The 576,716-nt window shown below is 38.7% G+C and overlaps 7 protein-coding genes and 3 long non-coding RNA genes across 25 annotated transcripts; 7 read left to right on the top strand and 3 right to left on the bottom strand.

The window, feature by feature from the left end:
• The first annotated feature begins 23,491 nt into the window (after positions 1–23,491).
• On the top strand, positions 23,492–39,649 carry LOC119154686. The gene is made up of 3 exons (XR_005106518.1): positions 23,492–23,592; positions 24,253–24,356; positions 39,534–39,649. It is a non-coding gene; the product is annotated as an uncharacterized LOC119154686 (long non-coding RNA).
• An 18,833-nt stretch (positions 39,650–58,482) lies between these two features.
• IRAG1 (inositol 1,4,5-triphosphate receptor associated 1) lies at positions 58,483–103,189 on the top strand. Its single transcript, XM_037402560.1, is given in 23 exon segments — positions 58,483–58,573; positions 62,343–62,392; positions 63,155–63,285; positions 69,720–69,820; positions 72,596–72,666; positions 74,730–74,903; positions 75,894–75,971; positions 76,404–76,453; positions 76,886–76,927; positions 78,071–78,664; positions 80,914–80,992; positions 83,648–83,768; positions 86,470–86,500; positions 87,589–87,729; positions 89,529–89,660; positions 90,412–90,553; positions 91,196–91,215; positions 91,217–91,246; positions 93,169–93,276; positions 94,335–94,402; positions 97,309–97,428; positions 98,333–98,464; positions 99,774–103,189. Coding segments are annotated over 21 exon segments (2,532 nt in total). The 5' UTR covers positions 58,483–58,573; positions 62,343–62,392; positions 63,155–63,231; the 3' UTR covers positions 100,018–103,189.
• Positions 103,190–106,175: 2,986 nt separating this feature from the next.
• LYVE1 (lymphatic vessel endothelial hyaluronan receptor 1) lies at positions 106,176–119,478 on the top strand. Of its 3 annotated transcripts, none has more exons than XM_037402153.1 (7): positions 106,176–106,460; positions 112,298–112,457; positions 112,564–112,703; positions 115,188–115,487; positions 116,279–116,357; positions 117,107–117,303; positions 118,541–119,478. In XM_037402153.1, exons 1-6 carry the CDS (start codon positions 106,379–106,381, stop codon positions 117,291–117,293), a joined length of 948 nt encoding a protein of 315 aa, XP_037258050.1. In that variant the 5' UTR covers positions 106,176–106,378; the 3' UTR covers positions 117,294–117,303; positions 118,541–119,478. The 3 variants fall into 3 exon arrangements, with proteins under 3 accessions (XP_037258050.1, XP_037258049.1, XP_037258048.1); XM_037402152.1 differs by having other exon boundaries at positions 118,536–119,478; XM_037402151.1 differs by lacking the exon at positions 118,541–119,478 and having other exon boundaries at positions 106,177–106,460; positions 117,107–118,341.
• Positions 119,479–119,581: 103 nt separating this feature from the next.
• Positions 119,582–135,355, top strand: RNF141 (ring finger protein 141). Of its 5 annotated transcripts, none has more exons than XM_037402149.1 (6): positions 120,544–120,646; positions 122,502–122,701; positions 124,243–124,351; positions 125,374–125,555; positions 130,505–130,612; positions 132,291–132,644. In XM_037402149.1, the coding sequence occupies exons 2-6, from the start codon at positions 122,517–122,519 to the stop codon at positions 132,439–132,441; spliced, it is 735 nt and encodes a 244-aa protein (XP_037258046.1). In that variant the 5' UTR covers positions 120,544–120,646; positions 122,502–122,516; the 3' UTR covers positions 132,442–132,644. The 5 variants fall into 5 exon arrangements, with proteins under 5 accessions (XP_037258044.1, XP_037258043.1, XP_037258046.1 ...); XM_037402148.1 differs by having other exon boundaries at positions 122,499–122,701; XM_037402150.1 differs by lacking the exon at positions 120,544–120,646 and adding an exon at positions 120,943–121,058 and having other exon boundaries at positions 122,499–122,701.
• A 2,420-nt stretch (positions 135,356–137,775) lies between these two features.
• On the bottom strand, positions 137,776–173,955 carry AMPD3 (adenosine monophosphate deaminase 3). Of its 4 annotated transcripts, none has more exons than XM_037402007.1 (15): positions 173,813–173,955; positions 170,294–170,519; positions 167,601–167,796; positions 166,966–167,131; positions 164,729–164,948; positions 162,102–162,231; positions 151,585–151,779; positions 151,208–151,339; positions 150,175–150,338; positions 148,888–149,014; positions 147,891–148,054; positions 145,725–145,845; positions 143,593–143,766; positions 142,362–142,472; positions 137,776–141,449 (listed from the first exon to the last, which is right to left on the bottom strand). In XM_037402007.1, exons 2-15 carry the CDS (start codon positions 170,512–170,514, stop codon positions 141,273–141,275), a joined length of 2,298 nt encoding a protein of 765 aa, XP_037257904.1. In that variant the 5' UTR covers positions 170,515–170,519; positions 173,813–173,955; the 3' UTR covers positions 137,776–141,272. The 4 variants fall into 4 exon arrangements, with proteins under 4 accessions (XP_037257904.1, XP_037257901.1, XP_037257902.1 ...); XM_037402004.1 differs by lacking the exon at positions 173,813–173,955 and adding an exon at positions 173,302–173,700; XM_037402005.1 differs by lacking the exon at positions 173,813–173,955 and adding an exon at positions 172,103–172,287.
• A 23-nt stretch (positions 173,956–173,978) lies between these two features.
• Positions 173,979–195,277, top strand: LOC119154467. Of its 2 annotated transcripts, none has more exons than XR_005106475.1 (4): positions 173,979–174,217; positions 175,092–175,168; positions 176,212–176,298; positions 193,449–195,277. It is a non-coding gene; the product is annotated as an uncharacterized LOC119154467 (long non-coding RNA). The 2 variants fall into 2 exon arrangements; XR_005106476.1 differs by lacking the exon at positions 193,449–195,277 and adding an exon at positions 184,169–184,491.
• A 14,560-nt stretch (positions 195,278–209,837) lies between these two features.
• On the bottom strand, positions 209,838–213,485 carry ADM (adrenomedullin). The gene is made up of 4 exons (XM_037403304.1): positions 212,836–213,485; positions 212,127–212,237; positions 211,662–211,802; positions 209,838–211,135 (listed from the first exon to the last, which is right to left on the bottom strand). The coding sequence occupies exons 1-4, from the start codon at positions 213,066–213,068 to the stop codon at positions 210,832–210,834; spliced, it is 789 nt and encodes a 262-aa protein (XP_037259201.1). The 5' UTR covers positions 213,069–213,485; the 3' UTR covers positions 209,838–210,831.
• Positions 213,486–219,705: 6,220 nt separating this feature from the next.
• Positions 219,706–474,853, top strand: SBF2 (SET binding factor 2). 5 transcript variants are annotated; one of them, XM_037402206.1, is made up of 42 exons: positions 219,706–219,888; positions 265,521–265,609; positions 320,840–320,977; positions 336,429–336,542; positions 338,184–338,294; positions 340,682–340,787; positions 361,389–361,521; positions 363,131–363,239; positions 363,979–364,092; positions 364,947–365,024; positions 367,354–367,467; positions 368,000–368,128; positions 370,383–370,481; positions 374,867–375,071; positions 377,382–377,491; positions 378,963–379,112; positions 404,449–404,517; positions 419,516–419,686; positions 421,278–421,540; positions 422,872–423,044; positions 423,308–423,381; positions 423,773–423,968; positions 425,140–425,267; positions 427,607–427,782; positions 428,571–428,716; positions 432,613–432,811; positions 434,864–435,060; positions 439,368–439,505; positions 440,660–440,755; positions 444,335–444,406; positions 447,084–447,268; positions 449,591–449,767; positions 452,713–452,814; positions 454,004–454,189; positions 459,959–460,085; positions 461,391–461,518; positions 462,454–462,687; positions 467,260–467,364; positions 468,781–468,974; positions 469,405–469,492; positions 471,830–471,961; positions 472,259–474,853. In XM_037402206.1, the coding sequence occupies exons 1-42, from the start codon at positions 219,834–219,836 to the stop codon at positions 472,355–472,357; spliced, it is 5,709 nt and encodes a 1,902-aa protein (XP_037258103.1). In that variant the 5' UTR covers positions 219,706–219,833; the 3' UTR covers positions 472,358–474,853. The 5 variants fall into 5 exon arrangements, with proteins under 5 accessions (XP_037258103.1, XP_037258104.1, XP_037258106.1 ...); XM_037402207.1 differs by having other exon boundaries at positions 265,524–265,609; positions 472,259–472,814; XM_037402209.1 differs by lacking the exon at positions 440,660–440,755 and having other exon boundaries at positions 472,259–472,814.
• A 54,315-nt stretch (positions 474,854–529,168) lies between these two features.
• LOC119154638 lies at positions 529,169–534,237 on the top strand. Of its 2 annotated transcripts, XR_005106509.1 has the most exons (4): positions 529,169–529,331; positions 530,436–530,540; positions 532,247–533,382; positions 533,811–534,237. It is a non-coding gene; the product is annotated as an uncharacterized LOC119154638 (long non-coding RNA). The 2 variants fall into 2 exon arrangements; XR_005106508.1 differs by having other exon boundaries at positions 532,247–534,237.
• A 128-nt stretch (positions 534,238–534,365) lies between these two features.
• SWAP70 (switching B cell complex subunit SWAP70) lies at positions 534,366–575,370 on the bottom strand. Its single transcript, XM_037402466.1, has 12 exons — positions 574,916–575,370; positions 567,025–567,165; positions 560,746–560,919; positions 550,826–551,053; positions 547,186–547,332; positions 546,820–546,928; positions 545,358–545,539; positions 541,504–541,611; positions 539,777–539,943; positions 538,826–539,024; positions 537,205–537,301; positions 534,366–536,475 (listed from the first exon to the last, which is right to left on the bottom strand). Exons 1-12 carry the CDS (start codon positions 575,012–575,014, stop codon positions 536,366–536,368), a joined length of 1,761 nt encoding a protein of 586 aa, XP_037258363.1. The 5' UTR covers positions 575,015–575,370; the 3' UTR covers positions 534,366–536,365.
• Positions 575,371–576,716: the final 1,346 nt, after the last annotated feature.

Here is a 576,716-nt window from a genome sequence, read left to right as displayed (position 1 = left end):
CAGTTCTCTAGTGTTGAATGTCTGGGCAGTTTATGCACAACTAGAGCAGCAGGCAATGGCTACCTTACCTTGCTGTGTGGCAGTACGCTTGATTTTTGTGGACTACTGATATAGCCGAATCTGTTACATTTTTTTCCTAGCATTTTCTCATGTCTGAGGACTCAGAAAGAACACCAATTCAGGGACCCTCCAGAAAGTCTTCTGTATCTTGACTTGAAAGTTCAAAACCATAAACCTTCAAAGGCCTATGCTAACCCTGCTTACTCGTGAGGAAGATAGTACCATGCTCAGGTAGCACTTAAGCCTGCTAACTCATTTATTATGGATTTTCTGCTAATGGACTTAATGTGTTTTATACAGTATGAGTTCTGTGTGGCATCAGAACAAACAAAACCTTATATGTAATGGAAAGGATCAATATTTTGGAGGCAAGATTAGGAATACAAGATGGTTTACAGTCTGAGTGAGAAAAGGGCTTACATGGGAGTTAAGCACTGTGGACTGCAGGGCAACTTACTGCAGCTCCTAAAAACTAAAAGCGTATGTGAACTAAGCTGGGTGCCCTGTGAGCAGCAATATCAGTGTTGTTTTGCTATGACTGCAAAAATAATAAGGTTTTTATTAACATATTCACAAACCTTTGTCAAATTTGTAGAGTTACTGCATACAATGTTATGTGTGGTGCTGAAAGCAGTGTATTTGTTTGAAAAACACAAACCTACTACTGAACAGATGAAGGGGGAAAGCAACTGGAAATGGGTGAAATTCTACGCTGAATGCTTAAATGTCGCATCTTCTTGTTACTGTTATGAAATGCTAACTAGTTTGTTAAATCTGTTCTCAAAATACACGACTTCATACCTGAAGATGACTTTAAGCCAATGCGCGTGCTGGTGGGTAGGAAGTGACATGCAGCTGCTTCTCCAGATAAAAAGCTGGAGCCAGCAACATGGAATATACGGAGTAGTAGCATCTGTTGTATTGTTTGTCTGGATCATGTTTTCTCCCTCATTAGGTCAGGTCCAAGGAATGAGGCTGACTGGTTTAAGAAATACAGGTTCTTAAAATGGTTTTGTTTCCCCGATGTGGAAAGCTTGGAATAAGGGGACAACAAAGCAGTAGCGTAGACAGATGGGAAGAGGGATGGGAGGGTGAGTCTGGTTTCTTGTGGACAGGCAAAAGATGAGAAGTCTGAATTCAGAAGGGATGGAGGTGGGAAGGAAAGATTTGTGCAGTGAGGTAGTGGAGCTGATTTTGTTGTTGTTGTGGGAGATTGGTTCCCTTTGTTTTATAGTGGTCAGATGTGTTCGGGAAGCTGAAGGCTTGAGTTTTAGAATCTTAGGCCTAGAAATTTAGGTTTGTTCTAAGATGGGATCTGGTATACCCAATTTGTTCCTGTAAGTGATCGTGTTTGCATGAAAATAATGAGATGTAAATATTATATGTATGCTTCTGGCAGACTATGGCTTGCCCCATGTTACATATTATGTTACATACATATGTTTGGGGGCTGTCTGGCTGTTGAGTGTTGCTTTTTGTGGTGTGGTCTTTTTCTTGGTTTGTTTTTTTTCTCAAATGAAACTTGGAAACTGAATTTGCAGTTCAGTTCTGAAGTGCCTGTAAAAGCATTAATGGTGTATCATGGCAGAGCCTCTCTTCTGACTCTGTTGTTTCTATTCATATGAATGTTAGACACTACTGCATAAATAGCTGCCAATGCATGTGCTGCCTCATTGTTTACGAAATACTGTGGAACATGCCTGCTAACCTTTGTGTCCGTGTTTTGATATTTTTTTATTTTTTTTTACTTGACTAAAGTTTCTGGGTAAGGCTCTAGCAAAAGAACAACAGAAATTATATATACTAGGAGCATTGCATGCCTGGAAAACTTTAAGGACTACATATTATGAGTATTCAATTCTCTGCCAACTAATGCAATTGAAATGAAAATTTATGCTTCCCAGTTTGGAGGCTGCCATCTTATTGACTTAAGTAGATCGCTACCCGCTGCTCTTTTTTTTTTTTTTTTTTCTTTTCCCTTTTTAAAAACTGTTACCTGTGCCTGCTTATCTCCTTAAGTCCTGTGGTTGAGCAGACAAGTGCTTAGCGCAAGCATAGAATTTTTCTTAAACTTAAAACTGACTAGATATTTGCTTTATGGTAAAAACCTATGTGAATGCATTGTTCTTAATACAGAATATTTAATAATACTTGCCCACATTTAGGAGGGGAAGTGTGCAGGTGGCTTTGAGTGTTGATCTGGTTCTTTCCCAACTCTTCTAAACTTTCTGTACATTCAATATAATGTAAGAAGGAAAAAAAAAGAGCTGGGATGTTGAATAGGTTTGCTTTTGACCTGTTATCCTCCAGAGAATTAACTGTTGCAGTTCTCGGCTTTCTGGAAGGGTAGAACATTGGAGTAGCTGTGGATTAAATTCTGATGGGGTGCTTGTATTGCATTACAGAATCATGAATTTGCAATCATTGGAGGTGGCACAGGACACTGAAGGCACCTCTAGGGTTCTGTGATTACCAGTTGAAATGTAAAAGAGCATCTTCAGGGCTTTTTGTCCCTTCTTGCTCTCATAACTTTCCACCAAAGGAGCTGATCCTCCTCCCTCGGACATATGTAGAAACTTGTGTAATTTTTTCTTATTCTGACTCATCAGTGTTTATCCTTTATATATCTCCTTTTTGTCATCTGCAGCCATGCCCACAAGTTTCTGTTGTAGAAAACTGATGAGACATGGACTTTCAAACTTGTAAATGCCTGTGAAGAACATGAAACAGATTTAATATTTTTTAAAAAAGACAGATCTTCAGAACTATGTTCTTGTTGTCTCTGTATATTAGTTCTGCTTAAAAAGCTGGGCATTGTAAATTTTTATTATTTTTGTACAGGATTTTTCTCATTTGTGAGCACAGTTGTCTACAGATAACATGATGGTCACAAAAGGTCACACCTGGAGGGGCTACAAGCCATTTTCTTTTTATTTAAAAAATAATTTTAATTGTCTTTGAAAACATCTGGGAACTTCAAATAGACATCAAAGGAGCGTTAGTCACAATAGAAGCTTTTCAACAATCTGATTTTTTTTTCCAATTAATATCAGGGTAGGCTGCTTACTTGAGTACTAAATGGTGATGGCTGAATGGAGGAAAGAGAAGTAGACTTATGAGATACAAAGTGCAAAGTTTTAAGACCTTGAAAGTGGTACAGGTAAACACATAGAGATGTGTGTGAAAACAGTGTTTGCACTGCTGTTTAATTTTATTAACAAAACAGAATGCATATTACATAAATTTTGTAGAAGCAGTCTCCTAGGAACAAAGACCTGGAAAAATACTGACAAGCTTCAGAAGCACTTACTGTTTAATAACTGTAGGTTTGTATCTTTTCTAAGACTGGAGAAAGAGGACCAAGCCTGGTGGGGATTGCTGTGGAGGGATTCAGTTATACCAGTAAGGTCTTTGAAGGTATATGGAAGACTTGAGGGTACAGGGATAGGAAATGGGGGAGGAAGGGAGAGAGATAATACAATAAACTCCATCCTGGTTTAGCTAGCATCTTTGAAAAAGAATAAGCAAGACAAAACCAGCTGTGGATAACAATACTTAAAGATGTTGACCACAGTTTATTATATGCAGTGAAAAGTAGTTAAAAGGTGTTTACATATAAATGAAATGATTGTGGGGTGACTTACAACACCAAAAAGTTATGATGACGACACAGTGAAAAATGGTAATACTTCTATGAAAGCTTAAGGCCAGGTAAACTTTCTCAAACTTTACAAAAAGAAGTTTATAGCAGATATCTTAGACGGACCCATGTAAAAAGAGAAGGCTTTTGGAGATCAAGAGAAGTGCTTGTATGCTTGAAGGTTCAGGTGCTCCTTTAACTTACGAGTTAATGTAATAAGTATCTCCTGTATAGGAAATGGAGTCGTAACTGAAGCAATTACAAGTCCAAAATACCAGCAGAACTAGTAAAGCTGACTGTACCTCTATAGGGTAAAAAAGTCCAGATTGTTCATTAAGAGTGATATTTGTCAGACACTGATTTTTAAGATGATGAGACTGAACACTCAAATACCTTGCAGCAAAGATATAACAATATCAGCAGGCAGTTGGTCTGGATTAAGAAACAGATGCTCAGATGGTAAACTGTTTATGACAATAGCAATTTACAATATAATTAAGTGAAATATGTACAGAAGTGAATACTATAACTGAGAAGTTCTGAAGATTTTTGCTTTCCAGGTATCACATGGCATGTGAAAGACATTGGTTTATCCAATTATAATCTTCTGTGACCTTCTCTTTACCTTATGACCCAGCCACTGTAATACTCAAATAAAATGCAGTAACTTATAAATCATAATTAAGATGCAAGTTTGGTCCTCTGATTGTTGTACTGATTGCCCTCTTCCTTTTGCTGTGTACTCATGAATAGCTTATTAATCAATATTATGAAAAAACAAAAAACATACATCTACCCAGAAAAAATACACCCTAAACCCCCTCCAAAAAACTCCAATGTGAAACACAAAAAAATTTGAAAACATATTGCAATAAAATTAAATTCTAATTTTTTGCCTTTTTTTTTTTTTTTTGTCAAGACAATTGTTAAAGCTTTCATGTGAAAGTCACTGGTTTAGAGTTATCGCTAAATTTCAATAAACTAAACATTTGTAAATGAAGCCCATCATGATGGGATAAGTAAACACATTTTAATAATGTAATGTTCTTCCCTGCCATCACTGCCTCCCCCCCACACCCTGTGAATAGTCTTCCTGACGTTACCACTTAGTAGGATACTAGTAAATGAGCCAAGAAAGCTTTGCCTTGGCACACTTGCAACTTCATTTGGGTTTCAGTGACGAAACCCAGAGATGAAATAGAACCACAAGAGTTCAACAGTCTATTAATAGCACAGTGTTGCGAAGCATCGGATGTATAAGGAATCCTGCTACAGTAATGTAACTTTTCCTGAGACAGTCCTTTTTTGAGAAGTTGTTTTTGTGGGGGTTTTTGTGTGGTTGGTTTTATTGGTTTGATTATTTATTTATTTATTTAAAACCTGAGGTTGAACTGCAAAATCTGTAGCACATTAAAACCTAAGCTCTTTTAACAGAAAGTGAAACAGCAGTATAAGGATTTGTCTGTGTATCAAACTAGTAGAGAAAGACAGAAATTATAATTAAGTGTGATTTTTAGAAATTGGGTACTGTTAGTTTATCGCAAAGAGCATTTTTTGGTGATGTTTGGGTTGTTTTTTGTTGTTGCATGTGTATTTTTGTTGGTTTTGTTTTCATAGGAGGAATTATACCTGTGTTTTCTTGCTTGTTTAGCAGACAATATTTCTCCTGCTCATAACTATCATGAGATGAATTTTTTATAGCAATACAGTCATGTTACAGCAAGTGTAACAAAACCCCAGAGCGATGACAATGCTAACTGGTGTTACAGCCAGTTTATTTGTAGCCAATAAAACACATTTTTACACTTATTTCAGTTGTCCTGTCACACACTCATTCACATGGCATATATGTGTTTGGTTTTTTTCCTAAAGGAAGCAGTCTGAGAGTAACTGTCTCAAGCAGCAAAGGGAGAAACTTAATCTGCTATTTAACTTTTTTTTTTTTTTATGAGAGGAGAAAATGAGTCATAACTAAAGCAGGGGAAGAATAAGATAAATAAAAGCTGCTCACAATAGCTAATAATAATTACAAAAAGTACCATGCTGGTCTCAAGATCTGGCTGTTGAGAATGATACGTTTAATAGCAACATTCCCTGGTAAATTTGTGAGAACGAGTGTCAAAATATTTAATTGGGAATGCAGGCATTTCTTCTTGTAATGGTATATTTAAAGGCCTCTTTTTCAGCAAACAGTGCATAAAGCTGTGAACAGGACAGTAATTTTCGTGTAGTCAGTCACTTGAGGCTCTAGCGAGCTCTCAGTAAAATCAATGGCAACATTTTTGCTGACTTCACTGAAGTGGATGGGACCTCAGATGTATGCATTCCCCTCCCTAATGAGGGATAATGCTTGCTTTCTTTTCCCCTGTAAAGACTGAGTAGTTTTACCTACATATGAGAATGAAAATTGTGAAATTTCTAAGTTCTAGCACCATCTTTATTTATTATTTTCAATTCCTCTTCTGCTTCAGCTGCAAAAGGCCTACATCCAGTTGGTATATCCATAAGTGCCTCTATATTCCTGTCTTGAATTTGCATCGATTTCACTTAAATGTAGAATTACCACCATAATGTGTAAGTACATATTATAAAATTTGAACCTCCACATAAGTTTCTTATTACCTTAATTTTGTAGAATGCGTAAGTTTAGTGTTTAGCAGTGAAAGCTGGTTATTTAATTTCAATGGGCAGTGTCAAAAGGGATAACTTTATTAACATATACTTATTCTCTTTTTTTTTTTTTTTTTTTACTCTTTTGGCATATAAGATAATCATGACTATGCTTTTGATTAAAGGCTCTTGTTAGGACAGCTAAACATAAATGATATGTGGTCTGAAATTTAATGGCAATGGCTTTTTGTTCTCGTCAGCTTTGCTTCTGTTTGAGGTGAAGGGAAGAAATGCAAGCTTGTTCTTTAGTAATTTTCAGGAAAAAAATATATTTAGAACTTTCTTATTGCTTTTTTGTAAACAAATCCAAACAACTTCAATAAATCGTGGAGGGAGAAGGAGGAACAGGCAGAGTGCTACCTTTTGATCATACTTCTCCATCTACCTTATCCAACCAAGTTCCTTATTTAATTAACAGTAGGGCACAAAGATCCTAATGTTGCTCCTGACATAGTAAAAATATATCCCTGTCCTGTAGAGCTTGTAGTCTAAACATGCTCCCTTCTTGATATATTTAGTCAATAAGAATAAGTTGAGAGAAAATGACTTAAATAATTTTACCAAGCAGATAGCTTTGCCAAGTAAATCTATTTAAAATGTTTACAAGTATGATGATGCATTATCAAAGAGAGGTATATGGCATTTATTTGCTTCAGTCTCCAGCAGACTTTTTATGCATGACTCAGTGGAGGTTGTACAAATACCTAACATTTATAAACATAAGGACTTCAATATTGTTGGGTTAAGTCTAACCAACTACAGTCTAACAAATAAGCCATTGGAAAAATGCTGTAAGCTAGCAAAGGTGTCATTCAAGATGTAAAACAAGCATCTGTCCTCAAGGGCTCAGTTCTATATTTTAAAGAGAAAAAATTAAGATAGTTTAATAAAAAACTCTTAACGAAAGTAAATAAAAGTAAATATTGATAAATAATATTGTTCTATTTATACAGCAGCAAAGGTCTTAAAATAAAGCCTCTGCTCTTGGAGGAAAAAATCAAATGAAACAAAGAATTTGTCAAACTATGTAGAAGAAAAGCACAAAATCCAACCATTACTGAGACTGTGATAAGTAAGAATAACTTATTTCTGCCATCTTCCCAGGCCATCTGAACTTAAGTTTTCAAACTAGAACCATAATCCAAGATCAAATGTCTCTATTTCATACCTCATAACAACATTTAGGAGAGGTATGTAAAGCAGTAAATCTAAAAGTCTAAAGCAGACTAGGGTGCGAATGCCTTAAGCAGCTCAGTTGCAGCTTTCTGATAGTGAAAAAACTTAAGAGGTTTCCACAATTCCTGATAAAGGTCAAAATCCTTTTCAGAACAATGAGGAAAGAGAGCAGGTGTTCAGCAGGTAGAAAGTAGTACTTGTCTTCCACAAAAGCATTACCAGATAAATACATAAATTTGTAGGACTTTAGCTATAGTAAATTAAAAATATACGTTCAGTGGAATAGACAATACATGTTTAACTGATCTCATTGAAGCTATAGTATCTTAAGAAAGCAAACAACTTCTTGAAAAATTTAGAAATGGCTAATGTGCTGAAATATTTCAAGTAGAATAGTCACCAAACAAAGTAATTTGAAATCTGTATGAAGACTTTATGCATAAACTTTGCAAACAGAGGAAAAGATTCTTTGAGTGGGAATACTTTTTTCATGTCTTAGCATGAATAAAAATATTGCTGCTTCTTAACTATATAATGACATGTGAGGCTTAAACTATTATGAAACCTGCTTTTTTTCAGGTGACAAATGCTACAACATTTTTTTTTCTTGGAGATGGTACCTTTAGCTGTAAGCATGCAAAAGGGTTGTCACAGATATTGCGTGCTATTAGTAAAAATTGTATCCCCCAAAAGCTTCAAACAAAATGTATTTTTAAAGAAGTCAAAGACTGTAAAATTAGGTCCTCAGTTAGGAAGTGATATGTAGAAGGCTTTTTGTGCTTAAAGCCTCTTAACAGACATCAACTACTGCAGTTGCAGACTTGTGTTTGTGGATGTGTTGTACGGTTTACATCAGTGCCCTGAATTTTATAAACAATTACATTTAAAAGCCATTCTTCTGGCGTCATACTGTCGCCCATTGTCAAACATACCTTTATTCTCAATGGTTTTGGATTAGTTAGTGTTATCTCTGTTTAAAAGGAAGGAGTGTTTAACTTGTATAAATCTTCAAAAATCTCTGTTAATGTCTCTTAATGGCACTTTCTGGACTTGTACCCATGCTGTTCCCAATGCTTGACAGCCCTGTCTGGCCTTAGGAACCTTCCTAAGTAATTGAATTTTTCAGTTTTGTAGGAAATAAATGGACCATGTGACTCCATGGGTTTGGTTTTGCTTAGGTTTTCTTGCATCATGCCAAAAGAGAAGCTCTGTTAATCTTATCTTTGTCTTCCAAAATATCTCAGCCTGATGTTTTTCTTCCCTCAGCTTTCAGCTGAAGAGGATTTACACAGCTGACCTTCACAACTCTTAAAAGAAAATTCAGTGGGGATCTGGCACAAAACCTATGTATTTAAATGCGCGTTTATATTACTTTTGGATTGTTGTCCTCTTAAACATGAATAATCCTGGAAAGTAAAATCAATAGAATGGAGTAACAGTCAAAAACAGAAACCAAAACAACAAAAACCCAAATCAAAACACAAAACAACTGATAGACAGGTCTCATAATTCTGTTCTGAGTAAATGAGTTTTCAGAAATCATGCTTGCAGTTATTAAAAACTTTGTTCATCATCTTTCAGTTTCATTTGAGTTAAAGGCAGTCTGTAATAGTTAAATGTGACCAGCTCTTGTTTTCATGCTGTAAAAAAAAAAAAGGCACGTTTATTAGCAGTTGCATATTTCAGTAAAACTCCGCCCATTTTGAAAGAAGAGATCTAGCATTAACTGATTATGTTGGTGGAGGCATAAATGTGGTGCAAAGTAAATTTCATGTGGCTTTCTTATTATTTTTCTTTTAGGTAAAATCAGTTTGCAACAAATGTGTATTAGTTTTATAATCTCGCTCTGCCTTCCATACGCAATTTTACTAATACGGTGCAGTTTTAATTTGCAAATAAATAAAATAAAGTGCTATTTAGCAAACACTTCAGATTTTGAGATAATCTTTTCATCTGATGCTCAGATATTCAGTTTCTCCCTAACTTGCAATGAAGCTTCCATGTGTCTTTCATAGTAAATATACCAAATTGACTACCTGGCCTTGTATCTTTGGGGAAAAAACAATATATTAGTAGTACTGTGTAAGAAACAGACAACCTATTTCAGATAGGTTCAGATTTGTTTCAGTAAGTACTACCTTTGTGGATAGCAAAGTTTTAGCCCCCTGGGGCTAGATTGCTAAGTGTCAAAACACTTTTTCGCATTTTCTGAGAGAAGTCACAGTTCTGAGTTTAACAGTGAGCTCTAGATTTTGAATTGGAAAAACAGTTATTTAATTGAAAGTTGAAAACCATGTTGGAAAGTGTAAAGAAGTTACTTATTCTGAGCAAAACAGTCAGAAAGCTGAGGAAGGGGAAATAAAGATAGATGAAATTGTGAAGAATACAAATGGCATACTGTTTGGGATGGCAAGCAATACTGGAGAAACAATTGAAGTCCAGAGTTTCTAATCATGTTTTTTTGAGTTAAACATGAGTGAGGTGCTCTTGTTGGGGAGAAAGGCATGTCTTTGAAGATACCTGAAGTAGGTTAATTAGTGCAGTGACATTGTAACAACCCCATTCCTTAGGGGGGTTTTATGTGCTGCTTATGTGTATATATGTTTTTATTGAAGGAATATATGATGTGGTATGGATAATGCAAGCCAAAAAGCCAGGTCAGTGAGATGGGATACTCGGTATTGGAGAATTTATGCTCTTTGTTTCTGGCTCCTGACCCACTAGGCTACATGTAGTCTTCTATGGTCAGAAAGGGTAGGAAGGATGAAAAGCGTGTGGCAACAACTGTCAATGCTCAACCACAGGGCAGTTGTTACATGTTAGCTGCTAGAAGTAATGAAGTATGTGCTCACCTGCAGCTAAACAGATATTGGAACAAATTTCTACTACCTAAGGTAAAAATGCTTTGCTTAAACCTCAGTGAGGTATGGGTGATATTTGATCATTAGTTAAACCATAATAAGACTCGTGTATAATCATTTCTTTGGTGAACTGAGACTTTAGGAGAGGTTTAAAGATCAATAAAACTTTTCCCTAAACATGTATCTGAATAATCTCATAAGAATAGGGCAGGCTAAATTTTGAATCAATTCTTAGATGACTTTCATCTACTACATTCATCTGATGTAATGGTTGTAATGGTAATGATGATGTAATTTCCTTTTTTAGTTGCTACTTCAAAGCATTTTATTGCTCTGTTCTAAAAAGCACATTAATTTATCTGCTGTTGCCTCTTACAGTCTCAAAAGAATGTGAGACTTGCAAGAAATGCAAGTACAAGGAGGTGATGAAGCAATGACTTCTTTCCTGAAGATTCAGCTGTATAGTCTCTTCTCAGGCTTGTTTTTGGAAATGCTATCTACAGAACATTTGGAAACCACAGGCAAATGGGCCTCTCTTTCAAGTGTACACAGAGGCAATAGCCGATTGCTGTTGTAGCTGTGTAGCTCGCATCAAAGTGAGGACTCTGTTTTACCCTCTGGGAACTACTGCTATTAGTTCATAAATGTTTGTGTTTTCTCCTTCTGAGAGCTTTTTTTTTTTTTTTTTTAAATATGAAGTAGAGACAAAATAGTATTTGCATCTTGAATTTACTATTCAGGTCAAATCTACTGAATACGCGCTCAGCTCTAATAATAACAGAAATTGGCCTTCTATAGCAATATGAATGTTACCTGCAATCTCTTGGCACCACTCTTGTGGTGATTCCTTTTTATCCATTGTTCTCTTATAAATAACAATACCACCAATATACTTATTCTGTATTACATATTTAAGAGAACCTTGATAAAAGTTCATTTTCAGTAAGTTTAAAATGTGATCATTTAGCCTTGTGACTTTGATCACTGAGTCTAACACCTGACACAGTTTTTGCTGGCTTTTTTCTGGTCTTTGAAATACTGAAGAAAAGTAACCTTTCCCAGACTGGAATTTTATCCTCCCCTCTTGAATTTTCAACAGCAGTTGAAAAGTTCATTAAGTAATGCTCATTCTTTTTGTGTGCTGCGGGGGCTGCCATGTAGATTCAGTTAAAGGTAGTTAAAGAATTGCAATACTTAGTGCATAATCAACATAACCCTGTCTAATACACTGATATTTAGTATGAGTTTATTAAATTTAATTTTTAACATTAATTTTAATGCATGCTCTATTACATATATTAGTAGTCTCGAAGAAGATAGGTTTATGACCCATCTTCTCCACTCATCTTTGCAAATGTGCTGCCAGTTTTTCTTTTCTTTCATTCTTTGATCTATGTGTGATGAATAGCTGCAGCCCATTTGTTGACAGTATGGTGCAGATAATTTTCCATGTGAAGAACTGCTTGTGCACTGCAGAACAACTGACAGAAACTTTCAAAACACAGGTTTCTGTAAATAAATGAGACCAATAAATCAATTTTTTAAAAATAATAAAATAATAAAATCATAAGGTACTTCAAAAGCTAAATTAAAAGTAGCCTTGTAAAAGTATAAAAGGAATCCTTCAACTCCCATTTTTGCTAGGCCATTGTAGTCTCTTCAGATGAGATACCCCAGCCATTTCAAGCAATCTTTGTAGTTAGAGAGATAAAATGAGGGAAGTGTGAGCTGTTTGTTCTGAATCTATAGCAAAAAGCTGCTCTGCTTCATAATTTGTAATGAAAATACTCTGCTCTTTTCAAATGCTGGAAGGGTGTCCTCTGTGCAGAAGCTGATAGGAATGCATCTTGTTTCTGTTGTGTTCTGTCCACTTTGGTGGCAGGTGGATGTTGTGTGTGTGTTTTCTTCTGCTGTAAGTTTGAAAAATGATATCAGGTTTTCCTGGTCTCCTGTCTTTAAGTTTCTGCGCAGTAATTGCGTAGTAGAATGTGAACTGGTAGTGATTGAACATGTAATCAAATGGGGGAAAATATTTTTGCTTTATTGGCAAGGTAAACTTGCACGGTAAATTTTGAGAAGAACAAGAGAGTAACTGTGTGGACAGATGCAGACAGACCTTTCCAAAGCTGTGTTTTGTCTGGAAATCCATAAGAAAAACTTCACTCTGCATCTATGTGTTTCTGCAGGGCTATGGTTTGTAAGTAATTCAAACCCAAATTTATTCATACCTAAGACCTGTTGTGTTAGGCTAGTTTCTTAACCAGGCAAAATGTAATGAAGGGAATACAATCTACTTCACATCGTGCATTTAAACCTATTTTAATGTGATAGTTAGGGCTGTGAAGGTAAGCTTGAAGAAGGGAATGATGAGTCAATGTTCTTGAAAGAGGGAGTTAGTTTCTTTCTTTTTGCCCCTTACTACCCCATGAGATTCTCCAGGGTATTTGACTTTGCTGAAGTGGGTCATTGTGGAATAGATATAGAGTGAGAGCAGAATTTTTCTCTCTATTAATGAAGTTCCGACTTTTTAGGAAAAGAATGAGGTAGTTTTAACAGGTTATACTATGGGAATTGGGAGTAAGCATGTGGTGATCTGGTGCAAGGAAACATAAAGTGTTTGTGTAGGTTACCAGCTCTGTTGTGCCTACTTACGAGGGTGCTGTCACCATAAGGCTTGTTTCTTAACAACTCTTCTAGTGTTTCTTTCTGGACAGTGAGGTCATTGTATGGTATCTAATGTTGAGAATTAATGAGTTTGAATGTAGATATCTAGATAAAATACATCCCTACAGTTATAAATTTATGTCTCAAAAACCCCCAAAAGCAAGATCGCTTTTCTACTTTGTGCAACACTGTCAGTTTGAGGGCTGTTTCAGTCTAGAGTGGTATGAACTAGATCAACAATCATGAATTTGTATTTTGCTGCAGATTTGCTTCTCATCTCATTTTCCTCTTCAGATGAACGGTGTGATGCTGAAGTCTCCAGATGTCAACACACAGGAGCTCATGTGACCATTGAAATAAAGTGAATCAAAAAGCTCTTCCTTATTGAACTCATGTTCCATAGCTGGACTTAGTAGAAGTTTGGCTTCCAAAGTGGGATTAAGCTGTGTAGTTGCAGAGGCGTGGAAGCCAAGGTTTTGACTAATGATATTAGGAATCTAGTAAAATGTTTTGAGTGAGTGGACATGCAGAATGTTAGCGCATCAAGTGGTTTATTGGTGTAGTTAACTTAATCCTTTATACATAAACTACAAATCTTGATAGGATGGTTAGGTACGTATTAATGAAAAACACCAAATTATGCATATGTCTAAAATGTATTACATGTATGAAACTGTAAAAGTTAATTTTTGAAGCTCTCAAAAAACGCTGTGAAGAGACGGGTAAATGGACAACTGCGAACAAAATTAAAGGCCCTGTAGCTCAGAGACAGATAATGTCTTATACTGTGTGTAGCAGATTCTTGACTGTCACTTCACAAGTAAGTAAATCTGGCCTATCAAGCGGGATGATAAAAAGATATGGATGCTAGATCTAGTGATTTTAATTACTTGGATTTGTTCCATTGAAATGTGGTTGCCAGGATATTGTTGCCTAAGCTATATAGAAGAAAAATGCAGATGCTATATTCTTGCTTGTAGAGAGTATAAGGATGACATTTTTTCAAAGTTTTCCTATTGAAGCATTTCTCATGCAGTTCAAAAATACTGTTTAATAGTCATAATTGTATACTTGAACTATTGCATTATCTCTGCTTCTTAATGTGGTCAGAGAAGTTAACTGACTGTGAAGAATCCATCTTAGATGAAGGAAACAAGAGAGACCTCAGTGAGGTAAGAGATTAAACTTGAAACGGATATTTTAATTTCATTCCTGGTTTTATACTTGCATAAATCAACGTGTTCAGATCATTAAAGAGCGTACTGTTCCACCAAATCTCAGCGTTTTATAGACTCTTACAGGATTATACAAGGGCTTAATGGAAGTAGGGTAGTTCAGGCTGCTTCTTCAGATGACTTGCCTTGCAAGAATTTATAAAACTGTGTCCCCTGTGCACTGAAGGCTGGAGTGTGACAGGCTGGTACTAACACAGCACAAGCAAGCTAGCTGAAGTACTAGCAGAGCAATGGCAGCACAAAGCTAATTAGGTTACTGCAATGCCCAAACTGCCTTCAGGCTGTATTTAGCCTAGAGCGTTAGGACTACAGCTTCAGAAAAGGATTTGATTTTTTAAAGTGAATTAATGACATTGAGATTGTAGGGAAAAGAATAATGTTACTTCTGCAGGACAAATGCGGTTATTCCATTGTAGATAAGACAGCACATGTGTTGGAAAGCTAATGGGCTTTAAAAAGACCATCTTTAGCTTATTTCTTCCTTCTCTTTCTTAAATTTACATATATAGATTATTTGAACATAGAGCATGGGTGGGTTTCTTTAATCATCTCTGCATGATTAAGAAGAGCATAAAGTGCATCTTCAGGACAGAAAATACTGAACTGTCTTTCAGCAGTTTGGTTTAGGGGCTAGGCTACACATTTGGATCTGTTTGCAGTGGGTTTAGATTTTTCCTTCTGGCTAATAACTAATTCTTGTTGCTGAAGGTTTTTGGAGTTGGGTGGTGGTGTTATTTTTCTTGCTTTCTTTAGATGATTCATCAGTAAAACTTTCCATAATCCTGTTTTTTAAATATGTTAATATGTGGTCAAGATTTCTAATAACTGAAAGTCCTTTCCTGGGAACAATGTCTGCTTAACATTCCTTCTTTGCAGTACTGTATCTTTATTTTTCCATGCATATGCAAACAACCCTTCTTCCCCACTCCTTGTTCCTGTTCCTTCTACAGGAAGTTGTTGTAGTTCCTTGAAATAGTTAAATTCTTCTAACAGTCAGAAGAATTGTCCTAAAGTTCCTGTGAGTTGGCTAAGCAGTAACATCTTATTAGCATGAGGCCTTTCTCATAGTCAGGTTAAAATAAGATTTAAAAAAATATTCTTCTAACAAATTTACGAAATTAAAGAGCTCGTTTTATAGTTAACGTGCTTGACATATGTTTGTATGTATACGTTTCAGCAGCACCAAAAATTCTTTGATGCAGTATCTAGAAGACAGAGGTGTTATTTTGGAGGGTTTCTGTAGATGTTTCTCCGTTTCAGTGGGAGATTTGGAGCTCCCTGTTGGAAGCCTGGGATTTCAAAGTAATGTCAGGGGTCTGTATAGTATAGCAATGAAGATTGCTCCATCTGTAGCACACCAAATAGTATTGGTCCGAGTCTGATGCTGTATGAAGATCAAAGAGGAATCCTGCAGTCTGGACCAGAGATAGTGTCAATAAGATGCATTAATACAAACTGAATTTTCATCCAGGCTTTCAACTGCTGTGTTGAACTCTATTAATCCACCTTTGAAAGAGAACAGGGTGGCAGACAATAGCAAAACGATGCCTTCTGAGTTAATGCTAATGATCAGAAAGTGTGCTTGATTATTACAAAGCATCAGAAAAAAGTAATTTACAATAGGCATCTACAATTCATCTACAGTTTTACAGCAAGTCACAAGGATTAATCTTGTCATCTGTGGTAGTCCTGTCCCATCCAGTGAGCACAAAGACTCAACTCAGCTGGCAGAAAACCATTTCTGAAAAGTGCTGTGGGAACTAAAGACTGGGGCAGAAGATGGATGCAGAATTTTTACTGAGCAAATAAAAAGGTTACTAAATGTAGCAGAGAAAATTAAATTTATTAAAAAAAAAAAAAAAAACCAAAAGAAAGAGGGAAAAGGAGGGAAATTTGCTTCAAAACAGTGAAACTTAAAAAACCCTCACAAAACTAAACAAAACCTCACCCCAAAATCAAACCAGTCAAACAAAAACCTATTGCTTCTGGACTTTGGGGACCAGCTATCTAACCTTATTTAAAATAATCTCAAGCTTAAAAATCAAACGTAAATGCAAAAATACATGCAAATTTTACTATTGGCTATGTGGAGGGGTTGCCATTCTCCTGCTGCAAAAACACACGAGCTTTGCATTCTCTGAAATTACTGCTTAACAGTTCTGATCCCTTATATAATTCAGTCTTTCCAAACTTAGCTTTCTCCCCCCCACCCCCCTCCATCTACAGTACTCTACATGCAGGTTAATTTTTATTGTGTATTTGTGTATATAGTATATCAGTATTTCATTTTTCTGTTTCTGCAATTTGTAAATGGGTAGTTTTTTCCTGTTTTATGTTGGCCTCTTACCAACAACACTGGGACATCTATGTACTGAAGAGTATGTTTTGTCATTCCCAGTAGCAGCAAGTTTGGAGGCTTTTCATAAAACCATATTACTGTGTGGGTAGTGAAGAAATGCCAACTATCCTTGTAGCCAGCTTGTGCCCTAGAGACAGCACTGGTGACAGCTCCCAGTTTCCTGATTAGTTTTGATTAAGTTTTGCTGAAGAAGGTTGTACGCACCTGCTTTTAAGAAGCTGTTCAGAAAAAAAATTTTTTAAAAAGTAGCTTTTGTACCACACGTCTTAATTTAGAAGAACAGTGTTGATGACAAAATGCTAGAAACTTACTCATTAAGTTAATCTAGCTAAGCAAAGGGACAGAACATGAGAACTATAAGTAAATTCTTACAATTTATTTCTCAGAAGGTGGTTAGAGACCTGGTCACCCATTACATAACAAAATTTAGCTGTCATACATGTTACCAAAACGTACAAGCAAATTAAGGTGTATAGAAAAGGCATGGCAATATCACCATATTAAAAAGGGACATGAGGTGGTCCCTGGTAACCAGACCTGATACAGATTTGTATTTTGTTCAAAGACATATTTAGACTTCTGAACAAAGTGTTTAAAAAGTAGACACTAAAATGGCAAAGAACTCTTAAGTTGCTCTTCGAAGGCAATAATTGTAAACCTTATATTTGAGGAAATCCAGGAACTTTTCAAATAACACTTTCATTTTATGAAGGTTTCTTCTATTTATGTGGCACTGTTCTGATAAGTGTATAATCTTGGTTTTCTATAGTGCAAGTGTAATTTGGTTTTAATCATGCTGGAACTTGCATCTCTTCCATTCTTGGAAAACTGGGGAAATAGTTATATCTAGCTCTATCTAATGTATCCTTACCAGAGGAAAAGGATGTAGTTATGCAGAGCATTGACTAAGCTATATCTATTTTCTGATTTCTGTAGCTTGTAAAATTGCATGGCATGTGTACATGCTCACTCAACATTTCATTTCTTTCTTTTTTTAAGATGGCAAGCTGATAATTACATAAGTTATATTTATATATATAATTATTTATAAATAAAGATACTTTACATCTTGCTTGATATCAAATAATTCTGCATATTCTTTTCTGTAGCTGAAATAGCTTGTCTGCACCTCATTGTCTTATTGACTGAATTGCTCCCAATTCATGCAGTTCTTGCTCAATTGTTTGCTTTTTAGTAAAGATTTTCAGAGCTCCATTTAAACTGTAAACTAGGCACTGTAAGAAACCATGTGTGAAAAGAGAAATCTGAGTTAATGGAATTTTTTTTATATCTATATTTTGGGCTACAAAGTTTTGTCAAAATAGAAATAAATTTGAAACAATTGGGAAAAACATTTTCAAGATACAGCATGCTGTTTTTAGTCTGCAAACAAATTAGGACAGCAAGAGATGTGTAAAAAAATACCAATATACATTTTGATGTGATCAGTCTTCAAAGAGTTGATAAGAAAATGTATAACCTAGCATAGATTCAAGAATACAAGGACTAACAGCCTTGCTAATTTTCCGAGACTAATTGGAAAAGAAACAAGTAAGTCTAAGAAATGTAAATGTAAAGAACATGTAAGTCCTCAAATAAAGCAGAATGAGTGTAGTAGGTTTTGTGGGGGTTTTTTTGAAGAGGCATGAAAGCGGGGTAGACAACAAGTTTTAAACAGTTTATCAGAAGGTATTAGCCAACTGCATATTTCCCCAAAGAGAGATCAAATACTGGAGTGGACAAACAGCACTTTGAAGCCCAGTATTTTAATGTGCTTGTTTAGCATGCTTTTTGTTGTCCTCTGGACCAAACTTTGCCTTCGAGAAATCAGTAGTTCATGTCTATAAAAGAAGCTGTCGTTATAGTCTAAAAAGCAGATGGGTAAAACACGATATTAGCATGCTTTTCTTTGCCCAAGCCCTGTTTTCGTGTGTGGTGTGTGTACTACTTTTGTGCTTAATCATACCCTTGATTTAATTGTTTTAATTTTTTAAAATGATATTGCTTCCTGTCGGAACTGCAATTGTGTCGTTTTCCAGGAGGATTAAGATTTAAAAAGAGGGACTGTTAACTTAGTGGTAGTTTTTAACAAAAATTGACAGGTTATATTTACCTCTGTGGATTAGTTATTTTCCCTGGTGCTTTTCTCAGTAAGAAATTAAGATTAATGTTTGTGAATCAGATAAAAAATGGGCTAGGGCCCCCCTTTATTTTCCTTTTTCTAATTTATTATTTACTACATGTCCTCACAAACATGTCTCAAAGTATTAAAGGATATGCTATACTTTCTTTATGGGCTACTACACTTAGTTGTTTAAAGTGACTTTAAGCAAAGTGAGCAGACAGGTGGATTGAGAATGGCAGAAATTGGCTGAATGGCAGAGCTCAGAGGGCTGTGATCAGCGGGCAGAGCCTGGCTGGAGGCCTGTAGCTCGCGGTGCCCCCCAGGGTCAGTGCTGGGTCCAGGCCTGTTCCACTTACTCATCATGACCTGGGTGAAGGGGCAGAGTGTGCCCGCAGCGAGTTTGCTGATGATACAGACCTGGGAGGAGCGGCTGGTTCCCCAGAGGCTGCGCTGCCATTCAGCGGGACCGGGACAGGCTGGAGAGCTGGGCGGAGAGGGACCTCATGAGGTTCAGCAAAGGCAGGGTAAGGGCCTGCACCGACGCAGGGACGACCCCGGGCACCAGCACGGGCCGGGGCTTGACCTGCTGGAGGCAGCTCTGCGGAGAGGGCCCTGGCAGTCCCGGTGGGCAGCAAGTTGCCCCGAGCCAGCGGCGTGCCCTCGCGGCCAGGAGGGCCAGCGGGACCCCGGGGTGCACGAGGAGGCGCGTGGCCGGCAGGTCGAGGGGGGTGATCCTGCCCCTCTGCTCTGCCCTGGTGAGGCCGCACCTGGGGTGCCGCGTCCAGTGCTGGGCTCCCCAGTTCAGGAGAGACGGGGAACTGCTGGAGAGGGGCCGGCGGAGGGCGGAGAAGATGATGAGGGCACTGGAGCATCTCCCTGATGAGGAAGGGCTGAGGGAGCTGGGCCTGTTCAGCCTGCAGAAGAGAAGGCTGAGGGGGATCTTATGGGTGTCTACAAATATCTCAGGGGCGAGAGTCAAGAGGACCGGGCCAGGCTCTTCTCAGAGGTGCCCCGCGACAGGTAAAAACTGAAACACAAGGAGTTCCACCTGAATATGAGGAAGAACTTACTTACCCTGAGGGTGACAGAGCCCTGGCACAGGCTGTCCCGGGATGCTGTGCAGTCTCCTTCTCTGGAGACATTTAAAACCCACCTGGACGTGACTGTGCAACCCGCTCTAGGTGAACCTGCTTTAGTTGGGGGTCTGAGCTAGATGATTTCCAGAGGTCCCTTCCAACACTGACCATTCTGTGACTTTTATAGAGAAACGTATTTCTAGGTAAATGCCTTTGCTATGTGGTATTTCATGCTTGTAACTGAGTGTAAGAAATATTTTTCATACTTTTTTTGAAGACATAGTTGTCTATGTAAGTATAATCATATGCAAATTGCAGTCTGTAGTTGCATAAATGTAGGTTGCATTGATTATTTAAATGGCATTAATTAAAAAGAAGATTGTGATACTAGGACAGTGACATCATACTGTTAAAGCAATTTTAAAAATACTGCAATGCAAAAACTTTGTGGCATATCTATTATCTGGCATAACAGATTCTGATATGAAAGACCACCATGAGGGTTCTGAGGATGAGGGCAAGAATGAGGGTTATTTTGTTGTATTTATATTGAGGAATCAACCAAGAAAAAAATATTATTCTTGGTGTCTTGACCAAGTTGCTTTGTCCCACACAGTTAAATACTTTCTAGTGTTATACAACTGTTCAAAAGAAATACAGGTTTCAGTGCACAGAGAGGGATGAAAGTTGTCGAGTATTCTCCTCAGAGAGTTAACTATTTTTCAAGCTATAATGTTTTGAAAGACAAATGTCATTTTACCTTACAACTGAGGTAAAAAATAGTGTATGCCAAGTAAGTGAAGTTAAGTACATTTGCGTGACTGGAGCAACAGCTCAGAGAAGGGTGAATTGTATTTAAATGTCAGGCTACCTGAAATGCTATAATTCTATAGCTATAAAATTTGTCTTTCATAATGTCATGCAACTCAGCACTTTTGCTGTGGAATTGTCTACTTTACACCTGATACCTTTCCTTGGTTTATTCCTCTGCCTGCAGCTGCCTTTTATTCTGCAGCTCTTCCCACAAAGAACATGTAATTGAACGGTATTGTACAGTAGCCAGACTGCAGAGGCAATCTTCAGTGGCAGACTTCAGAAAGGCTTTGCAGCTTACACTCAGGGAGGAAGGGGAGTCATAAGCCTTGACAGATAAGCTGCTTTTGAGCATGATACAGGCACCTAGGACAAGTACATGGATTTTCTAGAATATAGGGACAGCACCTAAAATGCTGTGAGGCAGTGTGATTAACTCAAAAAAGAGTGGGAGCATTTCCAGGGAAAAGCAATGCTGATAGTAATTTTTCCTGACTGAAGCAATCCTCTGCAAATACAGTGAATGCTGTCAAGGGAGAATGATACTGAATGGATTTCTTCCTTCCCCTGGTAAAAGCTATGGAGCTTGTTCTAGAGAAGGCATTAATCTGTCAAATCCTATGCCACCATCATCTCAACCACTGTGTGGAGGATTGAAGCATGGTTTTGTCCACACTGTGTTTACTTCCCTTAGACTCTAGTGCACTGTTCAGGGGATTTGAGCACGTGCTTGTGTTTGAATCCCATCCAAGGTAGAAGAAAAGAGGCTTAGATGCCAAGCTGCTGCCAGCTGTTCTCATCCTGGTAAAGGCCCAGATGTTCTGATGAACAACTGTGGGATAGGATATAACAAGTGTAGTGACTTTCAACCTGCCCTGTTTGGTCTCTCACAAAAATCAGAAATCTGTTTCCACTCTGTTCCAACCCCACTGGAGGAAGAAAGCGGTAATGTGGGCTTGCTACCAGCCTGGGACCTGCAGGAGGACTGTGTACCTATGAATATTGGTAGCTTATGCTCCAACATTCACTTCAAAACATGGTACTATGACACTCTCAGATGCAACACCCATTTTAATTTACATACTACATGAGTATACTTGTTGGTACAGTTATATATCATACTGAAAATGGTTTTTTTTCTTTACTATGATGACAGCATCAGAATATAAAATGGCTGGACTCAAGGCCAATTAATATGTTTTACACTTAGGATGATCCTGGAACAGAGACACAGTTAAACTATCTAATCCAACTTACTGGATTCTCACATATCCCCTGTTATTCATGTTCTCTTTCTCCAGGTAGCTATCTAAATAATATTGGAGTTGGTTTGGTTTTGTCTTGAATTTGTTTGGGGTTTTTTTCTGTTACGGGATAGCAGGTGAAAGGAAGGTCTGATGCAGTTGTGGGTGGGGATAGTATGCTTTAAATAAAGCAGATGCTATCTCAGAAAGCAGAATCACTTGCTCTGGTGATTAAAACACAACACTGATAAATGTTTCATTGCCTTATTGAAGCATGACATGATCCAGCTCTGAATATGCATTTCCACAAAACAAGAAACTGACATGCTTTTACTAGGAAGTTCGGTATATTGTAAGGTGATACTGATATTTTTTTTTAAATATATATATATATAATATAGGTTAAGTTATCTGCTAATCAGATTTTTTTGGTGTTGATTTTCTTTATACAAGACTGCTGTTAGAGGTTTAACGTTACTTTTAAAACAGATAAACATTTGATTTTCATAATTCTGTGTATGAACAGAAAGTCTTGCTCATAACTAAAACAAAAATTATTTTGCTGGTGTTTTTGAACAAAAACACCTTGTGTCTTTTAGAACTAGGACATTCACCTTGAAGAGAATCCTAGACAGATAATGTACAGAAAAATAGGCCACCGGGTTGCCCATTAGGAAACACTCACCAGGAAATTATGATGAGACTGGAATATGGGAATAACTGTAGGAAGGGCATATTAGGTTTTAGATTTGAGGTGAAAAAGATATAATCTTGGTCCAAAGGAAGGATGAAAAGGGGACTGTGGAAAGGGGCTGGCAGAGGAAAGATACTTTAGAGTCTCATGCTGATACTGGTAGATCTTTGCAACAAGTCATAAAACTGATACAGGCAGTTCTGGAGGCATGACAGAAATACAGTGTGCTTTAAAGGTGATCTGGCAAAAAATCTCACTGGAAATGCATCCTTTTAAATGTTGGCAACGTATGAGGCACCAATCCTATGCCTAACAGCTACTTCTCTGTGAAGCTAGGAAATAGCAAAATAAATTATTCTATTTATCAGCTTTCTCCTTGCAATGCTTCTTTGAGGCAGACAGACATTTAGCTATGTACATATACATATGGCGATACTGAATACGCACAATGAATCAATGCTGTATTCTGAAACGGCCAAACTCTTATCATGTACTTAGTAGAAGAGTGTTATTTGACACTTTAAAAAAAAAAAAATAAAGAATGGATAATTCCAAAGGACAAGCAAAAGTCATGGTCACATCTACAGATTGAATCCCCTTTCTGTAAAACATCAAGTAACTTCTTTAAAATTTTCCAAAAATGTTCTTACATATATTCAGCATATATAACAAATCTTAGATCTCTTCTTGGGGGAATCAGTTAAACCATGCTGGCTGAAAATCACTGTTTTGAAACCAGTCATGTTTATGCAAATGATCTCAATTTTGTCATATCTCAAATAACTGAAACTGCAAAACTGCAATGTTACAATGGAAAGTGACAGATAATTTTATCTATGGACATTCCTATTGATACTCTTTTGTTTGCTTTTAAGTGCACTATATTAAACTTCTCTAAGGAGAAATAAAAAGACACAAACAATTCCATGAACCCTGTAACAGTCCGGCAGCAGCAGTCATCCGATCAACAAAAATGTGAGTTAAAACTTTTCTCTAGGATTCTACTGGTAGAGGTGGAATAAGATTTCTATCCTTTTTTTTTTTTTTCCACAAGATACTTGGAAATTTTAGAAAAAATGACAAAGAGTAAAAATTCCAGCATTGAAAAGTATTAACCCAAATCAATCTCTGGTCGGGGTTTGTACTTATTTTTATTTTCTGCTGTAGGAATGGAGATCACTTACTGTGTCCCTGATAAAAGCTTCCCACATTACTTCCTGATAAGTTTATTTTTACCATGTGGTAAACGTACTCTTCACCCGCAACTAATTCTTAAAACCTAGGGCTGTTACTTGAGTCTGCAAGCATTCAATATGGGTACGATATATATTGATACCAAGTTTCAGATGTGATTAAGAATTGTTATTTACGATTAATTCAGGAAGGTAATGTCAGCTTAAAGCCTAAAAAATATGTCTTGCATCCTTTTCCTAAGAAAAAGCAAAGTCATCCTTTTCTTGCTATGAATTAAAGTATCTTCTTGCAATATTTTAATTTCCCTTTTCTTAGACTGGTATATGATAGGAAGTCCAAACCTCAATATGAACACTGAATTCAGAAAGAAGTATAACTTTACTATTTTGGCCTAGTTTAGTGTGTACTAATACTCTCTTTCCCTTGTATTTTTGAATACAGTAGTATGCTGCTATATGTGCGTATATCCATGTGGAAGAAGCCTGTCATCCTTTGGAATTTTTGTCTCCTAGTTCTTCACTTCTGCCTAACTTCTCACAGAGAAGGTAAGATGGAACTTGGTCACAGTGAGCACTAATCTCAACAGGTTTCTAAAAAGATCCCCAGAATCGTAATTGTAAAAGAGAGAGAGAACTCTGATGGGAGGTGTTGTCTATGGATAAATATAGGGTTCTCTATGGATAGATACTCGACCAGTGGCTGTGATTGTGTCCAGAATTCTGGAATGTTTTCTTTGATTGACAATGGAGTACTTTTACACTTCAAAAATATCAAAAGTGTGAGTGCAGTTTTTTCATTTGGATCACCTTCCCAAAAGGTTTCATTTAACAACGTATTAAACACATTACTTGTACGTATGCTAAGGTTTTGATTACTATTAGCAGAAATTAAAGCTGAACCTCACAAAGCAGTTCATTAGGCTAAGTGAAATGCATCAATGACCTTGGAAGACTGTGTGTGCTAAAAAGTATTTGATTATATTTAGCTTCTTGGCAGGCTAATTTTAAGGGCGTGGAAACACAATAACTTCCTTGCCCACAAAGGTTTAAATTTCTGATACTGTTTTGCTTTCCCTGTAAACTATTATAACAATCTTCATGTGGTGCTTTTATTGAAACTTCACTTTTAAAACCACTTTTTTAAGGCAGAAACAAGACAAAACAAACAAAAAACCCAAAAGACATAGGAAAGGAAAATATAGTGGTTTCTGTTAATGCTTTGTGTAACGTTTTTCCACAGATTTGGCCATTTAAATTGTGTTTGTCAGTTTGGATGATTTTATTGATTAGCTGACAATGAATGCTAGTAAACAGATTGACATTTTGGTTTTTGGACTCTTTGTCTGTGTCTCATATACAGATGATTAACTACCTGTTTTGAGACTGAGAAAAATGTTAGCTATATAAATAAAGAGTCTTTATAACTTAATTAGTAGTAGGTTTTTTGCAAGCACTTTAAGTACTACCAAATTCTGAAATTTTTCTGCATAACATGGACTAGTTTACAGGTTCCTCTGTATGACCTCAAAGCAAACTTTATTTACAATGTTGTCAATATAAATGTTTTATTTAAGATGAGTGGGCTCTAGCATATGTCTCCATATGTTGTTCTGCAGGCTCTTATTTTATTCTGCAATTGCATATACTTTTAACTTAAAATTTCTGATTGATATGAAGTGCTTCTCTTTTGCTGTAGAAATTTGGAAGCAAAATGTCTGCCTTCAGAAGAATCACCTATAAAAGTTGCTGTGTAAACATTAGAAGTATCATAAAGTTGTGTTACATTTTGCATAAATAATCTGGCATAGCTGCACGCTGAGTGACAGTGAATATTTACTAATACCACCCTGGTGAACCAATTTTAGTTCAAGTATTCTAGGTTCCGTTTGGGATTTAGTATTCAGCACAATGAGTGAGTCCCAGATGTAGGAGGCTTATTGCACGTTTTGCTTTCTGTATTTTTTTGTAAAGTACGTACTTACCAGACCTGTTCAGTTTTGTTGTTTGGGGTTTTTTTTCTCCTGTCTGGATGAAGCTGGCAGATAAGATTAATGAGATCTGCATAATGAATGCCAGCATGTAAGACAAGGTAACTTTCCACTTCTGTGTGCACTATAGCAGTAGCAACAAATAAGCCTGAAAGCCACAAAACCCAGAAATCTGAAGCAAGATTAAATATTTAAACTAGCAGGAAAATTCTGTGCAAGAAAACAAAGACACACAAGAAATCTTGGGCATAAACTCAGTTAATTAGTTTTTCCATAAAGTTGAGGAGAAATAAGATGTTGAGGATGGCTAATACAATTGATTCAATAAACAAAATTGACAGTGCTCTTTGGCATTTGTAAGGTAGACCTGAGATTGACAGAAATGCATTCTAGATGTGGTAGGACAAAAGTCTTAACTGATAAAAATATTGTGGGATGTTTTTAACATGAAATAGGAAAAATAATGTCATAGAACTCCATTTTTATATGCAAATAGTATCACTTTTGTTGCAAATTTTTAGCATGCCTGATTAATAATCTTTGTACTTCAGTCACTGAATAAAGAATAGAGCATGTAGTCATGTCTTACCACTTAGATTTTGTCAGATATAACATGCTTCTTTATCACATGGATGGCAATTATGTATGGGCATAACTGATAAGAAGCAATATTTTCCATGTAATTTATTTTAAAGTCCTGACGCATAAATTCTTCTAAATAATAGTGGAATACTCTTTATAGAATTCTTTTCTAGGCGTTACTCTATACATAGGTTGAGAATTTATGGCTTTATCCTGAGCCCCTCAAAAGTTCAAATGAAAACACCTACTGCTGTTTTTACCCAAATAAGCCAATTAAAGCCAAACCTAGGAGGAGCAGGGGAAAAAGTGTGGCAAGATCACTTATTTGCTCGAACAGAGTTTGCACTTGAAAATGGTTGTGCCCCAAATACGAAGCTCCTGCATGAATTCTTACCTATATTTCAGCCCTAGAGGCAGAAGTCGCAATTATTTCAGTATGACCAGGGTTTTAGTGCTTGTGTTCATCTTTTCAAAGGCACAAGTAAAAATCTTTAAACTTAGGGAGCCCAACTATGAAACTTGGCAATGATATGGACTGCACTCTTCTTTCATAAGTCACAGAGCTGTGAAAATCCAGAAAACAGGTGGGGGCACATACATTCCACTGCCAAGCCATATGTATTCCTCAGAAAACAGTATCTAGCTACTCTAAAATACTTCAAAATATGTATGAAAGAATATTTTCATGCTATTCCTGGGGAATACACCGACATAATACATCAAATATGTTGGGTTATGTGAGAAGGGGTGTGTGTGTGTGTGTGTGTGAGTTTCCTGCTGCTGTTTGTGGCCAGCCCTTTGTATTAGAATGTTTTAAAAGAAGATGGCATCACCAGATCTTAAAAAACAAAAACAGAGCAAGCAAACAAAAAAGCCCTATGAAAAAACATTTTTATATATTATATGTTACTATGTCACCTTATACAATTTTAACAATCTAGTTACAATAATTTATTTTAAGATGCTAAGGTTCCCTCATTCAAAAACTTAGATTTTTTTTAGCTAGCAGGTTTCACCTGCATTTGACCAGAGATCATTCACGTTAAAACAATCTATGGGCAAAGCACTTGCCAAAGCATTGAGCATGCTATAGGATACAAAAATGTACAGGCAGTTTCAGGAGCTCAAGAATGATGGAAGCATCATTTTCCCCTTCATGTAAGTACCTCCAGGGTCTTTATATGTCCCCTAAATACTACCTAAAAAGTAGGGGTCATGTTTGTGTGGTACAAGTGGATGGGCCAAACAAAATAGAACTGAAACTCTGTTGCTATAGGTTGCTTCCATAGCAGGGCTAGTGGCTTAAATCTCCTTTACAAGTTACTGGCTTCATGAAGTTTCTAGGAGGAACCTGAAAATATTTTGAGAACTCCGTTACTGTAACAAATTTAGCCTAAATTTTGCCAACAGTGTTTATAGGATGCTAGACCAATGGACAAGCAACTTAACTGAAAAGTTTTATTTCCCAGAGGATGGTAGCACTAAAAGGCAGTAATAAACTCGTTCTTGCCCAAACAGGGTTCAAAGCAGTTGTTGCTATGAAGGGGATGTGTGCAGATTTAAGAGAAACACAACTTCCATTGCAGACAAGTGAAACGTTCTATACTTGTGGCCTGAAAATTCCGGAAAAAATAAAATTGAAAAATGATGAATTACAGATGCTAGTAAGGCTTCTGTAGTTGCAGAGAACTAGATGGAAGACTAACCATGTTGAGCCACAACAGAATATTTCAGAACTTGAGTTTGTGGGTAATAAAATAGTAATTCAGCAAGATGAAAGGAGATATTTTAAAGCATCTTGTCAGAGAGCCAGTAATAGTGCAAAGTGGACCAAGGGCATCAAAACCTGAAATGGTTTTTAAAACGCCAAGCTGCTCCCATTATCTTGGGATTGAGCATAAATGCCTATATTAGGAATTTTTTTCAGAACTTTTTTTACTATGTTAATTTTGGGGGCAAAGAATGGTCTTAAGCATAGAATAATGGGCTTCCTAATGCAAGCTTAAGCCTGACAGGGCACAAATGAGGTGCCAAGCCTCTTATTTCCTTATGTTACAAGGACTGTGCTATGTTGCAATCAGCTCATCTTTGCCCACTTCTACAAATGTCCTCATGTTTCCATGCATCCCTCCCCTATCGAGTGTGCTTTCCAAGTTGAATCGTCAAATCTTTACTTTCCTTTGATCTGTTTATGCCTTGCTGGTCTTACTAGCCATTATCAAAAGGAAGCTAACATAGTTTTGTCATTTGCTCCATTCTCTTAAAGCAGCCCTAATATGCCCCCTCAAAAGTACTAGCTAATAATTTTACATAAGTTCTGGTGCAATGTTTTGACATTTCCCACCCTCAGCTCTCTTGTCTCTAATTGACTTGTAAAAGGTTTTTTGGACGGGGTTTGGCTTGCGTATATTTAATAACTTTACAGCACCTGGCATATAGTATCCATGGATGTAACTGTAATACTTATAAATCTTAATTGGCTGAAGGGCTGGAGTAAGATCTATGCCTGTTTGAGAGCTGAGAGCTCTGAATCACACGCATGTGATTCTCCTGCAGGTACCTGAATATAGCATGGTAAATGTTTTGGGTTTCTTTGCTGTCTTCATGCCCCATTTGTAGCTACGTTCTCTAATGGGATGCAGGCAACTTCTGTGGACTTCAATGGAAATTATTCATATTCTCCAAGTGGAGAGCAGAGCCCATGACTGGACCAAAGCCAATGTTCTTTAAAAGTTCACATGCCTTGTATTTGCTCTCTAATTTAGACTCCTTCTGACCAAACAAAGGGGGGAGGACGGGGGACTGAAAGATAGTAGCAACCGTTTCAGTAAAAAATTCTAAGGATTTACATACCATGATGTAAACTACTTCATCTGTTCTTCCTACTTGCCCATTTTAATCAGAAATGAGTAAGTAGAGCCTTATATGCAGTGAACTTGGGGAATGCTAATGGGATGTCTGCATCATGTTTACTCAGAGTACTTATGCCAGAATAGGAAAGCCTTTTATTCTGTAATTCTCTGAGGCAAGAAAGAGGCTTTCTGAAGAGTTACTTTAAATTTAAACTCTCATTCTAATGTTAGACAGCCTGTTGGGTCTCTGAGTTAAAAATTGCTTCAGCTTTAGTTACTAGAGCCAGATGTAACTTTGACCTTAAATGGAAAAAGCTCCCAAGAGTGAAAGAGAGGCTGGCCTAAGGGGAAAAAGAGGAATAACTGAAGTTTTAGGTAAGTCATCTCTATACCCGAGAATAAGCTCTCGTTCAGCTGTGAAACAGAACGGAACAGTATTTCCTCCTTAAAGGTACAGTACCTTGCTGTTGTGATACCGAGTAGTTGGTTCTTTCTACCTCTTACCCTCCACCCCCTTCAAATTCCACCTTTTCTTCAGTTTTTAGCTGCTTAAAAAGTGGGTGTAGTTAACGAAGCAGAGTTCTTCTTGTGTACTGTTTGGGGATATACAAGAATGAAAAAGAAAAAGCTGTGTTAATTATACTGAGACCTGATTAATAAAGGTATGTAGTCAGCAATTCAAGGCAGCCTGATTCACAGATACTGTTATATCTGTATTGTGCTAACCATTAGAGACTCTTAGCACAGCAGTACATGTTATAGGGAAACAGATACGGAACAGATTTTTTTTTTTTTTATTGTATGACTTTCCTTCCCACATGCTTGCTTTTAACGGTGCTGGAGTTGTTCATTTTGATGGATTACCTATTTATGTCTGAAACCTATGTTTTAAAAAGGCATTTCCAGAGCCATTTCTTTATATAGTATGTGGTTGGTTTTAATCCTATTAGATGTAAATTCATACCATGAAGTTGTGTCTAATAGGAATGCTGTACGGGGGGGGGGGGGGCGGGGAGCTACCTTCAAATGTTAAAGCATTTTTGCTTTAGTATGAAAAATCACAATATTTACATTTGATGATATTTCAGTCTTCAATTTTATCTGTGCTGTTTGGTAGGCACTATGCATTGAAGTATATTTTATTTTCTTGGCAAATAAAACCACTTTTTTATTTTACTGATGTGTATGTTAAGCTTTTCTTTTTCCGGACAGCAGTATGTAAACAACATGAAAGAATGAGGTCAGTAGAAGGAAATGATAGCTGAAACTGAAGACTCAGGTTTCGGTTACTAACTCATATTAGTAATAATTTGTGTTAGTGAGCTGATTTTTTTTCACCTTGTATATAGTATGGTGTCATTTGGTGAAAAATTCTCTACAATCATCAGAGAATTCCTGTCTTTGCAGAGTAATTAGACAGTGGGGTTTATGCTATGCAAAGATTGGGTGAATTTAGAGTTTTGAGCATAGGCAGTGTTCCTGCAAGTGCTAACAGTTACTGCATTTATATTTGATATGGTAGGTGTTGTGTTTACTTTAACAAAAGTTCACTTCGTCCAGCTTCCAGAGACCGTGATAAATTAATGTTACTTGTTAAAACATTTCAAATCTGGTTGCAAAACTTGTAATTAATTTTCCTTTTATTTTTTTTCTGGCACTAGTGAACAGCTTAGTACTTTTAGGTTAATCTCCTAGCTGACCTTCATGTTTCAAATCAACAATTATATCCCAAATCAACAATTATACCAAACTTGGATATTAATAAGCTAAGGATACAACTCATAGAATTCTAAGTTTATGAGAACTAACAGTGGAAATTAAGAAACAGTCAATATATTAAATGTTGGATACTAGAGAGTCCCTGCTCTTAAATTTCTTGTATTTTCTAGCCTTCAAAGGCACTCATTCTGATTTGCTGATGTTTAATGTGTTGCTTTACTTGTAATGCCCCTTCAACTTGTGCAAGGATGTGCAACTTTATATGGTATTTAGGTGTTTAATATTTAATGAGTTATGTTTAATTTGCATATGGACTAGAATAACTAATCTATGTCTAACTTCTCCATGTCTGAACTAAGTATATATTTCTAATATATGGTATCTTGTAGCATTTCAGCAACTGTTGTTCTTATTCAATACAAACCTTTTTTATTTTGTAACTTAGAATATGTTATATAGTGCCTATGTGTAAATTTATCTTCAGTAATGATGTTATGATGACAATAAGTGCAATTTAATTAAAAAGTACAGGTTGCTCATTTGTATGTAGTGAAAATTGTGTGTTAACATCAGCACTATGATAAAGTACCTAGGATTATCAATGTATTTAACTTATATAAACCCACCTACTTTACATCCCTCTGGATTAAGCTTTACGTTGGCTGTGGATGTGAAACCTACAGGCCTCCCTACCTCCTATCTTTTTGTATGTTTAAGTCAGTTTAAGTAACTATAGCCCTATTTATCTGGAACCAAAGCAGCGGAGTTAAGAATTATCTAGCAGCTAGATTCACAGTTCAGATCTTTAGCACCAGCTTCTTGCATCCTCCTTTGCATCAGTGTGCTTTCTGATCAGCTTTTAATGGTAGTATGGTGTCAAATCACCACACTGTGTCTTATCCAGCTTTTCAATAAGTAACTGAGGTGTAGGGAGCTGGTTCTGAGAAGAGACAGATGTGAAAGCTTCTCATTTCAAGGGTCATATGTGTATGTTCCTTACATGTCATGGAGTTACCTTGCCTCATCTATTTGCTGTTCTTAGAGAAGCATATAAGACCAGGAAAAAGAAGCATTAAATGGCATATGAGTGGAAGGGGAAAGAAAATCCTTGCTGTTTCAAGGTTTGTGGGTTATTTAAAGATCTGGGGGATTTGAGACAGATATCACTTTTCTGTGCTAACTTGCAGCCTTCCTGTAAACTAAGCAGAATAATATCCTTCTGATGTGTTCTCCGCTTGTACTTCCTTTTGAAAAGTGGGTCAAAGAGATGTTTTGGATCTCAGTATCACTGACAGAAAGGAAACTGAGTGGGTGATGGATCTCTGTAAGCTTATAAACTAGTGACTCAAGACATGAATTACTGCTTATGTACACGTGTAGTGGTATGTTACAGAGAACTAAGACTGTGACTTTTATTGTAGCACTTTGAAATAATAACTCAGTTTTTCCCCCTGAAGAGGAGGTCCTAATAATTCTGGAAAAGAGAGAGGGTTTTGATACTTGGAGCAAGTGGACTTGCAGCCTCAGATTTTGTTGTAGAGCTTGGGCTCTAACAGCATCCCTGGATTTAATCCTCTTCAGCAGGCAGATGTAATAGGTATTTTCTTTCTTATTCTTTACTTGTGTTTATTTCGATGTGTCTATCGTTAGTTTTACAGTCTGAAAAATAATTTGAGAAACTTGCTTTTAATTAGGAATTGCCAAATTTCTTAAGTATTAGACTTAAAAACAAAACAAACAATGACCACCTCTCCCCCCAACTAATAGCAGAAATCAAGAATACCTTACGGTCTGCTAGAATTTAGCAGATTGTACCTTAGAATGTACAAACTCCAAAGTCTTTAGGGATCAGAAGTCATCTGAGATCTGTAATATTGTAGATGTGATCACCTGTGGGTTTGGACAAGTAAGGCCTGTAAAACATTATTTTTTTAATGCTAATATGGATTGCTTGGCGAGGGGAGGATGACATGGGCAGGGAGGGGAACGTGAAAACCTGGCAGCAAACCTATGTCAAGGGTGTATGTAAAAACGAAATTTTCTTTCCCCAGCTAATGCTATTCTGTGGTGTTTTGTCATGATACAAAGTTATACTTAGAATCACTGTGCTGTCCCCTAATTTACATGTATATATATTTGGTGGTTGTCCAAACAGACCAGCAATCTCATGGCTGTAAAAGGGTGTCTGCTGGGCTAGCTACTGCAATTCCTGAACAAAGCAAAGAAGCTGAAAAGTTGATATAATAAAAAATGGGGGGGGGGGGAAGCATTTTATGTAGGAGTTGTACTTTTTTTTTATTACCAGTTGTAAGGTTTTTTTCATCCTGGAAATGAGTACATGGTAGAAATTCTGTGCTGCTGGGTCAAGTACAACAATTGCTTTGGGCTAGGGGCTTGCCTTCAGAGCAAAATTACTGCTTGTTTATATAATACTGCAGAATGTATTGTAACGCTGAAGTTATACATGGGGAATTTGGCTCTGAGCCTTTGCTCCATTGACTTCAGTAGTGCCAGATCAGGGTCTTAGTGAACATCACTAAGGTAAAGGCTGTGTTACTTAGCAGGAAATAAGAGTCTGAAATCTAGGAGAATTTGAGTAGGACCAGTGGGTCTAATTTTGTCCATCTTATTTTTGATTTAGAGGGATTCATTAACCAATGGTAAGATCTGTAGAATGAGATCTTTTTCTGTAATTTTGGAAAAGGAAAATCCACTATTTGTTTTTCAAATGTTCCCCCAGTTTCTCTGAACTGTCTCTAAAATGCCTTTTTGGGAGGTGGGGTGGGGTGTATGTGTGCAGGCAGTAGAACATAATAAAGCCTTATATGTTGATTAATGTTTCCTGCTAAAGCTTCCAAAATTGTGCTGAACTGTGATCTGACTGCTGAATAGAAAAATTGAAAATAAAGTGTCTAATCATAAGTTGAAGGAGAGCTTGTTGAGAGGAAGGGAAATAATTTAACGAGTATAAAAACACACACATGCTTCACAATTACTGCCACTGCATTTTTCATGTTTTTCTTTATAAATAGTGAATGAATCTGACTGATCTCTGGGCTCATGAAATTAGCATGATATAATTAGGAGCCTAGTCACAATGGAGGGTGGAGTTTGCCCCAGGAGGAGGTGCTGAGTCGAGTTGATGTTCTGCACATAATCTCAGACTGGAAAGATCTTGGAAGCAAATGTAAATATAGTGCATAGTTCTCTATTAAAGTATAGTTGTGCCTTTCATCTTGACTTTCCTGAGGGCTGTTGCACTTAATAAACTTATTATTCCTATTCTTTGATAGGTATAACTATCAGCATTGCTCTAAAAACTGTTTTTATTAAGTGCACTAGGCAGTGGAGCAGGCTGTAGAAAACGAAGCAGATGTCTAAGCTACTTGGGAATTCTGAAACACTTAATGCAGCGCGTAAACACAGAACAGTTTTCAAGTCTCCCAGTCTTGCTTTAAGTGAAAATTTCTGTGAGGGACAGGAAGAAAGAAATTGTGGGGTATCTTCTAAAACTTCAACGTGTAAAACTCAATTTTCATCTGTGTGTTGAGCTTTTGGGACCTGTTTGAAATCTCTCCTGCATAAAACACAGCATTAAAATGTGCTTTCCAAAACTCATATATTATGGGTTAATGGAATAGATTCACTGGAACATTAACAACCTTGCACCCTTTTAAGAAGCTCTTGACATTTCTTGTTGCATTTTTTTAAGTCTTTGACATTTCCTGTTTAACAGATTTAAAATGTTTTTTGTCGGTAATATGGCAAACATCAACCACCCCGTTCTATAAAAAAACCTGACATATAACCAAAACAGAAAGGTGAATAATACCTAAAGATTCCTCAGGAAATCTGTCCTGTTGCTGCTTGGTATTCCCAAGTCTAGGAATGTGTTCAGAAATTACATTAAACACCAAGTGGTGGTTGTCACTGATCAATTGCAGAAATGATGCAGAACTTAAGGGACCCAGGGAAGAATACTATACCAGAGAAAAGTAGCCTTTCTTGTTATGAAAATGATGAATTGTATTTCCTTAAACCTATAGCAGGTCAGACTCTCACTTCTAGTAAATCACTGTTGCTACATTTGGAATGTGCGGAGCTTTGTCCGTGTGTGTGTGAACTACGGGTCTGTCTCAGTGGATTTTGATCCCTCCTGAGAATTTGGCTCCACTTAATATGAAGATAATTTCTCTTTTTCTGTGCTTAACAGGTAAAGATCAGAGTTGATGGAAAGTTTTTTTCAAGCAGGACCTTATAAATGTCTTGCACATCTTCTTACAAAATGCACACAAATCGGTGAAGTTTTTTACCTGATCTTGTTCTTGGGTAGTAGTGAGTGATATGCTTCCTCAGAACAAAATCGTTGAAACTCACAATATGCCTTACACTTATCTGTCTGTTTGTGTGATTCAGAGGGTATGAAGTTGGGAGGGTTTTTTTCTTTCTTTTGAAGGTGGGTACTGCACAATCATCTTCTGTACTTATCTTCTGAGCATCTGCTTAGAAAATAAAACAACGTGCCATTTTGACATCCCAGAAAGTGCTATAAAAAGTCTGTTGCTATGTTTAAATGCCTACACTCAGTTGCTATAGCAATAAAAATATCAAAAATGATGTACGAATTGCCATAGTGCATTACCAGCCCTTTCTGGGACAGGGAGATTGTGGAACTGAGAACATGACAAAGATGCTCAGTGTGTTAGAGAGCAGAGCTGCCACATAGTTCCAGATGCCCTGTACTGTTCTCTGTGAGCAAAATGTTGCCTAACTGTATAAATCCCAAAGTGTCTCTGTCAAAATGGACAGTTGGATCCCTACTTAATTCAGTTGCTTCTTCATGACTTCTGTGACAGAGCTCAATATTTTGAGCAACGGCCCATTTCTCTGCAAGAGAAATTGCTGAAAATGTTGACTTTTCTCTGAATTCTTGCAGTCCCATGATGCCAAATGTGAAAATTAGCATACAGAGTGCTATGAACTGAGTAAATCTCCTCTCTGTAACATTACAATAGTCAGTCTGAAATGCCCTTCCTCCTGAGGCAGCTATGGGAGCCCTGCTATCAAAAAGAAAAGAAATGAAATAGTAGCTAATGGAATCCTTAGCATCTCTCTGGGGCTCAAAGTCTTGAATAGTTGCTTCTGGAAGAGACCAGGAAATTCAACTTCCTTCATAAAACATCACAAGTATAGGCAGGCATGTTATTTTGGCAGCTATAAGTTCAGTTATGGGAATTGAATGGCTACTCCAGCCATTTCTATGCCTTGTTCCCTCTTCTGCTAAGGAACAAGTTAGGCAATAAAAGACAGAAAAGTTAGAGTCTTGTTTGAAAGCAATATAACTGTTCTGTTCTCTTTATTCCTGGTTGCTTGAAGAATCCTCAAGGTTCAAGTGAGATTGGCTTGAACTGCCTAACAGTGTGCTGTTCAGTTTTAATATGCTAATCCACAACAGTCACACAATTATTTCAGGCATTTTCCTTAACATATGCTTTGAAGTTCAGTTGAAAGGTCTGTTACCAGAATGTATTAGTGGTGGAAATGTATATTTTTAGTTTTTCTTTCAGTTATTAGATAGTGATTAATGTTCTTGTTCAGGGGTCATTACGCTGATAAACATATAGAGGAAGTGATTCTTAGAGGCACTATGGTACTCTAGCTTGAGGGCACACCTAGGTCCTCTAATACCTCTAAGTACATTTGAGCTATTTAATTTTTGTAAGAGGTGTGAATAAATTGCTACCATGTACATGGCTTATAGTTTTTCTCAAAACAAGAGTTGCAATGTTAGGTAGTGGCACTCCTCTCATTTCCTTTACAAAGTAGCTTGTGTTTGCAACCTCATTGCAGTATTTTTCTGTAATGAATGTTGAACATTTTTTGGATTTAACTTCAATATTATAATTTTGGTTTTAACTGCTGAAAAATTTGACATTTTGTAGCTTTATAGCTGCACAAACTTCTGTGCACATGGAAGTGTGAGTCTTTCTCAAGCTCCATGCAGATTCTGTTTACTTTCCTTCTCAACTGCTCTGCACGGGGTACTGGACAATCACCTTCTGGATGGGTTTATTCTGAAACAAAAATGTCAACAGGACTGATTACGGGGGGGGGGGGGGGTGGGGCGGTGGGTGTTGTTTGGTTGTTGGGGTTTTTTAGCAGATCTCATAGAGGAGTCCAAGTGTTAAATCCATGAATATTTGTTGATACTAGTTTATTAACTTTTCCTTATAATTCCAATGATTATCTTTTATGTCAAGCTTGGGAGATGGTTCTGTGGTTACACATAGTGTGCCTGTAAAATCTGCAAATTTGTGCTTCATTTACAATTTTGTAACTTCTACTGTTGACAGTGTGTGGTTATGTGAATAACCTGATAGGGGAGGGGGAGAAGACAATGGGAGGAAGAGATGTGTAAAACTTAGAAAATGCAGCTTTTATGTTTCATGAAACTGTCAAGTGCCTGAAATGGAGAAACCTGATTTTCCTTATAACTGTGTCCTATACATATAGCACCCTCACCACAGTTGTTATGACATCAGTTTATTCAGTATTTCAAAGCTATTCTGTGTAGTCTTAGATGCTGTATCTCTGAACTTGCATCTGCCATGGAAATGCAGACTGCCTGGTACCTGCCATTCCCTGGGTTCAACCCACCTTTGGTTGAAACTGATTACCAGCTTCAAAAGTTTTTGCAGTGCAGGGGGCAAGAGGGAGGATTGAACAGACAACACGGCTACCGAATTTTTTTTCAAGGAAAAAAGACCTATATGGCTATTGGTTAGAGACACGTTTCTCAGTATATATAGTCCACTATGCTCCTTTAAGTGTTAGCTATGCATTTATTCTTTCCAAAATCTATTTTTGGTCTTGTTTTCCTTGGAATAAAAATGATGCTGTTATTCTGGTTGTTAGCTAACTATCCTTCCCCCTTCTTCCCTGCCCTCCCTTCCCTCCCAGTAGCCTTTGAACTTGTCCAACTTGTTGAATTTGGCAAGAGAGAATCTCAAAAGTATTATGTTCCTACAAGTGAAAATCAGTGGTGTGGTAAGAGAGGAGAGACCCAGCTTGGTGCTTCCAAGGGGAAAAGGCTCCGATGTGAGCTGAAATTATCACTGATTCTGTTGGAGCTGCCAGCTGGCAACCTGGCATGTGTGAAGCTTAAAACCAGGCTCAGCAAATGCTGTCTCTTGTCCCTCCCAACTTCCAGGAGACTAGGAGACAAGTGAGGCTATTATAGGGAGATAAGATGCAAAATCATTAAAATAAAATACCCAAAGAACAGGTTTTGTTAGCTCAGCTGCTTAGAAACAACTTGTTTCTTAATGTAGAGAGAGACATAGGTTATAAAACTGACTGCGCACTGGTATCTTAACTTTATTTTGGAAAACTTTTGTGAATGTTTGTGAAACAGATCACGAAAGCTACATGCTGATAACTCTCCTGTGATTTCACACTAAGTTCTAACAGTTGGTGACAATCCATATGTTTGTCTTCTTTCCCAAGTAGTGCAGAGGACTGTTAGATTGTAAAACAGACCCTCATCTATTTTGCAGATTTTTCCATCAAGGCTGCAATGCCTAGAAGGGAAAAGATCTGAAGTTTCAACAGTCACGGGGAACAGGCTCTAGACGCTACTCAGTCTGCCCTTCAGGCATGTCAGTCAGGCTCGTGGGAATGTTGTTAGTGGACAGGCTCTTCCCATGGTGAATAAATGTCAGCCATCCAGGTAGAGGCAGCCATTCTAATTAGACTTCCCTTATGCAACAGATCTTTTGAAGCCCAGCCAGGGAGAATAAAGTAATATCCAGAGACAGTGGCCGTCATGCTTTCTGACAATCTCAAGAAGGAAGCTGAGGCTCCAGAATCTGTTCCCTGAAAATTTCCTTGCATTTCAGGTGGTTTCTCCACTAATGATGCCCCTTTGTGCATATACAAGGTCAATATGCAAGCTCTAAGGCTGATGAAACTCCAGGTATTCCACATCACAGACACTGCTCGCTCGCACCTGCCCCTTTAGATATTCTTTTAATCACCTGTCATAAATTTATTTTTTTCTTGCAAATATACAGCGAAATACTGAAATACTGGACTTTCTTTCTGAAGATTAATCAGAGTATGCAAATATTGGTTTTATGGATCAGATCACCTTCTTGGGTTTTTCTTTTTCTATTTTTCCTCCTCTTGATTTCATGGGTTTTAAATAACATTGGGAAAACCAGGAACATTAAACAGATGCTCAGAAAACCAGAAAGAAGGTGATCTAGTTAAAGAACTCCCCCTCTGGCCTCCTTCAGCTCACTTTAGAAATTTCTAGGGGCCCTTTTTGTTGAAGTTAACTTGGATAAAAAATGGCAGAATAAGATCTCGTTTGTTCTTAAGCAAACTATGCACTTCATTTCTGTTAGCCACTGGTTAGTTATTCTGTGTTTATTTGAAAGAAATTAACCTGTGGTAACATCCTGTTTTCCTTCTTTGCTTGATCATCTGTTTGGGAGGAGTTGTTTTGCTTAAATAAATGAAAAAAAACCCCTACCGTTTTCTGTCTAGATAACATTAAATTTCTTTTATGTTTGAAACAGGAAGCTCCTGCTTACAGTATTCCAAGCATCAGCCTGCTGAATTTGCACTGTCCTTTCTTCACCTGTGTTACAGGGCACTATGCTGACTAGGACGGTTCCAGACCTTAAATTCCTCTGATAGGTAATATCTAGCTTTCTGGTTGCATTTTAAATTTTACTTCTGTTATTTGAAACAGTTGGGCTGATTTCTCATTGAGGAGTCTTGTGCATATAAGAGTTACGTAGGTCAACTACTTGTTATTCTGAGACTTTTTTAAACATAAAAGTGACAACTATTTTAATATGTGTGGTGACCATTTGCTAGTTTTTGAAGTGTGTGCTGCTTCACAAACCAGTTTTAGTTAAATTGTTCATAAAAAATAGTATGAAAGTTATAGATAAGAAGATATGGAACACTAAGAAAACATTTGTATAACACACGTTGCTGGTTTGGCCTTCTATTGAGGCCAACAGTGGTAGCTTACTGTCTGTGAGAACATTAATCCTTTGCAGTCCAGATCAAAAAGTGAAGTTAATGAACTACAAGATGCAAGTCATTGTTGGATTGCCTAACTACTGTCTAAAAGCTAGTTTTGTCTGTAACTGTCAAACTGTTCAATGCTCCGCCTACAGGGATATTCAAAGATGGAAGTTATGTCATAAAACTCAGTGTGTAACTCTGCATTCTTGCTAACTTAAAGTGCAGTATGGTTTGGGTATGTGACAAAAGTGAGATTTAGTTTAGAAGTGCAGAAGACCAGACAGCTACTGTTAGGTAACATGATGAGTTTTATTATAGTGAATTTAACAATTAAGACCTATCCTGAAACAGTATACACAATACCAGCATCTGATAAACAATGAAGGCAAAGAAGATACAATGGCCAGTTTCACTTAAGCACATTGGGGAATGATAATTTCTTCTTCACAGTGGTAAATCTTAGTTATATTAGTAAGTGTTTATTTGGAAAAGCTGAAGAATTCTGTTGCTAGTGTTTTGGATGTTCTGAGGTTCTTCAATAGGTATGTTGAAAAACAAACAAACCCCAGAAAACCTCAGCTTTCTCAAAATTTGCAGGATATAGTGAAAAATGTGCTGTTACACAGTGAAAATAACGCAAGAACCAGATCTCTTAAACAGTTCAGAACGGAACTGTTGCATCCCTTGCTTGCTTAAACACATGGTTGTAGTACTTTCTGCTGCTTTTGTGTTATGAAATGGTGATTTAAATTGGTGAAATGTCAATGTTCTCCTCAGATATGGAGGTGGAGTAATGTGCCAATGTAAAGCATATTCAGCATATTTTCAACATACAGACCTCCCTTAGGTATATTAACCCATCATAGTCAGGGTTACAACTATGTAGCTTTGTGAAAGTCAATTGAGCAAATAACTTCTGCATGCCTTTGCAGAGTAAATTGACTTAAAAAGTTAAGTGACTTACTAATGCCTGATTTTTGGCTTGGTATACTTGCAGAAATACAAATGAGGACAGAGTATGAACCTGATGAGTAAACTAAATAAAATTCCACCACTCTGCTGTAAAAATTGAAGAAGAAATGCAATTTTTAATACCAAAAGCTCCAATATTGTGTAATTGGTTACTCTGTCATTGAATTTTCATTAAGCTCTGCAGTACAGTGTTCAGTTAAGGTCTTGATTGTAATTAAAACAAGATATGTGACTGAAATTTGCTTTTTGATTCAGCTTAGTTCAAAAGCATGCTTTATATGCATTTAGAATTGAAGTGTGTTTTCTTTCATGTGTGTGATAGAAAAGTACGGTACCGTTCACTCAGGCTGGCAAATGAAGGGAAAAGTGTTGGAGTTGCCCTGTTCAGTTATCTTCTAGATTTTATTGTTTCTTCAGAAAATAATTTCTGAATTAACTGGATAATGAGAATTTCGGAAGACAATCATAGCTGGCTTTGACTTAAAATTTAAATGTTTCCTTTAATGAAAACACAAAAATGACGTGTTCAGTTAGTAACTTTTATCCTTTTCATTCTGTAAAAACATACTTTTTTCCTCCAAGAGGATTAAAACCAGAACACTAAGAGGGAACGCTTAGAAAATGAATTTGTGGGTTGCTGTTAAGCACCATGGAAATTAACATAAATATTTTTCTAACTGAGAAACATTAACAACAACAAAAAAGTTTGTGTTGGAAAAAATCCTTATATCCCTTAGAAACACGTTCAACACAATTTGACATCATCTTTCTTACACAGATCAAAGATATCATTGGTATTAATTTATCTTTAGATAGATATAAATTATTCTTTTCGCACAGATACAGACACTATATCTTGTTTGTTAAGCTAGCTTTGCAAGTGTTACTTGTTTGTAGTCAGTTATATATTATAAAGGAAGGATGTGAAAAAAGGTCAGTGGAACATACATTAAGTGTTTACAGTAACTCTAGTTCTAGCTTTCTCATTTCTTTAAATTTGTGAGGCAGAACTATTGGGAAGATGGTTTTGTAGTGACTGCAGCCTGGGATTTGGATAGAAGAGCAGACTAATGAAGAGAATTTAGATTTTAATTCTTAAGAATTCAATTTCTTGGATAATAAAATTAAGAATTAAAAGAAAGATAGAAGCTATCTCTTTTTAGCCCAGTATTCCTTCCCCTGTCCCAAGCAATTTTTTGGAAGGTAATCTGAAGCATGTGACTTCAGGAGAAGGGTATTATATAAAAAAAGGTTAATTTTAGTCTAATGAAGTTTGTCTCCCAAGGCTTCCCCTGTAGTCAGCTGAGAAGAGAGGGATTCCTCCTCCAGGATACAATTCAGAGAGCCTAATTAAATTCCTGTTGAGGGCAGGAACTTAAATTGACTTCAAAATAAACAAAACCCAAACAAACCAACCAAACAGGAAACGTAGGGAGACAAATGGCCTTAGGGTAAAGCGAGTCTCTATGAAAGGTCCCCTTTATACCTATCCTCGCGTCTCTCAGTGTGTTGAAGGCATGTGGTCTTATAATAACTCTTATTGAAGATGTACAGAATGGAATAGGTCTAAGCTCTTTTTCTTCTCTTGCTCCTTACCCCGCAGAGAACATCAAATTTGATGTCACTGGTTCTGGTAGAAGCATTTGAAAGAAATCTTAGATCAATATTTAACAACTGTATCAAGCTACATGCAAATTTGTGAATCTTTGAATTTAACAGCATTTTTCATTGACAAGTAAAAGCGAATATCTGCATTGTCCGTAAGGAAAAAAACCTCACCAAAACAAACAAGAATCACTTCCTCAGCTTATCAAGTTTTGCTTTCTTTATATCAACTCTAATAACTCTAATAAGACTAATGTAAAGCTAGTGTTCACTTCAGTATAACTGAATTAATAAAGAGATAGAAATAAACCACAAAAAGTTTCATCATGGGTACCAAAAGACAATTTCTAAGGCAAAACTGCAAACTTGAGAGCTTCAAGGGGAAGAGGGGTACTGAGATGAGAATTTAACTTTTGTAAGTTGGAAAAAAACTGTCTTTTAAAAATTTCTCTAACACTTTTTCATGTGCCAAAGCAATAAAATGTTACAAACCCCTTTTTTTTATTTTTTTTTTCCTTGAAGAAATCGTCATCATGGTGATAGAATGAGCAACTCACATTTTGTTCCTACTTTGTAGCAGATGTGTGTGGATATATTTGTATAGATAAAGTTCTCAATTCTGATAATTTTAAATTGGAAGAAAATATACTATTTTGAAAGTTTGATACTAAAAAGTGGCATTTGTAACATGGAAGCTTAGAACTTGGAATACATATGTGATAAAGATGATGACTAATATTTTGTAACAGTTCCTTCTGGGGCCAAAGGCAAGAGCTGGAATAAAATGTTTTAAAAAAGAAAAGGCATACCTGTAAAAGTGACTATGGAAGCAATCACACAAAGTAGACTGAAATGACATGTATTTCCCTTTTAATAAATCCGTTGTTTTAACCGTGTATAAAATTTTTGTAGTTTAATTAAATGGAGTTATTCTTAAGACAATTTCTCTTCACAGCCAAAAAGAGGGAATACAGCAAAACTCTAATGGAAGCAAATTTTTAATAAATTAGTGACATAACGCTATTTTCAGATGTTAATTTGCAATTTCTGTTTTGACAGTGCATGTGCAAAAAAGTTCAACAGGCCCAGTCTTAACTCATTTGTCAGTATTATGTTCAGAGTGCTGCAGTTTTGTGGGACAGATTGTCACTACTGAGAAATTTATACTTTGTATACCAGAAAGGTATAATTCAACCTGTGTTTGACCCACCTCAGTTGGAGACAGTGAACTGGAAGAGTGTATTCCTGTCCAAACCAATTTTGCATGAATACTTTGTTCCACATTTTTAAATCTTCCACGATAAATTTTAAAACCTCTATACCAGGATTGACAAGATTTGTTTGGTTACTTTCTCAACATAAAACTTCATTTAGTTTCATGAGCTGTTTCAGGTGTAGCTACCAGTATGCACTGTGATAGGTAGCTGAAGAAGATACTCTGCAAGATAACAAGGGCCATACTAGACAATAGAACCCAAGTATATGGTAAAAGCGTGGAAAACTATATAATTTTCTAGAAAATGTGGCGTTTCATGTAAAAATTATTAGGATGAAAAAGAGGCAGTATTGCAGCTCCTTAATAGTATGTTATCAAGAGATTATTTTTTCCCCCAAAATTTTCATAGTGGCCATGTCATGAGTAGTCAAGCAAAGCTCTTGTGATGTCAGTGCGGTAAGAATTTTGGCTTTTTTATTTTGGAAGTTATGAGTTACTTTAAGTCCTTTAATGCCCATTTATTCTGTTTGTATTAAGAGATACTCCCTTCCCCCCACCCTAAATGGCAGATGCTTGCTGCTTTCTGAGTAGCTGTGTTCTGAGTGAAGGTAATAGCAAAACAGGTATTCGGAGACCATGAATGAAGCATAACAGCTCTTCAAAAACGAGTCATTCCTTGCTTGTATCATGTTCCTTTGCTTGTCTGTGCTCCCAGGATTTGATATTAATAAGCTTTCCTTGGGTAGTCCTGTCCTGCAGCGCTTACAGCAGGAGGACAAGATGTGTTTAACCCTTAAGGTTAAAGGTGTAATATTTAACCTCGTGTTACAGAAATCCAGCACAGGGAAAATTTGGAAGATTAGAGGCAAATAAAATGTGCAGTCTGTCTCTTGCAAGCTTTTCTGTAGCGAGTGGAAGCTTTGATTGTGCTTTTCTTTACTGGAAAAGAAAGTAGGTTGCTTACAAAGTTTGGTAGATAGGAATTAAATATAGTTTGTCTGCTTTGATCTTGTGCAGGGACTGTTCGTTGTCTATGTACAGTTAGCCTATGATGTAGGATCTAGCAGTACTGCATGGAAAGTTATAATGGTATGTATTTATTTCTTTGTTGTTAAAGCAGTCTCATTGTGGAATTCCTCTTACAGATTCAGCTTACTAGGTATACAAGGGGCATATTACTTCAAGTGTGAAATCATGTGGCTGATATCTAGTATTTCTAAATTTTTTTCCCAAAAATTTGAATACTTCATCAAGAAAGGCCATGCATTGTATCCAAGACCAATTTTTTATTTATTTATTTATTTTTACATTTCCTTGCCTACTGAGACCTGATTTTTATTCTGGCTGAGATAGAAGGAAATATTAATTGGAGAAAGGGAAGAGATACTTCAAGCCTCTATCTCAGAAAGTTCAATTTATTCCTTTGCTCTCTACTGGTACACATTTTGCGGGAGAAAAACAGTGGGAGTTGCAAGAGCATCTTAAACATTCTGCCAGTTTGTACCGCTGATTTGAGAAGAAATTATTTTCATGTTTTTTTCTGACTCAGTTACATGTGAGGCATTGGGAGCAGGAGTGTAGGCAGCACTGTGCCATTGTAATGTATGTGATAGGTGCGGGGATGGCAAAGGAAGGAAATGGTAGACTAAGATAATAAGAAGGAAAGAAGGTCAAGAACGGCAATAATCCTTTGTAATCAAGGAATGTGTAAACCATGCCAGTCAGTTTGTTGATCTTTTGGGGAAAGGAGAGGAAGAAGATCCTATCCTGCTTCGCACCTGTGTCTTCTATTAAACAGTATTGCAGTCAAACAGGATTTTCTCCACACAGTTATGAAATTGGGAATGTTGTTTAGTGTACATGTGAGCAAATGTGGGTATGTATATGTAAGACTGCAAACTTTGAAAAGTGCTGGCTCACTGTCTTTTCCTCCGTGAAATCCAGTACATCTTGAATGATGACTCTTAAAGAACTGAAAGTACTTTCAGCAGCCTGCCACCCAAATAGCCTCTTAAAAACGTCTGATGTTTTTTCATATGCAAGAACATAAAATGTGGCAAAGAAGGGATATGCCAAACATTCTTCAGACTGAGATATGTTTACTTCTTCAAGGAGGCTACTTAGGAATCCTGCACAGTACCATCCTACAGCAGCACGATCTTAGTCCGGGCTGTGGTTTTAGCACGTACTATTGTTAGTCTTGTATTGACTAGAAAAACTTAAGAAAAAAAAATTGTCTTCTCCCATTGCTTGCTTCTTTCTGTTCTTCTATTCATCCCTTCCTTCAGCATTGCTACTCATAATGGGTGTAAAGGCAATTTTGCTTTGTTCACTTTCCCAAAATCAGTTTCTTTCTGAAACTGAACCTGCTTCCACCAGTGAAGATAAGAACTGCGTGTCCAGGTCATCCAAACCATTAACCTAATCCCTTTTACCTTACATCAAAAGTTTACCTTACATCAAAAGCAGGAACATTCTTTAACCCTCACTGTTTTCAGCCACGTGCAGGTTAGGGCTTTCCAGATCCAGAGACTGTAGAATGACCACTGTACCTTTCCTCTGAATGCATCTAATCCCTTTTTGAACTCACATTTATGCTACAATTCTTTTGCAACTTCCTGTGATAATAAATTCAATTAATTATATATTGTTATGAAAGAGCCTCTTTTACAATATTGCCTAATTGCTTTGGGCATCCTCATCATTGTGTACTGTGAGGAATTGTGAGCAAATATTTAATAGGCCACCCTCTCCGGTCTGTTCAGGGTTTTAAACATTTCTAACTTGTTTCTATCCAGCAGTGTCCCTTTCTCCAGTTGAAGTGTTCTAGTCTTTTTTGCATGAAAACCATTTGCAATTTCTGACCATTCTTTCTTGTTTGTACCCTTTGTATTTATATTGGGTTTTTTTTCTTTGAGATTTGCCTAGAACTGTTTTGAAGATTTGGGGTATAATGTGCTCATAACTGATGTTGATCTCGGTTCTTTCCTACTAATTCTTAACATTTTTGCCTTTTTGGCTGCTGCTGAATGCTATTTTCAGAGAACTATCCAAAGTGACTCAGATCTTTTTCCTGGCTGGTAAGACATAATAATGGGCTCTGATTTAGCTAAGTATATTTTATGTATATTTTTCCTCATATGCATTGATTTGCATTTTTCAGCAGCATATCCATTTCACCTGCCATTTTATCATCCAGATGCCTGGTATCCCATAAACTGCCTTGGCTCGCTTTAGATCTGGTTATTCCATCTCATCTCTTATCAGCTGTACACACCCTCTTTTCCAGATTCTTCATGACTATGTTGAACATCACAGTCCCTGTGGGAGTGTAATCTCTGCAGCAGAAAGGCAGACCTGTAACTCCTACCCTTTTATTTTCTTCCTTGAAGTACAAGAGCTCTTTCCCTCTTGTCCTGGGAGAGCTGTTTCCTTAAGACGTTTGGTAGAGAACTTTGTCAAAACCTCTCTTTGAAAATACACATTGCTTTAATTAAAATTCTGGTTAACTTCTGTAAAGCAATGTAATGAAATAGCTATGTTTGAAATGCTGTACAACCCTGTGTTAATTTATCATTCTCTTATCTGTGTCTAGTAATGAAATATTACATTGATTTCTTATGTAGGACAGTTATTATCTTGGGAACTAGGATGAAAGCCTTAAGTGATAATGAAATTATAAAGCAATCAGTCCTCAAACAAGAGATTTGTTTTGTTTTGGCAGAATAGCAAAGCACTTCAAGGTCAACATCAATATTTTGAAGGAGGTGTTTGGAAAGAATGTGCATAATTCAATGCTTATACTGTTTGCCTTTATCTCAGCCTCTTTGTGAGGTTTATTATTGGCCCTCCACTACCTCAAGTCGTTAATGTGCAGCTTTTTGTCTTAGCATTTGCCAGAATGTTGTTCAGAGGCATTCTAAAACCCCAAAACTTTGATTAATAATAAAACTTCTGACGCATTGGTATTTCAGTGTTTCTTCTATTTTAGATCAATCTTATCTGTGTAGTTCTATGGTATTACTAAAATTACAATGACTTGCTTTATCTTCTTTAAAGATATATTTTACCTGGGTTTGTGTGTTGGTTTTTTTTTCATAATGTATTAGAATCATTGAATTTTATTCATTCCATAACTTTCCACAACTGTTCTAAATTTAAAATAAAGGAGCCACGTTCCATTACTTTAATATAACTTTTAGTGTACTCAGTATAAGGAAAGAATAAAAAAATGCTAAGACAATAAATCTCAATTTATACATACTTAGTGTATACAAAATGTAATTAGGCAAATACAGAATAGTGTTTTGTCTGATTTATATAAAAAATTATAAAATGAGCATAGTTAGATACATATCACAATTGCTTAAGACAGTAATGACAATATATTATTGACATTATATATGTAATATATATGACAATAATATCAGCTATGCTAGAATTCAATGTTAAAGCACTATGAAACAGGGCTAAGAAAGACGAGTTCTAGTAGATTTGGCTCAATATCAAGGTTTGAATGCTGCTTGCCCCCTACGTTGTCACCTTGCTCCTCTGTCAGAAGTTATCAAACTTTGAGCAGCTACAGTGGAACAGGGCATGTTATACAACCTCAGTCACTAGCAGCTTGAGCTAAACTCCTGGTTGTAAACTGAGATGACTGAAAGGCAAGTATGTGCCTTAATCACTTGTTGATACTGTAGAAATGGTGTGCTTTGAAAGAGAGAGAGAGAACAACTGGAGTGGGTTCTTGTCTCTCTATTGCAAATTTTGACATATGATATGTCGTGTTTCTCTTTTAAAGTCTCTTCTATGAGTAACTGTGCTCTTTTTGCCCCCTCCTCACTGTCTTCATTTTCAATTTGGGTTTTGAGGCCAAAGTCGTAAACCCTAGTATACAAAAAGAAACCCCAAAGACTATAATTCTCGCTCCCTGCAGAAGTAATTCTCTGGTTTAAGCTCACCTCTTTTCTAGGCCTCCCTATGTGCAACACTGATAAAACCATAATAAACGAGTATGGGTTTTTTTAGATGTTGATGAGATGAGATTGTGCAGAAAGCTGGTACACTGGTTTTTGGACCAACTCCTGGATATAATCAGTGATGGAATGGTGTTGGCGAAATAATTTTATCAGGAAAAGATTTTGACAAATTGGACATGAGGAACGTTTTGCTACATTTGGCTTGTGCTATTTCCAGAAGAGCAGAGTTGTTTGCCTCAAAGCTTTGTTCTGAGCTCTCTAATTACCCAGAAAAATGTGGCTTTTTGGTACAGTGCATGCCAGTCAATCCATAGAAATTGGACAGCAAGTAAGTACACGCAGCTGCTTGCTTGTACCACTCACCCCCTCCACAGTGGGATGGGGAGAAGAATCAGAGAAAAAGCAAAACCTGTGGGCTGAGATAAGAACAGTTTAATAATTGAAATAATGATAATAATAGTAACAACAATAATAATAATAGTAACGAAGAGGAGAGGGAGAGAGAGGAATAAAACCCAAGGGAAAAACCTCCAACTCCTGCACAGTACAGTTGCTTACCACCTGCTGATTTATGCCCAGCTAGTCACTGAGCAGTGATCGGTGGCCTCTGGACAACTTCCCCCAGTTTATACCCTAAATATGATGTGTGGAAAATCCCTCTGGCTGGTTTAGGTCAGCTGTCCTGGCTCTGCTCCCTCCCAGCTTCTTGTGCACCTGCTCACTGGCAGAGCATGAGAAACTGATAAGTCCTTGACTTAGGATAAGCACTACTTAGCAACAACTAAAACAGCAGGGTGTTATCAACATTATTTTCATACTAAATCCAAAACACAGCACTGTACCAGCTACTAAGAAGAAAATTAATTGTATCCCAGCCAAAACCAAGACACTTGTTCTTGTGTATATGTATAAAAAATAAAGCTTTGATCTTTATTGTAACTTTCCTAGTTCTGGGGTTTGGAGATCAATCATTGAAAACTGCAAAAATAAGTTTAGCAAACAGTCTGTTCTTAAAGGTAGAGTTTTGTATTTGATAGCTTTCTAAAGAAAATGAAAAGTTACTGGTTTTCTTACCATGCTTTCTAGTAGATGCAAGCCAATGAGGATAGTTTCCAAATTAGAGTGAAAATTTTAAAGCTCCTGAACCTAGAACTCTAGCCAGTAACCAAAATGGGCCTCATTTTTTTCCATATGAATAGCTGTAAATCCTGCTGAGAAGGAATTAAAATTAAGAGGATATATATTTCATTCACTTAAATATGGTTTTAGGAGCTTAGCTTTGATGTTGCACATTTGAAAATGCTGACTTCAGTGTAGTCAATGTTCAGTATACATCTGTGTTTCTTCAAAGTGAGGACTTCTTTGCATCCGCAGTGTTAATATCCTGAAGGTCAAGTAGCATAGAATCATTGGCGGGAGCTATTGGAGTGGATGGTCTAAAAGAGCTCTTTACCTGCAAAATGAAATGTTGAATTGTCGGATTTTTGCATTACCATGTTTTGCCAGTCCTGGGATTCTATAGGTAGTGAGTTTGATAGATATAGTGGAGGGTTTTTTTTATTTTTTTTTGTACTACCAATAATCTCTGGTCCCTCATTTTGGATTCCGATGAAGCCAAAGGGCAGAGCTTTGAGAACACAGGAAATAAGAATTAGATTTGCTTTTCTCACAGACAACTGTTTGCTTTCATTTTCTGACCATCTTTTCTGCAAGTCGGCAAACCTCTTCTTTCTGAAGTGATAAGGCAGTATGCTTTCTCCCCTTTACCCCCATTAAAATAAAGAGCTCAGGTTTATTTTTCCTGAAGCTACGTCATCTGCATGTCAAATAAGGATAAAACGAGAGCAAATTATTTCTTCTCTGATTTTGGCTGTGGGTGCTAGACTGCAGACGCTGGGAAGTCTACTTCTGGTAGACTTTGTTTCTTGCCACATGTAGGTGAGTGTTGCATCTAAGAGCAGGAGACAATCATGACACTTAACTCAAGTTGAGATCCAGCTGGAGGTTGCTTGAGAGAGGCTTGCAAGTACTACCTGAGATTGTTGTCCTCCTGGGATACTGAATTTTTTGAAACTAGGGACAGTAGGCAGAACCTTACTTTTAAGTAATCAGTTGCAGTATCATTGTAGGTAAGTAATTAATTGTAATGGTAATGTGATGTACCACTCCATTAAAAGTTCCAGTCAGAACTCAGCTGCCCTCAATCTTTTTATTCCAAGGACTTGTTTACATTGGGAGTTTGGAACATGCACTGATTCAGACTGGAAACCTGAGCAAAGTATGAAAATCCATAATGTAGGCTGCTTGCGAAATGGTTCATGTCACAAAGCTTACCAAATATGACTGAGGTTTAGATCAGTGCTGTGGCTGCATTATGAGATACCTTTCTAAAGAATGCAAATTACCATTTTATTGTGTAAGATAGAACAGCTGTGTCACGAGCATGCCTTTCTGCATGACACGTTGAGTTTGGAATATTTGTTTTACCTCAGTCTTAATTACTACATTGTCCTGTCTGATAGAATATCTATGCAGCCCTCAAATTGTTAAATCAAATACTCTTTGTTGATTTCAACTTGAAATTTATGACTGTCTCAATTAGCACAGTTAGCAGAAGAGGAAGCACAACTCTGAGAAATCTATTGCTGTCTCAGCTACTATATGTACCTCACTGAAGAGTCATCCAATCCATTGCTAACTTGGCCTGTAAAATGCACATGGAATTTCTTTGCTAAATTCAGCAGTAACAGGATGGTCTTTCTGTCTCTAGATACGGTGGGTCTTTGTTTTCAGATCCTAGTACAAAAAAAAGTTTCCTCCAAACTACTGGGAAGCTGACTTCATATAGTGCATTAAGTTGAACTGTCTAGTAAATACACTCTCTCTTCCCATCACACCTTTTAAAAATTAAATTACAAACAAATCGGTTAGGGAGTGCTTTCTGTAAGAACTTCATAATGTGAAAATAATACTGTGTGACTACATCTGAAAGGTACTCTTCAGCATATTTTTAATACGGTCCCAGAAGCATACTTTCAATAGCAAGGAATAGCGCAGCCCACAGAAAACAGCAGATGATTCAGCAATACGGGCAAAAGATCTCCTGCAAAGTATGTTTGCAAAATTTTGCATTTCTTTAATAGATCTTTTGAGCAAGCACAGGGCTTTTGGCCCTGATTCTGCATTGACATCACAGCTGAATGAGACTGAGAACTTTCCCCTCTTTGGATCTTTGGCTAATACTGAAATGAAGGTAATCCTTTGTATTATTAATCTATTATTATTATTACCTGTTTCTGGAGTTAGATATTTTTAAGGGAAATTCTTGTAGCTGCTAGCTTTCAAATTGTTTCTGTTTCCAGCAAAAGAACCTAAAGGATGGCATTACAAAACTTTACTGCTTGTTCCCCTTTCTGTGTTATATGCTAGCAGGAGGGAAGAGGTTATATGTTATTTTTTGCTTCTTCACAGAGAGCTAGGCCCACAGAATCAATGTGTAATCTAGGGATGAAATTGGACTGTTTCTAGCAAAAGCAACGATTCTTTTAATCTAATACACAGCATCCTTGTACCCAAGTTGGGACATTGTGGTCTAGGTAAGTGAACTACCAGATCAGTGGAAAAAGCAGCTGAATAATTAGTGTGAAATAATGTAGTTAGTTCATACAAATGGCATTGCATGTCACCTGGCACTACACGTGAAAGTTCCTTGGGGGTCTATCCATTTATTAGATGTGAAGAATGAGTAGGAATACATTCTCATCAGATACGGCTTACCACATCTGGCTTTGGGGCCCCAGAATGTTGATAAACTTGAATAAATCCAGGGAGAGTCACTACAATAGTCAGGAGGCACACAGCCCATGAGGCTGATGGAACGGATTGGTACTGCTTAGTCTGGAGAAGAAATTAGTTGCAGTCTTGCAATACTTAAGATGTTACTAAAAAGATGGACTTGGGCACTTTACAGAGTTGCATAGCAGGAAAATGAGAGACAGTGGTAATAAAAGTACAACAAGTGATGTTCTGACTGAATGTAAAGGCGGGGGCAGGGGGCAGGGAAGAGGGGGGAAATTTCTGTGGGCATAATTAAACACTAGATCAGATCTACCAGGAGTTCTGCAATTTCTGTCCTTGGAAGCTTTCAAGTTTCAACGGGACAAAGTCCAAGCGACTTAGTCTAGTTGTTTCAGTGCTGACCCTACTTGAAGGAGGAGGTTGGTCCAAATGACCTTCCAACCTGAGGGATTCCTTGATTCTGGGAATTGATCTTCCAGTCTGACCATCATACAGTAACATATAAGTTAACTGTAGACAAACGAAAAGTCAGCAGTCAAAATCCACACAATGGCTGATTATTTGCATAAATTGATACTATAGTTATTCCTTTCCTTGTGTACAGCAATATTAAAAAACCTCAGTGGAAGTGGATTCATAATTTTTTTCTCATAAAAAGAAGTGAGATACAATCATGCTTTTTTGGTTGTGTTTATCTTTGTAATGCAAACAAAAACATGGACATGTGTCACGTTTGTAATCTGATTTTGTCCAGGAAGCCTAAAATGAGAATAAAATACTTGTTTTGCTGCTTTGCCATTTATCTAGGCAAGATGGAGAGCTGAGTATAATCTCCTGCTTGAAAGAATACAGCTGCATTTTAGGATCCCTAAGAAAGCCATTTATTGTTGGTTTGTTCAACAGAGTGTACCCTCTGGGATTGCTGTTTGTAATTGGGAAAGAAAGAATTTTGTTTAATTTCTTCATCTGGAAAATTTTTTGCTTGAATAGCAACAAGGCTCCTGGGTCACTAAGCAATAGTGTTCTGCCCTAATTGCCTTCAACTGATTTATGTTTTTAAGTTAGGCCTTTGGTAGTTGTTTTTTTCCAAATTATGTAAAGTTGATATCTAGCTGTCGTGGAAAACAAGAGTTTATAGAATGTTTATATGTAAAAATTGCATTTGAAAATATTACTTCATGTAACAGCCTACGGTTTTTCTTAAACAAGAATGAATCTGCACCAAAGGACACAAATTCTTTTTTTTCTCCCTGATCTTTTGTCTCCCTTCCACACAAGCAAGTTTGTTCTCTTTCTGTATTAACTAAGAATATAGTCAAGTGGCAATTTGAGAAAATATAGTCTCAAGCTCCCAACTCTGCCTACATCATAGACAAAAATAAATGTGTAACTAGAATGTGATGTATATATAATACATGCTGTCCAGACAGTAGAATCATATCCAGGTTTCTCCAAATCTGTGAGAAGAAAAAGAAGCCCAAATGTCTGTGTTACTGAGTACATGATGCTCATTTAGGCAAAAGCATGTTTGATGGTAATATTATCTCCTGGTGTTCTTACTACTCTTACCAGCAATTTCTGTTGGGCAATTTATGGTCCTGCATCAGACTGGTCTTTCAGGACAATGGAACAAAGATTGACGCTGCCTCCTAAACAAATTTGCATGTTTTTTGTTGGGTTTTTGGTTGGTTTTTTTTTTTAATGGTAAGCTATTTAGGAGGAGAAAGAGAGTGATTTTTCAATGGTTTTGGATTTTCTCCTATTTTAAGGTCACTGCTTTTATTTTGTAAGACAATGGGTTTTTCTCCAGATACTTCCTAGCACTGGATTCCTTTTGAACTAGTCTCCTGAATGACACTTAATGTACTCTTCTCCCACTCTTATCTCACACTTTCTAATATGCTGTTCCTTATGCTTAGAAATCCTTATTTTCCATGCCAAATATCCACCCACTCCATATTCGCATTCTTCCTTTAAACTGCATTTCCTTAAAGTCTATCAAAAATAATCTGCAAGTTAAGAAACATACCATCTCGGCCTTAAGATCTGACAGTCTTCTGATCATCAGAGTTGCTACTGCAGGCTGAATTCTTTAACTTGTGCATAATACTGAATAAATCAGGGCCTGATTTTCCTTGGTATTGCATTTACTATCTTTTTCACCAAATACAGATATGTATTTATATATCTAAATATATATATATTATTTTTTTTTTTAAAGTGTCCCAAAGTTCAGCCCAGCTGGTTTCCTTGAGGCCATCTGGCTGATCTCTACTGCTTGCTGTCTTGTTCTTGTGATTCTAGCTGAAAGGCTACTAATGGAAAAAAAAATTAGGTCAGTAAGAAGTAGAATGAGGTAAAATTTTTGCTTGCAAGTTAACAAAACTTAAGGAAACCACTATCTATGAATTGTAGGGTGGCGGGTGGGAGGGTTAGTCGTTTGTTGATTGTGGGTTTTTTTCATAAAACAAGGGAAAGAACTGTTCAAATGATAAAAGCAAGTTTGTTTAGGGATGATTAGTTGAATTTTAAAATGCAGGAGGCATATCTGAAAACTTCTGGATAATAAGGTGTGTTAGGCAGTTACGACTACTTCATGACCTAGTCTGGCATCTAGCATGCTTGCGGACTTTGTTCTTTGTGTAGCAAAGGTTTGTTATGTGGCTTTGGATGACAATTTCCTGCAATGTAAAGGATCTGCCATAATTAAAATTTTAAACCTGTAACTGGTTCAGTGTTGGAGAGCTTTCTGTAAGGATTTGAGCATAAACCATTAGTAAGCTCAGTGAAACATAAAGGTGGTTTTCACTATTATGTTTGGAAAAATTGAATGCCTGGCTTCATATTCACTTCAGTTTCTTCTACTTCCTGAAGAAGCTTCCTTGCTTTCAGCCAAGAAATATGCACAAGTACTTGGAGAGCAATAAAGGAACAAAACAGACCATGTAGACAGCCAAAAAAAAAAAGGGGGGGGGGGGGGGCGGGGGGAAGGAAGAAAAGGAGAGAGATACATCCATTGTTTTCAGGAAGGAAGAAAGAATAAAAGGAGAGAGATACATGCATTGTTTTCTCTTTTGCCACAGAGTCCTTGGCCATATTAGTTTCTGTTCTGGAGAGAATGTCTTAAAAGTGACCCTGGAAACAGCTGCCCGTTAAATTAACATAACTGCCGTTCATTCTGGATACAAGCCATTGAATGAGGGGGTGCAAACAAATGGGTAAAAGCTTTCAGATCTGGAATCCCTGAGGAAGTGCCACCTCCCTTTGTTTTGCCTGCCACAGCTGTCCCGTGGTCTCCAGCTCGGGCTGTGAGGACTGCCAGGTTCTTACAATGGCATGGCTGGGGAGAAGCCTCTGCTCTAAGAATCACACAGATCTGTCCTTTCCATACAAGAACTTGGTCTGGTATCTTGGGCACATACCTATTCAGATAAAATTATGTTATTGGAGTTTAGTTTTAGGCAGATTCATCCAAAGAAAACCCCAGAATGATTAAAACCTGCAAATGAACCAGAACATATTTTTTGTGAACTTGTAAACAATTCTTAAAACCTTTTGTTTTCATGAGGAGGTAATGCTACTTATACCCTCACTTCCTCAAATTCTTTTTAGTGCTAAATAAAAACAAAAAATGAAAACAAAGGCTTTGCATCCAAAACAGAGTAATTTATAATAGTTTCATTCATACAATATTAACTCCTAAGTGCCCCTAAAAACGTGGAATGAGTAATCTTTCAGGCTGTCTAAAATACACTTACCTTGAAAGAAAAACCCGTTTTTTTAATTATTATTATCTTAATCTGGGTCCAGTTGTCTAAAAAGTTAGTGAAACATTCTTCAGTTGCTTGCTGATTGTCTGTGGCATAAAATTCAGTCTAGAATTCTTGCAAAAAAAAAAAAGATTGTAAGCCTTGTAAGCCGCTCCTGAGATGGCTTTGCTGCAGGAGAAGTAAACCTAAACAATGACTGCTAATAAAACAAAAATTGCAACAATTGCTAAAACAAATGAAGGTGGCTGATAGAATTTCACAGCAAAAAATGGTATTTTCAGATACAGTTGCAATCTTTTAGTGAGTCTTGAATTTCCATTGAACTATATTAAAATAATTGTCTATGAGAGAAATAGAGTCCAACTGATTTTTCGCTCAATGTATCGGGGAAAAGCCTAAAGCTGGGACCAGAATGGACCCTATTGGAGTTAAGACATAACTCCTAGAAAACATTATCCATTAAACTGTGTGGGACTTATTTATCAGATTTCTTTAAATTCTGATGTAAAACTTTAGATACATAACAAAACCAAATGCCTTGTTTTAGGAGTTAGTCTTGTTGGTAATGGACCAGCATCACCTCTCAGCCCCAAACTTTGTTTTTCAGTCTCAGCAGTGTTGTAACTAGGCATTTCTAGAGATAGTCTCCTGAGTGCTCCCAGTCAGATCAGGTTGAACATGCATCAAAACAATATTTTACTTTCTGCCTTATCTAACATTTCCTTTCTCTCATCCAAGCTGATTACTGAAACCCATCAATTTTGATGTGTTCCTGAGCTATGAGGAAAACAGAAAGCAGAAAAGGAGATTCTTTCCTGTTGTGCTGCTCTGTAAAGCAAATCCTATATGGGTAGCTTGTAGTCCTGAGGAAGACTACCCACTGAGTTTGAGAGACTGAAGCTTTTTAGAACCTGAGGGACATTTGCTGTATTCTTCTTAAGCTTTTGTTAGTTTCTTCCTTTAAAATGTTTTTGTGACAGAATTATTCACATTTTTCGCTTGTCTTTGAGGTTGCAGCCTGGAAGTGTTCTGACTGTCAAGAAGTACTAAGTTGCTCAGGAATTAATCTCAATAATTCTCAGAATGAGAACAGATGCTTTGAATTCATTTAGTAGTTGCATATGCTTTGCATGCCCCAGTAGTATTGTTCGGTATCTCATAAACAGAAATGCCACTTTGTCTTCCAGATTTTACCTAGTTGTTAACGTCCATATGGTTGTATGGATGTTAATGTGAGTAGAACTTGGATCATTACAGTTACTACAGAGATGCCTTGTGTTAGTCCTGGGACTATGACTATGTGTTTTGGTGAACTGACTGACACGCTGTCTCAGTATCTTGCAAACTTAGGTATTTAATATGAGAATCCACTCTCCTGTCATGAAAATTAGATGCAGTAGGAAGCAGTCAAATTTTTTCATGTGTTGCAGACAATAAGGAAAGTATCTTCCAGTTTCCACGTAGTATCTCTTGTCACATAGAGTAAGAATGTAAATGATTCAGCTTTCTGGGGTTTTTTTTATCCTTTTCCAGTGAATGTGTCTATTAGACAAAAATCTTGAGGTCCTAGTGCAAAACATTAAAGGCTTTCTATTAAGATATTCTGGATCTGGTTTTATAGGTTTTGTTTGGTTTGTTTTGTTATGGTGGTGTTTTAAAAAAAAAAATTTGAGATAGCTAATGTATGCTGACTAGCTTTGTTTGAGTATCTTAAATACTATAACCATGCTTTGTGTTTCAAAACTTACCCTGTGGTACAAACATAAGAAAAACACCGTTTTGCTCACGCTTGGTTTGAATGAAGTAAGTTTAGTGGTTTTTAAGGACTTCAAACTGCAAAACCTAATTCAAAATGCTACATGACTTCCATATGCTTTTACAGCTATACAAAAGGAATGCAGAAAGATACCTTTCTAAGATGGTAATGTTTTACAACCACTTTGCAGGACAGCAAAGAAAAGAGCTACAAAATGCAGCTCAGAACTGTGCTGTTCAGCAGTGTTCATGGGTATGCAGCTCCCACTGTTGACAAATAAGAGTTGCTTGACTTGACCACAGGCAATATGAGGTCAAGAAATATTAATAAAATGCTTTCTTAATTGTTTATTTCTGCTTTTTTAATATATCCTTGTTGTGACATGACAGCATTTGAGGTCAACTGCCAAGCTATCAGTGGAGATGGAGTAAAGCACCTTTATTTAAGCCTTCGCTAAGTGGTGTTCAGCTGTGACTCAGAAAGGGTAAGTTAACTGATCGTACTTAGCTTTCTCTGCTATGGTAAAATGAGTTGCAGAAAGAACACGCTGAAAGCCAAGGGCCTCTGAATACTTTTCCCTTTTATGGAATAGAGCTCCCAGTTCACCATTTCCTGGGGATTGTACTCTAAGCCTGCACAGTGGTAAAAGAAAGTTCTCTGCATTCACAGATCTATATCTGACTACAAATTTGAGCTCAGGGGATCATTTTTTTCCTAACTATTTTAAGCTCTAAGTTTACAATAACAGACCAAAACATTAAAAATCACTCCATCCTCTCTCCTTTCGTTCTCCTTCTTCCTTTTTTTCTTTATGCTTTCTCAGTTTAGTGTGGGAATAAGCAGAATTTGGTGAATAGGATAGGTAATTATTTTTTTAAAATTAATTTTGTAGGTGCAAAAGGCTCATGCAGACTAAGATTGTAGACCTTTGCACACATCCACTCTTCTTGTGACGTATGAGTTAATTTCTACAAGTATTTAATCTTAAAAGGTAATTTTGAAGCTCTTGCGATTTCTAGACTGGACTTTTGGGAGGGATCATTTACTCTGATAAAACACAACAATCATCTCACTACATCCTTTGACAGGATAAAGGTAGGCCAGACAGAGTTTGATCAGTGCCTAACAAAAGATATGACAGAATCTTGAAGTTGTCTTAGAGACTAGGATGCTAACGTGTGCTTATGCACCTTGACTAGTTTTAAAGTGCAGATATGTTTTTAATCTATCTTTTCAGTATCTTTAGGGACAATAACTACAGTTGTTTCAGTTGATGTGTCACTGTGTTGTGTGTATTATTAACATATCATTTCCTCCTTTGACTGAAATGTGTTTATGCTTGTGGAAACAAGATAAAACTGGCAAAGCTAATGGCAACGTGATTCCAAAGGCTGTTCACATGGCAGATGAGCCAGGCTTAGAATCAGGATAGTCATGCTTTCTGCACTTTGGCTCAGAGTTCTGGTAAGGCTGTAAGCTGTTCTTGTAGATAGAGGTGCGAATTTCTATCGGTTCCATGGCTGTACTCCTCCCTAATGCTCTACTGAAGAAGAAAAAATGTACCTGCTAGAGCAATAAATTTTCCAAGGGCGTTTCTCTTTTTTCTTCCTACATTTGTGAGATGCAAATAAGCTTCTCTAATTCTTGTTAAGAGTTTTCTCATGAAGCCCCCTTTTTCTGAATGTTTTGACTCTCACTGACACTTACTGGGGCTGTTTCTCATTTCCCAATCAAATAGGCATAAGGTCACTTCAGCAGTGATAGTAAGAAGAACATTTATTCAGTAGCATCTTTGGTTCCATCATTTCTAAACTTTCACATTTCCTAGTAGTATCAGAATGTACTAATTGATCAGAAAATGGCAGAACTTCTTGCACAGCATGCAGCAAGAAGGTGATTATATCCATTTCCATTTACAAGATGTGATGTTTGTGCTGATTCAGCATCATAAAATCTGTAAAGGATCTGGACTACTGATTTTAAGAACACTGCACAGGTTAAAAATAAGCCTTTAAATTGAAAAAGGAATAATTTAGTAGCTCTAAGTCATGTAGCTTATGAATGTCCTTATATGTTTTGTTACAATACCAATAAGCAGTAACCCTTACTTCGGCACCTTAGAGGTGTGGACAAGGTGTGCAAAGACTGCATTTGTTTTAAGAAGCCTCAAAGTATAAATAGTTATATACAGGCTTTTGCTGCTCCAATACAGTCCTCGGCACTGGGGTTTTCTGGAGGGCTATTAGGAAAAAATGGAAAGTCTGAAGAGGAAATTCTCCTACTAATCAGAACCGCAAAGGCTTGGAGCTTTGTCCTGTTTGCAAGATAGCTCTGTAGGGAAGTCAGAGTAAAGTTCTGATTGTGTCAGAGACGAACTCAACTCAGTCCACTCCAAATCTGGGTGTTGTTAAGGTGGTGTAAATTCATCCTTTACCCTCCATTCTCCCTTGGCTGTACTTTCTGTGCTGCATCTCTAAGACAGCAGATCTTGGGATTTGTCCCTTTCTATTCTTAGACAAGCCTGCTGATTATTTTTTTTCTTTTAAAACTTCTTGGTTTTTAAATCTGAAAAATTAACTGAAACTTGATGTGCTTAATAGCTCTTTCTTATTTCAGTCTCACTTGCAATACTTTTAAAAGTTGAGTATGTACTAGGAACTCAGCTAAGACTGGCAATAAACCAATTTGATGCAGTAGCTTACACAACTCCACGCAGGACTGCAAATGGACTGTGGCCATGACTTCAAACATTTGTGATTTTTCAGACCCAGCATTCTGTTGAGTTGAGCCTATCAGAACCATTATAAATGCCTAAGCCAAACATCAAGAGGGATTAGATAAACAGCCAAATTTATATATTCTCTTCTTTTGGTTTTGTTTGAATTTGAGTTCTTGCAAACTAGAAATTGCGTAGGATGCCAGAATTTTGTTACAGAGATGAAAAGCAAGTCCATGACACTTTTTTTTAGTTACCTCACTTCTATCTCATTGTCATGTGTTGTTAATAGTTGGTGACTGTTGTTTGATATAAAAATACTTAACTGTTGAAACACACAGATGTTTAATGCTACTGCTATCTGCCTGATCTCTGTGGGTTTATTAAAATATATGTAATCATAGATGTCTGTTTTCTATCATATTAGGGACTTCAAAGATATTTTGCCTTAATAAACATTTTTAAATCTTCTTTTTATTCATAGAAAGCTTCATCTACTCTTATTTGAAGTCAGAGGTGGGTAAAATTGTGACACAAACATGAGCTTCTACTCCTTGCAGTAGAGCTAGAAATTCGCCCGTAACAGGTTCAATATGTCTACGAAAGCTTGAAACATGCTGTTCCTACAGCACGTACTGCTCTAAAAAATATTATGCTCGTCATTCAAAAGAAGTCTTTATCTTGGTCTTTATAATGATGTCATATATGCTGCATCTTCTCACAGTCTTTATTAAAGAGCTTTGATGGAATAACTTTTTTTTTCCTGAACACAGTAATACTTGCGTAGAGATGGCTTTTACAATATATTAGTTCTACATTGAATTTCTTGTGAAGGTGGCCTTGTGTTCCTCTTCTAGTAAAAGAGAAAATTATGTTTCCAATATAATATGAAATAAATCTAATAAAAGCATGGGTCATGGCTGCTTCTGTAGTCCAAAGTTTTCACACGTTCTGTTGGTTTTACAGCACTTGTTTTCTGTGAAAGCTGAGGTGAATACTTGTCACTACTGAGGCTGCTTCGGTATTTCCTGTGAATAGTTTTGCCTACTTTTATCCTTCTTTTTCTTTTCTTTTTTTTTTTTAAATCGGCGCAAGTATTTTGACAGTTTTAATTCTCAGCCTCAAACCAACATTTTCCTGAATACATTTCTTTGCCTTTTGCTGAAATGGAAGGGAAAACTGTAGAAGGCTAATCTTACAATGCTGCTAAGTGCCTTGAACTTCAAATCATCCATCTCCCCATCTCAACCTCTTTGTTCCATCTATCTAGATTTATGGAAGAGTAAAAGAATTGAGATGAGATGAGTAGTTTAGGTTTAGGAGAAGGTAACGTGTTTCTGAAGGCTGAACCTGTGCTTGTTGGGTATATTTATTTCCTTGGCACACTATTGAAGTTGTTGTAGTATGGTTTGAGTGTATAGCTCCATTCTGTACACAGCTGTGAATGAACTGTAAAGGGACTATAGTTAACTCTTACTAGTCCAGACAGAAACTGTGTACCAGATTGTCTCTGATAACAATGGTCTGTCATCTTTAGGCATCACCAAGGAGTCGGATGATTTATGAGGACTGTTCCTTAACTATCCAGTAGGTGTCATAGTAAGTCTTGTAATACGCTGTAGCTGCAAGGTTTATACTTAACATTTCTCATCTTTAGACCACTGTACAGGCTTTAATCCTAACAATATCCTTATGAAGGCAGTAGCTCCCTTTGACGCTAATAGCAAGAATTTTCTCCACTTAATAGGCAGTGATTTCCCCTCCCCCCCCCCCCCCCTCCCCCGCCCCATTTGGCCATTACTGCTATTTTGCTTCGGAAGTGTCATGCACAGTGTTGTCTTCTGCAGATGTACGCCAAGTCTGCACAATTCACCTAGGCCTTATCCTCGCTCAAAGAAAGAGTGCCACCGTCTGGGTTCCCAGTTTTACTTCTTTCTTTGAGACCTGAGATCATGCTCTGTAGCAAGAGATTTCTTAGCCAGTAAAAGGCATATTATGGATATTCAGGATGCTGCTTCCTTCTTAGAGGATTTTTAAAGAGGGTAGTTTGGTCACAGCCAAAACAGTCATAGTAACAAAAAAAACCCTGTAAAATGGAGGGAAGAGATGGAAATAGCAACAAGGATAGAAGATTGTCCATTTTGAATGTATTTACTAAGTTATATTTGACCTTGAAAGCTTTAGTTAATAAAACACAAGATAACATTTTTAATTTTAAACCTTAATACTGTTTGTTATTGTAAAGTGACCTGAATGTTGGAGCACAGAGTTTTAAATGGATTTGATTTGTGGTTTTGGCATGTAACACAGCCTGCAGATCACGAGGCCTGTCAACGCTTATGCCTTCAGGTTAACTTGAAACAGTCTCAGCAGTGCATGGTCCTGTTAGTCCACATTGCAGTTCCACGTCCTTCACAGTGTCCACCATGCCAATCTTACCTGAAGACAAGGGACAACACAACAATTCTCCTCCAGCCAAAGTAAGCACTCTTAAAAATATGGGGGTTTGACGCTTGTTGGAAACCTGTTTGCATATATTTAGGAGTTTATAAAATGAAATTTAATCATTGCTGTGGATTAGTATGTTTTGATTAACTGATGAAGTGATGAATGATCTTTCAATTGATAGAATTCTTCAAATACTTTATAGACTAAGGAATGAGAACTGAAGTTGCTCAAGCACTTGTTTATCAGTTTGAGCTGGAGGCTTATATATCTGCTTGTTCTGAACCATTTATATCAAAGCTGTGCAAAAATGTCCTTACTGGTGTTATTACAGAGAACTTGAACCTTTGAGAAAAGAACTTAGGCTTGTACTTCACAGTAGTCTTGAAACTTACAGTGTCACCTTTACAGATATAGAAGATTCTGTGCGATTCATGTGTGTGTGAAAGATGGAAAGTTGGTTTGTAGTCTTTCTCAGTGCTTTATTTGCCACAGCAGTAGCTGAACATATACTGGAACTATACAGAGAACAGGTAGGAAGTCCCCAGATATATTCGTCAATTTGCTACTCAATTTGTGGCATCTAAGTGGTTTTATATGTTTTATTTGCAGATAAATTTAAAAAATCAATATGAGATGATACTTGTCCCTTTTGATAAAAAGTAATTTATGTTCTAATAAAGTGGTGGTGGTGGTGGGCTGAATTCTTAGCTTAGCTGAGGTAAAGAACGTAACCTGTGACACAGGTTATCCAGATCATCCTGTTTCATGCAAACTGGTGTAAAGAAAGAGGATTTATTATCTGGCACATCCTCAGTTAAAAAAGTATCACTGTCATTGCATTTGAGGACACTGTATTCTACACTTTAGGTGAAAACATCCGCTACTTTAACACTGTTGGAAAATATTGTCAGCAGTGAGCCCTACACTGATTTGTCATGCATTCCATCTAAATTGCACATTGTGCTGAGTGTTAGTTTCCTGGCTTAAGATAAACACCCCAGATGGATGCAAGTTCATCAGACTATTAGCTGAGAAGATACATTAGGTCAAGAAGATTTTGTTGTTGGTTTGTTGTTTTTTTTTTTTAACTTGCCCATGTGAAGAGTATTTTAGTAAAAAAGGCTTGCTGGGTGAAACATATCCAAAGAGGGGAAAAAATTAAAAGCTACCAGATGTCAGTTAATCTAATCCTGAGCATGCTTGTCAAATGGAAGGAATTAAGAATTCCAACCACCTAATAAAAAAAAAATTGAAAACATAGATAGATGGGCCTTTTAGAGGTAGGTCTTCATTGAACTATGATAATGTGATAGTTCATGAATTGGTTACCTGTGCAAAACACTTAGGTTTAGGTAAATTGTTATTTTTAGGTTTAACCAACACACTGCTCATGAGCCTTCTTAAGTTAAGGATTGCAACTAGCCATTGTTATGAGAATTTGATCTTGTTCATAGCTGTTAGCACTTGGGTCTTGCTTCAGTCCAAGTTGTACAGCATGACTGTAATAAGTAATATAGCTCATCATTGTGAGGTAAGGACTTGCAAGCAAGGAGAGGGCATCAGAAGGAGCTAATAACTGGTGGACTTGTTTTCTGCCGTTGAATAAAACTTTCCAAGTCTGGATTCTCATTTTATCTAAAGTGCTGTCTGGAGTCTTAACAGTTTCTGCATTCTGTTTCAGAAGACACTTGCCCACCATTTCCCTGCTTGCACAAGTGCACACACATTCACGAAACAGTTCTGAGAAAAAGAAAATGAACCTTAGCATCACCTGTAGTTTCTTGTTTACTTCAAATAACTTTTATATGATGGGAAGACCTGGGTTATGTTTCTCAAATTCATTTTGAGAAAACAAGTGTGGTTTTCCATTTCATTATTTCTTACAGCGGCCTGTGTTAACGATTCTGACTAACTCTAAGCAACATTCATCAAAGTATTCATTAGCTCTGTGTTCCTGAGGGAAGTAGATGTGAAATTCCTGTTAACACAGGTGTGGGCAGTTAGCCTAAATCAAAGAACTTCAGCCCCTTGTTTGAAATGTCTGAACTGAGTGTGTAGTTGAACTCTTACTTTGTGTGCTGTCTTCTTACAGTAAGTATCAAAAATTTTAGGAGTGTTTTATACAGAATCATTTCTCCCACTATAAATCATAGAACTTCATAGTCAGATGTCCTTTTTACTTATTTCCATATTTTAATTAGATTTCACGTAGAATAATAGTGTAATATGCTTTCACTGTTACCCTTAAAAACTCATTTCAGGTTTTTAGTATTAAAAGTACAATTTCTGTACATATACTGCATACATGCAGCAAAGAAAATTAGATCCTTACCAGTTACGTTAAGATTTATAGTGGCCTATAAATCTCCCTACACTTTCAGCGTTGGTTGTGAGCTGCCATCTTTCCCTCTCTTTATATCAAAAGTCCCTATTTCTGTTCCCAGCTTTCTCCTCTCTTTGTATCCTAAACACTACTTTACTGGCTTTTCTGACTGCTGAGGAAAAGTCTGTCTTGGATGTTTCTTATACCCTGATTATTCCATCATTCAAGTTCTGCATTTCTTTGGGTTTTATTATTCCAATTTAAATTTGTATTGTACCTTTATCAAATCATTGCATGTGATCTGTTTTGTTCTGAAGGAGGTGTCCCATGTTTACTTTGTTCTCCTGTCTGTTTCAACTATATGCAGTTAGAATTTAATTTCATTACCTTACTTTCAAAGCTCAGCACTTCACTTAAACAGCTAAAATTAAGCTTACTTAAAACCCCATCTCACTCAAAAGACTGCTTTCTGAGATGCATAACTTTTCCGAGGCTTTTCACATAAGTGTCTGTTTCAGACCAGATTTGTTCTGAAATTCAGTTCAGGCTTTTAATTAATTTCTAAGAATACAGCCAGGTGGCAGAGGATTCCCACCCCCAATGCTTTGAAGAATTCAGTTGGTATACAGTAAAGCTTTATCATCTGACTGTCCTGGCAGGGTAGCTCTTTTAGCAGAGTGTTTTGTTTTTTTTTTTTTCTTCCCCATTACTGTTCAAATCCATCCAAATTTGGATGTTTTATAAAACTTCTAAAACCACATTTTTTGTATACTTAGTGAGGGCTTGCTAGAGCTTAACAGCCAGAACGCCTGCAGATGCTATCCACTGTGATATCCCTGAGCCTCTGGGATGTGCTGGTATGGACCAAATCACATGTGCCATCCTCCACAGCACAGTGCAAGCCTCCCTGCAAGACTAGATGACACATAATCATACCTGTAGAGCACATGGATCAGTTCCCACCTAAGCCATAGAGGTAGAGTCAGTTTTACCCTACATTTTTCTGGGAAGAGGGTTTGGGGCAAAAAGGAAGCAAAGACTTGGTAGCGGGTAGTCATTGGTGCTAGGGTATGAGGCAGCTGATGGGAATGAGTGAGGAGGAGCAGCCTTAGCTGGAAGCTATCGTGGAGGGGGCAGTAACAGGCAGGCCGTAGGAGGGTGATGGAAAACCGGTATTGTCTTTGTGCAGATGTACAGCTGTGACACAAATTAAGCTTCCTGTTAAAGCTGCTCTTCCAAGATTGCATATAGCAGCCCAAGTACTCTTCAGAGTACAAAGATTTCTTTGATTCGAGCCAGCTGGCCCTGCAAAGAGCTTCATGCTCTAGCTCTTCCTGCCCCACTCCTATACAGTAAGTTTGGACAACAGGAGGCATGAGTTTTCACTGGTATAGAAATTGAACTGCTGGTCATAGCCTTTTTCTTTTCTTTTCTTTTTTTCTTTTTCCTTTTCTTCTTTCCTTTTTTTCTTTTCTGTTATTTTTTCCTTTTTAATGAGCTGGTTTTAAAGTCCTAAAATGGGCTTGAGTGACTTTAAGGCTGGTACTACGTCATTCAAAAGCTTTTGCTCTTTGGCAGTCATAAGATTAGTGTAAACAATATACATGTGTACTCAGCTGCTTTGCCCTACAAGCAGAGCAGTCACCTGAATTTTTGTCATTGATTGTTGGACAAAATACATTGTTATTTAGTAACATTTTCAAGAATACTGCTAAAAATTGCTTTCAAATGTCAGTTTGAAAATTTACAATACAACGTCAGTTGTGCACTTTGAATAACATATGCTTTTACATTCTAACATTTCGAATACTACAAGGATATTTTTCTTAAACTTAAATCTTCATATTATTTTCTTGGCATGTTTCCCAGTCTGCTCTCATGCAACTGACAATGTGAACTTGCTGAGAAATGTCATATGAGTATTATGAGTACGGAAGTGTGGAGCTGCATGGAATGTTTTTATTTTATTTTAAAAACCCCATAACTGACAACAGAATCAAGAATCCTACATCACATGTCCAAGCCAAAACATATTTATTGCCTTTGAGAGGAAGAAGGGTTATTCTTTGTATGTTAAGATTATACTATTTTCAAAATGCTTTCAGATCTTTAAATTGATCAGAAAACACATTATTTCAACAAGAATAAGTTCAGCACTGGGAGAGATGTTGAGGGGATACATATTAGCAGTCATGTAACCATTGGCTTTCTGAATGTATGTAATTCCATTTCAATTTATACTCTTGGTTATTTATTTATTGTAATAAAACTTATGACTACACTAATTTCTCCACATGACAGTAGATGACTGAAACAGTTATTCATTAATGGCCTTTGTTTCAAATAATTGAAATTATTTAATTTTCTCTATTCTAAAATGTTGACTTGTTAAACTGTGACCTATTAGGTGCTTCATTCTGTAATTGCCTAAATTAGTGCTTTTATAACAGCTTTTTATTACCTGCCTATTTAATGAATATTACCAAAATAAATGTTGTTCTGAATTCATTACATTTGTGTCAAACTCAAGTAGGCAAACATTCTTAAAAAAGGAGTAAGCAAAATTGACAGCAAATGTTCTATCAGTAAAAGCAAAGTGATGTTTCTAGGAGTCAAATGTAATTGCCTTTTTGTCATGGATAGCAAACATGCTGTTTTTGAAGATTCAGAAGCATTGAGATGATGAGAGGTGGTCAATGCCCAAAACCTGTCAGTGTTTAAGAGGCGTTTGGACAATGCCCTTAATACCATGCTTTAACTTTTGGGCAGCCCTGAACTGGTCAGGCAGCTGGACTAGATGATGGCTGTAGGTCCCTTCCAACTGAAAACAATTCTGTTATCTAATCCAATGCCAACTGAAGTAAAAATTTCTTAGGAACCTTTGGGTTGTAGTTTCAAGAAAAATTTATATGGAAAATGGCTAAATAAAATAAAATACTTGTACATACTAGTGCCTAAAAGAAGCAATTAGGATATGAGAATTTACAAATTATTCTTTAAATTTTACAACTTGATTGATGGCAGTCCCCTGCCACTTTTGGGAAGTTTTCTCTCCAGCTATAAATACTCACACTGCTAAAATATGATCTACTTATCTCATGATTGTACTCTAAAATAAAAATTGCAGATTTTAGCAGGTGCCTACAATTTCTGGTAAACAACAGATTGCTTATGTAGCCTTTCAATATTACCGGGCTTGAATTTCTATTTATTTATTTATTTATTTTAATCTGAATGTAGTACATGGGGTAGAAGTAATCACTTTTTTTACTATATATGAGAGATACACAGTTCTTTCTTCCAACTTGATGTATCTCCATTTGGGATATCTCACAGGAAACTGATTCCTTCTCTTCAGCTGATTGGCATCACTGTACTAGACGGTGTGGGATTATGTTCTTGGGAAAAGTTCTCATATTTAGTAAGAAGGCAAGCATCCACTGATATTCAGTGCCAGTTTCTTTTGTCACTTAAATATTATATTTTATTAAATTTTGCATTTATGTTCTTTAAAATATTTTTCTAATTAATGGGAGGAAAACTCAAGTAGAAGACTAACAAGATAACTTGTTCTATAAATAAATAAATATAAATATTATAATATAAATGTATATATAATATAAAAATTATAAATAATTGTTTTCTGGTTTTGTGGATAACACGCATACAGTTAATACTGCATTTTTCAAGCTTTCATTGCACACTAGCGCTGTTTGGAGGTTTTGTGTGCCTAATTTAGCCCTGTTATACATAGCTGCTTTTCACTCTTGCATTCAGCTCATTAAGTTCACCAAGTGTTGTACAGGTACTTCAGTCAACGAATGGTTTGCTGTGTGAAAAATCAGTTTCTCCACCATTTTAAAGCTTTCGCATTAGTTCCATGCTTATTGAATTTAGCTTGTGTGCATTAAAAATTTATAAAGAAAACAGATATTGCAAGGCTCCATCAAATTTTTTCAGCAATTTAAGTATAGGTCTCTAAATCACATATGTTTTATCAAATAAGAGCTAATTCTCACTTAGTTCAGTCATTTTCTCTTTTAGCTAAATTGGACAATACACATTATTTTCCACAGAGCATCAGTATTGAGTTTTTTGGATTTCTGTTTAACTACATTTTTATATTTGTCACAAACCATTCAGGATACTACAGTTGAAGGGACAACACGCAGTACACCTTCTATTGTTCTTCCAGAGAATGCTGTTACGCCAGATGTAGAAATTGATAAAAATCTGGTTAACAGGTACTATATAATACATTACCAATCTATGCATAAATTGTACAGTAATTCCAGGAGCTGTGTTTCTAAAATATTGCTTTGAAATGTATATTATATTAAAATATTATTGCTGTATCTCTGTTTGTACTTTCATCATATTGTCTTTGCACTTTGATGATGATTTGTTTTGGAGGGGGGGCCGAGTGCAGGAATATAATTGACACTAAAAGAGCAGACATTCATATAATACTAAGCCTGCCAGCTTGACTTGATATACTTTAAATTTACATTGCACTTGCTTATCTTTCAGAATAGCATAATTATAAAGTAAAAAAAAAAAAAAAGTAAAATACAATTTTGCATAATTTGGACTAAAACCTGTAACTTTTTGAAGTTCATCCTTTTGCTAGCAAATAAAATAGAGCCTGGTGAGGAGAATATTGCTTAGTCAAATCCTTTTGTAGACATACAGTGGGGGGTGGGGGGTGTGCACACGCTACAGTCTTACACCTACTAAAGGGATGACTAACAGCTGGATTCCTCATGTTCTGTGCATGGCAATGCACAGTACAGTCCTTCTGACTCAGACCCAGTCAATGAGCAACTGAGGCCAAAAAAAGTACAATTGAGCATTTTTATGTTTCCTGAAGTATTCCCTCCCATGGAAATTTTTCAATTCAGTAGCTAAATCCCTAATTCTGGTTTACTGATTATATATGTAAACCAGTAATGCTGACTTTAATCATGTGAATATTTCCACTGAATCACTAAGAACTTTGTAGTGTGATGCAGAATTAGGAAATTAATCCTTGTAAGACTTAAAACAAAAATTACTGGTTTTTAAACATTAAAGTTCTAAGTTCCTCAATGTATGGTCAGCCATCGGTGTTGACTCTGGCAAATGGGTGTATCTTACGTACAAAGCCTGTGTTGTCTGTTCCCTTTTTGAATTAAAGAACTAGCTATATTACCATTTTAGTACAATATTCTTAGTATCATGCTGAAAAATAGACATTGTAGCAATGTTTCATATCTGTTGTAATTGCTTTGTCTATTGAAAGGAAAATGCAGCAGAAAACCATGTTGTTTGCATGATCCTTAAATTAATAAATTGTGTTTTAATGAAGAAGGAAAGTTTTTGGCAAAAGAGGGACTTCCAGTGTATGACAGTTTGTATAATAAGGCTTATTTGTGTGGGCAGAAGATTTTCAAGGAAGGCTTATGAACATAAAAACACTTTGCAGGTTTTACTAATAGCTTCTGCAAATATTTATTTTTTATACCTAGTATTTAATAGTTTTATGAAATGCTGAAAATGCTTGTCTTCTTCTGACAGGTTTAGCATATTACATGTATCTTTCAGAATAAATGTATTTTCTAACCTTGTACATATTATCTTGGTATTAACTTAAAACGCATACTGAGTTATGTAATTTAAGGTGATGCTGGTGAAGCTACTATTATTGTATATTGTTTGTTTCCTTAAAAAAATTGTTGGTAGTCTGGCATTGCTGGCTAACTGCTTCATAAGTTAATATTTTAAGACATTAGAATATCATTATATTATTAGCCAGCATCTTTAAAATTTCTTTCTAAAGCCAGTTAAGATGTGCTAAGTTCTTTTAAATTCCTGAGTTGAAAACATTGGGACTTGAGTTACTGGACTTTTTTTTCCTATCTAAAATCCAGATGCAACAAGTGTAAGCTGCTTTTCCAGCTCCCTTCTTTCCCTTCCTTCCTTTGTATCTGTTCAGTTCTCCTCATTGTTTCAGTGAAGCTTCAAAACAAACTTCTGTAGCACCTGGAAACTGTGACAGGATCGCATTCCTGATCTTGTGTAATAAAATAGGTATCAGTTAAAAATTCAAATAGATAATGTTTTTAAGTTGACAGCTGGACAACTTAAAGTCTAGCTTGAATACTATAGTACAGTGAATTTTGAAGCAGATATTTAAGGCTGTTCTGGTGAACAGGGCAGGAATACCACCTTGAGGTGGTAAGCATATGTAAAAGTAAGCTGTTCAATGGAAATAATAGTCCTGTTTGAAGTTGAAAACTTCAATTCAATCTTGAGTTGAATTAAGGTTATTTTCAGTCTTCTGATAAAGGATACTTATTGCCTTGGGATTTTTAATTTATTGACCTGCCATTAGGCTTAAAATATGGGAAAAAACTAATTAGAAACTATTGATCATAAATCTATACTATAATTGTTTGTATTTTTTAAGTGTACTCTCTAAACTTCAAGATTATTTAAGGGTCAGAATTACAATGCAGCCTTTAAAAGCAGCATTATTTGGTGGATCAGTATTTAATTTTCTGCAGTCATTGGAGACTTTCACCTGGTTTCCAATCTAGAAAGTTGTCGTATTACTATATGAGAGTGTTAATGTGAGAGCCTAAGACATTATTTCAATCATAAAACTTAGTTTAGGAAGCACTAACAATTTACAAAGACTAATTTTTTTTTCAATGTACCATATTTACAGAGTTTTAAGTCATAATAATGAAATAAACAAAATTTAGTTTTTCTGAGAAATTGAAAGTTCACAGTGTATGACATTAGCAGCAAATGTCAGAACTCCTTTGTGAAAGCAATTTTTGTCATTTTCCTTCTTTCTGCAATATTCCTCCATTTTCCAGTTGTTTGGAGATGAGAGGAATTACAATAAAACCTTTTTGGTTTTTTTCTTTTTAATCAAAGACAAGTGGTTTCTTTTTAACATTAAATTTTTGTGAAGTAGAACTTTTTTTGGTGCCACACTCCCATAATTTCTGTTTGTTCATTTTTCTCTCTAGGCCTAGAAGTCCTCATAGGAGACATTCTAACCGTGCCACTAGGAATCCAACAAGTTCATTGACTTCTGTTGGTAAGAAGTGATTATTCATTTAAGCTAGGATGTTTTCTCAGAAGGTATGACATGCAATAAAGACCTAAATAGGGTGTCTGACTATTGACTACAGCTTTTTTCTTCTGTATACTCTCTGTAATACCTGAACAGGCAATACTGCTAGCGTGCTGAATTGTGCCATGAGTTTATGACAAGTGCATTGCATGCAGGCAGATCTAGGGAAATGCATATTGTTAGTTTCATAAAGTTGTTAGATTAGTGTGTTAGCTTAACATTTTTAGAAGGCTGGAGATATACATGCTTAAAATTCTTGTTTTATGGAAAATACTGTTCAGTAATGCTTGTTTTGTTACTTTTGATCAACTGGAGGTTTTTTTAGCAAGGAGCTTGACAGATGAAAGACTGGTGTCTCAAGTTAATTAGTTTGGCTATTATATCAGATTAAACTTTAAATGAAAACAAGCAATCCAGGGGAAGATTTTCTTCATTTCTTCACTTTCTAATGAGTCTGTTTACTATATAATTAGTTCTGTTAGTTTTGTGGTAGGTATCTGTGGAGTAAATTGTTATTCAAGGGGACTAATGGTGTGGATGCAGATTTGTAAGTACTACAGACTGAGATAAATGCTCATGCTATAAGTCAGTGGCAAAGCTCCCATCAGTTCTTAGTCTTGGTATGTTTGCATTTGGATTGTTACTTGTCTCCATTTATGTATTTCCTGTGAGGTAAAAGTTGAGCAGAGTTGATAGAATGTTTATACTAATGCATGTAAAGTTGTTGTTAATACCAGACAGCTCTTCACACAATGCAGTCGCTTACTCACTCATAGTTAGCTCACTGACACAGTCACAATTTTTTTCATAGTTACCTGAGAATAAATGTCTGACTTGTAGTCTGTTGTTGATGCTAGTGTGGGCTGGTGGCCTTGTACAGATTGAGCAGACTTTTGGTGATGTATTTATCGATTCTTGCAGATCCAACAAGCTTACCAGCCTGTAGAGTTTATCAACGCATGAAAAACCTGCATGTGTTACCTTGTCAGCATATATGTTACCGTTCTTCGGCCTGTTGTTTTCAGTTAACTGTTTCTCCATTAAAGCCTAGATGCTTATAGAAGCCATTCATACCAGCTCACGCAGAAAGGGCCTTTCTGACAACAGGCTACATTCTTTGCTAAATCATAGCCTGGAGGACTGTAAAAATTAGTGCTCAAAGTTTAGTGTTTTCAACCAGTTTGGAAGTCGGGCATTAATGGGTTCCTTCTACAACTATTTAAAACTTGTTTAGAAAACAATGTATTAATGTAAATGTCTAAGTGTAAGGCAGTGGCTTTCAGTTTGTGGTCTATGCATTCTCCTGGGTCACATATCTTAACATATCAACATAAGTTGGCATAAGGAGAAGCAGTCTCTAGCAATGCCTTCTTTATTTGCAAGTCTTTTTGGAAAATCCTTGCGGGTCCACCACATGGTAGAGATTGATTTGCTTATTTGAAATAGCTTTATAATTCTCAGGCTTTAGCTATGCTTCTTCTGCCTGTGGCTTTGCCAGGTGCAGCTTTACTGTTTCTTCTGCGTTGTGGGAAAAGCTCTTCTATCTGCATAGAATAAAATAAAATCTTTATAGTTCCAAACTCTGCACTTTATTTTATAGATTATTTGATGGAATCACGTGTATGTTAAAATTAGTGTGTATAAATCTTTGCCTGGTGAATTTGTGGGACCTTAGCCTTGAAAAACTGGACATAAAAAATCCATGGGGAAACCGAGTCTACAACAGAAATGCCATGACTGCTGGTTGAGATGGATCAAATGCCACTTTCACTGATAAATTAGAAAACCTGTATTGGGTACACAGCTGAAAAAGCCAGTTTCACGTATCAGAGCATCTTTAATCATAGTAGCTTAATCTTTTTGAGGACTTGAGAATATAACAACATGAGAAATGAGCAGACATTAATGTTTCTTAAATGCAATCTCAAAGCTAAATTTGTAGACGTGTTTTGTACTTGTTACTCTGAAATGCCACAACATATATGGATATACGTGGTTTAGCTCTAATTCTGACGTTTTCTACGCAGACAACAGAGGTCATGTGATCGATCTGGTAAATGATAAGCTACCAGATGTCAAAATATCAGAGGAAGACAAAAAGAAGAACCTTGAATTACTAGAAGAAGCAAAGAAAGTGAGCGAGAGATTTCTGATGCGCAGAGGCAGAAAGTCAAGAAGCAGCCTTCCAGAGTCACCCACAGGTAGGTGCAGATTCTGAAAATAAAATTTTTGTATTCTACTTCAAAGATTTGCAAAGGCATAAACAAGCATCTACTGTAATGCATACATTTCTACTGTATACATGCACTTCGTTAATTCGAAGTTCAGAATCCCTCTGCCCCTCCTCACAATTGCATATAAACCAGAAATGACAAATCCGTATGACCAATTCAGATGTAACAGTGGGTGATGGTGTTTTTAAGTGCCTGAATGACGCACTGCAAACACTGTAACAGGAAAGCATGAAGTATTTCTATTGAAATCTAAAAAATGGTCACAAATTTCTGTTTGTGAAGATTTTCTTCCTAAAGTTCCTATCGTACATGAAACTTTAATGGCAAGATTCATACTGCTGAAAAACATTCCCCCCAGACGTAATTACACAGGCTTTTATTCAGAACATAGCAATAAGCTAAATGGACCAGATCCTCCTTTAAAAAAACAGCAGAATAAAATGTTTTGTTCTAGAATGCGAGTTAACATTATTTTTTCCCCGCATATGAAGTGTTTGAAAACTAGGACAGAATGCCATTTTATTGCAAAGTAGGGCTTTGATTTAGCTTTGAAATGCCACTTCAAAACAAAGTTCTATCTTAAAATTGGCTTGACAGTTTCTAGAGGAAAAAAACCCAGCTATACGTTTTTATTAACCTTGTGAGTCTGTCTCTTGGTGTCTAATTCTGTCATGCAGTGCTTACAGTATCAGAAAACTGAGGAGAATAAGGTGTTCTGTGCATCAACAGAATTATGTTAGTTTATGGCAGATATATGAGATAAAACCTACTCTGAGTTCCTAATTGCCAAGTACAACTGGGCAATTAAAATGACTTGTTGGGTTCTGGACAAACACATGGCTGATGACTATGAGATTCATGTTTTAATCTTGTCTGAATTTTAAAAATTAAGAAGCTACAAGCAGAGAAATTAAAATTACCTTTTTTTTGTTTGTTTTTGTCTTTGTTTTAATGAAGCAGTTTCCCCTACACTTAGTCCTAAAGTTTCACCAGTAGCATCTCGGAGCAACTCTCTTACTCTTCCAGTTCCATCAGGTAAAATGTTGTACGCAGGCTCAAACTTCAACCTATAAAAACTCACCAAAAATGTGGGGTTTAATATTTCTTGAGGAGATGTCAAAATATGTTGATTCAGGCATCTCATCCTGAATATGACAAAACTCATGAATGCCCACTATATATATAGTTTTAAAATGATATTTTTATTCCTTTGTGCTGCTAGGTTGCATGATCTATATTTTTATTCTTTTCAATAATGAAGTTTTGAGAAGCTTTAATGATCTTTCACTTACCCTATTTTAGGTAATTTCTTTTTCTCTTTTAAATTGTATTTTCCACATTTATATTTTGTCCTTAATACATTACATGGAACTGTGCATGTATGTGCTTGCTAATGCTGTAGTAGTATAAATTTTGAGCAAAACATCAGGATATGCATCTGGATGAATTATGTGTGTGTCTTTCTAGGGTCTGATGTGGGCACAACCACTAGTGTCGAGTCAGTATCTCCAGGGCAGGTAAGAAAGAGCTGAATAGTCTGCAGAGTAAAGCTGGTTGTTACAGTACTATATTACACTATGCTGTCCTGATAGTCCCTCAGGAAAATGGGATGTCTTGAATACCATTTTATATACCAAGATTAGATTTACTGATAGTTTTTTGTGCAGAGTGTGAGACTAATAAATCTTTACTCTGAAGACAAAAATCCATGAGGTAGCAAGCACTGAAGAATCACAGAGATCTGTTAAGTGTAGAAAATGGAAGAAGAACCAATATAATCCTAATCCATGGAAAAAACTAGTCCCTAAAATTACTTCATAAGTAAATGTGACAAGCAGTGTAAAAATTAATAGATTCAAAGTTCATCCATTAATATCTATATCTAACATTTGCAGCATAGATGTGAAAGATAACCTTATAAGGCAACTGTGTTCTTCCTTTTTTGCTAGAATAACAGAACTGTGAAAGAAGATGACAGGCAAACTGCAGAGGTGAGTGTTTCACATTGTGTTGAAAAAAATCTGCCTGTTTGTCTTAGCACACATATAATGTAATTATGTAACTGAAAAGGCTAAGACTGTTCACTGGGTGAAAAGAAAAACGATACTGCTCTAAGAGATTGGGAAGCACCTGCAAATGTAGTGGAGGACAATGGGTTTACAGCTGGCCTTTACATTCTGTCATGCACCCTGCTCCAGCTCAGTTAAAATCAATATACTAAATAACTTCATAAGTAAAACCACCTACTATAGCTACTTTGGCATGTACTGGTGTTTTAGACAGATGTCCTCTTCTAGACCCTTTCGGTTCAATGGAAGATGTTACTATACCTTGTGCTCCGCACCACTGATGGGATGTTACTCCGTACAGCTATTAGTGGAATAGCTTATACAAATGTTCCCTAATTTGTTTTAGGTGCTATCAGGTGGTCTTTTAAAGAGATTTTGCTGTGAGTGGATTAGGCAATACTTACAGAAAACAGTATGGCAGCAGAATTTTGGAGCAGTTACTATAACAGAGAGGAGTAGCAACATATCTTAAGACAGAGCCCACGATTAGATTGTATGTTGGTTGCCTTAAATTGCTGACACAGGTACCCCTAGACAAATTACAGATTTCTGTACCACAGTAGCAAAGGTACAGGCAAACATTCTTTTGCTAGTTCTCCTGTAGAGATGGCAGCCAAGTTATAATCTATGATACTGCACACAAAGAAAGAAGAGAGAAATTAAAATGTGTGTTTTAACTTAGTTTACAAGCCCATAGGTTTTTCCCTTGAGAGATAAGGGGCTAACAGGAAACAAAGGAAAGTAACAGTGCTGTAAGATACAGAGTTAAAGGCGTGTACTCGGACAAACCTTAAACTGAGATGATGAGAAACTTGGCTATATGAGGATTGCTCTAATGAGCTGTGGAATGGGAGGAGGTTATCTCAAAAGTTCAGAGAAGAGATTCCCAATTCAGTGTTATTTCAAGTGCCTTTTAAAAATTATTTTACTCCTCAACAGCACATGTTTAAAAGCAAATCTTAGTGGAAAGGACATGGCTTTTTACAGTGAAAATCTGTCCTTGGGTAGGGGAAAAGAGAAGTCTGCACTTGTTTCTCTGTTTTGTGTGTGTCCCTCTACTTTCAGAATGCTGCAAAAGGATTAATTGATCGGAGGCAGAATGATCAAAGAAAGATTTCTCAGGGAAGGTTGGTTCCTCGTTCTGCTGGGTTTGACAACTCCAAAGATAAGCTTTCAGAACAAAAAGAAAACTTTGATCCATGTAAACATATGGATACTTTACCTAAATGCTCCCCTTCAGGTGGTGATGGTGGCAGAATGTCTCTTAACACTTGCATGAATGTTCGTGAAAATGAACTTGGAAAATCATTTCTCAAGAAAGCAAAAGAAAATGATGTTCCTTTAAGAACCCATCTACCAGGACCAGGAATAGGAAATATAGACTCAAAGCTAAAAATTCCTGTTCCAGAAATGAGGGACCATAAAGTTTCATGTAAACCAGAATTTAAACTGTGTGGACTGCGTCCTCCTCTACTACGGGCTGTATCATGGGATAGTTTGGAGCCTGGACAGAAAGATAAAACACCTTTAAAATTACCATCTGAGGAAGATAAAAGCTTTGTTGTTGGTAATAAATCCAGCAATCAGTTGAAAGCATTCAAAGACCTTCAAATCCAAGTTCAACCAGTTCGAATGCAGAAACTGACAAAGCTCAGAGAGGTGAGTCCTAGTCATCAGTAAGTATCCTGGGTTTTATATCTTACTAAACTTCCAGCTTGCTTAGCATTAGTTTTATCATTGCCAGAAACATAGAGTGATATAATGGAAAACAGTGTCAGCAAAATCAATACAGAATTGTATCTTGTATTTCCTTTGCAACTTTAGTAAATTGTAACCTGTAACTAAATTCTGTGGAATTATTCTAATTCTCAGTTCTCTTCAAATACGCATCAACTGCACTGTGGTATCTTCAATATGCACATATGCATGTGCATATACTCTTGCACACATGCAGGTTTTGGCCCCCAGAAAAAAATTGTACTACTGGTGTCAAGAAAGTACTAATTGCTTACATTGTGACAGAAAGGTGAGTCTAAAACACAATGTATCTCATTTTTGCATCGTTTACATGACCTATAAACAGGAAGCAGTTGATTAACAATCATGGAATTTGTAAAACATACTTGGGACTAAAGTGATCTATTTTGATTTCTAAAGAGAATTTTAGATCTGAAGAATCTTTCCTTCCTCAGGATGTAGCAACATTCTCTTTAAAAGGGTCACTTACGCTCTTTTACATCCTTTGCTTCCCTATGATATTCTTTTTCTGCTCCTTTGGAATTGTCCTCGGATTCACAAGCTCTCACAGTATGTTAACTAACTGATTTCTGTATGAGTGGGCTGTGTATAAACAGAAACCTTTAGCTGAAGTTTGGAGACGGTTACTGTACTCTTGTTTAAGGGCTTAGAATCCTCTGCGTGTTGTATACTATTTGTAAACTTTCTTTGGATTTAAAAATCACTTTTACTTTGTTCAGCCTAGTGGTTTTGAGTTCCATATTGGTTGGTAATTCTCCATCCTAGGGGCATCCTGTCATTGAAGAATACTAGCCTTAGCAATAGCATTACATTTGCAGGGTCTCAGGGGACAGGGAATTGTTTTATTATGGTTTTTGGCTTATTGAACATTGTCAGAAAATGTCTCAGAGTGTCCAGGCTTGTAAAACTGGGTGTCTCTGAGAGCAAGGGCAGCTAGAGGGTGGCCAGAATTATAGTTCCTAATTCTAACATGGCACAAATGTGTCAGCTGCTTGAAGGATAGACTTGGACTGTGAAGCCTGCAATGATTTGTAAAAACTAAGAGCTAAACCCTAAGAATTAATGAGTGTATTAAAAAACATAGAAATGTCATGAAATGAGAAACCACCATCATAAAGCAACTACCATGTGGGTATAGCAAAAATGACCTTGGAAAGGAAAAACAAGGAAAAAAAAGTGGTGATTACTTTCCTTAACAGCCTAATAAGAATGTTTTCTTTAACCTCCAGTAGTTAGTATTTTAAAGTGAATACAGGGCTGACAGGCGAGAACCTCAGGTTATGCACTTTGGTTAATTCATTCCCATTGTATTGCTCGGGAATGGCAGCTTAGTTTTTCATCTTCTCCTGTTTATATAACACACATATTCTTTGCATTAATGTACTGGAATTTTTGATTATAGAGACACTTGAACCGTATAATCTTGAAAGTCCTAGATGTTAAGCACAAATAGTAGTTAGAATCAGAAGATTAATACATGATACATAATTCGAGTTAGGTGAGAATTGAACACTCTCAAGTAGGAATTATTTGCTTATAAACAAAAGCCTGTGTTTGTGAATTGTAAACATATCTGAGAATACAAAAGTAGAAAATGAGGATGTGTTAGGAGGAGAGATGAGGTAACAAGGTTTAATCCTTGAGGGTATATTCCTCCCTCCGTGTAAGGAATAGGGGCAGAGTACAGTAACAGTGAAGTATTAACTTGCAGCTGTAGCATACCAAGCTTCAGTCTGAGTGGCAAAGTCTCACGTATATATCTGATTTTCTGAATTTTCTCTCCTTTCTGGGATACTTACTACTGTGGCTATATCCAAAATTGTTTTTTTCATACTTATTTACTAAAACTCTCATTTACCAAAACTCAGTTTTTCTACTTGAGTAAGAGGCACATGTTGTAAATCTCTGTTTGCATGACCAGGAATTCTTCTAAATAATGCATGTATGAAATTTGAAATATGTAATATCTAAGAGCATGTGTGTGAATGTACATGTATCCATGCAATGTAGCATACGACTATAACAATATAAACATCTCCATTATGTTTATTGACTAAAGTAAATGTTATATTTAGTGTTCATGTGGCAGGGATATTTAAATTGAGATTTCTAGTTAAGTTACTTGGAAATGTTACTGTTTTTCTTAACAGGAGCATATTTTGATGAGAAATCAAAATTTAGTTGGACTTAAACTTCCTGAACTTAGTGAAGCAGCTGAACAGGAAAAAGGTGCAGTATCATAAAAGCTGGAAGGAGTGTTTGTTTTACAGTGATTTTTATAATTGACTAATAAGGAAGGGGGAAAAAGTCTTCAATTGCAATAGTAATTATAATGAAGCAGTCCTTGAGGAAGGTGCTTTCATCAAGGAATGATGAAAAAGAGAGATCACTTGAATTTCTTTATGATCTGGGCCAAGAAGATACTGTAGGTATTATTACAACCAAATGAAAAGATACATACCTGGAACAGAGTCTACCTTGTACTTAATAGGCGGAGCACTGCCACAAGTTTCAGTGACTTTCTGAAAAAAGTTTCAGCAGTGATGGACTGGATGGATGTGACCTTTGCAAGATATTGTAGCCATAAGTTTGAGTTTGATCCTTGAAAACATGAATAAGAGGTGGAATGCTTTATTCCTGCTTTTTTTTTTTTTTTTTTAGTATATGTGTGGCAAATATAGAAATGACATATTCACTTCTTGTGCACAGCTCTGCGTCATTGTGGATAGGTAAGAGTAAGGCCAGAGAAGAGGCATAAATGTAATTGAAGGACTGGGAAAATATACCTTGCAATAAGATGTGGAGAAGCTCAGTTTCTGTGATTTTTAATAAAGAAAAGGCTTAAAACACTACATAAATGAGGAAATGGAAATCTGGCACCAAATTGTTTTTCCAATGTAACACAAGCACATGAGATTTGATGCCTGTAGGCTGTATCTAAAAAAGATTCAGAACAGAAATAAAGAACAAAGATACAATCCTGAGGACAATTCAATACCTGGAAGAACTAAATAGCAGTGGTGCTGAGCAATCAGTTGAAAATATTTAAACCAAAACTGTGTCGTTTGGAAGAACTTAAGTCAGAACTTGTTCAGAGTGTTCTTAAGGCCACATTAACAGAAATGGAAAAGGTTAATACAAAAGGAGCTGAAACTCTTTGCCCAAGATTTGATCCAAGGACAGTTTCCATTTTTCCTAGTACTGTTCAATTTGCTAATTCATAGATTTGCTTTGGGACTGTTTCTAAGGCCTTAAAGTTTCTGTTACGCAGGGAGATGGATGAGATACTGTATCTCATATTATCTCTGGAAACAGGCTCATCTTCAGTCTGGGTGAAACAAGATTAAAAGAGACTTCTTGTCCTCTTTCTGTATTACTGATTATATCTTTGCATTCTTAGATATGTAGTAATATTCCTGTCACTCTGCTAACACATGATTTCCCAGAAATTATTTAGTAGGCTTTATTTGATAGTAACTTATCTGAATGATAGCCAGGACATTAAGGGTCAACTCCTTGTCCTCAGTGGGGAAAACAAGTGAGGGGTCAAATTCTGAGTTCATTTGTTAGGGAGACTTACTTCCTTACATTGTCATAAAAGCCACCTTGTGCTTTTCAAATGGAGTAGTAATTTTACTTAAATAATAGGAAATAGCCAGATACTTCATTATTACTATTATGAATCAAATATACTGGCTCCATCATGTTTTGCCTTCAATGCCAAGTTATTGTGATCATCTGAGTAAACACAACTTTACATCGACAGTTTAGATAAGCACAATATATTAGATCTGGAGACATTGTGGTGTCAGACTGGCTTTTTATGGGGACACACACGTCTGTTCTGAAGTAAGTAGTGCATTTTTTAAATACAAAGAAAGTGCACAGATCTATAATGTAGCTAGAAAGAATCTCCCATTCTTTTCTGTCTCACAGGTTAACGTTCTCCACATTTACAAAACTTCGTCTTTTTCACACTGTTTTGCAAGTGTAAGGATCATTCTGTTACACCAAATGAACAGGAGAGCTGTACAAAGATATCTTCCTACATCAGAGATTCAGACTGGAGAACCTGATTTTCCTATAGGAGAGTCCTTCATTAAATTCTGGCAAGACAGGAGGAGTTAAGGGAATTACTATACATGAAATTAAATAAAATGAAAATATAGTTCAGTAACATGAATTTTAAAAAGTTTAAGCCATGTCTTGGTCCTTATGCAAGTGACAGAAGTAGAGAATGTAATTATAACCTTATGTCCGGTTTAATGAACATGCAGTGCAAACAAGTACATGTTGTACATTTATCACCATAAATAGTGCACAAAGTCTGTAGTATAGTACATTATACTAGAGTTGATCTTGGCAGGTGGCATTTAAAACCTTAGAAAATGACAGTACACTATTACAAAATCTAAGCTAAAATATTGCAGAAATGATGTAACTGTACTGGTAAAGCACAAATGCACAATGTTAGGTTAGATGTTCCAGTAATTGAATTCTAGGAAAAATGCTAAATAATTATTTTTCAGTGCATTAGAGACTGTCATAGCACATATTACTTCAGCCTTTCTAAAGAAAGGATGGCAATTGTACTGATTAGTTTTGTTGTCACTGCTCAAAAAGACAACAGGAGATCTTTACTCAATAAAGAAGAGTGATGAATCACCATGTGCAGTAAAGGAAGTAACATTCTGCATGAAGCGATAGACCTTTTCTTGTTGTTCACTTTTTCTCCCAGTAGAGTTAGGGTGAAAGCTTCAGTGACTCAAAAAGGACACAGTTAGGCTAAAAGGTCTTACTTGGCTCTGAGATGCTGACTATTAATATATTAATGCATGACTTTAAAAATAACACATAAAATATTTTATCTGAAAATGTCTTTAGGCCCTTCGCCTCTCCCTTCCCCCACTGAAGAGGAAGAAACAAAAACCAGCTCTGATGTCATGCCCAGCATTCCGGATGTATTGCTGCGAAAATTACGAGTGCACAAATCACTTCCAGGAAGGTAAAAGCTCATTAGCCGTAGAAAGACATCATCTTGGGGAAGGCACAGTAATTGTTTCCAGTGAACTCCCTTTAAAATGGAGTTCCATTTATAGGGGATCCATATAAGTAGAGAAATGCTGCATCTTAAAATGTGCAACACAGATTTTCTGAAAAATTTTGAGGAGTGCACCAATTTCCAGTGACTGGCCAACTTTTAAAATTAGTTTGCGAGTTCTACATAAAAAAGTCTGAAACCAGACCAGCATGCTACAACTGCATTTTTATACAGATTTTCCCACCAGTCGTCCAGTCCTGGTTTTCAGGATTGCTGCTACAGATATAAATTGATGCTGAAAATGTTAGTATTGCTTTTCCCCAGAAAAATAATTGGTCCAGGTAGTGCTTTCCCGTGGTAAAATTTGGGAACGTAAGAATTCTGCAATTTTACTACAGGTGACAATTTTTCAGGGAAATGGAGTTTATTTTGCAAACATATTTGTAGGACCCACTCATGAATTCCCTGATCTTGGGCTGTGCAAGAAGGTGCTTATCGACAGATTGCTTAACACCTGCCGTGGTTCAGGAGTCTCTCCTTTCCCTCTTACACAATCTGAAACAGTATGTCTGCACGTTATAGATGTGTAGGCTAGCACCATAGGAGAGATCATTTGAAACTAGAGCTGTCATTGCATAATGCAATATAACTATAGGAAGGGAATGCTCTGGTCCATACTCTCTGAGGTAGAGTCATAATAGACTATACCTGCCAGGTGTTTGTCCAGATCTTTAGAATTACCCTTTTTTTTTTTTTCTGATTTGAGTTTACTGCTATTGAAACTTAACATTTTCTTGACAGAATTTAAGTGGAATTTTCCTTTTAAGGGGGGAGGTTTATGTTTAAAATGGCACAAAAGTCTGTATTTTGCTCAGGCCCAAGCAATATAGGGAAGAAAGCTCAAATGAAGCATTTATCACCACATTATTTGCATCCCTTGCATCACTGATAACTTTAGAGACTAAGCATATTTTATTTTGTATTGGTTAGAGTAAAACTAATAGTCTTCCATATTTCTGCATAAACCTTTTCTTTGAGAGAAATAAACCATAATAAAAAAATGCTTATTAGACATTTAAAGAATCCCAAACATATTTGGCCAGAGCTTCCGAAATTCATCTGTGTGTTTCTATACTATAAATACCAGAGCCCTTCAATCATTTGAGACAGTCAGTAAGTGCTCTCTGTGCAGATGAAATGAATATTTAACATTTTTTTGAAGGAACTATTACATACAAAATTTTATATAAATGAATGCATGGGGTGAAGAAGTTCTAAGAGACCATTGCTTGATTGTAATCAAATACAGAAAAGTAATTTCATAGCTAAGTACAGAATGGGTAAATGCTGAACTGGCTTTGAGAATCAGATAATACACAGATCTTCTGGTTTCAGGTAATATTCTTTAATCAGTTGGCTCAATCTGTTCAATAGACATACGTGTAACTTTTCATTCTTACAATAAGTTTCTCGGAAAGTTCACAGCCAAAAAGACACAAATTCCATCACTCTGTTCTGTGTTATATAACACACACAGATGCTTGAAATTCCTTCTAGAAGGACCACTTCTACTAGCTTCCTCCTAGAATAAGTGATAAATACTAATACTTCAGGCACAAAATGGTTTTCCAGCACAAGGGGACATGACGTACTGACCTCCCTTCTTCTAGTCACTACTCCTAAGTATCAGTGTTTTTCTACCCAAAGAGAAAAATTTGCTGCTTATGGACACCACATGCATTGATTTCTATATTTGGGATTAATGGTGCAGTGAAATTACAATAACCTTTGCATTTTATGAAAGTATGTCTGCACAGGGCATGATAGTTATGCCAACCACAACTCCTCTCACTGGCATCCACTAGAATTTGTATATGCAGCTCCTGTCCTTTCTTTCAGGTGTTTCTCATTTCTATACACTTGCACAAAAATGAATGGCTGTCTTGTGTTTTGGAACAATTAAAGGGAATAAGAACTTGTAAATTCAAACACACGGGATGACTGCCTCTTAAGTGAGATCTTGTGCTATAATGTTGTCTATCTCATTTCTTTTATAGTATTCTATGAAACTGTATTTTGGTAATTGTTTCTAGTTTTTGTATAGTCAGTAATCATTCTTGTAGTGGAAAACTCATAAAACTCAAACATTTGTTAGTGTCAGAGTCATTGTTAGCTAGCGTCTAACCAAGCAGCCAAAACAGGATAGTTCAGTATACAGTGAGCTGTGTTTTGTATTCTGCCCATCTGTGATCATCATCATGAGGTTTCAACTGTTAACAGAAGGAAAGTGGGTAAAGATAATAAACGAAAGTATAGTGTATAAAGCCAGCCACAGCTCCAGAACCGTAACTTCTGTCTTGCTTTTGTACTTGCAGTTTATCATAATGTAGTGCAGACAGCAGTATTTGCAGTTGCCAGAAACTTTGGCATGTTATTGCTAATACTCTGGTGATACTGTGCTATTGCTTTTAAAAAAAAAACCCACCCATGATGTTTAGTCATAACAAGTACAATTGCATTAATTAAATACTGTTTCACCAAAAGAAACCAAAAAATATTTAAGGGGAGGATGTCATTTGTTGTTCTATTTGATTAAATGTTACAGTAGCTTTATTTTCTGAGACAACAACTAATTAAAATATGAATTTTTTGCTTTTATTTCTAGCTCCCCTCCACTTACTGAAAAAGAAGTTGAGGTAAGTATGTTCTTAAACTCATTTTTTCAGAGGTATGGCTCAATTTTAAGTGGTTACTGTAAGTCTAAGGATGTTATGGGATATTTATTTTTTTTCAAAAGAATAATTTCTCAGAAAAAAGACATACTGAGCTCAGTCAAAATAACAATTTTGTGAAATGTGGGCAACTATTCCAGGCAATATAAACTGTAAAAAAACCTTAGAGATGGAATAAGCAAAATGCTTGTTTGTGCATTCTTCATAATAAAATACACATTCATTTTGGAAATTATTATAGTGTATTTAAAGTAGTAAAAAAATTGAGTTTAAATGAGCCCAGAAACTAAATGAGTAAAATTGCATTTTCGTATTGGCCAATAGGAGCTTTGGGGCAGTTTTTGATTATATCTTGCAGTTGGTTTACATAATTTTTACTTTTTCAGTTCAAGCCAATGATTTTTTTTGCAGGTTGCTCTTTAGTGGCTGGCTTGCTTTCTTCTTTTCTTTACACACCAGTCAAGGAAAAAAATCTTTATTTACATAGCTCCAATCTAATGGAACTGTTTGTGCCTTGTGCTTTGCAAAGTATTAATCCTAAGAAATAATGCATCTGGTAAAGAAAGAAAACAATCTTTAAAAGCAGGGTGTAAGAGAATAATAACGTTAGCACTTCATCTTTTGCTGGCTTCGGTGTTAGGTGTTTATCCCTTAGGTAAAACAATGCTAATGGTGAGCTCATCGCTGGACTTCCTCTGCACAGACTATCTGTTTAAAAACCTTGGGGACCCTTGGAGGAAGTCCAGCTAGAAAACAGATCCATTGTGATTCTACTTCTGGTAGGCTACTTCCTCCATTGTGTCTCTGCTCTACTGATCTCCCAGAAAAACATTCAGGAAGAGAGGCAGCAACACATTTATTAATTTTTTAGAGGAAGTAAACAGAAGTGATTTTTGAAATGACTGAATTTAAAAAATATTTTTTGAATTTTCTGTTTCAATATTTATTTAAGCACCAAAGTTTGTTAAACAAGTACCTTATTCTTAAGTTGTTCTTGGAAATTATATTACTGTGACGCTTATTTTAAAAGTGCCTTTTTTTAATCCAAACAGAATGTATTTGTACAACTTTCCTTGGCCTTTAGAAATGATAGTTACACCTTGGAATCTAGAATTAACCAAGCAGAGAGAGAGAGAAATCTTACTGAGGAGAATGCTGAGAAGGAACTGGAAAACTTTAAAGCAGCCATTACGGTAAGAAGACTGAACTTTAGTGTACATGAAAGTGTCCATACATTTGAAATAGGTGTGGCTATGCTTGCCTAGACCTACTGTAAATTCAGCTCCAAAACTTAATTTTCTGCTGCTCAAGCTCCTTGCTGTAAGCTGCCTACCGCTGTACACAAGGGAGCATTTTCTGCCAGAGTGAGCTGCCATTGCTGGAAATGTACAGAGGATGTTGCCCTACGTCTAGCAGATTTCAGGAATAAACACTATGAATTTGCTGTTCAGTTCTTGGAATAAACCTGTGACAGAGCTAAGAGCATTCAGCACTGCAATTTGAGTGCTGCTGATCCATGCTGTCTTGGGCAAGTCCTTTAGCAGTAAATATGAGGTGTCCAGTTAGGTGAGATACTGAAATGATCTGAAGCCCGGGTCCTGAGATTTGTGACTTGAAAGACCTGTTAACTGCAGGTTAATAGAAGGGGGTATAGAAAAGGAAACAGCGAGGATTACTTCAGGAATACATGCCATCTCAGGATCAGGTTATGGGCCTGAACACACTTTCGTTCCAGCTGTACCTCATATTCTTTTATCAGCAGTAGTTTTCAGTCCTTCTTGCCAGCTTTCTCTGGATTTTCTAACTAAAATGACACATTCTGAGATGTGTCAGCTTAGGTGCTGCACATGTTTTTCTACAAAAAAAGGAAGGTGTGCTTAGATACAATGCTGCTAAATGAAATACCTGTAGACCCCATTTGCATATTACAAGGAGGTGCTACCATACTTTTGAGAAATAGTTAGGAGGACATAATGATTCTCCCATTTACTTTATCAAGAACATAATCGGGTAAGAAAGGATACAATTAAAAAAAGATGGTTATGTTTATCTCTTTTCATCTGGATTTTCAAATCTGTATTTCCAGATCAGTTGTTGGTGGGGGGGAAAAAAAAGAAAAGACGTTTTTTAAATGTTTTGCTGCTCTTCCCTCTGCTCTCTGTTTAAAGAGCAAGCAGAAACAACCTAATGAATCTCAAGGTTTTCAGACTGAAAAAAGTATGTTAGATTTGACACTTACTTCTATTAAATCGTATCAGGTTTTCTCATTCAACTTTTCTGTGAACAGAAAACTCATTCAGTGAAAAGGTGTTCACTAGGCTTGGCTATAAGACATCTAAATTCACTCTTGCTTTTGGTAACTAAGTGCCAAGGAAATTACATGCTTTTATGCATTTCAGAATTAATCTGGGCTATCAAAGTGATGATATTAAACCAGTGCATAAATGTGTTTATTGATTGACAAAAATTGGTTAAGAAATTGTAATTGCCATTTGATTTACAGGCTGTATTATATTTTATTACTCTTTTACATTTGGAATTCTTGAGACTCTAATATCTTCTTTTCCAAATAAGTGAAGTGGCATGGAACTGAAAAGAACATAGTGGCCTCTCTTAATACCTCGTGCCTAGCAAAATTAAAATGTCCCTTTGTGTTCAGCAGTCATTTGTAAGTACTAGTTCAAATAAACATAATTTGTAAAGTTCACATGTAGGCAATGTATGATTCATCATTAATTTCAAAAGGAAATATTGCAAATGTGCTTAGACCTTTTTTAACTCCTTGAAAGGTATGCCTGCAGTATGGCAGTGAAGCACCATTCTGAAACAGAGCAGCAGCACTCTAGGTTATCTGTGGTGGCAGTGGTGGCACTCCTCTGGGGCTAATTTGTCCGTGTATAATTCTGCCTAGAACACTTCTGTGGCTCAGGCTATTTCATCTGAACTAAAAAGTGGCAAGACATGATGATAAGCTTGTGTGTTTTCACTTCAGTCTTCAGCTCACTTATGGCATCACTATGAACACAGAGAAGCTTACCAGAAGCTATTGGAAGATATTGCAGTTCTGCGCCGTTTAGCTGCTAGACTATCCAGTCGGGCTGAGATGGTTGGAGCCATTCGGCAGGTAAGAACATCCTTCTGTCTAACACGTATCCTGGCTGCACATGTTCACTCTTGCTCTTTTTTAGCCATAGCTGGAGGTTTATTAGCCCTATGAATTTTATTTGCCATTTTGACAGATTAAAATGTTTATTTTAATGTCAGATAAGACACCGTGTCACCCTGGAAGTAGAATTCAAACAGAAGAAGATTATCCATGAAGCTACACAATAGGACCATATATATTATTTAGAACTATAGCTGCTTTGCAAGAAACTTATTTATAATCAGTGCAGCACTAATAAGAAAACTTTTCTGGGTCAAAAAGCTCATCTAGTTTAGTCACCTGCCTTTGGCAATAGCTTTGTCAGACAACTATTAAGAGTATAAGAACAGAGCAACTATAAATGAGAACACAGCAATACTGCCCCAGATTCAAGACTGTTGCCTCTGCTCTCTAAAGTAACTAGACTGATGCCAGCAACTAAGACCTCCAAGGGTTTGAAAACAAATGTGCATATACCACATAACTAATAAGACGGGCACACAGACACTGTATAAACATATGACAAAATAAATTATGATATCCTGTGGGCATCTGAATGCATGTGCATTTGTGTTCTTATTAGCTTAGAAATTTTCAGTCAGGGAGGTACTAATATTTCTTGAAGAACAGCTATTCCAGATTTAGCCCTGACAGGGAACACAGACATAGAAGCAAATCATTTGTTTGAGAAGTGTAGAGATTACCTGCGTGTTCCCCTTCTCTTCTTTAGGAGAAGCGTATGTCAAAGGCAACAGAAGTAATGATGCAGTATGTGGAAAATCTGAAAAGAACATATGAAAAGGATCATGCTGAACTAATGGAGTTCAAGAAACTTGCCAATCAGAATTCTAGCAGAAGCTATGGTGCATCTGGTAAAAAGATTAACATTTAAGGGTTTGTCCTGCATTTATACAGAGAGGCGTGGTGCTAATATGTTAAAACTGAAGAAATCATGAAACTGTTCATGAAGTTCTGATCTCAGTAGATTTCAAAAAGTTATAGATACAATAAAATATTTCATATGAACCATACTTAATGCTATAGTACATTGATTTAAATCACTGTTGCCTATCACCAAATTCTGATGAATCCAATGACATTTTCATAGGCCTCTTTGCCATACGTGTAGCTTCCATAGGTTTTGACCCAAGTACCTCTTAGATGACAGATGATGGCAAATGTTGTTATTAAAAAGATTTTTTTCTTTTGCAACCTTTTCTTTCCTAGTTGCTGGAAACTGAATTACTATTTTCTTTTGCAAAAACTTGTAACGGAGGCTAGTGGACTTTGCATGATCTCAGTATGACCATAATGGTTCAATCTTTTGCAGTTATTTCAATTTCTTCTACAGGTTTAATTGACACCAGAACTGTATGACAGATAAATATGCAGTCACTACAGACCTTTATAAAGACACTATACCTGAGTTTGAAATACAGGCAAGGGCTCTATTAATATTGTTTACAGGTACTCATATAGTCTAACACTGGTTTCTTTCTACTGTTTTTATACAGAAGATGAGTCCACTCGTTCATTCTAGATCCATGTCTCTTACTGTTGGAAAGGTATTTCTACAATATAAAGGAAATTAAATTAATATATATGTAGTGAAATTTCTTGTCTGCATACACCACATATAGACTGTGTTCAAAATGTGGTGCTGGTAAATTCTCGATGTTTTCATGTAATTTAGTGCAAGTGCTTTGTAATTTTGGATACATGAAGTGTGACTTTGTGCAATAATTTTAATACTTGCTGTGAAGTATAAATAATAAAGGGACCTATTTATTTAAGAATAATTCTATTCCAAGCCACATACCTGTGCTCCAGAGAATGGCTTAGGTCCTGTGCTTTTTATAGTTCCTCAGTGAGGAAGGTGAGCATTGGATCAAAATTTACTGTGTAGTTCCATGATCATACCATTTTTGTTATGTTAAGAATTAGATCATGTTCAGAGTACTGTAGATGTAACAGTTATTTTTAAGCGGGGCTAATTTTTCAGTTAGCATCGAAGTATCTTGTTTGGTTTGACAAAGCATTCAGAGTGAGAGATTATTTCAGATTGTTTTGGCTCAACCATTTAATAACTTTAACGTGGCCAGTGTTCCATGTCTGCAGAACTTCCAAGTGTTGGAGATGAAGTTTATTACAAAGTTTCCTAAAACGACCAGTGATTTAAGAGAGCCAAGTGCCAATGTGACCATTATGAAATGTGGTGTTCAGAGGCATTATATTCAGTCTACTATTTCTTTTCATATTTTTATTTGCCTGGATTGTCATTCTTTAGTTTGTTCCTGCCACCTCTGAGTGCTGGATAGAAAGAATTAGAGCACAGAGCATGCTGAGGGCCAGACTGCATTTCAGAATGATAATCAGATAAGTTGAAACAGAAGTCCCCCCAAAAAGATTAAATTTAACGAAGACAAGTACAAGTCCAAATAATTAAGGGGGGGGGGGGGGGGGTGGGGGGTGGAACCCCAAACATTGGAATGGATTGCATAGTATGGCTGCTGACTCCCCAGTATAGCTTTTCAGGACCGTATTAGGTAAACCTCTGTCATTTATGTATATTTATAGTTGGTTTTGTCTAGAAGCAGGATCGTGGAGTAGGTAACTCCTATGTATTTACTAAATCTGTGTTTACCTCCTTTCCTGTAACGTTATCTAGAGCAGAATCTTAGAAGTGTTTGGATATGCAATGAAGCTATTAGATGCTATAAGTGCTTTTTTTTTTTACTCAGTTGAATGTGTAGATTTTACTACATGTATATCATGGGATGAACCATTTGGCTACTTACCTAATGACAGCAAAAACTTACATGATCTGTACTTGAGGTAGAATATATTGTGTACACTTACCATGTGTTATCATATAAAGAATTTCCATGGTCTTTGGGAAATGTAAGCAATGATGCATGATGCTAGATAGATATCATAACCACTCAAGGGTGCGGGAGAAGGCTCTGTTCTTTTGCGGAAGCAGCGGATGTTATTGTTTCTGTAAGCTATAGTTTGTAGGTTTAGAAATAATTAATATATCATAGTAGATGCAGTATATCATAATGAGTACATAACAAGATAAGTGTTTCATGTGTAACTTCATTTTTTTCCAGTCATTGTAACACTGGTGCTTTTCCCAGTATCATTATACATCTGGTTTAACCAAAGATAATAGCTTCTAATAAGAACTGACGATACCAACTCAGAACATATCTGTTGTGTGACTTCAACTACTGGGCTTTCAGTGCAGAAGGAAAAGAGTAGCCTCTCCATACAACACCTCATTTCACGCTAAGCACTTGCCATACCAGACAGTACTAGAGGAAGTTTTGGGGAAAACCACAGCCCTGACAGTCATTTATCTTAATTTTGCTCCCAAATCTCCTTTTTCCCAATGGACATTAACCTACATCTTTGCCACACCTATTAACTTGTTCTTCAGTCTGTTTTGTTGTATGGTGGAAAAAAAGTATGTTGTTTCTCACAGAACGTGCCTCGGAGGAGAGTCAGTGTTGCTGTTGTTCCTAAATTTAACTCCTTAAGCATTCCTGGTCAGTCACCAACAGCATCACCTATACCTTCAGTGCCGTCCCTGGTAAGTAAAACCAACATTTTAAAGATACTATTTTTGTTGAAACCACTTTTGCATGGGGCCAAGCCATATTTATTCAAAAATATAAGCCTTTTCATTGGTTTTACTTGTTTTGACTCCATCCTAGTGAAGGGAATGGGCAAATGTAATTCCTGTTGTGTAAGGGACATATGCCTTCAGAATCTTCCTCCATAAATGATAACTTTGGACACCCCTGAATGGGGCTAGCTGGTGATTCAGAGGCATTAGACACTAGGTGAGGCAATTTGCCTTTTCATCTGTAGTAACATACTGGAAAGAAGTAGCAAAAATAGTTGTCCACTGTGAGAGAGAAATTTTAACTAGAAACCATAGAAGATGATTGGACTGCTTCTCTTCATTGCCAAAGAAGTTGGCTAAACAGGAAAACATGCAATTAATGTACAGAAATGCATGTGGTACAAATTTAGAGATTCTGTGGTGATTTGGGATTAGTGGAGCTACCAGCCTTTGCCTTGACTTTTTGTTTATAAAATGTTAATAAGTGAAATGAGAATCTAATCTGAACCTAATCGATCTATATAAATGCTTTGGAGGAAAACAGCAAGGCATATCAACTGTTCAGAGATGAGATATGATGGCACGTAACCTGAAAATCATGCAGTTTCCTGTTAAAAATGTAGGACTATTTAAATGAGGAGTTTTGCTGAGAAACTAAATCCAAGTGTGTTTGTTTATTGTGATTTATTTATGTTTAAAATTTTCCATTGAAGACTCAGCTAACAGTGTTCCTAGGATAATATGGAGAGAAGCAAGAGAGTAATTTTCCTGTTCAGTGATCAATATATGAAGAAGAAAGACTTTCTTGGAAAAAGTAGGCAGGGTAGAAGGGAATGTCATAGAAAATTCTTCTTAGTGTGCAGGTCTGTTGTTTACTGTGGTTAGTGGAATTCGGAAGCTCCATATTGAAGATACCTTGTTCATGGGTGTGGGAAAAGCAGCACATTGACTTTGTCATTTTACTGAAGATTCATTTGAAATTAATTCATGGATGTAACATTTATTGTGATTTTCACTTACAGTCTGAATCACCTAGTAATGGAAGGAGCAACCTAACATCTACTCCTGTTCTGCCAGCACTTTTAGAAAAGTGAGTTTTGTCTAGGCCATCTCATTACCTATTAAATCTTGGTATGAAATGAAAATTATATAAATTTTATCTTTCCTAACAGATGTTATACCAAGGCATAAGGTATTGCAATCAGTGACACAACACTGGCTTAGGCTGATTCATGATCTGGTAACTGTGTTTTCTGTGTCACCATCATATTGTTCTTTTCGTGTTCAGAGGTTTACAAGCAATATTGCAGAACTAAATGGAGCCTGCTAAGATCATTAGAACTCATCAAGTAAAAAATTCAGCAGAAGATCATACATTTACACATTTGCGTAGGCCTGCCTTCAGAACTTGACAAAACTAAAACTATCACATACATTTTTTTAAATTTTTTTTAATCTATTTCCTGGAACAAAATAATGCTGTATCTGAAGTTGTCAGTGAGCAACCCCAGGTTCTTTAAGTTGACTATCCCAGTAATATAAGTTTGTGTTCTACCCTTGCCTTTTGAACATATGGCCAGCTGTAAGAATCATATTTTGAAATACTATGATATCCAGTGTCATGTAGGCTTTTAAATTTATATGAATAAACGTAAGTATACAAAACTCAAAAGTGTAATTTATCATAATAGTAGATCATCAGAATTTTGCAGAAGTCAAAACAATGTTTAAGTAGTGATTCTTTTTTAGTATGAAATGATTTGAGCATTGCACTAAATTAAAACATTAGGTTTGAAATTTTAGTTTTAACAACCTCATATTTTAGTTATAAGAGCGAGAGAAGTTTGCATTTTAAAATTAAAAAATACAGATATGAAAGAGATTTTTTTTAATAGCCCAGTAATAAGAAAATACCTCAATATCTGTATTGTTCTAGTACCTATAAATAGCAAAAATATTTTTCCATTAAAACATTTGCCTTTTTGACTCTGTATTACTTGCTGTTGATGTAGATGCCCTGGCTGGATTAAGGTATGCTATTGTTACCCATTTTCCATGGTAGTTCCATAAGTAACTCCAGGGGTTTAAATTGTACTACTTTCAGAGCAAGAATAATAGTTATATGAGCAAAGAAAGCGAAGAATTGCTCTGCTGGAAATCATGTGCATCTACATATTTCTGGAAAGAACTTCTAAGTTATTCCAGCTGAAATTCATGTAGACATGCTATTTAATTTTATACAAGTTATTGAAATGTAAAGCCCCTGCAGTAATAGAATACAGATATGAAAACATGTGGGACTGAGATGAGAACAGAAGGCAAGGCATACTCAAGCTGTTCTACAAGGTCTTTGTAAACAGTTACCATTATGGATACAGGTACTGTTGAATTTGCAAACCTGTGTGTGTAAATAATTTATTTGTACACATAATCAGCCTAAAAAGGAAAATAAAAAAAAAATCAGGCACTTTTTCAAATACTTATCTCTTTCAGGAAATGTTGCACATTCTAAGGAAGTTGCTTGCTGATGTTTCAGAAGTAAAACTTAGTAAAACATCACATTGATTTTTGTAGTCTTTACTGCTACTACTGCTACTTTGACCGTTTAGGCTGTTTACAATATTACAATAAAATATCTGCAATACTCATTTAAATTAAAGTTTGTTAGGGTGCTTTAAACATGCAAATTAAAAGCTTTAAATTATGTAGAAGTCAGTACCAAATACTGAACTCCAGGTCTTTTAGATTAGTGCTGAGGCAGGAAAAAAATTATCTAATATCTTTTGTTTTATCTCTGTGCTTTACTAAGAATGAAAATATGCAACAATTGGGAAAACAAAAATGGTGAACTATGGACTAGTTGTTACAATTGAACAGAATTCTGTAAGATTTAGACCATCTTTTGAAACTGTACAGAAATCCTAGAGGAAAAAAGAAAACCCAACAAAAAAACCCTCCCTTACCAATATTAGTTACTGGATCTTAAAAAAAGCAAATCACGTTATCAAGTAACAGAACTTGACATCCAAGTTTGAGCATAAGTACGTATGCATGGGCCAGCTGCTGTAATAGTGTAAAATTACATCGTTCAGCAGGGTTTGGTATATTTAAGCACTTCAGGCTTATATTCATGATTTCTTTAAAATCCAAGTGAAAATTATGTCTACTGTTAATACGACTTCTTGAGAGAAAATTCATTGCCCACAAATAGTGTCAGTCAGGATGAATTATTCTGCCATTTATTTTAGAGCCAGAAAAATAAAGCTTGCAAAAGGGTTTGGTTCTAGAAGTTGAACTGTTGAGCTAATTAAACCTTCAGTTTCATAGATTTGCTAAGTCATGTCTGAATCACTTAAACTCTTTGTCCCAGACTTAAATAAATAAGGACAGGTGAGCACTGCAGAGAGCAATATACAGTGGCTTATCCTTAGTCTAAATGCTCAAAGTTTTTACTGAAGTTTTAGTGACAAAAGCTGTGTATGTGTTTGTATTTTTTTCAATCTGTCCGTCAGTTCAGCATATAAAGTCAGCAGAGGGGATTAAAGACAAATAAGAAAAATGTTTTGTTAAATAAGTATGGTTTATTATTACTATTATTTTCCTCTGATGTTGCAGGTTACAATTTCTAAGGTGATTTTTAGAAAGTTAAGGAAATTTTTTCCAGAACAGCAAATAAATACCACGGATAAGCCATGAAACAGATGGGGGGGGGGGGGTTGGCTTTTTTTTTAAGAAGAAATAAAATGCAAGTTTTAATACCTTAGAAACATATCAAGTACTGTTCTTAAATTAGAACATTTTGAAACTAAAATTTTGCTTAGTGTTTATTTCTTCTCTTTTGAAAGACATTTCATTTCTTCAATGTACATTAAAGAAGAAAAATCAGGATTCACAAAATGGTGTGTGATTGTTCTTGTTTTCAGTAGTATACTCCAAATACAGTACATTTCAGTGGTGTTATTTTCTATTTGTCTGTTTCTTTTGTCTTCTTGGCAGTGGAAAGACTAATGGAGAGCCTGACTGTGACACCTCTACTTCTGTTCTGACACAGAGTGGGTTGGAAGAGATCAATCCTGAAACAAAAGCCAAGATAGAAGAGGAAGCATATAACAAAGGGTGGGAATATTTTGTGTGAACTAGATCTGTAAATTTGTGCTACCAGATGAGGACGTATGTTTTTATAATGTAATTTTAAATGAAAAATGAGTGACATAACTGGTATGAGCTCCTAGAAGATGGTCATAATGTAAGCAATGTGGGAAGCAATGTGCGTGAGCTTCACTTACTGTGTTTGCATTGTAGCTGTTCACTTTCATCCTTTATTAATGTTAGCTAAAATGTGGCAGAGCCGTTATACCAGAGATTCTGAGTTGGCTGGGGTGTATTTACGTCAATAGTGTTCAGCTTCATGATAGGATAATCCAAGACAACTTTCTAAAACGTTTATTTTTAAAAGTGTGTGTGGAAATGAGTAAAGAGTATCAACGCTTGCAGTAAACTCATTTGTTTGTGTCACAAAGCACTTTACCAGCATGTTTTGGGCAATTAACAGCTTTGGGATTTATTTCTTAATGTCAAGCAAAGAACTTTTTACAAAGTGGGACAAAAATTTTGATTCTCTCCTGCAGAATCCAACAAGCCATCTGTCTTTTGCATTGATTTGCATTTGTTCTCCGGGGGAAAAAAAAAAACTACAGGGTGTTCAAAATGTTTGAAAAATAATAGAGAAATACCTACCAACACTTTTAAAATAGATGACAGTTGTGCTGTGCTGAGGGCTATGACTTCTTTTTCAAGATTATAAGTTTGGTAACAGAGCTAATGTAATCCGCTGTTAAGGAAGAGTGGCTGTCTGTATGCCATACTCGTGGTCTTTAGTTAATTATTACTCTTGTCCAAGTGATGCAACACTACTACTTGTGTTTTATTGCATGTAACTAAACATAAAGCTAATTTTTCATTATATAAGAACAGGCTTATACAGCATACTAGACTAAGAAAAATGTTTTGTGTGTTAAAGCTATCAGGAAGGCTTGAAGAAAACCAAAGAACTTCAGGAACTGAAGGAAGAAGATGAAGAGACACCCAAAGAAAGTCATGATGAACATGAAGAAAGTGAAAATGAAGATGAGATAAAAAACCTGAAAAGCAGGTGAGACAGTGGTGTAATTTGTCTGTACAAGAGGAGGCACTTTTTTCTATTTGTAGTACCCAACCAAGTGTTTTATACTATTATCTTGATGTATTTTCTTCCAAATTAGGGAAGCATATTTGAAATTAACAGTATTTTCACAGAAAGACATATTCTGAGATAATATATTGCAAAATGCAAAACTTTTCATTTCAGTATTTCAACTAAAATTGTATGTTGACATCAAGATGCTTCATCTTGATGGGATTTGGTTTTGATCTGAGGTAAAAAATATCCACAAAAGTTCTTTAGATGCCAGAATATATCTCTCAGTAGGCATGCATTGTCTCATGAAAGCTGTAATTGAGGAATCTGATGCCCATAGTTGTGTCATATGTCATTCCCAAAGGGTCTTCACAGGTGAGTGTTTCCATACATCTGCAAAGTGAACGCACAGTAAGACAAGCTCCTCAGCTATGTTGGACTTGCTCTGACTTGGACAGGCAGGTTCTTGCTCCCTCTGGAAGCTTTGTAGATGCAGCAGAACAGCGCTGTGCTGGATGGAGTTCGTGCCTTTCAGCAGAGTGACAGATTTATTGCATTCATCTGTACCCAGTGCTCTTTGTCTATACTGGGGACTTCTGAACCATCTGCTTATTGTCTTACCTGAAGCATATGATGCCTAACTGGAAAACTTTTTTGACATTTTCAACTTTTCTTAGAGTTAATTATTGACTCTTCTTGGTGGTTCTACCACCCAAGTCAATGTACCTGCAGTTTTCTGCATTTTAAAGGCAAAGAGAATTTTGCATTAGAGAGAAATTGAACGCTGGCCAAAGCAAGTAATATGTTCCAATCCCAAGCTAAGGTAGGGTCCAAACCTGATCCAGAAGAATCTGTTTCCATACCATAACCATTATGGTTATAAACATCTGTTAATATGAGATTTCAGCCGTGTTCAGAAGGACAGTCAACTCACTAGTCATTAAACTCTTAGGAAGAAACGTTTACAACACATTCTAATGCTTAGTTCAGTTGAGCAACCTGTGAATAGTGCAGAATTTTACATCTTATCATGCTCTGAGATTTGCCAGTTGACAGGTGGGAGAAATAGAATTCAAGTTTAGAGTCTTCAGCCGTGCTGCGAACATCATCCATATCTGAATGTACAGCTCTTCTTGGGAGAAGAGTCTGATTCTTCTTTGACAGGGTGTTTGTATTTGGAAAAAAGATGGTGCACCATACATCTATGAAACTTCTCAAATTGAAAAGCTTAAGATAATAAATTTGCATACGATTAATATATAACAGTTTTCTTTTAATTTTACAGCAGACTTGAAGTCATCATTAATTATTTACATATACTGTACCCCAAGCTGTGTAAACACTGGAACGTGGTATGGCTTGTAGTGGCTGCGATAATAATTTTTGCTGTGGTGTTGGGAATCTACCATTCATACAACTCCTGTGATGAAAAATCAGAGGGACCTGAAGGGAAGGCCAGCTGTTCTACTGCCCATCAGTATTCCTGGTGGAACTCAGGATTTCAACATGAGCAACGCACTGAACAATAAAGGAACAGCCATGTATTTATGGTACCTGAGCAAGTATGCATATTAGACCACTGTTGTTCAAGGCAGTGCTTAGTCATCCTTACGGCTGTTAAGTGTGATCTGTTAGACAAATTAGTTACTCCACACCATCAGGTTTGGGGATACATTGTGAACATACCTTGCCAAAATGCCAAAATCTGATGAATAATGCTAAATGTCCTCTCATTGTAAATGACTGATACAAAGTAATACTGAATCATTATGAGGTTGTGGCAGTAATCAGCAACCAGCAAGACTTTGAAAAGAATGATTTGCACGGGACATTGACATCTCTGCTATGCTTTTGACAGAAATTATTAAAACTGCATTTGCAGTTACTGCTTTACTTAGCATTTCCTGAATTTATTGGTGGTTGTTGGAAGTACTAATGGCATTTAAGTCATTTCGGTTTTAAGTCTAATTAATTTCCTTATTCATGATTATTGGGTGGAAATAGAAGTTCTTCTATAGAAGGTTATAATTACATTATCAGACCAAATGACTTGCTGATAAAGTAATTTTATAAGAGGAATTATCCATATCATTATTTAAATGGAATACTAAGTACATGCATAAATGTGTTTTATGATATACTTTAAGAAGGGGACCACCACTTGTTTTTTTTAAATGGGATACACAACAAAACCTAAAATGAGGTCTAAGTGGCACAGCTGATATTGTCAAATATATCTGGAAACTTTGGGTATATCAAAGGGGCATACTTTGCAACAAATTTGTGTATGCCACTCCACTCAGAGCTAATACTGGTTACAGCAAAACATAGTTGCTGTCTGGAAAATTAGATGTGTTGCCTAAGCCCAAAATACAGCAGTCTTGGATGTGGAAAGCAATCTTCAATTTTTTATTTTTTATTTTTTTTAATTTAAATAAAGAAGTCCTCAAACCTCTGTATACAGTTGATCACACTAAGCGGACTCTGCTCTACTACTGCTAGTACTGGAAATAGATATACTTTGAGATCTGCAGGAGGAACACAGTTTTGCACACAGCCAAAACCCAGCCAATGCGTAGATGAATCAGGATGAAAGCAGGCTTTAAAGAGGTCACTGCATGTTTTTAGTAGTTCATTTTCAGAATCTGATGTCAAGTATATAACTACTCTGATATACTTCTAAAGCTAAACTATCAGGTCATGGTAGATTAATCTTTTGCCCAGAATTTTCAACAGTTCTGCCTGTTTGGGAGTTGTGAGTTCTTAGACATGTGAATTCTTAGAATGTGAAAGCCTGAAATTTTTAGGCAAGCAATTTCAAAATGGTTAAGCCATTACCTGTAAAAAACAGCACCACCTAGGGCTAAGACCAAAATGCTTGTCACTTAAGGTATACCACAGGTACCTGCTGAACATTACTTCTGATTGAAGATGAACTATGTTTGTCTTTCCATAGCTATATCCTTGAATCTAACCACAATATCAAAATCTGTGTGACACTTGATTGCACTTGTGTCTTGCATTCTTCTGGCATTTTCTGACTGATTAACAGGTCTGTTTACCATCTGAAGGATGAGTGTGTTATGAAGTACTGTAATTTCAGTTCAGATGCAGTTAGTATTGTCTTGTTTTCTTTTGGTGTAAACACTGAACCTCAAACTATCTATCAAAGCAAACAGATTTACTAACTCAGTCAGAAATTTAATTCACATACCTGGCACTAGTAACAAATATCCTGATGGTGAATTTTGTTTGTTACATCTTTAGCCACATGTTTCTTAAGAGACAATTATATGGAGGGGGGGAGGAAAAAAGCACTACCACTTTTTTTGGGTGGGATAGGGGTGGGGAAGTCTATAAGAAATTGGGAGATTTGGTTTTTTTATTTTAAAGTATGTATTGTTGAGGAATAGTGTGCTTAAGGATGTTCAAAAAGGATAATGGGGAAGTGTCATTCGGTCTAAAATTGTAATTGGTAAAGAATAAGACAGATGAAGGTTTCTTGCAAATTACTTGGTATCTGTTTGGCTCAGTTAGAATTTCTGACTATGAAGAACTCCTGTGACATTTCACATGCTTTCAGTATTTGAAGAAACTTGTCAGTTGCTCTTTGAATACTCCTTTATTAAAATCAGCTACTTTAACTTAATATTCTTTACAAATAGTGTTGGTAACTTAAAAAGGCAATAAAAATTGAAGGTAAATCAATCTGCAGATTCAGAATGCTCTATGCCAAAAAATATGGCACATATTTGATTATGTGATTGTGGAAATGTTGGGCTGCACTGAGGAAAAACAATTAACAGTGCCTATAATCAAACTAATTCACTCCTTACATCTGCTCTGATGTGGGTCCAACACCTTATTTTAAGTACATGTAGGAGGTTGTTGATATCAGTAGGACTCTTGAAATGCTTAACGTTAAGCATGTGCTAAGTTGGGGGTTTTTTTTGTCAGTGGATGAATGAGGCCTCCATCCTCTCTCAGAATTCAGCACACTGGCTTTTTGTGGACTTAGTGCACAAGGGCAAATTTCTGTAAGTAGTTGTACTGATTTGAACTGAACCACTTGCATGTCTAAGGCAAGTATAATTTAACCTCAAATACATTAATTGTTGTGAGGAATGGACTGAAAGAGGCAAGAGATTTTAATGGAGATGAAAAAATTAAGATAAAGTTTATTTTTTAAAAAACTGTTGTTCTTTTTATAACTACTTTGAGCAAACTATCCACTAAAAATAATGAACCACAATGACTAACAGCACGTTAAATATTTTTGCTTATATTTTTCAGTTAGTCAATGAAGACACCGTTTTTTAATAGGAAACTAGATTGAGCTCAAAAACTATTCTAAATGTAACTTTATCTGTTGGATATTAGTTTGCTTTATCTGGAAAAAAAACACAGCAACTTCTGTGTTCAAAGATCACATCAGCTAACAGGAAGTAGAACTATTATTTATGCAATTAACACTGAAATAGTTTTCTTGAGGTGCAATATTTTTTTTCTGCTTTAACAAGACACGTTTATTGTTTTTCCTGCACAGCACAGATGTTTCTAGTAAAAGGAATTTTAAAAGGTCACTATTTTTGTGTATCATATTTAATTTTGTAATATTGTAAGATTTTGCACAAGTGTGCTGGTATTGTACTGTATAGTATCACATACTTGAGTTTTGAAATAAAAGTATGGTTTCAAAGTCCTCAGTGTTGCTACCTTAAAGATTTGTTTTTTACATGCGCTCTGTCTGCATATTAATGGGTATGTTCTTATAAAATACATACTGCCTTGTCGTATAGATAATGGATAATGTAGTGCCATGTTACATATACCAAAGACCTTGTTCTTAGTCTTTCAGTTCCTCAGGAAAATTATGTAGAAGCCACAAGCAAAGTCCTGTTTCAATAGAGAAAGTGTTTGCAAGCAGGGTCATCCCTGTCATACCCTAGAAACAAGATGTGAGAGGAAACTGAAATATCCTGAAGAGAGTTTAACTTGTGCTTCAGAGGGAGGCTGCCTGTCACCGAGGAGGTTGAACATGGAAAGAGACAAGGGAAATCTGTAACCAAAGCAGACTGAGTGAAAGGTTAGGACTCTTTATTTGCTTTGTGTTCTTGTAGGCTTGGGAGGTCTGGGAAGCCTGGGCTTTGTGGAGAGCTGAACTTCTAGACCAGCGGGAGGGAGGCAATGCTCAGTTTTCATAAAGAACAGAAATGTCACTTCTGAATCTCTAGTGGTCTGTGTCAGGGAGAAAAACTTTGGGACAGCGACAACCTTGAAAGGAATTACTGTTACCAGGAAAAAAACCTGATATTTATATTTTCAACATAAACTTTTTTTTTCCCACTTGTTTCCTCTCCTGTTTTTCAGGCTTCAGGGTTCCTTTAGAAATGATTGTAGAGAACAGCTAAGTCTGTTCTCCCATATCGAAGGTTTTCTGTTCAGCAATCCTCACTAGCATTTAAAAATATGCTGGCATGAGATGCTGGAAACTTTCCTTATATGTTTCTATAAGAATTTAGTTCAAATGCTAATTAAACATTCAGTATAAAGCTGCTTTTTCTTCACCACCCAAATTATGATGAAGACCCACAAACAGGTTAAAGACCTTTTATACTGTTACAGCCCAGGTAAGTGATCTTCCACACAGTTTTATAACAGCTGAAATATAAAAAATAAGAAACTGACAAAAAAAAGGTTATTTCAGTCTCACATCATCATTCTAAAATTCTTTTCTCCCTCTCCTAATCTGTAGTTTGCTCTTACAGAACCATGTGAAGGAGCTTGTGTTTTTGTTTGGTGTTACAAAGGTGTTTATCTCATTTTTCCAGCTAAAAATCAATAACATGAACAGAGTTTGACTAAAGGAACTTCGCCACGGTGAGGATAATAATAAAAAAAAAAATGTTAAAACTTGGAAGGACAATTAGCATGCAATTTTAAAATGTAGAAACCCAGCTTTTTATTAGTTTGCATGCTAGGAAATACGTAGCAGTTCAAGGTAAGCATGGAGATGATAAGATTTTGTTTGACGTTCTCTGTTTTACAGCCATAGTCTACTAGTCCATGAGAGACCTACAGAATAACTTAGTAGTTTCTGCTCCTACATTGTAAATGCAAGTGAATCCATTTAGAACTTGCCTCAGTGACAGTAAGTCTGATTTCAGTATTTCAGATTGCCGTTAGTTTGTAGAGGCAGGTGAATACAACACAATGAAGAATTGAATAGAGATTGGAGCAAGAAATTTGGCTTAAGATATCAAGGAGCTCTAACAACATGCAGTTCCAAACCACAGCCCAAACACAACTCAGTTTTCATTTCTTCATTGCTAGTTGAGACATCATTTCATTAAGCCACAACATTCTCCACTCAGCCTTGTAGATGCCTGTGTTACAGTATACCCATAACCATGGTATATGCTGCTGTAAAAGATAGGGCCTGTGCCCAGATAAAAGTTAATACTATCTTAATATATTAAGTGGGCATTTTCTACAATCCAAACTGCAGTTAAAGCTTGTGTTTACAGGACCTTTAAAACAGCCTGGGGATGCAGGACATCTAAAAGTTTACTGAATCACAAAGTAAACATGATGTAACAAAATCATCCTGATGCAAAAAAAAAGGCTCATACCATTCTGAATCGTATAAGCAGGTAAAGTAATTTATTAATCAGCATTTGGCATTGGCAAGGCCCCAGCTAGACAGAAACAGTGAGCAAGCTGGGGTTTCTTAGCTGAAAGAAAAGTGGGAGCAGAGGCATGACTCTAAATACATCACTGCAAAATGTAAGGGAATGAACTATTTTCCATGTCCATTTCCAACAGGAGAAGAAGCAGTAAATTTACAGCACCATATGGGTAAGTCAGTTTAGACTAGGTAATACCTTTTAACAGTAAAGGACAGCAAAACTGGAATAGAGTGTTTGAGGAAATTGAGGAAACGTTAGGAATTTGTCCCTGGAAGTCTTTAAGAACAGGTTAGGCAAACATCTGTCAGGAATAACATAAATACAGCTGATCCTACAGACAGTAAAGGGAACTAGCTGATCTCTTGAACTCCATTCCTGCTCTCTGTGTGTTGGAATCGGGGTGGGGGGGGTGAGGTGGATTTCTTTGCTAAGACTTCCTGCAAGTTTTCTAAGTTACAGCCATGAGGATCCATCTGTGTTTTGAATCAGACTATTGGAATCACTGTTTGTTGGAACTTCATAAACAGCAGCAGTGAAGGGACTGGCTCCCACCTCTGTCCCTACAGTTTGACAAGAATTCCCATTTTACAGTAGTGTATCTACAAATCTGTTCAAAACTAGGTATCATATTATCTCTGTGTTATGGTACCTATTTTTGCATTGGAACTCTAAGGCAAAGGAAGGTTAAAGTGCTACATCAAGACAAATAGGATAGTGGAGAATGGATGCCCTTCCAATTAAAAAAAACCAAACAAACAAACGCCTGGTATGCTGTGATACAATAGAGAATTCATTTTATTTACCAGATGAATAGACAAAATGAGTGATGAGCTGTTAATCAGTAAAACAGGAAAAAATAGGAAAGGAAAAACTACTTTCAAAGTGCTTACTGACTTAGCAGTCTAAGTCTTATCTCCCTTCCTCAGCTGTGTTTTCTGAGTCAGCAGTAGTTAAATTTTCCAGCAAGCCCTACATGAAAGAAAGTGTAAAGGGTAATCAGGGATTTCCAGTCAGTGACCCCACCTTTGAGTGGGACAGTCCACACATTTGCTCTGACATTCTTTCTATGAAGCAGCAGTGACAGCTGCAATTGCTTTCAAGGAGTCATCTCAAAGGTGGTCTGACAGTATCCAATACCTTAACTGTTCTGAGCACAGGAGACAAAACACCTTGAATTTCTTAATTTTCCAAGTTGGTGACAATGGCAACTTATTTTGGAGTTACCTCAGCAGTTTTTTTCATCTGGGCTATGACATTCATGGCTCAAAATTACTTTATAGCAGGTATGTAACATTCCACTTTTTTGAGTCTCCTAGTTGAACAGTAAAGTACTTGAAAAAAGTAGCTAGATTTGCAAATAAAAATGGGGGGAAGGGAGCGTGTGTGTATGTGTTTCTGGCATCGGAAACCACAGGGTTTTCGAATACAGTGCAATGAAAACTACCGTAACATATAGAGAAATTTTAATTGGTAGGCTAATTTAATTACTGTCTAAATGCTGTAGCATTATTGTCTAAATGCTACAGAACTGCTTGCTTTAAAGATTTGGTATTGCATTTAGGATTAATTTCAGATCTATTGAAATGTGATTTTATTTTGTATTATTTAAAATACCACCGCAAAGAGTTTTGCACAATCCTCAGAGAGCAAAACATGCATGAAACCAGTTTTGTGTGTTTGTGAAAAAATGGTGTCTTTCATGCAAAGTGTTTTGCTCTGATTTGGCAATATCCTGACACTGTCTTGATTTGCAGCATTGAAGGAAATGTGTGGCAGGGATATCACAGTTCATCTCCAAGGCAATACAGTGCAAAATTTCCTATTTTGTGTAAACTCTCTGTTCAGTTGTCAACATAAACTTTATCACACAATTCTTCAATAACCCTCCTCCCTCAATCATTATTTTATTAACCTTTTTTCAATGAGTCTCATAATACCCCTTTCTTCTTCATGTTAGTGAAATTTGAATGTCTTCACCTTCACATTCCATAATTAACTTGACGCTATCTATTCTAACTGCAGTAGCCACTAGACTGCCTGCAGATACTCAGTGCATACCAGATGTTTCACTGTAATTTGCAACGAGTAATTGCTTGGTCTACCTATGTAAAATAATGTACACCATTGTTGTAGACAATTGATTTTCTTATCTACTGAAAAGCTTCTGGAGCAAACCAGGACTGAGTGAATTAGATACTCAATTCAAATTCCTATTAAATCCTATTAAATTCCTATTTAAGGAAATCCTATTTAAATTCCACAGGATTGGAGTACCTAACAACAGTAGTCTCATCCAACAATCCCAACCACTGAATAATTTTCACTGGGGAAATGGAGAGCTTGAGTCTTCAGACTATTCCTTCCAGCTGTTAGGACCCTCCCTTAGTTCCCCTCCAAGTCTCCCTTGAGGGTACTCATGCACCCTCTGCTTACTGGTCCCAGGGCTCCAGTTCAGCTCAGGGCTGATCTCCAGCTGTGCCTTTGAGCTGTCTTGTAGCATGCCCTGTTGCCTCCAGTAGTGAATTACTGCCTGAGCTTCACGGATGGACTCTGGGCTTAGGTTGTAGGTAGCCTTCTCTCCAGGTGTTACATGTAACACCATCTTCTGCTGTTCCCAACGGAACTTTCTGGATGAACCCTGCATCTGATTCATTGCCTTGCTGCCTCTGGGGCTGCCAGTGAAACCTGCCACTGTCACCACTGTGGTCCTGTTCACATGCTGTGGGACTGTGTCCTGGTCAGTAAGGGCACTGTCCTACCTGTGCTGCGGTCACCCTCAAGTCCTGGCTCCTCTTTCCTTGTGAAACAGCCTCAAGAAGCAAGAAGAGAACCCAATAAACTGATATCCTGTAGCTTACAAAAATTGAACTGTTTTCTTCTTGTCATATGACAATTCTGTCTTGTTGTGAGATTCTTCTAAGTCTTTCCACCTTTCTCAGTAAAACCAATTTTTCACATGACCAGAATACTGAGAAGAATGTCCCATTATTAGTAAGTTAACAAAATATAGCAATGCTTGAAGTACAGCTATGTGCAGCTGGTGGACCAAAAAGGGTAATATGCTTCTAAAGGAGTAGTCTGTCTCCTGTACCAACCCAGCCATCTTTAGGACATAGTTCAGAAGTGATTTAGGAAGTGATGAAAAGACCTGAAGAGGCTACTGTTCTCTTCCTGGATTTCTTCCTCACTCTGTAAAACCATCTGGAATTTAGACTGAAGCTGATAACTTTTCCAAAAAGTTTCTTTCACTTCACCGTGTATTTTTAAAAGGCTTAGCAAAATCTAACATACAACTTCGGTCCATGTCCTACTGTCACTTATCACTTAATTTTCTGGTACTGAGGGTTTATATTATGCTATGTATCTATCGTGCAATTCTCATACAAAAATATTTGTCCTGTAATTGAATGACTAAAGACTGTAACAGTTTACAAGTATCCAGGCAACTTTGGAAGGCTTCAGGAAATTCCGTTCAGTCAGCTGCTCAGCTTTATTTGAATTTTGTAAAGTTGGTCATTGAGAAACTTCCACTCTCAACATCACATTTTTTAAAACTTGTGTTAGCTCAAATTAAAGATAGGAAAATAATGTACTAAGTAAGAAATAAGAGTAAGAGTGAAGTCTGAGCATAACAAGTAGTAAGGGGAGAAAGGAATTAGGCATAAGCTCTAGAGGAGGCGTGGGGTCTTGAAAAGTGAGAAAGAGGAATTAAGGATGTGCCTCAGCAGCTGTGACAGGGAGTTATTCAGGAAACCGGGAATGATTCTCAAGAGGACTGGGAGAGTTGCCTGTTAGCAAAAAGCAACCTGGCATAACTTGAGGCTGTTTCCTCTTGTCCTGTCGCTTGTTACCTGGGAGAAGAGACCGACCCCCACCCGCCTACAGCCCCTGTTGGGAGATGCAGGGAGTGATAAGGTCCCCCCTGAACATCCTCCTCTCTGGGCTAAACACCCCCAGTTCCCTCAGCTGTTCCTCATAAGAGCTGGGCTCCAGACCCTTCACCAGCTTCACTGCCCTTCTCTGGACACACTGCAGCCCCTCTACGTCCCTCTTGGAGTGAGGGGCCCAAAGCTGAACATGGGATTCGAGGTGCGGCCTCACCAGTACAGGGGGACGATCACTGCCCTTGTCCTGCTGGCCACGCTGTTTCATATAGTGAAAGCCAGGATGCTGTTGGTCTTCTTGGCCACCTGGGCACACTGCTGGTCATGGCCAGCCGGCTGTCAACCAGTACCCCCAGGTCCTTTCCCACCCGGCAGCTTTCCAGCCACTCTGCCCCCAGCCTGTAGCGCTGCGTGGGGCTGGTGTGACCCAAGGGCAGGACCTGGCACTTCTCCTTGTTGAACCTCACACAATTGGCCTCACCCCATCAGTCCAGCCTGTCCAGATGCCTCTGCAGAGCCTTCCTACCCTCAAGCACAGCAACACTCTCACTCATTTCGGTGTCCTCTGCAAACTTACTGAAGGAGCACTCATTCCCCTCATCAAGGTCATGGGTAAAGATATTCAACAGGACTGGCCCCAGCACTGAGCCCTGGGGAACACCACTTGTGACCAGTCACCAACTGGATTTAACTCCATCCACCACCGCTCTTTGGGCTCGGCCAGCCAGCCAGCTTTTAACCCAGCGTAGAGTACACCTGTCCCAGCCATGAGCAGCCAGTTTCTCCAGGAGACTGCAGTGGGAAACAGTGTCAAAGGCTTTACTAAGGTCCGGGTAAATAACACCCACAGCCTTTCCCTCATCCACTAGGTGGGTCTTCTTGTCATAGAATGAGATCAGGTTCATCAAGCAGGACCTGCCTTTCTTAAACCCATGCTGGCTGGGCCTGATCCCCTAGTTGTCTTGCACATGCCACGTGATGTTGGTCAGGATGTTCTGCTCCATAACCTTCCCTGGCACCGAGGTCAGGCTGACCAGCCTATAATGCCCCAGATCCTCCTTACTGTCTTTCTTGTAGATGGGCGTCACTTTGGCCAACCTCCCGTCTTCTGGGAGTTCCCTGGTTAGCCAGGACTGTTGATAAACGATGGAGAGTCGTTTGGTGAGCTCCTCCACCAGCTCCCTCGGTACCCTCAGGTGTGTCCCATCTGGCTCTACAGACTTGTGCATGTAACGGCTCTGAAAAGGGCCTTTGGGTTTCACTTCTGTGCTCAGGACCTTGTATGGGCATGGTTTACTTCCTCCTGGTTTTGTGGCTCTCAGTCTTCTTGGGCAGCACCCTGCTCCGTGCAATGGTCACCTTGCCCAGCAGTTTGTTGAGCTCCTCATCGTTGTGGATGGCAAGCTGCAGGTGGCAGGGGATGATGCACATCTTCTTGTCACAGGCTACATTGCCTGCCAGCTCCAGAATCTCGGCCATCAGGTACACTGGGGCACTGGCAGCCCCCTGCCCTGCGTAGTTACCCTTGTGCAGCAGCCGGTGCACCCGCTGGGAGCACGCAGGAGCTGCAGCCTGACCCGTGTTGAGCGTGACTTGGTTGGCCTGTGAAGTTCAAGTCATGCCCTTCCCTTCCTGCCCTGCTTCCCATGGGCAGACATCCCCAGCGGCTCGCTCAGTGCTAAGCTCTTGCTGCTGCAGGAAAAAGAGCAGGTGAGAGACGAGTCCAGGTCAGGGCTGGGGCAGCCGTGACTTGGCTGTGGGAACTGCTCAAGTGTCCCGGGGCTCACCTGCCATGTGACTGGGCCTGCACCATACCAGTGTTACTGGGAGGCCACAGCCTCTGCTGCTGTTGAGATAAATCCACCTAACTCAATGACTGCTCTACCAAACATTTAAGTCTAATTAAACTAAATGTAAGGATAGCAGAGATGCATCTTTTACCAGAAACCATTTTCACTAGATGCATCTTTCACCAGAGCAGGAGTGAAAAGCGTGCTTTTCTTTTAGCACTCCACGCAGGCTTAGTCATCTTTTTATCCCCTTATCACCATGGGAGTGGCTTGGCTGCTAGTTCTATCTTTTCATTCATAAAATTCAAGTTAAGTACTGTTGCTAAGAAGTCATGGTGGATCTGCAGGCATCACTTTGTCCTGCCTTGTGAGTTTGGGGTTTCCCTATATTCTGTTGCATAGATTTTATGAACTGTTCATTAGTGTACATCCCTGGTGAGCACACAGTCTGAAAAGCATACTGAGCAAGGAAATGACACCTGTGGCTGTTTTTATCTGAAAATGTTGAAATGTTTCATTTAATATGGCAATTACAGTACGTTACTCAAAAAGAAAAAATATTTTTTCCAGTGTACGCTTCCAGTGAAATACGGAGGCAAAAGAGTAATATCCTTTCTCCTTGTCTGTATCAAATCCTGAATCCTGTCCTACGTCCTTAACACAGCCTAAGAAAGTAAAGCAGGTGTAATCAGACCTAAGCTATGTGTTTCCTGGTGCAGGTGTCAGGAATAGTGTGCCAGCTGTGGCTGTCTAAAAAAGCTGGATGAACTGCCTATGGAGGAGGAATGGGGAAAGGTGTCTTAAGTTCACCCAGTTTATCTCCTTTTTTCCTGCTGCCTGCCAAGCACTCAGTAAATTGTGCTTGACAGTGGCTGGGGGATGGAAGCACCATGCCAACCTAGGAAAAAAACAAACAAAAAAAGAGATAAGGATGAATAAGGAAGATAAAAAATGATAAAATCTTTATAGGTGTATTTTCTTATTCATTGATTAATTTCATGAAAAATTATGTATAATATGTTTGACAGAATTCATATGGGAAAGAGTGGTGTACTGACGGAATCCATGCCTCAGTGCAACTGTTAGTTTTATCATTTTAATTAAAAATAAAAAAGAAAGCTGTCTGATTACTTTTCCCATTTTGCATGAATAAGTGTGACAAATAAGAGTGTCTTTAGTAAGAAACTGACTCCAGGTAATCACTCAACTGCCAACTGTATATGCATTTAGTCTAATAACAGCCAAACCTCTTGAAATTCTAGGCTATTGTGTGAAGAGAGTAAGATCCTTTTTTGAAGTATGTCTTTTTTTCTACAAATTAGTTTTCTACTATCCTCAAGGTAGAAACTTTTATCAATCCTCAGCTGAATGTGATCTTAAATTCTTCAAAAAGAATAATTGTTAATATTTAAATACTAACCTTGAATATTTATGTCTAAATTACAGGTTCCATTCTTCCACCTTGCAGGATCGCAGGTGTAGGAATTTATCTTGAGGAGAAAGTGAATCTCTCAGAAGCAAGTAATGCATGTAATCAACTGAATCTACAATTGGCAAGTAAAACCCAAGTTGAAAAGGCTTTGAAACATGGCTTTGAAACATGCAGGTATACAACATCAGTTAGTGTCTCATTACCTTTAGTGAATGTCTTTACACACATCTGAGGCTGGTGATAAATCTAGTATTGAAAGGACTGATGCTTTTTATTGTAGCTATGGATGGGTGAAAGACGGATTTGCTGTCATTCCTCGGATAACATCCAACAGGAAGTGTGGTCAGGGCAAGGTTGGACTAGTGCTATGGTATGCTGAATCCTCCAAAACATTTATGATTTACTGCTTCAATTCCTCAGGTATGTAAGCATGACAACTACATTTTTTGTGTTTTGGTTTGGGTTTTATTATTTTCTTAATATCTGCATGAAAAACTCACAAGTGAGTGAGTTCTTGTAATTTGTTGGCCCTTCCCCTGCCTCTGGCTCCCGCCCCCCCTCCCCCCCAAGTCTTTAACATTATCAAGTTGTACTTAGCTTGGGGGGCGGGGGAGAGAAAAAAATGTTCCAAGAAATACAAAAGGTCAGTTCTGTTAATCCGAATTAATAATTTGGCGCTACCATGAAAGCTCTTGAAGAAGAGTTGCTTTTACTATTCTGTAATGTTGACACAATGCTCTTTTTATGTAGGCAACTTAGGGTGTCTGTGTGTGGTATGTGTTTTTTTTGCAAAAAGACCAAAAGTGGGGTAATTTCAGGACAAGTTGAGAGTTTTTTAATAAAAGGAAAGGCACCCATTAAACTGAGATACCATAAAACTAACTAGAGTCCCAATCTATTATCAGTAAAATCAAACAGCTTCCTTTAATGTGCAGCATCCTGTGTGTAAAGACCTGTCCTTCCCCTCATTCTTGACTGTCTATTCCCAGTTCAAAGATACAACAGTAGAACTCGGACCTTGATCTTCTCAGCACAATAGATCAGTATTGCTTCTTAATGACTCCTGTGCTATTAACTAAAACCAAGTATTTAACTAGAGGCATTGTGTTCCATTAGTGTCCCATATCCATGGTTATTATGTAACTACTGACTCAGTAATTAGACCATACAGAGGTTCAGTAAATTATTTCTAATCAGTCCCTAGGCCTTGCCAATGAGTTTTAGTTAACAAGAGCAAGAGATTGCGTACAAAATCCTGAAATTTTTCAGGAAAAGTGTGTGAACAAGGGTTGGAAAGAACAGGAGAAAGATGGATATGCAAGATATGCCCATGCAAAGACACAAAGACCTAGAACCGTGTGACTGTGAACATTGGAGTTTATGAAGAGCCTGAGGATAAAGCTGTTAGGGAGAAGGCCATGCCTTCACCAGTGGGACGTTGTTCATGATCCTGGGCCATTTTAGTGAAGGAGGGCAGGTGATATGAGTAGTCGGCTTATAAAGTACCTGACTGCTGAGGAGAAAGCACCATTTAAAAATTGATTTATCACCTAACCTGTAGAATTAAAAATGACATGATGGGCTAACTTAGTTTTTTTCTCTACAGTCCCTAGCCTTAATTGATGAATGCATATTTGAATTAGTACTATGGCAACATGCTCTAAAAGAAGCTGCTGCTATTGGTATAGTTATTTCTTCTGTTCCTGTGCAGCATAGTGTTTCGCTGCATGAAATATGCATCATTCTGCATTCAGAAATCTTGAGTAGCTGGCTAATGCCAATAAGGTAGCAAGTAATTTTGAATTTTAGCTTTAATTAAAAAAAAATTGTACTGTTACATTATAGGAAGAAAGTTAAGCATGCTGAATGGTTAGAAAATAACTTAGAGTAATATATATTTAACATTGGCACGATTCTGCATTTCTTTATCTTAATTGCCAAATTGTTGCCTATTCTAGGCATTTCTTACCCAAAGTATTTGGCAGAAGGTCATTCTGTCAATTTTCTTTGTGCCAAAGAAATGCCAAAATTACTTGAAAACTGTAGTGGAAAGAGTAAAAAGCTCCTGCCATTTAGGTTTTTATTCTGTGAATCTAACTGCGTCATCAGGCTTCTCATGGGGATTCATGTTGAGAACAGTACATATGTCATTTCCCTGTTATTTATGTTGTAATCTGCTTGTTACTTTAGTGGAATTTTTATAGTTTTACAGAATATAGAACTTCACTAGAAAAGTAGAATTTTCACATTTTCACATGAGCTTGATTCAGAACTCAGCTTTTCATTTGCACATAGAAGTCTACTTACACCCACATTTTTTTATAGACAACATTCACATCATTTCAGTGACTGAATTTCTGAGTGTGTCTGAAGTTTGTTTCTTTCTAGCCCCCATTAGAATCAAGTCACTTTTTTATCTCACGTTGCTGCCTGTTTTACCTAAAAGTTTTACAGGCTACTTTTGCTCCCAGGAAATCAAAGTAGCATTCCAAGTATCAACAGTGCATGCGTTTTGAACATATACAGAATATGTAGAAATATTTTTGAATCTTGGATCTGCAGTTAACTCTCCTGCTCTGTAGGAGGTCATGTTATTGGGTTTTATATGCATTATTATTCTAAGTACTTTCCAGGAGGAATCTTGTCATTGGTATGCAATTATAAAATGAGCACCACACTTGCTCAAAAAAGCGTTTAACTGTGTGAGTAATGATAAAAGGTGCGCAATCTGGGTTGTAGCCACCTGTGTGAAATAGGCATGCCATTTGGGGAAGGCCTTTGTGAATAAACAAATAATAATTTCCAGAAGGGAATGACTGAAGAACAATTTCAATAAATGTGTGTACCGTGAGTACAAAACTAACATCCAACACAACTCTGATGTATTTCCTTTCCCTGCTGCAGATGTTCAGATTAATTCATGTAAACCAGATCCAACTACAACCATACTACCTTCATCAAGTGCACCAACGGACTTAACTGCATATTCAGGCTCTGATTTGACTGAGAACATCACAGCAGTGCCCCATGAGACCGAATCAGAACAATCCCTGAAAAATATAAAATTTCGCGTAATATGTATAACTGAAACTATATTACCAACAGAGGGGACTACTACAGATATGCCAGAGGGATACTTGCCAACTGACTCTCCTAACTACTCTTCCAGTGTTGCCTTTAAGAATGATGCCATTGTCTTTGGAGGTAAAGGCCGTATATGGTATCTATTTAATCAGAAGAGCTAGTTACATAGGTGTTTGTAGTAAAACTGTTTATTTACTGCAATTTTTGTTTTACTCCAACATCCATTCTGATATAGCTGAACCTGGAAGCAGAACAGGAGTGTTATGGTTTTGCAAAAGCAAAGCTTATAAGGCAGATGATTTTAAAATATTTTTTGAGTAGATAGAAGATCTTATTTTATACTTTTTGATACTGTTTTAATATGAAATAGTGGAAGTTTGTTCTGGTTAATGTGGTTTGGGGTAAACACGTTTCTGAGAAAGTCTTAGCAAACACCATGTGCTCACAGGAATGGAAAACTCAGCAGGCTTTTAAAAACAAAAGAAGCCAAGAAAGTTTTATGGAGAATTGTTGTTCTCCAGATATGGAGATGTTCTTGAGCTATGAGGTGTGAATAAGTAATCCTAATATACAGCCACTGAGAAATTGACTAAATATAAGGAAAAGCATTCTGACTGCAAGGATACTTAATCACAAAATTGTGTTCTCGAGACAGGTTGTAAAAGCCCTCCAGTTAGCAGATTAGACAAACATATGTCAGGGATTGCCTAAATACCTGGTCTTGTCTCTCTTGAAAAAATGAGCGGGAGTAGCTAACCTTTTGAGATTCCTAATACCTCTATCCTTGAATTGATGCATATGTACCTCTTACATGAGGCTGATTTTAGAAGAATTTGGATTTGTTCCCATGAGCCTTTAGAAAGCCAGAATTAAGTACATATAAAAACTGTTTGCCTCACTTTTATGTCTAGGTATCCCCACTGCACTTCTTGTATTGGCAGTCATCTTCTTCATTATTTCAGTTGTTCTTGCAGTCTGCTATATCAAAAAGTAAGTTTTTTTTCTTTTTTTTCTCTTGGGCTGAATTAATTTCTAGAGTACACCCAGTGAATATTTTAAATATGTAGCGGAAAAGCAGAGAAGTAATGATAATGACATAACAGCGTAGCACAAAGAACAAAATCTTAAATCCTGCTGTTATGCGGATAAATTTTCTTGTTGCTATTGCCATTCCCTGCTTTAGAAGAGGAACTGAAGACAAATATTGTGGATTTTTCATTAGTCAGTCATGCCTAGAGTAGAACATTTCCAGGTGTGCCAAAATAGCAACACTGAAGTATGCATCTGTTTCTCTATATAAGCTTGTTTATGCAGTTTTATTCTTGTTCTTTTCTATGTCAGACTCAGGGTAAAAGTTTTTATTCTTGGACTACTATTGTGTTCAGAAAAAAATAATTGTTGAGATTATCTGTCATGCGTAAAGATCTTCAACAGAGTGCATCATTAAATCATATCCAAAAATTGCATGCATTCCTCACATAGTAGTCCAGGAGTCTTTATCATAATGTACCATGAATCTTGAATATAAATTGTATGTTTTTATAAAATTACAAAAATATTTCTTGAAAAAGCACATTGCTTGAAAAAGGACAGTGATCTAGCATGCCACTATTCTCTGTGACACTTTTGCTTGAGTATGACAAAGAAAGTTAATTCTAGGTATTTTTCAATGTATTTCTTGAGTGATATTACCAAACTATGTCAGGTTTCTGCTTTACTATCCTTTTTCCTATTTAAAGGTACAAGAAAACTTTCCCATTTTCAAACAAGAATCAACAAAAAGAAATGGTTGAAACTACTGCTCTCAAAGAGGCTAAGTCAAATGACAAAATAACTGAGAAGGAAACAAAGAATAATGGGAAAAATGTAGAAGAGTCTAAAACCAAGCCTGAGGCCGTGGTAAAATGTCTGGAAGCAGAAGTGTAAGGGGAAGAAGGTACACTTCTTAACAGAAATATAAAACGAAGCACACAGAACTTGGCAATGCTTTCAAACATGGGTGATTGTAAATGCTCATGAATGATACTTTCTCTGTCTTGACATATGAAAACTTGTTCTTTTAAAAATTACATTTTTAGTTATAAACGCTCTTGCAGAAGAACATGGTATCTTATTTACTTGAAATAAATCTAAAAATCCATATTACAGATCCCTTTTCATCTTTAATAGAGAAGTAATTAGGAATATTAACGACATGCACTGTCTTAACTATTTCCAAGGAATTCAGATCAATATATAATGAAAAGAGGGTGTTTTTATCTGGCTAAAGGATGTCTGCTAACTTAATGTCTAAAATAAAATGATAATACGGTAGCTCTTCCTCATGTAGATTAGCTTATTTCCATTACATAGTTGCATACTGTCTTTAAAAAGTCTGTTTACAAACAGAAGTCTGTTTACAAGTGAGTAAAAAGTTAAAGGATCAACCCACTGTCATTCAGATACCCGTGGAAGGGTACAAAGATGTTGATGTTTATATATATACAGCAATGAATAACTTTCTCAGATATCTTCATCATATCATATTTTACTGTTTTATTTATTAAAATCTGTATCATTCTTCTGCATCAGATATTTGACAGGGAGGAAAAAACCCTTGAACTCTATCTCAACGGTCATATTTAAGATCTTTTGTGTATATATGTGTGGCTTTCATAATAAAGATCTCAAGTGCTATGGGACGTTTACAGTACTTCCTTCGTAAAACAATAAAGTATGGTAGATATGTTTGTCTGGGCAATTTATTCTCATGAAAACTATCTCACAGTAAAAAGAACTCATATAACCTTAATGTTACAAAATTAATTAGTTGTATAGAAGAACAACAGTAGCAATTTATCAAATGTTTTCTTGAATAGATGGTTTGGATAACTTATTTTTATATGTGAAGCATGTTTATTATGGCAAAGGAGGTTTCTTTTTAGATCAAGCAGCTTGAAAAACATAGTCTTAAATAAAATAGCAATAGAACTGCTCAGCTATATTGTGTTTTCTATGGTGTGGGATAGGGGGTTATGAACTTCCATATTTTTGATTCTGAGAATTTTTTTAATTGCCCAGTGATTATATATTCCACTAGATAATGAGTTATGGTGTATTACTCATAGCATACTTGCAGATACCCTGCATTTGTTTTTGTTTTCTCTCTTTTTTTTTTTTTTTTGGTAGCTCAGAAATATTTCAAGGCTCCAAGAGTCTGCATTGTGCTGACATGCAGTCCACCACTGCCATTAAAGCTATGCTACTTCAGAAAGACTGTGATTCAGTACAGCTCTAAAAAGCCCAAATTTCAGATGCCCATCAACAGAATTTCAGCAGAAAAACGTGCCACAGAGGAAAGCACTAGATACAGCCTTCCCACTCAGTTAAGTAATTCCTCTTCTTGCAAAATACTGCAGCAATGCCGTGTGTCTCTCCTGGCAACCTGAATGAAAGTGCTCTCTGCTGTGTCAGCAGTGAGGGTAGACAGCAGAAATAAGGCCATCGAGAAGGGCCACAGCAAACATTTGTCGTGACAGTGTCAGAATAGCAGATGGGCTTAAGGACACAGGCAACACTAGTGGATTCCAGGTTATTTTGGACTTTGTGACATATTACAATTCCCCTTCTGCCTCTTTTCTATGCTTTAGCGATTAGAAATTACCTGTTTCTCTATTGTTTTCTCCACCACCAAGAGATAATTACCTATCACTTCTCTTACTCTCCTACTATTACCTCTATTCCACAGGCATCAACTTCCTTTTCTATCAGATTGTCTCATTCACACCTAAAGAAATTCGGAAAAAATTTCTCAAATTCTACGCCAGCTGGAAGTATGTTACTTCTGGTTTAGATCTTTGAAATAAGGGCTTTTTTTTTTTTTTCTCTGAAGTGTTTGCTTTCTAAAAAAATCTATACTACCTGATACAGAAAAATATTGCCTTAACCTATAAATGTCTTGTTTTATCATGTACCTTAAAAACTCAGATAGCTTTCATCCCAACCTTCATGCTGACACCTGGCCAACGCACATAGTTTGATCTGCTCCTTCTTTCCAATTTATGCGAACACCACAAAGGTTAAAAGGAACCTGTTACACTGTTCTCCACGTAATAAAAGCTAGTTAGAAGTACTAATCAACAAGTACTCTGTATTTGGTAGTTTGTATATAATGAGTGCTACTCCGTTACACTTGAATTAGAAAGTACAAAACGTTCTTGCTCACTAATAGAACTGCAAGGGGTGTACCGCTACAAAGCAAACAGGAAACATTTATTTAAGTTGTAGACAGAGAGTGTCAAAACCCCAAACCCTTAACTGGTAGTAGCAGAAACTTAAGAGAAGGTATTCAGTATGTTTCTGACTTTTTTCAAGTGTTACGCTTTTTTTCATGGGACATTCCCAACAGCTATGAAGTTCCTCAATGCCTCAGAAATTGCATTACACTCAAGTATCTTGGACAAATCATTCTGGCTAGCAGGAGATGACAGTTTGCATTAATCATTTGACAGTAACGCTACTTGGATTCCCACGCTGAGGCTACAGATGTTTGCTGACCTTGGGCAAAAGGGGTGGTGGCCTGCAGGAAACGCAGCGAGGTTCCCAGTCCAGCCCAATCCCTGCCTGGAATATGGGGGTGCCTTTAAGTACGCGTGTCTATGTGTGAACCGAAGCAGGCAGGAAGGGGAAGTACTGCTCCTTTTCTCCTCTTTAAATTAAAAAAAAAAAAAAAAAAGAACCACCCAACTTACAATTAAACCTTGAAGCATCAGGATGTGGATGCCCTAGAGGATGTTCTAGGATTTATGTTCCTAAATGGGTTATCGTTTATGGGTGGTGGGATTTTGTTGTACAAAGGTCAGTGCGTGCCGACCCTTGGCACCCACAGGCAGCTCCGGCACCCTCCAGGCAGGCTGGGGTGCCCCCTCCCCCCGCCCGGCTGCTTGGGGTGGGGGTGGGGGTGGGGGTGTGCACCAGCACTTGCTGGCCCGTGACCAGCACTTAAGCACTTTGCTTGTCCCGCAGAACGCAAAGGGCGCCCAGGCGGGGCCTCCCCCGCTCCCCGTAAGGCCAGCGCCGCCCGTGCGAACGGCCCCGGCCCGGCGGCGCTGCCGGTGCCCCCGCGGGACGGGCCCTGCGCCCGGCCTCGGCGGCAGCGTCCGCCGTATCCCGGCAACGCGCGCTGGCGTCACCGAGCCGCGCCGAGCGCCGCCGCGCCTGCGCCGGGAGCCGACGGCCGGGGGTGCGGCCTGGCTGCGGTCCCCGTCGGGCGGCGGCGAGCAGGATGCCGGGGCGCTGGGGTGAGGCTGCTGGCGGGGCCCGCCAGACGCGGCCCGCCGTCACGGCGCCCTGAGGGGCGCGCAGGGCCCCGGGCGGAGGGGGAAGCCGCTGCGGGCGGGCGCCCCGCGCCGGGCCTTGGCTGCCGCGTCCGGCGGGGCGGGGCGGCGCTGCCGGCGGGCCCGGGGCGGGGGCGGGGGCGCGGGCCGCCGCGGCGGGCGGGGCGGGCGTGACGCAGCCGGGGCGCCGGAGCGCGGCCGTTGGGCGCGGTTACGCGGCGCCCTGAGGGCGGGCGGGGCGGCCGGGCCGCGGGGGGCGGCTCTGGGGGGGCCGCGGGCCCTGGCGCACCCCTGACCCGTCGGGTTTGCGTGTTGCTGAGGGGCGTGCGGAAGGGAGCGCTCCCGCAGGCGGCGCGGCGGGGCCCGGGCCTCCGTGGTACAACATCGGGTTGTTAGTTGAGGGGGCTCACGGGGGGGCGTTCTCTCCCTCGGGGGGGGCGGCCGTGCCGCTGCGGGACGCACACCCCGGGAGGGTGAGGGGGTGGTGGGGGGAGGTGGCGCTTCGGGGCTGTCGTCTGGGATGGGCCACCAGGTGCAGGCCTGGACAGGGAGAGGGGCGTCGGAGGGCGGTTTGGAAGGAGAAAAGCAGCTCCGGTGGGAGCACGTACCTGTCTGTCTGAGAACAGACATTGCTCGGTGCTCGACCTTTAAATTGGAAGTCTATTCCTTTGTGTGAAATACCCGAGTAGTTTGAATAATGCCGTGATAAGAACTCACTTCATGTGTGCTGTGTTTCTTTTACCCTGTGGCAAGATCTTGACAGCTGTGAGCCCTGCTCCTGGGCAGGTTGGTGCCCAGATGCAGCTGTACGTACACAGAGGATCAAGTTCTGTTTTTCTGTGATGTCTCTCATAAGGTGTTTGTAATGCACCTGGTATCAAATAATTCCATATTTACATTAAGGTTAATAGTCTGCAATTAGCTTGCCGTTGCAGACCTCTATCTGTGAAAGTCCTGAAACAGTGTGAAACTACTGGTTTACAAGTGATTAGTTACAAGTGATTAATTCTGTACCGACAGAATTAATTTGTATGCTTCTGCTATTTCAAGACAAAAAGCAAAGTAAAGTTTTGGGGGAATGTCAAATGAGAGGCACCAAGGGGAGGAAATGGATGAAGACTCAGAATCAGGTCATAGGGTAGATCGCTATGCATACTTCTGGGGGGAAAGGGTAAGCTTGTAAAGGAAATGGTGAAATAAGTTGAAGTTGGGAGGTTTGAGCAAGTTGGTTCCATAATGGATCCTAAAGTTGAGCATTTTATGCAGATAAGGAGATTTCTAAATTGGTTTATACTGACGTGGATTCCTTGGCTTACTGGTTTAAGAATGCTGTGAGAGTTCTTTTGATCTGCCAATGTCAGTGTGATGTAAGAAAGCTAATTCCTAATGTAATATCTGTGTATAAACACGTATTGATAATTCTTATTTGTAGGCATTCTGACTTTCACATGCACGAATGTTTAGGAAAAACAAAGATCATCATAAATTACCATTGTCATCTCAAGATTTTATTTTCCATTCCATTGGATGTGTTTATATGTGTGTGTTGGAGCTGCTGAAAAATCTGCGTGAAAAATTATCGCTATTTAATATAAATTTGCTATAAGCACAATAATACATTTTTCGTAAGTTGTTAATGCCACATGCCAGTCTCTTCTGAGTGTTCTGCTTTGTTTCTGATTTGACTACTCGTGTTGTGTTACTGTAGAATAATGAGACTGGTTAGTGGGTAGCTAAACAAACTCTTAACCTACAAGAAAATGAGGGAGTAGCCATTCATAAAACACACAAATGTAACTCTCTAAAATATTTTTAGCAGAGACTCTACAAGTGAATGAGAACTTCTTTCTACGGAACTGAGGTGAAGAACTTCACCATGGGTCAGCAAATTTCAAACCATACCCAAACTGTAATTAACAAGTTGCCAGAAAAAGTAGCAAAGCATGCCGCTTTGGTTCAAGAAAGTGGTTTCCTAACATATGAAGAGTTTCTGGGAAGAGTAGCTGAACTTAATGATGTGTAAGCCTTACTTTGTTTCCTTCTATTGTTTTTTTAATGTTTTACAGAGACCTTGTACGCAGTATATTCTCCTGTGCTGGCTAAGCCAGAACTAGCCATCTGGTTTTGAAATGTTTACTGCAGTACTTGAAGTTTCTATAGTGGTTGTAATTACACTTCAAAACCAAAGCCTTACATTTCTCCTTAAATTCACTGTTCTCCAACACTCTTCTTCCAGTAAGTGTTGCTTCTCTCTTAGAAGTTCACAAGAGGCAGGCATTTAGCAGAATCTTCTTAGTGTTACCTGTCTCCCTTACTCTTCCTCCCTCCACCAACCACGTAAAGATGCAATGCTGTTTCCTCTCTGCCCATCACTTTTGGTAGGAAGTAGCAACACAAGCCCTGTAAAGATGGTAGAGCTACGCTAGGAAGGTAGTACCTGAGACAGAACTGTTTGTGACCCTCTCTCCCACCTCTGTGGATGTGCAATGCTGTTCCTCATGCAAGATGAGATGTGCCTTACTATCTGAAACCAAAGCGCATGATAATCCCAAACAAAAGGCTTCGTAAATAAGATTTTTCATAGCCAGCCTTTTGTTTGATTTATCGGTGGTTTTGACTGGATATATTGACTGGATTATTGGTGGTAAAAATAAATTAACAAAAAAAACCCCAGAGTTGGCATTTTTACCCAACATTTCTGATATCAAATGATATGAAGTGGAAACGTGCACACTGAAAAAGGGCTTTTTAATGTGTGTCTTTTGGTAATGTTTGATATTTAACTTTAATGTGAATTCATATTCAGTTTAGAAATTGCCTTGTCAAGTGTCATACTTTTATGAATGACCTTCTAGAACGGATACTTGTTTTCTGGGTAGACACATAAATAGATTTTGAAGAACATTCTTTTACATTTTGCCTGAGAATCTAAGCATATCTCAGTATAATTAACTCCAAAATATCATTATTATTCATTATTTTAAAATTTCTTTGCAGTTTTTGCTTTAGCCTGAATGTAACATAGCTTGCTCTGATTCGTACGGAGCAGACCTTTGTGTCTATGTTCCATTTAAAAAAAAAATACAAACCCCCACAAATTTCAGGGTCACCTGAAGCTTTCACCTGACTGCTTCATTATTAATATATACTAACACAAATACACCTCATCTGCATGTGTTGGTACTTGCATGCTTTTTTTACATACATGGTAAGGAAATAACCTTTTTAGATTGGACCACAATCTAATTTAGATTGTATGATTACTGTAACGAACCATGAAAATATGTATACATTAAAATGTCTATAAAGGACACTTGCTTGCTGATGCTGGATCAAAAGAATTGCACATCATTTCCTGAAAGTTACTGTGCAATTTAAAATGAAATGGACTGTGTATATTTAGTAACATGCTAAGAAGGTTTTACTCTTTAATTTCGTATCTCTGGGCAGTATTGATAAGAGCACATAGGTGAACAACAAATAATACCGGAGTGGCTGAGGCTGCTGATCTTTCCATGTCTAACATATGATGAAAAACACCTGATGTTTCTTTATTTCAGTGCTGCAAAATTGGCATCTGGACAAGACAAACATCTGTTGTTTGAAGTGCAGCCTGGTTCTGATTCTTCTGCTTTCTGGAAGGTGGTTGTTCGGATAATATGCACTAAAGTAAGATTGTTGAAAATTTTTATTTGGTGGGGGCTTTTTTTACAGATATCTGAGGACTGTCACTTTTACTGGTAAAATCCAACACCTCCCACAGACATTTTGAGTATATATTTTGATATGGATGATGTATTCAAGGATACTATTTGAGATAAATTAAGTCTAAATTCTAAGTTTCTGCAAAAAGTGGGTTAATAGAAACATTTTCACAACTAAGTTTAAAGGAATTGTATCTGCCAATGTTGTGCTTACGGTCCATTAGTTACAAATTCAGATCGGTGAGGGCAAGTCATGGTCATCGAATAGTACAACAAACTATATGGGAACTATATAGTTTGGTAGTAGTAGAAGTTGGTCAGCAAGTCCAAGCATTATTAGTTGAGCTAGTTTAACTGTATATATTCTGATTCCTTAGAAAACCAATGTGGAAGTTAAATGTTTAGCTTAGTTTGAAGACCATGACAAAACTTACTAAGTTTGATCTTTCTGATTAGGAGATTTTTGCCCTCTGTGTCCTGTCATGTGACATCCTTACATGGTCCTGAATCCACTAAACAATCTTAACATGCAGTTTAAACCAAATCAACTCTCAAACTGTTAGAAACTAACAAAACTACAAACTGTTTGAAACTAACAGTTTGTCATTTTCGGTTTGCTCTTAGTTTTCACTAAGGCAGTCACCATTGTTGACTATATTAGGTTCAAATGTGAAATGACTGGTAATTCTGTTCTTTGTTCTAACTTTATCCCAGTTTTTTAAGTCCCTACTCACAACTTAATCCATATGAGGAGTAATGGTAGTTGTCTTTCCCTAAAGATGTAGTCCTAACTGTGGTATTCCTCATGATGAAATGGCTGGGTTGGCAGGTCTTAACCCTTGCTGAATCAGACTGCAATTTGCTGACATAGTGGTGGACACTTAGGAAGGTGGCTACTACCATGAGAATTGCAGTGCATTAAGAGAAGTTTGAGCAATGTCAAGTAAAAAACTGATATCTAATTGTAAACAATTCTTTTGTCTTAAGATAAATAAAACAAGTGGCATTGTGGAAGCTTCCAGAATCTTGAACTTATATCAGTTCATTCAACTTTATAAAGACATCACCAGTCAAGCAGCAGGAGTTCTTGCGCAGAGTGGTACTTCTGAAGAAGCTGCTGAGAGTTTGATGTCTGTGTCATCCTGTCAGGCCAGCTTGTGGATGGGAAGGTATTTTGATATACTCTAGCCTCTGACTCCAGTTACAACATAAATATTTGGAAGTTGTGTGTAAAACCTGAACTACAAAGGTCTAGTGATCAGAACTGCATGCTCTTGGCAGATGCAGACTTTGTAGCATCGCAAACATGAGTAGCACGCCTTGTACCAAGAGAGCTGTACCGTGCTTGGGTGAAATTCTATTGGTGCTATCATACGTTAGCTTTGGAACAGTCACTTTAATGATCAGTTCTAATATAAACATGGTATATGTTGAATCTCCTGGATAAGGAAGCAGGAGGAAATGGAGTCAGCTGCAGCTACAAATCTAGGGGTTTTGACAGTGTTTGTTTAAACAGATTTTGTTATTGTTCCACTTAAACTTTCTCTTCCTCTTTTACATTTTGGCATGTGGAAGTTCCCATCTGTTGCCACTAGAAACTCATCAATTACAGTAATAATTTAACTTGTAAGACTGGAAAAATGTGAACTGTCTCACACGTGTTGACATCCTGCTTTGTTAACTAGAGGAAAAGTAAAAAACTAAGGTCAACACCTGCAATAACTTCAGTTCAAACTGAATGTAACAGCAAGAAGCTTGTCAGCCTTTCCCTGTGTGGAAATGTTGCTACCAGTAATTCGTTATTTTTTAACTTGCTGAATTAGTTCAGAGTTCTAACTCAGTTTTAAGTGAGGTAGAGATAGGTTTTACAAGAAAAAGTAATAAATGGTGTAGTTCTCTGTATCTAGCAGTGAGGAGCTGGTCAGCTCTGTTGTCATTCTACTGATAGAGCCCACTGGGTTTTTTTAAGTCAGTGGTTTGCAGAATGTGTTCTTTCCATTTAATTTCCTGTTTCTCTTGTTTGGGAACAAATAATTTTAAATTATTGGCTTTTCTGTGTTAATAAAATGCTAAATTCGGTAGCAAATTTTGGGCATGTTTGGGAAAGTGTATTTTCCTACTCTTTTTCAAAGATATACGGTTATACTAGAATACATGTATGTCTGGAAATGGGCTTTTACTTCGAACAAACAAGCCAAGAAAAAAAACCCACCCAGCAAAACAGCTTCATATATTGTTAAAGTAATTGTGTAGATATAAGGTTTCCTAGATGGGTTTCTTTTTCGCTTTTCAATCTTTAAGGTGGGGGAGGTGAGCATCCTTCGTGTTTGTAAACTTAATTGCTGTTGCAATGCAGTGATGAGTAACGACTTTTCTAATATGCTGGTAATACGCTGGAACTTAGTGAGCTTACCTTATCCAAGGTTTTCAAGTTATAAGGAAAATAGAGGCTGAAGCACCTTCAGGTGTTTTACCTGAGGAAGTCTTCTGTTTGTTTTTCTGTGATATCCTCCCGTTTGCTTAAATTCTTTACACCTTTAGACATTTTTCAGTGTTGCAAGAGCTAGCCGTCACTGCACAAATATAGCAAATGTTATCTGTTTCATTCTTTTTCTTATCTTAACTTCTACCAGAATAATACCCAATTTCTCCAGAATATCCACTTCCTATTCAGAGCATACCAAAATAAACCAAAAATGTGGTTTATGCTTTCTGATAATGGAGACAGGCATTTCCTTAGTTTGTCACTCCTGTATTTTACCATTTCTTCAGAAACTTAGTCCACTGGCTAAATCTTGATTTCCAGAAACTTTATAAACAGGGTGTCTATTTTAAGTTTAACTGCTTGTATATACACCAGTAAATCTCAAAAAATGAAGTGTTATCAAAGGTTAGTACTGAGAGTTGCGTGGGGGAGGGAAATGAAAGGGAGCAAGTCCAAAGAACCTAGTGAGCTAATCAAAAGATAGATCTTTTTGGAAATGGTTGTCCTCATTGTATGTGAATCACCATCTAATTCTACAAAAAAATCTCCTAGTCTTCTAAAGTAACTTCTCAAAAAGCAAATTGAAAAGGAACCCCCTAGGACCGACTGAAGAATAACCAAAAGCATGTTAATTGCTGTCCCTTAGCTGGCTAATCTGTGTAGTTAAAACTCCCAAGATGCCTAAGCAGAAGTGGTTTGGTCCATGGTCATTCCAGTGGACTGTCTCCTGAATGCCATTCTTTCTAGAATGCTACCTCTGTGCCCCAAGTCACAGAAGGGATTCCTAAATCGGGGGTTTTGGAAAACCTGAAAATTTCAGAGCACTTACTTGGCTGTCTTGGAAGTGAGCTGTGACTATTAAATTCAAACACAAAAAAAACCCTCAGAAAAATTAAACAAAAAAGGAACCCTAGGGGGTTGAAGCAAGGACAGGTAGCCTGGGAGGAATACAGAGTAATTGTCCGAGCAGCCAGGGACCAGGTCAGGAAAGCTAAAGCTGATAGAATTGAAGCTGGTCAGGGACATCAAGGCAGAAAGAAAAGCTGCTATAGGTACATCAGTGATAAAAGGAAGGCCAGGGAAAACGTGGTCTCTCTCCAGAAGGAAACGGGAGACCTGGTTACCTGGGACATGGAGAAGGCTGAGGTACTCTGTGATTTTGCCTTGGTCTTTATGGGCAGGTGCTCCAGCCACACCGCCCAAGTTGCAGAAGGCAAAGGCAGGGACTGAGAGAGTGAAGAATCACTCACTGTAGCAGTTAAGGTTTGAGACCATCTGAGGAACCTGAAGCTGCACAAGTCCATGGGACCTGATGAGATGCACCTGAGAAGTCACGGCAGTCTGGTGAAACTCCCACTGACTGGAAAAGGGGAAACATAGCTCCTGTTTTTTATAAAGGGAGATAAGGAAGACCTGGGAAACTACAGGCTGGTCAGTCTTGCCTGTGTGTCCAGCAAAATCATGGAGCAGATCCTCCTGGAAACTGTGCTAAGGCACATGGAAAATAAGGAGGTGGTTGGTGACAGCCAACATGGCTTCACTAAGGGCAAATCGTGCCTGACAAATATGGTGGCCTTCTACAACAGGGTTACAGTGTTGGGGGATGAGGGAAGAGCAGCTGCTGTTATCTGCCTTGGACTTGGGCAAAGCATTTGACCCTGTCCGACATGACATCCTTGTCTCTAAACTGGAGAGACATGGGTTCGATGGATGGGCCACTTGGCGGATAAGGAGTTGGCTGGGTGGTTGCACTCAGAGTTGCAAGGGAAACAGGTGATGAGTGCTGTTCCTCAGGGATCCATATAGGAACCAAGACTGTCTGACATCTTTGTCAGTGTCATGGACGCTGGGGTTGAGGCACCCTCAGCAAGTTCGCTGAAGGCACCAAGCTGCGTGGTGCAGCTGACACGCTGGAGGGAAGGGATGCCATCCAGAGGGACCTTGACAGGCCGGAGTGGTGGGCCCGTGCAAACCCCATGGAGTTCAAGCAGGGCCAAGTGCAAGGTCCTGTATGTGGGTCAGGGCAATCCCAAGCACAAACACAGGCTGGGCAGAGAATGGCCTGAGAGCAGCCCTGAGGAGAAGGACTTGGGCCTGTTGGTGGGTGAGAAGCTCAACATGGCCCAGCAATGCGCGCTTGCAGCCCCAGAAAGCCAGCCCTGTCCCGGACTGCGTCGAAAGAAGCGAGGCCAGCAGAGTGAGGGAGGTGATTGTCCCCCTCTGCTCTGGTGAGACACCCACGCCCGGAGAGCTGTGTTCAGCTCTGGGCCCCCAACATACGAAGGATGTGGATGTGTTGGAGTGAGTCCAGATGAGACCATGAAGGTGACCAGAGGGCTGGAGCACCTCTCCTATGAAGATGGGCTGGGAGAGCTGGTGTTGTTCAGCCTGGAGAAAAGGCAGCTCTGGGGAGACCTTACAGCCGCCTTCCAGCACCTAAAGGGGGCCTCCAAGAAAGCTGGAGAGGTGAAGGGCATGTAGTGATAGGACAAGGGGGAATGGCTTTAAGCTGAAAGGGGGCAGGTTTAGATTAGGGGTTAGGAAGAAATTCTTCACTGTTGAGGGTGGTGAGACACTGGCCCAGGCTGCCCAGAGCAGCTGTGGGTGCCCCATCCCTGGCAGTGTCCAAGGCCAGGCTGGACGGGGCTGGGGGCAACCTGGGCTGGTGGGAGGTGTCCCCACCTGTGGTAGGGTGGTTGGATCCAGATGATCTTTAAGGTCTCTTCCAATCCAAACCTTTCTATGATTCTATGAAAATAAGGGAACTTTACATGCCTAGTTAGGTCAGTGAAAACTGAGGATTCACTATGTTTTCGTACTTGAGAAGGTAATGCAAATACGTTAGGACCTTTAGATACAAATATATATTATTTGTGGGAAAAAAAAGAAGACAAATAAAATTAAAACGTCTGTCCCAGGAAGTGATCTAACTCCCCAACCCCACTCCCAACAAGAACACCTAGAAGCTTAACTGGCAAAGCTGTAGTAATGGTCAACTTGAGAGAGTCCTAATTTGAAGGAACAATCATGAGGGGTGAATTGGAAGGTAAAATCGGCCTTTTCAATTTAATGAGCAGTTTAGCTTTTGGCATTTTGATGGTGTGTGAAATTAGTGGACATGCATTCTAGTAGTGATCCTTTTGACATGCACATTTTTATCTGGGATATAAGCTAGTACGCAGAAATTGGACAGAGATCATTACGGAGTAGTTCAGCTTGACAGCTCTGTGAAAGGAAGGCAGATTCTTCTGCATTTAAAGTAAACAGTGTTTCTGTTGTTTTGCAAAGTCGTGTGACAACTTCTCACACTTCTCTTGTTGATAATGAACAAGGATTTGCATAACCCTCTGCAACACAAAAGCACCACATGGCAAAAAATAAATGCATATTCTAACTTAGTTTAGTTCATCTACTGCGGTTTGTGGGTAGCTTGAGGCTGTGTCTGCTGACGTATGCTGAGATGATTTAACTAGTCCATTCAAAAAATCACATGTTCCCTGCAGGTCAGTACAGGTGTTCTTTTCTGTCCATCACTAATTATTAAGAAAAAATGTAGGAACTGTTGTAGTTGCTAGGACACAAATACAAACCTTACTAGTTACCTGGGAGAAAATACTCTCTTCTCTTCTGCAGGGTTAAACAGTTGACAGATGAAGAGGAATGTTGCATCTGCATGGATGGACGTGCTGATTTAATCTTGCCATGTGCTCACAGTTTCTGCCAGAAATGCATTGATAAATGGTAATACATTTTAAAGGATATTCATTATTTTATAGTATGTGCTGGTTATCAGAGATGCTTCAGTTTGGTCTGACAGATTCCTTATTTCCCATATAATTTAATATCTGAAGGTATTTGCAAGCTAATATACATATGATACATAACAAGCTTAAGTAAAATCTGATTGTAGCAGAAGGAAATGGCTTCAGAATTCGTAAACATCTTATGAACATTTTATTTTGGAAAAAGAGATGTGAAAGTGCTTTTCAGCATTTGTTTTATAATTTCTTTTTATTCTTGTAAAACTAAATTATTGTATTGCTGTTCGAAAACTAGAGAAGACAGGGTATATGATGATGCTGGCACATTATGCTTCACAAAATCTCATTAAAAGCTTCTTTTTAAGAAAAGAATCAATAGTTTGTAAGACTACGCAAATATGAAGGCGAGTTGCACTATCTTAGCGCTTATTTGGGAAATAACTATCAGAGGGATTTTTTCCGTGTATTATACTTTCACTTGAAATAAATAGCATACCATCTGCTATTTTAAATATATAGGCTTTTCTGGGGAAGGATTTCTTCTCAATAGCAATGCCTTCAAATTTATGTATAATCTGTACCTTACAATATATGTTCAGCTTCACAGTAAAGTGAACAGGTTTTCAGCTTCTGCATCTGTCTGATACACCAGTTGTTGGAAAAGAGAGAAAAATTGTTTTGTGGAGGAGCGTAGCTCTTCTCCAACCGTGCAGAAGACCTACAAGGATTAGGCAGGTGTTCTGGCAATCTTGCTTTAGGTGATACAGATATTCTCAGTTAAAAGGCTTTTTTTGACTAGTTAATGCAAATTATTTTACACTGAAGTCACATCATTTGTGAGCAAGAATTTTGTTTTGTGACTTTTTCAAAAGCTTATCAAAGAAGTTACTCTTACAATGGTATGCTCCCACAAGGAAAAAAATTGTAAAAGTCACTGGATCTCAGAGTACAACTAGGCATCTCTTTTCTGGGAAAATATTTTAACATCTGTCAGCAATGCAGGGTCTTAGTTTAGCAGCTGTGGTGGAGAGCAGATTATATTCTACTTTGACTAATGAAGCAACTGAACTCAGTAACTTAAGTTCCAGTTATACCATTCTTTTTTTGTTATTAAATTGTTAAGGTTAATTTCTTAACCTAGGCATGTAACAGGCTCCCAGCTTAGAAGTGTAATTGTTTGGGACTCCTGAGTGAGTTGGTGGAGGGGAATAGGACCCTGAGGGACCAATTCTAAATTTCAGTGGGCTGACTGACCCAAGAAAAGGGTTCCTTTTTCTCTTTATGTAGGAAGTTTATGGGGACTGATTTCTGAAGTAGCTCAGCTGAATACCTAAAGATAGGAAGAAGTAATTTAGACCGTGAATTTCCATTTAAACTTTCTGGTCAGGAAGCTCAATGCTTTTTGTTGATTATGAGGAACATGACTTCAAATTTATCACTCAAAGAATGGAGCTACGTTCGGAATTGTTGGCCAGTCTTCCTCACAAAGAAAAAGTTTTTAAACAAACAAAATACACAGGTGGTCTAATCCAGTTAACCTGATCATTCTTGAAGTTCTCCCTGGGTTGTGGCTTTGATTTTCGTTGGGGTTTTTTGGCTTTTTTTGGCCAGATAGAGACCGTCAGTGAAAAGTACTCATTTCTCTGGCTTCCTAACAGGAGCGATCGTCACAGAAGCTGTCCTGTCTGCCGTCGGCAAGTGACTGGGGCAGGTGATTCTTGGGTGGTCTCAGATGCACCTACAGAAGACGATATCGCTACTTACATACTTAACATGGTAGATGAGGTGGGCCAGCCTCACAGACCCTGACACTAGCCCAACAAGCTGACAATAGCAGAAGCACTTGGAGCTTTTGTTTTCACGAACGTTTGTTTTTACCTCTCGTTGCTGTTCTTCCACAGTTTGTCTTTCACTTCTTGGCTGCTGTGAATCTGCGCTGCTCTTTTCGAACAGGGTTTATGAGCCAGTGTATGTGTGCGCAGTCCTAATTATTAACCTGTGCTTTCAGTAAACTTTGATCATTAACAAAGTTTATTTTAACAACTTTTGAGATAATGAATGGCTCGACTACTAGATGAAACAATTTGTAACAGCACAACTATAACTGCTAACTGCTGTTTGAGTATCACAGGGTGCCGCTGCAGAAGATGAGCCACGTCAGATGGCTTGACCTCACAGTTCTTATCCTTAAAACAGTCCCTTTAGTTTCATGACAAATGTGAATAAAGATGAGTTAACACTAATGGTTATTAATTAGAAATTTTACTGCTGGAACTTGAAGATGTCCCACAGCCTGTTCTTCAGTAGCCAGTTATTGCTGCTTTTAGTGCTTAAGGTAATGGTTTCAATCTGATCTCTTAGGAGTTTTAGTGTTATTTTAAACCTGTTTTGGAGAGTGTAGGCAGCTCTATTAAATGTACTTGTGCACTTCCCTTTATTCTTCTAACAAGATTATCTCCTAGAATATTTTTTTAAATATGATAATTAGCATAGTCTTATTAGCTTGGAAACATTAAACAGTTTTATACACAATCCTAAAAAAAGTAAATCAGTTTATAGTTTTTTGATCAAAACCAGCCAAAACTATTTGTAAGCATTAGGCATATCTGAAGAGAATGCCTTTATTTGAATCAGCAGTTAAGGTGTAGTTTAGTCTGATGCTGTGGTTTTATCTGCTTCTGGTGAATTTTTGAAGTGATGAAATCAGAGGTACAAGGTGTACTAAGAGTTATGAGGTAATAAGGTAATAATCTAAGTAAGGGTGCTGTCTTTTATATCTACAAGTGCAATATGCTTTTATGTAGCAGAGAGAAACTTTAACAATAATGTTGCTTGAGCGAGATGTGCATGTGACAACTTGGGAAAAGGGATATCACAACTGAAGTGCAACAGTGTTTCTATGTCTGGCAGAGTGAAATCTTTCAAGACCTGAGTTTAGACAGTCTAAAATAAATTGTTAGTATTCAGAAAACCCATCTTAAGCCTCTTTTGCTTACATAGTGTTATGGAAGTCAACTGCTATTGTAGAGAATTAATGATTTTTTAATACATATTAACAAATACTACTATTTTAACTTGAGGCAGTTGAGTGAGAAATACTCACGTGTAGCATTTGAGGGAATGTCAGCATAAATCGCGCTTACAGTAAGACTGCATTTTTAATTACTGTACCCGTTAAGAATTGATGATGCCATAAGGCTAAGGCCTTTTATCACAGATTGGTTCTGAACTAAAAGGTGCGTGCACATGTAGATATGCACATTTGGGTTATTTTCCTTAATTGGCTACAAAGTAATATAATTAGGTTGGGGACTAGATCTTGGGAATTTGTCTATTATACTTCTGTTTGTTAAGGAACGTGCATAACATACAGCACCCATGTAGGCTTGGCTTGTGGCATAGTTGTCAAATTTAGCATAGACATTCAGACAGGTAAGCAACGTACTCTTCTTGTGTGTATCACCTACAAGCCATTATGGCTTAGTGTGTAAATCTGTATGTAACTACTGAAAAATCCACTTATGAATGTATATAGCTTAGAACTAATTTTTTCCCTTTGTTAATTCTTTGATATCAATGAGGTATTCTTCAGAAAACGTGTGGACTGGTTGGTTGCATAAGGGCAGTTGTTATTTGGACAGAAAATTGTTAATGGTCAGGGATTTTCCACTAAAATATCTGCAAATATTCCTAGTCAAACATCAGTTTGGTTTCTTTTTGGGTTTTGAGCTTGCATTAGTCCATGTTCAGAACTTTAAAATTACCTTTGAATTTTTTAAACTTTTTATATCACTGGAACAGAAAGAGCATCTAAATTAAAGCTTCAAGCTAACTTTATTTTTCAAATATTTCAGGAATTATACTTCTGAACTGAGATTTTATAAGTTGATTTTCTGCTAAGAACTTACATGAACTTCTTAAAATGTAATTTTGTAATGATGCAAACAGGTTGCTAATTGCAGCATAATGACACTTGCAATTACGATATAAACTAATGCAAAAATTATTTAAATAGTGAAAAGTAAACTTTGTATTCTGTACAGCTTTTTTAATTAAGTTGCTGTAATTCACACTGCTGTGATGTAGTTACTGTAACGTGTGCCTTGTAAAATATATGTACTGTACGTTATGTGGGATGATAGATATATTAACACTGAAAAACTAGTAATTTGATACTGGTTGGTATTACCTACTCTGACTTTTGGAAATTCAGTTTTGGAAAAGGAATTGCTTTGGCAGGGACATGGTGATGGGTTCCAGAAGGTAGACCTTGAAAATGTGAATTGCTGCGAATAGCTGTTGGTGGGGGGGCATTAGAACAAACTAAACTTCCTTGTGTAAGTGAAGATTTCTTACAGGTTTAATGTGAAATTGTAATTTAAACGCTATAGGTTGTATTAATAGCTAAGGACATTCCAGTATATTAAACTTTGTGTATGAATTGTGCAATAAAGTTACTTTGGAAGAAATGTCGATGTTGTTTTAAGTATAAGGAATCTCTTGGCTTAGATACCACAGAAGTCTGAAAACTGAATTTTAATCTGTATACGATTCCATTGTACAGGTGCTGTGGTTAAAAGGATGCCATGTGAGTCAGATGTCTCCTAAACTTTGAAGTGTGGTATTAACAAGGTAGCGTAAATGCAGCCCTGCAAAAAGGACTCAGTCTGATTCTTCTCTTTTTCTTGTCAAAACAAGTAACAATAAAAGACAATATTGAGGAGCAGGTTTCCTTTGGAAAAGGAATTTTTTCTATTTATTTATTTATTTATTCCAGAGAAGAGTGATTTGCTTTTTCCCCCCAAGTTATTCCATCATGTTTCTACTAGTATTTTAAAGCTTAAGTATGGTATGGTTTGAAGTATTCTTTCTTCTCCTGATTTTCCCTGTTTTTCAGTAAGAATTGAAGTAAGTAATTAACCCAACTGTTTCCTCTGTCTGGTTACTTGGTTTATCTTTTTTGATCTTTCAAAGCCAATTGAGAAATGGGAGAGGAATGAATTAACAGATCAGGAAGTTAAAACCAGAGAACCTACCAGCTGACAGACACACTAGACGGTGGGTATACTTGAGGAATTAACAAAAACTTGTATTTCCTAGGTTTCAAGTTTAGACACCATATTAATGTAATGTGCACAGTTTTGGTTTTAGTGGGAAATGGCATTATTTACCTTAAATACCTTTCCCTTTCCTTTAAAGACAGTTCTGTATGTGATGGTAAAGGTTTTCCAATCCATACTCATTCCAGTTCTGGAAATGCAAGGCAAGCAGTGAGATCTCTGTGCTGTAGGTTTGAACTGGACTCGTGAATTCTGCCCCTCCACAGATGTGTGTGCCAAATGCATGATTTTTAGGAGGAGCATCTTAACGGTGCTTTGTGTCCCCCCCTGAACCCTCGAACAGTAGCTTCCTCAGGGAGCCTTAGAGATGCTTGACGTAAGTGGGAGCTCTATGTTAACCTGTCTGGCCTTAACGCTGCATTTACACAATTCTTTTAATTTTGTACCCACTAAGTACACGTGCTCTGCAATAGAATTAATTGTATTGTGACTCATATTACAGTAGTTATTTTTTCTGTTGTTAAACCATTCTTGAAGATACCATATTGTTTTATCCTCACCTGTTTTAAGTGGGTTAATGGAATTCTGCTTTCTTGTGTGTCTTAAAAATCGGTTATTTCAAAACTGAATTTTTTTCAATTGTCACTTCTTCAGATGTTTGGTACTAAGGTCTAGAATCTGTCATACAGCAGCATACTGTAAAGACCGAACATTCATTTTCTGTTGCTGTGTGTAGCTGAAGTGAACTGGGTGTGTGTCTCTGAGGGGTCTGACAGCACATTTGACTTTTGTATCAGAGCTGTCAAGATGCTAATTAACAGGTGATTGCTTACCTCACTAACCTAACTATCAAGGTTAAAATATTAAAAGCTGGGTATGGGGTTTGTAGGCCTGAAATTTAGTAAAAATTTACCAGTTTTGTGAAGTTGGATAGAGCTTTGCCCGGTGTGAGTCTGGAATGAAGAATGCTGTCCAACAGGTAATTAAATGAGCACTCTTCTTTGGTTCAAAGTGCTATTTAAACATACAAGGTGTTCTTAGGAATTAAGCCTAACCCAGTCAGAAGCCTGCCCTTCTGGATTTGATTATTCATGGAGCAAGGTAGGGTTTTGATACAACAGTCTGCACTTCCATGCTAGTGTGATTCCAACCAACTGCAACAGACCTTAAAAAAAACCATTTTTTTTATGTGACATGGTACCCCTTCGTCATAGTTAATGATTAATGGATTAGCAGTGTTGGTGCCTCACTATTGTATATACTACTGTCTGTGCTGCATAACGTTGGTATTTAGTGCTTTGAGAGGTCTGGGGAGAAGTACGCACTGTTCAGTTACAGGTGAATCTTTGCTCTTGTGCTTCACGAGTGCTGCTTGTGTACAGAAAAAAAGGGTTTGTATAAAGAGAGAGAGACGCATTTTAATCTTCATCTAAAAAACTTTATTACATTTCCTATGTAGAAAGTAATTTGTGTTAAACTTTTTTCTCCTCAGAAGTCATCTCTGGCTGTAGCAGAATGTCTATGTTGATATGAACTATTTATTTCCATTGGTCACTTGTTGGCAGCTTAGCTGTGTTTCGTCAGATAAAGCTGTGCTGTTGTTTTAACTGGGAGTGCTGGAACTGCTTTCCTCCTCCCAAATTCAGGTGGTTTGACTCTGTTTCATGTCAAGATGAGGCCTGGGGATCAGGAAGAGGTGCCGCGTGCCCTGCCCTGATGCCCAGTTTGGATGAGCAGGGAACCAGGGCATGGAGAGCCAGTGGGGGCAACCCTGCAATAGTTTCACTTCAGGACTTGGTGGCAGGTCTTCCCTTGGCACAAACCAAACCGCTGGTTTTCAGTAACACTAAGCTGCTTTAAGTCAGCTAAGCTTTTAGCTCCTTCTCCTAAATATTGCCGCTTCTCTATCTTCAATGGTTGTTTTCTTTCACTTTTCATGCTGTAGTAGTCCTTAATTTCAGTTTAGTCTTCTATACTGCTAACAGTGTAATTGCATAGGTTTTTCAGTTTGACTGAAATGCAGAGATTTTGTGCAGCTACAATTTTAGTGAGAGGTATACACACACAAAAACCCTAACCATAGTCTTTTATAATTTATTTATTAATGTTTAATGCTTCCACAAGAGGCAAAAGATAAACATCATTTAATCCAGGCACAGAGAGAAAAAAGTTTTTACAGACATTCCTCCCCTGACCCAGCTTTTTCAGACTTAAACTAGGCAAACGGAACAGAAGGGTTAGCCACAAGTAAAGAACAATTATATGAGAAGATAAAGTAGCTCTGCATTATCCAGTGGCAAAGCAAATGCCTTGAGTTTGCTAAAGTAACATAACGGAATGGAAGAGCATCGCTAGAAATTGTTTAGTTATGTTGTAAACATCAAATAATCATAATTAACCATTTTAGGTGAAAGTATAAAATGCTCGGAGCTAGCAGATTTAAGGAGGTCTTGAATAACACTTGAACCTTAACACCAATGACATGCTGAGAAAACAGGATATTCTTCCTTTCTGAAGCAACACCCACCCCTGTCACCAGCTGCAGTGATGTTCCAGTCCCCCTCTGCCTGAGTAAAACCAGGTTTGAACTGAACCCCGTCAGGGGGGCGGAATTAGCAACTGCCCTGTGTTGCATTTGAGTAGATGTGTACAGCAGCGTTCATGCTGGATCTGCCTCCGTTATGTACATACCCCAAGTCTGCAAGGTTGCTTTGAGCAGCCGTACGCCAGAATTAAAGTGCAGCTTTTTAAAAAGAAGCTGAAGAACTGAACTTGAGAATCAGTAACGTTTGCCTAACTAAAAGATGACTAAAACAGATGATATAGTGGAAGCTTGAAAGGATGGTTTGTTTCCCTAAATATAACACAACTAGCTCGATTTATCCTTAAAAGCAGCACACAAGGAAGCACAGAAAGCAGAACTTGTGGTCATAGCCACTGGCGTGTCATCGTTATTATTTTTGAAATTCCGATTGCTGTCTATTAATTCATATCCATTCATTTTCATATGAAAATTCGTAATATTCATATCCAGTTTTGTTTTTCTTTAGTAAGAGCTGCAGACATGTTAAAACCTGATTGTTTGAGGTAAGGAAAGCTGAAAAGGTATTAAAACATATACAAATTCAGTATAATATTAAGAAAACTAAGTAAGAAATCAAGTGACAACAAAAGCAGCACTAGTAGCAATCTCAGGTGAAGCAACCCAAGTAAAGCAATGTTTATCAGATGAAACTACTTACAATTTAAATTCTTCAAACCAAGCATGTTGCTTGTTTAGCCTAGATGCAGATGCTTTTCTCAGGTAAATAATGTTATGTTGATAATTTATTATTAAGTTGTAACGAAAACAAGACAGTTTATGCAGCTAAAATGATTGAACCGCTGTTTTCAGATTTCTTAAGAAAATCCTAAGAACACTGCACTCATCAACGCTGATAATGCACTGTACAGGCTGCTAAGATTTTTTAACAGAGGCCGACAGGCAGTGCTGACTAAGAACTTGGGACAGTTTTATTGTCACACAGTTGAGCAGGGTAGCAGCACTGTTTCACACACTTCTTAGCTGCACAAGCAATACAAAGCGTGGCACTAGCTGCACACAGCAGGCCCTAGGCTGGGTCGTGGAAGAGCTACAGTCAAGGCTCGCCCCGCCTGTCTGTGACCATCCTTTGGAGGAAGAAAATCTGCAATCACTGCACTTCCCTCTGGGTGACACTGGCTAACGGCAGTGGTCACTGCATGGCCAGAACTCTGCTCCCATGTCTCTGGTCTCTCTCGGAGCTGCCTTATGGCCAGGCTGTTTCCTAAGGGTCTTTAGGTGTAATCTCTCCTACAGGGCTATGCAGCTATAGGAGGTGATAAGGAATTCCTCCTTCCCTTACTTTGGTGCCATTTCCCTGCAATCACCATTCCGGATAGCAGGTACATTTAAAAAAGCGTCCTTGTAGGTACTGCTTTGAACTGCTGCAGCCTGAGGAGAGACTGTGTCTTCGGTGTCTATATACAGTTATGCCATTAACGAGTTGTTTGGTACTGGTGATGTCACCACTGCTACTGGCTGCATTTACAAGGGAGAGACTGACCTGATCAGCTCTTGAAAGGAAGGATGCAGGTGCCTGCGCCCCAGAAGACAAGTGGCACAAGATGTCTGATACGGTAAAACATTCAGGTTCGAAGTCTAGTGAGGCTTGATCACCTACTATTCATTATTTGCTTTTAATGCATTAATTCTGAATTCCTGTTCTAAGGTGCCAAACCTCCCTGTGTACACAATACCCGGGTCTCTTAACTATAGGCTCAAGATCCTCGCTTAGGGACTAGAGGCCTTCAAATGAAGTAGCATAACGTTGGACTTACAGGCATCAACATACCTTTTTGGTATGAAACTACATGCAGCTTCTACGGTGCATAGATGCTATCATGTTATTGCCTTTAATACTTTCCAGAGGGCTAGTACTGTGGCTGAAGAAGGATGAGCAAATAGAAGAAAGGTTGAAAGTGATAAATACTCCAGTAGCCATATTTTACTAGCCACTCCATCATAAATAAGAAGTTTAACATAACATGATTTGAAATTACATATTTCAAGTGGGCTGGTTCTATATAAATAGACAGTTCGACTTCTCATTCAACTAAAATATAAACTAACACAAACGTGTAAAAAGATGCCAGAAGTAGGACCAGAACCCAGGTCTGGCATTTCTACCGCTGATTCATAAGAACACTTCTTTGTTCAAGTAAAAAATTTCTCTTTACATGCAACTAAAACTATCTGCATAAATTTCTAAGTAATTTGAACTGGCATATCCACATATTCCTATTACAAAGCAATAGAAAAGTGTTCTCAACTTTCAAGGCAAAGTTTTTGCAATATTAGACTCGTTATTACAATGTACAATAGTGATGATTTTGACACCACATTTTCTACTTCCTGGATTAAAAAGCATTAATCTGCTGTTCTTCATAGACATCCTACATGACAACAGGAAGTAATTCATTAGTCATTAAACAAAACTACCAGATTTTGGTTTTTCTTGTTTTCCAGTGTAACTGTTGAAATGGCACGATAAAAACTGTGTCTAAACACCTTCCAGAATGAAAGGGCAGCCTCACAATTATGCACCCCATACAAACGGCTAATGAATGAAGGATTCGCCTTGCAAGTGCTAAATGCCATGATTGCTACTGAGACTAGCAGGACAGAAAGAGGTGCGTGTGTACTATCGGCATCTGCAGCATTCTAAGGTGCAGATCACAGATGCTATGAATATTCTCTGGTTTTTTTCCAGGTTACAATATAGCACACAGTTAAGACAGTATGAAACAAAGATTACATGATTCTGAGTTTGCATTTAATATTTACAGCAATCTTACAAAGCTTAATGTTTGTAGGAACTGAAACTTTTGCAGTGAGAATAATGCAGTAAAAGATGACAGCAAGTGCTGTTTACCTCCCGTAGATACTCTGGTTTTCTCTGTACTGTTACATCTTGGTAGCATCAAAGATGGATGATTCCATGTTAATTAGCATCTTATCCTGCTTCAGAGTGAAATGTTTTGGTTTCTTCAAGTTTGTAACTACTTTGACAGAGTAGAAATCTCTTCTGTTCTCATAGCATCAGACAGGAAACTAAGTTCATTGCACAGTGTCTCATACCTGAAGGCCATCCGGATCTGTGCAACATTTGTCTTTCGAATGTCGTTTCCCTCAGGCCCTTCTTTACAATAATTCACCCCTAAGAATTTCTGTTTCTCCTGTGAACATGAATAGGAAGAGGTCAGTTCAACTGCTCTGATTTACTGCGTAACTGAGCATTTATTCGTTGAATGACTCCAGTGCAAGTAAAAACCAGTGCAGCTTCAGCCAGCTGGCCATTGCAATTTACCTCAGAGTCTTAACCAGTTTGGGAGATTTGAAGGCCAAAGTTTATATATAAGAATTCTTTACTAAGAATTTATTATTATATATACCCAGCAGTATGCCCGGTCTGACTTGCTCAAACCCTTTGTCCTAGCATTCGGTCTTCACTACTGCATCTTTCATGTGAAGGGTACAAAAAGAGGCTTAGGGTTCTTTTATTAGTTAAATACTGCACAAGAGGAAAATTAGTACTTGACGCTAGAGAATAGCGGAAGGAACAACAGCATGTATTTCTAAAGACCCTTCACATGCCAGCTCCCTGCCAGGAATGTTTGAAAGTGACATAGAAGAGAGGATGCTCTGAACTCCTAGAGAAAGCCATGGATGTATAAAATTTTAAAGGCAAAAGGGAATCTAATCTAACCTGACTGCCTATCTAAACCACAATATTTTCCCCATTATTCCCTTCTAAGCAAAAAAGTGTCTTGCTTATGACACACAGGTTGTTTTTACTCAACGCAAGACATCACACAAAGTTTTGGGACTGGAGGCAGAACTGAGCAGAGACAGGCACCTGGTCTCTGCAGGTTTGGGGAATTCCAAAACAAAGCTAATGAGGAAAAATGTAACGTTAATATTTTTTTAATGTAAGACTGCATAGCAGATAGTTAGCAAATATTTCAGAAAAGAGGACACGGATGTACACAAATACATAAGAATCTACTATTTAATTTTCAGACTGCTGACTTGTCAGTTCTGATTTGCCCTAATATTCACAAAATAAGATTTTTTTTAGCCACAATTACCTTATCTGACAATCCACTCTGCAGTACGCTGTTTCTTGCTATCTCGCATAAGTCACAGGTACTTAGTTTCCACACCTGGGCTGCAATCGCATATTCTTCCATGAGAGCTTCCTGTATCACCAAAATATGTTTAATATTAAATTACACATAAATAAGATGTGAATGAGGATACGTACTCATTACAAATCAAGGAATTTCTACATGCTCTTTAGATAGCTGTGAAAAATTAGAAGTTTAGGACTTTAACATCACAATTAGTAGCAGAATTGTTTATTTCAAATTTCCCAAGGGCAACTGTTAAATAATTAACAGGCACTGGGTATCCAGTTCTCTTAGTCTAAGAAATTGCAGCCTGCAGTCCAGATCCTTAGAAACATTTCTTAGACGGTTTCAAATGAGATCCCAGGGTATATAAACACCTCGGAGGATCTAGTAAATCTGTAATGAATAGTACGTAGAGAGATAGCAGGGCAATTTCTCAGTTCTGACCTTCCACATGAGAAGGCTGGGTCTGACTCTAGTGGGCTCACAGCTGAGGATCTTCCACACTACGTGTAACCCTGCTGGCACTGTGTTACGTCATGCAGAAAGCCCCCACAGAAGCTCTGGCTTTTCCAGCAGAGATGTGTCACAGGCCAGAAGCCAGCCTGGGTGAAGCACACCAGAGCTCAGCTTGTCCTCAGGACACTGACAAGTGAGCAGCACACAGGCCACTCTCAAGGCACAGCATGACTCGGGTCAGTGCCAACCACAAAACCAGGGCATCCAGAGCAGTGGCCAGGCACTTCTGTCCTGCCAGGCCACCCAAGGGCAAGAATCAGTTTCAGTTCACTGAGCAAACAGCTCATACGTCATCTTCCGAGATTCTGCATCGTGTTTTTGTGATGTACTTCCCCAGATTTATTAGTAAGGAAACTGGACTTTCCTGGCACTCTAGAGGATTGTTTATGAAGGCTCAAACCTCCCTTCAGCCTCATCCTTCATTCTATACTTCAACAGCCAACACTGGAGAGGCAAGAGTACAAAAGAAACACAATTAGGAAATCAGACATTTCCCCCTGAAACCTAACAGTGAGTAGCAGACTGAGAATGAAGAGTAGTAATGAATGAAGTGACTGAAAGAAATGAAAATTTATAGCCTAAGCAACAATACAAAATAGCTTTCGGGTCATTCTGGGCCTATGTGGTACTGTTGCCAAATGCACAGAAAAGCGCTTTTTGCAATTCCTACCTTTGTATAATGAAACTGCATAGGGTCATCTGTGGAGAGGGAGACGTGAAGTCCCTTGTGTAGAAATTCCCGTAGTGGATTTTTCGAGTACTCGAGGAACAGGCTGTTGTTACTAAGTGGAGACATAGCAATGGGTATTTGTGCAAGATAATAAAGATACTGGAGGACAGGACTCTGCAAAACAAAGCACAGTCAGCATTTAACGGTACTATGGCATAATGAAAAAAAGGATTTCCCTTGGATAAAATGGAAACGGCATTACAGAGGGAGGACTAAGACCAAAAAAATTAGCTTGACACTAAACTCTCACTTCTTTAGAAAACACTTGAAAGTCTGAATTTTAAATGTTACTGATCTTTACAAAAATAATTTACATTCTTTAACATAAATGTCATCTTTTTTAAAAATTGGTGACTAACAATTACTGTAGATTATTAAGTATGTATGATTATTAAGGGCACTGTATTTGATACTAACTGCATACCTGTCCCCAAAACCTGAAAGTCACCAATAACAGATGGGTAAGGACTACTAGGCAATTTCTTCTTTTCAAAACTGCAGTCCAATAGGTAAGTCTTAGGAGCAGAATAAGTGTTAATTTATTAGAAGTCATGTGCTGCTGTTGCACATGATATAAATAATCTGTGGTCACCTCATCTTTATTACTATTTTTGGCTTAACCAACCTGTGACCCTAACAAGTGCCTTTACTATTATCTGCTATGCCAGGTTATGGCACCAGGCTAAACGGGACAGAGCGACGAGGAGAATGCTTTGGTCACATACAGCCTTACTACTCCTCTTTCAGGGTCTAATTTTAGGAATTACTGGTTCTGAGCATAACATCAGACATGATATTAGGCAGATTTTTTCTTTGTTCTTGGATATGTTGAAACATACAGAGAGATTTTTCCAGCATTAACCAGAAAATCCAGCTTAGAAGACACCACTTGCCAGAAAGTTACAATAAACTCAGTGCAAGTCTGCCACCCACTGACCAATTATTTTAATTACAAAACTGGCCTGGGGATGAGTTGTGTTACGGTTTTTATTAACTGATAAGTCAGGAATGATAACGTTTGTCCTGTCATAACAATGAAGTTGTATATAAAGTATCACTGTGCTATACAGCTATGTTAAATTTCTTGATCAAGTGATCCCAGTTAGATATAAATAATCAAAACCTTAATGAACTTCTGAATGAACCCTGAAGTACAGGGATGCCAGTCAGAGAAAATGACCCTATAATGTCCCTATAAAGAAGAGACTAGAGCTTTCCTTAAATTCTTCTGGGACCTAAACCAGGGACCAGAAACAGGTCTAAGCAGTTTTCTCCACGCAATTTTAGCTCTGCTTGGAGTAACCAAACCCAGGTGCCACCAAGTCTTTGACATATCTGAACATTTACCTTCCCTAAAAAGACAGAGCTTTAAAATATTCACTTAGGACAAGCTTTCTGTTTCTGTAGCTTAAATGAGAATGGTTTGGGTTGGAAGGGACCTTCAAGATCACCTAGTCCCAACCCCCTGCCATGGGCAGGGACCCCTCCCACCAGCCCAGGTTGCCCCCAGCCCCGTCCAGCCTGGCCTTGGACACTGCCAGGGATGGGGCACCCACAGCTGCTCTGGGCAGCCTGTCCCAGTGTCTCGCCGCCCTCACAGTGAAGAATTTCTTCCTAATCCCTAATCTAAACCTGCCCCCTTTCAGCTTAAAGCCATTCCCCCTTGTCCTATCACTCATGCCCTTGTAAAAAGTCCCTCTCCAGCTTTCTTGGAGGCCCCTTTAGGTGCTGGAAGGCGGCTGTAAGGTCTCCCTGGAGCCTTCTCCTCTCCAGGCTGAACAACGCCAGCTCCCCCAGCCCGTCTTCGTGGGAGAGCTGCTCCAGCCCTCTGGTCACCTTCATGGCCTTGTCTGGACTCACTCCAACAAGGTCCATGTCCTTATGCTGGGTGCCTCAGAGCTGAGCACACCACTCCACAGAGGGGTTCAGATCAAAGCGAAGAGTTACGTGTGGCCTGCTAAGAAAATTAGTTTTGGGTTGCCCAGATGAAGTCCATTCGGGGACTGCTGTTTGAACTAGTGACTGATGTCTAAGCAGTGAGTAGTTAGTTCAGGTGAGCAACCAAGCAGTACCTTCTTCAAGAGCAATCCGTGAGAAATGTTGTCTGCTGTCAGAAAGGCTGACACAAGGTGTGTGATAGACCCAGCTTCTCCACAGTGAGGTCGAAACAGGAAAGTACACATGCCTCTTTCCCTGAGGAAATTAAAAACAAGTTCCACTAACAAAAAATGCACCATTCTTCATCTGTTCTGTATGTAATTATCATCTATATGGGAATTTGAAGAAAAAAAAAATTAAAGTTACATTTTCTCATACAGTTTGACGTGACATCTAATCAGGCCTACCTGTGGGCTGCTATCAGAAGGGTCCCTCTAGTCAAGCCCCTTCCACCACCTGACATACTTGTTCCTTCCTTCTTTCCTTCCCTACTTACATCTTGTTTAGCAATTGTTGAGCTTCTGGGTGAACAGTTACTGAACTGATTCCAGTTGAGGGAACTGGCAGATGGCAAGCTGAGTGAACTGAGGCAGCCTGCGGCTGCATCATTCCTAGATTCAAAGTGCAGGAAGAAGTGGAAGCACACTGCCGAGAGTTAGCTAACTCTACCCCGTGTGATAACCTGCCATCTCACCAGGTTAACCTCTGCATAAACCCACACCCTCGGCAGCACAGAGAGGATCTAGGGGTGGAAGTCATTACACTAGACTTCACACTGTAATTTCTAGTATTACTTTTTAAATCATCTATATTAAAAATTATGCTGGGTTTTGGGTTATAATGGACACTGTTATTCAGTGCAGACAAATGACCCATAAGTATTTGAAGATGTTCAAAGAATTTAACAAGGACTGCTAGAGTATAAGGAGGTTCTAGGATGGATGTTTAGTACTATTTCTCATGCAAATGGATGCAAGGATGCAATCCGTCCTCGCTGGCTTTGCTAATGCTACCAGAAGTATAAAACAATGTTGTAATGGATGTGCCTCAAACACTCAGTCTGTTTAAGAGGGTGAACAGTTTTACTGACTCATTGATGAATTATGTCATTATCTCACCTAGCTGTAAACAACATTTAATGATTATCTAAGGAGATTTTCAAACAGTAGTTGAAATGGTCTTGAGGTAAAAAAAAGAAATACGTAAGCTCTGACAGAATCTGTCTTTGGAAAAGAAAAAAAACCCAAAACATACTACAGAGAATGTAAAGAAAGTCAGGAGAAAGGGATGACTTCGGTACCTGCTGCAGTGTGCCCTTTCCATTAGGCCTGTTTGTTGCAGGTACAAGGTCATTTAAGGTGGGTGGTTTTATTTTGAGTTTTGATTACATAGGGTGGTAGAGAAAGAAATGCTTGAGTAGCAGTGGGAGAGAAGTAACATTTTGCACGTTAACTTGGATAAGACCTGTTAAAATGACTAATCTGTACACCTATTAAAAAAATCCCAACATGGTTTATAAATAATAATTAATCAAATCCTTGCAAGGTAAGCGATGAGACCGTAATATGAATGGATAGCATCGCTGTGCCTCAGTCTGAGTCAGCTGTGCAGATCACTCAGTGAGTCAGCCACAAAGTCGGGAACATAACCTCAAGTTGAATTTCAGGCTTTACTGAGCCTGATGCCAAAATCTGCTTTTACAGTCATGACCTCACATTCAGTGTCATTACTCTCCGTGTTACTTGCCTAGACATTGGTCTCAAAAGTAGTAAAACTGAATGAGTCAAGCAGCACACTAAAGTTAAGTTAGTCAGATGTGCAGTTCGTAATTATATCCTCCTTTGTCTATCTTTGATAACGGCAGCAGTCCGTAAACCAGTATTTCACAGCGTAACTTTGTATCTCTTAAATTACCAGGAGATGGCAAGCTACCAAGAGGTACCTTATATGTGGAAATCCACTGTAAATCCAAGCAAAGATCCACAAGTTAATTTTGTGGGATTTCTTCTTTTGCTTTGGTTGACATATTCAGGTGTAAGGAATTCACACAAAAAAAATACACACAAATATCAAACGAAGATATTAATCTGATGTCTTTACAATTTCTGAATATTTCATTTGAATTCATTTTGCTGTTAGCATTTTCAAAATAACTCATGTACGCCTCTTGGACTCTTTAAAATAATGCAAGATAACCACTGCTTCAAAAGATACCCAGTCTAGACACTTGACTTAGACCAAGACCAAGATTATTGATTTTTCTTTCTAGAAGCTTGTGAAAGAGAAAATTGACTACTTACCTCCTAAGGTTGTTTAGCAACATGATGTTCACGTACATATAATACAGATAATAGCTATACGGGGGATTCTTCTCGCTGGTCCAGAGGTCAGGGTTAAGGCTCTTGTCAGAGAACATATGGCCACTATGTTTGGATTCATCATCAACACTGTCAAAACCAGTCACCTGGTGGGAGAAGAGATTCACAGAAATCAGCAAGCAAACTTCAGTGTTACTTACTCTTGCTTCAGGACTCGCTTGTGGAAAGCATCTAGTCCTCCTTCTTGGTTTCCCTCCTTATACTAGCAGTCCTGCTGCTCTGCCCTCCTGGGACACCATGCCAACCGCAGGAATGAAGGGTTTTCTTGAAGGAAGTTTCTCCCATTTTTGTGATCAGAGGCAAATAGGAGACCTAGGTGCATGAACACCTTCAGGCCGCTGTGGAGGGCACAGGCCTGTAAGACTCCCTCAGATCCAGATTATAATCTTTTAAACTCTTCTGCTTTGTTATTTGAAAAGCAGCTGAAGAGGCCAGAGGCTCCCAGGAAACCTCAGAGTTCTGAGTGGGGGCATAGTCAGAAATGTCTCTTAATCATGTCCCAGCAGCTACGTCCCCACCTCTCCCGAGTCCCTTCAGGATCTACACAGTGCTGCCTTTTGGTTGCCTCCTTTTTGGAGGCCAGTCCCAGAGGCAAACCCAAAGTGCACATCCTGGATTACGATGTTCCCTCTGCACAAGAGCATGCGAGCATTTTTTGGTCGTTCTTTATAGAGAGGATTAGTGAGAGGACAAATAAATAGCTGTTGAGCTGTTTCTGAGGGAATATATGGCAACTATCTGACAACAGAACCTTATCCAGGCTTTTATTAAATTGTATGTAAGGGATTTAAAACAATAATACAAGTAATCTATGGAGAAAGAAGCTTTTTTTAGTGTTTGGGAACAGCTGTGGACAAACAAAATTTATGAGTAGGAGAGGATCCATTTCAGGTAAGACAGAAAATTCAAACACACTTACGTATTTGAGGAAAAGGTGCAATTCTTTGTGCTCTTTGGGATTGATTGTTGCTTCAAACAAAGGTACGAAGATGTTCTCCAACATCTTCCCAAAACTAGGCAGAATATTTTTTGACCTAAATATGTCACTGAAGGGGAAAAAATATACACAGTTGTGATCATTCTTTAATCAGTTTCTATTTCTTCTCCACTTCCATAGTTTCTATTATTTGTGTATTATTTCTACAGCTTCAGTTCTACCAGGATTCAGAAATTAAAAGTTTATGTCAGGGCAGGGATGGTCTCTGTGCTCTGTTGCCTGTGCTGCCTGGCACTCTACCTCATCCAGGCTTTGCTGAAGCTCTCGACTGCTCAAAAAATGGAGACACTATCTCAAGAATGGTGACCCCTTCCCTTACAGCAATCCAAGTACTAATAAGGGAGATAAGGAATTACCTCTCATGAAAGATTCTGTTTTCCAAAGCTGTAGCTGCTCCAAATGAAAGTAGAATGTTCCGCTTTAGTGAGCCTCTCAGAAAAGAGGAACAGTACTTCAGTGTGTTATGTTCACATGACTTTGAAAGTGTTGACTCTACTATGTAAGTAAGGAATTGCTACGTAAAAAACTGAAGGAGAGAAACTTTCTCCCTAATGAGAAACTCACTCTGGGGGATATACGTGACCATGACAGCGAAAACATGAAGCTCAGCTATTGAGGATGACAAAATTATCATGGGAGACTGTATTACAGTATACAGCATTAGAAACAAAGAACCATTCAATAAAGTCCCAAAGGATGCTTAAAAACGAAGAAAAACTGATACTGTTTTAACCTTCAAACCAGCAATCTGGGTTGCGTTTCCAAGTTCACTGTCCTTTAGTCACTATCTTGAGGAAGTTTGATAACAGTTTGTAAACTGTTTGTAAAGAAAAAAAAGAGTATGTTCTACTCTTCTATGGAATTCAAGAGTTCATTTATAGTCATTACTAAATTGTATTTTAACTTGACTTTGAACGCAGCTTAACTTCACCCAGTTGTAATTTTTAGGTTTAGTATCTTCAGACTACAAGTGATTCACAGTAGTTTTGAATAGCTTCAAAAAGAGTAGATTCAAACCCTATCTCCTGTCTTCCCCTCCCAGTCTGTCAGGAAAACTGCAGCAATGGTCAAGAATAAATTCCCAGACTGTGACTTATAAAGTACAACTACAGGACAGCTCATAAACCATCTAGAAAATATCAGAAATTAAAACAAGTCATCGGTATGATTTCAAACTATTAAAATTACCAAGAGCTCCTGATTACTTACTAGATTCTGGGAACCTGAATTATCCAGCGCATATTAGGGGAATAAACTTTATGCTTAATGAACCATTTTGCCAAGTTCAGCCATTCATCTGGAGACCGTCCATAAATGGATAAGCGGGGTTCTGTATACTGGTACTTACTTTCTTCTAGTTCACGGGCTACTTCCTATTAAGTAATAAATATATTTGCTTTAATATGGACACTAAAGATCATTTACAGCTAGTAATATAATCATTGTATTTTCCTCAGACCAGACATAACTGTATTGTCATCCTTTAAAGGTAAAGGGAATCTCTTGTCTATTATTTTTTTATTTTAGGCATCTAAATATTCTACTAGCAAGCTATCTCAGATATGAGTATATCTAACTGTAACACCTAGATTTAGAGGACAATATTCTTGTGCAGTTAATTACTAACACCTTTGCAAGACCGATGTTTAAAACCGGTACATGAGAATTATACTATTTAAACTGTAGTAAACGACTACATAAAATATGCAGACCAATGCAGAGTGTGACCCAGAATCCATGGTAGTAAGCAATTTTAAGACTATTGATTTTAGACAAGCGCTTCTGTACATTTAAGGAGCACTGACATCTAGTTCATGAAAACTACTAATCCTTTTATTGTAAGAAATTAATTTGAAGCCTGTGCATGCATGTGCAGATCTAGATTTATGCAGAGGTGCTTCCCTAGCTCCTCCTTCCCTAGCAGCTACTACTATCCAACTACATCCTAACAAGATACTAAGCCAGTAAACTGACCCTTGGCTGCTCTCCATTAGTTTGAAACTGCACAGAACTCTGCTTTGAACTCCTACACAGGCTATGTGCTTGAGTTTCTAATTCATAAAATTATTTAGAAAGCAGCAGTGGCTGACTTAGAAGAGCTCTTTCTGTGATCAGCTGCTAGAGTAAGCCCAATACTCGGAATCACTTAACCACAGTGTTAGTTCTAGGTACAATTACAACGTCACAGATCTTTTACAAACCTTCATTTTTCTACAGCTGGAAAAGCTTGAAACTTAATTACCTTGACCATACGAGCAAAATATTCTCCACCAATGTAGTTCTCAGTTTTCAAATACAAGTCCCTCAGCTCACTGGCACCAACTGGATTGTACTTGGAATTGAATTTGTCAAATCGATGAAATGTTTGACGACCCTGGAGGAGGAAAAAACCCAAATAACCACTGTCTTAAGTACACACGACAGTTTATAAATTACACTGCCTAACAATAAAAGGCACGGGAAAGAAAAAGCCTAGGCTAACTTACTTTAAACATGCAAAGTAATGCATGAGTTCAAATTATGATTTAATAAGTTATCAAGCAAAAGATGTAGAAACCAGAATTTCACACTTAGAAAACTTAGCTTTTTCTTGTTTATCTGCCACTTTAATAGACTTACTGCATGGACATCTAAAGAGTCTACAGTGAGGTCGTAAGGGTCCATGTGAAGGCTTTCGAAGACTTGCTTTAAAGTCATTTTCTTGCCTTTTTTCTCTGCAACAATCCTGTCAGGCTCCGTTTGATAGGTGTGCTTAATAAACCTCAGTAAGTGTTTCTGGTTCATGCAAGCAGCAGCATGGATATGAGTATCAACCTGAAATCAAAAGGTTATTCATGATCATCATCCATATACATAAACTTAAATTAGCGAGTATCTATGTCAGTGACAACAATGACTGAAGCCTTCTAAAATATTCCTTAAGTAACAAATGGATTAGTACCTAAGCAAGTCAAAATATTTCAGAACTGTAAGATTTTGGTTTTGGAGGACTTATTCAATAAGCAGAACTATAAATAAAATAGCCCTCAATTAATAGTTTCCTATTTAAATAAGAATATTTTCAAAAAGTTAAGATGCATTGTAAGTGCCAATCACAGAACCGGGGTTCAGATTAAATTTGATACTTTCTCAAAGGACACTCTGATCCTTCAGTATCCTTTTATTCCATCCATGAATCGATGATGTCTTTCCAGTTATAGACTGTAGTTATAACCATCCTCTCTCACTGAAAGGACCTGAAATTCTCAGCCATTTCCAAAAGCATAATTCGGTTTTGTATTTCAACCACATGAAACATCTTAGGTCACCAGAACTGCAAAATGTACACGTGAGAGATTTTGTCACTATTTTTTCCAAGTTTAATTATAATACAGCAACTCATGATGCTGACAGATTTTTCAGTTTTTTCAGATCTCTTCACACACCAAGGGAGGTGCAAGCTTCACAGCAGGGCTGAGAGCACTCCTTCAGGTTTTTGTTGAAGTCCCATTTTAAAAAAAAAATTGACAAGAAGCCAATAGTTTCCATAGGTATGCTTTTCTTTTGCTCAGAAGCTTGCACTGCTATTTGAGCAGCCTATATTAGAACACAATCCAGAGAAACACCCAATGAGATTTGGAGGTTGGTTTGTGGATTTAAGTTTTCCCTTCAGCGTGTGTAATTCCTTATGCGCCTCCAGCAGGTAAGCATAACAAATCAGTTGTGGCTCCCTGCAGTCAAAGGTTTATTAACTACACTGAGAAAGAATAGAAGAAAACCAGGTATATTCACCAATTTCTTCTTGTTTGAAAAGGCAGGTAATACTAATTGTAGTTCCTAAGGACGCAGTACCTGAAAGGGAAGAACAAGCCTTCGCCAGGATAATGGCCTTCAGGAATCCAACGGCACAGGAATATCCAGTGTGTGGAGCAGCAGAGCTGCTGCTCCAGGGTCCGTTTGCTTTGAACTTCCTTGAGAAATTCTGATTGAACAACAGAACAGGCTAATCTATGTCCGAGGCAAAACAATTAAATTACCGACAAGCTCCTATCAGTTTAAAACCAGAACAAACCAAACCACTGATTAGATTTCACAGCTGACACACAATGGCCCTAGGGACAGCTTGACAAGACTCTGAAATTGCCTGCCAAGCCCTAGCAGCAGCAGTTCAGCTCACCCAGGAGCCACAGTGCTGCGACCCGTCTGCTGACCTTCCCATTCCCTCCAGCCCAGGCCCTGCCTGGACAGAGGGCCATGAGCGCTGGGATGTGGTCAGAAGCAATCCCAGCTTTCACTCATTCTAACATCTGCCTGGTGCTAGAGACAAATCTTACCGCAGACGGTTCTGCAGAAGGAGCAGGAAGCAAGGCAGTTTGTAATACAAGTTTCAAGATGATGCATCACAAGGGCAGGATTGTTCAGGTAAGTCTAAAAAGCACCACTGTCCTACATATTGGTAAGAGATGGTTTGGAATCATTACAAGTAACACATTACCACAAAGTCTTATGTGAAACTAGTGGAAATGGTTACTCTAACGCCTCATACACAGTAAGAAAGGAGGTTCAAAGAAGAAATAAAAAATAATCTTGCTTCTGCACAACACTGGTAATACAGCTGTCGGAACGCATCCAGTTTTGCTGTCTACATTCAAAGGTTTAAAAAAACCCTGAATACTGACAACATTCCCAAGAAATCTCACAAAGGGAAATAAGAGCTGGAAAACCCACATTGGCACATGACTGTAAAAATGAAACTTTTTTTGGCTTTCAGGATGCATTTGGAGAGTTAACTTCATCAACTGTATGCAGGTACTTGCACATTCAAAAGAGACCACGAGGCAGAAAGATGGCTTTTCAATCTCACGGGCAATGATGTAACAAGAACCAAAGGTGGATGCTGACATTGGTACAAGTTCCTAAAGATACTTACTACACTGGAGCAGTTTGAACCCGCTGCACCATGTGCTTTTTAAAACACAAATAACTAGTGTTCCCAGGGATATGCTCCCAACAAGAGCCGCATAGCCTGTATGTGGGAAGTCACATTAGAAGGGATTCTCAGATAAACCAGCTATAAGGAGTCATGGAACCTACAGCTCTGCAGGGACTCTCATCCAGGACTCTTCTGTCCAGGAAACTGCAAACACGGACATGCACAACGTGAGACCAGTGCACCCTTTGTGTAGTGACTGTGTCTGCAGCTTTCAGATTCCACCAACAGAAGTAGCTGACATCCTGATCTGCTTTTAGGAATCAGTAGGAAACAGATTACGGAACGTCTGAGTAAGTAACAGCCATACTTCTGCAATCTAAACCTCAGCTTATGTTACGACACACAGTCCACAGAAATGCCACTGTTTTACTTGGCACGAGTAGTCATTCAATTTGCAGCTTATCAATACAGAAGTTGTTGCAGCCTTCTACGAGTAAATCTATCTCCACGTGAACATTAATAGCATTACCAAAGACTAGGATATAAACTGAATCCTAAACATTAACATTGCATTGTTAATCACTGCCTTGTTTGAATATGCTAGACACTTTAAAGCTAAATGAAAAAGCAAGAAACATATTACTATCTCAAAGCACACAACATGAAGTTCATTACTAATGCACAGTAAACAATGCTGTGTCCAAAATAGTAAAAATAGCTCTACTTAATATATTATTATACTCCTCAGAGTACTTGTATAGACGTTTGAACCCAAGTGCATTACACATATATATGCTTACTCAGGTTAATAATCTGTTTTAGAAACAAATAGTTTCAACTCTTCCCGGACCAGTGAAATACTACTAACTACAAGGCTTAGTCACCTTATATAGAAGAGTGAAATAACAGTTAATGGATGCCCTATAAACTCTAAACATTCAGGAAAAGCAAGTCATAGGCATACAGTAACAGGTGTAGGGAACCTGAGTAAATGTCGTTTATTGCATTTCAGAATGCACTATTTCCAGTGGTGGCTCAGCTACTGGAATTAATGAGTCCTGAAAAAAACCAAACTGAACCAAAACACTTCCTCTTTATTTAAATCAACATGAATTCACTATTGTTAGGAGGGCAAGGACAGAAAGCAAGGAGACATTTTGTTTCTTTTGTATGCAAGGATCACATGACACAGTACTAACTGCATTTCTTTTAAAGTCTGGCTTGCCTTTGAGAAATAATTACCTCAAATATGCCTCTCCAATTCAATAAGCTCCTGTCAGATCTTCTGCTGTCCCTGCAAGCATATCACACACAGCTCTGTAGCTGAGCTAGCCACACCAGGCTTATTCTCCAAGAACCAAGATTTTCCTTTTTTTTTTTTTTTTTTTTAATTTTTTTTAATTTTCCCTCATCCTTCTCCCTGAATGTATTTTTTTCCCAGGAGTAAAAAGGCTTTTCTGGAGTCTCTTTCATGCTTTTACCAGTAAATATGTGGTACTTTGGCTACATTTTTAAACTACCTAGTATATTCTAAACTTTAGGTAAGCAGCAAATTCAGTAACAACAGAAGTCTTACGGAGTATCACACAGCTTTTTCTTCATTGTTTTTCAGAAGCAATGCAACTTCATGGAAAGTTTTAATGACTTGAGCTTTGACCTACCCTAGGACATAATTGGTGTGTATGCTTTTGTGCATTTCACAATTCAGGGTGCAAGCCTATCTAAATGAAGCATCTAAACACAGAATCCTAAGACATAGCTTATATGGTCTGATTTGGTTAGGGATATTTTTTATTATTATTTTTATTTGAAATGTTATGCTAAGAAATTGTTACTAATTTCATTGTTATTTATTATGAAAGGCATCTACTAAAATAATCTGAATAGACTGAGTTCATGTAAGGGTGACAAATGCCCCCTTTGCCTTCTCCCTCCTCCAAAATAAGACAAAACCAGTCACATTTGAAGCTGCTATGATTTTGTTCTTCATACAGTACATGAAGTAAGCTGAGGCTTTTCTGGGCTATGAGTAACAAGCCCCTACCACAAAGTCATTTTCCTTCTATTTGCAAACATTCTGCTTGCATTTACAAAATTGTTAGACTGCCACTCCAGCCTAATTTCCCTTTAGCAGAAAAAACCCTCAGCTGCACATCCTTAGCCAAACTTCCTGATCAGTTCTTATTCTCCCCTCCCCCCAGGAGGAAACCTTTTACTCAAGGTCACATTAATCGTCAATGAAAAGAAGAAATACGACTACTGTCAGAAACCTGTGCTGGAACACATAACGTGCCCTCAGCAAACTCACCTTTTTAACAAATAAAAAGAATTATTAACGCAAAGGTTTCCTTAGTTCTCTTAATTCCATCATCTCACTCAAGCAATGATGGACATCACTTTTCTTGCCATTAAAGGACTGTAGAATTCGCTGAGCAATTCTCCATGTAACGAAGCCAACTTAGGCTTCCTCCACATCTCAGTTCAGGCTCGCCTGTTCCTTTCCTTACTGACCTGCCCACCTACGCCATTCTGTCTGCAGGCTCTGCAGATTAAATGCTTGTACTTCTCAGTCAAGACGGCTACACCTGTGTACAACTTACAGCCTGAAGAAGCTGCCCTCCAAATCGTGTCTCACCAGCACCCACCTCCCTAAACCACTCTGCCTCCCTCATCTTCCCGCACTACTTCTCTTTCCTTCCATTGTCTCTCAAATCTCCAAAAAAATCCATTTCTGCTCTATTTTATGGATGCTTATCTGTGTGCATCAGAAATAGAGCACTGCAGCGAATTGGGCATATGCTCTACATTCACAGTGATAAATACAGCAAAAACAAATGCCAAGGGTAGCCCTTGTAATGATACTGAACTCTTCCAGTGCATAGATTAGTAGTATCCACAGCTGCAAGCCACCTGGTTTTCTAAACACATTCACTTTAACTCATAAATACTTCCACCCCAACGGCTATGGGCTTCATGAACTTGACACTGAATCCTCTGCAGTCTTTACTTCAGTGCTGGATTGATGGGAAATCATTCCACATCCCACTGCTAGATTCCCTGCTTACTGATACATTCATACTGCATTAGCTTTTCAGACAGGATGCAACAGCTTTATACAATGAGCTTGATTCTTTCCTTGCAGCCCTGTAACAGGCATGAGAGGCAAAAGACACAAAATACTCTGCCCTAGGGTAGCACAGTAATGTACCTGGCAGCCAAAATAATCCCTAGAGCTGGGCTGAGCCCCTCAGGAGCTTTTCTAATTCATACTCAGGCCATCCAGAACAAGGGAGACAGGAGATGCAAATCCCTGTGTCTCCAGCTTCTTGTTTGGCTGTACGCATTGCAAATTGCATGGAATCAAGCCCTATAATGTTTGTACTCACATGAATACAGAAACACACTGCTATGAAGACAAAGAAATTTATCTTCCTGTTCTTTTGATTACTAAAAGAAAGAACAGAGGAAAAGCTTTCTTTTATGTGGTCGCTATAGAATTTTTGCATTATAATGATTCACAGGATTGCACCATGGGCAGGGTTGGAGGGGACCTCTGGAGATCCAACCCCCTGCTAAAGCAGGTGCACCTAGAGCAGGCTGCACAGAATTGTGTCCAGGCGAGTTTTGGATGTCTCCAGAGAAGGAGACTCCACAGCCTCTCCAGTTCTTCCTCATACTCAGAAGGAACTTCCTGTGTTGCGGTTTGTGCCCGTTGCCCCTTGTCCTGTCGCGGGGCACCTCTGAGAAGAGTCTGGCCCGGTCCTCTTGACTCTCGCCCCTGAGATATTTGTAGACACCCATAAGATCCCCCTCAGCCTTCTCTTCTGCAGGCTGAAGCTCCCTCAGCCCTTCCTCATCAGGGAGATGCTCCAGTGCCCTCATCATCTTCTCCGCCCTCCACCGGCCCCTCTCCAGCAGTTCCCCGTCTCTCCTGAACTGGGGAGCCCAGCACTGGACACGGCACCCCAGGTGCGGCCTCACCAGGGCAGAGCAGAGGGGCGGGATCACCCCCCTCGACCTGCCGGCCACGCGCCTCCTCGTGCACCCCGGGGTCCCGCTGGCCCTCCTGGCCGCGAGGGCACGCCGCTGGCTCGGGGCAACTTGCTGCCCACCGGGACTGCCAGGGCCCTCTCCGCAGAGCTGCCTCCAGCAGGTCAAGCCCCGGCCCGTGCTGGTGCCCGGGGTCGTCCCTCCGTCGGTGCAGGCCCTTACCCTGCCTTTGCTGAACCTCATGAGGTCCCTCTCCGCCCAGCTCTCCAGCCTGTCCCGGTCCCGCTGAATGGCAGCGCAGCCTCTGGGGAACCAGCCGCTCCTCCCAGGTCTGTATCATCAGCAAACTCGCTGCGGGCACGCTCTGCCCCTTGACTGATGCCTTTCTGCCTGATCAGTACTTTGTGCTCACTTGCAAGTCTGAGGGTAGACACAAGAATTTACCTCAGAATCTCTGCAAGACAGTAGTATGCACAGTGTTTTGAAAGCACAAAATACAGCTTTACTGCCAGTTAGCAGCAGTAAGGCACCGTTACATGTACGCTAACAGAGGCATTCCTGTCCTCTAAATCTGATGCTAACCCATAAGTCTTCCCATTCACTACCACCTTGTGTTTATATGGTGAAACCGAATTTCATCACTAAAGTCAGTAACTAGCTAACGAGGGGGAAAAAAAAAAAGAAAAAAATCAACCTCAGAATGAATCAAAGTTCAGGGAAGTTATGGTATAGATTCAGTGTTCATTCACGGGGCTTTTATTAGACATTTAAAAAGCAGACATTATTAATTTAATTCGGTATTTCGAGAGATCCATAGAATTTTGAAGTGTATCAACCCACTCTAATTTCCTTCTTAAAAGTAACAAGTGGTATTTCAACCCCGTGGTCACCAACAAAAGCTAGTTCCTTTCTGTCTAACCAAAACTTAAAAAAACCCAAAAATCAGTTACAATAATCTAGACCAAACGGTATGTCACAGTAGCAGCCAGCTATTGCAACAGAGAGTTCAGCAGGGCTCTGTAAGCCACTCTGGAACCCGCGTTCTTCCGTGCAGTTACCCGGGCTCGGGGCTAGGCATCCGAGCTAGTGACTCTGCAGGCAGAAGACTATGATGTGTAAACATCACTGCTATGACATATCCTCAGGTTTGGTTTGCTGACACACTGAAATAACGGCTAAATACAGACAGAATATGGAAGGAGGCTTAGGCTGTCATTTTTTCATCTTAAGAAAACACTATCAAAGCTGTTTGTGGTGAAGGACACCTGCCAATGCAGTACATAGACATACATCATGAGGTAGCAAACACATGTCAGGTAAACACGTATCTTGGCTTCACTTTTTTTTTTAAAGAAGGCAACAATCTCCCCCCTATAAAGAACACTAGAGACAAACACAAGTTCCTAATAACAACAGCTCCAAGACCAAGAAAGCACAGTAAATGCCTTCTTAAATTAGCAACTTTTTAATAAAAATAAAGTAATATTCAGGTGTAGGTCCTTTACTTTGAAGGTGTGTTTCAGCTAAAAAAATGAACTATCAGCTCTGAATTGTCTGAGGCTGTTGGGCACAGTGGTCTACTGGCAGCCCTGCTCAAAAACCCTCAGGTACTTGCTTTGGTAGGCAAGACACCCCAGTACAAAAAGGCTAAAACTAAGTTCTGAGTTTGTGTGCTGTAGAGTTAAACTCTTGTTACTTAATTTTACCCTTAATGCAGGCAACCCAGGAGTTACCTGGAGAACCTGTGTTGACTGCACTTTGCTATGCATCAGCTGGAGAACGCAGGAGAACCCTGCTGATGGAAGACTCAAGAGTCTCCCCAAAAGTTGGCGTTCTCCTACAGACAGCTGTCTGCCTCCTATGCAGAGCCCATGGAGCCAGCCACACTGTCTTGTGTGGATTCTTGTCTCTATAAAAATATTGGCCTGGTTATTAAAGGGCAATTTTCCAGTTCCAGCTTGATCAGTGCAAAACATATCTTTGGTTGTATTCTAGTTAAGTCCAATATGTAAGATACACACATGCATTTCCCTTATTTAATAAGAGCCCTATCTTGGGATTTATTAAATAGATGAGCTCACTGGAGGAGAACTCCTACTAAACCAGGAAAAAAAGCAGGGTAAAGGGGGTAGGGAGTTGGGGAGAAAAGAACAGTAACCTTTGATTGTCATGCCAGCCAGTAACACTGGCCAGCTTTCTACTATACCTTTCTAAATGCAGTAATACATGTTTGCTATTGACCTCACCACTACATTCCCAACTGTTTTAATTTTGGGATTTTACATTAGTTACTTTGGCTCTTTTATATAAGCAAACAGACTGAACCAGTATCTCCACACTGTGTCTGAGGGATGTAATGGACAACTTCAGTAGCAGCTCTTTTGAGAGGTGAATCTTATTTCTGGCTTTCCTTGTGAGCAGTACACACTGTTTAGGATTGACTAACAGAGACATCCTGAAAATATAGGCCTTAGAAGTGTCTGTTTCATATTTTAAGTTTCACTGCTGACACTGTTATCAAGGAAGAAGCACATTGGTGAAGTTACAGATCCAAACATTACCTGGGTTAGGCAAGATACAGGGAAAAAAAGATTATCTGGGGGCTTACAAGAACTCTGTCTACAATGCAGTTTACTTTCCATAGAGTGCTTCATAAAAATACTACTTTAAGCAAGATTAACTCTGTGTGGCAAGAATTTTTAAAGCAGTAACGAGCAGTAGGAATAATCTTTGCCAGACAAGCGCAAGCTTGTTCCTGCTCTCTTGAATTCGGGTATTGCTAGAGGGGAAGTGATGCGCATTTTGTGCTTTTGAACATGAATCTATTTGTAGATTGGCTTATTTAATAGTCGATAATTAGAAAATAATTAAGATATGCCCAGAGACATTGAATATTTGCTTTTAAATCAAAAGCTGAACTTAGCAAGTACAATCCTGTTAATCACAGCTTCTCAGTAATCAAATTGATTGCCTAGGCAGTTACTCGATCCACACCTCTGTCCTTCACACCTCTTAGTCACTATGTGTTTTATTATTAATGTGTCTGTCAGCTAGTGAGGTGTTTTATCTGAATGTGGCATGGAATAAATATCTTGTCCGGGGTTATGCAAGAAAACTGTTGAGTTAGGAGTTGAGCCTCTGCCACTCGAGTCTTGCTTGAGTGAATTAGCTAATAGATCCTCCCATCCATACACTTAACGGATAAAATCGTGAAATTAATTACAATTTATCTAACAATCCATCTGCTTCTAGCCTTGTGACAGACAGGGGTACATTCATCAAACACTTTTGTTTAGCACATTTTCTATTTGACAGTTTATCACCACAACAGTAGCATTCAGCAGCCAACACTAGTCCAAGTACTTTTTAATGTACTAGTACTGACCAAAACACAACAAGGATTAAACTACTGATCTAAACAAGGACTACTTCTTCCAGTTGCATATAGAAGCAATGCAAAACAGACCTTAAGTGGTTAAAAACACCAGCAACAACTACTGCTTTGTGAAGAAATCTCACCTATCAAACCAAAGCATTATCTCTCCAGTAACTTCCTCCTAACTTCAGGAAAGGGAAGCAAACGAAGCAGCACAGCACTGCTGCTTCCACGCTTTGAAGCGAATGCAGGTCCCTTGGGTGTGAGTATGCTCAGAAAGGAAATCAGCTCCTTGCTTCCCCTACCTGTCTCCTAAATACATCTCAGTATCTCAGACACAGCTAAGAATATAACTCAAACAACAATCTTTTTATTTAATATTTCACAGACTTTTTTTACCAGATACTAATGACAGCATCCAAAATCTATACAGCTGTTCCTACTATAGTCTAGTATGACTTACCTACATGAAAGCAGGGAAATGCACTTGAATATCTTTCAGTGAATTAAACAAAATTAATTAAACCTCCATGTGGATATTTTTATTCATAATCCAAGTGAGTTTCATTTGATTAACTCTTTCACTCCTTTAAATCAATCTACATACAATTAGGCCCCGTTAAGTCTGAATAAGTAAACATGATTTTAGCATAATCCATTCAACCCACTTACATTCAAGTTAATTTTCCTGGAGTGTTCCCAGGTAGAAAATTTTAATATTGTTAAAATAAAACAATTCAATTGAGTGGTATGCACACACCACCTTTGGCATATCATCTACGCCTCACACAAGAAAATCCAAATCGCTGGGACACTTACTAAAAACAATGTCATGACTTTAATCGTTTTCACACTTACCTTTCTCACATTATAAAAGTCTCGATGAGGATTACTCTTTAGTTCTTTAAATTCTGACATTTCATTTAACATCTCATGTAAACTAAATTTTGATTCTAAAAAGTTAAGCCTCCGATGACAATACGTTTTTCTGTAAAAGAAAAAAAATATTAACTGTAATTTAAAACTTTGTATTTCAAGTTCAGAAAGAACTTTAAAGTTTTCACAGTAAAAACAAGTTGTTAATTATTTATGAAGACCAAGACAAATTATCCCACCAGTTAACAAATATGTAAATCAATACCAAATGTGGTTTCAGACCAAAGATATTAGTGAAACCTCAAACAGAACTCTACATAAATCTTTTGATGTCCTTTAAGTTGTCCAAGTATTTATTACTGTATCTGTGCATAAACTGCAGCCCTTTTAGTAATGATGATCAGAGAAAGAATAAAACCTGTAATAAAATCTGACGTCAACTGCTACTACTCTAAAACTGTATCTCCAATAGAGCAGATCACCTCATATATATAACAGAAGCAACCTGTAATCCAGATTTACTCACTATGGAACTGATTTTTTTAAAAATTACCCAAAGTTTACTTGCTTTTTCAATGTGAGGCCAAGATCAGATCCAATATACTTTCATTTTTTATGCCTTAGAAACACATATACTGTGCAGAAATACTTGTTTTCCAAAATAATTTCTTGTGCTCTTAGAGAAATCATGCTTTTTTGTTCCTGCTTGCCTACTCCTGTCTTTGCTTTCATCTTCTGTTATGTTTTTCATTCTATTTTTAACCAATGGCATCGTTTTTTCTCTTCACCATCTGTCAGTTCTTATTGAATCTACAATATTTTTGTTGCACTATTAGTGTAATAGCCTTCTTTTTTCTCCTTTATTGTTGACAATCTCTCCTCAAAGGGACACAGATCCCATTATGAATTTGGAAGTCTGATTCAAACAGTCTCATTGTGTCTGATACTGATCAACACCCATTTGCCTGCTGCAGAAAGCCTTTGTTGGGTTATACTATTATTCAAGAGAGCAGAAGACTGAGAAGTAGGGGTGAAATTTCACCAGTTTAAGAAAAGCAAAGATGAAAGAACGGGTTCTTGGTCTCCAGGTAGCCTCTGTGTGCAACAGATGTATATGACAGGAAAGCACTTGCTGCAAACAGGGAAACAATACCATATGAAGAGCTTATGCAACGGGATTACTGAAAAGACTTTTTCCTTTCATTTTGTGTGTATTTATCAGGGAGTGTGAATCAGCCTGAAAAAGCTTAATCTCAAGAAGTGAAAGGTGCAGATGATTGCTCCAACATTCACAAAGGTGCTGCATGTTCTTACTATGTTCTACCGAGGCCTTTCTTACCCATGTCTTCCTGAGAAAGACTGTTAACAAAAGCTGCAAAAAGAAGGGGTGCCAGTATGACTTTTGTTTCAAGTTTCTCCTCCTTGTCCTTAAATTTTCTCAATTATCTGTCTCTTGAAATATAACACACTGAAACTGGAAATGCATTTACCCATCGCATATTGTAAACAAACATACTCAAGCTAGCTTTGAGTTGGCACAGGGATGCTGATAATACTAGCAGCAGCATAGGCTTTTGCTCTTGGAAAGAAGCACTCAGGGAACGGAACAGTTCTGTTCAACCCATCTGCTTTGCCACTATCAATGCAGGTGGACAGATTATGCTGCAGGTGTCAGACACAGACGCAAAGGGGAAAGAATGCATCAGGTGTGACTAACTTGTCACACTGTAAGTGATGATTTGTCAAAGGCAGAAGAACTAGGAATGCAGTGCCGGCAGGCAGAGTAAATACTTCAGAAGAACAGTCTTAAGTCCCTGCTTTGTTCTATCCTAGGGTGGATTCTTTTCCTTTCCTAGTGCTGAGGCCATGAGAAACCTTTATGTTTCCAGTCCTCAGCTGGGAACTAAACTTAAAAACTGGATGCACATGTTTTCGTATGCACAGGGCAAGGACATTGCTTTGTCATGAGTGTCAGTAACTGTACGAGGGTTGCTCTGTTTCTGGTTTTTAGAAATTTCCCAAGAGTTTGATGGTTCTGGGAAATTTCAGACCTATTTTGATTGTGTATGTGTGGATCAGTTTTGCAGCACACGAGCAGTTAATTTCCATCTGGAACAAATCAGACTGCATATTTAAGTTGCTGAGCTGTTCTGTACACTCTACATATGCAGGGTTTCTCTTCATGCAGCAAGACTAGAACAGACATGAAAATTCCAGACAACTGTTCAAAAACCTCAAATTCAGCACAGTCCAAAACAAAATAATAAAAAAAAAAAAAAATGAGGTTTAAGTTTCAGTTCCCATGCCTTAAGAAGTTTGGGTCAGATTTGACTTGAATGGGAACATTTGGCCAATTTCTTGCTTTTCTGTTAACCGCTTCTCATTTTGCCATGGTTGATGAAAAGAAACAACTGTATTTAATTTCTTTAGTTTGTGGTTTGGGTTTTTTTCCCCCCTTTTAAATCTTTCCATGATGCATCAATGCTTGAGAAGGACGAAACACAACATTACTGTAGAGTGAGTATGTTGAGGAATGAAATACCACAAAAGTGAGAAGTATTAAACTAAAAGTAACCAGCAGCCTGAAGGGGCAGAGAAGAAAAACATACGTTGGGCCATCAGCAATTAGAGCAAGGACGTGGCTCAGGTCAAGGGTATAGGTCTCCAGGTCAGGATATGGCAGACTCCGAGGCTCATTGAGTTCCATCATTTCTTTGTTATCATAAACAAATGGAATGCCACCTTTTATTTTGACAACATAATCCAAATTATCTGGAGCATCATCAAGATTGTAAGGATCTTCATTTTCTTCTGGGGGTGAATGGAAATCTGGAAATAAATTTACATTACATTTAGAAGAAATAATTTCACAAGAGGCAAAAAAAATACAAAAAGGACTTTCTGCTTCTATAATGCTTCATTTCTAACATCTTAATAGTTTCATTAAAATCACATATTCATTTACTACAAAAGATGTGTTGTTACAACACAACTTTATTCTGACAGGCTTTAATTGCAGACCCTCTCTAAGCCAAGTGCCTACCTTAATTCAAGTATTATATATTATTAGATTCTCTGAACCAATCTTTAAAAAGATTTAATACTATTCTTTCTTAATGTAGATGGCACAAGTTTCAGAATAAGTTTTGGTTGAAAGCACAGTTGAGAATGTTGAACAATAAAACAGTTGTTGACTTCATACCAACCTTCATCATTTTCTTTTTGCTTTCTGACTCACTGTAGTAATTTTGGAAGTGTGTATTTAAGCACACAGTAACGCAGCTGTTCTCATATTGAAACATCAGTCAGAAAAGAACAGGCTGTGCCTTACTACTTCACCTCTACCCTTCCCACAGTCCAATGAGCTAGACTAGTGCATACATACTAGGACTGGTTCCTCTTTCTCTCAATCGTTACTGAATGTATTTCAGTCACGGTAGAGCAGGAAATAATTCAAGAGTCAGTGCTTCTCACCGTGACCAAGGCAGTAGTTGTTTTTTTGTGGATTTGTTCAGTACAGATTTGCAATCCCAATTACTTCCCCCCCAAAAAAAATAAGGTAAAAAACACAAATACTTTTGGGAGATTCAGCTTATGTGAGCATTCTAACATTATCGCTCATGCTAGTGAATGTTCATTGCTTCTTTTACAGTATCTCACTAATGGAACTAGCATAAAATAAGCATCTCAACTACATTTATATCAACTTGAGCTCAGTCTTATCACTGAGATTTCTTTTCCCTATGCAGTTAAGCCAACATAGAAAAGTAATTAACCAACTCTTTTATTCACCTAGAGCACCTGAATGTATGTTATAAACTGATACCATTCTTATCTCTAATATTGATAGCTGTCCAGCTCAAACTTGTACTAATTAAGAGATTGTGTAATGAAATTTTACTGTTTATTCCATAAGTTTAAAATCATAATGGTAAAAAAAGTTATTAACCTAAAAATAGCTTGGAAATATCTCCCTGGCAGCTGTTCGAAAATATCTTTCCTGTCATGAATATTCAGTATACTGTTCTCTTTACACTCTTTCTATATAACACTTGAAAACATGTTAATTTACCCTATTTCAATCACTGAGCTAGAGGAATACTCGTTTAAAATGTCATTTTATGGCTGAGAATCCATTGCCAACCATACGGGCACATCTACAGTGGCACTTCTGTACAGACCAAAGGTTGCTCCTCATAGGCTAATCCAAAAACTAGCACTGCAAATAGTTGAATGCACAAGCAAAGTTTTCAAGACACGACCCACTTAAGTGACAACTATCATTTGTGACATATATAGTGGGGAATACGTTCAACCTAATAAGCCTTGTTGAGAGATCAGTTTATTAACCCAGGCAGAATGCCCAACAAATGTGACTATACCAGCTTCCAGTCTTGACTTGTGTACCATGCCTATGAAATTACTGACTCAGGGCTTACTAAGCGGCATGTCTGTATCATGCTTCAATTTACAATGTAGATGAGCTCATAATCCCTTTTATTTCAGTATGCCAAGACCAGGAGTGACTTCTCACTTTAAACCATATCCAGATAGCTTTTTCCTGGAGGAACACAAGTGTGCTACTTACCATCCCATTTGCTGCAAAAAACAAGAAATAATCAATGAGCGTCTAGTATGGGATTTTTAGCTTTTGGCAGCTTCAAAGTTTCAGATTAGACACAGGATTTGTAACTTAGGTCCACCAGTGATTCTACACCACTCACTAACAGAATAAATTAAGAGAGTCAAAGGACACTCAGAAGAGATCATCACAAAAATCCAACTTACCGTTACTACAGCAGTGCATGGGTTTATTTCTAGATTTTAAAAGAACAAGGATATTTACCTGGACACACTTCATCTTCAGCCTTCCATTTTTCATCTTGCATGCTACACAAATACTGAGATGTTGTTCTTGGGAAACGATGGTAGGCAAGACGTGAATACTTTTCTCGAATGAGAAGAGCTTTCACCAGGCCCTTGGCAGCTTGTTCATAATCATCAACTGTAACCTGAAAGGAAAGCCTGGATAAATGCTGACAACAGCAGGTTTAGCAACAAACTGAATCCACACCAGGAACAGGGAGACAGAATTTCCAGAAATTTAAGTGTATGTGGCTTGACCATAAGGATCTTACCCAAGGTCTCAGGAAGCCAGCGACAGAAGCACAGTCCAAATACACGTGCAACACATATGCAAACTTTTTTCTCCTACCAAATATTACCCATTTATTATGACTATGTTTTTATCTATTTAGTTTATTTTTTTATCATAAAAAGTATAAAACGACCTGACCTTGACTTTAACCTTTTTACAAATCAATGGGTTCATAAAGCTATTTACAGTTTGTCACACAGCACCATAATATAATGGCATTTCACACTTTATATACATTAGCTCCTTGTGGTTTGGGATTTCCCCTCACCCACACCAACTCCCCCCAGGTACAGAAGGGGGGGGCGGGGAATACCATTTCTTACCCCTGCACAGTAGTCCCCACTAATTGAAACTCTCTGAAACTCTGGTACGTCATATGGCACTTGGACTGGCAGAAAACCACTTGGAAGAACTGGTGTTGCAGGAGACAGAACAGGATTGGCTGATGGTGCTTTCCATTCCTGAGACGGAATTTGTAATGACAAAGACTGGGATCGAATCATCTTGAAACTTTTCTTCCTACAAATTCATAGTATAAAGCATAGAATAAGTCATGGTATAAAACATCACATGCACTGTAAAATTGATTACAGCAAATAAATCATCCCCTAAGAAATTTTACAATGAAATCTCTCATACCTCAGGAAAAATGTTGGTCACAAAATATTTGTGCTTTTAGCTTTTTCCTACTCACATTTCAGCATGCTACACACAATTGCAATTGCTCTCCACATGAATACAATATGCCATAATTCACTTACAACCACTGTAAGATGCCCTAATGTTTGTTTTGTTTCACTTCTTACAAATTCAGTTTCAGCAAGTCACTGTACACAAGGAAAATGAGATCACTGTGCTTTCTTTAGTAGGAGCTGATTCTTAAGAGCATCAGAATTCACAAAATATGGATCAAAACAAATGAATGTTACATATGGTAAATTGTTATAAGTTATTGTGCTATTACACACACTTTTCATTCTTCCAAAAACATGCAGGATTTAAAAACTCATCTAGCTGTCAGACAACACTATGCATCAAAATTTCATATACGGTCATTCAGTTAAACTGGTAAGAAAAAGGACGAGCACATAGCGATTCCTCAGGCAGTGTTTGATGAGACTTGAGCAAAAGGCTAATGCTGGTTATCAGAGTAGTAACGTAGCATGGCTTTGATATGCAAGTCTGTTCCTCCACTCAGGGCACTTCATGGATAACCCCCATAGATTTAATAATTTTTGCCCTTTCTCAGCAAAACTGTGATAGATGTGTACCTTAGACAAACCAGCTAAAAAAGAATGCTGTGTTTTTCAGTGAAGTAATTGTAATACCTCAAGTGAAGTTTTGCAATATCTCTAAAGATTTAATTGACCTTCCTTACTCAGTTTAAATATCTTTAAATGTATTTAAATTATTCATATAATAAAAAAAGATGATGTTATAAACAATCTATGGTATCATGTTCTGTTGCACTGTGGAAATACTTCCTCATTTTGTAAACTAGATGCCAAAACCTTAAAATGTAAGTAAGAATTACTAGCAAATAAAAAGGAATACTGGAATACTCAAATACTCTCTGAAGTTGCTTATTACTTCTGTGACATCCTGAAGAATAAGAACATGCAGTGCTGGTATGATTAATACCCTATGACCAAATTCCATCCTCTCTCAAGTACTTGTAGCCACCTTGGAAATCATTATGATATTCTTGAAAGGCAGTGCTGGATCAACTGAAACTGTAAAAACCGGAAGTTTTACCTGTGTAACTGTCCTTGAAGTACGCTTCAGTCCTGTAGGACAGAGGTGAATACTTTTTCTGTTCCCACGTGTAAACAACATACATACAATATCCCACTTCCCACAGTTAAACTCATTCAAAATTTGAGGTACAGTTTGACAGAACATATTTCTGTAAGATGATTTCCCAAACTAGAAGTGAAACTTATTAGCTCAGGAGGAATGATACACCAAATAGTTGTTTAAATGAAAACATCTAGTTTTCCCTTCTGTGCTTGTTTATGTCTATTAAAATGCCAACTGGGAAACCCACTTGCACAACTCAAAACCAGAGCTCTCAGCCTGTATCATCAGTGTGTCATACCTTAATTTAACCAAATTGACTCTTCTTCCTTCTGTTCCAGAAGCAGGATGCCAAGCATTGCCCAACTGATTGCCCACAGCTAACTGGGTACATGTGTTTAGCTATCACTTTCAGGGGCTTCCTTGTTTGCCTGCTTTTAGAGTCTTTACTCATCCAAGCCATCTGGTGTCAGACTGCTGCTGCATGACTAAGGAACAGCCTAGCCAGTCCACTGAAGTTAAGATACTGGAACATCCTGACATCAGGTAAGGCTACCTCTCTCACAGAAGAAAGTCATAAACCAAACCAACTTTGGCTTCATTAGGTTCACAGGTAAACCAAAGGTGAACTGTACCTTGTTTTTTGAGAAAACCCAAAATGTGTGCTTTTATGGCTGATGGTGGTTAGATTTTTACGTCTGTGAGTTAAGGAAACCTACGAATAACCTCATTATGCCAATACCACTTTTCACCCCCTCCCCTGATGTTCAGTGTCAAGTCTTTGCTTTCATCTATTTTTACAGAGACTAAACGAAGTATGATACCACTGTCATTTTCTCTGTGCTAGAATTCTACATTTCTGCAAATGTAACTAGGAAAAAGTGGAAGGGAAAAATTTTCTTCTTCTGACTTTTTACATTAATGAGCCTTACAGTTGTGTTCACTTTACCCATCTATGCTGTTTGTTAAACTTGCATAAGCAAAAGCTATCATATTGCTGGAAACATAGCTGAGACTACCTCACCATTCCAAGCCCCCTACAGCCCATCCCCGCACCTTCTGCATAGCATGGAAGGACATCACACAGGTGCCCTGAGTACCCGCTATTGACTTCTCTCCTGAAGTAATAACATTCTGCCTCTTATTTGCCAGATATTTCATTAACTCAAACAAACTTAAAAAACCTGGTTTTGACTAAGAAAGCCACTACTGAACGAACCTTTTAGCTGTTTCCACAGACTGTTGTTCTGCCAGTTCCTTCTGTAGTTCCCTCTCCTTGGCCTCCTTCTGCCCAATAGGGCAGTCTTCAGGCACGGTGAATAGTGACAAGGCATCTTTACTGTCTTCTTCTCGGAGAACTTTAGCAAATACCTTCTCTGCTAGAAGTCGCACATGCTCATCAACCTCAGAGATGTTCAGCTTTGGAAACTGTCTGGGCATCTCGGCTAACAAGGAAGACAGTTAAAAAGTTATAACTACAAAAAGAGTAACAATATGAGAGAGTGTTTTTATTTCATAGTGCACCTATCCAAACCAAGAGTTCAGAGCAAAAGCAGAATAAACAATTTAGCTATGCAGAATTTAAACTAGTATGCAGTACACAAGAACCATAGGTATCCACTGAATATCTCTACTTGTAGAGCCACGCCTGTTTGTGAATCTGGAACTTCTTGGTATACTCATGAAAATTCCCAAGATACCTATGTACAGATTTGCCAGTAGATTCCATTTACTGGCATAATCAGATAGTCTGTTATTTGAGATATAATGTACGCTTCTCTGTATGTACTTGCACTCAATTTGGAAATCACATTCACTCAGTTGCCTGCCTTCTTCCCTGCTCAGTGACTTCAGACCAATTTTAGAGCCACAAACAAGTTAGAAAAGGTTGACACTTCTGCCTCACCCCATCCTTTCCACAAACAAAAAAAATCATGGAGCTGCTGTGAAATAAAAGGACTGCACAGCAGAAGCAAATACTGTGTAGTTAATGAGTTTGGGGGTTTTTTAGTTTGTTTTCAGTTGTTCATATACTGCTTCTGAATTGAATGTGGGAAGAAAACAGAATATGGACTTTAATTTCTACTTGGCACTTCCAATATCACTCTTCAAAAAAAATATGGTTTATCTTTTTAATTTTAAGTAGCCTTTCATCACAAAGTATTTCCATTTTGTTACAGTGGCACTATTGAAAATACTGCCTTTAGTGTTTCTTCTGTAGTTTCATGACTTGATTTACATTTCATTCTCATACAAGCCAAAACATGAATTTTGACATATCTGGTAGCAGTCTGGAGGGAAAAAAACTGCAGTGCTTGTAAGCTAGTGACCAGCATTATTTATTATATACTGAAGCTTTTTGAATGCCTTCAGTATGATGGAGCTTGTAACAAATAAGATTAAATTCTTTATTACATAAGTTAAAAATAGCAGTGAGCCTGTCACAACAAACGGATCCAAGCACGGCCAAAATGTGAAGTCTAGGTCCAGAACCAGCATTTCAGAACCCCTTTTGGTTACAAAAATGCAAACATATTTTATAAGACAGTATGCATTTAAGTAAGTGTATGCTGAAAGTCAGCATGGAGCATGGCAGTTTTTCATCACTCCAGGCATAACTTATCAGGGCCCCCATTACAGTATTTTTGTAGCCATGCTGCAAGTTTCAGATGTTGATATGTGATCCTTTTGATATGTGATCCTGTTGTTTTCAGCCTAAAAGATTCTAATTAATGTCCACCTGTTTTCACAGTTGCTTTAAGAACACTTATTCTAAAAGAAAACATACTATGAAAAGTTGACAAGAGATATACTGGAACATAACATGGCAATTTAGTGATCATCGACATTATTTTGCATTCTTATTTTGTAAGAACCAGTTCACAGCCCAGTGGAAAAACATCGCCTGTTTTAAAGAATTGTGCATCTGACTATGCTGTTTCTTTGCCTGGAGAGTATTTGTTTTGCAATTAGTATTACATCTTCATAAAATCAAGTATAACTACGTAAGAAATATAAAAATACATACATGTTTAGCTGAATGATTCGATGACAATGCACTACGATGTCTTAGAAGCATCCAAACTTAGATTCAGTTTCTCAATTTCAAACCTCAATGAAGTCATGGGAGTCTTTCCACTGACCTCAATGAGCACAGTTGTCAGCAACAGTAACTGCCATACATACAGCTGCCAGCAACAGGGGACTTTTGGGCCACTTCAGCCAGGCAGGAACAGTCTATAGTTACTCAGCTACAGTAAGAGTGCTAGCAATAATAGTACGATGTGGAATATTAATGTTTCTTCTTCTGTTAAATCAGCAATTGAAATATTTTCAGTACTAGCTGACTAGGGCAGGAAAAATCAATTGGTTGTATATTTATCATCGGCTGAGAATTTTCCCAGTATAAATGAACCTTTTCTTAGAGAACTGCGATCAGAAACAGGAATGCAGTAGGAAATAAATGAGAAACCACACTGTATTTTAAATCATTACAATAAGATAGCGAAAAGTCAGAATATATAGTTAGAAGTACACTCCGCTCCTGAGACCAAAGGGTGGGTTTTTTGCTTTCTTACAGAATCTGATCTCACATTCTCCCCTCATGTAAATGAGAGACTAAGGCATGGAACACTTGTAAAGGTAAGTTCACCCACATCCCTGCTAGCTGATGTCATTGACAGGAGTTTAATAAACTCAAAATAGTCATGAGGCACCTCATACTATCCTCAGGTAAGCTGTGCCATCCCGAACTGGAAGAGGGATGTAGCCAGTATCCTTCTACCGAAGTGCTGTCCTTCCCCCAAGGTGAGCGACTAGGGAAGCCACCAGACATCCCTGCGGGATGGGCAGGGGGCACGGAGGCCGCCTAGCAACGCGCAAATGCCCTTTTCCCGCATATTCCTCACACAGAAAGGCTGCTTTAGCTGCTCTTTAGCTCTGCACCTCACGGCAAGAACAGCAAGCTATTTCCCTGGGAACACGCTGAACAGAAAAGCGACGGGACGGTTATTTAAAAGGCAGACCCCGACGCGGGACTGAGCGGGCGGGAACCCGTAACGCCACAGCGGCAGGGGCCGGCGGGCACAGCCCCCGGGGGCAGCGCGGGGAGCGGGGCCCGCCGCCCGCAGGTGGGCAGGGCGCTGCCAAGGCCCCGGGGTCCGGCCCTGCCGGGCCGGCGGCCAAGGTCACCACCGACCCGGCCCTGCCGGCTGCCTCGGGACTTACCTAGCGCCGCGGGGAAAGCCATGCTACGGCCGGGCCGAGCCCCGCCACCGGCGCTCCCGCCGGCCGGGAAGCCTCTGTCAGAAGCCGCCGACAGAGGAGGAGGAAGCGGTGGCGGAGGGAGGAGCTGCTGCCGCCAGATACAGCCGCTCCCCTCTGCCGCATTCACCCGCCAGCCGGCCGCCCCGGTACCGCAGTGCCACGCCACGCCGCGCCGCCCCTTCCCCGGCCCTTTATGGCCGCTGCGGCCCCCGGGCGGAGGAGCCGGCTCGCCGCGCCCCCGGCCCCACCGGGGCGGCCCGCTGCCTCCTGGGTGGCGGCATCACGGCCCGGGACGGCCCCACAGCAGGTGGGGCGAGGGGCAGGCGGAAGCCTCCCGCCGGGTGAAGCGCCGGCCCCGGGGCAGACCCCCGCCGGGGTGAGGGGGGGCCGCCGCGCCCGGCTCCGCCCAGCCCTGGCGCGGGGCGCCGCTAACGGTCGCGCGGGCGGGGAGGGGCGCGCGCTCCGTCCGTACCTGCGTGAGGGGAGCCCTGCGCGGGCGGCCTCCCCCGGGGGCGGGCAGCCGTGTCCGGCACCGTCCGGCGCCGCTCCCCCGGCGGCTGCACCTGTGGCGGGCGGGAGTGGCGGGGCCGCGGCCTCAGAGGGAGCGGGAGGCTCCGAGGGCGGCCCTTTCCCCTTCGGAGGCTCCAAGACACAAGTCGCGCTGTCACACGCCTCCCGCCGGCGTGGGAGGGAGCGACCGGGGGCGGCACGCCCCGGCCCGGCCCGGCCCCGGCCCCTCAGCCCGCCCGGGCTCGCCTCAGCGCCGGGGCCGCCTTCGCAAGCGCTGGTTTTAAAACTTCTCCTCAGAAAAGCGCTTTAACGTAGAAACTTTTGGCTGGAGACCAGGACGTCGTGAGGCACAGGTGGCACTCGATAAGTAAGTCTGCTGGCGAGGTGTCCCTACCAGAAGTGTTTCCGACAATGTCCGTCCTTCATTATGGTAATACGGTTCAGGTGCTCGTATGTATTAAAAAATAAATAATAAATTAAACTTTCCAGGTAAAAAGCCCAAGACAAATAACTGAAGGTCAAAACAAGCATGACTCGGCAGGAATGAGGATCTTAATATATAAAATAACTTGAGCTTATTTTTAGAGATTCTGGGCCCTGAAAATGAAAGGTTTAGGAATGTTTATGGTAAATTTAGGTTACAGTACGGTCTAATCTAAAAGCATTTGAATATAAAGGTGTCTTTACAATGCAGGGAAGCCCTGGGAATGTAGCAACTGAGGAGCAAGGTCCTTTGTGTAAAGAGGAGCAGGGTAAAGGTAAATCTCCCAAAACATGTGAGGGACCAGGTAGTTGTTTGACAGGTGTGTTGTTCCCACTATGTCCTCCCAACCTGGCAAACTGCTCCCTTCACAAACCTCGGGGGGGGGTGGTGGCTTCAAAAGTTCCTTTACTGGTGAAGAAATGGAAGTGAAAAGAAAGTGACTATACAATGTTTGAGTCACAAAGAATTGTTGCCAAAGTTTGCCAAGTCTAAATTGCAAAGAAGATCTGGTATTTTGACTCTTACACTAGTGTCAACACTATAGCCTTTAAAATTACATCAGCTTGTAAAAAAGCTGAGAATTATGGCTGCAGCTGTTGTATGAGATGTACCAATCCAAAGCATTTGAAAATGAGTCAGCCATTCAAAATCATAAAAACCCAACTGATTTTAAAATAACAATACTAAAAAAAAAAATAGACCTTGTTTCTTAGCTGGGAAAAAAGGCTTATGCTGTGTGTGCATGTTTCTTTCTCAGTAACTCTGAATGTCTTCATCAGCTGCTGCTGCTGCTACACCCAGACAAGCCATCTGCCACCCAGGAAACTACATACTGTAAGTCTGACTCATGGTTGCCCTGCTCACATGATAAATGAGTAAAGGACACCTGTTGCTACTGACCATTCAGTACGCCCGCTGATTGCTTATCTGTTAGTCCTGCTTCATTTCCCTTGTTCCCCGTGTCCTCTCAACCACCTGCCTTAACTTGCCCAAACTTGTCTGCTTCCCATTACAGTTTGTCGGGCAGTTTGGGCTCCTTAGGGCCCTCTAATCATAATTGTGCCCTGCCTGCTGGACTTGGGTATCCCATGGCTTCTTGAATTCCTCTTGGAATTTCCAGCTTGGCAAATGGGTCTTGCCTCCACACTTAATTTAATCTGTTTTCTAACTGGCAAGAGCCTGGAAGAGTTTCCCCTTGTGCTATTGCTGGCGTTCTACCAACTGCAATGAAAAAATAACAGTATGGTTTTCTTGCATGGAAACGGGCAGGTCTGTATGCCCCAAGTGCAGAAAACACTGTAGTGTGAGTTCACATTTTATGAAGGCCAGAGAATTCACACAAAAGGGAGACCTTAAAAATGCCTTATCAAAGAAAAAGCTTCTATGAGCACTGAAGTGCAAATCCATGAGGATGTAGGATACTTGTTCTAGGTGACCATGACTGTTTAAATGTGCTTTCCTTTTGTGACAAGTTGGAAACCTTTAAAGGCAAACTGAGATCATAACTTAGTAAATGCATCCCTAGTAATTGAAGCATTAAGAATACACTATTGCAAGATCTGTAATAATGTCAGGATGGATTGTAAGAATAGGGTAATGGTAACAAATTAACAAGAAAATACTTAAAGTTCTCTCACCTTTTGCAGAGGCAATTATGATGATCAGTTATTTTACAAACTGTTCAGAACATACTTTTGACTAGCGTGTCCAGTTTTGTGGCCCATCTCTGCTCTCATAATGAACAATTCTCATTTGTCTTTGGGAAATGGAAGTAACACTAAGCTGACAACGATGAAATAGCATATTTTCAACAGTAGATGTTGTTGTATGCTTCCATTAGCACCTGCCAAACATAAAGCATTAAACTTTTTATCCAGACTTAGAACACCCCAGTGATGTCAGTCAACACCTTCTTAAATGCTTGCCATCTGGCCCATGAAGGAGTCTTTCTGCCAGCCCAGTTTGTGAGTAGATTATAAATTTTTACAACAAATTGAGAGTAGTGCAAGTTTCTGCAGAGTTATTTCAAATGTTCTTATTCCTATTGTAAAATGTCAGTACTTCCTGAAGCCATCTGGGTTTTGGTTCACTTCTTTTGTATAGCAAGCAGTAGTTCTCTGAGGTAAACTTTACACTGTGTAAAAATGTATTTCTTTTTATCTCTTTATGCTTATTATACCAGAAAATTTTTTCCCCTTCCTTTTACCACAAAGTTACAACTAAGTACATTTTTTTGTATTATTTTTTAAACTCTGTATTTCTGTTATGTCTTCAACTTGCTTTAAGCCCTACTTTAGAGATTATTCTTTTGGTGACAGTAGTAAACTCATGATTATTCCAATGTACATGGTATTTGGACTGCGCTTTCACAGTCAGATGATTTTAACAAAAGGATTTTACAAAACTTTTAATAATGAAAGCTTTAAAGATTTGCTTGCATGTCAACATCTACTGAGGAATGGAATAAAATAAAACCCTAAATACACGTCTGTATTATCAATACTTATTTTTAGAAACGGACAGATCTTCTCTGGGAGATGATTAAACCTGCAATGCATATTCATCAAAATTAGGCCTCTCACCCTCACTTGAAATTATTCCAATTGTTACAACATACTGCTTTCATTTGAATAGTACCTTAAAAGCTAATGGATTTTGAATTAATTTTTTAGAATAGATTCATATTACTGACTGTGATATTGGTAACAACAAAACTAACGGATCAAATTAAATATTTCAATCTATAACATACCCATTAGTGGCATCCAAGCAATATTAGACCTAGTACTCGCCTTTCTGATCTTCAGTCGGTTCAGTTAATGATATGCTTGGCACACATGCATTTACTTACTGAAGAGTAACTGATATTCCAACAGCAAAAAAACACAGTTAAATAAAGTAATACCCAAAAGCTGGAGGGGAATTTTGTGCCAAATGTGAAACGTAATTGAATCACATTATCAAATACTCTCTACTAGAAAAGAAGAATTACTCAACTTTTTAAACAAAACAATAGATGAAAATTGTAATCTTTCAAAAAGGCGGAAAATTATTCCACTGAGTGAAATGATACAAAGAATATTATATCTGTCTGTTTTATAACGTCAGCAAATCAAAAAGCATCATCTTTCTTACCCACCGCTTTTCAAAAAGCTTGTAGAAATTAATTTGTCATATGAGTATTCAGTCTAATTCAGTATTTGAATTAGACAACTCTTGATACAGTTGATTGGGTCTTTCTCAGTGTTGAGTTAAACTAGAACTGGTAAATTTGAAAGTTTGGTTCCTACTCTAAATATAAGCAGCAAGTTTTCTATGTTTTGGAGACTGCTCAAGGCTATTCCAGAGAGTATGTGAGAAGGGCAAGAAGGAGGAGAAACTTTGATTAGGCCAATTTTTTATAAACTACATCTTGGGTAGTTGCGGTGTTCAGAAAATGTACATATTCTTTACATATACAGAATATGTACATATTTACATAGTAAATACAACTATGCTTATATAAAGTACAAAATGTTTTGAAAATTATTTGCACTGATGTTAGAACTGATAATGGGTTTGGAACCCCTGTTTTTTTGTGGGTTTTTTTCAGTCAAATGACATTCTTTCTGAAAGGCTACATGTAAGTATAATTGTCCTGTAGTATATTATTATAAAATAAGATACATATAGTATGCAAATATAAATCTGGTTGTTTAAAAACTGAAATGGAAGTGGGAACTATAGAAATTACCAAAGGATGTGACTGTTCAGTCACTGCTTTAAAAATAAACTAGGAAAGTATCTGTACAGTCCTAATATTCTGAGTCTGAAATAACATAGCAGAAGTTTTCCATGAGTTTATAAATGGAATATACTGTAATACTTTGTTGCACAAGAAAGGTTTACAAGCAAGATGGGGATGCTTTGGTGTGTTTGGAATTGTAAGCTGTCTTTCAAATATTTGGAAAGATTTCTTTCCAGCCAGCTGGCGAACTCTTTGCTGGCATCTACTAACTGCCTTGCTTTGACACAGCAGCCATGTAAAACTGCTAGTTTATAATCAGTTCATGTCAAGCCTACTTAGCTTGGACTTCGCAGGTTTTTACCCTTGATGGAAGACTGCTTTGCTCTGACATTATACATGGTTTACCTGAAATTCTGGAACTGTTTTGAGAAGGAGAGATCTGACTGTATTAGACAAACATGTATGTGGAGCTGAAAGACTTTTAATCTGATTTATAAAAAGAATTTTCTGAAAGTTACATTTCACATCTGTTACATGATATGCAGATTAAATACTTTTTAACCACCACTCTGATGTACAAAGCTGTTTTACTCAGCTTTGTTTTAAGAGGAATTTTATTTGCTCAGAATGCACATAAAATGTTCAGCAAGTAACAGTCTAATAAATCAGACATGGCCAGTGTATGGTAAATACCGAAACACTGTAATTACACCTCACAAAGGGGAACTCTTTTGGCCTATTTTGGAAGCCCCTGAAATAAAGAATATTCTGAAGTATTTGATTTCTGCAAAAATGAGTACTGGAATCTAAACTGTATGTTTAGAATTGGTTTACATATTATGTTTGTAGTGGAAATGCAAATCGTTCTGTTAAGTGATACTCAGTTCTGCGTCTGTATTACTTATAGATTATCATTAAGGTTTTTGTGATGATGTTTGACAAGTGTTTGCATCTGGATTATTTGGCCCTCAAGTCAGAAGTTTCGGTCCCAAGTAACAGATATCTGCATGATGCAGGTGGAGCGCATAACCGCCCAGAATCTGGGGAATGCAAGATAGGGTTTACACAGAGCCTTACACAAATGTTACATAGCCTTAAATAAACTCAGGGCTACGTGGTACCGAACTGCAGTCTTCCCTGGCCCCAGAATATCCCTCGTCTTCTCTTTGTTTTACAAGTGTATTTTCCAAGTCTCTCCCAAGTGTGAGTGAAACCACAAGTTTCTCCAGAGCTGGGAGTTCATTTGTACACAGATTCCTGGTGGCCGTTTGCAGCCCAAATGAACCCTCTCTAGATTGCTTGCGTAGTGCTGTGCAGGCACAGCTGGTGAGAAATCCAACCCCAAATGTTCTAATTTTTATGTAGAAACTTAAAACTTTCACCTGGGAGGGGAATTGTTGCATTATTTTGATCCAACCTGCCTGAGTAAGAAACGCTGCAGGCTAGGCCTGTGCTTCCATGCCAAGTGCCTTAGAAAGCCCCTGTCCTTACTCCGTGAAGCTCGTCTGAGAGTGGGAGCCTACAGCTCGTGGAATTGCAAAGGGAGAATATAGCATTTCGGTTTTGTGGCAGCGGGTGCCTAGGGCAGCGCCAGCGCGCTCCGCGGAGCGCCGGGGCACCGGGCAGCGCCGGGGCCGGGCCGGGCCGGGGTCTGCGGCGGTGGCGGCAGCGCGGGGCCGCCGCGGGAGCTCGCCGGGGGCCGCGGCGGCGTTATGTAAACAGCGGTTACGCAAGGAATGCGGATTTCACCTTACATAACCGTCCGTTCCCATCAGCGACGTCTTTATTTGTATAAATTAAAAGGAGGGAAGCGCACCGTGCGCAGTGTTAGGGACTGATCCCTCCCTGGTCCCACAGCGACTCGACCTGTCTGCTGCTGTGGTACTTGGGCAATTCCCTGAAACTCCCGCCTCTTCCTTAACCTGAGGGAAATTTCCTTCTGTTAAAAAAGCAAGCACACATCCTTGAGTCGTATTTGTGCCCTTTTCTGAGGGTCTAAGAAACACTTTACTGACTCGTACTTACTGCACATGTGGACTTAATCCAATACGTGCAAAGGGAAATCAAGTTCTATGTATCTTGAGCTTTTTGTCTCAGCTGCTGCGACAATCAAAGGACCTGATTCTGATGTCTGTGTGCAAAGATAGAATTCCAAGTCACTGAAGTGCCATCAGGGCTAGAAAAAAGAGCCCAGTAGCTCAGTACTCTCTCTCTAGTAGATATTAGGAGAGAACCCAGAGACCATGAGGCTTCTTTCAGTTCTCTTGTCCTCTCATATGCAGGCAGAGCACCATCAAGTGGTGTACAAGTGGAATACTTTCACAGAGTAGTAGATGCTGTCAGGGCTTCTGTGCTTGATGCCTCACTCAATTCCTGCTACACTAATTTTTGATCCTGCAACTCTTACGTATCTTCACTTTTTTGATTTAGTGCCCCTGATGAGTTGGGAGCATGCGTGATGGATACCTTGAAGGATTGGTGTACGGGGGTGCTCTGCTTAGGGTTTTGCTCTGGTTCTCTACTGACACGTTTTGGACCATACACCTTCATATACCTTTCTTTTTCATTTGTTGCTAATGCCCAGCCAGCCCGTATAAAATCCATTATGAACAGAAACATCAGTAGATAGTTAGATATTGTCAAAGACAGAGCAATCCTTTTCCTGTTGTGCCTTCCTTGTATTGCTTTATAATCTTTATGAACTGGAGGTGGAATCTGGACTAGCCTAACTGATTGTCATCAGTCAGTGAACGTCTTCCAAGAATGAGTCCAGTTCCATTTTTAACTGTGTCTATTTTAGTGTCCCCAACATCTTATGGTAGTGAGCTTGTTCTACAGCTTTACCGTGCACTGTGAGCCAGGGGGATGTGAGCCAGCTCTGATCCAAAAATTGTATGACCAGATATAGCATAGCTTTTTGAGCCCTTAGCTTTTGCTGGTTAAGACTACATCTAGTGTAAGCTCATGTCCGCCCCAAGTATACTGCAAAGACACCTTCTGACTGATGCTTTAGAGAGTTCACAGCAATGTACTAATGAACCAAAGGAATGTGCCATAGGTTGCTGTGCTCGGGCATATTGTGCTACCGTGGAAACACAAAGGATCTGTGGGGAGGATCACTGTATGTAATAAACTCTTTGCTAAATCATGCGGTGGAAAAGAAGTCATTTCCACAGGGAGTAGCTCAAATATGGGCAAATCTCTTTGAGACTCAGGCAGCCAACAGAGACTGGAGCAGATGAAAGAAAGGATGAAATGAAAGGTGATCTGCTAGATTAGTCAGCTGTTTGAATGGCTTATACCTGTCATCTCCTGTACGATCCAGTGAGCATAAGCAGACAGCAGGAAAACAGCCAGTCTTCTCAGATACAGACAAAAGTGGAAGAAAAAAAGAGCTGTTAAACTCATTGCCTGGCTTCCCTAATAATTAGTTTCTGAATTTTGACAAGCTTTTTTTTACAAAACAGAAATATTAGAGGAATCTAGAGCTTCAATTAGCAGATAATTAAAAAAGAGGGCATTGCATTGGTATTTCTTCAGCTTTGTTTTTTCTTAATTTGATTTAGTCTTCAAAATTCAGATTGTGTTTTTATTTCATATAAACGCAATATAGATTTGAAACTTATGTATTTGCTACTCCAAAACAATGGAGAAAGGTAAATTTGCTGTTCGCAAACATTCATTCAGTTAGCTGGTACTGAAACCGGGTATTTGGTAAAAAAGCAGGAGTAAACTTTACGGACATTCTCTTTGCTCTTCCAGATACGGTTTAACAGTTCATAATGTACTGAATCTGTTCATACAAACTATAGCTGTTGTTGATTGCCAAAATACTCTGCAAGGCCTACTCTAGTGATTAATTCTACAAGTGAAAATCATGCACCAGGGGAGGAGAAAAAAGTTTTAAAAGCTTAACTGTTATGGCCATCTCCAGGGTGATGGTTGCAAGGTTGCTAACAAAAAACCGCACCCATTTATTTCCTGACGTGAAGAAGTATGCTAATTGTGGCTGAAAAGTAGAGAAGAAAGGATTGTAGATCTGCAACACCTCTGAAAAACGTACAAAACATTGTCACAGTCCCAAATGAAATCAGTCATTAATTTTGCTGATTGATAATGTGCAGTTTTCCCCCAAATTAACACTGGTTTGGGTCCCTTGTTCTGAAAAGAAGCTATCTGACTGCCAGTCAGCCCAGCCAGCTCTGGGATGATCACTTTGGAAGAATGGAATCCAAGAAGAATCCTTTAGGATGATTTTTTAGCATTTTGCAGCGTTGTGGGAAGGAAGGGGTGCTTACATGACTTAGGTATCCATAGCTGCCTTAGCGGTGCCTTGAGTTACTTGTAACAAGCTCAGGACAGAAAGGACAGAATTTTTCTTGTGCCAGTAGGACACAGCCTGGTGCAAAGTGGTTCAAGAATTGGAAGAGTATACCAACAGCTTAAAATCACTTTTGTCAACTTTATTCATGCATGAGGGGGGGCAGAATCCATAGCCTTCATTGTCCTATTCTTAGGATGCACAGGCATCCCATGGGCACAATTAACTGAAAATTCAGTAAAACACGGGAGAAATTGAAAGCCAATGCCTTTTTGCTCCTTGCGTTGGCTATCTGTTCCAAGTTGGTCGAAGGCTGAAGGCAATTCTTTCTTCTTTTTTTTTTTTTTTTTAATAATATCTATGTTTCCTTGTGATCATTCACAACAGAGGCTCTTCTAGAAAAAGTTACGTAGTCCGTAATGATTGTTAATGGAGCATCTCTCTTTGAATCCCACCTGGTGTTCAACACTCACGCAGGCTTGAGCAATGCTGTACTTAAAAGAGCCAACAGAGCCACCTAGTGTTTAAATAAAAATGTACAGGTTCGTGTGTTTTGGACTCCTACGTGCAAGTGCAAGATCTAATACGATCTCAACTATCAAAGACAGAAGACAGCTCAGAGTCTTTCATATTAATCTCTGACAGTTCTTTTTTCTTACAGACTGTACAGTTATTGGTGCTAGATTGAACGCTGTTAAAATTATAAGTGGAGATTTCTATTACTTCGCTAGAGACACCCAAGGCTAGCCAAAAAGTTTTCTGATATTTAGCCATAGCCACTTTCATATTATCATATTTAGCTATACATTTGCATTTCTTCTTGGCATTTAAACCCTTCAAATACCTGTTCTGCTTCATTGTCTGCTGCTTCAGGGAGTATACTTAATCAGTTTTCTGTAGTGTGGCCTTCTTTCTGTGAACTGTCTTTTTGACAGTCTGGCATATCAGACTCAGTGCAGTGCTCTGGAGCTTCAATGGCTGTCATCTCCCTTCCTGGTAATCACTATGCATGCATGCATGCATGCATGCATGCACACAACTGACATGCACACAATTTACACTGATTTTTTCCTCATCATTTCTCATGGTTTATATTCTCAGATATAATTGCTCAACATTTTTCATCCACAGTAATTTCCCATATTATATATTAACATTGTAATTTTCTGCCTCTATGGATAACTTCTAGAAAAAAAGAAACATGGTTTTTGTAGTTATTGTCTAAATAGTTGGGCTGGCTTTGTTCTCCTACTGTAACCTAAGAAGGTGAGTGCAGATAATGGCAACTCAACAAATAGGCAAAACAGAATTTTACTGCCCTGTGGAGAAAAAAACAGCGTCAAAGCAGAGCTGAGACCATGACTGAGCCAACCTAACAGCTTCTCTGCCACAAGAGATGTAGGACAGAGGATAAAAGGAGTCATACCAGGAAGAGCCACTGATGTTTCTAAGACAAACACCGTCTTCCCAGGTCCCTGGAAGTCATTGTGCCAAAATCATTCTCCTTTCTTTTTTTTTTCTTTTTTTTTTTTTCTGTCCAAGTCTAATGGTATGGGGTTTTTAGGCAGCATGCAGTGATTCATTTAAATCCTGATGTTCGTTTAGCAATATAGCATATGTGTAATTCAAAGGTAGGACAGGCTTTGGACATGGGAACTTATCTGACCTAACTTTAGATGTTTGAAATATAGTTTTCTAAATCTAAGCTGTTGTTCTAAGATTCTTTATGTTCCATGAGAAGAAGCAAGCAACGTCAAGAAAATCATTTCTTTCGATCTCCATATAGGTGCCTAAGAATGCTGGAGTCAATCACTCTCAAGAGTTGAATCCCACATGGCCAACAGTAACTACTAAAAATCAACTGCTTACCAGGAATTTCACAGTGAGGCAGAGTTATATTAGTTATTTTGGAAGCTACTTCTGGATGGCCATCTTAGACAGCAGGGCCGATCTAGTAAGAATGCTGTCCTTTAAAGGAATCACTTAGCTGTACTCCTCTTAGTAATTGCCCAGTGTGCTCAAGAAAGGAAACTGAATGAGTCTTGTGCTTTATAAACTTATTTTTTCTTATTATTGGTTGTTCTTCTGCCCACTATATATTTAAAGTTTTTAAAAAGAGTTTGAGTTTCTTCAGTGATAATATTGCCAAAAGTAAAAATTAAGGTTCTGATAAGAATAAATAAAAGTGAATAAATAAAAACAAATAAATAAAACCCCCAGTGCATTACTGCTGTATTCTGTTTACTGAACGCCTTCAAAAGGACTATCATATTATCACTATGACCTCAAAAAAAATATTAGTCTTGTTTAATCATTAGAACAAAGAGCTGGAAGCCAGAAAGATCATAATACAACAATTAGGGACAGAGAAGAGCCAACAATGTGGTTCATAGAAAACAGGAACAAGAAAAGACCTATATGAGTCTGTGGAGTGTTTCCATTTTCCCCAGCTGAGGTACTGCACAAACCTGTGATATATCCAGTTTCTCCAGTATTTAAGTTTACATTTAAGTAGATCATGTGCCCAGCTGTCCTGTTTACAAAAGCTTTTGTCTACACAAAATTTACTGATTTTGTCACAGGAAATTCACTGATACAGCTCTCATGGCATAAGCTATTTCTGAGCTATTCTAAAAGCTTCAACTAGTTACTTAAGAGCAACTGTTGTGGAACAGCTTATGCTACGGTGGTTACACCCATCACTTTCTCTGGAGAGAAAGAAATCCATTACAATATTCTAAACATGAACTCATTGTAAACTTTTGTAGCATTTTCTTCAGGACTCTACAAATAGGCAACTTGAAATAATATTCTGAATTACATTAGTTGGCTTTGAACAGTTAACTCTAAAATCTAATGGCATGACTTGGAATGCTTAGGAAAACTTTTTAATTGGAGGCAATTAAAATTAAGCATTATAAGAAAGAGGAATTATTACAGGGAGGAAGACTCTGGGGGAAGGGAAGTAAAAGACAGAAATGGGGACTGAAAGGGAATGAATAGCAGCAAAAGGAAAACTAAAGAAGAGAAACAAAGTGCAGAAATCACAGTGAAAGTCAAGATGGGAATGTTTCCTCAAGTGAGAAACAATCGTGGTAGTAAGTCTGAATTAGCAACCACAGTACAAAAGGATAGTTTATGCCCTTGATCTTAATGCCAGTACCCCACTGATGTCAGGGCGCGTCTTACTGTAGAGTAAGTGTCCTAAATTATAGTCCTAAATTCAGACCAGCAGTCATTAAAAATGGAATTTGGCCTTCTCTGCAGAATGACTTTGCACATCCCTCACATAGGTCCCAATGCCAAGACAATATTTTCTCCATGCATGTCGATGTTTGTTTTGCCAGACTTTTCATTACTTGCTTCATTTACTCACAATATGTGAAAGCCCAACTCTGTGACATTTCAGTCTGAGCATCTTTTAAAATAACTGGGTCTTCTATCTGTTTTGAACAGTACAAAGCAACTTGCTGTTTCCTTCCTTCCCTGTGGCAGATGCTTCCATCTTTTTAGCAGACAGGTACTGTGATAGATTGAGGGAAAAGTATGTTGTTTCCACAGGTATGGCATGAGCTGTTTAGCAGGCAAAATGACAAGGACCCATGCTGTGCAACAAGAGCCAGTAAGGACAGGATAGGGAAGCAGAGCCACCTCCATTACACCTGCCCTGACATTTGGTCTGAGATGGTGTGCTCCTAGTCTGTCACCTTCACACACAATTTGTGGATGGGTTTTGCACATCCTTGCAGAATCAGGAGCTAAAGTGATTTTACAGGTGTTGGTTCTTTTATTTTCGTAATTCAGGAGCTGATAAAAGGTTACCTTGATCAAAAATCATAATTGTGATAATTGAAGAAATGTTATCTATGTAGTGGAAACTTTTGCCTGAAATGGAAACAGCCTGTTTTTAATGTTTAGATGTGTTTTTAATGCCTGTGTATGAATTTATCCACATTTGCCAAGAAAGCCTATCTGTCTGAGATTAGGAGTAAAAGGGAGTCCCGTGTTTTAAATTTCACAGTTTCACCAATTAATTAGTCAAGGAGGTTAGATGAACCTTTTACTCCAAGTGTTTCTGCAGGGGAATGAAACTTCAACAAAAAAACCTGCAAAGAAGCCAGGTGCTATAAATGGGTATATAAAGTGGGAAAGGCTCAAGCACATAAAAGTACTAAATAAAGAAATGGAAGGATTTTATATAGATGGAACTGAAAACATGGGGTGGGAGGTCCAAGTTAGCTGCAAGAAGTGAGACCTGAGGAAGTGAGCTGGACAGCAGAGACTATGGCTGGAGGTTTTTAGAGCAGGATTCTAGATAACTTTGGGCAATATGGTATCTACTTGTAACAAGCGACTCAGGATTTGTCAAGAAAATGATAATCTTTACACATTGTATTTCTTGTGTTATCCAAATGAAGAGCAGTAATGTTTTGAAAATACATGCAATGTATGTAATAGTGTGTATACCTTCCACCTTAGGTACTTCCTAGGGTATAAAATGTAATTCCAACTATAATTTTACAGAGAGTGCCTTGGGGTGAAATCTGGAGACAAACAGTTACTGGGTATATTTCTGTGAAGGGGGAAGAGAGAGCCTGTGGCCAGGGAATGTACCTACAGTGGCGGCTGATGGAAGAGGTAACGCTGTAGCCTACTAAGCTTAGTGCTACAAGTGGAATGAAATACAGCACAGCAGTTGGGGGATCATATATTGGTGCAGTTTGAACTGATCTATGGAGCAAGGCTAAGTAGAGTTCACAAATAATTTCTCTGTGTGAAGTTGTCAGGGACATAATGGCTTTTTATAATATTATAGAAAAAAGGGAAAATGAGAACCAAGGGCAGTAAGGTAAAGCCAGCAAATTCAAAAGAGAATTTATGTATGCTTTTTAACAGTGTGTATGATTAATCAGTGTTGGGGACGCTGTTGATTTTCTACTTTTGATGTTCTCACTACATAGCAGTGTACTTTTCTGGAAGCAATACTTCAGTTAAATGGAGTTGTGGGTCTCAATATAGTAATGAATGGGAGTCAGACTAGAAGACGTATTGGTTCATCCTGGCCTGAAAGTCTCTGAATCTGTTGAGATTTCTTAGACAGCTTTGACTTCCTCATCCTAGAGTTCATGTTGCTTCTTTCTGCATTCAGTTTAATGTTTTAAACTCATGCTGAAGGCCAGAGGAGCTTTTTTTGTTGTTGTTTAAACACTAACTGGAGGCTGAAAACATTTCCGTTTGTCCAAATCTGGAAAAATGCAGAATGATTATATTACCAAAGGGAGAGAGGAGGGGGGGGGAAAAAAAGAAAAAAAAAGGAAAAAAAAAAAAAGAAGGAATACTGTGTACCCAACAAAACAGAGGCAAGAATGCAGGAATGTAAATGTGTTGCAGGCTGTTATTAGGATTTTGGATGCAAAACTAAAACTTAGAAAAGATTGAAGAGTTGAAAAGGCATAATACGATCCAATTTATTTAGACTAGAAATTGCCTTCCCTAGATTGCTAAGGTGACAGAAAAAAATATGGAAAGGAGATAATTATATTTGTTTTAAGGTTTTAAGTCTGGCAGTTTCCACTGAAATGCCTGTCTCTATAATAGTTTTTTTGAAGGAAGTGCCTTGGGGAATTACTAGAAAAATGAGCTTTATTAAGTGTTCATGGCCATCTGAACTACCCACCCTTCCAGCATAAATGTGTTCTGGCAAAACAAGTGTTTCTGTTGCCATGGCCTTTCCCATGGTGTTATTTTCTTAAGCAAAAGCATTTTTCTAGCCGAGATCTTAACAAGGACACAGGCAAGGCGCCATGATTCAGTCCTTGGAAGAGAAAAATAATGATTTGGAGGGAATTGTGAAAGAAAAAGAGGGTCTCAGAGCGGGTAGAACAGAGGACTTTTAGATACCTGGTGACTCTTTCGCCCAACAGAAGCAGTGATCCCTTCTACTAATTACTCCAGTTCTGTGGGAGAGCAGTGCAGTCTCCACCAGCCCTGTAGAAACACCAGCAGGCCCAGTGCTGAGATTCTCCTGTAGCATCCTCATTATAGGGAAAATCTCTTTCAAAAATAGCAGATCAATTGTTATTTGCTGAGAAAATCACATGCCTCAGATGCAGGCTTCCTCAAATCAAGTCGTAGGGTCCTGTGCTGTACGGGTACAAGGACTCCACACAAAAATACATCCCCAAGGTCTATGTGGATCCATGTGATACATCTGCAAGATTTGAACTGTTCTCTACACTGCTTCTTTTTTTCTTCCTTTGCCCTGAAAAATTGCTTAGGGAAGGTCCTGTCTAAGGGTTTCACATTGGTTTCTAACCTCCAGTGAATTAAGTTAAAATGATTGTGAATTTTACATTGTTTACTGTTCGATTTCTAGATTACTTACATTACTAGATTAATATCAAAGCATTTTATTATAAAAAACTAGTGAGCTGGTAACATAAGCATTGAACAATTTTATTTTATATATATATATTTATAGTTATACATCACAGTGACTAAAACCTAACAGGTGCTTACATAAAGTGTGTAAGAACAAGGCATGTATTGAGTCACCCTTTCTCTGCATATCTTCCCAAATTCCAGTGATTATCAGTTTGCGAGGTAGAGGTCATATCTGAATCCTTCTGCTTCCCATTCACCAAGGGGTCACAAATTCCCTTGTCAAGGAATAAAAGATGAACAAAAACAGCAGGACCAAAGGCTGAACTTTAACTCATAGGGTTTTGATGAGTTTTGGGCATTTTCCTTCTTTCAGCTCCTGTGAGGCAGCTCTCTCAAACGGCTTTCATACCCATATAGCTCCGTGAATCACAGCAGAACATTAATCTCACCAGAGAAAGTAAAGGGAGTAAGGTCCACAAACACTAAATGTAGGTCCAAATCCACCTAAGTATCTCTTTGTACAAGAGAACATATTAAAAAAAAAAAAAAAAAGAAACAGTTAATGAAAAATAAAAATAGAATAGGCCTCTTGGGTCATCTTATCCCCCCAAAATTAATTTTCTTCATAATGCAAACCTCATCATGAAATGGTGAGTAGTACCCCTTCTGTTTGAAGCAATGCAGTCTGCATCTCAATGATACCTGAATGCAGCACCATTTTAGCAAACAGATCAATTACAGAACTATGGCAAAACAAACAAAGAAACATGGAACATTATTTACCTTTAAATAAAATTAATTAACTGGAAACTAAAAGAGAAATAGCATTTGATAGAAACGACAGAATATGCTAGAACTTTGCTCCAAAAAATGTGTCATGTGTTCCCTTGACTTCTGAGACCCATTCATTCTCATGCTCCTGCATTGAGATTACTTGTAGAAATCCCAGGAACAGAGCTCTACTCAGTCCTCTGGGAAATAATTCCTCAGCCTACCTCACCTCATGATAAGTTCTTCCTGATCAGAACATTCACCGGCCATCTCATTGATCTTGTTGAAGTATCTTCAATGGCTCTTACTTGTCATCTTTAATATTCAGACCCACTGGAAAAAATCACAAGATATCTAATCTAAAGCTAAAAATCCACAGAAAGGACAACTTGAGCTAAATCCAGCTTGCTTTATGCAACTAATTCCAATGAAATGAAAAGGTTATTCAGGGGAAGGAAGCAAACTTATACCATTATGTAACACCAGTCATATCTTTGTATTTTTTTTTAATATGACCTTTTGAATATTAGATTAGAAAGAGAATTCCAAATTACATTTGAATCAATTAAATCTCTTGCTCTTGCAGTTTAGCAGGGATGTGTCTGATGCATAAGGCAATACTGGAGTTCCACGTTGTGAGATGTATCTGACTTGTGGTCCTAAGTGGATTTAATTGTCACAGTGTGATGTAGGGACTTTGCAAGCTCCATTCAGCAATAAAAGGGTTGACCTGGATCGTGGTTCTGGAGCAGAGAGAAAGGGAACCAGCTGCAGAGGGTGACAAGGCTGCCAGGAGAGCAGCAAGAATCGCTCAGAATGTAACATCACTTAGAGGGATGCATTTCTAAGTTGATGCTGACAGGAATTCGGAGATGTGGGGGAACCAAGAGAGGTCTAGAGGCAGAAGACAGGACTATAAATCAAGCTACTGATGCTTATCTGCTGTCACAGTGATAGTAACTTATATGTGTACCTCAGTTGTCAGAATTCCCCCAGGTTGCTTGTAAAAACTCAAGAGATGGCCTTTTCACATGCGTTCTCTCTCTTGAAGTTTACAGTTCATAGAGCAGAAAGTGCTTAACGGAGGTAGTGTTCTCTACTTCAGCTACAGATGGGTGTATTAGTGAGAGCTGCTTCTGGTTATCTTTGAAAGGATCAGTCTTCAATTTGAGAATGCTGAAGGAGTGGACATGCATTTAGTTCAGCCGTTCCTCCTACTGAAGCCATAAGCCGCATGGCTGGGTTGGGCCAGACCGTGTGAAGTGACACTGGGAATTGCTACAGTCAATTTTATTGTCTCTGTCTGCAAATGTGAGTAAGCCTTCTTCAGGTGTGATCGTGGAAGATTAATTCCCAGAACTTCAACATTTGAACAGAAAAAAATTAAGATACATTTATACGTGATGGAAAAAATAAGCTAAATTAACCTCCTGAACAGTTAAAGCTTATAAAATAGTCCACCTTCAACAAAATGCTAAAAAACACAATATAATTGCAATTTAGTTCCAAGTATGTACTTCCTTATTATGAAAATTAATAGTACATTTAATTAATACAGAATTATTGGAAATGACATGCTTTACTGAAGAAATATTATGAATTCCTGAACATTAGAGAGAAGTTTTGTGGTTCCTCTGATAAAATAATTTAGCTGGCTATGAAGGCATTTAGAATTGTCCCAGTTTCTTTAATGGAAAATAATTTCTTTCATGAAATACCTTAAAATTATTCTTACATAACTTGCAGAGAACTTACTGGTCTTTTATTAAGCTGGAATGTTAATCAAGCACACATATCATCTAATCTTAAAACAAATTGAAATCAGTAGGTATTTTATAACTTTGCAGTACATTATGTACTTTCCAATATGCATGTGGGATTGATCAATCAAACCCCCAGTTCTCTTCATATTTCCAAATAAGCTATTTGATTCTAAATTTTAGTTGAAGAGAGATCCAGAACCTCATTTATTATGTAAATGAACACTAAGCTAATTCTCCTGTTTAGGACTTGAGGATGGGTCAGTGGGAGATGTGTGTTCTAATTCCCAACCTGTCATATTAATCATGCAAAAACTGTTAAGAACTGACCGTTTCTTTGATGTCTTGATGGTTTTTTGTCAATTAATTAGCTGTCCTTTAAGGTCTACTATCATGGCTCTACATGGAGATACAAGTGAGCATAAAGTGTCCCCTTTATTTCTCTGTTGAGCTTAATCCCACAGGTGAGAGGTAAATCAGGCTCTGCAGAACTACAAAGGAGGTTTGGTTCACTTTCCCCAGTCATTTGCTGAGGTCATTGCACTAAAGACACTTCAGTTTAATCTGATGCAAGACGGGAGCAGTTTTCTTCATATAGGAACACAAGAAACTCCATGCTACTACTTTGTTTAGGGAGATTCCAAAGAGATGATCCAGTCCTACTTGTGTCAGGTGGTTTCCATCACTAAATAAGGCTTAATGAAATGTAAAAACTAGATTTAGTCTAATTATAAAACTTTAATTATAGATGGATACCATGAGGTTATGCGGTTAAAATGTTGCAAACCTTTATAAAAAGCTTAAAACAATTTTGACCTAGTTTGTGTTTACTTTCAGATACTGGTGTAAGCTGAACTGCAATAGTCCAGTTGTATATCTCTTCTATTTTAGATGAGAATGATCCAGTAATGTATTTCCCTTTGCATTAGCAATTGAATAGCCTAAATTCAACATTTTTCCACTGCTTTTTAAATGCCAATGCCAATGTATGTTGTCAGTACTCTAAGATAACTGTCACCATTGGTCTACCAAAGAGAGGTATTATTCATATTCCCAAGTCTTTGGAGGAATTAAGTCCTCTATTGAGATTCATAAACAGTACACTGTTTATTTCTTATATAGAAATGCAGACAGCTGATAACACCCAACTGTGGCACAGTGGGGCTCAGCACAGCAGGACACAGTTTGGAAGTGGAGGCCTTCCCAGCACTTATGCCTTGCTTCTTCCAAAGATCTGCTGCAGAGACAGTTGAAATACATGCAAAAATGCTCCCAAATCACCACATTCTATAACATAAGCAGAATCAGTCCTGATTTTACAGGTGACCAGTTCAGAAATGTCTGGACGGATTATTCCATTTCCCTGTAGTGGGAAGCAAAGAGTAATTATAAAGATAGGCAGCTGAAGACCACCATCAGTTAAATCTACCTATGTTTGTGAGGCAACACCTTCATATATTAGAGAGGGGGAATACCAAACTTTAAAGGAAAATACTAACATTTATCATGGTACCTGAATGCTGACAACTCGCTTGTCTGCAGCAAATCAATATAGGTAACCAAAAGTTTGGTTGTATGTTGAACGTTGCCTCCAGTTTTAAAAAGCCAGAGAACTGGCAAACCTGTATGTATTTGGTCTGGCTAAGATGGGGTTAATTTTCCCCACAGCAGCCCTCATAGTGCTGTGCTTTGTATTTGTAGCTAGAAAGGTGCTGATAACACAGCAGTGTTTTGGCTGCTGCTGAGCAGTGCTCTCACGGCAGCAAGGCTGTCTCCCCAACATCTCCCCTCACCCCCAAAAGCCAGTAGACTGTGGGTGGGCAAGATCTTGGGAGGGGACATAGCCAGGACAGCTGACCCAAACTGACCGAAGGGATATTCCATACCATATAACATTTGCTCAGCAATAAAAGCCAAGAGAAAGCCAGGGGTGGGGGGGAGCGGCATTTGTTGGGACCAGACTTGACTTCCAGAACAACTGCCATGCATACTGAAGCCCTGCTTCCCAGGAAGTGGCTGGATATTGTCTGCTGATGGGAAGTAGAAAACAAATCTTTTGGTTTTCCTTTGCTTCTGCACATGGCCTAACTGTCTTTATCTTGACTCACAAGTTCATTTGCATCTTATTTTCTCACCCTCTGTCCTGCTCAGGAGGAGAGCAATAAGATGGCTTGGTGGACTCCTGGTGGCCAGCCAAGGTCAACCCACCACACTATCAGGCTGATGTTATGGAAATCTTGTGATGAACTTCATTTAAGTTGGATTCATTTTTATCCCTGTGAAGATTGTGACATGGCCAAGAAATGGAAGTGTATTCTTATCCAAAATGTGTTTTTCTCTGTGTCTGAAGGACGTTTGCCAAACTATTTGGTTGTTGGTCAGAAATTGGAAGAGCTACCAGAATATGCTCCCCTAATACTTATGAATTACATGATTTCAAGTATCATGTTGCTGGCTTTTGAAATAGTGCTAAGGTATCTAAATAACTAGTATGATCCAGAAATTAACTAAATTGTGAATCCAATCAGTTACAGTGAAGATCAGCTACCTTAGAACACTGTGGTTCCTCACCAATGTTACACAGAAGGTGTTCGTGGCAAGTCATCTGTGATTTCAGACTCCTAGAAAGAATTTGAGAATATGGATCACAGATATCCAGTGCAGTGGCCGATAGTCATCTGCACTGATAAAAGCGTTTGGGATGAAATCTTGGCTCTACTGAGGTCAATGCAAGTTTGCTGCTTAATAATAAGACCATACAGCTGAATGAGGAGGGTGGTTCTCTGGGGTTTTTTTGGTTGATTGTGCGCTAAACCAAATTAGCCATCAAGGTGTTACCAGCTATGGGAAACAATAAAATCTCTTGTTCTGCTCTCTGGGATTTCCTGTTATTGCATGAATGAAAAACAAAGAAAATGGACTCTGTATCTTGGAATCTCCAAAAAGGTAACTGAGGCCAGTGAAAATGTCTGCTTCTTTCAGGAGATTTTGGTGTGGTTATGAGTCTTGGAGATCAGTTTGAGTTCACATACCATCTAAGAGAGCAGTTATAAAATTAAGCCACTCGAGGTCATGTCAGTGCTGCTAGGCACTACACAGCCACGCATCTTGGTGCTGGGCCATTGTACAGAGCCTGTCTTGGGAGATATCCCAAGGATACCCGCTGAGTATGAAAGGAGCACTCAGCCAAGAAAAGCAGGAAGAAGTGTTACTCTGAAATGGGGGAATGGATGCTATTTGTTTTCTGGTTTTAATCCATAGAAGTCCAAGAAAGAGAACCAAAAAATGAAAGAGTAGGAGGACTGAACTTGAGGGGAGTAAAAGTATCTTTTTACGTCAAGAACAGCCAGAGCAGACCACTGTTTAAAGCTTGGAACTTCATTATTCTTGGTCCAGCTGGCAGTGTTAGAAGAGTCCTCCTGACTCCTGGGTATCCAGAGAAGTTTGGAGAAATGCAGGGTTTCCCATTTCCACTCTTGCAAAAGTAACAATTTCCTTGCCAGAAGCACTGACTAGGGGATCTTGGCACAATGCAGTGAGACAAACTGCAATGCTGCCTGAAGAAAAGAGTATCAGCCATGGGCTTTTTCCAGTGGCCAGTGACAAGGGGAGCAGAGATTACAGTTCTCAAGATAAACTGAAGCCATTGCCTCTTCCCTGCCATAGCTGATCAAGGCTAAAGTGTGCTTTGATATTGCAGTGAGACCAGGAAATCCTTCTATTTGTATTCTTTTCAGCACCTTCTAGTAACCAAAAAGACATGCAAGGGATCATCAAATGGCACATGAAGACCAAAAGAGAAACATGGGGCAAGAAAAGGCACTTTTCTGGAGAAAAATTGAAGATTGTGGGAGATAAACTGATCTCCATTTTGTTAATTGTGTTGAATTCATAAGGTAAACCATAAGCCTATAACTTTAATAAGTAATATTCTTTGTTGTAATATGTAACACTCTTTATAAACTGTTATTTCTCTCTTACCACTTTGCCTTTCAAGTCATTTTTAATTTTAAAGTTTTCTGTCCAAGTGAGCACATATCTGCATGCACAACCTAACCTCTTTACCCATGTATTTAAATGTTTTTAAAAAATTATATACAGGGAGAAAATAACCAAAACAATAGAAACAGATAGTCCTGGAACCTTAACACAACATTTTTTTGTTTCCTTGAAAAGTATTTGCAGATTTGCTGAAGAAAAACATGAGTTCACAAAGACTACAGATTCCTACAGGAGTAATGGGAAAAAAATTCTAACTTGATGCATTTCCCATTTTCTTAAACTTCCAACCAGATTTTTCCAAAGCTGAACAGTAACACCTAAACACTGGCATACACTTGCAGGTTTGATTTAGTTTTCAAAGGTCAGTTCTGTGCAACTATGTGCTTTGGAAATCCATTCGGGGGCCACAGATACTGTTCTTAGTAATCAAATGAAGATGGACATTTATGCCTCTAACTGAACATTCCACAAACTTACAGAGAAGTCCACACCTAAATAAGTTTAATATTAAGTATTGTGATATTCTGGGATTCTATACATTTTATAACTTCTTAGACACATTTAGTTAATTCTTGTTATCAATAAAAGGTATATTTAACAAGATATATCATCTCCTAACTACTTAGATCTTCTGGATTAGGCACTGTTATTTATAGTATATGTTATTATTTGCATTTATTTTTCTGGATAACTGTTACTGCACAAGGAACCTGTGCTGCTGTTCTGTAGAAGTGTATAAAACACCCTGCGTTCCCCTGCAAATGAATGAATTCCTGGGTCTCTCCCCTGAGAACTGCTTTCTACCACACCTTCTCTATCTGTGTTATGCCTGGCCGGTCTCATTCTCCTTGCTTATCTGCTCCCAGACTCTACTCTTCAGGTTTTTGACCCCTCCTAGCTTTTTTTGTTTTGGAGTTTCCATGTTCTCATTTAGAGACTGAACGCTGGCTGTTTTTAATCCAGATAGTTCCAGTTCCCCAACCACACCCCAGCTGTCAGCACGGACATAGGCAACCACTCTGCGTGGCAATGTAGCAGAGTGGGCATGAACAACATAGAACTGCTTGGCTCAGAGACCAGGGATTGCTCCTTGGAGGAGATGACATAATCCATGAATTTGTAGCCTCTTCACATCCACTTGGCTCCCAGGTTCCTCTTCTTGCCTTGATGCAATTAGTGGTAACTATTGGCTTGCCCAGTGAGTCCTACTACTTTACAAAATGAGTGTCATGTACACAGTAGTATAGGAGAAAAACCTCAATTTCTCACCAAGCCCAGGAACAGTAAGGTTATGCTAAAAGAGATAACTTATCTTAACACATCAAGGAGAGAGATGTCCCTCAAGCTCACAGACTGTGCGGTCATACAGGATCAGCTTTCTAATTCTGCAGTTACTTAAGTATTTAGTCAAGCGCAGCTGTATTGCAGAGTAGTATTTCCATTTCTAGGTTGTTGGTGTAGCCACATTCTTCATAGGTGGCAGCGAGGCAAGAAAGTAATTGTAATTTAGCATCTTGAAAGTTGGCATACACTTTTATGTCAGCTTCCCTTTTTCAGCTAAATGCTCTTTCAAAAATCTTCCGTGTTAGACATGGATGAAAATAACGTAGAGACTGGAGGAGTTTTTTAGATAGGAGTCAACAGAAACAAAAATCCTGCTCTACCTCTGCACACTACAAGCAATATTTAAATATTCCAGGCATTTTCACAACAGATTGAGTTGGAGGAGATCTGGACTCAACACAAACCATAATCTTCCTAATGGCATTTTAAATTCGTTGAGCACACTGGCAGCTAGCCAGTTGTCTGACAATATTACAGGAAAGGGTCAGAATGACCTAGACACATGCAGGAAAATGAATACCTTCTCAAGACATTCTGCTTGGGATAATGATTTTGGAAACTACAAGGAATGGATCATGTTACAGCAGTGAACTTAGGAGGGAACACCTGGGCTAATCATTGCTACATTTATTACAGATACTTCCCTCATCGCTGCTACCAAGAAAGAGCCCTAAAAGGCTGAATGCTGTATAAGTGGAAAAGTTTGACAGCATGTGTCTGGGAACACGGTTGCCTTCTGGCTCAGAATAGTAACTGTCAGGCAGTAACACCTCAGGGTACCAGTGTGGCCTTTCGGGCTCAGTGGGAAGCACTGTGGTTCCAAAGTGCAGTATCACTTTCAGACTGGGAAAGAGCAATTGTGAGGGATATAACTGAGCTCAGTTACTACCAGACTGTGCTGAACAGAAGTGAAGGCCATAAGGGTATGCTGTGGCCTGAAAACTGCAGTTTAGCACAGTTCCATCCCAGCTATTCGGGGGACAAAAGCACTCCCATCAGCCATCTGATCCATTTACTTTTCTTTCTTGTGTCTGTGACACTAAATGTTTGAGAGAAGTCCCAAGAAATCCAGAACAAAACACTCAGTGTGGCACGGTAACCAAAACTATTTTTCTCCTCCTCTTGCTTCCAAGGCTGTGAGCTACATGGTGATGTTTCCTTTCCTTTGCCATCCACTTGTAACACATAAACAAAGCAACCACTCTTCTGTTGCAATGTGTCTGAGGCAGCTGTAATCACCATGCTGACTGACAGTAATTGGTATTTGCTTTGGTCAGCTTTAAAGTCATTCTAATTAAAGCTGTCTTCCTAGTCCCATATTGAAAGAAACACAGTATCTGGAGGCAAGACCACGTTGTCAAGCCCCCAGGGCAATCTTTAATAAATCCTCAGGCACCAATGCCTGCCTCCCTCAGAGCTGGCAACAGTAGCCTCCATGCTCCAAAATAACACTTTGTCATATTCTCTAGCCTCTTGTCATCTCAATGTGCATCAACGATTCTACTAGTAGGACAAGGAAAGCTTATTATGGAATCATAGAAGCATTTAGGTTGGAGAAGACCTTTAAAATGCCAAGTCCACCACTAAACCATGTCCCTAAGTGCCACGTCCATACATCTTTTAAATACCTCCAGGATGCTGACTCAACCACCTCCCTGGGCAGCCAGCTCCAGTGCTCAACAACCCTCTCAGTGAAGAAATCCCTCCAAATACCCAATCCAAACCTTCCTCAGCACAACCTGGGGCTGTTTCCTCTTCTATCGCTTGTTCCTTGGGAGAAGAGACTGACACCCACCTCACTACAGCCTCCTTTCAGGTAGTTCTAGAGCTCCTCCTGAACCTCCTTTCCTCCAGGCTTAAATGACCTCAGCTCCCTCAGCTGCTCTTCACAGGACCTGTTCTCTAGACTGCTCACCAGTTTTCTATATATAAAGCAAAGAACAGGATATTGATTAAATGATAAAAATATTTTTGCTCTTAGGCAGAACCGACGACTTCATGCTCCTTCAGTTGCAGAGACATTGGTAGCAAATCAGCTCATATTGTTGACTAGGCATTCGTGTGATAGCCAAAGATATTTACTATTTTTTCTGACATCTCCTTTCTCCAGTACTTCACCAGAGCACTTTCCTGAACACACATAACATCTCCAGAGACCTGTAGAATGGGGCATAGAAAATACTGAAATAGGATGAAGTAGGGAACACAGCATGCAGTTCCTCAAGTATGGGCTTTATTCAGGACATTGGAATCAATACAGGATGCCTAATAAAGTCTTTAATTATAGCACAGTTTAACATTGTCTTAAAGTACCTCCAGCAGCTTGTTGCCACCCATGTTAAGTTGGTTCATTATGGAATCAGCAGAAAGTGCTCACCCTTCTGAAGCATTAGCACATGGCCTGCCCAGCTGGCTCAGCTGAGTGGTGTCCATTCAGTCACTCACTAGCTGCTCACTTTTGGTAGGATGAGATTGGAGTCAGAGGCTTCACAAGAACAGAATGTCTTTGTCTTGTAACCTGTCTGGTCAGCACAAACCTCTGTAAAGACTTCAAGGTGATTTTAAATCTAGCAAAATAGTTTGCAGAGGACACCTTGCTGTTCATAAGGTATTACATGTTTTCACTTATAAAAACTTTAAATGGGTGCCAGGAAAACTAAAATAAAGAACTTAAAAATTAGATTAAATAGATACCAGAAAATTTTCCAGGGCTCTTCCATCCTTCTTTTTCTAACTTGTTAATATAAATGCTTCTGCAAGAAGGAGGTCGGTACCAAGATGAAAATTAGAGAGTGTGTGTCTTGTTCAGCTTTAATTAATGCTATGTTATTTCATCAGTGGTTTTTATAAACCACTGATAAAACTAAGGATGTACTTGCTTCAACATCCTCCTTAAGATGTTGCTGAATTCACCCTAAGTTGTACAAAGATTTTACTGAAGGTACATATGCATCAATCTATGTATATTATAATTTGACAGCATTGTCAAAAGATGCTATTTTTAGTGCCGCCATTGTCTGCTTTAATCTTTTTGTTTGTTTTTTATTCTGGCAAATGTGGAACTTGTCTGAAAATACCCAGGTTCTGATGTCAGTGAAAACCACAAAAATTGTAGATTGCAAACGACTGTAAGAACTACAAGATGTCTTGATTAACCCAGATTTACCATCATGAATGTTAGCTTTTCCATTGTTCTGTAATATAGGACTGTACAAAGAAAATATACTTACCATACTGGTGGTAGACGTTTTGACAGTTTGGTAGACATTGCATTCCTACTTTCTGTTCTGTCTTGTATGGCATTGCTGTCTTCCATACCATTTAGTAGTTGCATAATTGTTCCCTTCAAGGATACAAACAATGAGGTCAACTTGAGTCGTGTCAAATAACTAGAGCAAATACCACATATGAAACCATTTAAGATAACAAGTCATGTGATCACATATATTACCTCTTGCCTGGATTTTCTGCATCATGCTCGAAGTGTGTTAGAATACACAAAAGCAACAGACCTTACCAGCTGACTGTTTTGCCTATGATAAGCAACTGATGAGCATTTAATTGCGAAGTGTTTGACACAGACAAGCTAGAATTCAAAGTTACCTTCCTCTAAATGATTATGCTCCTTCTTTAAACTGACCTTTTCAAGGCAAACCCTGTATTTTCCTGCAGAAAAAAATATGACAGGGATGAAGGTTTGATTTTATTTTAGTGGTTTTAATAACATGCAGCTATGTGACATTTTAAAGCTGCCTAATTATCGGATGTAACATCTGGGATACAGTATCTATCAGACTGTGTTTTATCCAAACTGGGCACAGATACAAGAAAGTCTTATTTGTATTTATTAACTGGAATGTACATAGAAAGGTCAACACTTTCCCTATTCATCCTTCATCAGCAGAGAAGCTGGTGAGAAAGCAGGGTAAAACTTCTTAGTAAACAAAGCCTTGTGACTTCAAAAATATGCAAGACACATGAAAGCAAAGAATAAGCTTCCTATCCATTCATTTTTTTTCTTTTACTGAATGTTGTTTCATTTAATTGTACTTGTAGAACACATCACAGACCTCTGCTGTTCCTAACTGAAGTTGAAAGAAGTGGTTGCCCTCTTGCTACAGTGGTTGACAAGCAGAAAAGCATTAAAACACTGTTCCTAAACAAGCAGCAAGTAAGAGAAAGCAGAACATGGTTAAAATTGTTCCCATTAGTATGTTTTAATTCCACTCTACAGCACCCTTGAAGCAGTTAAATTGGTCAGTTTCTTCTATAACCTTCCCAGCTATTTGTGATAGTAGTTACAGTTACTGGCCCTTCAATGCAAATTGTTGTGCCTCGTGTTCAGAGATTTTGTGAGTCTTTCTCTTTGGTTATCTACACTGCAAGGCCTCACAGAGAAGAGTTAACTCTCTTCTAACTTCACAGTCCTAAGCGAGTTTCAAGCTACTGCTGGAAGCCGTATGAGGACACGTAGGTTGAACAATCCTGTTTGTTTCTCTTACTGTGTAGATGTGTGTTTCTGTACCTGCCTGCTCTCATTAGCCAGTTTTCCAGTCATCAGTTACAGCACTGGCACCATTCATCTTCCCAGTATAGCACAACAGAGTGGCTTTTCTTGCATGGAGGGGATTCTCAACACAGAAGCTTTATTCGTAATAATATAAAAAATGTCTGACTAAGAGCAGTAGTCTGTCTAAGCCAATGTGCTGCCCACACTGTCTCCTGCAGTGAAAGGAGATACTGTTTAGGGACATCATGTGAACCTGGCCACTTCCTGTGGTCTATTCTCCTCATAGCCTCTCAGCATCATTGGATTAAGGATCCTGAAGAGCAAACTTCTGCCTATTCCCTATAGTATCTGTTTTGATACTGTTATCTGAGATGTCTTTTTTGTCTTTTTTTTTTTTTCTTTTTTTTCTGGGACCTGCTGATGCTACCTAACTCCACAGCCTCACAGGACAAGAAATTCCAGGAATTCGCTAATTGCTGTGTAAAAAAAAATATATATGATTTTATCACTTTTAAAGCACTTCCTGGCTAGTTTCAGTGAGTTGTAATATTGCAGGATTTGGTGAATGACACTTCTGCACTTGCCTTATCCGTGACCTTAATGATTTTGTAAACCTAAACCACTCCTCAGACTTCACCTCTCCAAATGGAATAGTTCCAGCCTTTTTAGTCTCTCTTCAGAACAGAGCCGCTGCACCCCCTTGACTCTTTTCATTGCTCTTCTCTCTGCCCTCTGTAGGTCCGCTGTCCTTGTGATGCAGAGATCAGAATTGTGTGCTGAACTCAAGGTGGAGGTGCACTGAGGTTTTATACGGTGCCAGACTGACCCCTCTGTCACATTCTCAGTAATGTTCCTGATGATGCATGACATACTGGCTTCTGCTGGACACTGAGCCAGAAGATAACTATTCCCCTGCTCAGCATCTCTGATTTGGCCTGCAGCACCTGTTCTCTTTCTAAAAGGACTGGGCTTTTCCAGTCCCTTTCGCCATCACAGATCTTTCTTCTTTTTCTTCAGTCACATGTACACTGAATACATGAGAGCTGCCAGAATTAATATCTGGACTAATTCAGTGATCCATTGCTTCAAACTGCTGTGTTTTTAAACAGAGAGCAGAACAGAATCCTAACTAGAAACCAAAACCGGATCTGGGATGGCATTTGAAGTACTGTTTTGAAACTCTTTTCAAACATACATAGATATAAAAGTTACTATTTCAAAATAGTAATTTGCCTGAGATCTGGCATCTCCTAGGAGGTATTTGTGCAGTACAAGGACTGTTTAGACTAGGTTCTCCCCAAGCCTTTGTTTCAAGACTGCAGCAAGGGTGCCATGGCTGCTCTGCACTGCTCTTTAGATTCTCACAGGGCTTGTTCCCACAGAGGCCTGCCTCCAGTGATCTCCAGGAAACAGCCTTCAATGGAAGAGGGCTGGCAATAGCTTTGACTTTTGTTTTGTATCTCTCAGTTGTGTGGTTATTACAAATGACGTGTGCTGTAGGAGACAGTAAGCCTAAGTTTCTCAAGCCTTTTCCCATCAGTCCTACGGTGTGCCTTACTGGGTGGGTGTGATTACATGTATGTGTTTCTGTGCTTCCGTGATCTGTATTTGTGTGTGTACACTCATCTGTTGGGTAGTGGTGGTTCAGCCTGTTCATTAGTCCTGTCTCCCACTTCTCTGCCTGAACTGCCAGTAGTTAACTGGAGTGCTTCACCTTGTTGTCAGCCTTACCTGGGGACTTACACATTTATGCAGAGGGAAGCTGCTTTTCTGACCTGGGAACAAGAAGGGTGTCTGTCCTGAGGCAAGGAAGAAAAGATGTAGGCTGAAGTAACTTACTGGCTGGAGGTCCATGTTCCAAGTGTGCCCTATTTTCTTTAAAATAAAATTTCAAAAATCCTTCACACAAGCCAAGAGCTCCTTACAGTCTTTTACAGGTCATCTCTACTGTCTTTAACTTCCTCAGGTAGGATTTGAAGAAGCTTTTCATACCAGATATACCACTTCCTCCTCGTGTAAGTGTTGTTGGATTATGTGTTATAATAAAAACATCTTGCAGCAGGTAATTTATTAATATAAGAATAGTTGTATTACACTAAGTATATATAACTTACATAATTATATCAGAGTAAATGTGACTGTGATTTCAATCCAGTATAAAAATGTAATTGCCAAAAATATTCTCTTCAGTTTGTAACAGGTAGAGGAACAACTTCAGTTCTGTGATGACAGAAGCTGACAGCTCACACCTAACTACTACTGAGGTTGTGCATTGTTTATGCCTTAAATAGATGGGTGAAAGAGGTCAGTCTGGTCCATCACACTGTTCCAATTCCTGCCTTTTAAAAAGCTCTCTGTCTAGAAATGAAGAGCATGTGTGCATCTCTCCAGGCATGGGTTCTCCTGAAAAAGCCTTTCTAACTTCAGCCACCTTTACTCATCAGTAAATAGGTAATTCCTGTAACACACAGCACCCAGTGTTCTCCTTTGATCCCTTCATGTCATACCTTGAAAACATTATTTTCTCAGAAAATGCTGCTGTGTTCACTGTTCTCTTGGTAACCCATGGGGGGAAAAGTGGGATCGGGACAGAAGTATGCAGGCATCCACTGGGCAAAGTGTAACCCCTGAGCTTGCTCAGAACAACAGAAAGAACAGAATAGTTTCCTTTCTCCGTCTCCTCAGAATATGTAAAGGTATTGTGCTGTTCCTGCTTTTTCTGAGCAAAGCCCAGGAGGAATGAAAAATCTGAGTCTCTGCCTTACTCAGCATATTGAGTAACCAGCCCAGGCCAGATATAAAATTCTTGTAAACGCAGGCCTCCCTGCTGGCAGCAGCGCTGTGCCACTTTGACATCCAGCAATAATTTTAAATGAGAGTGATTTATTTTTCTTTAGAAGGCAGCAGATGGCAGCAAAGTTGTACAGATGTGCCAGACTAGTAGAAGAAGAAAAATATCTTAGTACACACACTCTAACAACATTCTGTGGAAAGAACGTATCATTTGTTTCTGTCTGTCTTGCAGCGTGGTTAAGGCAGTCTGATTGATTTAATGGCCCTCGTGCACTTGTAACGTGAGGGGTATTTTCCCCCATTACCAGGAGTTAATGAGATCAGGTTGGGGTGAGATGATGTGGATTATCACTCAGTAAATCATCTTTGTCTGTGCAGGAATCACTTCTTTGTGCAAACCTGTTATGTCCTTCATGAAACAGATACCAACTGTCTTATGCAAATATTGTCACCAAGTGCTAGACTGTCTGTGTGTGCACACTGAGTGACACAGGAGCTTTGCCTGCCAGTCTCTGCTGTGAGCTATGTACGCCACTCTCTCATTTGAGTTAGTTGTCTGGATACACCCTTTTGCAGGCTTCAAACAGGTGATGAGATGTGTTTTAAAAAGCAAAGAGATTGAGGAGGAAGGAAATGCTACTATACAAAGTCATAGTGTTTTAAACACTCCAAAATCCTACTGCATTAAATAAAAAATGAAGCCTGGGTTTCGGACAAGAACATTGGAACTTTCTGGGATTCGATCCCTACGCATGAGCACATTTAGCACCGCACTTGACACATGTATGTTTTTGAAGTTGTCATTGCCAGCAGCACCACATCCACTTAAGAGGAGCAGCGGTGTTCATACATTGCTGAACTCATTTCAGATTGAACTGAGAGTCTGGATTTGAGTTTCCTCTTTTTGATAGCCTTCCTGTCCCTTACTTCTACCTTTTAGTAGTTTATTCAGTCTTCAAAACCAGAACTTGTGAATAAATGAAGTATAAAGCAAAACTTACAATACAGTCTTTCAGTATAAAAATAGACATGTTTTTGAAAGAAAGCTGGGGCTTAGTTGTTTCTCCTGCTGAAGTCAGTAGAAGTTTTGTTTCAATTAGATGGGATCAGTCTTAGGCCTGGGATTTGGTATTGAAATTCCTATCTGGCTCACCAGTTCATCACCTCACCACCAGAACGCCTGCTGTCTGTAGGCAGTAAGGAGGCTAACGATATATGCCAGTTGCATATTTTTCATGTTGTTTATCAACAAAGGGCCAGACTATGAATTTGTTCCTTATGCAGAATGAGATGCAGAGCTGCACAGCCCCAGGAAAAAAATGACTTAGAAAAAGTGACTTAGAAGTCCATCGCTTTTTCCTTGACTCTAAAGAGAATGAATTCACTGTACAAGGTGCAGCTGTCTTCTTCCAGTGTGTAGCCTCTGAGATCTGCTCCGGAGTCCTTATATACAGGGAGGGAAGTGTAGTGACCTCTGAGAGTTTGCTGCTTTCTAGCAGAGAGCCACAATAGAGTCAGGTCATGTAAGGGGAAATGAGGAACCCCCACACCCTTTTATTCTCTCCTGTAATAGCAGTGGGATGAATTACATGGTGGCCTTTTAGTCTTTGAGTGTTTCGGTTTCGTGATAACTCCTGTGACAGTAACCATCTATTAAAAAGGACAATAATCAAGCTTGTTTGATGACCTGCTTGGTTTGCTCCTGAACTAACAGATAAGGTTCGTTATGTTTGTTCTCCTGTTTCTGCCAATAATACTGGACATAAGAGATTAAGACCCCAACATTTGTTTGCTTATTTTTATACCCTGTTAACAAAGTATGAAGAAAAAATAAACCATTTTAAAATTGCTGGGAAAGTTGCATGTAATTTGTGACACACAAAAAAAGTGACAGATCTGGGAAGTGATAGTTGACTGAAGGTATTGGAAGAATATTTATTTTGCAAACCTATTCTGACAGTGAGAATTTATTAGAAAGTATTTGCGTTCAGCTAGGTTGGACTGATCTTTCCTGACTTTGGAAAACCCCAGGCTTTTGTAAGTGGATGGGAGCCTCAAGGAGGTCTAATTAAATGTTTGGTAGAAGTTATCTCAGAATCAAAGTCAAAAGATTTCATTTGGCGCCCTCATTGCTGTTGCTGTTGCTGGGAATTTTGCAAGCAAAATACTCCAGTCTTATCAAATCATTAACATTGATTCTAGTCTTAATGGAACCATTTGTTTTTCATTTGGAGATATTAGAGTTGTCAAGCATTTTGACTAGTGTATATGGCATGTAGTAAAAAGGCTTTTACACAGCAAAACTCTTTTTCCTCATGAACAAATTGTGTTCCTCCTCATGAAGGATACATGGCCCTGCTCCAAAGAATTAAGTATTTAAAAATTCAAACAATTTTAAAGCTGACACAAATTATTTGGTGAAAAAAAAACATTCTTTAAGAAATATTTGGATAATAAAAGCAAATCCTTGTGACACAATAAACAAATTTTAGTTAGGAATAATTGGATTTAGTCATTGGTTGTACTCAGTCATGCTGGAATTTTTTCTCCTGATGCCTGTGTGCTCTACACTACTTAAGTATGATGTGAGATAATATAAAACGGTGTATTGACGACGCAAGGAAAATATTTGGATGGCTGTCTGGAGTTGCCATTATTGGCTTTAATTATGACTTGCTGTCCTTTGGGTACTAAATGAGCCAGAAAAGTCTTCATATATGCCAAAGTATTCATTAGTATTCCCCTTCCTGTCATTGCACTTGCAGAAAAAGTTTATATCTGGCACCTGCCTGGAGTTCTTATTAGCACAGACCAGGATGCTTTGCAGATTTTGGTAATCATCTGAAAGTACATCGGTGTCTCTACTTTTTGGATACAGTAGAAGTTGTTCCTAGGTAACAGTGGTAGAACTCTTTGACCACTTTCTGATGTAACTGGGGAACAAATATTTTTTGCAGTCCTCCATGTGACATGGCTGTTTAAAGTAAGTTTTGTGGTACCAACTGGAGAAAGAAAAATAATTACTTGTTTCATTCTTTGAGGTTAGGGGACTTGCACTAGGACTTTATGGGAAAGCGCGTGTAGATTACCATTTTAGGCCCCTTGCCACCATTCCATATAGCACTAATAAGAGAGCCACAAAAATCTTTCTGAGGTAAAAATAACGTTTGGAATCTATTTTGGTAATAAAAAATAATCTATAGTGATGTACTTTTTCTTTGCCATAGGGTGTCTCTAGCATAGGTATGAAACAAAATAATAACTCATAAAGAATATTCCATGAACTCTTCTGACACTTCATTGTGGAGGCTCTGCTGAGAATGGTGACCACTCCTTTGGCATCTGCTCTTGAACGAACTGGTGGACAAGAATGAATTTTTGCTCCAATACATATTTACTGTTGCAAAACTTCATTTCAATTTAGAACCTTGTTTGAACTGAACTTATAGTCATGTTTTAAGCAGCCTTTGAAATGCTGGCCTGTGGGACACCAGATTGTTCATAAGTTCATAGTACTTAACTAAGGTATTGTGTAAACAGGTGCTCCTGATTTTGGAGGCATTTGATGACATCTTCCACTTCTCATCTGTTATGTTAGAGCATAAGCTGTCCTTGGCCTAAGCGCATAGCTCTTCTTGAACTTCTAGGACTTTAAGAGGATACTTGCTCTCATGGGCTGATACTGTTTCACAGCCTTGTTCTCCCTGAAACCTCAGGGATTTTAAAATCCTCACACTACTCAGAGATTTGAATCTAGTTCATGTATGGATTTCAACTACTGTTTAAAGGTTAACGCCCAACATTTTGCTTTGTGGGATGTTTGTAGTGAAAAGATGCTTAGCCAAAGTTCTACAGAAATGTCCCCTGCTTGGGCAGGAGGAAGAGCTTTCACTCTTCACCTGGTGCAGGTGCAGAAGTGGAGGAGGCGGGGTGAATGCTGTCTCCCTATATTTTAGGCCTTACAGACCAGTTCCCCAAAACATGGAACTCAGTTTGGGATACGAGGTTAGCTGTGCAATGGGAAAGAATCCCTGCCTGCTCTATCATTCTCCTCCAGCCTATCTAGCCTAGCCTAGCTAGGTTAGCAAAAATCCATGGTCATAGGATTTCCAGGGTTTGCTTTTCAGCTTGATACATTCAAAGAAGGTGCTGCCTTCCAGGCACAGGGCTACTCACTACTTTCTGGCATGTCTAGTTCAGCAGCATTGGTCTTCATGCTTCAAAAGATGTGGTTTCAAAGACTGGGGAGGGGGGTGGAGGGAACTTATTTTAAAAAAATCGTTCTTTTCTTTCGATGCTGTTTATTGCAATACCGGGGTTTTGCTTCTCCCTACAAGCGCGGCAGGTGGTGCTCTTGATCCTTCCGAACAGAAATTGCACTTGGTGAGCTCCAGTAAGGACAGGATTATGCCATCCAGCACCAGCTTGCTGCTTTTAGCCCTGTCCAGCTAGTTCAAGGATCTTTCAGCTTTGAGTAAAGTGTTTCTTATCAGTGAAAGGGAAAGGAGGGAAGAGAAGGTATTTTAAGTGAGGACTGAGTTTTGGCAGTAAATGAAGACAAGATCAATACAAACAAGAGTAGCTAGTTGTGAAGTACATACTTAGGCATACTATAGCCCAATCCCAGCCCTACGTCCCCAGTTTAGATGGCAAAGGTGCTAGCTGTGTAACCCATAAGTAAAACATTCTAGATACTAAATCTGGATCAGAAAGGCCATCAGCCGTAGAGATGTAAATTCTTTTCCAGCTGTTAACAGATGATAATTAAAACTAGTGTCAATATATGTGCATTTAAAAAAACAACACCAAACCAACCAAACAAAAAAAAAACAAACAAAATATTTCAAGTGGGAAACCCACCTCTCAAGATTCCAAAATTCTAAGTTGAAAATGCTTAGGAAAGTAAACAGGCAATTCTGAGGAGAACTTCAAAACTTTGGAAAGAAAAATTATTATAAATATATGCCTGGTATCTATTCAACTGGATTCCTACCCAAGGTTTTTTGCAACAGTATTCCTGGAAAGGTGTCATTGACAGTTCTGCTGAATTTTTATTTTAAATATATGTTCCTTAGGCATTTAGTATTGGGTAAAAAAACATGCCCACTTCATTTACTCTACCAGTCCCCTCCCGTATATGTTAACTATGTTTAGAGATACTGTAAAACAGAGGAAAGGGTATGTTTTACCCAGGGTGTTATTCTATTGCACTTGTTTAGTTTTTAGGTTTGTTTTCTTGGAGTGCAAAGATTAGATACCAATAGATGGTGCTGGTGGTACATTAATGTTCAGTTTCACATTTGTTTTCTGGTCTGCGGTTGGAATACGTTTTTTAAAAAAAAGGGGGGAACAGAAAAAAAAAAAAAAGAACAAAACAACAAAATCCCTAATGCTAAGCTTTTATCCAAGATGTTCTGCCTGCACTGAACTGGTCACCATTTAACTTTAACCTGAACTGTGGCCCAGGAAATCCTTCAACATAAATAACCTTGGAAGCTGCCACGACCATTTTTGGAACGTCCTCCCTCAATAAATCTGTTACTTTGTTGTGCAATGTTGAAGTGTGCAGTTGTTTCTCTGATTAATTATGGCAAAAAATAAACTTGCAGGATCAATCCAAGCTGTGACACGTTTCAGCCCTGGCTGGAACATGTGGGTAGAAAAAGGCCTTAGAGCCTTCTCAACAGATCTGCCCTGGGATTTTAAGATACGTGCTTGCCATCGAGTTTACTTGATTTGACGAGATAAGGTGGCTGCTAACAAAGGCTGTAACTGAAGAGTTTCAGGCTGTCACAGAACTGCTGTGCTAGGATATAAGGGTAGGGCTGACCACAGTAAGAAATCCTTCATCTTTACCACCTGCCCCCACTAAAAAGAACATAACAGACCTGTTTTATGTAATAGTGTTTATTTTATTTCACATATTACCCATGGAGAACAGCTGATACATTCTCTACATCTTTCACCAGTCTGGAATGCAAGATAAAAAAAAGGTATGGGAAAAAAAAAAGTTTAACGTTTGACATTCACGATATGAAAAATAGAGGGATACAATGATTTAAAATGCCCTTATGCAATATATATATGTAAAACGTATAAAAATAAAATATATTTTCCAAAAAAAGATACAAACAGGACATGACACAGAACAATCTTAAATACCGATACGTATCTCATGATCCACACACACCGCACTTATAATTAACAAAAACCACGTACAATTGCACTTTTCCTCTCTGTGACGTTCAAGTATGTCGCAGTCCCCGCAGGGACTGGTGAGTGTCCGATTCCCTGCCGGGTGCAGATAACGCAGAGGGTAGAGCAGATGTGGCCGGCCTGGCCGGGGGCGGGACGCGCCCCTAGGCGCGCTCGGGGCGGGGGGCGAGGCCGGGGCCGCGGGGCGCCCCTGAGCCACCCCGCTCGGGGTAGCGGGGCCCGGGCAGCTCGGAGCGCCGCCGGCCGGCGGGGAAGGCCCGGCCCCTCCGGGTGCAGCGGCGGGGCAGGGGGCGACATGGCGGCCGGCGCGGCAGCAGCGCCTCCGGAGGCCGCGGGCCGGGCGCCTTCCAGTCCCGGGCGCCGGCCGTGCCTCGGCCGGGGAGGGTAAAGCGTCCGTGAGCGCCCGGTCGTGCGGGCGGGGGTGGTGGGGCAGCCCTGCGCGTCCCCGGCGGGACGCGGCCTTCACAGCTTCCCCGCGCCGCCTGTCCGCGCCGGCTGCCCCTCGCCCCGCTCCGCCGCCCCCTGCGCGGGAGGGCGCGCCGGGGTCCCGCCCGGACCGGCGCTCTCCGCGAACTCTGGCGGCGGCTCCCGAGCGGCGGCGGCGGCCCTCCGGAGCGTCCGTGTCACAGTCCATCCGTCCGAGGCGGCCTCGGCCGGGAAGCGCGGCGCTCAGACCCCGAGCACGGGGGCGAAGGGCCGCCGCGTCCGGGAGCGCCGGCCGGCCCAGGGGAAGCGCGCCGGGCTGCGGGGCTCGGGCAGGGAGCGCCGCCTGCGGCCGTAGCCCTGGGGGCTGATTTTGCTGGCGGGGGCGGCGTCGTCCTTATCCTTGTCCGTCAGCTGGAAGATGTCGTGGGCCAGCTTCTGCACCGTGCACGTCCCGAACCGGCACCCCGTGCGGATGGCTTGGAAGTGGGGGAAGCTGTTAATGCTCTGGCGGTAGCGCTTGACGCGGATGTGAGCATCCTCCCGGCTGCTGCGAGGCAGGAAGAGAGAGCGGGCATGAGAACAGCGCAGGGGGGACCCGGAGGAGGGGACCCGGTGGGTCTGGGGCGGGGAGGGCAGGCAGCCCACGGGCTGGAGGCGGGCCCGTCCCTACGATGCAAAACCCCCAGCACCGCCACCCCCAGCACCCCCCGGCTCTGCCCTCCGCCGAGCGGCGGGAGAGGGACGGATACGCTCGCAGAGCAGAGTTTGCTGCCGGTGGGAGGAGAGGCCCCGCCGTTTCACGGCTGTTACTTTATCTATGGATCCAGAGCTCAAGTTACTATTTATATTTGACTTTTAACAGTACAGGCGCTGCTATCTCCCGCCTGCTGAAGAGCGCGGGGAAAGGGAGACGGGAGGCTGCTTTCAGCGCGATGTGCAGCCCGGGCAGGACCTGTCCCGGGGCTCGGGAGATCTATTGCGAGAATAAGCCTAAACACCCGGAAACGTGGGGACCCTGAAAAGTTTCCACTGCCTCGAGCAAGTACCCGAGCCCAGAAGGGGCGGAAAATTACCTGGGATGCGAGACTCGGGGATCCTCCTTCACGTCCTGGGTCCGTATAAGCAGCTGCACGTTGGCGGCTGCCCCCAGCCCTCGGAGCGCGCCCGAAGGCTTCACGTCCCGCTTGGCTCGGCTCAATGCCCATTTCGTCCATCTGAAAGAAGCATAAGGGAAGAGGACAGCCTGTTAGCGCAAGCCTGCGGGGCGGGAGCCAAACCAAATACATTGGAGGGGCGATAATCTTTGCCAGCGCCGAGATTTTTTGGTGGTGGTTTGTTGTTTGGTTTTTTTGGGTTTTGGGGTGTTTGGGGTTTTTTTTTTGGGGGGTGGGGGGGCGCGGGGGGACATGAGGCCTTTAAGGAGCTGTGCAATTCCCGCAGGAGGTCCAGTCCCTCCGATCACGGCCGGAGCCCGGGGGGGGGGGGGGGGGGGCCGCGGGGGGGGGGGGGCGCTGGCAGGAGGGCGCTCCCGTACTCACTTTCTTTTGAACTCTGTCGCTACATCCACCCGTGCAGCATCCACCCCGAAGAAGGTCACGGAGCCGAGGTAGAGCAGGGCTACGTGAACTAGTTTCATTCTGGCTGGGCTCCTGGTGGAGGGAAAGAGAAGAACTGTAAGCAGGGTTGCTAATAAAAGTCAACTAAGGACTGTCCTTCATTTTTGGTGATTGCAGAGAGCTCCTTCCCTCGGAGAGCCCCCAGGCTACCGGGGACTTTGTGTGCGATATGAACCAGAAGCTAGTATTTGCCCAGCAACTTATCGCAGAGTAAATAACAGAGCCTCCAAAGTTTACGTTTGTCGAGAGCTTTACTTGCAGAGGCGGCTGGAAAGCAGCAGGATTTCCAGAATACCCCCAGCGGCTCGCACTAGGATTTAGCAAACCCATGAGATTAGGGAGAGCTGGCTATCAGACGCATCGTTTCCAAACTCCAGCAAGTGTTTTTGCTGCCTGGAAGTTGATCCCCTAATAGCTCATCTTCCCACTTCATACGCAAAACCAGCTAGTTCTGGATCTTATGTTGTAAACTGCAGCTGATGCCAAAAGCCAGTGCAAGACTCTGCAGCATAACTCCAAGCTCTTCAAAACAGTCCAGATTTAGTAAATTTTCATTTCCTCTCCACCTCCCCTGCATCTCTTTTTTTTGTTGTTGTTGTTGCCGCCGAGGCAGGAAAAAAGTAGTTCTTACCTGACAGTAAGGATAATCCACAGAGACAAATGTTCTTGTAGTAGCGATCCGAAGTTGCAGGGTTTCCTGAGGAGCGAGAACTCCTTTGTGTGCCTGGAGTAACCACCGCCGAGCTGCGCTCCACCGCCGCCTTTATAGAGCGGCGCGGGGGAAGTGGGTGGACCTTGGCGTGGCCGGGCGATTTTTCTTTGACACTTACCCCCACCCCCACATCCCAAGCACTTCTTAATCATTCTAGCGTGAATTGGGGGCAACCCATACTAGGGTAAAAATAAGAGGATTATTGAAAATTATCTCAAACAACCCCCTTGGTATTTTGTTAATTATAACGACTGCTTTTAGGTGTGGATTCCGAGTCTTGGCATAACTTGCAAAATCTGTTAAACCTCTCAGTCTGTTTTACGGGGGACAGACTTTATAACTGCCGATGTATAATTATGTTTACACGCTCTGTAGCATAATTTCTCATTACAGGCATCTTACCTTTAGGTGGGTGGAAGCAGGGGAGTGGGAGCTAGAACTCAACCAATTTCAAAATCCATGCAAATCCATCAAATACCAAAGTTCCAAAAATAACCCCATATTTGGACAACGTGAATTATAATGACTAACTGTAATGAATGCCAGCCTTCTTCACATAAGTAAGGAGGTGACAAACCAGGCATCATTAATATTTATGACTCAGCTTAGGTGCATTTTTCATCTAATAAAATGTATTTGATTTACTTGATCGATTCCAATAAATCACGGTTCAAATGGGTTTGGAAGGTGAAGGTTGGAGCGCCCTTCTGTGCCTGTGAACAAAGAAGCGGTGTCACGCTGGGGCAGAGACAGGCTCCCTGCAGTGCCTGGGGCTGAGGACGCCAGGGAGGACCTGCCGTGGTCCTTTTACCCCCAGTCCGCAAACCTTTATATGCGTTCGTGCACTGACTTCCCCGCTTATGAAGCTAAACCAGTGCCGGATCAAGGTCTCTAACAGCATTCTCCCGGCTGGCCAGCAGCAAAACCTCAGCCTGCCTACCTTTTGGGTTTTTTTCTTTGTTTCTTTTGGTGGTTTTGTTGTGGTGGTGGTTGTGTTACAGTCTCTTAACATCTTTGCTCCGTGACGCTTCAGAAATACAGAGGTCCGGCTTCGCAGGGGGTGCTGGAAGCCAGCACCAGACAGACCGTTTCAGTTCTCGCAATGCAAACTCAGCGGAACCAAGGGAGATGCACCAGGAGACCGGCGCCCTGGGGCGTGGGGGTCCTCTTCCCAGTGAGAGATACTCGTGAGGAAGGAATGAACTGGAGTGTGCCAGATGTTGCTCTCATCTTGCCCCAAGCAAAGTGTTTCAAAAATCAGGTGAGCGTACTCGTGACTCTGCCTTTCTAGATAACCGCGGTATATAACAACACCCTGGAAAGGCATGTGCGAAGGGATGACGGAAACTTCCCAGTGCACGGCTGACTCGGTCTGAGGTGCTCCCTCTCCCGCTCGTCAGCAGCGTCCAGGCATCTGGAGTCTTCTGTCTGCGGCACCTACCTGCACGGCGGCAGGCTGGCCCGGGAGCCGCCACCCCGGCCTCTGCCGCCCCTCCGCCGGCACCCGCCGACAGCGAGGGCCGCGCTCCCCAGCGCACCCCCCGGCCGGGCAGCCTCCTGCCCCGGCCCCGCCGCGGCTCCGTGGGGCGAGGCGGTTTCCCCGGCCGTGAGCTGGCCGCCGGGACAAGCCCGGATCCCGGCCGTGAGCTGGCCGCCGGGGCAAGCCCGGATCCGCTCCGCCGCCGCACCTGCCCGGCCAGAGCGCGGGGCGGGACCGGAGCGGCTCCGGGGCGCCGGAGCCAGCGGGTCAGCCCCGTGGTCCCCCTCGTCCCCTCCGCCCGCCGGCTCCGCGGAGCCGCCGTCCCGCTGCCCTCCCCACGGAGCGGGGAGGCAGAAAGGCGCGGGGCGAGGGGCTGGCGTGTGGACTCGGGGAGGAAGAAGAGGGAAGGTAGGTGGGCTGCAACGGGACTGTGTCGTGGCCAGAGCTGCACAACTGCATCAGACCACCACGGCTGGACTTCGGAGACCTCAAGAGGCAGCCCAGGCTCAGCGAGTTCAAGCGTTTCCTTGATCAGCAGAAGTTGAAACTGAATCTAACTCTTCCGAATAGAAAACTATCCGCAGGAGTTCGTGTGATGAGCGTTGCTTTGATTCAAATTAAGTCTCCTGTTCCAGTAAAAAAATCCCACACTTCCACAAACGCTGGAAAACCCCTCACTAAAATCCTTGGCTAAACGGGAAGTGTATTTTGTATACTCTTAGGCAAACAATGCAGAAAGAAGCATATGTTGGTTGAGGAATAGTAACAATAGTAGTGACACAACTCACTTGTGAGTTCCCTTACTGCCTACAACTGCCATTTTTGTGATACAAAATTAGCTCCCTCAAATTCACAAGGAGGCAAACTTTGGCACACAAGTTATGGGTTTGTTGCTGATGTGATTTGTGAAAGGGCTTCAGCAGGTATAAAGCTGCTTCAAAGCTAGCACAAAACATAATGTTCTTTCTTCAGATGCTCATTTTGTTCTTCCTAAGCACTTGCATTCTCATGCAGTCTGGAAATGAGCAATAGTCACTGAATTTGCACAATGAGGTAACAGTAGCCACTTTAAAAATTGATTTCATAAATAGTGAGTTATTTCCATTTTGAAAAAAGTTACACAGAATGTTCCATGGAAATATTATTCATAAACTAATATTCTGAGGCAATGCTGTGCAGTTCAGCAAGACCAGGCTCTCCTCTGAAGTGTAAGGTCTCCTCAGGATGCTTGCTGCCTTATACCCATTGTGGGGAAGCCGGGCTGGAGGAACATCCAGGGCTTGTACTTGTTTACTGATTATCTTGGGCATGTCTTTCAACCTCTCAGTGTTGCCATATGTACAAAAGACTTTACAGTATGTATCTGCTCTGGCAGGGAGATTAAGATTAGTTGCTGTTTATACAGGTTTTTACTCAGTGTTGTGGTTTAACCCCAGCCGGCAACCAAGCACCACACACACTTGCTCAGTCCCCCCACACACACACCCGGAGGGGTGGGGAGGAGAATGGGAAAGGAATGTAAAACTCGAGGGTTGAGATAAGAACAATTTAATCATTTAAACAGAATAAAAAGGTAAGAACAACAGCAATAACAATAACAACAACGATAACAATAATGATAACAATTATAGTGGAAAGGTAGGGAAGAGGAAAACAAGTGATGCACAGTACAACTGCTCACCACCCGCTGACCGATGCCCAGCCAGTCCCCGAGCAATGACACCACCACCCCCGCCCCCCCCCAAAGCTAACCCTCCAAGTTTCTATACCAAGCATGATGTCCCATGGTATGGAATACCTCTTTGGCTGGTTCAGGTCAGCTGACCTGTCTTTTATCAGTCCCTTGTGCCCCTCCAGCCCTCTGACTGGCAAGGCCCAAGAAACCAAAAAATCCTTGACTTAGTATAAACATTACCCATCAACAACTAAAACCATCAATGCCTTATCAACATCGTTCTCACATCATAGCCAAAACACCCACCGCACTGTACTAGCTACTAAGAAGAAAGTTAACTCTATCCCAGCTGAAACCAGGACACTTAGGCTGAGTTTTATTCCAAAAGCAAAGATCTCAAATCTATAGGCATTGCTGAGGAGTCAATTTGAGGCAGATATTCTGTGCTGATTATGCAGGAAAATTATTGTTTGAAGCCCGTGGAAGTGCCTTAGCATGTTTCATGTTGGGTTTAAAGAAAGTTTGCTGAATTTGTATGCCATGAGTATGAATATACTTGATTGTATACTGTAGGCTGTACAAAATCAGCAAAAAGATGATACTAATACAAGAATGACACCCCACAAATGATATAAAATCTCAGTCAAGCTCCATACAGAAAAGCCTTGCTGTTAGTGCGTGCACTTAGCCAGCTTTGGCTATGCCAAGGGCGCAGTAACAAGGGTTGATTCCGTTTCTGGAGGTCCCATTGGAGGTGCTTTCAAGCGACCCTTGTGTCTGACAGGTTTGAGTACACCGAAGCCTCCTTCAAGGCTTCGAGGGTGGGATGCATATTGCTAGAGGAGGGGAAAAACCTGGTCATGGTCATGGCTGCTTCCCTCTTCACTGACAGGGACACTGGGTTAAGGGACCACAGGCAGAGTGTGACCTTTGTATTTCCTGAAGGAGTTGACTGGAGAGGGTATTGTGAACCTTCACACCTTTTTGGCGCTATGAGCACAGTCCGAGTGTGGCAACATTGTCCCTTGTGTGCTTTCAGTCTCCTGGAGGAGCTGCAGCCCCACAGTTCTGCCACTGGCATAAATATATGGCTGCTCACTGGGTCCTTCTGGAGACCCAGGCCTTGATGTGCTCCCAGAGCCGCTACTCTGTGGGCTCCTTGAGGAGCCAGGCTATTCTGCTGCAACGGAGGGAATTATGTTATTGGCGGTCTGGATGAAAGTTCAGTTTACTTTGTATTAGCCTTTAGGTGAGCAAACAATCTGTCTGCTCTACTTCCTCATTTGTCCTATAAGATCAGATTGCTCTATACTTAAGGGAAGTTAAGGAAGTAAGTTACGGATGATTGACTCCTTTTGCTGTCCACGCAGGTACATAAGCTGTGTTCAAACCCAGATGAACAGTACCCTTCCTGTTATGAGTACTTCAGATGTGCCACTTATGACATGCTTTATAAACTAACCAAGCTTTGGCTATATTGGTCTAGATGGAAGAAGAAGCAAGGCTGTAGAGTGGGCGCTAGCAAGGACTGGGGAATCAATAAATAACGTCTTCCTCTTGATCCAGCACTTGTTAATGCCCTGGAAAAGTGTTCAGTGATACTCTTCTGCTAGAGGTGCTGGCTTAAAAGAGCAGTGAGACTTCACTACTGAGATTTGTCATTACATACTGAGCTTGCTTATGAGCGCAGATACGATAACCCTAAGGTTCCATTTCAGCTCCAACCTGGGTAATTTCTTAGCATCTCTAAACTTTCCCTGCAGGTTTTGCTGTGCGGAACGTTATCCCTTGCTTTTGTAAACTGTTGTATGTCCTGGCTTTGTGCTGTTGAAGAACTGCGACATCCCCCTTCAGAAGTCACAGCAACGAGCTTTATCCTTGTCAGCCTCGCAGGGGTAATGTGTGGCTTCATTAAGATTTGCATTCCGTTGTTGCTACTTCAGACATGCTTTTAATCAAAAAGCTCAGTCTTTTGAAAACAGCTTTGTGGGTTTCAGTCATTAAAGTATACAGGTTCATGAACGAAAATGCCTATGCATAACTGAAGAAAGCATTCTTTCTTCTAGTTGCTACCTAGTAGAGGAGGTGACTGACCCCACAGGGTGCATCTCTTTCTCAAAAGTATACTCAGTCTTTTCAATGCATATATTTTGCACTTTTCTTTGCTCCTAAAGTTAGCAAGCAATTTTATTAAGTTTAGATCTTTCTACATGGCAACTACTTAAAAGCAGTTAAGCCACCAGGCTGACTACTCCAAGGAGATTTTGACGGCTGCCCTCTGCTGAGAAGGCACAAGGGAGAACGCTGTAACTGATTGGCAAAGCTTCCTGACCAATTTGCTTCTGGGTTATCAGCAAGACACCGTATCTGTATGTCCCAGTGAAGTAGGAGGTATAAGAAATGCATTTTTGAAACAGAAATGTCTCTGTGACACCGCTAGTGACTGTCTGCTGGGTCCCACATGACAGTGGATGGTCAGGAGCAAAGCCAGTGAATTTGCTGCATTTCCACGTGCAACCCGGTACCCAGGGCTGCTGCAGTGCAGCCATGTCCTTTGCTTTGTTTTTTCTCTTTGAGCTGTCAAACGGGACATACACGGAAGCTCATCAGAACGTTTTGGCTATCTCCACAGGTTAACTAAATGTGCTGTACTGTCAGACAACCTGTTTATCACCAGCACCTCTGCGATTGCTAGCAAGCTCACTGGGCTTTCAAGAGTGAGAACCCAAAGGTATTGGCCTCATCTGTAGGCTATCAACAGCCACATGAGCCCAACAGCCACACGAACTCTCCCCGCTTGCCCTGGTAGCCACCGCCATGTGCCCAGAGCAGCACATCGGAGGCCAGGAGGGTTACGCCGAGGCACCGCCAGCCTCCTGCCCCGGATGGAGGGGGGCATCGCGGCGGGCTGGAGGCGGTGGCAGCCCCAGGGCAGGGCAGGGCTGTCTCCTCAGGGCGCTGCCACCGCGCCCGCAGGGGACCGCGGCTGCCGGTGTGAGGGCGAGCTCGTCCCCCGTTCCCGCCACAGCGCCCAGCGAGCCGCTCGCGCCCGGCCGTCAGCGCCCGCACGTTCCGCACATCCCGGGAAAAACGTGACAGGAAACACCCTGGAAATGTAAGTCTGGACCCCTGACATGAAATGTAAGAGCCGGGGGGCACGGCCTTATCTCGCCGCCGGGTTTTACTCTCTCATAGCCTAAGGGGGGGCGATGGTCGCCCCCGCGGCAGCTCCCCTCAGGAGAGGTCCCTGCGGGGCGCGCTGAGGTGATTCCCGCCCAGGCACCCGCCTTTTGGTGAGCGCGCAGATCGGTCGGACCTGCCGCCGTTTTGTTTCTGAGGGAAAAAGTGCTGCGGAGCCCCAGCCCCTGGGTGGGTACTTCACAGGGGGGCTGCGAGAAGACAAAGCCCACCGAGGGCGGGGAGGGCCCGGGCGGCGTCCCCCGCCCGGGCCCTCCCCGCCCTCGGTGGGCCGCGAAGCGAGGCGCTAGCGTTGGTACCGGTGGCCCCCACGGGCTGCCCGGGCCAGCGGGGCCGTGCCGCCCCAGCCACTTGCCGCCGGCGAGCCCTCAGCCCACGCCCAGCCCGGCGGGGTCACGGCGCAGCGGTCTGGGCGGCGCGCAGGCGCACAAGGCGCCCGCGCCTCCAACATGGCTGAGGTGGTGCCGCTTCTCTTGCAGCGGGCGCGGAGGGGAGGATGCTGAGCCTCCCGGGAGCCGCCGCCGCAGCAGGGGTGGTGAGGCCCGAGGCGGGCCCCTCTCAGCCATGGCCAGGCTGGCCGACTATTTCATCGTGGTGGGCTATGACCACGAGAAGACAGGTAGGTGTGGCTGCGCGCAGGGCTGCCCCGCGGTGCCTGGCTGGCCTCTTCCCCCCTCCCCTCGTTCTTGTCCGGCCCCGGCCCCCTCCCGCCTCCGGTCGGGCCGCAGGAGGAGGAGACTGCCGCGCACACGGGGCGCGTGTCCGGCCGTGGGGAGGAGGGTGGCGGCGGGCAGTCGGGCGGCCTCACCCCCGCCCAGGGGCGCCGCGGCCGGCGGGGGCGAGGGAAGGGTTAATCCCTTTTTCCTGAGGCGAAGCGGCCCGGCGGGAAAGCGGAGGGGCTCCCCCAGGCACCCGGCGGCCGGCAAGCCGGGCCCTGGCACCCCCCGCCGGCCTCAGCCCACCAGGCAGCCCCGCTAAGCCCATCCGGCGAGCCGGGTGGCAGCCGGCCGGAGCGTACCCCGCGGCCTTGGCCCACCGACCCCAGATGTTGGAAACGGGCGGCGGTTCCTTCCAGAAAGTGGGGGCGGCTTAAAATTTTGCCCACGGCCGTGCACAGCACCGGCTCCCCGCCCCGACCACCGGCCGGTGCTGCCACGCGGGCAGCCGCCGGGCCGGCTGGGTGCCGGTGCTGTTTGTGCGTGCCCGTTTCCCCGGCCGCCTCTTGCAGAAGACGGCGGCACTGGCTGCTGTTCTCTCACCTTTGTACCGCTAGCTGAGGCACGTACACCCGCGGCCTCAAAGGAAAACAAGAGACGGAGGGGGCTTGCCAAGCAGTGGGGCTTGCGGCCCGTTTTGAGTGGGGTCTTGGAGCTCATGGCCTTGATGCGGCTAGCACCTGGGGAAGTGCTGTGGCACTCGGTAGGCTCTTCGGGAATGGCTGCTTTGCTGTCTGCTCGGGTGAAAGGGAAGTGGTGTTATCTGCTGTCATTTTGTGGGTAGAGTGGTTCATATTATGTGACTTTGTGTTATAATGTCACGTTTGTTGCTGGGGAGACCTCAAATCCGTATATACACTGATTTGAAAATTAAGTGATTGTCAACTGGTATGTGTTTGTGCTGTGTATTTCAGAACAGTCCTTTGAATATATGTTGTTAATAAACAGTATTTTAAATAGTTGCATGTCCCCTAATTTATTTGACTATGCATAGACCAAACAACACTCAAGTTTGTTACTGTAAGTAATTCTTTGAAGTAACAGTTGTGTGTAGTCTGTATTTGTTCATTCTACAAGTGTAGCTAATAAACTCCAGGAGTAAGATCCTTTGGTTTTTTTTTTAAGAAATATAATTTTCAGAGAAATCATCATATCTATGTGTTTAAATACACAGCGGCTTACAAAATTCTGCTAAGGATCTGCTGGATTTTTCTATACTGGCATGATTTTCCATATATTCCATAATACGTTCCATTAATTATGACGTGGTTCCCCCTCCCACCCCATTTGGAAATAGACTTATTCTAATTGCAGTAGCAAAAGTGTAAGATATGTGAAATGGAGAGTACTTTATAATAAAAGTAAAGACCTCCCCTTTTGCCTCTCTCCTGTTTGGAGCTTCTTCCCCAACAATAGTTGAAAGCTTAAATCAAAACAAAGAAGCAACCAAAAAATCAGGGTGCTTTTAAGGGGAAGGTGAAGCAAGTAGCCTGCCTTCTTAAAGGGTATGATCAATATGACAGCTGCCATGTGAAATAAAATTATGGATTGGAAAGCTTTAGGGTTTTGTAAAATGTCTTCATCTGTAGCATTTAAGTATGTGTTTAACTTCCTGTACATAAATTGTCTCATTAAGTTTAGTAGAATTGCGTGCATGGATGAAATTGAGCAGATTCAGAAATAACTCCAGAACCAGAACCTTAATTTGAAAAGGTCATGCCCAGAAAATAACTGTTTAGACTTCATTATTTAAATTACTCATTGCTACTTTTAATGCTTCATACTAAAATGCTTGAAGGAACAACATTCTGTTGAAGACTAGGCATGCATTGTTTTCCAAATTCCTTTACCCCCACGTGCGATCCCATAATACATGGAGTACTGACCTTTCTTTTTCTTGTAAAAGTTCTAGTTTCTCGATGCATTTATTATGCCTCCTTCTATATGAAAAAACAAGGACAAACATTTCCAGGATTGTAGACTTATTACCCGTGAAGCTATTAAATTTTTAAGTATGGACTTTTTTTTAAATCTTCAATAACATTCTGGTTTTGTTTTAATAGGTTTGATTTTAATGTTGAGTGTAATTACATTTTATAGTGTTTTTTTTAGGAATACTCTGGAATACCTTTGTGTAAACAAGCAAACAAAAACCCTGTAACCTTCCCCCTCTTCCCCAACCTGTACATCAGCAGCAGTTGGGATAATGTGTACTTGCGGTTAATAAGAAAGGATGTTTATAGCAATGACTGTTCTCCCAGAAAAGCCCTACTGTCTCTGCTGTCTCTCTATAGCAACCATCATCTGCTCTGTCTTCACATGGATTATAGGGATTTATTTACATGTACCAATATCTGCAGTATACTGAAAATGTGGTAAAAGTATTGCTTTCCTATGCAGATTAATTTAGCTTTATTCAAAAACCTTCACTGTAAATATCTAAAATGCTGGGTTTGTGCACTTGTGCAATTTAGGAGCAGATTTCTAGATTTTTCTTGTTGTGGAAAAGCTTTATTGGTGCTACAAGTTTTTATTCAATTTAGTCTTAAGGGGAAGTGAAAAGATGTTTTTATTGTCCTCAAATAAACCAAAGAGGTTTGATCCTTTGGGGGATCAAACATTTTAAAATTCATTCCTGTGCCAATCGAGGCCTATGTATATTGATGTTACTGCAGTCCTAGTGCTGTCATTCCTATTGTGCTAAATTTTCCTTTCGTTTTCAGCTTGGTTTAGGATGCTGACCTGTCAAAAAGACCTTTCTTGCTGAGTATTTTGCCTGCGTCACTGTATTATTCTTTTTCTGGGTTGCTTTTCTGCTCAGTTTTCAAACAGTTGGCTCACCAGGATGTCACATGAATGCCAGTATCTGTATAAAGGAGGAGCAGGAGCGTGCAGGAGGGTAGATCACTGCAGCCTGAATTTATATCAGCTGAAATGGTCCTAGAACCTTGGGCGAAAAGATGTTAGTCAGATACCTTATTCTCCTACTTGCTCGGGTAAAAGTAACGGGTGCCTTTGAATAGATTGTGTAACAGGCAGTTTATTTGTGCTTGGCAAGATGCACTGAGATTCAGCCTGAGTAGAGAATGAGTTTTGCCATTGATGTCTTGAGTGTCCATAGACTTTCAGGTACACGGGAAATTAAAGGAGAAGTGTTGAACGATCTGATTCACATAGGTTTTTATGAGTTTCAGGTACAGTTGACTGTATTCCCACTTAAAAAATACTTGTCTATAGCTCTCACCGTAAAAGTAAGCTTAAATATATCATAGTTTTAATTGCTGTTGTGTGTTTTAGAAACTTGTTCTGAGTCACTAAAGTATGTAATAGCTGTAGCTGCTATTGGAAGTTCCATGTTCAGTGTCTTGACAGAGTTGGAGAAACCAGATTTAATTAAAACCCTTGGTTTTGTTCTAACAGTGGAAATGCAAAGGATTTCAGTGATACACCAAGGCTGATTTTTTTCCTATGTTTATTTTGCATTTAGCTGAACCTTTACTAAGGTAGATAACCACTTTTTTCTCTAACATATCAGCACAATATAAAGCTGTTATGTAACTTGCTACAAAAGGCGGTTAAAGAAGTCTCTGAAGAGAACAAAGGTGCTAGAAAATGTAGGCACTCTGGGTTAAAAGCTAGAGAAAATACCAGAAGACCTGACTGTATATCCATTTTCTTTTTCCATGTATTTTGAAGTGTTTGATCGGCTTCATCAAAAATTCCCATTTAATATGTTTGCATAATGGAATGTGGATGGGGTTTAACAAGAACACAGATGTTTACAAAGATCATAGAAGGGCATGAGAAAATGCCTTTTTGTTTTGTTTCAGTTTGTTTTTGCTGATATAAGCCATAATCATTACTTTATCGCTGGAATTTACATATGGTGGTACTTGAAAAAGGTGAAAGAGAATGTTTGTGTCTAAGCTCAGCAACTGAAAGCTAAGGCTAAAGAAGAGAGAACTAAATACTGGATTTGATTAATTTGCCCATATACCCATACTGGCTTTCCTGTATAGGATGCTGTTGTGTACCCAGCTGTTAACACTGAAAACCTGTGAGATGAAGCGAAATGTTTTCCATGAGTTTTGTTCTCTGTAGGAAGACAGACTACTATTAGTTTTTTTTGTTCTTGCTTGTGTGTGCAGTTGCAATGTGTATGACAGAAGGCTTGCAACAGTATAGCAGTTTTATTTGGCTGTTGTCATAACTGATAAATGCTGATAAAACGTGTAGGCTCAGTTGTGGTTCTTTTTGTTCTGATTTTGATCAACTTGTTTTCGGGAAAGCCTTTCTTGTCTAACATAGCTTCGTATCTTGGTGGATTTTGAAACAAGTGATTGATGCTAGAGTAGAAGTTCCTAAATGCAGTTGTCTGATTCTTCTATTTTTTTTTTTTTCCTGTGGGCAGACTTTGCTTGTGAAGAATATTCTTTTTATGTTGAGGGAGTAAATATCATACAATGTCATGAGGCTATTTTGGTGTATTTATTGTATATTCATAGTCGGGCATTCCTCTGGGCTAGCGTGTCTATAAGGAGTGATTTCTTGGTGTGCAATCTCTGTAAAACAGAAAACATAGAAAAATAAAGGAATCAAACTGTTACTGCCATGGCTTTCTTATCTGTGCTGCGGCTTAATGTGATGCAAGTGCAATCTAGGGAAATCTCAAAGGCAAAAAAAAACCCCAACAAAAACTAAATCTTTTTTGTAGCAGAAGAGTTCCTGTAGCTGTAACTGAGGTGTACTATCAGAACTGAAGCAGAATGCAGATATGTAAGTAGCTGTGTAAGAGATTACTGTAGTTGGCTATGACTGGAGAAGGGCATGTGTGCCCAAAAGCTTTTCCGAACAAATCGGTTGTTCTAGTATAAGAAATTACCTCTTTCTACAAACCTTGTCCTTGCTCAGTTTAGTTTTCAAATACAGCACTCTCCACAATACCAAGCTGAAACAGAATGAGAAAAGCATGTGTGTGTTTTTGTGTGTTTTTTGGTAGTGTTTTGGTTTGTTTTTTTTTTTTTTTTGAGTAAGGCCTTCTTAGAAGTCTGCATGGAGGAAAAACCCCAACAACACCAGTATTTTTTTGGTAGCATGTCTTCCTAAAATGTATGAGGAAAAACCCCACCACCACCAGTATTTTTTTGGTAGCATGTCTTCCTAAAATGTATGAGGAAAAACCCCAACACCACCAGTATTTTTTTGGTAGCATGTCTTCCTAAAATGTATCCAAGCACTTCCTTCTAAAATATGATGTTGACTTGAAAAATTGTTATTTTGATTTATGGATTCACTATAATTTTGGAGAAAAAATTAAATCAGTACAGATCAATGTAATTTTTCTTTCCCTCATACCTGCTGATTAATATCTCTGAAGAACTTGGATTTGAAACTCTCTGCTTGCTTGGTCTTGCTGTCATAACAACAGCAATAAAACTTAAGGTTTTTTTCAGCCTTTCAATTTTAGTCAGACATGCATGGAGGCTGAATGTTTTATTCTGTAAGCTATCTTCATAGCCCTAAAATGTGAGGACACAGATTCTGTAAATGGAAGAAGCATTTTCTTTCTTTGGGGATACCTTAAGACAAACTTGCAGTTAAGAAACTCTCTCTCCCCTTTTCTGTCCTGGATTAATTTTGTGGATTATCTAACAAAAAGACACTTTTCCTGCAGCATGTTCATGAAAAACAGTTTGTTATGCAAGCCTGAAAACTATTTAAGCACTGTCCTTCTCTAACCGCAAGTGCAAGCGTATTTTTCAGTGGGGGGACAATGAGAATGACATTTAACTCCTCCAGTGTCACAAACATAATAGTCTTACAGCACTGAGGAAGATAATTATACTGCTATGGTAGTTCACTGTCATGAATTTAAAATACCAGCTACATCCCCAGCTACTGGTACTTAGAAAATAAAAAACAAAGGAAAACCACAGTCACTGTGGAATTGTTTTAAAATGTGGAACAGTAGATTCACTGTTCAACCTTGATAAATGTCAGTGAAAGTTGTATCTTACAAATACATACTGGTGATAAGGAAGCTTCTCTTTGATTCACCTCTCCTTTTACTTCTTTGCAGTAACATGAGAAATAATTTTTTACACTATATAAGCAAGAAGCCTGAAAATCTAACAATAGCACTAGCATTATTGATTAATTTCCTCTGCTTGGTGTTTTGGGAAATGTATTCCAGTTATATGCATTTGTTGAAATAAATTATTCCATTGGTGTCAGTGATATATTCTGAAGTCAAGGACAATCCAATTAGTGTTGATTGGGATTTGGCAGTTAAATCCCTGCTCATTGAGCCAAGAACATGCTTGTTACTGCTTATCTGTTAGTGACTAGCTACATAGTGATTTCTTGTTTTTAGTGTTTACAAATCTCAATTTTCAGTCTCCTACAAATTGTATAATATGAAAAAATGCAATCATTGAACACAGTTTGCGTTCTTTGTTTGCTTTGTAGTAGTCTTGTGCTCAAGGTAACAACATAGTAACTAATCACAAAAATTCCACTAAACTGGCCATATGTAACAGACTCTTGGTACCGCAGCCAAAATTAGTAGCTGGTGACAGTGCAGTCTGAGATTTTGTATAGCTGTAGTAAAGGAATGCTAATATACTGAAAATACAAAATCATAATTCTGGATACATGTTCAGGACAGCAGCATACAAAACCATATTGAACCCTGGGAGACATCAATAGGTAAAAAGAGACAAAGGAATGTTACTGGGGTCACAAAATCAGTCACTCAGAAATTTGAGGGGGTGGGTGGGAAGGTAGGAATAATGTTCTTTAAGTGTCGTTCATGTGGTGTTTGGTAGGATTTAAAAATGCAAAACCAAGAAAATGCACTATCTGGACCCTTCAGCAAGGTTGGAAATGTCTTTTTTTAAAGGGTAGACTTATATATTTGGTCTAATGGAATAGTAACTGGAAGGAAGATGGGAGATTCTGGCAGATCATTTCTCAGGTACTTGTGGATGCAAAGAAACAACTCTACTTTCTAGAATCTTGACTTCTGTTGTGGAAGATTGTGCTTTGGAAAATGGGTTTCACTGAGCTACTTTTGCCAGATGCCATAAATACGAATTCTAGGAGTACTGAGAGTTGTTAGTGGGCAGCGTTGCCTTTAGGCTCCGTAGTGGGCTGCATATTACTTCAGCGTGGTTTGGGAACCCTTGCTCTGTAAGACAGTGGCTACTCTTCCTGCTTACTCTGACACATTGTAGTATTTTAAAATTCTTTCTGTCTTCTAGTTTGACTTTCTACATCTATCCCAGACGAACCTCTGACCTTAGTGTCTCTTTCTCCCTCCTTCTGTCTCTCAACCTCTGTTTAGCCATTTCTATCTACTCTGTGTTTTTCTGAGATGAAGCCCTCTTGTCCAGTCAGTCTGATTTCTGGTGATTTTCATCTTTAAATAAGTGTCAATTCATCGCATAAACACAAAGGCCAGGTTTGGTTCCTGCTGTAAATTTTGGGCCTAAAAGAGTGTTTGCTAGAACTTTAGTTTATGTAAAAAAGTCCTTTTCCCACTCTTATTTCTTAGAAACTGAAAAGGTATTTGGTGTGAAGTTTTGTGAAGTAATTGAGCTAGGGACAGGTATTAAGCATTAAGACTTAAGGTGGTACATTTAGTTTGGCTAAGTAAGAAATAATTGAAAATAGTTACAGAATAAGATGTTAGAGTGCCTTTAGTAATGCTTATGGCTGTTAGCTATTTGCATATTTAAAAAACATTGCACTCATGTTTCTCTTGGTTTCTTACAAGTAGCACAATAAACCTTTTAGCTTGATTGCTGCATTGTTAAACTTTCACGTTTTAAATTTGTACTTTTTGTACGTGTATTTGTGCTTTGGGCAAAGAAATACAGACACTCGTCCTCTTTTGTGACTATTGTTCTACGAACTATAAATATAATTCCTGAGTGGTAGTAAGCATAAGCTGGCTGCATGACTAACAAAATACTCAAGACTTTTTCAAAAGGATGAAACTGTGATCTTGTCATAAATACAACTGTAATGGACTTTTCTTGAAATACGGTTGAATGGGTGTACTGTATTTCTTAAATAACAGTAAATTAGGAAATTGTGTTTTTTTAATGCTATTACAGGGGCTGCTTTTCATAAAATGCAAATTGTAATTGCGTAAAAAAAAAAGAAAAAAGCCACACGCTTTGTTCCTGCAGAGCTGTTTCTTCATAATTAGTCTCTTTTCCCAGAAAAATATATCATAGTTTTATGAAGCTTGTGTAGTGACTAAGCTGCTGGTGTTCTATATTGTTAGGATGTGCTATTTTTAAGCTGTTTAACACGGATCATTCTAGTAGAAGTTACAAGAGGATTTCAGTTTTCTTTCATATTGATTGGTAATGTGAAGAGAGAAGTGGGTTTCATAATTTTGAAGAACTTAGAATTTATTAAGATGATGTCAAAGGAAAATTGATTATGTTTTTCCTTCCTGAAACAGAATTAAACCCAGTTTTTTTCCCATATTCTATTGGTAATTTATTTCTAGCCTCTCTCTTCTAGGTTGTGAGTTTGTAGAACCTTCAGTCTGTGAGAATTTTTTTTTCTTCACTGTTTTTTGTTTAGTGACAGACAGCTCTGAATGCTGACCCTGTAAGAGCTGGTAGTGGATGGTAATGTGGTTGATATAAAATCGTTATTGAATTCATTGTGTCTTGTAGAAGGGTCTGGATTTGCCCTTGATATCCTCTTCTTTCCCAGCTTTGAAAGCATAGTACTTGTAAGCCCTGGAGATGGCTTTTGTGCGGTTCAGAATGTCACTGCTCTTTCAGTAAAGCAGTGGACCCTTGAGGTTCCTGGTGCTGTGACTGGCACTGTTGCTGATGGGCTTCTAGGGAAAATTTGCTTTTTGTAAAGTAGTTTAGTCTGGCGCCTCTGCCTAAGCAATGGATTGTGCCAGACTGCAACTGTGGAACTAGTTGGAATTCTCCATTAAGGGAGGGAAGAGCTGCTGCCTGGGCAATGCCTTTGACTTTGGGATTCACCCCATGTTTCTCAGAAATATAATTAATGAATTACTATTTTCTGCATTTGAGGAACTACTTGCTTTTGCAAAATAGGAAACTGGTTAGTGTGTGTTCCTCATGATCCACAAGTGTCAGCAATGGTCGAAAGCCCATGGTTTGGTATGGATGCTTTTAATAGTAATTCCGAAACAGTTAAGGTACTGAGGCACGTATACAGAATAAAAGGATGTTTTCTGTGGTAACAAATACAGAGTTTTTGTTCAGAAACTCATGCAAGTGTTCAAAGGGCTGCAGAGAAATGTTTCCTCTCTACCTGTTTTATAGTGGCTGAAACTTAAGTGCTTTTTTAAGTAGCAAATTCTGGTCCGCTTTGCTAAAGTGAGTTAAGATAATGCCTGTGGAAGTCTCAGATTTGCCCTTTACCTGGAGGCAACTGCCCCTACAGCAGTTGTAGACAGTTGTGTCAGTTCTCTGCTAGCTCTGCTAATGAGCTGAGTTTTTGACTCAAAGCTGCCAGTACACATGCTTTAAGCCGAGACACCTGGATTTGTATTGATGTGATTGAGGCATGGGGCACATATTCTCTTTTTTCCAACTCTGAGGGGTTGATTGTTTCCAGCAGAGAAGCAACAAAAAGGACTAGAACATCCCAAACCATCTCAGTAGGTTGTACTAGGACTAGAGTGTCAAAGCTGTGGTGTGTCAGCTGTAATGGCATTATAATTCAGCAGGACAGCCAAAGCAAGTGTCATGTTTTTTCAGTTACAGGCAACTTAAAAGAAAACAAAACCGTAGAGTGCCACATGTTTGTGATTTTGAATTCAAAACTCTTCTTTCAAAAGATTCTCTTTCCTGTTTGATAAATCTGCATAAATAATGATACCAGGTTCGCCACTGAGTAAAGTGTTGATTCAAGTAGTGATACTTTTGTAAGGTTGTTGTTTCAGTACTGTGTTTTCAAAATGTTTTGTTTATAGTGTTTATTATGAAGAGAGATGAGATCATACATATTTAACAAAAACAGTCTACACAAGGATATTTTATTATTTTGTTCTCTTTTGCCACATGGCATCTTTTTGGAAGAGGCAAGGCTGCCACTGAAGCATTTTATTTTTTTGTGAGAGTGCTCTTGAAAAGTGTCCAGAAAACACACTTTCTACCTTTCTGACTTTGCGAGAAGTTGTTGCATTTTTATTTTAAATTTTTTGTTTATGTGTTTGCTTATGGGTTTCATTTTCTTGGTGTTTTTTTTTTTTTTTTAAGAAAATGTGGTCCAGGTTTGGTTTTTTTAGTAAATAGCCCATTTTTAGAAAATCGCAATATCCATATGAAGTCTAAAAATGAGCAGTAGTTCTTGAGCAGTAGGAATCCATTCCTGTCTAAATCTGGTATGTACTCCCTACCTAATATTAACTTTGCTGTCTTAAAAGTTTGAAAATACATTTGCAGAGACCAGAATATAAATTCTGTGTTTTATTAGATTTGATTTTTGGTTATATGAAGACTCTAGAGTCTTTTTTTATTCTTATATATTTGATAGTTACCAAGAAGAGATTTGGACTATAGTAATCCTAATATAGTTGTATGAAATGTTGTATGCTTTTTACTGGCAGATGGACAAAGATTTTTGTCAACATTGTCTTGCCAATCTTAATTTTTAGAAAATTTTTGTATTTGGGGCTTTTAAGGAATCTAAGCTGTTGCTGGTTAAATGGTAAGAGGCTTGAGAATTATGAGTACATTAAAGGATAGAAACAAGTGGTCACTGTTCACAGGCAAAGTTGATAGTATGGACTCACAAAGTTAATTTTGCAGACCTTTTTTGTTCAACTTGTAAATATCTGGTAAAAAGAGAGGTGGAATAGTTAGGGGATGAGACTTGCAGTTGATTAAAACCAATATTAAAATAATTCAGGATAGCTGAATCTAAAGCTTATGGCGAAAGGCTTCAGAAAGACCTCATGATACTGTGTGACCAGATGTTAAAATTTTGGATAAAATGCAGTTTTAATAAATGCAAGCTGAAGTACAAGCAGTGGTGAGGAAAGATGGACATAAATATTCACAACAATGCTCTCCAGTTTAGCTATTGTCTCACAGAAAAAAGTTCTTGGAATTTGTTGGGACAGTTCTCTGTAAACGTCAGCTTAATGTCTGGTGATAATGGCAACAGTAAACTCAGAAATAAATGGTATGGAATTGTGGGGAAAAAAAACCCACCAGAAAACATTGTGGTGTTGGGACTTGCAACCTAGGGGGTAAGAATGGATTAGGAGAATCCCAGAGCTCCTATTTGGCCCTGGCTGCTATAGTCCTGAGTCTTAAGTAAGAGTGGATAGGACTTCCAGGCATCACCTGATCCTGTCTTCTTGCCCAAGGCACAGCTAGCTGTAGCCTTTGCTGGTCGGGGTGGATCTTTAACTCATTTGTAAAACCCCTCAATAACAGCAATTCCACAACCTGCTTTATCAGTCTGTTCCAGTGCTACTCTGTCTTGACTTCTAGAAGGGTGTTCATATTGTTCGAGTCAAATGGTTTTTTGGTACAGTTTTAAGCCTGTTACACTATTTTCCTTGAAGTGTGGTGACCAAACTGGATGTGGTAAATACTTGAAATCTTACCAAAACTAAGAGTGAGATTTATTTGCTGGTTTTGCAGACAGTTCCATGTGTAGGCATGACTCTGATTTTATTTTTATTTTTAGTTGGTTTTTCTTTTAATTTTCAACATCACAACACTTACGGTCACTTCGTGGTCTGCTTTAACCTCTACATCCGTTTGAACTAAACTGATAACTATTTGACCATCTTGTATATCTGCAGTCAGCTGTTCTGACCTAAACTCTGCAGCTTTGCAGTTCTCCTTAGTCATACTCTTAACTTTTTTTTAATAACTTTTTCCAGTCATTCAGGATCACTTTGAATTCTTGTCTTCTAATGTGCTTATCTGCATTTTCTTAAAGTAATTAATAATTTATATGTATATATATAAAAACTTGTGAGTGCTAAAAAGAGCTGTTTCAGTGTGCAGTGACTTTAATCAAAACCAAAACAAAAAATGAGCATTGAACCCCATAATGACCCATGTATTATAGGTGGGAGATAAAATCAATGCTGCTGTAAATGTGCTTGAGTGTGTAGTAAGTAAATTTGCAAAAAGTATATTCAGTTGATGTTCCTAGGCATATTAAATTTGAGGTGCTTTGTGGTATGTTAAAATAGGGCTATATTTTAGGAGTCCGGGGTACTTAGAGAAACAAGTTAGTGATTTATTTAATAAGCAACATAACTAGTGACTTTTTTCTACACATTTTGTCTTTTGTCTTGAATGTCCCTAGTAGTGCTGCTACTAAACAAACAGCAAGGTCTCTTGAATACTAACTTTTTTAAAATCAGGGTCATTGGGCAATATTTATTTAGGTTAAAGGCAGCTGATCACATAAACCTTGCTTCTGTAGGAAACATCTGAAAGTAGCATTCTTGCTTGCAATAACATTGTTTTTCTGTCTCTTAGGAGAGGATCTGCTTTCCTTTGTAACAGACACATTGTAGTACACTCCAGTTAATATTCTGGGCCTGCCACAACCTCAGAGGGAGAGGTTATGTTCTATTGATTTATTATGGGCTCACAGTCAAGTGGCATTTAATTGTTTGCTAGGACATGGATGCAGCTCTGTTTTCTTTAGTTGTGTGTCTAATTTCAAACAACCAGTTCCTTCTGTTTTTTACAGTTGCAGAGTGTGGATTGAGGATTTTTTTTTAATTGTTTTTACTGCTAATGGTGCATGCACTGGAAATGCATTTTGATGTGTAAAATCTTGGCAGTGTAGCTTATTTATAGGGTGGAAGATGGCGTAAGGAAAAAGATGATTTAGCATGTAAGCAGAGAATCGTACTTTATTCTTTCAGTACAGTTTTAAAAGAATTATCTAAAAAACCTGAAAGAACATACTTAGTGTTTAAAATAAAAATTTGATGTTTATTGTAGGCCTTTATATTTAATGATGTTTTTCCGTTTTAGTCATGTAAATATGTAACAGTATTTGCAGTACTTGTTAACTATGCTTGGAGATCAGGTGAAATACTGTTGTGCTGTGTGGACAAAGTATAATTCATGTTCTACGAAGTGCAGCTTTAGTGAAGACTGCTAGTGTGAGAAGAACTACAAATATAAAGTAACAGTTATGAACTTTGAAAGTGAGGTTTTTGTAGTGTAATGTAAAATAAATTTGGATACAACGTATCCTTTTTCAGCATGGCTTATAAACCACCACCTTCTTTGTGTTGATCCCCACTTAATTTAAGTCACTCTGGCAGTTCTGTTCTTGGGGGAGGAGGGAACGAAATAAACTGGTAACCTTTGACAGCCAGAACACAAACAAACAGTGTTTAACTTGTGGATATTTGGAACAATGGTGTTAATTTTTATTGCCTTTTTGAAGTAGACCCAATCTTTTTGTTCTTGGTTCGGAAGCTAAACATATTGTTTGGAACTTTTCTGCAGCTGTGAAGAACAAAGTTTGTTGTGGGGTAGTTTAGTGATATGACATCATGAGATGATTTTGACTACTGTGGCAATCTGCTTGCATTTCCCCTTGTGTAAGCGTGATCACTAGCATGTACGTTTTTCCATTTGGTTTAAATCAAGTAAGTGTTGATGGAATTGCATTTTGTGGTTATGTGCTTGATCCTGTTGTTCTGGACTATTGTTATTTTGACCTGAAAATCATTCTACTCAATCTCTGGTTCCAGTTTGTTCTCCTAAAAGGTGCTCCCGATAGGTCCTCTTATCTTTAGACAGCAGAGCATTCCTTTAAGGCTGTGTCTGGGTGTTGGTGGTTAACTTGGGGATGTTTGAATGGTGACACACCAGTTGTTTGAGATTCTAGTGTGACAGAAGCCCAATAACTGCAGAGCCTCGCTCATGTGTGTGTCGTCCCATCTCCCCTATCCCTGGCTTATGGAGTACTGGAGAATGCAGAGCAAAATGAGTCTGAACACTTGGGGCCAAACTCTCTTGAGATCATCTTGTATTGCTTTACAATACTGGCTTGCACGTACTTGTGTGAGGTTTAGCTGGTAGATCGATGACCAGCCTGAACATTGGCATTACTGCCATTCTGGCAGGTGGGTAAAGAGCTAGTTTTTGTTAAATACATATGGGCCATAAGATAAGCTCTTACTGGAAACTCTTTGTTTTTGCTGTATTTTTAGTCTATAGTCAGTCCAGACAAAATATTTGGCCTACCAGGATATGTGAATCATTCTTATTTGTAAAGCATCATTTGTCATCTGTGTTCCGAAAATGTTTTGTATGAGGGAAACACTGAATGCACTCAGAAATTTTATTGTTAATGTGCGTTGTTACAGCTGTTAGGTAAAAGTCATGCTTTGGTAAGTTCAAAATATTATTTAATTGTTTTAGCCTGTTGGAACCCCAGGGAATATACAGGGTGGGAAACTCCCAAATGACTGTCACTCCTCATCACCTGTAGGTGAGCAGTGGCATACAGACTTAAAAAAGCCACAAAAAAACCCCCCAAAAAACCAAAAAAGACAAATCTTAGCAGATGGTTAGTTCTGGGGGAAAAAAAAAAAGAGAAGAAAAGTTGCTCCTTCATCCTTTATGCATTGCTAATACTTTGAGTAGGAAAAAAATGCTTTAAAATTTCTTTTATCAATGCAGAAATGTATGTGCAGAACAAAATGAATGTTAAGGATTGAGCAAACAGATTGACTTGTGTTGTTTTTTTAATCTTTGTAGCCTGGTTTTAAACAATACTATGGGCATGTGCATGTGAATGCAGGAGAGGAAAGCACTGTCTGAAATTCTATATGGACTTTCAATGTGCATCTTATTACCTGAAGGAATGTGGCAGTTGCTGTGAAGTTGAGGGGAAAGTAATGTTCTCATAGACAGTTGAGATGACCTTCCAGTCACAAAATTCTGCAAGTTTTGAAAAAACTTTAAATTAAGTATGACGTCAGGAAGTTTGATGATGTGTGATATGTATGAATGATATCTGCTGAGGTGCGAGTATGTACAGATACATGTTCCAGTTCCTCTCACTAAAGGATTGTGGCTCCATAAATGCTTAGAGGCAGGAAGCATTACAGAAAAATGTTTTAAATAACAGTAAGGAATGAAAAAGGATAGTGGAAGAGGAGCTGAGATATTATGAACATTGTCTTTTAGAAAGCGTGTAGTACACAGAGGAAGAATCCTGTGAAGGTAGTGGAGAGATAACTAAGGGATTTGGAAGTTGAGGCAGCTTCTTACTACAGAGGATTGGCAAGTAGATCAGGAGCAACTGAATTTCAGAGCAAACATCTTGCATGTTGAGATGTGCTAAATTATATTTACAGATTGGAGTTCAGATGTGGGTGGCTTGAGCAAGTGACCAAAGAGGAATTTGCAGTGCTGTGTGATATGGAGCTGCAAATAAATGCTTGATTTAAGGCTAATGTGAGGCAGTTGGAGAAATGAGTTCTGTGATATCTCTGCAGCACTGTCACAGTGTGGGCTATCAAAAAGGTCCTGATGAGGATGATTCTGTCTTTAAAGATTTCAGGCTTGGGAAGGATTGTCTTGATTTGGGGCAGACAAAGAAGAGATGTGTCTGAAGATACTGCTTTTGAAACAAAGTAGTGAAGGCATAAGGGATTTATGTATCTTTACTGCCTGAACTATGTTGTAGTTCATAGGCACTGTATTGAAAATTTAAAATGAAATGGCTTGATCATGTGTTGCAAGAATATCTTGAACTTAGAGATGTTGGTTTTTAACAACGTTGGCAAATACTATTCAAAGGTAATTTTAAATTTTTGGAGGTCATGGTAATTGCCTAGGTGTAGAGTGACAGTGTGTCCAGTGTAAAGCAGTACTAAGCTATGCTGATGTTGCAATTTAGCAGGAAATGTGGACCTTTCAAATAAGTTTTGGGTCAAGTATGTATTTCCTTTGATTCCAAGCAAGTGCTTTTACTAAAAATCAGTGTGTTTTTTGATGTAATGGAAATATTTCTCTTATTGGTCAACTACCCAACCTGGAAGTGCTTTTGGAATTGATTGGTTTTTTGTTTAAATGTGTCATACCAACTTCAACCAGTTACACTTCGCTGTTTCTGTGGAGTATCTTTCTGGTATTGAAATCAACAGACCATGCTGCATCTAAACTTGAAGTAGACTTAAAGTTTTGTTACCCTTCACCTTGACAATTTCAGAAAGTACATTACCTGCTGTATAAAGGATATTATTTGTGAAGGATTCTTCTATTTATTGTAAAACAAGATGCATATTGTAAAGCATGCTTGTTTTGGGTTCTGGTTTCTTGGCTTGAAGAAGGAACTGTGTTTTGCTGCTATATCTTTTACACAGATGTGCATTTTATTTCTTGCTTAATTTTACTGTAATCCTTCATATGCACGTTTGATGACAAAGATGACATCCTTTACAAAGCATTTGAATCCTTCACTGTGTACCACATCATCACTTTGAACTCTGGGCAAAAAAGCGGGTATAATGAAATAGCGGAGATTGAAACATGTCAGAATTGAGCTTGAGAATGAACACTGTGTTTTCAGCTGCTCTGTGCAGGATAGTCTTTTGAAACATGAAATACAGAAACACTATGTGTGAGAAAAGGCAAAGGACTATTTCTTTGATGTAAACACTGTCATAATGCTCTATGTTCTCTTTTACTCCAGTGTTGACGATTACTTACACTTTGTGTTATTTGGTAAGAAGACATAAAGAACTTCTAAAGAAACGTCACAAAATATTCCAGATTATCTCAAGAATAAAATTGATATTATTCTTCATGGCAACCTTTCCTTATTTCTGTGGGAAAATATGTATGATTTTTTTTTAAAACCAGTATACAAGCCTTTGCTGTTTCAGTTATTGACCAGACACAAGGCCCAGATCCTCAAATTGAGGGGAAAAAATACTGCTGTGTCACAACAGAACTTGTCTGTTAATTTCAAGTTAATATATATTATGATTGTATTGTGCGTAAGTAGGACATAACCTGAAACCTGGAAAACTTCTTCAGATTAAAGACAAATGACTTCTTTATAAGTTGCATGTTAGAATATGTTGCCATATTAGTGTGTTTTTATCATAGCGATTGATTCAGTGTGATGCAGTAAGTCTGTAGAGGGCCACCTTACTAGCTATCTGTAGTACTTTCATGATTTAAACAAAAACCTTCAAAAGTAATTGGATTTTTTTGGCCTCATGTTCTTTCACACCACATGAAAAAGTAACAAATAAATGAGGAAATTAATCTATCAAGGTTTTTTTTCCTGATTAATGTCATGTTAGTTTTATCCAGTGCCATACCTATTAGGGATACAGAACTGAAAAACAGGACTGAAGTTGTAACTTGGACTTTTCTGATGCAGTGCAGTAATAGTTAGTCTTGTCATCATGACTGCAAGAAAGTAAGAGATGAGTTGTAAGATGAATTAGGGAAGATTCCTTGCATAAAGTTGAGACTGGGATAACTGAGAAGCAAAGAGAAGTGAAAAATAGAGGTATGTAGGTGGAGTGTGTGCCTGGCTGAGCAGGGTGGGTAGAAGCTGTGCTGTTACTTCAGAACAGTTGATACAAGGTAGAGGTTGTACCTTCAGGAAGCTGCCGTGGTCTTTAGGAAGATTCTTATGCATCTGACATGACAGCTTTTTCTGTTTGTTTTACTAGTATTGGTGCTCCTCAGACTTTTTTTCATTCTGACAGAGTTTCTGTTTTTCCCCTTAAATCTCCATGGAGATATTTTGGAGTTAGTTAGCAGAGATTATGTACACACAACGTTGTCTTGTCATCCATTACTTCTCAGTTCTCTAAACTAATCCCAAGCATTTTTTAAGTGTGTGATGACTAGATTGCAATACTGTATGTAAGACAATAAATGTCAGAGAGAAGGCGGCTGTTTGGCTTAGTGTTTTTCTACCATGCTCTTCTTCCTGTGTCAGGGTTCTGACTGATACCAAACACTGGTTAGATGAATAAAAAGGCTTGCAGTTTATAAATTCAGAGAGCAGCTCTCGTTTGCATATGGATTTCAATTATTTGGTATACTAAACGAGAAAATCAGGTAAGTGGATTTCAGCGTGCTGGTGCTTTTGCTAATAATAGTGATACAACCTTTTACTTTGGCAAATAAGTTGTTTGGAAGGTAGAGATTTTGGTTTTGCTTACCACATTTATCAAATAGAATACCTGTTAATCCTGTTAATGCTTTGTTCTTGTGAACCAGGCTTATGTGTTAAAATAGCCTTCATAGAAGTGGTAGCAGAAAAAATTTTCAATGTATTATATGGCATATTTCTTGAATTTTGAAGCTTAAGTTTATAATGGTTTCTTTCGTATTTCTAAAATAAGATGCACTAGGATAGAAATTTCTAAAATACATACTATATATGCTTCTGTTGCCTATGTATGTATTTGGGGGGTAAAATTTGAAAACACTGCCATCCTGAAAAAACTAATAGGCCATAGTAATTTTTTAATTTTTCTTTTTTTTTCCTCCTTTCATGGTCTCTGTGTCAGATCTTCCAGTGGAAGAGATGTAGTTTGTGTAATTCAGCTGTGTTGTGGATTTTATTTATGTATGTATATATGTACGTATTTATTTTTACCCCTCAGTGGCCACTGGTTATGTAGGGGAGGTTGGAAAAATGAGGAAAGGCTTGAACCTGAAAGTGTAGGGCTTTTTCCCTAGATTGTAAAAATACAATCTAGAAGTTAAGTAAGACGTTGTAGGTCCAGTGAAAAGAACTCTGGGATTGGTTATTATTATTATGGAATGATAAAGCTGGTGGCTTTACATTACATCAGAAATACATGCGCAATAGAATACTCTGTTTTTCACTGGATTCATTTACTTATAAAGGAGAGATTTTGGACTGGTTAATACTGATGTGTTTGTAGTGTAATGGTAGTAGAGTTTAGTACTTAAGTTGTCAGGTTGAGGAATGCAGAGGGCTAGAGCTGCGTTGATGCTGGGTAATATAGCTGATGAATTGTTGCTGAAAGAAACTTTTGTGCTACCATGCTGTCTTGGCAATTTTCAACTTGTGTAAAAGCCACTTGAAGGGCATGTTTAAGAACAGCCTTTAGGCTTTTTGTACATAACACTGGGGATTGGTTTTATTCCTACCAGGCAAAGGGTAAGGGAAGTGGAAAGGTGGCTTATAACCAACTTCCACTTGGCCTCTGGTCCTGTGCTGCTGTTCTGGGGCACCTGGCCAAGCATACTGTACATGAAGACTTGCTGGTAAAGCATGTTACTTGAAGATAGAGAATATATGTGATTTGCAACGATTTGTACATACTATGTGAAAGGCTGCACTTGGCAAGTAGCAAAGAAACAATTATGTTACGGACTTGTTTGATGATGTGAGTATTTTATAATAACGTGCAGTTTGCATCTCGGTAGTCTTTTAAAAAAAGAAAGTCAGAGTACTTTCAGACGTGTTAAGTCTTGTATGACCGATTCTTCATTCATCAGGAGTTGAATTCTTGCTGATCTTTTCCTTTACTAGAAAGCGGTAGCTTTCCCGTACTCTTCTCATCCCAAAGGTGGTGTATATTCTAAAGAACATGAAAGGTATTTCTTAAAGTAAATTCTTTTGTACTCGGAGAAGGTGTTTACTTCCACTGTTTAAATATTTAAACTTGACTGAAGAACAAAATATTCTAGTATAATTTATATTTAACTCAGATTGTGTCATTCTGATTGCTCTATACATTTTATGTAGAACATTTTCCTGCTAGTTTCAGTTTTTAGCATGTGCATTTCCACTATTCCTAGATTATTATTCCTAGATTAAATCTGCTTTTCCAAAAAAAACCCCTAAGCTCAAAACTGAAAACCAGTCACTCCTAAAAAGCAAAAAAGTCCCCAACATTTAATGTTATTAATCTGTCATAGTACACCTTTGTTAGCAGTACAGATGAAGCTAGTCATTCTACTATGTATGTTAACAGGTCAGTCCTCTCTCCTTCCCTTTCTGTGTAGGACTAAAGTGGTGTCACCAACTGAATATTCTTTTCAGTGTATCAGTGTATTGTTTTCTTGCTTGTTTTGTAAAATGTTATATGATGTAAAGTTTTCTGATGCATTTACCCATGCAGAAGAACTCCAGAGGGGCTGCTGAAGCTGAATCAGTTTGTTGCGGTTACTGTGTAGTCCTGTGTGTATATCTCTCCCTAATCAGAATTGATCTGATAAAGATATCTTCGAGGTGGTCCATCAGAATTCACAAAGTTGCTGATATAAATATGATGTATTTAAGCTAATAGGGAGTAATCACATCACCTCTGAAACTAACCTTAGTACTGAGTTAGATACATTCCTTTTCTTGTGAACTGAAAAGAAAAAAAAAATCACTTAAGGTAATGTTTATTTTTAAACCTATGGCAACCTTCCTCTAGATTGTGCATTGTCTATCTCAAAGGTGTATTAGATCATTCATTCTTTTGTTAATGAATCACTAGAATTATTTGTTTGACAATGAATCACAAAACAGGTTTGAATGAAGCTTATTGAGGAGTGTATTATTATCAAATTTGCATCACAAATGCTACATTCCTACATACATTTCATTGGGTATCAGTGAGTTACTGATCCTGTTCTTCTTCTCTGCTGCTTCTTTCTCCCCTCCCTGCCTCATTTCATCACATTCTCTAAAAGGACAGCTTGAATTCAAGCTTACTACCTTTGATTGCATTTTCTTCTGTATTGCTTTAGTGTGATAATTTGCCAAGCCCATAATTTCTGTAGATAAGAATTTGCTCTAGCTATGAAGTGCACCATTTACTCGTAAGAAATAGTATGAGTTAGTAAGATTAGATACAAAATGTTTTGATTACACTGAAATTATCTGCATAGATGTTCATAATTCTATTAAAAGCAAAATCTTACAATCTAAAATTAGCCAAGAATGTACATTTTAGTTTCTAGATCATGCTAAAGAAAAGATTAACTGCAGGTGCCTGGAAGTAGTTTACACTGTGGAGGTGTGTGATTCAAGTTCAGGAGTTAAATTTTTGGTAGTTTTTAATCTCACAGTTCTTCATATCATACAATAAATTTTCATGTGAGTAAGATTTCAAATACAGGTGTCTTTTGATTTTTGATAAATTCTATGTTATCTTTGAGAGTTTTCTTCTGTTCTTCAATCAGTTGCAGTTGTATGTCCCTGTTGTAACAATATTATTGATACCATCTTAGGTGGCATTAACAGTGTTTGACATCTGGGAGAAAAAAGGGTTCTGAACATGATCCAGTCAAGAAACCCCGAAAATATGTTTTCTGTTATGGGTATGCCTAATTAGTTTAGCATCTCTGGCTGTTTCTGAACATACCTGATTGTTGGTAGAAGAAAACTGGGTAAATGTGAACTTCTGTGAAGCAACAACTGGAAAGTTCATAATGTGTTGAGATTTTTATTTATCTTGCTTTGTTTTGTGTGATTCATAATGCTCTGACTAGTTGGCTAGGTGATGCTTTTTGTGGAGTAGAGGGTATGCAGTGCTAATAACACATTCAATCTTAAGAGAACTACAAAATCTTTATTGGCTTTGGTATTTGCCTGTATTTGTCCTAGGTTTTTGATGATGGCTGTTAGGTAGGGTTTTTTTTCCTTTTTAGAAGAGGAAAACCATGAAAAAGCAAGATAGAATAACAGAAAAGTTTCAATATAATACAGAATTTATGGATAAATGAAAAAGCCAAGTATATGTGCATTATATTAAACAGGCTTAAGTTTTAGTTTACTGTATGTGTTGTCACTTGTTTGTTTCTGTATAGGTGGGTTTTCCTTGAAGACCTATGAGCTTAAACAATGTGCAATCAGGATGGGTACCTTTTTTGCCATGTTCATAGCCTTCCTTTTGTTTCTCCATCCACTTGTCAGGATGTACAGGATCTAGCCATTGAGATGTAGAGTTGTTTCTTAATAGGTGCAATATTTGGGTTTGCTCTTGCTAGGCAATGTCAAGGCTTTCAGCAGCCTCTGCTGCCCTCTCCTGCTGTGCTTTCTGGCTTCTGTTCTTGGAAGAGTGAACGACTTTTCAGGACAGAGCCAGGACAAAATGGGCCCTTTTCGCTTTGGAAACTGATAGGGTGGAGAGTTCCATGCACTGTGATGCTCTTCTATAAGACTGAGATATTTATAGCTTAATACAGGTTCCCCTGCCTCCTAAAGTACATCCAACATTAGTTATTGGCTGGGGAGAACGACCTCAAACACACAACTTAGATTAACATGAAAGAATAACTATGTGAAATTGTCATGCTAGTTGTGATGGTAGTGTAGTTTCTTACATTTGAGGTGGTAGGCTAATCTTGCATGTTCAGGAACATATATCTGTGGGTCTTTTTACTATTCCTGTTCACAGGTAGTATTAGGAAAAACACCTTCCATTGTATTATTACTGGTAGAAGAAAAATAGATACTGAGTATTGACGTTTACATTTCATATGTAATTTGGTTGATCTAGTCAATGTTTGATCAGATACAGGCTAGAATAACAGCTTGCTTTCCTTTCAAAAGAAGGTTTAATCTCTCATTTCATAAAATGTTTGCATATATAGTTAAAATGAGGAAAAATCGTATTGAAAGGTTTGAAAGTGAAAAATCCATGTAAAGATATGTAGTAGGGTATGGAAAATACTTTGTTAATTTCTCTAGGAATTGGTTGTTCTGAGGATAGTTGGTGGGAGCACTAAGGAAGGGATTAGGGGTATGTCCGGGAAAGAGTCATGTGGGGTTTTGCATGTATGCCATTAAATGTTATAACAGTATCTTTAAGGGCTCCTGTTTTGGATAACAAATAAAAACATAGTTTAGAGAGTGTTTGAAAATACATTTAATTGAGTGTTGTATAAATACACAATGAAAACAACTAGGACTTGGAGGACATTGTACAGGACAAAGAGTACTGAAAGATGCAGACCTCTGTGGGAAAAGTAATATTTACTTCAGAAAGTATCATCTATCAGTTTGACAAATGAAGCTTAACTGGCATAAATTTCTGTTATAAAAATCTGCTTATGTAAAGACATTACTGGAATCTAGTTGCGTAGTGAAACCTTTCTTGAACATATTTATCTGAAATGACGAGTATCCTGTCACTTTTATGCATTTATTCTAGCTAGCTATATGACAAAGTAAGTTTTATTTATTCAGTATACTTTTGGCTTTCTAGTACAAAAGATTGCAGCACTTCACTAATTTGGTAGGCATGTGTCTTGGGTGGAAATTGGTCTGACAAGGCTGAAAATAAAAATACCATGTAAGTTGTTATCTCTCCTCTGGGAAACATTGTAGGTGCATTCATGATATTATCAGTGGCTGCTGGCAAGTGGTTGACTGAGCAGGCATTTGGCTGGATCATGGGATCATAGCCTTCCCACAGCTGAGACAAGTTCCTTTTCCTCTGTGCTGCAGTTGATGAGGAACTTCACTAAAGGATTTGGAAAGGCAGTCTAATCTATAATAGACATTGAGGAATTAGCTGGGTGCCCAGTGAACACTCATTGTCATTTTCTGGGTTTAATTTGGGTTAAAACTTACCCTAGAAAGCAAGAATTTTGATGTTTTAAAAGTGAAGCTAGGTAATACCTTGTTTAAATTTGCCATGTACTGTTTAACAGAGCATTTGGTAGGTTTTGGATAACTCTGAAGTTGAAAAAAATTCCATACTGAATTAAGGTGGCAAAATGCATAAGGAAAGATATTTTGGAATAGTTTGATGGATTATCTTTTTGATGCATCACTTTCAGCATGCAGAGGAAATCTTTCCTCTTTGTAGTTGTGATGATCTGAAAGGATACATGTAAGAACAGTTGGAAGTAATTTAGCAATTTGATACTCAGACTGTATTACACATGCAAGTCCCACAGGATTTCAAAGTTTGTAGGGCTTTTGCACTTTAATGTCCTTTCGCATGTAGTGGCAGGGCTGGATAATAGCATAGTACTTTCATTTGAAGGTTGCATGTTGAAGATGGTGGTGCCTGTAGCCCCCAGGAGGTCTTCAGTGATAATCTTTTAGATCTGGAATCTGAGAAACAATGCCATAATGGGGTTTGCTCTTCTTTTGGTGTTGTGGGTGTTTTTTGGTGTGTGGTGGGTTTTTTTTGTTGGGTTTTTTTTTGCGTATTAGAAATAAAACTGCCACTTCTAACTAAGGATTTACAGTGAAGTTTCAATTTTGGGATAGCCATCTGAATAAAAGCAGATGAATAAACTTTAATATCTGTGGTGCTGCATAATGATTCTAAATACTTTCTTAACATTTCTATTGAGTGTTATGGTTGTGGTATATGCTGAATCCAGTTTGTTACAATTATTGTTGACTTACACATTTAGACACTCATAAATGGCATATAGATGGAATTAAGGCATGCTAGAGTCACAGCCAGTAGCTGGGATTGGAATACGGTAGCTTTGTATGTATATGTGAATGCTTTTTTAGTTTGTGGATAGCATAGTTTTAATAGTGACAAATCTGGTGTCCCACTACTCTTCACCATTCTGCAATACATACGTACAGATTATAAGCAAAAGTGAAGCAAGACTTTGACTTTGCTAGTCGTTAATCACTTATATCACTCTTGCATTTTTTCAGCGTGTTTGAACTAACAGCTTAGAGCTTAATGTGAAGATGATTCTAGCCTAAGCCAATGTTCTTTATAAATGGATATGTATTTCTGGAAGAATTTTAGGATAGTCTTTCCACAGTTGAACTCCTGTTCAGTTTTTTTCCTTTGGAGCTTCAGATGCAGTTTTCATGTAGTTTCTTTTGGGAGTGTTGGCTTTGGTTTCTTTCCTAGACTAATTTTTTTTCCTTGATGTTTTTGGTTTTAGAAGTTGTTTTTTTTTTTTTAAGTGTTCTCTCTGAGTGACTGCAGCTTGTCACTGATAGGTAGGCAGCTCTCCCACATTAAATATTTGAGCTGAGGTCATATAAAGCAGATTTTGCCTGAATGTGTCAGAATTAAATGACTTACTCTGATACATCTGAGTCTGTTCCACTATTGAACTTCTTGTAGGGTTCAAAGAGAAGAACAAAAGGTAACAGAGAATACCATTACAGAACAGTTGTCCCTGATTGTACTTTTTTTGTTCTTTATTCCAGAGGCTAAAAATCATTTTGGATATGGTTCATGCATTTTTTTTTGCAGAATTACAGTATAAACAGAAGGAAGGCTTCCTGAGCGCTTTAACTATTTCTTCTATAATGCATTTGCCATTTAAAGTACTACAGAATTTGTAGTTCTGTATTTGAATGTAGCTCACATGAACACACCACTTAAACCTGAAAACTGGAGAATAGGGAATATTTTCCTTCTACCGATTCTGTAGATGGAACATTCGTGCTCTATACATAGAGAATGAGAAAACACATGGGCGCATTAGCTGGAATGCATCTGGCATGTCTCTTCTTCGGGGAGATGGAGTGTTCCGTAGCTGTGAGTTGTTTTCAAAGCAGCAGAAAAAGTTGTTCTATACTTGTTTTTTATCAAAGATATTCTGGCTTTCCAAATTCTTCTTTTGCAACTTGACAACTGACTTCATCTTACACTTCACATAGGTTTTATCCCTGTGATGGAAATGTTTAGCTCCTCCACCAACCACCCTTTATCAAAACAAAAATGACCAAGATCTGTATAGTGCAAGATTGTCTTCTTGAAAAGGCACTGAACGTCTCCCAGGATCTGGGGGCCAGTGGCTTTCACAGGTTGACATGAATTCAGACCATTTAGCACCATGGCTTTGAGCAACCTGGTCTAGTGGAAAGTGTCTCTGCCTGTGGCAGGGTGGTTGTATCTAGATGATCTTTAAGCTCCCTTCCAACCCAAGCCATTCTATGATTCTGGGATTGTTAGTGCCAGGCAAGCTTTCGTCAGCAAACTCATCAGATGGTGCTATCCTAACAAGTCTGTTTTGAGGATATTACCTCTCTGTCTACATGATAAATTAGAAAACCTGTTCAGCACCAAGTCATTCAGTAAAATCCAGGAAGACAAAGTTAATATATGCTCAAAGTGCTACGTTTCAAGATCTCACACCTTACAGAGTATGCCTACTTGTGCTGGGGAAATGAAATTTAGAAGCCAGAATTATGACAGTAGCAGTCATCCTCCTTATATGAGTTGAATTTTGCCTCCACAAAACCTGTGTTCATTTTTTATGGCTGCAGTTGAGGCATTCAACTAGTGTATATTGGTTACAATACTCTATCACAGAGGCAAATAGTATAAATTTATTCTAAGCAGGTTCATCGTTACTTTTCCAATGAAAATTCCTTTCCTTCGCGGAAGTAGTATCTTAGAACCTTTCCAGAAGGCAGCCTCTGTTGGAGCCATTACTTTCTTCTTGGGAAGGGTCTACAGCAGTGATTCAACTTGCTGAGATGAGTAGAATGTGTCCTTCAGTGTGGAAAGGGAACCATGTTTTGTGATCACGTTTTAATCATCTGTCTGCAGCCTGGATGTCATTGCCTGTAAGGAAACCTGACTGACCTCCTGAATCATCTGTGTGGTGGGTTGATCCTGGCTGTTGGCTAAACCCTCACCCGATTGTTTGCTTACTCCTCTACAGTGGGATAGGGGAGAGCAGGAGAAGGGCAAAAGCGAGAAAAACTTGTGGGTTGAGATAAAGACAGTTTAGTAACCGAAGGTGAGAGAAAAAAAAAAAAATCAGTCTCCATGTCCCACCAGCAGACCAAAGCCCAGCAAAATCTACTTTGGTTGGAAAAACTTCCCTAGTTTTATTACTGAGCATGATGTTATACGGTATTGGAATATCTTTTTGGTCAGTTTGGGCCAACTGTTTGTCAGCTGTGTCCCCTCCCAACCTTTTGCCCACCCCTAGCCCTACTCGATGCGGGGGTCAGAGTGAGAAACAGACTGTCCTGATGTTGTGCAAGTGCTACTGAGTGACAACTAAAATTGATTTTATTATCTAAACTAGTATTGGTAATATTTATTACATTTATAATATATACTATATAATAATATATAGTCTAGAAACATTATATTAATATATAATATATAGATATTATACTTACTATCGTCACATAACACAGCACCATATGGGCTGCTATGGAGGAAATTAACTTTATTGCAACTAGACGCCGTATACTGTCCCTGAAAGTCCCCTAGTTCTGTCGTTTCACTGCTCACAGGGTAAATGGGAAATACCAGGTTTTTAGGAAGTGAACACTTGCTTTAATCCTTCTTAGCTAAGTCTTCCAGGTTCAAAACCAGGCATTTGAAGCGTGAGGCTGATGTCAGCAAAGGCATTTATTTTTTGCCTCAGTGCAGTTGGACTGTCAGATAATTTCTCAGTGCTTTCCTGAAGTGAAAAAACTGTTCTTCGTTGACTTTCTGCCCACTGAAACCAGACAGAATTACTTGTTTCTCCAAGTTGTCTTCAGAACGTTTCTTCAGGAGTTACTAAAAGAGGCCTAGACGATACCAGTCTGTGGAGTTAGCCATTGTGCAAAAGCTGAAGCTGTACCAATGCGTATTGTGGAGTAACTGGAGTTACTCTTGAATCCTTAGTGAGGAGAGGTTTACTTCCTGTAAAACTGATTCTGGTCTTTAAGTTTGGTTCTGCGATGACATACTCAGCTAACAACTATGGTAAATCAGTATGTCTTCCTTCCAAGACAGATGACCTGTTTATCTCATGTGACTCATTGCACCAAATGTTACCTCAGATGACTTCAGGTATTTGGAAACTTCCTGAGTTCTCCTGGCAAACATTCCTTCAGTGAGTGGGGTCAACGTTGCTCATATTTGCTGTGATAGTACTGTTCAGCACTTTCCTGAATCCTCCAAAAAAGTGACATCACATGTGTTTCACGAGAGTTGGGAAGTTCTTTTTCACTGTCATGTTGTGTAAGGACTGTGGTCTTGGTTAGAAAAGATGATTTCCATCAATGCTGTAGGGCTCTGGACTCTTTGAAAGGAGTGGAAGCTTAGATATGATGGGCAACCTCTCTGCCTATTACTAGATTGTCAGGTAACATGATAGAAAGTAGTTTCTCTTTTAATAAGCACATTTTTTTTTTTTTAATAGGTACATGGAAATTTACTTGTCAGCAGTTTACCCATGCGAGGTTTCAACTCTGATGTGCAAATTTTAGGTGTTTTGCTTCTGAACCGTAAGCAGCAGACGTGACACTCTAATTACAATGTTGGAAGAGGGTATTGATCTGTTTTCCTTCCTACAGCAACTGGAAGCTCCTTTGCTCCTAAATGAGTTTATAGTCAAACTTTCTTGGATACACTCCTGATTTCATCAGGGTGTCTGGCTGTACCTATGTTTTTCTGGTTCCATTGTTAAAAATCTTTCTAGCCCAAGGAAAGACAAGATATGTCACTGATAATCTTTTATTATTTTTTTTTTTTTTTTTAATATAGGTGAAAAAAATTTTGTCTTTGGACCTTCTGCAATTTTTGTTTTGTGTGAAAGGGTAGAGAAAGGTTAAAGCCTTGCTTAGCCTTGTGGGGTTTGTGTACACATCTTATTTCAAGACTGGTTGAATGCATTTCTTACACGGTGTTAGAATGTTCTCCAGTCTCAGGTGTCAGGGTATTCAGCTTTGCATGAGTACTGCATTGCTCAGGCTCTGGTTCTTGGTAAGTAAATTTCCTGCGATGTTACTCCATCTCTGTTGTTTCCTGTTTTTATGGGTGTAGTAGTATGTTTTGGTCCCAGTAATTTTGCCTTTTTCTGTCTCAAGTAACTGAATTGTGAGGCTTTCTGTGCGTTAGAATTCATGTTGGGTCATTTAATTTACATCTTGGCAGGGCTTCAGAAGCATATAAAAAGAGTGTTTTTAGCTGATGTTTTCTTCAAAACTACCGTATAGCCAAAAATGCTCTTGGAGAATCACCATCTAGTGCCTTGCATACCACTGAATTCTTCTCACTGTTTTATTAAAAAAACATTCTATTTGTGGACTACATAAGAATACCACAAAACTAAAGAGAATTATTTATTAAAGAATATCTATTATTAGACTACAGCTGAGAACAGGTTATAGTAAGAATTGTTTTTTGTGGCAATAATACTACTTAATAAAAATGGCTTTCTAAGAGTTTTATCTGTGTGGGGACACAGGAAGAACACCACCCCTTGGTGGAGACATTTCACTCAGATATAAAGTAGCTCTATGGGTATTGTGTCTATAGCTTTGTCACTTACTTGTGGTTTGGAGCAATTAATCTTTCACTGAGTATAAAATGGGGATGACCCTGTTTTCCCAGGTCATCTGTCATCATGGTAGCCAAAGATAGTGATCTCCTTTATTAAAAGTGTTGCGGTTTTATGATGGAAAGTATTTTATAAGTTGAAGCATTACATTTGTGTTCTGACATCTGGCACAAGAAAAATGTCTTTTGAGTACAGCTGTTAGGCAAAATCTTTATAACTAAACAGTCTTTCTTTAAATACAGTGGCCCAAGATAATGATGTATTTGGTAGGGAAAAACAAAAAAGAAAAAGATGGGGGGGCAGGCTATTAACTTTCCTCTCTGAGTCACCCATGATAACTTAGCCTCATGCTACACATGTTCTGACATCACATGGTGTGGTCACTGCTGGGTTATACCTAATTTTCTGCACTGACGTTCAGGGCTGCGTCTGCAGTTGTGTAGGGTGAGTATTTTATGTCACACTAATGAAGCAGCTCAATCAACGCAGCAGCAGGCACAGTAAGTTTTTGAAATAAAACTGTTTTTTAGAAACTGTAGTGATAGATGATACTGGTGTTATTCCTTTGTAAAGTAGTAGCTTCTGCGACAGTTACCAGAATTAAAAAAAAAATATGAAGCTGACATGATTCTGTTCCTCTAACAAAAAAATGCAGTAACTGCTATTAGATCTGTGTGCGCATGCGCTGTTGTGTTTAACTTATGGGATCCCACCTGTTAAAGTCGTTAAGGTCAGGCTAATGTGAGGAAAATAAAAGCTGAAGGACATTAACTTGTAGTTACGCCTTATTTGTGAGTATCTTAAACATTGCATATTAAATCTGATCCTTACCTTTTTGATTTCTTTACTTTCTGTGCTTGAAACTCTTGCATTTCTTCCTCTGACTCCCCTTAAGGAGCTTACGTGATGCATAAGATTATTCCTATGGAAAGCAAGTTAATACAGTTTTCAACTGAGATCTTTATGTAGAAATGGAATAGTGTAGTGAATTCTGTGCAGCGTGTTGACCAAAGAGAGAATGGTTGTGTTGGGCAACTCAAATAACACCTTTCTACTGGAGGAAGAGTTAGAGGAAACTCTTTGGTTATCTGTTACTATAGTAAGCTTATCTTATTTCCTCAGCTAGATTTGACATTAGCATCAAACCAATAAAGATGTTAAAAAACCCACGTTATGCAGGTCTACCTCATTAACAAGCTGATCTTCAAGGAGATTAGCTAATGTAACTTAACTCTGTAGAAAGAGCCAGCATTTTTTGATGTATGAGTAATCTTTCAGGTAACTTAAATAAAAAAAAACAAGATCTAACTAATGACAAATGGCTTGGCTTTAAAACATGATTTGTGTTTTGTCATTTTTTTTTTCTCTTTTAAAGGAAAAGCCTTTTTCTTACTTGTTTTTTGTTTGTTACAGCTGTGAAATGTTTGGTTGTCAAAATATGTAAAAAACATTCACAGAACTGACTTGAAATGCTATAGCTGTTTATTTTTGCTTGGAGGTCGGATACACAAAGCTATGTAAACCTATAACTGCATGTTTCTTCTCTTACTACACCTATGTTCTTTACACAGATCAGTTTACTTTTAAAAATGTATGTGAACATTTAGGGAAAGGTAGAATGTATTCCGTTTAAAAGGGGGCAAAAAGTATCTGATTCTTCTTAGTGAAGATTAATCTTTCACTAAATAGAGAGTTCATACCTTGTACTTCAAATATGTGAACTTGCTATAACTACAACTGTGTTCTAATGCTGTATTTGCTCTTCCTCATGGGATGGAAAATCTGTTCAGAGTCTTCTTTCTGTCTCTCAAAAATGCACTCTCTGCTCACTTATCATGGGTCTGTATGTTGGTGAGCTCTACATTGAACTAAGATTATCAGCCATCTCTGGGAAGTGTTTTGCTTACTCTTTTGCAACATTGCATTCCCTGCTAATTAGATACATCCGACTCCCTGGTGCCTTTGAAACAAGTCAATGCTTGAGAAGACACATTTGGTCTTGTACAGTGACAGTTTTCCTCATCAGCAAAATTTTCAGGTGATAATTCACACTGGTAATCTAATTTTATCTTTTTTAAAGGTAGGCTGCGGTAGGAATATGATTCCTCATGCAATCTGAACATTTGCTTGAAGTCTTTCTGGTAGTAGGTCTTAAATGATATTTTTGTAATTTTTGGAACAAAAAAATTTTTTGTATTCCTCTTAGTGATTGTTTATGAATCTCTTTGACAGGGGAAGTATGTATTTCTATATACATTGTAAGAAACCCATTTGCTTTGCATTGTTTCCACTTTTTATTTAGAGATGCAATTGGTATGAAATCTTCGTCTTTCATTTTGGCATGCTCCTTTGAATCACCATTTTTGTGAGAACTTGTTTCAGACTCTTTCCTTTTTGACTGAATTTGAGCTGTGACTCCCTCCTTCAAACAACACCAGTTGTTCAGACCAGTGGGTACAATGTGTGCTTCAAGGGAAGTCTTATTGTTTGCCTTAGAAAAATGTCTTTGTCCAAGAGTTTACACATCTTTTACAAAAGAAGACCCAACGCCAAACTTTATGTATGTTTATTCCACCCTGTATACCCAGCTACTGCTAATCTTACTCTGTCAAATAGACCAGATGTAATATTATTCTGGTAGCATGTGCTTCGGTTTTGGAAGCATTTCTTGAATTCAAGACACAGTTTCTGTAAAATAAATTTTCCCCTCACTGGATCTTACAATAAGCAATACAAATAGTAAGTGTTATGGTGCATTGAGTTTGATGGTAACTTATGTAATTGATACGTTTCAGGTACTGTGTCCTGCTTTTGTTGCAAGTATGTTTGTAGCTACTAGCTGAAGGGAGTGCAGAGGAGCTGATAGACTAACACAACATGCATTGCATAAGCCTCATTTCCTTAAGAAATAAAATGGGGAAGGGTGAAGATAACCTGTTAAAGCCAAAGAACTAGCAGTTCAGAAGATGCTGAAAGTACTGATTCTTGATAAGTTTTGTGGAAGTAGGTAGTTGAATAGAAGAACTGTACAAGTATTCAAAGTTAGAAAAAACTTACAGTACAATAAAAATGCTGTTGCACCCCACACTGCTGTGGAGCAGGTGCTAGAGATGCAAGAAAAAGTTCAGTGCTGAGACCTTACTAGACTGAAATTCTAATGAGTGGGATCGAGCCCTTTAGGAATTCAAGCTTCAGTAGCTTGTAGCTCACAGTGTTACTTGTTCTTCGTCTCATCTGGATTTTTCATGTGTTTTTGTAGTGAAGTTTTGTGGATTTTTTTTTTTGTTGTTTGATTTGATTTTCCCCTTAATCTAATTTGTTGTTTAGCACTTTTTATGAAAATAGAATTGCAATATTAGGAAACTTCTTCATGCTTTTTATATAGGATTTAGTCTGCAACTTGCCAAAATTCTGCAGAGTCTGAAAGAACCTATTAATGATCATATGTATGGTTTTCAAAATGAGTAGTTGATTATGATAAATGGAAATAAAACGCTTTTTCTTGGCTTTGTAGCCTTGTTTATCAGTGTTCACACAGGTATGAATGATATTGATTTCAAAACCTCCAAACTATGTTTTTAACACTTTTGGTAGTGCATAGTAGCACATTTCCATATTCAGTTTGCTGGGTCTGAATTTTGTTCAGGATTGTCGTCTGTATGATGTAATTCATAGATATAATTATGACTTTCTCAGACTTTTACCAAGCATGATCAGACACTTCCATAAGGTATAAAATGTTAATTTGGGTATTTGAACAAATAGCATGTAGTCAGTAAAGTGGTAAATGTGGGATTCCTTCCCCCGTGGCCCTAGTTCAGCTTTGTTTCTACTCTCTTCTAGGAAAAAAAAAAAGTAATAATAGAGGTTAAAACATGCTTGTACTTAAAATAGAAAGTAAACCAAGTGTTTTAACATATTTATGGTATGTCTTAATTATTGCATTTAGGCCTGAATCTTCATATTCAGGAATCCTGTAAATGCATACTGATACAGAAGAACTGTTGTAGATAAATGCGTAGATGCAGTCTTCTTCACCTATTATACTCCTCTAAAGTGATTTAGAAAAATAAGTTGCAGCAGATGAACAGACTTCTTTAAACATAGAAAACATTTTTGTGACGTTTGTTCTTTGCTGGATTTTAGAGTATAAGTATCTTTTTCTTACACTCGGCAAAATCAGATTTCAGTTACAGCTACTTACAGCTCTGGACTGTAAACATCGATATACCTATTCTAACCTTGCAATCCCTGTTTGGTTAAAAAACCAACCAACCAAAAAGTAAAAAAGAAGTATTTACTCAAGCTAGTTTTGTATAATGTATCCAAATTTTATATGCTGAAATGGGTGTTGATTAATAAATTAAAATAATAATACTGAAAATGTGAAATCGTTTTAGGGTAAAGTTATAGTCTTACCGTAATGTTTAGGAAATTTCAAGGTGGAGCTTAATTTTTAATTACCAGGTATATCGGTTAAGGTTAAATCAAAGGGTGGCTATGGGAGGAAGATAACTTACTGGAAACAGAAATAAGATTTAGTAAATAGGGCAGTGTTATTTCTAAAGCAAAGCAATATACATTCTTTGTTAGAACTGACAAGGTGCCTAAATTTTCTTTTTTCTTTTTTTTTTTTTTTTTTTTTTCCTGTAAGCAGTCTGAGAAGCTCTTAAGACATTGATTCAGAGTACGAAGTGGACTACAGTTTTGCCGCTTAAATTTTTATACCTTCCTTGAAAATAAATGAAAAAGATTTTTTTCCAAGACAGCTGGGAAATCTTGTTCAGTTGGGTGTGTTCAAAAGGCTGTTTGTTTAATGTAGAGTGTTTATTTTGAAGTCTGGTCTTCCCTTCCTATCCAGAAGCTGGCAAAAGTGATTTGCAAACAAGAAGGGGAATTGTTGGTGAGCAGGAAACTTTCTCCCTGCCAGCTGCCCAAGCTTTTTTCCAATTTCTTGAATATTATGCTAGCTGTTGGGTAAGGAGTGACTTGAAAATGATTTAGCGCTGTTGCTTTTTCTTGTCTGTTACTTCCTTCTAAGACTTCTGCAAAGCTGCGTTACTCTCCACCCAGCAAAAATACACTTGTTTGGAAGGAACAGTCCAGAGATCCAGCTGTCACAGCCTAACTGTGTTAATTAGATCAGTAACTTACCCAGATACAATTTTGAGGGGGTTGGAATACTGGTGAAAGATGGAGGATGATGGTATGGAAGAGTCCTTCAATAGTGACTGACACCTTCATAAAATCCTATGATAGAAAAGGTTTTTTGAAAGACGCTTCATGTTACTGCAGAAGTTCCTAGGTGGGCTCTTAAAAGCAGTAGATGCAACAGCAGCAAAAAAATATAATTTTTTACAGAACTTGCAATTAAAAGATGTCAGTGAGGTCATTGCCACTGGCTGCTAAGGTTTTGGTCTTAGGCACAGCTTTCGAAATGAGACAGCACTTTACATTACTAATGCTTTTTCAGGTGTAATACTGACTTGATAATGTTTGATATGTCCCTCTTCAGAGAGGTTAGAAGCTGACAGAGTCCTGGCTGACCAAATCATTGTGTGCACTGTCAGCCAGTGTGGTTTCCCCTGTACTGAGTGATATTGGAGGGACACAACTGCAGTAGGTGAATATGCATCTAGCCTGTGGTGATGGTTATAACATCCCTATTTATTCTCTCTTCTTCCTCTTCGTTCTGCCCGTGCTTCTCTTTTCTGTGATTTCCTTTTTTTCTGCTTTTTATGGTAATTATCGATTTTCATTTTGCTTTGCATTGATACAACCTCAGTGGATGAAGTTAATCCTTAAATACACAAATCCCAGACTTTCCAAACCTATCTTAGAGGTTTGCTTACTGAGTAGCAATTGCTAGCCTTCTTTCAGCAGAAACACCTGTTGGTTTAGTGGAATGAGATATGGCATGTATTGCCATATTCCGCTCCGCTCCCCCCCCCCCCCAAAAAAAAAAAAAAACCACCAAAAACCAACAAACAACCAAACAAACACCAACCCAAACCCAACAAACCACCAACCAAAATAACAACCCAAACCCACCAAAAACAAGCTAGAATATTTTTCTTAGAAAGCATAGAAATTATTTCTGATACCCAGGAGTAATGAAGATCATAGTTGGTCTGCATGTCTGCAGGAGGGTATCTATTGCAATAGTGGGAAGGCCGATCCTGTGAATAAGGTGCTAATCTAAGATTTGGGAGCTATTGATGGAGCCTGTTTTACATCCTTTGGAGGGGCATAGATTACTTCATGCTTCATTTCCCTGTGTGTAAGATGGTTTAAAGGCTCTGCAAAAGAGAAAAATACCAAAATGAAATAAATATTGAGGCATTCAGGAATTTGGATCGTCCAGGTTATTTCAGGTAGTCCTGACTAACAGTGCCAGTACGTTGCAGGGAGGATTGAAATAGTACTTCTTCTTTTTCCTGACTCGAAAAAATTTTTTCCTGTTTATAAAGAAAGGGCCTGAGGATCATCTTATCCTATTATTTGTTGTATCCTTGATAATATGGCAAGCCTCCGGAACGTCTGTCGTTCAAATTCCCCAAGATTGTTGGATGCATTTCTTTGACTTGATTAGAAGAACTGACTGTGAATTTTGCCAGGTCATTGTGGGAAGCCTGTTTTCACTCTGTCTTCTAACCAGCACTTCGTTTAAATATTTTGTGGCTGTTATGCTTCAATAAAGTCTTTCTTCTCTAGAATACATCAGAGTTAAATGATTTTTATGTAAATTTCAATGTCCAGGCTACTTCAGACTTTAGATGCACATAGCCTGTGATGTTCTATAATGAGATCAAGCAGATTTTTTTCACAATTTCATGCCATGTGTTTTAGGCCTATCAAAGGTATGTTTTTGTTTCTAGTATTTATGTTAGTTCTTCTTTGACCTCTTGTTCACTTCGGTTCCAGCTCTGACATCTGTATGGGACTGAGTTAAATGGGGTTATCTTTTTGTGGTATTTTCTGTCTTCAGCCACCAAGATTTTCTGTAGCAATGTTTTTAAAAGTATGGCAAGACCTCAGGTATGTTCTGTTCCCTTTCACAAAGGCATAAGGTGGAACATGAGTTGTTTTCATGCTTCTGTGAAGAGCTTTTTCAAAACTCCTAAAAAGTGACAAGAATTCTTGATAGTTTAAAACTTCTAGTGTTTCAAATGGTTTAAGAACTTTGCTATGGAAAGGATTTTACTTCACAGCAGATTTTAGTGATATCTTTAGCACTAAGTACTGTTTTGAAAAGAAGGGTAAGTGCTACTGTACTCCGCCACCTGCATCTGTATATCTTTCACAGTGACAGTATGTTTCTGACTTTGAATGTGTACAGTTGTACTTCTGAATACTCAAAATGATTTATTAACTTTACATGTAGGATCTATAATGGTAGTTTTCAAGTATTGTGTGGCATAATTGCTGATGTTCTTTCTCTGTGATCTGTAGTGTGTTTCTTCTGCGCAGACATGAAAATTACATCCTTTGTAACAGATCACCAAAGTCCTTACATTAAAAGCTTTGCATGTATGATTACAATACATAGAGCTCAAATGTATTTTTATCAGGAGTTTTGTAAGTGAAAAGACAGAGTTTATCAGAGTTCTCATTATTGGAATGTAAGTTGCATTAACAGCTCGCTTCTGGAATTTCAAGGGCAAGCAAGAGATGGCATGTGACCCTTTCATGGGGAAAGATTTATATAAGAAGGGAGTTTAGGGGACTAGGGTTCAGGAACCAGCAAATGGTGCCAGAATTTAATGTGTTGCATGTTTGTATTGTTTAAAGAAAAAGATGGGAAAAGAGGAAGGAGAAAGAGGGCAGATCAGAAAAAGTTAGCTGGGGAGAGAAGTTGCTTTTCCTTAATAGCTAAGGTACAGACTGCTCATCAGCATTCTTATAGGCTGAATTTCAGTTTTGGTGTTGGGCAGATTTGCTATGTGTGTGTTGTACAGGGACAAGAATATAATGTCTAAATTTTTAAGCCTGATTTACTGTGTGGTCAGCTTTGATCTTAATGGAATAGTCTCAAACCATCTTAAAAGTAAAGATACTATTGGATGATGATAATGATTACTGTTACCTGGCACCCTTCATGAAAATGAAATTGCAATTCATTGCTGCAGGTGTAAAATTACAATTTTTAAAATTGCTGCAATATCTAAACAATTTTTGCACCCTTCTTCAGGTGATGTGTAAATATTTCACTATGAAATGAAAAAGAATCGCAAAACACTTGAGTTAAAGTGTAGGAATAATTTTGCTTTTGTAGAAATAACTTCATGAAGATAACAATATGGGTGCTTAATAATAGTAATAACAGTAGTTTTGTTGGAAATCTGTATTTTGAATTCTTGTTACTGCGAGGCATGTTTAGCATATATAATTAATAATGAAAGCAATTACTATTTTATGTGGAACACATTGTTAACATACAATGATCTTCTGTGCTATGCTCATGCATGTGTATACTAATGAAGTAGTTTGTTGTCTGTGTGATGTGAAGCACTTTCAAAAACCTCCAGAAACTTCTGTGTCATTGATTTGAATTCAGCGAGCAGTGCTAGCCTTGGGGTTTCCACCAGGTTTTTGGGCAGCTTGCACATTATTTCGAAGGATACCAACAGACAGCAATCTTTCTATTGATAATACAAAGGTCCTTCTTGCTGGCTATGGCAATATGAATCCATTAACACTGGAATAACCTATTTTTCCAATTTAAAACCAAGGTGTCGATATTAATGAGTGCCATTTCTTCCTGTCACTCTTAATAAAGGCAGCGGAACAAAGACTGAAACCTCTGGAGTCTTTGTAGATCTAGAATCTGTAAAACAGGTACTGGCAGGCACTAACTGAGGAGGTTACTACTGGCGTTCACTGACTGTGCAGTGTGTGTTTAATGTGGCATCACATTTGGTTCATTAGCTTTAGTTAATAGGAATTTCATTTGGATATTGAAGGAATGTCCTTTTAGTGTTAAGAATTAATAAAAAGGCTTGAAAGAAGGACTTTGGAAAGGATGGATGCAGAGTGGCGGGAGTGTGGTCAGGTTCTAAAAATTATTAATGGGAAAATCTTACCTTATTTTTTTAATTTGAAAAAATGGGGGTAGAGGTTACTGAGGTACTCCCCTCTCTAGTTTGACCAAGTGAGCTGTACAGTGTAATGGAATAGGAAATGGTGCTCTGGCAGTGTCAGTGCACTTCTGAGGCCTCACTGGTGTTGTGAGCCTCAGTCCATGTAGACTGGAAATAACTGCACCCATTATACAAAATATGGGAGACGGTGGATACATTTAAATGTGTACTGAAGGCACAGGCATTACTGGAAAAACTATTATTTAACATTTAAGTGTTCTTTCTGCCTCTTCTCCTCTGCTCAGATTTTCTAGTTTGTTTTTTAATAAAGATTTCCAAATTTTGTAGAATATTCATAGTAAATTCCTTTACATAAAATAAATTTTGCATTATTGAGTAAACATGTTTTCAAATATGTTTAGAAATTATCAGAAGAAAGACCAACCGCCTCCTATGTTTGAAAAATCATTAAAAAATAAAGATGTGAATTAAACCTGGCATAATGATGAGTTAACATTTGGTATCTGGCCTTGATATTTTTTGGAAAGATGTCAGTAGTTATCAGTAGCATATACTGAAACAATTTTTAGCTGTTGTTGAAATCCTGTGATCTGATTCCCCACCCCCCCCCGTTGTGCTAAAACAGTTGAGAATGTAGAACCACTTAGGTATTGAGTTGTAGCCACCTCTTGAATAATCTGGTATCTTCAGACAGAACTGCTCTGCTGAAAGGTGAATGTGTTAATAAGTCAGCTGAATGTAGATAGCATCGACACCCCCTCACCGAAAACCATGGGATTTAGGGACTGTTATTTAACTGCTTGTATAGAAAAATGCCAACAGAGAATCAACAGTAATTACACCATAAAGTATTGGAAAAGTGTGGTGAGCATACTGTACTGAATTGGTTTTATTGTTAAATGGGAGTGCAACTACTGAGTCTTCTCTTGCACAGGTTTTAATCTGGTGTAGAGCATTAAATGAATTACTTTGTATTTGCATTCATGTAAAGGGGTAGAGTCCATAAGACAGACCATTTATATCTATCCTTTTGCTTCCATATAAGGATTAAATGTAGATTTCTGTATTTGGGTGAAGTGCACTTCCAGTCAAAGAAAGAAGCTTCTTGTGGTGAGAGTAGGCCAGGTCCTCGCTGCCTGCAGAATGGAGTGTTTTTTAAGTGTTACTGGGTCTAAACTTTTCACAAAAAATGAAACTTGCAGTTCAGTAACATGTATATTTGAAAATAATAATTTTCTTTTCCAGATTTGTAATTGCAAACATATAAAACTCTTGAGTTTCTGAATAATTGCCTTGATCTGGAAGGATGTGTTCATTAAAAATCCCCCCAAATCCTCCCCTGCCTTGCTTCTGTCCAAAACCAAACCAAATTCTGGTGGGATGGAGTTTCTCCCATCTATCTCTTTGTATACAATTTAAGAAAGCATGTGAAATAGTTGTATTTCATACATTGTAAGTAGATCTGTAAACTTCTCTCACAGGACTTTTCTGTGGAAGGATTAATAGTGCTTTCTTATTTTTTAGTATTTATCTCTGATGGATGTGAATACTTATTTTTCTTATTTTTTCTGATGCTTTTATCTTGGGTACAGAACTTTTCACCTTGATTTTTTTCCCCTTTAAAATATTGTATTGCTGTCATGTATCCTTCATGCATCTTCCTATAAACTCTTTTTTTTCCAACTTTGATCTTTCTTTATATTTAAGTTGATGATTTTCTGAAGATTCATCTTAACTGCTGTGGACCTTAACTTAGACTGTTTAATATCTGGAATGTTTTTGAGATGTCTGTGAGCCTTTCTGAAAAGGATCCTTTTCTAACTTCTTTTGAAAACTTGGGTATCAAATCAGTTGCACTTGAACTAAAGGTAGATAGAAGGTGTTTCTTTTATCAATAATGTTTTCCTAACAGCAGCCTCCAAGATGGAAAAATCAGGTATAATTGTACTGGGTATAAATGACTAGTTTTGGGAGCAGGGGGCAAGTTGTAAGAGAAGAGGTCAGAAACTACCCTGTGCCCATCACAGCTGCTTCCAGCCAGTTTTGAAACTGGTGTAAGCACCCCATCGCGTGCTAGAACCTCACCCAGCTAGGGGAGCTGGTGGCACATCTGCTTACATGTATTTAAGGCAGAGCAACAGCTGTGCAAGGCAGGTGGTGTGGAAGGGGACATTCCAGGGGACGAAGCTAGAGACATTGTCTTGGAAGGAGTTGCTCCATGCCAGAGAAGGCATATCCCCTGAGGGCTGCTGGCTGCTGGTGATTTATGCTGTGTTGGGGACACCCCTGGAGGGACTATAGCCTGTAGGTCTGTGCTGGGGCAGAACGAAATGAAGAGGCAAGAAACAGCAGAATAAAACTCTGTGTGCATGACCCCAGCCTCTCTGACCACTGCCCGTCACCTTGCCAAATGAATTGGGGTGGATGGGCCAACAAGGGAAGCAGAGATTAGGGAGTGGGGAGGAGAAGTGCTGGACTGAAGTTGAGCCTCAGAAGGGAGAGGAAAGATGTATTCTCAAATGTTTATTTCATTGTTTATTGTTGTCTTTGTACCTGAATCTGTGGTGAAAACCTTATGTTAATTGGCAAGAAATTAAATTGAAGTACTAATTCCCTGCGCCAAGATTGGTTTTCCTGTGACGCTAACTGGTAGTCTATGAAGCAGCCAGTTAAGAAACAAACCTTAGTATAGCCCATATATACTGTGTAGAATCTGCTAATTATCTCTGAGGATATTTTAAGCTGGTTAGAGCAGGTGATGTTTAAGGCCTAATTAACGAATACCGAAATCTACTAGTTAATGCTAAAGACAGATTTCTGAATCCATTGAGTATCTGGAGCAGTTTAACACATGTTATTATCATTCTGATGGTAATCTAATCTTAGCTACCAGGAGAATATAATTCCATATGATGGTGTGCTCTATTATATTTTAAAGTCATCTTGTAAAAGAATTTGGAATTCTGAACCAGACTTGAAACTGCTAGAGCTTATTGCTACTCCTTATTTTTTTCTCTTGAAAGCACTTAATTTCTGGTGAAGTAAGAACAACCCAAACCAGTTTGTGTGTATATGTATTTGTACATATTTGCACCTCTTATTTTTATATCTAGTAACTTACTAAGATATGTTATGCATTTAGATTCAAAACTACAGCTTTTTCAACTGGACCATGATAAAGCATCTGGATGATTGCAATTTTCAAAGCATCCTGTACCTGCCTTCAGTACTCCACAGGAAAAAATTTGAAGCATGTAGGAGCATTGTACAGTGGTAGTAAAACATTTGGTAGTGGAGTAAAACAATTAGAAAGTAAGATTTAAGGATCCATGCTAAAAATCTAGTTTAAGGATTCACCTTGGCTTTACTTGAGACTTTCAGAGAAGAATAATGCATGTGCAGAAGAGTACAAAAGGAGAAAATTTTATCCTATATATAATGATTTCAAGGCATTGCCTCAGCATGTGAAACTCTCATTTAGTTATTCGTTGACTGATCCCAGAGATGAACTGAAGTGCAAGTTCAGGTAACGTAAGTTCAATCTGGCTTTCAGAAAATGTTCAGAGATACATTTCTTTAAGGTAATTTCTTCTTGAAGTTTACAATCCTTGAAGGCAAAATGGAATTACATGCAGTAGGGTCTTCTAACACTGACGGCCAGCATTTGTGGCCTTCCAAGGAAAGTAATCTAAAAAGGGCTGATAATGTTTTGACATTTAGGAGTGAATATTACTTTTTTTTTAAATAAAAATTATACGTATCTTAATTATGAATTAAAAGAAGCTCCTATACTCTAAAGTAAGGAGTGTTTTTCTAGCAGTCTAATAAGAAGAGAACTAGAGTGATTGGCAGCTTCAGAACATGATGAAGGGAGAAGAAATCCTGAACTGAGTAGAGAAACTCAGGGAACTTACACACAGCAGGGACTGAACACTTTTTGCTGCTGTAATTCTTTGATACTTCCCTTCCAGGAAATCTTGGTATTTCTGTTCACCTCGGTCCTCTGCCTTTTCTTGCTGTTGGCCTCTCAACTGCTAGTTTTGCTGTACTTGGAGGGTGTTTGTGCGCACTGCTGTCTTGGATGCATTTGTTTGCCGCCTTTTCCTTGCTCCACCTGTCAGCATTAGAACGACAAAAGGAAGAAGAGATTTGACAAAGATAAGATTTAGGAAAAGCAGATAACATGGTAATTTGAGACACTAACTCAGCAAGGGAAGTCAGTGAAGGAACAGCCCTCTCAGAGTGAAGGAGAGAGTAGTAGAGGCTATGAAGTAGGTGACTGCGTGAAGGAATGAGAGGAGAGGTGAGTTCTGAGTGGGGTACCAAAGGTGAAGGGTAAGAGGAGAGCAGAGAAGGCAGAAGGCTGTTTATTGCATGCTAGCAACAAAATACCTATTCCTGCCATGTCTAGTTGAAAATGTACCTGTTTTGTTCTTTTTTGGTTTTTTTTTTTTGGGTTTGTTTTTTTTTTTTTATGTGGAAGAAAGAAATAGGAACTGGATGTCTATAGAAGAAAGGAGGAATGCAGGACTGTGTTTGCCTGCCTGAGGAGGGATGGTGTGTGACTGTCTGTTCATCTGAGAACTGTTTAGGGAGGGAATGGTAAAGCTTTGCCATTTATGCCTCCTGATTTTGGAAGGATGTTGAGATGAAATGGTAGGGGGAGAGGAGTGATAATTCAGTAGAATATGTTGTGTAAGAAAGAGTACCTGAGGCAACACTTCATCTTAAACAAGTGAAACTAGTGACTGATGCCCCTATGCAGTTCTTAACAGCGTAGTAGATATGGAGCTCCTTTTCCTTAAAAAAACTGCAGCTGTAGCCATGTCTGTACTTGTTCCTTGGTTTCTGGCCCATCCTAACTCTGTTTTCTCAGCACCTCTGCAGCTTCTCTCTAAATATATCTCCTTATGGCTTTTAACTTGCTGATTACATCTCTTAGTGCTACTTGCATCTCATAGCTACCCCGTCTGACTGCAGTTCCTTCAGCATGCTGCCCTTGGGAATCACAGTCAGTATGTGTGCTATATTTGGGGTAAGAGTGCTGTTAGGAGTTTACTCTGTGTAGTTCATATGCCCATTGTACCAAGAATGTCTGTTCTTAAATTATTTTCAAGAGAAAATCATAGCATGTACATAAACTGGAGAAAATGCTTATTAAATACTCAGACTGATTCTACCTAAATGCCTTGCAAAGTTTATTGTGGATTTTAAGATAGCAGCTAACTCAAACTGTAAATTAGCAAGAAGCTTAAAGGAAGCAATGTTTTTCCCCATGAGAACATTGATTTATAAATTGCTTTATGCTAGCAGGCTTGAGTTGTCAGACTGAAAATGTTTTTTTATGGTAAAGCCAGGAATATAATGTATTCATTGCTGCTGCTTGGGTGTCTGCAGAGGAAGCAACACATATGGACTGCTACCGCTAATGCAGAATTTGTACTGTTTTGTACTATCAAAGTACAGCTTTGAGAACTTCACAAGAAAGTGTTAAAAAAATTTAATGTTTAATCTCAAACTTTTGTAATATGCCTTTAGAGAAAGGGTGATCCACTTTACTGTGGTGGGTCAGCATAGATTGTTTAAAATATCTATTAATAGTTTTAATGGTTGCAAATTTCAGCTTTGCTATTTAGGAAGCTTAATGTATAGTCTAATGAAAACTAGTTTCCTAAGTATTTTTTTTTGTTTGTTTATTTTAAATGAAACTTCTATCCATGCTGGCAGTGATACCAGCTTGCTTCCTTATCTGTATTTCTCATCTATGATCCACTTAATGGGAAACGGAATGCAAATACAGTGGTAGTCCGGGGCTGTGTGTGCGCTGCTTGGTCAGTTTGAATGGATGCTGCCTTGCAGAAGAAGTAGCTGTTCAGCTCTGCTGCTTTTCCTGTCTCTTCAAAGTAAAGAACAGTAGTTTGGGCCTCTCATCTCGACCTGGCAATTGACTTGCAAGCATGTGTGTGTTTTGTGTCCGTGTACCTCTGAAATTATATTAGAATCGAGATACAGAAATTGCTAAAGTGAAGATGGGTAGGTAATGTTATCACAGAAATCTTGTTTTCTTGGGTTTAAAATGTGTATAGAAGGGTAGAGAGGTCTTTGAGGTACATGTGAAATACTTGGCCATGTTAAAACAGTTTCCTTCAGAAATCAGAACAATGTTAATTTTTCAATTTGTTTCGTATATTTGTAAGGTAAATAAAACGGAGAATTTGCTTTCTTCTGTAGGAAAAGGCAAGATTTGTTCAAGTGGAAAGATTGTTCTTCCCAGTATTGTGCCAAGCTTTAAATGTAAAAAATAGAAGTTGAAGGCTATTGATTGCATGCTTTATGTTGTGCAGTGGCTCAGTTCAAAATGGTTCTAGCTTTTGGCATTCCTTCAGGGTAGTAATGATTAATGTAAAAACTGAGACACTATATTGTAGTGTATGCCTGAGCTAAAATTCAGTAAAAAAATAAAAAAAAAAAATGATTTTTTTTTCAATGTTTACTCCAGGACTTCAGCAGGTGAAGAACAAAATTCATGTTTGTATGTGCATTCCTGTACCATTCACGATGACAGGATGCTACAGTTATATATTTGTGGTGTTTCTGAAGGGCTTCCTATCTATAGCACTGTGGCTTTAAAAAAAGGAGGGTATATAAAAAAAAGACAGTTGCATCAGATAAGTTATGGGAAATTTGCAGATTTTCTGTACACTTTTGTTAGAAAATCACTGGTGATTCGTCCAAGGAAAGCAACTAGAAATACTGGCAAGGAACTAGTGTATTCTGGGTAAATCATGCAGATTTTTAATTTATAGGCCTCTTTTTGAAGACTACCTGTTGACAAATGTTTGACTTCTTTTTTGAATATCACATTATCCATTATTTTAGTTTTTAATTTGCTACTGTTTGTAGAGAAAGACTAGAATTACAAATAATCATCTGTCACTTTGAAAACATGCATGGCAGGCATAGGCTGGATGCAGTTTGCAGCTTCATTTCATGTAGTGACTCCTTGTGTTACTACTGGAGAATATTAAGTTTGCATTTATTATGTGACTTGCAAGACACATTTGAGGTGGCTGTTCTGCCTCTTGAGGTGAAACATTTCCTAATATTGGGTATACCCTGAAAATATTCTCAAATTTATGGTGATCTAAATTCCACCAATTTGCCTTTAAGTAATTGAATTTTATCTTTCAGCAGGTCCAGCAGAAGGTTTGGGAAAAATAATACAAAGATTTCCTCAGAAAGACTGGGAAGACACTCCTTTTCCACAGGGAATAGAGTTGGTAAGTTTGCATTACACTTTGTAATTTTTAGAATTTGTTTCACATACAATTGGAAGATATGTCTGCCTTCATACAATAATCTGTATTATCTAGCCCAACAGGGAATGGATAGAAATTACATGAGTAGAGGGGGTAGATAATGGCTTTAACAATAAAAACTTTGGCTAACAGAAGGTAATTTATTTTGGTCTGTACCACTTAGTAGATAGTCCTAGAATACAGAAAAAGTCTGGTGCAAATTTAGAAATAGTATATTTAAAATAAATGTTTGTTTGTAAGTTTATCATTGACTTTACCCAGTGTTCTGTCCTTGACAGATGGCATAATGGGTGCTTACAAAAACGGCACACTGAACAAGACTTGTGTACAGTGATCTATTTTAAATACCTTTTCTGAGAGCTCACTGAGTGCCACTTCTTTTCCTTCCTTGGTCTCATATTGTGAGATGCAATGAAAAGTTATATCTTACTCATTAACTATTCATTCATTAACTCATTCATTAAACATATGGCTCTAAAAATCCCACAGAGAGATGAAATACTGTGGTCATACTCTGCAAATTAGATTCTGAGAAGTCAGAGTGAAACTCTTACTGCCATGAACTTAGGAACTTCTGGGTTGGGTTGAGCTAGAGAAGGAGATGGTCTGTAGGAAGTGTTGCAATACAAGTCTTTGTACTGTGGGACAAAATCAGCTGCAGAGGACAAAGACAGTGACTCTTCACTGAATTTATTACACAGATGTAACAAACATAGTGAGCCTTTACCAGTATGATACCTTTCATCCAGTGCTTCTCTCACTTGCTGAGTCATAACATGCCATTGGCCATGTGTTGTCTTCTCCAGTGAAAGAGAGGGGAGGGGATCTTGGTGTTTACTGCTTGCTCTCTGGTGTAGCAGAGGTTTATGTTGTTCACTGTGAGCTGGCGTACGCGACTGGTTGCACGTTTTCTTCAACAGTGTGGTTTTAGTTTCTTCATAGTCAAACATAAGCCTTACGTTTTGGGGGGATGTCATGCATTAATTACTGGTGTAAGCATTATTTCTGATACACGTGACGGATAGTCACAGTGTTTGTGGTACACTTGCATAATACTATGTTTGGCAATATAGTGCTGTGCTGAAACAATGGAAGCTCCTGCTTTCTCTGAAGTGTTTCTACTACTGTTTCAACATTATACCGCTCTGTATAGCAATTGCTGTTTGCTGTAGCTGGTAATTCTCTACTTAATACATGCCTAGCCAGCATGTGCTTCATGACTGCTGAGTTCAGATCAGTGGCTTTTTTATATAGTACACACAGTTGCAGTTCATTAGAAGAGAAATAAACTTTGATGCCAAGGCTTAGGGGTGTTTTCTTCATTTAACCACTGCCTTTGGGTTGAACTAGGTGGTTTGATCTTGCCTTAACTGCAAGAGTTCAAGTAATACTAAGGTTTATTTTGTCATACAAATCTTTCTTACCTATTTCAAAAAAAGTAATGTGTCCGACTTTTAAAATAAATGAGCACAGCTTCTCTTAAAGCAGTGAAACTTAAGTGATATATCAGTACCCAAATGTTGTTTCCCATTTAAGTTTAATTGTAGGATGTTAGCACTACCAGAAATAAGTTCCTAAAGGAAGATTTTTTTTTTTTCTTGACTAAATAAAACATTATTTCTGTATCAGTTATCAAATGACTCACTAGGCAAAGCCATTAAGGCTTTAAACTTTCCAAGTGAATTGAAATCTGATGACTTAAAATTTAAGGACATTTTTTCAGCCAGTTGGCAGAATTAGGCAAATTTTGATTTGCTTTCCAAACATGGAAAATTAATTTTAATTAATGAAGATTGAGGAGTTAGAGATATTGCGAAGATCAAGTACTTAAGTAAATCTAAATCACTCATGAAAGTCAGTTTCTTCCAGGACATTTTTTCCCCAAGGTTTTGGATGAGTGTAACATGACTCAACATTAATTCATGGAAAAGGAAGAGGAAAAGCTGTGTTACTATTTTCTGTTTCTTAAGGGCAGCTTTAACATCATTGGGAGGCTAACAGGACAGCCTTGGGGGGGGAGGGGAAAAGGAGAAAGAGGGTAAGAATAGGAAAGTTGACATAAATGTATGTGAGACTGAAGGTAGTAATATTTATGAGTAGTTTGAGTTGAAATCCTCTGTAGTGTACTTCCTTGCCTTTAAGTGGAAAAGATCTTTATGGAATTATATGGTTTCTCTGAAATGGAAAAAAAAGCAGTGGTTGTTACCTGAAAAGCGTGTTAAGCTTGCTTCGCTGTGTTTTCATGGAGGAAAAAAAGGCCAAAACTTTTCATGCCTAGTGATAGGATTGAAGGGAGACTTGAATTTTGAGTATTCTCTTCTGTCAAAGTTAGTTCTTCTGCCATGAATCATAGATGACATCTGCTGGTTTTTGGTGAAGATCTCTGCCCTGCTTCCTGTCAGTGCCTCCCCCTGTGCGCTGCCCCCTCCCTTCAGAAAGCAAATTATTTACCTGTGAATTTGGACTTTTTTTTTTATTTTTAAGATTTTTTTTTTTTTTTTTTTGACAAATACTATAGGTTGAACCAGATAGTTTGTCTTGGCATCTACTGATCTTGGCATCTATGTGATCTAATCTCTTTTTCCCATTCATGTTGTTAATGGCATTTTACAAAACAAGACTGGGGGAAATACTGGAAAAGACCCATGCCCACCCCATACCCCAAGGTTTAATTGCCTGTTTGGATTCCTTGTGATCTCCATAGCATGTAGAGAGGCTGTTAGTCAAAGGTCCAGCCAAAAACTAATAGACAAAATTCACTGAGACTTTTGTGGAACGCTCTTCTCTTTCCCCAACCCTGCATACTCCCCACCCTTCCAGGCTTGAATTTGTGTGCTCAGTGTGGAGAGCAGAGTTGTGGAGGTAATTTTTAAGTTAAACGATGAAAACCTTGCAAACTGTATATTACATTGTGTTGAGCCTAGTTTTGAAAAATGGGCTAACATGGAAAGAACTGTTCCTAATGGACCTGCCCTTGGCTGAGTGAAAGGGATCATTTTGAGAACTACTTATCAAGGAAAGGGAAAGATGATGACCTGATTTCAACTTTTGTTTTTAGCCTTAACTGTAGTTTTGTTGACGCAGATATGTAGAGAATTGGGTCATTATAAAATGTAATTGCAGTTTAAACTTCACTGAAGAGTGTTTTACTTGATGTATATATATATTCGGTATTAAGTTACTTAAACTGTTTCTATTTTTATGTGCATAGCATGTTAGCTATGTTCTGGTCTTGTTTAACGCATAGGAATTATGGGACAAACACATTGTCCAGAATTTGACAGAAATATACTTTCTGAAGTTTTACTGAGGTGTTTTAATTTGTCTTTCTAAATAGATTGTGTGTTGTCTGGTTGTCGCTGGTAAGTGAGCAAAGCCATGAGTCTCTGGGGAAAGATACTGTCAGTAGGTCTTGGCCAGTGTATCTTCTTAGAGCTTCCACTTGTCTGCATCTCATCAAATTATGTAAAGAGATTTTTCTTAATCTTACACTGTTTGCATTTGCCATTTCTCTAATGGCTTCACAGCTTTTAACTTTCTATATTCAGACATAAATAGAACAAACTTTGATAAGTGAGCCACCTGAAAATTGCTGTGAAACACACCTGAAGTTTTTTATCATGGATTATTGATAATTACAGTAGCTAGTAAGAGGCCTTAATACTTTTTTACCATTTGATGAGTTGTGTGATAGAACTGAGAATAAGGTACGATATTTGTTAATGTTATATATCATACATATTGACTGTTACTTCAAGAGCAATAAGATGCTCTTTAATTTGTGGAACCTTTTGTGGGCTGTTCAAAAGGATTATAGGAAACATTTTTATATAATTTCAGCTTAGAATCTGAGCATCTTCCCTTAACTGATATAGCAGTCAATATGCAGTTTACTGACAAGTACAAGTCAAGGTGAGTTTACTTAAGTTTCATGGAAGTAAGCTGACTTTGAGGAATAAAGAGAGATTTATATTCATTCTTCATAAAGTATTTGGTTCAAACAAGCATTTAATTCATTGGTTTTCAAAAGAATGCAGTTAGAACACACCAGTCTGATAGCTGCTCCCCGTGATACTTTACCTGAACATGTTTGGGTATCCTTCGCCATAGTCTGTCTGTTTCAGAGAAGTTATTTCAACTTTACACAGATAACCCTTGAAAATCAGCTGACGTATAGAGCAGTTTAAAATTAGGATAATGAAACTTCTTGTTCTCGCTTGTAGAAAGAATCCTTGAGAGAGTATGTTGGCTGAATGAATTAGCTTTATATTTCTGCATAGTTTTCTTATTTAAAATCCAGTTTTCTGCTGCATGCCTTTCTAGACATCATAATTAGTTATACATCAAAGGAGGAAGCTTTGGTATGTAATGTTACACTGTAAACTCAGTTTTGTCCCAGGGCTAAATTAGCTAAACCAGGTGTCATCTGTATTACTCAGTGTTTGGAGGCTAATGGTAATTAGGCCAATGAAAGTCATACCTAGAAATAGATATGTTGTCTTAAGTTTAAACTGGTTATGATGTGTTTGTGCAGTTTGTGAATAGCAGGGAAGAAAATTTCCCACTATAACTGGTGGTGGTGGTAGTAGTAGTGTCATGAATTAGTAACTTGCAAGTATGTGCAAGTATGGAAATGAACATACCTTCCTAGACAAGCTAATCGCCTTTCAAATTAATTACTTTAAAAAATGTAAATTGTGAAAACTGTTAATACAGTTCTTTGAAGACAGCTTACACGTATTATGATACTAAGAGGAATACTTCAGAAGAAAGGCTGTATGTGTCCCTTTGAGGTCTGGTAGGATGCCTGCCTCCTCCTAGAGGAGAAGCTGGTGTGGTTGGGATAAGCACATTACTCCTTTGTGTAGAGCATTACCTTTGCTGTAGATCTTAGCATTTCTGCACCCTTGAGCAGCTTCAGATGCATACTTTTTAATAAAAGTGTAGTACAGCTTTTATGAAATACTGGATTCAACTTTCAAATTCCAACTAACCTGAGATATGGAAAAAAAAATAATATGAGAGTAAGGAATGGTGTTTCTGTATTTTCAAAGTATATCTGTATTTTGACTAACGTAGTAGATCTCAGTCTTTTGACAAAACCAACTTAGTAGTCCTGTATGTGTTTCTGCTTCATGAAGACATGCATCACTTAGGAGTAACAGCTATACCTCTGAGATCTTAAGTGAATATACATTGCTGTTGGAGCTTTGCAATTGGGTCGGGGACAAGAAAGCTATCACCGCCCCCCCCCCCCCCCCAACTAATTTGTCTGGAGAGTTGCATTGAAAAACAGAATTTCTACCACTCAAGTGGAGGCATTTTAAGATAAGCCAGATTTTCAAGTAGTGAACTCCTGCTAAACTTTTGGAGATTGCCGATGCAGAGTTTTTGAAAATTGTTACACATGTTGTCAGAAGTAATACTTTTAAAAATCAAGTGGCTAATTACTTGGTGTTATTTTTGTTTTGCCACTTTGGTGTAAAGCATCTTTTCCAGGAAAGATATCTGATGCTTGAATATTCTACTACTTAGTTTAAATAAGATGTAAGAGACAGACTGGGTTGCAGATTAACCAGTTAAGGCCTGAGGTGATTAAAGTTTTAAGGGTGTTAATGTGGAAATGCTTCAGTCATACCTAGCTGATCTGTAAGCCAATTTTTCTGCAACATTAATGCTTTTAAAGACCTGAATAAAGGGTTGACTGCTGCATCCATTTAACTTTCAGTGCACTTGGTCAGCTGAATTTTGGTTTTGTGAGGTTTTTTCCTTTTTCCCATCAAACCTTTTTTACCTCTCAAGAGTCATTACATATGTAATTATTCAATTAACAACTCCATGACAGAGCTCAATGTAGCATTTAGAAATGCATTGTGCTGTTCTTTCATTCTCATTATGTTGCAGTACAAGTGCTTTCAGCAGTTAGTAGAAAACACAATAGCAAAAGTACAGCGAACTTTTTTATGGGAGTGGTATTATGGACTCAGTTCATGTTCCTTTAACTTGTCTATATTAGCATCCAGTGGAAATCTTAGAGTGCCATAAATGTGGTGTGTTTTACAGGAATGTTTCTGCTGTAAAATAGTTATATTCTGGTTTTAGAAACCCACGGCTTTTACTGAGTGGACTTTAGCTCCTGGATTTTGTAGATTAGTGAGGTAAAATAATTTAATATTGAAATGTAAGGACTTGCAAGTAGTCTTTTTGTAGCAAAACGTGGTCTTAGTTGACTAAGTACTGTGAAAGGGTGCAATTAATGTTTTATCTGTGTTTTGATTTGTTTTCAATTGGGAAAAAAAAGTTAACACTTTATAATACAGTCAACATTTTTAGTAAAAATGGTAAAATATTCAAGTGACGCTGGTTCAGAATTTCACCTCTGTAATTTTTCCATGGAGATTATTAAAAATATAGTGTATTGAAGTAACCCTTTTTGTAACTATCAAGGTGTTTTACAATACCACCCCCTCCAAAGATATTGAAGTTAAATTATTTTCAAATATTTTAGAGGAGAAAGCCATTTTTATAAGTTTTCTTAAGAAGTGCGGAGGTTTTTAGAATCATAGAATGATTTGGGTTGGTTTTCTTCATTCTTGGTATATGTGATCTCCACAAATAATACTTTACTGCATGAGATGGTCTTTTTGACCTAAGCTTGGTGGGTGAATCGGTATTTGTATTACCTCTTCAGATTTTTCTCCTTTTCTTTAAAAATTAGAGGAAAGGCTGCAACATGGACATTTCTGTTAAGTCTCTGCTTGTGGGATTTTTGCGTAACAGGCAGAGGAGATTGAGAGCCGCAGTTAAGTGGTGGTGTTGTAACATCTACAAAACTCTGTGAGTCTCTTGGTATTTTCAGCTTATAACTAATAGCTTTGTCTGTGAGAAGTGTCCTGGAGACCCTGCTTTTTCTGAAGGTTCTGAAATTTTGATTATTAAATGTTTATTCATGTTCTTGAAAAAAAGGAAGTGCTGTACCTTCTGAGTTTACAGCATTGTGTTGGTGTTCTCTCAAATACACAGCAAAAGAGATGTATTTGTGTGCACTGTAACAACCAGATCTGTTGTTACACAAAACTACGATTTTCCAGTTGTTTCTTGTGCTATGTGCCGTTTGTCCTTGTCTAAGTTAACAGTATACAAAGTGTCAGCATCTCTCCATCCTTTTTCTCGGCAAAGAAGTGTTGTGCATCTTCAGCTAAGCGTGAATCAAAGAAGTTTAGCTTTTGAAAAACGGTAAGCCTTGTTCAGGTATGGCAAGAGATTAGAAGTGAGAGGACTTCAGGTAAATAAAAGGAAGAGAATAAACTGTTCTCCTTGTCCTTTAACAATAAGGTGAGTAACAGTGAATGGATTCTGTAGCAAAGAATATTTGGTGTAAACAGTAAGAAATGTTCAAACAGATGAAACTTACAGTGCTTAGAATGAAACTTCTTGAGCAGTATTATTTATTTTTAATGTTAGATGCCTAAAGGAACAGCTTGTGTGATGCTAATAATATGGTGTGAAAAGGGGAACAGCTTGGATAGTGTCCTGAGATTCGTTTTAGATTTGTTAATCGGAAAAGCTAAAGCTTTTGCTCTCTCTGTCTGTTGGTTTGTATCTCTGCGGAGAGAGGTGGTAGTAACTCACTGGGAAGATACCAAACTGAGACATCAGAGTGGTGGTGAATGAAAGACATCTGTGTGTTACCATGAGAGATGAGATCTGGTCTTTAAGTACGATTGTCAGGCGCTTGTCCTTGCTGTTAATTACAGCAAGCGTTTTCATAAAAGTTCTTTATGTCACTGTTGGATCAGGTTCCTGTAACTACCAGAGAGGAAGAGAGAAAATTAAACTTGGATGAGTGTAACAATCCAGTAAGGCATTGAAGTACCTGAGAATCACTTAGCGATTTGTTGTTTAAAAGATCTGTGTTTTGTTTCAGCTTATTATTACAGATAATTGTTTGTCAGCCTTCTGTAAGAAACTAGAACTTTTTTTACACTTTGAAGGACTGTAATTTAGGTAGGTTTTCTGGGGGGGTTTGTTTGTTTGGTTTGTTTTTTCCATGTGTGCAGGGAACTGAGAATTTATGCGGTTTTGGAGAGAGCCAGAAAGCAAGACTGTTGTCTGTTGAATTTAAAACTATATATCCAGTTGTCACGAAGCTATCCTTTCTAGGGTTGTGTGAAGGAGCAGAAAGGCAGATAATGTGCATCTAATCAAACACAGTCTATTGGGCTGAATACAAGATTGTGAAATTTGAACTGGGTCATTGAATGTGTTCTGGGAATCCAGAAATAATTTATCTGTGAAGCTGATTCTTACAACTATAAATCAGTTTGGAATGTTTCTAATAGTTCAGGAAAACAGACTAATGGAAAATAAAGGCTATTTCATGTTTTTCTGAACAAATATATTAATGGTTTGTGTTTTGTTAAAGCTGATACTTTTAATGCTAAGAATTTCCAGTCAGTAGTACTTGTAAATCATGATATTCCCCCAACCCCCCAATTTGACTGGCTTTTAAATTTGTAGTCTTTATTTATCGCAGCAGAAGAAACCTGCATCAAATGTAACAAAATTACATAATCTCAGTGGTTTTAAAGCTTGACGCCTTAAACTTGAAAAATTTTGTGATACCTTTATGCGGTATAAGTGCTTATTCGTAACAGGCAATAAAAGGTGTATCCTAGTTGTGTTCATTAAAAAAAGAGAGATAAAAAGAACAGTAAGAAGTATTAAAATGACCCTTCAGTTTTGCATATTCTGTGTACTGCAGCTCATTGTATCAGCCCTTGTATTACCCAACTGGAAGCCAAACAGAAACATCGGTGCAGAGACTTTTTGCTGTTTCTGATTTGTATAACTCCTGGGTATCCTTTGTGGACTCCGTACAGGGCAGAGCAGCTGTGTATCTAAAAATGCACCTGGCACAAACACCTATGTAAGCTTGGGGAGAAGGTGGCTGATTTCAGTGGGTCAGTGTCCGACTGAGACTGTGCTGTGCAGAGTCCTAGGGAAAGAACTTGGAGGCTTATTTCCAGTTTTTTTCAAAAGCAAGCAACATGCTGGCCTCAAGCACCATCACTCACTTAGGTGTCATAAGGAGTTGAATTTATAAATCCTGAGGTTGGGATGTGGTTTGTTTGTTTATAAAGCAAAGACTACATAGGGCATGTTGATGCTGTCTTTTGACTAATTGCATGGAATTGGCAAAACCACTTTCAGATAGATCAGTTTTTATTGTACAACCTTTTTAGACTTTTGTCTGTTTCCTAATAACATATAGCATATTTTTTTCTTTTATATAAAACCTGGTGTTTGTATATGGAAAAAGGAAAAGTTTATGAATGAATTTGCAGGTTAGAAGATATAAAAGGGAGCTAGGATACTTAGATGGCACTCTTCTTCCTGTATTATTCTTTAATAATGTAGTCTTTAATAATTTGTGATACGGTTCTGATATCCCGATTTTAGTAAGGATTTGGTAAATGACTGAGAATTTTAATGAAGAAACCTCCTTATTTCAAGTAAAAGTCATTAGTGATTTTATGAAGTTTGCTTTTGATCACAGTGAAATAAAAGAATAAAGAAATAATGTATGTTTATATGCAGAATACAATTTGTATTAAGAGGAAGAAGAAAAATATAAATATTTTCAGATTTGTTTTGTAAGTGCTTATTTTAAGCTAGTCACTGATGAAGAATTTTTGTCTTTGAACATTCTCCTGAGCAGGGATCTGCCATAAACTTTGCTGCTTATAAGGAATTCTGAGTATGGAACGTCTGTTGTGGCACCAGTAATTTTGTAAGCAGTTTACCTGGTCTTTTCCTAGCAAAACCTTTTCTTCTTTTTCTGGCTTCATTGCTCTGTGGGTGTCAGAAATAAACTGATGCAGGCCAAAACTTTTAGAACTGGCAAATTTCTAAGATGAGAATGTTAATGATGAAGCCTGATCTGAGAAGTGTTATAACCTTAGTTAACATGGCTAAGAGAGAATTCTTTCTGGTATGTTTAGTTGCTGTGTCTTTATGATTTTCAAGGATGTTCTGTCAGGTGATCAATTGAACAGGTGTTTTTATTTAGCTGTAATGGACACTGGGCTAAACTAAAAAGGAATTTTATTTCTTTATTAGCAATAGAGTAATAAATTAAGCATTTGAACTGGCTTCTAGTGTGGGTCTCTGAAGCTCCAACTTTCACAAATTTGGAGATAAGGCAGTTCGGGCTTTAGTTGTGGTTAATGCTACTTGTACAATGATCTTTTTACTGTTTGTAGTGCTTTCTCAGCCTGCAAGTCATTAAATCTGAACTGCAGAGTGAACCTAGGCAAAGAGAAATAACACTGATACCCAGATCTTCTTTTGAATGGCTTTTGGAACTTATTTTAAGAGCTTCCCTAACCAGATATCACAAATCTTGCAGGACTTAAGGCAAGTTGAGAAGAAGGACATGATGTCTCCCATCACTTTCTGTAGAATGGCCCATATTCCAACTGTGTTTTGTGTTGATACAACTGTTACTGTTACTAGATTTTTCAATTTATGTATCTTTTGGTTTCTTTCTTAGTTTGTTTATTTTAAGTACTGTTTCTGTTTGAGGATAAAGAGAAAATAGGTAGACTTTGAAATATTACCTGCACTCTGCATGTTTGCCTAAGACAAAAATTTTGCAGTACCTGTCTCCATTTTGTCTGACTTAAAGGAGAAAAAAAATAAAAAAAGAAAAAAAAGAAGAAAAACCCAAACAGAAACTCCCTCCGTATTAAAAGCATAAACTTAATCATTATGTCATGGTCCTGAGGTGGATTCTTCCTGTCCCCATCTGTTCGGATTTATGTATCTAACTAAGGTACTACTGATGTTTTTGAAGAAACTTTTCCATCTAGATTTTGTCATATGGGTGTCCCCAAACACTTGCTCATCTTTTCCTTGCACTGGCTGGTTCCTTAACCTTCATCTTTTCCTTGCACTGGCTGGTTCCTTAACCTTCATGAGAAACAGTCTTTTATATGTCAACAAAAGGAGATATGGAAACCAGATCACACTCAGATACAGAACAGGTTTTCACTTATCCTGAAGTCAGGAATGTCTTTGTTTTGTTTGGTTTTTTTTGAAAGTGTATACGTTCTGACTTAAATCTCTGCCAAGTTACTTGAACTAAAGCAACCAGTATATACATAGAATTAGAAATAAAGCGATTTTAACGTAATGAATAATGTGCAATAACACCCGTCACCCCCAAATAAAACGATCTGCTGTTTTACTGAGTTGCTAATATTCCTGTTGTCATTCCACAATAAATTGCAGGGAATTTCATATAAGAACTGGCTTTAGCTTTGTTTCCCCTCCCCCACCCCCATCTCCATTTATTCAGGACTTGACGTTTTAGCCCTTTACCTGAGTAAAGGCAGTTAAACCCAAATCCATTCTAGTGTGCCTCTAAAAGAAAGTAGTGGGACAAGGTCAGATTATCTAATTACTTTGTGTAGATTGATGCAGTACATTACACTGGATTATAATCAAACTAATACACTTTTAGTATTGAAAGTGCCCAAAGCAGTTACGATTTTCGTGCTTTATGTTAGGCTTACCTGTGAGCTAAGAGTGCAGAAAACATTATTTTATTCTAAAAAATACAAATAAATACAGAATTTTGGTCCAAGAGAGAATATCTGCTTCTGTAACTTGCTGAAAAATCTATGTTATAATATAGTATTTTAAAAACAAGTGATATTCCCTTTCTGTCAATGGCATACACAAAATCAACCTCACTTCATTTTTAACTGTATTGTTTCCTTTTCCACATGTGGGCAAGAGAGGTGTTCATTAAAATCACGGCTTATAAGCTTAGAATGAAGAATGAATTAGATTTAATATCAAAATAGTGGGTTAAGAAGTGGGTACTAAAGTTACAGTGTGCATTTGTGACCTCAGTGTTTTTGACATTCTTCGAATACCACATTTGTCTAGTTCTCGGCATCACCTCATGATTATTTGCTATAACTGCATACCAGAAAAGCTTATTTCACAATGATTTTTCTTCATTCTAGCCCAGTAATATACTTGTAGAGACTTGTTGGCATTTGCAATTTTTAAGATTTGTTGTTGGACCATTTTCATATCTGTTTTATGTCTTGTATATTGAATTTGATCTCCTTCTCCCAAAGAACAGAAGAATTAGCGAGACCTCTTAAAAAAGTGGGTGAAGAGTATGCTCTCCCCCCAGCTTCCCCACCCCCAATTTAGATATTTTGCTCATATGACCAATGTGCATTAGCAGCAGCAACTTCTATATGAGTAGTTTTTCGGAATCCACAGTGACATATCAAATTTGCACCAAGTAACAGAAATCGCTTGGGCAGATCACTTACTGGTTTTGGTTATGGCTGAATGATTTATATAAGCATGTCTTCAAAGTGTTCTATTTTGAAATTCAAAGTTTGTTTCCTGTTCCACTTTGATCACTAGTATTACTTAAAAGGATGTGTTTTAGTCATTCCATGTCTGAATGGCTTTCATCTAAAAGATTAGCAGCATTTCCAACTCTGTAGTTGGAAAACTGTTTGGGAATATTGTAATAAATGAACGTCTACAATTTTTTTTTTATTGTTTTTGGGTAATACAATAGTGAAAAGTTCACATGAATTGGGAAACTGTTTCCAGTTTATTTAACCAAGGAGATATTAAATGAATGGAAATTCATTAAATAACAATCATTTTGTCAAGTTTGATCAGGCTTGAAAGATTGTTGATGTTACTTTTTTGTAATAGTAAGCCTCAGCTGAAGAAAATAAGTAGTTATTTTGAGGATGTCTGAGAAAGCTTATTGCAGTAATTCCGTGGAATCATGTGCAATTAATAAATGTTAAAATATATTTCAGTTGGGTTTAAGATGAAGGCATATTGGTGTTAAATTTTGTTGATTCTGGCTACCACAATCAATTTTATTTGTATTTTGTGTGGCAAAGGCTGGGTAGATAGTATTCAGTTAAGTGTTCAATAATGCGTTTTCCAAAATGTTTCCGTTTATTTCCAAGGTGAACAGTGTATTATTAAGGAAAATATAATTAAATGTCAGATTTTTGTGCTGATTTTGGCTTTAGTCTGCAAGTAGTTTAGTGTTGTTGTGGAAGAGTTCAGCTAAAACCACTTAACTTCTCAGTCCCTGAGTTCAGACTGTGCATTAATAGAGGTAACCAGAGTTGGGTTAGTTTTATTAAACCATTTCATGGGTTGTTAAAATGGAAAGGCATAAGCAGTTTGACTGAAAAACCCTAAGAACCTATTTAAAGGTTTTAGCTGCACCTTGTCTTTCAAAACTCACCATTGAGCTTGCAAGAGCACTTCAAAATTCCAGAAAACAAGAGATCCTTTCTACTGGCTTTCTTTTTAAATCTGTTTTTGTAGGAACCGCGAGTGCACTTATTGACGCAAGTATTTTTTAACAGTCTGTATTTTTAATTTGATGATGATGACAAAAATTTTTTAGAAATGGTTTACCTGAGCAGGAATATTCGGTGGCATGTTTTATGGCTTTTTTGATGAAAGATTTTGAGATTATCAGCCACTAAATAGACATCTTTTGTAAGTATCCTAATTTCATTTGTTACATGCATAGATGTCATCTATACTGAAGCATTTTAGGGTGTGTAGTATGGGATAATAATGACATACTTCTCGTATTATTAAGGTGTGTCATTATTACAGCATATGCACACCCTTTTATGTCTTATTGCTTAAATATGATAGTGCCTATAAGCTTTCCTTTTTAAGTATTAATTCACTGTGATGAGTTAGGTAACAGCATATTTATGTACATTATTTTACCTATTATGGATGATACCTTACTTGTGGGTTGCAAAAGCAATACTGCAGTGAAAACCTTAATTAAATTAGGGTTGAATTTAATAGTGGTTTCTGAAGTGTGTTCAGAGAAGGGAATTTAATGATTCTGTCTCTTCAGATTATCAATTTTAAGTGTGTCAGAAAACATACCTTTTCAGTTTTAGTTTTGTAGTATTTTGGCTTGCACTGAATGAACTAAGAATGGAGTGGTCTTAATGCAATCATTCAGTATTTTGTTTTAATATGAGTTACCCCCTTCCTCAGGTTTTTATTGTTTGGGAGGGTGAAGTTGTTCTCTGTGCCAGCCCTGACCCACAGTGAAAGGAGAAAGCAAACTACCTAACTTAAGATTCAATCTAGACGTGCATAAGCAAGATTGCAAAGTGAATGTACGTATTTCAGACCCCAGTAAAAGAGAGTGCAGGTAAGATGTATGCCTTCTACTGAGACAGCTTTAGGATGACTTGCTGTTTAAATGTCAACCTAGTGGCTAAAAGCTGACCACGTTATCTGCAAAGTGATATTCTTGTTAGTCTGTGTGTTACCTTCCACTTCTCTAAAGGATCTGCTTTACTGCTGTTGGGTATCATATGAATTTTGGAAGGCTATGTTTTAAACATTAGTTTTAGCAGTGCAACAGATAAATAGGTTTAGATCTATTAATTCTGCTACAACTAGAAATATTATGCTATTGATATTTTAGTTACTCCATGGTCGTGCAAGGTTTATGGGAAGATACTGAAAGCTAAGCCTTGGCTTCCTGAGGTTCTTGTGGTAATCACATTGAATAGTAATGGGAATATTGATACACAAGGTCAGAATACATGTTGATTGAGCTTATTATTGATCCTGTTCGTAAGTATGTAGATGTCTATTCTGTTCCTGTCCTAGAGCATATTTTTTCCAGGATGAAGAAACCCCTCTGATAAAATCTGGACTTGTTCAGAAGCTGTTTCAAGCCTCTGGATACTGTTGTTTTCCTCTGTGACTTTTAGTTCAAATGTCTATTTTTTGTACAGTAGTGACCAAAAATGGCAAGTCTTGAGAGTATGTGTGTACCTCCCAGTTCCTTTCCTAATAATACTGAGCATTTGAAAAAATTTTTTCCGTATGGGTACTACATGTTGAAGGGAAACATGTTTCAAGTTCTTTTTCCTGGGTGTTAACACTGTAGTCTGTTACTGCATGAGCATCTTCAGGATTATTTTTTTTCTTTCCTTAAGTGCTTTAGTTTCCACTTCTCACTTGGGAATCATGTGATGCTTGTTACCCAATTTCTTGGTATTGTGAGACCCTTTCATGTACTATCACAAAAGATTTTATTATTGACTGTTCCAAATATTTATCTTCCATAGACCTGACCAATTCACTGTTGACCTTTTTTGATATGTTCAGAAATTGTGTGTAGAAAACAAAACAAAAAACTTGAAGTCAATTAGTTCCTACTACACACGCATAGATCCCAGCAGCGATCTTTGTGAGTATTGTTTCTAATCTGCCTCCATTGGGGAAAACTAACTATTTATTCCTACTTGTAAAATCTGTTACTAGTTCAGAAGAGAACTGTTATCCTATACCATGGCAGTTTAGTTTAATTGAGATTTTCTAGTGAATGTTCTTGCTGAAAGAGATTTTTTGAAAAGTTAACTATATTGTTGCATTGAGTACCTCCATTTGCTTTTAAGAGCTGTTAATACAGATGAGTCATGAACTTGCTTAGCGAAGCCTTTCTGATTCTTTTCCAGATAATAAATAAAATTTATTATAAATATATAAAATTTATAAATAAATAGAATTTATCTATCTGTAGAGTTACTAGTTCTGTAATGACATTTTCTACAAGTTTGCTACGTGTACAGCAAAAATTCTGAATAAGTTCAATGCTTTTTAAAAACAGATTTAACATTTGCCCATGTTCCAAGAACCTGCTATGGACTCCAGGGGTAAAAAGTGAAACCCACTATTCATAGTGCTCTTGGAATAATTCTCTCTGTTCCCTCTGGATTGATACTTTCATTTTCACTTTCTGAAATAGCCTATATTTTCCGCTCCAAAATGCAGTTTTGTTCTGGGAACTTCCCCAGGCATCTCTCAAGGGAACAATAATGTAGAGAATTCTTAATGTTTTGTTTTGTTTTTTTTTTTTAGATCTTGATTAGTCTTCTGAGTGATCATTTTACCTTTTGTCCTCATTTTATCTATTGTCATAACGAGTTTTTACAAGCTTTACAATTCTGATGTGTTTTGAAATGTATTTTAGTAGTCATTTTTATTCTTAGGTTATTGGTAGTTTGACATTTAACTTGTTGGAGTTTATGCACACTTTCCTTAACCTGGAAAAGACTTTTTTTTTTCTTTTCTGATGGTTAATTATATTGTTTTAAAAAGGTAATTATGGCTACTGTGTGATATTAGGAAAATAAGTTTTCCTGAAAATACTTAAGAGTATCAGTTTCCCAAGAATAGGGTTCCATGTGCATTTTGTGACATGCCCTGTGACCTCAACAGACTTCAGCTTCATCACCGCTTTAGGAACAGTGGAGTCTGTGAGGTTTGTCACACTGATGTCCAACAAATAAATTGCTCCAGGTTCTTGCTGCGATCAGTTATATTCCCACTCCCCTGCCTTTAGAGCCTGCTTTTCCTTACAGGCTGGGTTCATTACTACTGTGGGGGTGTTTTTTGTTGAAAGAGGTTCAAGGCCTCTGGTGTATAGGTCCTGCCTTAGAGTAATGCTCTCCTAACGTGAGACTTCGCTGTGCTGAGAAAGAAACAGGCTTGAAGTGGGACTGTTTCCTGTGGCCTAGTTGGCCCAGCCTGGTCTGACTGGCCTGCTGCTTTCCTGGCAGAGAAACAGCTGCATCACATTCAGAGGAGCAGTGCCTGGCCATAGCTCATCCAGGGGACTGGGAGAGCCGCCTCGTAGCCTGGGAGGTACAGGAGGAAGAGGGAAAACAAAACAGTTATTCTGGATGATGATCTTTCGGCTTTTCTGTACTTACTGACAATTTTCTCTTAACTTCGCTTTTGGTAGTTGATGCAGGAACACATACTAAAAAGATGTTGAAAAGTTAAAAAGAAGCTAAGTTTTAATGAGTCTTACCAAGCAGGGGCTTTGACTCTGAAATTTCCAACTGAGTTGCCAAGTGTGTGCCTTCATGAAAGCCTGCGGCCAGCCCACTTGTGTTCATTTAGAATAGGCCTCTGGAGCTTGTGGTGCTTGTCACTGCTTGAATTTTCCTCAGTAGGAACAGTTTTGAAATTCCGATACCAAACCTCCTGTTTGTGATTATCATTACTCTTTGAAATCAATTTGTGCGTGTTTTCACTGCATAGTGTATATTTATACTATGTTTATATTTTCTTCCTGAAAAACCATGTACCTCTCCGGAAAATACCTAGGGTGATGAAAACTGGATGTTGAATTTTTCTTGCTCAGATAAGTATTTCAGGTATTTTAGTAAAGATCTCTTCAGCAGAGAAGTATTGAAGAGATTTTCATACCACAGTGGTGGTAAACTTGAGTGCTTGTCTTAGAATTTGTTCATGCATCCTCATTGGGCTGCAGCTGTGCCATTGGACGTGGTTACAGCCTAGTCTACCTGTAACTCTTTCATGAGTTCCTTGAACTGCAGGCCAGCCGTACTGTCATACTCTAAACTGGCAGATGTCAGAAAGCTTGCTTGTTGATTTGCTTTATTTTTAGTGAGAAATTCCTAGTAAGAGCAGTCCAAATCTCAAAGTGTAGATCTAGTTTAAATTATGAAACACTTGAATCTGTATTACTTAGCTCAGTGTTAAGTATTTATATGTGGAATACATTAAAAGAACTCATAGTTCTTAGTTGGCAGGTTCTAACATGTCTTTCAGCCAGTAGGATTTTCCTTCTGTGTTGTCTTTAAAAATAAATACATAAAGAGATCCAAACAGTACATTTTTTACTTTGTGTGCACAAATTGTTTAGTTAGAGTCAAAATATTGGAAGTGGCCCTTGAACATTCTGTATGACGTCCTGGGGGTGGGGATGGGGGGGCTGGAGGGGAAACCCCTACAAGAGGTATATCCAAAAACTACTAGTGCATTAAAGGACAAGAATGTGTGTGTGTTTTATATCTTCCTGCAGTTGACTGCAGTGTCAGAGGCAGTATGTGTTAAATTGTCCTCATCGAGTCCATTTCGTCCCTCTGTGAGAGTCAATATTGAAGAAAGCGAACAATTCAGGTCAGTCTCCTTCACTGGGGAACCTGAAGCAATTCCTCAGATGCTTGTCCCACTAGGAAGGAGGGTGAGCTAAAGCCACTCTTCTTTCAGTCGTGACCAAAGTGGGTAGTGCTGATAGCTAGGAAATTTATTAGTCCTAATTTTCACTTGATTTTACACTTGTGGACTTCACTGTGGTGTGAAAACAAAAAGATGTTACTTAAGAGCTGTAGCGGTATTGTGGCACAGAAGTACTGATGTGGCTTGTTAGGGGTTTTATGTTTGGTTTATTTTGGTTTTTAAGATTTCAGGCTCTTACTTATTTCACTGCCACATCCCATAAATTTTGCACAAGATTGCAATTTACATGCAGTGTTTTCTATTACAGTAAACATTTATTAATAACCTCATCTAGAAAAGATTTTAAATACTTGAGGTTGTGAAACTAATCCTTGGAACATCATGGGTCATAATTAGAGTTGAGTTTAGTCAGTGTGACTGAATGAATATTTGTATAAATATATGTAAAATGAAAATCTAATATGATTTTTCCCATATTGGTCATATTTTAGAATTTCTGGGTAGTGAAAGAGAGTGTGACTTTGAGAGTTTTGTTGTGTTTTTACTGTGGCTTTTAAAATACATGTAAATAAGTACTTGCATACTTCAAATGGAAACAGCATAAATGCATGCATGAAGTGCCATTTCCTATTTTTGTTTTAGATATACTGGCTATCACAGTATATTTAATGAATACAATAATGTATTCACTTTTTAGGAATACAGTAGCTAATCTTTTAATTTTTTTTCTTATTTGGAATTAAAATAACTTGGTTCTTAAATTCTGTTTAAGGTAAAAATTTGTGTAATACTTTGGGGCAGGAGGGAGGAGCTTGTTAAAGGTTGTTAAACACTGATGTACATTTCCATAAGTCTTTGTGGATAAACATGGATAAAAATTGGAAATGACCAGACAGAATATTTTTTTTTTTCTTTTACTTGGCAGTATTTTCTTCTAAGGGTTTTTTCTTTTACTAATAATACTATTTTTATTTTACAAAAACGAAACCCTACTGTCTCTGGAAACAATTATTTTAGATGAGACATTAGAATTATGCATAAATATGAACAATTCAGTTTTTTCTTAACTAGTGACACTTGATAATTTATTCCGTATGTATTTTGAAGAGTAAATTTACTTACTACATTTGAAGTGATAGTTTACTTCTTATGTAATTATTAACATTTGTTTTGCAAAATAGCCTAGTAGGCCTTATGGGAGCTAATCATAAGGTCTGCTTGCACATTTTTGTATAGCATGTAGTGCAAACATGCATGAGTATATCATTTTGTCTTGTTGTGCCTTTTCTTTTTTTTTGGTGCTGGCATTAAAAGAATATATTTAGTCAGAATATATTTACCATCTAAGGGTATTTTCATTATCTTATTTCAAGTATCTGGCCCTTGGTCCTCCAAAGTGTGTCTTCATTGAAGTGAATTGACATTTAAGAACTCCTTTGTTATACTAACCAGTTGAAAGTTGGTTAGCATCACCATCACTTACCTGAAGAAACCAAAAGTATCTGGCTTCCAGCAGATACTGGAATCTGGTACTGGAAGGTATGTGAGTCAATACACTCAAGGGCCGGGCTGCCATCCATAGGAACCTGTACAGGCTGGAGGAATGAGCCAGTGGAAGTATTATGAAATTAGTAGAGGCAGAATGCAAAGCCTTGTGCTTGGGAGGGAAGAACCACCTGTAGTGTTTCAGGTTGAAGACTGACTGGCTAGGGAGCATCTCTGCCGAAAAGGACCTGGAGACCTTGCTAGACAGCAAGCTAAACATAAGCTGGCAGTGTGCCCTGGCAGCAAAGATGACCAACAGAATCCCAGCTTTCACCATAAGGAAAGTCAAGCACTGGAACAAGATGTCCAAGTGACTTTGCATGGCCTCCATTCTTGGAGGTTTTCAAGACTGACTTGGTAAATCCCTGAGAAATCTGGTGTGAATCCAGCATTTATCATATTTTGAGCAGAACGTTGGGCTATAGACCTCCTAAAGTGCCTTTCCGAGGACCTCCTGTGATCAGCACCATTTTGTGTGTCATACATGTGCAGAGATTGGTGATGAGAAGGAAGAACTGTGAAGTGAGGTCACATCTAAGTTAAAGCTGCATCCTGCCTTGTGACAGGTGGCTTTACTGAGTTACAGACTGTGTAAAGAGAAGAGAATCCTTGTAGAGTCAATACAGAGTAAAAGAAAATAGTACATCTCCCACTCTTGAGTTCTTCCTATTCTTGCAAGGTACAACATAGTCTTATGTTTCCATGTGTCTTGGGGAAAACCTTTGAGGTCAGAGGAAAGTTTATTAAAATAAAGGGTAAGTAAAGGAAAAAATGTTGCAGAAATCACTATCTGATATGAGCTCAAAATAGTCAGTTTGCAATATGATGCATTTATTTGCATTCAAATACCTTGCATTTCTTTTGATATTAACCTTTAATTCTTAATTTCTTGGCAGTCCATTTGTAATTTTTGGCTAAGCATTTTTCCATCATCTGTTACTGAAGCATATTTGCAGTTTTTACCTTTAGTGTAAAGTCTAGAGGAGTAGAAATAGGAAAATATCAGCTGCTAATTCTGCAGAGAGCAAAGGCTGACACGGATTTTTCCAAGAACTTGAGGGACTTCGTAGTTAGATACAGTGATTCTCCATGTTGAAGCTTTTGAAGACATTTCAGTTGATGTTTCCTTATATTTTTCAATTGTGGGTGTTTAGAGAAACAGTGGATGGTATTCTGAATAAAAGAAAATAATTATATAATTCCTGGCACAGATGTGAACATTTAATTTTACAAAACTGTCTTTCCTTGGATGTCATGTTCCTTTTGTGTAATACTTGGTGACAGATTTCATGGTAGCAGGTTTAACCTTGGAATTTCAGTGACTTGCTGGGGAAAAACTGTGTATTGGAAATGTATCTTATAATTCAGCTACGGAATTATTTCATAGAACTTGGAAAGTATTTTCTCACTGAGTCATAGAGTCCCACGGAGCTAGGACTTCGCATTTGCCTTTGTTGAACATACTGAGGTTCCTGACACAGGCTGTTTCTGCAAGCTGAACAGGTCTCCTGCAGTAAGTTCTACCCACCGGTCTATCAGCTGCTCCTTCCCCACCCCATTTAGTATCATCTGCATTTCTGATGCTATGATATATAGGTATCAGATGGCTTAGCAGAAACGGGAACATAAAGTAGAATTCCAAAGAAAACAGTATCAACAGATTTATTGAGAAATGCAGATGTTTTAAATATGTTCTATATTTTAATAAGCTATTCACTGCACATATAAATACTATTCTATCTTAAACTTAGAGAAATGCAAATTATTATGAGTAAAACCTTCAATTTGCAATTGTGAACTGTTGATTTTTTTTGGTTTTTTTTTGTAAAGGGCAAACCTGACTGGGGCTTCACCAGATAGTTGTGCATGGAGGTATTTATCTGACAGAGAGTGCTTGACTTTTTAAACTCTTCTCATTGTTATAGTGCAGTCCCAGCTGTAATGTGGAATGCAGCACGAGCTTCCGGGAAGTACTCGAACACTGCTTTAAAAAAATGCCTAAATAGGAGTATCATCAGTTGGTGACTAAGGGTAACTGAGCTCAGCTTAGCAATTCGTTAATTCTTTTGTTTTCCTGTCCTGCAGTAAGAGGTAGTCTTGGCAGTGGGTGTTATGGTAAAGGAAAGGAAAGGTAAATGCTTGCTCATAAAGCAGGAACTGCAGGAGTCTGTGTTTGTTTCTCTTACTTGTTTTGTAATGAAATCTGTTGTTTCAGTGAATAAGCAAGAGGCAATGACATGCAGAATTGCACGTTCTAGTGAGATACTGACCTGCCAAGATTCCTTTCATTTACAACATTTTCCAGAAAAAACTTTTGACCAGAAGCATCATGTTACTACTTAGTAAGCTCATCTTAGAACAAGAGAATCCAGCATTTCTGAAGCTACAGTTTTAACATTTTAGTGTAAGAGGTTGGTGTGATTATAATCAGAAAGATTGCTTTGTTTATGTACTGTTGTACAATTCAGTATTTTACATGTTGTTTTAGTTACTGCACTATATACTACTTGTAGTTGCAGTATTTGCCAACATTGTAATTCAGTTTTAAAAATTTATTTCAATGACCTTTCATGTGAAAGGAGGTACCTGTTATTTTTCTTTGCGCCTTGAGAGGGTTTTTTGCGCTGTTTTACTGATGAGGCATTAGAGTTAGAATTCATTGCAGTTCATAGCCGTACTTTGCTGATGGTAAATCAAATATTGATGTCTTAGTAGTAATGTTTTCATGACAGAAGAATTTATGGCTATGCATACTAGCTGCTTGCGTACTTCTAGTAATACACTTACTGCTTACATAGTTCTAGTAATTAAGAACACAAAATTCTGCAGGAAAGACATAATTACTACATGAAAATACACTGAGTGATTTAATAAGTACTGTACACGGTGGGCTTTAATTGCACAGGCGATTAGAACTCTGTGTGGAGAGTGAAATGGGCACTTTTTTCAAGAGACCATCCAAGTACATTCTTTATTATTAATAAAAAATTTGAAAGTACATAAAATCTTTCAAAGTGTATATGCACTGAAAGGATGGTAGAACTTACCAGAACAACTAATTAAACAGCAGACTTTTTTTTTTTTTTTTTTTTTTTAATGTGAGATGAACAAGATGCCAAAGAAGAAAAAGTTAATGGTTTCACAAAAGAAAACTGTGCCTGGTGAATTTGTTCATGTTTGAGTGCACATTCAGAACTGGATCCAGCTGTACTGCAGATGGAGAGGCTGCTCAGTCCATGCAGCTGATGCCTTTATCTTGTGACCTGGAGTGTGTGACACATTGGATAAGGGATTCATTCCTCTCTCCTGCATTCCATTTCAGTAAATCCTTCCATGCCTGTCACCTCATCCTAAGCACTTTTTTTTTTTTTTTTTTTTTTTTGTCGGTTCTGAAGTTATTTAGGGAAACCCCAGAAACAACGTACGCAGAAAGAAGGATGCATCCTGCTGACGTGCTCTTCCTTTTCCAGGAACTGACGTTCTCTTCACCTTGACTGACAAACACAAGGGATATTAAGTTTTTAATAGTTGTGTGAAATAAAATAAAAAGGGGGGATGGGGACTGCAGTATCTGAGAATTTGTTGAGTAACTTCAATTACAGTCGCAGATATTGTTTCATTTTGTAATTAGACTACTAGTTAAAAAATGCTGTTTTAAAAAACTGTAGCTTAGCTGAACAAAATACAGAAAAAAATTCTTTGGGTTCCACAAAGGAAAACTATGCCTTGTTAATCTATTAATATTCTCAGATTGTATAAACCAAACAGTTGGATACAGCTGAAGTCACTGAGGTAGTTTATTTGAAGATTCCAAGCCCTTTGCCAAACCCCTTCAAAATAGGTTGAGGAAATTACAAGGCAGGGGGCAGCCAGGAATCAGGTGGTGACCAAGAGAGCTGAAAGATAAGGAAACGTTGCCATAAGTGTTCACCACAGCAGAAGTGTTCCTTATTAGATGAGAATGTTTATATGCAATAAATATCAGAAATAGGATTAGCAAAATTGCAGCTATCAGAACTATTTTTATTTAGTTAGGATCAGAGAAAAACCCTTGGGGAATTTTGGGGGAGTCAGTTGGATGAATAGCATGATGGCAGATTAAATTCAATGTTCATGAATGCAAGGGCATGCATATTGAAGGAAGTAATTTGAACTGTGCGTAAGCTTTACTGTGTTATGAATTAATTTTACAAATTTAGAAGACGTCAGAGCGACAGAGCAAACAGAGTTGAAGACCTCTGTCTCAGTAAGCAACAGGTAGTCAAAAAACCCCTGAAGTTAAGATGTGTTAAGAATAGCATTATGGAACTAAAACACATAAACCAGTAGTTCCACTGTTGCCTGGAACCACAGAAACAAGAAATTCGGGACTGATTACTAGCATGACAAGGTAGATGAAAAGCTTGTGGAGGGTGGAGGTGGTGTGTGTGTGTGTGTGTGTCTGTGAGATTTGAACATTTGAACCATTTTGCCTTGAGGAGTCGCTGAGACAGCACCACACCCCCCAGTAGCTACTCCTCTGCATAGTGCACAGCTGTTTGCAGGGGTTTATTATGGAGGGGAAGAATCCCGTTAGATTTAAACAGATTTTTTTGGTAGATACATAAATGTAGACAGTAGTAATGGCTCAAGAGAAAAAAAATTGAAAAGATTGCAACTTCTATGCTTGTGCAAGAAGTCCAACACCTAATCACTGACAGGTGGAAGAAGCATTTATTCCACTGCAACACACTCACTGGGCTGCTTCTTTCTAAGGTGGCTCTGAATCACTACTCAGATTTGAAATAAGAATGAGAAATAGCCAAATAGTTTCAAATTACAGTTTGCGTACCTTTTCCATCAAATCATCGTTCATTTCTTGAATGTTCTACAAAAAATACTACTTGAAAAGTTTGAAAATATGTTTTATATATCTTTCCTCATCTTCTGCAACCTGGTCTACTGTTATCTCTTGTGTAACAGAGAGATACTAGCAAGTCTGAAGACAAAAATTGGAAGCCATGTTAAATGCTCAGAAAAACATTTTTTGGAAAAGACTAATTTTAAGATCCTGTGAAGTGCGTAGGAGAGTAACAAGTTCCTTCTTTTTACCAATAGATTCTTATATTTCCATTTTTATATAGGAAGCGTTTACTGCAGTTGAAGGATTTGCAGGTTAGTGAACACAACCTTTTAGTTCTGCAGTAGTAGTTTTTCCCAAATCTTTTAACTCAGATAAATTTTGTGGATACAAATTCCATATGTAGGTTAGTGTGTTTTTTGTTGTTTGTTTGGTTTTTTTAAAATTTAAAAACAAACAAAACCCCAGAACCAAACAAAAAACCCCACGAATTTTGTTAGAGCTCTGAAATGACTACTTTGGTTCAACAGATAATAATCAGTGGCATGATGAAGTATTTCTTTCCTACATAACTGTACAAAATATAAAGTCTTGCCACTTCAAAACTAATCTAATTGCTTGGGAAACAAGTTGTTACCCCAGTTATTGGAGGATGATTGTCTATAGTACTGACAATTAATTGTCATTGTGTGTCCCTTAACAGTATTTGCTGTACTTCTGTAACAGCCTGTATGGTTATATATTTGCAATGCAGTACTGTAATGCACTCAGGCTGGAGTTGGATATTGTGTATGTACACTGCTGGGCGACCTCCTTGCTTTCTTTTTCAATACTCATCTTTGTGCCGTTGAGACTGTTGGTGGCCTTTTAATTTATAAGTCACAGTTTATTAGAGGAATTATATTTGAGCATCTCGCATGATTCCTAAGTATTCCTCTTCCTGCTTGGAACAAGTTAAGCAGATGTCGTATTAAAAATGAAAGTCCTAAATAATGGGTGCAGTGCTCCCGATTTAAATCATGTCTGTAAGTAAATCCTCTGTAATACTAAACAGGATTGGTAGATGCATAAAAGTAAATATGGGTTTCACAGGGAATTTTTGGAAATAGCGAAGTGCAGTAAATACGCTAGTCTTGTTTCGGAGTAGCAGAACTATTTTAAACAGATTTTCTGGCTCAGCTGAATTTCTGTGAACAGGTATTTTTCAGCCACCTTCTCAACATTGAGAACAGTTGTTATATAAAAATAACTCCACAAAAAATCACGCTAACTGCCGTGACTATTGCATACCTTTCTAAAGCCAGGTCCTCACTTGGCAATAGTGCCAAAAAAATAAACCATCACAAAGATGCACACAATGCTGTCTTTGCTAAATGACGCAAATGATTGTAAATAAAGAAGGTAATTCTGAGATAAATTTATCTGTTACTGATGATTCTGTTGTACTTATTTTTATGGCATAGATGGAATAAGCATTGGTTTGTTTTTCTAGAAATTGTGTGGTTTGGAGGAGAAACTGGCTTCACAGCTGTATCTGCAGGAAATTACTTTGGAATCAGTGTGACTATATGACACATTAGATTACTAATGACTGGATTTTGCAGAATTATTTTGCATTATTAAAAATAAATGTTCTTCATGTGTTTCTAGCTAATACAAGATTTTAATATTTGCATTTCTAAGAATTTGCATGCTAAATGGAAACTTTTCATGTCTTGTGTGTGTGTGTTGGTGACATTTTTATGTTTGAGGGTGTAACTAGTGAGATAAAAGCTTGGAAAAGCCACTGCTGCCACTTGATTTTGATCCAAGGCTAACAATGTTTGCCAACTTTGATTTCTGAATGTGGGGTGGTGTTGTGTGTTTGGGGTTTTTTTTTTTTTTTTTCATCTAGTGTCATTCCATTTGCTAAGTAATTTTAATTTTCATTATGCTAGCATTTCTTTTATGTGTATCTCTTCTAAAGTTGTTAGAACTCAAAGGTTTTGGTTCTGGGCATTGCTGGGTGTGTAGCTCTTGTGCACTTACCATTAAGGGTGGCCTTTCTCTGTCCATATCTTTTTTTAATGCTGTGAGTAGGTGGGTAAGGAGTAGAGTGATCACTTCAACGTTTCCAGTAGTTAGCTTAGCAGTGTGGGATAGCAGACAAAAAAACCCAAACATTTCACATGAAATTGGATGGAATGGAAAGATCATCCTAAAATACACACCAAGGTGTTGTAGCCCTTTCTGTTCTGAGGTCAAGAAAAGGAGCAAGAAGGAACGTATCAAGGAAGCTTCTGTGAATCGTCACATGATTTTGATAGCTGCACAAATACTAGAGCTCTGTATTTGGCAAGGGAAGGCTGGAGGATGTTGATGTACAAGAGGTTCTGGCCATGAATTAAAAGAGGTGAGTAGCTGGCAGTATCTGTCATAGTTCTGCTGTCTTGGTTGTTGGTTGGTTCTTCCAGTTATGTTATTCTCATGTTATCCTAAGAAACCCAGGATGCAGTTTACCCCAGGGAGGGTAATATTTAATGAATAAGATTATTCTAGTTATCAGGCTTGATGAATTCCTCTATGCGGTGTTGTAGAGCTATATGTGATATCTCTAGTCAGGTTACTTTTCTAAATCTTTCTTGCATTCTGCAACATGGATTAACATACAGCTTACTGACACATATACAGCATGTTTTTCTGAAGAGCAAAGCCTGCTTACCCTGGATAGAAAGCACAAAACTAGTAGCAAGTGCAGAGATTTGCAGTTAGGGCTTAGTGTTCCCAGTTGTTTACACAGAGTGGTTGGCTAGTGTAGTGTATCACCTGCCCTTTTCAAGAGCTGTGGACTTTGAGCTCCCTGAATGCCCGCGTTGGTAATCTCAGTTTTTCATTCTTTAATTGCTTCCTTGAGACAAAGTGTTGAATGGTTCAGCTCCTTAGAGTAGGTACCTATGCTCCTTGTTAGATAGCTTCCCCTGCTTGTTAATTTCCTGAGGGAGATAATGGGTCTGTTTCTTTGCCCCTGAAGCTAAGTGTCTCTACAGTAGCGGTCCTTTTTAATGTTGGTAATAACTGTAATAAGGGAAGTTTTTCTGTAGGGAGAGAGGATGTTATGGCAGCATGATACTGTCCCAGAGACTACAAGTTAAAAATGGAACAAACCAGAAAAGCCTACCATCACCAGCCAGAAAACCCTTAAAAATCTACCAGGCTTTTGCAAGCCTTGTTAGATTTGGCAAGTGTAAGTGAGCTTCAAGGGTGTGTATGTAATGCATGTGCCAAACCAGTAACTGGTATTTGCAGATAAGTGTGAAGTATTTAACAGCATCTCTGTTGGGCGGTACAAAAGCTATAGGTAAGTTATCGGTAGCAGGTTAGCTCAGTGGGATTGTTTTCTGAATTTTGATATCAGTTATATGTATTTGGCTAAGTGTATACAAAGAGCTGTGCTTGTTTGTGTGATTAAGAAACACTTTTGCTTATAAAGCTGAATTTGATCTATATATGCTTATGTGTGTTTAAGTCATGCAGAAATGATCAGCCTTTGTGAATTGCCACCTGGTTTTAGTTAGAGGAAATCTAAGGTTGTCTGAAGTTACATATTTTCAGTCCTCATTTTCTTTGGCAAAAATGCAGGCAGGAGATACATAGTCTTCTGACATAAGAATACTGAGCGGTTACATTTAGGCAGTTCATTAAATTCTTGTATATGTTGTATTTAACTACGTAGTAAAACTTTTCAGTCTTCATTAGAAGACAGTATTTTCCTCTGCATAGCTGGTTAATGTTTTTATGGTGTTGTGAATATGTGAATTTCAGTTCTGTAATCAAGAACGTTGTTTTTTGAATCATGTTCAAATGAGAGTATCACATACTATCTCCTATTCGTTTGACAGATTTAGGATCTGAGAATACAACTGTGAGTGTGTAGTATTACTTATGTCTGCCTCTTTAATCCAGAATCTTATGAACCGTTATTAATGCTAATACTTGAGGGCTTTTTTAAGCATTATAGTTACATAAAATACCCATTCTTTCTGTATTGTATCAATTTCAGGCAAGAGTGAGCACTACTGAAAGTGCTCTAATTAAAAATAATGTCTCTCTTAAAATGCTTACAGTTCTTTATCATGTACAGACTAGTGATTTGCACTGAGGCGGTCATATTAACATATTCATATTAATAGCATAATTTTAAACATATATATTGCTTGGAGAATTAAGTGTTCCTTATCTTATATCATGGAGCTCTTCATAAAACAAATGGACTTCAAGGTTTGGAATGTAGTCTCTGGTATCACATGCCTATTTGTCCTGCTTATGCATTGTGCTTTTTAAGTCAGAGGAATGTATGATGGTTAATTTCAACTGTTGTTTTCAATTTGTTTGTTTTATAAGTATTTTTCCTGAAAGACAAGTAGAACTATGCTTTTAAAAATCTGACATGATTGTACATGGTAAAACCTAATAAAAAATATGATTTAGTGAATTATACCATGTCTACTTACTTTTGGTGCTGAAACTTGTCGCAGAAGATCCCTGTTGACTGGAGAAAGATCAAAAACTGTAAAAAACAATGTCTGGAGGAGGCAGAAAGCAGCACCATCAGATCTGCAGATGATGTCAAACTGAGGGGTGCAGTTCAATGTGCTTGAGAGCAGATGTTATTCAGATGAACCTGGACAGGCTGGAGGAATGGACTGGTAGGAACTTGGGGAAGTTCAGCAAGAACATGCATAACAACTTTTGTAATGGCCATCTCCACCTGTATAAGCTTACAGAGCTAAATGACACTAGTATTCATGTCCAAACCCCCACTATGTTATATAATCATGCACCTAGTTCAGTTGCAGATTCCACAATACATTTAAAGTTTATAGAGCAGCTCATCTCAGATTTTCTCTTTTGCGGTTTGGAAACCCATAAAAGTGCCCAACTGAGTTGATGTCCTTTTTCAAAACAGCCATATTTCACTGATCAGCAGCTCCCAGAGAAAGGACAAACAACTAAAGGTGTAAACTCTTTGGCTTCTTTGAGCTTTCTACTCAACTTTTATAAACTGAACTTCTATAAACTATTATCTGCTAGGTATGCTGCTTTCCTGTGTACTTCTTCATAGAGACCCAATTTCTCCTTTCTCTTTGTTGGATTTGAGTTTATTCTCTCAATTCAGGAGCCTGAGGACCGCTGAGCAGCATGTCTGGTGTTGCATGCTTCATCTGTGATAGAATCACAGAACATTTTTATGCAGTGAAGGATGTTAATGCTAATGAGTAAAGATTTCACTGTAGCTGTGAATGGTTCCCATTAAACTGAAGGACTTTTGTTTCTGCTGAGTTTGACTGACTTGACTAAAAATAACTGTCCAGTATGCAGAATTCATTGTGCTAGTACAGTTTTTGTGTTTATAATGCCTTTTTCTTGGTACTAAAAAAAGGAAGTTTATATTCAATTTATATTTGCTGAACTTAACAATTGCAGAATGTAGTAAAGATTACAGCAAGACTATGATGTGCTTAGTAAAGTCTGCTAAACTTCAGGAGCCCATTGAGACTCATCCAAAGTGAATTTTCATTACACTTATCTAAACAATTTTTATAATCTTAGCAAATATACTCCATCTTGAGGTTTATTTAGATGAATAATGTTTCAAATTTAGCTGCTCAAGATAACTGCTTGGGAAAAAGTAGCTCTTTATGTGGAAAGATTGCTGTCCTTTTCAGTGCATATCTATGTGTTTTCTGGTGTGGGCTCAATAAAAATAACTTTCTTAATCAATGCACACAGGGTAGGTGGATGTTTCAGAGATACCCACAAGCCCAGCTTGTGCTGAATGCAAGTCCACTTGTAAGAATGCATGTTCCTCCAGCTCAGGAGAAATTCAAGAGTAAACTGGATAATCTCTCTGTTCAACTCATGTGGCTGCTTGGTGTTTTCTAAGTCTTAACAGGAAACTTTCCCATCACTGCTGGTTTTCCAGGATTCATCTGTGGGCTACCCCCTGTAGAGCACTGAAGACACTTTATTGGGGAAGGCATAACATGGCTTTAGCTTCTCTGGCAGAGTTTAAATTTATGCATGGTTTGTGAGATTATTTTTCTATAGGCATTTTCTCAGTTTTAAATGAAAAGAATATTCTTGGGAAAAGCTGTTAGTTTTAGGCCTTGGGCCTAGAGGACTTTGCAGTGGTATGTCTAGGATTGCTTAAGAAGATGGGAGGTGGCGAAGCTGGATGATTTGGAGAAATTAGATGCTGTTGGCATGATTCTTCTTTCAGGCTGGTCTACTTTCCTGTTATCTAACCTGTCTAACCCCTGTGAGGGTTGTAACAGGGAGAGCGTTTGTTCCTGGGGTCACTTGCTCTGTTCAGGACTCGAGCTACTAGGGTGTTCTTGGTCTTTCTCCTGGTCTGTGAGCTTGGAGACTTACTCATGTGCTTGCTGGGCCACCATGAAGCCTGTTGTCAACTTTTGTGTTACACTAAGCTGTTTGCACTGCCAAAGATAGATGGCTTTCCAGAATTGTAATTTGAATAATGGCAATGTGGTCTGTATTGAAATTGCAGATTTGAACTGTGCTGGGGACCCAAAAAAAGGCATGCCAGTTTTATTCTGCATTCCCTAAAACAAATGTCATAAAGGGGCCAGATCCGAGTCTTCACAGGTTTTGTCCTGCTTATACTTTCTTCTTGTTCTTGATGGAAGAGATTCTAATTATGGTTACTGTAAATGGAGTTAGACTAGCTAGACTCTGAGAAGTTGAGATTCTTTCTCTGTATTCTTCTATCTGCATTTTATTTCTTGGAAGTTAACCCACAGCTACTGCTCTGTGCTGCTTTCAGTGATTGGTGATAACAAGTAGGGCATTTCCTTTAGGAACAGAATTTAGGAACTGACAACAGTGCAGAGGTTCTCCCCAAACAGCAATGTGTTTTGTTTAGGGTTATTTGACTACACCAATTTTTGTTATCAGTTTGTAACCTAACAGTGAAATATAGAAAGTTGAGTTGAATGAGATTTTTGGTTTTGGTTTTTTGTGTGTGCTTTGTTTCTGGGCTTAGAAAGGAACGTAGTCAATTGAATTCACATCTGCTTGGCTAATTTTCTTCATGGAGAAACTCCAAATTCATTGTGAAGATTAGAGTAAGCGTTTATAGGTTTTCAGGATTTTGAATGGAATTTGAAGTATTGTGTTTTTAAGCAGCGGACAAATCAGTTTTCTCATAGGTATTTGTTCATGTTCTAATTTTGGCATTTCTTTGTCTACATTCTAATTTTAAAAATTGTTTTATACTTAATGTTGTGTCTTGGGATTTTGTAATGTACTCACTCTTTTTGCAGAAATGTACATGAAATCATGGAAGTTCCTCATGACAAAAAGTTCCTATCTAAAAGATGTTGCCAAGTTAGTTGGAATCAACTTATCAAAATAAGCTGCTTATTAATGAGAGTGGAATTTGCAAATCATAAAAAAATTGTGTATTAATATGCACAATTTGTTTTAAGAGTACACACGCACTATCTTACTGTTGCCTTATTTTCTTCGTAATAATAGTTAACAAATGTATTTGTATCCAAAAGAGGTCTCATGAGCAAGATAAAGAAAAAATAGTTAGCTTGTTAAAAGTGCTTGCCAGCTAAAAATGTCTTTACTCTCAGACTTTATGAATCCCCTCTTCTGTGTTTAAATTCATAAAGTGCAAATTATGTAGCTTTTTAATGTAAATTGCTCTGGAATTTTTGAGTGTCCAGCACTGCAAAACTTTAGACTTTTCCAGAATTTTGGCATTATACTAGACTAATTTCTGGCATGTCTCTCCCATCTTTATATTTCTTCTTTCTGTATATTTCTTATAAGCGTACTGTAACCCAAGAAGCTCAAACTAGAATCTCCCACTGAACTTTGCTTGATATTTTCTGTTGGAAAAATGATTTTTTTTTTCTTGATGAAATTTAATCCAAACTAATGCCTAGCTTGGGTTTTCCTGTGCTTCATGTTTTAGCTATCTGTTGTTTCTGAAGTGTAAGATATTATAGAAGTTGTTGTCCTGTCTATGCATCTGTCTGCTAATACAGTAGCCTAAAACTATTTGAACCTTTGCGCTATGTCACACAGACAGACCAGTTTGTCTACATTATTTTGTATTAAAAACCAACCATTTGAGCCTTCAGGTTGATAAAATTATCATAAGTGTCTTTATTTGACAATAAATAAAAATAAACAGAATACGTGAGAGGGGGATGCAGATACTGGTAGAGTACTTAATTACTCATTTTGATAATTGTCATGTGAATGACAGTCACATAAAATGATCATGTGGTCATATTTTAGATTTGAATTGGTTGGTTGAAGACATGTTGTTTGTTCTGATTAAAGAAGAATGATTGGAAGCTAATGGTCTGAAGAGCCCTGACATTTTGTTTTTTCAAACTTCAAAATCTTTGGTTTCAGCAGGAACTTGAATATTGTCAACAGCTTGTTGCAAAAGATCTGTGGACCAGGAATCTAAAGAACCAAGTTCAAGAAAAACGTGCTGCCAGTTCCAAATGTGTTTATAAGGAAGACTTGAGGAGGTTTCATTACTGTAAGATTTCTGGAGCTTTTCCCCAAGTCCTCCATGCACGTTATGCAAAGTCATCGTAGGAGGAGGCATTTCTCTAAAAAGCTGTCGTCTTTGGTTAGCCTTCTAAAACAAGAGAATCCCTCCTGAAATTTTTGTTACAATATGTCAATCTAGAGACTACCACTAGCATTTACTCAGTGGATTGTCTTTCTAATTTCATTTTAATTTCCACACTGGGTTGGAAAAGATGATCTCCAAAATCGTTTGGCTCCTTGACTGGCTCTAAGAAGAGTATACCGATAGAATGAGGCTGTTCTGGACTGACGACCAAGTCCATGTGGTACAAATTCTCTCTCTGGTGTTGGTCTGGGGTCTTTAAAGTATTATCACCATTGAGCTGTCACAGTTGGTGAAATAAACTTTTGAAAAAATATCTTGAAAGTTTCTATTTCATTCTGCCTAGAAACTAGCAGGCAGCAACACCATCAATTTATTTTGGTCACATTTCCGTATTTTTTCCTCACAGTTCTGGTGGTATATAAAGTTTTTGTTTCAATGAGGTGGAGAATCTATTTGCATTGTATTACCACAAAAACAGAGGTTTGAGGTATGACTGATGCTGTAACCCTGTTCTGGAAATGGTTGTCATCACTTTGTCCTGCAGTTTTTTCTTTATAAGAGGGCTTTTTTGGTGTGGTGTTTTTTTTGTTTGTATGTGATTTCCTTAACTTTTTATTGATTAAGATAAATTTTAATTCAGCACTCAGACTGAAGTAGTGAATACCTTAGAGATGATCAGGAAATAGTAAGATCATTCAAGATCCCAGATATATCTAGGTCATCATCTCCTGTTGCAGCCTCTGATATGTTGAAGGCCATTGTGGAAGGGTCTAAAGTCACTTTATTTTAAATGTTTGTTCCCTGGCACAGGGGCAGTTCCTTAGAGCTGCTGTATTCAAGGCTAATATCACAACATCATGTTTTATTAAGATTAGACAATTTTAAGTCTCCATCAACTTTGCCAAATGTCAAAATCTATGACCCATATTTTTATACTAGTAATATTGCTCAGTTTCCTGCCAGATGAAGACATTTGCAGAAGTATGCTTGCTCAGCGTTTCTGAAAGTCTGGCCCTGTGACTGTGGTGTCCATTTGTAGCAATCGGGGAATACCTGTAAGAAATGGCTTTTCAACATCACACAGAAAATTGGTGGCAGAGGCACAGGGTTAGGTGCTAGTTCCTAAGATAGCAATTGGTCAGCTGTGTGACTGATCAAACACATGTATTGTTTTACTGTACAAACATGTCCCTTGATTTCTTTTCTGCTTGTAATTGGCCACCTATTGCAGCTGTTTTCTCTCCCTGTTAGAAAAAATGAATGTTCTTTGGAACAGTTGCATGCTTAGCACTGGAATTAAGAAACCACTTTGTATTTGACATTGCTTAAATTTAGAGTTATGCATTAATCTTCCTTATTTTACAAGTAGCTCGCAAATGCTTTATAGAGCAAGGATTGTTACGAAATGTGTTTAGATTTTTTTTTTTTTTTGCTTTTGTTTTTGTTTGTTGTTTTGTTAACACGGATACTTGTAGTGGCATAAGAAAGGGTGGCCATTTACCTGTTCATTTACATGGCAGTATTTGTTTTGTAGTCTTAGCTGTAGGCAGCCTTAGTTTAATTATGTAGGTTGTAAGCAGGACATATTCTTCAGTGGTCTTGGGTGTGCATCAGCATGGTTCTGCCACAGTGGAGTTGTCTAAAATCCACATCAGATGTCAATAGGAACTTCCCTGATGTATAGGAAGCTCAGCATGCATTATACTGTCATGTTTTCTATCTGGCTCATCTGAATTCTCTTAAAGAGATGATATGCACAGCTTTTCCCTGCTCCTTCCCTTTTCGGAAGTTCCTTTTGCTCACTTACAGATGTCACATTTACAGGTGATGAATTTTCTAGTAAAATGGTTTGCTGTGTAACAAGGAATTGTAAAGTCATCTTTATATTCCATCTGCTTTTATTAATTTCTATGACTATGTTTCTAGTAAACTCCTTAGCAGGTGGCTGTAGTCAGTTGTTCAGGGATATGAGTAATATTCCACTCCCAGCTCTCTGCTACTGGTGAGTAGTAACATCAGTTTTTACCCTATTTTCTCAATTCTGGAACAATTTCCAAATCAATGTGGAAATACTGGATTTGAAATAATTCTCTTGTTTTGGACAGCTTTCTGATGTGCTGAAAGATGTAAAGTATGTAGCTGAACATGCTGTCTCCTTAGACATGTTTTGAACAATAGTTTTGAAGTATTAAAAAAGAAAGGAAAGAAAGAAATTTTATGATTCTGTAACGGTTTTAAAAAAGTGCAAGGCATTAGAGCAATTGAAAACATTACTTTCATTTAAATAGTACAATAGGTTGATAACACTGTGCATGTAGTTCATTACTGAAAATGTTAAGTGAAGTGAAAATATTATGGTGCAACTTTTAAATGCATCTTGAAGATTTGTAACTTTTCAATCCTAAGAATATTGGCATATAACCTCAGAAAGTGCATCATTACGTCTGCATGTTCCTCATGGAATGTATCTGGAAATTATACAGCAAGTCATGAGTTTTATAGAAACAAGGATATGATCCAGGCTTTGTATTTCTTAGCATTTTTTTCCCTTCTAGTAACATATGTTTCATAATGTTGAGTTGCAAGCAATCTTACATAGATGGACACTTATGTTTTTGAAGGCATGTGTGGCTTGTGGTATCAAAATACATACTGTTTTATAATTTCTCAGCTATAGAGTTCCTGCTTCATGGAGGATAGAATGTAAACCTTAAGAAACTTGTGTGTCATGCAGTGTACAGATTTCCAACTTTTTTGTTCATGGCTAATTTAAATCTTCTGAAAATCAAAGCAGTTACCTGTGCTATTTGCTCATCTTTTACTCTATTAAAAGCGAGACACCGTTCTTGATCTTTGTTACATGCAGTACTTTTTACTTTACCCTGCACTGCAGCTTCATTTGCTGCATAAGCTGTCTTTGCAGCTGTTGTCAGGCAGTTGAGATAAAAAGAGAAAACAGTAGAATGATAGTTTTGAGGAGCAAGTGGACCTAAAGATTGTAAAGATAAGGATAACCCTAGTTTTAACTGTAACCACATTTATTGGCTAATATGCTATTAAACATCATTGTATCTGGGGATTTACATGGGGTTTTACATTAAATCATGCAGAAATATATCCATTTTGGTTAGGAGAATGAAGAGCTGTGTATTTTCTCATGTATATTGTAAGACATAATCTGCTGCCGTTGCACTTGCAGCTATGAACACACCTGATAGAACATCCACCTTCTCAGTGTTGAGGGGTTCCTTTGTTACTTTGTTGTGTTTTTACCACGAAGCAAATCAGAGAAGTAAGGAAAAGTCTTCAACAACTGAAATTAAAGGTGTTAGTGAAGATCTGAGTTATTTCATCCAAGAATAATAAGCAAGTGCTCTTCAAAATATAAAAGCCTTCATTCATTTAGCTAAGCACAACTGCACCTTATGAAATGCACAGTCACCACAGAAGTGGACGAACTCCCAGATTGTTCAAATCCCATCATATCATTCCAGAAACTGGAATCACTATTATTACGGTTAGAGGGTGGGGTTGGTGCTTCAGGCAAGAGGCCAACAAGTAATATTTTGCTGTGTCAGTTCTATTAAGGTGGGTTTGCAGAAGTGGACAATGTTAGACAGTTCAGTTCCATCAGTTTTAATTGTGTACGTAATTTTGTTAGTGATGTTGCGTGTAGGAGAATCTTTGTCTTGTAATCTACAGTTAAAGAGCCAAAATATGTAGTGCTGTTTGTTCCTTATTGCTATGATTTGGTATTGAGGAAAAAAGATCATGGATTACTTTGTTTTTGAGGCAAGGGCTAAGATTTTCTTTCTGCAGCCTACTAGTTTCATTTTTACAATACATGAATTCTATCTAGGAATTCTTCCTTTCTGAGACTCTTTGGGGTAGGCTACTCAATATATGCAAAGAAACATCAAATAAAATTCACAGTAGTACAGGGAAAAGCAGATGATTCTCTCGGGATTCAGTCATGGCTACAGCATTGCTGTCTTTTTGTGGTTTGGGAGGGAGTATGTTTTTGGAGTGGCCAGTTTTCATGAGACATGAAACCAAGGTCTGCCCACTATAAGTACTAAAGATCCATCCATGCAAATGTAGGAGTGTTATCCACTTTATTTTCTTGAAATGTCTGTCTTAAGTAATGACATTGTGTCTGCATTGCTCCAGCAGCTTTTCTGTGATGCAGTCTGTTGTGTCTGGATATAAAATAGTTCTGAAATTTTCTAAATAGAAGAAAAAAAGTTTCAAAAAGGACATGTTACTCCTCATGAATGGGACACTACCAAAGTGTATGATCAAAGTGAGCACCGTTGAAAGTCAAGCTGAACTGGATTACAAAAGGTAGTGAAGTTCTTTAGCTGTGCAAATGGTTACAAAAAGAAGTAACAAGAATCTGTTAATTCTGAACTGTGAGGTTTGGATTAAGGTTGAAAGATCTTTGTATAGTCCCAGATGAAACTTTGGTGTAGCTGTCCGTAACTGCCGTGGTAAACACAGCAAGATGACTAATGAGAAAAGAATGGGAAAGTAGCATTGCATCTTGTACCTCAGTACTAATAGAGATCTGATTTTTAGAACTATTGCACTGCTGTTGGTGGCAATTAGTTGAAGTATATGCTGATTGAATAAACTGAGGATTTAGAAGTAAGTACTACTGCAAAAATTAAGGAAAATCTTGTCCAGGAGTCTTGATTTAACTAAAGCGTTTCACAGGAGGACAGCTCAAGCGTTGAGAAGGTTTAAGGCACACTTGAAGGTTTTCCAGTATATGTTGATTTGGGGAAATGTTGAAGGAAATCAATACCTGCATCAAAAAAAGTATGTTGTTCTTAAGTGTGTGGTTAAATAAGAAAAACAGGAGGGGGGGCGGGGAGGAAAGTAGTGTGTGGAGGAAAAAAAAGAACACTTAAAAGAGTTTATGTAAGGGGAAGGTAAATTCTTGGTCTAGTTTTTAAAATTTTGAAGTTGTTGTGTAAGAGAGAACCCAAGACAGAGTTCTGCAAAGGATCTGATGTAGCTGGAACAAGGAAAGAGCAATTGCTCTGCAGGATTTAAAAATCAGTTAAAATGATAGTGCTTTAGTTCTTTGATATATTGATTAAGGGATATGGTGTTGCAAATCATGTATTTTTCAATCGAAAGTAAAAGAATGATACTTATACCTCTTCCCTTATAACCTCTAATAAGATAAAGCAAGATTAGAGTCAGAGGTAAGTGAAGAATGGGTCAAAAAGATGAGAGTCTCTGGGTGACAGGAAGAGTAGGTGGTCAGCTATGGCAGAAAATACATTTTCCTAGATGCTGGTGGGAAGACCAACTGAAATAGACTTTGTGGATAATGATTCAAGTTTTGGTCTGCCACTCAGTCTGTAAAAATGTTTATATATCCAGTTCTTACTCTGAAGTGCTGATATATCTTTGTTTATTGCTAATTTCTTTTGGCTTAATGATAATTAAATAAATGGAGTCTTTTTGTTGAACTTTCCCTCTTTCCCTAGTGCGGTTGTTATCTTGCTGGTTTTGAACCATAAAATGTGAATCAGTTGGTGAACTGAGGGCATGGCGATGTCGGTTCTATTACTGGCAGTGTGGAGGGGGCTGTTTGACGGATTTGCTGTTACATGTGGACATTTGATGGCAGCTGCTGTGACTTGGAGATACTGTTTAGATGTGGTCTGCAAATGAAGAACACCAGTCTGTGAGCTCTCTCATAACCTATAGTTTCGGATAACGTTGTCTAGATCCTGGCAGGACTGCTCTTTCCATTCCCTCTGCTTAATTTTGAACTGGTATTGTGGTATGTTTTTCTTTCCAGTATTTGCTGCTCATCTGCTTAAGTCACTTTTCTCTTGCATTCACTTATTTATTTTCATTCCTTTTTTTTTTTTTTTCTTTTTTTTTTTTTCTCCATATGGACATGTGGAGGAATGTTTTAAAAATGCTTCAGTTGTTCCATGGTAACACAAATGAAAATTTTTACGTTCTAGCTATGAGTGGTTAAGTTATGAGAAGAGAGTCTAAAATTGTGATATTTTAGTAGATTGAGGTGATGGCTTGGAGAGAGCTATGAGCATTTTCAGTAGGCTTGTATGTCAGCCTATCTGTGTGTGTGTAATGGGTTGCTTTCCATATTTGCAGGGGGCAGAGAAAGTTAAACCAGGTCTTCAAAAGTCACTGCACAGTAATGATGAAGTCAATGTACTTCTACAGTTTTCTTTTGAGAATTTTGTTCCCAGGTGCAGGACTTTGCATTTCCTTTTGCTGAACTTGATGAGAACTTCATACATGAATATAGGATAATTCTTGGATGTAAGTTGTTTGGATCCATGTTAAATATTAAAAAAGAATAAGTTTTATAGAACTATAAGTATCTATGTCATCTAGGTGGCATTTTCAGTATACGCATATTTTAACTTCTTTCAGAGTTCATACTGAAATAGCAAGATATAAGCTTCAGTCTTTGAAACCAGCAGTGCAAGCGTAAGTTTTCTCACAATAATACTAAGAGGAGCTGGTTCTTTTTAAATACATTTATTTCCTAGCCCTAGGCAAAATTTTGCAAAAGATGAAATTCATTAGGACATTTGACTTTCAGGCTTATGTTCCTGTATTCAAGATTTGTGCTCAATTAAAAAGAAGTTAGAACACAGTTCTGGCTTTACATGGAGAGTTCTTTCTGTTCTGGGTGAAACACAGTTTATGAAATAAAGTACAGTAACTTTCTGACTATTTGCAAAGGTATGTGTGGGCCCATGTTTATGACTTAGTCTCTACACAATCAGTGTTTTCAAGTTACTGAAGCTTATGTTTTTAAGGACATAGTTGTTATTCTGAAAAACTGGGGGAGTAGGGAATACCGTTTCTTGAAAAAGTCTGTTGGTTTCTATTTTGGTACAAATTGAGCATAATTGAAAAATCATCTTGGCAATCTACTCTGAGTTTATCTGTGTGGGCCAAAACTGTTAGGTAGTATCTACTGCCTGTTATGCTTTCTTGTGAGAAAAATAAACTGTTTCTTAAATTTCATGGTGTTGACTAGCAAATATGGAAATAGCAGAGAATTTTTGTGATGTTTTAAAGGGTCCTGGAATCCCCAGATACCCTGAAAAATTGCTTTTCTTCTGTGCTGTTGTAGGTTGAGTGTAGGACGGCATCGTTAGCTGTTCAGATGTTGTGGGTCAACATATGTTTCCTGGTATGCAACTGCTGAAAGGGTTTTTTTTCTTGGTGGTTTTTTATTTGTTGTTTTTGTTTTTTTTTTTTTTTTTTTAATGTAACCCATACAAACATTGTCAAAGCTCATATATTAGTCTTCTAATGTTTATCCAGTACTGCATAGTTATTTTCAAATTTTCACTTAATTTGTTTGGAGTTTGCAGCAAATATTTTTCGTATTATTTTTCTTTAGTATGATCTGTTTCATATTTTGGAGACTTAGGAATGTAGGAAACATTGATGCATCAGGAAATGCTGCACGCAGTGGGGTATTTCTGCTCATCTTGTATCATTACTCCTGAGACAAAATGATGAATACGCTAATATATTTGTAGGCAGCTTTTCAGTCCTTGCTGCTCAGACAAGACCGTCACAACTGATATGTCATCTTCGGCACTTATGACATAGTTGTCATCTTACTGACAAAGATTGTGCCTTGTAGTAGCATTTTATAAATGTCTTCCTGATATATTGAATTTTAGTTTTACTGTGGGTGGATAGATAAACTATAAATTCTCATTTCTCTGTTGAAGTGTTACCTGGCATTTTCTGTTGTCTAAAGGAGAGGCTCCAGACTTTTATGGCCTCATAGATGTCAGTGCTGAACTACCAATGCATTTTGGACCTTCCGTTTTGGTCTCTTTTCAAACTTGACCCATACCAGCAGTGATTTGCTTGATTGTGGGTAACTTCAAACAATTTCATGGTCTTCTAAAGATGGCTTTTGCCAATATAGTAATATTTTATGTTAGATGAGGGGAAAAATAAAAGAAGCAAAAGTAAATCAGTGTTTCACTGAAACACTATATAATTTATTCTTAGTAAATCACCAAAATCTTTCAGGTGATTTTTATGTTGCTTGTATCATGGAAGATTGAGTAGTCATTCTTTTAAAAGAACATGCTGTCCTTTTGGATAGCTGTATTGCACAAGTGATGTCCAAGTAAGTGTGGTGTGGTTATTTTTTTGGTTGTTGTTTGGGGTTTTTTTGTGGTTTGTTTTTTTGTTTTTTTTTTTTTTTTACTTTTTATTTTTCCTGCAGATGGCTTCCTCTTGGGTATAATTTGGAATAAAATTCAGTACTGTTAAGTGTTTTGGCTCTTTATTTTATTCAAAGTATGTAAGACATTACAGATGTCTTGAAATATTCCTATTTCCTCTGTATGCTTATGGGACAGTTGAAGGGAACCCCCCATGGTTGACTAGTATTTCTATTTTTATATATAGGAGTACGACTAACATTTGATTAGTTCTGGGAAACAAATGTGTTAGTTATTGTTTTCAATGAAAATGTGATCTTTACAATGTATTTTCCTGCGTATTAATTCCTACTATTCAATACCTTCTTCTATTGTGTAAATAATTAATTGATAATAATTTAACATATGTATAATAACAACAATATATTTTCCCCGTGTCTTGTGCAGTTTGCATGACAAAGATGTGGTTTCTGTTTCTACTCCCTGTATTTTATGAGATGACCTGTAACTAATAATGTTCAATGATGTTCAGTTTGGAAGAACTGTAAGGACAGCCCAGGTGCTTTGGACATAAGAGACTGTCATTATCCTACCAGTAAAAAGCGAAGAGAACGCCTTTTTCTGGGCATGCTGTCACCGCAGAGCACACTTGGATGCAGTTGAAATGTGCAAGTGTGCTTAAAGGGGTTATTTTTTCTGCGCCTGTTAACCGCCTTGGGACAGAGGGGAGGAAAGTATGTTTTATTCCAAACAGTAAAGCTAACAGCTTACATTTTTCAGTTCTCTTAACACTGCATTATTTTAGTTAATTACCAATAACAGGTGTTTTTAAGCAGTAAAATATTTTACAAGTATTGAGTCTGACCAATTATTTTGTATTAAATTTTCAAGCCAAGGTAGAATTATCCAATCCCTACCAACCCACATGAAGAATATTTATTCCTTCATATCCAGTCCTACTCCATGCTTTCCAAGAACCAATTTTTTACTGTATGAAATGATACAACATTTTGGTATGTTGCTCATAAACAAGAAATTTTACTTTCTTTTAAAACATGTCAGTTTATATTTAAAAACTTCTTTTTGTGTGGTTTTCTGGCTTCACAGAGAAGACATATGTAATAGATCAGTTTATTTAGTCTAACTAGAGTCTATTAATTAGCACCACTGATTTGTGTCCAGCAATTCTACTTACACCATCTAGTTTCAGTTCTGTCCAAATTGATAGTGTTCTTGAGATGAGGATGAGACCAGAACATCTCCTGAGTTTAAAGGAATTGATTGCACTGATGGTACTAACATACCGTATGCTACAAAGGAAAACAGACAGGCAAAAGAAATCCTTGAATCCCTCTCAGCTTGATTTGGTAGAAAATTCCTTCTCAGCCCTTGGTTTGGCATACAACATGTAGTCACATAAGCAAGACAGGCCAGCCAGACTTCTCTGCAGTAACTGCCAGCCCCATGAAGTGCTGGATCACTGCCGTTGGCTCTCTTGCAAAAATTTGGATGCCCAATTAGTTATTCAGGTGGAAATTCTGTCTGAATCTCTATGCTTGAATGGATGAAGCTCTGAAGTATTAGATATGATTATAATCATATCATAATGTAGAGCTTCAAGTGTTCTGAGCATGTTCAGACCCTGAAAAGGAAGGAACACAAGGTTTCATGCATAGATTTCCCGGTCCCATACTGGTCTGGGCTGACATGGACTGAGTAATTTCTTCCAAAAGCTGTTCAATTTTACTTGAAGGATTGCAACTCCAACTGAGGGGGGGAGCCTAATGCTTACCCTGATAATCTGTTCCAGTTGTACATCTTCTTCGCTGACTAGAGAGTGACATCTTATTTTGAGGTTTTAATTTTTATGATGATGACTTCTGGATTTTGTAATATACGGGATACAGAACACTTCTGTGAAATTGTCCTACTACCAAACACCTTATCTACATAGAACTACTCCATGAAGTGCTTCTCAACTCTCTGCAGTAAACTAAAAAAAAACCTGAGCTCTTTTAAACTCATGATAAGACACTTGTTTCCACCTCCAGGTTGGTTGTTGGATTTTGTTGTTGTTGGTTGGGGGTTTTTTATTGTTTGTTTGTTTTGGGGTTTTTTGAGTCTTATTTGGAAAAACTGTCTTTTGCATTCTCTATACCATGTTCTGAAGTGACTTTCTTAGCAGCTCTGTGACTGCCCAGTAATGACACGTAGGAAAGGCTGAGTCTTTTTAGCTGGAAGGAAGGTGGAGAATTAGATAATGCTTCTTCAGTAGAGGTGGCTTCACTGATTTGTGTCTCTGCTAATGGTTATCATTTCCAGTCTGTCTGCAAGCTAGTCTTTTAATCCCTGGAATATATGCCATACCAATGTCATCCAATGTACTTTTAAAATATAATTGTCACGAAGTATCAAATCAAATACCTTTAGGAAGAAAAAAAGAAAAAAGTCCAAGTATACCATGTGGTTGGGGTTACACTTATAAGCTGCATTGTATGGCTATTACCCCACACCTCAAGAACTTTTTTAATGGCTTGTTTTCTACAGAAACATACCAGCAATCATTCTGTTTGTATATTTGAATTTTGTCTCTGATACAGCTTCAAATAACCTTCTCATAATTGACCTGAGTTGACTGTTGTTCTGAACTAGTCTGTAATTTCCTTTGGATGTTCTTTTTACCCTTTTAAAGCATAGGAATAATGTCTGCAGTCTCTAGGCCCCTGGGATTCTCCCCTTTTGGAAAAGTTGGGGAATACTAACTTCAGTGGTGAAGTGCTTCTCAGTTTTTTTCTCTTGCATGCAAATTACTTGAGGCAGTCAGTTTGAAAACGTTGACTTTTATCAGAGGTTTTCACATTCTCCCTTCTAAATTATTTTTTATTATTCCTGTAACATCTTATGACAGAAGCATGCTCCCCATAAAATCTTCAATGCTCTATTTTTCTCTGTTTTAATTATCACATGGTGGAGAATGGAGAACGTGTAATTTGTAGTCTTCTGTTGATAGGCAAAACTTGAGTTTAAGATGTCTTCCAAACATGGAGTATGCTGGAGAAATGCTGACAGGGAGGAAAAGCGGTTGCCTTGATTAGTTAAGAACTTACAAATAGAAACTTTCTCAGTGCCAAACCTTGCTGAAGTTTCATTTTGACAAGTTTTGGAATCTCTTATTATCTTCTTAATTCAGAAACTGCTAAATTTTGCAAACCTACTTGGAGGAAATACAGTCTCTTCATCAAAACAGCTGTTTGCTGGCAGGCCAGCCATGCACAAGAAAGCATCTACAGTGGCACAAAGCCTTTTTGTTTGTGCTGGAGCTTTTGCCAGACAAACTCTTACCACACCCATAAAGACATCCTGTAATGTAGTCCGGTAGTAGTGCCCACTGGTTGTGATACAGGCCTCAGCTTTGTGCAAAGAGAGGACAAGTATATCTCATCCTGTTGATCCAATTTTTCTGCCCAGGAAACTGGAACTCAATGGAAAGCACCAAACTTTTCAGCTGTCTTTTCATACTGCTTATTTCACTGCGTTCTTGGTGAGAGTGCTGACAGGAAGTGCATTTCATATTTTCTCAACACTGTGGAAATGTAAAATTCAGTAGTAGCAGCCAATGTACAGAACTTCGTTAGTAGGATACATTCATATCACAATCCAGTAATTTTTATTTTATTATTTTTATTTTTATTTCAGGTTTTAATCTAGGCTTTTACTCACATGAGAAGATGTTTCTTTGTGAGATTTTTAGCCACATTTCATTTTCCTATGTTTATGCACTTTCTCTTCTGTTTCTTTATGGAAACTCACAACTGCAAAAGGGGAAATTGATTGTGACCGTAAGTGGGAAATGGTAACTCAAGACATACAAGAAGTACTGTTAATTTCCCAAAATGAACAGGCCAGAAATATACCACCCTTTCTGTAAATTCCTTTTCTTATTTTTAATTTAAGTTCTCTTAGCTGAATAAAGCTTTTGGTGCAGCGAACTGTAGTTACCTCCGTGCCTTGCAGCTCCGGTCAGTTTGAAGGTGATGGTGAGCAGGCTGGGTGAGGTGCAGTGCAGTGTCTGGCGGGAACGATGGCTGCCACAGTGTCTTTGGCAATGTGACAGGTAGTAGGATGCAGTCCTGGACGCGTTCTCTTCTCAGACCTTCCACTGTTCACGTGGCTAGAGGGGCTTGTGCTGGGCTAGGTGACTGCCAACCCATTTAGACTTCCCCAGGTTTCCAAAAGCCCCTTCCCTATGCCAGCCATTCTCTCCTCTTTTCCCTTATTTTCCCCTTACTAGATGTGAGCACTGGTGTTGGGAGGGACATGCTGTCTCTGACTAAACTGGCAGAAAGCTGCTTGAGGTGTGTGGTCTGTGTTCCAGATGTTGGAGGCACACTGGGTTACGACAACATTTGGATATGAAAATAAAACAGTAGGGTAGGGTAAGGTAGATTAATGTATTTCAACTTGATGTCTGGTGCTCAAAACAATTAAAAGAGGTAATGATAATTCACTGGGATAGATGGCACCGCCATTTTGCTGCTGTTATTCCGAGAGGATGGTTAGATCAGAAGACATGGATCTAGTCTCAGGAGACCCATGTGTTTCAGTCTATGGAGGTGAGGTATTAGGCACGGTGAAATTCAGAAGTTAGCTGAATCCTGTGCAGATTGAGTATGACCTACCCCAAAACATGGAGATTTCATATAAAACATGGGAGGTTTGGAGGAATCTTCCTTAGAATCAGACCTAGAAGCACATATCCCTTCCTGGTATTAGATATGCTGACTTGCAGCCTGCTGCTTGTTTTGATCTGGTTTCCTGTCCTTCGTTCTGCTGCTCCTCTGGGCACTTTCAAACTCACTTTGAGTTTCAGAGAGTAGCATTGTGAAGGGGTACATTTCAAAAAGAAATTGATTATAATTTTGCTTGGACCAAGTGCATTTTCTTCAGGGGTTATAAGGTATATATTACTGTCTATATTTTGGTCTATAAGCATATCTTCTAGTCTAATTTCTCTATTTCAAGAGCAAATTCTAACTTCTTAATTAATTTGTGTATTTCAAGACCTCCTGTTGTGTATTTTGTCATCTTGAAGCTGTTGGCATCTCTCTTAAATCTCTTTAAGTCTATTTTGCTGCAGCAGTTACAGAACTTTTAGTTGCTAGGCCTCCATCAATTCTGATCAACGTTCTTTTTAGTACACACAGCTTTACCACATACTTATGCACACCCTCACACCCATGCACTTTTTTCTAAGTGTTGAGTCTTTGAACCCTTCTCTAGCAGATATATTCTAAGGAGTTACAAGATCATTAATGCAAAAATCTTAACACAAGGCTTCTTGCAGTTTTTTTTACAATTGCTGGAGAGCAGCAGAATGTTTTCAAACATGGCAGTGAGACTGGATATGGTATTAACAGTGTGGTTTAATAACTGATTGTGCAGGTGTAAGCTATAAAAATAAGATGATGAGGACTTTGTGTATTATTCTAGTATTTTATATAACATTGACCAGTTCCTCTGGTGGAATATTTAAGTATTAAAACGTCAAATCAAAATTTATGATCATATGATTAGCTTACTCTGTGCCAATTGTAATTGTTGAGTGATGTTCATTAATTACTCTGCTGTACTTTTTTTTTTTCATTCAACCAATGCAATCATTATACTTGTACATGCTGTATATATCTTTTGAAAGATTGTTTATAGTGTTATCTAGAAAATGAGTTGGGAAGTAATTGAAGACTTGAAAAAGTTTATGGCTGCTGTTGTAACACAATACTACTACTGTCAAAAGAGAAAGGGAATGAAAGAAGGCAGGGGTAGAGAAGCAGAGAAGAGAGTGCATTAGGGAAGATTAATATTTTATGCTTGACCGATAAATTAGGTATGTATAAAATGCTCATTTATGTTTCTAAATGGAAACTGTTTTTCTAGGCTTGTATACCTCAGATGACTACCAGTCTCCTCAAGTGTATAGACAGTGGTCAGTAAACATAGAAAAAAAACACCAAACAAATTACCATTGTCTTAGTGTCAGAGTGCATTTTGGAAACCACTCCTGAGCACTGAATGTTGAATAGGTTAAGAGGGACAAAGATGCTTCTTTATCCATTTTGTGCTGAAAATTGAAACACAAGCATTTAATACAAAGAATGAATTTCTTTGGTAATGATATTCTTTTTTAGTGTCCTTCTTTCAGTATTGCTTCAGAGATATTCTCAATATCAGATGTTTTCCACTCATGTTTTCCACTCGTACTCATACTTTTGTCTCATAGCCAAACACAATTCATTCACTATAGACCTGTATTCTTCAAATCGAAGTATAATTTACAAAAGTCATGCCTCACTTGAATTTATTGCTGCATTGAGATTGTCTTTTCTGCTTTCATGTTGAATATTTACTATCCAGACTTCTTGTTATTCTTTTTACCAACGATGTCATTGGCAACAATTACTGCTGACTAACAAGCATTTCTCAGTAAGAGAAATTTTAAAAGCAGGCTGTATGTTCCTAAATTTCAATTGCAAGTCCTGAGTTTAAATTCACGACTGTTTAACTTTTTGAAGTTTAAAATGTATGATGAAAAAATCAAAAATCCTCTGGCATAAAATATTTGCTTCAGACACCTAATGTATACTGATGTGCGCCTGAGAATTGCTGGTTTATGGCCCACGGCTGTCTTGCTGTCTTTGCCTGAGGCAGCCCAGAGGATGGTGGGTGGGTTGGGTTTTGTTGTGAGTGGTGGTAAAAAAGGATTCTGAGTCCAAGGGTCTCAGAACTTTAAATTGCTCTAAGATTATCTTGATGGGCACTTGGCTGAAAACAAGAGGGGGGAGCATGATTTAAATAGATGAATAAGAAGTCCAAACTATTAATTATTTGCACAAAGCCACTAATTTCACTTTCTTTACTACACATGATTAGAATATAGATGTTGGAGGTTCATTTTGAGAAGAAAACCCCATTCAGAATGTCATCATTAATCCTGTACCATTTCTGAAATAAAGGTATTAAAGTATAGTAGTTATTTGTAAATCACCACATCTGTCGTCTAGGTTGGTTTTGTTCAGAAGTAGCAAAAGATTATTTGACAGATTTTATTTATTTATTTTAATAAGGCATTGAAATGGAGCTATTAGGTATTCTAAAAGCAGAAAAAGAAACTGATTCCCAGTGGGTATAGTTTGCTTTCTAAAAGCTAGTCAAATATTTTTTCAGAAGACAAACGAGCAATATGGTCCTTGTAGAAGTGCTTTTTTTCAAGTTTGAGTTTTCAGCGTAGCAGTTCATTGTGGAAAGGTGTTTAAAATTACACAACAATTTAAAATAGCAAAGCAATGAACTTGAAACTGTTTTGGTTGTGGTTTTTTTTTTGGGTGGTTTTTTTTTTTTTTTTTCCATGTGCATCTGTAGATGTACACCCAGGCTTATATATATTGGCTAGTATGTGGGAGAGGTTAACCAGTTCTCGATGAATTTCAGTAAAAGACTTTTCTGTCGTTATGATCTTGGAGGATGAATTAGCTGATACTAGTTGAGATGTTCCCAGATATTTTAACTTCTCTTAGACTTTTGCTTGAGGGTACCTGTGACAAGCTTGAGCATCTGATTATTGAGGATCACTTTAATCTGTAGCTCAAATTATAGAATGCCTCATCTGTCACTTGTGCAGGATTAGTGCCATTGAGAGATCTTTCAGCAACTTTCAGCCTTAGGAAGCCCAAGAATGTGGTTGAGGATCTTTTTTCTGAGGGGAAGTGTTTCTGAATGTCTTCTTTTGACATGTTTTTTATGTTTGACTGAGAAGTTAACTACTGAGGCAGAAATGTTCACAGTATGTGGGGACAGTCTGTCCCAGGCAAGGAGGGGAAAGATTATCCACCTCTAACTCTTCTTGGATGCTAATGTCACCTGTAGCCACAAAAAATCCTCCCACCTCTGCTAATGTGATAATGTTGGCTTTTTAATGTCTTTTCTGGCTTTAGCACCCCTCTGGCCTCTGACTGGACCGGGCGGGTAAGGTGGGCAGCTGGTTTGCAAGCATCTTTGTGGCAGACCCTGGCAGCAGGTTCTGGCAGGTCACTGGTGCCATGAGGTGATGTGTAAAGGTTCATCTTGGGGAACTCTGTAGATCAGTGTATTCCAGGGTAGAAAAGACCTTTATATTTCTTTCATCATTGGAAACTTTTTTTTTCTTTATGTGTGAGTTTAATTGTTTATGCTTGATCATCAGAATATTCTACAACCCTTGAAACAGGCTTTTACCTGAAATAATTTGCAGTATCTTTTAAATGCACTAGTTTTATTTTGGACTAGGCTAAGAATAAATGTGTGGTTTCTTAGATACAAGATGTTGAAAGGCAGGAAGATGTTATAAAATTCAGTGTATATTTTGTATTCTGTTTACATTCAGAGGTATCCCCAAAGCTGCAAGTATTTCCTCAGATTTACAGCTTCATATCATTGCTTTTTTATTATGCCAGTGAACATTGTTTTGTTTTGTTTTAAGTAGAGGTATGCATCTGAAAAAAGAAAATTCCCTTTGCCAAAATTCCATACATAAGTGAATGGTGAAATGGTGAAATACTCAGCAGCTGGTGCTAGGTCATGCAAGTCCAGATGGAAAAAACTTCCTTCACATAATGTTCAGAACATGGTCCTTTATTTTCAGGGAGGTTTGTAGAAAAGATGTTGATGATACATACACAGTTGTTTGAAAAGTAAAAGAAAGCCTACAGAAGCAGGCTTAATAAAATGAAACTTAATGCCCAGAGTGATCCACGAGAGAATCAAATGTTTGGTTAAACTGGAAAGGAGGGTGGATATCTCTGTCAGATGTCTTAAATTCTAAAGTAATTTTGGGATCTTTTAATTCAAGTCTTGTCAATGGAGTTCAGATGTTTTCTATTTTATATGCATCCAAATACCGGTGGATTTTATTTAACAAGAAACAAGGCAAAAATGTATTTTGAAGAAAATACATAGTGTGAGAATGTATTTTAAATGTAATTATTTCATTAAGTGCAGGGATCTATCTGTAATGGTATATCACAAACCTTGTCTTCTGTTCTGTATAAACTCTTACAGAAATGCTGTCAATGGATGACTTGCAGAGAACGTATCATGTTGTAAGCTTTCTGAACAAGCTTTTTCCCCCTTTCTACTTGGGTAGTACCATCAGAGGCAGTGGATTTCTGATGGAAAGCTGACCAGATCATTGATACAGAAAACCATGTAAAGTGCAGAGAGTGCAGTCTTCCAGTCTGTAGCTACACAGACCCAACTAGAATGTGGGTTTGACTTTTTGTTACAGACTTGGTTGTGCTTGAGGTGGAAGCCCAGAGGTAAATGACAAAGATCTAACATGCAATTCAGCAAATGAGTAATTTCTGATCAACAGATAGAGAGGGTAAATATTATAGTTCTGCCTATTGGGCCTTGACTCTGTGTAAGCACCACTTAGCGGTTATGAAAACATCTCTGCATTATCAACACTGTTTTCAGCCCAAATCCAAAACATAGCCCCATACTAGCTACTTCTATGAAGAAAATTAACTCTGTCCCAGCCAAAACCAGTGCATATGGTGAGGATACAAATGACTAAAACTTTTTTCTAATGAAACACTGATCACTGTATAATTACTGTTCATTATAGTAACAGTATTTAGTCTTCACTCCACACTATCCAGTCAGTCTTCTTCCTACATCCTATTTCCTCCAGTGCTTTAATAGAAATTGTGACTATTTTAACATTTTCTTCAATTTTTCAACAGATTTTAGATTGCTTCCCAGGGAAGTGGCCATAGCCTCAAGCCTTTTGGTGTTCAAGAAGCATTTGGACAATGCTCTTAGATCCTTTGTTTAACTGAGGTTGTCCTGTGTGGAGTCAGAAGTTAGACTTGATCCTCATTGATCCAGTTCAAGATAATTCTGTGATTCTGTGATTCTAATCACCAAAGCTGTGTATGATATATGTAAGGTACATGCTGATTTATGCAAATGATTTATTCTAATAGAGAAGAACAAGGCAAGGAGTAGAAGCACAGCTATGGCTCTAGGTAGGAAGGAAGGAACAAAGTTATGAATCAAGCAAAGGTGACATTTGGCTTATAAAAATTAGAAGAAACAAGTATCACTTTTAAGCATTTATTAATCATGTCAGGACTTCAGAGAGAAGGCTTGTGGTGTGACACATACAAAATTTTTAACCCAGGTACAGGGTTTAAAAGCACTATGGGTCATTTTTAAGTCTGTCTGGTTTCTTGTTTAGTTTGAAAGCATTTGTGGGAATAATTAAGAGAAAGCTCGCTGCTTTGGTGGGTACCTGCAGTTTCAAACAATCCTTGAAACGTCATTTCAGCACCCTGAACAATAAAATCTGGTATATACTCTTCAGCACAACATCTGTATCTTTGCACCGGATTTTAGAAGGTGATCAGTTGTAATGTGGAGTCAATTTGAAGCAGTCACCACCATTAGAGGCTTATTTCTATAAATAGTGAGTTGGAGTGACTTTGATAGAAGCTATGTTCTGGTTCCAAGAATTCTGTCAAATAAGTGAAACAATATGGGAGTATGTTCATTTTTAAACTTCTGTGTTTTTTTCTTGTTTACTGAAGAAGCGCATGACCTTTGAATTGCATTCACAGTGGTGGTTTTGTCTGTTTTGGTATAGCATCTGGTTTGGTAAGGAAACATTTTCTTGTTCCTGATAACCAGCACAGTTTGGCCACTATCATGGGTAGTACTTTGTTTTTATACTAGTTTGGAAAGTTCTTCTCCATCTTGTTTGCATTTCAAATATTGCACTAGTATTTATTACCTTATTTTAAGGAAACTGAGAACCATTCATTGTTTAATTCATTCAAGGAGCACGTTGTCTTTATCCTCAATCTCTATATTTATAAAATCCTTTCGGTTTATTTTAAAACACAGATTCTCTGTGTAAGCCAGTGGGTGTGCTCCAGCTGTTTTCCTTAACAATCACTAATTGTTGTTTTCTAGTAAAATAGTTAAATCTAGAAAGCATATGGTATACAGACGATCATTTTGAAATTGGGAACAGTTCTTGCTGACATGAGTAGGATTTAGACATGGATAAAGATCAAGAGATTGCTGTTGAGAGCAGCCTGCCCAGATGAACAGTCACTTCTTATAGTTAAAAATTTAGCTGTTGCTTTTCCCGTTGTGTTTCCCAGTTTACAGGGTGGATGTTGGGAAAAATTTTATGCAGTGGACCTAATGGTCTATTGGACTTAATGATAATTATGGCTTATTACAATAAAAAATGAATTATTTTGAAGTTACTTTGTTTTAAAATAAATACAGAAAGTATATTCAAAATGAACTTACCAATACCTCAAAGTTCAAAATTCATAGATTCTGTGTGTATCATGTGAAAACCAGCTCTGCATAAGCCACACATCCCAAGCTTATGTGTTTGTCGTTTGGGTGCAGAATACATTAGATGTTGTGGATTATTTGGATATACCAGCCCTTCCATACCTTTAGTAGGGTGGTGTTTGGTGCATGCAGAATGGTCCTTTGTCCAGGAATTCCAGACACTCAAAAATCTGATAGATTTCTACTTAGAGGTATGAGATGGGAAATTAACCCTTAAAGCTACAGGGCAATGGCACCAGCAAGGATCTCCTGTCAGAACTGGTAGATTTGACAGATCTGGAAGAGTGTTAAGATTGTAAACTCAAGCCTTCGGAGCTTAAGTAGTGTCAAAGTTAGGACTGCATGAACAGCCTTAATTTGACCTACCTTACATGGATGATTTGGTTTTAACAGTATACCACGGAAGGGTTTTATTTATTAAGAGAATCTTACTTCATTCTTTGTGTTTCGGCTTGTACTTCTTGAACAAACACCTATTCAGAATTTTGGGGGTTTTAACCTTATTTAAACTACAGATTACAGGCTTCGCTTACCGCACACCACCTAAACTCCGCAATACATACGGAACTTTAATGATTTTATTGTCAAACTTTTTAACGATGCTTTTGTTATAATGCCTGTATATGTTGACCATATTACATTATCTTTATGGCAGTCCTCCAAGATTAATAGTGGTATCTTCTTATTCTTAACTGACATGGGATGAAAACCAAAGCAAGATTAGGCCGGTATTATCAAAATCATGGACTAATACTGGATGTTTAGCTTGGAATGACTAGGATGTCTTTTCTCAGATTGCTTTTTGATGTTCAGGGCGCTTAGCACTTCTAAGGATGCAGACTCAGAAGTGTTAAGCTGACTATCTAGAATCTGAAGAACGTAACATGAGAAAACTTTGGTTTTGAAGATTTTCCCAGGATCATAAAATAAACTGTATATCAGAGGCAGTTTTAACTGCTGTTCACCTAAGACTACTGAGGTTTTATTGTAGAAGTTCTAAAGATGAATCTGTAGTAAATGTTTACAACTTACTTTTCATGCTCTTTCAGTTTTTATCAGCTGTCCAGGGGAAAGAAGCAACTGCTGGAAACATGAGTTTTTGACCTATCTCTCTGGTTCCTTTGGTATCAGCATTGCTTAATTATTGTAGAAAAGTGTGTGGTTTTGTTTGGGTTTTTTTGTTAGTTTGTTTTTATTATTCCTAATATGTATAGGGGCTATTACCTTCACCCCATGTAAATTCTAAGTTTATAATTTTACCACTACTAATAATGTACTTGTGAGTTTTTCATGTATGTGACTTCAGCCTAAAGAAAGAGAAACAGTGAATGCAAAATGCCATCTCAAGAACCTTCAGCAAACTGATTTCTGAATTTCAGTACACTCTTCCATTACTGGGAAGAGGTTATTAACCAATGTTGTACTCCAGTCATTTAAAGGAGAAGAAAAAACATACACTTTTCCCTTTGCTTTTGAGCTATAGTTCTCTTTTTGTTTATGCTGCTTGTGCATCTCTCTTCTGAGGTCAGAAGTGTTGTCTTTGGTTCTGGTGACTTGCACTGTCTCAGCCCTGGTCAGCTTGAAGGAATAAATACTGAAAGGACTTAGGCTTATTTCACATGTGTTTTAAGTATTGCACGTATTTGGTCTACTCATTGCAGCAAGAGATTGGAAACGTAGTATTCTAAGTAAAGATGAAGTACTTGGAGAACTGCAGCCTTTTTGAGTCTGAGAAGCAAGTGATTTTCTTTGTCCCTGAGACTTAGAAAATCACGAAGCTTGAACATATTTTTCAAGGAGTGGCAAAACTTACATCCCTGCTATGGGGTGACCTCTTACAAAATTTCAGATGTTTACGATGAAGTTTATAGAGGTAATCGATAAATGGATGAAAAATAATGCTCTATAAATAGTCCTTTGTAGGAATAAGTATTGAATAATTTTGCAAGTAGGTGTAAGTAGAATATCTATGTTTGGTTAGATAAATTATTAGATAAATAAGTGGAGAAATTTAAATATTTAGTGACATTCCGAGACACAACAATTTTAGCTTCAATTCTAAACTGTTATCCAAATGAAACCTGCGTAATGTGTCAATTTATTCCTGTTATTGCCTGGTAAACGCTGCAAAGATAATCTTGAATACTGAATTCAGAGGAACACATCTTCAGTTCATAGAGTTTATTAAATCTCCCTTGATGTCTATAGAGCTAGATTTATATCAGTCTGACCAACTCCAAGAGCTATTGGGTTTTTCCCATTCTCTCCAAATATTGCAAGCCTGCATATGTTCACTTTAAATGAAAAATGAAATGAGCTGCTTGTTTCAGATAATGTTCTGTTATTTCCTATTTCTTGTAACAATTGATATTACAGCTTAACTATATGTCTCTTTCTTTTCTTTTTTTTTTTCTCCGCATTAGTTTTGCCAACCTGGAGGATGGCAGCTTTCGAAAGAGAGAAAACAGCCAACGTTCTTTGTGGTGGTTTTGACTGATATAGACTCAGAGAGGCACTACTGTTCCTGCTTAACTTTCTATGAAGCAGAGATTAACCTGCAGGTAAAAACATTTACAATATATAATAAAAATGCAGCAAACGAACAGATTAATGTTCTAGAGCACAACTTTAGAAAATATTTTGCTATTCCTGGTAAGGTTGTATTTTTCTGCCATACAGAAATGCATGCATTTTTCTGCAAAGGTAAGCTTGATGTACTTGTTTGTGTTCTTTTTTGTTTTTATCTGCTTTGAAAAAAGACCAGCCAAAAACATTTTGGAGAATTTTTTTTTCTCTACCACTTTTTTTTTTTTTTTTTTTTTAAAAGGGACAGCCAATATGGTGTTCCTTTCATTTACTTCCGTGTTTGACACAGCATGAATGATTCTCATCTTTGTTCTAGGAAAAAGGTTTATTAACTTCTGCTCCCTCTGCTGGCCAACACTATCAGGCCAGCACAGGACAAACGTACAGAAGTGTGCTGCAGTGTGTATATGTATTTGTGTAAGTGCATTTACTGGCAAGATTTTAAAACTGATAGTATAATTCTTCAGTTTTTAGGTAGGTCAGATTTTGGGTGTCAGCTACTTGGCGGTGTTTGTTTTAAACATGTGTTTAATTATTTTTGGGCAACCTCAGTCTTTCAAAAATAGACAATTTGTTTCCTATTTGATGTACAGTACTTCACAGAATCTCTGCTATGACATAATACTTGGAATCTTTAGAAGGTAGAACCTAATCCAATATGTAATTGTGGACTGTAATTGCTATGTTTTGAAATATTTTATTTCCCATATGAAAATTAAAAAATGAGTAAAACCTTGGCATTAAGTATATTAAAATCAGCTAAGATCAATTGGCTAAGTAATTTTTTGCTCTTTTAGTGAAGAACTGTAACATTATTTTAGAGAAAATGCTTTTAATAATCCAAGTGTACTTTGTTTATTCAATACTGGAGTTGAAATGGTCCCCTATTTGTAGAATATTTATTTGTAGAATAATTAAAAGATGTAGCATAGTAATGATAATAATGTTATGCTTTTTCTAGGCACGGTTGGAAGCCAGGGAATAATAGTTGTTCTTATTTCATTAACACTACAATTTAAGTGGATATTTTTGTAGATTATTAAAAGGAGTTAAAAGCAGAAATGTAACAAAAATTAGATATATTTTAGTCTTAAATTTTAGTGTAGGTCAACTGACATCTTCCTATTAGAATTTTGTCATTATTTAATGTCTGTCATCCTCCGTTTGTTTTTATAAGCAGTGTGAAATATTCTATAGTAATTCTTTCCCAGCTGATAAAAATTTACAATGGCTGACTCTTCTTCCACTATGTATTTCATAGCATACACTAAATTTAGCAAACTTGTAATTTGTCGTGTGGTTTCTAGCAGCTGCTTTTGGTTCACTATCCCCATCTTTCAAGTAATGCTCATCACAAAATATCCAGTCTTAACTAAAAGTTTTTTTTCTGGTATTGCCTAAGTGTTAATAAAAAGAAGAAAAAGAAAAGGCAAAAAAAAAGCCCCAAAACTGAGTGCAGCAGGATGTTGGTTCTCATAATGCCATTCCTGGCTGTGTTGTAAAGAATGCATATTTTTCAGATGAACTTGCTGTGGTGAAATTTATTCTATGACTGCATTGTTTATAGCCAAACTTCCTGTTTCTTTCTAAAACCCAAAGAGAATAATTGAACGTGTCCTGTTACATGGTCATTAGACAAGAATTCAGCACATGTACAATCTGTAATGAAACATAAACTCATGAAGCATTGGGCTATGAAAGTAATATTGATTTAACCATTCAGATGCATGCCTCATTAAACAAACAGTCCATGAAACATAGTGTCCAGGACATGAAATCTGGACAGTACTCTTCACAGTTTAAATACAGTTCAATTTTTATTTTTTTTTTAAATGGACTGTTAGAACTCACTAAGACAAAAGTAAGATTGAATTTCCAAAAAGGAAAAGTTACTTCTTTCTCAGTAGCCTTCACCAGGTAAACTTTGCTGATACACGAGACTGGTTGGAGTTCAGCTAGAGCAGATTAGTGGTTTGGCTTGGCAGAATCATCTTAACAAAAAACGAATCAAATGCATGGAAGTTTCTGTGGTTAAACAAACTGCATAGTGAAAACAAACGTTAATTTCTCAGCTTGTGAATGTTAGAAGAGAACTATCAAACATTTTTTGAGCTTTCTGCATAATAGTACAAGAACCATTTTGACACAATGGATCAAGCTGGATCTGAGAAGGCTACTTCTGTCATTCTGGCTCCCTTTGTTCCTGCTTCAGCTGTTTGTTACAGGATAATTGGTAAATAAAGGTGACCTGAGAAGTAAGGAGACTATACTGACATGGTATACCTAGGTAATAGCCATGATAACCTAGGGTGCAAAATTAATATAGCAACTGTAAAAGCTGTATAGTCTGCAGGAAAAAAGTATTCTTTGTGGTATCTCCAAAAGCCCTGGATTCAGTTTAATCTTTTGGCAGTTGCATGATAAGTTTTCTGGAGAAAGCACAGGCTCTAGTAATCAGCTGGTGGCCTGTTTTCAACTTCCTACCACTGGTTAGAAAATAAAATACAGTTTTATTTGTTGACATCTGTGAATCATACTTTGCATTGTTGCAGTACTGTCATTCTGAGCTGACCCAGAATTTTTTATCTGTGTGGATGCTGGTCAGCTTGGTGATCAGCTTTCATAAAGTTGTGATAATATATCAAAGAGATTGATGCTACATTTAGCCTGATTTAATACTCCGTATCTGTACTCATGAAGAAGGTGAACAAATGATACTGCATTAAATATGGGGATAGAATTCACTTGTTACTATGAATGGAGGTGATACAGCATTGCCATGTAATCCTTCCTGAATTGTTCTGTTTTACGATGCTAATCTCACTTGATTGTCCCAGTAACATTTGTTAAAGCTATATGAGGATATGTTTCTCATCTGAGATTAAAATGACACATGTGAAAGTTTGACTTTAGCAGGAGTCTAAAGTTTGGAATGTTGACTAGACTGCTTAGAGGCAGTCTAATAATGAATCAGCAATGGTAAAGCTGGTGTCATTTAGATTTCCTTAGTGTATTTCGGAGCAGATCTGTGTGCTGCAAGATTCTCTCACCTCAAGTTCCTACTAATAGAAAGTATAAAGAAATCTGAGACTTGTTTGTCCTTCCAGCTTTTTGTGTCTGCAGCGCATGCTTGGTCTGATCCACATTTCTCTCTGGCTTAAGGTGCTGTTTAGATGCTCTACTGAATAGAGCTTGATGCCTTATGTACTACTTGCACTTATCTACCAGAATTAGGAGGAGAATACATCAAAACATCCCTATTTCCTGTTCCCTCACAGTGGCTTGAAGGGTTTTTTGTGTTGGTGCCACCTCCTCCCCCCCCCCCCCCCCATTTTGATTGTCACTGTGGACTTGAATCTCATTGATTTGAAGAAAACCTTGTCCTATGAGCAAAAAACATAGTCTACTTAGCTTATTTTTCTGGTGACTGAAGCTGGAAGCTGTTGAGCAGCTAGAGAGTATTCAGAAGGATTGTAACTTCAATCTGCAGAATTCAACTCATAAATCTGTTACTGTGTGTCTGTAACTTTATTAGTCATCAAAAATGTATATATAGATGTATTTGTACACACAGACATGCACACATGCGTTATGTATAGTTGTGTGGTGTACACACTGTTTGCTAAAATGAGGTTCATATTTCTAAGAGCAGTTTCTCGATGTTACCACTTAGCACACCCAAGACTTGATTTAACACTTTTGACTCAGCAGATACTTCTGCTGACCTCGGCTGTGCTTCTTACCAATTACACAGTTAGAATTTATACTAACAATGCTTCAAGAGCACCATAGATAGAATCTTTTCAAAATATGTGGACTCACGTCATTTGGGAACTTAATGGTCAAATTGTACTCTGGCTTGCACTTTGAAATAAATTTATCCTCTCTCCACAACCCCATCATCAACAAATTAGAGAATGATTTATGCCAGTAAGTGAGCCTGTGCAACTGCATTTCTTGCATTACAGAGAATCTGCTCAATGAGATCAGCACAAAACCCCAAACATTTGTTTATAACAATCATACTACAAGATTGTATATCATTCTTAAGTGTTGTTTTAAGCAAATGTACATTAAAACATTGCAATCACAAAGTTGGTAAGATTAAATATATCACTCTGGAAAATGCACATAAGTAATAATTCACAAGTCTCCCATTTCCTGCAATTCACATTCTCTTCCTCTCTCTTCCCCCCTGCAAAAAGAGGAAAAAGAAATTGTAAAACTCCCAAACCATAAAATGGCAGATTCACAACATTCACAAATATTTCCTGAGTCAAGGGAAAAACTGCCAACAGAATGACTTCATGCTTCATAAAGTTTTTAATTTTTGTGCTTGGACTGGAGAATTGGTGATCCTACTGTGTTAAAAGCGTGTGCTGCTTGATGAGTTGCTGGCGTTTGGTTTTTAGCAGAGGATGAGAACATTCGGTGCAGTTGTACCCTTTCTGAAGTGTGAAACCTCATCCCCCTTTGGATATTACGTTAGCGTCTTATTCTTAAGATGAAGTTTAATGACTTTTTGTGAATATCCCAAATGTCAAATCTGTTCTGAAAGTGACCTCTTACGGTCAGTGCCCTAAACCACATTTTTTTGAAAAAATCACTAATTTTAAAAATAATGTTTATTATATTACATCATCATTTTTCTAAATCTACTAAAAAATGGCTGCTATGATAGCATATGGAGTTACAAGTAACATTTTATTTCCTTCCTGTTCCTGTGTAAAGGGAAAGTTGCAGTAATGTTCTATATGGTAAGAAATAGACTTGTATTTCTAATGTCCTTCTATCCTTTTAAGATATACATATGCCTTCCTCTTAAGGTGGGAATTTAAAGTTAAGGTAAAAACAGTTGTGCAGAGGAAAGCCTATTTCCCTCTTCTGAATAACGGGTAGTAATGTCTCCTGTCCTGTTTATCCCCAGCTCGCATTTGCACACGCCTCCCCCATTTGAACTCATACTGTTGCAGGGTGCAGAAGTTGGGTAAAGGTCTCCCTCTTTACTCCTGTGCTGTGTCTACACAGTAGCTAATTTATCTGACTTTCTAACAGTAGAAATACCAATTCAGCAATTCACTGCAAGAAAGTCTTTTTGATGCGTTTACCCATATGCAATTTAAAGGAATTAATTAACTGTATTTTAATGAAACAAAACAAAAATCTGGGTGTGTAAATTTTTGCCTTGGTATACTTTCACGTATACTGTTCTATATTATATAAAAGTCATCATGGCTTTAAAATAGGGTTATGAATAATTAATTATTTATTATAGTTAAAATAGGGTATGAATTAATAGCTTCCTTTAAGTTAATTTCATTTTTACTGTTTGTTCTGCTTACATTTCTTCGGTCTCTGCGGTCTCCTCACCTTAGATTAGGTGTGTAAAATTTGAAAGGGTAGAATCCATGGATCAAATTTTCTGCCTTTGGGAAAATTCAGAAAGATTTAGCAAACTCTAAAGCTCTGAAATTACTATTTGCATATGCATAGTTCTTGTTACAAACTTGTTACTGTAGTTTTTTAACATTCCTCAGTGCTAAGGTTACCATGTTGAAAACAGTTAGTTAATGCTATTGATTATTGCCCTCTGGGATTTCAGCGTTTACAGGGTAACTGCAAGGGCATTACCTTGGACTTTCCAGATCTTCCAGAGTGTGCATAGCATAATGGCCTACTCCAAAAATACACTTTGGCTTATGGCTGCGTAAGCTGGACTGAAAGGTAGAAAGTCTGGGTATGAGGTTAATTTTGTTCCAAAGTTACTTCAGTGTGTTTGGATGATAATTCATATAAGCACCTTCCAGAGTTTTCAAAGTGAGGTGCATTAAATGCTGAAAATTTAATAGATGCTGGTGGTGTAAATTTTATGTAATGCTGGAAGGTGCAATGCAAACTCCTTACTAGCTTGTACAAATACTTTGAAGTGTCAGTAGTATTTAGGGAGTGAATGAGCTCACCTGTTACAGAGGCTTGAGGTTACTCTGTTTGGTGTGTACGATCTTGGCATAATTTTCTACCTTGGGTCCTTTTCTTCTTTAGTTGATAGAATCCCTACCATGCGTTACTACAGTTTATGTCCTGTTTTGAAATTAAGTGAAGATACTGGCTTTTATGCTGGTGTGATCATTCCAGTATAAGTTCAGCTGCAGTGGTATGATTCTGTGTGCATAGACAAGCCATGAAGTACATCTATTTACCTGTGGGTTTAGTTCAGTACAGCAGATTGTAGGCAGGATGTAGATTTGTCTTCTGGAGACAGTCAGCTAAGTTTATTTTAACTTCAGTACATGTGTTAGAATTTATTGGATACAGGCGTTTGTATAATCTGAAAAGTAAATAAAGTGAATTGATGCTGAATGTTTTTTGGCCTTTGATTGTTAGTAAACCAGCTAAGAGTGTATTTGGCTGCAAGTAACACCAGCAGAGACTAAGTCACATGGCGAGAAAACGATGTGTCCGAAATGAGCAATTGGCACAAGATTACTAAAACAAACTCCAAATAATTTTTCTTAAAATAAGAAATCATCTGTGGTCTTTAAATCTTTTTTGCTGGGCAGTTAGTAGTAAAACAGCAGGCTTGCTGAACTTGGCACAATTTCAGTGCAAAATTTTGCATAGGGCAAACTGTTTTTGACAATTATAATGAAGTACTTGAGTGAAAGTTCTGTAAAGAGACATGTTTATTCTGTCTCTAGGATTGGATGAATTAATTAAAGTACAATTCTAATTTCACTTCCTGTTCACATTTGATTTCCTCTGAGTTTCAAATAATGCCTGCCAATTTCTACCTTTAGAGCAGTAAAGCGAGATCTAATGTTATGTGTTTTCTAACTTTTCTATTAGTACCTCAGTTTAAATTTCTTTTCCTCACTCTGACACAAAGATATACCTAATTTTTCTCTGCTCAACATTAATCAGAACTAAATGCACTGAATTCAGTAGCATATGCCCCTGGAACGGAGATACACAGTCATCATGCCTGGATTGCCCTTGTGTATGAAAACCAGCGGTATCTCTAACAAAGGCAATTCAGCAGAGCTTGCCTGCTATAGAGGTCGTTCAGAGACCCAGAAGGACATAGTGGTCCAGCTGGGTGGAGTCAGCAATGTAAGTGAAGACCTGATGGACAGCTGATAGTCTTGGAGAGCTGGATAACAGTTAGAGTTGCTTTGTTTAGGAGCCCTCATTGTCGGAGATTTGATAAATGGCAGATTTGGGTGTACATATTAAAGTGTTAAGATGGACATGTCCATGTTCTGAAGATGGGGGTGGAAAAAACAGGAGAGGAAGGATAGTTATTATTCATGTGCACTGTAGTTCAGCTACATCCTGATGGAGCAAATGCTAATGTGTTCTTGAGCTCTGTAAGTCCCTTAACATCAGCTATATTCAGTAGTAGGGATAATTTTTTTTTTATTATATTGGTAGGTCATTTTAATCTTTAAAAATTAGCTTAAGTTCTTAATGTAGATTTTGGCTAGATTTGTTATTTTTAAGTTAAATTTATCAATATTTAGCAGCAGAGCTGACGTCCTAAAATAATATGAATGTTGCGGCAAAATTAGGTGCATAAAGGTTCAAGAGGAAACCTTAAAGTTTGAAGGCTGGATCAGAGCAATGAATAGCTCTGTTGCATAAAAAACCATAAAGTTAATACGAGTAAAGTTGGATGCTGTCATTTGTTTTCTTGGTTGCCACACGTGTTGCCTTCAAATGAGTTGCAGTTTTTCACTGAAGTAGCACAAAATCAGTCACCTTTTTCTACTAAACGTTTTAACATAATTTCTTAAGCCGGAATTGAGGTTTATGTGAAAATGTCGGTTTATATGCTGATTTCCCACATGCAACATCTAAATACATCCAGTGTCAGCCAAATGTGACTGGCAGCAGGGATCATGCACTTGGAGTGGTTTCATGAAAGTGGGTGGGTAGGAAGGAGAAAGATAGGTTTCGTAGTCCACCGCCACATAAGGGAAAACTTGGAGTGTGTGATCAACCCTTATCAGACATCAAGTAATCCACAAATGTTTTTAACTTATTCATAAATCTACAGGAAATGAAATTAATTCATAGCTAAGAAGAGATATTTGCTTGCTATGTGGATGCTGCAATTACTTTTCTTCTCTATTCCACATACCTGGGGCCAAGTCTGAAACCATGAATAAAGTTAAGTCAGTTTGTTTTAGACTTGTATATGTAAGTGGGTTTTGGTGTGTCCTTAAAGTTTGTCAAGTCACAGAGAAAAGAAAGAAGAGAATCAAATGTAAGTCTGTAATGACTTAAGTGATTTCCCCCCCCCCCCCCCTTATTTAATAAACTGTCTGACTTAGGCTTTACCCTGCATTAGTACTTTTTGTGTGTGTGATTTAAGTATCAGAAGAGAATTGATGTGTTCTTGAAACTATTATCCACCAATGAAGTCTGAATATTGTACTAGAAAAGTTACACTTTTATAATGTAAATAATATTGTGAAGCTGTATCATTAAATAGGATACATTCACCTTACATTAAATGTTTGGAAGAACATGAGTTACCATTTTGGGTCAGAATGAAAAGATACCCTGCATAGTATTTTGTCTCTGTGGATGGTTAGGAGTGAGTATCTGGGGAACAGCAGAGGAACATGGCATACGTCGTGTCGCTGTGAGGGGTCCCTTCTCTGCTTCTACAGTCTGAGGACCAACTGAGCTGAATAAGTCTGGTGCATGTTTAGTAACCTCTGTGGATTTCATGAACTTGTGTGGTCTTCTCATGATGCTGTATGCGTTTTTATTACTACCATTCTGTACCAGAAGGGTTTCCTAAGTTAAATAGCCGTTGCATGATGAGCTACCACCACTTGTTTGTTTTGAACATATTTCAGTTAGCATGCTGGTTATGGTGGTGGTGGTTGTTTTTGTTGTCCTTCTTTAAGGCTAACTGTGAATGACCAGTTGACTTTGGGTTTGGTACTTTGGGTTTTGGTCTGGTTTTCAGATGCCCAATTTCTATGTGAAATTATTTGTGTTAGCAGTAAAAAGTATATAAAGAGTAAAACTAAGCAATAAGGATAGGACCTGATGCAAAGAACTTGCTAGCAGTTTTTCTGTCAGTTTGATTGAGCGCTTGTTGTTTCACGCAGTGTTACTACTTCTGTTTTGGCAAGCTAGCACACAAAATAGCTCCAGTGAAATTTTGCTCTTGAACTCCTTTGATGCTAAGCATGGAAACAAAACACTTAGGCTATTCTTGGCCTTATAAGATGTCATCTGAAAATCGTAATTTTCAACTCTGAATATGTATTTGTGATCTAAAGCAAACAAAATGCATTGGGCAGAATATGTTGCAGGACTGTTTCATAGTCACCTTTGTACTTGTGTAAGTTGTACCGAGTAGTGCATATAGTACGTACTAAAGAAGAAATGCATTGGGCAGAATATGTTGCAGGACTGTTTCATAGTCACCTTTGTACTTGTGTAAGTTGTACCGAGTAGTGCATATAGTATGTACTAAAGAAGCAGGAGACTGAGATGAAGTTTTGGAATAGTTTCATATGCTGCTAAGCTAAGCCTGTGCACTCAGCATTGTATACTTTCATAGATTTGTGGTGTTCATTACATTGCCTTGAAACATCTCCTTAAACAGACTGGCATGGGTACTGAACTGTGAGAGGGGATTCATGCTGCTGCGTTTTTTGTTTTTTTTGTTGTTTTTTTTTTTTTACATTTGGTCAAGTGAACTTTTAATTTTTGGTGAGATTTTTTTGAAATGCTTGCACAAATGCATGCATTAATTCAGCTACTTTTCTTGACCAAGTTCATAAATTGTAAAGTGACACTGTTAGTTCAGTTGGTTGTTGGACATTCCAGGTTACCCCGTTACTTTAGGTCACAAATATGTTAAATGGATACTCCTCATGATACAAAAAGAAAGGGAAACAGTTGAAATATATGCGCTCATGCTCTCTCTAGTTCCGTATTCTCATTTATGTAAGAACCTATGAAACTCATTGCTATGTTATGTCAGGAGGTGTGTGTGTGTGTATATATATACACACACAGTATATATATCTATCTGTATATATGTATAAATATATATATATTTTAGTGTAGATGTGAGTGCATCCATTCCCCTAAGATAGTGAAAAAAATTGAGTGTAAGAATGTGTATTGATCTGCTTTAGATTTATAGAACACATGGGTTTTTGTCCAGTCTCTTAAGAGGCCACTTTCCAGCTACAGCAAACAGGTTGAGCAAAATGAAATTGTATCATATGTCCTTCAAAAGAAGTTTCACCATTTTCTGAGTTTGTTTATTATATATTATTTATGCAGGAAAAGGGGTGGGGAGGAAGACAAATAAACAAATGAAACACCCTGCTGTAAAATCAGATGAGATTTTTCTATTTAAACTTCTGATATATCTTCAGCCATGTTTACACAATAAATAAATGCTTGCTTAATTGTATTTAAAATGTTTCTGTATCTACTTTTAAAATTGGTTATCTTGATTTTTCCTATACTTTTTTTTTATCTCATGGGACATAAATGTGAGCATTTATTACTATGATGTTGTAGCTATGGTTTTGTGACAGTTTGGAATGTGATGAATTAAATTTTGTTTAAGAAATACCTAAATTTTAACAGTTTGTGAATGCTGTTTCCCTGAGATGCAGTAGAGGCTGAAAGAAAAAAAGGCAGTCTTTACTCCTTTATGCCTTCCATGTTTTAGATGCTCACACTGTCAACAATCATATGTATGTGATCAAGGAACCCTTGCAATGAAGATTTCTGTGAAGTTAGTTGTTAGCTGGGTGATTTTGTGGATAAGTATTCTGTGCTGAGCATATTAATAATTGTAGTATTGTCTGGTAGATTTTGTGGAAAAGCTGCTCTATGGACTTGAGTCAGCCACGCTTTACAGATCTCTACACTATATTCTCCTTATAACTTTAGAAACCAAGTCAAGATGCAGAAGAAAAGAGGATTCTTTTTGGCAGGCAGGGAACAGGACCCTGATAGGCTTCAGTCAAACACAGATGTAATTAAAGGGGACCGAATATTTTAGCTTGGTAAAGTCATGCATGATCACAGGTCATATATACAGTTTCTTTCATTAATATAGTTAGATCAGTCTCTGTTAGCTATTCCTTAGCTTACCGAAGAATCTTGTTCAGAACTTTATTTATTTGATGTTAAAAAACTTTCATGCATTTCCAGTCTAAAGGGACAGATATTTCTGAATTAGATTTTTAAATGTACGTCACCTTTTAAACTAAATGGATCTTTAAGGATCTGGAACAGTGGCGGCTTGCTCTCTACTAGTACATTTTCCTATTTTTTCAAAGTCTGTCCATATGTAGAAATAAAAAGAGGAAAAATACTTAAAAAAAGGAATCTCTTTCAATGTTTAATTGAAATTAAGAAAATTCTTAATCTGTTCTACTGTAGTGTGAAGAGCTAGCCAACAATCTGGATGGGAGATACCAGGGAAGCCCCATAGCAGTATACCCAATGCCATTATCATCTTATTCTAACCAATGTAAATGCAAAAGGAATCTATATAATCAACTAGATTAAAAAAAAAAAAAAGAAGAAAGAAATAACAGTATTATCTTACTTCTTATTTAACCAATTTAAATTCATCTGTCAGTTTATGTATCCCTAGCAAGGTTTCCTTTAACATCCAGTTATTCTTAATTTACTTGTAAACTAATTGGTCTATTTGTAAAATACAAAAGTATTGAGGAAAAAAACCCCATGAACAAGTATTTGATTTTGTTAGTTTTGATTAGAGAGTATTTTTTCCTTAGATGAGTGAGGGGATAAAGAAAGATGAAATGTCCATGTTTCTGAGCAAAAGTGTAAACAGAAAGAATTAAGTTTGTGGTTTTAGTGCTTTGTACTTAGTATTGCTACAGAATGCTTGTGCTGTTAATACTTTGCTTGAAAAGTAGGTTAAAAGTCATGTGTTTGAAATGATTATCTACTTAGTCTACTGACTCCTAATAATGTGCCTGCGTGCCTGTCAGAATGTTTAGTTGTGGAAGAAATATGACTAGTCACATTACATTTTTCCATAAATCTTTTATGAAGTAAGAGAGAGTGTTTTTACAGTGTAAATGATTTATCAATTCACTATTGTGCTGCTATTGTGCCCTTGAAGTTTTAAATTAATTTTAATTATGAATTAATTCAAGACTTGATCTGAAGCTGGGTGGATTTTATGAAAATGGCCTTTTATAGAAACCTGCCTGTCTCTGCACCCCGAATTTTCATTATCTTAGTACCATGTGAATATGGAGAAGCTTCCATATTTCCTTACCTTTAGAAATACAGAATATGTTTTAATTTTGTTTTTTTCTAATGTTGTCAGGGTCCACAATTTGTCAGATAGCTAGGATCTGTTACCTTTATGCCTAGAATTTATAATTGCTCTTTAGAACAGTTGATACAATAAGCTTTTGTTGATTATATGTTTAGTGGTGTATAACTGCTAAACTATAATTTTAAAAAATCTTCTTGCATTTTTTGGGGCAGGGGGAGGGAACTGTAATTAATGTAAAAGCTCTCCCTGTCAACATTATAATGGATGGCAATAAATGAACACGTGGGACATGTGACTGTTGAGTTACACATTTCTCAATTAATTGTGAATCACAGTTTTAACTTAGAAATAAGATGCAAACTAGATGAAACACATACATTGCGTATGTATTGGTTGCCGTTAGGTAAGCATTAATGTAAAAAGCCAGGTGTGTGCTCATATGTGTATATATATTGCTGTGCCAATTGTTTTTACTTTGGTATGAAAGTGTAATACATATTTTGTGAACCTGAGTACTCTCTTTTTAAACCATTTTTGCTTGAACACTGAGCTGTGTTTTCAATAGGAGGCTGTCTCCAGGTCAGGAAGATCCCTGAGGACAGGGAGACTGCACTGGAGGAACGGCAACACTAAGTTTGCCCTCTCTTCAGGGGGGCCCTTGGTACCAAGAGAGGGGACAAGCTATAGATGAACCACTTTTCTGGCTCAATATAGTGATGCTTATATGTTTGGGGGTTTTGTTTCTATTTTTTGTTGTTGGGTGAGGTGGTTTTTTTTTTGGTCATACCTTGATTAGACAAGGGATAGTATAACATATGTGAATACCAGCTAACTTTTACGTCTTGAAGAAGCACAGTGGAAGTTTTACAGGAATCCCAGAATCTCAATTAGTTCCTGTATTTAAAAGCACCAAAACATTTATAGCGTCTCTCCTCTGGTATACATATAAAAAAATCACATGGCTGGTTTTGTCTATATAGTAATGAAAATAGGGCACCAAGGTGCATGTGCGCACACACATACCTATGTATCTTATTCTTCAGAGGGGCATATGTGAGTAGTGCTTTAGCATAGGTTGACACAGAACTTGAGGGTGGTTGGGCAGCTTCCAAGAGATGTGCCCATGTTCAGGACACAACCCTGAAAGGCCAATGCTGATGTTAGGGCTGGAAGGGCAATGGGCAGAGGCTCTGATGCAGATACCTTCACCTGTAGAAAGTAACTCTCTATTTCCCTACGGCTGTCAGGGCAGCTTCTAGCTGATACCCGGCTACTGGACCTTTTCAGACCGACCTTTTCAATTTTAGGCTAGAACTGAGGAGAGCATTTATCTAATAAAATGCAGGTCTTGGTGTGGAGGCAAAACCAATTAAGTGGTTTACGGATAACGAGGATAGCTGTCTGATAGCTAATGTCTTCAGCTGCCACCATTTGGCTCAGACCAAGGCACACAGGAGTGGAGGGCAAAGGACTGTTCCTATGTATTTTGTTTCAGTAGAAAGTCAGTTAGGTTAGCAAAAACAACAAGTGCTTTTGAAAGAACCATTTTAGTTTCTAACTAGAAGAATAAATATCCTGTAGGTGGTGGTTTCCAATTTTTTTTTGTTCATAAATAAAATTCCCACGTGAAGCTTATAATAACTAAACATTTTTCATAATTCAAAGTATTTATTAAGTCAGCTTTTAAAGTCCTCCTGCTGTCGTTGTTTTAACTGCTTTTATTTGGATACCTGCATTTGCTTAAAGAAACCATACATTCTGAACTGAGGTTGTGGAATAAAGCTCCTGAACTCACAGGATTCTTGGCACTTAAGAGCACTTCCATCAGGTTTCTTCCAATGAAGAGAAAAGTTATGCTGGATTATTATTATTATTTTTTAAATAAAACGGAATGATGACTAGTAACATGACAGAAGTAGAAGCCAGCCATTTCATGTTGTCATACGGAAGTAAGTTTTCTCATATTCCTAATTAAGATAATATAGTGATTTTTACTTAGAAGAATGCTTGGTCAGAGGAACAAGTAGAATATGTACAAATTTGGTGGGTGGTGTCGGCGTGGGTGGAGAGAAATTTGTGCAAAAATTGGAAAGCACAGGATTTCTGTCATTTGAAAACTTACGCAATTAATGAATTTGTCAAAGTATGTGTGGAATTTTAGAAATGAAAGTATTTAGTGACATATTTAGTTTTGGCGATGAATAATAAATACTTGTGTTTGAATAGTAAGTGCTGGCAAGGAGGTTATAGCAACTTGCACAACATCTTGAACAACTACAAGTTTATCTGCGTTGTACCTTTCTCTTTTTTTAAGCCAGACACTTAGTGGTTCGTGAGTTTGAGGGATTTTTTTTTGAAAAATCTGAACTAGATTTTTGTGAAGAAATTCCTTTAGGTTTCAAATTCACTGGGTCAGGGTGGAGATGACTTTACAGATAATTTTAGTTAATAGAATCATAGAACCTTTTAGGTTGGAAAAGACCTTGAAGATCATCAAGTTCAACTGTTAACCCAGGACTGCTGAGTCCATCACTAAACCGTGTCACCACAGCTGTGGGTTTTTTTAAACATCTCCAGGGACGGTGATTCCACCACCTCCCTGGACAGCCTGTTCCAGTGCTTGACCATGCTTTCAGTGAAGAGATTTTTCCTAATATCCAATCTAAACCTCCCCTGGCATAGCTTGAGGCCATTTCCTCTTGTCCTGTCGCTTGTTACCTGGGAGAAGAGACCGACCCCCACCCGCCTACAGCCCCTGTCAGGGAGACACAGGGAGCAGTAAGGTCCCCCCTGAACATCCTCCTCTCTGGGCTAAACACCCCCAGTTCCCTCAGCTGTTCCTCATAAGAGCTGGGCTCCAGACCCTTCACCAGCTTCATTGCCCTTCTCTGGACATGCTGAACTACATCTAGAAACTTTTAGGGAGTTAGGTAACCATTAGAATATGCTATTCTAATATGAGATATTAATATTAGAATATTAGTTGACTTCATTACCATTTTCAGATAATGCATTCGTTTTTAATGTTCTGAGAAATGTTTACTTTTTGTAAGAATACTAATATTTGAGTTTGAGGTTTCTTTCTGCTTATTAACTGAAGTGTTTCTATTTTCAAGGGAACAAAAGAAATCGAAGGTGAAGAGGAGTCTGGTTTAATTCCGCCTGCAGAAGTATTTGCTCCTAAAAGTTTGGTATTGGTGTCCAGACTCGATTATCCAGAAATTTTCAGGGTAAAGAACTTGCAATTGCTATTTATAATGCATGTCAGCAGACAAATCTGTTTTTAATGAGTAGCAGTGACAGTACTTTTGATTTAAAACATCTCATGATTGATTTGGGAATTTAAAAGCAAAAGTAGGCTTAGATAGAACTAAAAAAAATTCAGTGTATTTGACAGTAAATAGCCCCTGTAGGTTAAAGCACTGCTTTTTTTACTCTCTAAGCAGTTTTAAATCTACAGAGAAGACGAAATAGAGTTTTTTCGGGGAATTATTAGGACAAAACAAGAGTTGCTCTGGTAAAAACAAGTAATTAATATTTGATTAAATATATAATGGTGAATTAATAGCAAAATCCTAGTTTTCCTCCATATGCAAGGCACAGTGTCAGAGCCTCTTCCAGATCAAATTAAGATGCACGACAGAGAGTTAGGATCTTGGATTACTTTCAGCTGATGAAATATGACTGATCTGAGATAAATGAAAAGCTTAACTTTTTATTAAGCTGATATATATTAACAGAAACAAATATAGTTCAGTCTACAGATCAAAGGAGGAAATCATTCAACAGTTAAGTTTTCATTAGACATTAAGAATGACTGTACCGAGTGAGATTAAAAGTCCATGCAGCACAGTATTTTGTCTCTTGATAGCGGCCTGTAGCAAATGCAAAGCAAAGTGCATAAGAATAGGACAGGGTATAGAAATAATTCCACAAAATAATTTCCTCATTCAATGTGAATTAGAGTTAAATGACATCCTGAACCAGAAGTGTCAGTGTGTGGGTTTTCTCATATAATTTTTTCAGTTTCTTAATGCTCAGATTTTACAACAACCCATGGCAAGGAGTTTCACAGCTTAACTATGTGTTATATGAAAAGTTACTGTTGGAATTATTTCTAAGAAGATAATTCCTAAAATATTTGCTGATTTATCAAAATTACAACAGATAAAAGGCACCAAAAGGATGCTGTGAAACTAAGTTATTTGTTTCCTTTTTCCAAAGTCGTCTTAGAATGTAATGTTGAATCATCTTACATTATTAGTAAAAATGTAAGTAAAAATTAGTAAAAAAAAAAAAAGCTGTGTCTATGATTTCTCAATCAAAACTGGATCCATTAAAAAAAATGCTGAAGTTTTAATATACTGTTAAATTAAAAAAAAATTTATATTAAATTAGTAAAATTGAGAATGTAAGTTAAATAACATGGAATAGTTGCTAGTCTTAAAATGAGACTCAAATCCTCATTGATTCATCAGTGTTCTGCTCTGGAAAGCAGTCAGGCTTGGTTCCATAGAATTCAAAGCACACATGAAGCTATGTTGAGGTTTTAATTTTTTAAAAGTAACTTGTGGTAAAGTATTCTTGGTATCATGAACAAGGCGCAAATATTAAACATGGAATTTCTTATAAAAAAAGAATATATCTACACCTGCCAGCACATACGTCCCTTCTAAGTAGCCCAGCTCATTTTTTTTTTAATGGATGATTGCTTCTGTAGCAAATTACTTTGTCTTCAGTTGAAAGATACTTCACTACATTAATGAATGTTAAGATACTTATTTGAAAAAAATTATATACATAGATCTTTAAGTAATTTGATATCTGCTTTCCCTGTATAGCAGTCTAATATATTTTGTCTACCTTTCTAGGCTTGCCTTGGCCTGATCTATACTGTGTATGTGGACAGCCTGAATGTGTCACTGGAGACTCTCATTGCAAATCTCTGTTCATGCCTTGTCCCTGCTTCGGGAGGGTCTCAGGTAAATGGAAAAAAAAAAAAAAAAAAAAAAGGTATTTTTCCAGTTAATTTAATTTATGAAGAAAACAAAAAATAAATTCTTGAAATATTTTTGAAGAAAAAAAGATCATAGTTCAGCTGAGTGCTTTCCCTGTGGCCTGTGAGTGCTTTCCCTGTGGCCTGTCTTCTAAAGACAGCAAAAATTCCATTCCAGGATAAGGTCAAAGGGTTAATTTTGTCACTGAGTTGGCTTTTTACAAGGCACAGTAACAAATCAAGCAGTTTGTATAAGTTTACTCTGTAATAATAATACGTGTTCAGTAATATTTCTGCTTGCTACAGGTATTTTTTTTCCTTTGCCATTTTTTAACATGTCCTTCACTTTAGTTCATTTACCTGTGTCTTTTCCTTGATGCAGTTCAGGATTCCACTGGTCTTTTCTTTGGTAACTCTTTTAAATTTCTGTTTTCATGAATTTACAAAAAATGCCAGAAAAGTAACTTGAACATGGTTTTCTCAGAGGTAATGAAATATTCCAGATAGTCCATGCATTCAAAAATAAGAAGAAAGTTTCTGAGCAAATACACTTCTTCCTGCTTTTTACCTATGCCTTCTGTGAGCAGAAAGTCAGGTTTTTTTGTTGATTTACTTTCAGTAAATGATTCCTATACATTTGTGGATTTCTACCAAACCAGTCATGTCTTATTTGCTTGGCCTTCACTTTATGTTGTGACACTACTGGGAAATTGTAGTCATTATCATGAAACATACCTGGAAACTAAGTATGCAAATGGCATTTTAAAGACAGTTTCATGCATATTTTCTCATGTTTCCCACCCAACCATGGATTATCAGCCTTCTTGAAATCTTACAAATCCCTAATTCTTTTCTGGTTTTCCCATAGCCTTGGCTGCTGTGGAATTTCTTGGTGCCGAGTGGCAAAATGTCCTCTCAGTTTAGTCAAGACCTACCTTACTGCTCTCCGGGCAGCCATGTCTTTGTGCTTTTGGATGCCAAGCTTTTTGGTTTTGAAGGAGAGTAATTACATTGCATCCCCTCATCAGCAATCCTCTTCTCCAGTGGTACTTGAATATCATACTACAAGTTTTGGTGATCCACTTGAACTTCTGGCTATTCTTCTATCGTCTTCCCCCCCCGCCCCCCAAATACAGCTTTCCTCAGTGGCCGTTTGCTCTGCGAGAAGAGGGAGGAGAAGTCCTCTGACTATTCTCCCTTCTGCTTTCTTTCTTCAAATAAAAAGTTCTTTCAGTTCAAATTTTAAATTTGCTAGTGTCAAACTATCATTTTAATCAGAAATTTTTTCTTTAAGCTTCATGCTTCCAGGGCTGAATCTGCATTATATATCTTAGAATGGGGACACTCTTCCAGTGTTTATCTCCGGAAGTCCTTGAGGAGCCTCCCAGGTTATTCATGTGGCTGCCATTGAAATAACTGTGAAATTAGTTGCTGACTTGCATACAGGTCTGCTGTTGAAGTGCTGGAGAGGACCATCTCTGCTATAGCTCAGGGACTTGCTTGGTGTTACCGTGGAGTGTTTTGGTGTCAAACATTGACTGTGCAGCAACTAGAGATTCCTACCTTCATACGTTCAGCAACTTTGCAGCCATACAAAGTGGAGTTGTCCCATACTTACTGCTTGTACAGAAATACCTCCTTAGCTCATGGTAGGTAGTGGTTAGAGGTAACCACCTAAAATCATCCACTGCTTGAATGTCATGTGGATTTACTTAGAGGAGAGGAAAGCAAGACTATTTTGCAGTTAAAATTCTTTCTGAGATGTGATACACAAGTGCATTCCTTTCACTACTATTTCCTGCCTCCCTCAAGGGAGGTATGTTCTTTTGCTGGAAAGGTAACTGAAGTTTTAATTCTATTTTAAAACACAGAGCAGGAACATGGGAGTAGAAGCGTCCCTTCAGTAACCATATATCTGATTATATATGAGATATATATATAAAAGTATGAACATTTAAGTATGTTCATACTTAAAACATGCCTGCAGACAGTAGATGGCAAAGAACTACAGTTAGAAAATAATACATATTTTTCTGATTTGAGTGTGTTCTAAACTTTTTTTTCTTTGTCTGGAAGGTTTTTTAGTGTATTATTAAAGGTCTGATATTGAAGGCCTTCAAAGCCATAACTATTTAACTAATTTAATGGAAATGCGAGGAAGAAGCTATCGTGCTATATGTTCAAGGGGACGTATAATTGTCCTCAAATTATATTTCATATTTCTGTTGGTCAATTCAATTATTCTTACTGACTTCAAACTTTTGTACACAAAACAAATAATTTTCCCAGGATGAATCACCTATCTGTATGACAACAGCTTGTTTATTCTATATAATTTAAATTTATACTCAATTAAAAAAATTCTTTCTACAGAAATTGTTTTCTTTGGGAGCTGGAGACAGACAACTGATACAGACTCCTCTACATGATAGCCTTCCTGTTACAGGCACCAGTGTGGCTCTTCTCTTTCAGCAACTGGGTATGTCTAGGTCTGCTTTAAAAAAAATCTTTTGAAATTATCAGTGAAGTATTTTCTGTTCTCATTCAGTCCAAATCATGTGCCAAGAAAGTACATGGTAAATATTAATTCCTTTTGAATGAAAGAATGACTAATAGTGCTTGTATCCCCCAATCAGACATTCATATAACCTTATTATACATCCTGCTTGTGGTAAGTTATCTCCAATATTATCTAGTATCTCTAAGTGTACTGTGAGCAGAAGTGAGCCTGGTCTCTGTTTAATTACAGAAACATTCATGTGAAAAGATTGCCTGCCCCTTAGGATACTGTACAAACTCCAAACAAAACCAAAGAGGTTAATAATAAAACTAGCGTAACTGAAAAGGTTAATAGAAAAGATGCCATGTACTGATATTGGTAACTGTGTGGAATTCATATTATTCTGTTACTATATGTTAATCCCTATCTTTCAAGAAGATGATGTAACACAATCCTCATCAAATGCTTACTTCTTGGTTACAATTACAGCATCATGTCACTGTTCTCTGGGTGTTTCAATACTAGTCTTGCATGTCTCATTAGATTTTAACACACTGTTAGTTATCTTTCTGTTGGCTTGTGACTTGGAAGCACAAACTTGTAGCAGCCATGGATAAAGGCACAATTAATAATCTTCTCTGAACCTCTGAACATCATGTTTAGTCTCAAGTAATCAAACAACTTCAGAATACGTGTTGTCATCCATTCTTCTCACAAATAGGCAATAAGAATGGAGGCAAACTGGAAAAAGAATAGTGAAGAGGAGTAAAAGTTGATGTCACAGGAAGTAGCATCAGATCTGATGAGCACAATGCCATCTACTACTGATAAAAGTTAATTGTATCCTTCCGCAAAGACTATTATTCCACAGGGTTTGTTATTATTTTTTTGATAGTTTAAAGTAAAGAACCATGGCTATCATGGTCTGGATGGTACTTATCCTTGCCACAGTCCCTGAGGTTTCACTTGGCTTATTATGTCAAGAGTCATTAAGATTGCTCGGATCGGATTGCAGGCAATGTTTATAACATGCATAGGCCCAACAACTTTTCATCTTTTCTGAAGACAGACAATATGGTGTGAGGTACCGTAAGTATGGTATGATACACCATGTTCTTGAAGTACAGCATGTGATACCTAAGTTGAGGCAGTTTGTTTTGGGCAATTGTAAAATTCATGGTTCTGAAAACGTCAAAGAAAGCCAGGCTACTAGCTAGTGCTTAGGTAGGTTAGCCACCATGTCTTGTGACACATGGCTTTTGTATGGCAGATTGGGGTTGTGTTTTGTCACAGAATCGGTCTGAGGAAGGCAATGAAGGCAGATAATCTGAACAGTCATTGTATGTATCAGATTTATAGGGGGGAACTCTGTAAAGACAGCGTGGAAAAGTAAATATGGAAGAGCAAACTGAAGACCACCTTTTCCTCTTGGATTCTTAGTAAGAGCATGTTTGCAGAGTAAGCTTTTTTAAATTCCACTCTGTGTATAAAACTGATCTATAAAACTTCCATATGAGAATTTAAAATTCCTTTTACACACATAGGATTTAAGTTAATATTATTAACTACATTTTATTAATGGATAAATATATGCAGATGGATGTCGTGTAACTTGCTAAAGATGCTGTAGCAGAGTACTGAAGAGTTTGGTGTGTAACCAGGACTCCTAAAATTGTTGTCCTAGCCATCAATGATCCTTTATCTCTATATTTTGAAATTGTGTAATTCCTTATTAGCTCATATACACCTTCCAATATCTATACTGCTGATTTACTCTGTCTACCATCTCATCTTTCATTTTGCATTCTCCGTTAGCCTTCCTGCTGTAAATAGTGTGGTTTCTATGGTTTTGCTGTTCTTCTGCGTTCCTTTCTTCCCCTAAGTTCCAGTAAACGTTTGGAGGTCCAATCTTTCTTGGTGGCTTGTAAAAAGTATAAGTCTGTAAGCCTGTGCCTACCAGGTGCCCTTTCCAGTTATGGTGCATGGAAGGATATGAAAATCAGCAGAAGGAGAGGGAGAGAAAGGGAGATTTGGAAGGAAAACTTGCCTATTATTCACAGTTCTGGTTAGTGACGCTTCAGCTAGCCTGAAGAAGAGAGAGACTGAAGAAAGTGTGATTATAAAACTTGGGGTAAATCTTCACAAACAAAAGGTATAGGCTTACATCCTGTTTCCCTGAAAAGACCATACAAGTTCATAGGGGAAGAAAAGTTATTTTCTGTTGTGGTGTGGTTTTCTCTTTTACAAGACTATCAGAACTGTTAGGAAGAGCTTGTATAATGGTCTTGTATAGGTCCTCTTCCTGCCTCTCTCCTGTTCTTTGGTGATGAGGACAGTAGTAGTTGCTTGGGGATGGGCCTGAAATTAGTTAAGGAATAGGGAAACAAGTTTGCAGGTAGATTTATTTATTTAAGCAGCTACTTGAACCCTTTGCAAAAAAGGCTTGCTTTTTCCACCTATTTCTGATCATTGCTTCCCCACCCCCACCCCCCAAATGTGCCTCAGTTCCCAGCTCATGTCCCTTTGCAAGTTTTTGTGTCTTAAGTATCTGGGGATATAGCACAATGATAGAATCACCTTGTCTCTCTAAGGACACAAATTAAAAAATGTTTGTATTTTCATAGTGTACATCACAGAATAGCACACAGTTCCTTTCACATGTAGGTGGTGGACTGTCATCTTTTTAAGGGCAAGGTTTGTTAATGCTAAATTTCTGTTTAAGTTTACTAAAAAAGAATTCATAATATAGCTACATATGTCTGTTTACAATGGTTGGTGAATATAAAAAGAGGACCTGGAAATACAAACAGACTGCTTTAAATAAATTCTCATTTATTCTCATTTTTCATGCAGTCTTATGGGTTAATTTAATTAACTCATAATAAAAGGCAATGAGTCCAGAAGGATGTGGTAGAACATCTTAGCTCATCCCTTTGGAAAAATTTATTTTTCTAAGATAAGGCCTAATCCTTTCCTCTGGAGATCATAGTTGAGCTTGTCAGAAGGTTTTTGTGCTTTTTGTAACGATATTTATACTTCCTCTGTTTCTCTTGTTCCATTTGAACAGGAGCTTAATGTGTAGCTGTCCCTACCAACCTGGGCAAAAGCGTTGCCCGGTGTGGTGTTTGCTAATTACTTTAATGACAGCTGTTACCTGTCAAATGCTTGTGTTAAGGACACAAATATTCACTAAGCTGTTTGTCAAATAATGACATGTTCAGTTATTTCTTTGCCGGTACAAGTCACTTAATTCTATTTAAATTATTAATAGAAAATTGAAGTGTAACTAGAAAAATATTTGTGTACTGTATAAATCACCTTTTTAAAAATAGCTGTTTCTTTGAAGAAGATGGGCAGCAAGACAAAATTTACCACTATGAATAGATACAAAAGTAATTTCAACATTTATTTTGAGAAATATTGTGCAATAATAGTCTCATCATGGTTTTTCTGCTTGGCAGGATAATACTGTGTCAGCAGATGACCCTCCCTGTATTACCAAGTTTGCAGCATATCTGGAAATAGACGTTATTTTTACTTAGGCGTTAAACTACAGTTGGGAAAAACATCCCCAAAGGTTTTAAGCTTGATAATAAAGAACAGCAGTGTTTGACATTTTAAGTCATACATTCTTTTTTTATTTTAACAGACTTAATATCTGAGAATAATGTGACAGAATCCAGGCCTGTAGCTGGATCACTACATCTAAAAATTATTTCATCAACAGGGATAGCTGGAAAAACAGTAATCATAAAGTTACTTTAAAAAATGATCTGTGGTAGCTAGAAGACTTTCAGTACTCTTCTATTTCTCATTGTCTGTTAGTAAGATGGTAGGAATCTACAAAAACTTCAAAACACAGTAGCCTTCTTCAGGCTCAATGGAGATTTTGGTCATATTTCTCTGTTCTCTCACTGGATTAACAGTACATTCCTGTGTTTCTGCATTAAGCTCCTTCTGTTTCTCTGAACTCCATCCCTACTTGCCTTCTCCATTCTGTTGGTAGTATGGTTATTCAGCACTGCCATATTCAGTCATTTGTACCTGAGACACACACCTCTGTCTCCCCACAGGCAGTTTTTCCCAAAGAATCTAAGACACAAAATTATATGAGGGACCTGAGCAGCAAAACAAGAACCTAAAGTTTAACCAGTACTTGTAATTTTTGCACATTTCAAGGACTGGTAGCATGAATCACACCACTAAGCTGAGCAGAACAATCATGAAAAATTATTTTCCTCAAGAATTAATGTTTCCCCCTATGTTCCAAACACTTAATAGAAAACAAAAGTTTTCCTTCCTTCTTGTTTAGTCTCTTACCTGTTTTCCTATCCCCTTATTTCCTCTGTTGGGTTTCATTTTTCTGTGCTCATACCTTTAATTCACTACTCAAGTATTTTCAGTAGGACTCAGACTGACTTTCAGTGTTACAAAGGAAGTAATTTTTTAAGTGGCAAAAATGAAACTTTGAAGTAAATTCTGCTATGAATCTTCTGGATGAGGGCACAAGGTAAGGGTACCTTGAATTCAGGGCTGTGTAGATTAGAGATTAAGTAGATGGAACAGGATGAAGATGGATGGTAATGCTAGGTTGACACAGGTTGCTTGGCAAGCTTGTCTTTAGTTTTGTCCAACCTATGAGGTAACTTGCATGAATGTGTTAAACTTCATTATCCTTCAACCTTTTTACAGATCTTAAAATACTTTTAATCAAGAAATTGTGTGTATACCATTTGGCAATATGTGAAACCTCCAAAACAAGTACTTTAAATATAATGTAATTGAAGACTGCAGTGTCATTGAACATCAGTAATTCCAGATGTCAGAAGTGACTGGTTGATCAAACTTCAGACATTGTTACAGTTGCACAAAATAGAACTACTAGGGCAGATGTGTGTGATGATGGCAGAGTTGATAAGCAGGGAAGTACTTCAGCACAAGCAGTTCAAAATGCTCCACTCCAGTATTAATAGTACTGGTAACGTGTACTTTTTTTAATATGGCTATTCAATTCCAAAGTTCAACACTGTGACTTAGGAGTTCGGAGAGTTATCTGTCCTTTCTCCCTACTTTCATGTTCCTACCTTTCTTTTGCATCAGAGCAGATACTGCAGAGAGCTGCTTAAAATTAATTAACGCTAAGCAAGTAAAGGGAAGTGAATGATTTTCCGCAGGTTCCCACGGTGGGACACTGACAATGATTTTTTATTGGAGCTAAACCCCATTACTGTTATACAGTGATAAATCCATTCATAATAAGGTGACAGCATCATATGTTAACTATCGTACCAGTTTATCATTTTTTTTGAGTGGACTATCAAAGTGTATAGAAGTAAAAGAAATGCTGTATGTTCTCATTTTCTTGTTTTTCAGTCATTTCATTTTTTTAGAAATTAATGAAGAATGATGGGGGGATTTAATATTTTTGGTTTGATAGTGAATATTAAAATTGTTTTGTGTGTTCGGAAATTTGTTTTTTGGGGAAGATCTTAATTACAACAGCATTATTTAAATTATTTTTAGTGAAGATATGCCACTCCATCTCTGTTTGGAGGCAGATATTTTTATGTGCAGAGATATTTTAATCTGACAGACTTGCACTTTACAATTCCGGTTAACTCATTAAACCCCACTTTTTAAAAAATGTTTCTGTAGTTGTGCCAATAACATTCAGCATACATTTTGCTCTCAGACTTGAAATCTCTGCTTAGGCTGATAGTTCAGCAGGCTCTGTCCTTGGTTCTTATAAGTATTTCCTTTGAAAGCTAATGTCAGGGCCCTGAGTGCATCGACAGCCTCCCCAGACCCCTCCTTACAGGGTTGAGCTGCCTGTGCTCAAGGTCAGCGTTGATGTAGCACAGCTGTGCAGCCTTGGTTCAGACCGTTGAGGAAAGCTCTGTGTGAAAGATGCAAGAAGGAGGGGCTTGTTGACCTCTTCGCTTGGACGCTGTACTTAAGCTCAGGCCATGTCCTTGCTCCTTGCCTGAGCCCTGTTGCAGCGATGCTTGTTTCTGGCAGCATACCTCTCTGAGCCGGATCCTCACTCATGGACTGGATGTCCTGGCTTGATATCAGGTCTTCTTTATGACTATGGGCTTGCCTGGTGGTCACTGTGACTGACCTGGCTGCCATTGCTGGACCTAATCCTGACCTTGCCATACTCCCTTGACTTCCTGGCTTGACCTCAGACTTACCTCATTACTATGGGCTTGTCTGACTATCACAACTTTTGGCTGAACCTAGCTGCTGTCAGTGGAGCTACCCAACTCATCTTGCTCTGGGTACTGTGGGACTCCACCACATGTTGGTGAGGGCACTGCTCCTTCCCACCTTGTTTCCATACCTGGCACCTGCTTTGCCTTCTGTTATGGAGCAGCATGCCATTGCTAGGCCCTGGCAGCTGGTGGTTCTTTAATTCTCACTGTTTACCTTCTAAAAGTCTTGAGTAGAAAGTACAAAGAATCACTGTGTGGAGTCAGACCTCAACACCAATAGACAGCAGAAGAGTTCAAGTGCAAGGTGTTTTGCTTTGCTGAAGAAGGGGAAGATCTTGTAGTCTACTCACTGTCACAGTTTCAGGTGAAATCAGTAGACACATGTATACCAAAAGAGTGCAATATTAGCAGTACTGTCAAAGGCGAGTGATTTACAAGACTGTTATGGTTAAACTGCATCCTATATAGGGGACTAGCTGAAAATTTTAGTTGGCACGTGTAGCTTAAGAGCAAGAGAATCTGAATGCTTGGGAAAAGAGGGCACTGTCATGTGAGATCCTAAGACTGACCCCATAAGTGCCCTCCATCTGAAGTCCTTAACCTGTGTACTACTTTTATGAGAAGGGTAGGCTTTGATAAGAGAGGGGTTAAATAGCAAAGTAGAGATTTTCTAGTGCAATTGAATCCAAACACACTGTTTTGCATTTCTGATAGTCAGTAGCAAGCAGGATGCAGATACTTTTTCTTTCCCAGAACCACAGTCCAGTTGTGCAGTCTTATGCTTGTGGATATTGGTTTCAGTCTCTGTTCTTAGTGACACTGGAATTTGATTTTCTTCTTGCTGAGTTAGCATTAACTACCTTGTTGCTTCTTCCACAGATAGTCTTTAACTTTCACTGTTGCTGGTTCATTCAGCTTTTTAGAATGTGTAAGTCAAGCAGAGGAACTGCATTCTGGACTACACAGTGGTGTTTGAGAAAGAGCCCAATCGTATTAGAAGTATTTCACTTCTAGTACTGTAAATGGAACTAATTAAATAATTCTTGTTTCAGAAGACAGTAGAGGTCAATACGCAGTAACTCAGAGGTGGTTTGATTGTAAGTCAAAGGTTACGTTGGCTAGTGGCATGATACAGGAATGACACTTGCTTCTAGTTTGTCAATGAAATAGGTGTACTTGGTCTGTAGTTAAACACTGGGATAATTATTCATAAAAATGTATATCTCAGTGTTCCTAAAACAGATGTATCTTACATGGAACCATGTCAGGAAAATAATAGGAAGTGGAGCCAGAAATTACTACTTCTGTGATTAAGATTTATTTTTTTTAGGTAATATTTGACGTTTTATAATTACGAAGAGTCATTGGTGGTTTTTTTTTTAAAGTATTGTTATTTTCATTTAGCTTCATATAAAATTTATGATTATGTAGTAACATTAAAATATAGTTAATTTTACCATAATTATTAGAAAATACCTATCAAATAAAAAAGGGAAAAACTGATTTATGATGTTCCTCAACTTAGCCAACTTTTCTGATAGCTAATTTTAAAATTCACAATACTCGTAGGACTTGCTATGCTTTGTGCTTTTATTCTGAAGGGAAGTAAAAGTTGTTCTGCAGCTTAAAAAGTATACCCCCTTTTAGAAGACATAAATACCAAACCAACACAAAATCTGAAAGGAATATTTAAATTGTTGGTCATATTGTTGCTCATATTGGCCTTTGATGACTGCTTTTTGAACAGTGTTATGTTTTTGTGCTGTATTTTATCCTTTTATTTTGCACCCTATCATAGACCATATGTATTACCATTTGCTGCTTTTTACATCAGTACTGTTCAAAGAGAGGAGTTCAGAGGTACACCTGCTTAAGCTACAGAAAAAAGTGAGCATCAAGAACAAACTCATGGAAAAAGGTCATGACAGTGGAATTTAAAAGATAATTTCTGTCCGTAGGGGGAGAAAAATTTTGAAACACCTTCTGCTGTGAGTAGCAGTGACGAGCAGTGTCACTAATTTAAGATGATGTTTGATCGATTTGGGATTGTTTGATACAGTCATGATGGCAAAATGCTGGGCTCTTTCACTGTTCTTACACCCTTCAGTGCCATATTTCTAAATGCAAGATGTATTTAAATGCCCACAGTTTGTTGACACTTTGAGGAATGTTTGCTGTCACATAATAGTTTCTCATTATTTTAATTCTGGTTTTGGGGAGATAGTTCAGCCTCTGATGTAGTGTACTTTATGCCAACAGATGACTATTGAATTACTGTATAAATGGGAAAAGACATTCCTGATAAATATATGTGTATTTGTATGGCTGGGAAACATTATGAAGGGGTCACTGCACAGTCAGGATGTGAGCTGGCTGCAGCTTGTTGACCAAGAAAATCCTAGCATCTTCAACATGGAGCAAGAATTGTTTATATTTGAATACTTCGTTATGTTCAGATATAACATGGAGCAAGTATTGTTTATATTTGAATACTTCGTTATGTTCAGATATAATATAAGGGCAGCTAAGCCATTAGAGACTTAATGTGCACAGCATATGAAGTGACCAAATGCGGCATTTTCAGTACAGTAATACCTATAACTGGGAGATGCACCAAGCGTCAGTGTGGTGCCCTTTCCACATCCCATATTTGTTAGGAGACTTCAGTTATATGAACCAGAACTTTTTTTACCTCTTGTCAGGTAGTTTACAAGTTTCTTACCCAGCTCACTCAATTTCTTGTATTTCCATGAGATGTCATGTGATGGGAACATAGATAACCTTTGTTGGAATTTAGCAGCATGTATGATTAAATTAAGATGGTTTTATTGAAGTATAGAACCAAGAAGCTTCTAATCAGTCTTTGATCTTAATAAGTTGTGTACTCTCCAGCCTATGGAACCTGGCACCACATGTTGCATGAATGGGTGCTGCGGCTTATGTTGTAGTTTCAGTTTAAATCCCAGTGGCCAGTGAGGTGCGATTAGCTCTATAACCCAGCAAAAGAGAATTTGCCGTTCAAGCTTTCCAAGTAGATTTGTGTAGTCTGTCAAAGAACAAATAGATTACTAAGGGATTTGATGTGGCATTTACTGCTAATGGGCCCTTACTGCTGCAACAGCAGAACAAAAAGAAAGTATTCTTTTAGATGTGGTTGGAAATAAAGGGATATTGTGGTAGTGAATTTTGTGCAGGGACTGTTCTGCACTCCCACATGACTGCACATTGTGGACAGTCACTGAGGCTTCCTTTCTGCAGCAGCATAAACTGCCGATCCCAGTTGTAAATGTCCATTTCCAGTTGCACAGTCCTGCCCCATCTCCTGTGCTGAAGTGGTGCTTGGCTCACCAATGCTGAGCTATTGTGTCTCACCAAGTTAACAGTAAATATTTGGAGGGTGGAAGGAGGGGAAGTCACATCTGTTTTCTGTCAGCAGTCTCAAGTTGTGGTTTGATGCTGTGATTAAATCAGTCTAATAGCCAAGTGCTGCCATGAGAACAGATCCATCCCTCTTCCAGCTTGAACTAGCTCACCTAGGACATCTGTGAGCTTTAATGCAGGTGTAAAGAAAGAGGCAGCAGCACGTGGGTGGCCTAAGACCGTCCCTTTCAATGACAGCCAGTAGAGCAGTTTACAGTCAGGTAACATCAAAAAAAATCCTTCAGTAAATGCTGCTCAGTTTTGTAACATTTGTTTGGCATGCGTGGATACACCGAGAGCTCTGTCATCTCCCAGTGTAATGCTGGTGCTGTGATGCCAGCTGTCAGTAGACAGGATTCTGAAATGTGTGGGAGGCAGCGACCGGTATTTCTTGTGGCGTTCAGTTTTGCAGAACAACAGAGCACATGAAATAAGAGTCTTGCTTACTTTTAATCCAGTCTGAACTTGTGTTACTAATGTCTCTTTGAATGAGACAAAATATGCAGTAGTTTGTTTTAAGGAAATTACAAATGTCAGAAAGAAAATTTATCTGACATACTATTGTTAAAGAAACTTGAAGCTGTGTATTTGATAAAGTGCTGTGGGCAATGAGTTTTTGTTAAAAGAAAGCTTTTCAAGATGAAATATAGTAAGATTATGGATTACTGTTTGCTCTGTAACCATGAGGTGAATTTTTTTAAAACTGTTAAACAAAAATGTCTTTTGAGATATTTAAGAGAGTAATTTTCTATTTATGTAGGACTTAAGAAAACACCTCTCAGAAGAGTGAAAACAAATTAAACAAATTGTTATCCAGAGATGAGCAAAACACAAAACTCCAAAAAGAAAATGTCTAATAAATAGATAGACAAATTTGAATAAGGCAAAAGAAGCTTACCTCTGCTTGTAGAAAGTACTGAAACCGATCCTACTCAAACAGAGCAGTTTTCTTTCTACTTTTGCTGGTGTGAATGCAGAAATAACTTTTCTCATTTTTCCAAAGCAAACTTGATAGCAGTTAAATCGTGAGACCTTGCAAAACTTCAAATTTCAAAACTTCAGTGTTAATGCTTGTGCTGAGAGGAAAAGAAAAACAGTTCTATGGAAATTTCATTCCGTATTTTTGTTCTTATAAAATTGTGTTTACAGTATTGCTATTTAGTTGCAGTGTGGGCTGAGATATCACTATCTCAGGAGGTCAGGAAAATCTCAGGTGATTTCAAAAAGAAAGAAATTTTAAAGATTATTAAATGTTTTGCAGAGAAACCAAATATGATCTTTTAAGAAAATAGAGACTTTCATGGTTACAGTGTTTTGCAGTTCCTTTAATTGAATACTTGTGGGTTTATGCTCCATGAATATCAACCAACAGTAGCTGAAGAGTGCTCTTAACAGAATATCCTGATCAGCCGCCTCTGTTCTTGTTGTCTTTGCCTTTATTTGATAATATAATGCTTCAGTAGCTACGTTCCTCGAGAAAGACTTTGTAGTCCTTAGACAGGAAACAAATATGTTTGCAGTTCCTTCTGTATCCTTGACCATTTTTCCTGTGTACCGTTCCAGAAATAGTCTACTTTTCTCATTCTTGGATATTTTCTTTCTAAGGATCATAATGGCATTACTCTCACTCAGTATTGTTTTATTGAAGGACGTTTTTCTGCTTTAAATGAATCCAGTCAAATTACGAGTATCCATTTGTTCCATCAGGATTTAATTTACAGTATTTCTCCTAAGAGTATTTTACAATCCATTACACATAGAATTCTTTCCCATATGTTTTACTGTTCTTCGTATTGCAGCTACTCATGATTTTGTGGTTTTAATTCCCTGTTTTGCCTGTCTGTTGGCTTCATTCTTAGCTATGAGTGAAATACTTGCTCTTAAAATTTTATGTAAATAAGCAAGCCATGTATTTATCTGAAATCAGTCATTGTAGTTTTATTCAGATCGTTTGAGACTTGCTTTTTTATATATAGTTACAAAATGACAAAAATCATCATCACGGTAAAAAGTCATTAGGTATCTTCAAATGCTGCTTCTGTTGATGTGTGTGAAATGTACCGATCTCATGCCTTTAGCATATAAATTTGCTTTTTCAGTGATTCTGGTTTGCACATTGTGCTGATGAGTGAGTAAAAGATTAAAGTGTCGAGATCAGGTTTGATGATATGCTGGTATCTGTAAGTGCACATCACCACATGAGGTTTCTGATGTCTGTTACGGCCAAGTCCCGTAAAAGGCTGTCATTAACATGTGAAAGTTTTTTAGGCTTTATTCCCAGACAGTTCTTGAATTGTCGAGATTGATGATGAGGAGATAAATATAATAAATCATTTTTATTTGGGCCACTTTCCTATTAGATTACATATTTTGCTAATTAGCTTATGCAGAATCATTTACGATAGTTCTAAAAAGTCATGGTTATAACTTTGCTTTCTATTCATCCTGCCATGGCTTTGAATCTGTGGTCAGAAAAATTAATGGTTCTGTGTTGTAAGAGTTTTCCTGATTTCTAACATGAAATTTTAAAACCAAATCAGATTGTTTGGAAAAAAAAAAATATTAATACTTTCACTGAAGTTTAAAATGTTTGTTGGTGGCTAAACAGAAATCCCCCTTTACTTTCAGACAGTTAACTGTATACAAATCAATGGAGAGCTGGTAAATTTTGCAGTATCTATTTCTGATTACTTAAATAAATCAGCAGTTGCAAGTAATTCCTCCTTCACACTAAATTATGATTTTAGATTTGCTATTGGAATGAATAAAGATAATTTTGGCTAGTTTAACTGCTATAAATAATTCTTATAGCGTGTGCTTATTTTTTCACACATATCTTTTGAAGTATGTGGGAGTGAAGGTTTCACAAAATACTTGGTACAAACAATAAATCCATGTTTCTTAAAAAGAGCAGTTCAAAAGAAGGAAAGTCACAATTTCTAGAAATATGGGAACATTTCAGTAGCACTCTCACACCTCTATTTAGGGAAATCGGGCAGCATTTAAATTCATGAGTATGTGTCCATTATCCCAGTCCACTCAAAATTCTTTTACAAAATTATTTAACTGAATTTTCTTTAGTGCGGGCCTGTGAGGGTTATTGTGTCCTGATACTAGTTTTGTACAGCGTTACTGTTTATCTCCACTTAGGATTTTCTCAGGGTTGAAATACCTAGATATTTGTGGGTTAAACATCCAAATCAAATAGCTTATTTTAGGTATCTTACTGGATAACTAAGCAGAAGATGAGATGTGAAAATAAGTCATATTTAGGCATAATAGACTGTTACTGAAATGTTAACACCTTGCATGCATATAGAGGCAGACGGTAAGAGAACAAAAACTTCTGTTTTACTCGGATACTTAACAGTTCAATATGGAGAAATATTACTTGCCACTCTCCCTGTATCTGGATTTAATTTTATATGCAAACCTACTGACAGCCTCTTGGCGTTTGCTGTCTATGGGAATTTGGTTTTGATGTGTTCAGTAAAAAAAAAAAAAAAAAAAAAAAAGAGAGAGAGAGAAAAAATCCACAAAACCAGCATTTTAAGAAAAGAAGATCTATTTTTGGTAGCACCTGTCAAGCCTGTCTGTATGAGCCAGACATAAAATCAGTTACTGTCCTTCATTTGGTGATTCAGGTTTTGCTTGTATCATTCTAAGTTACTGCTTTCATGTAAATTTGGCATTTACCTCCCTGCCATGTGAGTACTTTCTACGTATGAAGCCATTATTTGTCTGTTTTACCTTGCATTGTCTTTTCTGCTTTATTGAGAAAACTAACTCAGCACACTCATATAAATCTTGGGCTTATCAGCCACATATTAGATATGTATAGCTTTAAAACTGTGCGTATGAAATGGTGTTGCAGTTCTCTCTTTCAGGGATGAAGATGTTATTATCTAAATGTTTTGTTATTAATTGTCTTTAGCTGTATCATTGTCCCTGAAAAAAAGTTTGCTGATCATGTTCACTCTGTATTGGCAGAGCTGTGTTTGAAGGGTCAAGAAATCCAGAGAGCTTTTGCTGCTCCTTTAAGTAGGTCTCTGGAGGGATTTAATGGAACTGGTAATAATGAGGTGATATCAGCATGCAAATGACAGACATCACTGTCTATCTTCCTAAGCAGATCATGTTCTGTGCTTAATCCTTGTTTCCTTGTGCCTGAGTAGGTTTGGGTTTGAATGACAACCATCTGCTTGACTCGGTGTTGGCAGAACACAGTTGATACTGTTAAACTCTGGGAGAATGATAGCAGTAGGAATATTTATCCATCAGCTGAAAAGCTCTTTATATATATATATATATATACATATACACACACACACACACACACACACTTGTTTTCACAGTCTCTTTGATATGCTGTTTAATGATCAGTTGGCTTTTACGGCATTTATACCAGATTCTGTACAGTCCTCCTGTTCCTTACTTCTTCCCACCCTCCCCAAAGGCTGGTTTGTGGAGAAGCTTTTGTTTGGCCCTGCTTCTCACAAAGAACATGCAACATTCATGGTTCAGAATGTTCCAAAGGTTCACTTCAGTTCCAAAATCAAAAGTTTGTCTCTAAAAATGTGTTTCCATTTCAGTACTACGTCACACCCATGTTTGCTTGTATGTGCTCAGAAATTAGTACAAATATTTTAGTCGTGAAAAGTTGATTCTTTGAGGGAGTCTTAGCTGAAGGCTCTGTGCTTTATAAACTGCTTCGCTTCCTCCTCAGCCTGACAAAGACCAAATAAGTTAATCTCTTGGGCTTCTTGTCTGACTCATGTTCTCTATTACCCAGGCAGAAAGCAGGATAAATTAACCCTCGCAGAACTCTGCTGGCACAGCTAGAGTGCTCCCCAGTTGTGAGCAGGTTTGGCTATGATTTAACCAGGTGCTGTGCAGTGCAGTCCTCTAATAACAGAACTGCATACTTTTCTAAATGTGAATTGATCTTGAACTGACTGATGTAGCAGTTTTGGGGGGTTGTTTGAACTGTGTGTAGTTGATTTGAGATACTGTGTAAGTTCGGGATTGACAAATGAATGTAATTGGCAAGGATTACCTATGTGAGTATTGAGAACAGTTGCTGCCTCTTACTTATTAGTTAAGCTTCTATTTTGTTCATTAGCAGTGCTGTGCAGCTACATCTAAAAATAAAAATGAAAAGAGTTTTGTTTTTCTCTACTTTTCCCCCCAGTTATCTTTAGAGCTTGACATTGCCTGGCACAGAACTTGTACTATGCACTCTCCAGTGGCCTTTCAGAAAGGCTTTTCAGTCTTTGTTGACCCATTTCCTGGATTAGTCGGGCTACGTTATGGATTATTTTGTCTATTAAGCTTTTCCTTGTGTCCAGTAATTCAGGAATGGCATATTGGCATAATAATGTATTCAACTAGTTGAGTTGCCAAATCCATATTTATAGCTCTTTACAAAAGTTTGAAGAAGTTAGTGACAATATTTTGATTTCAAGCGGTCTAAAGGATAGTTAATAATTTGTCAAGTACACTTTGTGTTTGCGTTTTTTTTTAATCATGCCTAAATAAATACTTAAATTTTAGAACAACAGGAAGCAGGCAGAATGATACATTTGTTGATGTAGGATGTCAGATAATTTAGTACAAATTACAGATTCTTTAAATACTTGAAAACAGTGAAGGTCAGGAAGCCTCCATTCAAAAATTTCCAGCATATGTATAATATTTTACAGGATGTCTGTCTGTAGACTGCAAAAGAGTAATCTGTAAAAATCAACTTGTTTGTTGTTTTTCGTGTTGTCTATTTATGCCCTGACAAATTAGCATCGGATGTAGTGTGGAGTCTGAAGAGCAGTAGACGGTTCAAGGTTACAGACAGACACAATTGTGTCTTGTAGCATGAGGAAACGGGCCCAGGCTATTATTTGGAACCGTCTGTTTTCAGTAAACAACATGGAAGGCTTCAAATGACACCTTGGTGTCTTGGCAAATAATATAATAGTTTAAGTGGTTTAAAAAAGGAAAGTAATCAACCGTTCTGCTATTTATGATTTCTTTGATTTTATCAGTTGAAAATTTCCCTTCCATTTGTCGTATTGCTGATATTCCTGAAGATACATATTTCCCAGTATGTGTGGAGCAATAATTTTGTATTGAGTTAGTGGCTATCATCTTGAAAATACAAAAATTCCAGATTAGATGTCTATATTACGCACTTGGTTTTATTTATTTTATATTTTTTTGCATTGTATACGGAGTATTAAAAATAAAAAGAGAGATAGGGAAGGAAAACAGCTGATCCCAAGGCAGCTGTCTGGGCTGGACAGATTTTTCAGTTGGTTAACCTGGGTTTCACTGTCCAAGTGCATTTCCAAACTTGAGCAGCCTGTTTTCAAGAAGTGGGTCAGTATTGGTGATGAGCTTCTATTATGCAGAAAAAGCCCCGAAACTTCAGAACCTCTCCTTAGGTGTAAGTTTAACGTTTCTTGGACCATGAATCTTTCGTTCAGGAAAGAAAAGGGTGAGAGCCAGTAAAGTTCCTACTTTAAATTGGCTTTTGTGAAAGACCTAAAGAAATTACCTTGGGTATTGGGTTGGGGTTTTTTGTTTGGTTTTTGTTGGTTTTTTTTTAATTGTTTTGTTATTTCTTGTAATTTATTTATGCATTTTTATAGGAACCCCAATTACACAAGAGAAGTCAAATACTCCCATTGTGGGATGTTAATTTGTTTTGTAGGCACCTTACAGTTCAATATGGAGAAATATTACTTGTTTTAAAATTTTGTTTTAAAATACAAGCAGACAAGGTTCCTAGTCTCTTTTTCTGTCTCTGCTGAAATGTGGCCACTTTTAGTGAGGTGACTTTCTGCAGAAAATAGTCGAGAGAACTTAGAAATAACTTCTCAATGGAGATTCAATCCAGGTTCAGTATGAAGTTAAGAACATCTATAAAATTCTGTTGGTTACATTAGGTAACAATCTCACATTTCCCATGCAAGTTTCTTGGAGGCATTTAGACCCAGCCCAGCCATGCAGCCAGGGTGTGCGGGAGATCTGTACCCTGCGCGTGGCACTCTGCTGCTCTGCTGAGCTCTTGCCTTGTGCAGGGGTTGTAGCTGATGAGTAATGTGCATACTTCATAGCTGCTTCTAACTGCTTTTTCCAAGGACCCGCTAACTTGGACGTGTGACAGGCATTGGCAGACTGGAGAGATAGTGCTTCTTACCTCTTTCAATGTGAGCAGTTGCCCAGGGAGCTTTCCTTGCCGCTGCCAGACTGTCTCCTTGTTTTGGTGATGGCTTTCAGTTGTCCCTGTTCAAACTCACAGAGAAGGCTGGGTATTTCCTGGTGTTCTTAACTGTTTTTTTCCTGCTACTCCCTACAAGACCTGCTTTTAAAAATTATTTATTTATAATAAATAAGAGGAGTGTTTAGATGCTCTCAACTTTGGTCACTCCCATAATTCTGCAGATAAAGCGATGCTTTTGTCTAAGTCTGCAAATCTCAGGCTACATAAGGTGCATTCATATAACAGCAAACACTGGAAATTAGTCTTTCATGGACAGTTAAAATTTAGTGAACATCTGAGAGACCAACTAGTGCAACATAATAAAAATGTTTGTGGTAAATATTCTTCCATGTGGCATTGAGTTTATACATGGGAGAGAGTTGCTAAAAATATTAATATTAAATATCAGATTATATTGGTGCTGATTAAGCTACAATGAGAAACGCCTTTGTGGCATACAAACTGAAGCTTTATTTGCAACCACTGACATGCAGCAGAACTGCATTAATTTCCCTAGTGAAACTCTGAAAGCCTTACAAACCATGTAATTGCTGCTTAATTGTTTAAATAAAAGGAAGGCATTGGTTTACTACTTTTTTTGTTGTTTTGTTTTTGTTCCAGGAAGTGTTGTCTTTTGAGTATAGTCCTTTCATCCTTCCAGTAGAACCTTGGGAGGACCATAGAACTTGTGTCCTCCAGACTTACTGTAGATGAATTCAGATGACAAACCTGTTGTTGTACCTTTTTTTCTCCCTGGAGTTTTACAGAAACTAAGACCTTATTTTTCTGTTTACCAAGAACATAGTCTATTGGATAGAAAAGTGGAACTTCAGTGGAATTTCAGCACTGAATTTTGATCTGGCTTCTAGCATAGTGTACCTGAGCTTGGGTTCTTAAAAGAAACTATCGAGAAAAATCAGCAAGAAAAAAAAAATGTTACACTGACTAAACAGCCACAGTTTTCTGTGAATTGAAAACACCTAGAAAAATCAATTTTACAGTGGTAGAGATAAAAATCAAATGGGCATACAGGTTAATGCTATATATGAGCGCGAAGATTACCTCTTTTAACTGTACAATAGCATATTACTGTAGTAGTCCCTAGGAGCCGCTGTGATCTCATCCTTTATGGCCAGTGTGTTCTCAGTGTTTTTAATAGAACAAAATCAATGTAACTGTAATATTTTGTTTTGGCTTCATGGACAGGTATCAACATAAGAAAGTCAGACTGCTTTATGCACATCTTCCTTTTAGAAGGCCAGTGTTCAAATACTATGAAGTACTTGTTTCACCTTATACATAAGCAAAAAACTTGATTTCCACTTCATTCAGCTATTCTGGTAGTAAAATGTTTGCATTTTTAAGTGCTCAGTTATTATATGCTATTAAGATTTTTGTGTTGTTTTATATCTGATGAGGAAGCCGATATTCAGAAGAGATTTCAAGTGTGAGATGCTGATACTGTATAGGTCTTAGGTCATTTAAAGGTATTAGACTTAAGATACTCCTTCTAGACTCTTGAATAGTCATAATCGACAGCAAGTTAATATCATATAGCTAGAAAAAAGGGCTATTTTTTTTTATACACAGCTTGTTTTCAATTGAATACTTTCTGTAAAGGAATGTGTTAATTCTTTGTAAAACATAGTTTAAAGTCAATAACATCCAGAAAATATTTTAGAACTGTTACCTTTCAGGCTAGGCTGCAGTTTTAAGACATGCAGAATGGAAACCCATCTCTTTCAAGAATTTTTAATTATAGATATTTTGATCACAAGAGGGTTTTTCAGGGAATTTAATTGTACCAAATGTTGAGAGTGTCTGTTTTGTGAGTTTTTTAGGTATTATTTTCTCCAGTAATACCTGCCAGAACATTGCAGGTTTATAGAGGATTGTTTGAGAATTTTTGTGTCTGATTATAGGAAAAAAGTATCAGATGTTTGAAAAAAATTATGTGTCTTAGTAAGATACTTGCTGTGGAATGAAATTATGTAAACCTGCCCCCCCCCCCCCCCAGCCTGAAAACAAAATTTTGGTTTAAAACAAAAAGTATAATCCAAAACAATCTTAAAAATATTCTGTGAAAGGAGCAAAGGTAGTTTTGCGTAAAAAGGGCAGCTGAAGTTTTCAAAAATTAACAGAGACATTTTTTACACAGGCAGCAGTTTCTAATTTTGTGTTTAATGTATATATACTGTCATAAATAAATACACAAGAAAGGATGCTATTTCAAGTCAGCTTCTAATAATTCACTGATGAGTGCTAATTCATTCACATGAGGCAACTAGTTCTATTTTTTTCATTAACGCTATCCTTACATTGTGTATTACAATGCAGTTTGTTTTATACTAGCACAATATTAATTATGCCACTGAAAACAATAGCAAATATTTGCAACAGTAACTCTAGCGTTATAACAAAGCCTTCTGTCCTTGAGTCCTCTCAAGTCTCTGCCTTTGATTTCATGAGTCTGTGCTTGGGATTCTTGGAGAACGGAGTTCAAAACCACAAGCTATTACGTTGTTGTTTGACTTGTTCATCCTAAGAATTAAGTCTTTTTTTCAGCAACCCTTCCCAAATCCCTTTTATTCTGAATTTCTGTTATATTTGTGAACGGAGCTCCACTCCAGCAAAGCAAATTATTAAACAACATCATGGGAAAGAAAGATTTTTCAAAACAAAGTGTTAATTATCATATTAGTCTAGTGGCTCTCCGTAGTCACACTTCTTATTGCGAAGATTATTGTAAGATAAGCTGTAGCTTTGTAAAGGTAGTACAGGCTGTCTTACTGATAACACAAGCTATGCCCTCAGGGAAACATCATACATTCCAGTACGTTTCAGGAAATTTCATAAATTTCAGCATATCTCACGTATCTCAGACATGTCTGCTTCTCAGGATGGGTCTTTGTTTTAAAGGAAATGTATTTTTGGTTTTCCCTGAAAACACATGGCTTTGTCTCCTAGGTAAATATCTTGTCTTAAAAAAAACCCCTCAAACCCAACAACAACGCATCATCTGATTCATGAGTCTTACCCTAAATCTGGTGGGGCTTGTTTTAAATGGTCAGCTCTTCTTTAACATACGCTTCTCATGACATATACGGTCTTTCTGCCTTTTTTTCACATTGTGACTTCTAGAATGCTCTCCATGGATAAAGTATGAATATATTTACTAGGAAGTCTTGTCATTTTCTTTTGAGCTCAGCAGTATTATTTCCCCACCCCCACGGAGATACATAAAGGTTTACAAGATAAGCCTAAATCAGTGACCAGAATTGAATTCTAGATACACAGAAGGCTATGCTGAAGATAAATGTAATACTGTTTGAAGTTGTTATTAAGCATTGCTGGGATTTGTGCTGAGAAGAGGAAATAAATCATCGAAAGTGATATTGAAAGGTAGATATAATACAATGTATTTGAAATATAGAAATACATTCAGATAGTATTTTAGCAACCTGCAAAATAGAAAGGAAGCTGCATTAGTTAAATAAAAGGTAGAAAAACTTGGACATCAGCCATTTTTGCATTTATCTTACGCTTTTTGAAAATTTCTCCTGGTAATGGTACATTTTAATGTGATTTTGATTCTTCTTTTGGCACATTGTTACAGTTTTCTCTCTCTCTCTCTCTCTCTCTCTTTTTGGTTGTGTGTGTTTGTTATTGTTTTGTGTTTTTTTTAAGGAATCCAAAATGTACTCAGCTTATTCTGTGCCGTGCTTACAGAAAATAAGGTTCTCTTTCACTCAGCCAGTTTTCAAAGGCTCAGTGATGCCTGTAGGGCTCTGGAGTCTTTGATGTTTCCCCTCAAATACAGGTGAGTTGAGTTTCCATTCTTTGAACTCTTTGACTAGTTTTGTAACTTACATAACATTGTCTTTAACAAAAGGAGTTGTGCTATGTTTGTTCAAACATGCAAAGGTTTTTTTGTGATAAAATACACAGGTCCTAGTCTGTACACATAATTTAAAAAAATGTGATTGCATCACAACAGTGGAAACAATTGAAGGAGAAACATCCTACCTACAAATACTGTAGAAACTCTACTCAAAACATCACATGGGTGGTAAAACTTGACAGTCATGATCCATGAGGAAATGCATGGAAAAGGTATAGGGGAGGTCTAATAGAGGCCTGACAATACGTAAGAGGAGGTGTGTGGCAGGAGAACAAGAGATTGGGGTCATAAACCGAAACAGGAGAGGGAGGTTTCTGACTCTGTGCAGGGAGAACATGTTTTATTACGAGGATACCTAAGCGGTGCAACCGAGAGCCTATTGCACTCCCATCTGGTAGGGTTTCAGGACGCAGCTGGACAGAGCCCAGGACAACTTGATCTGGATTCAGTCTTGATCCTGCTTTGGGCAATAGGTTGGACTAACGATCTCCTGAGGCCTTTTACAACCCGAGAGATTCTGTGGTTTTAAGATAGCAGCTGCATTAGTTTGTATCACAGATTGAAGTCACTGACAAATGTCCAGCAGAGAATTAATTAAAATCAGCAAACTGATCCTCTAAAAAACCACATCTGAATCTAGCATTTTGAAATGGAAAACTTATTATCAAGCTATTTGGTTTTTCTAGGAAGAAGACATTCATTCTGACTTACCTGTTTCAAAACATGCTTGTAATTTAATAGTTTTTATTTAAAATATTTCAGATATGGGCTTCATTTTAATATAGAATAAAAAGGAAAAAATGGAAAGTGAGTTTTTTAATATGTTTTAATGTAAATATCTTAATGTAAAGTAGTCACAAATGTAAATTTTTAATAATTGTAAATTAGGTGTTGAAAGACATTGATAAATTTAGATCCATAGTTTCATGTCGCTCTGATGGAAACGCTGATATTATTATTTGTCAAATCAAGTAAACAATATCGGAAATACAGTGTCCTATACTTAATGTTTAGTTGTCAATTCAGTATCAAAGGAAAAGATGTCATTTAAAGATTTCTTCATTAACAGTACTTGACAAAAGGCTGAATTTGTAGGTGTCTGGTCAAAAACTAGCCATGTTTTAAAAATGAAGGTATTATACATAACTTTAGGGTCTTTAGTTACCTAAAAGTTGTGGACGAATATAATGTCTGTATATCATAAATGTTACAAATATAAATAGGCTTCCCTTATTTTACATAATGCACTTGTTTACAATACATTGTAGAGGCTATAATATAATAATTTCCAGAGTTTACATGACAAAACAGCATAGCACTTTTTATAAAGAAGTATTTATCTAATACTTTCATCTTTTGTATTTTTGAAATACAGGTATTCATAGTAAATTTAATACATAATAGGAAGAATTGTTTGGGGATGTTTTGTTTTTTGTTTTCTGGTTTTTTTAAAGAAAAAAAGCTGTCCTATCTGAAAGGATAAGTCAGAAGCTTTTATTTTATTCTATTTTATTTAATCTTTTCACAGTTATCCCTATATTCCAATTCTTCCTGCACAGCTATTAGAAGTTCTGAGCTCACCAACACCTTTCATAATTGGTGTACATTCTGTCTTTCGCAATGACATTCATGAGCTTGTAAGTATGTCTACCTAGCCTCTTCATAGTCACAGTGTCATTTGTGATGTTTAGTTGCAGAGATTTTCTGTGCTTTAAAGATGATTCTATGAACAATTCATATACTTTTAAAATAATTCATAGAGCAAAGTAAGACAATCAGGAGAAAAAAAAGAAAAAGCATAAATTCTTTTGTAAACACATTGAGACTATAAAATGGAGGAGGGAGAGGATTTGGTTCTAGTGCAGGATGGGAGGGAATTGTTCCATTTCCAGCTTTATCATGTATTTGTCATGAGCTTGAACAATTCCCTTAGGATTTTCAAATGTATCCTCAATTACTTTATTTTATTGTTACTTTTTAAGCATGTGCTTGGAGAAACAACCAGGATTACAGAGCTGCCTAGAAATATGTAATTTTATCTACTGTTGTCCTCACTGTGTCCTTTTACAAACAGCCTATTAGATATCTCAAATCACTGAATACAGACCTGGAACACCCAGAAACAGAAGTCACTATTGAAAGTTTGGCCTAATTTCACTTTCTTTGGTTTACATTCATTTTTCGTGGCTAGATTCAGTAACATGAACTATTTGGAATATTTCTTTTATCGAAAGCATTCTATACATTAAAGCTAATACTGTTTTTATTTGTTTATTTTAACCTAAGTATGTGTAGATCATGAAATTTGAACTGTTGTGTTTTTAAACTATGCTCACAGTGTGCGCTAGTGATAATGTGTGTGTTTGTCCTTTACAGTTAGATGTAATCATAGCAGACCTGGATGGAGGCACAATTAAAATTCCTGAATGCATTCATCTTTCTCAGCTGCCAGAGCCACTGCTACATCAGACTCAAATGGCACTTTCTCTAGTACGTTTTGATACAAACCCCATTTACTACCCTCTCACCTATTTTTAAAGAATGAAAAATTCATTTCAGTATTAAATCCCTTTCAAACACACTGGAAATGTGACATTTAAAATGATGATTCGTGCCAAGATTCCTGTTTTTAGAAGAGTTTATTAGCAGAAGTTAAGAGTTAATGTCATCAGTAATTTACTGCTAAAATACTTTTTCGCTATTGATTTTCTGCCTTTCACTATTGATAGGTAGTAATTTTTCCTTCCTAATAATGATTTGTAATGAGACTTTAACCTCAGTATTTAAGCAGCATTGTTACTATTCAGTTTACCTTCTTTTCTGTTTTTATAAATTCCTTTCAACTATACATTGTCTTGAAGTTTAACAAATGAATAACCAATGAGTCTTAATGTTTATTTGTATGATGCCCCATATCAATATTCAAGTATTACTGATTCTGCATTAGGGAATCACCAAAAAAAGTAATTAAGTTTGTCGTCTTAATATCATTGCCATAAGTAAGAAATCACCTTATTTGGAGGCTTCTGAACAAATCTTTTTATCTGAAAGAGAAGACTTTGCTGTCTTAATCTGTTTCACGTGAATTAACTCTAAAATCCCTAACTGTATTGACTAGCTTTATTGACTGTAATAGGAGTTTTTGATGACTGGCTTGCTTATAGAAATCTGCAGCTGAGAAATTAATTCCACCTTTATTTTCATACAGTCTTCATAATTTAACTCAAGCTATTATTTGAGGTACTTACTATCAGTGAATATTAATTTGAGAAAGAAGAAAAGAAGTAATTTATCCTTTCCTCAGCAAAATGAGGGGAAAAAATTTTGTTTAAAAAATTCTCTAGGTTTTGCATCCTGATTTGGAAACAGCAGATTATGCATTCCCTCCCCCACGAACAGCTTTATCACACTCAAAAATGCTGGTAAGATTTCTGTGTTATGTCTGACTTTAAGTAGAAAAATTTAAGTAGACATTTTACACTAACTTTCTTTTTAAGATTTTCTACTCTGTGTTTTCTTTTCCATATCCATATTCTTTATAGTATTATTGGTAGAGCAAAGAAATGTCCTAGGACTTTGCATTCTGCCTTCTAATAGCATTGAAATGAGTTGCAGTTTTTATAAACATATTTGTATTAATAGGGAAGTACCTTATTTTCTTTTAATATTGTTGACTGTTGAGTTAAGTCTGTGCCTCCTCTGTTTCACAGACCAGTAAAGCTGCAGAATTTTACATGAGTGGACAAACTGGTCCTTTTGTGTGTTTGTGTAATTGTTAAAATTAAACTCTCCTATAGACGCCATCCTCCTCATCCCCCTCCCCCGCAAAAGCTCAGAAGCATTAAAAATGTATTTCAAGATCTAGATTTTAGAATAAGTATGAGTAAAGATAGGAGTGGTAGCTGTGTCAGCAAAATGTAGGTTATTGGGTTTATAGTAATAATGATAATTATCATACATTGTATGCTTGGACATACTGGGAAAGGAGCTATGCGTTTTTAACCATGCATGGTTAATTGGCTTTAATGAGCCTCAACCTGAATGAAACTATATGTATTTATCTATGCTAAAAGAAGTCTGTAGGAAGTTTTCTACTAGAATGTAGTTTATTTAGTTTAAAAGTAGTTGTGAAGCCTTGATAACTGAATAACGTGGAAAAGCTGCTTGTTTTCACTTGTAGGAGTGTCTAGAATGGAACTTCAGTTGGGACTCCAAACTAAAACCCAAAAGCCAAATCAAGAACACACGCTGGGGTTTTTGTGTAGTTGAAAATGTAAAAATCCTAGGTGGTACAATGTATTTGTTGTTCTTATTTCTTGTTTTAAGATTGTCTTTCTCATTGCTGAAGACAGGGAATGTCACCCAGATTTCATTTAAACTAATGGGAGAATTCAGCTAAGATCTTACTTTGAATAGTGAAGTTATAAATCCATAAAATTTTGTAGCTAAACAAGAATTTTGTTAAATATGAAACAACGAACCATGTTTTCAAGTAGTCCAAAAGGTCAGGGTACAAATGTACCTGTTAAAATATTGGAGAGCAGCCTGGATACAAAGAAAATGAGACTATTTCTCAGTAATATAAACCCTTACAACAGTCATGTTCCTGTGAAGCGTAAAGAGACATCTCAAAAAATATTCCAGTGGGACAGCTTTATAGAATCTTATATATACCTAAAATTATTTCTTTAAAAAGTTTTTACAAGCTTTAATTTGTTCAGGTTGTATTTACTTGTTGTTTAGCAGATCAGCTGTTTACCTGATTAGTTAAACTAATACTATTTGCTGCTTGTAACTTCTGAAGTCAGACTTCATCTAAAAAGTCCTTTAAGACACCATAAAACCTGAAGTCATAAAAAAATCTTTAGGACCCTCAGGTTTTAGACACGGCTGCAGTCTGAGTAGGTACCTGAGAGAAGATAAAATAGCATGGGCGACACAGGATTTGATCACACTCTTCAGTTGCATCTTGGGCCAGCTGAAGATGTCACTGCCCCAAGTCTGCCCCCATCTGTTCACATAATTTCCATTAATCCGTCAATGTTTACGTAAGCACTCTTACTCTTTTAAATCAAAATAAACCAGGACTTTAAATATGTACGATTTTAAACTTTTAAACTAACCCCGGCTTACTTCAGTGGCAGTAGATTGGCACGTGAAGACATGAGTTTGAAGAGACCTAGATAAGTAGCTGAGCAAACTTAGGGCAGTCTCCTCAGCTGGCATAGCCACAGCGGGTGGCCTGTGGTGCTCTGAGCCTGGTTCCCCCAGCAGCAACAGCGCCAGCTTATGCTCCTATGCTTCGTTCCCTGCCACCCCTGCCCATTCTGATGGCACTGGAATGGTAGGCACTGCTTGTGTAGTGCTGCAGAGCCACACTTATTTTAGGGAATAAATGCAGGCTAAAATACCCTCTCTCTTTTTTTTAGCATCAATTTTCTCTCACGGGAGTTCCTTCGTGGGGTTCACTACATGACCACCCCAACAGTTACACTTGCATTGCACAGAATAAGCTTAGAAAAGATCACCAGGAGTAAAGGTGTGAATTTGTACTAACTCTTATCGTTGCTATCTGAGGACAGATCAGTGAACCTGTAGCTTGTATAAGATAGTTTTGTATGTATACAAGTATCTCCACTTTGTATGCTCTGTTGATGAATCTGTAGGCATTTTCCAGATAGCTTTATACAAAGTGTGCAAAAGTTTACAATACAAAGATGTTTTGACAGCATATTCAATTACTGCTTACAGGATAAAGAAGTGCGAGCAATCTTCCTTAGGCTATTTGCACAACTTTTCCAAGGATACCGGTCATGTCTTCAGCTGATCAGAATTCATGCTGAACCAGTAATTCATTTCCATAAGGTAAGGAGAAGCGGTTATGTATATTCAGTTAGTATTTGTCTGTGCCATGTTATTTCCATGAGCTTGCTTTTTGAACAAGTGTTAAAGTTTAAAAAAACCCAAACAACCAATAAACCCAAATGTGATAAGTGTATAATTTTGACATAGCACTATATTGATGCATATTAGTGGGACTAATTGTAGAGTCAGTAATGAAATGAGAAACAAAGTTAACATTAAAATGTAATGCAAATAAACATTTGAGGCATTATTGTGGAACTTTGAAAACATATGTATGTCATTAGAAGACAATACTTGAAAGCATTAGTTTTCTATTTTATTACCTATGAGATTTGTAAAATATGTGCCTCAAACTTCCTGTTACATTGCTTCTGAATTTAGGTATAAGAAGATACTAGGTAGTATGAAAGACTTAATTAGAAAGTATCACAGATTAATATAAGCTGGTGAAAACGTGTAACTATTAGTGCATAAATAGTTGCAGTTTTGATACTGATAAAACAAATGCATTTTTTTTCTCTCTTTATTGCAGGCAGCCTTCTTGGGTCAGCGAGGCTTAATTGAAAATGACTTTCTAACCAAAGTTCTCAATGGAATGGCATTTGCTGGTTTTGTGTCAGAGAGGGGTCCGCCTTTTAGAGCCTGTGATCTTTTTGATGAGGTGACAACTATTTCTGTATTCCCAAATAAAACTAAAATATATCTATGATATTTCAGCATGTGAAGAATTATTAAAGTGTTTATGAATCTTTACTGTTTATTATATAAAGTTTATACTAATCTTCTTAATTCTCATTTTCCACTAAGCATACTTTTCTAACTTACTTAAATAATATTATGCCCTGCTAATATGTATGAAGTTAAACAGTTGTATAAATCATGGTAATGCTGTTTCTGTTGTCAGGTTTGGAACTTCATCATGCATTACATGTGCTAGTACAGAATTATTTTGAGTAATTTAATTATGTTCTTAGAAACACTGAAAAATGAATTGAGAAAAATTAAATACATACCAAACAATATAAACTGGGACAAACATTTTTTCTTTTAAAAAGTAATGCCATATTTTTACTGTGCTGGCATTTATTTGAATCACAGAATGATTTAGATTGGAAGGGGCCTCTGGAGATCATCTAGTTCAACCCCCCGACTAAAGCAGGTTCACCTAGAGCAGGTTGCACGGTCACATCCAGGTGGGTTTTGAATTTCTCAGAGAAGGAGACTCCAGAGCCTCTCAGGCAGCCTGTGCAAGGGCTCTGTCACCCCCAAAGCAAAGACTTTTTTCTCATATTCAGATGGAATTTCTTGTGTTGCAGTTTGTGCCCGTTGCCCCTTGTCCTGTCGCGGGGCACCTCTGAGAAGAGCCTGGCCCCGTCCTCTTGACTCTCGCCCCTGAGATATTTGTAGACACCCATAAGATCCCCCTCAGCCTTCTCTTCTGCAGGCTGAACAGGCCCAGCTCCCTCAGCCCTTCCTCATCAGGGAGATGCTCCAGTGCCCTCATCATCTTCTCCGCCCTCCGCCGGCCCCTCTCCAGCAGTTCCCCGTCTCTCCTGAACTGGGGAGCCCAGCACTGGACACGGCACCCCAGGTGCGGCCTCACCAGGGCAGAGCAGAGGGGTGGGATCACCCCCCTCGACCTGCCGGCCACGCGCCTCCTCATGCACCCCGGGGTCCCACTGGCCCTCCTGGCCGCGAGGGCACGCCGCTGGCTCGGGGCAACTTGCTGCCCACCGGGACTGCCAGGGCCCTCTCCGCAGAGCTGCCGCCCGTGCTGGTGCCCGGGGTCGTCCCTGCGTCGGTGCAGGCCCTTACCCTGCCTTTGCTGAACCTCATGAGGTCCCTCTCCGCCCAGCTCTCCAGCCTGTCCCGGTCCCGCTGAATGGCAGCGCAGCCTCTGGGGAACCAGCCGCTCCTCCCAGGTCTGTATCATCAGCAAACTCGCTGCGGGCACGCTCTGCCCCTTCACCCAGGTCATGATGAGTAAGTGGAACAGGCCTGGACCCAGCACTGACCCTGGGGGGCACCGCGAGCTACAGGCCTCCAGCCAGGCTCTGCCCGCTGATCACAGCCCTCTGAGCTCTGCCATTCAGCCAGTTCTCAATCCACCTCACTGTCTGCTCATCTAACCCACACTGCCTGAGCTTACCTGTGAGGGTGTTGTGGGAGACAGTGTCCGAAGCCTCACCGAGGTCAAAGTAGACTACATCCACCGCTCTCCATTCATCTAGGCAGCCAGTTATTCCATCATAGAAGGCGATCAGATTGGCCAGGCATGATTTCCCCTTGGTGAATCCATGCTGAGTACTACTCCTGATAACCTTCTCTTTCTCCCCAAGCTAAGAGATGACCTCCAGAATGAGCTGTTCCATCATCTTTCTAGGGATGGAGGTGAGGCTGATGGGCCTGTAGCTTCCTGGGTCCTCCTTTGTGCCCTTTTTGAAGACTAGAGTGAGCCTGACTTTCCTGCAGTCCTCAGGCACCTTTCCTGTCCTCCATGACCGTTCAAAGATGATGGAGAGTGGCTTAGCAATAATATTTGCCAGCTTCCTCAGCACTCAGGGGAGCATCCCACGGGGGCCCATGGATTTGTGGGAATTTAGACTACAAACAGAGCTTGGTGTTTATTCTGCGTAGTAATATGAGAAGTATCGATTGTGGTATTAGAAATGTTAGGGACGTTTTAGGTATGTAGGTCTTTCTGTGTTATGTAGGACTAAAATATCTCTATAAGCTCTATATGAAAGTAAAAATGTCTTATGTTCCAGAGCACTGTGATTCTGCACATGTTTTCAGTGTTCACTTTTCTTTGCTCAGTTTCAATTTAAGATGAACATTTCAAAACTTAAATAGGAAATAAATTATTTTTAGGTGAATTATAAACATTTTTGTTTCCTTTTTTTTCTTTTTTAAAGTTGGTAGCCTTTGAAGTCGAAAGAATTAAAGCTGAGGAGGGTAACCCACCAAAAATGATAAAGCATGTTCGAGAACTTGCAGAACAGCTCTTCAAAAATGTAAGTTACTATACCTGCTGCACTTTTGGAGTTGACATGGAAGCACTGAAATTTCATATTTATGAGATTGATCCAGTATCTGAAAATGGAAATGTCTGCTTGTGGTAGTCTTAATCTACATTATGACAGAAGACTTTGGAACTTTAAATGTCATCAATTTTGTACATGTGAAGGAAGTTCAATATAGTAATACTGATTTATTAATGCTAATATTGATTTATGTAGAGCTACTCTGCTTAGCATCCTCTTTTCTTACTGTATATTCACAGGGTGTATATAAACTGTTAATTTCTCTGCTGGAAGCTGTCGATGCCAAATACATCTCTTTTCTTGCCGCTCAACAGTTTTCCATATGAAAACTGCATTTGGTTTTGCATAACGTATGCTTTCAGCAGATCTTTCCTGCTTTGCAACCCAGTCCCATGATTTGTGTGCTCAGCAAGCACGATTTCATTTCTTACAGGCTGTTTCTTGGACTCTTTAGGTTTCATGGAATACCATTTCCAGTTTAATTCTTGCCTTCCTATCATGCCTTTACATTACACGGTGCTTTTGTAAAATCTCTTACTGTTCCATTAGCTGGTGTTGGGGGTTTTATGTGTTCTTTGGGTTTTTTTTGGCATCAGCTAATCTCCCTTCTCCTCACACTTCCTCTGGTTGTTCAGACTGCACGAAGCAGTACCTACCACACCATCAATTAATGCCTTTATCAGCTTTTCTTTTCAATATCCCGCTTCCCCAAAGCCATGATTTACATCTACACTTCCATAAAAACACCACAAGAATCACTAAGTACTGCTAAGTTCTGGGGTGTTTGGGGTTTTCTTTTGGGTTGTGTCTGTCATTTTTCTTTTCCCAGATCAATTGCCTTTAAATATTTCATCACTGTCAATGCAATCTTTGTTTGGGATAAAATTAGTATCTTTTTCCATAGGAAGTCCAAAATGTTGCAACCAGTGCATTCGGCAGTATTTTGTGTTGTTAGATTTTGGATATAAAAATACAGCTGTGTATTTCAAGTAAATGAAATGCGTGAATAGTAAAGTGTGTTAAATGAGGTTAGTCTGGCTTTAATATTGTCTTTGTTGCAGAATTTGTGGGTCTGTCTTCAGGCACACTCACTCACACGCTGTATCTCTTTTTTTACCTCAGAAATTGCCGAATTACTGTTATGCTTTTTTTTGAAGGAAAGAATGGATACACATTTTAATCTGTGTTGTCAATAGCAGTCATTAGAAGAGAGAGCAAATAAATCATTGTGGACTAAAGCCACTTCACATTTAAAAATGTGTATGAAATGTTGTCTCTTGTCCATATGCGGTATGGCGTACTTACTGGAGTACCTTAATAGTAAGTGTACTGATAATCTGTGCACTGACACTTCAGACTTACAATAAGAGAATGTATCTTGTGGAAAACGAAGAGAAACATCAGGCATTAGAATTTTTGTTACATAGATTCATTTCATCCATGTGATTTAATCCGTAATAAAATATTATTTATTCCATGGCGTACCTCCTCATCCTACAGCATTCTCTTAATAAGTACTGATGGAATAATTTTCTATTATGAACTAAATGGGAAATTAAACCTGAATATATATAAATTTTTTTGCTACTAATTTAATAGTGCTGTATATAGCAATGTGCATTTTTCAAATTCAAGTCTTTTTTTCAGGTTAACACTGTCAGAAGGTATGTTAGTTGACAGTTCTGCAACATTCGAGACTGTTAGTTTTTAGAAAGTCAGTGGGCAATATTAAAGTTAGCTAGTTTTATCGGGGCAAGAGATGAGTGAATTCAAATTTGGGGAAGATATAGCAGGAAAAATGAACAGTATTATAATAAAGTTTCTTGAAAATCAATTTGTCTTTTAAAAAGTTTTGATTTCCCCAAGAGCTAAGACTTGTTATAAGCATATAATTATTGTGCTATGATCCCATAAATATGGGAAATTGATTCAATCAATATAACTGCTATTATGGTACTAAACTACTCCAAAGGAAGTGATAAACATTTGTATTTGTTTTCTAGTGGGTATAGATCCCTTTTAGAATGAAAAAGTCTGTAAAGCATATGTGCATGTGCACATGTGCAATTTTGCACTTAAATTATTTATTAAAATCAGTGTCAAAACTAATTCATTTTAGTCTTTTCTTATGATGAGATTTATGTATACTGTTGTGATTGAGCTGCTACTTCACTACCACTAATTCAATGACTTCGTGCATTTAAAAGTCAGATTTTTAGTAGTTATGCATACGCCTATCTTAGAATAAATCACTGTGATGAGTGAATTGCTTCTGTAAATTATGCCTAGAGCTGCCTGATTTTAAACTCGCTGCATGGCATATTTTGACATCTTGTTCCACAGTTTTAAGTCATCATATTTTAAAATGTGACAGTCTAGATACATGTAAGAGACAAGGTTTGTTAGGGGGAGGTGATGTTTGTATTAGTCTAGCTGGTACACGTGGGAAGTCTAGAGAGGTTTTTGGCATATACTGCTTCAGTAGTTGACGAAATTAGACCTACATTCCTAACAGCATGTACAGCTGACGTTCATGATGTCCACGATTAAAGTACCTCTTCCTGTATATTTCCTCTGGATGTCTCTTCTCCATAAAATGGAATGTGGAATAGTTATTCTCCCTTTCTGGCTTTTTCTGCTATATGTAATGTTACTCCCTGCTGAGACTGTTCCTTTGCTCTGCCTTGCTTCTCCTGGCATCTGCTGCTCTCATCCCCCTAGTTAGATTTTTTGGCTTGTTTCGTTAAACTTTCCTCTGCAGAGAAATTATATGGCTAAGTAGTTGCTTTGTTTTGGCGGCTGTTTCTCAAGTTGATGCATTTGATATCCTTGTTGCCTTTTGCTCCCATAAATGAAAATATTAAGCTAGCTCCTGTTTACAAGTTTTATTGCAAGCTAGTTATGCTTGTATAAGAGAAACCTAATTGATTGAGTAGCACTCTTTGGTAGTGGTACGGAGCCAGTAATAAGTAACAACATAGATTCAAATTAGATAACAGTAAATTCAAAAACGATTAATCATAACCACTGGTATATGAATGAAGAATGACTCCTCAAGACATGAGATGTGATCCTGTGAATAGTGGTGTAATCCTTGTGGAACATGTAGATCTTGGCTGTATTTTGGAAAAGGTACAAACTGAAGCCAGAACAAAACTCAAACAGAAAAAAGTATCAGTCATTTGAGAAAAAAAAAAATATTAAAGAAATTGTGAAATTTCACATCGTCAGGATGCCTTTCTGGAAGGTGTGTTTTAAACAAACTGGAATCAATGTGGAGGCAGTTGAGAAACTTAGTGGTTTGTGACATATGTGGTCTTTCTGATTGCTGAACAGCAGAGGCAGAAGATGCATATCAACATTTAGGAACACATATTGCACTGACACTGCATCTGCTATTGACAAACGCTAACGTAGCTTACCTGCATAAAGCAAGTCTTCAAATGTCCTGCATAGAGTTCCAGCTCTCTTGTATTGTAAAACAAGTAAGTCAGAGTTCTGCAATGTGAAACTTATTTTTATTTTTTTTCTTAATTCTGAAGACCTCTGCAAGAAAACCCCAAAACAAGGATAAAAGCTTTCTTTGGGATGGCTTATTACAGACCATAAAAGAGTGAAGAAAAATGTATGCAAACATTTATTGTCACATTGGAAATTCTGATGGTTTTGCAACAATAGAATTCTTTTTTATCCTTTGAGAACACCCCAAGATCTGATGTGACAGCTTGTTTTTTACTTTCCTTGTAGCTTAGGCCCATCGTTTACTCTCTTTGATCACCTATATTAACTTCTAGATTTTTTTTTTTTTAGTGCAAACAGTGAACTGTGTGACACATTTTTATGGAACAAACATAGAAAATTGGTCCCTAATGAGGGATGGCCGTAGTTTGATACAACATGGTACAAAAATGAATTTTCACTTCATAGTCTTGATCAAGATGAGAATATTTCTCAGTACTCAATGAAGAAATCTGTGTTTAAATATTCTTCAACCCTCTCTCTAATGAAGAGGTTGTCAAACTAATTTCTATTCAAGTCCTAAATATTTATTAAGCTGCATAAAAATCAACATAAGTTAAGCAGTGATTTTCTTTAGCTCTCTTTCTTTTTGAATTTTGCATGTTGAGAAAAATAATTTTATAAAAGCCTTTAACAAAGTTGGGAGTATTACAGATAATGAGTCAAGGTGATATGAATACAAAATGTTGTATTAGTCATCTGTATTAGATACTTGGCTTCTTAGTCTTTCAGGTATGACAGATACACAGAACAGCAATAAAATTGGATGAGACAGATAGTAACGCTGCCTTATGTATATACACATTTGTGTATAACCTTTTGCTTTTGACCTGCAGGAGAATCCCAATCCCCACATAGCATTCCAGAAAGTGCCGCGGCCCACGGAGGGCTCCCACTTGCGGGTTCACATCCTCCCTTTCCCCCGGATCAATGAGTGCCGGGTGCAGGAGCTCCTCCAGGAAGGCCTCGCAAGGAGTCAGGGTGCCCCCCCTGCCACCCGAGGGGACAAGAAGTGTGTTGTTCCAGCGGGTCCCCCTGTTGGTATGTTTACTTGTTCCCCAGCTTAAGTATTCGTCATCCTATCTCATGAGTTGAATATATAATTAGCACAGCTGCAGTGTGGTGTTCCCGATTTCATGTTAATACTGTATTTTAGTGACTGTAGTAAACCAGTACATAGACTGGCATGTTTGCCTTTGCTATTTTAAAACCCTTTTGCACAAGCCTTTACTAAGAAGTCAAACATCCGGAGTGCGAGTGGCATAATTTCTAACAACAACAAAGGATTTGTTCTGAGTTACATTGAACTATTAAATTAGGTATTGTCAACTCATCTAGGTCTGATGAATATCACCACAGGTTACTTGTGGGAATGGCTGAACCAAGCTTTCAATTGTAGGGTTTTCTCCTTTGAGACTAGTGGAAGACATGTAAATTACTGGAAAAAGGCAAGGAACAAACATAGCATCTGTCTCAAAATAAATAATACCTATATTCAAATATAAAGAACGGATGTAGACATTGTAGACCTGTTAATTTCATTTGAATGCCAGAAAAAAATTATTAGTCATAGTCATATTTGTCATTGTGAATGATGATGTAAACAAGCATGTTTAGTAAACTTGCAGGACACATGAAGCTGGCAAAACTTCTGAAGGATAGGATTAGAATTCAAATCAGTCCTGAAAAATTAAGAGATCTGGTCTCTCTTTTCTGTTGAATTTTGTCCTTCTGTACTGTTTTGCTTTAAATAAGGTATTGCGCTTGCATAGGCATGAGCAGCTGACTGGGCAACAGTTCTTCAGAAATTAACTTGGGGTATATAACGATCATAGGGCAAACATGACACAGCTATGTCAAGCTATTGCAAAGAAGATGGGCATCTAAGTAGCATGTATAAACAGGAGTACAGTCAGTGAGCCCCATGGAGAAATCCTGTTGTCGTACTTGGTAAGACCTCAGTTGGACTGTTTATATCTGTTTTGGGACTGTTTCCATTTTTGGTTCTGTTGGAGAGAGTCCAGAAGAAAGCAACAGGAATGACCAGTGGTCTGGAGAATGTGACCTACAAGGAAAGATGAAGCATTGTTTAGACTGAAAAATAGAAGACTGAGGGAACACATAATAGCAGTCTTCAATTACATAAAAGGCTATTAAAAAAAGAAAGGGAATAGTCTGTAGTGATAAGAAATATTGGGTTTAATTGCAGTACAAAAGTTATTTTTCAGGAAAAACTTGGTCAAATGAGGATTGTGAGGCAGTTGAACGGCTTTCTTGTGAAGCCATGGAGTCTGTTATCACAGAACTTTGGGAACATATTAGACAAACATGAGAAACAACATAAATACAGTTGATCCTGTCTAGGGACAGCGGGATGAAGTAGATGGCCTCTTGAGGCCCCTTCCAAGCCTGTTTCTTTTTGGATTTATCTAAGAGGAGGATAAACTCTATTCACCTGCCTTTGCTCTTGACTATGTAATTGAATCTGTTACTTATAGAAAATTTAAAGGGTGTGTGCTCATGTTCTGTTGCCTTTCTTTAAAAAGGCAGATGCCAGAGAAGGTTTTCTGTCTTAATAATTTAATTTTTATGTCAACATTGGGGTTTTTTGTTTTGTTTTTTTTTTTTTCCCAAGGAACAGTTTTCACACTCATAATCCCTGCTGTCCTGTATGTCAAAGTCCTTGGATATTAGGAGCTCATTATTATTTACAAAAGCCCATGTTCTGCATTTATATTCTATTTATTTGGTACTACAGACAAAAAGAATGTTAGTTGTTCATTCTGAATTTTCTTGAAAATGTAGAGCTAAACATTACATTAAGAAAATGATCTTTAGCTCTCAGCATATTGGGACCTAGATAAGCTAACAGGTTTTATTCCATGTCACAGAATTCTTGGCATGGCCAATTAATTCTTTAGGAAAAAATAGTTATCTACTGTTACAAAATAGGCAAGGCTACGTAGTTCATTGCAGAACACACACATGCATATATATATATCTCTGTATTATTAATTTGTATTTATTTTTATATTCCATTAGTATGTGGTACATCAGTATAGACACAATCTCTTTGTGCCTCTGAGACTAATATAATAAGTAGTAAAGAGAATCAGCTGCTGTAGTTAAAATTCAAAACACACTCTTTTTTACAGTCTATAGGAAAACCAAAGATTCAGGATCTTATATTCCCATCTGTATATGCTTACTAATGGTATTTGCTTAACAGAACAAAATGGAGGGGACTTGAATATTTGTTTTATTTTATGTTTTTACAATAAATTTATTGTATTCTTTGTGGTGCTTGTAGAAGACATTTTACAGGTAAATATTCTTCTTTTTCTTTGTTAGTTTCCATAATGGAAAAAGCAAGCACAGTTTTCAACAGTGCACAAAGGCTGGAAGTTGTTAGAAACTGCATCTCATTCATTTTTGAAAACAAATTTTTGGAGACTGAAAAGGTAATAATGATGAAATTTTAACTTTCCCAAATAACTCTTTGTTCTGTTAATGAGCAAATAGAGACTGACCTTGTCACAAAGTACATTTTGAAGTCTTATTTCAAATACTAATGGTTATTGTAACTATTAAATTAATGAAGTAAGCAATAAAACTAATTATCTAAATGCAATACTTTGTGTAATATGAGGCTAATGGGTTTGAAAAGCAGTTCATAATACCACCTGCGTGTGTTGAAGCCCTTTTTGCTAATCTGATATTACCATTATAAATAGTCTTGTCTACATTATTTTTTTTTAAAAAAGGTGTGTATATTGATCTAGCAGTATTGATTAGGAGGAGTGTAAACAAAGGTGTACATAGACATTTCAGTGCTTGTCAACCAATGCTCTTGAAGTTTTCAGTACGGTATATTTTGCTGGTTTTAAAAATAATTAATTTGAAAGAACTGGAGGATGACTGTAAATATTTGGCTTGTCTGTCTTCACTAAAATGTACTAGTGAGTTGTCATCCTTAACATTTTTATTTTTTTCACATTAAGAAGTTGCCATGTTTTGTTGATTCTGTTCATAGACTTCAATTATTGGTTCTAGAACAATCGGTCAAACCTACACTCAAATCTAATTCTACGTACGGAAGTGACTGTTGAATTTTTTCAAGAAATTTTTTGATTTCTCAGAAAAGTATCACCTGTATATCTCTGAATCTGTGCAGCTCAGGACAGAGGATGAATGTTTTTTGATTTACAAGTTATATTATGGAAATTCATATGGGAAAAGTCCTAGTAAAATGTGTAGCTCTTTTTAAAGAGTTTTGATGCATGTGTAACACAGTTTTTAACCTCTTTCAGCTTACAGGCACCTGGAAAATGTCAGTAGTTTTTTGTCCCCCTGCATGGTAAACTTTCCTTATACAATTGGCTACCTTTTCTTATTTATCTGTTACCACCCATTAAATCTGAAGTGCCACCATTGATAATCACTGATGTAGCACTTGCTGCATCTTTAAAACATGGCATAAATATTCTCTTGGCACTGTTTTAGGGTAAATTGCTTAACAGTCTTCTGGCCTCGTTGCTATGAGAGGTATGCCACTTCTAAAACCATTTGTCATTCACTGATTATCAAAAAACATGCTGGTTGGCCTTGATAACGCGAACTCAAGACCTGGCCTGGCTAGTACAGAATAGAGCACTTGCTTTCACACACCACTGTCCATTTCTGATTTCACATCCATGCAATGCCTGTCTGTATTCAGTCATCTCTGTTTACAGATGTGGGTGAGAAATGCTGTTTAATGCATTTGAAAAAATCGAATACTTAATGACTCAAGCTAAATCAACCATTATGTGAAAGTGTGATATTCGAGTTAACGAGTAATTTCCAAAGTAATTCTTTACTATACTGTCACTTGCAGTTTCTTAATAGCCATTTAATTTCATTTTCATGAAGTTAGATTTTTTTTCTCTCCAGACCCTGCCTGCAGCTCTGAGAGCCCTAAAAGGAAAGGCAGCTCGGCACTGCCTGACACAGGAATTAGGCCTGCATGTTAAACAGAATCGAGCAATACTGGACCATCAGCAGTTTGACTACATTGTGCGAATGATGAACTGTGCTCTGCAGGTACAGTATGTGAAGTCTTTGTTCTTTGGTATTCTTTCATTTTGTTGTTATAATAAGCAAATGTTTATATGATGTGGAGAAACAAAGTAATTAAATTGTGGGACCGTGTACTACAGTGATGTAGCAGATACATCAATCCACTTGACAGTGGATTTAAAATGTTTCGTTGTTGAAAATACAGATCTGCCTGCTATGAAAAACAGAAAGAAAACTGCTCCCATTATTAGTAATCTTGATATAATTTAGTTTTGGTAAGTATTGAAGTGATTTATGTTAATGGCTTGAAGTACTTTTCTTGATGAATGGATGTTAGCTTCTCCAGGTCATTTTCAACTCTGAGCTCCTCAAGTGTGTATCACACGCTGCTCTTTGAAAAACCCCATTAGGTTTGTCCTCTGGCATCACAACTGTGAACATGCTTTCCAGTTCCATGGTTCGTGGTGGTAGTTCTACTTGTCACAATGACATCTTAGTTTGTCAGAGACTCACTGAAGGTGTTTATAGTTCATCTACTAACTTATTCTACTGATAATTGAATAACTTTGTGCTGAATAAACATAAACATACAGTGGCAGCTATCTATGAGATTAAACTAAGTGGATGACTTATTTTGAATTTCATTTAAATAACACTTCTGTTTTAGCTTTACTTGTTCACAATTTATTGTCAGAAATATTTTATAGACAACCATTTTCCATTCGATATCTGAGAATGTAGTAGTATTTTTTCTCAATTTGGTTATAATTTGCTTCTTATCTGCCTGAAGTTATTGTATCAAATTATGGATTTGATTGAGACATTGGTATTTTAACCACTCTCTGACCTAAAAACCACTGAAATTATTTTCCAGCATTTGTTGATCTATTTTTTTTAAAAGGTGAGTGCTAAATGCAGCTTTCATTTAAGTATGAAAGTAAATTAACATTGGCTGAGCAAATGCTACCTCAGATCACCATCGCATGTAAGTTTTGTTGTCTGTTCTATTTCTTGTTTGCTCAAAGTAGGTATTTTTCTACTGTTTTGAATGAAATTCAACTTTGCCTGAGCAGTGGTCTTTGCAGTAAAATTACCTGCAGTTAGCAGAAGAAAATATCTACTTTTTGATGCATGAAATATTTATTAAGATAAAAGCATGATTTATAATTTGACTGTGCACTTTGTTATTTGGAACGATGTGTAAATTGTGACATTTTGGAGCGTCCCTGTATTGGTTCAAGAAAAAAATACATTATCCAGAACTTGCTGGTTGCCCTTCCTGCAGTGGGACTTGGCAAGTCAGCATTTTGCTGTAGAGACATGAATTCTAGTAGCTGCAGATCATAAGTCCAAGTAATTTAAAGAGTGTCTGTTAAAAAGATACAAAAATCTGATTTAGGAAATGTGGTCTTAACTGGAGATGTATTCATGCTTTAGGGAAATACCACATTAATTCTGGTGGAGCTTTCTAGGGAGAGCTTAGATTGCAGTACTGCTATAAGACCTCACCGAACTACTGGTATTGTAGAAACTGTTTCAGTCCTACCACGAAACGTGTCGTAGATTTTTCTGTTAATGTTATTGTATGTTACCGTTGGCTTCCGTGAGATACAAACTGAAACGTTGCTGTGGCCAGGAGGCACATAGCAGCTGCTGCACAAGCTGGAAGGGAAGCCCCAGGCATGGTCGGTAGGTTGGGCAGAGCCCTGGCTCCCTGCTATACACGTGAGGCTGAGCTGGGGTGTGTGAGCAGCAAGCCCCAGCCTGATGGTTTTCCCTGGGAAATACCGGTCTCTCCTGAGTTGCTGGTGCAGATAGGAAATCTGATGCTCTCCAGCCACCAAACCTCTGCTACTGATAACGTGAACTGTTGCAAACCATGTGTATTTAAGGACATACAGGTTAGCCATTTCTGAAAAGTGTCTTTTGAACAAGAAACTGCATTATTGGCATGTACTGAATTCTTTGTCTTACTGGGAATGGTGCCACATATTACAAAACCAGGAGGATTGCATTCTGCAAGTTTATTGCAGATCCCTCTGTTACTCTTCAGCATTTTCCTGGATGTTTAGTGTCAGGTTTTTTCTTTTAATAGAATGTATTCTCTTGTTTTACTGGATTCCATAAAAGTAAAGGTCAGATACTTTTTCAGAGCTTCTGTGTACGTGTTTTGTAGGTGAAGAGCAGTATGTTAACAAAGTAATAGTAATAATCCTACCCTGTATATTGTTGCTGGTCTGTGTATCTGGTGTGATGTGTCTGCTGCCACAGTGCTTGAGAATAGATTAAGGAAGAGGAATAAAATATTCATGCCGTTGCTTCAAGTTAATAGCTGTTTCATTTTAGTGAAAAATTACTTAGGCTCTATTTCCCCAAGTGTCTGATCTCTAGCTGTTTTGCACCTGGCAGGAAGGGAGCGTGGTATTTTACTGATTTCTGTAGAGATGGCAAAACATGGCCTTCCCAGATTTCTGGAGTTTGTCAGCTTGAATCTCTAGGTCCAAGGGTGGTGTTCTTTTGAACTGTTCTTCTTTAGACTATTTATAGTCTGAAGGTAGTGGGCAGGACCTCAGTGTAAAATTTTAATAGGCCTATGATCTATGAAATAGTACAACAGTTTAATATGAATCTGCCTTATTTAGCAGGTAGGCAGCTGCATGTCAAGCCTTGTGGTAGACTTTAGGTGGACTTGCAGATAAAGTTAAGGTAAGGCATGATGCAGTAAGTCAACGTTGAAGTTTTAGAAACATACTTTGCTGTGTCTGTTTGTGTCTGGGAAGTACTGGCCATTAATGCTGCTGAAACAAAAATGAAAAGTATTTCTGATCGTTCTAAGTAGTAGGAAGATCAAAGTTACATGGAGATTGTATTGCTCATTGATTAAAGCAGATGTCTTCTGATGAGGGCAATTAAATCTCCAGTTATTTGCTTTTATCTCTGCTAGTTGTCCTTGGCCACTCGCTGAAAACTTTATTCTCATGCCCTAAGAATTTTTCCCCTGGCAAAAGGTACACTCTGACAAGCATTTACTTCAGCCTGTATTACAGTAGCGATTAATATTTGTGATAGCAAAGCAGGAGCGTTATGTTCATTTCCATATGGTATATAACTAAACTACTGTTAAAAACAGTCTACAGTTTTAGGAAAGCTTAATACATTGATTGACAGTTTATTCATACAGATAGCATTGTAATGAGAAAAACATGAAATTCTTTCTCTAGAAACTATTTCCATTGTATTTGCTATCTGCTGCTGTGGTTACCTCAGAATAATTTGCAATTGCATGTAAATTCCTGTATTAAAAATTTTTTCCTCTTTAATTTTCTGTAATGAAATGCTTTTCTCTGACGCTTCTGAAAAGACTACTTAACTTTTTTTGCAACTAGAAGGACTGGTTTTGACTAAAGAAACAGTTCTTCTATGTAACTGTTTCCAGCAACACACTGTATTTTTAATATTCTTTAAGAAATTATGGCAAAAATCGTATCCAGGCTCAATTGCATACTTCTCTATTAATTTATTACAAACAACATGGCTCATCCGGATTTTCAGCTGTCTGACTTTCCTCTGGCAGCAGTAAGTGAACTCTGCATGTTGAAACTTTGTAGCACTTAATTTGATAAAACAGCAGTAAAGGCAAAAAGAGGCCTGAAGATGGTAACTTCTCCAACTCTTTTATGTGGAGAGTACTTGATAATAAGAAACAGGTTTTATGTTAAAAAGACCTTCTAAACAATTTGTATAAAATACTTAACAGTAACAATAAGGATTCCTAAAAACTTTTTTTTTCTAGGGAAAGAGTCTTTTCAGCTAATGCAGGACTGTGAACTAGCTTCCTTTGGTAGTTGGAACAGATAAAACTTTTTATTTAAAAAGAAAATCTCCAAAACTGGAATGTTGCAATATAGCATCGCCTCTGTAAGATGTTGGTCAGTAATATTGCCTAACTGCGTATTACTGCTTTTCTTTGGCAAATGTGGGTCAAATTGGAAAACATATGCGAGCCAGACATCTGGAGTACTTAATCTAAGTGTGGTTAGAGTGGGAATAAGATGCATAAAAGTGTTAAATACTTTAAAAATTCTGGTCTTTAGGTAAATGGGTGGGGTCTTCTAATGATGTGATTTAATCTGGCAGCCTGCAAAGTCAATGTTGTTTGAAGACCTGGTTTACTCCAATGTCACTTCTACGTGAATATGCATATGTTGTACCAGTATAACTAGGAGAATATCTTTAGTAATAGACAAATTATTCATTGTTTTAGTGCTTTAGATAATTTCTAATGGATCACTAGCACTTTTCATAGTGGCAATAAGCAGATGTTTATCTTTCAAACGGAATACACTGAGTATTCTAAATACGTATTTATAGTATACAGTGTGAAGAATAACTGTAGGAAGTCTTAGTAGCAACCAAGGCAAAATTAAAGATCTAACCTGTATTAGGTTACATCTGGGCCAGCATCTGTTCTCCCAACAATGGCCAAAAGCAGATGAAAGATAGTATTGATAAATTTTGCCTCTAGAATTTTGCTTATGACTCTTCTGTATTGCTTTGGTGTAATAAGGGCTTCTTTCTAGCACTTCCTGTACAGTCTGTTGTGAAAGAAACTTTAATATGCAAAATTTAAAACAATGACATTCTATAAATAGTAATTATTTTTGTATGCAAATAACTTTTCTCTTATATTCTGCCATCAGATGAAGTTAAAAATTGTCAGTCAGTTCTCAGAATTCAGAGGTTGGTGAATAATGTCTAACAAGAAAGATTTTATTACTCCTGAGAGAAAATAAGCCGTGTGTGTGTGTCATATGATTCAAATTCTTGGCAATATAAAGGTTAAATGAACTAGCATTTCTCGTATTTTATGTTGAAAACTATGTTGCTAAAGGTCTTTATTTTGGAGGGTTACAGGAGGTTTCTTTCCTTTCAGACTTTTATTTCATGGCCTTTCTTTTCTTACTCAGTTTGACTTGCGTTCCTGAGAGTAGACACTCTCAGAAATGATGTTTGAACAGCAGCAGCATTTGGAAATATTTTAAAGCATAGAAAATACAGCATGAGGAGAAATAATGGGAGTTCAACAGGGCCACACTTAATTCTATTAATTCATCAATTATTAACAATTTGATCTTTTTCATCCTGTTAGTTATAGCCGTGGTATTCCTTAAGTGAAAGAAAGGAGATTCCAGCATTTAAGGCTTGGACTTGAAACTTCCAGATTTAGTTCCATATTGTACTGCAGATTGTTGGGTTTTTTTTGGTCACAATGGACACATCATATAGTTTCTCTGGTCCATGGTTTATTACCCAAAAAGTAGAAATAACAGCTTTTCTATCCTGCTGACTTTTTAGGGGTCCATCTATAATATTCTGGAGTTAATAAAAGAAGTTGCTATTTCTGAATCTTTCTGATGATGTCTCTTTACCAAGAAATTGCAAGATACTAAAATAACTTTGCACATGGCTGAACTGATGGGGCTCACATAATTTCGCTAGGAAAAAAATGGAAATATGTTGTAAAAGATTGTATTGCTGATCTGGTGGTTTTTTTCCTTTCTTTGCTCTGGGGAGCATACTGTTACACTCATCCCATCTCAGTGGATGGCCACACAGTCTAGGAAATAGCCATTCACAGACACCTTTTTAAGAAATCCAGAAAATAGTTGATTTCTTTGTGGGATTGCCCATGTATGTATGTATTCATGAAGTAGGTATATGTGTGCTGCTGTCACTCAACATTGCAGACCTTTCAGCTTTATTACTGCTGCTAGAAGACCAGCCCACAGTTACCTACTCCGCAAGTTTTGAGGGAGATGACTTTCCTTAAAGGAAGGAAAAGAGAAGAATTAGCAGTAATGAGAGTCTCATGATGTGCTGTCTATATATACATCTGCCTTCAGCCTCCCTCACTCGGCTTCTCACCAAAACGTGTTGTGTTCACATGCTTCCTCCTCCCCTCTGTGTATACACGTGTGCATGTGCATACATGAGGCACAAGGGTGATGCACAGAGAAATACATGTACACATAAATATAAACTCGGTAGTTATATAGAAGTTAAAATAATCCCCAAGTTCCTGTATGATCAGAGCAGCCTGATCAGAGTGTGATTGAATGTGCATCTTGAACATACCTCTTGAGGGCCCCATTTGTCCCACGTCTCTTGCTGCTAACATGGAAAGGGATCAAAATTGCCAGAATAAAAATGTGATAGTGTCCTCCTTCCTGTTCTCTGCTAAGTATTTTATTACAAAGGTCAAATGATAGTGGAGTATTGTTTTTAACACAAGAACAAGCAGTAATACATGTGAGCAGCAGTGCCACTGGTTCCTCTGGCTGGCTGCAGCTTTGGGGCTGGCAGTGGGGTTTCCAGCCATGCCCCACAGCCCCCCCACTGCCCACAGCCTCCATCATGCACTCACAGAGGTACTGCACCACCAAAGTCAAGGTCCTTGAAGCAAACCAGCAGCAACAAAAATAGGTTTGTTAAGAGCTGTGATGATCTTGAAGAGTTTTAGCAGGTTTTAGCGGATTTTACATGACATTTACGTAGCAATGTGGGCATTTTAGGAAAAAAAGTAATGCGGGGTATGGTGTCCAAACTGCATACAGCTGGTCTGTGCCTAGGTTACTTTGATTTCAGTCGGGTCATTGGCTTGCAGATCGTTAAATAAAAATGTGATGGCATTTTAGACACAAACATAAGCACTTGAGCATCAGACACCAAGCAAAGGTGTCACACCAAGTAGCCCCCAGGCAGGGATAACGGGAATGGTACAAACCCACCCATCCTGGCTGGGTCTCTGGGACACTGGTCAGCTAGAGCAGTCTTTATTCTTAATGGATGCCTCCTGTTGTTGGCCATTGTTCAATTCTTCTATGCTCACTGTTAACTCGGGGCATGCTCGCCTGTGTTTGCTCACACATAGGTACCTTATTGAGAACATGTAGTTTCTTGGAGCATTGACGTGGTAGGCTCTACTGCTGTTAAGTGTTCATTACTGTTAATTGCAGCCTTGTGGTTGCCAAATGTTCCTAAATAACTGTTCTAAATATTTTTGGTTGTCTTGATGAAAAGCAGACATGTGCTTGTATGCTACTCACTGCTGTAAGTAAAACAAGTCTGAATTAGGAATTATGTTATACTGCTGTGTAGTTGCTCTCTACCCTGCCTGTGAAAGAGGTGGACTGTGAAAGATAGTTAAAAAAAAAATAATCTTTGATGGTGGAAATAATAGCATTTTGCTAATAGAATAAGTTAAATGAAATCAGTGACTTCTTTTTTTACAAGTTTTATAGATAATAAAAATACAGAAGGAATGGAACACATGGAATTTTTTTAAATCTTAAATGTTATGTGTGCATATGTGTATTTCAGTACAGGTACTTAATTCTATATCGATTTTTGTATAATACTGTTAGGTATGCATACACGTGCCTAATCTCTATTTAGTGTAATTTTATGTATACAGTAAGTAACAAAATATTATACAGCATTGATGTACTGTACCCATTCAGTGAATGTACTTCTGTGGCCACCCATATGCACCTGTATATTTAGCTTTAGTGCAGAGTTTTATTACTAAAATGAAGGGGAAGATTTTGCCTGTCTAACATATTCTTACTCTGGTCTTCCCCCCTCTGCACTTCGCCCTTCAAATAGCGGTTAAACCAAGGTGTATAGAGCAGCTGAAGTGAAATGCTTCTCTGCTGTGCGAGCAAGGTGCGTGCTTCTCTGATCATTGATGGGACTTAACTTACTGGAAGAAACATGCCGTATAGAAGACTGGTTTGTTGTTTCTATAAGGAATGGTATGAATTTGTCTGTTATTAAATGTTTGTTCTGCAGGATTTGCATAAAAGATGCCAGTGGGTTGTTATAAGATCATCATATTTTATCTATTTTTTACATACAGTCATTTCTAAGACAGAAAGAACATTGACATATATTCTAAGTCTTCTGATAGTGTGGTCACTATAATGTTTATATAACCTTTGGCTTAAACAATTGAAATCTTGGCAGGTTGTATTCAAAAATTGGAGTGTGATGTTGAGATACATACCATAAAACACAGGCCAGTTCTGGGTTTTGTCAATGTTTTGTGTAAACCTTGACAAGTGCATTAATATGACAAACAATAAACAGTGGACATATGTGGCATTTTAGAATTAATTTGAAGGAAAAAAACTTAAGAACTGATTTCTTTACAGTAATAGACCTACCTCTACTGTTACATAAACAAGAAGTGCGTGAACTTCAGAATAAGAAAAGAAAATGAAGGTGTACACAGAAGTATGTTTGACAATCTACGTATGTTGTAAAAAATTCTTGCAGCTGTTGACATTAATTTTCAATATTATAGCCCAGATTTATGACTTAATGTGAATTGTTTTTAGGATGTGTGGGAAAATGCTCACATATGTAAGCATGCTATGGTAATGATTAATTTTAGTAATTTCCCCCCTGTACACAGTTGGGGGCGGGAGGGCAGACTTTGGTATCTGGTGATCCAACAAAGTACTTAAAGATAACGTCATCTAATGTCTACAGATAAAAAAATCAAACAAGTGAAAAAACCCTCACTAACCCCCTTCCTCACCTCTCCTCCCAGTTCTTGAACTCTAAACTCCAAAACTCCACTTGGGAGCTAGAATTGGTCTTTGAATTGCATGTTTAACAGTCTAAAGATGTCACAACATTTGTGAGTGCACAAATAGAATTCATTTTGTATCTAGATTATTTGATTTTTGAGGACAAAGGCAACTTATTTTGATTAGTTCCTTTGGTCAGTTGAACACTATGTAAAACCTCTGCTTTCAATGTTAATTGATGAAACATCATTTCAGAGAATACATATCTTTTGTTATACCTAAATAAGGTGCATACAGTTGGCATATAATACTCGCTATCCCTTCCAGGTGTATGGACTGAAATATCTTACTAGATCATCTCTTACTCTAACTGTAGTAATAATAATACAGTTAAAGTCAGCTTGGATTATGAGGATTCCATGATTTGCAGCACTTCATCTTTTTTTTTAATCTGCATTATAATATTCTGTGTACCTCTGAACCGTAGGCATCTGAGTCTTATGTATTATGCATACCTTCAACAGTATTGATGGGTTTAATTCTCAGCATGCTTTCTTTTTTCTTCACTTTCCATACCTTAATGTAATTGCTAATATTGCTAATATTTTATATATTTTCCTGTACTTTCAAGTCTTGCAAAATTTGCTTCTGTAAATATCCTGCATGCCCCGATATTTTCCACTTGCGCATGAACGTTAGCATTAGTACAGTCTAGATTCACAGGTGACACAAAATATGATGCTACCTACAGTATGTTTCTTGATCAGCGTATTAGCTATGTGCCAGCAGAAGCTGGGGTTCATACCCTCAAACAAGTCTTTACTGAATAATCTTTTTTTTTTTTTTTTTTTTTTTTAATTGGAACAGAGGCCAAACGGGTTGTTGTTTTGGACATTTTTTCTTCATAAGAAGAGGAAAAATGTTAATGCAGGCAAAGCCAGTGGACTAAAAAGGCCTTTAGTTTATTGTTTTCAGGCCAAATTCAAGATCCTAGACTATTGATTTCATTGGAATTTAGCCTATTTATGAAGTTAAAAGGTATAATTGCTTTTGTGAAATTAAAAACAACAACAACAACTTAAAGGAAAATATTTATTTTAATTGACTGTTTTGGAGCCTTGCCTTTGTCATTTGGGAATAGCTGAAATACTAACCATATGTGGTTCTGTTTAAAAACCACAGGCCACAACTACAGTTAGGTTAACACAATTTGTTACTCGGCCTCTGAATCGCATGTGTAGGAAAGTCGTAGACTTTGATCCCGACTTGATTATGATAGATGGCTGTTATCTTCCTGATCCTTTATGCATTTGGCCTCCACCCCCACAGCGCTTGTTACTGTGTAAAACTTCATCTGTAAAGAAAACTTAACTGAGGGTAGGCGAGGGGTTTTTCAGTTACTTTTCACAACTGCTCATGCATAGTCAGTAGACCAGCAGTGTTGGTTGAATCAAAACATGAAAACCTTAACTACAGAGAAAATCCAAACCAGGATGCTGGGAGATATGATGAGATTCACTTCTTCGGTTATCCATATTTCAGCTATACTTTAACAAAGGGATTCAGACTGCCACATATTTTTGCACATGCTTGTTGCTTCAGGATAATTTGGTATAAAAGTACCATATAACAAAGATTTGAATTCCATCGGTCTTGTCTAATTTCAAATTGAAGATACAACCTGCATATGAAAGCAGTAGGCATCAGAACTGATTAACTTCAATCCAACAGACTGTCATTAACTATTCCAAACACTAATGATCTATTAATGAAAAATGGACTTTACAGAAAGGTGAAAGATCCTACTTGAAGTCTGCTCTGAGTGCTGTTGGTGCTGGTCATTCCTGGCTTCAAATCTGGGGACTTTCTGTGCTTAAAAGAACAGGTATGCTAAAATGTATGAGCATTCTGATTATCTCTTTTATACATACATTCACTTTCTTCAGTAGCCTACTTGAAATTCATCTCATCTGAGATCACCTGGGAGTAATCAAAACTGTGGAGAGAATTGCTGGTTCTTAGATACGTTCTTCCATAAGAGCATGTTAAAGATTGTTTCTGCAGCCAGGAATTTTCTGAATATTCCATAAACATTTTTGAGGTTACATGTTGTCCATTCAGGTTTTATCAAACTCCATAAATACTGCTTTTGGAGAAGGGGATTAGGATTTGTTGAGGGGTGGTGGTGGTAGAAACATGTGTTTTTCCAAGTCAGCTTGAACCAAATAATGTTTAACAGATTTACCCAAGTCAACATATTTTCTTAGTGGGCATTGTTTCCATGACAGTTTAAGTTTGGGGTTTTTTTTTTTGTTTCAGTTACTGGTAGTACACACCCTTGGGAGCATGAAGAGAAATAAATAAAGATGCTTGCAAAGAGAGACAGAGAGTAACAGGCAATGTCATGTTTTCCCTGTTACTCTTAATAAAGGGACTGTGTTCCTTATTTGCCATCTTAACAAAAAATCAAAATCTCCTGCATCTATTCCTATATAACCTTCAAAATTTGAAACATAATTATCTACTTAAAAAAATTAAGTGAACAAGTGTATAGCTCAGTTCTCTGGTCAGTAAAAAAAAGCTGATCTTAGAGGTCCTTGGGGGAAGTTGGAATTCTGGTAGAGCCTGTAATCTCCAGGTTGCTGATGAAACATCTTTGGCTGCTCAGGCAACAGCCTAATAAGAAAGAAATAGTGAATAAAATAATTTTCAATAAAGTCATTTTAAGTCATGATGTAAGTACTTTTGAAATTTTCCAATAATTTTTTTCCTGAAGGAAGACTTCCCAAAACTTACTGAAAAGTCTAAAGCTAACATTTGATCATGAACTTTAATATCTAGTGCAGAAACCTTTAGCTTGTACCATACCACTGTAAAGCTTGGTTCTATCACAATTTTGTATGAATAGATGAATTTTTTAGAAATACAAGCTGAAGTACTTAGTAAAAAATGAATTTTGGTTAGCAGCGTATGCAAAAACTGTAGTGGTTAGGAGCATTTTAAATACGTATTACTAACAACAAGTGTTCATGTAATTCTTTTCCTAGTCAGTATGCAGTTCAGAACAGGTGTCCCTGGAAGCATGTAGAGCCATGTTATCTGTGCCTTCTTGGTCTCCTTTTTATTCTTTTCTGTATTATTTTCACTGTGTTTGGTACTCATCCTTTGGCAGTCATTTTTTAGCTAGTATTGTATCTCTTGCATTTATTTCCTCATCACTGTAGTGATTTCTCCAACTTTTTTTTTTCCTCATGACAGACAACCAACTTGACTAATTGTTATTCAAAATAGTTGAACTGACTATGTTTAGGAAATCATATGTCATTAAAAAACTTATCTGGAAACCTGATGTTTTGAAACTTTCTGCAATTCAGCTGAGAAGTGTTGCCTTAATTTAAGATTTCTTCATGTCTTGATTTGAGACACTGTTGGGTTATGGGACTTTTATGTATTCCAGAAATAGTCATAGTACCGTAGACTCTGCTAATATCACCTAATGATTAACAGTGTTACTATATAGATTTCCTTCGTCTCATTGGTGTGGTTACTGGCATGCTAGTAAATGATGGCAGGTAATATGCTTTTCTGAATGCTGTATCTTTAATTTTTTTTTTTTAACTTCGTGTGTGCCCAGATGAAGTAATCATATTATTTAGGTATAAAAAAAGCTTCCATTCGTGTGTTGATTTTGCTAAGTTCATTATTGTTATGGGATGAGATAGGGTACTCCTTATTTTATTGTGTACTGGCTCCTGTGATTGATGCCATTATTAAAAACTAACAAAATAAAAGTGCAACTTACAGTATATTTCTGCACTTAACTCATTCAGGATGAAGATAAAGGATTTGGTTCCAACATTTAATGATAGGGTTTTTTCTAGAAATTTTCAGCTAAATCAGATGTGCAGTATCTCCTTGTTATTGTTACAGCAGTGGTGAATTTTGGCTGACACTTAACTGTTGTATTTAAGGTCAGAAAAAAAAAATCATACTTTGAAGGCAATGGTAAATTCTTTTGAACACTTGTAAAATATTTTTTGTAGTTGCATACCAGATACTTGGTAAAGTATTACAAAAAAGTAACACTTTTTAAAGTTTTGTCATATTTCTTGAGACAGCAACTGTATCTAACTATTGGATATATTACTTTCATTTAATGCAGTAAATCTTGCAAGACATTTTATCTTATAAAATTCTGGTGCTCATTAGTCAGCTTTTATTTAAAAAATGAGCATAAATGTTTAGAATAAGCTATTGTGATTTTCCCTTTATTGTTACAAAATTATGATATTAGCAGATTACTACATTGCAATTATTCCCAGCAATAGAGTTAAATGAAAAATACTATAATCAGTCTAAACTTCAGTGATAGCTTCAGGGGCAGGGAGAGGAAGAGAGGTTGTTTTGGAGAAGAGTCAGGCTAATGTAAGTATTTATGAATTTCACATATTAATTAGTGCAAACAAAATATATCAGATAAGATCAATTTCAAATTGAACTGTGAATGCAAAATGGTGAGCCAATTTTTTGACAACATATAATATGTGTAGTGTTTGTCTATAATGACAGCTGAGCTTTGTGTCTGCAGAGGCAGGAGGCTATTAGTCCTCTATTCAGCTGTGGTGCATTGAAATGATTTCCATTCACACAATCAAATCCTTGGAGTGTGTTACCTGGCAAGATACCTTATTTTCTGCACCTCACTGAAAATGCAGCAAGTTTGCCGTTCAGTTCATGTGTCTTCATTCAGGTGGATCCAGTGGTACTGCTGCAAGTGTCATGCCTTGTGGTTGGCATACTTCCAGGCTGACTTAATCCCCATTTACATACTGTGTTCTAAGGAGTATCTTGGACTGCATGTCACAACCTTCCTACACGCCGTGGCATCATTGCATTCGTGTATCTTGCTCCACAAATGGGCATCAGCGTACTACACAGTAGCACTGGACTGTGCTTCTGCATCCACCTCTCTCGCTGTGTATTAATATAGAAAGCCCAGATCTTTATTATCTATGATTTTGTTTTCTGTGGAGAGGAGAAGGTTCAATTAAGGAGAAGGATGGCAAATAAGCGTATTGGAAATTTTTATTGCATTGTTAACTGAGATGACCTAGCGGGATGTCTCGGTACTGACTTAACAGCTACACTCTTAAATCTCCTTATAAAACAGCAAAGGTCAAGATCCAAAATTTCAGCAGCATAAGGAACCTGGACAAAATGTGGCCATGGGACACTAGCTTGGTAATGAAAGAGAAGGCAGTGGGGACTGTGGGTTCATGACACTCTGATAGCAAAGGTCTTCCTCAAAGCCTAAGGATTTATTTGCTACTTAGAACTGCAGGTGAGATAAAAGGACTGAGAAGATGGTGAAACATGTTCAGGATATCTGCTCATATTTCTTGTTAGAAGTAGAGACAGATTTAAAATATTTATCTTTTGAGTCATCACATTTATGCTTGTTATACGTGGCTGACAGTTCATGCTGATGCAGTGTGTTTCATTCAGGATACGCACTAAATAATGCCACACTGTCCAGAAATCAGATGTTGATCTTCTGAATGCTGTCCTGCGCTTGTTTGGTAATTTGCTCTTGCATTCTCTGGAATTGGAGTCTTGATGTTTTTAGGATGACAAAGCCATTGCTAATGCTTAAACTTCTCACTTTTTATTTTCATTACCCACTCTTTCTGCCCCCCACCTCCAGCCATTACAATCTGGTTCATCCTTCTGAAAACTCCAAATAGGAATTCTTTGGAAGGGATTTCAAACAGCATGTGTGTAGTTGGGACTTAATACATCACTAATATTTCACTGTACCCCAAGTTGCTTTTTTTGAGTCTTTTCATTGCCATCTACGGTGCTTCCATAGGAGAACTCCCCTTTCTGCATTTTTGCCTGTTAATTTCAAGAAGATAACAAAGCAGAAAGGCGTTTAGAATAAACCCTCAGGAAGGAAGATCAGATAGCCTAGGAGAAGATCTGTCAGGCTTTTAAAATAGATTAACTGGCAACCCAAAAGCTGGCAAAGGCAGCTGTTCTCTGTGGCTAGTTAGCTGGATGTTGCCAGCAATGATTTAGAAGGCTATGGAACAGGAAAGGGTCATACCAAGATTTCTTACAGGTTGTATCAAAGAAACAGTTATGCTGGAAGGCAGTGCTACGGCAAGGTTCTCTACTACATTTCTGCTGTTTTGGTCCACGCAGCAAGCTCAAGGATTTTTTCTTTCCTCTAGTAGTCTTTGTCTTGCAGAATTGTTTTTACAGAGAACAGGAATTTGTTTCAAGGACATCCAAATGTGCCTTGTCAACTATATGACAAACCAGTATGTTTTGGGAACTTACTTTTTCATTTTTGCAAACCAAAGTCAGAGGAGTTACTTCATGGAATTCTAACCTTCATATTTCCTGAAGCCATTTGAAAATCCCAGAGAAAAGGATCAGTTCAACCAGTTTCAAGACTGAAAGATTCAGAGGGTGGTTTTACAATTGCCAGTTCAAATTGGTTTACTGTTTTTTCCGTTGCCTTTATTTGTCTTTCACAAAAAAGGCTTCACACTTGTTTTCACTGTGTTCTTAGAAAAACGAACACTTTATTAACATTAATGGAATGAATTTTTAATAAAAGTTTCATAAGAAACAATTCCCACTTCTCGCATGCATTTACTGTGCTTATATTCTTGAACCACAAAAAAGTGTAAGATTTCAAATAAAATCTGTATCTCTATGAAAGAAGCTGCTGTGCATGCACTGGAAAGTAACATCTGAACACTTAAAATACTTCACTTTCAATGAAAATACTGTATTTTTCTGTTTTTCTTTATCCATAGTTTAAATATTTGTATTAGAATGTATGTATTTCATTGATAAATGTTATCTTGGAGAGAGCAGTTCACTAAATCAAGCAGGTCTTGAAATCTCTGAATCTCTTGGGCTTTCCAGGCTTTGCAACAACATTCTTCCTTGATCACACTGATTTGATGTGTTAATCAAGGTAGACACTGCTCTACAACGTGCTACTGTATCACACACAACATATGTTCTTCAGTTTCCTGAATCTTATTAAGGTATTATTTTCTATGAACCATTTATCTTTTAAAAGACTTTATCAGCCAGGATTATAAAGCCTCAAACTTACTGGGAGTTTTTTCTCCAGAAAAATGGGGTATTTCTGATAATGGCTTGCGTAGCATAATTTTTTCATGATGTGGTATGGACCTATTCTGATGTTACAAGGTTGATTTTTGGATTAAGCAACTTGGACAAAAGTTTGTATTAAAGTTGTTATAACTGCAGCTACTCTTTGAAACATAAGAGAAAATTTACATTCCAGTCTATTAAGGAACTGAGAAGTCTGGCAGCAGAGTTGACAACAAGGGATTTTAGGTTCTCTCAAATTCACCAGCGCAACTGATACAATGCATCATTTTTGCCTAAGCACAGAAAAGCCCTTGCTGGCTGAATTCAAGATTCACAACCTTATAATAAGCAGAATTACCTCAACAAAACCACAAAACGCCCCTTTGTCATCCTTGAAATTCTGCAGCCATTGCAGGTCATCCCAGAAATACTCTCTTCTAGCAGCTGACACTTGTTTCATGAATCCAGAAATGGAGCTGCACCAACAAAGCTGATCCAGGAAAACTTGTTCCAGAAGCAGCTGGTCATTGTCATCCCTGTTGTCCTTTGGTGCAGCTGTACACAGACTTAACCAGTGCGTCTGCCAGAACTGTAGCAAAGCTTTTCAGTACTATCAAGGTTGGTGTAGAAAAGCTGAAGCTGTCTGGCAACAAGTTGTCAAATATGTATCGAAAAGAGACTCCGCTTTTGGCAGTTTGTGAAGAATGCATCTATCTCCCGGAAGGCAGTGTTACATCCCCATGAGCATGTACTTCGGTTCCCAGGGGCACCTGCCAGAACCCTGCAGATGCATGTATATATTTTTTAAAAATTGGCATCTGCCTTCTCTCCCATAATTTTTGTCTGTGCTGGTTGAGCACACTGTTTTCCCTTTATGTACTTATTTAGTTCTGGGCTCCTTTCAGTTTTGCACTCTCCTGACAGTTTGTCTCTTGGATGTGATCCTTAATCTCTCTATAATTGTTTTGTTCTTTTGCCCCTGCTATGAGTATATCTCTGGTGAGACTAATGTTTTTAACTTTTTTGTTTTGGTACAAGATATTCTTTTTCCTATCTCCTATCAGTCTTGTGCATTGTTTCCAATTATTTACTCTTTATCTCACATATTTCTTTGAGAAATTTAATATCGCTGTTGTAAATCTGTTCACCACTTCTGCCTGTTGCTATTCTTATAATGCTTTTTTTCTGTCATCAAGATACTTCATAATATTTCCATTTCCTCTCACATTGAGTGCCTGTTCGATTCAGCTGCAGTATTACCTATTCCACTGCTTCCTTGGAGCAGTCTGTACTGTACAGACTTTGCTGATACCTGCAAACAGCAACAAAACAAGGTAATTGATTTTGCACCTATTTCTGAAGTTTATGGCCCGGTCTTGGTTTGACATGTGTTACTCAGCACATGGTTCCAGGTGCTGTTCATACGTGACATGCTTTTGCATGGAGTTACCCTGTCCCTTGTGCAGAACTTTGCATTTGTCTTTGTTGCAGAGATCAGGAGGTTCTTGTCAGTCTATTTCTGACGGACTGTGATGCTAGTTAGTAGCAGTCCTGCCCCTCATACGGTGTATTTACCGCTCCCCCAAATTTGGTGTCATTCAGAAATTTGATGAAGGTGCATTTCATGCCATTTTCAGATTGTTAATGAAAACATTGGGTGGCGTTTGCCACGGTCAATCTCAACCCCGGAAAACATGACTTGTAGCCACCTGCCTGTTAAACGTGGAACCTCTGAGCACTCTCTTTTGGATCAGACTGTGCAGTCAGTTTCCACTCTTTCAGCTAGGCTGTATCTACCCAGCTTGCCTACAGAAACACCAAAGGAGCCGGTGTCGAGAGCCCTCTTAAAGCCCAGGTAAATGAGATGTGCTGTTCTTTCCTCAGCTACAGAGCTTGTTACCATAGAGGTTGATCTGTTTTCCCTTGGTCAGCCTGTGCTTTCTGTTCTTCAGCAGTCACTTTCTTGTTCTTCATCTGTCTGGAAATGACATCTGTGAGGACTTGTTCCCTACAGTGTGCCCTGTAGATCCCCTGAACCTGTTCCTTTCCCTCTTTGAGGTGTTTCCCAGGGGGTTATTTCTGTTTCCCCAGAAAATCAGTTATAATTGACAAGGTATCTATGAAAGAGATGAAGTTTCCCAAGGGGAAAACTTTAGGGTTTAGAAGTTCTCTTTTCTAAGACGATGTCAGTGAGGGGTTTAGCTTAAATAAAGATTCATTGTGCTATCACCTCCTATTCAGTGGAAAATTTTCAGTGAGCCCTACTTCCAAGTCACATTTCATCAGCCATTGTTTGTTCAGCTTCTCCTTAGTGAACTAGACCCAGGATCTTTGGTAATTGATTTGAACTGAGCATCGTATCTTTTTGCATTTCACAGGATAGATATGAAATTCTACTTCTATCCAAACAATATTTTTCTAAAGCGACAAACAGATTTTTCAGTGAATCACTTTACTCATAGAAATGTGATTTTTTTTAAAAAAAAGGTGTTAATTCCTGCTAAGTTGTAAAAATGGTATAGAATGTGCACGCTGATGTGATAGATTTTTATTAAAAGTATATGAAATTAGAAGATCTCATGGAAATTAGAGAAGAACAGTAAAATTAAATCAAGCAAGATGAATGCATTTTTACGTTTGAAAGTTTGTGACAGTTTATAATCTAGGAGAAGACGCGCTGCTGCACACAGAATGAATGCTAGAATGCCTAAGTGTGCTGTGTTCTTGTGAAATGATTCACTAATAGATAAGTGGGCTATACTGGAATATTGCATCTATTTTAATAGTTCTTCTAATGTTTTAAGCACTTTTCTGTTGTTCCTTAACTCAATTAACCAGGCTGTCTGTAAAGCTGTTTATGGAGTATCCTGTATTTATGTTTTGCAGTCACTGTGTAAGTACTTTGCTCTACAAGGGCTTTAGGAGTACACTGGAGTTTGTAGATGTATTATGAATTAATTGCCCTTTTCCAGCTGAGTAGTTAATGGATATTGATCACTGTTCTGTCATGAATTACAAAGTATTCTATCATTTGAATGTTGTTTGTCAAATATTTTTTACAAATTACTGTGCAGGACCTTGTATCACAGCTGGTGTAGTTTAAGGTTTGGACAGATTCACTGTGAATGAAGCCCTGCTGTGAAATAAAAGTCAAAAGGCATCTTGGCATCCCAACCATTTCCTTGGGAGAAGATTACAGCCTGAGTATGTTGAACTTTATTGCCATGGGCCTCATGACAGTATTCAGAAACATGCATGGCATTTCTGTTAAAGAAACTCAGATGTGCTTAGACACAAGGGATGGCATTCTTGTGTTTATCAGTATCTTGCAAAATAAAAAGTAACATGTTTTTACACTTTTGGGGTACAGTAAAAATATGGTGAAGAATGTGTAATTTATGCACATAAAAATTGAGGTTCCTGATTTCCTAAACATAGTTTGTTACGGGAAGGAGGAAATGACTAATCTCAACCCTAGACGGAAATGTATTTATTGAGAAAGATGGGGGTGGGATGGGGGACTCGACAGCCCGTTGAGTAAAATGTTGTTTCTTGTTTTGGCTTGCTGTGAGATCTGTAGTACAGAGGGGCTGCATAGAGAAACTGTGCTGCATTTGTTAACTGGTGAACGTGGGGAGTACAGCAAAAGGAAACTTAAAAATCGATGAACGTTATGTGCTTGTGTAATTCCATCTAAAACACAGCAGTTGAATTCTGTCCCTTATAGCACTATGTTTCAAGGAGGGACAAACCTATGAGAATTCAGGGCCAGGTAAAGACCCTAAATATTAAGCTTATCAGGATGTGAAATCCTTCTAAAATGGAATTGGATCTTCTGGTACCTGGAATGGCAGGCCTACAACATCTTGCATCCTATTGCTGACAATGATAGGTTCCTTGATGAAATAATCACTATGAAAGCTTCTAGTCAGGCAGAAAGACCATAGAGTCAAAACAAATTGGTGAGGATTTTTCTGGGTTGGATGAAGTTCCTTTGGCTTCTGCGTTGGCACTTCTGAATGTAATGGCCATAGAGGATGAAGAAAGTATTATATCTGGCATAATTCAGAGCACAGGTGAAGTCTAATGTGGACTTTGTTGAGTTACTGCTGTCGGATAGTTAACCAGGTAGCAACTGGAGAACTTGCTCCTCAAAAGGCCAAAGTGTGATTCTGGTCAGTGTTAAACCTGGAAACAATAGACAATAAGAGTGTACGTTTTTGGTTTTATTAACTGAGAATCACCACAACAGTGTTTAAGTAGAACAAAAGTTAAATTAAAAGCTTGTGTTAATGAGCAACCTGTAAAATGTGCTAGGGTCATTTATGAAGAGGTGGTTTTGTGAGTTAATGATTTTGAAAGGCTGTATATATCTTACCAAAATGAGAAGTTGTAAAAGTAATGAGAATTACATAAGGCAGTATCTTCCAGGTTTCGAGTGTGCTCCTACGGTTCTGCTGACAGATAAGTTCGCAGGTAGTCAGCTCTACAGGCCTCCTAGGTATGTCTGTCTTCCATCCCATTTCTCAAGTCCCAGAAAAGTTGCATTTAACAAAACTGTAGCTGTTTCAACAAGGTTCGATTTCACCTTTGGTCACAAAAAAACCCCAACTTTGCTCCCCTTAAAAAACAGAGCAGTGGTGAACAGTTATGTTAACCTCACTAGCAAAAACTGTATAGGGATGTTAGAAAGAAAGTAAATGTACATTCATTTTCACTGAAGAAACAACTGTGCTTATGATTCCAATAAGAAGATTCCTCATTTTCCTTTGGATTTTATTATATGCTGTTAGTACTAAGTAACGTAAGTTATTTGTGTCCTATCTGCATTTATTCCAGCAAAATATGTCATTTTGACTACTGCTCCAGATCATGGCTTTATCTGTGGATTTAAAACTTGTAGTCTAAGTACTTTTAAAAGTTACACTGGAAATTCCAAATATAACTGTGGTTTTTTCACCTTCCAAGGCAGCATATAATTATACTGGAGATAATCAGTGTACATTGTGAAACTGTTGATTTATTTACTTGGATTTTTAACTCTGCTGAGGTTGAATATAAAGGACATTGATCTTGACATTGATTAACATGGAATAGGTTTTCTTTGATAAAAATTACCATTTTTAATAGTTCAACTGCATTAATACTGTATTTACATATGGATATGTAAACTTTATTTAGCTTATCTAGTGAAAATGAATGATTTTTCTAAAATCAACTCATTAAAATCCAATTCTACTTTTGAACTACATTGCAGTTCTACATGGTAAATCCCTATTCCTTTTAACAAACAAAGCACTTTTTCTAAACTGCGCTGCTGAATTTTCTTACTACTTTAGACAAAAAGAATAGTCTTGTGCTTTAAGTTTGACAGTTTATATTTCCAAAATACAAACTGCATGAACCATAAAAATTTCATGATGCAGTAAAACTCTGCCCACATATATCTGTAACAATAAGGATTAAATCCTGGCACCACTACAATAATCTGCTGAATTTAGAACCAGCATTTTACCTGTAATTTGTAGCCCCAACATACAGCGCACGGTTTATGGTTACCTTACACATGCTGACTTAACAATTCTTGTCTTAGTGCTTTAAAAACACATATGAGACTGAAGTTTCTGGCATTTTTTTCTTGGTTCGTTATAAGCTTAGTCTTACATAGTGATGAATGCTCTTGGTCTTCAGGAAAATTGACAGCATTCAATACTTCTCAAGAGGGACAATGAGGCATTGAAGGTCACGTTAGCAGTATTTTGAATAGAGCATACATGCATCATACTGTACTGCCAAAAAAGTACGCAATTAGAGCTGCTGTGTTTAGCTTTCTAGTTTGAATGCCTTTACTGCATGCTACGTTCATTTCATGCAATAGTCAGGCCTGTGGGTAATTCTATGCATTTATAGTGCTGCTGAATGTAAAGCAAAATTGGGTCCCCAGTTTTCAGCATACTTGGATTCCTGTAGATTATTAGAAATGTGTCTGTTTGAAAAGCTTGATGCCCAAAGCAGAATGTGGTTAAACACAGGAAACGTACTGTATCAGCTAGTAGTTAATGAGAGGCTATCAAGATGGATTTAAAGAGAAAATTGCACTCCAAATGTTATCAGGTATTTAACATAGCTCTCCTAGACTTTTATCATGTGACTAAGAGAAGACATAAAACCCAAAGCATCAGTTGTTAGGTACTGCAGCCTGTTCAGGAAGGTGTGTAAGCTTGAGCTTAACTGTCGCTGACTTTGCCTTGCTCTTGTCAGTGAGACATCGCAGGGCGCTGAGGGGCTTTGAATGTGGGCCTGCACCTTCAGTAGCAGATCAAGGAGGAACCTTTCCCTGGGCTGGCTGTTCATTGCTAAGTGGTATTGCTAGTGCTTAAATTGTGGAGGCCATCTCAACTTAATGATGACCTACAGTACCATGTCTTCCAAACACAAGTTTGGGTCAGTACTTGTTCTGAAGCCAAGGGTGAGGAAGAGAATTGCTTTTCCGCTCCAGTACCAGCAGCCTAAGCCACCTACCAGATTCCAAAAGCCGTCAGTGCCTCACCAGATACTAGAAGTCCCACGTGTCCATCCAAGTGGCCGAAATCTGTAACTACCTAGCTGTCAGTTCGGCAATGCAATGACGAGATCTAACTGCCAAAGTTTTGCTGCATATTTAAACTGAGTGGAACATATAAGTAAATCACATGTGTGTTAACAAAGTAAGTAATGTCAGGAAAAACATTCTCATTTCATTATTCACCTGTCAGTTCAGTATAGCAAAACTATTTTAAATGTACATGAATTCCTGTAACGCTTCCAATCTGCTACAGAGATCAGCAACTATCTGAATATATGATCAGTATGGCCAGAACAGTGTGCCAGGTCTTCACTCCCTTAGGCATGGATTCAAAGCAGTACTTTGCACATAGCATGGTGGAAGTCCACAATTCACTGTTAAAAGGCATTGTTTTTAGGAAACTAATTTGCTGAGAATACTTTTTGTCCCCCAGATGTGTTTCACTTAATTTTGTGCAAATTAGGGGGAACAGCTTTAATTATTTTATGATATTTGGTTTGTCTACTTCTGTGGCAATAGTAAGACATATTTTTCACGATTGGTAAAGACATTATTAAATATAAGGCAGCTGGGTTGCTTTGTTTCAGGAGTCTAGATCAATTGCATACAATACATATATGACATTTCCAGTGCTTTGAGAAGGTAGGATTTCAGTGCAACATACCTGTTAACTACGGCATTCTGTCTTGCAACTTCAAAGCAGATAAAGACTTAATTAATTTCACTGTATTGTAATGTATTCCTAACTGAGGTCATTTTATATTTCTTGTCATGTGCTGGAGGAGAAAAAAATAGATACAGATAATACTTCCATACTACAAGTCCGGGGGGTACTGCTGACATAGAATATGTGGAGAATTTCATACTTGCAAGAAGGAATGGAAAAATAATCTACTGTGTTGTTTATGTGGTGATGATATATATCTTTGAGACATATGTTAGCTCTTGGAATATTGAGTGCTCTCTAAGTGAAGATACATTGCTCAGTTTTTGTAAAGATATTTTAATGTATGTTTTGGGTAAAAGCCAAAGCTCTTACAAATAATTTGAGCTGAGGGATTAAGTAGATAATGTGAAACAATGAGGATGGATCATTTTATACCTGGTTATAAATAGGCACGTACAGAAATAAGATACGTATTTCTTTGAAAACTGTTGAGCATTCCTAAAGGTTGTAAAGTCTTATTTTAAATTGGAAGTTTTCTGATTAAGTGAAAAAATACTAACAATATTTATTGTATATTTATATCAAACTGCAGATACCTTCTAAATTCTGAATGGGGGTTAAGGATATGGATAACAGTAGGAAATAATGCAGAAATTGAAAATTAAAAGCAGCTGAGCCTATGTCCTTTAGTCTTACTGTTCTGACATCTTACTAACTGATTTGGGGGTTTATATACGTGTCGCAATACTGAAAGGCATCATTAAAACATACATCGAGTTTCTCAAGTGTCCGCTTTTCTTACCGTTTTACTCTGCCAGATTGGAATGTGTTACGAAGTGTGAGCACTTGCACCCCTTTTGTTTTCCATGTGCAGTTAGTATACATGCATTCATGCAGTTAAGCACGTTAAAACCTTCAGTAACTGAGCAGAAATAAAGCTTCACATCTATGAACTTGTACACCTTTTCAGAATACATATGTAAGTAGTTTTGTAAATGCTATTCTATTTAACTGTGTATGGACATTTGGTATTCTGTTTAGGTTAAAGTAATACAAGGTGAAGTATTTGTTACTGGAAAATCATGAAGGATGAAAATGGTCTTTTAAAGTAATGAGAAGCAAAATAGTCTTCTGATTAATTTTTTGGTCTATTGTTTTAAACCTGCAGTCCATAATCACTCAGCAGACATTTATGAAAGAAGAGTGAGATGAATACACAGATAACATCCTAATGATCATTAATATGATTGCTCCTGCAATGTAGATATTATCCTTCTGCTATCACAGCTGACTGGTGCCAAGTTTTTGCTAGCTGCTGTGTTTTAGAGAATTCTGATACGAGATGAAGGCATCAATGAGAAGTCTGGCAGAGGAACACTTGAGATTTCAATTTTGGAATTTGGTCAGATGTTGTAGACAGTTAACAGGAGTATGGTTTGAATTGGAGGGTGCTCATTATAAGAATGAATGTTCAAAATATTGAAATTAATTGTTCAAATGGATTTATTTTTTTTGCCATTCATCATCCAGGGACACAATGGTGATACATTTGTCTAGTAAGACTGTGTGTGTTATTGTGTTCTTCAGTGTTGGCAAAAAGAGCTAATGAAAAATAATCTAGTCACTTAAAAACAAAAAACTTTTTTACTGTTATTTTTTGTTCTATGTTTTTAAAAAAAAGTCTTAAAAATCCAAGTAGTTTGTTTTTTAAACATTAAGTTACATTCCAATTCTGGTTTCTTTTAAAAGACTTCTGGAATAAAATTGCTATTTTTATCAGTGTAATTACTAGTTGATTTACTTTGGCATACCCTTTTCAGCCTAGAGAGACATGAAAGACATGCTTGACTTTTGAATGAGGCATTCTAAGTCTGTGAAGAGAATGGGTTTTCATCTTCTTTTAAAGTTAACCTGTGCCAAACTTTTGTAGAGGCTGTGAAGGTGACTATTTTATATGAAATCTATGTCAATTTCATTATGAAAACATTTTGAAAACACATTCTTTGGTCATCACATCACTTCCATTTTAGTCAGATTTCTGTTGACCCAAATAGAAGCAAGCTACCTTTTTATTTCCTAAATGGTGATTACTTTCCTTTTTATATGTAAACTATGTTGGTGAAATTATATTTCAGACACGGGAGTGAGAAAGCTGCTAATACATTCCTTAAATGGGAAGAACCATAGCAATACGTACCTATAGAAATCAAGAGAAAACACCTATATGTACACACATGCACACACATAAATATATGTTATTCTTAAATGATAGCAAGTGATTAAAAGTCACATTAATATAGGAAGGACATCAGAGGGACTTCATAAGGCAGAAATGAAATTATATTGCATAACATTGAAAATGGTTTTGCTTATTTTATTCATATGTTTTTCTTGAAGGATTGTTCGTCTTCAGAAGAATATAGCATTGCTGCAGCGTTGCTACCCCTGACGACTGCTTTTTATAGGGTAAGTTTTTATTGAAAACCACTCCTATTTTGTATTATTTTACATTACTTACGTTGTTAAAATGAAGAAAGTGTTGACAGGAGATAGATGGTGGGTAGGAAGTTCATCATAAAATTGATTGATGTCAGTGGAAGTCCTTTAATAACCTATTATAGGCTTTACTCCAAAATTATACTTACTGATGTTCGATGATGATGATTATGATAAATTTACCCAGAACTAAATGCAGGTTTATGTGATGGGTTGGAGAATTATCACTGATTTATAGCTAGTCACTAAAATAATTGAAAAGAGTAATTTCTGATGTTATTGTGTAAAAACTATTTATTGGAGCACAGTTTTTGTTTAATTTGGCATGTTAAGCATTGGCCAAAAAGTACATGTTAGGTTTTCAGTGTGTGTAGCTGTTAACTTTGGAGAATATTGTGAATGGCTTGTTTTAACCGTAGATTATTTTTTTTTCCAGTTTCTTGTGTTGGTTTTTTCCTTGTCTTTTTTTGCATAGTGTTTGATAGTGATAAAATGCAATATCATAGAAATATGAAAACGTAAATAGTGGAAATTCTGCAAGCAGTTATTTCAAAAGCAGAACCTTTGTAGTATAGCTGTAGTTATTTCACTGTCCCAATACAGCAGCATTTTCATTAGGTCTGGTTAGCTCAAGTGCTGCTTCATAAGATGTACATATCTGGGGGCATGGTAAGTTCAGAACATGGATTTGGTTGCAATTAAATAATCTTTGTTTAATACGAATTTCGTTATGCAACCCAGTTTGGGAAATATTTAATTATTTGTAATTGGTATGTCATGATACTGCAAAATAGTAGTTACTCTTACAGTCTAGCTAGACATTAATAACGTGATAGAAATGACATGTGAAAGAAAAATATAACTTTCTGTCCTTCAGACAGTGTATAAGGCATTTATGAGTAGCCATAAACGAAACAGAAAGAAATTCCCATTTTAGCTGAAAAGGTTTCCACAACAAGCTGAGAAATCAATCAGTGCTTTTTAATTTAAACTATGCCTTCTAATTGAACAATTTCTGATTGCTTCAAACTAGAAATATAATCTATTATGACATTTTTAGAATAAAAAATGTAAAACGTTGCCATAGAACACAGAAATCTGCTGAGGATGAGAGCAATTTTGACAGTCTTATGATTACCAAGTTTCTTGAAATCCTATTTAAGCCAGTATTTTACTACATATATAAAGAATAAAGTTGTAGGTTTTCTCTCTTCTAGTCATTTGAACTGTGAAAAAGTTTTATTTGAATTAGATTTATTATAGAGCCATACATAATACCCCAAAACAGGAGTATTTTATTCTCTTACATAAACTAGTGTGGTGAGACATTAGATTTTTCAATACCAGCAAATAAACTTTCTGTCATCTTTAATTACAAGTTCATCTTTTTCTGTTGCCTCTCTTTTGAGTCCTTGAGTAGCAGAATCATGAGTTGTTTGACATCTGTTGCTGCCACTATATTAATTAAGTATATAACTAATTTGGAGAAAGAACTAATGAGCCATAGAGATTTTCAGTTTCCCTGCTTTATTCTTGTGACTGCATTAATTCTGTATTGTGAAGACAGATTGTCTTTAGGGTTTGTTTCATTCTCTGCTGGCCAAGACAGTCCACGTAACTCTTTGCCTTGAGAGGTGCAAGAGGGGGTTGTACCAGTTTGGTTAGATGCCTCATTTGGTAAAGTTTGGTCAAGTGGGGCAGGGGAGAGGGCAGTAATTTTTTTTTTTTTTTTTTTTTTTCATGGACTAGCGTCAGTGTTGAAAGAAGCTTAAATAAGTTTTCATTTCACAATCAAGGAGAGCAAAAAGCTGGACTGAATACAGAATATCTCTAAAGTAATTTCTTCTATACACTTGTATTTTTGGTAGGAGTGCTGAGTTCTCACAGCATTTCTCTCACAAAAAGTTCTCTGAAATTTTTTGTGCAATAACCTAGTCCCATACTTACTATTTAAGACTAAAACTGTACACTTGGGAAACTCTGAGTCCCTGGATGTAAGAAGCAGGATGACTTTTTTGTAATGTTCCAGAACTGAATTAAAAATTAAAGTAACCTGATTATTCACTTGCAAAAGCCAGCTGTTAATGCATAATAGAAAAAGAATTTTGTATTTCCCAGATCTAATCCTCAGGTTCAGCGATGGCCCCCTTTGGTATGTCCCATTAGATAGAATTCTTTGGCAAAAGTACTTATTTTGGTGTAAAACTATTCATACTAAATGCAAACTGATGTGGTGTTCAGAACATGAGATCAGTAGGCAAACTTTGCAGTGTTTAGTTGAGGTTAGCAGTTTAAGGTTCTGTTTGGAATTTGAGTAAAAATGAAACTTTTGGAGCATGTTTCAGCTTCTCTAGAGGTTTTCAAAACTGTATCCTAGACTAGAGTCGGTATGTTCTACCTGGCATGAACCTCTGTAGAACATTTTGTTCATCTACATCAGTATTCTTAAATTAAGAAAAATGGGTGTCATTTTTCCACCCTTCTAACATCTATGTAACCCTTTGGAAGGATTCCTACTCTGGAATTTAGCTCACACTAAATTAATGTTCCTCTTCCCCTGTTTCAGGGAGAAATCATATCAAATCTTGCTGCTTTACTTTTCTCCCTTGAGCTTCATGCTTTATAATGTATTGAAAGTTTCTAAGTTCTCTTTTCACTGGATTTCCCTTTTCTGAAATCTTAGATAGAATGATTAAAGTTTTGTTGCTTAACACAGCATATTGCTGTTCTGTTTCTGGTAAGTCCTGAGGAGTTACAGTTGTAGTTTAACTAAAATTAAGGTCGTTTGGGGGATTGTTTCTTATTAAAATACCTTCAGGAAAGCTCGTATGTTTGCATTGTCAGACTATGTCATAGCCTTTTCTGCTGAGTTGCTTGTCAGTTTTATTTATTTACCGTATACAGTGTAGTTTGCGCACACGTGCTCGTGCATGCACATGCCCTTGAAGCTGCGTTTTGTTTTTCGGGGGGCAGAGCACAGGTATTGCAATACTGTTGCTTCAGATGCAAAACTGTCTTACCTCAAAGTGTGACTCCCTAAATGTGGTTGTGTTTATGCTTTCCAAAAAAAGTGAAGTAGTGCTTGACAGTGCGTACTTGTTTTTATTGATGCTTCTGTTATCAGAATACCATATTTAATGCCAGCAGGATATTAAATACCATTTCACCTGGCTCTGTTGAAACTGCAGAGTGTTATTGGTGGCCAGGAATGGGCAGGAATTGTGAATCTAATAGTGACGCAGGTTTTCATTTGTGTGTGCATTGATGTTACTGTGCAGCTGGTATTCCAAATCGTGTTATCAGTGAGAAAGCCTGTAGTACATCTTAAAAACACTATAGAGTTATGTCAGTCAAATACACATTTTACCATCTATGTTTACTATAGCATTCAAATGGGAAATTAAAATGGGATTTCATGTCACAGCATTTCATTGTTAATGTATTTCCTGTTGTTTCTGATGAAATAATGCGAAGAAGTTACACAACACCACAGTTCCTTTATGAAAGGACTATTGTGTATATGAAACACTAAGTTTTATTTTATTTACTTAACACAAAGCAGAGCACTAGTAAAACAATTACCTGTTCTTCCTAAATAGCTTTACTGTACATGGCCACACATAGTGCAGACACATAGTGTTTGAGGTGTGTAGATAATGAGAAAGGTGTGTTTTCGTGTGAGTCCAGCAGATAAAACCAAGAAACTGAGTAGTAGGAGAAACATATTCCTTGAGTTGATGTTGATAAGGTTCTGGAATGGTCTTCTCATGAGGTAGGCAATGCTCTAGCCTTGAGGTATTTTAAAATATTCTTGGGGAAACAGTGAAAAACGTCTAAAAGGAACAAGCTTGCATGATCTAACAGGTCTTGTCTTAATGTCTTTGCCTTACGTGAAGATTATAGTCTAGGGTGTTTCTGCATACATCTAACTAAAATAGCAAGAAGCATCACTGGTGTACAGCATGCTATCAGCTCTTGGAATGTCTGGTGAAATTTCAGAGTTCCAACTCCTGAAGTCTGGTGAGTGATCTGTTGTGAAATTTGATCAGGCAGGATTCGATCACACTCTAACTCATAGCTGGTGGGATTAAATTCGTAGACAGGATGTCAGTACTGGTTGCATATTTGTGGACTGGACTAATAATTGAATTTTTCTAGAAAAAATAGTCACAATGCTTTTTAAAAATTTTAAATATTGGACGTGAGCTGTAGCAAAATGTGACTCATCAGTGACAGTGGACTTTGGTGTGTACTGTTAATGTCACAAAAACAAACACATCTTTTGCTTCTGGGTTAGAAAAAGGTTTTAGTTTACCATTAGTAATACTGTTGGAATTTTGTTTAAAATTGAAACAATATAAATACAATTTATTTATACATGAAGATAAAAGAATTTTTCCATGTTTTTTTGGTACGGATGACCCATGGTTATTCAGTATGCAGTCATTTTTTCTCTGTATAAAATAGAAATGTAGTATTCCCTGGTGCTGCAGAAAATTTCTACACATGGGAAGAAAGAACAAGATGAAAAGAATGTATTTTAATTATATTTTTCTGATTAAATAATCATAATTTTATGAACTCATCAAGGAAGGCAGTTTGACTATCATTTAATTGGCCTTGTCAAATTCACAGGATTTGGATACTTGGTTTCAATTATGTCTCTCTGCCACGGTGGCAAGATGTCATGTAGACTACACTGCATTTCTTGAAGGTCTAGTACGTGGCAAGAGATGACCAAGGACAGGCCCCAGTTTCAGTCTGCCCGCTGGACAACAGGCAGAGGGAGCAAAAGCTCCCTTCCTCAGCGCTGTTCCATGCCGAGTCACAGTCAGAGTCTGCTTCTCCATCTTCCCTCCTTTGCAGCTAAGGTGATGTTTAGCAGTCTGATCAAACATTCTTGAGTCCCTCAACCATTGGAGAACCTGAATGTGCAGGTTATAATACAATTTTATCACTTTCAGAGGATCTTTTCCAAAATTTTATTATTAAAATTCTGTGCTTAAACTATGTACAATCATCTGTGTTCCCATACCTTTCTAAGGATTGTCTACCACGTTACATAGTAGATAGTAACACACTTGCAAATTTTTCTTATTTGGCATTCAGAAGTGACAGTTCTGATCACCTGTGTTTGAATAAAGGAAGTGGCATCATAACAATATACTATTCTGAAAGTAAAGTTAGTTCTGTGTAGAAATGATGCATGGACTTCTTTATTTCATAGATGAGCATCTCTTAATAATTGCGTTAGCCAGAGCAGTATTATTTTTCAGAATCACAAGTATTTCCTTTAGACTTTCTAAGTTTTTAATGGCTTCCTTTATCATCTTGGCAAGAAATTTTGTCTGCATCCATTAATTCTCTTCTTGTATCTCTATTCTGCCAGTTCCGATGCTATCTGAGTCTATAAAAATGTTTTTGTGACTGGAATTGTATTAAATAATGTTATATTTAATACTATATTTATCCATTGTCAGAATGGTAATCCCTTAAATGTAGAAATACATTAAGTTGCCTGCTTAAAAAACGGCAAGAACTTGCCTGTGTCATATAGTGGATACTATGGGAGAAGCTCAACCATGAAAGAAAATATATGTAGGCAGACTTCAAGTGGTTCCTACTTTCTGCATAACTCTTCTAAAACAAGCAGCAGTGAATTTAAGGACTTCACTCAGGAGAGAGGAAAGCTTTTTCTGCAGTACTTCAAATGAAGTAATAGATATCCAAGGAACGTGTATAGCTTTCATCACTGGATTTTGCTGTTCTTTGACTGTGGGAGCCCTAGTGCCTCGTTGTATCAGCAGAGATTGTCATGTTTCAACTCCAGATACCAGTCTGGTTTGTTAGGAGGAAGTGAGTGGTAATGCTGGTGCGAAGTGTAGAAGGGCATGGTACACACGCCCTGTTTTTTGCAGGGGCAGCGTTAGATGTTATCTTTTCAGGTGATTCCTATTTTGTAAGGAAAAAATACATGTTTATCCTTTAGGTTGAGGCCAATTCCTAGACTTACGACACCAGTGTACCTTAAAACACCATGCAGTATCTTTACAATATAAGATATTTTTTAAAATCTTAATTTAATATGTAAATTGATTTTCCATATGTCATCTTCTTAAACAGTTCTTCATTCAGAGATCTTACTCATTTTGCACATATTCAAGCTGTCAGGCAAAAGATTGATTAAGGGTATTTTACCGTTACCAAAGGTGTATATTAGTATTATTGGCATTACTGCAAAACCCAGGAGCCCTAATTATGGACCAGAACTGCTGGTCTTGCTTTCATGCAAAAGATCACAAAGATTAAGGTCTTTATCATCAAGAGCTTATAAGATGAATTTGAAAAAAAGCACTACTACTTGAAGCCAGGCAGTTTGAGGCACCGTAAGGAAGCTGTAGAGCAGCCTTTAGTCATCACTATTGTTAGTGATTCTGTCCACTAGTAGGTTAACTATGGCTGAAGTTTTTATAGATATGACACAAAAGCAGTATTTGATTGAATTTTGACAGAAGACAATGGTTGCTTGGCAGGTGCTTATGGATATGAGTGGGGTCACGGAAGAGCGTTGTAAGCTGATGGTCAAAGTTCTGTCAATATTTCTGAACACCTTCCCAGTCAAGAGTTTTTATTACATTCATTAAAACTTCCTTTCATATAAAGATTACAGTTCAGCAAATTGTATTTTTAAAAGCAAACATACTTAAGTTAAAACAGGAATCAGGGGATTCTTGTTAGCTATGATTGAATGGTTTTGCAGTATCACTTGCAAACACAGATGCCAAAACGCTGTCTTTGATCCTTAAGATTTTAATTAGTGTACTTTGGATTTGAATGGATACATAATACATATCTGTAGAACATATTTTATGTCCTTGCAGGTAGAGCATATCTCTCTTCCAAAACTATATTTAAGCGGAAAAAAAATCTGGAAGAAATAAACCAGGAAAGTATAATATGACAGTTTAGCACGGAGAGACTAATTAGAGGATTTTTTTAACATGTGACTTTACAAGGAATTTTGGAAAACAATTACAGTAGTAACTTTACTCTGTTGAAGAAGCTTGCTTTCCCAGAACGATAACATCATGAGAAACATTGAAGAGAACTCTGCAATCTGCAATTTGTTTCCTTAGTGGTTTATGGGAGGAAGAACTTGGTCAGGAAAATAAAAAGGACAACCACCTCCCCAATTAAAGTAAGATAAATGTTGCAGTAAATGTTCAGTTCCGTACCAGAGAAACGGATCCAGTATCCTAGGAAAAACAGAAACCTTTCCACTGTATTCCCCAGAAGCACCGGATTACATAATTTGTAACTATTCCTGATCCTAATTGAACTCATTTTTTAGCCATGATGACTAACAATTTCATTACAGACCATCTCTCTATATTGTTGTTATTTCTAAGCGGGATTACAGTGTTACAGAAATACAATTCATTTAGAATTTTCAGCATGAAAGAATTTCTGGTGGTTTAATTAAAATGTCTGGTAAAGCTTCTGATCTTGAAGTGAAGGACTGTACATCTGGAGGAACAGTCCCATGTGTCTTCCATGTCTGTAAGTTTGAGTTCACCTCCTGATCACTATGTCCTTATTCTAGTAGAATGGAACTTTTCTGCATGAAAGTACAATTCCTTTTATTGAATTCTGTTTCATCGGGGCATCATCTGTCATGAGTCAAGCAGCATTATTTTATGTTTCCAGAAGACAGCAAATGCTTACAGATGGTAAAGGAGATAAGCTGCTGATAATTTGTGTATATTGCCTGCTTTTGTGTGAAGTTCTGTGTTGCCATCCTAGATATCTCATCAATTTAAACTGGATGTGACCAAAGAATTGGGATGTCACAAATGCTTTCCTGTCTTATGGTTTTCCCCTTCACTCATACACATTATTATTCTCCCTGTGATTCAAGCCCATAGTTGAAGTTTGTATCTACTACTCTTTGTTTTCACCCACATCCCTGCATTTTATCCACTTAGTGCTGCTTCATCCTTCATAATAGTTGCTACAGTTGAAATTCTTGTTAGGATCCTCTTCTTCGCTTCCTGTGATACATCACTGGCTTTCTGAACTTGTCAATGCCACATCAGCTCTTTGTCGTTTATTCAAAACACTCGTGCCAGTAAGAATTTACTAGGCAGACGTAGTTATCCTCTTCCTCACGCACCCCCTGTGCTGTGTCTGGATCTTATAATTGGGCAGAGGTTCCTTACTGTATCCTGCTCTGTAATGCACTTGCATCCAGCAACTCCATAGTCATTTTCCTTGCCTGTTGATCAGACTGGATCTTAATTTAATCTCTCTAATGACATACTTCAGGGTGCAATAGGTTCTGGTTTCTTGTCCTTACATTCAGAATTCTTCATGATACTGCTCTTCCTGGTTTTGCCCATCCTCTCTCTTTCACCTTCTGAACCATGTAGTATATATTTAGTATCACCAAGATGAACCTACTACTGTTATATTTTTTTTTTATAAATTTACAATTTATATTCTGTGCTGTACCCTTACATTTTTCAACTGTATTGCTCATCCTATTCTTGAGGACTACCTGAGGATTATTTTTTTAGTAGTGTCTTCAGATAAGGGAATGCTGAATATTGAGAGAACTTCAGAGAGAATTTTACCACTGAAGACAAAGAAAACTGCCATGGGGGAATGAAAATAGTAATTAAAGAAATACTATAATGAAATGGCAGAAGGACTTAAAAAGAATTACTTTATTATCCTTTGGGGGATTATTTAGATGCTCGATTAACTTGGCTTTAAGTTTCATATCAGGTCAAATAATTTTAAGAACCACTGTTACAAATAAAAACATAAACTTGTGACAATTACAGAGTTTATTTCTTTGTGAGCATAGACCTGGATAACAGCATAGTTGCTAGGGTGGGTGTTTTGAGGGTAGAGCCAATACCACCGTTCCAACGCTGTCAGAGAGGTGCCCCATCACTGCAGAGTCAGCTAATGCCAAAGGCGTACAGTGACGTTTTAGAAATTTTCAAAATAGCTGTAACAATTTCAAAAACCCTTCAGATGATGGATTCAACACTGCAACTGACAATTTGTGAAATCTGTAACTTAACTAATGGATTTAAACCTTGGTGAATAGTCATAGTAATCTCTATAATGAAATTAATCTTTAAAAACCCAAAACCTAACACTTTAATGTACTGTAGATAGGGGTGGAAATCAGCATATTTCTTACTCACTTCTTGGAACTTAATTGCCATGTAGAACTGTGAAGTTCTGGTGGGAAAACGTCTTCTCTCTTTTGCAGGTTCTGCACATCATTCTAGATGATTGTAATTGCCTTAATGTGTTCTGTGTATATCAGAACTTTGTAAATCTCGTTATCTCTTTAGAGAAAGGAAAAGTATAATACTGTGTGTTATTTAACGTTACATGTAAAGTTGTATTAGCACGTATCTGTCTTGATACATCTGTATAGAAATCTGGGATACTCTGTATGGCTTTAAGTGTTGTGTAGTAAATTATACATGATCTTCTGGAACCTGGGATTAAAGATTATGAGTAATTAGATGTTTTAAGTAATTTTTGCCAGAAAATGTATACAATAAATAAAGCTCCATCCAGAATTACATCCCAATTTTGCAAAATTCTAGAATTCTATTGCCCTCTGCTGGTTTAATATACCTGTCTGTGATTTGGTAGCACTGAATTATAAGTGAATTGGCCTTTCTTCTATTTTTCATGGTGAAATAATCGTAGATAAACAACGTAATGAACCACTTTGCTACTCACACCTTAAAGTATATTAAAATACAAATCAGTCTTGAGTCCAATCTTGATTAGTGGCTTTTTGAAGGTAGGAGAGGTGGCAAATTGTTTTCTTTTTTGTTGATTAGGTTTTCAAGTTGGAGAAGAAGCTTGATTTGGTATTTCATCTTTTTTTTTCCTAAAGCAGTAAAAATCAAAACAACAACAAAAAATAATAATAATGGAAGCATCACAGTTCTTAACTTTATGCTTTTATGGCCTTTACCCACATTTGTGTGTACAATACATGTGGGTATAATTTTATATTTTAGACCAAATGAGAAAACCATTTATTGAATTGAATTGTTTGACTGATATTGTCCATGCATCACTCAGACTTGAAAATGTATTCATGTGCACTTAACGTTTGCTTGAGTATGTGTATGCTGTGGTAAATATTGAGAGAGATGTATATGCATGGTGTGGTGCAGCGGTGTCTGCAATATATCGATAAGCCTCACTCCTCTCGGTCTATGTGGGTTGATTCTGTGGGACTTTTTGAACTTAGGGGTGTCTGTGTGGGCACAGGGTAGATCTGAATGCAGGACTGGCTCATGGAATATGTTTGCATGCAGAACATGGTTTACATAGTCTTGGGGGAGGGCAGTGTGTTGCCTACGGCAAGTGCTACCCACTCATGATGCGAAAACAGGTATCGCTGAATGTCTATATAAAGAACCCTCAGATGGGGAATAGCCCTTGGAAGTAGCAGTGTCAGGATGTCCAGGATGATCTATAAACTTAGCAGACTTCCAGGGAGAACCTTAACCAGTACAGGAGAGGTAGTGCTGCGATCTCCTTTGTTATGCGAGGAAGATCCTTTGGTGTTTTCACAGATGTTGCAATAGCTTTCTCCAAAAGTCAAGCAGATAACCCATAGCACAGTGATTACTCCAGAAGCTGAGGAGGAAGCTGTTCTTTGCCTCACCTCTTTTCCTTCCTCTTTTCACCAAAATTATCCAAACCAATAACCTGGGATATAAATTGGAAGACAAAAATCCAGTTCATTTCTGAAGTAAACTGGATTTCTCTAAAAAATAGAGTACTGTGGAGTTTGCTCCTTCATTTCCATAGCTGAGACATGTGGCAAATTCCTGTGAGAAAAGAACAGTCTCGCATACATTTATATTTTGTTTTTCCACTCTCTTTGTTTTGTAACTTTTTTGCAACTTCACAATTGATAGATCCTTTGCTTTGCTAGAATAAACTTGCTTTCTTCTTTAAGATTTTGTGGTGTAAAGGATAATGACTGGTGAGTGATCAGCACAAGCATACCTTTCTTCTCCAGAAACAAGCAATTTAAATATATTATGTCATAGAGAAGCTCTTTGACGACCTGTACCTCACAGTTCAATTTGGGAGTCCTGGCATTGGTGCACATCTTTTGCTCAGCTGCAAATAACATTTTCAGGTTCAGAAGTATCCAGTGTCAGGAAACACAGAAAAAATTCTAAGCAGGTATTATCCAGTGCTACTCAGTAAGGTGGAAATAATTTAAGGCTAATTCCTGAACTCAGAAAGTTGGTATAATCACACATAGCAAGTCCCGGATCTACCTTGGGTTTTCACAAGCTGTAGAATGCAATTCAGTACTTTGATACGGGTGATGTCTGTTTCATATGTAATTTGGGAGGGGAATGTTTGGGTTTTTTGAAGGGCCATTAATCTATTGAAAGAACTTGGTGTCCTTTGCAGAAGTTAACTCATTTCCTGTTAGTTATTATAATTTACACCTCAGTGCTCGATTTACAATTTACAAAAATTACAATTTACAGCTCAGTGTAAGCTATAATACAGACAACTTCAGAATAAGGACTTTATCAGTTCAGAACTATTTTTATTATTTTCTTCTGGAGTCTTTTTTAAGCTGTCCACCCCTAAATCCTCCCTTCTAAGTAGGAGATTCTTTTGCTGCCTCCTATGTTCATTCTGTCTGGCAGAAATGAATTATTGGGGCAGGGAGAAAGAGCTGTCCTATGGAAAGAAAGGTAAAGATGTGTTTTATATGTGTAGTATTGCTTGATGCCGAACTACTGTTTTACTTAAATTGGAGAAATACTGAGCAAATTCTTTTGAATACAACAGTAAACATTGGAGCCCTTTTGATGTATTAGATTAGTTTCCATTCTGGTCAAATGGGCTCACTGAGCACTCCCAGGGTAGAGAATATAGACACTGCAAGCTTCATGGAATACTTCTATTTGTACGGAGTATTTTAGTCCATGGATTTGGACTGCATAGAAGCAGCAGTGTGCTGCTTAGCGTTGGTATTCATACTGCTTTTTTACAAACCAACCAAGTAAAACAAACTGAGAATCCAGTGATTTTTCCCCAAAATAACTGGCAGAGCTTAGTCTGGAAAATCAAAGTCCTAACTTTGATTCTCTGCTCTAGCTGCTATCAGGTTTTACCATTTATTTCAACACCTGTAGGTGATGAGAAGGATAATGTCTATGATTGCTTAGCTTTTTGATGGATTTTCTTTCATCCTTTTGTAAACAAACTTTTTTTACTTTGCCTAGGAATTACTGCCAGGGTTGATTTGTGGTGTTATATTTGAACATAAATCTCCATTATTTAAAAATTGTGGGTTTGTACATGGCTGTTCACGGTTTAAAATTATGAGCACAGGAAGAGCATCTCAAAGCCCCTCGGCTTTCTGCTCATGTTTGTCCCCATGTGAAAATCATTTCATTTTTATTTCTGTAACACTATTACTATGGACATAGGGTTATGAGTTTAAACTTTCTTTTTGGCTTGTGTCAAAGATCACCCCCTCTTTACCTAGTTTACACAATTACCTGATTTGGGCTGAGGCATCAAAGGCAGCTAGACAGGTTGATAGTAAAATCATTCTGTTGTGTGCCATTTACTACAGAAATTGGCATGAGTTAACTATACCAACTAGTTAGGCTTGAACAGACATTTATCTTTTTCTTCCCTCTTCCTTTTCCCCCCCTTATGTCGTGTTCCCTTTTTGCAGCAGTATTGTGACTGGGAATTACTGCCAGTGAAAAAAATAAAGCCATTCCATGACTTTTACTTGGATTTATTCTTTAACACTCACTACCACTTTTAAGTTGTTGACCATATATATTTTCCTTGATTTACCTTTCATCCCCATTCCTCTGTAACACAAGTTTTGTGCATCTGGATTTTGAGTCAGGTGAATGATTGGGCCAGAACCATTCTGTGGGCCCTGTGTTAATTACCACAGTTGAACAAATTAAGCCATTTTAAGCTAGCTGTATACACACCTACAAAGGGTGAAAGATAAGAAATGTGTACAGCACTTAAAGAATAAAGATTACTGTAAAGGAGCTGGGAGATAGCTGTACAGGAGGATAGATGTTGTCCTGTATATTTTTTACTTTAACATTCTTTCATGTTTTTGCAATTAAAAGACTCGATTTCGTGTACAGTTAGTTGTCCTGCTAAGTAACAGGCTTGACATAGTCATGAGTTAGTGTAGATTTTGTATGCCTTTGATTATTTTTTTTTTCAAGGGCTGCCCAGCAGTCAGTCAAAGCTCAGGACTGTCTCAGCTGTTCTGTGATTTAACAGCTAGATCGAGCACTGTGTGATCCGCGATTTCCTGCGTCATGACTGAAACGTGGTGATATGTTAGACAAGCCAGCTATCTTCTGCTTAAGTCTGTATTGAATAGACATTATCACGTTTAATGTAATTTGAATCTTCCACACATTCAGATTTCTTAACGGGTTATCAAGAAATTTTGATGAAATTCTGCATGATTATATACAAATTGTTTTGCTGACGTTTTGCTGGTTAATCATGAGATGGTATTTCAGCTGGGTACATTTTAGTAGCATGTCACATGTCATTTCCTCAAACATAGTACTTTGAAGGACCTCTTCCTGATAGGGAATGAATACATGGCACATGATCAGGACTTTTAGTTCATGATGTACTTGGAAGAGCATAGCACGGAAAACACAGTTCGAAGAATTGCAAAACCAGAAATCTGTAAACCAGACTTTAAAATTTTCAGTTGTAATTTCCTAGCCTTCCACTTGAATGCCTGGGTGCCTACTAAGGAAGTATTATATTTACTGGCTGTTGTGTACAACTGTTACAATTATAAATATTAAATCAAGTGGTATTCTTGGTCTACAGGAAAGTGGTTTACGACATAATCACTAAAGTAAAATTTAACTTCTAGATATAGGATATATTTCAGGTATGGGTAGTATTCTGAGTGAAAGTCATGAAACGAGGCACCCAGTAATGTACTTTATTCTTCAGTTCTATTGCAGAAATAATCATAGGTGGGTGTTTAGCTTACCTGCTTCTTTGCTATACACAGTATACAACACAAATTTTGTTGTGGCCTTCTTTTTTTTCAAAAAGTAAGAATGTATGATGTAAGACGTAGTTCTTCATTATTTAGGTCATTGAAATAAATTTCCTCTCGTTGTATGTGGTTATCAAGAATATTGAACAACTCACTGGGAAACTCGTACTAGCTAAGTAAAATAGACCTACTTGAAAATAATGATATATTCATAATGAGGAGTGCTGTTAACAATTCTGGTTTTGTTTGAGACCTTATAGGGATGCAGTCCCTTGTGACTTCAGAGAACATACACAGTTTAGTACTCTGTCAGGAGCTGGATTTGGGTCATACAGTGCAGTAGGTAACAATGAAAAGAACATTTTAATCTGCTGCTGTTGCAAAATATGCAGCTCTGGAAGGACTCAGTTGCCACTTATAATTATTTTACATTTCATTACTGTAGTTCTGACTTTTAAATAATCAAGAAATAATTTTTATCTGTTTGAATACTGATTTCTATGTTGTAGGACTAGGTTATTAAAAATACTGTATTTTTTTCAAGAACATTTTATATTAGAAATATGTTTTGAGCTATCAGCTGTCATCACAGAATTCTTCCTCTTGAGTCTCGTTTTCTGCTGTGAATCAAGAAGGTGGTGCCTTCCACTTATTTACAAGCTTCTTGTATGTTCATTTCTTTTAATGGCACAAAACTGGAGATATAATTTCTCCTTTGCATGTTGTAGTACAGAAGGGTATATATTGCATATTTCAGTTGGTACGACTGATTTTTTTATATATATATTTCAATATGCAAGCCATAGTCTTTAAAGGAAATGAAATAATAGGACTAATTTGTCAATTTTGCATATTTTCTGCTTTCAGAAATTAGCACCTGGTGTTAGTCAGTTTGCTTACACCTGTGTACAAGACCATCCTATCTGGACTAACCAGCAGTTCTGGGAAACAACCTTTTACAGCAACGTGCAAAATCAAGTTCGCTCCCTCTACCTAACAGCCAAAGATGACAATCATGCAGTACAGTTGAGACAAAAGGTAGGAAAATATATTAAAGTAAATATCAAGGTGGTATTTTTCTTCACATTTCAATAGTCTCCTAAGTTATAGAGAGCTGAGTTACGGTTTCTCCAATTTTAGATATTTTTCTTTCATTTTCCCCATATTAAACAGCGTGCAATAACATAAAAAAAATATCTAATTTTTACGTTTATCTGCAAAGCATTATGATTTGATGTTGCCCTTATGATTTTTCAAGCAACCACTTTTTGTATAATTTTCTACACTTCTGGTATATGTTTTTCCTGAAAGTAGTACCATATCGTATGGCAATGGTATAAAATGGCAACAGTTCTGTTACACAAAGAGCCTAAGCTAGCAGCAAGCAGTTCTAGGGTCCAGTGTTAGATTATCACCAAACCCTAGGGTAGTTTTTATTGAATGGCACTCAGTCTGCATTATTAAAATTGGATAGACCTTCCAGAACACAAATTACCTGTCTCAGTAGGAGGAGAGTACATGTCTAATGCAAAAATTGAAGTATAATGGGAAGGTTTGCAGCATGCTAAAATAAGATTTTTTTTAATTTTATGTTTAAAAGGAGCACATACACATAGTAAAAAGCCATCTGTAATCTCTCTTTTGGTATAAAAATTCCATTATCAACTATGTGACTGAAAAATGTATGCTACCTGAATTCAGACAGCACTGTAAAGAAAGGAAGTAAAATAAACAGAGATATTCCCAGAAATGTAATCGGAATGAAGAACTGAAAAGGCATGTCAGACATATTAGGGATAAAGATAAAAGGACTGTGGGACTGTGTGTAGGGAGTCCCTTTCCACCTGAGACTATGTAAAGAAAAATGTGAAGAACAGTAGAACTTACAAGGAAGCATCCACTTTAACCCTCTTGTGTTTATATGGAAAATTAACTCAACTTTAACTTAGTATAGAAAAACATTTACAAGATAACTAGTCCTTTAATAATGTAACGTCAGGCATTAGGTCACTAATATCAGCTGCCAGATTCCTTTATTCTAATTTCCTTGGGCTATAATATAATTTGACTATGTGCCATCTACCTAGTTTGCTTCAAGCAAATGCTAGAATTGAACTCCAACATGTAAAAACATGAATGTTTCAGCTGGTCTGGAAACTAATATAAAAGCTTGCCTCACCTGAATATCCTAGGAATTTGGGGAATATCACCTGCTTCAAGCAGTGAGCTGCATGTTATTTCTCAGTCTGATTTATGCATGTTCTTATGTGAGCTAAAATGGTAATCTAAGGAGAGCAGCTAGATTAAAATCAGTAAACCACTCTGAAGAAACATGGAATATCATATAGTATAAAAAAAGACCTGGAAAGAAATGATGGTGTTTAGATCTGTCCACATCATGCTACTTGCGTATTTCAGTAAACTGCATTCAAAGCTCAGTTTCTATAGTACTTAAAAACTTTCCTTAAACCCTATTTAGTGTAGTTATTTGCTTTTTTTTTTTTTTTTGGGGGGGGGGAAGTTAAGTAAGTTTAATAATTTAGTAAAGTTTTGGTTAAACATTCATTTTTTAAGTTATAGCTTTATTCTTTCTCCTATGTCTTTATATTTCTTTCCGTATGTCTTCTAGGAGAAAAATTCTGTGGGTCCAGACCAGGATAAGACAGCAATGGACCTGGCTGCTGAGCAGTTACGATTATGGCCAACTCTTAATAAACAAATGCAACAGGAGCTAGTCCAGAACGAGGAAAGTACAGTTTTCAGTCAGGCAATTCATTTTGCTAACCTCATGGTCTACCTGCTAGTACCGCTGGATACAAGTAAGAACAAATTACTAAGAACATCGGCTCCTGGTGACTGGGAGAGTGGAAGCAACAGTATTGTCACAAACAGGTGGGTACGCAAGGTCAGTGGTAATCGGTCAGGATGGGCCAGGTTTCCAAAGCTTTGTACTCTTCAGGACTTATTCTAGATTAAAATACATATTTAATATCTTTATTTAATTTTATGTATTTATATTGTGTTTTCATATATTAAATGATTAATATTGTTTATAATATAAATAATAACAGATTATTTCAGTATCTTCTCTTCAAGTTCATTAATTAAGGAGAACAGAAGTCTAACATGATTAGCCTTAAATAACAGAACTTAATCTGGAGTAGTTTACCACCATTTAAGGGAACATAAAAATGTTACCGTCACAGTAAGAATTTTTAATCTAGTAATGCAAGTGTTGAATACAAACATAGGGTATGATGAGAAAGAAAACAGCAGCTCTAAAGCTACTCTGTTTTTATGTGTCTTGGAAAAAACAGTGTGTGAACTAAAATCAAGAAAGCATTTCTACAGCCTCCATAAAATCACAGTTTCTGTGCAACAGCTGCAAGGAAGAAAGGCACTGAGGTCACAGAAAACAAGAGGGCTAAACCACTGTGGCAAAGGTTAAATTACTAAGGGGGCAGGAGGAGTATAACACCAGTTACGTTCCTTAGCATGCAAATCCAGGACGTTTCATAATGAGCCTTCCTCCTGCTCTGTTTAGTGTCTTCATTATCACCTATGACCCATCAGAATTCCCACCTGATAAAATAGTAGAATGCTAGTGAGAATGCTGGCATCAAGCAGAAGATAGGCAGGCTATCAGTGTCAAACTCCCCCATGGCTACTCATTGCTGACTAAATGGCTCTGAACTCAGGCATTAGGACATGCTCAGCGGACAGGTTGCAGTATATGTTGCAATGCACGAATCTGGCCCTTAATATTATTATGGAAGGCATTTTTAGACATTCAGAGTACATGTCCCACTGGCTTGCTTACATTTCCTCATGAACAAAACACTTCTCTTACGGTCTTTTTAGCTTTGCCCTGCAACTGAAATACTTATTTACTGTAACTGGATATTTGTTTACCATGGGTGGCAAATAATGTACTTGGCTCTTCAAAGAGAAGACGTAGAGCTAGCTCACTTCTAAGCAGCTTTTTTAACTCTTGCGGGCCTGTCTGCGCTGGACTCATGAAGGGAAGGTTCTCTTCTGTTACCATCCATGCAGATCTGACAGTATTAATGACAGTGAAAATATGATATAATTGTGGTACCACCATATGCTTTCAACAAGGTTTATGTATTTTAACTATAAAAAACCCCCACACCTTATCTCTGTCTAGCCAGGTATCATGTGTGCACCACCAGCCGAATTTTTCACGCTTCAAATTTCTATAGTATTGCAGGCAGTGTTGCAGAGAGTTATGACACTGAAAGTGGGTTTGAGGACTCTGAGAACAATGATGTTGCAAATGCGGTTGTGCGCTTCATCACCAGATTTATTGACAAGGTTTGCACAGAGAGTGGAGTTACACAGGATCACATCAAGGGTCTTCATTGCATGATACCAGGTAAGAATTGTGACAAAAGTGGTTTGTATTCTTTCTTTTTTGTTCTTTTTCTAGTGAGAGAAATAGACTTTTTCGTTTCAGTTCCTTTCAAGTGAAGTTAGGACGTTAGATTACTTTTCTAGACTACAGTTGCTGTTGAATTTCAAATAATTACTCCCTTGATGTTTAAGTTTGAGAACTTCAGAATGTCAGAGTGTTAATTAAATTGCAACTTTCTCTTTCATATTCTGTGAGACTTCATTTATGGTATTACTGCTTTCCAGGCATTGTAGCAATGCACGTAGAGACTCTGGAGGCTGTCCATCGTGAGAGTAGGCGGCTTCCACCAATACAGAAGGCAAGTATTATGAAACATATTTGTATTCTTTACAAGTATTAGAATCATGCAATTTAGTCATCTTTTTTTCCCCTCATAACGTTAGGAGGAAACATCAAAACATTGAAAGAAAGTTTCCACCAGTGATAAAAAAAAAGTGCTTGGCTTTGGTCTCATGAAATATGAACTTAAGAAACTAGTAGAGCCAAACTTCTGATCATAAACAAGCTGTTGCATGCCCACTGTTTTTTGAGACCCATTTCTCTTAGTTGAGTTCAAACTCCATCTCCCTTCTTTGGACTCAGTCTCATAACCATTTTGTTTTGAAGCTTTTTAAGCCAAATATTACAACTAGTCTGAGGTATAACACTGGTATCGCCATTAAACTTACACTTTCATTTATTTGCATCAGCCCAAAATTCTACGGCCAACTTTACTCCCAGGAGAAGAATTTGTTTGTGAAGGTCTCCGTGTGCTACTAGATCCTGATGGCAGAGAGGAAGCTACAGGAGGACTGCTTGGAGGTCCTCACATCCTCCCTGCTGAAGGAGCTTTGTTCCTTACCACTTACAGAATTATATTTAAAGGCACTCCTCATGATCAGCTGGGTAAGAAAATTAAACAGTGATAATTGTGCTCCTTCAGGTAGGCAGGTCTTTGAGCTGGCCTATCCACCTATTCAGGCATCACCATCAAAATATATATACCTCATAGTATAATTTTTTAAGTTTATCAGATAAGAAGAATCTCTTAATATAGATTTTTACCACTAGATAGGACAATGATTGATTTTGCTTTTAACTTATTTAACTGGAACTTACTCAGATGAGGCATTAGATGCTAAATGTGTATTCTTGTGTATCGGTAGATACTTATAGTGCTGTCTTCAGCAATATAAATATAAAATCATAATATGCATTTGTCTTAGAGGAAAATTTGGTAGACTGTCACACGGTATTGTGGGCTTTTAGGGACTGCCTAAAGTAGGAGACAGAAAATAAGCACATTCCTGACCATACTTCAGTAATTTTTATAGACTTTCAAATGGACAAAATGCTTAGTAATTTTATATCTCATTCCATCTGTAAACTTGGTCTAATAGTGTGGCTTTACAGAGCAAGGTTTGTAAGCTTCTTCACCAGTAAGAGAGAACATACATATTGGGTGACATCTCCAGCTTCCACTACCTCTAGCTTTTCATTAAACAGTTTTTTCAGCCATTAAAAGTGTGTTAAATGAAAAATATTCATGAGTTAGAATTCTCCCTAAAATGATTATTAATAAATTAAGTATTCTTTTTAACATGTCTTCTGAATGATAAATTTTCATGTTTTGACATCTGCCATTTCTAAGCAGATTGTCATTTGGAAGTGTAAATTTATTGTAGAAAGTTCATGGTCATATGTAAGATACCAGTGTATATCATTTGTTGTTTATAGGTTGTATAGTACAATATGAACTTTCAATAAGCTTGAAACTTTCTTCACCCCCTACCAACCTTGATTTTGAGGGTGCATTTCCATCACTTAGAAAGATTCAGTAGGAAGGAGAATATTTTTCTAATCATCCCAGCTGAAATTAAGCAGAAATTCAGATTACAAAGAATACTTTAAGTATTTACCAACTTTTCAGGTGTTTTGCCTGAAATTAATTCTGTGCCATTGTTTTCGTGTTGCTTTGTGCTTACTCATTCCTGTCTCTTCAAAGTACAATTTGACCAAACCAGATCTGATTCTGTGATCTGACAAGTATCTGTAAATACAACTTTATGGTCCTCAGTTGGAGAGCAGACAGTGATCCGGAGCTTTCCTATTGCATCCGTTACGAAAGAGAAGAAGATCACCATACAGAACCAGCTGCAGCAGAGTATGCAGGAGGGATTGCAGATCACTTCAGCTACCTTTCAGGTAAAAGGAAGTTTTGTAAAAAAGTTATATGACAACACAGCTCAAAATGCTTATGAGCAGCATTTTGTTCTGATGTTTGTAAAGAGTTCAGTCTTATGTCCTGGGAAGTCAGTAGAGAATGCATCCTCTCAGAAACCTGGGCGTTCCTTGGCCCAGCTGGTATTTACAGAGGGTTACTGTTTTCATATTTGACTTCTTCCACTCTTTTTCTCATCTTTCTATTTTGGATCCAGTAAAGGGCTATTTTGGGTCCAAAATCTCTTAATGTGAGTAAGTAGAGGCCTAAGCAGACTAGTGGGAACATGCTTTCTGTCTCCTCCACCTACATGGAATGAATATGGAAAAGCTATAAATACTGCTTTCTTCTCAAGACTTGTCACTTTACCAGCTCTCTGCTTCTTTACCAGCAGAAAGGCACGGTATGTCTCACGTGGAAGCTGCACTTCCAGGAATCTTTAGGGTAACCACCATTTGCAGGAACCAATGACCTCCATACGACTTCCACAGATCCTGGTAGTTTCCTGACTCCTGTACAGATCCTGCTAGTTTCCTGTCTGTAGGATCCCCCTCAGCGTGTTCAGCAGAAGCACATACTGCAGGGTGAATGACAGAGGTAGACTTCTAGGGATTAGAAATCACAAAGTCTCTGAAGTCTTCCCTGAATGTTTCTTTTGGTGATGACCTTAACTGTGGTCAGACCCTCGGAGAGGGAAAGGTGAAGGCAAATAATTTTGTATCATGGACTGAAAGTAGACTGCAGCTTACAAACCATGAAATATTTTGTTGAGTTAGCTGACTGCAGAAGTAATTTTCATTAAGAACAATAACTCTACCATTTGAACACATAATAAAATAGATCATCAGCATTTTACAAGTTCCTTACAATAATGGACATTATTTATCTAATCATCCTTCAATATCCAATTCAAAAGCATCGGATTAGGAGTACAAGTGAGTAAAACAACTGAAAGACAATTGTTCTTGTGGACTCTTGAGAGGACATCATGAGGACTTGTATTTTCCAGAAATCTTTTTACCAGAATAGTTAGCATTCTTCAACGATGTGCTGAATACAGACACAGCTCAGTGTTTTTAGTGCTGGATTCTGGTCAAACATCATCTTTGGTTTTGTTTAGCATAGTTTTTTATTAGGTTATGAGAACAAAAACAAGCAGCAAACAGTTTACTTTCTGTTCCCTTTGTAACAGCTAGAGTTCAGTACAGCGTGAAGTAGCCCATCCTTTTTGTTTAGTAATTATGACTTTCAGAAGGTTTGGCTGCAGTTATGCTATTTAATGTCTTTAAACCTTCAGATCAGACCCCTAAAGATTCAAGAGCTCCTTTCAAGGAGGTCCTAGAACAACAGAGTTATTAGTCATTTGGAAACTATTTACAAAACAAGTGAAATCTAAAAAGCAATGATGAAATCCGCCTTCTAGATGGCAAACAAAAAGACACTCAAAATCTTTATAGGTATGCACTCAGAAATAAAGCTCTAGGATATTTCTTTGTTTGCTTTCCCCACGTTCTTAAAGTTCTTTTGGGCCCCTTTACAGATTCCCTATCTTGTCTCTCTGTTCCCTGTCCCACATCTCCAGTTGCTGACTGTCATCCTTTTGGCTGAGGATAATGGGATGGGATTGGGGGGGGGGGGGGGGGAGGTATTGTTGTGGTGGAATTTTTTTAACCTTTCAAAAAGCATTTTTAGGGGGGTGGGTGGATCAGTGTTTGAAGAGCACAAGGTTAGTTTTTTTTTTTTAAGGATCGGATTTCGCTATTACATTTTTATTATTAGCAGTTTTCTATACTTCGCAAGGTGAGGTGAAATCTGGAATGAGTAATGGCAGTATAATGGCTGTGATGTATGAATGCTGAAATTGTTTGGTTTGATGAGAGCCTTTGAAGTGCATTACCAGCCTTCGTATACGGGCAGAGCTGGCAGAGTATTTCCGAGCTAAGCTGTCCCATGTGACTAGCATTTGAACTGTTGTAGATAGCTTAGTGCCAGCATTACTACTTCGATTTACCAAAATATTTTATGTGTGATATTACGAGAATTCCAGATGCTTCTTAGTGAAAATACCGTAGGATTTGGACATAAATGTAAAAATCTAATAAAAAATTAATAAGGTGTGTAATATCCCTCAATAAGGTATGTGTACATACATTTGTATTTTTCTATGGGCATAGTACTGCATAAGTATGGGAATTTTTGCTAATATATTTTAGGGACTTTTAATTCTTTTTTTTTTAATTCTAATTAAAAATTATCTTTTTTTTAGAATCTTTTAATTCTGTTTTTTTCCCTATTACTAACATGCCATGTCTTTAATATGCAGTTGATTAAAGTAGCATTTGATGAAGAAGTAAGTCCTGAAGTGGTGGAAATATTTAAGAAACAGTTAATGAAGTTGCGTTATCCTCAGTCTATCTTCAGCACTTTTGCATTTGCAGCTGGGCAAACAGCACCACAGATAATTTTGCCAAAACAAAAAGAAAAGAACACCTCATTCCGGTATAGTCATGCTGCTTTTTTTATTTCTGATGCTCTTACTTGGTATTAGTCAAATATATTGAACAAGCTAATAGCTTTGCAGAAGTGCAGATCATTCAAGCAATTTTCAGAAAAGTCAAAAGAACTGATTGCTATTCCGATGTTTTTGTATTTACTGAATAAAAGGTAGATTAGTATGATATACATGTTGATTTGGTATAGGTTAATAACCTAATGTGGGTTAGAATTAATCTTGCCCTTAGTGCAGTCTGTATAGTTGTCCCAGTGTTTTTTAATCTAGAGTATGAACTTTGGGTCCTCTTGTAGTTTATGTTATGCATTAATTATTACTAGACTAGATAGATCATTATTCTGTTCCAGAGTGATGGTTCTTGTGATTCTGTGTTGATTATTGCATTGTTGACACAGGAAAGTAGAAATGTAAGCTAGTCATGGAATACTAAAACTTTAAGGTGATTTCTGTCTTTCCTGCCTTTACTTTGTTGCCTTCATAAATTTATCACATTGCTAAATAAATACCTAAATAAAATAAATACCTAAAGAAGGAAGATGGCTGATCATTTGTTAACATTAGACATCACAGACACAAATTTATCTCAAAGTAATAAAACTGATGTTTAAAAATCAATATAGGAAGGCATTTTTCTGGATGGTATAATTTTTGTCATAAATGAAAAAATATGAAGTACATTTTATTTGGGTAAGTGCATTCATCATAAAAATCTGTACATGCTGTCAGGAGAATCATATGCATCTTTCTAAATATTCTTATTGCTATGAATTTATAGTACCTTCTCAAAAAGCATTGTGAAAGGAGCAAAACGTGCTGGGAAGATGACAATTGGACGCCAGTATTTATTAAAGAAGAAGACAGGCACAATAGTGGAAGAAAGAGGGAATCGCCCAGGCTGTAATGAAGATGATGATATCTCTGGTAATAATAAAAAAATTTTTCTGTGTAGTTTATAAGTTTATCCTATTATGCTTCCGTTCCAATATATTGAGTAAGAAATGTCCTCAAGAAGAAATGGCACTCTTCTAGGCAGGAAAGAGAAGGGTTTCAAATATGTCCATTTGCTAAGTGTTTTCTTTTGTGATGATGAGGGAAAAGAGGAAGTTGACTTCATTCAGTAGTAAAGCACAATACTAGATTATTCAATTATTGAAGTATTTTCATATAGTGTATTTTTTATCATTTTTTTACATTATAATAGTGTAGATGGAACATCCCAGAAGCATGCTGTAGCTTCCATTTATCTTTAGATGTCGTGACATCTGCAGTTAGTCTGTGATGAGAAAGCACTAATCATTGAAATTCAAAAACAAGCAAATATGATGGGAGACTTACGTGGCTGTGGAAGTGACAAATGATTTCTGAGAGAAGCGGAAGTCATTACTACTGAAAATACCGTTTTTCCAAATTTTGGTTGAAAGGATTTGGGGACAGAAGGTAGGAAGTGATTTGGGCACTTTGTATAATTTGTGTGATGGTGTGGAGTTTGACTTTCTTCCAAATACTTCTTTTTCTACCATGTGCTGCTGTCAGTATATCCTTATCTGGACCAGTGCTAATTTATAATAAACCACTAGAGGGAACCAGATTCTCCTGTACATAAACAGGTATTGTTTTGTCATACTGTTCTTTCTTCTATATGAAAAAAAAAAAAAAAAAAAGGCATTTCAGATAACAAAGTGTTTACCGAACACTAATATTTTTTTCAAAACATCAAACAAGCCTAATTGTCCTTTTAAATGTTTGGTCAGTGAGCAAGTCAACATATGTGACTTTACGAGCAGACATATAACAGTTGTCTAAAGCAGGATGTGTTACTCCGCTTCTCTCTTCTCTCTGAAATGGAAGAAAGCCATTCTAGGAAAGCTAGAAATTATTGATTCTCTTCATTCATTCCAGATAAAACTGGTGGAAAAAAGGCAAAAAGAAAGGATTGCAAAATTCAGAATGTCTTTTCAGTACTGAAAAATTACGTTCTTAAGGAAGATGCTGGTAATTCAATTAAGTGCTGTGTTAGTATGTGTTCTGATGTTGCAGACTCTTTGAGTCAGAAGCAGTTCTTCAGGCTGTACCTGTGTGATTTTGGGGTCATTTTGTGTCCTCACCCAGAGGCAGCAAGCACAATCATACCTGTGTATTCTTACTTCTCGACGATGAAGAAATTTTAAAGAGTTTCTTGTATTGCTTGTATGCAAAACAACTACATTCTTCCATGAACACGGGTGTTATATAAACATGGGCGATAGTCACTTTTTTCGTCCCCTAACAAAAATTTAAAAATATAAATTGTGAGGCTTCCTGCCTGCTGCTTTCCAGATTTTTTGAGCAGGAACATGCAAAGTCATCCAAGTCTGACAATCTGCTTTTCTCTCCATGCTGCACTGACACCTCAGGTATAGTCAGCTGGCAACAGTAGTAACATTTTGCTTCAGGCAGAGTATAAATTGCCGTAGGAAATTTGCTATTTAATCACTGCAATTTCTTTTATATTTACTGCTGTGAATGACTTCTTGCAAGTCTCAAAAATGAAGTATGGGAAACTATGCAGCTGTACCAACGATGAAGCAAATGGGAAGTGTCTACAGCGGGTGATGCATTGTCTTAAAAAAGAAATATTAAAGATGGGGTTGGAAAGAACCTCAAGAGATCGTCTGCTCCATCTCTTTGCCCCAAGATAAGATCAACATACTTGATCTGTTCCTCATAGGTGTTTACCTAACTCCTTTTTTAGAAGCTTTCAAAGATGAAGGTTCTGCAACTCTAGGCAATTTGGACTAATGCTTTAATCATCCTTAATGCTGGAGAAAATCAAGCAACTTTCTGATATTCGGGCCTAAACATTTCCTCGCCACAATTTAAAACCTTCACTTCTTATTCTGCCACCATATACATTAGAAGAGATGATTCCCTTCATTCCTGTTGTAGTGCTTAATGTATTTATGGACTATTGTAATACTTCTCTGTTCTTTTCTGGATATTAAACATCTGCAGTTTTTTCAGTTCTTTGTTTGTTAGTCTTGATAGACTAATCATCTTCATTGCTCTTTTCTCAGTCCTCTTTAGGTGGTCCACATATAACTTGCAATGTGATTTCCAAAACCGGGCACAGTAATGTAGTTATAAGTTGTTGCCAATGAACACCCAATCTCCCTCTGATTCCATCCCTTCTTTTTATTTTCAGAGATTAGAATATCATCACTACTAAATTCTGTTTCCCATAGTGATCATGCTGGTGTGTTCCATAAAACAGGAGTCTGTAAAACCCACTTTTACCAACAGTCATATCTCGGGAACAGTAAAGTAGAGGGGTTATTCATCTTCTTTTCTAAATCAGATTTTAAAAAATCCATTTTAATCTCGAGACAGCAAAACTTCTTCATCTCCCTCTTCAAGTGAAGGACACTGATATAAGCTCTTATAGTCTCTAGCTTTTTATGCACAGGAAAATGTTTTGCAAATTTGGATCACCAATATACCTGCTTTCATGAAAGAACAATGAATTTAGGAAAAAATATTTCAAAAAATGCACCCTCATCTTACTTGGGTTATAGCTTTCCACTCAGAAATACCAAGTATTTAAATACTTAAATACCAAGCTTCTGTATGGTCCAAAATAAAATTATTTCTAAAACTCATTTAATTTGTTTCTTGTGAGCGTACTTTATACTTGTAAATGTTTTGTAACTTCTTTCTTACCATGACAGATGTGGAAACACAGAAAAAAGGGGAGATACCCATGGCATTACACTCTGTATTATTTAGGTCAAATAGAGAATTGTCATTTTTGTTGGTTGAGCTGCAGGGGTGATAAAATTGCTCATTTATCTTCTATGCTAAGGTGCACAAAAAAGAAACTTCTATGGATTCTACACCTGTAAATTCTGAATGTTGTCTACTGCCAGTAAATTTTAATTGTATCATAATTTCTATTTTTAAAAATAAATTTAATTTCATTTTATAAAGTCCTGTTTTAAATCCTTCTATGCTTTTCAGCACCTCATTCATGAGGAAATACTTCCCCTCATATGCACGTATTTTAATGCCTGAGGTGGTAACAAGTAACTGATACATGCTGTGAACAGTAAATCTGCTTTCAGAAGTATTTGGAACTAGTTGGAAGTTAATAACAGGCAGGTGGCAGGTTTTGTACAAAGACCTTGCTTGACTTGAATTTCAGTGTAGTCTGAACTTGTGACATGGTTTTTATCTGTCATGGTTAAAGGTTTTTCTGCTCTGGAGAGTGCAGCTGATGTGCACGGCTGAGCAAAGCTACTGTTTGACATTGAACCCAAGGCATTAAGAAACCAAGTGTCATCTATTGTGAAATTATGTGAATAATTTTTTTTTATTATTTGAACCAAGCCTTAAAAAGATTGTTACATCTTTTCAAGGTAGTTTAAAAGAATTGTGAGATCTGTTCAATGGATTTATGTGCATATTTGTCATTATTCTGTCCTGTGTACATCTTTGTATAGCAGTTGTGAGTTTAACAGGTTTTCATAAACTGTCAAAAGGAAGATTATCTGCCTTCAGTTCAGTTCAAATGAATATATGAGAGGACTTTTTCCAGGATTCTAGCAAGAGTTGTCAGCCTTGCCAGTCACAAGTGCAATAGGAAATGTGCGATATATTCAGGTTTCTTAACTAAAATATTACTTTATTTCTTATCATTTCTATAAAGTGTGGTTTGGATATATTCTTGTCATTCATCACTGACAGTGGGAGAAACTAATATTTTGTTCAGAAGAAAGTAGCATCATTTTCTGTGTAGCTGCTGGCCTCCCCAGTAGCAAGCTGTTAAAGATTTTTAACTTCAGTTTCAGATGACAGCGAGCTGCACACAGGTGGTACCTTAAAAGCATCAGAAAAATCAACAATGGAGCAATTAGTAGAAAGAGCTTGTTTCAGAGACTATCAGCGTTTGGGACTAGGGACCATCAGCAGTAACTCTTCTCGCTCAAAACCAGAATACTTAAGAATAACTGCGCTGAACAGGATGTATTCACTTTGCAGGAGGTGAGCTTACCAATTCAGCCAAGTAGTTGAAAACAAAGATGACGTAACACATATACCACATGATGTATCCTTTTAAGCAACTTACTCTTGAGAAAATTCTTGTCTGCAGTAGGAGCGTTCAACCAGTGACCTTGAAGCTATTTGTATTCCACTCAGAGGTTTGTGTTCTGGTGGCTGCACATGTATGCATCAGATGTGGAAAGACTGCCAGCAACGGCAGCCAGCAGTGAGCTTGCAGAACTGCCCCAGAAGCTCTGTCGGACGGCACAAGTCGCCTTTCCTAGGCTCTTTCTGTAGCCCATGGAAAGAGAGTGCCCCTGGGGCTTTTGGAGGAGACTGCTAACACAGATACCCTGAATTGCCGCTCTCTCTTGGCTTTCTACACCGATGTCTAAATCGTTTGGCTGTTTTTCAGCTTTCTGACTTCGCCAATAAAGTTAGCTGGTAGAGCTCACTCTCTCAGTAGGGTTTCTGTAACTTGCTGTGTTGGTACTGGAAATTATTTAAGTAATACATTTACATGTAAAATCTATTCTGTTCCTAAATAAAAAAAGCAAGCCTCAGAAGCAATTATACATAACTATTTTCTTAAAATAAAAAAACGTTTTAAAGTTAAATTCATGAAGATATCTACACTACTTTAGAAGTTTGTTATGTGTTGTAAGTGTTGTGTTTTAACACATGAATGTTACTACATTTTTGTTGTGCAAGCTGACGTAGTTTATTACCACCACCCACAAAAATTCTTCTTAATACAAAAGCATACCGGTGTAAGTCATATCAGAAGAGCATTTGCATTCCCTAAAACCAATTTTGGCTAGTCATTGCTTTCATTGTGGATAATGAAATCCCCAGTTCTTCATGGAAAGAAGGGCACACAAAAAAATACTGGATCATTTCTTGTTTTCTGGCTAGATGAGCAGACTAGACTAGACTAAAGTAATGGAATAATAACTGGTTTTGTTCAGTCAACACTGAGTACAATGCAGATGAAGGCATTAAATCTGCATTTTCGCTATGCTTTGCACATGATAGAGACAGTTCTTTCCTCCCCCCAAATCACCAGTTTTTAATATTATATAGGATTTTTTTGAAAAGGTAATTAATATCTGAGTGGATTACAAATCTCAGGATGTAAATACTTACCTAGTGCCGTATTAGTTTGGTTACTGTGTTTTAAGAAGTAGACCATAAATATTATGTATATCAGTTTTTGTATGAGGGCAGTTCAGTAAACGTCAGAGAACTGAATTTACAGGAACGGTGTATATTGTAGAGGAACAAAGTTGTTTACTAAGCATTAACTTTTCCCTGCTCTTCGTCTTGGTTTCTTCTTAACATATGAAATTGGCACTTAAATTGAATATTTTTGGAGGAGTTAGAAAATAATCTTCCATATTACTTGAATCCTTCTTTTGCTAGCATGAGCACAACTACTCTCTTGCTGGGTTTTCTGTATTTAAAGGTGTTGTGTCAGTGAATTTCTTAATCTCTCAATGTATTGTATTGTTTTAAAAATCACACAAAAATGCAGTTTCAAATACACTGTTCCAAGGAATCTGACTGTAAAATTTAAATGTATTTTGACATAAACCAAAACCTATTGTTTTAGTTGTGATACTTTAGGCAATCTAACATTCTTTCCTTTCAATTCTCATATTTCATATACAAGTTCAGAACAAAACTACTGCATCATTTGCATGCCTCAAAATTCCCTTTTTTGACATGCTGAAAAATACAGCTTCATTATAGTGCCAGATAAGAGATATACTAAGAAGAAAAATACTACCAAATAAAAAATAACCTTAAATGGAAAGAGACTACTAGTGATAGTCTTAGAAATTTTTCTTAATTAAAGTTGGTTTTAAAATGCAGTTTTCTTTACAAATGAAGGTATTTGCCCTGATCGGACTAAAAATGTGAGTTGCTAAACGGTTGAGGTGTATTTTCATTAAGATTTATATTCAGTTTGTAATTTTAGGGAATTTTTTTGTTGTTGTTTAAAGTTTTGAAAGCTTTTTTTTTTTTTTTTTCACTTTTTTGTCAATACAGTTACCCTGGGCTTCTGGTAGTACCTCAGTCTGTTCAAGACAGCAGTCTGCAGAGAGTTGCTCGCTGTTACCGTCACAATCGCCTGCCAGTTGTCTGTTGGAAAAACACTAAAAACAGTACTCTTCTACTCAGATCTGGGGGCTTTCACGGAAAAGGTGTTGTTGGCCTCTTCAAATCCCAAAACACACATCCTACAGGTGAGCAGATGCAGCTAGGCTTTCTGTGTAAGTAATTTTATGTATAAATACTTATTTTCTAGAGGAAATCAGTCATATGATTGAACCAAAAGTCACAGGATATGAACGGTTATCTGATACTGCGTTAGTTCAATTTACTGTATGTCAAGAAGCAGGTCCTGAATGGCACGAAAGTGGTTCAAAAAGAGTAATTTAAATGAAAGCTGGTATCTGCCAAATGCTATGCGGAGTTCCCTGTTGCCCTTAAATTATCTTTTTCCTTTGCACTGATTTACATACTGAATGTGTGTTGTCCCTTTTAATAGAAGATTGTATAAAATATTAGGAAGACCATTATCCATTTGATTTCCTCATGTTTTTCATTGTAATACTAGTTTAACTTTTTTCTTTCTTTTATAAAGCATAGACCTGAAAGATTCTAGTTGGAGTCTTTCCATTGAGTGAATCTCTTCCTTTGTGTGATCAGGATTGGACCAGCACAAGATTTGTCAGAATAGTTAAATTTTTCAGGAGAATATAACATTAGGGCAACATTAGTTTTGGAAATAATATTGGTTGACTTTTATCATTCACAGACAGTAGTTAGGATACGTATTGTGACTGCCTGGATTTCCATCTCTTATGCTGATAAGTTTCTTCAGGTTAATGTCATGTCAAGAGTGAACTTGGCGTATTGCTGAAGAAAATGACAGTGTTCTCTTTAATCAAAGTTGTTTAGATATTATTCTAGAATTAGTCCATAATTTTTAAGGAAAAGAAAATCTGAGGGGGAGTTGGAATACCAGGAGCTCATTAAGGTAGTGAGGAAATTCCTTGGTCTTGTTTATGTTTGTGTCTCACCCCAGTAATGATTAAAACACAATTAAAAGGTTTGACTCTACTGAATGGTTTGTTCTACAGAATTTTTCAAAGCCTGTAACAAGCGTACTGTACAAATATGTGCAAGTCGCATGAAAGTAATTTGAAGGTCATGATTTGAATTTTTTCTGCATAGTCTTCCTGAATTTTTCCTTCACAGAGTATCTTTATGAAAACTACATTTCCTTTACTTGTAAATAACAGTTTATATCAGCCATAATGTTAAGCTGTATGAGGTTTTGTGTGTAACAACTGCATCTTTTTAAAGATGCAAAAATCTTCTCAAAATTTCAGAGATATTAGAAAAACACATTTTATATCAGACGCTGCCTGGACTGGCTATTAACGCTAATTTGTGAATTGGTAATTATCTGCTGAGTATTCTCTGCTATAGCAAACTAAGAGGACAAAGATAATCTTAACTTAAATTCAGGTTGACAGATGCATACCTTCCTAAGCAGAGGTTTCATACGAGTAGGTTTTTATTAGGTGGTTCTGGGTTGATAGACAGAAGCCAAGAAGACCTGCTGGGACTTGGTGAACATTTTTGTGATTTCCTGTTAAATTGGGTATTGAGCAAGCATTCAAAGCATAGCTGAGATCAGTATGTTACATAAGAAGCACTGAATATATATTTTTAGAGAAATTAAGCACAGTACTGAAGTGTTGCACAGAACCAAACTACATGTGCAACAGATTTGTGTTTTTCTAATGTCTGTCCACAAAGGATTTGATGATATTAACAGATGTTTGAATATGAGATGGAGAGTGTGCAGGTCTTTTCAGAAGTTCCTTTGAAACGTGAAAGCTGGTTTCAGAATTTCACTTCACCTTTTCTGGGAGTTTTTTGCAGGGTATTGTAGTTCTAAATATGATATTCTACACGTGAGTTACAAGTATTGGTCAATTGCCATGTGGGAAGACCATGTATGTTTCTTGTATGTAGTAACACTGTCCAAGAGAGCAGTTACCCTGATACAGGCTGGATTATTGACTGTGTTGGGACCTGTTGTAAGGTAAAGATGCAGCAACCTGCACCCAGGCATATAGAGCACATATTAGCAGCTGAGGCAAGCTTAACTGAGTTACTAAGCAATGCATTTCTTTCCTGGGATTTATTAAACTGCTACCAGGATCACCATCCCCATCTTTTGTTTAAATCTATGCTGTTGTGTTGGCTTTCGTGTATGATACAGTACTTAAAACATCAGTCACTATAGAAATCTGTGTTCACCTGTGCAGGTAAGGGCTTCATACCTTGAGTCACCAGTAGTCTTTCATCCCCTTATACTGCTCTTAAGCACTGTATGGTGGGATGATTGGTGTTAAGGATGAAGGGGAAATTTTCCATCTATAATCTTTCACAGGGACACTATTGCCCTCAATCTTTTTATTCAGATGTCTGCCCAGTTCAATAACAGGCTTTCATATAAATCAGCTATTAGTCTCCTGAGCCTCTTTCCTAAAATGCACACTGCAAAACCAATACTCTTCACAAAATAAAACTTTGTAAATGCAAGTAGTGAAGACACTATCCTTTGATTTTGGCATTTTATTTCCTTTCACTTAGCTAAATTAAGAACTAAATTGACTCTTTGTGGGATTGCTTCAAGGACTAGGAGACCCAGAGATCATTCAAGTGGATTTCAGGATGTGTAAACTCTACTTAAGAGTTGAAGAGAAAATAATGGTTTTCTCCAGATTTGTTCCACTTTGTCAGACAGAAACAGCATGACGTTTCCTGCACATACGTTTTCTAATCGCTTCCTAATTGTACTTCCAATTCAGGCACTAATTTTAACAGGACTATTTAGATACTAATTTTAACAGGCCTATCTTGACATTTCTTCTTTTGCCACCTCCAGCTAATTAGGTTACTGTCTGTTAGTCTCCAGCACAGAATCTGATTGGATCATCACTAGAAAAATTTATAAGTTACCACTGTGGTTCATCAAAGTGTGTTCGATCAAATTCTTTGACTCTCTCCCCTTATCTCTTCTTCCAAATCTTGGCTTTTGTGGTCAAGATACCAAATCCTGGTTTGGTTTAAACAGCTATGACATTTTTGTCCTATAGCGAGTCCCTCGGTGGCTGCAATAAACTAGAATTCAAAAAATTTTGGCATTTGAAAAAGATCTGACTCGTTGAGACCGGACACTTTTTTGTCACCACAGTGTGGCCCAGGGCCTGACCTTCATCTCCTTTCCTTCCTTTAAATCCTCACACCTGCACACAAATGGGTGGAGTTTTTCTGGTTAAGATTCATTTTTTTATTTCTCTTACTTTTGAGGGTTTTTTCCCTTGGTTCTCTGTTTTGTTATTTGTTAGTTAACTTTCCTTAAGTCTCAAGATTGTCTTAAGTAGACTGTTTAACTTCAGTACTTTGTCAGAGCCATTATATCTTCTCATCTTGCCTTTTTTAGCTCCACACTCTGTTTTTAAGCTGTTTCCTCTCTGGCTTTGCTTTCATCCCGTCTTTTGCAGCCACTTCTCTCTCTCTGAAATGGTCCTTCTTGTGTCTCCAGCAATGTGAGCAACACAGTAACAATTAGAAAATTACTCTGTTTCTGACATCTGTAGTCATCTGAAGCTACATGCACATACAGCTTTATGCAGAAGTTTTTTGAGAAGGAATTGTGGTTCTCACAAGATTGCAGCTCCCTTTCCTACAAGTTACCGAAGTATGTGGGGAGACTCTTCCTCAAGTTACCTGCTGGTGAAGGAGCAGGTGGACTGTCACTGAGGAATGGGAACGTTGCTTTTCATAGTCAGGGATCCCTTAACGTGTGTAACCCAGCTGTGCATGCACTGCCCATCCTCTTTCATCTCTTCGTTCCATTCACAAGGTCGGATTCTGGAGGTGGGGTACCTGAAGGACATGTAGATTATCTCCATTGATGACTCTAAATGCAGCAGAGTGCATGAACACTGGTGTCTTTTGATCTATGTATACTTCAGTGACTGGGCAATACATCTCAAGTAACCTTCCTTTACCGGAATGAGGAAGCACTGGTTGAGTATGGGTTTAACTTAATTCTGTTAAAGAAATGGTTCTCTACACATTCTTTTAAAAGGCTGACATTTGCTGACAAGCAGCACAAACTTAGAAACGTTACTTGTCATTCTGAGAGTGAAGGGAAAACTACTTTTCCATTACGTTTGCTCTGATCACTGGCTAGTGATTAATGTTTGAAGTAGTGACCGTGAGGTAACAGACTCTTTCAGAAGTTTAGCTTTGTGGGGTGGAATGCAAGAGAATGCTGCTGGGTGCTGCTCTGCAGGCGATGAACATCTGGGCATTTTTTGTCATCAAAGGAATAGCTTTTTGAAACTTGACAAACTACGAGACATTTTCAATGCTCTGCTTTAATAAGCTTTTTGTTTTGCTATTCTATGTATTTATAAAGGTACTTGTATTTTAATGTATTTGATTCTTCTTGTGACTCTAGCTCCTGCTTCTTTAGAATCTTCAAGCAGTTTAGAACAGGAAAAATACCTACAAGCCTTCCTAAATGTGATATCCGTCCACTGCAAAATGAATGGCAGTAATACTCTCACTGTTAGACCAACAATTGCTCTGTCTCCAGGTAAAATTGGTTTGTATAGTGCTTTTCTATGGTAAAGTTGAAAAGTGAGTTTTTCCTAATTTCATGTTAGTCCAATGGCCCATACAAATTCTGCTTTTTCTTTAGTTATACTTTGCAGATAGTTTATTCACTCTTAGTTTCAGTTGAATGAGTTTTCTGTATGTAAAGGATGTTTATAATCTTTCTCAAAATATTTTTCAGTGTTCTTAATCCAACAGTAAACTATTATCCACCTGTGGGTCATTTTTTTAGTGAAATCCATTTAAGTATAATGTCCAGTCCTGAGGCATTAGTAATTTATTGCAATGCTGGAACAAATAAAGTTCTCCAGAATATCAAGAAGCCAAAACTTTCTGGGTTTTGTTTTGTTTTGGGTTTTTATATGTACCAAATGCAACAATTACATTATGGAACAGAATCAAAAGCAAAGATGAGCTTTAAAGTCTTACAACAAATTAAGTGTATTAAAAACTGTATATTGTATAAGAAGCTGCCAAACTGAAGAGAATGCAAAATACTACTCTATTTCATATAACGAGAAAATATGAGATTGTAAGCTCAGATTCTGCCTTAACAGATACACTATTTATCTGCAACAGCCATGGAAGGTATATAGGCATTTTTGTGTGTGTTACATCATCATAATGGGCTTTTAATGTCATTTCCAAATAGCGCTTTACTTGCATGAAAACTCTTTCACAATACACTATTTCAGTTACTTATATGTGGAACCATGAAGAAATGAATCCATGTTTTATTTCAGTTACTATGTGATGAAACCTGTTAGGGTTTATGTGAAGGTCACCCCAATGTCTTAGAAAGACGAGTATGTGACTTAAAATTGTGTCTGTCTTGTCTTGCTCAGTTGGTGATAATTGGCCTAATATAGCCACTCAGTGGCTCTTCTTGTAAAATAACACCATTCCTGAAGTGTGCATGCTTTGCTTCCTTTGTTGTAAAATATGTTGATTACTTAGCTGTATCTAATATCTCCATACTGTTGCCAATGTATACATCTGTCTTAAAAATAAATCTGAAGTACGAAATTGGCAAGAATTTAGCTGTATTGGTTGAAAAGGGGCATTTTATCAGTTATGTTAAGTGTTAGTCTGAGTAGTTTTTTAATCTTCTATTCTTTTTTTGGCTGACTTTAGGCACTGAAAGGAGGGCTTCAAGAATGTCTACTGTGTTTAAGCAGGTAGTGCCAGGACATTTGGATGTAAATCTATCCAATAGCTTTGCTCAAGGAGGTTAGTAAGACTAGCTCAAAGTCTATTACTTGAAGTAATAAATGATTTTTTAAAAGTTAGTGAAATGAAAATAATTACATTGCTTAGTGATTCATTACCCTCTGAAACAACAAAATAGAAATTGCAGATTAACCTCAGTCCATGACATGATTTAAATATCTAATTTCTCTTTAAGTCCTCTACTTACCATTGACATAAAGCTTGTTCCATGTTGGAAATCAATGGAAAATCAAGCACTCGGGAATTAAATTTTGAAATACTTTGTGATTCATGCATGTTTTTAATTTGTCTAAAGTGTATGGCCTGAAAAGACATATTTTATATTAGGATTGAATGGGCTTTATAATCTCCACTACAGGTCATTCTGGCATTTGACTGAAGATTAGCTGATGCTTCACAAAGTTACCAATAATCTGTCTGAATAATTTTACTCTAGGTAAAGGAGGGAGATATGTGCCCTGGTGTAGTAAGTAGGGAGGTATAGTGCATTCTTTGGAAATAGTTATTCTTAGGTACAAGGGCTCCTCATTGTCATTTATACAAGAAGCGTTCAGGCTGTGAAGTGGATTCCAACTACTTTTACTCTTGTAGTCTGGAGAAATTGTTACGATCTTTTATGTGCAATATATGCACAAATTAGTGCATCAAATTCCTTAAATATGTTTGTTAGGACAGAGGTGAATCTGTTTCCCAAAAGGGAGCATTTTATATTTTACTGCCTTTAGCCCTGAAGACTCCTACTCCTCTTACAATTATTTTTAAGCATCTAAAAGTTGCTTTTCTTCCTTTCTGACACCTCATCTAAAATTAGTTAGACCTACTTTGACCTGCTAAGGTCCATTCCAGCCTAAATCATGGTGTGACAGGAAAACTGTAGCTTCGTATGGGGAAGAACAAAACAATTTTGTAGAGAAAAACTTGCAAAAGAGATGGATGGGATTAGAGAAAGGAAGAAAGGAAAAAGGCAGGGAAAGAGAAATACTCAGAGCTGTATAGACAAGTTATGTGAGAAATGCAGCAGAAGGGAAGAGAGGAAGGGCAGTTAAGTGGTGATCATAAAAAAAAAAGTGCATTTTCATGAATCATAGTATATGTGTATTTCATAAATCAAAGTTCTCTTTATGTTCTCTGCTCACTGTCTTGTTATTGTAGTACATGGAGATGAAAAAACACTATGATTTTAATTAGAGGTAAGAAAACAGGAGTCAATAGTGCCTGGAATTGTTAGGTAAATTGGTGGCTGCGCCCAGCCTGGCTTTGCACTGGAACAGTGAAAATGCTGGGCAGCCAGCAGCAGATGTTTGGTGGTACTCCATCCCCTCCTGTGGGACTGAAGTGCCAACAGCTGAGTGGTGCTGAGGGGCAGTGAAGGTGCTCCAGATAAGAAAGGGAAAGCTTGCGGGTTGGCTGCATCAAAAGTTGTCTTTTAGAGATAAAAGGATTACTGAAATAACTATGGCTGGTTTCAGGGATTAGAGTTTGTGGTAAGTGTGATAGGATGAGTTTGTTGCTGCTCAGTGAAGAAAAAAAGGAGTCTTGAGGCGGTATTAGGTCACAGATGTGTTGTTTGGTTGGACGTTGAAATCTCTTGGCCAAATTCCAGCAGTAATCGGGAAGAGGGCAGAGAAGTTATCTTGTGTCTTGCTGGATTGATGCCACACCTGCTCTGTGTACGTGAAAGGTGTAATTACAGCCCAGTATCTGCAGTCTAGTCACAGTTCAGCAGGATACGTGAGGACTTTGCTGAAATGTAAGAATGTTTTACAAGTACAGTGGGAGCCCTAGTGAAGGTGAGAAGCTGACCGGGTAAGAGAGAACAGGGAAAGGGAATATCTCCCTGTAGAGGAGTAAACACGAGGTTTTAGATTAGCTAATACAATTCTTTTAGAAGAAAATAAAATACACAAAATATATAGAATCTCTGAAATTGTTATTATCAAATAAATTCATGTACAGGATTTATTATTGCAAAGCTTTTTACTACTTTTTCACAGCTAGTTACATTTCACATGTGAAGGGGTGTCATGAGACTGTATGCAGGACCAAAAATCCAGGGTTTTGGTCAGCTGAAAAAACAGACATATGCAGATAGTCTGAAAATGGTGCTTTCTTTCTCCTTCATATTCCTAAGAATAAGTCAAAACCCCCCAAAATAAAAACAAAATAAAAAATAGACAGTGAGGTTAGCTAGATCCTTTATATCACAAGCGGCTATGGATTACCCACTACACTCTGCAAAATACAATAGCAGTGTTTTTGTGGCTTTGTTTTTATTCTCACACGTACCAGGGCTCAAAAGCTAGTTTCAGTTATGATACACCAATTGAAAACGACATTTTCTATTTTTTGTGCCAGACAACATATTTTTAATACACATCCTTTTAAAATTTAAGTTAAAAGATAGGTGCCAGTGCTTGAACAGTATTTCTCATTTTTAAAAGTCATCGTAGATCTGAATGCTCATCAGTAGTCCTGAATATTTGTGTCTGTGTCAGGTATGTTTTTTTTACTTTATCTGGAACATTGTAACAAAGTATTTGCCAGATGCCCAGTTAAGTTGTTTCTGATCTGAAATATTTGTCCAAGTACTTACATTTCATAATAGATTTCCATTCTTGGACCTTTTTTTGGCAATACTTTGGTTAATATTTTTTAGAAGAATTCTAGATACACTCAAAATAGGTACCTTTTCTTCTTACATTACTTTGTAAGTGTAGCGTGGTTCTACAGAACAGCACTTCTTACCTGGCATTGTTGTGTGATTTAACAGAATAAAATGTTTTTTCAGTACAGTTTGCTGCTGTTGGAAAAATACTAGGATATTTATAATAAATATAGCTCAGACATCTATTTTAAAAGCAGGAGACATTAACACTTTGAGTATTTTTTAATAGAATATTTGTGTTAAGAGAAGTTGGTTGTGTTGATGTGGCTTTTAAACCAAAAATATACTCTCTGATAAGCATATAAAGCTCCCACTGAAAATGAGGATTTTTGCCAGGGGGCAAAAAAAAACCTTTGTGTGATAGATATTGCATGTTTTCTAAATTATATACTTTTACACAGTCCTTTTAAAATGTTTGTAGATGTATAGAGCTAACATTTTGCACTCTGATTGATTTTAAGGTCCATCAAATTATGTACCTAAATAGACTAAACCAGTTTTTTTAAAAAGCACTAAGGTTGGGATTTTAATTAAGGTAACTTTCAGCTGGATAGAAGCTTTCAATAAAGTATTCGGCAGAATGATTTAATACTTAAATTTCCTTTGGTATTATAATGGAAAAACACATGATGGCTGTGCTACGTGTTTGAAACTATTGCTATGACAATGAAAATTACTCCTTTTTGATAAATGGGTACTTCCTTCCCATTTTTATTGGGTCTCTGGCTTGATTGATGTTTTGTCTTGTGATGACTAAGATTTGTGCTGTCTGATAAATCATATACTATAAATAAATTCAATGTATACTAGATCTCTGGAAATTAATAAGTAACCCTTTTCTTTTCTCCTGCGATGTGTCTTGCTGCAATGTGCATTCCATTCCTCCTCCTTCTGTCTTAACTGTTATCTACCAGTGCTTGGGTACAGAGATAAATGTTTCACTCATTCAAATTCCAAATCAGCAACTAAGGGAAGAGTCCACCAAGGTACTGTATTCTGTGTCCTGAAAGCACATTCTTTTCTGCCATCTCCATAACTACCGCAATATCTTAATACATGCTAAAGTGTTACTGACAGAAAGCCTTGAATCTGCATTAACAAAATTTGGGGGGGTTTAGTTCAGTGTTGTGGTTTGGTTTGGTTTTGGGGTTTTTTGGCCATTGAATGTATGATGCAGTGACAGTGATCAGTTGCACGCTTCACCATGTTATTATTCTTTAATAATGTTATAGTCTAATGTGGAGTTAAAATGTAGAAGACTTTCTGTGTGAAGATTTTAAACAGCAAAATTCTGCAAAAGAGCATTTAGTCCTCCTACTGCTTTAGTAAAACAGCTAAGAAACGTGACCTAGTCAGTGAACTTTCCAAAGTTATTATTAATGTTAGTGAACAGGGAAAAATTTATTTCTGGCAAATTAAAAGTTTTAATAATACAATATATGCCAAATAATGAAAGCTAGATACTTCTAACAAAAATAAGATACTAAGCAATATTAGAATATGAATACAATTGTGTCTTTTAATCACTGTTATCCATCACTGGTCAACATGTTCATCAGCACGTATTTGTAACCACTTTTGCTGCTTTTGATGTGCTGCAGGTGCTAATGATGGCCTGTTTTGTAAAATGTTAGAAAGTGACACTGTTGATTTTTGTATCGATCATCTTTAAGGACAGTTGTCTGTGTTGGAGCTACCATTTTTTCATACAGAATTAATGAGAGATTATTTCTCTTAGTAAATGCTCGCTGTAATTTCTGCTTGCTAAAGTCTTTATTATTTCATCTCTAGTAGTTGAGAAGTGGGACAGAAGTTTATACTAAACATACTACTGTACTATGTGAGGTATTTTAATAAAACTGTCTTTGAAGTGGAAACTCTTTAGAACTGTTACCAAGTTGTAAGCTCATAGGCAGCCGTTCTCAGTTACTCCTATTCCTTTGCTCACATCTAAGACTAGCAGCCAGACAGACTTAGAAACTGTACAGACAAGTCCCTTTTGAGGATTACTGTACAGAATTATTCTTTAATAGAAACACAGTCCTGCTTCCAAAAAACAGAATAAAATTATTTTGCTGATTGAGCTATCTCAGTGGAATTTTACTGTTATCTGCAGCTTTTTTTCTTTACGCAAGAAATGTTAACCATGGATATTACTGGATTTTCCTGAAAGGGTTGGAGTGGGGTTTTTTATATACTCTAATATCTAAATTTCTACTACTACAAGGGATTTCTGGTGCCTCTTTTGGATATCTTGCTTCACGGATTTCTGGACAAGAGTCTCTTCCGATAAACTGTTTTGCTGCGTATTAGGTTAAAGAATTTCACGCTGCGATTTGAATGCCAAATTTAGTATACTTTAAGGGATTCGATTTTCAAGTAGTGCTATTTATATTCTGAAAATCAAGTACCTTTCACGTACCTCACGTTGTTAACTAAGGCATAAGGAACAAAAAAACATTTAGTACTTCTCTCTTCTCCACCTAGTGCTAATCAGGCCTTGGCAATCTGGTTTATCACTATTTTATCTTACATTGAAATCACAAAGCTTACTTAAGCACGATCGGATCAGAGAGTGTCTGTGTGTTGTCATTTCCAGAGGAGGAAATTTGTACAATCTGGCTGCATCAGCGAGGCACAGTACGCAAATTAAAAATGCTGTAGAGAGGCAGACGTCAGTTAGGTCGGTACAATGCCATTCGAATATTGCTGTGCTGCTTTCAGGTGCAAGTCGGTGGTTCCATGTCATGCTGCACTGCTTCAAGCTCATGTTGTTGCTGGCTTTGGAATTTCTGTTCCATGCCCTGCTGCCAGAGTAATGGTGAACTAGCTGCTAGATTGAAACTATAAGACCATGATCTTTTAGGCATCCTTCTCTCTACTCACACAACTGTACTGTAGTCACATCTGCTAGAATATAGTTGTGAAACACAAGATTAAATAAAGAACTTTATTAGATTAGATTTTCATTTCTGATTGTTCATTAGATGTGGACAGTTAAAAACTATTCATGGCATTCTGCATTTTAATCATGGCATTTCGAGAGTAAATATTGAATATTTTATCCTGAAATGTAGTATTTTGATTGATCGACTTTATATACATTTTCATTATAATATGATACGGTTGATACTATTACATTAGGTAGGGCAAACGGAACTCTAGAATTCTAGGTAGCAGGGAATTTTAAGTGATACATTTCCCGTTTTTGAAGGAAATAATTATATAATATTCTTACTAGTTAGGCTTCCAAAATAATAAGCCTTTGACAAGGAAATACATCAAGTTTTTGTCCCAATCTCTGCAAATAACAACACTAGCAGCTTCAGTTCCTTATGCTTAAATGGATGCTAATTACTGGCAAGTTGTGATTCGTTTTATCATTGTATTACTGATAACCATAGCAACCATTCTCTCTACAATAGAGAGCACTGTGCAGTATTAGTATCTTAGGTAAAACGACAATGCAGTACGATGTTTTTGACAAAATTTGTTACGAAAATACTTCTTTCCAGCATGCACTGTTAATTATGTCCTATGAGAGAGCCAATGACATGTTTAAGCACTCTACTTTCCAAATTATGTTTTAGTATATGCCTCAATAATTAAGATCTACAGTGCCTCATGTAAAGAGATTTTGAAATATTTTTCATCTTTATGAAGGTGTATGGGCAAGTCTTCGTTCAAGTAACCGATTTATCAACACTCAGACTCCATTCATTGATGTCGGTGCAAGACTTGCAGGGAAAGATAACTCCACTTCTTACAGTAGCAGCCCTTTTCTGCAAAGTCAGCTTTTGAGACGGCAAGCAGCCCTCTATATATTTGGAGAAAAATCTCAGTTACGGGTAATGGCAATTTTTAATTTTCGTTTTAATTTTAACATAGTTTTCATGTGGTTTGAGTTTAATAACCCTGATGTTTTTACAGAGCAGTAAATAATATTCCAGATAAAGCGGATGAATAACTCTCCTAAAGGTGTAAACTCTTACGAGGATTATTTCTATATGCAGAATAACAACGCTATATAACTCAGTGTTGCCTGGGAGGTGAAAAATCAAGCTTTGAGGTTATATAATACAAGAAAATCAACATAAATTAAAATATACTAAGTTATCTTAAAGAGCAAGTTCAAATTCACGAGAGTTCTGTGAGTAGAGCCCTCTTTGTCACTTTTGGTCAAGTGCTGATGTGTAGTAGAGCTGAGATACAAAGGTGGGTAACAGATGACTAGAGGAATGGAATAACTTCGTGCACAGTAAAAGCATTCAAACTGGGAAAGAAATGGCTAGGAAGGAACTGCATTGCTAGGCAGCAGAGCATCCAGCAAAGCCTTCATGTGAGGAAGTCACCGTGTCTTTGCCATCTCAGCTGTCTCCCTGCACTGGCTTTGCAGAGAGCGAGGGCAGCACATTTGGCACTGCTCAGTGTAGCTGCTGGGATGAAGATGAACGCTGGGACTGTAGGCACATGGAGTAGGGCTGGTGTAGTGGCTGAGGCTGTTCAGAGCTATTCCAAGGGAAATGCTGGAGTTCTGTGTCTCCAAGTTCTTGCTTTCAAAGCCATGCTCTGGTGTACCTGATTCTGCTGACTACTCATCTAATGTTCAGCTGAGTTGTCATCTCAGTGATTCGTATTTTGGGAAACATGAAACAGACTTATTTGGCAATTTAAAAGAGCAATTTTATTTTTCTTAATGTGTTGAAATATGTTAGGAAGCAAATGGAATGTTGTTAGTCAGGAAAGCAACTGCCAGAGAAGAAAAGCTTCGTTACTGTGGGCAGCACTTAAACTTGGGTGAAGTCTAATTGATGTGAATAAGGCCAACCCAGAATTCTGTCCATCCTCATTTGATTACATGACGAGGACCATGATGTCTACAGTTTCATACACCTCTTTGTATAGATTTTAGTATTTTAAATGCAGTTGTTTAAGAAACATATATCTTGTACATTAATGCCTGGTAGTTTTACCTTTTTTCAGAAAAGGTTTGCAGATCATTTTTTTCAAATCTCTGCATTCAAAGATTGAAAGATCAGTTGTTTTCTACTTTCTTGTTCAAAATGTAAGCATGCGTAAAACGCTATGTTATTTTTGAAATATATAATTTCCAAAAACATTTATGGGTAGTAGGAAGATAGATCAGTATTCAGTTCTTTCTGAAATTATATCAGGAGATGGAAGAACGATGTTGTAGCAGAGTGAATTAAAATTCTTTGCAAATTTAGTTTCTGTTTTGAATTTTTTAATTTCAAAGAACATTCTTTTATATTTGTATTTTCAGTTGTATTTTTAAATGATGGTTTTATAACAGATATTAGTTCTTATTCCATTTCTACTTTGTCTTTTGTTATTGGTTTGCAAATTCATTTTCCTTTCACTTTCTTCATTACACATTGTTACACAAAGTGGTCATTTTAAATTAATCTCATTTGACAGTCTATCTCTTTCTAATATAATTAGCATGACAGTAATTTACAGAAATACCCTCTGAAGTCTATAGTCAGTGTTCTGATTTAATATTATAAGGCATAATAATGTAACATAAAAGACTAAACAGAAATCTTGAAAGTAAACATTTGTCATTGTTAGAACCGACTGTTCTTTTGAACAGTAAGAAAACTGTATTTTCCTGCAAAATTTTCCAGTTTTATTGGGTTGGCATTTTCATTTGCTTCTCCAGAGAACATTCTTCCTGAAGTTTTCAAATGGATCCATTCATATCAAATTTTTTTTATCTTGTTAAGTCTTCTTTTTATAACTGTAGCCCTCAGAACGTGCTGGTAAAGGAGACACTTTGATGAAAAGAAATACAGGAAGAGTAATGCGAGAGAAATGATTATGTAGAATTAAATTGCCATAATGCAATAGTAACAATTATTCACGTTTCTATTTGATTTCTTAATTAATGATAAATGAAGAGTTCAATCATCTTCTGCTGTGCAGCATATTCTGCTGTTACGAGTAATAGATGGGTACTTTATTATGGTATGTTTTGCAAGTGGTGTAAGGAGTTTTATTGTCCTGGGCATGTATTTAACTGAACAGATTTTTAATTAGGAATTCAAATATTTAGCAATAAAGCAGGCAAAACTTAGAGATTTAATGAGATGACAGTGACAAATATGCTTCCCTTTAAAATTACATCTGCTGCTGTCCTTTTCATACAGGGATTCAAACTTGATTTTGCTTTGAAATGTGAATTTGTTCCTGTTGAATTCAGTGACATCCGTCAGACAAAGGCAAGCTTTAAAAAGCTGATGAGAGCTTGTGTTCCCAGCACTATTCCTACAGATTCTGAGGCAACATTCCTTAAAGCACTTGGGGAGTCAGAGTGGTTCCCACAGGTAATTTGTATGACAGGTACTTCTAATAATCTATATGCAGTGCTGTTTACACAAAATAAATTTCAGGCTCTCCTGACAGAGAACTATTGTGTTTTAACCAGCTGTTCTTTATTCATTGTCATTATTTTGCATACTATCAATTCTGTCATTACATAAGCATCATTATTTTAATACAGTCACAACATTTACAAATATGGAAGGCATTTTTTAGAACATAATTTATGGTTTATAACATGGAACACGTACAAAAGTAGAGAAGACAGTTTTTTCTGCCTGTATAAATTTATGGTCTTGATTTTAACGGCTTTTTCTGATTTTATATATTTTAAAAATCAGAAAAAATTATAGAACAACAAATAAGCCTTTTGATTTTAAAACCAGTATTCTGCTCTTCATACGTGTTCCCACCCTGGCTTTCCATATGCACAAGTATTTAAGAAATAAGCAAGCATCTGTTTATCAGTGTGGGACATGGGGAAGTGTTTGTAGGGGAGAGGGGGATTATTTGTGTATTAATCTCTGTTCTCTCTGAATCTGTTCCTTTACTTCCCTATCCTATATTTCCTTCCATAAAGATTAACCAAACGAAGGCAAGACTGGAAGTAACTTTGCAAGATTTAAATTAAGAGGGATGTGGAAAAGTCAGCTCTTTTTAACTCCAAAACCATTTTAGTTATAGTGAATGTCTTTTTAACAGTTGCATGTTATGTTCAGAATCCTCTGCTGAATACATTCTTCTAAATGCAATTAATCATAGAAAACAGAATAGACTCTTATGCTGATTTCTTAAGGAGGAAATACTTGTAACGCAGTCATTTCAGTAATTACGCATCAGAAAATGTACTCCTGGTTGAAATGCGCTGCCGTGCAAAGCATGCCTTAGCTTCTTCCCCTTGAGGTGCAAGCACAGGCACTGGGCACTGCCTGCTGTGTTCTTCAGGAAGGGGCAGGAAGGCTTGGCTCCCTCAGCATGAGAATGTTTTCAATCACGGAGTAGTTGAGCGAGTTGATAAGTGCAGCTAAATGAGTCGAATGTCACTTTGATAACATAAACATGTCCCTATAGCAGCAGAGAGATCAAGGGGAGATTATAACATTGGAGTTAATCTCTTTTGGCATATTTGAGAGGAAAAGTAATAGTGTATCACTGCTCAGGGCTAGAACATAATGTCACACACTAGCTGTGTGACATTTAAACCACATTTCGGTGGTTTAAATCATCTCACGTGTGACATATGTGATAAAGTTAATTTATGACTGATCTGACACATTTTCTTGCTATTCCTGTGAAAGAACATAGATCTGTCATGCTGGAAATGTGTTTTTATTGTATTAAGCTTTCCTCTCCTGGGTAATAGAAGTTACACAGTATAGATTTTAACACTGTATTGACTAAATATTTCTTTATAAGGATGTGAATACCTAAGAAGAAATTTGGAGTGCTGTGCTATCTTCTGAATACAAACGATAAACCCAGTATTTTGCATTTTTCATCTTGCATCTGTATAACCGGATTGCATATCAGTTTCTTTAATAAGCAAAGCAGAAAACAGCCTTCTTTCTATTCTACTGCCAAAGAAAGTATAGAAAAATAAACAAACTGCATGGTTTTAAAAGTGGTGCTCTTTCCAATCTTTTCCTATTAAAAATTGCAGGAAAATTAGTTTCTAAGTAATGGTTATGTGAATGTTCAGAGAAGTTCAGTGTTTCCCATCACCATTTCCATGGTAATATTCATAGGATTGGGGTTGTTTTTAAGAGGAAAAAATGAGACTGCCCTAAACAAGGATGAATTCTGTAGGGTTTAACTGTTGTTTGGTTGATCTTTTTTCCTCTTTATTTTTTCCAGTTGAATTTTGTTCTCCCTGAGTCACTTCCCTGTGCCCTCTCTACTTTCTGAACTTACTTTTTTCCTTGCATAAATATTCTTAGATGTCTTTTGCTGTGATTTGTTTTCCTATAGTGCTTTCTTCTTTCCTACTGCTGCTGCTGGTTGGCTTGTACTCAGTGCTCTGCAAAGAGCAGTTTCATTCTACTGTAAAAAACTGCATTGCTTATGTATTGTCTGTTGTTTACCAAGAATGCTGTCATAGTGTGACAAAAATAGTAGAAATATCAGACAGATTTTCTTTTTAGTAATATTAACGTGAAGTCTCATAGGTAGATAAAATTGCTCAAATTCACCTAAATTTTTTAAGCTTCTTATACCTATCATGTTTAAATAAATCTCATTCGAGTCAATAACCCTTCCCAGAGAAATTAACTAACCCACCTGCTCAAGGGATTTTAGTATAACTGCATGATGAATATTAGAATGCAAATAATAAATATGTTCTCTTTCCATATGTTTTAGCCACTCCACTCAAGTATAAGAAACACTGTTTAATCTATCTAATTTCCAGTTTATAGAAATAGGATTTTTCTGTGGTTTTTTTTTAGGTTTGTGGTTTAGGTTTTGCGTTATTGTTATTCAGTTCATTAATTTTCCAATTTCCATGGGATTGAGCATTAGAAATATTGTCTTGTAAATATCTTACATGGGTTCTCCCATGAAAATACTTAGTGACTTTATGGAACCTTAACATTTCACAGGAAGTTATTTTAGTGTTAAGCCCAGGATGGAATGTCTCTACAATAAATCTGTCAACTGTGTTGTTCCCATTCTTCTTTTTATGACAGCTATTTTATTACAGTACTCATTGGTTTTAATAGCTTAAGTTCCTATCTTCAAATTTTTCCTTTATTTTTGTTGTAGTTCAGATGAAAATCCTGAGACTGTTACATGTTACAGCTTTCTCATCTGTTGCATCGGTACCTTTCTCTGTGCTATATGTAGATTTCAGAATACATATTTTAATATTTAATACTAAAATATTCTATTTATTGATAATATCTAGAAAATTATCTTATACAGGAGTATGTTACTTACTTGTAATACTTTATAGCTTCACAGAATAATGCAGTTGGGTGTGATCATCTCTGAGCTCCTGGAAAATGGTTCTTCTGTTATGGTTTGTTTGGAAGATGGCTGGGATATTACTGCGCAAGTAAGCTGCTGTTACCACCTTGAAATAGATAAATATTGAGGCAATATACCAGGCAATTCTTTTTTTACACAAGTGACTGTTAAATTGGTATAACATGACTAGATTTGTGTTGTGGCAGAAGAGAAGAAACTAGAATGCATGAATGCTTGCATGCATTTGCAGTTTTCACCATGAAGAATTTCCTTAAAATTAATTTGTTCCAAAGGTCCTGATGGACTTACAGGTCTAAGGTTTAGATACAAAATCTGCATTCCTGTACCTGACCGTATGTAACAATGAAAGCTGAAAGCTGCCACACTGTTCATTTATCTTTTTAAACTTAGTACACTTTAAACACAGGAGAAAAGGAAAGGAATTCTTTCTCTTGCCATTCACTTCCCATAAATGAAGTTAGGAGACCACACACAGGGAGAAAACTAAATTTGTGCCAAAGTGACTGTAACACCTGCTGCAAGGACAGATCACCACAACAGATAAGTTTCTGAAACAGACTATAAATTAGAAGGAAGAACCTCTGCCTCATTTAATGGGTGCATTGTGTCCATGTAGTTGCTTCGTAACTCAGAAGGTAAACACAGATACCAATAATTCTAGTAAATAAAAACTTCATGTGCAGCCAGCATCCCGGTACCAGGTAAATAAACCCACAAAAGAACGTTCATTTCTTTTGAAGAGTGAAGGGGACGTACGTAGCTGGAAGTGTAAGAATCTCTGCTGCATTTTACAGTCTCCTGAGGTGCTCTCTATAGATGAGCACCGTAGCATGGCAGCACTGCAGAAACTGTAAAGTCACCCTCAAGATCACTTCTTTAACACTTTCTTTGCTGAGGCAGCTAATAGTATTTTATAAATGTTTAGTATCCTTATTTTATTAATATAAGTGGGTTCATTTCAGATGTAATTTAAATGTGGTAAGCAATATAATGACTCAGAAGTTATAGTTGCTCAGGTTTGAGTTTTACAGATATGTAAAGCCTCAATTTAATTGAAGCTTTTGCACATGCGATATTATTTGGTTTGTTTTCTAAGAATACTTAATGTATGTGGTAAAATACTTGTAATTGAGTTTACATGAAGGCTTTTGTTTCCTTGAATTATAAACAGATCATGGAATATTTATATTCATTGACTAAAGGGTTCTCCTAACTTCTGTTACTCTTAACACAATATATCCTGTCTTGTGATCTAGGTGGTATCTCTGGTGCAAATACTCAGTGATCCCTTCTATAGGACACTTGAAGGCTTCCGAATGCTGGTGGAAAAAGAATGGCTGTCTTTTGGTCATAAATTCAGTCAACGTAGTAATCTGAGTCTCAGTTGTCAGGGTAGTGGATTTGCTCCTGTTTTCTTGCAGTTCTTAGACTGTGTGCATCAGGTAAGTCGATCTATTTATAGATTTTAGTTTACAAAAATAATTCATAAATAAGTGCATAGATGCCACTATTTCAGATGTTATAGGTAATGGTTTGAGAGAGGACTAGTAACCTCCTTCTCTAGGTTTTATCAAATGGAATGGATTTCACCTCGAGAAGAGCTGGAATGGTTGCCTAGAGCTAAGTGACCCATGCACGCAAAACGTAGAGGCATGGTTGGCAGTACGGATCTTTTAAGGTCATTTATTCAGGGATTTCACATAGAAGGTTTTTAAGCTTGAGACAGGTTTTTGGCAGTCTGGGGTACCTTTATTCAGAAGAAGAAATTGACTGATTGTTAGTACAGTGACTAGAGGGGGTTTACTTCCTTGGGCTTGATGTTGAGCTTTGAAGAGGCCTATGCTCCACCCGTTCTGGAAACAGCTATAAACCAGATGGTCCTGAGATGTTCTGATTTTTTTATATACTGCATGTTCACAGTATGGTGAACACCAACAGTTACGTTGTGTGGAAAGAAGTTAGGTTAAGAATATTACACTGATTTCAGGTTAATTCTAAAGTCTGTCCTTTTCTTCATCTCAAACCAGTAAATATAAATGTTTTGCAGAATCTCTGTGTATGCAAACACAAGATGGGAGCTTGCATAATTCCTCCTGTACATATGTCTGTCTTTCCCTCTCCCCTTCATCTCCCCTTATCGTTTGTGGATGTTGGTTTGGTGCGTGTGTACTGCGTTTTTGTCGGAAGAGTTTAACCCAGAAGTTCTGCTTCAGGTGTGTACTAAATGCTCACTAGCTCTTAAAAGGATTGGAACCAATGATTTATCACTTTGCTTAAAACCGTGTGGGTCACCAATGTACAATGGGGTCGTCCACTCAACTGGACTAAATGTAATCCAAAGTAAAACAACAAATGTGTAATATAGTTGCAGGAACCTCAGCACCAGCTGCTTCAGTCTGTTGGGCTGCTGCTTTTGCTCCGAGTTACCTGCTAATGTAGACATAGCCTATGTCTTGTTTATGACTGTGGAAACACTTTGCTCCAGTTTTTCCTGTAATAAATCTTAAAAGTTGCCCTAAAGAAAAGCAAGGAAATTCATCTACGCATACCTGTACAGTATTTTTTTTTTGAGTCCAGAGAGCGCATAAACTTCAGAAACAAATGGGGTATCCTGGACAAAGATAAAAATAAAATTCAGAGATTTTGGTTTACTGACATAAAATAGAATGTACTGTGTTTTATTCATGACAAAATTCTTGGGGTTTTTTTAAGTTGTTTAACACAATGTGTAGTTTTAAGAATGTGGAATAATGCATTACAATCATCCCGGCTTTAAAAGTTAGGATGAAACGTAAAGTGGGATAAATCCCTGCTGTTAACAACTGTCAGGTATGATGTTGCCTCAAGCCGTAAGGTGCCTAAAACGTTGCTAGTATAAGTACTGTACATTTTTGTAATTCATCACAGATGGCAGCTTTGATGCATGTCACTAAGTATCTGACTCTTCTCTATCTTTAAGAGGCGATATAAAGTATATGAGTTATCAACAGGTGCATTTTACAGAAATATCTGTATTTTGTGGGTTTTGGTCTTTAGCTGTGTCCACATGCCCTGGCTGCCGCTATGTCAGCAGAAGGATCACCCGCTGCAGGCCATCTGGAGCTAGTCATCTCTTCTCTGGTGGAGATAATACCCTTCCAGTCTGTTAGCGAAGTGGTTCATGTGAACCTGCTTGCCTTTTCCAATCAAAATGGTAGAAAAAATTGGTAGAAAAGACCATCTTATTGTGATAGGTGTGGATTTAGAAGCAGTTCAGCAGGTCCATCTGAAGGAGGCAGTAACTTCTCATGACGAAAGATAGGGTTGTCCAGGGGTTATAGTCTCTTCAGCCAGTGTTACCTTCAGCTAAGGAAGGGCATGCAGACACAGCTTTACTGCATAGACAGTGTAATATAGATAATATGGACTTGTCTGGTATGGGGGAAAAAAATCTCTAAGCTACATGATTTACAATCCTATTCAGAATGCGGCCGAGTAAGTTTTCTAGAAGAAGACTTATAAAATCTTACTCGTGATGGCATAGTATTGATTTACCAAATTCTAACAGTATGGTTGTAAACTCAAGTGAAAATACTTTGGAAGTCAAATTAATGGTTGAAGTTCCATGGGAATTTACTATGAAAAATAAATTTGCTTAACATTTGTACTTGAACGTTTCTGTTGTTTCCTTGTTTTCTGTGCATCCTGTTAGACAGCTACAGAATCCAATGGGATTGCAACTTGACCCTAAAGTACAATATATTATGATCATTTTTTTTTAAATTGCCCATTCACTGGAAAATAAATATTTGGTCCATTCAAAATATTTTTAACCATTGTAGTCTCAACATACTGGGTGCAGTAAGAAAGTCACAGTAGAGCCAGTACGTGCATTAAATGTCATGAGTTAAACTAAATATAGAGAGAAAACAAATGAAGCAGTGGTTCCTGAATTAGAACTGCATCATCTTGTAAGAAGTCATTGTTTATGCCAATATCTCCAGGTGTCAGCTGAATTATTAATGCAAAATCATTCTTTCACAATAGCAGCATCTGGCAGATACTCTCTCTGCTTCTAAGACGACTGAGTTTACGCAAGTGATGTCAGTACAGGGAGGTTTTCTTATTTTTCTTCTGTATCTATTTGGTAATTATTAAATATAAATAAAATTGAATTATTTTCTGGAACTGACTTCTTTTAAGCTCAATAAGGAGCTCTGTTACAGCAGTAAGAGGAGGTGAGTGTGCTACTCCCACGGTAGATGTATTCAGTTATTCCAGTATTGGCAGGAGTAGCCTCTTAGTGCTTACTAGCACAGGACATTTTGGAGTACTGTATTGCTTACTTAAACTAAGTAAATGTTGATAGATAATGGGATTACTAAACCAAAATGTATTGGAAAACTAAGGGAAGAAGATGATAGAAGTGCAAGATTATTAATTACATTTATGAGATATTTAAGTTAATTTGAAAAAGAATTCTAAAATACTGAGTTTCTCTAATCATAATATTAGAAACACCTATTGGTTTTCTCAGGTTTTAAATGTTCATATATTATGAAGATTAAGCATTTTAAAAGATGATGGAGTTGTAATTTTCACAGGTTCCCTGTCCCTGTAGACTTGTCTTTTTAGGTGGTATGTATTGAAATTGTAAACTATGAAACACTGCTGCTAATTTACATGTAAAATTTGATAAAAAATGATGAGGGATAAATTTGATTATCCCTTAAAAATCAATTAAGTGAAATGGCACCAACAATTTATCAGAGAGAAACCAGCTATATTTGTCAACCTAAGTGGTTACATTGCCTACGGTAATAAAAATCTCTTTCTATGTTTATTTTTAATTGCTTAAATTAATACAGTTATTTTCTCCTATGTTAACTTTCTAATTTATCGCTTCTGATGTTGGAGCTGTATTTTATCAGGAGCTTTTTTCCCTGATAGCTCATCTGTGTTTTAAATTTTGCAGACTGCGCTGCAGCTAAACAAATCACGAGTAACAGTAGTTGCTTCACCTAGCTGTGGCACCTTTCCCATCTCCAAGCGGCCTGGAATCAGCCACAGCTATTAAAACACAGACAGTAACAGGAACTACATTACTCACCTTTATCAAGAAATCTTTTATATGATAGTTGTTTTCACTTAAAAAAGTAAATGATATTATTATAATTTCTAGTTACTTGTAGTTCCAGAAATCTCAGAAATGGGATCACTTAAACAGATTAAAAAATTATTGGACCATAAGTAGAAATTAGGACCCTGTATAAGTCATGTCAAATAGCAGAATGTAGCTTCTTACAGTATATTAAAAAAAAACTCCAAACACAAGGAGAAAATGTATACTAAAGTACTTGTATATGTGTGTATATGTGTCTAAATGCACACATATATGCAGACCTCTTTGGATTTCAGCTCAGAAGCCACTTCTGAACAGAATTAGTGTATTTGCATTGTATTTTCATCTAATATATGCCAGAAAAAAATATTCTTTTTTATGAAGAGTGCTAAAAAGTTACTTGAAGTCTTTAAGTTCTTATAGAAAAATTTTGCTTAGCTTTATTCTTACAAAACAGGGAGGAATAGTCGTTTGTATCCGGGGAGAAATGGGGCTAAAATAAGTGTGGCTATATTGAACTGAGATCTCTTAAAGTATCTTAGCATTTTGAATGTCTAGCCAGAAGCTAATATTGAGATAGGATAACAATAAATTCTGACTGAAATGCTGTGTGTGTGTTTATAGATCCTTTGAAGGGATTTTCCTGTCACTGTCGTGTGGTCAGTAGATAACTTGCCTTGCTAAATGCATAATATTTTTCTTTTAGTTGGTTGGGGTTTTTTCAGCTGGCAAGTGAAAATCTAAACATGAGGAGCTTCAAACAGTCTCATACTAGTTTCCATAAGCAATTAAGAAAAAAAAGTTTTTCTATTGAGTAACTGATAAGTAGAGATTAGAGAGAAAAGATGGAATGGGAAAATGAGCGGTAAGAATCCAAAAGACAACACATAGGAATTTTGCAGAACTGAAGGTATTTTACAAGTGTGATGTGAAGCTAGACAGAGCTCAATGGGCTGTATTTCAAATGCGAAATTCAATCAGCAATTTCTTTTTTGATTGCAAACTATACTATTTTTATTGTAAAGGAATTTTCTGTTAATTACCATGCTTAATTCTGAAAATAAAGATCACAATTAATAAGCTTATTTGAAGTTTTAAATTCGAAATTAACACATGAAATTTCTGTGAGCAATCTCTCAAGATTTTTAGAATTGTGAATTTTATATGGATATCAAGTATCAATATCATCAATAATTAATGCTAAAAAAATTGCCATGCATATTAAACTTTATGCATAAAATCTTACACCAAGCTCTTTCTGTTAACGTTCAGCAGGAAGCAGCTGTGAAGAGCCAACTCCCCCACAATGCTGTACTCTGATAATCTTGTATTGTCTTCTTTAAATATCTGCTCCTGACTCCTCTAGGAGACACTCACTGAATTAGATAGGTCCCAAGCCTAACTGAGGATAACAATTTAAGATGTTACATAATTTTTACTGTTTTAAAAGAAATAATGTCAATATACCTCCTCCGTATGGGTGGGGGTTGTGGGTGAGTTGGTTTTTTTTGCACTGTGATATTTGGTGCATATTTTGAAAAAGAAGAAATATGTGTAGACTAGCAAGTACTTCAGTAATTAGCTGTTTCAGTAATGGTCGACGGAATATCATTTGCAGCATTACCTCTGTCCGTCTGCTATGTTGGATTCTGAGCAGTAGCAAGAACTCCGCTGCATAACCTTACCAATTAAAGTTTGATTTCCAGCTACATCCGGGACTAGTATCTTTGCCTGTGAAGTTATATACATGGTGTCTCAAGAGTTATCATAAAGGATTTATATCCTGTTTGATTACTCTGAAGAAGCCTGACATTTGTACAGAATGTGATACTGTTTATTATATAGTACACCCTATCTGCTCTGAAACACTTTTGCAGCACAGACAATACATTAATTTAATTAGCTTTAAAATATTTTAGGCAAAATGTTGCAGAGTTTCTGTGTGCAGACAAGACAGTTCCCTATGGATGTATTTGTCAGCATTCACAGCGGAATTGTTGTGCTGTCATATTTCACATTATTTCTTACATATCTGTTTGTATTTTCGCATTATACCTCAATATCCTCTTTTTTTCCCCTGCTACTAATTTTTTTATTTTATTTTTTTTAGATTCATCACCAATACCCAACAGAGTTTGAGTTCAATCAATATTATCTGAAGTTTCTGGCTTTTCATCACATATCAAATCGATTTAAAACATTTCTTCTGGATTCAGACTACGAAAGACTAGAACACGGTATATGTGGTGTTTGTTTATTGCATATTGGTTTTGTAGCTCTCAGTATTTTTCTCGTAAATATTTGCCTAGTTTGAGATGGTTCAGTAATTGCGCCATGATCATGAAATTAATTCAATTTAAGGAATATAAAGCAAAATGGAGGTGAAGAACATGTAGAATTTTCTGAATGAATGATTCCTGAGCCATGCCACTGATGGGCCTAAGAGAAAGTGGAAGACCTTAGTGCCATGCCTCAAGGATTTTTTTAACAATTTATCCACATGGTTCAGTTGACCCTACTCAATACCTTACTTTAACAGAAACAGTCCTTGGGAATCCTTTGCAGAGTGCACGGGGTTTCAGGAAAGGAAAGTCTTTCCACCTATTATCTCTCACTTCTTTCTCTTGCATTCTCTTCAGTGTTTGTCTTTTTATATTTCCTTTTTATTCCACCTGTCACGTGCAGCCTTACTGGTTCCTTATCTACCCTCAGAGCACTCTTAATAAGACTACACAACCATAGTTGAGGCTGTGCTTGGAACTTGTTCACTAAGCAAGATGCTTATGTGCTCCGAGTTTCACTGCTTGGTGGGGTGGTTCTCATGGCATACGGCCAATTTCAATGCTTGTCTTAAAAACCATAGTGGCTGTGGAGCAGACTGAACTTGAACAACCATTTTATTTTAACAAAAAAGTTAATTTCCATTATGTACCTTCAGTTGAACAAAAGCAAAGAGTTGAAGTCAGTGACCTCCTGTGATTCCTTCCAACCTGGATTGTTACATGGTTCTACAGTGGTTTTTTTTGGGGGGGAGGCAAGCGTGGGGTGGCTGTTTATTTAGCAGTACTTTGCTTTCAAATACCATTTAATGCAGTATAAAATCCTGTTTCCAGTAGTCTTTGGATAAATGTACACCCTTCCAAGTTCATTTCAGTTAGCACAAATCTGTGGCTAGCTTACACTAGCCTGGTCAGGTGCAGCTGGTCCAGCAGACTGGAAAGGCTGGTAAATTCGGGTAGTGGGGGCAGAATCAGCAGGGCTTGGTGGGCTGCTGAGTCTGCAGAGCTGCAGGCAGAAAGGGGAATTCATAAATGCACTCCAGTATTTCAGTGAATTTTGGAACAGGTTTATAAATATAACACTAATGAATAGTTGCAGTTGCAAAACACAGCAGTTTTTCATCAAATACAACCTCTTGTTGCAGTGGCATTTGATAGTGGATTTTACTATGCGTTTAGTCTGTGAAATTCCTTTTGGCTACGCTTTGGTATTTGTTATGTATTATCATAAAGATGTCTTTTTGCTGCTATCATTTTCCCTAGGGACATTGTTTGAAGATAAAGGAGATAAACATGCCAAAAAAGGAATTTGTATTTGGGAATGTATTGAAAAGATGCACAAAAGGAGCCCTATTTTCTTCAATTATCTCTATGCCCCTGCTGAAACAGAGGTATGACTTTAAAAAAAAAAAAAAAAAAAAAACAAGCAACAAACAGGTGGCTTATTATTCTGAGTGATTCCTTGAGTACATTTTGATATTTTAATTGTTCTTAACTGAATTAAGCATTTGGTGGACAAAACTGACCACCTTGATTATCTGGAGCAGTGTCTCATAGGCTTATATTCTCAATCATCTTAGTTGTGGAAATGTCATTTAAAGGGCCAAATTCTGTATTTACGCATCCCACTGAAGTAAATGAGGATCTTTGATTTAATTTCATTTCATTATATGAATGATTATAAAAATGATGTTAAAGTTTGCACAGAATGTTTTAAAAAATAATTTACATGCTGTAAACCACAGTTACAGGGAAATGCATTGAGAGTCATAATGTGATACATTCCTAGCAGCCTGATTATTAAATCGCATTATCTATATCACTGTCTCAGATCATAATGTAAGTCCACTAGGTAGGACTGTGTCTTGAATAATTATATAAAATTCACAAAATACCATTATAGAATCCTGCAATAGCCAGGTAAGCAGCAGTCAAGATACCTCAAGTACTGCAAGGAAAGGGTGCTTCTTTCTGTAGCTCTGGACACAAGGCTGTTCTGAGATGCTCCTGGTACCCACTGCCCCACTGATGTCCATTCCTGTGCTGCTCTCCTCCTGCTTTGGCAGTGAGCTTCACCCTGAGAAGTCATTTGTTTGCCCATTTGTCCACGGCTGGTGACCAGAAAGCTAATGATGGGACAGTCTCCGCTGTCTCAGGGGCCATGGTGCCACTGATATTTTTGTTGGTGTTCCTTGGTTTTCCTTTTTCCTCAGGTTGTTTCACCACATTGTACTATATCTAGAAAATACAAGTATTGTATTCTGTTGTGAGTCTGAAACTCGGAGACTTCCTTTTTGACATTATAATGAAACTTTGTTTCAAATAGGCACTGAAACCAAATATAAGCATGTCCAGCCTCAAAAAATGGGATTATTATGTAGAGGAGATTTTGGCAACAGGTCCTTCCTACGATTGGACCATGGTACCTGCAAAGTGCAGTGTTTCGGAGGAAGCTGACCATACGGATGGTTTGCAATCTCAGACTAAGAGGAAAATAGTATGGCCATGTTATGATGATGTTAAAAAAATACAACCTGATGCCATCAGCAGCCTTTTAAATGTAAGTACATGTGTTACACAGAACATTGTTCTCTTATGCTCGTGAAATTCATATTTACTTTTATTTAAGTTATTGCCTTATACTATTATTAAAAGAATCCATGATAGATGTCAAAACAGGTGTTTAGTAAAACTGACTAGCTGATCTTGAGAAGTGATGGTTGGTCTGGGAATCAAACAGATTTCCTGCAAAGCTTATGTTGTTCTGAATGAACAGTTTTCTGGGAGTACACTTTAATCTTAGTTAATAACTATGAGAAAGCCAGTCACAGATTCATGTTTTCACTGTCTTTTGTAAATAATAAGGTAGGTAGCCTAATGAATTTTTAGGTTGTCTTTTATAAGAAATGCAGGAACTGTTATTTTAATTTGGGCAAATGTGGAATCTAGCTTGCTTGTCCTTTTTGTACTCAGTTTAAAGTAAGTGTGTAATAAAATGAGAAATTCCCAGATTTCTGGACAGATCAGAAAACAGAATCTGACACTTGTTGATTTTAACGTGTGGGAGGCAGATACACAAGCATAAACTGAACATCTTGGCCCAAATTTCTCAAAAATCTTTCCATGATTGCTCTTAGTTTATTCATGTTTACTAGGACCCAACTGGTACATTCAGATTCTTCAGAATATATTAGTACTTGAAATAGATGCTTGATTTTGGCTTTTTCGTGTTTGGGCTCATGTAGGCTTCTTGGATTTTGTCCTTTCTTCATTAGAAGATGAAAAAGGATCCCATTACCATGATAACTCTTGTAGTTATTTAGAATGATTTAACATCTGTATTTTCTTAAACGTTTATTGGTTTATTATAATTAATTATCAGTCCTAGTATTTAGATTATCATCTTAATTGATAGCACAGGAAAATGACAAGGGCATTCTTCACTTCCTGGAGGTATTGATTCAAGCCACATGCACATTCAGATACACGTCACTATGTACAGGTTTTTATTTTGAAAACTATTTGCAGACTTTACCTTATGTTAAAGCTGGGATTGTGGAGCCTAATATTGCAGTGCTTGGAAAAGTGGGGTATGCTGTGAGTCCCCGAACTTCCCTGATTCAAAGGTGATTTTTAGCAAAATCTTAAGGCAGGAAATTTCTGAATGGGTTTGAATCCTTGAGGATAGACTTGCTTTTGCTGGAGGGTTAGCTTTATTCTGGCACATTCCTCAAATTTCTTTTGGTCCATTCCTTCCAATCATAACTGATCAAACACAGGAGCAATGCCTAATTTTATTTTTTTTTAAAAAAAAATCACTTCTAAAACTCCCCTGGACTCAAAATAAAATAGCCAGAACTTCTCAACTTCACAAATGCAAAGAAAGAGCAGTCTCTCAGCAGGGCTCATATCAGGATTTTTTTAGTGAAAAAAGAGAGCTTTCCTATCAGGTAACTAGAGGCCAGAAGTACATCAGGAGTATAGCAACAATGTTCTTCTGCATTTCTTCCTGGAGTACATGCCAAACTATCCAAATCCACAACTGTGAGAAACTGCTATGTAACAGGGAAATTAGCCATATTACATTCTAAAGGGTCAGGTTTTTTGGAGTTTAAATGTTATTTGTGAATTAGATTATAGTAATAAAAGATAGCATTGGAGAGGAGCTTTTGAAAAACTTTGAAGAGGTTGTATAAAGGTTACAAAAATATTCTTCTAAGTTTATAAAGCAAAGTGAACTTTCTGTTAGAACAAGTTGTTAATTTAGGGTTATTGCTGATTTAGGAGAAAGACCTCTCTTTAATCATAAATCCATTGAGAATGTGTTGGTATCCAAAAAATCTTTGAACTGAGACCATATTTAGCAATGGTAAATTACTAGGGAAGATTGATTCTCCCTTAGTTTATAATGACAAGCCCAAATTTGTTTGTTCAAAAGATATTTTTCAAATGAAAACTAGATAGTGCGCTTCAGGATGGTCCTATTCTTGCAAATAAGCAGTAATGACTGAACATTAGATGACGATTGCTCAGGGAGAGACTGGCAAAGTGAAAGGTGCCACCTCAGGATGCCAGTCACCCAAATTAACTCTGCCATAACTACGCACTGTGAAGAACTAAAGCTGTATAAGGGGTAAATGAATGACCAGCAAAACAATAAAAATAGCGCTTCTGATTGTGAGCCATTTTCTAACGTCCAGTTACGTGCTAAAAAGGCTGATCTGTCAAAATGGACCCTAGGCCAAAAAGCTTATTGCAAATACCGAACACCTAGTCACATACAACTTACTGCACGCACAAGCGTGAACACTTGACAGAAGCAGCAGTTTGATCACTGGATGTATTCAGCACCTTTCCGTTTGAAGTCAAAGTCTCAGAAGCCTTCTAGCCCAAGAGCTGGAAGAGGAAATGCTGACAAGGAAGGACTTCCAAAACCAGGGTGCTCTGTCACAGTCAGGACAGTTCACTTTGTCCAGTGTCTGTTGAGTGTGCACGCAAAAGAGGTGATGGGTCTCCACAGTTCTGGAGTGTCTGCAGAGTTAACTCCTGTCTGTACCATTCAAAGCAGATTACTTAGCAGATAAGCCTTTTGAAAGGCACAGTAATGCTAATTGCTTGTAATTACTAATATCAGGAAATGGATGTCCATACAATTGTACTTGTTACAACCTTTCTTTTGTTATGTATTGACTTCTGCTCCCACAAGCCTAGGCAACAGGGGAGATGAATCAGGACAGATGTAAGGATTTTTTTCTTTTAAGGAAATGCAGTTATTCATAGGCTATTCCACACACGGAAGGAAATTTGACATTTTTAGTAAAAATTAAAACTGAAGGGGCAAGAGTAAGTCTTAGTGATTTACTGCCATGTAAGTTTTTTACATGGAGTTTATTAAAGGAGAATTTATCCCTAACTTTTCAAGTTATGTATAGGAAATTGTTGAAAGTTTTTCATTTTGAGTTCTGGAAGCACTACTCATTGTGGAGCCAAAAAATCAGGAATGTGACCCAGTTGCTAAGTAACAAGTTCCAGTTACTTCCAGATTCTGCAGGGAAAGACTCATAGTCAGAAGGCAAGACTAGGGCAGAAAGAGTGATCAGATTAAAACCTGACTAACTTTTAGCACTAAAGAGCTTGCTTTTCAGCAATTTGGAAAGCCTTTTACATAAAAGGTCGGTGGTAAACTGATTCAGTCGTATGTATCCCATCAGGAAGCGTTTTACACTCAGCACTTTGAAAGAGGAACAAGTGATGTGGAGAAGCCTTTAGTCTGGCTTGTGTTTACCATTCCTTGGTTTTGTATCCACCTATGAAGATACCCCAAACAAAACTGTCCCAATTTTATTTCTTGGCAGGAAGAGTGCCCCATAATATGTAATGTATATGTGGCTTTCAACTACCTTCAGTATTTAAAACGTATGGTTTGATTCTTGCTATTAAGCCAGGTTTCCTATATTTAGTTTTATTTCTGAGTTTTCTAATTTACCTTCAGCAAGGAAGAGTTCCTAAAAATACTTGTTCCTGATACACCATCAAATACTGGCTTTTTTATTTTCACTTCAGAGTTCAAAATTTAGTTCAGGCGTTAGTCTCCCGATCAAAATGTTTTCTTACCCTAAAAATACATTAACTTTCTGAAAGTCTTTCAATCAATAACAGTTTCCTGAAGAACTTGTCGTTCTAAAAGACCAACAGGAGTTGAAGAATATTCATGAAATTTACTTTAATCATTTGGTATAGTAGAAGTAAATAAAGTCAGAGACTTACTATCTCTACTTAGAAAATAAATGTCTTGGGGTTTAGTTGGCTTTTATATAGTATGGGAATTCTCTGTCCTATGGCAATTTTTAGTTCCATCATCAATTCATAATTGGATTTGCAAATTTTTTAATTTGATTTCATTAAGATGCAGGTTTTCCTAACAATATAGTTGTTGAAAGTAAGCATGGCAAGGAATATGGACTGCACATCAAAGTAACGGCATGTATCGATGAGTGTTCACAAGTAAATATTAATGAAATGGCCTCTTTTTATTCAACTTTGCATGCACTGTCTTATTACCAGGAAATAACCCTAACTGGAGGTTATCAACTTAGGTCATATTCCCAAGTTCCACAACAAGAACATGTTGTTACAGTTTGGCATCCAAACTGAATAAATCTTTCTGTTTCATTTCCTTCTTTTATTACAGCTTTGTATCACATTTTATAAACCAGGGTAAATGTTAATATTGGCAGCGTACAATGTTGGTGTCACAGCACAGAGTTTGTTCTTTGTAAATATTATCATAAAATATAGCCTAGCCTTATCATTGTGTTTCTGTTATGGCAATTGGTGTTGAATTTTGTGCGTTTGGGAGAACCGGCAGAGAACTGAAAGCCTAATGGCTCCTCCAACCTGTGACATGCATGAGCAATGTGGCCGATGCTGTACTTGGTTGACTTGAACTCCTGAGCCTGGTTGGTATCAGTTTATAGCTGGTTTGACATAGGTTGTTTTTTTTACTGGGCAACACGGCCTAAAAGTTCCCTGTGTAAAAAATGTGGACTAGGAAATGGTTATCTAAAAATGATTGCCTGAAAGTTATCAGTTGGAAATGTTTATCCTTAAGAAAACCCGTTATTTGTTACAGGAAATCGAAAGGTTGGAAAGTAAATTAAATCAGAGCCCAGAAAGGTGGCAGCTTATGTGGGAAAGGGTCAAAATGAATCTAAAGGATGACACCAGACAAGACAATGTAAGTAATAAAAGAGTTCATCCAATAGATATAATTCCATTCCTGCTGTATAGGCTACCTGGGGCTCTGACAAGATCACTGTATTTCTTGGAGTAAAATACTGCTTTTGAAAAATTGAGTATGTTGTTCTAACCCATGATACTGGCTCTGTATTTCTGCATGTAGGAAAATATATTTAGATTTGTGCTTTTTATCTAGTTGCTTTTCCAGAGTAGATTAAGGCATACGGAGAAAACGAGCGTGAGCATTTTACTAATACACAAATATATGACTTGATATATTTAAAAGATTCTTGAAGTACAAAAAAACCTCAGTCCCTGAAAGTAACCAGAAGGACGTCACAGACTTTCAGAGATGAGTAAAGGTATTTCCATGTCTAAATGGAATTTTGGAATTGTAAATTGTGGTAAAGGTAGGAAGTGTTCACGCTTCTGTTTCCAGTTCTTGACTGTGGTAAAAAGAATAGCTGACAACATAGATATTTTCTAAGTCAAAGGCTGCCTCTCTGCTGTCTGCATACATTAGGAAGAACGTTTAGATACTGCTTTTTGTGAGCTTTCCCTCTAAACCTGGCAGAGTGAGTTACCAGCTCCAGACTGTACCCGAACTCTTCAGCTTCATGCGCTTGTTCACACTTGCCAGCCTCCATGCAGTGGTTATTCCACAGCACTACTTTCTTATTAGTCCCTTGCTCTCAGGAAAGCAATATGCTTTATGTCTGTCAGAGTCATTCACCCTAGACAAATTTGAGATTTAAAAAGTTTTATCCTAACAAAGAAGAGGATTTTTCTTATTGAATTGGAAGCAGAAAAGACAATGCAAGTCTAAATATACCTGTTATCAGTCGCCTGTCCTAGCTGTTATTTAAGGATTCTCAGGTAAGTGCAATAACTTAAGGGTCAACTCCAAAGAACTCGTCTGTAGGACGCTGTCATTTAGACTAAGACCAAATTCAGGTTCCCTCTTGTTCCAGATTGTTGAGATTCTACTAAAGTGATTTGGGCCTATAAATAGCTCTTGGAAACAGCACTCGTTTTTCCTTTCCTCCCTTCCTTTCCTTCCCTGTGAAATTAGGGAAGCTTACTGTATCCAGGTGTCTGACTAATTCTAGATGCTCCTGAGAAAGCAAGGGAGGCATTGTTCAAGATGATGTCACTGGAATATGCAAGGCCTTTCTGAAGTACGGATTTCTCACACCGTGTGAACCCTCCTGCTTAAGAACTGCATTGAGTTGCCATCCCTCTGACTGCTTTTTCTGAGGCAGCACTGCTGACTTGTATTATGAAGATTTTTTTGGGCCTCATAGTCATTCACAATTTACATGTTGTACCACATATTACCAATATAATGTTGAGACAGTCTTATGCTGTAAGACATATTGCATTACCTTTTTTATTTGATTTTCATCTTATTTAGCTCCGAAGACATCCCTCTGGCTCCTCTGGGATGATGGCAGCCAATCTGCATTCCTATCAAAAGAGGTCTTTGTTGGAAATACCTGATAGTGGGCTGGGTGAGGAACAGAGTGCAAGCATCTCTCCCTCTAATGGAGTAGACAGAAGAACAACTACACTATACAATCATTTCACATCAAAGAACGATGAAAATAGGTAAACTGAATAATCATAGAGGATTTGTGAACCTTGTATTACATTGGTATAAGTCTCTGCCTTAGGGAAAGAGCATGAGATTTTTCATATGCCCAGAATGCTTTGGGACGACTTTATTCCTTCTTTGCAGTTTTGATTACATTTAGTTGTCTCAGTGGGGGTGGGCCTCTATCTCTCATCAGTATCTTTCAATTTTCCCCTTGATATGCACAAGCAAATTGTAGCTGCACATTTAATGCATCCAAAGTACTGCAATGGTGTTTATCAGTGTATCACAGTTACCAGTAACTAAGCTATTGTTTTAAAACTGATTTGGTTTACTGCAGTAGAAGAATTGTCGTATATGTATGTAGTCATTTTGGGGCTCTCATGTATCACCAGTATTCATATCATGGAATCACGTGCCATTTGTATTTTCTGTACCTTTCAGATCTTTTGAAGGTACGCTATACAAAAGAGGAGCTTTACTAAAAGGTTGGAAACCTCGCTGGTTTGTGCTGGATGTGACAAAGCACCAGGTAAAACCTTTTCACATAGTGGATTTTTTTAGGACTAGTTTGCTGGGGGGTTATTTAATGAATTTGTATAGATTGGTTGTACAAATAATACTAGTAATGATTATTTGCAGATGTGATGTCTCTGTTACATCATTGTATCTTGTAGCTGATACAGATGTCTGAATGGACACAGGTTTTTTTAGTATTTTGGGTTTTTTTTAAATAGTGATAACATCTAGCTTGTAATCCTAAAAGACCTCTTGGGCTGGAAGTCATGCATTATTCTTTGGGCCCAAACATTTTTTTGCCTGCTTCATACCTCAGGAAAAAAAAGCCAGGTAGTGCCTGAGAACATTTTCTGGGCATTGTGGAATATGAGCAATTTTTTGAAGCACTGCTAGCTCTAGAACATCGTTAAGCAATTAAGTGGTGAGCATAATTTGCCCTTTAATATAACCTTTTTAATTTCCAAAAAAACTAAAAACTCTTTCTGAACTAGAGAGTAAAAAACTTAGAAGGTATTTCCTAGAGTGCAATTGGGATGCTGAGAGCTAATATGGTAACTGATAGCAAGTTTAATTCAGGCATTCATGTTAAAACTCTAGTAGTTATTGTATGCTCAGTGTGTATTTTAGAGCCTCTTTGTTCCTCAAGCACTTGGCCATGAGCATTTTTTCTTTTCAAATGAAAGGGCATTATATACTCTGGAAAATCATAATCTGAACTGCTTCAGCAGAAAAATCCATTTACTTCACTTGACATATTAGTAGTGGTTTTCTGTCACCTATATTTGAGAAAGCTGACCTCGAGTCTCTGTATGAAAGTCTTTTCAAGTATGGAGAACAGAATCACAGATCACTCTGAAATCAGTTTGAATTTTGCAAATGACTTAAAATGAGTTAAAATTTAATCTCAGATGTATTTCTAAAAGTCCTGAAATGCCAGGTTCCTGATGGAACAGTAATTTCAGGTGCCATATATAGGAGTACGTTAAATTAGTCATAGTGATGTAAATTTAATAGGAAAATTATTCATAACTATTCTGACAAATCATTATCACAAATCAAGGATCACTAAAACCAGAGGAAATCTGCTAGTGTAAATGTTTTACCCACTTTACAATGTATGCCGGAATTCTGCAGTGGAAATTTGTGGTCTTGTACTTTAAATGATGTTGGGTCGTCAAGCAGTAATCTTCATTAAGCCAAATATTCCACACAGTGTGGGTGGTAACCTCTGAGACTAATGTACACTTTTGTTTAAAAATATTAATTTATTGTAATCAATACATTTAAAATACATAATACATATAAAGACAGTCATCCTTTAAAATGCTAATTGAGGATTTCTGGATTAGTGTGGTAAAATACCAACAAATGCACTGTTCGTAATTATTCTTCCTGATACACAGGAGAAAAAGTTCATTTTGCAGAAGAAAAAGATACTTTTATATTTTCTGTATAACCAGATATTCTCCTGAGTATCATAGATGTAGGAGTAATACAGGTCAATCTCAGTTGGAATTCTGTTGTTTGACCTTTGCTGTGAAGGTTTGCTTTACTGTTTTGCATTGGTTTATGGGAAATAATTATTTACTTTTTTTAAAGTAAGTATCGGATTTTCTCTTCGGGAACTTGTTTGCGTATTGAAACTCAGTTTACAGAGTGGCTAACGTTTATATCAAAGTATCTTTGCAAGGAGGGGGAAAAAAAGCAAGCTTAGTTCAGCCACTAAGTACAGTGTAGGAAAATGTGAATTTTCTATGCAGTTTATAATTATATGAAATTATTCTTAAAACTTTTGGTGATCATTTTAAATTCTTGAAATATAGAGAATAAGTGTTCTGTTAACTCCTTGGTGAAGTAAAGCTTTTGTGTTAGTTTCAGTGCAATGAACAGTGAAGAAGTGGTTTCTGTTAGAAAAATGGATGAGGAATGCTGAATGCTAAAGACTAGGTTCTGCTTTCATCCATCACACATCCTTTGCCCAGAAGTAATGCATGACTATTTGAAGCTTCTCTGCTCTGAAACTCTGGTGACAAAATGTTCCTTCCCCAGTTCTGTGTCTGCACAGGAGGAGAGGATGGTGGAGACTTCGCTCTTACCCAGAGATGTCAAATAGAGGAATGGCCAGTTAAGGGTTACCAGCAGTCCCACCATTCTGTATATACCAAACCTATGGTTTCTGTCACTTGTGGCTTAGAAAGTTCCCATGTCTGATGTCCTCAGGTCCTAAGAATATTTGCGCCTCCCACTCTTACCACTCCATGCCCCCAGGTTGTATCCAGGAAGAGGGAAGAAGTGAAAGGTCCGTCTAAATAGCAAATTTGGATGTGTTTTTTTTTCTCTTGTGGTCTAGCTGCGATACTATGATTCTGGTGAAGATACAAGCTGTAAGGGACACATAGATCTCGCAGAAGTAGAAACTGTGATTCCTGCTTCTCCGACAATTGGAGCCCCAAAACATGCGAGTGAAAAAGCATTTTTTGATGTAAGTATATCGTCTTTACATGATGTTTATGTGAAACTTGCTTTTCTTGGTGTTTAGCCCACTACTTTCAGTCCTGCTGGAAGGTGTGAGTAAGCAAGGAGCTGTCATGCCAACTCAAGACAAAAAGTTTTCACCCACTTAGCCTCTGGCTCTCACAACAGCAGAAGTTCAAAATATATTACATTCAGACCCAATTAGTACATTGAGTATTGAGAGTTTAAAGTAAAGTTTGCAAGTTTCCTTCTCTGTTTTATGTGTTGACTTGTCTGTCTTTATGTTCTTATTTTTCCTTTGCAGTTGAAGACAAATAAACGTGTATATAATTTTTGTGCCCAAGATGCACAGAGTGCTCAACAATGGATGGACAGGATCCAGAGTTGCATTTCAGATGCTTAGAAAGGAAAAAGTTCTATAATAAAGACACGTTTAAAGCACCTCATCCTGTAAGAAGCTAAGTTCTGAAATGTTACTGACAGACAACCAGCCTTCCTTGTGTTTCAGCCGTAGCAGTTCATAATACGCTGAAGTTCCTTTTCTGTTTAATAATTATAACCACTGTAACTGTGTTGGTTTTTTTTTCCTGCAGGGAGGACTTTGAAAAATAATATTCCATTTATTCTGAATTTCCACTTTTTTCAGTACAATTCCTAGCTATAAACTGAGCTGAATTTGCACTACCATCTAATCCTGGTTTTCTCATTTCAGAGCTGTTCTGTTAGGACATCTGTCCAAAGGAAACCGTAGAAATTTTCCCTCCAACAGGAAGTGTATTTTCACTTTATTTAAATATTTAAGCAGAATGTTCTTATTTCCAAGGTAGTCATGAGTAAGTGGGAACATGTCTGCAATTCCTAAAAATAAATAAATAAATGAAGCTTGTGAGTCCAGTGACATACATATATATCAGGTTGCCAGTGTTTATGGCCAGTTGATATTTTTAAAGACCAAAAAGTGAAATTGCCTGATGCCAGACTTTCAAGTGTCTTCTCAGTGTGCAGGTCATTCTCTAATCTTGTGCTCTACTGAGTGCTTCTGCAGTGTTGTTACGGAATTTCAAATTCTAGGGATTTTCTGAAGATCCTCGCACTCTTACTTTAGATTCTGTTTGCAATTACAATGGGATAAATGAAAGAAAACTGGCTGATGCTATCCAGGAGAAACGTTCAACAACCACCTAGGAATTCAGTAGAAGAAAGATCTCTTATGTGTGAGTTGTATATGTTAATTTATATGCTGTTCTGCTCACTGTAAAGTAAAAAATAACAAACATGATAATGCACTAAACAATGAAGCAAGCACTTGCACTGAAATCTTTAAAATGCAGACATGGCAGGACTGAGGTAAGTTATTTATAGCAGAACAAAAATAGCTGGTTAACAGCATTTACAGATATCAACCATGTATATAATCAGGTTTGATGTGTTGTGATTTGATACTTTTTAAACATTTTTTGCACATGAATTGGAAGACTGTTTATAGATTTTTACATTTGATAAAATTGTGTTTGTTCAGCTTAAAATCCTGGTGAAACATTTTTAATAGCCCCAAATCAGTAGAAATTTTACAGTCTACAAATAGTGATGACATTGAGTAGAATCTGTAGGTAATAAAGCCATTGTTTTTATTTTGAAATGTTAATATGTTAAATAGCACACTAATATTACAAAGGGTTTGTATATATGATTCACTATTTTCTCATTTTTCCAGACGTTTTGCTTGTAATTTAATGTCAGCCTAACCAAACTGACTATACTTACAAGATTTTTCAGTTATTAAATTGTTTGTGGGGTTTTTATAACTAATGTATTTTGTCAAAAAGAAACATAAATTTCTCACCACACACAATAGGAAATGCAGCTGGTTTTAATGCATTTGCAATTTCAAAAGAAAAATATGAAGGATTTTTCTAGCATTTTTCAATTGACAAATTTCCACCTGTGACAATGGTGTTTGCACATTTGTATTTTTCTTTGTATATTAAGTACTTTTATATGTACTTTGTAAAATACTGATCCTGTTCTTAGGTTAAATGAAAATATACATACCACTGCTTATTTTGTAACTAGTTAATTTTAACTCTTGTATGTTATGTGATATATGTATGCTAACCATCTTGTAATAAATACACTTCTTAAGGAAAAGTAAAACCTTTCCTTTTACTGTAAAAGTGAAAAAAACAAGACCCACATGTCAGAATATTTCCACGGGCACAAGACAAATCCTTATTTACTCTGTATTAAGAATAGTGGGTGTATTAAAAAACTATGTGGTCTTTTGTATACTTGTAAATATTCTTACCTAAAAGTTGCACTTGAGCATCCTTAACTCAAACACTTGTCAACAGTAACACTAAAGACTAAAGAAATCAGAATTTAAAGCAAAATTATCATTCTAACAAGTCTCAATGTATATATAGCCTTTTCTAAAAGGCTAAATACATACAATGTTCATACTAAGTCATCGAATAATGATGTTAAATATATTTTTTTTAAAAAAATCCTATATGGTATCGCAACATAAATCAACTGCAGACTTTCACCCTGGAACATATCTCATTCATTTATATCACCTTATGCAAAAATTATCTAGTTCATAAGAAATAAAATATAAAAAATGACAAGGTCTTACTTGAGAATGTGCATCTAAATTGAATTACTGAGTGTAGTGTGGGATAGCAGAGTTAAAATGGAAAGGGAACGTGTGACGGAGGTAGGGGACTTGTGACAATTCTTGGATGCTGTGGTGCTTAGATGATAAGGTTTGCATATTGAGCTTGGCATGGATGCTAATGTTGCCTTAAATGTTGATCTCAATTTTTAGTGTCTGTATTGATGGAAAATGGACTTGAGCAACGTAACTTAAAAATACCCAAATAAAAGCTGAAATGGGATATATGATATTTGTGGTGTTTATATAAGGAATATACAACAGAATGGTAGGAATAGGCTCTTGGTCTAAAGACAAAGTTTGCGGTGTCTATGAGTGGTCTCTTCCTTACAAAATGAAGGTTCAAACAGGGACTCAGGGAAAATACGGAAAATCATAACATAAGCTACAAGGTTTGTTAGTGTGTTTGCCTTGTGACAGCAGAAAGAGAATTGGGAACAGAGAATTTGCTTGGGAAAAATTCTGTGTACAAAGGGAACCATCTTCATATTCTATGAAAATTTTCCAGAAAAAAGAACCCATCCAAGAGTTGGGAATGTGGTAAACGCATGCTCCTTCTAATGTGTCAAGTTGCTGTTACCATCCTGTGATTCGTAACATTCTTACTGTAGAAAAGAATATTATCAAAGGCTTTATAGAAGGGAAAAAGACTGCTTGTCAGGCTCTGTGCTAGTAACAAAATGCCCACGTAATAGTTGACGGGATGAACTGAGTTTAAGTTTTGAGGAGTTGCTACTGGTATGTGAGTAATCTCTCATTCCTATCTAACATGCAAGTGTTCTGTAGAAGTCCTTACTATTGATGGAACTTTAGAATTAGTATGCTAAATAATAAAGTACTTGGTGTGCCCACTTGTTGTGGGTCACTGGTTATGTAATAACACATAAACAGCTAACAGACCCAGGAACAAATGTTCAAAATTTTGTGTCACATCCCACACACATTATTTGTATCTGGTATTTTGTGAATTGCAGACATAACAAAAATGTGGCGAACTTCTCCAAATACTGTCATTTTGCCTTTTCATCCTGTAATATTCTTGGAGTATGTCTAAGTGGCTGCACCACATTTCTCATTTTTCATATTTGTGATCATCCAAATATTTTGTCTGTTCATGATTATCCTGTGGTTGCTTTGGGGACTCAGAAAACTGAAATGAATCTGCCAGTTCCCCGGTTATGCTAAAGTTCACACTGAGTATCACTGTCGCACCTACTTTCCGAGGTTTTGTCTGTATTCGATCAGTTTCTTCCCAAATTTTGGCTATTGTGCAAGCCAAGGGCAGTATTAGTATCCACATTCTCATTTAGGAAATTTCCATCTGTGGCATTTTTTCACATACATTTTTTTCTTAATTGACTGTCAAGTAAGGATGCTGCAAGTTTGCTATTGTTTCCTCTCTTTACTTACTAGTCCGGCTAGCCTCTCAAAGGAATGGATTAATAATACAAGTACTGCTGATAAGAATTGGGTTTGTGTTTCTTACTGCGTAATACAAAATCTCCAAAGACTAATTTTGCCTTTTTTTATTTCTCTGCTGTAGATCTTTCCAGTCTAAGCTGATAAGACTTTTCACCCAAAGGGACCTTCAGTTCTTTATTTTTAATTCACTAGTCTGTAAGATTATAAGAGCAAATCAGTTAAGTGTAATCAACTATGGTTACCATCTTTACCCACAATCACACTCCAATAATTAAAACCCAGATACTAACTTCTCTTCTTACCACTGACAGTTCTGGAAGTTTCTTCTTCATCACAAGACTGCCTGTCAGGAACTGAAGGGACTGAACACTGATGTCATTTCCAGTTTAGCAAGATGAAACTATGAAATAAACAAAGCTTTTAATGAGTTGAGCTTGTCATAATGCTCACCTGAGTCGTGCCTGAGAAGACAGGGAGTCTTTCTTAAACTAAGATATTTGACTTCATATGTGGCCTCCATGTGTTACTTCTGGAAAGTTCTGAAAACCCAGTTTTAGAACAAAAGGTAAAATAAAAACTGTGTTTTAAAGGCAGACTCTCCAACGTAATTTATTTGTTTATACCTTGATCTCTGTGTAGACCCTACAAACCAGGAGATGTGCTAGTGGTGGCTGAATTATAATTCCAGATTGCTAGTTATAGCTAGCCAAAATACTGTCTGTCTTTATTTTTTTCATGGTGGTCTAATCTGGTCTAATCTAATCTCTGCTTCTCTAAAGTATTTCTTGTTGTCAGCATCCAATGCAAAATTACACTTTGTCCAGTTTCAGGTTGCACCATAGAGTTCAAGTTTCTTCCTTTCTCTGCAAATTTTGCTTACATGTCAGAATTTGCACATTTATGAATAGAAAATGTTGCTTGATTGTGGCAACTTTAGTGTTGTGGTTTTCAGTTGTGTCCTCTTTGGTAAAGGTGTTTTCTGTATGTGTCTTCCAGGAGATTCACAGAGAGCCTATACTTCTATCCGCAAAATAGGCAGTGATAGAAGATGGAAATAGTTAGGTTGAAAGGACCACAGAATTATCCTGGCAGGAGATACAAAGGTAGCAGTTGTTTCAGGTACTGAATAGTACTCTTTCTTGCCCCTCATACTCACCTAGAAGAACTGAGGCATAGTCTTGGTTATTTTAACATTCATTTATTGATGAGTTATTTACCAGTGTAATTTGTCAAAATATCAGCGTATACGTTGTTTAATGAATTTCTCTCACTGTTCATCTCAGTAAAGATTCTTCTATTTCAAGCTCACTCAGCCTGTGTCCAACACAGGACCTCCAAAACATATATTGCCCCTCTGTGTTAGAAGTCTCCATTAATTATCCAAAATACAAGGTACACCCCGTGTTTAATGATGGAGAGATGAGACTGCTCTGAATTAAAAAAACAGGAAGAGTGTTCTGCGCAAATGCTTTCTCAATAAAGAGGAATTACCAGGTAGTTCAAGAAATGAGCATCACACTGACAGCACTGGGGGCTTTGCCGAGTTACACTGCCTGTGGACCGTCTTCATTAGTAGTGCCAGTGAACTAAGAATTCTATTCACATCAAGACCTCCAGTAAGTTCAAAATGATAATTTCATGAAATTGTGCATAATAATGAATAAAGCTCAATATAGTAAGCTATAGTACAGGTAAAATCACTCTCATGCAAAACCTGAAGATGTGTTTAAACATACGTTGCAGGTGTTGTGCCATCACAATAGTTAAAACTGATTTTTATTTCTGCTGAGCTCAGATTATCACTGGAAATATTTTAATGCAATAGTTGAAGCAAATGCTTACACTAATATTTTAAAATCAAAAATACATTGTTTAGTATAAAGCATTCAAGTCTTGGTAGTGTTTCATGTAGGCAAATGATTTAGGATTCTGATTTCAAAAAAAAACATTGAAGAGTTGGTGATGGAATTACCATTTAATTTTGATCAAGGTAGACAGCCTGGTGCCTGTAAGGTATTTTTCTTTATGATACACTTTTTAAATTTTCAAAGAGCTTTTATTTAAAATATCCATCTTGCTGCTAGTGTCTCCTGATTTTAGTGTGTCAGTAGTTTATGTACTTGCTTTAAAGTAAAATGAAATTTAAGTCCCAAAAGCTCATCTGTTTTTCTTACTTTACTCAAAACAACTAGGTTTCTTCATCTTTAGAACTGTTTTCTGACAAAAAAAAAAAAAGTAACTCAAAATTAATTTGTCTTCTCCTTCAGGCTCCTGACTCAAAGGAAACCTTGCAGTAAGTCTCCTTTTCTGGTCTGAGTATGTAGTAATGCCTGAAAACCTGGAAAATATCCGATCAAGTAATAATGAACCAGAGCCAGGAGTAAATTGCGGAGTTAGTTATGGTATGCAGAATCATGTCGTTGACCACTATGTGTATTATATATGTTAGCAGTGTCAGGACAGACTATAGGTCTTTATTACAATCTCAGAAAGTATCATACTGTTGCTACAGCAATCTAACATCTGTTTTAAACCCTAAAATAACTTAGCTTTGTATCCTCTTCTTCCTGCAGAAATAGTTTTCTGAGACTTTGTCTCTTTAGTGACATGAATTTCTGTAGAAAAATAATTTCTAAGATAAACTGATTTTTATCAATTATTTCAGTTTTTAAAACCATACAAGCTGACCATGTAGTAACATATGTGACGAATTTCTCAGCCTAGGAATAAAAAACAAACTTACAGCAATTTCCTACGATACTGAATGTGGTTTAGTTCAAAAAATACTGTACACAGATTTTTGTCATGGGAGCAGATTTTCCATTTTTGCTCTCAAAAGTAAACATTGCTGTCAATAGGGTTATGTATACCATAGCAACTTGCTATAGAATACCACATTTTTTAGCTGCTGTCAGAAAGGGCTCAGTTTAAAAATATTTCTAGTCTGTCCTAGGTCACTGCATGGAATTTGCCTTACAATATTCAAATACTTCCTGAAAACACAGTTCTGTGCAACTTTTCCACTTTTTCTTTTTCAGACCTGTTCACCATTTCACAGTGAAGCATTATGCATATTTAAATTGTTTTAAATTAAATTCATAGCATACTTGAGATAAGGACAGTTTTTCTTATTTGATGATGGTATCTCAAAATGAGTACAGCATCTGAAAAACGTGTATGACCAACCAAAACAGACAGAGATCCTTCAGTTTATCTTGGGATTCCAGCCCATTCTATTAATTTTCATTACTGGTCTGAGTTACGTGAAATTTTTGTGAGGCCTTCAGTGACACTTGAAATTACCAGTGGCTATTACTGCTCTCATTGGTGTATATTAGAAGTTAGATTTTTGGATAAACCTGTGTATATATTTTCTTCTCACCAAGCCAGGATGAACAGAGATTATGGGCATCAAAAAGTAGAGAGGTGCAGGGGAAAAGCAAGCCCTGGCTGGTAATTAGTGCCTAACATAGCAATGAGTTGATGCCAGTGTAAAGCAGAGATCAAAATAGCATGTGTAAGCAGCTTAGTGCATATTCATCTGTTGGACAGATGATCAAAAAATTAGAAAGGAAAAAGGCAGGTATCTGTGGCAAAGTGTAGGAAAGCTCATACTGCAGAGGGGAAGAATTGCAGGCAAGCAGGCCATGGAACTGGATCCCATATACCCACAATCCAGTAGTAGAGGAAGACTTTCTATCTCCTTTGCTTTCATCTGAATTATCTGCATTATCTGTTCACCAAAATCTCCCTTTATTTGTCTCCCTGTTCTGTGGTTTTGACCTTGACTTGTCTGATCATGTCTAAATTTAGATGAGGAATTTCTGAGAAGCTGAGTCGATCAGTGTTGGCTTGTTCCCTAGAGGTGCCTAGAATACGTGCAGGTGCCGTGATATAATTAAAGCCAAAAGAGAAAGAGACTTTGTTTTTCAAAACTTTCTGAAACTAGTGGCTAATTCAAGTTGTACGTTTGGACTTTGGAATTTTGGGGGGTAGTGGGACAGGGTTGATGATTGAGTTTGATCTGCCATAAGGGCTGAGGGGCCAGTTTGTAAAACTGGATCTGAGCCTGGATTTCAGACACTCTCAGCATTTGACATGTGATTATCGCTCTTTGGAATTAGATTCAACAGCACTGAGGAAAGAGGTTAACTTGAAGCCAACATCAAGTATGCTGAACTCTGGTCATTGAAAATACCATTGCTAATATTACTGTAAGTGTATTTCCAGTAGAACATCACAGCTTTGTTTATCAAATGCAGACTTAGCCAAATTATTATCAGCTGCTCGAGATGGGTACAAAGGATGCACTGTCAAGTCTCTACTTTAATTTCCAAATTTGGCCCGTTCTTTCCATGATGTAACATACTTATCTGTTATGTGGGTATTCTCAAATGTGGAATAATTAATAATACAGAATTTTACCCATACAGTAGAATATGGATGCCTTTGCTTAATGTTTGTTGCTTTAACCAAAACAATTTGGTTATAAATTTTCTTGTGCTTTCTTCAATGAGGCTGAGCAGGAGCTATTGTCAGAGACAGCACAGAAGGCAAAATGGACCACTGGGCTGACCAAACATTGCTAATACAATGCTGTGTCCTATTATTAGTAGGGTAATTTAAAAAAAGCTAATACTATTTTGAGTTTTATGTAATTAATATTTTTATTTCCTGTAAGAATGAGAGAATTCCTAGCAGTTTGAAACACAGACTTCACCTAAAACAAAGTCTCCTTTGATGCACATACTGAATGTTTTTCAGCCAGAAACCAAGCAGCAAACATGCCTGTTCCATTTAGTGTGCATAGGGAAGAAGGAAAACCTCGAAGTGATGTGCCAGTAACAGTGGGCCCAAATATCACTTGTCAATGTTAATTAATACTTCAGGAAAGTAACGCTACTTAGAACTGTGACCTTTGCTTCTCTTAAAGGAACTTGGTAGGTAACATAACCACTTAACTTGTGGTAGACTGCTAATCCACGGTTGAGACAAACCTGAGCTTTTGCTGCATTAAGCTGTTCCTTTTAAAGATGCAAGTACAGTGACACTGTGTACTAGACGCTGTAAGAAGAAATAGACATACAGCCCTTGAAAAAGATGACAGTTAAAACATGGCAGGATTTCTTGCAAAATCAGAATTATCATTATTAAACTCTGGTTTGCCAGGCTTGGAGAGAATGGGAGAGGACAGAGAAACCTGTGGTCCTTTTCTGAGAACAAACGTGGATAGTAGTTACAAAGGAAGTTGTGTGCTTAGGAAGCAAACCCTCATAACGGCCAGTAGCTGAATCATTCACTGCTGGATTAAAAGAAATAAATGCTAATATGGTACAAAATACTTTTTTTTTCTTAAATTAGGAGTGTTATCCTGAATTTCTGTACAAAATCCAGGTCTTTATGAGAGGGCACATACAACACATGCATAATAAGAAAAGTATAAAGCAAGTCCTAAAACTGTTAGCCCTTGCCTTGTTACACAACGTGGCATTAAATGAGGAGTTGAGGGACAGAGGAGTGAGCTGATCTGGGGCTGGCAGGACAGCTGCCAGGCAAACGGAGAAAACAGGACATTATTTTTTATGTACAAAACTTCAAAGAGGCTGTCATGTTGATTGGTTTCACACAGGCTAGCAGAGAGCCCAGAAGCATGAACGACTAAAAATCTCGAGCCCAGGCTGGACATAAATTGCAGTCTACATTTTTATTTATTATGTTTTTGAATTACATTGCAGGAGTGCGGCTGCCTTTTCTTCTGAGGTAAAAGTCTGAGGGCAAACTCAAAGGTAGAAAAACAGTGTGATTTGCATTAATTTTACCATTTTAGTAGATGTTATTTAAATTAATACTTCGTTACTCTGAAAGGGAAAAGAGGATTGCGGTGGGGACATCAGATTGTTAAAGCCCTCACCAGAAATGCGTTCTGGTGGGTGAAATAACAACTGTGTGCCAGAGTTGCTCTGGGATGGTGGGCTAGAGCAGCTGGAAATGGGCAATATGATACAAAGGCTCGGAGATGGTTAATCAGTATGAAAGTGGCTGCAGCTGGGTGGCTGCGGATGTGAGGGTGAGGGGACGAGGGCTGGCTGCTAGCAGGGCCTGGCAGCAGCAAGGAGGAGCGGGGCTGCTGCTCTCTTCAAATGTAGGCCTTAGACTTAAATCCTTAAAAAAGGATAGGCCTTATTCTGAACCAGTGCAGTGGAAGAGAAATATTCTTAATGCATCCTGAAACGCAGCCCTCCTGGGGGCCCTCAGCAGAGCCGGGGTGCTGGGCCCGGTGTGGCCCTGCTCAGCACCACCCTGTGCCTGTTGCTGGGGCAGGGCAGCAGCAGCTGGGCCCGTGATTCCGCCTTTGTTCCTGCCTGGGCTTGTGAGCAGTGACAGACTCTGGGAAGAGAGACCTCGGTGCCTGTGGGAAAGGTGAGGCTGTGGGGCAGGCTCGGATTCCCCTCAGTTTGAGGGAGAAAAAACCAAAAACCCAAACTAGTCCCTCAGGATCTGCTCCCCTGGGTGTGAGGCGTAATGCCTGTGTGGGCAGGTGGGGGACTGTGACCCTCGAGGCACGGCCTGGTCACCACACAGCCGCAGCGAGGTGGGGTGTGGGAGCTGAGGTGGGGCAGGGGGCTGCCTGCAGCACAGCAGGGGATCCGCTTGCCAGAGCTCCCCGGGGGCAGCAGGACCCGCTGCGCTCTGACTGAGAGGGCAGCAGGAGCCGCCATTTTGGGGAGCCAGCGGCGTGTAACCCAGCACTCTGTAGACATGATTCTGCCCAAGGAGGTTTCAAAAGGTAAACGGGGGGCACATTGAGGTTGGAGGGCAGTGTCGGAAGCTTTGATATGATGGGCTAATTCCAAGAATTACTATCCTCTAGAAACTGCTAAAATATGAAGGGCTTTTGAATGGTAATAGTTCAGTGTGCAGCAGTTCTTTTAGTGTGGTATTTTGGGAATATAGCATTGCTGTATTTGAGGGTCCGTCCTGTTCTGGGTGATTTGTCTGCAGCCTGTGTTGGGAAGATATTCACAGGAGTCTTTTGTATTAAAGTACCTACTACCTGAAAGGGAATTCTCTAGTGGGTTCTTTTGTGTGCCATTTAGTATGTCACCTTCAGCTTGCTTCATAGGGAGCTCTGAAGTATGTCATGTAAAACTCAAATGCTATGATCCAGGTGATGAACTCAGTCCTGAGAAGGGAAGTTTCGCCTTCCTACTCAAACAGTTGTTCTAAGACCAGCTGCATGACTTGTGGTTCGCGTTCGAGGTGTGTTGCACTGGTCCCTCACAGGACATTATCAGCAGAGTTGCTAAAGAAGTGCGTGGATACTGCATCTTGCTTGAGCTGATCTCTATCAACTTTGAGGTAAATTCAAAGATGTTTCGTCTTCCTTTAAGCAATAGCAGCTAGAACTTTGCAAAGCCCTAGCAAAACCTGCTAATATGCTATAGAAATAGAAGCAAGCCCAAAGGTGGCTGCAGCTGTTATTTACTATAATATTACACATTTTGGTTCCATACATGCCTCTGTGGAAAAAAGTGCTTCAGAATAAACCAATAAAAATTACATAAATTGGAAAAAAAATAAGTACAGCTAACCCACCTTTAGCATCTATTTTTTTTACATTACAACAGACCTTTTCTGTATCCAATCCCAACTCTCCAAAGGATTTAGAGTAGATTAGAAATACCTCTGAGCCTAATCATGTCGGTGGAGTTCTTCCACAGAAAAACAAAATACCAAATCTGCACATGTGCTGAACGTGTCGAAGTTGTATAGAATAAAAGGAAGTTTGGACATTGTGTTAATGTGATGGAGAATATTTTGATGTAATTTGCTTTAAAAGCATGTGTAAGTCATTGCTGCGTGAGGCACTCGTCAGATTGACTGTTCACAGGTGCAAACATTTCCATCTCCCGACCAAGGATTCCTGATTTATTCTGCTTTACAGTGTGTTATAATGCACTGATAGGTACTCAGCTTTTCCCTGTTGTTAACCATGTCTTAAGTTTTATCTGAAAAATTGTCATGCTTCTGTCATCTTAGAAAAGACTTTTTATTATTATTATTTTATTTTATTATTCTGTTACTGACATGAACAAGAAATTTCCTGTGCTCAAAGGGATAAGATTTTCCTCTTTATTCAAGGGAGTAGTATACTTCCATGCTTTGCATTTTATGCATTATGTATGTCATTGACATGCATGGGACGTGCCAATTGAGGCAGAATCTTTTTTTGGATAGGCAGATGATGTTGCCTATTCAAACAGCTCATACTAGAAATCATTATGTGACAGTGGTTCACTGAAGAAATTCCCTGTAAGTTGCAGGTGAATGCTATAGGTGAATTCCATACAGGCGCTGATTTGGGAGATGTGGAGTGGAGTGAAACCTGTAGTTAGCCATCTTTCTCTGTGCAATAGGATGAGTATATAATCTTAAACCACTTTTATAAGATCCCTTACCTACTGTATTGTAATTGTTGTAACAATAACTTGAGATAAGCCTACCATGTTAAACGAGATAGATCGTTCTTTGCTTTACTGCAGTACTTCTGGATGTAGCTGACTCTCAGAAGGGATCAATTGCTCTGCTCATAAGCGATATTGCAGCCAAGTAGAGCATTTCTCTGTGATTACATGAATATAAACAGCATATATTGCATATTACAGTACTTAGTTTGACTTACAGCTAAAATCCTGAATAGTATTGTCAACAATACAAATATTGGAGTTCTCAATTTTCTTGGCATGTTGTTTGACAGGTCTGTTTCTTTGCTGAGATAGGTAGCAAAATCCAGCAAAGCGTGCAGCTGAACAGCTGTTGTATATGTAGGACCGGGAAAAGGGCTATTTTTAGTTCCTTTGGTTTTTTTTAACTCTTGTTCCAGAGTTCTTTTTTTGTTTTTTTGGGGGGGTTGAAATTATGGCCTGCTTCACTCTTTGGCAAAGCTCACCCTGAGTTCAGCAAAGCAGAGGTTTCGTCCCTCATGAAGGTTATTGTATCTGTTAAATTGAGCTTGAGCTTTGGTCACATGGAAACCAATATTTGCTGTTATTATTAAAGTTGCTTTCCTTTTAGCAGTGTACTTTCAAACCATGTTTCTGTTCTCTCTGGATTTACCATCATAATTTCCAAAATACTGCGTTTTGGAAAAAGAACAAAAATAATACATGTTAATAACCAGGAGATGAAGGGAAACTTCAGCTGGGTTTGAAAGTGACACCATAAATTGTTTTTAATTCTATGGATTTATGATTTCACAAAAGAAATCATGAGATAGGGTTTGTTATAAGCTGTAATCAAGATGAATATGTGATGCAGGAATTATTTTCTTGCAGAGTCAGCTAGTTTGATTGTAGCTCTTCACTAATGCAGCAACTATAGAAACTAGTTTGTAGTTCATATGCAGTTTGTTCTGGTTACCTGAAAAATGCATACAAAGCTTTTACGTCAAAGCATTCAGCAGTCTGAGTGCACAGCCAAAGGAGTGACCCTGAGATGTGATGCGGGTGTGTTATGTTTACTGTATTAAATGGGACTCAGCCCTCAGTTACAGAGGCATGGTTCAAAATATACTAGTGGAAAGTCATAATTTATAATATAGGCTACAGAATTTTTCCTGGTTCTCTGAAACTATTTATAAGTGAAACACATATTCCTAGATGTTGGGTCAATATTTGGTGGTATGAGGTATATAAAATTCATTACTACGTATAACAAGCAAGTGCTCCTGGATCAGCAGAGGCTTTGGCTCAGGCCAGGCTGCCAAAGGAGCATGCAGATCTGTAGACCTGGGGCTGTGGGGGTGCATGGGGCCCCTCTCTAAAGTTGGGCAGTGTCCTTGCCTGCCAGAGGTGGGCACTGGTGGAGAGTCTGTGTCACCCAGTAGTACCAAGGCCTATGAATGTGAAGCTTCTTTCAGTTGTCTGAAGGAAGCCTCATCTGTTTCCGCCTGATCATATGGTCTGTAGCAGACACCCACCACAACATTGCACACGTTGGTCTGCCTGCTGATTCTGACCCATAGGCTCATTGTAAGTCACAAGGCAGAACTCTGTGCACTCCTGCTGCCCTCTTATGTGAAGGGCAGCTCCCTGTCTTCATCTTCGTGGCCTCTCATCCCTGAAGAGTCTATATCTGTCCATTGTGGCAGTCCAGTTCTGTGAGCTATTCCACTGTGTCTCCCTGATGCCAGTGCAACTGCCTGCAGGCCTCTAATTCTTCCTCTTTTGTTTCTCAAGCTGTGCATGAGTGTCTTAGTATTGCTCTCAGTGTCACTGAACATTTTAAGATGGACAGCTCTAGTGTTAGAAAATAGAGGTTGGCCCAGTGCATAGGATATGAACCAGTTCCTGAAGTGACACACAGAGCATCTCTTGCTAGTACAGCCTCTTAGAGTGAGCATAATTATTCATAGCTAAAGAGAAACTTCAGCATGGCTATGTTCGCTCTTGTGAAGTCCCACGGTGTGAGATAGCCACCTGGATAAGTAACACAACTCAGAAACATTCCCTTGTGTCACGATTTAGTGCAGGACTGGACTTGATGGATCCCTCCAGTCAAGTTACAGACCAGCTGAGCAGTCTGAGTCCAAGATATTCTTTAAAAGCACAGAGAAATTCAGATCTGTTGTTCTGGTTCAAGCCAAACTCTAGTGAAGCCATGTGATGCAAGTTACACCAGTTTATGGCAAAGAAATTCAGCATTCCAAATATTGTATGAAGCTAGTTAGTGTTTACGTAAGTTTGACAGGCTATGTAATGTGACATATGTCCTGTTCCAGCTTGGTTGCCAACCTGTTTTGCCAATGGCATTTTTACTGTGGGAACAAGACACGCAATACTTTCAAACTCGGTTTTGCCAGTATTTCTCTAACTCGACCCTTCAGATGGAGATTTTTCATATGGTTTGCATTGAAAAATTATTTGCATTGCATTTCATATGGTTTGCAATGCATGACCTGCATTGTTCTGTATTTGGATGTGGCTTTGTATTGGTTCGTCCTAGGGGTCCCACTTAAGCTTTCTAGTCTATCCTTAAAATGTGTCATAGATAAAATTGCTATGTCAAGACACCACAAAAATGCTTCTGTGTCTTTGGCTTCTGTGCTCTGCATGCTGAAATCATTTATTTAGTTTACATTTTTGCCTTTTGAATATCCATTATTTAGAATGCAGAAACAGTAGCACATCTTCCTTTTAACTTTGGCTTTATAAAGTTAAAAACATTGCTTCTGAAGGGTATGAGACTCTGTCCATTGGAAATAATTTTGTGGGTTTTGTGCACAAAGCAGCTAATTCTTCTACAGGAAAGAGCCTTGCTTGTTATAAATACTGTGAGAGCTAGATTTATGTCAGCTGCTGCCATCTCTGTGAAGGGTGATGCATTAGCAAGGATCCACAAGGTTTATAAAGGGGGTGTGGGTGTGGAGGGATTCTTTGTTGGGTTGGATTTTATTAATGGGGGTTTTTTTCTCCCCCAGCTATGCCTCCTCTGCTGACATAGAAAGCAAAAAGGATGTTTCTAGTGGATATGAGCCCTACTAGTTAACATCTGGCTTGGTACTATAGTGTGTGTTAAAGCACCAAGCTCTTAAGTGCTTTTATGGCTGGCATGATAAGGTTCCATCTTCTGTCATTAACATCTGTAAGATGTCTTTTTCTTTTCCTCTCTGCCTCCAGAAAAAGTTAATATACTTTTTTGGGTGCTGAATTTTATTCAAAAGATAAATTGGTGAGAAGTTGCTATATTTATATTAGAAGAAATAGACCAGGTGTTTTTGATATTTCCTTCATTTCCCAAAGACACTTAATTCAGAGGCATCATGACATCAGCCTCATTATTTAAAACAAAACAAGCAAAAAATCAAAACAAAATATAGAGACATAGCAACGTAAGTGTTAGACTTCTATAAGGAATTTGCTCAAGCTCACTTGACCTCAAGCTGAATATGAAGTATTTCTGTATTTAAGCCATGAAAAATGGAAGTAAATCTGGAAGTGCTAACTAAAAACTGTCTTCTGTAGTGGAGCAAAGAAAAGACCTTGTGAATCAAGAAGCAGAAGCAGCAGAGAATCATACTTGAGTATCCTTTGCTTCTTATCTTAGCATTCAGTTTTCTCTGAAACAGAAACCAGCCATATCTCTATCCCAAATCAGATTTCAGGAGCTGGAACAGTGTAATGGATGCCCGTAAACAAGCCACATTACATGAAGGCCCCTAATTGTTTATTGATGCAGAGGAATCTCGATAGAGAGCATTGTAAGCCTGGTGGCTTGGCAATATGGGCAAATATGCTGTCTTTCTGGACTGCCTATTCCATAACAAAATGCAATTGTTGGTCACTGTAGAATCATAGAACGGTTTGGGTTGGAAGGGACCTTAAAGATCATCTAGTTCCAACACCCTGCCATAGGCAGGGACACCTTCCACTAGACCAGGTTGCTCAAAGTCCCGTCCATCCTGGACTTGAGCACTGTCAGGGATGGAGCATCCACAGCTGCTCTGGGCAACCTGTTCTCCAGTGCCTTACCACCCTCACAGTGAAGAATTTCATCCTCGTATCTAATCTAAACCTGCCCTCTTTCATTCCCCCTTGTCCTGTCACTACATGCCCTTGTAAAAAGTCCCTCTCCAGCTTTCTTGGAGGCCCCCTTTAGGTGCTGGAAGGCTGCTATAAGATCTCCCCGGAGTCTTCTCTAGGCTGAACAACCTAGAACAGGCATGCTCAGCCTGTCTTCATAGTAGTAATCCAGTCCTCTGGTCACCTTCATGGCCCTCCTCTGGACTCACTGTAACAGGTCCATGTCCTTCTTATGTTGGGGCCCCAGAGCTGAACACAGCACTCTGGGGGGGGTCTCACCAGAGCAGAGCAGAGGGGGCAGACACCTTCCTCAGTCTGCTTGCCGCACTTCTTTTGATATAGTCCAGGATACTTCCTGGGCTGCCAGCGCGCATTGCTGGGCCATGCTGAGCTTCTCATCCACCAACAGGCCCAAGTCCTTCTCCTCAGGGCTGCTGTCAAGCCGTCCTCTGCCTAGCCTGTGTTTGTGCTTGGGATTACCCCGACCCACATGCAGGACCTTGCGTTTGGCCTTGTTCATGGGGTTTGCACAGGCCCACCTCTCCAGCCTGTCAAGGTCCCTCTGGATGGCATCCCTTCCCTCCAGCGTGTCAACTGCACCACATAACTTGGTGTCTTCAGCAGACTTGCTGAGGGTGCATTCCCCAGCACCTGTGTTGACAACAAAGATGTTAGACAGCAGCGCCAGTCCCACCAGGGTTCCCTGAGGAATAGCACTTGTCACTGGTCTCCACTTGGCCATTGACCACAACCCTTTGGGTGTGACCCTCCAGCCAACTCCTTATCCAGTGAGTGGTCCATCCATTGAATCGATGTCTCTCCAGTTTGGAGACAAGGGCATTATTTGAGACAGTGTCAAGTGCTTTGCCCATGATGTGCAGATGACAGCAATTGCTCTTCCCTTATCCACCAACACTGTAACCTTGTCACAGACCACCACCAAACTTGTCAGGCACAATTTGCCCTTAGTGAAGCCATGTTAGCTGTCACCAGAGAGCATCTGTAGTCTCTGATGTCCTACAAAGTATCTCACTGCACCAGGATCAGGCTTTCAGTCTTACAAGTTTACTCCTAACTTTTTTGTCTTTGTTATCCAAATGTTCTTATTCTGATAATCCCGAGTTTCTCATGTTCCTTCATTATCTAGGGAAGTTCTTGTCTCATAAGAGATGACTAAAGCAAAAACTTAAACTCCGTAGTTTTCCTGGGTGTGTGTATTTCCACAAAATTAGTCTATTTCAAAATTATTTATGTACCTTTTTTCTAGATGTTGTCCATTGCACAGTAAACCCAAGATATCAGACAACATAGTGTATTTTTTCAAGTATGGCTCTGTGTGCAGTTATTTTTTTGTATGCTTTAGTTTAAAATATAGAAGAGATCTCCTAATTTACAGTGAAGGTAGCTGCCACTTTGGGTTTGTGATTTTTCTGTCTTTTTGAGGCTTTTTTCTCTTAATACAAAACAGTTTCTAGACTGCAAATAGGACCTTGTGCATTGTAGGAGATGAATGTTTGGATGGGGGTGGGTGTCATTTTTGCTTGTTTTCATTTATGGTTGGGTTTTTTCTTTACAAATCTTTTTGAGAGACACTCTTGGCCTAAAAATTCCTTGTGCTGTTAATATCTCTGCTATAGAGCATTTATGGAAGTGCTGCAACATTTGACTTGCAACCAAACTATTACCGTTTGGAAGATGAACTGTTTTGCTTATAATACTGATTGAAGGTTTTGTTTTACTACCCTGTTCTTGAGTGTAGCAAACGCTGTTTAGATGGGAAGTTGAAAACAAAAATGTTTGAGAAGTTAGTTTTATGGATGTCTTACTAAATGAATCCAAAGACTATACGGTGTGTTTCTTAATGCTTTGGGGAGAATTCTTAGATATGATTCCAAATTGTTAGATAATACCCTTCAGAAATTTTTGCAAAATACTCAAACGCAATATACCTTTCATACTAGCAAGTGACATTAGCTGCATGCTGTTCGATAGAAACAAATAATCTTAACTTCTAACTTTATAATTCCTAAAAAAATAGGTTTTATGAGGACTCAAAACAATTCTTATTTAACTTGCTAAAGTTTCCCAAAGATCTTACTCCAGATAACAGCTGTTTGTTTTGACCCCAAACTTTGAAGTATCTGTAAGATTGGATTCCAAAACGTCAATGCCATTGTAGAGCATACATCAAATTTGGAGCAGGGGGGAGGGAGGGAAGGAGTGACTACAAGAACCTAGTTTGTTTTCAAAGGACTTCACATACTCATGTGGCCTGGGACATACCTCAGGTTGTGTTTCATTAGCCTTTGGCAATAAAATGAGTTTAGCTCTCACTGGTACTAAATAATGCTGATCTAACCTTGTCTAGCCATGATTGGTTTTGGGTTCCCCACCCCCACCCCCCAAGAAACTTACTCCATTCCCCACCCTCAAAGATTAAATGTGTTGTTATACTGGGTATGGATATTGATGCTTCAGCAGTACCTTGTGAAATCTTCCACAGTGTGGTTTATTTAGAAGCAGACCATCTGAACCTAATTCAGTTTCTTGTTTTCAATTTGTTCAGGAACTATTATTATAAACTCTTCCGTGTGGAAATAGTCATTGCCTTTTACAGTGTTCTAACCTTGTCCTCTTTTTGCCTCTTATAGTAACATCGTTTAGTGAACAGTGTTGCTTGCTCGGATATGTGATTAGCTGTAGCTTTTTCTCTTTCTTCAGTGGTTATACACACTGATTTCCTTAGTGTTCATGACAGAAGCAGTCTTAGTTCACAGCCTCTAACTGCAGCCCAGCTTCCTCTCTCACTTCTGTGGGCAGCTGGCACCTACTCTGCCATAAAGCAGACAGGACAGCAGCACAGCAGTGCTTCGCTTCCTTTCTACTTACTTTCGACAGTGAGGCCATGTTTAAAGTTCAATCATCCTATGTATGTTCCTATTTTTATTTAGCTTTGTTTGGTTCTTTCCTGCGGCTGACACGGAGAACAAAAAAAACTTAAGTACCACCATCTTTCTTTTAAATAAATCTATCCCTACTACTCCAGAAGAAGTTTCCAAAATGATCCAGAAAGCTACGAAGCTGTCCCTGCATGATACTGTGGTCCTTGCTATTAAACCTAACTTTAAGAGGCCTGGCTGTGCCTCGTCAAGTGTTGCTTTCCTTTGAAGGCTAGTAAGTGGGAAAAAAAGGATGTCAGATTAATCACATTGGTACAGGGCTACCTGGACATCAGAGAGAGAGGTGTGTGAAGTTTTCAGGTACTGACTTGGTTGCTTTTCATCAGTGCACAGTTTCATCCTGATCCCCTGAGCCATTTGTGCTCCTGTCCTCAGCTGTGCCAGTCATTTTAGGGCTCACCTGTATAGATAACCATAAAGTCTGAAAAGGACTGATCTTGTAAGTAGGTACCAGCTTTACACAGTGTATGTGATAGCTTCTACATGGTGATTTTCAAGAACATTCAGTGCTACCATCTGACTGTAGCCGCAGTACAGAGTTTACTCTTAGGTTTATTCCAATATCTTCCCTCAAGGATAAACTTCGGATAGCATCCTGCATTTTATTGAGCGTAAATGCCTTGACCATATCAGCACAGGGAAGTTGTGGTGTTCTGCTCCGATTTATTTATACTTGGATAATGAATTTGGAATTATTTTTAGCTCTCCACAGGGCTCTAATTGTAAGAATAGATGGAAATGCAAGTGTTCTTGTTCAAAACAGCAGTATGTTCTTAACTTGTTAACTCAAATGGAACTTAATTATGGTAAACGTGTATTTACTGCTGTCCTGGACTAAGGTCAGTAAGACCTGGCACTGTCGAAATTAGATTTTGATTTGTTTGCTACAAAATTATTTTTATAGGTGAAAGAAAAACTTGGGTTTGAGTCCTAGGCCTCTTGATTCTTTATGATTAGCATCTTGAGAGCATAGTTCTCAGTATTTTCTAAAGGGTTTAGTTATAAACCTCTGTCCTTGTACACCTATTCAAACTAGCCTGATACATTAAAATTTTTGCTTATAAATACTTTCTCTGTTCACGACAAACTGCGTTTACTTGATTTCATTCAAATTAATGTTAGAAATGTGCCTTAGTTGGCTCCAAGCTTTTTCAAAGTTCAGGAATACTCTGGAACACATCTGGGGCTTCAAGGGGAAGGAACTGTGAAGTTTGGATTCTGACCCAAATGTTTGAGTAGACACAAGTTGTAAGCCCTATAATAACTACTGCGGAGAAAGAGAGGAATCCAGTTGAAGCCTCTTGAAGTTCACTGTTGATGTCTGTAGCTTTTCATCAGGCTTCATTAATATGTATGAATCCCACCCTGATTTGTGAAACAAACGATTTGTTTTCAGGAAAGGAAGCTTGTGAGGGGAAAAGCAGTTGTGTTTTTCTATATATCCTTTAATATTAAAGGGCATTGTGGCACGTGCCTTGCCGTCTTTCTGCAGTAACAGGCCCAAGCCACAGTGAGCAGAAAGTGCAGCCTGGCTGTGCCCTTGATGAGGGAGCTGATCTTGTTACACTGTGGTTTGTCTAGAGGAGCTCAAGCCTTGTACTCTGGGGGTGGCATTTATTTATTTTTTTCCTTGTTTAGCCCTGCGTTTTTACGTGCTGGCTGCAGGTCAGTCATTGCTCAGCCAGCAGCTGTAGTGGCCAATTCAAAGAGTCACTAAGCTGAACTAAAAGTTAGCTCGTCTGTTCATTCCTAGGCTTCCCAGGATTTCCAGCGGTAAATGTGGAAAATACACCCAATCCCACTGAAGCATACAGTGGTGGCCATTGTGATTTGTGTGCAGCACTGGAGTCTCTGGGACACAAACCAGTGATTAGAAGCTGTGAGATTTGGGGGGAAAGGGGAGAGTTTGTTTGCTGTTCCTGGGTTAAAGATGGAAGACAGTTAAACTGTATATTAATTAACTGACTAGAAGAAACAGACCAAACATCCAAAAATCCTGCCAAATATTAACTTTTTGTTGATGGTAGAATTTGTTCAGTTTATACACCTGCTGTAGAAGTGCTTTTTATCGGAAGTTGGCTCATTTCCAGAGATGAATATAAGCCTCTGACCAATAATAGACAGAATAATAGAGAAACAAAAACAAAATCACAAGCATCTGTCCATAATGATTTATTCGCATTTTCATCCACATGGAAAGGAAATGTTTTGATTAATTTCCTGCAAGTTTACTTCTCTTGTTTTCCTTAACATTTTTCTTTGTTATTGGATTTACATTTTAATACAAATAGTCTGCTATATATTTATAGTTTTGCTTATAACAATATAATTGGAGAGAAAGATGAAGTTGAAGATAGCTACAGAGATACAATAAATTAAAGTTTATCAAATTTGTTTTCAGATCCTACTGCTGCTTAACTATGAAAGGTGGAAAACCAAAATTTCATTATAATCCTGTTTTCCTTTTAGAGGTGGTGGTGCTGACAGAAAGGTTGATGATGGCAGAGTAAACATTTTTTTAAAAAAAAAAGATAAATACTTGTCATTTGGAGTGAAAGGGGATCTCTCCTGGTGTTGTACTATACCTTGCTGTCCATAGATATGGTACATAATGGAAGCGTTTGTCTCCAGAATGATCTTGCTAAATAAACCAAAGGGGGATTTGAGAAATACGGCCTGATGCTGTAAGTCCTTATGAACTTGGGCTGGTGCAGGAAAACCAGGAAGCCTCTGTGCAGAAGCAAATGGATAGATATTGATATTCCTTGTTAGGCTTTTTTATTTATTTAAGTGTTCTGAACTGTGGATCCAGTTTGGGGCAGAAACTGAAGAAAACCTAAAGCGGTATTACTTGAGATCTTACGAGTTGCTTCCACAAAACTTGTGCAGTTGTAGGTTTCATATACCGGGATAAACATGTTGACTGTTGGGTGCTTCCCTTTGGAAAAGTGCGCAGCTCTTAATATCTTTTCTGATCTGCCCACTGTTAGTGCTGTCGCAGTTGCTGATGTGAAAATGAGCAGCTCTCTTCCAACAGCCCGCAATGAGCAGAGCGACGCTGCGCGCTGGGGAAGGGTGGCCAGCTCCTGCCTGTGGCTTTCAGAGGGGCCAGCCTCCCCACCGCCTCCCAGCATGCAGTGCCAGAAGAGGACTGAAGAAGCTAATTCCATCCAGGGTTACCTTTGCTCTCCAGGACGAGCTAAGCAATTCTCACCAACTGGTTTGATCTACCGGAAGCAGCTCCAATTGATTTAAATGAGTAGCACATATGACTCTGCTGTCTGAAAAGCTGGATCCTATTTTCCATGGCCTCACTCCGCCCTCCACCCCCACTCTCTCCTCCTTCCCCCAAAGGGACAGCACTGCCATACAGCATAGCAATAGTAATCCTCAGTGCTGGAAGTGGCCAGTTCAGGACAACTGGAAAGGAATTTGAGCCATTACTGGAATTCTAATCTCGGACTCTTCTAGAAAAGAGCTTAACAGCTTTTTGCTTGTCCTCTTGGGTCTGATGTTTGACAGGAAATGAGCTTGAAGGGTTCAGGAGCAGGTCACAGAACTCCCCTTGCTGCCAGCTGCTCTGCCGACCTTAACAGTGTGTTTGCAGAAATCTGATACACTTGCTTATTATTAAAGCTTTTTCTCTGAGAAAAGTTACTTCCAAAGCCAGGTCCTACCAGACGTATTGCTAGCATATTGCATCCTCGCCTCTCCGAATTCTTCTTCACTGACACTTGTTATGACCTAAGACTCCAGCCATGTGAAAAATGCTGTTTTGTAATTCAAGGCAGAGTGAACAACTGTGTTTGCAGGCATGTTTATGTTTGTCTTTTCCAGCACTTATTTTGCTTGTCCTTTATATGCCCATCTGTGGGATCTCAAAGAAACCCAGATACCTTCCTGGTCTTGCATAATTAATGTTAGACTGCCTAAAATACCTCAAATCTGGTCTCAAGAAAGCAATTTTAATGGATGGACTGACTGTTCTCCTGCGTAGCAGCTGAGAAGCCTATTCTCAAGCCTCAAGCAAATTTAAAAACAAAGCAGCTTCCATACTTTCTTGGAATCCTGTTGGCAAGTCAGCTTTGTTCAGACTACTATGAAGTTCAAATAGGCTATGGACACTGATGGCATGTCCCTCTTTCTTCACTGTGTTTCTGCTTTAGAAATTGCTTTGCAAATTAAAAAGATCAGGGCAGTGTAGAAGCCCAATAACAGAGCTATGCTGGCAGGAATATCGGAGAAAAAAAGCTGTAGCAGAACTACTTTTGATCACCTGCTCTGAGAGTGCTACGTCCTCCCAAGAGGGCAGTTCAGCAGCTTTGTATGTTACCGTAGAGGAACACGTCCAGAGAATAATCCTTGCACAGAGCCTCTACTTCAAACCCAGCAGGCTTGCTTTTCCCCTCTTTTTCCTCCTGCCCAAGAAGTTTAGGTGTTCTTACAAAAATAATTAAGGAGTTGAAATTAAAATAACAAAAAATATGTGAGACTGGCTATATCACTGCATTTTTTTAACATCTTTGCCTTTTTATTTCTCTCTCAGGTCTTCACTTCTGTAGGAATTTGGCTCATCTGCAGATTCTGCTGCTTTAATATGTTGGTCAGTTTGTACTTCAGTTCAGCCTTCTCAAATGTCTGCTGTCTTTCCAGAATCAGTGTGTCCTGGAAAACTGAACGTGTGCAAATGCACTGACAAAAAACAGACAAAGGGAATACATAAATACACCATTATTTTGACTTTTTAGTTTAACTGGTGAAAAGTCTTCCAGAAATCTTGAACAACAACTGAAATGGGCTTGCAAGCTCAAAAGACCTATCATTCATGGAGAACTAATACTTCAGCCCAAATCACTTGTGGTTCCTGCCCCAGTTTAAAAATCATTGCGCAGGCCAGTCCACTATTAATGCAGAACTGAACAGTAACCCTCCGATTTAACGATATGAATACTAGACTCGATAGCACTGAGCAAAAATAGGATGTACCTTTTGCTTCAGCACTACATATGTACAGCATTGTATAGAATGGAAGAGCCAGGAATTAATAACAAGTAGGATTCTGACTTGAAGTGTTTATAGTCTCCTTGACTTCCTTAGGGGTCCTTAAAAGTCCTGCTGCCTGTCCTTAGCTACGCTGTTTGAGAGGAGCTACTTCTACCTTAACAGGAGCTCGCATTTAAATAAAAGAAGAGTGGTAATGTAGCAAAACTATTATGTTACTTTCTAGTGCGACTATTGTGAGTATGGGTAAGTAGAATAGATCATGAATTGCACAGATAATGCCAAAGCCAGCTGAAGAAGTTGTAGCTTATTGCCTCCTCAGGACCTCCTCCTTGTAGGATACCGTCAGGACTTTCTGTGTAAGAGCTGGAAGGGAGGGAGAAACCCACAATGTAAAAGCTACAACAAAACCTATCAATGCTGCAGCAATGTGGTCCTTTTGCAAGTACATTCTTCCCCAAAACCAGAACCAATTCCCTTGCTGTCGATGGAGGAGCTATAACAGACTGCATAAAGTCCCATAAGAGTACTTGAGAACTCTAGAACAGTGAACAAGCCCTTTAGAAGAAATGCCCAGTGTACCTTCTTGCTACCAAATGAGGCAGCAGTCCTGTCTACATATGACCTCTCAGGTAAAACCTCCAGAATTCCAGCAATATAGAGTGGCAGCTCAAATTCACATGGGATCCAAGCACCGCTTTCATGCCACAATTGAGTCTTCAGAGTAGAGGACATGAGGGCACTAAGAATCACTGACTTTTAGATATTTATGAGCTTCTGTCCTTTTCTGTGGTGTAGCAATAGTTACAGATGCTCTCAGTGCATAAGGAGAGGTACATTTATTGTGTGCAAGATGAGAAACTTGGGGGCAATGTGGGCAGGGATTGAGGCATACTGGTAGTGGAGTACATATGCACATGACATGCCTTAAGAAGCTAGCCATGTTAATTCTTTTTCTAGATGGGATGAAAAGTGACCAACCTTAGCAGTGGGAGTCAGCACTAGCTTTAGAATCAGAAGAGAACATGTAATTTTTCTTTTTTTTTTTTTTTTTTTTAATTGCTGAAGGATGCTGTGTTGATATAGGCCTAATTAAAAGATTTCCTTCCATAAATATCAGTATTTCTAAGGCATAGGGAGGCGTTTTATGTTCTATATTTGTTATGAACAGTTTAGGTTAAAGAAATGAACATATCTGACAGTACAGCACTAATGGAGTTGTAACGTACCTCTGTAGTAAGGCTGGACGTTATCTGGAAGAGCATCTGTTCCAACCATCCAATGATGGTAAATATTCTCCAAAGTAACAAAATTTTCAAAATTATCTATATTAATAAAGTGCTTCTGCCTAATTCCTTGAGAATATCATATCCTCATTAAGGAAATGGAAAAGTTGACTTGTAATCATCTGTAGGTAGACTCATATGTGAATTATGATGGAGATGGCAATGAGACTGAAACTTGGCTTAAGCGCACTGATGTGAGCTTGTAGCAATTGGAGGACAACCAATCCAATGCTAGACGAAGAGATGGAAAGAGAAAGAAACCTTCATCTCAGTAATCTGATTTACAGCAAACATAGTGGCAGAAGCCACAATAGCCTAGTTCTTGCTTAAGGGTGACCTGCTGAGACAAGGATGCAATATACTGTTCCTTTAGACCATTGTAAATTGGCCATGATTTTGCTGAGGGCTTTTGTAAAGCCGGGGTTAAGGTATGAGAACCCAGAGACTCCTAACTCCATAGTGAAGGGGTGGTCAGCCTTCCTGACCACTTTACCAAAATATCTATGTGGCAGGGGCCACAGAACATGTTTCACTTCTACATCTGTATATCCAAAACCAGAGCATGGATCACCTTCAAGAGTAGCTCACAGAAAGAAGAGAGCAGCAGCTCTCCACACACCTCATCTCCCTGTTGCAGAGGCTGCAGTTCTGCTTACAGCTTTACACTAATCCCTGCCTCAGCACAGCACTGATGAGGTGGCATTCTGCTGTGAGCACTGCCATGGAAGTGTGTCAGCCCCACAGGTTTCACTCTTTGTCCATGCGAACATATTTAGCTGATGCTTTTGGTCATTCAGTTGCACCTCTGCATTGTAAAGATCTAAGAAATGCAGCTTTTAAGTTCCGCTCTGCTGGCTCACTTTTTCTTTAAATTTTTAGGCAGATTAGCAAACTACAGTGATGAAACAAGCATCAAAAAGGAAGTTCAGTCTTGGAAAGGTTAAAGACAGGAATGTTTGTAGAGGAGCTTCAGAGCACAGACAACTACTGACCCAGTGAAGTCACCTGGATGGAACCGCTGAACATTGCGTCATTGCATATGGTATGGTTTTGGGGATTCGTTTGCTTATGTTCTTGTGGTTTTGTTTTATTGAAGAAGAACATTCCATTTTACCATAATGGAAGCTGAGAAATTGGTACTGTGCTTGACTGGGCTTTTGTTTCAGAAAGTTCATATCAGGGGAAAAAAAAAAAAGTGACCCAAAAGATGATAATGATTCCAAGAATCGTTCGTTTTCCCCTTCTGGACAGAGGCCTGAAAAAACTTGCTTGTAAAGGCAGAATTTCAGGGGAAACTCCAACTTAAGGAGTCATCCTTGACTCACAAGCCAGACAACTGTAAATGATGAATTAAGAGCAGTTTAAGTCAAATCTCCATGTGGATTCTCCAGTGTTTGTCATATTCTATCAGCTTTTCACATTTAGAAGTTCTCCTTGCTCTTGCAAGGGAGCTACACAAAAATCAGAAACAATGAACTTGACTGTGCACAAAGTGTTATCAAATGTGCAAGTTCACTGGGGTGGAGGGAAGGAGCAAAACACTATTTTCTGTTATCATCTCCAGTCATCCTGTGTATGCTAACAGCAAATGGGTAGAAAAAAATGTTGAAAACAAATGTTTTCTTAAATTGATGCTATTTACAGCAATTCACCCTTGAGTCCTGTGGCTAGATGCACTGAGATTTTACTGTCTTATGGGGTCTGTGATTACCTTAAAGGAAAATGCTGATTAAATATATTTTTCTGAAACAAACTTGATTCTTCTTGCACAGCCACTTTAGTAATCATCTCTTGTGGCCCGATCAAAAATCCAGTGGAGCTGCAGTGGGATTAATTTCATTGACTTCAATAAGCTCTAGATCAGACCCATGGGGAATGAAGAATGACTTTCCCCTAATCTTTCAAATTTTTCTCCTCTTTCGTTCCAAAGCGATTACAAAACTGGTGAAATGGAAGGAATAGTTTCTCTTGGTCTCGTGTTCTTCATCAGTCTTCGGGTTTATTTTAGGCTATAAATCGCCCTAATCATGGATTCTTTCTTGTTTTTGTCTTACAATGTTTAGCTGCAGAAGGCCAAAATGCATGTTTACTGCCTTTCTGCAGCTGCTGTTGTACTAAGATTGTTTATCTGCATAGTGCCTGTCTGCTGTGGCTTCTTAGGTATTTCACAATCTGAGAAGCTCAAAACTCTTTAGTAGAGTTTTCAAACTGATAAGAGAACTAAAGCACAATGTTCTGGGAAGGAATCTATCAGACTGAAAAGTTAGGGGTTTTTCTCCTTTTGTGAAAGCATTGCTGAGGGCCAGCATAATAATAGCAATTTTCTGTGGCTGTGCTGTCTTGCGGTGCTACATGCCCCGCTTAATTTCTGGCAGAGCACAAATGTGTGCAGCAAACAGTTTGCTTAAGGGTTTGCATGAGGCTGGTAACAAGATACATCCAGTGGTTTTATATAGTTGAACTGTATATCCATAAATATTGTGTAGTCAGTACTGTCGTTCTACAGCCAAAGTAGTTTTAGCTATGTATCGCTACAGCTGTCCAGTGTGGCGGTGTTTCCAAGCAAGTGTTGGGCTCTTCAGCCAGGCTTCCCCAGATGCGTTGCCACTGCTATGTAAGATCCTGGGACTTTATATACTGTGTGTTTGTGGCATCCAAACTGCAAGATGATGGAATTTTGAGGCTTGGAGTGAAATTTAAATTCCCGTGATTCTTCTTATCTCACATCCATCTGGTTTTTTGCAACCCAGCCAGCACCAGTTTAAAAACATTGGCAAGCACCAAGATGTTCATGGTGACGAATATAAACAGTCTGTTGCAAACATGCCTGAAGACATGCGAAGTTTTCAGGACCAGGGCAATGAGGGCAGCCAAGGAGGGGGCTGACAACAGGCACACGAAGTGCCACCCCTACCCCTACCAGGGCAGCCTTCCTCACTGGAGTGTGGTCCATCTTGAGCAGTCAGTGATGGCTGGTAGCAGGTTAGTGTTGTAGATCTGGGATTACAAATGGGTAAAATCCCATGTGACGAAAGTCCTCTGGAGGGGTAGCAGGGGATTCGTTGTGTAAAGGCAGTTCTCCCTTTGACTTGTGCTTCTTTAGCCTTAAACGTGCCATGGGCTAGCCACTGTCTGTGCAAGGTAGAGCACCAGGCCAACTGTTGCCCAGAAGCCATGTGCTGCTGTCATGAAGGTGTGTTAGGCTGAACAATCCATAATAAGTACTTGCAAGGTACTTGCATTTGTGAGTCCCCAAGTTGTTTCGTTTGGATGAGACTGTGCTGTACACTTGGAGCCCCTGGAATAATTCCATAAAGAAGCACCCACAAAGCCTGCAATTGCAGGTTCACCAGTATTAAGGCATAACCGTCTTGAAAAGCCCCTTGTGCCAGGCTTCCTACAGCCATGCTTGCCGTGCTTGGCCTTGCAGCCTCTGGCTGTGTCCCTCACTGCTACTGCAGAGGAGAGACTACTTTGTTTGCCTGTTGTCTCCATGTCAGGCACATCACCACTAAACTTTACAGTGACTGGATGAGCTTTTCTGCACAACTTCTCATGAAGGAAAGGGCTGCAGCCTTATGCAATAAATAGGGGGAGGAGGCTGGTAGACCCTGAAGGCAGACTTATCCTATAGTGGTTTAAAATACCAAACAAATGTTGTCACGGCTGGACTATAGTCACTCATGCTCCTGCTTTGAGGATTAGGACTGCTCATGGAAAAATGTATGTTGTGCTTTGTTTGGAACTTATCCCACATGTTAATGTTGTGATGTATAGCCTCCATCCTCCCCTCAAGTGTGTGGCTGGAGTGGTGAACATGCAGAAATGCTTTATATGGGGGAGGGTTCATGCTTTGTACAGAAAGAGAAGACTTCTAATAATAAACACATTTTGTGTGGGTGTGTGGTGAGTTGTTTGTTTGCTTGATTGTTCATGTTTTTTCTAAAGAAGTTATTTGTTAAAGATCATAAGTATGTGTCCTCAGCGCACACTGGTCATTGAATGCTGGAGATAAACTGTCCTACTGGTACAGGTCAGTGTTAAGAGCTGTTCTGGTGTCCAGACTTCTATTTGCCATCACTTCATGAAGAAATGCATGACTGCACAGGCCAGGTGGCAGCGTGCAGTGTGCTCCAGAAGAGGATGGTTGCAGAAGCAGGGGCTTACAGGGGATGCCCAGGCTTCCGTCTGCACTCTGTGGTGGACTGTTGCAGTCTGAGTCCCTAGCTGGGTGAAGCAGGCTGACTCTTCAATATTTGCAGCAGCTGTGTCTGTGAGGCCACTTCTCTGTCCCCTGTTTTCACTTCAGGAACCCTTTCCTCCACTGCTCTGTCTCTTTATTTGCCTCCTGGGATGTCCTTGCGAGCATTTAGAACATGTCGTCATCTCTGGAGCTCTTCATTTTCCTACGTAGATTGGACAAGTATTTGCTTAATGACAATAGCAGCCCTGTCCTTAGTTGCCATGAGCTGTCAGCTGTTGGGGGGAAGGAGAAAATAAGCTATTGTAAGAATGATGCTTTCATGCCAACTGGAACAAAGAGCATGGGTTGCTACCCCTTCCCCCTTTGTTCTAGCTTTCTGGTTCTTCCCAGTCTTGGAGACAGCGAGACTTTATAAAAATCTTTTGCCTCTGAAGAGTGAGGGCCATCAGTCTACCTTGAGGAGAGGAGTTTAGAAAAATTCAGTGCAACTCAGACCAATGTTTGCATCTGTTCTTACAGAGCGTGTTGTGACAAGGGGAAAACAATGGTGCATGCAGAGGCAAGGTGGTGTTTGTTTGCATGTTGGTACTGGCTGTCCTTACTCGAGCATGTATCCCTATCCCAAAAGGTGTTGGACAAATGGAGCTGTTGCGCTGGAGCAAAAGGACATCACTGGCTCTGAATGGTACCATCCATTATGAATCACCTCGAGAGAACTGCACTGCTGTGCAGTTCTCTTCCCTAAATTAAATTTCCTTAAGGTTGCTCTTATTTTTTGGTTCTCTTATCTTTCCCAAGAACTGCAGTCAGCATGAATTTCACAACAGCTAAGTGACCCAACAGTCCAGAAAGAGGTATGTAAAGCCCTAGTTGTGCCTTGAATCATTTGTATTTTTGCAATCTCTAGTTGCTTTTTTTAATCCTCAGCTGCTGCGTTGCCACTGCAGTTAGGGCTTATATTTCTGTTCTGTTAATTGGTGCAGTGCTGCAGTCTTCAATTAGGTGAATTTTTCCAGCATGGCCTCTACTTGCAGTTAGTGATTGATACTGCCTTTTGTTAAAAAGGAAGGTGGGGATAGTGTAGATGAATACAGCAGCCCTTGTAGGCTACCTGGAACCGGGCTGCCTTAATGGTACAACCGTAAGGGCAAAAGGAGCTCTGACACAGCAGAAATTTCCCACCTTCAGCTCTGTGGTTCATCTTGTTTCACTGATCAGGACCATGGTCTTCAGACCATCTCTTCTCTGGCCAAACATACTGAGGTTGAAGGTTTCAGTGTTCCGTTGGTTCCGTTTGGCTCCTTAATCACCTGCAGCAGGGACAGATTTCTTCTGTGACACCCACAAAATGGTATGATGAGTTTAATTAGAAGTATAGTCCAGTTGAGGTAGCAGTAAGGTTTGGGTTTCTATGAGCAATTGAGTCACCTGGGACTCTGTTCCATCATGTTGGCCAGTGTTGGCATGATCATCTGGATAACTGCTTTTGTGAATTTTTCCTCACAGTGGCTGCAGCTCAGATGCATGCTGCTGCCCACCTCGTCCCAGCACAGGGAAACCAAAGGCCTGGGTGCTGTTGCAGGCAGTAGGGGCACAAGCCATGACTGATTGCCCGGGCAGGGTGAGGAATGTACCATAGCAATCGGGAGATCCTTATGACTGGATCTGCAAAATAAGGTCCTGGCTCCCCATTGGCGCTGTCCGTGAGGTAAGCTGTGGTTGGGATGAAGGTGGCAAAAATTATACAAGTTTCTGGCAAACCAGAGGGGTGTGGGACGGGACCAGCCTTCAGCTTCACTGGGAGAAAACTGAATTTCCATCTCCCTCATGCACAACTGCTAGAAAACTCCTAAGTAGCAGCAACAAAATTTGAATTCACAAGCAGTTTTTGGGGGGTGGGGGTATTTGTTATGTTTGTTTTGTTATTGTATAAGTCGAAAATTCTTCTGATCAGTGCATGGTAAATTATAGGTACAGGGAAGTCCTGGAAGATGATACAGTGTAGATCATACAGTCTGCTGATAGAATCCAGGCGTGGGGTTATATTGAGGATTTGTCACAGACTGATCATAGTTTAGACTTCATTCACTATAGCTTTATGTTGATTCCTAAAACTGTACTTCGTGCATGTGATCCTTCCCCTCCCTGAAGCCTCATTAAATATATATTTTAGTAAATTGCTCAAAGTTTCTAATACAGTTGACTGACCCCTAGTGCTTAACGGAATTTCTTTTAACAGAAGTGTGGGAGCTGCAATGGGATGACGGATAGCATCAAGCTGTAGGGCAGCTTGCAAGATGCATCAAATTGGAAGTCAAAATGTGTGCACATACGAGGGACAAATAGCCTCCAGCAATACAAATAGTTCCCTATTGCCATATAAGTTATTATGTCACAAGAGCATTAATCAATAGGTTTATTCCAGGAATTATTCTAGGGCTGAAGGGCAATCTGATCATCAGCAGGAGGAGGATGCTGCCAGAAACAAAGCCGAAAACAGAATAGGAATTTGAGAAAATGGATCCAATTCTGTATTTGTAATGGATTTACATATTTTTATAACTGCAGAATGAATTAATTATATTCCCACTGCTTACAATGCAAGTAAATCTGAGAAGGTAATATTTTCCACTGATGGTGATAATAAATGTGATCTATATTAAGTAGTTAAAAATCATTTGAGCCAAAATTCCATATAATTGGCTAATCATGTATGGGCAGTTTTTCCTGAAAACTGGCAAGAAAGTGAACTCAAGGAGTGTTGCTGGAGATCTGTGTGTTTAGCTATACTTCTAATGCTGCTGGAAAAAGCCAGGAGGTTTTATATTGGCTTATGCAAAAAATATGTAAAATGATGAAACACTACAGGAAACTGAAATTATTTCCCCACCACCTTGACGTTGCTCAATGCAGGTGCCATGCCAGCTACGTCGTGTTGGGGCCAGGAGGCACAGCCATGTCAGCCCCACCAGGTCCCTCCGTGCCAGGGGTGCTGCAGCTGGCAGGGCTGTGGTTGCCTCTGGTCTGCACCACCAGCCCCCTGTGCCTGGGAAATACCCCTTCAACAGCTCTGTTGGTGATTTCAGATCAGGGAGGCAGAGATGTTTTTCAGACCCCTGTGGGAGTTTTTGGTATTTCAAAAAAAAAAGGTGTTTTCCCCGCCCACTGATTGAGAGAGGAAACTTTCAAAACCTTGTGTGCATTTATGTGAATATGTAAAATAAAGATATCTCTTAATATACAGAACTATAGGTATCTGTAAAATACAGAGACTCATTTAGAGATGAGGCTAAAGCCAAATCTACCTTTTAAGCCCCAGATTGCCCCTGTCCTTTTCAGCCAGCAGATAGGTAGCAGAGCCAGCTGCAGTCATAAGAGTCGGCTTCCCAACAGCAGTGATTAAAACTTCCTGACCTGAACTCCCGCAGACTCCCAGCACTTCTGATCCTGATCTGAGCTTGGTGACATAAGCCCCGTTTCTAGCGCTAGTGCAGATAGCTGAACCACTACAGCAATCACAGCTGAGCGCTAGAAAATGGCAGAAGTGAGTCACATGAGGGAGATGAAAGCCAGCGCTAAGTGCTGTGATTATTCTATCAAAACGACTGCTATAAACATGTCTTTGAAAAAAAATAAAACTCCTTAGCTAAGCAATGCCATCAGGTGATACTAACTGGTGACACTTTCTAATCTGGGATTGTGAACTAGCTGGCTTTGTGGATGCTTTGCTCTGCAGCAAACTGTCAGGAGCAGAGGGGCAGCTGAACTCGCCAGGCGGGAGGCCCACCAGCGCTGGAGAGAGGCCAGCAGCTCCCCACCAGTTGTCACACACAATTTGTGCCATCCCACCGTGGAAACCAGGTGGGTTTGGCAGGGCTCCTGCGACAGACGATGCGGCGGGCGGCCAGCACAAAGAGGTACCCAGTTACTCCTTCTTGGGCCTGGGTTGATCCCTGCCTGGCAGCAGCAGGGCAAAGAAGCACCACACCTGCAGGGCTGCAGCAGGAGAGGAGTGTTTGACCAGGCACGTAACTGCACTCACTCCATAAATGGGCTCAGCAGGGCAAAGAAGCACCACACCTGCAGGGCTGCAGCAGGAGAGGAGTGTTTGACCAGGCACGTAACTGCACTCACTCCATAAATGGGCTCAGCAGCGGTGGATTCAGCTGCAGTTATGTAATCTGACAAATTATTTGCTGCCAGAGCAGGAGACCTAACCTGTAATCCCCAGGGGGATTTTGTAACGCTGCTTCCTGTACCTGTGCTCAGTGTGGCCTGTAAAACCTGGCCAGAAATCAGAGTGAATTTCTAGGACCTTGGCTGGGATTGTTTCTGTGTCGTTGCTTGAGATGGTAGTTCAAAACTTGTTTGCATGTCTGCACACATTCCATTTACATTGTCTGAGCTGCACTGTCGATGACAGGTAAAGCTATGCTTGGGTGAATCCAGAAGTCTGCCGTGGTTTGGTTCAACATCCACAGCTCACACAGTTAGGTCTACTACAGAACCAAAAAATCCAATTATTTTAGTGCTCTGATGGGTGGATGAAACGCACTACTTTGCTGCAGAGGTTGCACTTGCAACTGCTGTCAGCAGCTCTCCTTGCGCACTTCACCAGCAGGCTGTTTTCTGGAGCCGTCCTCAGCAGGACAAGCCTCTCCGTCTGTAATCAGAGATATTGACTGGCCCATTCAAAGAATTAGAGATCAGGAGAGGAAGGACTGATTTCTCTCATAGCACTGACTCTACTCTCTTCATGAGACCAGGAGACTTAAACCCTAAAAAGTTCCTTTAAAATGTCAAGATGATGTAAGGTACCTGTGTCCCACCCTTCTTGGGTGTTCTTGGCTCCACTGTCCTTGACCTGAGTAATTTCAGTACTATTTGTTTTGAGTAATTTTGGGTTTGCTGCTGCATGTCCCTGTGAATAAGAAACTATGTTTCTATTGGCAGCAGTTAGTTCTCCATCCACCCATGTCTTCTAAAGTATGATAAAAGCACAAAATGAACTCTCAGTCTCTGACCTTTCCGGCATGTGTGTGTGTGTTTTGTCACCCAAGTGGACAACAACATTTCATCCTTTAAATGTTCATGTATCCGTGCTAATGGGAGAAGTGAGATTTGGGTCTAGGCTTTGAAAATACCTCAGTATTTGGATTTGGAGGTTTGGTTGATGCCACTTGTAAATCCAGCTCCAACTTCTGTAACTCGAGAACTAGAACTGACTGTGTGAAATCACTGGGAGCTCTGCCATGCCTATTTGGGTGTTACAATTTCATACTCATAATTTCCTGGGTTTGAGATTCAATGTTTCTGTCTGAACCAACTTTAAGTAAGGAGAAGCAGGTTATTAATGAGGTTCTCTCTCCAGGGATTTTTTTTCTTTGCATATTCGCATTTCTGGGAACTCCACAGTGCAAAACTTTGGAGCAAAGGTCTTCTCAGGTTTAAAAAAGCAAGAAAGGTTCTTACAAGTCTGTGGGAGGCATCTCTTTGGCATCCGTATGGTATTGGCCACAATTTTCAAGCCTGCTGGGGAATGAGTGAGAATCTAGTCTTCTGCATACAATGTCAGAATGCCTACTAGTTTTAAACTTTTATTTAAAAAAAAAAAAACAAAACAGTTAAAATGCTTTCTGTTTAAGAAGAAAGAATCTCCCAAGAAGTATGTCTGCTGCAAATGAGAGAACTGCAGTTCCCATGAGCTTCTCCAAAATTTGATGGAAGTTCCCTGCTAGATCTGTAAGCATACCCTGTCAAGTCCCAAGTTATGGAAAGTATCTCCGAGTTCAGATTTCATGACCATTTGTTCCTTGCAGAGGCTATAATTTGTTTATACTTCACTGAAATTTGAATCACTAAATTCATAACATTTACTGATGCCAGTGGCTGCAAAAGCTAGAAGCTGTCACTTACCAGGAGTGTTAATAGACACGTTGGATGACTTTGTGGGATGCCTAGCTTATTTTTGTTCTGTACTGCTACACAGCCATGGGTTTTATCTTGCTATTTTCCTAGAACCAATGACAAGACCTGTTCTTGCATCTCCCCTACTCTTTTATGCCCCAGAAAGGGAGGTGTAATGCTGCTGCTATTCATGCGGGTACACAACTCTGTAGTAAGAAGGGTGCATGGTGATGGTAACTAAAGGTCCTTCTGTGACTGGGTGTCTGCCCCACGGCATCTTCAACTTCAACTTCTGCTTTCCTTTTCCTAGGTGGGATACTCCCAGTCTATGCTACTGCTCAGTGCATGGCTGTAGCAGGATAATTATCTTCTAAGGTGAGATTCTTGCTTGTGCTGTGACCAGGACACAAGTTATTATTATTCCCAAACAGAAAAGTATGTATAAAGTATATACACCTATACAGCATACATAAAAAGTATATACCTGAACAAAAAAGTGCTGATATGTTTTGCAAGTGAAATGGAATGAGGCTGGACTGAATCTTCTGTTGTTGTATGCTCACCTGGATCTCGTTTCCTTTTTTCCCTCCCTTAAAAAGGCAGTCAGAGCCTGTATTAGAGAAAAGAAACCCCTGAACTTTCTGTCAGGGTCACGTAGTGGTTACATGATAAAAAAGGAATGTATATCCTTGAGCAGACCGTGGCTTACTTGACCTGGTGAAATCTTGGGGTCTGTGATCCCATGAGAATTAGACAGACTGTGGAGTTTGGAATTTTTCCCTATGCATCCATGTTATTTTGGTCAGAGGCTCCCTTCACAGCTCTGCTGATTCCCTGTGACCCTGCATGAATCCCTAAACTTCTCAGTTCTTCAGTGTTCTGCTCAGTGAAATACAGAAAAACCTGATTTATTCCTGCCTTAACAGGGTTAACATGTGGCTTGTTTGCACTGTGCTGTGTGATCCCCTGATGAAAGCTATCATGTAAACTCCGATAATCCAGCATGCCTATACTGAAAAGCATGCAGTCTGAGTAGTTAGACATGCTTTCTTCTCACTTTCAGAGAAGACAAGTCTTTCAACATGTTCTGTTTTCAGATTTTGATCTTTAACCTTGTTACTTACAGTGGTTGGAGAAGGGAGAGGGTTGGCAAGTGTGTTTCTGGTAGAGATTAACCAGACCATGGCCAGTGGAGTAACTTGGGGGGATCCCAGCTCTTTCCTGTACAGCACACCTAACCCAAGAGTAAAGTCTGTGTCATGTCAACAAGGAAAGATCTGCCTCTGCTTGGCAACAAGGCCATAATACTAAACTTGCTTTCTTGCAGTTCTTTCTCTCAGCATTGCTGGTATTTTCTTCACCTTCCTATGTAAGCTTTCTTCTCCAAGCACAAGTAGGGTCACCACTGTGTTCTCTTAACAGATTCATGGTGAGGAAGTAATGCTAAAAGTTAGTCTTTTAACAGCACTTAAGAATCCTTCTTTACCCCTTTGTGAGAGCGGAGATGATGATGCGGGGAAGTTTGGGGATTTTACTTTAACTTTGACTCACCAAGGTATAGAAACTACACAAAGCAGCCTGAGATTTTAGTTTCATTTGTTCTGTCCTCTGGTTTCATCATGTTGGAAATGTAAACAGTGCACCAAGTGCCCTGTTGCAACATCTTCTGATAAGACAAGTATAAAACTGGCTTGGTTACATGATTGTTTTAAATCCCTGTTGCCCATAATATTCTTTCTGATTAAGTAATTCAAAGGTATACGTCCAAATCAAAGTGGTGTTGATCTCTCTTGTTGCCATAGTGGCTTCTACTGTAGAAAAGACTGTAAGACTTGGCCTGCTTTCTGCGGTCAGTCTGCGCTGCTGCAGCTTGCATGTTAGTACAGTGTTTTGATAGCAGCTGATAGCTTTGTAACACTGGGTGAAGTGCTGCAGTGGTGCTCCACTCCTTGGCTTGCCCCAGCACAGGGATAGGGTGGCAGGGCAGGGTCCATAACTACTGGGCTAACTCCTGGATGTGCAGAGAAATGCTCGCTGGGCATATTGTGGATGATTTATGCCTACAACCCCAAAAGGTTCTTTCTTAGAGGGGTTTTGCAAGTGTCTGAGCAATTTCCTGAACCTAAGCCCTTCACTTGTAAATCTGATACGTTTGCTATAAACCAATACCAATAGTGCTGCAATAATAAACAAGTGACAGTTCTCACAATTAATGCCAGCACATGACTAGCCTCTTTCAGACTAAAATAACTAATTGCATGGTCTTGTGAGTGCGACTGAGGAAAGAGATTCCGAAATACTAAGTAGTTGAGGGGATTAGCAAAAAATGCAAACGTTTGTCTTTCAGGTTAATAGCCTGTGTGGATGCTGTCATTCTGCCCTCGGGACCCTGTGGGCTGGCATCAAGGCTGTCTCTGAGCGTGTTGAGAGAAGTTTAATTATTATTAATATGGGCCACATTCCACTGATGTGCAGCTTCGAGGTGCTGAGGACGCCCTTGTTAAAATCTTGGCAGATCATCACAAGCATCTTCCGTGCTTTTGGCCTGAGGGAGGTGTTCCTTCATGAGCTGCATTAGTCAGGAAAAAAGAGGAACGTTTCAAAACAAAGCCAAAGTTCAAACTCAGGAAAAAATTCTTTTGCCTTTTAAAACTAGTGTAAGGTTCTGGGGCATGTAGTTGCAGGCATGTGCAAAGCCACAGGAGTTGTGAGGAAGGTGTAAGGCTTGCAGAGAAGTGAGCTCTCAAGCTTTCTGCATGGTCTGATAAGCACCGACTCCTCTATTAAAGACTTGCACTTTGCCAGGAAGTTTTCCAGCTCAAGCAGATGTGTTCCTAGCGATGAGAAAAAACAGCATTCTGAACTTCGATGAACTTGCAGAAAATATCTGAATTTTTACTGTAAAAACCTTTTCACCATGCAAGTGAATAGAATGCATAGGGCTTTCTGACTAATGGCAAAAACTGTAAAGCAAAACGAGGGTGTCATAAAGTCCAAGACTGTTCCTTGGCACCAGGCCTGCCTAGGAGGCTGCTCAGGAGGCATCCTCTTTGGTTGGCCTCTTGCAGCTGCATGAGGAACATGTTGAGAAGTGTTAATCTAATAGATACCAGTTCTGCTTGCTCTTCCATGGGGGATCTCAAAGTCTGGGTGAATGCATCAGGAGCACTGTCCTATGCAGTCTTACCCTACTACTAGTCCCTGTTCTTTAAGCATAGGTTACGTACAGATGAATGTTAGTTCTCTAAAAAGGGAACAGACAGGGTTGCAATTCAAAAAGCATTGTAGGAAAAAAGAGAATTCCTGTTAACACTAGAACTTTGTATCTGTTGTGCATTTACTTTGAACAAGAATGCTGGAAGCTGGTTTAAATAAGTAAACATGCTTTAAAGTTCTTCTTTTCAACCCCAGCTCTCATGTACAGATAGGCAAAGATTTTCCAAAGAAAATGTAAGTATAGTATATAGTTAACTTTTCTCCCCACCTCAAAGCTTGGAATCTGATCGTTACAGTTTGTAAAAACTCATAATGTTGTCAGTCTTGGTGAAGCAATAATAACTTCTGTGTAGCTGGGGACCTTCATTCCCCACTGTATTCTTCACAGGAGGCAATTCCTGGCTGCTGTAAAGACTCAAGTGGTCCCTGGAGTGGTCACCAGTTCAGGCAGCATTGTAGTCTGAATATTGCTATGGATTTTATGCCGAAACTTCCTGGTGAGCAGGACAGCAGCTGAACGTGCAGGTCTGCTCTAGCATTGGTGATCGACCTGCTTTGAGCAGGCAGTTGAGCCGAGTAACATCTCAGGGTCCTTACCGACCCACATTGTGTGGTGGTTTGTGGTAGTTAATGGTGGAGGCGCTGAGGTTCAGTAACTTGCAAAGCCAAGCAAGGAGGCAAGGTGCGGAAACTGGGTAATTACAATAGCATTAGGCCACGAAGGGGTGTTGAGGGATGGCAGTTGGGTTCACATGCCCGTGCATATGCTGGGGTTTGCCTGCTCCTACTGTATTAAGCTAGTAGTGAAAAGATGTAGTTCTTCATCTAAAGAGATGTCCAGCCTGCTTGAAATGTTTATAGCAGTTAAAGTTTCGCTGTTCACAACAGGCCAAAAAGATTGGTGTGCTTTGGATGAGTGTATGTCTATTCGTATCTCAAAAAATGCCTGCATCTTAAATTACCTTCTGCAGGGTGCTGTGAAGAGTGAAGTGTCAGGGAAGGATCTTTATACATTTATAAAATAATACATCGCACTGATGTTGTATTTGTCATCTGATTTTGAAAAAAATAGCACGAACAGAGGAAAGAATGTTTCCTATTTTAAATCTGATTACTCTTATCTGTGAACAGTTTATTAATCCAGTTGGCTTGCTGTAAACCTGGGAGGGATTCTTTGGACAAAACACCTAGAGCATTTTTTGCTGGTTTAGCTGAAAACAAGCAATCTTTTGAACTATCCACTTTGAAAGGATGTTCACTGGCTAAATTCAACAAAATTTTACGTGCATGTTGGGGGTGTCAAGACAAGTATGAAAACAACATTATTTTCTGTTAAGAGAAAACTTCCATCAGGCTAAAGGGAAATGATTTGGGATTGATATTGAACTGTTAGTTATTGGGGGGGGGGGGGGGGGGGGCAACTAAAGTGAGGAAAAATCAGTTCTGCCCCATAGCTTATATTGGTAAGTAGCCCCATAGCTTATATTGGTAAGTAGGGGATGGTCAAGCTCACCGGCTCACTGCACAGAGAAGGGAAACTACAAAAATTACTCAAGCCTCCCTTTTTCTCTCTGATGCATTTGCAGGGGGATTTGGTGGTTCAGCAAGTGAAGTCTGAAAAGCTTGGTCATCACCCCCATTTTCTTCCCTGTGTGGCCTTCAGATGGATATAATGCTGTGCTCTCAGCCATCGTTCTGCACCCCACTAACATCCTGGCCCAAGGCTCCTCATGCCAGGGGGAGGTAAGAGCTCTCCTGCATGGGAAGCAACTCCATGTTTGCAGCTTTCCAGCCTGCCAGAGAGAGCATGTTGGTGACAGCAGCAAACGTGTCCCCAGCAGCCATGCTGGCTGCAACCCACTGCTTTGGGAGGGGAGGAAGCCACAGCGCAGCCAAGCCCGACAGAAGGGAAGTGTCCAGCCCACAGGGAGGGCTAGAGCGATGGTGTGCTGGGGTGGCATGAAGGTACCCTGCCAGGAAGAGTTGTCCAACTAAGACAGTCTCTGACAAGACATCTAGGGCATATTTAATGTCGATATGGTTTAGCACCTACCCGAAGCAGACCCAGGAGCCTCACTTTGTCCCCTGGGGCCTTGTTGAGACAGTCAAACAGATATTCAGGGTATGCTGGAGCAGAGTTAAGCCCAACAGCACACAGCTGTTTTACCATCATAGAAAGTCTGAGTTACGAAGAGAATTTTTTCCTTGTTGATTTGTATGATTTTCTTTGGAGAGGGATGGTCCTTTGGGCTCTCTGCTTTTTCACTCATCTGTTAAAAAGCCCCATTTTGGGACATCCCAATTCTTCCAGCCAAGAAAAGCTGGATTCTGCTCCTGGCTTGCTCAGAAGTGGTTGCTCAAGAGCAAAATGAAGCATTCCTGTCAGGAATTGGATGCACAACATCCAATGCGCTCCTGGGGTCAGAGAAATAGGTCTTAGGCTTGAAGAGAAATCCTCCACATGGCAGTATATTACGTCAGTACAGAAATGGACCATCCAATTTTACATTCCGATATGAAGCACAGCAGCCAGGTGATATGTCCAGCGATATGCAAGTTTAATAAACTTCCTCTTTGGCTTGTGGACAGAGTGAATAGTTCCATGATGTCTGCTTAGCAAAGCCAAATTGTGCACCTCTCTATATCGCAACTAGAACTGCTACAGTTAAGGGACTGTCAATATTTGCTATCCGGATGGATGGTTTAGCGGCTTTGCTTCACATCAGAGCTAACTTGGCATTTCACTTACCCAGTGCTGCTACAAGATTCTGTATTCACTGAATATAATTTGCATCCACTGGCTGTGACATTCTTGGGCTTGAGAAAGGAGTTTTAAGCAGCATTAGAGTGAAGGAAAACGAATATTTAAACACCAATTTGCAAATCCCTGGAGAATGAGAAGAAACTTGGAGGTGGATGCACACAGAGTCTGGACATGGCAAACATTTCCCTGTCCTTGCTTTTAGTTTTAAAAAGGTCCCTGGGATTGAACTATTACTCATTAGTGTCTGCCACTGCTCCCCACCCCCCAGCGACCCTGCTTTCTGTTCCGTACCAGACATGCAGTGTTTGTATAGAAAGCAAACTTATTGCACTGTGCAATAAGATTTGAATGCAAACATTTAATTGATGTTATCTGTTCAGAAGCATTGTTTAAACAAAAGTTAACCTTTCTTTGCCAAAGCTGAATGAAATTTTGAAACTGAAGGTTAACTTTTTAGGTTTTTTGTTCCTCTGACCAGTGCCATGGATTGATGTGCTGTTGATACAGCTCCTCTCACAGATTTCACGTATGGAAATCTATGATGGAGTAGTAACTCGATTAATTTGACCCATAGTGATTCAGTTGAATACTAATATTTTGACCTTATTCCCTAGGAAATATTCTTCCTGCTGCATGAATTTGGAAAGCATGGTCATCCCTGCAGTGTGAGCCACATTTATGACAAACTTTCAGGAAGGTAATATTTCATATCTAAATACATGACTGTTGGTTCTTAACACTTTCTGTATTATCAGGAAGAGGTATGGGTCTTTGTCGTCCTGTGGTTTTTGAGTGTTCCTTTCTTTCCCTTTTTTTAGTACCGTGAGGTTTATATTTCTGTGTGCCCTGTGACAGATCGGGGACAGGGATGTGAGGCCCGTGCGCAGCTAATCTCACCTGGGCTGACACAGAGTTTTGAACCTTGAGCCCCAGCACAGAGGATGAGGATGCACATCTACAAAGGTATTTAAGCAACTGACTCTTTTAATGCCTTTGTGCACCTAAAGCCCTGTAGTAGATCCACCAGCCTCCATTAAGTAGGTATGTGAAGAACCTGGACATCAGTTACATGTTGACCAGCCCCCATAGTCTGACTCGGTAATCACTAAGGTGGAATCTGCCTGGTTATCTCGAGGAGGAAGAAGAAACTGGGCTAAGAATTATGTTTTGTGAAAATACAATACAAATTCCTAACCCGGTTTTCAGTCAGGAGAGCATGTTGTTATTGAACAATTGATACCACTTCATAGAAGCTTATTTTCTGTGCCTTAAGGGAAATTCAATTAAGTGAACTTCTATTTTAGAACACTGCCTTTTCCTGTCACTGATGAAGCAATAACAATTACAGAACATGGGATTTTCTGGGAGTGTTGATTGTTTTTTCTCTGTGATATTGATTTTGCTGCCTCTGTTTGAATCATATCTGTAATATTTCCTGAGGCAGCTACTGGTTTCACTGGTGACTCCAGGCTGGTGTGTACTTGCTGCCCACTAAGGCAAGAAGGAAGGCATGTCCCACAGCTGCAGGAGTTAGTACTACAGACGATATGGCCCTGATGAATAGGGCTGTACATGACAGTAACCGAGGTTTGTGGCATACTCTACCCATGGGCTGTTGCTGACATCGAGACAAGCTTATTTCTCTACATAAAGAACTGCTTCTGTCACTGACCAGCCCAGAAGCCAAAATGTTCGCAAGTGGTGCAAGTCCATTGTCTAGTCCTTGCCTTTCCACACTCATTACAGCTCAGCAAATGCAGAGATTTGAATCTAACATGACAAGAAGTGTCAGAATCGGGGATTAATTCTCTGTGAAATGATTTCCGTGATGAGATGCTGCTAGGAGGCTTGACTCTGCATTCCTTGGACACCCCAGATTCCCACAAACTGTGAGGAGAGGACTGTGTGGGCAAGGAATGTGGCATGAGCTTGTAATCTTTTGAGCTAGAGATATCTTAGCACAGAAGTGGGATGCTCTCAAGACCCTGCTGTGCCAAAAAGGCGACCCTTCTAGGACTGGGACCATTTATAGAATGCTGATTTTTAGTGCAGAGCACGTTTTTATAACTGACTTGTATAAATGTTAAATACCATGCCAATTAAGCTTGACAGTGCTGACAGAATCTTAATTAAATCAGTGTGAACAATATCAGTCTTGCATAACTCTGTTTCCATCAAAAGCATCAGAAATTACGATTCTTTTTTTCTTTGTCCCTTGTAAGATATGAAGTTCTGACAGCTTGTTCCCATTTCCAGTACTGCTGGGTCATTAATTTGTCCATAATTCTGAGCTTTCTGCTCCGCTCCCATCTCTCTTTAGTTCTCTGTTTTGCTTCCTTAGCATTGACATTTTGGCTTCTTCCCTACAACACCAAATAATGGCTACAGACTTCGTGTGCCTTTCCTGTAACCCTTCTGTTCCTCCATTTAATGGCAGAGAGTACAAACCTGCAGTCCTTCAAGAAGGATGGATCTTGCAAAACGCTAATTACCAAAAGCTTGTATTTGGTCTTCAGCACTTTTTTTTTTTTTTTTTTTTTTTTTAATTGAGACCAAGTCCCTAGGCAAGACTGTCATTTAAGCACAGTGGAAATTCAGCAGGCGAGTAGACTGCTGACCCTGGGCCGCTTCAGGATGTTGGCAATCCACGTGACTTCTGTGAAACGAGTGCTGATTAATTACCGGGTGTGTAAGAGTTAAAGGTAATGTAATGTCTGGTCTTGCTGTCAGAGTCTCCTGCCTCTCTGCCCGTGCACGCAGGGACTGCTTGCTTGCCTGTCAGCCTTTGAATCATGCAGCAAGACAAGGGCAGCCGCACGTGCGAAGGAGCACAAGCTAGGGCAAGGTCCTCAGGTTTCTGCACAGATGAGGGGCAAAAATCCTGGCAGGCCTCTGATAGTAGCTCACATCTGCTCTGGTTTCGATACCTGCAATTCAAGATCCACCAAAGTAGCTGTGACCCGAGGTAAAGGCAGGAAGTGCTCATGTGATTTTTGCAACTTCAGCCTCCTGGGCTCCTCCCCAGGGGACCACAACACTGAATGCTGGTTGTCCCCTCCGATCACCAGATAGCTGGTGAGCACCCGCTTTCTCAGCAGGGAGCACAGAGCTCAAATCTGGCTTCATCTGGCCTGATGCCACCCATGGGTCCCCACAGGAAAAGGCAATTCCCAGCTGCTCCCAAGGACAGCTTGAAGTCCTCTCTTCTTCTGGAAATGGTACAAGGGGAACTTAACCTGGACACGTGATAGCTTGGATCTGGCCTGAAGTCCTCTCTTCAGCTCAGGAAATAGTTTGCCTGTTTCTCTCTAAACAGTTTTGGCTGTCTCTGCTTAAAAGCTTTATAAAATTTCACAAAACTACTCACACGTCCAGCACTGCAAAACAGATAAACAGGGAGAGGAGCCGAGTGTGTATAACAAGCTGGAATACAACCAAAAAGAGACTTAAAACCTGTGATCAACTAGGTAGCACACAGGGACCATTGGGGTAGTCACAAGCAGTTCTTGAGTTCTGCTCTCTCTCTTCTGCTTTTTTTATTCTATTTACATCCTTGATCTCTGAGTTAATCATTCTGTGATGACTTAGGCTTGATCAAACCTTCGGCTCTTGTGAGTAAATGTTGTTAGCACCTTCACGGAACATGTGGATTAAGTTCTCAGGACCTTGAAAGTGCCGCCATGTCCTGAAATCCCATTTCTTAGACTACAGTTCATCTTCTTGTCGGTTCTCCGTTTAGTGCCCTGTTGATTTGTGTTCAGGAACCAGCCCGCATGATGTAGAATGCAAATAAAGAGGTTTTGTGGAAGACTACTAGAAGATTGTAATCTTCTGGTCTTATCTCTCATTCCAGACGTATCCTGAAATGACTCGTTCTTTCTTCTCTTTTTATTTCACAATGTAAGTATTTCACAGAGGAGGTGACATCTTTCAGTGCTTTAGCATTTCATCTCCCTATGTCTTCACATTTTTTTCCACTTTCTCATCTGCATGTTACCAACTGCACAATGACTTTAAAAACACAAATTCTAACAAAGACTAACGAGGATGTTTCTTGGCATTTGGTCATTGTTTTGCCTTGGGCCCATAGCTTCGCTTGCCGCTCTCCACTGGGTACTGAACCCATCCTTGTGTTTAAAGATAACTGCTCCAAGCATGATTATATCACATTCTGTGTATGCTTTCAGGAGGGTTTAATTTTGTATAATCTGCCCATTATAACCACATTTCCAGACAATAGCAGGCTGCAGAATACAGTGCGATAAAGTGTTATTCTTTATCCTGTTCATTCCTTGTCTTTATACTTAGGTTCCAGTGAGCTGGTTTAAGAGCACAAAGGATTAAAAACCCATGGGCTCCAAGTAAGGGCTCCAAATGTAATGAGTTTTCTCAGTGCACAAGCAAAGATGACATGGCCTCTAGCCGAGGTATGTGATATTTTTCCATCTGAATCTGTCTGCCAAAGCAGCATAAGCTTAAATAAGACCTTTCTATCTAATCACACGGATTGACTAATCGTGTTGATTTGACTGGACAGCTTTCAATAAAGGCATTGGAGAATAACTGCAGCAGCTATCATCTTTCTGTGTGGGATGTCAGGTAAATTTCTGCAGCATAGTGTGTCTTGCAAGTATGAGCAAGCAGAGTCTGGTGAGAGCAGAGGAAGCTTCCCATTCTTACTGTCTTCTTATGACCTGTTTTTCACAAGCTATACCACAATGCTAATTACTTTAGTAGCAGAGCAATTTGTCATGATTTACTTTTCTCCTATAAGCATAGTTAGTAGTTGAAGGACTTAAATTGCATTCGAGATTGAGCATAAGTGACTTTGCCTCAGTTTCCTGTCTTGTTAAAGATACACCTGATGTTTAAAGAGGTGGAAAGTCATGTTCCTTGCAAGACCTGTTTCTTTGAATTCCTGTAAACATTTTGAATTTCTGAGTGCCGTGTGTCAGCAAAATCCTGAAACCATGTTGAAGGCATGTTATTGCCACATAGGCACATGGGTCAGAACCATCTTTTGCAAGACTAGAAAGGAGTTGGTCTTGTCTCAGATTGTACTCCCGGTTCCTAGAAATACTCTTACTAAAAGATAAGCAAAATGATGTAATCGTGGCTGTCCACTGGGTATTCTGGATTGAATGAAATCCTCCTGGTCTACCATGGGAATGGCCATAGAGTAAAAATTCCAGATGGGCTAATCATAAACATTTACCAAGACTTCAAACTGGGACATCTGGAAGAACAAATATGGAGCAAAATGCTAAAGAGAAAAAATGTGTTCATCCTGACTGAGGAAGGCTCTTACCTTGGAGTGGCCAGGGCCCCTTATTGAGTGGAAACATCCTCTTCATTTGGCCAGCGTTAATTAATGACAGGATTTCCCAGCCAGTCCACTCTTGAACTTGAAGGTGAGCTCATGAAGCTGCCTACCTGTTGGGTGGGAGGAGGGGTCTGTGGGGAGCCATGTCCCTGGGGAAGGGCATCGTGGAAATCCCTGGTGCCTGGGTGAGGCTTTAGAGTGGTGTCCCCCGATTGTCTTCATTAACATTTAAATTTATTGTGTGGAGAATAGAGCCGACCTTGAGCTTGCTCTATATGCCATCTACAGGTATTGGGATGAGAGAGACTACTTCTGCTGAAGCTGTCTTTTTCCATTGCATTTAATGTAAACAGTGTGTTTAGGAATGTATTGTCTGTGGCAGATCTGACATCACAACCAAATTCTTTAAAATAAAATGTTTAGGGGGAATCATGTGTCAGCTGCCTAGCACTGAAATGTATGGAATGGAATTAAGCAAACCTTTTCTTAATTAAAAAATGAGAATGGATTCTGAACTTTATCTAAGGGTCACTTTGGGATGATTTCTAGACAGAAAAAATCTTGGCTTTCTGGCAGGACAGCTGTGAGGGAGTGTTCTATTCATTAGAACACAATTTGTCCAAGAAAATACGTTCCAAGTCCTAATCAATTTAGATGAAAACTTGTTGGACAGGGTTCAAGCAGGCCAGTTATGGAGTCTTATAAAGCCAAACCCACATGTCTCAGTGGGCAAGAGGCGAGATAATCTTAGCTTACAATGGAATGTTTAAATTTATACAGCTAAGACACTGACATAGGCACAAGGGTTGGTTCTTTTGTGTGGTTGTTGTTGTTGTTTTTTAACCAGAAACATGTGAAGAATTAGAATTTTTAAGGAGGGGGAATGTCCCTTTAAGATATAATCACTCATGGTGAATGGACTGTGGCCAGATTCATCCTTGCTTTAGCATCTATAGAAAGATTTTTTTGGAAAAGACCAGATTCCAAAGCACTGGAAACATAGGTGTGCCTCCAAATGAAGGTCCTTGGCATCACGGTCTCTTGCAGAGTTTTATAATTCCCAGCTGTATAAGGATTTTTTTTTTTAATGAACTGCTTCAGCAGTGGAAATTCAGCAGTTTGGAGAAGCTGTTTGCACAGTTAGCCCTTGGGAAGGTGACACCATGCATGGCATTGTTCAGCCGTTAAATGTACGCTCTTTATGATGACACATCGCTAGTGAGCGCAGAAAACCACAGGATAACACACCCCCAGCCTTCCTGGTGTTAATGGTAACTGGTTTAGGGTTGGCTTTTCTGTCATTCAGTTCGTTTCTCCATTATTACAGCTAGTATTTCAGGCTGCAAAAGGGTACTTAAATAACTTTTAAACAATACATTTGCAGATCCAGGCTAAAAATTCCCATAGGGATGAGATATAACCTGAGCAATCTTCAACCTGGGGAATATTTTGTTTCTTAACTTGAAATGGTTTTCTAACTTGCAGAGACTTAGCCAAGGCTAATCTCTGCCACAAACATGAATCAAGTGTGTCTTTTGCAGTAACTGTCAATGCTTGGTAGAAAGCCACACCAACAAGTTGATCTCTGAAGTACCAGCTTACATCTGCCTCTTTGCTAGTGGATCCTCTGCTCTCCTTCATCCATTGCTGGGAAGTGACAAACACACCATTTCCCCCATCTCATCATTCTTTTTTGGCACTTGAAGGCCTCCATTGACTTCAGGGAGGGGAAAACAAAAATATCTTTCTAGCCACAACTGACCCTGCCTAGACCATAGGGCAGTCCCTCCATCCCTAACTTGTTACTCACCAGCCCTCTCCTGTCCAGGGACCAAGACCTGAGTCAGGAGCTGTCTTTTCTCATCTTGACTCCTGTAATTTCAAGGAGCAGTGAAACAGCCCCTCCACCAGTCTTCCTCCTCTCTCAAACAGCGCATGCCCAACACCACCCATGCACCTGATTCCACCCTCTTGATTCAAAAGGGGATTTACCCACATGACCAGGGCTGGATGTGAAAGAAAAGGAGCATACAGTATTGTTAAGCAACTTGTGGTTAAAGTCACGGACTCCGGAGACTCCTCAACTACTGTAAACACCAGCGGTTCGTTGTCCCACAGCCTCTTCCTTCCTTCACGCCCCGCTCCGCCAAGTTGGCCACCTGAGACTCTGCTCATTGCTCTTGTTTTCCCTGGCTCTTCTCACTTGTTTACTTAAAAATCTCTTTCCCTCCCCTTCCTTTCATTTGAATTTCTTGCAGGAGGGTCTTATAAGGACGCCTACTTTAATCAGAATTTCCTGTGAGTTAATAGGCAGCATTTTTGGGGTTTTGCATGTTCTGAAATAAAAATGTAATCATTTCTTAAATGCCCCTTTCCCAAACTCTGCTTTAAAGGAAACCCTTTTCTTACAGAAAGTAGTGTTTTAAAGCCCCAGGTTAGAAGACAGACTCTGTACAGGAGCAGAGGAGGGATACTTTGGATGCAGCAGGACAGCCTGTCACCCAAGGGAGAACAGCCAGCAGCATGCTGCTGAAGCTGAGTGAGTATTTTCATTTTCAAAAAGCACTCAAGACTAAAACCACCTGTGAGTGAGTCTAGCCTCTCCGGCTGATTTAGTAGGGCCTAGTGCAGAGTGTCCTGTCAAAAGCCACACTTATTTTCACAGGGCAAATGAATCAGTTTTTATGTGGCAGGGCTACAGCTAGTTGGGATGAACTCAGTAAAACTTTGTAAAACAAACTGCAAGTGAGAGGTGCAATATTTCATTATTCAAACCCAGAGAATAGACAGGCGTCCTATGGAAAAGTGAGTCATATTCTTTGTAGTACATTCTGTTCATTCTGTTATAATAAACACAAGTGTTTGTTTGCTAAGTCCATTAGCATCCAGCTATAAACTTGATTGGGAGGACAAGTTCCTGGGCCCGCTGCTGGGTTAGCGTGTGCACTGCCGTCTGGCCGCTCTGTTGTATAACAGCACCAGTCATGTCAGACTGCCATTCCAAAAGGAAATAACAGCACTTCCCTCATTTCTTTCAAATCTATCCCAAATTTCTATTAAAGACATCAAAGCCATGACTCTAATACTTTCCATGCTTTCCTAACGACTCATCTTTTAAAGAAACTGCTGGGAAATAAGGCACCACCAAGGTTCTTTAATTTCAGGGTTTGAGACTTTCAAGAATCTCATGGAAAAAAAAGTCAAAACAAGAAGCCACAAACCCACCTTCTCAAAAAACCTTTTTCTGTGTTTTATATATTGGTATTATTTCTGTGCTACTAATTTGAATTGGTTTTACAAGCTACATGCCAGAAGATAAAAAAGGTCATTCGTCTAGCTTCATGATTGCAGAAGGTAAATTAGCTGATCAAATGTAATTATTGCTACCATTGTTGGAAGGTGATGGCCAAGGGAACAACTTTTAAATAGGATAATGGTTGGCTGCATCTAGAACTAATAGTGAAATAAGGGATTGTCTGCTGGAGACAAAGGGAATTCTGGAAGGGAAGTTTCTATGCAGCATAAATAGCATTTCTGGAAATCTGACTCTTGCCCAGTTGTAAGAATGGGCAAGGTCTCCGAAGTTTTAAATGCTTGCTGCATTTCTAATGACTGAAGATGGGGTGGGAGGGATTGCTGCTGACTTCAGCAGGAAGAGAGTTGGAGATTAGCCATGGGCTGGAAATTTCTTGGGTTATAGCTTGAAGTGTTTCATCCCTTTCCGTAGAGTAACGTGCTTATTACAGTCATTTGCCTAGCGCAGTGCTCCAGGAAGTGAGGTTACAGTCCTGCAATACGTGAAAGGAAGGGCTGAGGACAACGAGCATCCAGTGCCTGGCTCTGACAGGTAGGCATTCCCAGCTGCTGGGGTGTATGACGGTATCCTTAAGTCTGCTCATCTTGCTGACTTTTTTCTTCTACCTTCTATCCACAGGTGAAAGGGGCAGTGGCATGCAGTCGCAGACTCTCCCTAGCGCTGGATGGAACGCTCACTGAAAAGCTGTGGAGTAACAGCATGAGACTGTAGGTAGAATGGCTACTTCACTCCTCAAATGGAACTGCCTTGGGGCACTCAGGTAGGAATTTAAGGAGTCTTGTCTTTTTACTATGGCAAATACCTGGTGATAGTTTTTGGGGTGCTTTCTGTCCCTGATAATAATTTTTAAAAATAAATTTCACTTCAAGGTATGCAATTACTAAATTCCATTCCTCCTTTTAAGTCTCATATTGTAGGTATTTTTAGCAGTCAAGGAAAACCCTATATTGTCCCTCCTTGAAGTCTCCTCATGCCATTTTTTGCTGAAGTAGAGAAATGCTTCAGAGCAATGTAAAATACAAGCTAGGTAAAACACAATAAGTTTATCTAGTAATAGTCTGTTGAAGCCAGAGCAGCCTGAAGTCTTGTGACACCCACTGCACACACATGCCTGTGTTGCAGGTGGAAACACCATGTTTAAAGAGATGGAGAATGACTTGATTTCTGCTGTTTATCCTGTACTTTTCCCTACCATTAACTGTCATCATCTCATTGTGGAAATTGTCACCTTGTGGACATGTGGTTGAAGTGATTTTTTTTTTATATTTTTTTTTTTTTTTTAAATTCTGCTTTCCTGTTTTCCCTGGAGAAAGGGATGCTGTATGTGTGTGGGTGTTTAGACCAAAACAGGGATTGTTGGGACCTGCAGGTTCCAGTCTTTGCTGTGCTGCCTTCCAGTGAGGCGTGGATGCGTAAAGCCATTTGGTATGTGCTGCTGCAAGAAATACATGTGCAAGCATGACGTCATAGCTGTGGGTGCAAGAGCATCTCTTTGGGAGCTTTAATGTTTGGTTTGCTGACAATATCGCTCTAGTGAAGAAGCTGTTAGTTGCTTCCCACCTCAGTTTGTTTATCTGTAAAATGGGACTAGGGAACTTCCTAGAGAACCCAGAGCTAAATTTTTAATGATTCATAGCTTTTGCATACCCTTGAGGAGAGCATAAACTGTAAATCTCTGAAGCTGCATACCAACATTTCTGTGGTTTAAGCATCGGGGGGGGACCCCTTTTCCAAAGACACTGCTGTATTCTCCTGGCTGCATGTTTTGTGGCAAGCCTTTGCTCAGACCTTGGCATGCCCACTCAGCACCTAGACCCCCCAACCCCCTTCTGTGTGCAGACCCAGGGTTTTTTCTCTGTGGAGCCTGCCCTGCTGGGGGCTGCAGGTTCACTGTTGGAGCTAGAAAGGTGCCTGTTGTGTGTGGCGTGCTGCTGAGGTGCGGAAAGCAGCATCTAGCTGACCTGGACTCCACTGGTCTGTCGAGGCACAGCCCCGACATGCACAGGCAGTGCCCCCCTTCCAGCACCGGCACTGCCCTTACCCAAGCCACAGCCACACTCTGCACACAGGGCCAGTCACCGCCGGGGCTGGGGGGACACACACAGCGGGTGCCTCCCAAACGGGCTGGAAGGTCGGTTGGGTCACCCTATGCCTCTTGTTAGCAGGCCCTGATGCTTTACCATCGGCTTCTAGGAGGCTGTGACATTTGAGCTTACGCTGGCTGCCCCAGCACGGGGAGGTCAAACAAATTGAATCGCTCTTCAAATTAGCTGGATATGGCTTTGATCACTGTCCATTTGAGTACTTGTGTGTTTTAGCTGGAAAAATGTACGCCACATTCCAGCCACCTCCTGCAGCCAGGGGAGCGGTGATGCCACTGGCAAATGTGCACGCTCACTGAGCATTACTTAGCTGGAAAGTTATCACTGAAGCGTGTCCTCTATTGAGAACCATCTCAGCTTTACTGGGCTTATCTCTTACAGATGTTAATTCCTTACTATTATCTTTACAAGTTCCAACAGAATAGTAAGCTGCAGTAAAGAGAGGGGATACATTCAATTTAAGCAATGAGATTACTATGTTCTGAATAAAGCCACTTCTATTAATAATTACCTCTCTGCCATGACTTTAAATTCAAACAGCCGGACAGCCTCTGCTCTTTATTAATTTCCTTGGATCCTTTGGCACAAAGCCGTCAATTCCTGTGATGTAATGGTATAAAAAGTTGGCTCTTGCCTGAGCTTCCACCCACAAGTTCTAAATTTGGAGCATGGCAAATTTCTGCAGATTCCAGAGACAGGCTATGCTCAAGACGTGCTGATGCCTTCAGTCCCATCCTATTGCACCAAACAAGATTGTGTGCTTTTTATAACTGGGATCATAAATATGACTCAGATGCACATGTTGTCTATGTAAGCACTTGGGGTTGGCTATCACTTTATGGCACTGGGAAGAAGCCAAGCCAAATAAAAATTGTTTTGAGTAAATATTACATTTCTAGAGCATGAATAACTTTTCTCTGCAGCCAACGTGTCACTAATGGGAATAGGGAAGAAGACAGGGTGGGGGGAAAGCAGTAACTAAATCATCCTGCTAAACACAGACAGTCTGCAGCAAGACCTGTTGTTTCGACTCGTCTGGGGTGTAATATCTGAGATAATTCGTAGCAGGTCTTAGCAAGGCCGCAAGTGACGGAAGTACAGATAGCTATATATTTCAGCGCGATCCCGCCGCAAAGCTCTCTCTTGGGTGGGATCTCCACCAGTGGTATGTAAAACAGGCGACCAAAGAACCAAGTGTCCTGCTCTCCCCGGCTCCCAAATGTGCAGACTCGAGCATGTGGATTGCTCCATGGAGATCAGTGTTGCTACTCACATGCTCAGTGCTAAGCGTGTGCACATGTCTGTTCAGGATCCAGGCCAAAAGGAAGGATGAGTTTTTCGTCCTGCGACTTTGGGACCCTGGGGGATGTCTGCATTGCAGAATGTGGGGAAACAGAAAATAAGCCCACAGGCAGCTTTGCGCTGCTGCATCAGAAGGCAAAGCAGTTTACTGGCAGCTCTCTGGAGCAGTGATATGCCATCCCACCACCAGCACGCACCACTGCAGGGCTGGTTCATCGTGGCTGCTGGCTCTGCTCCAGCTCTTCCAGCAAGTTCATATATCTCAGCCTCCCCCACCCCCAAAAACCCCAATTATTCCTGCCCTTGAGCAGTACTCGGTGAGCAGCTTATGAAGTGCTTCATCTGCCTAAAATGCAAAGGAATAAAAGCAGTGTTCTTTCTGTAAGAAATTGTCAGGAAACGCTCCCTGATAAAATGAATCTTCCAAGTCTCCCAAAACCAATAGCCAGATAGAAATAACGAGTGAGAGTTTAGCTTTGAAAATCATTAGTGGGTTTCCCCATTTTCCTAATGGGCACGTAATCCTGAGCATTGCACATTCCATTGTGTTGCACCCCTGAGCCTTTGCGTATCAGGTGCGTGCTTTCCTGAACTTTGCTGTCTTTTCCTTTTTTTATAGGCTTCTTTGACATAGCAGGAAGAAAACCCGGCTTTAAAAGAGGAGTTCAGACTGGAAGCAGCAATGTTCCGGGAGGATTTCTGAGTCAAACAGGAGAGCAACTGCCTTCTCAAAGTGCATATTTCAGAGATCCCTAAAACATTCCGCTACACAGTTGGAGCAGGTGAGTGGGGATGTGTCAAGAGCACTCTATGTTCTCCTGTCCCAGCCGTCCCTATCAGAAGCATTTGAAGAGCTTTTTTGTGCAGTGGGCTGGACTAGGGCTTGCAGATAAAATGTTTTAAGGGCTGTGAGCCCTGCAGTAACGACAACAGCCTTGACGTCAGCAGACCTGTACCTTCAGGGACTAGTGCTGAGAAATCAGTGCCGATTTGCCCAGCTAAGACAGCTTTGACTATGTTTCCAGGATCTAGGCGATAAGTCTTTTTTTCCATGCCTTGCAAGCTGCCAGTGGCCGTTTTCTGCCAGGAGACCAGCCCTAAGCAGTGTGTAAGGGACTGACTCCCTCCCCTTTGTAACGCATTTTACAGTTCGGAGAAACTTTTGTAACATATATTAGAGCTTTTAAATTGCTGTAGCAATTGGAAAATCCTAATTGCTTGTAGTAGACAAGAAAAAAACAGAGAAGAAAGTGTTTTGGTTTGCAGAATTAACAGAAGTGGGAGCTGAAGATCAGTTTCCAAGACCGAAAACATATTTAGGGAGCGCTGTTGTACTTGCAAGTTTAGCACAAATACTCGAGCCTTCAACAAGTGCTTTGCACCTACCTGCAAAACTCGTTGCTCTGAGTTGCAGAGCTTAAGCTCTGAAAACTGTCCAGAGATGCAATGTCCAGGTCAGTCATATTTAGATTTACCCCAGGATGCTTCGGGGGCTCCACATGCACAAGGCAGGGGACAGGATAGGACACCCACCTGGGATTGATTCAGCAGCCTGGATTAGAGATGATGAAAGAGGGCTTGGCTGGAGCACAGCGTGACTTTATGACTACTGGCTTAATTTTCCTGACGCTTTGGGGGTAGCTACGTGGTGATTTAGCTCTGATTAATTAGAGAGCTAACGGCTGCTTCAATTTGTGGTTGTTACTCAAGAGCTCCAAGGAGGTTTTCTGGCCACCGGGGATTGTGCGTAAAGATGGAGGAGCTGGAGGTGACCCTGCGAGGGGCTGGTGGGGGCTGGTGCCAGGGGACCTGGGTCATGCAGGCGCTGCCCAGCTACACATGGCTCTTTCCAAGGCTTCACGCAGCGATCTTTGATTTGCAGCTTGTGGACATAATTTCAGTTTGTCACGGTATCGCTGAAAGAGCTTTCTTTTTAGGGACAGCTGAGCATTTTGCAGATGTCTGTGTGCTGTTTTTAATGGGCAGGTATCACTCACGTTTCATCAATGAGCAACTGAGGTGTAAGGGAGGTTAAGGGACCTGATGAAGGTGATAGCAAGTCAAATGGTTTGGAATTTTGTAGCTCTGAAATATCATCTTTCTAAAACAGGAAACCCTCTCAGGAGTGGTAGGTTTTCATTAAAACAACAGTTCAAACCTGTCGATCTTGATATATTAGGAAAAAGAGGAATGTAGAAAATGTGAGTGTTTGCTTCGTCTGTCTTAAACTAAACCACCAGGTTCATGTTCCAATGGAGAAACAAATACCCTGCAGGCATCTTGGTGTCTGATTTATATTTGGAAGTTGAAAACTCCCTCTGTTGGTGCCTGAGCTAAGACAAAAACAAGGATTTTGTGGGCCAACAAAAAGTTTCTGGAGGAAAAAAACCTCCAGTCCCACTACTCAAGAGTTTATGACATGAGCAGTTGAGCTCATGTAATTCAACTCAGCCTCCCCTACATTTCAAAACTGGATAACAGTTCATGAGTCGGTGAGGGAAAACGTTACCCAACAGAGCGACTGCACGACTCTGGAACTTGCATGGGGCCTTGGCAGCTGTGAGTGCAGGCCTGGGTTTGGTCACCCAAGTCAGGGCAAGCAGCGTGCCCAGAGCCCGGGAGGGGTGAGATGCATGGCTGCTGCTCAGCCTCTGCAGCTCGGTGGGAGCCCACCAGGCTGTGAGGAGTGGGTATGCTGGTGGCCTTGTCATTTGTAACCCGCCTGGTCCTTGCTCTTCTGACTGTCCTTTGGTGAGATGAGTCCTCCAAACCCAAAAAAGAGCTTTTGGGTTGGTGTGACTCGTGCTTTCCTTGCACAGGAGTGCGGGCTTTTCCCCCCGCAGTAGCAGTGTGTTGCTGCGCGGACACCGGTGTCACGGCTCCGAGCGCTACCAACTCAGCCGCCAGCCACCCGGCTGGTACCGCAGCTGCTGCGTGTGCGTCCCAAACCCGGCTCCTCAGCTGTGGGCCGGGCTGCGGGGGCCGGGCTGCGGAGCGGAGCGGCCGGCGCGGCGGTGTCCGGCTGCCCTCTGGCGTCCGTCGGGGCCGGCCGGCGGCCGGGCGCTCCCCCGGGGCCGCTGGCCCGCGGCCAGGCCGTGAGCGATCGCTGCGCAGCCTCGGCGGGGCCCCGCCGCCGGTTCCCGCATTCCTGCGGCGCGGCTGGTCTATTCCGTATTGTTCTCCCCGTCCCGGGGGGAGCGCGGCCGCTGCCCGGCCGGCCCGCTGGGGCAGGCGCTGGCGGAGCCCCGCGCTGCGCGTCCCACAGCTTAGCCGGGGGCTCTGGAAAAAGCCTGTCAGCCTCCTGGCCCTGCCGCGGCACGTACGGAGCCGGGGCTCTTCGGGAGGGGCGAGGCGGACGTGAGAGCGGCAACCGGCGGGCCCGGGACCGGGGGAGGCTCGGCACGTGCAGGCCCGGGCGCAGCCCACCCGCCATCTGCTGCCGGGGGGGTGGCACCGGGGGCCGCGGTGACCGGGCACAGCGGGGGGGGGGGGGGGGGGGGCGGCGCAGGCGGTCGCCCCCGGCGGCGCGCAAGGCCAGCCCGCTCTGCCGGGACGGCAGGGATGCGGGGCAGCCCGGGCCGGGGCAGGCACCCGCGGGGGTTTCGTTCTCGTTCTTCCTAAGGTGAGCTGTTCTGGTTCGCACACCGAGACCCGTGCCTGCGCCCAGCCCTTCGCTGCTCATCCCTTGGAAATCCAATTTCAAGGAATAGATGCTCTGGATTGTCTCCTGCAGGGAGGATGTGCTGGCTGGAGATGGCCTGAGAGCAGCTGTGGGTTTGGCTCACGCCATCTGTAATGGCGATAGCGAAGGAAGCGTGCAGGAGCATGGGCAGGCAAGTTTCTTCTGCAAGCCGGGCCACGCACAGCTGGGCTGCAAGACCAGGCCTGGGGTGACAGTTGCTATGGCTAGCTATCTCCCCAAGATGGTCCATGGACCAGCAGCGACCCCCTCGGGCACTGGGCAACCCTCACAGGCAGGCAGTGGCCACACTAAAGCAGGAGAGCATCCACGGAAGATGCCGTCTCCCTCTCCACAGGGAGCAGCGCCACACCACTCAGCTTTTTCTGGGGGGACCTGTGTGTGAGCAGGCTGCACCCACCCCATCATTTCCTGTCTCCGGCCTGGGAAAAAGCAGCCCAGGGCCAACACTATCTTTTGGCAGGGGGAAAGCCCGGCTGTGAAGTGGGGCGTGCTTGTCCCTCACAGGCAGATGTGTGGTAATTGACTTCATGACTTGGAAAGAGTAAAGCAGCCCAGCGCATCACTGGCAAAGGAATCAGCTGGGAAAACACAACCTCAGTCTGCTCCAAGTGCAAAATTTCAGTCCCAGCTATGCCATGAGAGGGACTTCCTAAAGGTGTCTAAGCAGAATCTGACCTTAAGTAGGGTTTTAAAGTGGGGTTTCCCCCCCCCCTTTTTTAGTCAGGACTGAGAGACCAATGCCCCAGAGGACCTGGACTTCCCCAGCACTCGCATGCTGAGCTGCACAAGCCTCTTCAGAGTGGAAAGAGAAATCCCCATGCTCTGGTAAGTAGTGAAACTGCTAACAAAAATCAACACTAAGGAAGCCCAGGCTGCTTTTGAAACTGTCTCGTGTCAATTGCTTGAGTTTGTAATTCCATCTGAGCTACTTCACATGTTCTAATTAGGCTTGTTGGCCAAGTTAGGTGAAAGGACACGGGTGCCTTGTGCAACTGTGGCTGAGAGCAGCCAATGCAGATCTGTGCAAATCGCACTCAGACCTCACAAACACCCTGGTAGGTTCCCCATGCTGCAGTCTGCACTGCCTGAGCAAACCGCTGTCCTGCGCTCAGAAAATGGGCAACAGCAGGAGTAACAGCAGGTGAGCATTTGCACAAAAACATTATTAGGCCCGGATCCTGTAGAAGTGTGCTGTAGCTGTGGCAAGTAGCTCTATCAAGTAGCAATGATACTAATAACAGTGTATAAAGATGGTGCTAGATCAAGCTCCTTTGATAGGCAGAAGAGCCATGTGATCAATGAGCGTGCTGACTAAGGTAGGAAGGGTTATTTTTTGTGTGCTTGTGTTATTTATTAAGGAATTGAAAATAATGGCTGACGGGGAAAAATGAGCGCAATTGTTCTGGGGTTTGTGGTTTATTTATTTTTTTACCAACATTCTGCCCAGTCTGTTACGGGCTTTCCTGGACCAGCTGCTTGGATCCTTTTACACTGTCTCTGTCAATTAGGCTAAAATACCAGCAAGAAGGGGGGAGAAGGGCTCTTGTCAAGCCCCTCTTTCTGGGGCTGTGCTTGTAGGTGTTAAAAATGGCCTCATTAAATCTCCCTCTCAAGGCTTTTCGGGATGTTTTTATCTTTTGTTTGGATCATACTGCTCCAATTTTAATTTCTTTTGGAGGTGAGAAGCAGCTACCTTTTTCCAAATCTTTTCTCATCTTAAGTGTTGAAAGAACCACTGGCCTTTCCACGTTTTTGAAGGACGTGTACTTTTGGCATACCTAGAAAGCCAGTTCATAAAACAGTGCTTTTCTGCACTTTCGCTCCCCTGGCATTTCCAAGTAGTTGAAGTTCACAGTGAGACTCAATGTATGAAAGTCAAGATAGCCTCTAAATTCATGTAGTGTCACCAGCTTTGTGTTTGCATTTTATTTGGGAATGCACAGCAACATCAGCAGTAACAGGAGTCCTCAGGACATATCTCTGTGTGGCTGCTCACCCTGCCAAGCCGGGAGCGGGAGCCCCGAAGTGTTTCAGACTGCAGGCTGGTCTCTTCCTCACTCCCACCCCGTCATCTGTGACTTGAAGGGATGAGTCTGGGCCCTGCTCCCAAAAGGGGAGCGCGTGTGAGCTGGCATTCCGCACATCTTTCTCTCAGCCCCACTTTTGCAGCCTCGGGGCTTTTTATTCTGCAAGTCAGTGAGCACTGTGCTCAGTAGGACGAGGGAGAGGGGATGGGGGTGAAGGATAAATGAGGCATGTACATGAGGCACCCGGGAAAACACTATTTGCAGGTTAAGGACCCTTCCTTACACATTTTTTCCTTGTTCTGCTTTACCTCCCTTAGGAAAGCTGTCTGGTAGCCCAAGCCTTGTGCTGCAGCTGAGAGCTTGCTGGGTGATGTAGCTGACTGTACACGTTGTCCTCTGGTGCAGTGGGGTTTTTTTTGAAAATTTGCCTGAATTAGCTTCAAGGCTCTGAGCATAGCTCTGTCCTAGGCCATGTAACACTCATTGTAAAATTCTTTTTCCTAGGCTCACAGGACATCTCTGGGATCAGATGGACTGAGCTGAGCTAACAGAAGACCCGATTTGGCCCACGAACTCAAGGACAACAACGTGCCACAAGGACGATGGCGGTGGGATATTCGTAACACAGCAGGAGACCTGGTTCACTGAACATTTTTCCAGCCTTCGTCCGTCACTGTACTCCTCTCCTGTGAAGGGCGGCTGCAGCTGTTGAAGGGGAATGAAGCCGGCGGGGGTTTGGGGGGCCACGTTCACGGGTAAGTGAAGCCCCGCGGGTGCGGCGAGCTGGGGCGCGAGGGCCGCGCCGCCACCAGGTGGCAGCTGGAGCCCAGCTGTGAGCGCGGCCAGGCGGGAAGGTTACACACAAACAACCCCAAACAACAACAACAACAACAAGCCAGCCACAATTACCGAATAACCAACACAGTGCGGGCAGGGTTGGAAAGGCCCTAACGGAGAAGTGGGGGAAATGAAATGTTGCGGGAGATTTTCATGCTGTTAGAGGCAATGTTGTAATTCCTCTCTTCTGCGCCCTTTACAAATAATTCCTTCTCTCCCTGAAGCAGCTGAAAGACCTTACGGATATCCCCTCTTCTGGCTGTGCGCCCCTTGGCTCAAAGATTACTTAACTGCTTCACATACTAGAGATAAAAATCGGATAAAACGTTTCAGTTCACTTTTACTGGAGGGGATGGTGCAGGCACTGTTCCGGGCCTGCCTGCCTGAGCAGTTGCTTCTTTGGGGTGTGGGTGCCCCCCTGCCCAGGATACAGGTGACTGTGCTGACACTGTTGCTTTCCCAGAAAGGTTTTGCTTTTGTGGCTGTTCATGTAGGGACAGTCAAACAGAAGTAACCGGAGTTGCTGGAAACCAGCCTGTTACATTTCGGGGAATGTGTAAGGATGCAAGGCTCATAAATCAGTTCTGTATAATGGTCACAAGGAAGAAAAAAAAATAAATAATCCTGTTTTATGCGAGAAGTATGTTACCGTGCTACTGGTTTGGAGAGAGAAGCATGGTGCTGGGCTACTGGTTTGCAGGGCTGTTCCACCAGCAGCAGCAGGCAAACCACGTGGACTGTGTGCACCTACCGAGGGCTCGAGAGCGGCAGATGCAGCTTTCCACCGGCCTCTGCGTGCGCAGGTAAGCCTGGTGTGCAGGTGATGCATTATGATTTTGCAAGGCTTCTCAGAGCAAACAGTGAGATCCGCAGCATCACATTTCACTGAGGCCATCCTTGCTGGTTTCCTGGAAAAAGCGTGCTGTAACCCTTGGGCTCACTGGAAAGGCCACCGCACCAGGAGTGCAGTTTTCCGTGCTGCGCTGTTTCATGAGGTGTGGTGACTCTGACTCACAGCTCTGCTCTCTCTTTGAACGCTGTGTTCAGTGTAGCTCTAATGGGCTTATTCTAAAGTGGTATTTTTGCTCAAAATACAATTAGTTAATTTTTAAACCAACCTCTTCCCCCGCTTTTACTGTGCAACACTTCACACAAAACTTTCTTAATTTGTCAGAGCAAGCAGGGACAACAAAGCTAACAGGAGACTTGTCCCATTTTCCTCTTATAATAGTGACTACAAAATAACTCCAGACAGACGCATGGTGCGCAGATGACGCTTTAATGAAGGGCTGTTCTGCCTGCAGCAGCACAGGTCTGTGTGTGCCCAGGTACCCTCACGCTGCAGCCGCGTTCCCTGTCAGCTGGTAAGGTCAGGTCTGCCCTTGTCCCGGCGAACACTCTCCAGTTGATGTGTTGCTGCAGATGCCACTGTTATATCAATTCCTTTCCCACCTGGCAGGCTTTGGGTCTCAGAACACAGCTAAACTGCAACCTCAAAACACTTGTCAATGAGCAACGCCATCTGTAATAGCTGAGCATCATTATACGGTATCAAAGTGTACTGAATATAAACATTTCAGAGAAGTAGTGCTGATGAGACAAAATACATTGCAGTATCTGTGTGACCTCTGCCTTTACGATGGCTTTAATCCAAATCCCATTGATCAGACCATTAAGAGTGGATTTCTTCCATCAAAGGAATACTTCCACAGAACAGTCACTGGATTCTGAACTCCAGTAACCCAAATGGAACTCATGCAAAAAGACATCAATTAATTCAGAAAGGTAAATGACTTCATATTACTTTATTAAACAGCCAGTTCTAAAGAACAGTAAAAAATATGAGAACATGCATCATTTGGTGTTCTTAAAAAAAACTTTTGTCCAAAATAAAGACTGTTAGAAAAATTAAACAAGTTTAGCCCCAATACACCACCTGCTTACTGCATAAAAGATGTTTGGTAGTTATAAATACTGTTCTGTCTCCTTTAGCAAAGTTTAACAATGTATACATTAGTATTTCTATCACAGGGTTTTTTCACATTTCTTCTGTAAACACAAACAGTTTTTAAAATGCCTTGTTAGCAAACTTAAGGAACTACTGCTTTCCTGTACAGTAAATACAAAGAGGAAGATCCTGGATTTTCCTGCCTTTCTAATCAGCACTCCATTTACTGAAACATTAAAGATTTCAATTAATTAGTATAAAAATATAATCAGAGAATAAATGTCTGAGAAGGTTCAGTATTTGTGTGAGTCTTAGTTAATAGGCAAATAAAACACTATTGACTTCCAAATCTGAAGATCACTTCTGTACAGCTCTTCTGAGATCCAAGTATCACAGCGCTGTACACAAATGCACTGGTTATCTCTCTGAAACATTCAACACTTATTTACTAAAAATAATTTAACATTTTAGCTGAACTAACAAGCAGGTGCTGAGATGGATGCCCATATTCGCTGTAGATGCAAAGGTCAAAGCTGACTAACAAGCCACACCAATGGGCACCTGCTCTTCGGGAGGGGAGACTTCATTCTCAGTCCGCTGCTAAATAAAACTGTATTCTGCTATTAACATAATACAGACATTCTGAGTTCTTGTCTGCTGTGGGAGATCTACAAAGCAAAAATCACAGACTTGTTCCTTTTCCCTACAGAAACAACTGGATTTCTCCCCAGAGAGAATTTGGAGCAGGCTCTTTGAATTTTGAGGCGGCTTTTTGGGGAGCCTTGTTACTAGAAATGCTGGAATTATTTTACTGACGAGAGTTAATTTTTTTTTTAAGCAGTATTGCTGCACACTTACCATTTTAATCTAAACTAAACATTAAAATGTCCAATTTAGTTTTCCTCTTGCACTTTTTCTAATCTGGCCTCCAATTAAGACAGAAGTGCTGCATCTAAAATGGTTGTATGTTATAATCTGCTTCCTTTCACAAACACAGCCTTGGTGCAGATGGTATGTGGCCTGTGTGTGCTATCATCTTCCATTTGTTTGCTCCAGAAGTCTAAGTCAAAACTGCATCTTTTGAACAATGAAAAGAAGTCTCAAGGTTTTTCTTAGCACTTCTCAAGTATGAGACAGTACAAGAACAAGCCTGCATGACTACTTTTCCCACATGTTTTATGGCAGCATTTTGTACATGCCTGTTTCCAGTTCTTTTGTTTAGATTCCTGCAAACAGAGGAAAACAGGACTCAAAACCCACCCAGCAGCAGGTACCCAGTGACACCAGCCTACCCGCACGAAGGAAGAACGCGTCGAGGCACTTAAGCACCATGCGAAGAGCAACAGACAGACAGAGCAAAATACAAGGAGGTTCAATGGAAGGAAAGGTAATGCTCTAGCCCAGAGCTGGACAGAACCTCCAGGATTGATTTATCCTGGGTTTAAATTATACTAACTGAACCAATGAAACAAACAGTTGCTTCCCAGTTTCGGAATGGAAGCGATGCTGCTTGATCGGTTAGATGCTGCCAGACTGTTACAGGCTAGCTTAGAAACAACTCTGTCACAAGCTCCATTTAAATAGAAATCTTCAGTTGAAGAGTTTTGTATAAAACAACAGAATTCCGGGACACACGAGGGAAAACAGCAAGTACTGTCAGACACCACATATTGTAATTACTGAGCTCTGAGTAGCCACTTCTATGTGGTAAACAGTATTTCCTTTGTAGAAAGGCCCAACCTGCTGAGCAAACTAAGATCTTTATAAGCAAGAAGCTGCTTTGTGCAAAGCAGAGTGAAGTGGGCTTCTGTTCGGAAACGATACGTCAGCTACTGTCGTTACTCAGAAGTGGCTTTTTTCCCTTTCCAGCTCTTCTGTCTTTGCTCGAGTTCAGCTTCAGTGAAGGCAGCCGGGCCCCAGTTGGTGATTAGGTGAGGATTTTTGGAGCCTGGAAGACAGAGTGCAATACTCGCAATGGGCATTCCTGAGCGCGACACGGCTCGCCCACCGTCAGTGGCACAGGTGAGTGCCACCACAGGACGGTTAGGTAAGTGCTGTCTCTTCTATGACTAGAAACCCTGCCAAAGGCGACCCGAGGACCTACCTAACCGAGGAGGGAGGAATGCCTGGAACACTGTCAGGGAAGGTGCAGAGCATGAGGCTGTCAGCTGCTGCGATCTTTTGCATCCTTACCTCCTAACTTCCCCCACAACCCCAAACAGTAAACTCCTCCTCTTCTTGCCTTTAGAGGTCTCCCTGAAGGAAAGCAATCTCTCCAGCACTGCATTACAAAGCCACCTTCCTCTGGACAGGCACGCTATTAATTGAGCTAAGAAATTAAAACTTTTTCCCCAAAATCAAATATTTTAGCTATTCATGGTTTTAACAATTAGCATTTATGCTAACTATATTAAACACCCAAATCATGCAAGGTTCAGGTTCATCCTTGCTTTCAGTTAAATAAACAAACAAATAATAGTAATTTTAAAAAATTGTTATAGTAGGGCCAGTAAAGACTTGGAAGAGACCATCAACAGTTGTCACAAATGTGATATTTATAGGCTGCCGTGAAACCAATACGCTACAGGAAAAGGCAGACCAGTAAATCACCACGTGATCTAAGTATATGAGACAGAACTAATATGTATTTTTTGTAACTTTCCTGTTGATACCTTACCTGGCTCTATTAGTCGAATTAATCCCTCATGATGAGCTACTTTATCTTTCCAACTCTTGGTGTTATTGGCTGCCGTTTCCAACTTCTTCTTAACCTCCTGAAATAAGATACAGCCCGCTTGTAAACAATACTAACTTTACTCTCTTTTTATAAAAAGAAAGAACATCCTTTTAAATACAGAGCCACACTAATTCATCCATTTAGTGTAGACAGGAGAACTTAATTTCTAACCATCCAAAGTAATTTAGTCATTGCTAGCTGTATACCAGAATCCAAACCAACTAGGTTTTACTAATTCTGTAGCTAAGTAGAGCTATTTTAGTTCATGAAGATTGAAAGCATCAACTGGTTTCAAAACACAAAGATGCATTTTCTGTTCCAAACCACGACCAGCCAGTATCTCTCGCTATCAGATATCGTAACATGAAAGCCAGGAGAAGGACCACTGCCGTTATACCCAAGCAAGAAAGAGGTATTCTTCAGTGTACACTGGGCTTTCGATCAATTCCAAACAGAAGGCCAGAATGTTTAATTATTTCTAAAATAATGATTCAACTACAGCACTGACCTACTCCATCATTTATTGTCGATTTTTTGTTGGTTGGTTGTTTTTTGTTTGGGGTTTTTTTATGTCTGTTGGATTCAGCAGTTCCTCTGGAGTAGTAAATGGATGTTTCATATACAGAAACTCTGAGATGTCATCAAAAAAAAGTCAAGTATTAGCAAAGTGCAATCTAACGATAGTGTTCGATGTAACACCGACACAGTAAGTTGTTAAGTGGCCGGAACGACCCCCCCTGGGCCCTTGCCTGCAGTCACTGCAGCATTTGTATTCTGTGCCAGTCCAGACAGCTCACTAGTTCGTCCTTCACAGCACTAACCTCAGGAGCAGAAGGACAGCATAAACACACTCCCTAGTTACACAGAAATCCAGTCATGTTTTGCTTCCTGACCTAAATAATAAACACAGTATCAGCACCTCCCTAGCCCTAGAAAGTCTACAGCGCTTCAGACTCAGTGCTCACTGGAGTCTGACTTACCTCTTCCATGAATACAAGCTACTGGCCTGCGCCAAAAACACGGCAGAGCAGAACAGGTCTGGCGTTTGGGACACAAGGCACTGGTGTGCATGGAGAATGCGGGCTGACTTCTACCTATCCCTGGCATCAGTTCAGTGCTTAAACACCTCTTGGAGGAACAAGGGCCTACAGTGATTTTTCATCTGTGGAAGACAATACTGCCCTATGAAATCATCAAAACACTGCAAGAATAACCAATTCAAAAGCATAAAGCATTTTGTGTGAGAGCAACAGGACTGCATAAGAAGTTAGCCTACAGGAGAAGACAAACGTACACAGGGTATTTCAGGGTATGACTGAGCTGGCTTGCCTACAAACTGGGACAGAAGAATCAAGGAGGTGGTGCATCTGAAACATGTCCTCTTCTTCAAATACATCTACTGGTCCAGGCCAACAAAACCCAGCACATAACTACCCTACCCGTTCTTACAAATTTTTGCTGTATTAGTCCTTAAAGCAGCATGATATTGAGGAACTTCAACTTCAGTTAAACTACTGAATACCTGATTAAGTGCAAGAGGTTGGTGAACAAAACAGCTCACCTCGTATTGCTCAAGGGCCTGCTTCCTTTCCAGTTCGAGTTGTTCCAGTTGCTCCATAGCAACTTGAAGAGCCTTTTCCTTTATCATTCTCTGGTTTTCTAGCTCTTGCTTCTCTGCTTCTGTCATCTGAATGGTCTGTTGCTGCTGCAAGTGCCATTTTTCCAGTTCAGCTCTCTTTGCTGACTCCTCCTCCAGTAATCTGCAACGGGGATTGCCGTTAACTGCCGTTAACTACAATTTGAAGTAAATTGTACCCGTTATGTAGCATACATGTAGGGAAGCCAAGCTAATTATTTTCTTTCCTCTTTCAAAAAAAAAAAAAAAAAAAGTAGTGCTTGGGAAACAGAGAAAAAGTTATTGCTTGTTGGCTTGTCATTGATGTAAAGCTGAAAATCATGCCAGCAGTGCAAGCAGTCTAACTGGTACAAAGGGGCATTCAGAAAATTTAGTCAATAATGCAAATACACAACACTGAAAACCAGAAGAAAGCAGCGTGCGTAAGTTATCTTAATTGTCTTAGAAGGACTGAGTCTATGAAAGAAACCATGCTAAACAAAGCCCACATGAGTAAGAGAAAACTTAACCCTTTATCAATTTGAATTTAAACCCGTGATAAAATACAGCAGAAAGTCATATTTAAGATACTGCTTTATAAAATACACAACTGAAAAGTCTGTATAGAGTGATCTCAGTTTTTCTGAAATTGCTGAGCACTCTTGCTGCTAAGGGCTAATCAAACATTAAAAATCATAAATACCAGCTTTAGCCTTCATAGCTTAAGGAAAGAAAGACAAAAAAAAAAGTCTACCCTGCGTTCGGACTTCCAAGCTAGTCCCTCTTTCCAGCAGCATGTCCAAGATGCAGACAGTCTTGAATGGTATGGCACAGTTACTTATTATTGTGGGGGAGAGTGGGGAATTGAAATAAATTTCCACTAGGCCAAAGCCATACCTGGCCTGAAGTTTCCTTACAGTCTCTTCGTCTTGACGTGCCTGTTTCTCGTCCTCCAAAGCTTCCTGTAGCTGTTTATACATTTCTTCCAGTTCACGTACTCTCTGTAAATACTGTTCCAGTTCAGATGACTTCTGAGCAACCTGCTCTTCCATTTTTTGTCTTACCTAGCAGCATAAATCAGGGACACACGTGAGCTACCATTCAACCCCAGTTTCTGTTTTTTAAAGGAATTGCCACGTTTCCCTCAGATAATGTTTTCAAAGGCAAACTTTCTCCTGCTGCCTGCAGAGCAGAACTGATAAAGTTCAGTCTAGATTTGTAGATGCGTAACTAAAAGCATTGAAAAAGATGATACGGGTTACTTACATCGTCCAGTGGAGCAGAGGATTTTTACGGGGTTTAAACCCAACTTCAATCAGCTTGATTTTGCCACTTAGATTACAGATACAAGCTAAGGAAGAGAAAACTTGCAGAGCGCCCAGACACAAAGGTCAGGCTGGCTTAATTACACTGTTTCCACTCCTTTCCTCAGGCAAGCCCTCCCCTGGCAGCAGTGGATTTCACACACTTATATCTGGCTGACAGCACCACAATGGCACAGGATGGATACAGGGTTGGAAATGGGCTAAGGGGGTTGGCTTTGCTAAGAGAAGAGCAACTCTAACAAAAAACAAAGGTAAGGGATACAGGAAGGTGAGGGGATGCTGCATATCCACAGCCACCCAGTCTCTGATCCCCATTACCCTCCTTTCGCCGACCAGAGTGGGAAACCAGAGGCGCTGCAGCACCAGAGCCATCTTCCCCCTCAGCCCATCGCTGTGCTGGGGACGACAGCAGCCAGCTGGCTCTGGACCATGTGAGACAAAGCACCAAAACCTCAGCATTCAGCAATACGAAACATGTACTTTGCAGAGGGTGAGCACAGCTCCTGAAGTCAGCAAGAAAGGCTTTCTGGCAAGTGTGCTAGGTGGGATGGCATGTCCTGCGCCACTGCTCTGCAGCCTGCTCTCCCTCAGCTAACCGAAATCCCACTGACCCAGAAAGTGATTGTATTCAGGAATTCACACGCAGCGCATAAAGCAGCACTGTGTGCATTTACGTTCCAAAACGTTCCATCGCATCAACTTGACTATTACTTCTTTCCTCCAACTAACAGAAAAGCCCATTATGCCTGACAAAGCCCTTGAAGATGGACAATTAGTTCTTTTGGAAATTCTCAGTGTGGATTATCATAACAGCATTGTAAAGTTACGTTATTTCTTTAATTTTGCGTCTGCGTATAAACGTAAAAGAGCCCACAGTATCAAAAAGCAATAGATTTAGGAATATATTCAAGTCAGTAAATTCCTAAAATGCATTTTTCTTATGCCTGCGTTCATTTTGCATATTCATATAGTATGTATGGGCCTCAGGTTCTCCTGTGAACCTTTGAAAATTGCAAGAGTAACTTCAGCCTGCATTTATCTGTCAAACATTCAGATTTTTCCAAATCTTCCAATACTACTTAAGTGTTGAATGCTATACAAATTGGAGGCAAGCTGTTCCAGTATTTGAATTCGCCAGTAGAGATATTTTATTCCTACTTCTCTAATAAACGCAACACAGGTTCCAGCCTCCTGCAAAATCAGCCGAGTCCTTTCAGTGACTGGCTGCGAGGGCAGTCACTGCTGAACACATTGCTCACTATGTGTAATCACAGCAAAACACCCACGTGCACTACTCACCATTTTTTCTCTCTCCAGCTCCAAACTGAAGCGATCTTGTAATTCAACTTGAGTCTGAAGTCTTTTCTTCTCTTCCTCAGCAGCACGAGCAGCTGCTGCTTCCAGTTGCTGGAGGAGAAAGACAGGGGGTGGGGGGAAGAAAAGAAAGTTTAAAAAAAAATTTGTCAAAACTAAAACATTTGGAGATAATGGAATTTAACAACTTTTGTTTTTACCAAAAATGGAAGCAACTTTCAAAAGCATTAAGGCACCAGCTTTAAAAAAAAAATATCTGACACTATTCTCAATCTCCAAATGTAATTTTTACTCTTGTTATGTGCAAGACAATTTTAAATTTACCAATGAAAAGTCAATTATCAGACTTTCCTCCAAGTTTCCTTTGAGTCCTGGCTTTGCATAACTGATAGAAATTGCTCTATTTCCTTCTGTATCTCGTAAGGGATAGAAAACTATTATGGCAAACCACATTCCAGGCAGGACTGCCCAGGAGTTCCAATAGTGAAAACATGCCAGCATGCACTGAATTCATACAGGAACAGAAGTGAGAAGCGCTAAACTGCCACGGGAAAGCATAAGCGCCGCAACCCTTGACTATAATAAGTGATTGTGCTATTGTGAATCATATCCCTTTAACATCCCCTAAATCACCATGTAAGGTAAATAAAATTCTAGTCGATAATCATAACTTGAAATTAGGGGGGAAACTAGCCTAGTCAGTGCTAAGGCCTAGGAAACACCTGCTGGTACCTTCACGCCTTCCTGCAACTTAACTTGTCTTTGCATCTTGATTTGACAAATAAAGATTGTTGCCACAGTTTTTCATTTCATCAGGATTTCAATAGCATGTATTTTTACAATACACAGAAGGTTAAAAAAGTACGAGCACCAGCCATAACTTTACCGATGCTGAAAACAAAGTAATTCCTTCACAGGATTTTCCTAAGAAACCTATCGCATGCTTCAGCGGAAACAGAGAGCAAGCACCCTTCTTTTGTCATACATACACCATTGTTTCCACAATTGTTACCTCCAGTAAGAGCAGGTTGAAGGTAGCACATTTAAACCGTCTTCCCCTCACAGGACTTGGATGAACTAATGAGATGCCTAAACGATTCGAAGTGCCGAGCTGAAACTTTCATTCCTGTGCTTGTGCTATCCCTCTAGTCTGAAATAGATGGGAGGAGGGGAAGGCAGCTCCTAGTTTCTGGTTTTAAGCTGGAGAGCATGATAGTACAGAATTGCTCTCCTTTGAAAGGCTGAAATGGTGCCAGTCTTTTAGACGTAGTATTCCTCCGCTGCCAGAACATTTAAAAGCATGTAATTGTAGTCAAATCCAAGATGCCTATTTAAGTGAAATTTTCTATTCATTTCCTTCCCCACTTAGAAATTAAACAAACATTTTCAATACTGAGCAGAGAGGGCGAACGTGCAGAGGCACAGGCAGGGGTGGGTGCTAGGCTTTTGCCAGAGAGCTCAACAAGAAAATACACTGTTTGTCCACTCTTTATCAGCAACTTCCTGCTTAATTGATGTCAGAGGACATCAATTCCTGCCAGGTAAGGATACTGGCAACAACTGGGCTGTTTAGGGAAAAGTCCCAAATGCTGGGGGTGGGGAGGGTGGGGGAACCAACAGGAACACACCATTCCAGCAGGGGTTAGGGAGCAGTCTCTGAAGCCCATGCAAGACCCCACACAGAAACAGAAAGGGTGCACAAGTCTTGTGCATGCTCTCTTGGCAAGAAAAACTTACCTTTCACTTTGTTCAATGCGTGTCTCAAAATTCCGTTAAAAAATATGAAAAAAAGTAGTATTTTAGACAAAGGCTCTTATTCTACTGAAATCTTCTGTAGCAGGAGCTATTGAAATACAAACCAGTTTCAGAGTGCACTTTGGCAGATGCTGCGTAAGCGGTGGCTTACTGCCATCGGGAGCAAATCTAACTCTAAGCTTTCCACACCAATTCAGTTTCCTGAGCCATTTACAAAGCCTTCTCCTTGAAAGGCGTTTTTCTAACTAGCCAAACACTTCAGGTTTCTCCAATACAGGATCGCCCCACTAATTCCACTTGGTCAAAGTGCAGCAGTTCACGTCAGAGACTAAACTACTGTCCTCGAGAAGTCACTTTAATCCAGTCCACTTTAAAAGATGCTTCTTGCCACAACTCTCTCTCGTTTGCCCACTGTGATTTCTACAACCCCCCCTGGAGCCTGTCAACATCCTACCACTCCTTTGGGGTTGCTCTCATGTTATCTTCCCTGCCCTAACTTTTTCTCCAGAAAGTAAACCCAACACAGAAATCCAGCCCTGCGGTTTCTGGTAACAGGTGTATTACTTACCAGCAACTTGCAAGTAACACAGGCTATCCTTTAAAGCATATTTCACATTCTGAATCTTAAGACACATAGTAGAATATAGGCGCTAAAATTAATTAAAAAATGGTTTCCCACTGTCAGGCTCCATTTAAGGCAAACAGAGCAATACCCACATCAGTACTGTCAGTGCAAGGTTAATTGAAGACAGACAAATTTCTCCTCACCACAAATAGTGACTTAATGACAATACTTTTAAAGAAATACACTTCAGATTATTTTATTTGCTTTCTAGACTCAGCATCATTAACATGCTCTCACAATATTTACAGCTTTCCCTCACCACAAAGTTTTATCTAACTGAGGGCTAAAATTAGTGTTTTTCATAAACGAAAACACTCAAGCAATGATACAGAAATGATGGGAATGCAAAATTTCAGATTTAGGAAGATAGCGAACAAAAGACTTTAGACTAAGCAAGGATCTGGACTGCTCCAGCAGCAGGGACTCAGCCGCCCAAATGTTAGGTGGCGTTCTAAGCTATCTCCAAGGCACACTCCTCGTTAAAAGGTATCACGGCAATAAAAGCCATAGTAACTCTTCTTGCAAGTCTTTCAAGAGAAAAGATAGGAAGTATATCTGGATACTAATCAAGTCTCTGCGGGGAAGTATTGCAGAGGTACCAGTTGCCAAAGTATGAAGCTCCATCAGCACGTTCAATTTACTGTTAGATTGTGCAGCAATCTAACAAGCAAAGGCACTCTGGTGTCTCCTGACAGTCATCAGACTAAACAGCTGTCTACAAGGAAAAGAGTGTATTCAGCAAGTCTTCTGCTAACACTCAGAGATTTCTAGTCCAATTCTCAGGTTTTTTAGAAGTCAATCCAGCATTTACAAGGAACATGCATTTAAACAGTTTGTAAATGGTTGCTATGTGCCTCAGCTCTATAAATCTCTCCCAAACCACTCTAATAAAATTATGCCTATACTTACTCACAGAATCACTTTGCATCTTTGGCATCTTTGTAAATTAAATTTCTATCTCTGGAAACTACTTCTGTGTGAAGAGTGCAGTTCCCCCACGCACACAATTCACATAACATGGGAAAACCAAGAAAATCTTAATGGAAAGCCCCAAGTTTGACAGACATGTCTGACAAAAGAAAAAACAAAAACCCACAAGTAACTGAAAGTACTAGACTCTCTGGTCCCCAAACACCATCCACACAGCTGGGGCTTTCTTCTACACTAGCTTCTCACTTACACTACTGGTAAGTACAGGGGACGGGGACGGGCCACATGGGTTACCCCAGCGTGCCGAGCAGTCCTTAGGAACTGCTGCAGTCGGTGCTGCAGGCTCAGCCAGCAGAGCTACTCGCTCAGGGGGCTCATGCTGACACGAGCTCACGTGAGCTAACTTCTCCAGGGGACAACGTGCCTGAACACCTGAACAGGAAACAGAGGCCTAATTATACTTCAAGAAGCTCAGCCCAACCACAGAGATTGCAATTAAAGCTTGAAGGTTAGCAGCTCCCACTCTCACCTTTCGCACGGTCTCCAGTTCCTTCTGCTTGTTCTCGTTGGCCGTTTGCAGTTCTTTCATCTGCCGCTCCAGCTCTTCTTGCTCGGCTAAAAGCTTCTGGCGCAATTCTTTTCGTTTTTGGCGTGCTTCTTTGTGGGGTGGAGGGCTCCCCGCTCTCAGCAAGTTTACAGTGGTCTGTATGGCTGGAAAGGAGCGTGCAAGGCAAAGGGAGAAGAGGAGAACACCAGTGAAGGGCAATGCTAAATTTTGGGATAGCCTTAGTGAATGAGTACTTGTGGTGTTGTGTTGTTTGTTGGTTTTGGGGAGTGGGTTTTAGTGTGTTTTTACATCAGTTGTTGTCAGGTTTATATCAAACTGTTGCCAGTTCTCCTAATTCCCAGAAGGCTAGCTGTCAATACAAACCAAAAGCGAAAAGACACTTAGCTTCCAGTACTGGCCGTGCGCCACAAGGATAAGGTCTGGCAATTCCAATATTGATTTCTAACAGGTCCTGAACATACAAGTCACTTGTATACCTAACTGCAAAAACCCGAACCCCAACACTTCTAGATCTCTTACTACCTAGATTCAGTGACTCTGATCAAGCAGTAAGATGTTACCTAGCATACGCATTGCTTACTTCCCTAGAACCAACCTTATACCCTTTTCTGTACTGATACTCCAAGGGAAAAACCTCATCCCAGAGTAAGAGCAGTTCTCACTTGCTTATATTCACTGAGGAAATATTCAGAAAGCAAAGCTGAGGAGTGGCAGAGTATTTTGGTATTTTATTCACCTACCACAAGTGTGAAAAAGTAATCATTCGTCGTACATCTGACTTTGGTGCAATTAAACACATGCTTTAAATAAAGAGGAAGCACAAATGAAAGCAACACAGCTCCAAATATTTAAATGCTGTACTTATTCAATGGCATGAGCAACAGTGGCTTTGCAAGGGCTTCTACCTCACTCTGCAAAAGCTGCACGTAAGTATCACTTGGCACATATCTGGGAAGGTCCCACAGGAGGAGTAACTTCACCATGGGAATAGAAAAGGAAGCCCTAATTCCCAGCTTCATCCTCAGCTCACCCAACAATATTACCTCAAGCAAAACCAAAAGCAAAGCCACTATTTAACGATGTTGAGATTAATTCCCTTTCTCACCAAAAGCAACAATTTACATGTATTGTCCTTCCCTTCCCCATCCCTAGAAGCACAGCTAATACAGAAAAAGAGAACAACCGTAATATCCATTCCGTTTTGGTTATGGCTGCCTAAACCGAGGCACCTACGTGACAGCAGCTGAGTCCCCTTACATGGATCCTTAGTTCTTCCTGAGTGTCAGACTCCTTAAGGATCCTTCCCATGTGCCCAAAACAGACATCAAAAATCACAAGACCAAGAATTTCAAATCTGAGTAAAACACAGCTCTAAGACCAGCTTACCTTAACTTTCACATAACCGATATTTTTGAAACCTCACCTTGAATCCACTCCTGCTTCTTCTTCTTATCAGAGGCACTGATCTCGAAGCTTTTATCAAGACATCTTATGAGAAAAAGGCATTTCTTTCCATCTTTGTCAGGCAAGGCCTAGAATAGTAACAAAAAGATTAGCCTTGCAAACATTGAAATCTCAGTTACACGGTCAAGCCCCACATACGCAGTTATCTGTTACAGAGCTGCAAACACCAGTACTAAGAACCTTTACTGAGAGCGTTTATGAACTGGGTTTAGATAAAGTTAAAAAAGCTCTGTTCATGAAAGATATCAGGAGTCCATCCTGCACACTAAAACAGATTAATTCTTATCTTTTGAGACATTCGTAGGTTTTGGTGGGTTTTTTTTACCTCCACACAACAGTTGCCATCCAGTATGATGTCTCCCTTCTTGTCCTTTAAATCTTCACTTACATAATAGGAAATAATATTGGGTTTTAACACAAACCATCGTTCCATCCAATTTTTCCTTTTGTGACCTTTTTTCAACATGTAGCCCTGTAAAAAGCAACAGATCAGCTGAAATACCCGGCCTCTGTTGAACCACCTGGTCTTTTGGTTGTGTGGTTTAAAGGCCCAATAAAGCACAGAAAAGTTAGCTCAAGAGCCTAAATACTTCACCTACACGCTTCCACTCCTAACACCAGCACACTGCTAACTGTTTAGCCCCTGAGAAACTACTCACTGTTCTTCTGTCCAGTTTTTAAGTAACTGGCTTACCCGAAGAACTGAACAATTACTCCTATGTCATTACCAAGTCATTATTATGACTCCTTGATCCTCTTTGACAACATTTACTATTGAATTCTCTGCAGTCAAGCGGAGCCATTCGCCACTGCTAAGAGTCACCTGGAATACTTTGATGACAGCCGTTATTTGTCCTGTGGGGGTGCACACCCCAGGGACAGATGCAGGCCTGCGTCTACGCGCTGCAAATCCAGCCAGGGACAAAGTAGAAGCGCCTCTGTCCTGGGGGTGGCTCCGCCCTGCCAACACACTCATTTAGCTGCACCCTGTCAAAGAAGCAATCCCATATAGGACACTTCAATGAGTATGTTGGAGAAGCTGGTAACACTCCTGACATCTCTACTGGATGGTATACGGGAACACTGGTGAAGCCTAGATTTTCCCTTAAAGGAACAGAGATGTACCTTGATTTACACAATGCCAACATTTCACTCACGCTATTTTATTTTCCTTGGAAGATGATCCACTCAACTTCCTACATGAGAGAAACACTTGCAAGCACTGACAAGACTATTCCAAAAGAAGAAAGAGAAGCCCATACTTTGCCAAATGAGCTTTATACAAATAAAAGAATAGAAATTATCATCTTCTGTAATGACAATAAATAGGGCTGGTATCATGATCAAATAATCCAAGTTAGCCTTGATTATTAACATAGCTAAAATATAATGCAGCAATACCAAGTGCAGTTACACTGCTAACCCTGTTATATATTATCCAGTGTGGCTATGGCAATTCAAAAAACATCTCATGGAAAAGGGTGCACAGAGAATCATATAATAACTGGTCATTGTTTCAGGCATTTGATTTTATCAGGGGCACTGCTGTGACCTAGTCAGTTTTTAATCTAGAGTTTCAAAGTTTGCCACTATTTCAGCTATACCTGCCATGTCTGAAACCATATTCCCCAATTACTTTTGTCTGACTTCTAACTTCAGCAGAAAGTCAAATTGCAGATGAAACAAACACCTACATCAATATAGCTATGAACAAGCCATACTGAAGGCACTGTACTCAAAGTATTCCAGATTAAGAGGATAGGAAGTTGGAAAAGTTAAGGAGCATTTTTATGTAATTACTCTTAGCTATAGTAATTTTTGATATAAGCAAACAAGTAAACGTACTGTGGCAGACTTCAGCCAAAGGTGTCTTTCTGTACAGGTCTGAGGGGGAAAAAAATTTCGGGATATTTGGACCTCCTCTTTTGTTTAAAAAACAAACCAAACCAAGCAAAAAACAACCAACCTGCCTACACATACAGTTTATCTGTGCTCTGCTTTTCTAGCCAGTTAAGTCTGGCCAGAGTCAAGGCCGTGCCTATTCCCCTGTGCCATCCCACCCCCTTGCTCCAGAACAGGAATGCGCAGAGAAACAGCTTTGTTTGCCGCCCCCATACTCGCATCCAAGGTCTGGGTGGTCACAAGGGTGTGTGAAGGACTCCTTCCATCTTTCATGCCTTGCACAGTCCAAGTCACAACCAGGTGTTTTTCCCCTTCCTGACAGACTGAATTTGTGCTTTGAACCAAGTCAGGCTGATTATTTTCTCCTTAAATTTCTGCAAAATCTTTATTTCAGTGCATCAGCTGCTCATCAGCTTCCAAGAGCCCCCTGACAGCTCCCACGGATCTTTTCACACCAGCTACCACAGGAAGGACATGCCTTTCAGAAAACCAAGTATCACAAATTTAGTTATCACCGCTACCATCCATAAGCCTTGCAGCTCCGGGATAAGTGCACAATAAAAAGGGTAGTATGACATTTGGCTACGATACAATCTCTCATTAATACCTTGAAATAATCATATACTGCAATAAACAGGACAATTCTGTGAATCAACAAGATATCAGGGTACAAGCTGTGACTGAACCAGCCATCTCTAAGTCACACAGGGAACTCCATTCTCCATTAGGCCAGTGACTATCCAGGAGGCACTGGGCCAAATCTTGACGCAAACTATTTTTAAATGTCAAGGAACCATTCAAGGCACTCAGACATCCTCAAGAAAGAGGCCAAGCCACCAAGAGAGGAAAGAAAGGAGACAGTAAAAAAAAAAAAAAAAAAAAAAAAAAAAAAGGGGGGGGGGGCAGGGCGAGACACACAACAACACAACCACAATGCAATATCAGAACTGAAAAGAAATGCAGTTTCCATTTTCTCACAGGTTTCACGTGGAAGGACTGACCTGACACTGGTTATTTTATTTTCGTGGTATTAAACAGCAGAATGACTTAGTTTTGCCCTCAACTGACTCTGTGTGTGTGTCCAGCCCTCACCTCCAACAGGCAACCAGCAGTTAACAAAAATAGACTTTTGCATTGTTCTGTGGATATTCTGAAAGAATTTCCTGTGCCAAGACCTTCTGATGGTTTCTTCAGAACAGCTTAAGAAAGCCTGCCAAGAAAACTTTTGTTTCTTTCCTCACCAAGAAACCAAGAAATCTAAGATAAAAAAACTCTCTGTCAGGTAAAAGTCAATTTTAAATAGCTCTCTAGGTAAGCTCGCTGTGACCCCGCAGGTCCCTGTGATATTTATACTTCCCCTGAGAGAAATGCAGCTTTTAAAGCCTTTCCTAAACTGATAATCCAGCCACTGGAAATCTGAAGAAGCCGAAGACTGACAGAAGTTTGCTAAGAATATGAAGGCCAGCATGTCTTCTTGTGTTTGAGTACAGGTCAGTCAGTTGTCAGTCACATCGCCTGCTAAGCAGAACACGAAGGGAGAGTGCTCTGGAGCTCTTCTACACGCCTTGCCCTGGTGAAGTGGGGCACCTTCAGCTGGAGCAACACCTTCGTCTGGACCCCCTTGTTTGAACACATAAGTTATCACCTGTACAACTTTTATTTGCTACAGCATAACTGAAACTAGAAAAAAGCATTTTCAAAGACTGGAGAGTTGCCACCAGTATAAGAACTGACAGTGCGTTGCAGCTATTCTGTCAGCTAGCTAGCAGTTTAGTACAAAAAAGGCTGTATTTCAAGTCAGAGCACACTTCTTTTACTTTCTAAAAACAAACTCTCCCAGAAAGCAAGTCATTCATAATACTACAACAATTTCAACAATCTGAACAGCAGCACAATTTCCCTTTATAGAAATAAGCTCATATTAAAGAACCCTTATAAGTAATTTACCTAATTTTGCCCTGGTCATTATCCGTTGGGTAAAGAAATTCCAGTACAAGTTAAACATTTTCTAATTATGCAATACATTTTTCTGCTTTACAGCATTAGTTCTTTGTGGTTCTTACCTGTTTGAGTACATCTAATATGAGCTCATTAAAGACTTCATTGATCGCCATGGACACGGTCTGTCGGTCCATTCCTTTACTAAACTGCCCACTTCCGATGAGATCGATCAGCTCCCATGCAGAAAGACCTTCTCGACTAGTATTGAGAGCAATCTTATAATGGTCAAACTGCTCTTGCTGCCAGCCTGCTCCCATTGCTTCGGTGAGTTTTTTAAGTAAATATTCAATCTGTACAGAAATACAAACAGACATCAATCATTTTCAGCAGGCATGGAAATCAAGCGTTTCACAGCTGTAAACTAAGCTTCTCCAGAGACTATCATTACAGCTGGATTCCTAGGTTCATACGCGGGCCCCTAAACGCAGGTGGGTTAATTAGCAAAGACTTTAGGCTCCTGCTTTAGCTGAACTTTTGACTGCCAAGCCCATCCTGTAGCTATTCTCTTCATCATAAGGACACAAAGAATTGAGCCTGGCAGCCTCTTTCAATATTTCAGATTCCTACACAACACACGGGACCTTCCCTGCCACAGCTTCCAAACCGTGACGGCTGAGGTGTGAGAAAGCAAGTTTTAAAAAGTATTCTTGTAAGATAAAAAGCAAACAAATCAGGAAAAATCAGAAAAGATGGCAGTTTGGACAACAAGTGAAATAAAAACTACCAAGGTACGATCACATATCTTAGTCTTCACCTGACCCCTCTTCACTAGCTCTCAGCACGCCCATCACTGGACACAATCTTGGCAGGCTATCAAGAGAAGTAAAAAGAACAAATTTTTCACCTCCGCTTTTATTGTTACCAAAATAAACTCCCCTTTTCCTTTAATCATTCTGTATGCATTACCATACACAGGGTAATAACACTAGTCAAAATAAACACAAGAACGAAAAAGAGGGAAAGAAGGCTGGGTTTCTTCTTCTGTCTGTTTTTTTATGTTGTTTTTCAACACATCAATGTTCACTCTTTAGTTTGCAGTATTTTAAACTTAGACCATCTACAGCTTTGAGCACGTGTAAGATGCTTTTAATGGCTTTTTACACAAAATAATTAGCGAGAGCCTTCCTACAAAGACCTCTCTACACAACAAAGTAAAAGCCAGGCTTCTAAGTTTTTATGATTGAAGTCACAGGATACCAATTACACCATTTAACCCAGTTTTGAAGACAGACCAAATTAGTGTGGCCTTTGCTATTTTGGGTAACGCTCGCTGTGTTTCCTTGCCAGCTTCAAAGGGAACGCCACCGCCTTCAGCAGCCAGCCAAGGCAGCCAGTAAAGCTGCCTGCGCCCTCCCTAAGGAGGAAGCCTGGGGAGAAGGTGCTCAGTAACCCCGCACCAGGGCACACTACCATGGGGACAGGGCAGCAGCAGCTCCCTGAAGGGCTGGTGGCCTTTCCCTCCAGCCACCACCAGGTGAGCACACAACCGATTCCCGGGAGGCTGGTCCACAAAGCTGCAGGCGAGGGCTCATCCAGCTGCCCTGATTCTCTGCAGGCCTGAGGGACGTGGCAGGGTGGGAACTGCACACTGCTCCATGGACACGGGGAGGGAAAGCAACACAATCCTTCCTGGTTCTCTCTCTGCACAAAGAAATACCACCGGTTTCCTCAAGTGCTGCTTTTCTGAAGTTAGTCCTCCAGGGCAGTCTGCTTCACTTTCAGTTCACCTATTTTAGGTGTAGTTTTGGAAACACTAAGTGACTCAGGAGTCTGAATCGCATTATCAACAATTACTAAGTTGTACAGCATGAACATCCCTCGCTGAAAAGTGGTGGAAACCAAATTATTTCCAGGACTTCATTTTTCTAATCACCAGAGCTAATTCACCTCTGTTCCTCAGCGCTGCTTGAAAACACAATGGAATTTCTCCTACAGGTGAGAAAAGCACTGGCTGAGAGAGCCAGAGGACATTTCACCACAGAGTAACTCTCCAGCTAGAGCCGAGAGTCCACTTTCAGCTGGTCTAATAAGTCTTTGAGGACCTAGTAGTCCCTGCACAAGAGATCTGTGAGTACAAAGAAATAAAGAAGTGGGTTTTCCCCCCCAAGGACTCCCAGGGCTCACAGTTTTGATGCAACATACATGCTAATTTTGTGGCTGCTGCTTCTCTCTCTTGCAACTAGTACAGGCAAGTCCCTTCCTTTTCCGCACATCTACGATCAAAAAACACACAAGTCTGTGGCAGAACACACTCATCTGGCAAAGCAGTAAATTACCAAAGTCACCCTACAGACAGGTGCGCTTTTCTTACTATTTTAGCTCAGTAACTGTTCGGAGTCTCACAGCCCCTACTCCAGTAGCGTGTTGACTAGCGCTACAGCAAAATGGAGAAGCTAAAGCTGCTGTGCTGTCTAGAGGAAAGTTCCCACTCCACTGAATGGGCAGGAAGCACATACCCCTCCAAGACGTGGCTGTCACATCCTCCTCTTAAGGACTGTCTTAGAGAAGACAGGCTAGCCAGGCACAGAATACGCCTCCAGGGTGGGTACAGAAGTTGTGGAGAGCACTGCTTTTCCTTTCAGCTTCATGAGTAAGGCATTTAAGTAGTCGTAGCTGCTCATGCAATTCTTATTTGCAAAGATACAATCTGAACAGAGGCCTCTGCAAAAGTGGCGTTCAAATTGCAGACAACTGCGACTAACACAGGGTACCGTGAGGTTTAAGGTAATCGGCCGAGATGACTTTCAGCTCTGTGCTGTGCCCATCTGCCATTTGAGGCAATCACCCCCCTGAGAGGGCACACCTGCTTTGCCCCCTCCACGCAGGCTGGAGAGGGTGCCATGGGCCTCCCGCTGCTGCGGTGCCATGTTCACTGCGGCTCACGCTTAGGCTGCTCACCACAAGTCATAAAACTGTGCTTTGTAGTGGCTCCGCGCACAGCTCGGAATCACTGAAAGTTAATATAGTCACGTGATAGCAAGGAAATTTTAACATGCCCTCCCAAGCAGTCAACATGTATCTTTTACTAGATTTCTCTAAAATTCAGTAACGAATTCCTTTTAAAAAATCTTTGAAATACGCTTTGCGTATTTTCACTCTCCAAATTCCTTAAGTTAAATAACTAATCCAAGGCTTTTGAGCATCAACTACCATAAATCCTCAGCATTCAGTTAAGGGCAGGAAGCAGCTTACTTCCTACTCCAGACACGTTTTATAGAAAGAAAAAACCAAAAAAAACCAACAACCCAAAAAAGCCCTTCACAGCATGCAAGAACAGTAGCACTGCAAACCTGTTTCAAAACAAACCTCCTAAAGCCTGGATCTGATGAGCTGAAATGAGCTCTGGCATCAATGCAGGAGTATTCTTTTTCCCCACATTCAAAACATTCTGCCACTCAGCTCAGTCCCTCTGAGTAGCAGCAGTTCTGAACTACTACCCTGTTACTTTAGCTAAAAGGAAAGGTTAAATAACTGAGGCTTAATTAGGTAGATAATATACATGCCAAAATGCTAGATGGTAATTTAAAAAAAAAAAAATCATTAAAACTTAATGAACTTCAACTCTAAAACATATTCTCCAAGATTTCACAACCTATTACGCGGCTTGAGGCATGCAGCTCTCAAATTCCTTTGGTTAATTATCTCAGAGTACTAGGACTCACTTGCAGACAGAGGGACACACACCAAAAAAATCATGCGTGGAAAATTTTTTCACCTTTTTGCTCAAGCCATATGAACAAACTAATTGTCTGGAAAGGAAGCAATGCAAAACTCTTGGCTAGCACACATTATCATGGAATGCACTGAAAATAAGTAAACATATCTTTTTTCTTTAATGTCATTTGTACACACTTTACCTTATTTTGATTATTAGAACAGATTTAACCTATCTGCTAACCCCTATCTACAAGTCACTAACATGACCACAGATATCCTATAATCCTATTAAAGTACATAAAATATCTCATTATTTTAAAAAACATTAACTCTTCTTAACTGGAAAAGGACCTCTGCATACTACAATTTAATTTCTAAAATAAAAAAAAAAAACCTTCAAGCTTCACCTTGCATTCAGATTAAATACATGGCTAATCAAAGTCCCCAGAAAAATTTTATCTAACACATCTGCTCAATAACAAGAGTGCATTTTGGTGGGGTATGAATATGGAACAGCACAAGGTAAACAGAAATAAGTTGGATCAGTGTGGAAGCAAATAAGAGACCATTCATTATGTGCTCAAATGAGGAACCTCTGAGAGCAAACGACATTTCCCCTCCTCCACAAAGAGACGTGTCAACTCAGCAAATTACTGACAAGTTAAGTCTGCTGGCTCAAACATAACCTACTCTCGTGGTTAAAAAGTAGAGTGTCAAAAAGCAAACATGAAGCAATGTTTGCTGCTATTGTGACTGGACCTTACTTTCAGGTACAGGTATAAAAACACGGTGGGGGTTGTAACACTGCATATGCCAGTACGGACCAACTGGTTCTAAAGTACGAAAAACAGCTTCCATCTCAAATCAACAGAAAGTTTTTGGGCAGAATTCAGCCAAGAGGAAGCAAAAATAATACAGAGAACAGAGGCTCTTTAACACGAGCTATGGAGCCTGTCTGGTATCTTGTTTCAGAGGGCACTTTCTTTTCCCATGTTTCAATACCTATTTGTTTTTCTTTTCCAGGTATTCCTGGCACTATCCTTCATGGGGAATGAAGTATCACAAATGTTTCACATATTTTTTCTGATATACAAGTGGGTCTCTTGGAAGATGAAAAATAATGTCAAGGAGACCTTCATGCCCAGCAGAGCATGGCAGACAAGGCTATTCTGGTTCACGCTATTCAAATAAGGTTTGCGATATTAACAGAACAGATGTAAGAAGTCTGTTCACATGGTACAAAGTTCTGTGGAAGCTTATGTTACTGGGCAAGAAACTTGAAAGCAATCATGTCCCCTTTCACAGTCATCATCAACTCCTTTTTTCATCCCATCAGAACATCACTTATTTTAAGTCAAATATTTGTTTCTTCCTTTCCACCAGCAAAACTGTGTCCATTATCCACTGTAGTATCTTCTTTTATCTTTAAATTAAATTAGCATGCAGTACTATAACAAAGGTCAACTCAAACCACAGTGTAACACATAACCATGTAAATCCTAAGGACAACCTGCTGCACAAGCTGAAAACTTATTTTTTGCAGCAATAGATAAGGAAAAGTGTAGTGAAACGGGTAGAACTGACGGAAGTCATAAGTGATTTAATCTTTATAACCATCATCATCAACTTACAGAGACCATGGGTCAATTAAAACCCCACACAAGCAACTTTCGTTCTAGTTTTATCAGGTTTGATTTTATTTCTGAATGGCCAACGTTCAGTTCCCAGTGTTTCATCCACTGTACCAGTTTCTGGTACTAGAATACACAACAAGGAAGCAAACAGAGTCACAAAAAAACTTTTTCTGCAAGATATACCTCCAGAAAAATCACCACTGCACAGCTTCAGACTTTCACCTCCTCAGTCTAAAAAACATTACCCCATTTTCAAATGCACAGAGAGCCACACAAGGTTTGGACCCTCTTTGTCATAACTAGGAGGATAGTTGAAGGCTAGAGGACAAGTGAAAAATGACTGCAGAAATCTTCTTTCCTCAAGAAGCCAGGCTTAAAAAGCAAAGACAACAAATAGGTTTGGCTTATTTAAACCAAGTCACATGAACACTAGATTTCACACACAAAGAGTACGCAGCTTGCAGTGTACGTATCTGTGAGTTTCACCATCAAGGGTGGCCCAGAAACACAGCTAACCACATACCACAGCTTTCAGGTGATAAAGCATTCCCAAGGCTGCAGTCACACGTCCAGAAATAAGAAAGGGGAAGTGTTTGGAAACCTTTGTATAAAACAGAAAGCATCTGCTTAACACCAAAGCAAGCAAGTAAGTCTGTAACAACTAAGAGGTGAGTTGTAAAGGAAAGCTCAAGACAGATTTAGGAATATTTCTCTTCTTATGGCTACACTTCTGTCCACCTTTCTTCCCTTTAATTTTTACTTCTCATGGAAGAGGTAATGCCTGTGAGAGCTGAAGGAAACACACACTTGAATGTCTGTGTCTCAGATGATCTAATGGAAAAGACCAGTTGCAGGGAGAGGAAGGAGCTCCCACCCGGCCCTCCGCTTTCCGGGCCCGTCAGCAGTACAGCTGCTTGCTGAAGTTCTGCCCACTGCACCAGGAGGCAGTCCTGTTGTTAGCCAAGAATTCTATTAATTCTGAAAACTGTCCATGAGGACTAATTTTAACTAGAGCAAACAAAGTACAGCATTGTTTTCCTCCAGTCCAGTATCTCTGTGAAATACCACATTTACCCAGCCCACAGAAGTGTTTGACTTTGTGCATACCAAGGTTTCTCACTTCAAAGGGGAAGGCGCTTTCAGATTTTATACCATTTTGCATTTCCCTCGGACATGAGCACCTTTGCAAAATACACATTCATGGATCTCCGTTCCTTTCAAACCGTCCTAACTGCTCTCAGCTGCCCACCAGTAACAAGCAGAAGCAACAACACTACCAGCCGAGCCCAGTGCGCTGCACAGCCACCAGCTCCTGTCTCCCTGTGACCTGACTTCTCCCTGTAACACAGAGGGATGCTATGAAGCTTGAAGCCACATCCCAAAACTGCACAGCCCAACCCAAGCCCTTCCCCATGCTGGATTTTACTAACCTTATTTCCCTCGAGTGCAGGGCTGCCATCTCTCTTTCCACAGCAGGTGAGGAGCACAGACCAAATACTGCCTATGGCTTCCAGTTGGCCTCTCCTAAACGAACAACTTCTGGTCCTTAGGCCACCTCTCCACTGCTTTCAAATTCCCTCTTTGTAACTCCTTTCCTCACTTTGCTCTTTCTAAACCCTTCTTCAGCCTGCATCTCCGAAACATTTCCAAAGTAGCCTGTTTTCCCTTCTCTGGTTGAGCTGCAGCTGTTCCCAGTTTGCTGCCTATTCAACACCTGCGCAGGGAATCAGGACTTAACACTTCACACATGGGGGTAACAGCCCCACCACAATTAGCTCTCTAATATGAAAGGACTAGCACAACTGTCTTCGCACAAAAGTACACAATGTGGGCAGGAAGGATGGATAGCAGCCTCAGTATTTAGCACAGTGCAAAGAAGGTGAAACTGCACCCAAACTGGAGAGTTTTCCAGATATGAAATTCAAATGAGTCCTGAAACCACCTATCTCATTTTAAAAAAGGAAAGCCAGACCCCCAAGCAGGTCTCAAAGAGCAGCTCCTCCAAGGATGAAGGAACAGAAGGCATCCTCACAACCACATGAAGTTGTATCAACACATTCAGTAGACTTAAGAAGTCCTCTCTGTTATAATCTTCCCATCCACAATCCTTCAAGGGATCACCCTTCCAACCTGAAAGTATAAAGCAAGTTTCCTAGTTACTTATATTGGGGAAGCAAAATCTCTGAAACCCAAAAGCCTAAGAGATAGGAGGGAGGAGGGAAGCAGCTGGATCCCACACAAAGGACTCCAAGCCAGAAACTGCAGTAGGTAGCGTGTTGCAATGCTCTCAGCCAACGATAAGAGAGCAACAGGGAGGGAAAGCAAGCTTGCTCCCAGGGAAGCAATTCTCACCCATGAGAGGTTTACACTGCTCTCACCAAAACATAAACAGCAATGCTTCCATCACCCTACTCTGTTCTTCACTTTGCAAAAACCCCCTCGCTTTATACATCATGGGCAAGCCATTTTGTAATTAAATGAAAGGATGCAATAAAAAGTGGTGAAGACTAAATACATGATCAAGCTTTATTATGAACTCAGGAAACATAAAAAGTAAATTGAAAGAAAAATACCTTTACTAGGTATCAGTATCATTTTGAGTACTGTTCAAAAGAGTTATTTTCAGGTAGAAATTCTCAGCATTAAGACAACAACTACAAGTTTGTACGAAACCAAACGCTTTGCAAACCCGGAGTTGAGATTTAACATAAAAAACAGCCAGACGTAAGAACTTAAAAAGGCAGAGAAAGGTCACACTGAGAAAAAGCAAAACTGACCAAAACTGATACTCTGCATTTTCACTTTTGGAATTTTGTGTAAAAGGGTAAATGAGTAAATGTGGATTTTTCCAGAAGCACAGAGAACCCAATGGAGGACCAGTGCAAACCAGAAAGGAGTGAATTCGACAGACAGCATTCCTCCACCGGTTGATTGCATTACCTATGTGGTCTAAGGCAAAAGGTTAGAGTGAATACAGGCATTGTATACGATAAGAACAGAGCAGCCTTTCTTTGTCAGGCTCTGTAAGCTTTCTTTAAACAGTATTGCACAACTTAAGTCTTGCCGTAATCAGAGATGCAGACACAGACCCACCCTAAGAATTTTAAAAATAATCCAAGTAGAAGAGCAATACAGGTTAATCCTGGACATTAAGGATGGGAAGGAAAGCAAACAACAGCAGCTATGAAATCTGGAAAACCTGTTTTAGGCTTGGAGCCAACTCTACAGCCTGTCTGCCAACAAACGGACACATTGCCATGACCCGGCATCAGCTACAGAAGGCAGCAAGAATCTGGGGGCTTGCTTGGTGGAGGGGGAGAACTGAGCAATGCCAGTGCCCCAGAACTGGCAGGTCTGAAGCTGTTAACCACGGCAACAAATAAGGAGAAGTGAAACAGCTACCCTTAGGTAAGCCAGGCTGCGCCGCGGGGAATAAAATGACAAACCAGAGACACAGATTTGAGTCCCAGCTTTGACATTTATTAGTGGCTCTGACATTACACTCAAGGTAAACCTGGCACCATTAAGAAAGGACCTATCTTTAGCTTTTATAATCATGATCCCTGCCTCCCAGAACTGACAGAAAAAACAGGAAAGCAAGCAAGAAGACTGGCCCCTTTCTCATGGGAATATAGCATGCCAGGTAGGGCCTTGTCATCAGCAGTTCAGCAAAAACAGATACCGTACAGAGTGAAAATCTCCTGCTAAAAACTGAGTGATAAGGCAAAACCAAGCGGATTACTTTGATAGGGGAGTTACTGGAGTCCAGCAGTTATATCATAGTGGCATGTACATGAGACTTTTAATCCCTGACTGTTCAACAATTTGCAATTATTTATTAACAGGCACTCCAGTGCTAAACTGAAAACCCCTGGGATTTCTGTATACAGTTTTGCAAGAGATTATTTATGCCTACACCTCTGATCTTTCTGCTTCTTTCCCTCACCCCTCCCCTCTCGAAGTGGAGAATAATGGAGATACCAAAATCTTGCTTTAGGGCTAAAATACCTATTTGAGCATTGCCCATACTTGATCATGAACTTAAAAGTATAGATTTCTCTGGTATTATTCCTTTAACCATTTCAAGCAAGAGTGTTCAGATGGTGGTTGCCTTTGATCAGAAACGGACACCACCAGAAAAGTTTATACCTTCCCTTTTCATCAGGAGAGTGACATGAGACTGAAGAGTCTTTCAAGTCACAGTAACACAAAGCAGAGGGGAGAATTTTTTCTTAGAATCATACTGATATACTAACTGTGCAAAATTTTCATCACATTTAAGCAAGCACAGTGATTAAAGATCACATACATGCACTACTCATGAGTGAAGCAAGAACCTCAACAGCTCCAGTGCTGATACTGGAGCTAGTATCCCCAGCACCAGTCAGCCCACACAAGATCAAAATAAGCTTTTTACTGGGGGGCAAGCAGCACATCCCATTCAGTCCAGACTTTAAATGACAGGCACGCATAGCCATCAATATCTAAAGTATCCTGTGGGAATCCTCACATGTGCACCCTGGAAGACAAAGAAAAGCACTCGAGGGCTTACATTATTAAAAGGGGGGAATAAAAGTTTTATATTAAACAATTATTTTCTCTTAAGTCTCCAGAGAGTAGCAAACATTAACATAATCCAACTGGGACATTAAGAAAACTGGTGTTAAACGGCTTAAGTTTTTCCTTCTTACCTCCTCAGGTACAATGATTAAAGGGTATTTGTCCTCTGATAAGAAGTTAAAAATAACCCACACTTTAAATGCATCTTCATCACTAATCAGCAAAGGACTTTTAGAGAGGCTCTTTTTAGCACAGAGAGTCCAGCACATCCTGTTGAATTCAACTTTGTCAAAGTTTCCTTGCACCTAAAACAAAGAAATCAAACAAAAAAAATTAATATGCACAAATGGCACAGAATAACAAACAGACAAAGTTTAACAGGCTAAATCATACAATAAGCACCAAGAAAATTCTAGCTTGCAAGAAATGTCAAGGCCCAAAAAAAGCACTGTAGCAGCCTAGTCTGACTTCCTGCATGGGGTCAGCTAGGGAGTTTCTTCCAGCAAAATCGACATCCAACCTCCATTTCTGGTCATGTTAATAGCACCCTGACTTCATGTGAAGGAGGCTACACTGCATCCTGCCTTTCCTCGAGCACGTTAACTTCAGCTTCCAAACCGTCTTCATAACGTTCTTAGCTCCGACTGCCCTTCTATTGCACTGAGTTACTGAGTGGATATGCTAAAAGCGATACTGGAACAACAGCTGGGAAAGACCTTTAATGTGTTTTTCCATTTCATGTTACTCAAACATAACTCTTATAGGATATTCATAAACATGTAATAATTTTTTTTTCTTGACTGCTAATCCACTTAAAACTCTTCCTTTTTCTCAGACTTGCAAATGTTCACCTTATTGATTAAAAAAAATCCCTTTTGTTTTCGTTATCCTTTATCATCCCTAGCAACTGTACATTACCCATCTGTGAATTATTTACATATGCAAAAGCTTTCATTTCCTTTATTTTCTTTTTAAACCCTCATTTATGCTAGAGATAGATCTATTTATCTCCCTACAGCTTAGCAATGCTGTTTCTTCGCCAGCATGTAACTGATAAAGGCACCCTCTGCACTGTAATGGAAGTCCCTTGAGATTTCAGAAAACACGTCTAAGAAACATGTCATTACTCTTGTGGCAATGACACCAGTAACATTCAGTGACATTTTCTTATGATAGGTCAAACCATGCATCTTAGATGCTTCAGGCACACCACTGCAAACTGTATGATTTCCTATCCAGTCTGGTAAGTGGTCAAACAGTGGAGGGTGAGCCACTGTGGCTAAGTCCAAGACAGACTAAGGAAGTGGACGAACTGATGTGGGTGGATGAAAAAAGTAAAAAGGAGAAGGAAAAAAAAAAAAAAAAAGACAGAAGTAAACAGGAAACTAACCCTATGCCAAGAAGCACTTTACATTACAGTTTCTAGGACTAAAAGCAAGACTGAAATAAAGCCAGAGACTCTGCATGCCTGCAGAGCAGGCCACCAATGTAAGTGACAATGCAAGAGGCCAGCTACAGGCCACACTTGTCCTTTGAAGAAGGTGACAGCTGACGGAGCTATAGCTGCTATAGCCACAAGCTCAGCATCCTGGTTGTTCACACAAGAAACACTGGTCTTGCATGAAACACCAGCTAAGCAAATGAACACCCTTTGGAAGAAGCGCTAAAGCCAGCTTTCCTTCTCTTCCCTTCCTTCTGTAGGTGCCTCATCCCTTGGCTACTTCTGCCTGTGCCTTTTCCTGTCTGTCCTCTCCAACGTGCCCAGTTAACTTTGACTTCTAAAACAGCTTCACCCACCCAGACGATGAGCATTTCCACCTTGGAACTGCAGTTAGGCTACTCCCGAGGAAGATGCCGACAGGGTGGGAAATCTCCTTTCCTCCAGCCACCAGCTGGCAAGTGCTCCAAGCACTACAAATACGGTGGGTTGCTCTATGGAGCTCACATCTGAGAGCACGGCAGCAATCAGTGACCACAGGGTGACAGGTGGAGAAAGGCACAGGCCCGGGGTAAAGGAAAGTGCTCACCTACCGAAGTCAGACTGTGTGCGCCTCAGAAAACTCATGTCAAAACCGAGGTCACCCACAGCACATCACTGCCACCAGAATTAGGCAGCAGCCAAGCAGCAGGTTTCAGGACCATTTTGCTGCAGGGGACTAGCCTGCGCTGTGCCAGCGGTCCCACTTTAGACGCTTAAGTCCTTTTTTCAAAATCCAGACTTGATCCTGAAATGGGGCCCACGTCATCCAGAGCAGGGGCACTGTTTAGGAGTTATTCAGGAACAATAATCAGGTAAGCACACAAGCCCCAGCTCTTCAAATTAACTCTGATTCACATCTGTGTTTTTTTCTAAACAATCGGGCTGGCTGTTAAATAAAGGATATAATTACAAAATTGTTGTTCTGTGGATATTGGGAGTCAGGGATGGAACTAAACAGTTCTCTTTAATGAAGAATAAAAATTTTCCTCGGCAATTTCATGTAGCAATGCCAACTATTCCTGGTTCCTACATTCTACAATTACATCCGCATGGGATGGGAGGGGAAGGAAGGTGAAAATCCCACAACTACACCCAAATTGCTTTAGAGATAACTTGATACTACAAAAGTCTTGGCTGTACTACTTTGGCTTCCTTGACTGGCAAGACTCCACTGTAAGTAGCTACACAGTAATTAATATGAATGAATAACATCTCTGGATTTATGGAAGATCATTTCTAAGCATAGTTTCAAAAACCAAAAATATCTGAACAGTTTCTAAAGCCATACTTTAACTTCTTTGTAAAAGTACTTCTTAGTTAAGAAACTCTAAAAGTAGAAACTTTTCAAACAGGAGGAACTGATGGAAAAAACAGTCATAAACCCATATACAATTGCTTTTTCATGACATGAACAAAACACACATTTATAAAAACAGTTTGGATCAAAGGCTATCCTGGTATTCAAATTCAAAGAGAATTCCCCAAAACATCTTTCATTACAGTGAGACTGTACTATGAATCCTACACTGAAATTATCTTGATACAAAACTAAAATAAGAAATTTATGACACTCCACTGAAAAACCAAAATTTCAACTTTATTTGGCCAGAATACTCATCCTGCTTGCAACCTGTGTGAATATTATATAATTCCATTGTTTAATTAATAAACAAATCCTTGTACAAGAGATTTTTCCTGTGCACTAGTACATGCTTTTAACTGTACTTCATAATTCGTCCAAATTATTTGAAGTCACTATTTCAATTGAAAACTTCTACAGTACTCCATGCTATTAACTCTACAACTATCACTTTTATTTGTGAATCTGTCCAAATGATGAAACATGCAAATGAACCAACCCTTCCAACCTTAAAACTGCTTGAACTCACAGAGATAAAAACATGATCTATAAAAAACACCTACCTTCCCTTTCTAAGAAGCATCACAAAATAAAAGAAAAATGCAGCAAAACCCACACAATTTTCTAGATCTTTAATTCCAACTAATAGGCAAAGTAGAATTTACCATCATCATAATCTTACCAAATAACTCTAAAACATAGTAAGTTTTAAGTACCAGTGATTTGATCACTTCCAAAAATATAACAAGCATTGGTAGTGTAACTATCACTCACTAAGTTCTCTAGAAGATGAGATGACCTGAAGTTTATAACTAAGTCCTCCTTTGTCTCCTGCCATTATGTCTTTTTCCTGCTATAAATAAGGCATGCCATAAAATACCACCACTGAAAAGGAAACATTTTCAATTGGTATTAATAGACACATTGTAAACAATGGAACATGCTAAAATACGGTTTTGAAACCAAGTAAAACAAATTTTGAAGATGATACGTTGGCAAGCAGCAGCTCCCTCTTGAAAAGAACATTTACAGAACAAAACCAGATTTTGTTTCAGATGCAAGAAAATCCTAGATACATCTATCTGCAAAGTAACAAGCAGCACAATACTGGAAATTGTCCATTAGGCAATACTAATTATCAAACTGTTTATTCAAATTTCCTATTTGGATAAAGGAAATTAGTTGCAACCAATCTGCCTTATTAAACTACCAACTTGTTCCTTTCTTGATGATTCCTTGGTTCTACGTAAAGAGGTTTTATTGCAGGGTAACACAAGGTAAGTCAGCACTAAAAAATACAAAAGCTTAGCATTTAAGAGTACAACAGACAAAGCCCTCACAATAAAATTGTAAGTCACAGTTACATGTCTGTTTTAAAAGAAATATAAGGATTCATTCTTTCACTACTTTAGCAAAGTTTTAAAGCAAAATATCTTGAACTAAAAAAACCCTCTCTTGAGCAGGTTGGTCTTGCGCAAATCAATTAATTCACCAAAAGTTGTACAACTGGAAATGGAGGGAACTTCGTATGTATTTGGGGGTATAAAGCACCAGTCCTTCTTCAGTAGCCTTGCTTACTAGCATAAATTAATAGCATTTGTTCTACAATCACCCCAACTAAAAGAACAGATTACCCCTTGAAAGAATGAAAAAAGAAGGGGTTTCTTGTCTGCTTTAGCTTGTTTGTTTTAAACAAAGGAGACATGCTATGAACCAGTGACTTCATCCCACTGCATGTTGTCTTTTGGCACTGATGTGAAGTAAAAGATGAGATGTCACAATCAAGATTTTTCCAGTCCAAAAAGATAGCCTTCTGTCTAAAGACTTTCACTGATTTTTAACAGTACATATCTAAAATGTTTACAAGCATTTAGTCAGGATTAAATAACATGAAGTTACAGGTAACTTAATCCTGTTACTTAACATTTTCATTTTTTAATTATAAGAAGCCAGATCAGTGTATGAATAAAACAACCTATTTCCTTTCATGAGAATACAAGGTAGCTTGTCCTTTGCTTTTACCATGGGGTAAGATGGTGTCCCAGAGTAGCTAAACACTGTAAATTCACACCCACTTGTTTGTGTAGCCAGGTCTTTCATTTTCAAATTAGTGTTATTCAAATGCAATTGCTCTCCATTTCCATAACTACTCCTCTCATAAACACCCTTTAACAATAAAGCACATTTATATTTTAAAAAGCCTTCCATAGCTCTCTCTTTTTTTTTTTTTTTTTAACTTAATGGCTTGCTACTGCCTACAAATAGTATTAACAAAAACCACTGTGGTTCAGACTCTACTACTGTAAACCTTTGGTCAAAACAACGGCCTTTTCTTTTTCCCCAAAATTTGTATACAAACGGGAGCTTAGACAGCCAACAGGAAGTGGAAATCAGATCACAAACTTCTTAGGGACAAAGCAAGAATCTTCAGCATCAAACAACCAAGGTATTAAGCAGGTTCCTCTATGCGTATTAATGGCCAACAACTCCCACGCATAAAACAGGACACCATCACTGGGTATAAGAGAAACACAGACTAGAGAAGCAGAGGAGTTGCTAAAGTCCTCTCTAGGTATAAGAAGCTTCTACTGTTTCCAAGCTGCCAGACTACATCATATATATCACATTTTCCACCAGTATTAAATGTAGATTAAAGAAGCAGCAAAAATCAGCAAACCAGGCTAAGGAGTTTGCAAAACCTGCAATTGCTACATTGGACTTTTCAGCAGCACGGCATTTCAGGACTTCTTAACATTACAAAAGAAAGCAAGTATCTATGGAACTGCAGCTACAACATCAAAGTTGGAGGGTTTCTGGGGTCAGCCCCCAAGTGTATGAGAAATCAGTGGTATTGAAGCTGCTATGTTTGCACTATTACCTGGGCTGTTTTTTACCATCTAGACCAGTAACTTAACAGAAGTTGTCAGAAAAAAAGCAGGAAGATACTTACACACACACACACACTTTCAAACCCACTACCTACCTATCTTAGTACCGATGCAGAGGAGAGTAGGGGAAAACATGCTGGCTTTCCAGAGCTTCCCCCAAAACAAGGCACAACAGAAGACTGAAGAGTTCTCACACATGAAAGAACTTGCAAGACAAAACTACACATCCCTAATGTCACCTACTGTAACTATTTGGAGAGATCTATTTATTAAAATACCTTGTGAACAGACATTAAAGATATTTCTGCCCTTCCTGTTTGCAAAGGAGTCTATGACAATATTTATAGCTGTAGCATAAAATGGGACAACGACACTTTCAAATAAATTCAGGTTGAGCTGCTTTATTAATATGAACTGGTTCTGCATGAACACAGCTTAGGCAATGACCCGATGTAACAGGAAATAGAAACCAAGGAGAGAACAAAAAAAAAAGTAGAGAACAGCACATCCTTCTATTTTAGGGCAGAGGCTCTCCAGAGTACTGTCCCATCACAACCCCACGCAGGCACACTCACGACGAGCATGTCACCATGCCAGCATGCCTCCTGCAAGCAGAAGTCTACTCTAAAGGCACTCGAACCTGGTAAAGGGAAAAACCAGAACACAAGAACTCAAAACTTACCTTTTCCAAGATGAATTTGTTTAGATAAGGCATGTAACCCTGATTGGAAACTGGTCCTTCATCATCGTCCCTAAAGTGCTCTTCCAAGGCCACTGGATCGTGGGGAACATTTAAAACTGTGCACAAGTTGTGAGAAAGGACCTAAGGACAGAAGAGAAATCAGTGACTGCTGTTGGCCTTAAGCATGCTGCGTTCCCTCCAGAGCGGACCGTGCAGCAGAACCATGCACAAAGTGATACTTTCACATCAGCACAAGTTCTACTGGGCGGATTTTTGTCAAAAACCAAAATATTACTAAAAATTTACTCCAATGATTCAGTGGCTTCAGATAATTGCACGCCTACAGAAGCAATATGATCACAGATAGGTCCGTTCCTACAGAAGTGGAAACGGAGCTACAGAAGCTACCCTTTGTACACATACACTTACGCATTTGAAAACCAGGAGAGGCATACAGAAACACCAAAGTAATATTTACAGAGTGAAATTAGACAGCTACAGAAAACAACCACAAACACATAGCCTTTGAAATTATATTTACTATCTAGTGAAAACGAGTAACGAAGAGAACAGCTCCATATGTACCTTTAGTTTACAAGAAATGACCACTCAGATTAAGGCATTAACTATAGATTTCTCTCATCCGCTTGCTTTCGGGTTGCTTCTCAACATTCACCCCATGTTTCAGTTGGCAAAGGAAATGTGATGTTATAGAAAAGGGAAGGGTTTAGGTGAGCTTCTCAAATTTTTATTTTAAAAAGGCCTTTGCATGAATTATGTCAAGAACTTAACACCCACCAGCACTCACATCTGTTCTTGAGAAATGACCTTCAAGAAGAAGCTACACACTTGATTAGTTTTAAGGAAGTACTGAATTATCGAAAACTAACTGGTAGCTGATGCATCTCAACTTCTTCAACTTAGGAGGAGTTTTGCACGCACAAACCAACACCTCAGGACCAACAGCAGGAAGGCAGAGCCTGGGTAGCAGCGACTCCTGTGCCACCAGCGTTTTCCTAAGGCAGGCAAAGCACCATCCCTTTTGTTGTTCACACTGTCTCAGGCCAAGTCTGTCCTGTAACACGCTGCCCACTGGGTCTTAAACACGCTGTCACTCAGGTCCCGTCTCCCCTTGACATGATGCAGAGTTGAGCCCGCAAAGACTATGTACTGGCTACAGGAACGGGGTTAAGGGTTTAACTTCACATGCCCAGGAACAGTCTGCACTGAAAAAATGTAACTAAGAACCAAAGGCAAAAAATACAGGTAAGACAAAATTAGGCAGAAGTAAAACAGGCTGCAACTTTGAAAGCCATGCTGCTTGTATTTTTTTTAAAATCAACAACTAGACAGGGCAGACTGCAACTGAAGTTTGGAATATGTTTTACTTGTTCACTTTGCAGCATAAAATTAAACAAAACAGACCCAAATGATGCAAAGAGAAAGCAGTAAAAAAATGTGCAGAAAATTTATAAGCAGGTCTATTAAGGTGCGGTCGAGACAGGGTAGCTGCAAAACAAGAAGTGAAAGTCTGAAGTCGTCAAAGCCTAGGAAATCAAACCTATGCCACACACTTAAAACGCCTGGGCTTCCTCCCTCCTCCCCCACAAATAACGTACATTTACTTTTCTTATGTATAATAAGAAAATATGCAGAATCTAAGCACTAGTTAGCATAAAATCCTACCAAGATAGCCCAAGATGCAAGTTCAGTTCAGAGGAGAATTCCTCTCTACATACCCCCAAACTTACACTTCCTTTTACAAAAGCATACGTTTCCATGAGAAATCCTTATTTTCATTGCCGTATGCTAACATTAAACCACTGGAACTAACAAGGTGCTAAACTTTAAAAATAATAGCATTAACCATATCACAACAAAAGCTGTATTTCCCAAAGTAGCACAACAGTATTTAGAAGTTACCGCATTTCACACAACCCCACATCAACAGTATTTTCCCTTCAGTTCATCCTTATTAACCACCACATTAAATCAAGTATTTAAGTCCATGTGATTTACATATGGGGGGAAAAAAACCCATACTATCATGTGTATTTCCCCTTCTATTTAAGGCTTCTGTTATTTATAGAAGACTGAGGGATTCTTGAATTTCTGAGAAACAAAGATGATCTCAGTTTTCCAACCAGCCTGTAGTCGCTAATACTACAAGTAAAAAAATATTCAGCTAATAAAAATTTTAAAAAAGCATAACTGATTTAAGCTTATTACTAAAATAACTTAAAAGCCTCAATAAAACACCTTCTTATCATGTCCTTTCTGCATGTTTCTCTTCTCCCTTTTTCAGCCTTATTGCTGGTTTGGGCTGTTGGAAATTTAGGTGTTTTCCTCATCAAGCAACCAATTTACCAGGAAAGAATTCCACTTGCAATAACTTTCTAAGATCTGCCTTCTCTGCAATCTCTCCTGTACCCGGTGCTCTCTTTTCGTAACTCAGGAAATTCCTTGGTGCCTGCCAAAGCTTGCCATTCTCTAGCATGGCCAAGCGCCAGCTGAATTCTTTGGTTGTAGGGTAAGTCCACAAAATTCTGCACTGAGGTCTCATTTTGTTTTGTTTTGTTGTCACAGATCACATTATCTGGACCATAACATACTCTATTTTAATGATCAATTTAAAAAAAAAAGTAAATCTAGCTGAGTACTACATTAATTGGGCTACAAAAAATCGCCTTGCCTTGCAGAAGCTCTGTCAACCATGAGGAAGTTTTGCACCGGTAAAGATTATTTCCCCCATCCCCACAGGGTTGCTAGGCAGCTTCTTCCTTCATCACTTACTATGCTCTGGATGCCACATTTAACAATCTACCTTCATGCCATAGCCAACTCCTGCCCCAGGCCAGAGACTCATCTGTGTGCTGCAGCAAACGGGTGCAGCAGTGGCCCCCAGACCGCCGCCCATGAGACAGTACAAGCGGTCTGCAATGGGTTCACAAAACCAGGGCACTCTGGGTGCAATCCTTCCATTTTCAATGCAAAGTTTGCTAAGAAAGATGCCTAGTGGTGCCTGGGGAATACTGAAGGTGGTCTGCTCTAAATAGAAATAACCAGATAAAACAAGCAAGCTGAACACCAAAGGTCCTTACAGACTCTGGATTTACTTTATTCATGGCCAGTCTCTCGCTGCTTTAGCTGGAGCGCAGATCTCGAGCCCAGCTCTACTCCGCCATAGCTGTTTCCCTCCGAGCTCCCATTTTGCAAAACATTGATCTTCCAAAACTTTAAGCACGTGTTGAATTGTTACCATCTGAGTAGTTCCATTTAACCTTGTCCATAAGAGTGATCTGTGTTTCTAAAGGGAAAAGGAAGATCTGCTAGACTGCTTACTGCTCAGCAACAAAAACTTGGCCCAGCGATAGAAGGAGCATTAACAGGGCAGACTAATCCTACAGCGGCCATTGTCAGTCTCTTCAGTACTCTCTTCTCTCTCTTTTCCATCTTTCAGGGGAGTCTTTCCCTCCCCCAGCTCTTTTTAAGATTTTAAAATGTTGGCATCACAGATCCCGACAGCTCCATTCAGTGGCTTCGTGTGAATTCATTCCAAGACATTCTTGGCTCATCTCTCCCTGACATCCATGTCAGCAGCTAGCCAGCCAAAATAAGGCTACTCACAAGTACTTTCCCTTTTCCTTTTTTGACCAGTGTGGAAACCAACATCATATATGCCCCCTGTCAAAGGCATAAGTTCTTTCCAACCAGGGTATGTCTTAAGCATACAGTTTCTTGCATCACAGCATATCCAAGGTACAGCTTCCTTATCTGCTCAGGCAGCAAATGCTCCATTTGGAGTCTCATTACTTAACACTGGGGCTAGGGCAGCAAGCTCTTTCCACGTTGGACAAGTGTCTTCAAGTCCAGCTTCCCGATGCTAGTGCCCTTCACCCACGTCACCTCTCCATTCCTTCCTTTGCCCCACTCCTCCCCTGGGCACTCACAGACTCCTTGTTTTCATTTTCGACGACCTCACCCTTCCTCTTGCCTTCATTATCAGCACCCCCCGTTTGGCTCCCAAACACATACTGGTGCCAGCCTGCATCTCGCCCAGTTGCCAAGGGAGCTGCCTTTCTGCTCTGCGGCTCCCGGCCCTTAGCAAGAGCTCCCAGTAAACACCCTACATCTACTGGACCTGTCTTCTACACCTGCCTGGAAACCAATTGACAAAACCTCATGGACAAAGGTTAAACAGGCTGCTGATCCACCAGCAGCTGCTCTTCTCGAGTGCAGGATCATGGCCCCGTCATTTCCTAGTGCCCCTCTTTTGGTCTACAAGCTGCCTTGGTCTGCCAGCTCTCCTGGAAGAGGGGCATCCATCCCCTTGCCGCTTACAGACACAAATCCTCACGGCTCCCTAGTACAGACGCTTCTGAGCCCCATTAATACCATCAGAGTACAACTCTCTCATAATGAGTCATAATGACTAATTTCCTACCATCCTTCCAATGTCGTACAAAGTCAATTGTCCAGCTGGGGTCCTGCCCACTGGTCACAGGCTCTCAACCCTTCCAGTGCCTGGCTACATTGTTCGAGGTCTTCCTCTCCGTTCAGACTGTCTCTCTTGCCCTTGATTACACCATTCTTCCTCTTCCCATCAGCCCCTGACTTCCCATATAGTAAAAAGGCAAAACAAAGGTTAAGAGGTATAATCATCCTATAACATCCCAGATACAACTGAAGACCAGTTTAGGTTTTCTAGAGCCGACTAGTATCTTTGGTCGCCCCCATATTGCAGGCCCAAACAAGACCATTATTTTCATGAGGTGGCCACCATGCACATTCTGCAGATATCATGCCAGGAATCCAAGGCTATGAAAATCCACCCCAATGTAGCATGCAAAACGAAACAAGAACAGCCAAATAACCCCACTGCCTAAGCAGAGACAAATCACAAAGCAATGTAAGGAAAAGCTTCCAGTGTAAAAAGTAATTAGTACGTATTCTTTCCACACTCCAGTCATACACACATAGTACAAGGAGTTTTGCCGGCTGCTAAGTGTAACTACATTTAAAACCACAGTGCTTCGAGATCCAGATGAAAATCAGACTGAATGTTGGCACATTACAGAAACTTTTAAAACAAGTCAATTTTAAAACTGCAGATTGCAAGAAAGATCAAAGTGGATTTAAATACAGGAAAGCAAGTATTTGCATGTAGCTCATGCTCAAACCACAACAGCAGCTATAATTGCATACACAGAACTTACACTGTAGCTTTGCTGTATCAGTGTTGGAAAGTGCTGAAACACACTGACACAGTAATGACTGTGTCCATATTTAAAGGTGTGATTTAGGAATGGAATACACAAATGTTTCTGCTGATGTAGAAAAAAGGGTAAGATCTGCAGCCAGCGTAACAGTAGAAGTTCTGAGGATAACTGATTAGACAAGAAAAAAAAAAAGCAGCGCATACTGGAAGCAGGTAATACTCAAAATTACAGAGCAATGATTTGGTTGTCTTCTCTCAGCAGCTCAGATACAAAAGATACAAACATATAAAAGACATGCCATGAAATCCTTACTGTTCCAAGCAAGTCCTAGTTTTTCCTCCAAGTGTTTGCTATTTCTCCAGATTACACAACAGACCCAATTTGTTCAGCTCCACCCCTTTAATCTACATATATTAAAAACAAATCTATGATGCAAGCCCTTCACAGTAGGGCCTCGCCTACATAACACACATTTATTTTTCTCATCGTGTTTAATGAAAATTATTTATTTTTATGGAAGCCTCAAAGATCACTTCTAGGTAGAAAAACTAGAAATCACTCTCTTTTTAACAGCCACCACGTCATACTGAGGACCTCCTGTGCAACATGACCACAATACCTTATACTGGATTACACAACTCACAGATCCACTGTCAGTGAGCTTTCTTATCGAGGAGGGAAGAGTTCAGCAAGTTACAACTCTGCATGCTCTTCTCAGAAAATAATTCCTTTTTTTCCTTTTTTTTTTATTATACAGGTGTTTCACTAAATCATTAAACATATTTTTTCTAATGCCACACATGTCTACTAACCTGTTTTATCTCCAAGCCTCATCTCTCCATTTTATAGGGGTGCTGTATCTTCCTCATGGTAACGTGGATGAGAAATACTTCATTGTCAAATACCTTCTTAGTACAACATAGCCCTACATCAGACAGGAACTTCTGTTTTGCTGTCCTACCTACCCCTTCCACTGCACTGATGTGGGACTGCTACCGTAACATACACTTTTTCCCCCAAGCAGGACTATCAGTTTGACACCGCGTTCATTCTACCCCTTCTCTCTCACAGACTGACAGAATGAACCATTGAAACTGTTTAGCAAGAGGGGACGTGTCATGACACGACAGGTAACTGTGCTTCAGTTTGGAAATATAACTGCTGTTTTAACCCACCTAGGTCTGTCAGTGATCTTAGAAAAGAAATTACGACACCTCCATTGGAACAAGCGGTACAGGCCCGCCAGCATCCCGGCTGCTTCTTTAGCTATTTAATATCCCCCCAGCCCCTGTGCAACGAACAACAGCTTCTCTGCTGACACGACAACACATGCTGCAGACACACCTCCCAGCTGAATGCACAGAGCACTCAAATCGCAGAAGTGCACGCAAGGTGTGGCAATGTGACAGGAAGACAGGATTCCTTTAAAAAACAGGACAGTGAGAAAACACCACTCCACAACGACTTCAGTTAATCCTGCAACACAAACACTTTCATGACACCACCTGTAAAAGACATGGGACCTGCACACACTTTCAGCTTGAGCTCACGGTCAGGTCTGGCCTCTTGCCTGACTCCTGCCCCACAGTCAGTTCTGACAGTTAGGCTGTATCTCACAGCCCGACTGCCCTGAGCAAAAAAAAGGAGAAGAGGAACAGGCTGCTCAAAGCACACTGCATGCTGTGGACGCTTACTACATAATGCCAAAACTTTTGGTTTTATTTTTTTTGCTATTATTGCGGTGATTTTGTTTGTAAAGTCCATTAGCTAACAACCACACTTAGAAACACCGCCTGCAGCACAGCCACCCTCTCTCTTGGAGTTAATCCCGCAAAGGGAACAAACTTCTGCTAACTGTTGTGGCCAAAGTAACTCCAGCACTCTGTGCAAGGACCCACAGTCTCAAAAGTCAACAGGTGTTGCGTTCTTATTAAAAATATTTATTTAGCCAGACTCCTGCTATTATTCCCAGGCCAAGACAGTCCCATAAAGCGGGGCCAAGATGGGATCAGATTCAGCAAGCTGCCTGAGGGCTCTTTTAAGAGCACAAACATTACTTCAGCGTATAAGCTAAGGAAAGAATGGCACAGTTGGAGCCTCTTGACTAATTCTCCTGTTTATATCCAAATAAGAGAGCACTGTAGAACCTCACTCTCCCCTTGGCAAGCTCTGAATTTCACTTGGAAGCAGCCAGCCCCTATAGCTGGGACCTTGTGGCTACCCCACAAAAGCTTTTGGCCAGAAAGGGTACCAAGGACACGCAGTTGAAAGCGGACCAGAAGCACAAGAAGGGTTTGTGCGCTGACACCTCGGCGAAGATGAAAGCCTTGCCTGGGCAGAATGAAAATAAGCCCCTTCGAGCACGAGGAAGGGACCACGCAAGCCTCCCGCTGGATGGGGGCACGGAGGAGCCAGAGCGGCGTGAGGAACGGCGGCCTCGACAGCCAAAACGCGACTGATAGCCCCCAGGCGGGCCCCGGCAACAGGTGGCCGTGCCCCCTTCATCAGCCCCGAGGCGGCCGCCTCGGGCCCCAGGCCCAGCACCACCGCGGCCGAGGCGAGCGGCGGGCACAGGCGGGACCCAGGTCCCGGCCACCGCCCCGCGCCGCCCCCCGCTCCTCGCCGCCCCCCGCTCCTCGCCGCCCCCGGCCGGGCCGGGCCGCCCCGCTTGCCTTGAGCTGGGACTTGGAGACCTTCCCGCTGCGGTCGAGGTCGAGCGCGGTGAAGGCGTGCCAGATGGCCTTCAGCAGCTCCTCCTTGAGGCCCACCATGGCCTGCCCGCCGGCTGCCGCCGCTCCCGGGCCGCTCTGCCTTCGCCTTCGGCCTCGCCCGGCCCCGCCGCCGCGCCCGCCCCAGGGGCGGGTGCCCGGCCCTGCCCGGCTCCACAAGCACCGCCCCGGACCGCGCACGGCCCGCCTCAGCGGCCAGGCCGGGCCCTGAGGGGAGCGGGACCCCGGCCGCGCCGGCGGGTTGGCCCAGCAGGATCGGCTCGCGCCGGGAGAAGCGCGCTATCCCCGCCCCAGGAACCCCAAACCGCAGCTTGCGGGGAAGGCTGCGTGCAGCTGGGGGGAACGGAGCTCCACGGAAAAAGGGCAGGCGGGGGCTAACCCGCCCCCCGCCGCAGCCGCACTGCCCGAGCCGGCGCGGCGGGACTGCCCGGGGGGGGGAAGGGGGGGGGGGGGCGGGGCCCTCCCCTGCGCGGGCTCGGGGCGCGCGGCGGCGGGACGGGGCCAGTCCTGCCCCGGACACCGCTCACGGTCTGGTAACGGCAGCGTTTTAATAGAGTTTAAGCAGAACCATGAAGATGGCGAATGCAAGACACATTCCAGAAAATATTTAACTTTTCCCCAGCTTTATTCTTCGTGCAGCTGCACCATCGGAACAAAAACGGTACTTTGCAAGGAAACGGTGCCAGCAAGCGGGCTTTTGCACGAGGTGGTGCTGGTTCATGAACGCTCCCAGTAAGAAAAGCACTTCCAACACGGCTCCTCGGAGCTGATATTGTAACGGGAAAGGCAGTGTAGCACCGACCAGGTGTTGATGGAGGTGCTGCATGTTGCACGCATCCTGCCCAAGGAAAAGTAGCACCACTTCGGTCATCCAAGCTCTTACAGGATTTTCTTACAACAAAACGACTCTATACACCATTGCTACTGCCAAGCAGAAAGGATGCTCGCACCAGAACCTCTTGCTGCACCTTCAGATAAAGGCCCTGAGCAGGAGCTGCCCACAGACTCCTCTGGGACAACCAAGCCCGTCAGCCCACCTCACAGCCATGGGGGCTGCAGGTGGCCCCACATGGGGCACACACAGCCCCTCACCCCATGGCCACTGGAGGACACATGGCCCCTTGCCCACCGGAGGACACAGGGCTGAGGCTAGGCCAGCAGGGCAGCGCAGCCCAGCATGGGCTGAGCAAGCACAGATGTAACTTGGGTGCATCACTAACCTGCAAGGTACCGTGGTGTTCTGGTCGGGATCACCACAGACCAGCACTTAGCCAAGTCCGCTGTAGGAAGTACTTTTAGTTCTCCTACGTGATAATTCTTAAAAGGAGTTTTCTACATGTGGGAAGCTGGAGACTGGAATCATCCACAGATTTCCAGTGATCTTTATTCTTTAGTATCTTCTCTAGCTTACAGCAAGCAACAAAAATATTCTGGCAATGCAGAGACATCAGTCTCAGCAGCAGGTGCATAGTCCTTACTCACCAGGCACATCCTAGCAGCCTTCCCTCCCTCAGGTTTCTGAACCTTTTTCTCCCTAGTTTATTCAGGACTCTGGAATCCACCAACAATTATTTATGCTCTTTCCTCAAGATGCATGGCGTGAACTACACGATTAATATCAACAATTAGTTGGATTAAATTTCCTGATGAACCTGATTTGCCAACATTATAGCTGTTAGTATTACCAGAAACAGCTATCATCTTTAAATACATTAGCATTTCTCCAATTTGGCTGCAGCTATTC

Source organism: Falco rusticolus, chromosome 10, assembly GCF_015220075.1.
Source record: "Falco rusticolus isolate bFalRus1 chromosome 10, bFalRus1.pri, whole genome shotgun sequence".
NCBI lineage: Eukaryota > Metazoa > Chordata > Aves > Falconiformes > Falconidae > Falco > Falco rusticolus.
Note: the sequence above shows the minus strand (reverse complement) of the source record. Positions and strands in the feature narration are given on the sequence as shown.

Excerpts from the sequence above, each read along its gene's own strand:
- LYVE1 (XM_037402153.1), top strand. The coding sequence starts at position 106,379 with ATGGCAACTTATTTTGGAGTTACCTCAGCAGTTTTTTTCATCTGGGCT. Across the intron at positions 106,461-112,297 it reads TCAAAATTACTTTATAGCAG|GTTCCATTCTTCCACCTTGC; the intron begins GTATGTAACATT and ends TCTAAATTACAG. Across the intron at positions 115,488-116,278 it reads TGATGCCATTGTCTTTGGAG|GTATCCCCACTGCACTTCTT; the intron begins GTAAAGGCCGTA and ends TTTTATGTCTAG.
- RNF141 (XM_037402146.1), top strand. The coding sequence starts at position 120,162 with ATGGGTTATCGTTTATGGGTGGTGGGATTTTGTTGTACAAAGGTCAGT. Across the intron at positions 124,352-125,373 it reads TTCGGATAATATGCACTAAA|ATAAATAAAACAAGTGGCAT; the intron begins GTAAGATTGTTG and ends TTTTGTCTTAAG. Across the intron at positions 125,556-130,504 it reads GCCAGCTTGTGGATGGGAAG|GGTTAAACAGTTGACAGATG; the intron begins GTATTTTGATAT and ends TCTCTTCTGCAG.
- AMPD3 (XM_037402004.1), bottom strand. The coding sequence starts at position 173,323 with ATGGCTTTCCCCGCGGCGCTAG. Across the intron at positions 164,949-166,965 it reads TGAAGATGAAGTGTGTCCAG|ATTTCCATTCACCCCCAGAA; the intron begins GTAAATATCCTT and ends ATTTATTTCCAG. Across the intron at positions 142,473-143,592 it reads TGCAGTTTCATTATACAAAG|GAAGCTCTCATGGAAGAATA; the intron begins GTAGGAATTGCA and ends TTGGTGATACAG.
- ADM (XM_037403304.1), bottom strand. The coding sequence starts at position 213,068 with ATGATTAAGAAGTGCTTGGGATGTGGGGGTGGGGGTAAGTGTCAAAGA. Across the intron at positions 212,238-212,835 it reads TGGATTATCCTTACTGTCAG|GAGCCCAGCCAGAATGAAAC; the intron begins GTAAGAACTACT and ends TCCCTCCACCAG. Across the intron at positions 211,136-211,661 it reads CCCCGAGTCTCGCATCCCAG|CAGCCGGGAGGATGCTCACA; the intron begins GTAATTTTCCGC and ends CCTGCCTCGCAG.
- SBF2 (XM_037402206.1), top strand. The coding sequence starts at position 219,834 with ATGGCCAGGCTGGCCGACTATTTCATCGTGGTGGGCTATGACCACGAG. Across the intron at positions 404,518-419,515 it reads TGACGACTGCTTTTTATAGG|AAATTAGCACCTGGTGTTAG; the intron begins GTAAGTTTTTAT and ends TTCTGCTTTCAG. Across the intron at positions 447,269-449,590 it reads GAGAAAAATCTCAGTTACGG|GGATTCAAACTTGATTTTGC; the intron begins GTAATGGCAATT and ends CTTTTCATACAG.
- SWAP70 (XM_037402466.1), bottom strand. The coding sequence starts at position 575,014 with ATGGTGGGCCTCAAGGAGGAGCTGCTGAAGGCCATCTGGCACGCCTTC. Across the intron at positions 546,929-547,185 it reads ATGGCAACTGTTGTGTGGAG|GCCTTGCCTGACAAAGATGG; the intron begins GTAAAAAAAACC and ends TTACTATTCTAG. Across the intron at positions 545,540-546,819 it reads GAAGCAGGAGTGGATTCAAG|CCATACAGACCACTGTAAAC; the intron begins GTGAGGTTTCAA and ends GCTCCTTTCCAG.